This window comes from Papio anubis, chromosome 1 (genome assembly GCF_008728515.1).
Source record: "Papio anubis isolate 15944 chromosome 1, Panubis1.0, whole genome shotgun sequence".
NCBI lineage: Eukaryota > Metazoa > Chordata > Mammalia > Primates > Cercopithecidae > Papio > Papio anubis.
In genome coordinates, this window is record NC_044976.1 from 34,778,799 (window position 1) to 35,266,385 (window position 487,587).

A 487,587-nucleotide genomic window follows, 5' to 3' on the forward strand; every position below is an offset into this window, starting at 1 on the left:
CAACAGACCACACTGCCTTTCAGCAAGCCTTGGTCTGTGTGGCCAGACTGGTGTGTGGGGATAGGGGGGAGGCCTCCATGCCTGGAGTCTTCCGGGAATGTGAGGGATGGGTGCACTTGTTTTAATTCTCACCCGTGCGGCTTGGTCACTGAGACCATGGCACTGCACTCTAAACTCAATTAGACATTTAACAAACCTTATAAATCCTCCACGGCCTGAGCCTTGTAAATCTCCAGAGCGGGCTGGCTTAGCACTTATCCATCTCCGGCTTAATGACCTCCCCAGCCTGGCCTGGGAATGATTCAGGGCTGGCGACAGGTCTAATTAGTGAGCACGAACTGTAGCTCCAAGTATAGTGAGGAGGAAGTGTGTGCTCAGTCTCTGCCCCCGTAGCGTTAGAGAGGTGAGTGAGTCTTAGCCCTTAGTCCTCATCCAGCCCAGATCTTGGGACACTGGCACATGGGAGGAAGGGGCAAGAAGGGTGTGGCAAGTGTCTCTTTGTGTGTGTGTGTGTGTTTGTTTGAGACAAGGTCTGGCTCTGTTGCCCAGGCTGGAGTGCAGGGGCGCGATTACACCTTGAAGCCTCAGCCTCCCAGACTCAAGTGATCCTCCTGCCTCAGCCACCCAAGCAGCTGGGACTGCAGGCGTGCACCACCACACCTGGCTAATTTTTACATTTTTTATAAAGACGGAGTCCCACTATGTTGCCAAGGCTGGTCTTGAACTCCTGGGCTCAAGCAGTTCTCCCGCCTTGGCCTCCCAAAGTGCTCGGATTATAGGTGTGAACCGCCATGCCCGGCCCTCTTTGATTGTTAATGTAACCCTGGTGTTGACGGTGTGTCCTGTGTGTAATTGTTCGGGGATGGCTGTTGTGTGGCCTCTAACATTATTGCATCAAGGGCCATGTGGGAGCCAAGTAGTTTCCTAGGGAGGCAGTGAGTTTGTGGGCATATCTGAAGCCCTGTTGATGGCATGGGTGGTGAGTGCTTTGAGGGTGGGTTCTGATCTTCTCAGGCCTGAAAGAACTGTGTTCCAGAGACACACATATGAAATCAGAGAGGGTCCAGTTAGCCCCATTTTTAAGAGCTCAGTCTTCAGATTTAGTGAGAGGATGGATTTTCCAACCAAGCTGACTAGCTTTGTGAGGTAGTGAGCTCCCTGTCAGTGGACAGACCACTGGGATTCTCTACCATTAATGGAAGACCAGCTGGGTGCCCCATCAGGCACCAAACCTGCTGGTGCCTTGATCCTGGGCTTCTAAGCCTCCAGAACTGTGAGAAATAAGTGTGTGTTGTTTATAAGCCACTCAGTTTTTGATATTTTTGTGATAGAAGTTCAAATGGCCTAAGACACTGGGCGTGGGTTGGGTCTGAGGCCCTTCCTTTTCACCCATGACTTTTCCTCCTTAAATGCAGGAAGCAGACGGGCATCGGGGTTGTGTGGGTGGGGACACTGGGGTGACAGATGCCACCTCTCACCCCACCAGGCCCTCTGAGCCTCCCACCCCCGCCCACAACCCCAGAACAGTAACCAGGAGGAGGTCTGGGCAATTGGTTCCAACCAAGCCTCCTCAGTGGCGGGAAAGGGGAAGTTATATTTTTATCTATAACTCACGATGAATAAAAATTTAATTACGCTGAAAAATTTAAATTTCATAAGAAATAAATATTAATCCTGGAGAGTGACTTTTGTAGGAAGATAACTTTCAAATGTCGTCAATCTGGAGGTACCGGGCTCTGAGAGGGAGGGGGAGCCTCCGATCAGGCTCTTGGTCTGGCCTGGGGGGTCTCCACTCCTGAGACTGAGGGTTCAAGGACTCAGATCTCCACCTAGCAAAGAGCCCACCTCTCCCCAGCTATGGGGGCAGCAAGGTGGCCACTCTGAAGGCGTGATATCTTCTCCTCTCCATTCCTGCCTCGGTACCCATCAGCTCCCTCCCTCTTTCAGTGGTAATGCATCAGCTGCCATGCGCAGACATTTTTCTAGGTGCTGGGGACAGTGTGGGAAGGAACCAGATGTCGTCTTTGCCAACGTGGCGCAGAAGGTCATGTGAAGGAGGCAAACACAAAATCAGTAGCCACCAATACCACTGCCCAGTGCACACCCCTCTGCCGAGCACTGTACCCCGACCTCCACTTGGTTTACTTGACGATTACTGTTATTTGCTTAAAAAATTCAAGTAAAATGCACAAACATAAAGCGCATAAAATATACGCCCACAGCTCAATGACTGATGACCGTTGTATGAATACGCACTCTCCGGGTTAAGGAATGTAACACTGGCTCCCATGCTGGGGATTTGACGGAGGGGAAGGCCCTGCCTTGGGGCCCTTCACAGACTGTTTGATGGATGATTCTTGCTGCCTGGCCAGAGAGAGAAGGATCTGGGGGTAGGGTGGCCTAATATTAGTAACGACATCTCAATACGTACTGAGCATTTATCATATGCCAGGCTTGATTCTAAGTGCTCTGTATTAGCTCCTTTAACCCTGACAAAGAAAGCCCCATGAAGGAGGTGCTGTTATCACCTGTTTCATTTTCTCAGTGAAAAAACTGACACCCAGAGGGTAAGTGACAAGTCCGGAGTCACCCAGCTGCTGGGAGACAGAACCTGGTGATGCCTGAGTCCCTGACTTAGAGTCCCCAGTCTCTTCTGTGATGGGAAAGCCCAGGTTTTGAGTCCAGGACACTTGGGATCTGGTGCTCTGGGGAACCTCTGCAAATCTTTTGATGTTACACCTCATTCAAAATGAGATCTGCTGTGCAGCCTCGGGCAAATGTCTCAGTCTCTCTAAGCTTCAGGTTCCTTCAAAAAGGCTTGGAGAAACGGAGAGAAAAATCCTCATTCTGTGCCTCCCAGGGTTTGTATGGGGTGGGAAGAGGTAACAGAGGTGGATATTATAACCTGGTCATAATTGCCGTCAAACTAGTTCTAACAGTGAGCCACTCTGGGCCATGCCCTCTGCTGATGCAGATGCACCAAGCACACTGAGTGAGGCAGGCCCTGTTATTATTCCTACGGGTGAGGCATGGCACCAGGGTCTCAGGAGGAGTCTGAGGAGGGTGAGGTGGTCACATAAGCTTCCTTGGGGAGTGCTGGGTTAGTGAGGTGCTGCTCTGAGCGTGAGAGTGAAGGCAGGATTTGGGACGTGCTTTCTAGGGGCTCCCACGGGAGCAAAGGCATGGATGTGTGGATGCTGTGTTGGGGGCTGGAAAGGTGTTCTCTGATGGGCTAGGGTGAGGCTGGGCTAGATTCTGAGCTGGCCACCCCAATGGAATCACTTCTCCATTCCACAGTTGCTAGAGCCGAGGCCATCCTGAGCTGGAGTTGCAGAGCCTGGGTCTGCAGATGTGCGGCACCTAGGTGGAGGAATGGGAAAATAGGCCTAGGAACGTGGACTTGGCCTGGCAAGTAAAGGCCTTGACTTTTGAAGCTGAGACCAAGGGTAAAGCAGGTAGCTAGCTCAAGTGCCAGCTTGGGGCAGTGGGATGATGACAAGAGGGCCTTGTCCTGCAGTTGTTAGCGATGTGCCTGGCCGACACAACCATAGCCCATGCGTAGCAAGAGGAGTGTAGAGCAGGCCGGGGCCCAGGGGTCTGATTTGCACGTGATGACCCTCCATGGAGACTGGTGCCAGAGACCTGCACTGCTCTAGGGACCAAATGGACCAGGACTCCTTAGTATAGGAAAATACCTTAGATTTTTATCTGGCTGGCCCAGGGCCCAGAATGACGGTTCTTTAGGCAGCAGATGGGAAATTCATCTTTTGCAGCAAAAACACTGGAAAGTTTCACTACTCCCCAAAGACCAGACCCAGACACTAATATTCACATACACACATTTCCAGAGAAGGATATGCAGGCAGCCGTCCGTGTACAGTGTGCATGCAGACACGAGGGCTCACAGAGACACGTGTGCACACACAAATGCCTGTACAAGGTGCCTGGACAACCGTAGGGACACCCGCGTGCTCCTGCATCCCTGGAACCCGCTCTCCTGGCTGTGTTCTGCTGATGGAATGCTGTAATATTTTTCTATTAAATGTTGCATTTGTTGTGCCTTTTAGTAGCTTCCCTCATTAAAAATGATATTATCCCCATAAATAAGCCAGCGTCTGAGAAGAGTGCCCGACTCCATTTCTCTTCCTAATTGAGACACTTAGCTTTGATTTGCACGCTTGCACGTACCGAGTGGATTAATTTTCAATTAATGCTCTTAGGCGGGTGGCTATAGGCAGTGTGGGCTCAAGCAGCCCAGTAGCCTGGGAACAGGCACAGTGGGAACTGGGGATAAGGACAAGTGGGGACTGGGAGGACCCAGTGAGGGTTTTTCTCCAGCATTTCCTGGCCACATGAAAGAGGCTGTCTGGAGCTTTATGGTTTTGTTCTTTGTGGGAAAGAGGTCTCTGGGGGCCTCATGTATGGGAAGCACCCTAGTCCTATACAGGGAGAGGGCCCCCAAACTCTAGCCCTTATCTAACAGAGGCCGTAGGGTCTCTTCAATGCTTGGCTGTCACAGGCCCTACTTGGTGGGCCTGGTAGCTTTGAGTAAAACTGGTTATGGTGGCCTCAGTTTTGTCATATGAACATTTATGCGACATAGGCCCTCAGCCTCTCCCCAGTATAGCCACCTGCACATCAGGCGCCAAGTCTGTGGCCCGATGTGCAGGTGGCTATACTTGGAGGGGAGGGGCTGAGGGCCTATGTCGCATGAATGGTTAAGAGCCTGGGTTCTGTGTCCAGACAGGCCTGGAATCACAGTCCTATTCTGTCACTTCCAGCGGGTACCTTTAAACCACTTTATCTTCTCAAGACTTAGTTTCCTCATCTGCAAAGTGGGGATAATAAGATCAAGAGCTAAAAATGTTAGGCGAGTCAATGAAACAAAGCAAGTAGTGCTTCGTGCTCAACAATGTTTAGCTCTCCTTCCTCCTTCTCCTCTTCCTCTTCTTGCTCCTTCTCCTTTTTCTCCTCCTCTTCCTCCTCCTGCATGTCTATCCATAAGGTGAATTTCCCACCTATACCTGCCACTCTGTCTGCTCAGATCCTTTGACTTAGACCTGTACCTGCAAAGAGGAGCCTGCTTGCCCCACCTGGGGGAAGCTGCCACTGGGAATCTGTACTAATGGCCTTTCCCCTTGGTGTCTGTAGGTCTTTGGTGGCTCAGGGTCCTGACATGCTTCTTGGTACCCTGGGAATGCCTCCACTCCAAGCTTGTGGCTCCTCTGGGCTCCAGCCTCCTGTGGTTTGGCCTTCCTGTGGAACCCATATAAGAGTGAGCAGCTGCATTTCAGTCTCTGCTCATTGTCACAGTCAAAGACACACCAGTCTGGGAGCCAAAAAATGGAGAAATCCCTTGAATGTTTATCAAAGTCTTCTGAAGAACACTAAGGAAGATTCTGTTTCTATTCATAACAAGCAGCATTGCATCTTTTTATTTTTATTTTTTTTTTTAGACGTAGTCTTTGGAGTCTTGCTCTGTTGCCCAGGCTGGAGTGCAGTGGCACAATCTTGGCTCACTGCAGCCTCTGCTTCCTGGGTTCAAGCGATTCTCTTGCCTAGGCCCCCTGAGTAGCTGGGATCACAGGTGTGTGCCACTACGCCTGGCTAGTTTTTGTATTTTTAGTAGAGATGGGGTTTTGCCATGTTGGCCAGGCTGGTCTTGAGCTCTTGATCTCAAGTGATCCTCCTGCCTTGGCCTCCCAAAGTGCTGGGATTATAGGTGTGAGCCACCGTGCCCAGCCAGTAAAACTCTAATTTTTGCTATTATCTATCTATCTATCTATCTATCTATCTATCTATCTATCTATCTATCTATCTGTCTATCAATCTATCATGCATGGTCGCTGTGCCTCAAACCTGTCCCCTCCCTCTCTCAGGACTCCCACAAACTCCACCTTCCCACCAAATCCAGCCTGTGCTTGCTGTGGTTCAGAGGTTGCAAAATGGTGACCCAAGGGCTTATCTTGCTCATAGACATATCTTATTAGGTCTGAACAATCTTACATATATATTTTTTGAAATACTGGGTAACATAAAATAGTGGATTTTTTTGGAAATGGTAAGCAGCATTGAAAAAATGGGGATTTCCCATTGAGTGTGAACTTCCCATTTCACTTGAAGAATCAGCTCTGGCGACACGGGCCACCTCACTTACTTTGGACACCTACCTGGCACCTGTTGGCATCTGAGTGCATGACCCTTGCTCTTGTCTTCCTCTCCTTGCACCCCTTCTAGGCCTGCTCACTTTCTCACATTTACATTTTTTTCTTCTGTGGCCCTTGTGAGGTCATCCCCTGAGCCTGAAACTGGTGCAAATCCTCCCAGCTCCTGGTCCGTGAGACTGGAGCTCCTCCTTCCCATCCTGACTCTAGGGCCTCTTGCCAGTCCAGTTAAAAATTCTTCTCTTCAAAGCTCACCATCCCCAGCTCAGAGCTCTCCCATCTAAGCGAGAGAATTTTCCAGAACCAGCATCTCTCTCTTCTAGATATAGCAACACCTGCTTTCCAAACTATAGTTTCCTCCCTTGCTGAGGCCAAGGTTTCTCTTGAAGAAACCTGTATTTCCTAATGCCCTCTGCTCTTGTATCATCTGAACCCTCCCGCCCAACCTCAGGACTTCACTCCTCGTGTGGCTCCCATAATTCCAGGTCATTGACTTCTTAGGCAAACGCTGGAGAGATAGATGGTCTAGCACTGGGGCCCAGTGGGCAGACTTAGGCCAGGTGACCTGGGGCCCAACCCTGGTTCTTCTGCTTAGCTTTGTGATCGTGAGGAACTTATTCCATCTCTCTAAGCCTCAGTGTCCTCTGTGAAGCAAGGATGATATTAATAATACCTGTCTCACTGGCTATTGTGCCAACCGAATGAGATACAGCATTAGCACCTTGATACTCAAGGTGGGGTCTTTGGACCAGCAGCATCAATATCACTTTGCTACTTGTTAGAAACACAGAATCTCAGTTCCCATCCCAGACCTGCTGAATCTGCATCCGCATTTCAACAGGATGCTCAGGAGTTCCCTATGTGCCGTCAGGTTTGAGAAGCTCTGGGTTAGTGGAGAAGCTCTGGGTTAGTGGAGAAGCTCTGGGTTAGTGTAACTCTTGCTATAAGGTAATGGTAGCTGTCACGATTGATAGTCTAATAAGAATCCCTCATACTAAGGCAGGTTCTGGCAGTGGAGAGAAGACTGTGGGCTCCAATCCCGTTTCTGCAAATTAGTATTGTGTGCCCACTTCAGCCTTCCTCCCTGCCTCCTGATCCCTGTCTATTAAAATGGAGATAATTATGCCATTTCTTGGAGTCGATTTGAGAGTTAAATAAGATTAAGCAGAAGGTGCTTCAGAGGATTGTGGAAAGTGATTCCGAGATATGTAAGCTCTGAGAGCATCTTTGCACATGTTTTATGTGCACTTCCTGCTATTGTTCCCACCTCACTTTATTTTTATTTTGTTTATTTTGTAGAGACAGGGTCTTGGTCTGTTGCCCAGGCTGGAGTTCAGTGGTGCCATTGCAGCTCCTGCAGCCTTAAACTCCCGGGTTCAAGAGATCCTTTCACCTCAGCCTCCTGAGTAGCTGGGAGTACAGACCTGTGCCACCACATCTGGCTAATTTTTTGTAGAGATGGAGTCTTGCCATGTTGCCCAGGCTGGTCTCGAACTCCTGCCCTCAAGGTATCCTCCCACCTTGGTATCCCAAAGTGTGGGGATTTCAGGCATGAGCCATCGCACTTGGCCTTGTTCCCATTTTACAGAGTGAGAAGTTGAGGCATTTCAAAACCAAGGGTTTGTCCAAGCTCACGTAACCAATCAGCTACTGAACTGGGTCTGGTTCTCAGACCCTGAGTTCATGACCAGTGCAAGACCCTTTAGAGATCTAGATCTGCCAGATCAGGCTGCCACCAGGGTCCCGGAGCCTCTCCTCTGCTTGTGCCCCATCTACAATCCTCCAGTGGCCCCTCTCACTGTATTGCACTGTTGGCTGGTCGCTTCTTGCTTCTGTGTTGGGGACGATAGTGGCCGCAGGCCAGGGAGGGGTGGGGAAAGGAAGGGCGGGGCAGCTCTGGGAACTGGCGGTTTTCGGTTAATTAAAACGTCCTCAGAGGAGATCAGTCCACAGTCAGTGGCTTGAATCCGCAATGACCCAGCACCTCTCTGGCAGAGCACACGGCCTTCCTGGGGGTGGCAGGCAGGAGGTCTGGCTGTCCTCCTCCTGGTCCTTGGAGCCCTGGCAATGGGCAGTGCTGTTGATGCTGCCACCAAAATATTCCCATCTTGTTTCCATAATAGCTTCTGTCACTGCTCTTGACAGGCCAGCCATTAAGTCTTTGGCAAAACTGTAAGAATTATTAACATATGAGGTTTTATATTATTTGACAGCTGTCGGCTCCTTTAGAATTTCCATCACCCTGTCCCCTCCCTTCCCTCCCATCCTTTCCCTCACCCTCCCCCTCCCCACCCCATAAGGATGGGAGGGGCCTCTCAGTCACTGGGGAACAGGGAAGAGAAGCCACTCAAGCTTCACTCACAGTCACTTCTGCACATCTGTGGAATGTTCCTTGCGACCCCTCTGCTCTTAACCTGGAAACTTCCTCAGCATCAGCCACACCTCGTGTACACCCCCAGCATCAATGGCTTTGGTGACGACTCTCTGCTCTCCACCTAACTCCTAACTCTGCCTCCTGAGCCCAGACAGACACACAGCTGTCTCCTGGACATCTGTCAGATACATGCTCAGTATCCCTCACCCAGCATGACCCAAACCAAACTCCTCCCCTCACCCCACCCCGTCTCTTTCTCTGGAGTGCAATTCTCCCTCATCTGGTGCCCCCCTGCATCATCCATCCCATTCCCCAGGCCAGAAATCCGAGGGTAACCCTGGTCTCCTCTTCTTCCATGCCCTCAGGGGCTCAGGTCCCCAAGCCCTGTCTATTCTGCTTCCTAAAAGCCTCTTGACTTTACTCTATCCTCCCCACCCCCATTGACCCCATGTAGGGCTCACCCTCTCGTGCTGGGCCACCACATTTGTTTCCTCACTGGCAGATGTCCTGCTCAGATCCCCTTGGGCCCTCCCATCAGAGTGCCTACCTCTCCCGTGCCAAGTGCTTGTAGGCTTTCTCTAGGGCTGCAGCTGCTCCCTCCACCCAGGCAGGCAGGAAGTGCTGCAGAGCTAATGCCCCTCCCTGCTTCTCAGGGCTGCTCTCAACCAATGGCTGCTGGGAGTACTAGGGTAGGATAGTATTGGGTGTACTTGGGGAGGATAGCTCTGAGGCCCGTGGTCTACCCTGTGGATCACTGAGGTCTCTGTGGAGTGAAGCTCCATTCCCATGGTCGCAACTGGCTTGATCAACGCCCCCTTGGCCTGCTGCCTTCTTTCCCTGCCCCACTTCCCCACATCCCTCTTGGTGTTTGCTGGGATCTCCTCTCAAGCAAACTGCTGGCACTCAAATCCTTGTCTCAGAGTCTGCTTCTAGGGGGACTCAAGCGAAGACAGGACTCGCTCTCTGTCTGTCCTGCGTGCACATCCGACTCTGTGAGGCCCTTCTCAGGACTCTGTGGGTTGGGGGTGGGGTGGGGGGTGTCCCTAATGCTTCAACTCTTGCTGCTACTGAAAGGGAGGCCTTCCTAATGCCCACGGGCCTCCATCCAGAAAACCTAACTCCATCCAGAAACCAATAGGCAGTGTTTGGGAACTGTTATTTACATTTGAAAAGGAGTTGCCACAGGCCTCAAACGGTATGCTTTTCTGGTACTTTCATTAAATAAAGTTCAGCATTAACACAGCTATAAAATAATAAAAATATAGGGCATCCGTGTTAAAGAGAAAATATATTCTCATATGAAAATATATCACAAAGCTATGCTCAACAAAACTTGTACTGGTTAGCACAAAAATTAGCAAATTAACAGATATGCCAGAAATAGGACCCTAATGAATGATAAAAGTGGCATTTCAAATGAGTGTAGAAAAGACAAATTAGTATGAAATGATGGTGGACAATTGGTTAACTTTTAAACTCACCTACTTCACGCAAATTCCAAGTGGATCAAAATATTCACATAAAAATGACATCACAAAAGAACTAGAAGAAACAAAGGTGATTATTGCAGGATGAGTTGGGCTTTTCCAAGCATAAACACGAGGGGAAAAATCACAGATAAGACTGTAAGAACTGACAAAATAAAAATAAAGAATCCCAAAGTGGAAAGGCAGATGAAGTGGGAGATATCTCGGCAGTATATACTGCAGATTAACAGCAACAAAAATCAATTGAATGGGGTTTAGGTGAATCAACCTTAGTGTTCTTTTGCTCGGGACACCTAGTATCAAATACTTAAAAAATCAGTAAGAGCTAGAACATATCCTGAAAAGGCAAATAAACATCTGGTCACCTGCTTGTCAAAGTGCTTACCCTTATGAGGAGGAAGTTCTTCCTGATGTCCAGCCTGCATTCCTCTTGCTGGCAACAAGAGCCTCTTCTCTCTTTCAGTTCTTAGGGCAGTGGGAGGGCCTTTCCTCAAAATAACTTCAACCCTATGTGTGGCCTCCAGGGTGTCCAGGCCAGGAGGCCTTGGCACCTGCATGTATTGCCAGAGGTTCAGCCACACTTGAGGTCCAAGAGGGCACAGACTTCTTAGAAGGACACACCAGTTTGTCAGCTTGGACGCCCAGGCTCACAGCTGGCCTGATCTCATGTTGTCCTCCTGCCTGTCCCATCTCCATCCTGAGCACGCCCTGATCTACTCCATCCTGAGCCCCATTATAAGCCCCATCTGGATCCCACTCTTGAGCCCTCTCTGTCCCTTACCCTTCCGATCCCAGGCCTTGGTGGGGGCCCCATGGCCAGGTCTGGCCGGGCTGCATGGCCACTCTGAGCTAGGCCGGCTGTGCAGGGAACAGATGGGCTCCCTGTAGACGCGGCAGTGGCGCAGAAGCTAATCCACTTTTATCTCGTTATGGTGACAGCCACCCTGTTAAATGGAATGGACTATTGATTCGGGGCTCACTTCCAGCCCGAGGATTTTCCATCACAGGCCTGAGTAGAATAGGAGAAAAGCAACACTTATTAACTTGGGTGCCAGTCAGGGAGAGGCTGGGGTGGGGGCCGGGCTGGGCAGGCGCAGGCGCCAGGGCTGGCAAGCCAGGCCTCCAGGGTGCTGGGGAGCCAGGCTCAGACCCAGCGTCTGAGGGAGCCTCTCCTTCCCTCCTCCCTCAAGGCGGATAGGGGGACAAAGGTGCAAAGGTGCATGACACAGATGGCACGCATGCTCACACAACACTGATGCACACATATACCCAATGCTGACACACATGTACACACAATACTACACCCACAATGCTGACACAGATATACACAAGCATGCTGATACACAGCAACACTTCTGCCCATCACTGACACACATACGAACCCACTGTCGACACACAGCTACACACTCAATGCTGACACACATGCAGACACACAACATTGACACACACACACACTCAACACTGATAGACACACTCATGCAATGCCAGCACACGCATACACACAACACTGACACACATATGCATACAATGCTGGCACATCCAAACACACAATGCTGACACAGAGCACACCACGCTGACACGTGTATACGTATTGGCATGGGCACACTCACATACACACTCAACACCGACACACACATGCACACAGTGCTGACTCCTATCTATACAAATCGCTGACACAGATATACACACACACACCACTATCCTGTATACTCATACACTGATGCACACATATACACACACAATACACACCCACAGAATGCGGATGCTGATTACACGAGTACACAGACACACAGCAACACATACACCCATCACTGACACACACATGAACCTACTTTGACAAAAATCTACACAAACACTCAGTACTGATGCACGCACACCCAATACTGACAAAATACACACAGGATGCTACATACATATGCACAGCGCGACGCACATGCTTAACCAGCGCAGACCTACGCTTGCGACCAAGGGCTGCCACGTATATACAAATCAATGTGGACACAAACACACACACACACACAATGCCAACATGAATAGCATATCTGGATGCTGATGCACCGTAATATGCTGGCACTGGCCACATATGCGATGCCGGATGCTTTGACCGCACATATATCCCATGCCGGCACCTCTAATGCCAGCATAGACCGCGCATATCGGGATGCTGATACCACCATGTATGCCGCGGCGCGACGCATAGAAATGCCAGATGCTGACACACATATATCCACAGTACTGACACCTCCTAACACTGTTCCATACATAAACACACGCTCACTGGGCCTCACACTGCAAACACACTCAGTACCCACCAGTATCCACATCCAAGAGACACATGTGCCATGCTCTAGCCTAATGCCATAGAAACAAACACAATAGTGATACTGGCATAGAAATTTGTCACCTATTACTGACACATAAGTTAATGATGCACACACACAAAACACATACCTATACATAATATTGAGCCACACCTGTGCACACACACACACGCGCGCACACATTGGCAGCCTCCTGTGTTCAATGCCTGGTCATTATGGATTGCTCTTCCTGCTTTGTCCTGGAGGTGCCGGGCCCGGACAGGAGAGTAAACCTCGGTCTCAGCTTTTGAGCAGCTTTGCCTCTAGTTGGGGAGGGAGGGCGCTCACATAGAACATACAACCACATCATAATTACAGCAGACTCATCCACAGCACTTATCATATGACCCTCACTAAAATGCAAATCTTCACATAGAAAACACAAATCTTCACAACAACCTTTGGCTGAAGGTTCTATGATTCGCCTCAGTTTGTAGATGAGGGACATGGGCACAGAGAAGTTAAGTGACTTGCCTAAAGTTGCACAGCTCTGAAATGGTAGAGCTAGGATTTGAACTCAGGCCTCAGGCTCCAGAGTCTTCAGTGTAACTTCTATAAAGACCGTTTCATCACACCTGCTTCTGGCTGAAAAAACCCCACGTGCCACCGTTTTAGGCCTAGACCCACCTGCACACACAGACACACACCCACAGTACCTGCATGGCCCGTTTGGAATGAACTACCCAGGGAAATCCACCCCTGTTGGCACTTGGTCACTCTCCTGTGACGGCTGCGTGCCTGGAGGACTTTACTGTGACCCACCCTAGAAGGGAGGGGCAGCTCATGCTGGAAAAAGCCCTGGAGAGGAGTTCTGAGCAGCAGGGTTGGGAACTCTGCCAGGGCAGGGGATGGCTGGGCCAGGAGGTGTCCCATGGAGGCCAGCTCTCCTGGGCCTCGTCTTCAGTCCCCCTTCCTCTGCTTGTGCTCTAGAACTGTTTTCCACATCCCAAGCCATGGCTGCTTTATTGCAGCTGGGTTCTCCTAGGGACAAGGGCCTCAAGGAGAAACACTGCCAAGGAACAGATTTTCTCAAACAGAGAAGAGGGGAAAGTGAGTCAGGAATCGAGACAGCAGTGAGTTGGGCCTCGAGGTCTTGCTTCTTCAGATACATTCTGGAAAGGTGCAGTCGCAGTGACGAAGAGCCGGGAACTGGGCTGGCCTGACCACGTTCAATCCCTGTTCAGCCTGGACCACTTCTGCCTGACTGTAGGTAGGCCGTTCTCTAGTCCTCAGTCTCCCCATCTGAAAAATGGAGCTAAGAAGGTCATTTGACACACTTGTAAAATGGGGGCCTGGGTTGATGCCCTCCAAGGGCCTGCTGCATTTGGACACCATGGATGTTGGACACCGAGAGTTCAGGGCCATTCACAGCCCCTGAGGGAGTCTCTGAGGGCAGTGGTGGAAGGCGAGGCCCACAACCCCCGTTGCCTGCCCACCCGCTCCGCTGCCTGTGGATTTGTGGGGGTGGGAGGTTGGGGATGGGGGTGGGGGTTTAGGTGGGAAAGTACTCCCCAGACCTCCCTGACTGCCTGGAGGCAGGGTCGCAGAGAGATCTGGCCACAGGCCTTCTGCAGGGGCACGATGGTCCCAAACAGAAAATACATGGGGACTTGTCCACTGCCAGTGTCTCTACTGCTGTGCCACTAGCCAAGTGTCCTGTCTGCCTCAGTCAGCTGTCCCTACCGCAGCCCAGCTGTCCCCACCTCAGCCCAGCTGTCCCCTCACCTCAGCCCAGCTGTCCTCTCACCCCAGCCCAGCTGTCCCCCACCCCAGCCCAGCTGTCCTCACCCCAGCCCAGCTGTCCCCTCACACTCCCCAGCCCAGCTGCCTCACTCCTCTCAGCCCAGCTGTCCTCTTTCTCACTTCAGTCCAGCTGTCCCTCACCTCAGCCCAGCTATCCCTCACCTCAGCCCAGCTGTCCCCCCACCTCAGCCCAGCTGTCCCCACCCTCAGCCCAGTTGTCTCCCCCCCCAGCCCAGCCTGTCCCCCACCTCAGCCTCCAACTGCACTCACCAGCCCAGCTGCCAGCCTCCACACGTCCTCAGCTGTCCCTCACCTCAGCCCAGCTATTCCCTCACCTCACAGCCCAGCTGTCCCCTCACCTCAGCCCAGCTGTCCCTCACCTCAGCCCAGCTGTCCCTCACCCCAGCCCAGCTGTCCCCACCACCTCAGCCCAGCTGTCCCTCACCTCAGCCCAGCGCTGTATCCCTCACCTCAGCCCAGCTGTCCTCACTCCTAACCCAGCTGTTCCCACTCTTAGCTCCTGAACCACCACCTCAGCCCGGCTGTCCTCACCTCAGCCCGGCTGTCTCCATTTCAGCCCAGCTGTCCCCACCTCAGGCCTCAGCTTGACCACCTCAGCCCAGCTGTCCCCACCTCAGCCCAGCTGTCCCCTCACTTTGCAGCCCAGCTGTCCCTCACCCCAGCCCAGCTGTCCCCCACCTCAGCCCAGCTGTCCCTCACCCCAGCCCAGCTGTCCCCACCTCAGCCCAGCTGTCCCCACCTGAGCCCAGCTATCCCTCACCTCAGCCCAGCTGTCCCCTCACCCCAACCCAGCTGTCCCCACCTTAGCCCAACTGTACTCACCTCAGCCCGGCTGTCCTCACCTCAGCCCGGCTGTCTCCATTTCAGCCCAGCTGTCCCCCACCTCAGTCCATCTGTCCCCACCTCAGCCCCTATTTGTCCCTACCTCCTAGCCCCCTGTCCCCACACCTCAGCCCAGCCCCACCTCAGCCCAGCTGTCCCCACCTCACCTCCTGCTGTCCCTCATGCCCCTCAGCCCAGCTATGCCCCTATTCCCAGCCCAGCTGTCCTCACCTCAGCCCAGCTGTCCCCCACCTCAGCCCAGCTGACCCACCTCAGCCTCATCCCTACTCAGCCCCTGCTTGTCCCCACCTCAGCCCAGCTGTCCCCACCTCAGCCCAGCTGTCCCTCACCTCAGCCCAGTTGTCCCCACCCCAGCCCAGCTATCCTCACCCCAGCCCATTGTCCCACCTCAGCCCAGCTGTCCCCACCTCAGCCCAGCTGTCCCCACCTCTTGCCTAGCTGTCCCCCCTCAGCCCAGCCTGTCCCCACTCCCTCAGCCCAGTCCCCACCTCAGCCCCACTGTCCCTCACACTCCTAACCCAGTTGTCCTCACCCCAGCCTCCAGCTGTCCCCCACCTCACAGCCTGTCCCCACCTCCTGTAGCCCAGTTGTCCCCACCTCAGCCTCAAGGTCCCTTTCAATTCCTCAACCCAGCTGTCCCCACTCCTGCCCAGCCATCCCCACCTAACCCCAGCTGTCCTTTCACCTCAGCCCAGCTGTCCCCATCTCAGCCCAGCTGTCTCCCGCCTTTATCTAACTACTCTTAGTATAAGCCTAGATGTTCCTGAACATGAGTCACAGTGTCCTCCCATAGCAGCCCGGAGCCCAGCGGCTTCCCCACATGAGCTTCGCCATTCTCTCACATCCACCCACCTGTTCCCCCATCAGTTCAGGGGTTTCCTGTGCCTGCCAGCTCTTCCCTTTATTATGCCAGTGGCCCTGCTCTTGCCCCAGGCCGGGCGCTCCCGCCCCTTTGCTCAACTGCTCTCCCCCAGTAGCAGCCCAGCTCATCCTCCTCAGGTCCGCCTCGGTGCTGCCTTTCACATCTCCGCAGCTCTTCTCCCGTCACATCAGTGACGCTGTCCCTGTCGCCAGATCTTCTCCCCTTACATGGGTGCACTCGTTCTCTTTCTAGGCACCCTCTCAGTGAAAAGACTTTATTGGGTTCCCCCCGGCAGCTTCTCTGGCATTGCTAGAGGGTGAACCCTGCTCCGCCCACACTTTCCTCAACATGGGGCCAGGGTCCTGGCTTGTGGAGTCATACCTGGCTCTTCCCTGAGAGGGACATGGGGAGGAAGCAGCCAAGACTGGAAGAAGAAAGGAGGGTTCAGGCATCCCTGTCCCCTGGAGACAGGAGGGACCCCAGCATCGTCCCCAATCCTTCTTGAAGCTGGGAGCAGGGTGTACCTGGTAGGACCCCATTCCCCGAGCAGCAGCAGACTCATCTACAGCGCTTATCATATGCCCCTCGCTGGTCTAAGCACTTTACACATAGAAACACAAATCTTCACAACAACCTTTGGCTGTAGGTTCTGTTATTAGCCCCGGTTTGTAGATGAGGGAGCCCAGGCATGCCACAGTCATACAACTCCAGATAGGAGAGGCGCCCCCCAACATCTCCTGCCCGATCGCTACAGGAGCAACTCCTGGAATCATCTTCTCCACCCTCATCGGAACCCCCAGAGGAGAAAAGACAGATCTTGATTAAATATGCAAATTCAAGCAGATGGCGGAGCTGGGTGATGGACGGGCTGTCAGGAGAGCATGTCACCATGAGATATGTGTTTGTGTGATTAGTGTGGGGACACTGTGTGGGGGAGGGGCCTAGGGCTGTGTTGCTGTCTCTGGGAAGTCTGATGGGGGTGTGGGAGAGGGGTGGAGGAGGGAATGCGGTGACTTTCCACCACAAGTCAGCCAGGATCTCCCTGTGGCCAGCTCACCAGGCCTGTCCTGGCCCCTCTCAGCCAGGATGTTAATTCCACCAGGTCAGGGCTGGAACAGGAGGGTATTAGTTAGTATAATCTGTACCTGTATCTCTGCTCTTGCCATCGGCCAAACAATAAAAGACACAATATTTACACAACTTACCGGGGGAAGCAATATTGGGCCATTGATTTTGTGTCCCTTGGATTTTCACGGTCTAAACCTTAATGGTTTTTAATCATAAAATATTAGCGCTGCAGGGCACTTAGCACTGGCACCTCGCTGGTGAGGGATGACCTCCTCCCCTTCGTGGCTCCAAGGGGAGCGCCCCATGAAGGAGGGGCCAATATCCCCCTGCACACACACCCAGGGCAGCAGAGCCTCCCACGTGCCTGCTGTGGAATTGGCCCAGGCCTGGGTACAGCGTGGGAGCCCCTGGAGGACAGGGCATCCTACTGATGAGTCCCCCCCATTCTAGAGGCACCAGCTCCTCAAAACTGATCTGCCTTCATCAGGACTTCTGAAAATAAGAGCTTCTGCCTTTGTTTCTCTCCCTCAGATACATTTTTCACCCCATGTCTGCTTGAGGACCCCATCCCCCTGTCCTGTCTCCTAGGTGGGGTGCTGCACAAGGATCAGACCAGCTCCTATTCATTTCTGTATCTTTGGCGCCTGGCAAAGTGCCTGGAACAGTATTGGTGCTCAGTATTGGTTGAATGAATGAGTAGATGTATCAGACTCTAAAGGCAGGTTTCAAAAAGGAATTTTCCATTGACTCATTCATTCATTCAACAAATATTTATTGATCATCTACTATGTGCCTGATCTGAGAGATGAATCAGACCCAGGTCCTGCCCTCACTATACTAGATGCTGTACAGGGGACATCCCATATGCTAGGTCCTGGTGGGAGCTAGGGGATGGGCTCAGGGAGGGGATACTGGAGGACGAGATAGAAAGGGCTTTTCAGCAGGGAGTCTGAGCCTCCTGAATGAAGCTCAGCCTCCTCAGGGGACCACTTTGAAGGCCCAAACTTGTGAGGTATGGAGATATGAACAGAACACATGTCTCAGCCCCCTCTCATCCCAACCAGGGAGGGCTTCCTGGAAGGGGCTTCCTTGAAGAATAAGGTTTGGACGTTGTGAGTGTGTTTGTGTGAGCAGGAAGTCCTGCTGGCTCTCTGGGAGCGGCTGGTTCCTGTGGTGCCAAGGAAGACATGGGTGGGAGGTGATTGTTGCTGTTTTTTATTTGTACCGAAAATGAACACGTTGCCTACCCCACCCAGCTTCCCCCATCCCCAGCGCCTGCGGGGAAGTCAATAGCAATGGATTACACAGCGAGGGGAAGGCTGAGAGCACAATTGGAAGAAAGATAAAGATAATTAAAACTAATTCCAACTGTTCCCAGAGAAATCAATTTCATAACTTCAGTGTGTCCCTAGACTTGTTCCTGAGGCTCTGCAGCACTGAGCACAGGGCATGTGTTTGAGTGTGCGATGTGCAGACACAAGTGTGTGTGTACACAGGTGCTTGTAATGCGTGAGTGCATGTATGTGGCTTCATGCACATGTGTGCATGTTTGTATGTCCATTTGCATACTTTGTGTATGTTGGGGGGGACACACAGGTGTGCTGGGCAGCAAGTCCTCTAGGTCTCCATGTGGTACCAGCTTATGGCGTAACCTTTGGTTCTGCGCGAGGAGGGATGGAAAGGGTACGAGAGTTAGGGTAGGGTTAGGTTACCCTTGCCTATACCAAGGCCTTAGATGCCACCTGTCTAGTCCAACTCCTCCTTATACACATGGGAAGACTGAGGCCCAGAGAGGGGAGGCTTGCCATGGGGCACGCAGCACATGAGATGTGGCATTGGAACGAGAATGCTAGTCTCCTGGGTTTCCTCTACTCTAAGGACTTACTGGCCATTGGGACAAGGGCAGCCCGGGTGCAAGGAGTGGTAGATCTGACTTTATATGTCTGGGAGCTCCCGCGTGAACAACCCCTTAATTTTCTAATTTCTTCATTCTTCTAACATAGGCTGAGAACCTGCTATATGTCAGGCCCTGTGGATTCTCTAGCTTGTCTAGGGGACTGGGGGTTGTCATAGCTGGCTCTGAGACAGGCTGGTTCCTCTGGCGGAGAGGGCTGCTTGGCTGTGGGGACTGGTGGATGGTGACCTCGCCTAGTCCCTTATGGGGAAGTCTCTGAAGCAGTGTTCAGGACAGAGCCCTAAGAACCATGGGTTGCCAAATGGTCTGCCCTGGCTGAGGTTGGTTCTGTCGGCATTGCTGTCACAGCTGGTGACTTCTCACAGAGATCTCGTGGTTCACCTCTCAGGGACTTCCTGGTGTAGCCAGGAGTCCTGCTCATGCCCCACAACCCCTTGGTGAGTGTTCCTTGGGCAGCGTCTGATATGTCTCTGAGTTTCCCAGGACCTGGCACAGACCCCAACACACAGTAGGTCCTTCTCCAGCACAGGACGGGCACACAAATTAGTGAACCTTTGAGAACTGAAGCGATCCCCTCCAGAAAACCAAGCCAGGAAGTTCATCACTCTAAATGAACGGTTCCCTCTCCCTACCTGTGCCTGTGTCCTCGACTTTTAAATGGGGCACTATTATCCACATAACAGCTTCAGTGAGTGTGAGACGAGGAGGCATAGCACTTCGTTTCCCCTTCTTATAGGCCCTGAGCTTTTCCCTTCGTTTTCCCTTCTTCTAGCGACTTCGTTTTCCTTTCTAACAGGCCCTGAGCTTCCTTGAGGAGGGTCACTCCATGAGCAAGGAGCCACGGACCAGCTCATGGCCATGCAGCTGCCTGGAAGTAGGGGGTGGATGAGGTGACCCTCCCAGCGCCTCCAGGCAAGGTGTTTGGGCACTCCATCCTTGGTCCAGCCTTCCATGGTGGGCCTGGGAATGGGGATTCCAGAAGGCTCCTGGGCGGCGCATCAGTTCTTGCGGTGCCCCGGATGACCTCTGGATGGCAGCATTGGCGAGCAGGAGCCAGATGGGAGCTGATGGAGGGGGCTGGGCTGGGCCCGTGGGCTAAGACTGCAGCCCCTGTCCTTAAACCCCAACCCTGTCCCATGGTCTGAGAGCAGAACATGGGTGGGGGTGGGGTGAAGGAAGAAGGCACCTTGGGAATTCCTGGACGGGGGAGTCAGGCTGGTCCCTTCTCTTCCTGAGACGGTCCCTCTGAGAGCTGGATTTCCAGCTGTTGAATTTGGAAGTCAACAGCTGGGCAGGACACTGTGGCTGGAATCTCTTCTCTCAAATATCCTCACACCCTGAGGAGCGGGACCTCCAGGGCTGTGGGCCTGAGGGTGTCTCTGGCAGCAGGGTAGTGGACACCCATACGGCCAGGATGCCCAGCAACCCCAGTGTGAGGAACCCACCTTCTGCTTTGCTCTACCCTTCTCAGCATCCCCTCTTCTCTCTCCCTTTCCCCAGGAAGTGGGAGAGGAGCAGATGGGATCTGTCAGCAGCTCGTTAGGGTTACAGATGGGGTGCTGGGGCTGGAGAGGGAAGAGGGGAGTTGGAGGGGGCAGAGTTCTTGGCCAGGTCCCCGTGGAGTCCCAGGCAGGGCCCACTGTGGGAGGGCACTCTAGTCTTTCCTTCTCAGTTCTTTTCCAATCTGGGGAGAGGCTTGGGAGAAATCCCAGGCTCTCCTGGTGGCTGCATCTGTTAGTAATCTGGAGGTGAGATGGGGTTCAGGGGGCTGAGAAGCTTGCAGGCATCCTTTGTTTTTTCCAGGGCCTGGCCTGCTGGTGCGGGCTGGATGGCAGCACCCCTCCTCACCCCTGTCATTCCAGGGCAGCTCTCAACTTCCCTGGGAGGCTGGGGATAGATATGATATAGGGTGGGAACTTACAGCACCCCCAAATCACAAGGGAGAGGGGACTCAAGACCATATTTGATCTGTAGGTGCTCTGGGGAGGAAACAGTGGGTGGGTCTAGACTGTGGGGCCCTGAGCCACCTGCCTTGGCCCCAGGTGCTGGGGGAGGCAGCTGTTTATACAAGGAGAATGTTTGGGACAGGTCACTGAGCCCTGACTGCCCAGCTAGCCTCTGGTGTCTTGGCCACAAAGCACTGAAGCAGCTGCACGGTGCAGTACCTCAGTGCTGCAGTGCTGCAGTGACACAGGAGGCCTGAGTGTGGGTGTCTGGTCTGCTACCAACTCCCAGTGACCTTCACCAACTCACTGTCTCTCTCTCAGCCTTAATTTCACCATCTGGTCAATAATAATAATAATAATAACAATAACAATAGTAATAATGGCTCCCTTCCATTGAACACTTACACAAGATACAACATTTTATGTGGATAATCTTATTTAACGCTCACAACCCCTCTGTGGAGAAATGAAGACTCAAAGGGGGTCAGTGACTTGGCCAAGGTCACACACCAACGGGCAAGAACTGAGACCCAGGGCTGTCTGAAGTCAAGGCCTCACTCCTCCCCTGTCCTTTCCATCGGGCTGTCTGCTCTTTCTCTGGTGAGTGGGGGCAGAGGGCTGACACATCGTTCCTTTTTTTTTTTTTTGAGATGGAATTTTGTTCTTGTTGCCCAGGCTGGAGTGCAATGGCATGATCTCAGCTCACTGCAACCTCTGCCTCCTGGGTTCCAGCGATTCTCCTGCCTCAGCTTCCCAAGTAGCTGGGATGACAGACACATGCCACCACGCCTGGCTAATTATGTATTTTAAGTAGAGACAGAGTTTCTCCATGTTGTTCAGGCTGGTCTTGAACTCCTGACCTCAGATGATCCGCCTGCCTTGGCCTCCCAAAGTGCTGGGATTACAGGCGTGAGTCACGGCACCGGCCCCGAAACTCCTTTCCTAATGTCTCTCCAGGAGGCTTAGGAGTGGATGAGTGGAAGAGGGATTATCGTATACTTCTAGATTTAGCCAATAAAAATCCAGGATGCCTAGTTAAATTTGAATGACAAATGACAAGTTTATAAGTATATTCCATGCAATAGTTAAGATATACCTACACTAAAGAATTGCATGTTGTTTATTGGCAACCCTGGTCAGTAGGATGCATTGCATTGTACGTTTACTAATTTCCAGGAATTGTGCTGGAGATCGGGAGATGAAGGCTGGGTGGAAGAGAGCAGAGATGTGTGTGGGACACACCCCAGCTTTGCCACTCACTTTGCTAGGGCTGCCTCTTCAGGCTCGGTTTCTTCATCTGTCAAATGGGAAGAAAGACCTCCTCTTCTGCCCTCCTAAGGGATAATATAAACATCCAACACCCAGTTAGTTGTGAGTGTCTGAATAAACCAGACAGCCTTGCCAAGATGAGCCCTGGTCTGGTTACTGGTGGGTGCCAGCCTGAACCTAGCCCTGTCTCCACCTCCTGGGCAACCACTGGTGAGCCTTCTTGCCCACCATCACCCCCAGCTCCACAGAGGCCCACAGGGGCAGGCTGGTGTCCATGAAGGGTTCTCACTTACGATTCACAGGAAATCAGTAATCACTTAAACATCCTGAGTGCAGGGGAGCCCTGGTCAGTGACAGGCCCAAGCAGCCTGTGTTTACAGCTCAGTGCCACCATTGTCCAGCTGGAGAAGCCCCTCACTTCTTAGGGCCTCAGTTTCCTCAACTGTGGTGTGGGCGAAAAGGATGGACATCTCCGAGGTCATTGTGAGAGTGCAGAGAGATGGCAGACAGTAGACACTCAGAACACGCTGGCTCTGCCCTGTCCCCAGCATTATCTCATGGCCAGGGACTCAGATCATGTAACCAACAACCGGGGCCCAACTCACTTGTCACCTTCATCTGCTGCAGACGGATGACAGGGTGGATAATCCGTATTTTGTGGTGGTCTCGGCTGAGGCTTGTCTGCTGGGGTAAGTGACAGGGACACTCATATGTGCTCTCAATAGCTGGGCACAGATCCACACGCATTCAGCCCACACACGAGATACACACACCCACACAGATAGGAGGATCCTCTAACACATCTCCCCTCGACCCTCCCCTGACTGAGCTTCGCCTTTTCTCTGTGAAACACACAGCCTGACGTCCACCCCACGCAGACCTTGCCATCCACAAAGCTGCTCTCCAATGCACTAGCCTGCGGGCCTCTGCTCCCTCAGGCTGAGTTACCGGCTTACAAACAGTCGGTTGTATTTGTTTCCAAATTGGTTTATACCACTAGCCCTTGATATTGAAATTCACACAATTTAATTAAATAATAAGTACACCACAATACTGTGAGCACACAAAAAGTTGTTTCTATAAAATGAAATTGAAGTCTTTAGAAAGACTCTATAAAGGTGAATTGCTTAAAAAAATTGCTGTCAAATTAGGTGTGGATAAGCAACTCTAAGATAAGGTTGGGAACAAAATTGTGAAGATCTAGATGTGGCACTCATACCACTTTACAAGAGTCTTTTTACCTTCTTGCTCCACTTTAGAGAAATTGAAATTGGAAATTGAGGATGAAGTGTTGTGGGTTTGGTTTACCCAAGAAAAAGGACACAGCTTCAATCATTAGAACCACAGGCAAATGAAAGACTTTGTCCTGCTTTAGAGAAAACTCAAAAGGCAAAAAAAGTATATGCTTTTTTTTTTTTTTTGAGGCCGAGGAGTCTCGCTCTGTCGCCAGGCTGGAGTGCAGTGGCGGATCTCAGCTCACTGCAGCTCAGCACTCCCGGGTTCACGCCATTCTCGGCCTCCAGCCTCCCGAGTAGCTGGGACTACAGGCGCTTCCCTCGCTGGCTAGATTTTGTATTTCTGCATCGAGACAGGGTTTCACCATGTTAGCCAGGATTGATTCTCAATCTCTGACCTGCGGTCGCCCCATCTCGGCCTCCCAAGGTGCTGGGATTACAGGCTTGAGCCACGCCCGGCCCGTGCCATAGCGGAATAGGAAATGTTGGTCTGGTGGTGTTTTGTTATGAGTTCCCCAGAATAATATTGGGGATTAATCACTGCTTCCTTTAGGCTGATAATTATTAGTTCCAACCAGAGCTTTTTACGTCAGTGCCTGCGCATACCGGGAGTCACACGCCCTCATAAGCGTAATCCGTAGCCACGCATTCACCACATACGTACCCTGCTGTATGCAACCTGCACACGTATATTACGCGGACATGCACTTACCCAAGCCACATACACACAGACACATGGGTACAGACATTCTCACACTCCCAGGCTCACACATGTCTACGCAGAGGCACACCTGCCCATCAGTAACTCACACACACCTGAGTGCACACGTGCATACGTACACAAGCTGAACGCTTTTCCCCCCGCAAGAACAGCCAAGGCAATAAGCAGAGGCTGGTTTTTAATCAGAAATTCACCCTTTGGTGTTTTTCCTCCCCTTGGCACGCTGGGGGACTGGGGAGGACGATGAGGGGGGAGGAGGGAGGCCAGGGGAGGGAGCCGGTGGGAGGAGTCAGGCCTGGGGCTAGATTCATCTGGCTGGCACCCGGCTGGGCAGACATGTGGCTGCTGCAGGTGAGCTGGGTTTGAGCTGCATTATTGAGTGTCCTGTTCCACTTTTATCTAAAATTTAGTGAGCACTGGCTGAGAAGGTGGCCCTTTGGGAGGACCAGGAGGGTGGTGCGGGGAGGGACTCCCGAATAAAAGGAAGGGGATGCAATCCCAGCTACTCGGGAGGCTGGGGCAGGAGAACTGCGTGAACCCGGTAGGCAGAGGTTGCAGTGAGCCGAGATCGCGCCGTTGCACTCCAGCCTGGGCGACAGTGCGAGACTCTGTCTCAAAAAAAAAAAAAAAAAAAAGAAGGGGAGCAGGCTTTATGGGGATTCAGGGTTGGGCTGGGCCTGTTCAGCCCAGCTTTCCCTTGCTAGGTCTGAGGAGATCCATCTGAGATTTTCTGGTGTGGGGCTTCTAGACCTGCATCAGATCTCTGGGCGCTAGCTAGCTCAGACCTGCTGCATCTGAATCTCTGTGAATCAGGCTAAGGAATCTGCATTTCTAAACTTCCCTTAGTACTCTGATAAGCAGCCAGGTTTGGGAACCTTAGTGGAGAATATTGCACTTCCATGGAAAGACTTCTGTCTTTGGGGATCCCCAGAGATGTGCTGTCTCTCTGGTATCCTTCAGACCCTGCGTGATCTTGGCCAGGAGTGGGGAGCTTCCTAAGAAAAGGGTAGAGAGTCCTGGAGTTCTGGGAGCTGGAGGTAATCTCATCCTTGGGTCCTTTATTTTCTAAAAGGGAAGACAGAGACCTGCAGGAAACAGGACTTGCTCAAGGTCATCGGAGAGTCGATGGAGTTGCTGGGATTTGAGTCCGAGCTATCTGATTCCAAAGCTCATATTTTGTATATCAGTCAGGACAGGCCAGATTGTATGTTGCCTTAACAAACATACCCAAATCTCGGTGGCTTAAAACAAAAAAGATTTATTTCTTGTTTCTGCAATGTGTCCAGCAAGGGTCAGCAGAAGCTCTGCTCATCTCAGTCACTCATGACCTGGCTTGCCTTTTGTCAGTTTTGGGGCAGAGGGAACAAGCACTCAGAAGGGTGCATTGGCACTGAAATGCTCTGGCCCAGAAGCGACCACACCACTCTGTTCCCAGTCATTGGTCAGAACTAGCTGCATGCCTTGCTTCCACCTACAGGAAGTGAATCTCACCACCTGCCAGGAAGGGGCAGAATTGGAAATATTAGGTGCATTGCACCAGTCACGTCCAGTCTCTGACAACTGCACGTGACCCTGGAGTCCAGGAGCCCCACTATGTCCCTGATGGGAGCCGTCTAGAGGAGCCAGCCTGGGGCAGCCTTCCCCTCCCCTCTTCAAGTCAGTGCCAGCCTCTCCAGCTCTGTCTCTGTCTTCTCCCTTCCCCGCTCATCTCCTCTTAGGCCCACCTTCTCCATTTTATGCTCCAATCCAGGGGTTTTAGGTTCCAGTCCTGGCTTTGCCTCTAACCCATTGTGCAGGGTGACGCAGGATGGGTCTCTTCTCATCTGGTGGACCTCAGTTTGCCCATCTGTATGCTGGGACTCTGCCTCTGAATCTTGGCCCCCACTGCTTCTGTGGAAAGCGTTTCTGGAGGCCGCTGCTTGTTGAGACAACAGACCTAGGGGAACAGACTTTATTTTTCCTCCTTTCCTGTCCCTGTTTTAGAAGATCCCACATATGTTGGGCCTGAAGGCATCCTACGCGTCCTGGGAGCTGAAGGGGCTGCTGCTTCTGCCAGGAAAATTTCTTCTTGAAGGTGGGGAGCTCTCCCCAGAATGAGGCCAGGCCAAACCTGTTCCCTCTCCTCCTCCTCATTTCCATGGGGGTGGGGGCAGGTCCCAAGGCAGCCAGCAGGGGAGCCTTGGCCAGTGCATCAGACTAGCAGCTGGGCAGAGACTCCTGGCAGCTCCCCTCTCCCATTCACCTGGAGACAGCCCAAGAAGTGAGCTTCATATCTTGAAGGGTTTAGATTTGATGTCTGAAAGGGCTTCCTGGCAGAGGCAGTGGCTGCACGGGGGAGTGGAGGACAAGGGAATCTTTTCTGATATGGATTTAATTTTTAATTAGCCTACAAAGCTTAAACATTTCTTACATTTTTAAAATTTGTTTTTAATGTTACAAAAATAATACATTCTCACTATAAAAACAACACACAGAAGTGTGTAGAGAACAGAGTGAGTGTTCCTCCCTCCCCCAAGCCCATCCTCCAGGGGCAACCGGAGTCGGCAGCTCGGTGTGTGTTCTTCCAGGCCTTTCTCCACATACATACAAATGAGGCCAGGAGGTTTTAGGATCCATCTTTATAAAAATGGGATCATGTTTTTGTTTATACATCGAGTTCTGCAAATCACTCACCCACTTACCCATCCACCCACCCACCCACCCACTACCCACCACTCACCCACTCCCCCACCCACCCACTCACTCTCTTTCCCCCTCCCCGCAGCTAACCCCGTCGCCCACTCACCCATTCACATTTGAGACGTGCACTGAGCCCCCGCTGCACATCTGACCCTGCGTTGGTCCCTAGGGCTCTTCCGTGGGCCTCCCTCCCTGGATTCCCTAGCTTAGCTGAGGGCGGGGGGCACTGCTATTTCTTCCTTAGTACTGGCTGTATACCAGATGATTTCCTACATGTTTCTAATCATTCTAGTGCTACCTGGATTAAATGCCACCTCCTCCAGGGAGCCTTCCCTGGGTGAGGGTGAGTGGTGGTCTTTTGCTGCTGTGAACTCCTGTGCTCTTTTCACTCCCCTATGTACCCCCTTCAGAGCGATGGCCTGTTTGTACCTCCCACCTCCCAGCAGACTGTAAACAGCTCCCTGAAGACAAAGATTGGGGTCAGGTTCAAATCCGTACCTCCCATTTCTGGCACACGGAAGACGCTGGCTCCAAAAATGAGTGCAGCTTCCCGCTAGCCCCGTACAGACTCAGGACCCAGGTGGTCTCAGAAGCTTGTCAGAGAGAGTGGTGAGTTTCTGCATCTCCTTGTCATAGTGTGAACATCTTTTTGGCTGGGAAACTCACCACCACGCACATAACCCTTTCCTGTCTGCTAGGAAAGCCTTCCTTCCAAGGAGCCAAAGTCTGTGCCTGATACTGGAAATCACATCCAGTCAGCTCAGGATGGGCCCTGGATGCCGGCCAACCAGCTCACCCCACCTTTCACAGATGAAGGCATTGCATCCAGAGAGGTTAAGTGACTTGCTCAAAGTCACACAGCAAGTGAATAGAGGATTGGAATTCCGGCTCCTCTCCCGACCAAAGGTCCTGGTTCTGACCTCTGGGCCTCACTGACCCGTGGGCTTCCTTTGTCTCAGGGCTTGGATGACTGAGGTCCTGACGTGGGAACTGTTCCCATCCTGACCACCCCTCTCCAGACTGTTTGTGTGTCTGTCCCGGGGGCAGAGCTGACTGGCCTTGAAAGGCTGCAGTTCGGCCCCGCCCGCCTTGCCTCCTCTTTCTCCAGCTCCTCTCATTTTTCCTGTGAAAGGAAAGAATTAATAGAAAATGTAAGTGAGCAATCTCGCGGACGAGGCGGGTTTTCATTATTTGCGGCTGGGGAAGGCAGGCTGGGGCGAGGATCCCAGTGAAGCATGGATTCTGCCAGGAGCCTCGGGAGATAATTGAGCGGCGGCGGCAGAGGCGGCGGGCACGGGGTGGGTGCAGGCTCGGGAGCTGTATTATCATTAGAATTTACATGACACATTAGCCAGAAGTGGCAGCGTTCATCTTTCTAACCAAATCTCATTTACCAAATGAGCAGCCGACACTTGTTTTATCAGCTGGCTCCTTCTCCACGCGGCTTTCTGCGCAGAGCACTCCGAGTGGGCTGCTGTCCCTCTGGGCGTAAGAAGGAGAGGCGACCGGCAGTTACTGAGTTCCCCCTGTGTGCCAGACACTTGCTTACGTGTTATTGAATCCTCCTAATTCTGCCTACCCTCATAATTCCGGGTAGGCAGTGTTAATCTGCCCATTTATGGGGAGGAAAACTGAGGCGTAGAGAGGTAAGGCTATGCTTTAGTTTTCCACTGTTCTAGCAATAATAATAGTAAACTTAAAAGGGTGGACTCTGAAGCCAGACTTCCTGGTTTTGAATCTTGGCTCTTCCACTTGCCAGCTGTGTGGTCTTGGGCAAGTTACTTAACCTCTCTGGATCGCCCTGTCCTCAACTGCAAAATGGTATTAATAATCATGCCTGTATCAGGGCTATGGTGAGTTCTAAATACAGCATTGAGAGCAAAGCAATGAACATTGAGGGGGCATAAACCCAATGAGCACCTTGACATGTATTAGTCGTTACTATGATTCTTTTTACTGCTTGCATTAATTGCGCCCTGTCTAGGTGTGTTGTGTTACACACTCCGTTCAAGATAGCATTTGATCTTGTCAACAACACAGCGCTTTTTCTGTTGAGAGACCTGAGGCTCAGAGAGGTGAATTGGCTGGCCCAAGGTCACACAGCTCCTGAGTGGTAAAACTTTTTCCTGAGCTGGAATCAGGTCTTTTTGAGACCAAGACCGGTGTCCTTCTGTCTGTACCAACTGCTTTCCTGCCCAAGAAGGGAGTCTTTCTTCAGAGAAGGATGGCGAAGTCCTTGATGCTCCTCCCTGAGCTGCTCCCCTCAGCTCTCCCTCTGGCCCCTCCTCTCTGCCCCAAGGGACCTGTGGAGGTGGGGGTGGGGGATGGTGGCTGCTTCTGCCCCAGGAATGTCTTCTGCTGAGCACATCACTCTTGCCAGGGAGGTGGGGAGGGTTAACAATGGGAACCCCTGATTGAACACCTACTACGCTCTGGGCCCTGGGGTGAGACAGAGATGAATGAGATGCAGCCTCCAATGACAACACAAAGGGTATCACTGGATAGAACATGATTAATTGCGGAAGGAGCTGCACAGACAACAGCCAGGGCTGGAGTTTGCAGGCAGAGAGCCCTGCCCTGAACAGGGAGCCAGAGGAGCCTCAGGGCGGTGACGAAGCACTCATTCATTCATTCAGCAGATATTCATTGAGTGCCCACTATGTGCTGCGTTTTTTTCTAGGAGCTTGGAGCTATCACTAAGAACAAGCCTTTGCTTGTCTTAAAAAAGTCTTTGTTCACCTGGAGTTTAAAATCCCATGGGGATGACAATGAAGCTAATTTCAGTTGGTAAATGCTCTGAAGACAATGGAAAAGGCTGGTGGGGCAGAGGGACTGGGGAGGCGTGGTTAGATGTCGAAGTCAGAGGTGGCTTCCCAGAGGAGGTAGCATTTGATCAGTGACTTGCAGCCGGAGGAGCCAGCTATCTAGGCAGGGGAGACAGCGTGGGGGCATGGCTGGAGGGTGCTGTGTGAGGGGAGGGGAGAAGGAGATGAGGTGGGAGTAGGGACCCTACCTCTTTTCTGAGCAGCATTGCTCCTCTCCAGGTTGGCCTCTTTGTGTCTCTTTGTCTCCGTTGCCAATGTCCTTTTCTGCTTGAAGGTCTTGTGGATGCACCCTGAGGGGCGCAGCCAGCTCCTGGAGCCAGGGTTTCCTCGTCCCCATCACCGCCCTCTGGCCTCACCTGCTGCTGCTTTCTTGGCTCTGCACTCCAGACTTCAAGCTCTTCACACCACTGTGCCTTTGCCCAAGCTATGCCTTCCATTTGGAATTCCTCTCTGTTTCAACTTGGCAAACTCCTGTTCCTCCTTCTAGACACAGCTAAAACGACACCTTCTCAGACAGGGTTGACACCCGCTCCTCTGAGTCCTTCCATCCCGAGGCTTCCTCTCTTAGAGCACAGGACACATTGCAGTAAAACCACTGTTTCCCGGAGGTGGGCCCTACTCATCAGAGTCTGTTGATGAGTCCAAGAAGGAGGTCCCTTTTTGGTCTATGGCTCTTTAACTTCTGAGGGGACTCCTGGCTGGGGTTGCAGCTGTCACCTTTGGGATCTCTCTCTGTCTCTGAGGCTGAAGGGGGAAGAAGGAGAATTTGTTCTCTTGGTTTCCTCCTCTCCCCCATGGGGAGGTACCCGACATACTGACCTAGGCTGGGGGTGGAGCAGCCCCCTGGCTTGGGAGTTTGCACTTCTGTGCGCCAGGAAATGACTTGGAGATGCTCTGTCAAGCACAAGATATAAATTGCAGGCAGTTTTTAAACGTTTGGAGAGATTGCTTTTTGAGTGGCAACCTGCATCTGTGCATATCGGAGGGGGCGGGGCAGGGCTTCATTTACTTTTCTCTATTCTCTCTCCTCCCTGGGGCTCAGTCCCTTCTTGGCCAGGCAGGACCCTGGCTCAGGTCTGGGGTAAGAGGTAGAGGGCTCTGGGTACCATGGGGCCTGGTTGGAGAGGTTCCCCAGGCCCAGCCTCTGACCTCCTTCCGAGGGGAGCTGAGCGAGGGGTTGGCAGGCCCTGGCCAAGGAGTCAGTGGACAGGCTGGCAGACAGAAAACAGGCTTACCTGCTGGTGGGCAGTGTCCCCATCCCCACTCCTCGCTCTCAAACAAGATAGGCTCAGGGCCCTTGCTTTCAATACCTTTCTGCTAGACCGACTTTCAGGGCATTTGATTCGACTGCATTTTCTTCTGTTTTAGCCACACTCATCAAATCCCAGAGCGGCCCCAGCTCAGCCTAGATGTTCTCATTTTCTAGACCTTCTGGGGCCTCTGTGTCTGGTTGTGCAGGTTACTGAGGCTTGGGGTTAACGGGAGATAATCTGTCAACCAGGATGATTGCAATGAGGCCAACTGCTGACTCCAGAGGCAATTATTCATTTGTTTCTTTGTTCATTCATTCATTCATACAAGAAATGTGTTTGAGTGTTTACTCAATACTAGGTATGGCTCAGCAGCCTGGGAATAGAGGGGTGAATTAACTGGAGCAAGATCTGCCGTCATGGAGTTTACACAGGAATTTGTTCCTTAGCTTCAGTTCAGCTTTCTCGTTGTTTCACTGTGACAGGAACCGTGCTCCCCCCATGGGGAGGTTTGAGGAATCAGACCGAAAGGCTGCAAAAGCCCTGTGAGGCTCAGGGAGGACTTCATAGGTGAGAACCACACCCTGCTTCTGGTGTTGCCCTTGTTAGCCCTGCACCCTTAGGAAGCTTCCCGAACTTTCTGTGCCTCAGTTGTAAACCAAGAGTGATAGTAATGAGGTATGGACGTGGAGGGTTGTGGGAGGATTGAAGGGGAGCCACGCCTGGCACAGGGTGAGGGCCACGGGGTGTTTGCCACCCTTTCCCCCTGTGGTGTACAGAGGTGGGCAGAAGCCAGGTGGGGCATTCCACGAAGGCAGGGCCATATCTGCCCCGCTCACCATCAACTCCCAGGCCCCAGCTCAGGGCCTGGCACACAGTAGGCATTTGGTAAGTGATAAAGGGCACACCCGTTCTAGTAAGTGAGTAAAGGGCATGAGATGCTCGGCTTGAGGAACGACCCAGCTCTGTTCTCAGGGAGCCCCAGCCCGAGGGAAGGAGTCCTGTGTGAGGGGAGCTGTGTCCCAACCCCGGAAAAGCCCCAGTCTGAGGAGAGACATGGCAGAAACTTCTGGTCCCAATTCTCTCATTCTGACTTCCCGGGTGGCTCACCCCTGACCGCTCTTGGAGCCCAGTCCCAATCCTAGCACAAAGCTGAGTGAGGACTTCCAAGTCAGCCCTGGTGGGCTGGTGCTCCAGGCCCCTCCCTGCCCATCCCTGCCCCTCCTTGCCCATCCTCCCTGCCCATCCCTGCCCCTCCTTCCTGCCCATCCTCCCTGCCCATCCCTGCCCCTCCTGCCCATCCCCTGCCCCTCCTTGCCCATCCTCCCTGCCCATCCCTGCCCTTCTTGCCCATCCCTCCTTGCCCATCCCTGCCCCCTCCGAGCTGACGCCGGAGTTGACGGGAGCTGATCTGAGTTGACGTGAGCGCAAGTGGATCTTCTGGAAGGACGGAGCAAAGTTTGATCGGATGACGGATGATTCGAGCCGATCTTGAGCTGACGTGCTTTTTCCGGACGGATTGACGCCTGATCTTGAGCGAGCTGATCTTTGATTTGATCTTTCGGATTTTTTCTGGAGCTGACGCTGACGCGGATGCTGAGATTGATTCGGAGGCTGATGTCTTTGTTTGCCGGAGCGATTCGCCGGAGCTGATCTCGTGATGGATGGCTGATCCTCCCTGTTCATCCTTGTGCCTTGTGTTCCTGTTGGCTCCCTCAAGCTATTCTCCCAGGCCCCAGCAGCTTCTCCCAGACAAGAACCCTGTCCCTGCTCCTGGGGACATGAGGGCCCCATCCCAGGAGGAGGACAGGGGAAGCAGAGCTTCCTGGGCAGGGATCAAGGATTTGCAGTCAAACTCATAGGGAATCAGTTTGCTGGGAGGTTGAGGGTTGCTTCCAACCCCAGTAAGGCTTTGGGCCGTGCCATGGTCTCTGCTCAGGTGGCCCTGCAGTCATGTCCCCTCACAGAAAACCACCCCTGGGAGGTGGACTCAGCTGGACACAGGGCAGGGGGCCCTTGAAGGGTAGGGGCCTCCTGGGCAGGCATGGAGCTGGGTTGAGGGCATAGGCTATGCAATTTTCCCTCCCCACCTGGAAGAGGGAGCTGCCAGCTCCTCCGCAGCAGTCAGAAGGGCTCCCAGAGGACCTGGCCTCCCCAGCACGCTTGGAGAGCTGGTTACGGTTTGAGTTAATGCTCCTTAGAAGGAGCCGATGGGTCCCTCCGGGGCCTTTCGGGAGATTACAGATCGCATTCAAACCAATCCACCCTGGAGAGGAAGAGGGAGAGGGGAGGCGAGTGCACTAAATCAGCCATCTGAGCCCAGGGAACCAGGAAACCTGGAGAGGGCTGGAGGCAGCACTAGAATAGTGGTAAGGCAAACACTTCCAGAGAGCAAACTGTGTGCTAGCCCTGGTCCTAGTAATCTAAGGGATCAGCCCCACCTCGGCCTATCAGGTAGGTGCTATTATCACGCCTATTTGACAGTGAGGAAATAGACTCCAAGAGAGGTTAAGCCACTTACATAAGGTCACAGGGCCACTAAGTGGGGCATCAGGGATTCGAAGCCTGGCAGCCTGGCACCGCAGCAGCACTGCTTACCACGGTGCCAGTGCCGCAAGGTAGAGCAGCACCTGGCGCTACATCAGGAAGTGGATACAACCAGGAGCTAGCGCTGATGTTGAGACCTGGCTGAAGCTGTGTGGACAGGCGCTGGCCGCAGCTCATGCCTGCAGAGAATGCTCCCTATCCTTCTTTGTGTCCAGTAGGCTTGTTGGGGAGACATGGAGCTCACATTCCTGGGATGCCTTGTTCTTGGAGTCTCAAGGTATAGGGGGTCTGAGAGATGGTCCACCTTTACCACTCCTGGCTCTCCCTGCCTGGATGGTTGGCCACTCGCTTGCGCTGAGGCCCAGGACTGAGTCTGCTTCTCCGATATTTTGGGAGGAGATATTCAGGTCTGGGCTATGCTCTGCTCTGAGGGGGCTGGTGGGAGAGGGTTGGGCTTGCGGGGAAAGTTTTAAGGGGCTGGTATTTGCAAGGGCATTTGCATCAGGAATAGCACATGCTCAGTCATGGGTAGCCCTATCTCCTACCCCCGGGCCAAGGGAGATCTCCATCTGACCTCAAGCTGGCTGTGGGATATGACAAAAGTTCCTAACCCGGAGCTGGAGGGAGGGTGGGTGGGTGTGGCTCCAAAACAGTGAGAAGTCACTATCCTGAGAGACCAAGGAGCCTTCTCTAGCCCTCTTGTCCCCTGGAGTCTCAGGTACCTGAAGTCCCAGGCCACTTTCTTGCTTAAACATTTTCAGTGATTTGTAATTGCCTACAGAATAAAGCTCAGTTTGGGCTCCATCTGAATTCCAAAGTTCCTTCATCTTAGCCTTTTGTGGCTAGTCAAGGTACAAGGAGTCTCAAGGGAAGAGCTGGGACGGGGCTGGGAATGTGCAGCCTCCCAGGGCCCCGTGACAGTGTCGCTGTGGAGGTATTCAAGGTTACATTGTTACCTCTCCGGGACACACACCTGCTCAGGGCCCCGGCCAGAGGGGCTGGCTCATTTGCATGGTTCATTAGGGGATGAGTCCCGTCCTTTCTTCCCCTACAGACTGGGCTTCAGAGTCCCTTTCTCTGTACTTTTGGCTGCCTTATCCCACAGAATCCTGGATTTGGCAGGGTAACTGATAGAATGAAAAATGGCAAATTGCAACTTCGGGATGTAAACAAAATGCAACATTATTTGTGTCTCCCACTGTGCTTTTGCATTTTATCCTCATGGCTTATTGGTTCACTTTCACGTAAGAAGTCCATTAAAAAGTCACTTTTAGGCATAAAATAGGTTTCAATTACAAAATAAGGATGTACAGTCCCAGACAATAATCCACATTTCAGATCTGATTTAATGTCAAATCTTTTCCCTCTTGTGGAGGGAATCTGGCTTGTGGCCAGAACAGCTGACAGATTGTAGGGGACAGGGCATGCTGTAACTGAGCCCTCCAGGGCTGGGGAAGGGGATGGAGGAAGGGAGGAGGGCAGTGAACTTCCTTTCTCGTTCATTCTTGGGTGCTGACTGACGATACACATCTCCATCCGTTTCCCCTCAGCTTCCACGTCTCTAATGGATCCTCTCCACACAGACTCTTGCTGTTGAGTCCCAGTTCTTCCTGGAAGTCCCCTTGGCCAGGACTCAAAGTGGTCCCGAGCTGTTCTCTTTCTGGGCTCTGCAGTGAGCACACAGCCTTTGTCCCCTCATGCACTGGGCATGCAGACACCCCTAGGGCAGCTGCTTCTCCTCTGCCATAGTCTCTTGCCTATGGCAGGAGTTAGACCCCAGGATGGAGTCTTGGTCAGGCCCCACACTTCGGTAGGCAGTGTCTGTTGCATCTTGGTGCCTCCGTGGAAACTTCTTTTTAAACTCCCCACGCGTTACGTGTGCCAGAGGACAGTTCTGCCTCCTGCCTACGACTGAGAGGGTTGGCAACAGGGTGTCCAGAACCAGCCGTGTACAGCTGCCTGTGGGGCCCCCCTCAGCCGTTCCCTGCACACTGGCCATCAGGCAATAAGACTGATAGGAAATTGTCAATCTGAGTAAACTATAGAATATTGAATCCCAGCTCTATCCCTAACCTGGTGTGTGACCTTGGTGGATGATGTGGCTTCTTCATGCTTCAGTTTTGTCATCTGTGAAATGGGCACACTAGTACTTACCTCATAGATTGTTGAGAAGAATAGATGAGACAACCAAAAATACTTCGAGCAAGGTGCTTGGCACACAGTAAATATCAATAAGTAACAATTTATTATTGTTCTTATTATCTATTACTCTGGAATTTGGGGGGAAGTGGGGGAATGGTAAGGGCATGGGGTGTGGAATTTGGAGCAAGACAGGTCTGGTTAGACTCTGGCTCAAGTTTTGTGACTGACCAAATTACTAACCTTCTCTGAGCCTCAGTTTCCACAGTTATAGAATAGGGCTGTCATTCTGTCATTTTGCCTCAGGGCTGTTGTGGGGATTTATTGAGAAAAAGTCGATAACGCTCCGAACTCAGAATTTAGTTTATACTAGGCAATTGATAAAGCACAGTCATTGTATCCTATTGCTGACGGGAGACAGGGTTTTCCCAGAGCTCTAGGAAGTGCCAGTCCTCACCGATGCCCCTTTAAATCAGCCACTCTGCCCTGACTTATCTGTGCCACTTTAATCACCAAGGAAACAGTGGAGGGACCCAGATATGACTGAGAAGCCCTTGATTGAGAATTACTGCACCTCACAGGCAGGAATCTCTCTTCCGCTGCCCTTGTCCTGGTGTTGCATGGTGGAATGCAGCTCTCCATTGTTGAGAGCTGGGAACTCAGCCTCAAATTAAATGCAAACAGATGAATATCTCTCATCTGTGTTTTATTCCGACTCTCCAAGCCATCCTGGAGAACAGGGCAGTGGCATCTCAGGCCTGTCTTGCTAATGAGCAGGTTCATTCTCCGTACCCTCTTCTTGCCATAAAAAGAGAAGAATTGCTTTTTCTGTTTGGCAAGCCAATATCAATATTTCCAGAGTGATATGACAAAACAACCCCAGGCTTTATGAATCTTCTGGTGGCTTGGGTGAGACTGTGGGAGGATTGCTGGGAATGTGGTTCCCCTCCTCCCTGGTCTCACCCCCTACCCATGCAGAGCAACCCAGAGAGTCAAGCTGGGTTAGAGACCCACAGGTGGAAATGCCCCTTGGAAACAGATAGAGGTCCAGACAGAAGATGGATGTGCCCAAGTTCACAGGACAGAGCTGGCACTAGAAACAGGCTTCCCATCTCCCTGTTCCATACTTTCCCACTGAATTGAGATTTTCAAACTTTTAAAAAGTTACAGAATCAGGCCAGGTGCGGTGACTCACGCCTGCAATCCCAGCACTTTGGGAGGCCGAGATGGGTGGATTATGAGGTCAAGAGATCGAGACTACCCTGGCCAACATGGTGAAACCACCGCTTTACTAAAAATACAAAAAATTAGCTGGGCATGGTGGTATGCACCTGTAGTCCCAGCTACTCAGGAGGCTGAGGCAGGGGAATCACTTGAACCTGGGAGGTGGAGGTTGCAGTGAGCCGAGATGGCGCCACTGCACTCCAGCGTGGTGACAGAGCTAGACTCTGTCTCAAAAAAAAAAAAAAAAAAAAAAAACCCAAAAAAACAAAAAAACAAAAACAAAACAAAACAAAAACAAACAAACAAAAAACTTACAGAATTGAATACAGAACTCAACATAGAAAACAGATAAAGTGGAGATGCTCTGGTTGAAGTGTGTTTGGCAGAAGGGCAGGAGCTCAGTCTAATGGCCTCCCACACCCTGGTTGGACCTTGAAATTGATTCAAAGAACCTAGGGTTCTATGGCACCCAGTTAAAAAAATTCTGCAGATACTCAACATCTGCGTTTGGGGAAGAATATTTGGAGGTTTGGACTCTAGTCTTTTTGAAATGAACCAGAATTTTGGGATGCTGCTTTGTTGCCTCTCCGTTGGCTAAGAAAGGACAGGGCCAGGTGCAGTGGCTCATGCCTGTAATCCAGCACTTTGGGAGGCCGAGGTTGGCAGATCTCCTGAGGTCAGGAGTTAGAGACTAGCCTGGTCAGCATGATGAAATTCTGCTTCTACTAAAAAAAAAAAAACAAAAACATTGGCTGGGGTGGTGCACGCCTGTAGTACCAGCTGCTAGGGAGGCTGAGGCAAGGATAATTGCTCGAACTCAGGAGGCGGAGGTTGCAGTGAGCCGAGATCGCACCACTGTACTCGTCTGGGTGACAGAGCAGGACTCCATCTCAGAAAAAAAAAAAAAGAAAGAAAGAAAGAAAGAAAGGATAGGGAAGCTGCCCTTCAGTTTCAGAAGAAAGGGTCAAGAAGAGACCAAGCCTCTGAGTGGGATGGAATCTTCTTCTGGGACCTGACATCTCTCTAGCTGGGTAGGGTCACCATTTCCTTTTGGTGAGCAGTAGGAGCCAGTCTGTGAGGGACTGCCTCCCTTTCTCTGGATCCTGGAAGGGGAAGGACTCCTGGGTTCTCAGCCCTGGGCTGTTGGGGGCAGCTGTGTGTCCCTTGGCAAGGCAACTCCCTGGGCTAAGCTAAGCCTGCTCGCCTCTGAAACAGGCACAACATGACCTGGGTTGTTGTAAGATTCAGTGAGCGAAAGGGCATGCAGGTGACTAACCAAGTTCCTGGTTCATAAGAAGTGCTCTATAATTGTTAGTCCTTAACTTCACGTTTTCATTTTTTATTCAACAGATGTTGATTTGAAGCCCTGGGCCCTGGGCTGGTTGCTAAGGCTACGGAGCTGGCTGGAAGGATTGCTGGTTGGAAGAGGTGGGGCTGCACAGGGTTCCTGGCCCTGCTGCTCCTACCTGTGCTGATGCCCTCCCGCCTTTGTCCTCAGCCCCTTCTCGCCAGAGCAAAAAGGGATTACAGAGTGCATTGGTTTTTCAAATCTTTTTTTCTTTCTTTTTTTTTTTTTAAAGCAAGAAGCTGTTTGTGAAAATAAGTAATAATGATGGAATTCTTACTATGGCCTGGGAACAATTTTAGCTCCCAACAATCCTGTGATTCTACCATTATGTCCATTTTGCAGCCGAAGCAATTGAGAAAAGGAGGTTAAAGAATGTTCCTAATGTCGGCTGTACTACATGGTGACTCATGCCTATAATCCCAGCACTTTGGGAGACCAAGGTGGGTGGATCACCTGAGGTCAGGAGTTCGGGACCAGTCTGACGAACATGGTGAAACCCCATCTCTACTAAATTCAAAAAATTAGGTGGGTGTGGTGGCATACGCCTGTAATCCTAGCTACTCGGAAGGCTGAGGCAGGAGAGTCGCTTGAACCTGGGAGGCAGAGATTGCAGTGAGGTGAGATTGCGCCATTGTACTCTAGCCTGGGCAACAAGAGCGAAACTCCACCTCAAAAAACGCCCCAAAAAACCAAGAAACCAAACAAAAAAAGTCACAGAGCTTATGCAAAATTCTGATACATGAGGAGGATCTAAATGGGCCTTAAAAAAGAAATTGGAGCTCTGGCTTTCCCTTTACCCCCTCCCTGCCATGTAGTCCCAGCATGTAGTTTAAGCATTGTGGATGCAGGTCAACCTTCTCATCTGCTGAAAGGGAGAAGTGAGGAGCCTTGGTCAAGTTCATTCAGTGAACCCAGTAGCAGAACTGGCACCTAAGCCCAGGGCTCTGGACTCCCAGCTCAGGGCCATATCCTTGGCTGCATCAGGGGACATGGAGCAGCATTTTGGCTATGTGAGATGATCTCCGTGGCCTCTTTTAGTGAGATCACTTCTGCGTCCTCTTCCTGTAGTGGGTCTGGGCTAGGCTGGGCTGATCTGGACTAGGCTCTCCTGTAAGGGAGGCAGAATAGAACCCACCTTGAGGGGAGAAATGACTCACTTCTTGGACTCCCAGGCAGCCCCCAGTTCAGACTTCTTTTCTTTTCTCTTTGAACTTCCCCAAGTTACAAACCACACAATTAAGGGCTCTCTAATAAGCCATCCATCTTGTCCCATAAAGAGAGAGCTGCAAGCTCCCCGCCGGCTTCCTCCTCCTCTGGGAGGGGATCAATGCCTTATCTCAGTCGGGCCTGTGTGGAGAGGAAGGAGGGAAATGAAAGCACTTAATTAAGGCGCAGAGGAGCGGAAAGGGAACACTGCGTCCTCCCTGCTCCCATATCTCCCCTCTGAAGGCAGCGGGCAGCTGCAGAGTCCACGAGACTCGAGTCTCCTCTGCTCAGGCTGCAGCCCCCTCTGCAGGAGGCTGAGGAAGAGATGTTGAAGTTGAGAACTACAGGGGACCCTAATGTCTGGGCCCAAGCTACAGTTTGCCCCAAATGCAAATGCCCCCCCTCCGCCTTTTTTTTTTGAGATGGAGTCTTGCTCTGTCACCCAGGCTAGAGTGCAGTGGCACAGCCTTGGCTCACTGCAACCTCCAGCTCCCGGGTTCCAGCGATTCTCCTGCCTCAGCTTCCCGAGTAGCTGGGACTACTAGTGCACACCACCATACCTGGCTAATTTTTGTATTTTTAGTAGAGATGGGGTTTCATCATGTTGGCCAGGCTGGTCTCGAACTCTAACCTCAAGTGATCCACCAGGCTTAGCCTCCCAAAGTGCTGGGTTTACAGGCATGAGCCACAGTGCCCGGCCCGCATTCTTTATTGTCCAGGCTGCTGCCATCCCAAGCAGCCTGGCCCTGGCTGTGGACAGTGAGGATGGGTGGTAAGCAGCAAGCATCCTGCCTGAAAGTGCCCTCCTGTGTCTACATTTCCTCCATGACAGTGTATTCTGTCAGGTAAGGAAAGCTTTATTGGCTTTATGTCCGTTGATGACTATAAAGGCTTACAGGAGGGAGCTCCTCTTCTGTGCTGCATAGAGAAAGCAGCTTGGTTCAGGATCCATATTTCCCTTCCCTTTACGCCATGGGAAGTACTTAAAAACACCCCTCAGTGCACTGGGAAGGTGAGTGTCCACATGTAAAAGCACCGTGCACTTGGAAGACCTATTGCCAGACTTTTCTGGGCTGTTCAAAAGTCCCTCTGCCACCCGAGGTTCTTCCTTGCTATCCTGTGTGACTTTCTCCTCTGGGAACCTGGCTGTTGACACTTGGGCATCTCTTGCCTCCTTGGCTCCTGGTGCCTTCTGTCCTGACTGATGCCAAACTGTCAGCCTTCACGAGCCCTGTGGCTGCCTGGCCTGGATGTGATCCTTGCCTCTGGCTTTTCCAAAGGTGACTCTCATCACACCTCTAGCTTTTCACATCCATTTCCAGGACAGTGGGTGGCACCTTCTTGGCCCCGTGACCCTGACGGTCCTGCCCCCAGGTGGAGGACTGATGGGGTGCGAGTCATTTTCAGAGGATCCGGAGCTTGGATGGAGGGTCCCCAGCCAAGCAGTCCTGTTCTGCCCTGCCCTGGGAGGCCTGAGGTCTGCCTGTAGCCACCACCTCTCCCTGCCTACTCCAGGGATTCAGTGGTGGAGAACTGAGGGTGCTTTGAGTCACAGCTGGGGGAAAGTTGACCGTTCCCATAGGGTGGGCCCTGTTTCCTCGTCACCCATGAGGGCCGGGCTTAGTGGATCTACTCAATGGGACCAAGGGGGATGTTCCCAAGGGGAGAGTCCTCAGTGCCGATGTGCCCCTGAGAGCAAAGGTTTTTGAGATAATTTATTAATTTGATTTTTTTTGAGGCAGTAAAAGGGGGAATGGAAAACTGATCCCACGCCAGGGGATGAGCCCTGTCAAGTTTTTAAATTAACGTGAGTGTGTAGAATTGTTGTCCACTGCTGGTCACCCACAGGTGTAACTACAGTGTAGCTCTCACCTTGGCCTCTTATCCCTCCTCAGCCGGGTATGGGCTGAGCCTTAGTCAGAGGTGTCCAGGCTAGTTTCCTTCCCAGTGCCCATCTCAGCCTCCCCTCCACTTGTCTCTTGGGGTCTGGGTTTCTCTCTTACATTGTTCACTCCTGCGTCCCATCTGATGTGGCTGGGCTGCTTCCTGCTAAACTCATCAGGGGCCTTGCTCTCTGTCTGCCTGTTTTTGTTCTGGGTATCATCTTGTATGGGCATCTCCCATGTCCACCTTTCACTCCAGCCATTGCTACCACAACCGACTTCAAGCTATTGTACCTAACAGCACCTGGGGCAGCTACACCACATTTCTCTCACTTCCTGCCCCAGGGCTTCCCTGTGCAGAGTTTGAGATTCCTATAGGGACACACTCAGCACCCACATATATACAAACCTGGATGTGGGAGTCGGTGAGCCAGCTCATACCAGCTTGTAAGAGCTGATTGTTAGATATTCAGAACATTTACTAGACAGGTGCAAAACCAGCGACAGCTTGAAATGAACTATGGTGGGGGTATTTACACCATGGAAATTGGCAAATAATACAAATCAGTCTCCCCTTCATCCCAAGAGCTGATTTACCAGCACACTACTGGACGGTATGACCATCCAGTATGACCCCACTCATCCTCTGGGGCCACCCTTCACCAATGGGTGGTAGATAAATACTCTCCCCTTTCATTCTTCGGATGGATATTTCTGAGGTGTGTTCTACACAGCGCAGAAGGGTCTCAGAAGGCCCCAGCAAAATCGAGCTCCAGTTTCCCACAGCAATGGCTGGTCAGATAGTGACCTTTGTCTTGAATTTTCATATTTTTCTGTTCTATTCTTTTCAGCCTCCCATTCCTGTATCCTGAGATACTTTCCAAAATAAATGAATGGGATGTGAACCTTTGTTTCAGACTTTAGTTTTGTGGGTAGGGGCACAGCTAAGACTATTTCTCTAAGTACAGACTATATTTGCTTACCTTGCCCAGGGCGTGCCATCTCTCTACTTTTATTCCCTTGGTTTTTATTTCTGTGTCTAGCTGTGATTGTACTGAGTCCTCCCAAAGCAATGACTCCTGCGTTGCCTTGGAACACCTTCTGAGAAGTGGAAAGGAATTTAAAATATTCAGTCAATTTAGGCAGAAAAAAGAACATCTTCTGGCCCGGGTACTCTCTGCAAGTCTCTTGCCTGTTATTCTAGCAACTTTCCTCTATGATTGATTTCAGTTTCCATTTGCAAGTATAACCACCACCTGTGTCTTCTCCTTGTGATTGGTTTTCTCTATCGTATCCCCCCACCACAGCTACCCAGGAACCTTAAAGCTGAAGGTACCATCCTAAGTAATTTGGCCATCCCTCCCCTAAACAGATTTTACATGTTGTCGTCTTGTTTCTAGTTTCTATCCCAAATCATCGGTCCTGATTGACCTCAGACTCTGCCCAGTGATATGTTGCTGATTGTTCAATGTTCTGACTTGTGACTCAGTTTCTCATTGTTAGCAGAATTCCATGGGTTGCACTTAATGGAGCAGATTGGGTGATGGTTGGAGAGCTTTCTAACGAACTAGGTCATGAACAGTAGCTGTGGTCATCCTTGTGCTTTTCTCCTTGAGATAGTTGTGCCCCAGGAAAATTAGATTGGGCCAGAGTGGAAGGGGGCTGGGCATTCTTCCGCTTCTTGTCCCTCTACTAAGGTCAGGTCCATTTGACCCACATAGCTCCATGAGTGTCCTTGATGGGGGATGGAAGGAAGGATGAAGAAAGGAGAGGTCATGGTGACCAAGACCCTGAGGGAAGACAGAGGGAGGAGAGAGAAATGGTTATGGTCAGTAGAAAAACTTTCCATCCAGGACCAGGCTCAGTCTGAGAAGATCCCACTAGGCCACCCGGGGGATTGGTACCATCAGGAACCTCCCAGATGCTCCACATCAGGTGCTCCTAGGAGTTCTCTCAATTCTGTCTTATGCCTCGGATGTGGCCTTGAGTTTGCACATCTTTCATATTCCATCTGCTGAACTAAGGAGAGGATGGCAATTTATGGAGCTAGCCTCTCTTCTCTCCCTCTCAGGAACCTTCAGCCCATGGAGACTGGCAAATTTGCAGACTGGTATATTTTTGAAGAACCCACTGGGAGGCCCTAAACAGGAGAAACACAGACCAATGTTCTGAGACTAGTTTCTTCTGTAGCTTCTCTTTGTAAAGAGAAGGCAGACTATTCTCTACCTCCTGATTCCCTGACTTTTGAGTCCCTAGAACTCAGGCCCTATGATAGAGACCAGTTGGATGCTCTAAATACCCACATGCTACTGCTTATTCTCAGCCTTCCTTGCAGTTAGGCTTGGGCTATGTGACTGGTTCTAGCCAATGAGATGAGTGCAGAACTGATGTAAGTTTCCTCCAGGATGGCTTTTGAAAACATCTCATGAAATTATCCAGTCCTCTTTTCCCTTTCTGTGGCAACAATGAAGGCCACACCTTGAGGATGGCAGTGCTACATAACACAGGAGCTTGGATCTCTGAGTCGCCACTGGAGGAGAGCCACTCAACCCACTGGGTTAGGCAGAATTTTGGCCCCAGTGATCTTTGCTCTTGATTTTGTACAATATGTTACATTCCATGGCAAAGAGGACTTTGCATGTGTAATCAAGGTTATTAATCAGATGACTTTAGATAGGGAGATTATCCTAGATTACCTGGGTAACTTCAGTGTAATCAGATGAGTCCTTAAAAGAGAAAGAGGCAGGCCCAAGAGGAAGTCAGAGAGATTTGAAGTGTGAGAAGGATATGACACCCCATTGCTGAATTTGGAGATGGAAGAGGCCGTAAACCAAGTAATGTAGACAGCCTCTAGAAGCTGAAACCGACTCCTAAATGACAACCAGCAAGGAAATGGGAACTTTAACCCTATCATCTGCCAACGAGCTGAATGAGCTTGAAACTGACTCTTCCTAGAGCCTTCTGATACAAATCCTGTTGGCTGACACCTGATTTTGGCCTTGTGATACTCTTAAGTAGAGGAATCAGTCAAACCCCAGCCTGGACTTTTCACCTATTATGAGATAATACATGAGTATTGTTTTAAAAGCCACTAATTTTTGTGGTAATTTGTTATGGCAGCAAGAGAATACTAATACACCCACCTAGGACTTTGTGTGATAAGAAAAAAATCTTTTGGCTGGGCATGGTGGCTCATACCTGTAATCCCAGCACTTTAACAGGCCAAGACAGAAGGATCACCTGAAGCTGGGAGTTTAAGACCAGCCTGGTCTCTCTTTAATGAGACCGAGACCCTAAAAAAATTAGCTGGGTGTGGTAGTGCATGTCTGTAGTCTTAGCTACTATGGAGGTTGAGATGGGAGAATCACTTGAACCCAGGAGTTTGAGTCTGCAGTGAACTATGATCATGTCACTGCACTTCAGCCTGGGTGATGGAATAAGACTCTGTCTCTTAAAAAAAAAAAACAAGAAAAAAGAAATCTTTTAAGTCAGAGAGACATCATAGCTTGCCTCTTGAAGCAGCTAATGATGCTCCTTCTGACTAACACAGGCTCTGTGGCTACCAGGGTGCAGGGACCTCCATCCTGGAGGCAGAATGGCTAAGAGACTGGGTTCTAAGGCATCTGAATGCCTGTTCAGGCCTCCTGGGAGTTTCAACAGAGAAAGTGCTCAATCAGCAGTGAAACTGAGGTCTCATGAGCCCTGGGGAGTAGGAATATGGCCCATGAAGAGAAGTCTAGAGCAGAGAAAGGTGATTGTCCAAGATTAAAAGCAAGATATTGGCAGAGCTGGGGCTAGAACCCAGGCTTCCTGACCCTAAACCTGGGCTCTTTGCTCAGGCTGGGTGTGAATGAGCTTTTGCATGTGCAGCTTTGCTGGCTCCATGAGTGCCTGCCCTGCTGGATTCCTCTTCTGCAGCTCCTGGCTCTCCAGGGTTAATGCTCCGCTCAGAGGCTGAGAAGTGCAGCCTCTCTACTTTGGTAATTGAAATCAATTTCTCAGCCTTATCTTTAGGAAACCTATATAGTCTAGACTGTAATCTGAAAGCTTGGGCTCAGGCAACTTTTAAATGAAAACCCCTCTGCGAGGGGGGAGAGGGAGAAAAGAACAAGTGGCTCACCTCGCTCTGCAATTTCTCGAGAAGCATGAGTGTGTAAGTGATGTCTCTCTTTTTCTTGGGGTATTTGGCTTTGGAGTATGTGAGAATGTGTTTAAAGATGTGTGAACTTAGATGTATATGAGGACGTGAGTGTGATGGCGTGAAGTGTGTTGGTGTGCATGTGTGGGGATGGGGGATGTGGATGTAGATGTAGGGGTGTGTGTGTGTGTGTGTGTGTGCGCGCGCGCATGCATGACTGGATACAAGTGTGATGACCTTCTTTTTGTTTTGTTTTGTCTCTGAGATTGAGAATGTATGGATGAGGGAGGTGGATGAGAGTGTGTTCATGAGCATAAATGTGTGTGTGCAGGTGCCCAGAGTAAATTCCTAAGCTTGTAAATATGTGTGAGATCAGAGGATTTATGGGTATTTATGTGTCTCATTTCAGAGGGCATTTCCCAGTGGGGTCTTACCTCTGAATTCTCCTGGGAAAGGAATAGTCTCTTTTAATGCCTTGAGTGGCCTTCTGGAGCAGCCCCTTACCCCTTAAACCTTCATGCTACCCCTCTAGCTTTCCCCTGTGCCCATGGAGGAGAGATCCTGCATTTGTCTGCACTGGATAGGTTTCTCCAGCATCTCCCCGCCCACCTCCCTAAAGCCTGCTCTGCTTCCCTCGGGATGGCTTCTCTCTAAGGGTTGATGTGCCAGTGGACACAGAGCCTTCTTTGGCTGATCCACTGGCCTGGCCATCCTCAGCACTCTGCATGGGTCCCTGGGAAGGCTGGAAGCAAGGTTAGGAGGATTTTACAGCCTCCCCTTGCAGCTTCCAGGTGAGGTCTCCCAGGTATCAACCCAGTGGGTGGATGCTCCTTTGTCGGAGCTGTGGTTCTAGACACAGAGGCCCATGCAGGTGAGGGCAGCTCCCCCTGCCCCCACCCCCACCACAGCAAAGGGTCCCCCGCCCTCTCCGAAGCCCCATGGATTTCTCATTTGAAGTCAATCAGCCTTGAAATCCCTCCCAGTGCCTGCAGAGTAATTATGGGGCTGGTAATCAATGCCAGACACTTGGCTGCCCAGAGTGGGAGTGGCATAGGTATGGTTTTTCCTGGGCTCCAGGAAAAACTGGAAGTGGTTGTGACAGCCGGGATCAGGAAGGCCTGGCTCAGGAATGACTTTGTCCTGTTTGGGGTTCCTGCCTCCCACTTAGATAGGGGAGATATTGGGAGGTTGGCATTTGAGCAACTGCCTCTCTGAAAGGTGTAAAGGCAGAGGGTGGCTGTGGCATCAGAAAGGATGGGTATTTTATTAGCTTGGGGATAAGGAAGAAGACTGAGGGGTCTGTGTGGAAGTGTGGGGGATGCAGGTGAACGCAGCACAGTAGTGGGCAAACTCATCTTGGGTTGGTGACAAATGAGCCTAGGAAGTGTCTGAGATGGGCCCCTCTCACTTTTCTCATTAGTTCAGGTCCCATTTTAAGATATCTGGACACTAAATGCTTTGATAAGTGACAAGGATGGTGGTGGTGCTAGGGATAGTGAAGGGAGTGATGGATTGAGTGACAGTGGTGATGAGGAGCTGAATGGTGGTGTTGGGGGATTATGCTGCCATCAGAGGTGGCTCAAGGAAAAGGTGGTAGTGATGATTATAGGGAGTTACAGGTGATGGTGTTGATGTTTTGGGAGTAGTGAAGGTGATGGGGATTGTGACTAAAGGGACAGTTTTGTTGGTAGTGATGGTGGCAGTGGTGGGGATGTGAGAGGTGATGTTGGTGTTAGTAACTATAGTGTGATGGTTATCACCCATAGGGGATGGCCAAGGCGGAGCCAGTTTGAACCCTATGAGTTGTCCATGGTGTGAGGAGACATTTTAAGGTACGACTGGCTAAAGCTAGGCAGAGGGTCACCAGTTCAGCAGTCCGGGGGTGTTGAAGGCCCCTTTGGGGCATGAAAGTCTGTGAAGGCAAAGCTTGGATCTCAGGGAAACAGCTCAGATAGAATCAGGATCCCAAGTAGGGAGCTGAGCAGGCAACAGGGATTCCAAGGACCAATTGTATAAGAGACTGGAAACCAGACTCCTTCACCATATCCAAGGGTCAGAAAGATGCTCTGGTTGGGCTTTGGGAGTTAGAGAAATACAGATTAGCACCATGGACAGAGAACAATGATGCTGGACAGGGACCCATCAAACCCATGGGTTGTAACCGAACCCATGGCTTTGTTACAATCTATCTGTGTGGTTTGGCTTAAAGCAGAATGTAGAATGGAGAAATCCTGCGCCATGGAGACAAACTCAAGATTCCCCAAAATAATGGATGAATGCATGGGAGGGTGGGTGTAGGGGGAGGGATTCTACAGATCCTAACAGCATTGAACCTGGCCCTAAATATGCTAGAAAGAAGGGGAGCCTTGAACCCAGATGGAGAGCCCAAGTGGTAGATAAGAGGACACTCAAAGCGAGATGACTGGGAAAGTAGAACAAACATTGGCTTGGTAACCAGACAGACCTGGGTATGAATACAGATTCTTATTCACTGTATAATCTTGGGCAAGTTACTTAGCCTGAGATTCTGTTTTCTCCTTTATAGACTAGAAATAATAATACCTATCTTGAAAGGATGTTGAGAGGATTAAATACGCTGATGTGTGTCAAGGCAAAAAAACAGGTGCTTAGTAGAGGTGACATCCTCAATTTCTTCAAGGTCACCTTCCTTCACAAATGTCCTCAAGCCTGTCCAGGAGTGGAAAAGTGGATCTGCTATGAGATCCGGAATGCAGAGAGGTAGGCAGGAGCCAAGGGACAGACTCATATTGTTCCCAGGAAGAGCTGGCAAGAAGAGCTCCAAGTCAGCAAAGTTGAGGGACCCATCCTTGCAGCCATGGTCAAAATGCCAACCTGAGGATGGGGAGGAAAATGTCCCCTGTTTCTCTGGGGCTTGGCAGCCTCAGCCCTGGTGTTCTGGGCTTTAGCAGTCTTTTGCACTCTTAGGTGTCATAGTCAGATCAGTGACTGCGGACCTGGGTGCCTGAGTCTTTCTTGTTTAAAAAGACTCAGAACCTTGTGTCCTGGGGCAGGCTGAGGGTGCTGCATAATCCTTAAATGACAGGACCTGCTCCTGCCAAGTAGGTAGCTGTGGGCTTACATCTGAGTTTCCCTTTTGTGGCATTGCCCCGTGACAAAGACCTCAGGTTGCGGAAGCAACACACCAGGGTTCAAGTCCTAGACCTTGCTGTCTCTTTCCACTTGTGTGACCTTGGGTAATGTCTTTAATGTTGATAAGACTCAGTCTCCTTTCTTGTAAAATGGGGGTGGTGTTACCAGTTCTCAAAGTTGCTATGAGAATTGAGTGTGGCAGACACTCATCCAAGTGGTTCCCATAATCCCTGCCTTTTGGTGTTCATGCCCTAATGTAATCCCCACTCTCGAGCATGAGCTGGATCTATGACGTGCTTCTAACCTACAGAATATGTGAAATGGATAGGCCATCACTTCTGTGATTGTATTTAACATCACAAGGTGGTAATGCCATCTTGCCCTGAGACTCTTTCCCTTGCTGGCTTTGACAAAGCAAGTGTCCGTGTTGGGAGGCCCATGTGGCAAAGAGCTGAGGGCAGCGTCTAGTCACCAGCCAGCAAGAAATTAAAGCCCTCAGTCCTGCAACCTCAGGGAACTGGATTCAACCAACAAATATGTGAGGGTGGGAGTAGATCCTTCCCCAGTCAGCCTCCAGGTGAGAGCCCAGTCCTGGCTGGCATCTTTACTGCAGCCTTGTGACACTCCCGGCCCACAGACCCCCTGGGAGAATAAATGTGTGTTATTTTAAGCTGCTGAGTTTGTAGTGATATGGTTACACAGTAATAGATGAGTACAGTGAGGAAGAGTCTATAAAGCACTGAGTCCAGTGCTGGCTTGTGGAGGTGCTCTGTAAGGAGTTGTGTTATTACTGTTGTATTGCTAGTCTGCTGGTTACTTGCCTAATGCTATGTGGGGCTTGGACTTGCGCTGCCCCGGTCCCTAGTGGGGCCAGGTTCCATGGCTCTGACTAGCCCTGCTGGTTCTCATACCCTGGTACAGAAAGGAAAGAAAGATTCCATGACTCAAACACACACACACACACACACACACACACACACACACACACACCCCAGAGCCTTGGGCCTTGGTCTCCCACGGACTGATCTCCCAGCCCAGTCCACATGATTCTGAATTGCACCAGCTGCATGGACCCAGAGATTGCTGGAGTTTTGAAAGCAGCATCGGTGCACTTTGGAGCCACACTCTCCCTAACCATAACTGGGGAAATCACTCACTGTATGTCTCTTCTCTTAGAGGAGTCAGAAGGAGTAAGGATGAGTGGTTGAAGATGGGCAAGTACAGGTGGGAGTGTGTGTGGGAGAAGGAGTTTCTGCAGCAACTCGGGTGGCCCAAGGACCCAGTACGCAGAAGAGGGAGGCAGAGATGGGGCAGGCACAGGGGTTTCTTACCATGAACCAAAGCTAAGAGATGCAGAAGCACAGAGACGTATAGACAAAGGACAGAGAGAAATGGAGAAACACAGAGACAGAGAAGCAGATGGAAGGAGGGGGAGAGAGGAACAACCAGAAATAGGTCAGAACAGAGTGACACACACTGTGTATATGCACATACAGTGACATGCACAGGAAGACACAGGGACACGCGACTGACAGGGAACAAAGACTCACTCAGAGAGAGAACCTGCAGAGACACAGACATGGGTACACACTGACATAGAACCCAATTCACACAAAGATACACAGACATGTGAACCCAGACTCAGAGGCAGCACAGAGAGAAATGCAACCAGACACACAGAGAGGCACATCCACACAGAGAAACAAATGTGTGTGTGCATGTGAAACACATATACAGACACACACACACCCACTAGGGAGGGGAGCATGTGCAGAGACAAGGTCAAGCGGCAGTGCACCATTCCTGGGCACACGGCTGGCTGAGCTAGGCTGGCCCACCCCAGTAAGTGGCCGCTCTTTCACATCCCCTCCAGATGGGGCTGCACAGTGGGGGATGGAGCATTTCTGGGTGATGAATGGGGGCTCAGAGACCTACTTCTATTCCTGGGCCAGCTGACCCACGCCCTGCTGTGGAAGGTTCCTGGTGCTGTTGGTGGAGGTTTGTTGGGGAGGGGCTGGAAGGAGGGGAGGGTGAGGTGCAGGGTCAGCGTGAGCCTATCCATGGCTGCCAGAGGCTGCCCCCACAGTCCCGTTGCTCCTCTGCCCCATGCAAGGGCCAGACACTAATGTCGGTATCTGTCCCCACCCCTCTACATTCCCTGGATAGACTCCAAGAGGTTTTCTCTCAGGCACTGCCTCCTGAGGCTCTTCAGAGGCCACTGTACCCAGAAATGAGGCCCCCGGGTGACCCCAGGACAAGCTTCAGTGCCCATGCTTAGCAACAGCACCTTGAGGGGCTGGTGTCAGGCTTAGGGTGACTCTGTAAATCAGAGCATTTTGATGCATAAAATCTGGAAACACGAGTCTATGAATTGTAATCGAGCATGACGAAATCTCATCAACAGAAGTAAATATGAAATGCGGGGCGACAGGGAGACGCACAGATGTGGTTTCTGCATCCTGACCCCACACCCCAGCTCTGGCTCACAGCTCCACCCCCAGATTTATTCTCTGCACACACGAAATTAGCTCGAAGTATTTCTGTTGGTTCAGCTCAGCTGCTGCACCCTTCCTGTCTGTTCCTGGAGGAGCTGGAACATTCTTCTGCCCTCCACCTTCATGGCAGAAGCCATCTTACCTTTGTTGTCCATTGAGGCATAGACTCTTGGTTGGAAAACAGTCTGGAGAGGCCAGTTTCTCCACAACAACTGCAGACCTGGAGCTAGTAATAGTGGGCATCTGTTTACTATCTGTGTCTGTGCTGAATGTTATTCCTGCCCCACCTTCTTACAGGCCTTCTCAGAGCCTTTGCTCTGCTAATCTGTAAGGCGAAATTCCAAGGAGGACTGAAGCAGGCAGGGTTTCACAGACGTATTTGGCCACAGGCAACTTTCTAGCCACAGTTCATCTTGGCCTCAGCATCTCCTGGGCTAGGGTAATGTTGGTATGAGGCCTGTAAGCTCATTACCTGATTGCAAGGCAATTTGGGTCCCAAACAGGACCTCAGCCCGGCTTGGGGGGCAGAGGTGTCTCAGCCTTCTGACCTCCTTTTGGAGAGAGCAGTGACTTTGTAATCTCATGGCAGGTTGCAGGGGGGAGATGCCAGGGAGTGGCTTCTTCCAAAGAGCAGGAGTGAGATCTGTCCCTAGTCAGGCTGATCTTGCCTTGGAGTGAGTCATACCAGTGTGTGTGTGTACGTGCATGTGTACACGCACATACGTGTGCATGTGCGCATGTGAGCCAGGTACAATGGTAACTCAGCACCTCTGAGACGCAGACCAGACGCTGCATGTGGCGTGTGGTGGAGAGTACAGGACCCCATCTTGGGAGACTCCCCATCAGCAGGAGAGCTGAAATCGTTACATTAAAAAGTCCTTGGTCTGATGGAGTTCTGGACTTCAGGGGCCCCAATCTTTATTTAAGGCATCTGCAATCCCATTGGGAAGAAAACAGCCCACAGAAAACCACACTCATGGACATATACACACGCATATATGCACCCCAATATACAACCACACGTACATATAGACCCAGAATAAGTGTGTGTGTATAACGTCTCTCTCTCTCTCTCTCTCTCTCTCTTTCTCTCTCTCTCTCTCTGTAATATACACTGTGGAGGGCAGAATTCTAAGATGGTCCCCAAGAACCCTACCCCCTTGTGTCCATGCCCTGTATAATCTCCTCCCCTTAAGTGTGGGTGGGTAGGACCTGTGAAAATGATGGGATATTGCTCTTGTGACTAGGTTATGCTTTATGGCAAAGGTGAAATAATTTTTCAGGTATAACTGAAGTTTCTAATCATCTGATTTTGGGTTAATCAAGAAGGATATTCTCCTGGGTGGGCCTGGCCTAATCAGATGAGCCCTTGAAAGAGGCTCTGGAGGTCAGAGAGAGAGTGTCTTCTGCTGCCCTTGAAAAAGCTGCCACGAGGGCTACAGCTATAAGGAAACACGATCTGCCAACAACCACGTGAGCTTGGAAGAGGACCCCAGGCCTCAAATTTGATTGTAATCCTGGCCAACACCTTAACTGAAGCCTGTGAGACCCTAAGCAGAGGACCAGCTAGGCTGTGTCTAGACTCCCAACCCACAAAAATTGTAAGATAATAATTGGGTGTTGTTTTCAGCTAAGTCTGTGGTGATTTGCTATGCAACAGTAGAAAACTAATGCACAGGCATTCCATTCAGTAAAAGTCACAAAGATACCCAAAGATATCCACATGTACATAGATGTAGATACATGCGGACATTCACATACTTCCATTTACAGGTACACCGCACTCACCGTACGCATATTTACGTACATAAATGTGTATACAGACATAAACGCATATGCATTCTTAGGTGCACACACATGCACATACACACATATATACACACGCATGCATCCATAAACACAGAGGCATGTAAACAATCTATACATCCACATCTACATGAATACTCAGGCACAGGTATATGCACATATTACACACATAATCATAATGAGGACAAACATTTATTAAATGCTTTCTATGTGCCAGGCACTGGCCTAAGTTCTTCATGCATATTAACTCACTTAATTGGTAATCCTATAGACGTGCACATGCGTAATATATGCAGCCGACCTGCCTACCACCGAACTTATGCAAAATACTACACCACCATATACTGCAGGGGCGCAAAGTGAAGAGCTCTCAGCTGGGTCAGTCTCTCAGGGAGGTTTCTGGTGGAGTGTTTTTCTTTTTTCCCTCCTCTAATGCCTGACTGGTGGGTAAGTCCAAGCAACTTCACTCTTCTTCCCTCTGCCAGGAGGGGCCCAGAAGCCACCCACAGGCGGACTGCAGTCTTTCCACTAGGTGGTGCTAGACTAGCATCTGTGGGCTTGATGGGTGGAGTCCCGGCTGACTAGGGAGCAGAGCTTACACCGTGGACGAAGAATAGACACATGAAAGAAAAAACTTCTGGCCATAACACCCCCATTCCCCATCTGTTCCTTTCTGTCTAACACGGTTCAATATATCCTTGGAGCCCTAGGACCACTGGTGTCCACCTCAACCAGGAGCCAAGCCTCAGGTGACAGTGCTGACCAGGTGCTGGCCTTGCTTGACACCCTGCTGAGGACATCCAGACTTTATTAATTTATTTAACAAACCCTTATGCACCATACCGTGTGGCCTAGCCACTGTTCTAAGTTCTTTACAAATATTAATTCATGTAATCCTCGTTAACAATCCTATAACATAGTTACTATTATTATTACCATTTTATAGATGAGAAAACTGAGGTACAGAAAGGTTAGGTAATTTGCCCAAACTCACACAGCTAGTAACTGATGAGAGGGAAGGAGACAGGGCAAGGATTCTCCATCCCATTTTAGTGATGGGGAAACTGTATAGCCCAGTACCAATCCCAGAGAGTCAGTGGAGGAGCCTGACCTTGAACTCAGAACTCAAGTTTAGCTCAGGGCATTTCTCCCTGGGCCCTGAATTGTATGGAGATAAAAGCTGAGGCTGCTGTTGAGTTGGGAGTTGTGACAGGAGCAGGAGACACCCTCCTTGGCATGCTCCAGTGACCCCTAGGGTTTGGAGCTCAGGAAGCAACTTCCTGGTCAGTGGAGCTCTCTTTGGGATTTTCACCTGGATTCTACATAAAGGCATAAAAGGTAGGGCCAGCTCCCAGCTGATGGCCAGCCACGGGTGAGTCTATAGACTCAGATGCTGGAACGGGCCTTTTACAAGATACACAACCCATTCTACACTCAATTGCGTCCTATAAATCAGGTTAACCTTTTCAACGCAGCTCGGAGAAAATTAATTACTCATATCGGAGCACATGACCTTTTTCCCAGGCAGGATGAAACGAGCTGCTCTGAAGCACTGGGCTCCTTATTCTCCACACTGCGGCATCCTAGCCTTTAGGCACCCACCCAATGACCTACACAATCAACCAAGGATGGCAGTTACCTGTGTGCTTCCCGGGGTGACCATAATGGGCTATTCGATGCTCCTCCCAGGGACTGGGTCCTCCTCATTGGGGCTGATGATGGGAAAAGAGCACCTCCTTGGTCCACGCAAGCTCTGGCTTGACTGGGCAGAGGGAGGGAAAAGGGGGAGGGAGAAGCATTTGAAGGTTTCTTTATTCCCTGGGAGAGCTATTTTTAGAAACCAAAGAGAACCCCCACTGGGTTTTACATGGTAGGTTTGCCACTCAGGGAAACCCCCTACATCACCCCACACTCTAACAGCATCCAACTAGCTAACCAACATTTGACCAATTGGCCCATCCAACCATCCAAGCAACCAACCCATAACCCACCTAACCGACCAGTAGAAAACCATGCAGAATGTCTGTATTAAATTCTTTGTGCGGCCTTGGGGAATGTGGGTGCAAAAGACAACACAGGTCTTGCCCTCTAGGGGCTTATAGTTCAGTTGGAAACAAAAAGTGTAAAGCAGGGAAGAAGATTGTGTAGAATCGTTGAATAGGTAAGGGCAGGCTCTGGATTAATCTTGGAACTTATCTGTTCTTGTAGGGATTGAGTAACTTCTGTCTTTTCAGTACCTATAGTTGTCAGCTGCTGGCAACAGAGGGCGGGTTATCCAGTAATGTGTAGTTGTCCCTAACTATTGTTTCAGCCACATATGCATGTCCCGGTCCAGGGTTTTGCCTTTCAATTTGGACAGATTTTCTACTTGAATCCTGGCAGTCCTTAGGCAAGTTATCTAACCTTTGATTGTGTTTTCTTACCAAAAAATGGGTATAATAAAACCTACCCACAGGGCAGCTGTGAGCATTCAGTAAGATAATGCTTGCAGAGTGCTTAGCACAGTGCCTGGTACAAAGTAAGTGCTCACTAAATGTCAGGTATAATAATTATCAGTTGCCAGAATGATTCATGGCAAACCAGTGAACCCAGTTCTTAACCCAATGTTGGAGAAAGCATGTGCTTTAAAGTAAGTGCTCTCAGGGATACATTGCAAGTTTTCTGTCAGTCAGCTTCCTTTTAGGGATTCTGAGACTGAGAGGTCTTTGTCTGTCTTGAAGCATATATGGTGGAGGGGCCTGAACCAATGTGCTTGTGCTCCTAGCTGTACGCAGGACCCTGAGTCTCTCACTGTTTTGTTTCATCTAAGGGAAGAACATTCAGTGACCAGACCTCTGAATACGAGAAGCCCTTCTTTTCTTTCTCGCCATGGTTTGGGGCTCTAGATCCCACTAACAGGATCACCTGCCTGGGAGGTCACGAGTGACTGTTTCAACCCAGTTATCTGTGGTCCCCAATCTGGGAGATTTCTTAGATGGTGATATGCAGGAGGGTGGGGCTGGGGTAGGTGGAGGTGAGGGGTTGAATGAAACCAGAAGACTCTGTGGACCACAGTCTTCAATGGGGAAGAGATGCTGTTACGGGCAGGGTATGGGAGGGTGGGCGCCAAATGCTAGGACAGAGGCAGCCAGGTGAGAATGAGGCTGTGGTGGGGGGCAGCATCCAAGGCTTCTCTAAGCTGTGGAGGGTATGAGTCTAATCAGAAACTAAGGGTGCTCTTGGGGACGGGGCTCATAAGGTGCTCTCCCCCAGGTCCCATTCTCGGCCCTGGTGATCCCACGGTTCCTGTAGCTTTGGCATCACCCACCTTACGATGACTCTGACACAGACTGACCCACCGTCAGCTGTATTCTCGAGTTCCAGGCCTGCACATCTGAGTCCAACAGGACACCACACCTGGCTGGCTCGGGATGCCTCACTCACCAGCCCGATGCTGACCTTTGTCCTTTACACTCGTTTGTCAGAGAAGTGCCAGGCATACCCGAAGGGTGGGTTTCTGTGTGGCTCCACCCCCACAGCCATTCATTGCTGGTTGGACCAACTCGGACAACTGACTCAACTGTGGTCTCTCAGATTTCTCTCCCAGTCTTGGAACTGATTGATACTGGTCAGTTCGGAGCGCTCTTTGAACTGAGGCACTCTAAGCTCAGGAGTGGAGGTGGCCATCTTTGGTTAGACCTGTGCGTGGAGAAGCTGAAAGAGAAGGAAGGGGAGATAAAAAGAAGACAGAGGGAGAAGGTCAGGGCTCCCATCAGTTTTGCAGTCGTTTTGAGACTGGGTTCTGGTCCTGTCCTGGGTTTCATAAAACACCCCTATATCTGATAACACTCTGCTTTAAAAAAATCCTGTGTGTGTCCTTCAGGTTCTGTTTCTACCCATCCAAAACCCTTTCATGCTGCTGTTAGGAGAGGCTCCTGCCCTTGCCAGCGCTGGGAGGGGAAGGAGGATGAAGGGGCCAGAGACAGAAAGAGACAGTAACGGAGGCCCAATCAAATATGTGTGACAGGGCGTTTTACAAGGAGTGTGAGGAGGACAAAGAGATCAATAGTCTGTGGGTCGTGTTTGTGTATGAGACACGAACACACACACACTGACAGAGAAATAGCGAGTGAGAGAGAGACTTAAAGTTTGATCAATGACATACACCTACGTGCAGAGGGAGAGAGAACAAGGGAAAGTCAAGAGATGCGCCCCCAGCAGAGGGAGCAGCGAGGAGACCCATGGAGGACACCGCCGGGGCACACAGAGAACGAAAGTACGAGATTTTCGCCATTGCCCACCGGCCCCAGAGGCTGCCTGCCTGCTACCTGTGGGGGTCGAAGGGTCTGTAGATGGCCAGGCTATAGCAGGGGACTAAGACAGACCCTGCCCCTGTGCCTTTCTGCCTCTGTGGACACAGGGCCCAGCTAGGCAGAGGTCCACTTCCAGTCTGGGGAGATTTTCTTCTCTCTGGCTGCTCCTTCCCACCCACCTGGCTGGATGGCCTTAACTAGATGGAGCTGGAGCAGGAGAGAAGCCAGTGCTCGAGCCCAGACACTGATCTGTCTCTTGCCATCATCCTGACCCCAGACATCCGCACAAACGGTCACACTGACATACACACACACACAGTCATGCAGACACAGACACACACCAACATAGACACACATGGACACACTGATACAGTGACATCTGCACAGGCGAACACACTGACATATGCACAGACTCACCACACAGACACAGGCACACACCAACACACACACCTGGACATACCGATACACACAGTGACATACACACAGGTACACTGACCCATACACACAGATACACTGACACACACCCAGTCATACACATATGCATCAACACTCAGGCAGACACACTGACACACACAGACACACTCACACAGACACAGATGCACCCTGACACACACACCTGGACATACTGATACACACAGTGACATACACACAGGTACACTGACACAGACACACTCACATGCACATAACCATATACATACACACTGACACACACACAGATACACCGACATACACAGGCACTAATGTAGTCATCACACAGACACAGACATACACCGACATACACAGACACACACTGACATACACACAGCTGTGCACACACACACACACACATACACACTGACATACACAGCCATGCTCACACACACACACACAGTGACATATGCAGGTATGCTCACACAGACACACATAGACATAGATACACAGGTGCAGACACACAGATGTACAAAAGCATAGAGACATACACATGCAGACATGCTCCAATATACACAGCTTTGTAGATTTACACAAATGTATAAGAACACCCACAGACATGATGCTCCAGAAATACACAAACAGAGACACAGAATTGCACAGACACACAATGCAGGTAACAGATATGCATAGAGAGTCACAGATACCCAGACATTCACATATGCATGCAGGTGTGTGTTCAGACCTTCATTGAATGCCAAGGCAGACATGGGCAGCACAGATACATGAACATAAACACACAGGTGCAGGTGCACCCAGGCACACATACACGCGCAGACACACAGCTCCATGCAGACACGGCCACGGGCCCCGACGTGAGCTGAGCTTGATGGCACAGCGGGTCCTGGTAGAGGGGGTCCTGCTGGTGGGCTCCTAGGTGTTGTCTGGTGATCCTCTCATTTTACAATTGGGGAAAGAATTATGGGGGAGGAGGGAGGTGACTGCTCTCCAGCATGGTGTGTGGTGAGTGGGCTCCAGGACAGGGAGGGGCCATGGCAAGTCTCCTGGCAGGCTGGGAGCAGTAGAACCTGAGGAAGCTGGGCTCCTGCTGCAGGCTGTCAGTCAAGCCTGGCTGTCACTGGCCTCAATCTGGCGTAGAGAATCTGGGCTTGCAGGAGCCTCCTTGGAGCTGTGGCCTTCCCAAACTCCTACCCAGAACCAGGAGTCATTTGCCTGGTCCTGGTGATGTGGCTGTGTTAGTGTATGTGTGTGCAAGTGTGTGTATCTATGCGTGTGTGTTTGTGGGTCCGTGTGTGTGTATATGTATGTAGGTATGCCCACAGGTGTACAGGTTTACACCTGTGAAGGCATGTGCACAAACACACATGTTTATATGCATGCAGACACACATGTTTATAGGTTTGATGTGTTTGTACATTGTAGGACATCTATGTATGCATATGTGTGTGCATGTGCATGCTGACATGCATGTGTGTACAAATTCTGTGTATGTTTGTGGATGTGGATGTGCGCACCATGAGAGGGCTGTATTCTGAGCTGTCATCACTGCCACTGTGCTCTGCATACCTCAGCCTGGGGCAGCTCCAGATGTTGTCCCAACATTCCTCATTTGCTGCAGAAAATCAAACAAACAAATGAAAAATTAACACCATTGTTAGCCAGGGATGCTCCTGAACTGAGGAAGCTGCCTCTAGCCAGCCCAGCTGCAGCAGATGGTGGAGGCTCCTGGGCTCACCTTGGGCCTTGGCTCTGGTGTAGACAGGATCACCAGGAAGCTGGCAGGGGCAGGTTGCTGTGGGTTGGGTCCTGATGTGACTGCAGAAGGCTGTCAGCGCCTCAAGGGAATGTCTGTCTTTGCTACTCATCCCCATCCTAAGGGTCTCCTGCAAGGTGTGGCCCCAGGGCAGGAGGGGAGGAGGGCAGGGGAAAGTAGGAGGAGATGCACTTGCATTGGCACCTAGCATATAGTAGGTGCTCACTAAATGCTGTTGATGACTGAACTTTATGTATACAAGCAATATACATAAAGTTTAGTGTAGACTTTATGTATACTGAACTTTATGTACACAATGCTCACAACAACAGCACTTTACAGATCAGGAAACTGAGGTTCAGAGAGGTTATTTAGGTTGCCCAAAGCCACACAGCTTGTGAATGGAGGTACTGGGATTCAAACCCATCTCTAACACTCTCTCAAATCCAGGGTTTTTTCACTATACTGTCAGTGTGATACACATAGTGGTAGATTAAACATGGCTGCGAAATTTCCACCACTTTTCCTGTTGAAAGGTGGAGTCTAATTCCCCTCCCCATGAATCTGGGCTGGGTTTAGAGACTCCCCAGACTAGGCCATAAGAAGCCTTGTAGCTTACACTCCATTAGGAAATGGTCTCTCTGAGCCACCATGCAAAAAGTCATCAGACTGTCCTGCTGGAGAGGGCATGCTTAGGTGTTCTAGCTGAAAGTTCTGGCTGAGTCCAGCTTTCCTCATCTCTGCCGAGGCACTGGAAGTGTGAGTGAAGTCAGCTTGGACTCTCCAGACTATACAATTCTCCAACTGAATATTGTCACTTCTGTTGACACTCCATGGAACACAGGAGGATTTTCCAGCCAAACCCATCTTGGATCTCTGATTTACAAAATCACGAGCTATGATTAAATGATTGATGCTTTAGCCACGTAATTTTGGAGTAGTTACGCAGCAACAGACAACTGGAGTAGACACATACTCACATCAGTACACACACACCACAAACACACAGGCTTAGATACACACCACCAACACACATGCTTAGATACACACACCACAAACACACATGCTTAGATACACACTCACCACCAACACACATGCTAAGATACACACTCACCACCAACACATGCTTAGATACACACACACCACAAACACACATGCTAAGATACACACACCACAAACACACATGCTTACACACCCACCACAAACACACATGCTAAGACACACACACACCACAAACACACATAGATACACACACCACAAACACACATGCTTAGATACACACTCACCACAAACACACATGCTTAGATACACACTCACCACAAACGCACATGCTTACACACATACCAGAAACACACATGCTTAGATACACAATAACCACAAACACACATAGATACACACACACCACAAACACACATGCTTAGATACACACTACCACAAACACACATGCTTAGATACACACTCACCACAAACGCGCATGCCTACACACATACCAGAAACACACATGCTTAGATACACACTTACCACAAACACACATGCTTAGATACACACCACAAACACACATGCTTAGATACACACACATACAACAAACACACATGCTTAGATATACACTCACCACAAACACACATGCTTAGATACACACACACCACAAACACACATGCTTAGATACACACTCACCACAAACACACAAGCTTATATACACACTCACCACAAACACACATGCTTAGATACACACACACCACAAACACACATGCTTAGATACACACTCACCACAAACACACATGCTGAGATCCACACCCAGAGCAAGAACATCTCTCTGTCTCTCACAGACACTTGGGTCCCTTTCTGATTTCAGTCCTTTCATCACCCCTACCCCCCACATCAGGCTCCTGGGTGTAATTACATCCATGTTTTCTGGGGTGAGAAGTGCTCACGTCCAGAGAAATGACAGTGGCTCCTCATTATCCCCATCTAGTTTAATTGTTTGTGGGGTTTTCTGATTTGAATTCTTCCCAAGGAATCAGAATGAGTAATTTTATATGGAAATGTATGAAAAAACAATGATTACCAGTGGGTGTGGAGTAGTAAACAGTTCTGCTGTGGGTCCCATCCGTGCTTGGCTATGCCTTTCACGTCCATCTGCTCCAGCCTCGCACCTACAACCGAGAGCTGGATGAACTGAATGGCTGGGCAGACAGGCAAGGGAAGGTGTAGAATGTGCTGGAAGGAGACAGAAGCCTTCTGAAAGTGCCGAGAAAGAAAACAACCAAACACAAAAAGAGCTGAGAAGGGTTGTCTTAGTCCTCAGGGTCCTAGAAACTACCTCCCAGACATCACCCGAAACCAGCTGGCCTGACTGTGCGTGTACAAGTGCACATGGGGATCTAGGAGAGTGAGTGGGTGAGGCGTGCCCTCCTGTATGCACAGGCTGTGTCTGTGGGTGTGAGATGGTATGAGTGGCACTGTGTGTTACAGGTGGGGGCACATGTGTACCAGTGTCTGCATATGAGTGTGTGACTATGGCTGTGGGTGCATGACCACCCATGTAACAATGCATGACTGTCCTGCAGGGCTCTCTGTGGGTGATTACGTATGTTCATGCACATGCATGCCTATGAGTGTGAGTGTGTGGGACTGGGGAGAACCACATGGCTCTATGTGCTGTGTATGGCCAAGTAGCTCCATATGCCTGTGTATGGCTGTGTGTGACAGCGTATCTCTTGTGCCTGTGCAAGTGTGTGGGCGTGTGTATGTGTGCATGCCACCAAAGTGTGTGTGCGTACGTGTGCGTGTCACCAGGCACCTGTGTGGGCCTGATGCTATGTATTTTGGTGAGAAGCCACACTCCTGTTAAGGCAGAGTGGTGGTAGTGGAAATCACTCATAGTTGAAGGTCATTTCTGATGTCAGGCACTTGGGTGTTCAGTAACAGTCATTCAAAACTTTTTTTTTTTTGAGCATTGATGTTTGGAGATACAGTGAAGAACAAAACAGGCAAAGAGATCTGCATTCCTGGAGCCAATAGTTATGTGAAAAGATGGGGAAGAAATAATAATTATAGGATAGTCTAATAATTACATTATCATAATTTGATAGTTTCTATGAAGGCAAAGAAGTCAGGGCTGAATGAGACCTTAAGGGTCCTCATTAGCTTGTGGGGGCAAAGGTTAAGAAGGGCTTCTTTGAGGAAGTGACATTTAGCCTGAGGCCTAAAGAATGAGTAGGAATCAGCTAGGCAAAGGGGTATAGCAGATGAGTGTGGGGAGGAAGAGTGTTAAGACAGTATATGAAAAGACTCTGATGTGTAACAGAGCAAGTTTCTTGGAGAAACTGCAAGAAGCCCAGGGAGGAAGCTGCAAAAGTGGCAGACACCAGATCTTTGGGGCCTTCTGGGTCATGACAAAGGCTTGGGACTCCTACAGGCAACAGAAGTCAGGGAGAGTTCCCATGTGATGATGGCTGCTGTGCTGAGAGCTGGTCGTCAGGCTGCAAAGAGTGGATGCAAAAAAAAATCAGAGGAGAGGCCGATGCAGTGGTCCAGGCAAGGGTGGTGTTGGCTTGGCCCAGTGGTGGAAAGTGGTGAAGACGGAGAGAACGAAAGAGAATTCAAAGGCTGTTTTGAGGTTAGAATTGACAAGCATTGGTGGTGGGTGGTACATAGGAGGGCAGGAGAGGGAGGTGTCCAGGATGACTCCAGGCTTTTTGTTCTGGCTTCAGGCTTGTTGCAAGTGCCAGTGGCCAAGACAAGTGAAGTAAGAGGAGGAGAACATGTTCAGACGGAGGGAGGAGTGAAAAATTCTAATTTGGGCACATCAAGTTTGAGATGCATTTGAGACACAAGGGTGAAAATGTTTAGGAGGCAGTTGTAGACAAAAGTCTGGAATCAGAAAGGAAGGTTTAAGCTGAAGACAGGGGTTTATGTAGAGTGGAAACTAGAACCGGGAGGGAAACCAGCTCTGGTGAGTAGATTGAGGAAAGAGGGGTGCCTTTCTTTGCCTTAATTGCGAAGTCCACTGTTTAGGGACAGTTGAACATGGTCATTAAGACTTGAACTCTGCTTCTGGGTATATGTCTTTTGATTTGAAAGCAGGAATTGGAGTAGATATTTTTATACCCATGTGTTCACAGTAGCATTATTTGCAACAACCAAAAGATTGAAGCAAATGTCCATCAATAGATGAATGCAAAAAACAAAATGTGGTGTAGACATGCAATAAAGTGTTATTTAACTTCAAAAAGGGAGGAAATTCTGACACATGTGGCAACATAGATGAACCTTGAGGATATTACGCTGAGTGAAATAAGCCAGACACCAAAGGACAAGTATGTATGATTCCACTTCAATGAAGTGCCTAGAGTAGTCAAATTCATAGAGACAGAAAGTGGAATAGAGGTTACCAGGGGCTGGGGGAGGGAGGAGTGGCGTGCCACTGTTTAGTGAGTACATGAATATGTGTTTCACTTTGGGATGATGGGAAAGTTCTGGAGATAAATGCTGGTGACAGCTGTACAACAATGTGAATCTATTTAATGCCACTGTATTGAGCACCTAAAATGATACATTTTATGTTATGTATATTTTACCACAATTGAAAAATAAGATTCTAGACTCTGGAGCAACCAGATTACTATATTTGAATCCCAGCTGTCTCACAAACAAGCTGTGTGATGTCGGGCAAGTTGCTGGACCTCTCTGTGATTTGGTTATCTCGTCTGTCAAATGAATACCTTAATAATACCTATCTTAAGGGCTGCTGAGGGGATAAAATGAGTTTATATACGTGCAGTGTTAAGAATGTATCACAAGCTTTGTGAGTTGGCTGTTATCCTTATTAGCAGCAGGCCAGAACCTGGGGGCCTGTGAAGCAGGGCCAGTGCTTTGGAGCCATCGGAGGGGGCCATCTGCATCCCTGGGAAAGAACGGGTCCCACTTGCCTCTGCTGCTTGTGCGTTGCCCCTGTTGCTTACAGTCACTGAACAGTGAATATTGGGGAACTGCAGGAGGACCAGGCTATGCAGGTAGAGGTCCTTGGGGCTTGTGTGGTGAAGCAGAGGGAACCTAAGAGCGAGGTTAGGAGGAGAAGGGGAACCTCATGGAAGGACTGGACAGCTTTGTCCAGCCACCCTGTGCTGCTGCCTGGAGAACCTCCTTCCAGATTAGAGTTTGGGTGAGCCTCTGTTACTGTAGTCTGTAATCCCAGTGCTTTGGGATCGCTTGAGTCCAGGAGGTTGAGACCAGCCCGGGCAACATGACAACATTCTGTCCCTACAAAAAATTAGCTGGCTAATAATTAGCTGGCTGGTAATATAGTAGTCTGGTGGGCTCCAGAGTCTAGGATCTTATTTTTTAATTGTGGTAAAAGATACATAACATAAAATGTATCATTTTTAAGTGTTTGATAGAGTGGCATTAAATATATTCACGTTGTTGTGCGACTCCTGACCCCTGATTCTCTCCTGGCCTTGACTAGGACATGCAGAAGTGTTCAGGTCTCCCTGCATCCCCCAGCTGCTTTCTGATCTATTTCCTACAAAGAGCCACTGCAATCTCCGCAACATGAATCTGATCGTGCCACTCCCAGCTACAGGGAGAGAGAGCATGTGCTTTTCATTGCCTAAAGGCCCTGCTTGCTTCTGACCTAGCCTCTCCAGCCATATTGATCCCCAGTCCGTTCTCCGTTCCTTTTCCTCACATGGGCTTTAAAGATGCTGGTTCTGACTTCTTAGAAGGATCCTCCACCACTTACCCAGATCTCTTGATCCCCATCCCCCGAAATCTGCCCTCACTGTCTCTTCTCCATTGGGCCAAGCTCTGGGCTGGACATTGAGGACATGCAGGTGGGTAAGACATGGGCCTGGATGAGGAGAAGGGATACAATGACAGCGGATTGAATAAGGTGCAGCAGAGTGGAGAACCGTCGGGAGAGAACAGTGGAGGGAGAACATGTCCTATCCCCAACATGACTTCCCCGAAAGGAGTGCTGACTCAGCTAGACAAACACGCCGTGTCCTGCTTACTAGTGGGCCGGGTTCCTGTAAATGCGAGGCCAGGTGCATGGTACAGACTCTCTCTTCTGGTCCTCATGGTGGGATTAAAAGCTGACCTGAGCAGTGTCAGCATTATGGGGTGGCTTTGGGGGAACTTCAGCACCCCCATCTCCATCAGCATTTCCCCTCTGAAGTGGCATGGAATAAAATTTGAAATCAAAACAGTGTGCTTGTTATTCAAACATGCCTTCAAAATAAGTCCTCCAGCTGCCTGTTCTGGTTGAGATATCAACCGTAACCCATGTAGAAATCCTGGAACCAAGGCTGGCGCCAGGCATCAAGCCTCACTTTTTTTTTTTTTGAGATGGAGTCTTGCTCTGTCACCAGGCTCGAGTACAGTGGCATGAGCTCGGCTCACTGCAACCTCTGCCTCCCTGGTTCAAGTGATTCTCCTGCCTCAGCCTCCCAAGTAGCTGGGTCTACAGGCGTGCACCACCACGCCCAGTTACTTTTTGTATTTTTAGTAGAGATGGGGTTTCACCATGTTGGCCAGGATGGTCTTGATCTCTTGACCTCGTGATCCGCCTTCCTTGGCCTCCCAAAGTGCTGGGATTATGGGTGTGAGCCACCACGCCCGGCCAAGCCTCACTTTCTTTTCAAACAATTCTCCTACAGAGTCTCCATTGTTTTGGGCTTGGCCACTGTTTTCATTGTCTATTCTGCATCACAAATGACCCTAAAATTGGTGGCCTGGAAACAGTAAACTTTTTTTTTTATCTTACAGTTTCTGGGGTTCATCAATTTGGGAATGGTTTAGCTCAGTGGTCCCCAACATTTTTGGCACCGGGGACTGATTTCGTGGAAGACAATTTTTCCACAGACGGGTCAGGGAGATGGTTTTGGGATGATTCAACTGCATTAGATTTATTGTGCACTTTATTTCTGTTATTACATTGTAATATACAATGAAATAATTCTACAACTCACCATTATGTAGAATCAGTGGGAGCCCTGAGCTTGTTTTCTTGCAACTAGATGGTCCCATCTGGGGGCGATGGGAGACAGTGACAGATCATCAGGCATTAGATTTTCGTAAGGAGTGTGCAACCCAGATCCTTTGCAAGCTCAGTTCACAATAGGGTTTGTGCTCCTATGAGAATCTAATGCCTGACAGGAGGTGGAGCTCAGGCAGTCATGTGTATGATGGAGAGTGACCATGAATACAGATGAGGCTTGGCTCACTTGCCTGCCGCTGACCTCCTGCTGTGCAGCCTGGTTCCTAACAGGCCAGGGGGTTGGGAAGCCCTGGCTTAGCTGGTGTGACCCCGGGCCTAGGCCTGTCATATGGCTGCAGTCAGGACATCAGCTGGGGCTGGAGGATCTGCTTCCAAGACAGCTCACTTACATGGCTGTGGGCAGGAGGCCACAGTCCTCACTGGCTATTGGGAGAAGCCCTTAGTTCCTTGTTACACAAGGCTCTTGATACTTAAATGTCCTTCTGACATGTCAGTTAACTTCTCCCAGAGCAAGTGACCCAGAAGGAATGAGTGAGGAGGAAGCCACAGTGCCTTCTGTGACCTAGTCTCTGAAGTTGCTCACTGTCAATGCCACTTGATGGTATTTATTAGAAGCAAGTCACTAAGTCCAGCCCACTCAAGGGGAAGGAAATCTGGCTCGATCTCTCTCTTTTTTTTTTTTTTTTTGAGACAAGTTCTTGCTTTGTTACCTAGGCTGGAGTCAGTGGCCTGATCATGGCTGACTGCAGCCTTGACCTCTCGAGCTCAAGCGATACTCCCACCTCAGCATCCGAAGTAGCTGAGACTATAGGTTTGTGCCACCACGCCCAGGTTTTTCTGTAGAGACAGGGTATTGCCATGTTGCCCAGGATGGTGTTGAACTCCTGGGCTCAAGTGATCCACCTACCTCAGCCTTCCAACGTGCTGGGATTGCAGGTGTGAGCCACTGTGCCTGGCTGGCTCCACCTCTTGAAGGAAGGACTAGCAAGGATTTCTTGGACTGTTTTTTTTTTTTTTGAGATGGAGTCTCTGTCACCCAGGCTGGAGTGCAGTGGCGTGATCTCGGCTCACTGCAACCTCTGCCTGCCGGGTTCAATTGATTCTCCTGCCTCAGCCTCCCAAGTAGCTGGGATTACAGTCGTGTGCCACCATGCCCAGCTAATTTTTGTATTTTTAGTACAGACGGGGTTTCACCATGTTGTCCAGGATGGTCTCAATCTCCTGACCTTATGATCCGCCTGCCTCTGCCTCCCGAAGTGCTGGGATTAGAGGCGTAAGCCACTGTGCCTGGCCAGACATTTTAAAAAACCACTACAGCCACTAATGTGGTAAGGTTTAGATTCAGGGTTAGGACATTGGACACTGACCCAGCTAAGAATAAGGGGCCATTTTGCTGTTTTTCCTTGGATGTGTAGTTTAAGGAGGAATAATTAACAGAAAAAATGCACGCATTCCTGGGCGCTCCAGGCCAAGGCCACCTACTAAATCAAAACTTCATTTAGAATACGAGTAAGAATGACTAACTCTGCCTGGGTGAGGGGGAGAGAGAGGAAACCAGGGAGGGCTTTGCGTAGGAAATAACACAGTAACATTAGGTCTTGAAACAGGAATAGAAGTTCTTGAGGAAGACAATTCATGAGGCAAGTGCAGCAAAACTGGAAAATACAAGCTTTGAAGTAAAAAATGACATAGGTTCGAATTCTGGCTCAGTTACTCGCTGTGTGAGCTTTTGCAAGTCACTTCCCTTCTTTGGGGCTGTTTCCTTACCTGTAAATTAGAGATTATAGAACCACTGATGCTGCGGGCTTATTGTAAAGACTGGTGATTGTGCACGTGAGGTGCTTGGCAGGCTGTGTGTATTCAATACACGGTAAGCCAAAATCCTTGTTAGTGGGCACCCATGTTCAGAAGTCTGGCCCTGAAAAGGTCTGATGTGTGGGGAGCATGGATGGCAATTCTGTAGGCTCAGTCATGTTCACGGAGCTCAAGTTCTTTCCTGTCTTCTGCCTCAGCCCAGCCAAATTCACTGCAGTCATTGACTCGACCAGCCAATAACGATTAACTTACACATGGAGAAACCTGGGTTCCTGCCAGGCTCAGGCTGGAGGCACGGCTGAGGGAGCAGGTGAGGAGGGGGCGGTTTTGTCTCCCTTGTCTGCTATTCCCAAGTCAGTTCTAGGGGCAACTGACGTCCGTCTGAGAGAGTCTCAGAACCGCAGAGATGAGTCTTGTCTGAGTGCCCTCCTATCAGCCTCATCGCTGCCCTGTTGGCCTGCTCCGCTGGCCTGGTGACAGCCGCATGCTGCAGGCAGGTGTTAGGGTGGGAGAGATCAGTGTATCACACATGTGGTGGGCAGGGTGGGTCATTGGAGGGCGAGTTACATGGTTGGAGGGGAAATTGCCTGGGTTTGCTGGGCAGGTTCTGTGCTGACTCCGTATCAGTTTCCCTCCCTGGCGTATGTGCGCAATGGTGACTCCACGGCCTGGCTGCAGGCGGTGGGGAGCTGGGCTTTTCTCTGCAGTTCATCCTGGGTCTTAGAGGGACAAAGTGGGAAGAACTGGGAGCTGTGTTCCTTGGGCTTCATGCTACTCATGCCACGTTTTTTCGGGGGTTGGGGACATATTTCATCATATACTCTCTGAACCCTCCAGAGAAATTCGTCGTACGTGTAGTCTTCCTGTAAGACAGAGCAGGGAGCTCATTGGAAAGGAGAGCTAGAGACCCCAGTGAAGATCCCAGCTCCCCTTGGGTGACCTTAGACACATTATTTTACCTCTCTGAGCCTTAGTTTCCTCATCAGTTGAAGGGGGATCCCAGGCTGCCAGGGCTGTGTAAGTTCAGATGAGCTAATGGCTGTGGATGAGCTTTGGCTGCTGTGGGGATGGGCCACGAAGGCAAGAGTCGGGGGTCTCTATGCTCACTGGACTCCTGGAAGGGTCTGAATTCTCTTTGATGGGATGGGCCCTTTCTGTCAAGGGTAGGGTCTGCAGAGTCTTTGGTGCCAACCCCTTGTTTACACAAACCCTGTGCACACAAAACCCAGGTAAGCATGTTCTTAGAAAGAGGTTGCAATTAGAAGCCTTGAAGGCAGATGTTCTCAGAGAGTAGGACCTGGACCAGCAGCATCCACTGGGAGCTTTTCAGAAATGCTGATTCTCAGGCCCCATCCCAGACCTCGTGAATCAAACTCAGGCATTGGGGCCAACCCTCCCCTCCAGGTGATACTGATGCTGAAATTTGAGAACGGCTACGCCTTCCACATAGTTGTCCCTCCTCACCAGCTGGGGGCTCCTCTGAGGGAGGGGGCTTCAAGGCCTATACTGAATCTCCCTGCTACAGAGAACCCTGGGCAGGATGGGGGCCTCTTCCCTCTGACTGACTGAAGATGTCCCCGCACCTCACCTGTGGGGTTGATGCCAGGATATCTGCATAGCTCATTAGCTCACTCTGGGCTTCCTCTTAATTAGTTTTGCAAAAAATCTTCATTTAAAAAAACCTAAACTCATCAGAGACGAAACACAGGTCCTTGCTAAGTTTGTCTTTGTGCTCGTGTGTGCACGTGTGAACACACGAGTGTGTGCTGAGGGAGGGTGTGTTGTGGGAGTGCAGGTGAATTCGAGGGGGTGTGCTTGGGCATGTGGGTTTCGGCGACTGTGAAGGTGCCTATGTGTGAATGCTGTGTTGTGTCTGTGCTCACACAGCCTCTTCATCTCCAGAGGTCCCCACGAGGCCGGTCACTCCTCCCGTTCTCACAAGTCACTATTTCTAATGGAGCCAAATTGCAGGGAAACATCAGGCTTTCAAACTTCCTCTGCCCTGGTGTTTTGCTTGTCTGGTGCCCATTGCTCAGCACCAGCTTGCCTAGTGCCTCCAGCTCTGGGTCTTGTGGCAAGGACAATGCCCTGGCCAGCCGAGCAGCCAGGGGATAGCATTGCCTCCATTACTGGGCCATCCTTTGGGTCCAGTCTGAGGATATGAAGAGCCTGTCAGGTGTTGCCTTACCTGTGTGCCATCACCTCATGCCTGGAGCCTCCAACCCTCCTTGTTCCACCTGGGGCCCCTCTGCTCCTCCGATTGGACTGCAGATCCTCAGGCTGCCACCTCTACCCTCATCCTTACCCCTACCCCCACCCTTCGGAGAATCAGCCAGCAACAAGGCTGCCTATGGGATTGAGGAGAAGTACAGTTTTGTGGCGAAAGGGTTGGGGGTGTCTAAAGATGCTTAGGCATAGAGTCTGGGGGGACTCCCCTATCACCCCGTCCCCACTCCCCTACTGCAGTCTCTGCTGGGAACAACCCTATTTGGAGCCCAGTAAATTTATGGCATAATCCTGCATGGAAATGCATGGAAATGCTGCCAATTACCATCAAGCCAAGAGAGGAGGCTGCATCCCCTGGCATGCCCTCCCCAGTCGGCTGTCTGCAGGCTCTCAGTCTTCCAGAAACCACAGGGACTAAGGAGCTAGCTGGGACGGCCTAGATTGGTGGAGCGGGACAATTTGTATAAAACTCTTTATTCATCTCACCTGGCCTTGAAGGTTTGCAGCAGGAACGGCGCCTTTGCATTAAACCTGAGCAAACCAGGGAAACGTCATTCCCTGAGTCTCAGCAAAGCCGACAGCTGATGCGATTTATCTAGCTGAGATCAGTTCATCAAATTTGGGAAGAGCTGAGCCACTGGAAAGACGGGGGAAATCAGATACAACTGCGTCTGCTTAAAATGCAAAGGCTTGTGGAGATTTTGGAACACTGTAAGGAAAGTCTCAGTGAAGCCAGGAGGAACGTTTAGCAGGCAGCGAGACGGAGGTGGGGGGAGTGCTGAGGGAGGGGGAAGTTCCTGCTCTGTTGGGGAGGACGGAGGCTAGGCGGAGGGCTTGTGCACCTGCACTCTCTGCCCTGTGCTGACCCCTGCTGGCCTAGGGTAGATCCACTCCAACAAAGAAGGAATGACACCTATGATGTGAAGGTTCAAACTGGCCTCTGGGGCTTTGGGGTGTGGGTGATGTGAAACATGGCCCCATCCTTGAAAAACTCACAGTCTAATGGGGGAGGCAGAGACATGACAACTTGTACACATAATGAAGTCTATGTCCGGGGTCCAGGGTTTATAACAGAGGCTAAATGTGCTGATAAGAGACCAAGGGCAGGAGAAGGTCATGGTGATGCACTCAGATAAGCCTGGCTCAAAGCCTGGTCTTTCCACCTATGTACCAGCTGTGTGTCCTTGCGTGAGTCACTTAACCTCTCTGAGCTTCACTTTCTCATCTGTGGAATGAGTGTAACAATTCCTGCTTCTTAGGGAGCTGGGAGGGTTGATGAGATATTGTTATATAAAATGGTTAGCATCAGGCCTGGCGCACAGCAAGTGCTCAGTAGTGGAGCTAGCACCTTGCTGGAGGATGCAGGAAGGGCTCTGGGAGGAGGTGGGGATGCCAGCTAGGCCATGAAGGATGCAAAGGACTTTAGTGCATGGAGAGGGTAAGGGAACACCCATAATTATGAAGAGAGGCATACGAGCTGGCTGGCTGCTTGTCACTGTCCCCACCACAGTCCTGGTAGAGGAAGAGGGGGAGGCTCTGAGGACTGGGGTGATGGGGGTGCCTATCTTAGTGGAGCAGGGCCTCTCCCCTCCCCATAAGTCCCTGACCCCGGGAAGAGGGTGTTGTGCCCCTCCCCCCGTTAAGCCCTCCCCTTGCTCCATCTTGCTTCCCTCCCTGCATCTTGCTCCCCTCTCCATGAGGATTTATCAATCCTCCTGCGATAGGCTTAGCGGGGACCAATTTCCTGCTATCAGTCAGAAGGGGTGGCATTTGTAGGGCAGCACCCAGGCCTGGGAGGGGAAGGAGGGACCCACCGTGCCTTTCCTCCGTGGCTGCTTATTCTGGGCTGCCCTCTGTCCTTCAAGTCTGTCTGCTTTTCCCTCTGGCCAGGGCTCTGCAGCCAGGAGGATGAGGAGCGATGAGGGGATGAGGCGAGGGGGGGCTGGGCTAAATGGAGGGGTAAAGCTGGGAGAAGGGGTGGCAGGGCAGTAGGGGCCATCGTTCAAAAGGACACTGAGTTTTGTACGAGCAGGTGCTCCTGAAACAGGTCCTTAATATTCTGGATTCCTTCAACTCTGTGGCTCTGTGTCATTCAGAGCAGGAACATGGGGGCTAGTGACAGACTCCAGGCCCAATGGGAAACTGAGGCAGCAGCTCAGGTCTAGGAGCAGGTAAGCAGAGGCTGTGACTCAGGTCTCCTGGGCTCATGGATCTCAGGGGTCCAGGCTGTGGCAGTCCTCTCTGCCTTCACAAGAACATTATTAATTTAGAGTTCTGGGTTGGCCTCAGGACTGCAGCTGGCCATTGCCAACAGCCTCCTCCAGGAAGCTTGCCTGGATGCAACCAGGCCACCGAGGCCTCCCTTTGGGCTAGGAGTGATACCTGGGTCTGCAGGGCCTCCGCAAGTCCCTCTCTTCTTAACTAGACACAGAGCTACAATCTATTGAGCACTTATTACATGTCAGGCCCTGGGCCAGCACTGGATAAATATTAACTCATTGAATTCTTTATTGACCTGGAAAGACAGACATGATTAAAATTATCCCAACTTTTAGGGTAGGTAGGTAACCGCTGAAGGTCTTCTTTCAAATGTCATCTTCTCAGAGCCTCCTTCCCCGACTGCCTATTTCTCTATCCCCTCTTCCAGTCCACCCCTGGCCTTCCCCATCTCACCATTTTCTTTTATTTTCTCCTTGTTTATCATCTCCCTCCCCTACTAAAGTGTAAGCTTCCTGAGGACAGAGACCTTGTCTGTCTTGTTCCCCTTGTGTGTCTCAAACAACGAATATTTGTTGAATGAATGAACACTACATAGCTAATATGGACAGAGCAAGTATTCCAACAGGGTTGTTTGGTCCAGAAAACATGACCTAGGCTGAGGCAGGTGGATCACCTGAGGTCAGGAGTTGGAGACCAACCTGGGCAACATGGTGAAACCCGGTCTCTACTAAAAATACAAAAATTAGCCGGGTGTGGTGGCACGTATGTGTAGTCCCAGCTACTCGGGAGACCAAGGGAGAAGAAACACTAGAACCTGGGAGGCGGAGGTTGCAGTGAGCCGAGATCTCACCACTGCACTCCAGCCTGGGTGACATAGCGAGACCCTGTCTCAAAAAACAAAAGCAAACAAAAAAACCCCACAACCTGCTTGTGGTCCCTGCAGCAATGCTGACTGTCTCTGTCAAGGCTAAAGCAGTGTCCAGGGGAGGGGTCATCCCATGCAGAGGAAGCCTTGGGCCTGGGGTCCCAGTGAATCTGTCTCAGTCCGATGGCAGCCATGGAATGAACAGTGTTACATGTGAGATGCTAACGTTCCCACCCCAGCCCCTCTTGTGGTCAGTGGATAGAGACAGAGACTAGTTTTGAGTAGCTGGGGTGGAGGTAGGGGGCTGGGAGAGGAGTGATGACTTTCTTTGCATTCAGCTGGGCTCCTTACCATCCGGGCCTGCTCTGGATTTGCTATCTAGACTGAGCACAGCTGGGGTGACTGGGGGGCTCTGCACAGCTGGTGCTGCTCCTTGAGCTCAGCTGTTTATTAGGATTGGCGGTTGGGGGAGGGATTCTATTTGTCTGAGAATGACGGGGACAGGGAGAAGGGCTTTCTGGAGATGAGTGGCAGGAGAGATAAGCCTGATGTGTGACTTTCTGACGCTTCGTTGGTTTGAAAATGAGTCCTGGGCCCAGATATAGGATTGGCAGGGGGATCAGAGAGGGCTGGGAGTCAGGAGACTGGGTCATAGTGCCAGGGGAGGAGGCAGCTGGGTCCTGGGTCACCTTGACTGGTCTGCTGGGGAAGGATGGGTTGCCAGGCTGGTATGTTTTGGAATCAGCCTCAGTGTCTCCAAGTGCCTGGGCTTGCCTTTGCTCCTGTTCTCTAAAGAAGCCCGAGTGGTTGGAGCTCACAGACCAAGGGCCAGAAATTACACTGGTGTCAGGTGTGGGCAGGCCTGGACATCCTCCATATGCCTCTCCATATCCACCCTCTCCCCATCTTGTGCTGCAGAAGGCTGGTCCATGCCCACACCTCAGGGGGCTCCTTTGTCCCTCTGCTGGTTGGCTTGGCCAATGGGAGACATGGGCAGGGAAGAGAAGAGTGGCCATAGCTTTCATCCCCTCCCTCCTTTCCTGCCATGTGGTTGGGGGTTGATTGCAAGCCTCTACCAAGGTCACAGCTGCTGTCATGCAGCCCTCCCCCTGTAGCTACAGTCTTTAGGTTCCCTTCCCTTTTAGGCCTGGGATGTGACAACGCTCCACTCTCGCAGGTCCCGAGGTCCTACACCACCCCTTGTTGACTTTCCTGCTTCCTGCCTATGCCTCTGTAAATAGTCTTTTTTTTTTTTTTTTTTTTTGAGATAGAGTCTCACTCTGTCACCCAAGCTGCAGTGTAATGGCCCCATTTTGGTTCACTGCAACCTCCGCCTCCCAGGTTCAAGCGATTCTCCTGCTCAGCTTTCCAAGCAGCTGGGATTACAGGTGTCTGCCACCATGTGTGGCTGATTTTTGCATTTTTAGTAGAGATAGAGTTTTGCCATGTTGGCCAGGCTGGTCTTGAACTCTTGACCTCAGGTGATCCACCTGCCTCGGCCTCCCAAAGTGCTGGGATTACAGGTGTGAGCCACTGTGCGTGGCCTGTAAATAGTCTCTTTACTAATTTCTGTTAAATTTGAATGTGACATCCCTTCCCTGCTGGGATCCTGACTAATGTATCACCCTTGTTCCAAATGATTGCACCTAAGCGTGACTGGCAGGCCCACAGATCTGTCTCTTGCTTCAGACAACAGTATTTTCGTGGAGCAGACCCGGGACTCCACCTCTTTTAGCTTCGATTGCTCCCAATCTCCTCTTCAGCCACAACCTCCAGGACCATCTTCTTGGCCTCCCTCTGCTTCCTGGACCAGCCAACACTGTTTCTATGATGAGCTCCTTATTGCTGACGAGCCGTGAGCTCCCAGATTCATTAGAATTATTTCACCCATGTGGAGGCTGCCAGCAATTGTCTGCTCCACCCGCGTCTGCAGGCCTCCTGGACCCACCTCTCTCTGGGCTTTCATTTCAGTCTTGATGATGTGGCTTGGAGGGCATGGGACAACTTTGAGTTGGTGGAGGAGAAGCCTGAGGGCTCTGAAAACTTGAAAATTTGAAAATGTACTGGAAACACAAAACCAGCCCTGTGGTGCCAAACCAGGACCCTGGCTGCACCCTCTTCTAGGACATGCAGAAGCCATCCCATGATGAGAGAGGTGAAACCCTGGACCGCACGATAAATGCCCTGGTTCAGAAGAACCTGAACCAGGCCCTTTTGCACCTGAGTTCCCTGGGTTCTGTCCACAGAGGCCCCACCTCTCTGAGTTCCTGGAGAGCCACTTTCTTATCAAGAAGATGAGCAAGCTCCTAACCCACCTCCGCAGGCAGAAGGCTCACCCTCAAGCAGGACAGGGACCTTCTGGACCCCAGAGGGCTTTGAGGGGCCTCTCTGCACCTCTCTGGTAGCAGGGCTTCTGCCTGAGCTGCTTCCTGCAGCCATTGGGCAGCTTTTTAGCCATCCTGGAGCCCTCGTCCAAGCCATGGACCAAATGGAAACAATAAAGCTTTTTGCATTAAGGAAAAAAGTGCTCCCATGGGTATTCCCAAAATGGTCATCAGTATAGAGATCATGGAAACACATGTGTTGCCTAGATTTCCAAAGGCTGCTTTCCTGCCTATGCAGGTTGGCCCAACCTCGGAGCAAAGGGAGAGCCTCACTACTAGCGGTTAGGAGACATAGGTGGCAGATCCTCGGCCTTTCCCTTCTCTCTTCTCAAGATCAGTTTTCTCATCTATAAAATGGTGGTAATGATAAGTGTGGTGACCACTAGGTGCCTGTATATACATGACCCCATTTGTCTTCCTGGAAGTCCTGTGAGATGGCCTCTCTTCACATCCCTAGCTTATGGGCAGGAAACAGGCTCAGAGAGGCGAATTGCCTGGCTCCAGTTCACATGGTCTGAAAGTGGTAGACTGGAACTCAGACCAGGTCTCTCTGTGCCCTACACCCCTTTGCCTTCTCTGCTCATCTTTTTGGGCCATTTGAGACAGAGGGAGGGGTCGCTCCTCGTTCTTTTTAACGGCTACCTATATCTCATTGGATGCACACCCCACTGTGTAAGCAATTGCCTATGGATGGACATTGAGGTTTTTCTCATTCAAAAAATTCTTTCCGATAATGATACTAGGAATAATTTTGTATACTCATCAATTCATACATGTTCATGCATATCTTTTTGTGTAATTCCTAGAAGTATAATTGCTATGGAAAAGGGTATATTGATAGATGTTACCAAATTGCCTATCTTTCCATAGAGATTGCACAGGCAGCAATGTGAGATGCCAGCTTCCTCTCGTCTTCACCAACACAGTATGTTAGCAAGCTTTTTGATCTCTGCCAATCTGATTGGTAAAATGTGTATCGGGTGATTTTATTTCACATTTTTCTTAGAGGTGAGGTTGAGCACCTTTTCAAATGTTCAAGACCTATCTATTTTCTTTGCTGGGGACTATTTTCATATCCTTTGTTCGTTTTTCTATTGTGTTGCTGGTCTTTTTCTCAATAGAATTGTAAGACTTTTTTTACACAAGTGGGAAATGAACCCTTTATCTGTGACAAGCACCAGATATTTCTCCTGGTTTGTTGTCTTTTGACTTTGCTAATAGTGATTTCTGCCATGAGGAAATTTTCTATTTTTATATATACACATTTAGCAGCGCTTTTAATTTTTTGGCTTCTGGGTGTCTTGTCAAAGGCCTTCTCACATGAAGATTATTTTTAAAAACTTCCCCATGGTTCCTTCTAGGCTGCTTATTACTTCATTTAAAAATATTTAAATCCTTGAATTTAAACAAATTCATCTGGCATTTATTTTGGTATAAGGGATGAGAAATGGACCTAATTTTAATTTTTTTCTCAATGGCTGCCCTGTTGTCCTAATAACATGATTGAATAGTTCATCTTCTCTTCAATGACCCCCCCCCACAAGTAAACATTGTTTGATGTATGATGTATAACATGTTTTGATATATGTTTCAAAATGACTGAATCAAACTAATAAACATCCATCACCTCACTTTTTGTTGTGGTGAGAGCTCTTAAGCGCTAATCTCTTAGCAATTTTCAAGTATACAATAGTATACAATATATTATTAAATATATAGCTACCATGCTACACAATCTGTCTCCAGAACTTATTCATCCTATTTCATTGAAACTTGGTACTCTTTAATCAACATTTCCCAATTCCTTCCTCTCCCTGCCCAAACCCTGGCAACTGCCACTCCACAATCTGCTTCTATAAATTAAACTTTTTTAGATTTCACATATAAATGAGATCATGCAGTATTTGTCTTTTTGTGCTTGACTTATTTCACTTAGCATAACGTCCTCCAGGTACAGCCACATTGCCAAAAATGTCAGGATTTCCTTCTTTTTTATGGCTGACTAGTATTCTATTGCATACAGATACTACATTTTCTTATTTATTTATTTTTTTAGATGAAGTCTCGGTCTGTCGTCAGGCTGGAGTGCAATGGCACAATCTTGGCTCACAACCCCTGCCTCCTGGGTTCAAGTGATACTCCTCTCTCAGCCTTCTAAGTAGCTGGGATTACAAGTGTGTGCCACAACACCCGGCTAATTTTTTGTATTTTTAGTAGAGATGAGGTTTCACCATGTTGGCCAAGCTGGTCTTGAACTCCTGACCTCAAGTGATCTGCCCAACTCGGCCTCTCAAAGTGCTGGGATTACTCTCAAAGTGCATGAGATACTGTGCCCAGCCCAGATACCACATTTTCTTTATTCATTCATCTGTCAATGAACATTTACGTGGATTCTATATCTTGGCTATTGTAATAATGCTGCAATGAACATGGGAGTGCAGATGTCACTTCAAGATCCTGATTTCAATTCCTTTGGATAGATCCAAATTTCTTTGAAATTGCTGAATCCTATTTAATTCTATTTTTAACTTTTTGAGGAACCTCTATACTGTTTTCTATAATGAATGGCTATGCCAATTTGCATTCTCACCAATAGTGTACAAGGGTTACCTTTCCTCCACATCCTTGCCCACACTTGTTACTTTTGTCTTTTTGATAACAGTCATCCTAACAGATGTAAAGTGATATCTCGTTATGATTTTAATTTGCATTTCCCTGATGATTAGTGATGTTGAGAATTTTTTCATATACCCACTGACCATTTGTATATCTTCTTTTGATCCTTAATGGTTTTGAATGCTCACGTTTTAAAATTTTTCTGTGTCACGCCTGTAAATCCCATCACTTCGGGAGGCCGAGGCAGGTGGATCACGAGGTCAGGAGATCGAGACCATCATGGCTAACATGGTGAAACCCTGTCTCCACTAAAAATGCAAAAAATTAGCCGGGTGTGGTGGCGGACACCTGTAGTCCCAGCTACTTGGGAGGATGAGGCAGGAGAATGGCGTGAACCCGGGAGGTGGAGCTTGCAGTGAGCCGAGATCGCGCCACTGCACTCTAGCCTGGGCGACTGAGCGAGACTCTGTCTCAAAAAAAAAATTTTTTTTTCTCTGCTTTTGGTTTTGTTCCATTGACATATTTTTCTACTCACAACTTACTACTATACTATTCAAATTATTGCAGATCTATAATAAGTTCAAATATCTGATAGGGCTAGTTTCCCCTCTCATTACTTTTCAGAATTTTCCTGGCTCTTTTTCATGTTCTTGTTTTTAAATATGAACTTCAAACTTACCTGATGACACATAACATTCTTATTGGGGATGAGTGCAGTGGTTCACATTTATAATCCCAGCACTTTGTGAGGCTGAGGTGGGAGGATCGCTTGAGCCTAGGAGTTTGAGACCAGCCTGGGCAACATGGTGAGATCCCATCTCTACAAAAAGAAATTAGCCAGGCATAGTGGTGCAACACTGTGGTCCCAGATACCCAGGAGGCTGAAATGGGAGGATTGCTCGAACTCAGAATTTCGAGGCTGAAATGAGCCATAATCATCACTGCACTCCAGCCGGGGTGACAGAGCAAGACCTTGTCTCAAAAAAAAAAAAAAAAAAAAAAAAAAAAAAAAAAAATTCCTGTTGGTATTTTTATTGGAAAATGTACGTGTTACAGAGTAAGAGAATACTGATACAACTTCATGATGTTGATTAGTCCTATCTAAGAACACGATGTGTTTTTCCATTTGTTCAAGTCATCTTTTGGGTCCTTCAGCGGCATTTTAGTTTTTACAAAAATACATATTTTGCACAATCCTAGGCATTTTATCTTATCATCTGTTCTTCCAGTATATGCCCCAACTGGTTGTCATTGTAAAATATGAAGGCCAATTATTTTTGCATATTAATTTTATAGGTCACATCATTGAATAGTTTTTTAGTTGATTCTCTTTGGTGTACAAGGTATACAGTCATATCTTCTGCAAATGATAATTTTACCTTCCCTTCTCAATTTTTATATAGTTAAATTATTTTTCTTACTTTATTGCAGCAGCTGGTACCTACAGAACAAGGCAAGGTAATAATGAAGATATTGAATGTCCCAGTCTTGTTCCTGACTTTAATGGGAATGCTTATAGTATTTCTTCATTAGGAGTTAAGGTGAATATATTTTATCATGTTAAGAAGTAGCTGTTTGTACTTATTTCATAAGAGTTTAAAGAAATTAAGAATGATTGCTGATTTATGCAGATAATCTATGCTTAAATCCTCTAATATGGTAAATTAATAGATTTTCTGACACTAACCTCCTAGCATTTCTTAAGCTCCACTTGACAGATATACTATTTTTTTTCTGTGCTGCCAGATTCTGTATGCTACTGTTTTACTTAGAGTTTTTGCAGTGAAATTTATAAGTGAGATTGTTCTTTGTGTGTGTGTGTGTGTGTGCTTTCAGTTGGTATTGGTATTAGTATTCATGTTACACTCGCTTCATAAAAAAATCTAGAAACTTTCCTTCTTTTTCTACGCCCTGTAACAGTTTAAATAGCACCAGAGAGATCCATCCCTTAAAGATTTGGTTGAATTCCAGGGTGCCGACCTCAACCTGCTGCTGGTACCTGGGAAGAGGGTCTCAATGGCTCAGATGATTCTGTGACCTCTGCAGTTGGTCCAGCAGGACAATTTCAGGGGTGCTGACCAATTTCAGAGGTGCAGACTCCCAGGTCCTCTCTTCCACCGTCCTGGATCTCCATGCTGGGCGGGGCTACAAACATTCCAAATGAAAAGGTCACAGTGAAGCTGGGTGGGCAGACACAACCCACGGCAAATAGGGCTGGATTTGGAAGAGAGCATTTCCTCGGGCTGGGTTTAGGTGTATGGTAGGCTGCTGAGGTTGGGCTGGGCTCTGAGCACCCTTTGCCTACCTTCCCTCTCTGGGTAGTTGGGTCTGTCCAACCCAAAATCTACAGTGGTAGCCTGCTATTCTCTCTGTCTTTGGGTCTCCAGGTGGTCGTGAGGCCTTTGCCTTTTCATGGTCATTTTACCGTCTGCTGTGGCACTTTGTGACCAGTGATCAGCCACACGTGGGCAGCCTCCAATCATTTCTGTGTCTTGGCCAAGGACGCTTCTTGCCGACTCTCCTTAAACACTACGTTATAAGCTGCAGGTACTTCTCCCCACCTCCTCCCCTCCCTCCCTCCTGCTCCCAACCCTTCAGGCCTGCTGGCACAGTTTAATTTCCAGCCCTGGTATTTCTTCCTAGCCCGTGACAACCTCAGGTGGAAGCAATTTCACCGTCTTGTAACTCACCAGGTCATTATAATTAGTATCCGGGCACCCGGGGCGAGGGCGGAAGGAAGCAAAGGAAGAGTTGATCCAGCCAGGCGGAGAGCAGCCTCTGTAGGGCTGGGGGCTGGGCACCCCTTCCTCCAGCTCCAGATTGTAACTCAGATTTTCTCAGGGCTCTGATTCCGCCAGCACCTGCCTCCCCTCCGTGTGTGTTGGGTGGGAATGGATGAGAAATCAGGACTCTCTGGCCTGAATGAGGGACCCAAGACCCTATCCCTGAGGCTGGGGTGAGATGAGGGGCCCTGTAAGGAGAGGACACACCTTCTCACCTCCCCTGCCCTAAAGGACCCAGTATTCCATCATGCCACCCCTCCCTGCCTCTGGGTCCCTCAGAACCAGAGCCTACAAGAACTGGTGATGGTGGCAGTGGGGTGGACCTGAGTACAGCCCAAGGCACTGCCAAGAGTCTGTGTGACTCCCAGAGAAGTTCACAGGGTGAGAAAATGTGACTTATCCGGCAGCAAAATTTCTCATGTTGGTGAGGGTTTTTTGGTTGCAACAGAAATGGACATAAGCAAGAAAGAGGGTTTATGGTCAGGATGTTGGGCTGTTTGTCTCAAAATTAAGAGGAGATCAACCAGCTTGGGAAGAGTCAGGACTGAGGTAGCCCCAAGGAACCCAGAAATAGAAAAGCGTGGGTCATCAGCTTATGCAGCTAGTGGGAATCAGTTCCCATAACACCCAGTCTCTGTGTTTCCAAGTGAAAAGTTCCAAATTCCTCATAGAGACCTATTTATTCATTCATTTGTTCATTAAATATTCATTGAACCCTCTGGGGCTGAGGGTCCATTTGACCAACTGCAGAGGTCACGGAATCAGTAGTGAGAATCAGTTCCCACAACCCCCAGTCTCTGTGTTTTCAAGTGAAAAGTTCCAAATTTCTCATAGAGACCCATTTATTCATTCATTTGTTCATTAAATGTTCCTACGCAGAATTCTGGGCACTAAGGATATAGCAGCGATGCAACGAGACAAAAATACTTCTTTTGCATCCTGCATTGTAGTGGGGGCAGAATCTGATTGGCTCAGTTTGGGTTAAGTGTCCACCTCTAAGCCAGTTGGCTGTGGCCAGGTGGGGTTCATGAGCTGGGAGTGGGTTCTACTACAATGATCAAATAACTTTTTAAGACACAGGTCGGCTCTTGATTGACATTGCAGAAAGCAGGCAGTGGGCTTCTGAGAAACAAGGCATGGTTGAGTCCATTCAGTCACCGAGACAGCAAGCATTTGCTCTGGGCAGCCTGGGTGTTCCCCGGGAGCAGCTTGTTCATCCCGCGTACCCCGGGATCTCTGGATCCTCCGCTTCTAAGCAGGCAGAGCGGGGCTGGCGGAGGTCCTCCCACACCATCAGTTTTCTCCCTGCACCAGACCTGACTCTCCAGGGTCTGGGGGAGAGGGTTGGACTTCTCCCCCTTCTGGTGTCGTCTGTACCTGCGCTAACTGGAAGGTTCCACAGACAGGGACCGGGCTTGCTCTTTCTGCTGTCCACCATAGCAAGAGCCAGTCCAGGGGCAGTCGTGGTGAGGGTTGTGATGTATCTGTTCCCCACACTCCATCTCTGACAATCGCATACCCCTAGGGACCCAGTCTGTTTAGTTCACTGGCCCTCCCCTGATTCTACAGCTCAGAAAAGAGGCTCACAAGCCTCCCTCACTCCTCCTCCTCTTCCAAACCCTGGGTTTTCCTGACTGAGCCTTGGGAGCCCTGGCTTAGCTGTGCCTGGTTTCAGCAGAAAGTGCCTGGGATGGCTGTGTGGACTCTCCAGGAAATTCCTGAATCAATCACTGGGGGCTTCCCACTTCAGACCCAGTCTGTAAGGTCCAGCGCCACCACCCCTCCTGGGCTGGAGCCTTGTAAGGGGACTGTTGATAACAATACCATTATTGTCCTTAGCCGGGGGCAGGCTGAACCCTCACTGAAGCGGGCTTGCCATTAGAACCCTGCAGAAACAAAGTAATAGGCTGCACAGAAAGCCATTTGTAATGTTGCTATAATTCCCATGATTCATTAAACAGGAATGGAAAATGATAACATTTCCCCTGGAAAAAAACTCCTCCTGGAGTCGCATGCTGGGTTCACTTGGCTCAACTACTTTATTGACTAAGCATCTTGTTGTGCTGATATGAAGAGCACACAGGCCCAGCGCCATTTCGTTTTACATTCCCTGAAATGGAAGCAGGGGAGGGGGTCCTGCCGGGGCCAGGAATTGACCTTGGAAATGGAACCTCTACATTGTTTGGGTGGCCCAGTCCGGTATCCCCTGCAGGCCTGGACTTTCTGGGGCTAAGGATCCATTTGACCAAGGCCCCTTCAGCATCCTCTCCTCCAGGGGGGGGTGCAGCATGGGAGGGTTGGGTCTGCCTGTGTCAGAGCCCCAAGCTGGCAATGCTCAGCGCCGTGGGATGCCTGCCTTGAGAAATACCACACAGTCTCCCAGCCATCCTACACACGTGACCTGTGATCTCCCAATGGCTTGCTCATCTCCTCCTTTTCCTTTAAATGGTCTCAGACCACCAGGCCCTCCAGAGTCCCCGACAGAGAGGCCTCTGACACCCAGCTTGCTTCTGGCTCCTCTTCTCCCTCCGCTACTGCTGCCCTAGTTGAGGCCTTACCGTCTCCTGCCCACCCAGTCATGCCATGCCCTGCTACTCAGCTGCTGTCCCCAGCCTCCCCGGAGAGGCCTCCATACAGTGGCCAGAGCGATTGTTCTAAAAAGCAAATATGACCATGTTAACCATCTTGCTTAGAACCTTGGCAGGCTCCCTACTCTCCAATGGGCTTTATCCAGAATGCATTGTGTGGCGTTCAGGTTTGTTTCCAAATTAACCTCAGTTGACCTTTCCAGCGTTATCTCCAGCCGCCTCCCACCCTCGCCCCACCACACTCTCTAGGCTTTAGCAAACCCTCATGGTCACATGGGGCCCCCAGGTCACATTATATGTGTTCAGGCCTTTTCTTTGCTATTCCCTCAGCCTAAAATGCTCTTGTCTGTCTTCGTTTCTTGGGAAATCCTGGCTTCCTCCTGGAACAAGCTGCTCCTGCAGCCTTCCCATCAGAGTTAATGGTGCTGCTCCCTTCTGGTTGTTCAGCTCCAAATCTTGGTGTCATCCTTTTCTCCTCTTTCTTTCAGCCCCTGGGTCCCTGTATCTGACCTGTCACCAAATCCTGCTGGCTCTCACTTCTAAAGATAGCAAGACTATGACTGTTTCCCAGCGCCCACTTCCTGGAGCGTGCCTGGATTCTTGCAGCCAATACAGAGTGCGATGCAGGTACATTGCCACTGTGGGCACTTGGAGCTTAATTCTGCTGGCCACAACGTAGAACATGTCTGGAAATTGTCCCAGTCAAGGGGCAAAGAAACTGGGGTGTTTTTTCACCAGCTTGCCTCAGTCATTGGCTGTCACTCACTCTGAGCACTTCCACCCGGCCCTGTGTATGGTTGGAGCATGATCCCTCCACCAGCCAGCTGGTCACTGGGGTTGGCAGTGAGCTGGGGGAACATGGACGGGGCCCTGGCCACAGCTGCTCTATTGCAGGATGGGTCCCTTCTGCCTCTGGCGTGTCTTCTCTGGGCACCCGTGCCCTGATGCTTGCATCCTCCAGCCTGTCTATCACCCCCATCGCATCGGCTCCACTCCCACAGCTCTGTTCCCCTCTCTCTGGCCTGCTCCCCGCACAGCCCAGTGTTGCCGTCCCTGATGTCTCCCATCCAGTTCCCCAGCAAGTTTTTCAGCTCCTGTCTCCGCTCACTCCAGGCCATCTCTTTCCCCTCACGGCTGCCAGCACGAGCTTTCAAAACTCCCCTGTTGCAGTACTTCTCACACTGCACAAGTGTTGTCATGTTGACACGACCTGCTCACCAGTTGATGTCCTCTGTAGACTGAGCTCAGGAGGGTGAGATCTGAGGATCCTGTCCCAGTCACTTAGTAGGTGCTCAGTAAATGTTGATTGCATTGAACTGGCAATGTGCATTCAATCACGTCTCTCCCCTGCTTAACAGCCTTCACTGGCTCCCCAGTGTCTTGAGTACAGAGCCCAAGCTCCTCAGTCTGATGTACAAGGTCCAGCATGGCCTGTCCCTGCTGATCTCTCCAGATTCGTGTTCCAGAATGTTCTCTCCCAGGCCTCCATCTGCCCATGCAGGAGCCTCGTGCATTCCTTCCTTTCCTTGATTCTAGCAGGGTAACAGACCCAGGGTCTGCAGGGGTGAAGCGGTCTGGGTGTATGGCAGCAGGGAATGATGGTGACTACAGCAAACTACTGAGAGCTCATGTCACACCTACCAATGTTTATGTTCCAATGCTTAGAAAACTTGGTCCTTGTCAACCCAGCCAGGCTCTGCCCATGCAGCCTGCTTTGTTGGCAGTACCCTCCTCCTGCCTTCCTCTTGTGAAATCTAGCTCCTCCTTCAGAGTCCAGTTCCAGTGTCACCACCTCCATGAAGTCTGCAAGGATTTTCCAGCTGGAAGGACTCTGTCTACTCTGTGCTGTCACAACCTTTGGAATGTGTGTTCCTTTTTAAAAAATTGAGCACTTATCCTGTATAAAGCCTCATCCAGGGGACTTCTACATACTTTATCTCATTTAATATATATTTTCATTTAATATTTTTGTGACACACATTTAACACATACACAAAAAGTACCTAATATGTAAATGTACAATATAACAAGTAATGATAATGCAACTCTCCATGTAAACACCACCTAGGTCAAGAAATAGAACTTGGCCTGGTGTGGTGGTTCACACCTGTAATCCCAGCACTTTGGGAGGCCTCAATGGGAGGATCACTTGAGGTCAGGAGTTTGAGAACAGCCTGGCCAACATGGCGAAACCCCGTCTCTACAGAAAATAAAAAACTAGCCTGGCGTGGTGGCACATGCCTGTAGTCCCAGCTACTTGGGAGGCTGAGGCAGGAGAATTGCTTGGACCTGGGAGATGGAGGTTGCAGTGAGCTGAGATCACACCACTGCACTCCAGCCTGGGTGATAGAGCAAGACTCTCAAAGAAAAAAAAAAAAAAAAAAAAGAACTTATTTGATTGATGAGGAAACATGGGCCCCAGACAGGTTAAGTGATTGCCCCTGGTTACACAGCCAGTTAGAGGGAGAACTGGGATTTGAACTTGAGAATGTCTGACCCAGGTGCATGATTTTTATCACATCACAGCTATCTCACTCATGACTAGAGTGCCAGATTTATAAATAAAAATACAGGATGCTCAGTTTAATGTGAAGTATAGATTCATAATGAATAATTTTTAGCATAATTATATCCCAAATACTGCATGGGGCATACTTATCCCAGAAAGTTATTTGTTGTTTTTCTGAAATTCAAATTTAACTGAATGTCCTGTATTTTAGCTATCAACCTTATGGCCCACATTGTGGGCTTGGTCTTTCTTGTGTGGTGGTCATTTGAGTCTGTACTTCTCCTTTCTCTTCTGAGGCTCTTACAGGGCAGACCTGTCTTGTTTATGTCTGAGTTTCCCATGTACACCACAGGACAGGCTCAGGGCATGCTCAGTAAATGCTGCTTGTATGGATTTGACACAAATTCTTTATCTCTAAGCAAGATTCTGGGGCAGTTTCTGTTGAACTCGGCCCTGCCTTCTAGCTTCACAGATCTTGGATGTTTTAGAGAAAGGAGATGAGGCTGGGTACAGTGGCTCACGCCTGTAATCTCAGCACTTTGGGAGCCTGAGGTGGGCAGATCCCTTGAGCCCAGAAGTTCGAGACCAGCCTGGGCAACATAGCGAGACCTGGTCTCTATAAAAAATATGAAAAATTAGCCGGTACTGGTGGTGCATGTCTATAGTCCCTCAGGAGATTGAGGTGGGAGGATTGCTTGAGCCGGGGCAGGCAAGGCTGCAGTGAACCGTGATTGTGCCGCTGCACTCCAGCCTGAGCAACAGAGCAAGATTCTGTCTCAAAATTAAATTAAATCAAATTAAAATTCAATTAAAAAAGAGAAACGAGATGAAAAGCAGTTGAGTCTCTCCATCTCTTCCACTTTGACCCCTGTCCTAGCCCTGGCTGTCTGCTCCTGAGACTCAAGCTCACCCTCTGAGGACCAGCTGGGGTGGTGGGATCTGGGGTTCCTGATCTGAATGAGACCCTCTACCCCAGGAGCACTGAGGGTCTTAGGTGAGGAGTATTGTTCCCATTACGTAGATGAGAAAACTGAGGGTCAGCAGGGCTAAGTGATTTGCCAGAGGTCACATGGCTGGTTCGTTTGTATTTATTTATATTCGAATGGGATTTTGACAGCTTGGTGGAAGTGGGGTTTAGTTCTAGGTCTTTCTGACTATTGTTCTGTCTAGTTCCCTCTCCTGCCCCAGGACTGTGGATTCCCAGTCTCCAGGGCTCTTCCTGGAGAGAGAAATGAGCCTTGGGCTGGTGGTGCTTGGGATAGGGAAAGTTGGAGGCTGTTCCCACAGACCTCAGCAGGGAAGGTCTAGGGACACTGGGCTGCTCTCAGTCACAGACGCTCCTGGGTAGGCACTCCAGGGGCCTAACTGCCCCCACCCATGCGCTTCAGGGTAGGCAAGGAGGTGGGCTGGCTAGGGGTTGGCTTCTTTGCTGTTGATGTTTCAGGGCAGACCCCAGGCTCAGGTTGTTGTCATTGCTTCAGTCTTATTTCACCTCATTAGCCAAAAAAACCAAGTCATTGATCAGCTTCCACTTACTGTGTAGCTGGGCTGATTGCAACCAAGTCATTGCTGTTTGGCTTTGAAGCTCTGCTGGAGCTGGCAGCCTCAGGGCCCTCTGTCTGCTTCCTGGGACATGCTCAGGGCCTTGGCCACGCACCAGTTCCAGCCCTGGTGTCAATCTCAGGCCCAGCTCCAAAGTCACCTCAACCCAGTTCCATCCCCAGCCCCAGGCCCAGTCCATCTCTAGCCTCTGGGGGTCTGATGGCTCCAGGATCTCTGGTCACAGTAGCCTAAGAACCCTGGGCTCACTTTCTCTGGGTTCATCTGAGGACTCACTCTGCCTCCTCAGTTCCACCACACAGCAGCCAAGTCTGCAAACAGGAGACTGCCGACTCCTGTGTCATCCCTGCAAGGGTCCGCCTGTGCACGCTGAGACTTCCAGCCAGCTCTACCAGGGTGCTTTCAGATTCCCAGCCTTCTCTGTGGGCTGAGGGGCTGGAGCTGGCCCAGGCATCCTCCTGGTATGAAGGTCACCTCTCATCGGCAGCAGCCTGCCTTGTGATGTTGCCCCGAGGACCAGGGCAGCACCGGTGCCTGGGTGGTGTATGGGTGAGGATGCGAAGACCTGAATGTGTGCACATCTATGTCGTGTCTGCATGTGCTTCTGCACCTGTGCTACTCAGTGCACACCTGGGCTCCTGTCCACTCCTGAGTCCTAGCCATAGGAGGGACACACACAGTCTCTAGGGAGACTGGAGTATACCCAGAGAAGAGGTGACTTGGGGTGGGAGGGATTCATCATGGAGGGAGCAGAGAGGGAAGATGCTGGGCACGGTGGAGGGCAGGCTTGGTGGTCACCGAGCTGTACCAGCTCTGAGTACAGAGGGCAGTTCTCTTTACCCAGCTCAGGGTTGTGGGCGGGGATAAGGTGTGTCCTGGGCTGAGACCACTGTGGCCTCCCATCTTGAGCTGTCCCTTGGTAACCAGAAGCCGTGAAATGAGGTGTTTCAGTTCCCTGAGCCAGAAATGGGCAAACCACAGGGAGGTGATTTGCTTTTGAGATACAGCTGTTCCGGCCACAGGCTATGCACCTGAGCAGCCACTTCTCCCCGCCCTACCCAAAATGCTGCCTGGCCTGACCCAGGGAGGCCTGGGCAGGCTTGGGCACACAGCCGCCTGCTCATCCCTAAGCCCTGGGAAAGAGAGGACAGGTACACCATCCCATCCCCCAGCTCCCACAGACCTGAGCACCCTGTGGCCTCCCACGGCCTGGGCAGCCCCCACCTCAGGGCATCAGCACGTCACTTCTATCCACTCAGACAATGGGTATTTATTAAGCACTTTCTTTGATTTAGGTCTTTTTCTGGGTGCTGGGGAACATAGCATATAAAAACCCTTGTACTCCTAGAGCCATCATTCTGGGAGGCGGGGGAGATGGACTACAAAAATTAATAAGTAAAATAGAGAATATGTGAGATGTGACAAGTTTCATGAAGAAAAATGAAGCTGGGATGCAGAGTAGGGAGTGTTAAGGGTTGCAACTTTAATTAGCAAGGCCCAGGGAAGAGATGTGAGCCAGGACTCAAAGGAGGAGTTGGGGGGAGTTGTGCAGGTTCCTAGGGGAGGAGAGGACTAGGCGGGTGCTGGTGGACTCCCCTGACTTGAGGGCACATGGTGAGGTGAGACTCCTCTGTCAGGGGTTTAGAGCTGGGGAGTGAGTGATAAAATCAAAGACCGACAGATTCAGCGTCTCACCACCATGTACTGAGCGATGTTATCTGCCATAATCTTTTCCAAACATCTCCGTAATGCTGTCTCAAGAATTTCATGATAACCCTGGGAGGTCCGGAGTAGGATTATTCCAGTTGAGTAGATGAGGGAACTGAGGCTTGAGGAGGTCACGTGTCTGTTCAGGGTGACACAGACAGAGCCTTGATTGGAATCCAGATGGTCAGACCCCTAATCCTATGCTCTTAATACCCCATGGTCTCTTGAAAATGGGAATAAAAGAGCTACCATTTCTTACATCTTGGGCTGCTTAGAGTCTCTGTAGGTCCACACCAAAGTCTGTCTACCATCTTGCCACCCCCAAAAAGTCTTTCCTGGTTGAGCCTTTGATACCTGGTGGCTGCCTGTCTGTCTGCCCAGTCCTGACATCAAATGGCTCCTTGGCCCTATTTTCCTACTTGCCTCCTGTAATGGGCTGAATTGTGGCCTCTCCCCAACCAAATTCACACGTTGAAGTCCTAACTGCAGAATGTGACTGTATTTGGGGACAGGGTCTTTAAAGTGATTGTTATGGTAAAATGAGCTCATTAGGGTGGGCCCTAATCCGGTGTGTCTGGAGACCCTGTAAGAAGGGGAGATTAGAATGCAGATACCTACAAAAGGAAGGCCTTGTGAAGACACAGGGAGAAGATGGCTCTTCAGAAGCCCGGGAGACAGGCCTCAGAAGAAGCCAGCCCTACCCACACCTTGATCTTGGGCTTTCATCCTCCGGAACTGTGAGAAAATAAATGTCTGTTGTTTAAGTCTGTGATACTGTGTTATGGCAGCCCTAGCAAACTAAGACACTGCCTTCTGCCTTTCTCAAACCCCTGCTCTGGATGGAAGGGCAATGCCTGCTGGGCTCCCTCCCCGAAGCCAGAAGCACAGCAAGCCCCCCGCTCTGTGTTACCGGTCCTGGCCCCAGGGAATAGAGGTCAAGCCTTCTGACATCCCATCCACCGACAGCCCGTCGAAGTAGCATTCCCCCAACTGACACTCCAATATGCAGCTCTTCCACCACGCTGCCCTTCTGACACACAGGCGTTCTGCCACCCTGTCATTCTGATGTGTCAGCCGTCCGCCTCGCTCACATTTTGCAACAGCAAAATTCCATGGAACTGACATGGAGAAACATAGACTTTGGCCGCAGCCGCATCCTGCCACGCTGCGTCTTGCCCCCCGGATGCTCTTGGGGCTTGAATATACCGACCCCTCGACATGCTGACCTTCCTGTTGGAACGTCAGGGTTGGTCAACCCTTCCATTTCACTGGCTAATGAGCATAGTGTTCATTTCTCTCTTTCTCCGTGTGTCACTAACATGTTCCAGCCGCCTGCCCACCACCCCATAATCCGTTCTGCTTGTCCTCACTGTAGCCCTCTGCACTGACCTTGCCCTGTCCTGCTCCCACCCCCTCAGGCCATGTCTCCACTCCTTCCCCCTACATGCTCCCGTGAGGCCCCAGTGCACTAGATAGGCTTCAGGCTGCTCACACCACCTTCTGGAGAAGCACTCACCCCCATCGCCTGCAGAGGGCCACAGGAGCTGCCCCGGCTCACAACCAGCCATAAATGGGCACTTTATGTAAGAGACGCCTTTCTATAGTTTGGTCATGACCCATTGAATTGCTTTTAGTCACAATGCATCTGACACCAAATGCATGGTGTTTTCTAACACCAGCAACCGATTCTCCCATTCTCTGGACACCAACTGCGTGTCTAACAATTTAATTCAATTCTGACATTATCTACCAGGAGTTAATGTCAGATCCCACAGGTTAAAGGACTCCTTCCTACAAGACTGCCCCACTTCAGATGCCAATTGCAAGTTCTGGTCCTCCTGTACTTCTAGCTGGCTATAAATTGGGGGTTTCCTTGACTTCTACCTCAGGTTTGATCCCTTGCCAGCGTGGCTCACAAAACTCAGAAAGGCATTTCACTTATGTTTACCAGCTGATGATAGAGGATACAGCTCAGGATACAGCATCCACATGGAAAAGATGCATGGGGCAAGGTATGGAGGAAAGGAGCATGAAGCTTCCATGCCCTCTCCGGTGTGCCACTGCTGGGATTGGAGAATCCCAGCAACCTGGATTCTCCAAACCCTGTCATCTAGGGGTTTCTATGGAGGTATAATTAGGCAGGCATGATTGATTAAATCAGTGGCAGTTAGTGATTAAACTCCCCTCCCCAGAGTTCGGGCGTGGGGTTGGAATTTCCAACTTTCTAAGTGTGCTTTGGTCTTCCTGGGAACCAGCCCCATCCTGAAGTTAGCTAGGGGTCTCCAGCCACCAGTCATCTAATTAGCATACAAAAGACACTCCCTTCACGCTGGAGATTCCTAGGCTTTTGGGAGCTGTGTGCCAAGAACTGTGACAAAGACCTAAGTGTTTGTTTTGGTATCATATCCATGCGCTTGTGTAATTTCAACAAATCCCCTTTTCCCTGAAGTAAGGAATGAGTCTGTCTGCAGCCACTGAAAGAGCCCCAGAAGCTTCCTTTCTTATACTGACTTTTAATGTCTCTTTTAGCCTTTTCTCACTGCCCCAATCTACCCCCTGCAACCCTGGAATCCTGGATTTTAAACTCAGCTACTCTGTGTATTAGCTGTGTGACCTTCGGCCAGTTCCATTGCCAGTCTGAGTTTCAGTTTCCTCATCCACAAAACAGAGACAGGAATAGCAGTATCCACTCCACAGGGTTGCTGTGAGACCCCAGTAGGCTCAGAAAGATGGAGTCACATGGTCCAGGCCACACAGAGTGGGCAAGAGATCCACAGTGCAAACCCACACCTGTGTGACTGCAGAGTTCATGCCCAGTGAAGTCTACCTTCACCCTGAGCTGCTCCATTTTCAAGGTTTGGGGTTCTGTAACCCCCCCTTTCTGAGCAGAGCTTGTCTCTTACCCTCTCACTCCCTAGAGATGCCTCTTGGGGACCTACAATCACTGAATGTGCCCCCTGCCCCTAATCAGGGTCCATCAGACTAGGTGTTAGTCTCAAGATTGGCCACACCAATGGTGTTCTCTCCCGTACCCTAGGATCCCTTGTCTGTTAACCTTTCTGTCCCTGGGTCAACTTGAGGAAGACCTGGAACTGGTGAATAAGCACTGAACTTAGAGTCAGGTTCAGGGATTCAGGACTGCATGGCCTTGGGCAGCTTGCCTAATGTTTCTGGGCATTTGTAGGTGTGGCTGATCATACCTCCCATGCATTAGATGAGATAATGGGTAGAAGATACTTTACAGACTTCAAAGTGCGTGCAGGGGCTGCTGTGGATCCCACACAGTCACACGCTCCACTTCGAGCTGGGTTAGGGCCTGGACCCCTGAACTGCTCAGGGATCTATCACTCATCTATGAGGGATTCCTTCTCAGAGGGCAAGTGGTTTCATGTCACTGGATCAGGGGCTCCCAGGGGACAGGCTATGTCTGAGTTATCCTGTATCCGGCCTCATTCTGCACAGGGTCTGACATGGGTCAGGGTAGTGTTTGTGGGTTTGAGTTTCAGCTCTGTCACCAACTTTCCAACCTTGGACAAATCACATCACCTTTCTGAACCTCTGTTGTTTTGTTTAAATGTATTCTTAGTTTGTTGTGAAGGTCTGTCAAGAGAGTATACGAGCATAAGTGGGAGCTAAGCTGTGAGGATGCAAAGTCATAAGAATGATACAAGGGACATTGGAGACTCAGGGGGAAAGGGTGGGAAGGGGGTGAGGGATACAAGTCTACAAACTGGGTTCAGTGTGTACTGCTCAGAGACAGGTGCGCCAAAATCTCACAAATCACCACTAGAGAACTTACTCATGTAAGCAAATACCACCTATTTGCCAAAAACCTATGGAAATAAAAAGAAAGAGAGTGTATGAGAGCCATTTATAAATGCTGACTAGTAAAACCCCTTGCCCCTGACCTTGCATTTGCCCCCAGGCCCTCTGACTACCTTACTGGCCTCTGGTCATCAACTACCTTTTCCTTCTTCTCTTCTGGGCATGGCCCAGCCCCCATGCATGTCCTAGGTCCTGTTCCCTCCACCAGTTGAGCCTCCACCCATCAGTACATCTCCAGTCTGTTATTTTTAAAAATTTATTTTATTTATTTCTGTTTTGAGACGGAGTCTTGCTGTGTCACCCAGGCTGAAGTGCAATGGTGTGATCTCGGCTCACTGCAACCTCCGCCTCCCGGGTTCAAGTGATTCTCTTGACTCAGTCTCCTGAGTAGCTGGGAGTACAGGCATGTACCACTGTGCCTGGCTAATTTTTATATTTTTAGTAGAAATGGGGTTTCACTACATTGGCCAGGCTGGCCTCGAACTCCCAATCTCAGGTGATCCGCCTGCCTCGGCCTCCCAAAGTGCTGGGATTACAGGCGTGAGCCACCGCGCCTGGCCATGTTTGTATTCTTTGCCTAGAAAACAATTTCCCTCAAACACAAAGTTTCTTGAACATAGCACCTCCCCCCATACATAGCTTAGCTTTCCTTCAGGGTCAAATTTCTAGAAGAAATAGTCTAGAGGTAGTTAATCACATTCTGGCTTAAGTTGCAGCTGTCTGTCTTGGGCAAGCTCCTTCATTTCTCTGTGTCTCAGATCCCTCGTCGGAAAGTGGGCTATTCTTTACCTTACCAGCATGTTAGGAAGATTAAACTAGATCATCCATGCTAAGCACATAGTGCAGTCTGGTACATAGTAAGGGCTAATTAAATAATTAGAGCTGGCCGGGCGCGGTGGCTCACACCTGTAATCCCAGCACTTTGGGAGGCCGAGGCGGGTGGTTCATGAGGTCAGGAGTTCAAGACCAGCCTGGCCAAGATGGTGAAATCCTGTCTCTACTAAAAATACAAAAATTAGCTGGGTGTGGTGGCGCATGCCTATAATCCCAGCTACTTGGGAGGCTGAGGCAGGAGAATCGCTTGAACCCAGGAGGTGGAAGTTGCGGTAAGCTGAGATTGTGCCCTTGCACTCCAGCCTGGGCAAAAAGAGTGAAACTCCATAAATAATAATAATAATAATAATTAGAGCTAATTGAATTGTAAGTTGCTATTATTATTGCTGTTGTTATATCCTTACCTTCCATGTTATCCTCAATCAGCTACAGCTTGACTTTCTCCTGCCGCACCCATCACCTGACCAAAAACCTCTCTGGTTTGAATCACCAATGACTTTCCAGTGGCTATTCCTCATCTCCCTTTCTCTGCAATATTTGACATCAGTTTGAATCACCAATGACTTCCCAATGGCCACTCCCTTCCCAGGCACCCTCCCAGCTTCTCTGCAGTATTTGATATGGTAGGAAAAGATCAGGACAAGGTTGAAGACCCACAGAAGTCCTCCGGGGAATGTCAACCTGTGGCCAGTGGGAAGCTCATGGGCCAGCCTCACGTGAATGAAGAACTCGATATGGGGCTTGGGATGTTGTTGGTGCTCAGTGTTTGCTCTTGAGTAGATGAGCCCTCCCAGGAAGAGCCCTGAAAGTCGAGGAACCAGGCTCCCATGAGCTCCAACGTGTTTGGAAGTTGATTGTGGGTTGAAACTCGGCCATTCGGAAGATGTTCATAAGGAATTTGGACTGGCACCCTCCTCAACGGCCAGGACCATGTTTCCTTTGATGAGTGCAGAGTAGTATCCACAATTCTCTCTTGAGGATTAACAGAGGGACAGGGTTGAATGTTCACATGGAACCAGCTCCGACCCGTCTGTGTAGTTATGAGGAGGAGCAGGGGTTAATGTGCCCATGGAGTGAGCACACAGCTCTGTCTCTGCACTTCCAGGGAGAAACCTTTTTCCTTTTTAGCTCGGGCAGGCCGGCGCCTGCATTGCACAGAGTTTCCTGGTTTGATCTCTTATTTATTACAGAGAATATTCTCTGTTATGGTGAGTGTAGGGGATGGAGTTCCAGAGGCCTCAGTTTTTCCTGCTGACTTTGCAGCCAGCCTGCTGGGGACCTCTGGCACCTCTAGTGGCCACCCTGGTACTGCATTAATTCTCCCATTCATCAAATGTGTTGAGCACCCATCACATGCCAGATCCCTAGCCAGGTGTACGAGGGGCCAGAAGAACAAACATGAAAACTGCCAAATAGACTGAATAATGGCCCCCAAAGATATCTATCCATGTTCTAATCTCTGGAACCGGTGAACCTCACCCTACATGGCAAAATGGAATTTGCAGGTGTGATTGAGGATCTTGAGATGGGGAAGTCACTCTGTATTATCCTCATGGGCCCAATGGTATCACAAGGCTCCTTAAAAGGCAGAGGCAGAAGGAGATTGGGCACAGAAGAGGAGATGGTGATGGGAGCAGAGATTGAAGCGATGTCCTTGGTCTGTGAAGATGGAGGGAAAAGCCACAAGCCAAGGAAAACAGGAAGCCACTAGAAGCTGAGACAGGTGAGGAAACAGATTTTCCCCTAGAGCCTCCAGAAGGACTCAACTCTGCCAACACCTTGACTTTAGCCCAGTGAAACTGATTTCAGACTTCTGACCCCTAGAATTGTAAGAGAATACATTGGTGGTGTTTTAAACCATTAAGTTTGTGGCAACTTGTTACAGTAGCCATAGCAAACTAATATAACTGTCCTAAGGTACTCAACAACTAGGGGAGAAAATGGACACCTTTGCGCAGGGATTGGTGTTGCAATAGGTACGGCGGGAGGGGGAGGGGCATAACAGAGGATGTGATCCATCCTGCAGGGTTGGGGAGGTGCTGTGAAGGCTTCCTTGAGGAGGAGCTGCTTGCTGAGCTATACTGCAAAGAATGTGTAAGGATTCCCCGGATGGGCACTGGTGGAAAGGAAGGAGGAGAGGGCTTTAGGAACAAAGAACAGCAGGTGCAAAGGCAAACCTGGAGTGTGGAATAACAAGGCATATTTGGGGAGCTGTGGGAAGTTAGGGAGTGGACAGAAGTTCAGAGCAATAAGAGATGAGGCTGGAAAAGTGGCCAGGGTAGCTCATGGAGCGTCTTCGTGTCAGGAAGTTGAGACTTGACCCTGAGGGCAGTGGGAAGCTATTGTGGTGAATCGCATGAATGGCTCCAATTTTTCAGCCCTCCCTGTATCCAGGCTGTTGCTAGGTGTCTTTGCGCATTCATCCATAAAGGTGAGATGTATATTTTTCTGCCTTGTGACCCTAGTTCAGCACGTGTCTTGCTTTGGACAATACAGTGATGTGGATTGATCAAGTGACAATTCTGAGTCTAGGTCTCAAGGGACCTTGCGTGTTTCTGGTGGTTCCAGGAGCAGATTGTGCCCCAGTGAAGCCCAGACTAGAGACAAGCCCCCAGCTCACCCGCAGACCACTAATGACTCCAGCCAAGGTCAACTGATGCAGCTGAGCCACAAATGCATGAGCTATTATATAAAAACAAATGACAGCTCTTTGAAGCCACTGAGTTTTGGGGTGGTGGGTTATGCAGCAACAGCAGCTGATTGACACACCAATGAGGGTTCATAGAAGAGTGAAGAGTGTGACATGGCCAGATCTGCACTTTAGGAAAACCTCCTTGGCATTGAGATGCTGGAGGATGGATTGTAGGAGGTGAGTCTGCAGGCAGAGATTCAGGTGAGAGGTGGTGAGGGCCTTCCCTAAAGCAGGAACAGGGGAAGGAGGAGACAGATACAAGCAGTGTTAAGGAGGCAGACCATACAACAAAGCTAAGTTACACATTAGAGTGGTCAAAGGAGAGAGGAGATTTGGATGACGCCAAAATTTCTGGCATTGGAAATTGCATCAGAATAAGGTGTGCATGCGGATAAGCTGATAAGGTAATGACAAGCTTTGTTGTGTTGGTTTGCAGTGCTATGGCCAGGACAAAGTTATAATTACAAGTCTGGGGTTTGAAGACACAGACTAGGGAACCATCAGAGAATTAGTGAACTAGTGATGAGTTACTAAAAGTAGATGAGGTGTTTACAATAAGCAGAAAAGAGGGCAAGTTTTGGGCTCTGGGAACCCCCACCATTTATGGAGCTGCTGGAGAAAGAAGAGTCCAAGAAGGTAATAGAGAAACACTCAGAGAGGAGACAGGAGAACAAGGGAGGAGCTAGACTGCAGAAACCCCAGGGAGGAAGCGAATGGTCAGCAGGGTCATGGGCACAGTGTCAGGGAGGATGAAGACCCAGGAGGCTGAGGGGTGAGCCCAGGATGTGATCATGGGTCACCTTGCTGAGAGAGGTTTTGGAGGCTGGAGGCTAGCTGGTGGGAGATTGCAAGGGGCAGAGAGTGGAGAGCGACAGTTAAGGAACACCCTGATAATGAAGCATGGTCTTGGGACAGTGCTTTTTCTCATGATGGAGAGACCTGAGTATGGCTTGTTGTCAAGGGTTCTGAGCAAGGAAGATAAATGGTCTGATTTAGACTTTTTTTTTTTTTTTTTTTTTTTTTGAGATGGAGGCTCGCTCTGTCTCCAGGCTGGAGTGCAGTGGCACCATCTTGGCTCACTGCAACCTCCGCCTCCTGGATTCAAGTGATTCTCCTGCCTCAGCCTCCCAAGTAGCTGGGACCACAGGTGCGTGCCACCATGCCTGGCTAATTTTTGTATTTTTAGTAGAGACGGAGTTTCACCATGTTGGCCAGGATGGTCTCGATCTCTTGACCTCATGATCCACCTGCCTCGGCCTTCCAAAATGTTGGGATTACAGGCATGAGCCACCGCGCCCGGCCTGATTTAGATTTTTAAAAAGATCATTTGGGATGTTGGGTGGCTACTATATCCTAGAGTGGTAAGTTGTGGGAAATAGGGAGACCAGTGAAGAGACTAACTTAATGGTGCAGAAGAGAGATGACGGTGGCTCTGACCAGGGTGCTAATTGTGGAAGTACACAGCTACACAGCTGAAAGAAGTGGCTAATTTTTTTTTTTTTTTGTCTTTTCTACATTAGGACCAGAAGAACTTGGCTATGAATTGGATTGTGTGCACATGCATGTGTGTGTGTGCATGTGTGTGTAAGTTGTGTGCACATGCATGCACATGCACAACGAGAGGAATGTAGGATGACTTCCAGGTTTTCACCTGAGTAACTGGGAAGAAAGGCTGAGAGAAGAGCAGAAATAGGTTTTGTTGAGGGGGAAGTTTGTGGACTCATTTTTGTCTTAGAGACTATGAGTTTAAAATGCTTTTAGAAATGCAAATGTAGATATTAAGGAAGCTGTTGAAAGTGCACATCTGGTGTTCAGAGGAGACATTTGGGCTGGAGATACAAATTCGGAGTCATCAATGTACTCGAGCATTTAAATCTGCATGGCTGGGTGAGAATTTCCTGAGCAAATGGAGTTTCTTTTGCTCAGTGTCATCTTCTCTGCTAGCCTCTAAGTGCTGTGAAAGCAAGGCCCTTGTCTGCCCCCTCGTGCATGGCTGCTTGCCAGTGCCTAGAACAATGCCTGGCATAGTAATTGCTCCATACATGCTCATTTGAGGAATGAGAGAAATAAGTGTCACAGGAGTTGGGAAGTTCAAGCTGCTGAGAGATCTGAGTATGTCAGCCTGTGAGCGGGAAGCTGCCTTGTTACAACTCAGGAGGGAATGATCAGGAATCATTTCTGTTTCCCACTTGCCACGGCTTTGCTCCTGCCATTTCCTCTGTCTGGAATTCCCTGTGACCCCCTGCATCCCAGACCCACAAGGATAAATCCTGCTGACCCTGCCCGCTGAGTCATTACAAACGCCCTGAGCTCTGCCATCCAACTCCCTCTTACTTGTCTGGTCCACAGGAGTTTGGGAGACTTCTCTAAACCCCTGGAGTTTCACTAGGTTGGCGGTCACTCGATAGAAAAGGAAATGAGGTGGGTCTAGCAGGCCTCCTTCCAAGACTTGCCTTCCCTGTGCACACAAACTGACGTCCTAGGCTCTTGCCAGGATGAAGACCAAGTTAGGAAAATGCTCCTTCTCTATATTTCCCAAAATGAAGACATTTTGCCTGTTTGGAGTTTTCTTGCCCTCCTGTCCTGTAGGATTTCTGGCTTTCTCATTCTCTCAGACAGGAATTTTTCTGGGGTTTGGAGATGTGTCTTAAGAACCTGCCTGTTTCAGTCCCCTTGGAGCTTCTGGCAACTTTGGGGGCACCTATGGTCTGTGTAGCTCTCTGCTTGGCCAGTGCTCCTCTGCCGTCTGTGCAGACACCCTTTACATCTGGGCTTACCAGGGAGCTGTTTCCTGAGACTTCAGACCTGCCTGTCCTTCCGTATCAGGACTACTTCAGGTCCTGGTTGACTGTGACATTTCTGTTCCCCGCTCTGGAGCTGTCTTCCCCTTTGAAGATCCAGACAGGGCCTTATATCTCTCCATGGGGAAGATGCTTTAAAATCTGCCTTTTTCTAGAGGAGGTGCATCTGTCAGACTAAGTTCTGCTTTTCTCCTCTCTGGCCCCACAGGGGCAGGCACTGCTAAGTCCCTTTGTTCCACTCACTTTTGTTTCCCCAGGGGTGAGTTACTGGCCAAAGTCTCTCCAGAAAAACGGTTTTTCTTGTCGATTCTTTAACTGATCTGAGCCTGGGCTTCTTCATTTCATTATACAATGGAAATGATAGTACCTGCCTGCTAGGGTTGTTGTGAAGATTAAATGAGATGATATATTTGAAGCTTCTTCGCTTCCATATACAATGGAAATGACAGCACCTTCCTGCTAGTGTTGTTGCGAGGATTGAATGAGATGATATATTTGAATGCTCCTAGCACCGTTCCTGACCCTGAGCTAGCATTGAATAAAGTCCATCACTCTTCGCCCTCCCCTTACCTCCCTTTCATTCCTGGCATTTCCGTTCCTCTCTTCCTCTTCCTGTGAATTATGAAACTGACAGGAGTCACCTATGTCTTTCCCAAGCTGCTGGGTGGAGGATGGAGGGTGGATGCCCTTCTCTCCCATGGCAGCTCCGGTTGGCTCTTCTACAGGGGAACCAGCCATCTGGGTTTGCCTAGAACTGAGGGGCTTCCTGAATCATGGGATTTTCCTCAGAAAAGTCCCAGGCAAACCAGGAGGCATTGTCACCCTACTTAGTCGTCATTTTAGAGGCCGTCGTCATTTTAGAGGCCAGGAGCAGGCTCCATGTGTCCTATTTCTGACTTTACCTTGCATGGGGCATGTAGGTGGTGCTTTCTAAATCTGATGGTTCTAGCCTTGGCAAAGGACAGCAGTTCTCGGCTCTGCCAGCAAGCTTAGTGATCCTGTCCTACCACCTACTCAGTCAGAGGCCTCCCGTCTTCACTTCTTTGGGAGTGGTTCAGAGTTGCAGGCAAGCGGCTCTGAAACTATCAAAGGCGCCAGTGTTGACTACTTCACACCATTGGTTGCTGACACTCCGAATCATTTTCCAGCAGTCGCCGACACCACGGTGCCATGTGCAAGTCAGTTCCCATGCATATCCCCAGGAACTCATCTTCAATCTGGGTCTGTTGTGATAGTATCAAGACCCTTCCAGTGTTCTCCCTGCCACATCCTGGCTGGCCCTGGAAATCAGGTCTCTGAGAGGCAGCTGTCATTTCTGCTGCACCAGCCTGAGGTTGGGCCTCTTGGGCCAGGCAGGGGGCTCAGGCTGCTCCCCTGGACCGTTCATATCAGGAAGCCAGGCCCCTATCCCAGTGGTCTGGCCTGTACCTGCTGGTGGTACAGCTCCTGGGGAAAGAGTCTATATGAACAGGTACCTGGGCTCCCCTGGGCATGAATGACCTGTGGGTTTTGAGTCCTTTGATGTAGAAAGACTTGGTTTTCATTCCCCAGTCCGCCATTTACTCACTGTGCAACCTCAGGGACATTGGCCACCGCCTCTGATCTTGCTCCCTTATTTATCTATAAGTGGTCATGCCTTTAACACAAGATCACCAAAGGAGGAGCACCCAGCACAGTGCGAATGTGGTGCCAGGCAAGAATCTGGTGAGTGCTGGTCCTTTCTTTCCCTGTTTCCTTTTCTGTGGGACTTTGTCGTTTGTCTGTTTCTTTTCTCACTGGTATTACCATATCTGCCAGCATCAGGTGTAGATGGGATAATAATAAACAAAGACAGTCATAATTTGAGTTCTTTTTCCAAGGCCTGGAACAAGTTAACCTAATTTGACATGGCCTTTTATCTATCTATGTATCTATCTATCTATCTATCTATCTATCTATCTATCTTTCTTAGAGATGGAGTCTTGCTATGCTGCCCAGGCTAGATTTGAACCCCTGGGTTCAATGGATTCTCCCCAGCTCCAACACAGCCTTTTAAATGTGGATCATTCACATCCTAGCTTCATTAGAGCATTGGAAGTGGGGCCTGACGGCTTTGGCTGACTTGGTCATGGAAGGGAAGAGAGGCCTCTTTTCACACCCTCACCTCTTCCTTTTGCCCAAATGTGAGTGGCAGACTGGCCTCCAGGCAGGGCATGGCCTCAGGGTGCTGCCTCCAGTCCCCATTTTCTACTGATGAGCTGGTATCCTGGGCGAAGCTTCCAAACTTTTCTGAGCTTCCCTTTGGTCGTTTGTAATTTTGGGGGATATTGATGTCTACCTGCTAGGAGTTTTGGTAGGCTTCAGGAAGACAGTGAGCACTAATGCTCATTGCAAAAAACAAGGTGCTGAGTGCCCAGGAGTGTGAATGAGGTGATTATGTGATTGTTAGGGGAAGTGTCGGGTCTGTGGCCTTCTTTTCCTTAGAGCCATAGTGGTGATGGTGAGGGGACATAGGATGGGTGAGGGTTTTTTTTTTGTGAGATGGAGTTTCGCTATTGTCGCCCAGGCTGCAGTGCAATGGCGCAGTCTCTGCTCACTGCCACTTCTGCCTCCCAGGTTCAAGCAATTCTCCTGCTTCAGCCTCCTGAGTAGCTGGGATTACAGGCACCTGCCACCATGCCTGGCTAATTTTTGTATTTTTAGTAGAGACAGGGTTTCACCATGTTGGCCAGGCTGGTCTGGAACTCCTCAGGTGATCCACCTGCCTCGTCCTCCCAAAGTGCTGGGATTACAGGCATGAGCCACTACACCTGGCCTGGATGGATGAATTTTGATGGTAGAAGGTGGGGGCTAGGAAAAGGGCCTAGGGGTAGGGGGACTGCTGTAGACAAAAGGCCCACTGTCCAGTCATCTGGGCAGCTTTCTCTCGCTGCCTTGCCATCCTCGCCCTGCCTGGCGGCATTGATTTACTGGAAAGTTTTTAATGGGTTATAATTGGAAAAGGCCTGGGTGAAATTTGCATATTGATTTGACATTTAAGTATATGATTAAATAAAAGCTGACTGAGGTCATCACTTGACTAAATTGGCTTAATGAGTGTTGATTACCCTGTGCATGTTAATTTCATTTACCCTGATTACTCCATCTATCTTTCTCAGGGATCTATTAGCACCTTTGACTCAATTGTACTCAATGGGACAAGAAGCAAGGCAGGGGTCAGTGGGGGGTGGCCCTAGTCCATCTGCCTGTCCATCTGGCTGTCCGCTGAGCCCCAGAGGTTCTGACTCCCTGTAGCGTTTTATTTTTCTTTCTCTCTGGCTCCCACCATAACCTCCTAATCACAGAATCTGATCACCACCTCTTTCTAAACAGGAGTGCCTCCACTTTAGAAATCAGGCGCTGAGGAGGGTGGGGAGAGGGGACAGGTTGTGATACTGAAGAGAAGATGAGAAGCCTCTCCTCTCCCTGTCACTCCACCCTCCCCTCCTGACACACACAAAAACATACCTTCCTCCTTTGAGCCCTCTGGGGCCCTAAGGACTGGTCTGTTCCCTCTTGCACAGGAAGGACAGTGGCTTTGAAGGCAGGGGTCCCTACAGCTGGGTTTGATTGGTGCTTTCTGTTTGCCCTTCTGGACCCATTCTCTGCCCCTGTCAACTCTGCTCTAGTCCCTCCACCCTGCTGACCTCTCTGTCCCTGACAATGAGCTCCTTTGTCCTCTGGTTTTCTGTGGGGTTCAGCTGATAGGGAGCCTAGCAGGAAATTGGAGGGAGGGAGGAGAGGGGGTTTGGGATAGCGACTCCTCCCTGCTGGCTGACCAAAAGTCTCGGTCTCCTTGGCCAGCCTTCTCCACGAGGCTGTCTCTGGGTTCCATGGCCATCCCTCCCCTTGCTCCTTCAGCCCCAGGGTGGCAGCAGAGTCATGATCCCCTCTCCCCATACAAACCTGAGGGAGCTGCAGTAACCCAAGGCTCCCCTACACCCTGCCTACACCTTTGTAAATAGACCCTTCATAAACTCTCCTTAAATTGCCCAATTTGAGTGTGCCATCTGTTTCCTGCTGAGACCCTAACTGATACAGCAGGCAACAGATTTTCCCATTCAAAAATCAGGACACACATCCCAGCAAGTCCAAGCGTGGTTGTAGGACACAGGACCAAGCCCAGATCAATCCAGCAATACCTCCTCTACCCTGTACCCTGGGTCCCTGGGCACTGGTGGAGAATTCGCTTACTCAGGACCTCCACCCTCAGAGCCCTTCTGTCTCCTCCCGGCAGCCCATTCTTCTCACTGGCTGCACCAACCACCTTGACCTTCCTGAGCCCCTGGTCCTTGCTTGTCCCTTGACTCTCAGAAGACACCCCCCACCCAGCTTCCTTAGAAAAAGAGGCTGTTAGTTGGGAATGTGCCTTAATGCTGTGCTCTTTCTCACCCAGACAGTTTATCTCTTTGTTCTCATATTTTTTTGTTTCCTTCTATCCAAGACAAATATCCCTGCTTTTGTCTTGTATCCCTTCCCATCCATTTCTCCAGAGACTTCCCTGAGGTGCCATGAGTCCTTTCTTCTCTATTGTTTCTTTCCCTTCGTCCAAAAATGCATCTAAGTTTTTCCCTCATCCTCTCTATCCTCTTCTCCTTTACAGGCAAACTGCACTCATTTTTATGATATCTTCTGCACTTCTGTCCCCACCCTTCATGGTGAGCTGCTCCTGGCGCCTCACCAGTGACCTCCATGGTAACATCTCAGACCCAGTCCCCTGGGCTGAGGGTTGCCAAAAGCAAAATCCCTCTCTCCTTTCCCAAGTCAGCATGAAGATTATGTCCCCACATTGCCCAGCTTGGAAGCTGGGAAGGTGATGAGATGTGATGTTCTGACACACCTGCGTGAGTCAAATCAAGGGCCCATCAGGATACATCTGAGCCTGGGACCCACCTTCATCCCACCAGGCTCCTGGACATGATGCCATCAGCTCCACCCTGTTATCCAGACTTCTTCCCCTTTCCTTTCACTCTCTCCAGTGTCTAACGGGCCACACGTTCAACTGAATCTGTCCCTTCCTTTCCATTCCGGACAACACACCCCAGTTCTGGCATCATCATCTCTTACTTGGGTTGTTACTGCAGACCCTTGGCAGTTCCCTCCAAACCATCCTGCACTCACAGCAACCACAAAGACGGCTCTGAAGTGCAAATCTAATCCTGCTATGACACCTCTGCTTGAAACCCTTGGTGGCTCCCCATCTCCTTCTGGTGCAAGGTCAACCTTTTTTTTTTTTTTCATGGCATACACTGTGGGAAACCACACAGGGTCCAGGGAGCTTCTGTTTATCCTTTAAGGTCCATTCACTGGTCTTCTCCTTGGTGAAGCTGTCCTGACCCCGTCCCAGCAGAGCCTGCTCCCTCATCTGAGCCCTGCACCAACTCATTCTTTTCTCTGCTAGAGCATGCATGATGGGGTGCCATAATGATCGGTGTCTTTGTCAGTTTCACCCACTATCTGGGAGCTCAAGACCATGTCTAATGTGTCCCTGTAGCCCTGACAAGGCCTGGCAGAGAGAGTAATTCATTCATTTAACAAATATTTATTTGGGCTTCCTATATGCAAACTGTTGTTTGAGGATAAGGTACTGGGGTACCACAGTAAACAAAAGCAGGCAAAAATCCCTGTCCGCATGAGCTTACATTCTGGTGGTGGGTGGAGGGAGAGACACAACAAACAAGATGATTTTAAAGAGATGAAAGTGCTGTGAAGAAAACATCACAGGGCAATGCATTGGAAACTGGATAGGAGCAGAGTGGTGGCTAATTTAAGCTGAGTGGTCAGAGAGTGCATTACTGGGGAGGCAATGGTTGAATCAGACAAGGAGCCAACCATAGAGGTCCAAAGGCCCTGAGGCAGAGGTTAACTAGGAACAGAGAAAAGATCATCGTACCTGCAGCAGTGGCTCGGTGAAGGAGGGCAGCAGGGGAGTGGTCTACTCCGGAGGGAGATATATTTTATCACTGACATTTTTAGATTGGTCTCTGTGCATGATAATAATAACATGCAGATTAATTCTTTGTTGGTTTTGTTACCATGGCAAGAAAATTGGCACCTTGGTGAGTGAGTCTCCAACCACTTAGTGTGCAGGTGAGTGTATGGAAGATTCTCTGCAAGATCTGAGAGTGTTCAGCTGGAGGTCTGGCAGGAGGACCTAGCCACATTCCCACTTCGCGTCCTTGGACAAGTTGCTCGATTCCTCTGGGCTTTATCACCCAACCTCCTGCTTCTTGCATGGATAAGTGGGCTTTGGGGGCCTTCTGTTACCCAGGCTGGAGTACAGGAGCAAGATCATGGCTCACTGCAGCCTCAATCTCCCAGGCTCAAGCACTGCTCCCACCTCAACCTGGAACCACAGATGCAAACCGCCACGCCCGGCTAATTTTTGTTTTTTTTTTTGTAGAGATGGGGGGTTTCACCATGTTGCTCAGGCTGCTCATGAACTCCTGACCTCAAGTGATCTGCCCGCCTCAGCCTCCCGAAGTGCTGGGATTGCAGGCGTGAGCCACTACCCTCAGCTGGCTTTTCAGGCCAGTGCACAGAACCCCCTGCAGGCCTCTCTTTCTCTAGACTGGTTCCTGGGGAAGGTCTGATGGGTTGCCACAGACCTCTTCTCCACCCACAGTCCACCTGGATCTTTCTCTGTATATGTCAGGTGGAAGGGCAGAACCCCTAGGCCAAGGGCAGTGAATCCTGGGGCTTCCATTCTTTGTTCAGTAGAATCCTAGGCTAGGTAAGAGGGAGGTCATTTAGTCTAAATTTCAAGGCTCCAAAAGGGGATGTGTCTTTCTCTCGATCATAGAAAATCAGCAGAAAGAGCAGAACTTAAACTCTGTTCTTCTGATTCAAGTCTATTGCTCCTCTCATCTCCCCCAGTGTGATTAGTGGACCTGGGTTGCAGTCTTCTCTGGAGGATGTGCCCAGCCTCCTAGCCTCTGTTTGTCCACCAGTAATGGAGGGGAAGTCATGCTTGCCTGCCTCCCTTGGGGATTGGCTGGTGTGTTAGTTTCCTAGGTCTGCTGTAACAAATGACCACAAACAAGGTGGCTTAAACACACACACACACACACACACACACACACACACACACACACACTTATTCTCTCACAGTCCTGGAAGCTGGAAGTCTGCAATGAGTGTCATCAAAGTCATGCTCCCTTGCAAGGATCTAGGGAAGGATCTGTCCTTGCCTCTTCCTGGCTTCTGGTCACTCCCAGCAGCCCTTGTCATTCCTTGGCTTGTAGCTGCACATCACTCGAGTCTCTGCCTCCGTCTTCTCCTAGCCTTCTTCCCCGTGTGTGAGTGCCTCTCTCTCAATCTTCCTTTCCTTATAAGGATACAGTCTTTGGATTTAAGGTCCACCCTAATCCAGTATGACTTCATCTTAACTTGATTACATCTATAAAAACCCTATTTCCAAATAAAGCCACATTCACAGGTGCTGGGGTTAGGACTTCAGCATCTCTTTTTGGGGAACATCCATTCACCCAACTACAGTTGATGTGAGAAGGGACAATGACAGGAAAAGGCTTAGAACCGAAGACTGGGAGGGAAGACCAGGGCCTGCCTGGGGCAGGAGCCAGGCAAAATTTGGCTTATGTTTTGAGGTCCTGTCCTGGGGGTGAGGAGACTAGGGCTTCTAGCTCAACCCTGCACAGTTCAGCAATTGGTAGGATGACTCAGAGATGAGGTTGCCAAGGTTGAGGGTGTCCTAGAAATGCAATCCTGTGCTCCTGGCATATTTTCCTCACCTTATGGGGCTGAGAAATACAACATTTTTAGGAACTTGAAAAGCTTGGGTTAAAAAAAAATAACCCAAACCTTTTATTTTTCTTTATGGGGAAAAATAGAAATTTTGGGAAAATTTGAAACATATGCAATACTTATTTTTGTAGCACCCTTTTCATATCTAAAGTCACTCTCTTAATTTAGGAGTGCAAATGCAACCTTATGTAATTTGGTTTGCTCAATAAAATGATCATGTTTGGCAAATTCAATCAAAAATTATAGCTTGCTCAGACAATAATGATAAATTTGCTAATTGAATGAAGTTTTCAATGTTTTAGGCTTTGTGATAAATGGAACTCTGTGCAGCTGCACTTTAAGCATGAGCTCCACTGAGATGAGCAGAAAACAATATCAGTGGCTGGGCGCGGTGGCTCATGCCTGTAATCCCAGCACTTTGGGAGGCCGAGGCGGGCAGATGATGAGGTCAATGGATCGAGTCCATCCTGGCCAACATGGTGAAACCCTGTCTCTACTAAAAATACAAAAATTACCTGGACATGGTGGCGTGCGCCTGTAGTCTCAGCTACTCAGGAGGCTGAGGCAGGAGAATCGCTTGAACCCAGGAGGTGGAGGTTGCAGTGAGCCGAGATGGCGCCACTGCATTCCAGCCTGGTGACAGAGCAAGACTCATCTCAAAAAAGAAAAACAAGAAGAAAAAAAAAAAAAAAGGAAAACACTCTCAGTGAACTAGGAAGAATGATGAACACATAAGCACATATATGCATGTATGTTGTAGACAATAAAGTGACATGTTTAATATTAACAATACTACTAAACAACACATCTATGACATCTATGACTTATTAGGTGCCTGCTATATTCCCTTTTCATTTAATCCTTAAAATATCCGCATTTCACAGTGAGGAAACTGAGGATCAGAGTGGTTAAGCCACTTGCACAAGGTTCTACAACCAGTAACTGGCTGTTCTCAGATGCATGAAGAGTTGAACTTCAGTTCACTTATTAATAAAGATTGACTCCTGTCATTAGCACTGTCCAGGCCACAGAAGTTTCTGTTCCTTGGATTTAGTGTTTACTGTGTGAGGCAACTGTTGTTTCCTTTAGCATTAAGAAGTAAGCTGAGAACATGAGGGTACTTTGGGACCCTACAGGAACTAGGGTGGGGACAAGGCAGGGGTCTTGGGCCCTGGGAGGCAGTGTGAGGATGCAAGACAAGGGAAGCCAGGCCTCAGGTGGTAGGTAGGGCCCTGGGGGCAGATACCCATGGGAAGGGCAGCTGGAAGGGAGGGACACAGAGGAGGTACTGAATCCCTGGGCCAGGGGCTGCCTGTGTTGGTCTATAAAAGGCCAAGGATGACGCAGGATGTGTGCCAGGGGTGAGCCAGGCAGGATCTATTCTTGAAAACCTACTCTAAGCTTAACAGATGACTCGGTTCTCCATGGGGCTAGAGCCAAGCTCTAGGTGAAGGGGAGAGCCAGCTCCAGAGGGATGCCAGACACAAGGGGTGGAAGGCAGCCGAGGCCAAACAGACCAACGTCCCTGAGCACACCTTTGTCCCCGGACGTGTCCAAACCGGCCTCATTTCTGAGCCCTCACTATCCTCAGTCCCTGCGTCTGTACCTTTATTATTTCACTTTGTAGCATCTCTGGTGGCTTAGAGGAGGGAGGGTCCCCAGCATCTCTGCCTCTTCCTTACCTAGGCTTTCCTGCCTGGCAGCGTCAACAGAACTGACTTTCTTACCATGAGGACCTGCCTGGCAGGTTGGGGGACATGACTCCGGTTCCATTTCTCCCTCCATTGCCCAGTTCTCTGACCCTGGGTGGCCTTTCCTTCGTGAGGAGGTAGCTGGTTTCCTGGGCGACGACAGGCGCGGGGAGTGCGTGAGAGGGAGGAGGCTGGCATTCCTGCTGCTGAGGGCTTAGAGGAAGCATATGCCATCCCGGCTGCCCTGTGAATTATTCAGCGGCCGTGAGAACTGACTCGCTCCCCAGTCTGCTGTCTCCTCCCGAAAACTTCCTGCTGCCTCCTCCTTGGCAAACCCACCTCTGCCTCAGCCTTGGGGGCTTAAATTGCTGTCTGAGGCTCTGTCCTCAGGATGCTCGTTTCTGGGTATCTGTGAATCTCTCCCCACTTCCTGTTTCTCCTCCTCACCTTTGAGTCACTATGATAGGTGATTTCTTCTCTACCAACTATTGTGCTAAGTGCACAGATATGGAAACTGAGAGTGGCCAGGTGCAGTAACCTGCTCAAGATAATACAGCTATGAAGTGGCAGAGACAGAACTTAAACTCAGGTCTGACTTCAGCCTGTGTTCTTGGGTCCTGAAATGGCCCTCGGAACGATGGAGAAGATACTCTTCAGAATCTGCCCCCAGGCTGCCTTGGGGAACTGGCGAGGGGGTGTTGGACAGGTAGGTTAGGCCAGCGCAGGGTTTGTCCATGTTGGCTGTGGACGGTCCTTTCTACCCACACATCTGCCTGGGTACCTGGCCCCTGGGCTCCCAGAGCATAGTGCAGCCAATGAAGCAGCCTGCTGCAGGTCTGGCCAGAGCACAGGCTGGTTGGAGGTCTCCTGGTGTAGCCCCTCATCCTTTGGAGGAACACAGGCAGGTCGGGGCTGGCCTAGGTGCCTCACTAGGAGCCTTCAGGTCCCTCCCCTGCACCCTGGTTATTCTGGAGAGAGGAACCCTGCTGTGGGCGAGGCTCCAGCACTTGGGTAAAGGCTGCCAAGAAGGGAACCAAAACACTTAGTGGAGCCACAGGCAAGACATGTACCTTGCACTGAGTGTGGGGAAAGGGTCGAAGGTGCAGTGACTGGAGATGGCAGCAGTGGTGGTGGCCGAGGGACAGGCCTCTGGGAGGGATCTGGGAACCTGGCGGAAGTGCTTCAGCTATCCAGTTGTGGACCCTCATGGTTTGGCTCTCTGTGACAGGTGCAAGGGCTGTCATTCTCCCAGGCCGGTACTCTGAGGCGCATGTAGACCAGCTATGCTTAGAGGCTGGGAAGAGACTGTCTTTCCCTTGGCTCGCTCCATTTGACCCAAACACACATGGATAATTTTGGTCTAGTTCGTGGGGCCTCCTGTAACCAGGGACACCTCCCTGGGAGGTTACGTGCTGGGATGTCAGGTGGGACAAGGCCCCTGCTCCAAGATACTCCTACGGTTGGTACCTAGACTCTCTTCCCTCCTCCCCTGTGTTCCTCTGCTGCCTGTGAACCACTCAAAGCTGCCAACCTTGGTGCTTCCCACCCAGTTCAGGGATTAAGTCAAGAGAGTCATCTTCACTGAAATTCAAAAATGAGCCACTATGTGAGTGACTAAGGTTCAGGTTGATTAGTGGTGTCCACCCAGGAAGCCAGGCGCCCCCAAAACTTTGCACTTTGGTGGCTTTGGCTGTGGATGGGGTTAGATCTACTGTTGGATGTGGGCAGTGTGGGAGGTTGGGTGCCTTGAGTGAGGGCCTCACTGGGTGAGGTGTGTTATCCTGATGTTCACCTGATGGCTAACGGGCCTCCCTGTCTATCCACACCAAGCCTGGGAACACATTTTGACTGATCGAAGTCAGCAGGCACTTGGTTTCCTCCAACTCCTGCCTTCACCTGGCCTGGCTTAGGCCATTTTCCTGCCCCTCCCAGGAGTCCTCCCTGTACCTCTCCTCCCTCTGGCTCCTCAGAGTCCTCCTGGAGGTGCAGTTCCCCTGTGCTGGGCTGGGTTCTGGGATCTCACCATTTCCCTCTTCCCTGCTGCTCAGCCAGGGCCCCCACTCTGGCCTCTGGGCCCAGGAGAAGGAAGACCGTTTTGGTTCTGGGTGACTTCTTTGCCTCTGATCCCTCGTAGTCACTGGAAACTCTTTGGTCGACAAGAACTCTCCACAACTAACCATGAAGCATCATCCCTGATAACTACCTCATGCTCCCCTCCAGCCTGGGATCAGTGCCTTTCCCTCTTCCTGTGTCTTTTCACGCCCACCTCCCCCATTAGAGGCTGTTCTAGTCTTTCAGGTCATCATGCACACAATCTGGATAGCTGCCATTAGGTGGACTGTAGTGTCTGGGCTACAGTCACCTTGAACAAAGAGCCTCTCCATGGTTGTGGATAATTGCGGACCTTTAATGTTTTCTCAAATACATGCATTGCAAAAACAGAAAATAGAAACCGAAATATATGTAGCAATACACATTACGTATATAATCTATATACATATAGAGTGTGTGTAGTAGAATTTATTAAATAACAAAGCATAACAACGAGCTATTCTAATTAATGACTACATATAAAAAGTGATAGCTAATTTAGAGCAAGATGTAGAAATAGCCCAACATTTAGGTAAATCGGGCATCCTCATTAGCCCTTAACTGCTAATAATTAAGCTTAATTTTACATTGACTCTTAACTTCTCTCATTCTCAGAACAATTTAATTTTGGCTTCTCGGAGGCTTCTCTGAGCCCCCTGAGACCTCTGGTCAGCTAGATGAGGTGTTAAACCCTGATGCCTTTCCTTTCTGTGGCTTTAACTGCCCCGATGAAAGAACCTTATCTGTGATTGCTTTCTGCAAATCCCCTGGTCCCCTTTGTCTGTGCTTGCAGCCCCTACATCGTCTCTTTTTCACAGAGAAACTCAATAGAGAGAGAGAGATCATGCTACATGTGTGCGTATTTTCTTAGGGCTGTCTTTTTTTCCAATTAAGAAAAGCATTTTCTCATCCTGACCCCTTCTTCTGGCCAAACTCTTCCACCTTTGGAACTATATCTTGTCTAAAATCTGTTTGCTTCTAATTATTGAGGTCATCCATTGACCTCATGTCTCTGTAATGCTTTGGCTCATTACAGACCTCTTCTCTGTGGAACATTGCTCTCTGTTACCAGGGTTTAGAGTTAGGGCAATGCCAACTTATGTCAGACTTAGCTTTTTAAAATATCATGAGAACTGTGTAATGACATTTAAAAAGGAAAACGTATGGTTTCCTCATAGGGAGGTGTGATGTGGGAAATCTCTGATCTGGTAAGCAATGGAGTCTCATTGAGGGGGCCTTGGGACTATCAAGTACACAGGCCACAGGTTCCCACTCCTTTCTGCCCCAGGGGAGAAACAGAGGAGCTGCTCTTGTTGCTGTTTGCAACCTTTAAGACCCAGGTCAGGCGGGAAGCAGGGAAGGAGCTAGGAGCAAGAGAGGAGAGAGGGAGGGACGGAGGCTCAAAGCTCAGTTCAATTCAACTGAGTCCAAGTGCCAGGCTTGGTACAAAGTGCTAGAAATTCAGAGGATGACCAGCTACGTCATTTGTGGGGCACAATGCAAAATGAAAATATGGGGCCCCTTGTTCAAAATTTATTAAACATTTCAAGATGATGACAACAGAGCATTAAATCAAATGCAGGTGCGAGAGGGGTAGACACATCATAAGGTGCCCTGGGTTCTGAGGAATACAGCGTGAAAAACACTGAAAGTAGAGCCTGAGGCAAGGACCCGGGTCTGGGTGATCTACCTGACCCCAGGAAGCAGGAGTGAGGAAGCAGGGTGGTGAGACAGGGAAGGAGGAGAAGCCAACATAAGAGCAAGCTGTGGGGTTTGTTTCTGGGGATGATGGGATCATGATCCCACCAAACCTCTTGGGAATGCCCCAGAATCTCTGCCCGAAACATTGAGAGCTGAGGCATTTCTCCACCAACTCCCAACCCCATTGGTTGAAGGATGCCCCTGGGGGTGCTAGCTTTCTTGCATTTCTTTCTTCTTCTTTTGTTTTTTCTTTTTGAGACAGGGCCTGGCTCTGTCACCCAGTTTTGAGACAGGGTCTGGCTCTGTCGCTGGAGTTTACTGGCATGATCACGCATTGTGATCTTCCTGGCTCAGCCTCCTGAGTAGCTGGGACCACAGGGGGATGCCACCACGCTGGCTAATTTTTAAAATATTTTTTGTAGAGACAGAGTCTCACTTTGTTGCCTACGCTGGTCTCAAACTCCTGGGCTCAAGCAAACCTTCCATCTTGGTCTCCCAAAGTGCTGGAATTACAGGTGTGAGCCATTGCACCTGGCTCTTTCTTGCATTTCTAAATTGAACTTGCCCTACAACTATGCAGTTTCCTAGGCTCCTGGAAGGTGCTGGGGCAGAAGTCGAAAGATACCCAGAATGGCTCTTCGAGGTGGAACTCTTCAGTGCAAGATGAGTCGGAGCTTGCAGACAGCTGCCCTTCACAGCCATCAGATGTGGGCCGATAGGAGGTGACACTGGGCTGAGAGGTGTCTGCTATCAAGACTTGAGTGGAAAGGGACGCAGACTCTACATGTTGGAGGCTTTTTTTCTGGCAGCTGGTGAGGACTGGGTCGGAGAGTGAGCAGTGGTGCTGAGGTTGTTGCCCCAGCCCCAGGAAAAGAGAGCAGGAAGTGCCTTGTCCGAACCCCCAAGCCCCTTGAAGATCACATCCCTCCCTTCCCCTGCTCTAATAATTAGTTCCAGGTTCGTGTCCTCCTGGGGCCTAGTTATTTCCCTGCTGCAGTAATGAGGTGGTGGTGGGGCAGTGGGGGCCAGACTTGAGCTGATTAGACATCCCAGGCCAGCAGCAGTAGGGCTGTCTGAAGTCGCTGCCTAAGCAGTAAATGTACCTTCCCATTTGTCACTAGCATTAGAGCTCACAGGATGACCTGTCCGCTGCATTCTCATGCCCGGAGTTCGGGAGAACGGGTCCCGGACGGCCAATGCGGATTTCCAATTTAGAATTTCTGTCCATTTACCAGGGAATTACCCCTAAAGAACACCATTTATGGAGCTGACAAAGGCCAAATTAGATTTTGGATTCTGTAGCTGTGTGTCGGTGACAGGCTGAGGGGAATGAAACAGCAAGGAGGAAGTTGCAGACGCCGTGTTTGTGCGAGGAAGCGCCCGCTCGTCCTCTCTCCGACAGCCTCTTGAGTCCTATTTCTCTGTCAGTGGCTTCTGCAGCTTGCTCTGTGACCCTTTCTTGACCGCTGTCTCTTTCTGGGCCTCTCTTGGCCTGTGTCTGTCACTCTACATTCTGAGCATCCTCTCGTCGTCCCCGCACCTCCCTCTCCCCGCCTTTGTTTCTCACGGCTGTGTTTCTTGGTCTCTAACTTCCAGACTTCTTTCTTGGGGGCTCTGCCTCATTGTCTGTCCATTTTTGGTGGTTGTTTTTTATTCAGCAGATGGAGGCCCCTGTTCTATATGATCAGAGGGCTGTGGCAGAGACAATGGGATATGTTCACAAAATCCTATTTCATTCTCTCCCTGGGTAAATTGGAAGACTACATTTCCCAGCCTGTTAAAAGGGATAATGTTTAAGTTGAGGCTCAGAAGATGAAAAGAAGCCAGCCAAGTGATGAGTGGGAGGAGGTGGGAGAGGGCATTCCAGGCAGAAGGAACAGCTTGGATCAAAGCTGTAAAGGGGCAACAGCTGTATGTGGGGATGGACAGAGACCAAGATGACTGGATTTGTTTGGTGGAATTGTTGATGCCAACTCATCACTCCCCTGTCGTTACACTCTACATCTACATACTTGCCATGGCCTCACATTGGCAGGAGCACACTTCTCCGTGGTTTTAATTAGGGCTTGACCATGTGACTTGCTTTGATTAATGAGATGTTGGGAGAGATCTTGAATTGTAGAAACTTGGATTTTTCCTGTGTGGTTGGGTCTGTGGTCCTGTGCTCTGCTATTGCTCAGAGAAGGACATGTCCCAGGATGCCCCAGTGGCACATTGGTCCCTGAAGAATGAGAGACGTGCATAGGAGACCTGAACTCAACCGGTGGCCAGGAGTCAAGATCAGCCAAGCCCAGACTAGATGAGGAAAACCCTGGTGAACCCACAGACATACTTGTAAGCCACTGAGTTTGGGGCATTATTGTGGCACTGACTAAACTGATACATGGAAGTTGAGGGAACCATGGGGACTGGGGACTGGGATGAGGCTGGATAGGTGGGCAGGGCCAGTTTATGCAGCATCTGTCAAGGCATGGTCGGGAGTTTGGATGGGAAGCCTTTGAAGGGTTCTACTTTCTAGGTATAGGATATGGTAGGAGTTATTGATACCATTGTGTAGATAGGAGAAGACATTTTAAATTCCCAGATAATTTAAGCAAGTTGACCACTGTTATAGAGACAGGAAGGTGACAGAGTAGTATCAGACCCCAGATCTGTCTGAGTCACAAAATGGTTGTCTGCATTCCTCCCCTTGGGTCAAGTCTGTTTGCCTCAGTTTTATAGGGTGACATGCTCTGATCCTGTCTCCAAGGGTTTTGGTGCTGATTGCTTCTTTCCCCTTCCCTCCCATCCTTTGCATGACTGTCCATGTGGCCAAAGGCCCTTCTGTTCACCCCTGCTCTCATAGTACCTCGCGATCCAGCAGCACATTCCCTGCTTCCCCACTGGCCCAGACCCCTGGGCAGCCGTCCTCTCCTGATCTCATGGCTCTTCCGGTTTCTTAGTCCCATGACATCACTGGCCAGCACAGTCCCCAGCACTAAGCAGACTCTACACCTGCTGCCTCTCCTTGCACTCTAGGACTGCCAAGTGGTGCTGAGGATAATTATAGAGTTTGGTTCCCAGGTCAGTGAAAAGAGCATGGGGGTCTGCACCTACAGACTCTTGTTCAAATACCAACTTCTTAGCAGCTGTGTAACCTTGGAAAAGTTACTCCATTTCTTTGAATCTCAGTATCTTTGTCTGTACATAAGGGATAATGGGGCCCTGTCACTGGACTCCTAAAAGAATGAAGTAACTTAGAGGCAGGCACTCAACAGATGGGAGCTATTGTAGTTGTTGTGGGTAATGAGGATGATTTCCAACGCCACCTGGGCCGTCACTGCTCCTTGACCGTCATTATACCCTGCTCTGTCAGCCTGTCACATCTCCCAGTTGCCCCCACCAAACCTTTCCACCCTCCCCCACCTCCATCCTCCTTATACCAGTCGTGCTCTGCAGACAACCTCAACTTGCCCTCTATTGGGTAGATCAAGATCATCAGATGTGGGTTCCCTAGATTTCCATCCATCTCTCTCAGTGTCCTCCCCAGTCCTACTTCAGAGGGAGGGGCTCCATCCTCTTGTCCCATCCCCCCACCTCTCCAGAGTGCCCTAAATCATATTGCCTCCAACTGGCTCCAAGACCCTTCTCCGTCAATTAGCTTCCTATGTCTTAATTTCTTTGTTCATTTACTCGTTCGTTTAACATCCCTCCTCTTTCTCCAACTCTGCATTAAGCCCTCAGTCTGCACATTTGCTCATACTTTTCCCAACTGGAAAGTCCTTTAAATACTTCCTCAGCAATTGCCCCATTGTCTTTCCTTCCCTTCCCAGCAATGCTCCTTTCCTGCCTCCTCACCGTGCTTGCTGTCCTCACCAGCTCCATTCCTACTTCTGTCTCCACTAAACCACTCTTGTCAAGAATACCAGCGACCCACTTACCAAATCCAATGACATGTCTCGGTCCTTATCTTACTAGATCTCTTGGCAGCAGCTGACATTGTCAACTGCCTTGTTCTGCTGCTTCTCTCTTCCCCTGCTTTGAAATGTCTACTTTGTCCAGATTTCCCCCACCTCTCTTGTTAGTCCCTTTCTCTGCTTCCAGCAGCTCTCCTCAGGGATTTGTCTTGGCCCTCTTCTTTGGAAATGACACCTAACCGCACAACGTTAACTCCTGTGTGACTTCTACCTTGCCTTCCAGATCTGTGTCTTCAGCCCAAACCTAGCTCCTGTGCCCCAGGCCCATCTAGACAACTTTCTCCTGGGCACTTTGTGGGGTGCCCAGACCCATTGTCCTGCCTTCTCCAAACCTGCTCTGCCATTTGTGCTCTGTACACAGGCTAGTGGGACAGTTCATCGTATTTCTGGGGTCAGAAATCTCGTCTTCGCCTCTGGCATATCATCAGTTGTCCAGTTCTGTCAGGTCTGCCTCCCTAAGATACCTGGCTGAGACCTCACCTCTCTCTCCTACATCTCCCAGGAACCTTCTCTGACCTCTAGAGAGGCAGGACCTCTGGCCCTTAAGCATTTGAAGTTCACTGTACTTCTCCTGGGCAGCACTTCGTCACACTTGCAATTGAATAACTGATCATATATGTATTTATTTAATGTCTGTCTTCCTGCCAGATGGTGGGGTCTGTGAAGGCAGGGATTGTCTCTCTCCTGGTTGTCTCTGTGTCCCTAGTACCTGGCATGGTTGCTGGTATATGTTAGGGACTCAACAAATACTTGTGGAGTGCCCAGGCAGCAGTAGGGAGGAATTCTAGATTGGGGAGAGGTGGGACGAATGTCCCGGCATTAGGTGCCCACGTGGGAAAGCACAAAGTAAAGCAAGGTGCACCCCTGAACCCTATTGCCTCTGCTCCCCTCCCCACAAAGCCTCTGAAGACAGCAGCTATGGAGGTTTTTGTTCTATTGACAGGAGGTGAAGCAGCTACAAGCTCCTTAATCACCTCTTCACAAACATAGGGAAGCCTCATTAATCCCAGCGAGCAGATGATCTATGGTTCCCAGCTCAGGTCTCTGGAAAACTGGCCTTTCTCTGCAGATGCAGAACCCACCCCCACCCCACTGGGCAGGAGCATTCTGTCCCCTTCTCTCGTGTAGATAAACCACTGAGCCTTGGGAATCGTACCCTTGGTGGGGGTTCTTTGCCCGGGTGAGCCCACAGTGTACACCGAGACCAGGACCAATCTTCCACAGATGGCCACTGCTCACCTACCACATAGACAAAACCTGGAAAAGGTTTGGTCATAGCAGTGCTGCAGGGGAAAGGAGCTCTTATGTGGTAGTTGGGGTGTGTGTGTGTGTGTGTGTGTATGTGTGTGTGTGCGTGCATGTGTGTGTGTGCAATTTGGTAGTATGAGTGGTTACATTCATGAACTTTGGAGACAGACTGGGTTAAAATCCCAACATTGGCACTTGCTGGCTGTGTGGGCTTGGGCAAGTCATTTGTTTTCTCCATATCTCAGTTTTCTCATTTGTAAAGTAGAGAAAATAATAGTATCTACTCACAGGGTTATTATGGGGACAGGTATGTTAATATATGTAAAGGCTTGGTTTCAGTCATCCTCTATCTGAACTGAAACACTTTAGAAGCTATACTCCCTCTCCTCACCCTGAACTAGGAGACCAGAGGCTTGCTATGGAAAGCATGGGTAGAGGAGCAGGCTCTCGTTGGCTGCTCTTTGACCAGTGGTTTGGGGGCTCCTTAGAAGTGAGACTCAAGGAATTCAAGACCAGCCTGGCCAACATGGTGAAACCCCATCTCTACTAAAAATACAAAATTTAGCTGGGCATGTAATGCCAGCTACCTGGGAGGCTGAGGCAGGAGAATCACTTGAACCCAGCAGTGAGCCGAGATCATGCCACTGCACTCTAGCCTGGGGGACAAGAGTGAGACTTCATCTTAAAAAAAAAAGGAAGTGAGACTCAAATATCCCCAGCTACGCCCTGCTGTGTAGCTGCATGTCCTGTGTAAATGGCTGTGATTAGAGGCTGGGAACACTGGACTCTTATCCTGATTTTGCATCTGACTTGTGTAAACCTGGGCAATTTGCTTTCCTTCTGGGCCTCAGTCTCTCTATCTGCACAATGAAGGAGTTGGCCTAGAAAGGAGATGGATTTTATTTCATATGCCACTTCAGATCAACTGGTGGTAGCTGGAGATGTGGATGGAGAAGGATTCTGAAGCTGTGCCCAGGCTCTGTAGGAAAGGGTGTCTGTGATTGATGAGCGATATCTGCAACAGACCTGGGATAGAGGTGTGATGGACAGCGTTTCTTGTATTTGCCATCCCTAAGCTAGATGCTTGATTTTTAAAGGATCCACCTTGATCTAAAGATGTTCAGAATGTGCATGTTCAGAATGAGATTCATTAACAATCCAGACATGATCTTGGCATTAGTCCCAGGAATCCCTGCTCATTGAGCTTCAGTGCTACTGGAGTTTGAGGAGGAGAGGGGTCTTCTATAGTCCGGTCCCAAATACCTGTAAATATAGCTGATGGTCACCATGAAGGGGGTGAGAGACGTGTCTAGAGAGTAGAACCTAGAAGGGGACTGGGAAGCATATGAGGGATGACACCTAGCCAGGGAGGCGGTAAGGGTGGCAAGCATGATGAGATGCCATGAAGCAGCCAGGCATGGGTGGATCATCTGTGAGTTTTAAGGCCAGAGGGGGAATAGTCAATGAGATTAAGGGAGACAATCTTACAAGTGTGCCTGGGGCAGGCTCTGCCCAGAGTAGGACCAGTGCTCAGGCTGGGACACAGGAAGCCTCTTCCCTAGGAACTACTACTTCCTGTAGACTCCAGCTGAAGGCCCTGGCCGTATTGGCCTTGCTCCTAACAGAACTCTCATAGAACTGGACATAGAAAACAGGCAAGAGGCAAAGGCCAAGAGGAATTGGCTGGGGTCAGAAGTATTGAAATCTCCGAAAGTGGAAGGTGATTTTCTGAGTCTCCTTGGAAACCTGAGTCCCTATAGTGTTCCAGGTTGGGAGGAGGTGAGTAGCTGGGTGTGAGTAAGGGGCTCCATTCCTGGTGGTGGTGGTTTTGTTTGAGGGCACTCATAGGTCTGAGGGTTTCCCAGCCTGCAGGCAGTTTTAGAATCGATCAAGTTCATAAGCACAGAGCTCATCAACAATTAAGCTCATGTAACCATTTCTCTCTTTGTCAATTCATTGAAATTTAGGAGAATGAATTTTATTCTTCTTTAAATTTATTGTCTGCTAACTCAGTCAAGGTTCTTTTAGCAACTTAATTGTTTCTGTATTACTCCTAACTCAACAAAAATGTCAGAAAATGAAGTTGATAGTTTAAAAAACCTTATTCTACATCCAGCAAGTACCTTCCCTATCGTTAACAATGAGTCATTTTCTGTACTTGGCCTCTAAACACAGAACAGTCTATAGAGTTACACAGCTGCTGTCACAAATGGTTAGTCAGACAGGCCTGGGTTCAAAGTTCTTCCCCTGCCCTCCACTGCTGCATGCTGGTGGCATGACCTTGGGTAAGTAACTTAGCCTACGTGCACCTGAGTTTCCTCACCTGTAAAATGGGTATAATAATACAGACCTGCACAATGTCATATTGTATGATTAGTAAGGTAATTGTATGTAAAGCATGCAGCAGAAGAGGGTCTAACACCTAGAATGTGCTTAAGGAATGGTAGCTATTGCAGTTTTATTATTGGAGTAAATGCATATTCACAGTAACATTTAGTTGCAGTTAAGCATGACTTCAGTAATAAGTGCTGTAACACCTGATACAATAAGATAAATACGGTAACACAGATTTATGGTAATACCATTAGAGTCCTACACACAGTAACAGAATCGTTGCATGGAAATAGTAACATACAAATGCAGTAGTGTAATTGCAATAATGTATAGCCACAGTTACATATGCATATAATAACTTTTAGCTATACTAAGGATGATAAATAACACAGTAACAGCTACAGTATCCATATACAGTATCACACAACTCTAGTAATATATATATGTTATAGTAATATATAGCTGCAACAACTTAGAGTAAAAATAGACAGGGTAAGTCACAGGTAGAGTGACATTCCCTATAAGAGATAGATAACTACAGAAATACATAGATCCTATAATATGGTTAAATTTTCTTATAGGAATTATAATGTGTAGTCCAATAACATGTGGATAGAGTAATGCACAGAGTCAGACCTGTAGGAACATTGATAAAAAGCAGGCAATGTTGCTTCCAGCATTCTGTCTACAGTTGGAGTTCTTATTTTTTTCAGGTTATAGTTTTTCTGAGAATCTTATGAAAGCTATGGATGCTCTTCTTAGAAAAAACAAACCTTCCAAAATGCATTTATAAGTGGCAAAATTCTGATCTGTGTAGTCCTAGCTCTGGTCTGATATTTAGTGTTCAGATGTCCCAGATTCAAACACTTGAGAATCAGAGCAAGGAGAAATATAAGAGATCAGACTTCTGTCCACATCCAGGCATAGTCTATTCCTGCTTACTGGACTCTGATCTGATTTGATTTGATTTTTTAGGTGACCCAGTCTTCTGTACTGTTGGAGCAAAAGGGCATCTCTTTTTGATCATGGTTTTGAGATCCAGCTGCTCCTGTTGGCTAATCTGACTTCTGCTGAGGAGATCATCTTTGTTTGAGCAAAAGTCCTTTTTGACCAATATCTTGTAAAGCCCAAAAAAGTCAGTTCCAAAAAGCCTACGCATAGGCTGGTCAGTCCTTTTGTATGGAGATGTTGGTGGCAGTTGCAACCTGGCTTGTGCCTGGGGCTGTGGTGGAAGATGAGTAACTATTTAGGGGCAGCTGGTGTCCACTAAAGTCAAACTGACAGACCACCTTCTTCATAGTTACATTTCCCTGGACTTGCTATATCAGTTAGCTATTGCTGTGTAACAAAATAGACCAAAGCTTAAAAAATACACATTTGTTATTGCTCATGCATTTATGGGTCAAGTGGATGGTTCTTCTGATGTGGGATAGGCTTGGCTGGTTTTGGCTGGACATACTCATACCTCTACAGTCAACTGGCTGGTCTAGGATGGCCCTGACTGGGAGAACTGGCTCAAATAGGTGTACTGTCCATGTATCTCTCACATCCCACTAGCAGGCTTGTTTACAAGGCAGCATCAGGATTCTGAGAGAAAGAGAGAGAAAGAGGGAGGGAGGGAGCTGTGTGTGCAAGCCTGTTGAGGCCACAGCTTCAACTGGGGCACTGGCACTCCTGCTGCATTCTATTGATCAAAACAAGTGATGAAGTCAGCCCAGACTCAAGGGGTGAGAAAACAGACCCCAATTCCTGATGGAGGGAGCTGGAAAGTCAAATTGCAAATGTTTTGGTACAGAGAAGAGTGGAGGACTGGGGAACAACCACACCTACTTTTCAGGGAGAGTTGCTGGGGCCTCTGCCAAGTCCTCCTTTGGATCCCTCAGCAGAGCCAAAACTGTATCTTGGGCTGATTTCGGACCCTGCACACCTGAGACCAGGCTCCACATGGGCAGTGGGGCCCATTTGCTGGTCTCAAACCCTCATAAATGCCTACTTCCCTTGGATGATTGGCCCAGAGGTGAACACTTGACCCAAAAGGGCTCATCCACTGGCTTCTAGTGATCTGTGCCTTGCAGGATTTCTCCTAACAATGAGCTGGGCCACCACAATTCTCTACTGGGAATTTGAAATCTGGGCCAAGAGGTGATGCAAGAGTCACCGGTGGGTGGAAACTGAGAGATCATGATGAGGGAGCAGAGCAGACTCTCAGAGAGAAATGCAGAAGAGAGAGACCATGTAAGTATAGAAAGGAGGCAAAGAGAGAAGTGGACTGGCCCCAGGTGCTTTCCTGTTTCCAGAAAACTTGCCTGAACTTTGTTTTCTGTCCTTGAATTCAGTGAAAGCTCTGTTTCCATATAATATGCCCCTTGCTTTTGCTTGAGAAAATCTGATGGGGGTTCTATTCTTTGCAACCAAACACTGTTGATTAAGGATCCCCTTTAGTGGGGAGAAGGCCAGACAAAGCTTCCATGGGGGACCCCAGCTTGTTGGCATCCATCCCATACATCCCAGAGCATTTTCTCTCTTGGGTCTTGCTGACAGCTCAGGCTCAAAATAATTAGCTTTCGATGTTTAGTCTCTGCCCCAAATCAGATAGACACTTGATATTTGCAAAAGAAAGTCATTGACATTCATTCCTGAATGTCCCCAAAGCTCCACCTTAGGGAGAGAGCCACATAGTTCACCAACCACAAAGATGATTTCCCCAAACTAGGGGTGAATGTTCTGCCTTTCACTTTTATATAGGGCTGGTAGAGACACAGATGCTTGAAAAGAGTTTCTACACTTTCTTTTACACTCTTGTTGAAAATATTGTCCTTTACATGAGATCCTATGTGATAAATTTATTTAAGAATTCATATCACATAGGATATGAATGGGTAAAAGTTATGAAGAACATTTTATGAGAGAGAGAGACCTCTGAAACTCAATCCTTTCTTTTTTGTTTTTCAAGGTTACAGGGAAGCTCACACCAAAATTTACCACTCAATCACTCGCTGACAGTTCCCAAACATGCCGATACTGATTTCATATCTATATATATCTATATATAGATATATATGCTAGCATTATTGCAATGAATGATCACAAACTTAATGGTTTAAAACAACACGCATTTATTATTTTACAATTCTGGAGGTCAGAAGTCTAAAATTCATCCTAAGGGCTGAAATTCAGGGGTTAGCAGAGCTGCATTCCTTCTGGAGTCTCCTTGGGAAAAATCTGCTATCTTGCCTTTTCTAGAAGCTACCTGCTTTCCTTGGCTTGTGGTTCCTTCTCGCACCTTCAAAACCAACAGTATAGTGTCCCCCAATCTCTCTCTCTATCTGACTCTGATCCTCTTGCCTCCCTCTCATAAGAGCAGTTATGATTATATTGAACCTACTGAGATATTCTGAGATTATTCTTTCTAAATAAAATCAACTTAATTCCATCTGCAAAGTCCCTTTTGCCATCTAAGGTAACCTAGTAACAGGTTCTGGGGATTAAGATGTGGACACCATTGGGAGGGGCTATTATACAGCCTGCCACAATATATATCTCAGCTCCCCTGTCCCATTTATGGGACAATTCTGAGGTGTGTTCTACAGCCTCACAGCAGATCCCCGGCAGGATTGAATCTCCGTTGCTCAGAGCATAACCCACTCATGAACACATCTTTATTGGTTCTCTTCCCTCCTTGTGTTCCTACTTCCTGACACACTCCTTAGGATCACCTCTGATAAATTATTTGTACCCAAAGTGTTGTTTCAGAATCTGTTTTGGAGGAAACATGAACTGAAACAAGAACCATATTAGCCTAGATTTATCGGCATATTTTCCTTTCCTTCTTTCTCTGGAGTCCTCTGAATTTTCTATTTTTAACACTTATGTAAAAAAAAAAACCAGCATAATATAGAAAAGAACATGAGATTTGGAGCCAGAGAGACATAGATTCAAATGTGAACTCAATTTCTTATGAATTGTGTGTTTTAAAGCACTACAAGTTTCTGAAATATCTTCTGCATCGTCCAAAACATTTTTTTCCCTGACTAGTGTGGTATTAAAGTGCATTTCATGTTGCTCTTTAAAACTAATAGATAATCCATGCATATACATTCTGGTGTGCAGAATATGTGCTTCACCAGAACATATATTTCATGATCTGCTGAGATACCAGAGGTTTCCCAGTGCATGGTGTTTAATGAGGACCTCTAGTTTCGCATTATTGAAGCCCATGTTTCCCATATACTTAAAATTATCAGAGTATCTGTTCACAGGTTTCTGATGCTTGTTGGGTTGCATGGGACCCCTGTTACATGCCGATTGTGGAAGGGTCTACATTGCCTGCTTCTCATCACCTGAGGCTGCAGGCCCTGTCCATGGTCCTGATGTGGACTCAAGCCCTTCAAGAGCGACTCTCTTCAATGTGGGATTCTCAAGATGACCCTTTGAAAGTGCAAAGAAAATATTAAAATGGTGATTTATCTATTTAAAAAGATCCAAGTTCAGTTTTACTAGTATTTAATATGTGGATTGATATTGGTGTCCTGTTATAAGTTGGGTAGTCATGGTACATGGAAGGGCCAAGGTGTGCTGAGGGAGGAATAGCTTTCCACAGAGCAAGAAGATTAATGGTGGTATCTACCTTCATATGCCACTCCTGGCCATATCATTCCAGTTTACATGTGACTGTTTAAGGGATTCATGGGTTATGAAATTTAGTTTGACTTTAAGCAAAGTTTTAATTACAGGATAATTTATATACAAAAACGTATACACATTTTAAGGGTACAAGTCAATAGACTTTCACAAAGTGAACACATCTCTTATAACCATATACTCCAGATTAGAAACAAAGTTTCCAGCACCCCCGAAGCCACTTCTATGACGTCTCCCCATCACTACCTACCCCTCGGTAAACCTTATCCTGATTTCTAGCACCACCTATGAGTTTTATATGTTTTTGAACTTTGTATAAATGAAATCATGCGTTTGAATGACTTTTAAAATTCAACATTACACTTGTGAGGCTCATTCAATCACATTGTTTTGTAGTTTGTTCATTCTCATTGTTGCACAACATTACACTGCATGCACACATCCATTCTCCTGTTAACGAGCACTTTTGGTCCATCCAGGTCCTGGATATTATAAATAGTGCCACTAAGAACATTCTTATGCATGTCCTTCTATGAGATAATTTAATTTTAACTAAAATAATCCTCACAAAATGGGCAGACGGCTTAAAAATTTCCTGCAAATATACCATGAGTTGAAGATAATACTAATAAATACAAGTCCATCAGATAGCTATAAAATGGAAAGGATGATACTTCTAGTCCAAATAGAAAGTTTTGGACCAATGATGAGTATTTAATCATACCCAACGAAAAATTAGCAAAAGAGGAGGAAAAATTTAAGAAGATTTTGCTATGTACATGTGACTATTCATGATAGACGTCGAGAAATTAGCTAACGAGAATGTAAGTGTCTGCAGTTAGCATATGTGGATGTCATTGGCTCCATGCACCAGATATTTCTGATTCTTTTTTAAAAGATTGTCTCTTTTTTAAAAATTTTAATAGGTTTTTGGAGAACAGGTCGTGTTTGGTTACATGAATAAATCCTTTAGTGGTGATTTCTGAGATTTTGGTGCACCCATCACCTGAGCAGTGTACACTGTACCCAATGTGTAGTCTTTTATCTCTTACCCCACTTCCACTCTTCCCCTGAGTCCCAAAAGTCCAGTGAATAATTCTTATGCCTTTGCATCCTCATAGCTTAGCTCCCACTTATAAATGAGAACATGCGATGTCTGGTTTTCCATTCCTGAGTTACTTCGCTTAGAATAATGGTCTCGACATCCTGGATAACACAGTGAAACCCCGTTTCTACTGAAAATACAAAAAATTAGCTGGGCATGGTGGCACACACCTGTAGTCCCAGCTACTCGGGAGGCTGAGGCAGGAGAATCGCTTGAACCCAGGAGGCGGAGGTTGCAGTGAGCCGAGGTTGAGCCATTGCACTCCAGCCTGGGTGACAGAGCGAGACTTTGTCTCAAAAAAAAAAAGGAAAAAAAAAATGATCTCGAACTCTATCCGGTTTGCTTGCTATGAATGTTATTATTTCCTTTCTTTTCATGGCTGAGTAGTATTCATATATATATATATATATATGGAATATCTCCATGGAATATATATACCACATTTTCTGATTCTTTTTGACTGATTGACTTCCTGGCCTGCTTGGAGTTAAGTGTGGCCATGTGACTTGTGTTGGTCATTGAAATATGAGAAGAAGTGATGGGTGTCACTTCCAGGCAGAAGCATTAACAGCCAATGTGCTATTTATCATCCTCTCTTTTCCCTTTTCCACAAGTACTGGCAATGTTCTGTTCTGGAAAGAAGCTCAGTCAGTCTGGGTCCCAGAGTGAGGCTGTGCCACAGCTGACCTGTGATGTGCACTTAGCATGCAACAAGCTTCTACTGTTTTAAGCCACAGTTAGTGGGAATATTTGTTATCATAGCAAAACCAAGTCCCTCCTAACTAATATAACACTATCCTTTAAAATGAAGCATCCAGAACACAAAGACAAACCCCTAAGATTGTTTTCTGATGATATCTAAGGTTATGTGATGCTCCCGCTGGTCCTTTACAGAAGTTCTGATACTTTGTGGCAAATGTTTAGATGCCTCTTTTGAAATTGTTTTAAACAGTGAAAGATAAAAAGCCACATATCATCAAGAAAATGCTTGTTCTTCCTGCCCTCAGAAAAAAATGGATGAAATAATCCACAGAACACAATCCACGGACAAACTAAAATGCATTCCCTTGTCAGCAAATGTAGTTGGAAGATGCAAAGTGAGTACTGCTAAACATGTGAAGAAACAAGTACTAGAACAAATTATGCAGTGTAGGAGATCTGCTCTACAATCAAATAAAGGCACAGATATTTCTAGCCTGTCTCAGCTTATGGTATGCACTGGATTTGGGTTACAATAATGAAATACACAAAGAATTACTTTTTTATGAGATGTACTGAAGAAGAGACAGGTTTAATAACCAATGACTTACTTAACGAAAACAGTTTTTTTAAAAAATGAAAAACAATATAAACACAGCCATTGAGAGAGTGGGTGCTTAACTGAAATACATGAAGTAGTCTGGATTAAAGTTATTGAGAGTACTCCAAATGTAAAATTCATCAGAAAACTAACTGTTGAAGCAAAGAAATTGAGGGCAGAAGTGTACAAAATAATGCAGGATGTTATTGATGAGATTATATTATCAAAATAAGACCTTTAATATATAGTAGAATCCTTACAATATTTTATATTGAGGATATAGAGGTTTGATTATTTTTAATGAGATAACAGAAGTTTGATGGTTATCTTGTGGCAAAATACTGAAATGTGGAATTTTATTTTAAGATGTTATACATTTTTCTTTTTCTTTCTTTCTTTTCTTTTCTTTTTTTTTTTTTTTTGTTTTTTGAGACAGAGTCTCACTCTGTCGCCCAGGCTGGAGTGCAGCGGCGTGATCTTGGCTCACTGCAAGCTCCGCCTCCCGGGTTCACGTCATTCTTCTGCCTCAGCCTCCCGAGTAGCTGAGACTACAGGCGCCCACCACCATGCCCAGCTAATTTTTTGTATTTTTAGTAGAGATGGGGTTTCACCATGTTAGCCAGGATGATCTCGATCTCTTGACCTCGTGATCCGCCCACCTCAGCCTCCCGAAGTGCTGGGATTACAGGAGTGAGCCACCGTGCCCGGCCATACATTTTTCTTTTACAAAAAAAGAAGTGTTTTAAACTTGCTGACCATTTAAATAAATGGCTGTCAAAAGTATGCTGTATAACCAAACATTAGATATATATATAACATATATTATATTCAATATATTTATGTTAAATATATATATTTAATATAATATTATATATATTATAGATATATATCTTTTTCTTGAGATGTGGTCTCCCTCTGTCACCCAGGCTGGAGTGCAGTGGCATGATCTCAGCTCACTGCAACCTCCACCTCCTGGATTCAAGTGATTCTCCTGCCTCAGCCTCCTGAATAACTGGGATTACAGGCATGCGCCATGACTCCTGGCCAATTTTTGTATTTTAATGGAGACGGGGCTTCAGCAGTTGGCCAGGTTGGTCTCGAACTCCTGAACTCAAGTGATCCACCTGCCTTGGCCTCCCAAAGTGCTGGGATTACAGGTGTGAGCCACTATGCCCTATATATATATATATATATATATATATATATATGTCGTCTCAGTGCCACGGAGACAGGACTGTCACGAAAGCAGAGGTCCAAATATATATACGTATTTAAAGACAGGGTTTTGCTTTGTTGCCCAGGTTGGCCTTGAACTCCTGGGCTTAAGCGCCCCTCTGGCCTCGGCCTCCCAAAGTGCTGGTTTTACAGGTGGGAGCCACTACACCCGGCCCAAACATTTTTTAAGTGAATTTTTAAATTTTGAAATAATTTTATATTACAGAAGAGTTGAAGAGATAGTACAGAGAGTAACTGTATGCTCTGTGCCCAGTTTCCCATAATGTAAGTTCTTACGTAACCATGATATATTTGTGAAAACAAAGAATTAACACTGTACATTGCAATTAACAAAGCTCCAGACTCTGGATTTCACCAGATTTGCCACGAATGCCCTTTTTCTGTTCCAGCATAAAATTCAGGATACCACATTGCATTTAGGCAACAGAGATCTTGAAAGAAAAAAAAAAGCGCACACATTTTCTTTGTCTCTGCATGGTACATTTGACATGTGAATAATGACTGAAAGAGAAATTACTTTCTGAAAGCAACTAGTGCCATGGAGAGAGCATTTTTTTTTTCTTTTAAAACAAACATTTGGAAATGTTGTCATTGGTGATTTTTGTGATAGAAAATGTTGTACATATATCACCCATAACAACTCCTATATATGAAAACTTTAAAAACTTGGAAACAATATTTTAACCTGTTTAAAAAAATCTTCCAAAGTGTTTCAGAACTGATTTGCTAAAAATATAAAAATGTAACACCTTTTGATTAGTTTGCAAGAACCACTGATCGACATCAGGGAAGATGGAAATTTGCTTGCTGAATTTCAACAAAAAACTTTTCATAGTTGGTGGATGAGAATGAAAAATAACTATGAGTATTTAGTAAGCACAGCCAGCATTGTTGTTTTCCCATTTAGAACAATGCATCTTTGCAAGTTATTTTCCTCCCCGACACCTCCAGTAATTAAAACCAAGTATCAAAAGAATCTGAATTAAGAACCACGCCTTTGACCTACTGTATCATACAGCTTTGCTGTTTAAAAATGAAACATTTTCAATCATATGGTTCCCATTTAATCTTTTAAAAAATTTTTATTTATTTATTTATTTATTTATTTATTTAGAGATGAAGTTTTTCTCTTGTCACCCAGGCTGGAGTGCAATGGTGCAATCTCAGCTAACTGCAACCTCAGCCTCCCGGGTTCAAGCAACTCTCCTGCCTCAGCCTCCCACGTAGCTGGAGTTACAAGCACCCGCCACCATGCCCAACCAATTTTTGTATTTTTAGTAGAGACAGGGTTTCACCATGGTGGCCAGGCTGATCTCGAACTCCTGACCTCAGGTGATCCACCCACCTCGGCCTCCCAAAGTGCTGAGATTATAGGCATAAGTCACTGTGCCTGGCCTTCATTTAACCTTTTAGTGAGAACAAAAATGCTTTTAACCATTAATATTAACTATGTACAATAAAATGATTTAAAATATTTTATCTTTATCCTATCAATTTAAATCTAAATAATTTTAATTATGTTTTACAATACATGTAAAATATTAGTGCAGTGATACAGAAATATACTTTATAAATAAACATGCCAAATGCAAGCATGTACCCATTTTAAAAGAACTGGCGGGGTGGCTGGAAAAAACTGTTTGGGATGTGGATACCTGTGGAGCTGGTGCCTGGTAGATGCTGAGGGGAGAGCTCTGCGGATGCTTGGAGGGCTGCCTGGGGCAGGGCGAGTCAAAGCCACCAGCCTTCCATGGTATTAGTTAGACGTCAAGACTCCGTGCCAGGGAGACAGTCAGAACTGTCACGAAAGCAGAGGTGCAATCCCATTCCAGGTGTTGGGGAAGGAGAGGAGTCTAGAATTAAACTGGCAACCTCAGTATCCAAAGATATCCCCTAAGCACTCATGTGCCCACCAAGTTGCAGCCCTCCCCAATGCCTACCTCTCATAACTGGTCTGGTCCAGGGTTCCCTGTGGACTTCGGTGCCAACACCCAGTGTCTTCTCTGAATCCTGGCACTTCAGGTTGCTTGTCTCTATGTTGTCTCTGCCCAGGCCAGGCAAGCTCCTCTCTGCCCAGCATCCCCTCTCACACGGCTCTTCTCATTGTCTGCTGGGGGTTCTATCATGGGGGCCCACATCCTGCTTCTCTTTGCCTGGCAGACCCCCACTGTCATGGGTTAAATAGTGGTCTCTAAAAAGAAATGTCCACATCCTGCCCCCCAAAACTTGTGAACGTGACCTTATTTGGAAAAAGGGTCTTTTTACACATCATTAAGTTACAGATCTTAAGATGAGATTGATCATATTGGATTGCCCTGGGCAGACTCAAAATCTGATCAATGTCTTTATAAGAGACAGAGACACAGACACACAGAGGAGGGGAGAAGGCCACGTGAAGACGAAGGTGGAGATTGGGGTGATGCAATCATAAGGAAGGTCAACAGCCACCAGGGGCCGGGAGAAGCCTCTCATCTCCTAGAGCTTTTGGAGGGAGCACAGTCCTGGTGACACCTTGACTTCAGATTTCTGGTCTCCAGAGTAGTGACAGACTAAATCTCTCTTGTAAGTCACCCAGTTTGGAGCAGTTTATTAAGACAACCCCAGGAAATTAAAGTACACACTACCTTTTTAGCCCCAGTTTGGACCACTGGGAAGCCACCTCTGGCCTCTCTATTCTGGGGTATAGCCACTCCTTTGGGCTTCTGACATCTCCCTGGTAGGTGAAGAAGGAATAAGTTCTCCTGTTAGAACATATTCGTATGTGTTAGAAATACATCTGTCTATCGATTCTCTCTCCCCTGAGCTAACCCAAAGAACTCTGCAGCCTCTCTGATTCCCCAAAGCTCCCGGGAGCACAATGCTGTCCCAGATGAGTGGGTTTCACTGGAGGTTTGAGGATAATGAGAGTGGTTACACAGGCCAGCACATGACTTAAAATCAAACCCACACTCTTGAGCCTCAGCCATTCCTGGTAATGTTCATTGGCCATGTCTCATCTTCAAGCCTATCAGTTTCCACCATGTTGCTCAGACTCCTGGACTCTCAAAGCCCTTCTTACATCTCTTCTCCTATATCTTGGGGAGACACTCATCATCTTGGATGTCTTCAGCTGAGTTCACTAAGAAGGAGACCTGAAGTAAGGATATGAGTGCAAGTCATTGTTTTGGAGGTGCTCCCAGGAAGCATGGGTAAAGGAACATGGAAGACAGAAGGGAAGGGGAAGGAAGGAAGGGACAGGAAGAGAAAAAGGGGAGGAGAGGGGAAGGGAGGGAAGAGAAAGGGAAAAGGAAGAAGAAAAAGGGGAGGGAAAGGAAGAGGAGGGGAGGAGAGGGGAGCCCCGACGAGCCCCGATGAGCCCCGAAGAGACTTACGTTTCTTCATAAAGGAAGGAATATGGGAAGGGGGAGGGGTGTAGGAGGGGGAAGGAGAAGGGATATGGGAAGGGGAAGGAGTATGGGAAGGGGAAGGGGCATGGGAAGGGGAAGGGGTATGGGAAGGGGAGGGGGAAGTGAGTCAATACAGAATGCTGATGAGCCATCACTGTGGGTCACAGGGGCTCCATTTCACTGGGACCTCTGTGAGATGGTGTGGAACACACCTCAGAGTCAGCCCACCTGAGGGTCAGAGAAGCTGTATTTAGCCTCCAACTTCTGTCTGCTATTGGCTGAAGGCTGCTCCCAGTGGCAGTGACTCCCTGGCAGGTCCAACCTGCATCTCGGGCAGGCCCTGAGAAAGCCCTCATTTGGAGGGTTTCAGAGCCTCACAGAGGCTGAGCATGGAGGGCAGGGGCACAAGGGCACCAGCAGCATCTGCTCCAGTGGAGCAGGCAGGGTTGCTCTGTCTTGCCACAGCTCATTGAGTCCATGCTCTTGGAGGAGGGGAGGCAATTTTCCCTCTAAAAACAGCCATCAAGGCATGTTGCCAAACAAAGGACAATCCACCCTGGGGAAAAATTATGCCTCTTTCTCAAAAGACAAAGGGTCTGTACACAGTGGTGGTTTGAAAAAAACGCAGTTGCTTCTGTATACCATGAGGTAGATACTATTATTACCTCAGTTTATATATTAGGTAACTGAGGCCGAGGGAGGCAGTGAGGGAGTAACAAAAGCCAAGATTCAAACTCTGGTCTTCCTAATAGAATAACCACATGCACTCCCAGCTGCTTTGTGGGGCCTGGGAGTAGGGCTTGGGTTAAGTGTATGAATGCACAAAGCTTTGCCATTTGTAATCACATCCTTCTCCCCCATCCTGTGTGCAGGGGGAATGGGGCTTCTCTTGTTGTGGCCATTTCACTAAAGAGTAACTAGCGGCACAGATAGATTTAAGTCACGTGTCCAAGTTCCCATAGACTTGAACCAGGTCTGTTTGACAACAAGTTGTTGAAACTGCCCCCTTTAACATCCTTGAAACACAAGGTTCCAAGTGCTGATGGCTCCAGGCAAATCCATCCCCACCATCAAAGGCTGCAGCTGCACCATAAGGGGAATCAGAGAGAGGCGTGATCTTCAGAGACAACAGGCAGGATGCCATCCTAAGTGTCCCCATCATCACCACCCTCATTCCCATCATCCACAAGTGGCAGGAACTGCCTAGCCTTATGTTGTTGAGTACTCACTAGATTCACAGAAAGAAATAGGATCTAAAGAAGAGATGGCTATGAGCCAAGAGGAAAGGCTTAGAGCAACGAAGAGCACAAGCTGCCTAGCTTTGAATCCCAGCTCTGACATCGGCCAGCTGTGTGAGCTTGGGCAAAGTACTTAAATGCTCAATGCCTCAGTTTCCCCATCTATAAAACAGAGATAATGCTGTCTATCTCAAGGGATGCTGGGAGACTAATGTATAGAGAGAGGCTAGAATGTAGGTTGTGCCATGGAAATATAAGCAATTATTGAGTAGGTATTCAGGGTAAACTCCAGTCCCTTTGGGAATCGTGGGGGGATAAGCAGGGAATCTGAGGCAGAAGACAGGTCATATGGAGTTAACTTGAGAGTAAGGTTGAGGGGAGAATGGTTGGGCCTCCCCAGGCACATGGTTAAGGGCAGTATTACTAACACAGAGCTCATGCCTAGTGGGACAGGCCTCCTTAAGCCCTCCCTCCCCAGTGGCACCCCTGGATTGAGGAATGAACATGGATGTCCTGTGGGTGACCAGCCTCTGCAGGCAGAAGTGTAAATGTAGCCAAGAATCTGGCCTTTGGAATCTGATAGAGCCAGATTTGACTCCCAGTTCTACTGCAAGTTATTTTGCCATTACACCTGTGAAACAAGAATGGCAAAGGCTTCCTTTGAGGATTGACGAGTAGGTGGCCCTGGTGACCTCTCTCCCCTTGAAGTCCTTTCCTCTGACCGCTCCCTTCCAGACTCCAGCATGACCTCCTCTTCATGCCCTACCTCTCAAAACCAGCACCCCTGATGTTGCTGTCCTGGGCCCTCCCCACTGCTCGGTCTCACACCATCCCTCTGAAACCATGTCCACACCACATCCGCACCACAGCTTCAACTACCAACTGCAGCGCAGGCCCTTCCAAGTCTACCTCCCCTGCACAGACTTCCATCTCGAGCTCCAGATCCTCTTTCCAACTGTCCACAGGACATCTCCATCTCCCAAGCAAACTCAACATATTCAAAACCAACTCATCGTCTTTTTTCCAACCCGCTCCTTCCATCTCAGTAAACACCATCACCTTCCACTGAGCCACCAGGGCTAAAACTGCACCCCATCTTCCACCACTTCCTCTCCCTTGGCCAAAAAACTCTCTCCAATCCATCTACCACCCTAGACCAGGCCACGGTCATCTCTTGCCTCCATCTGCATCCATCCTTCATCCTGCAGCCAGAGGGATCTTCCCAAAACACAAATATGAACACCTCCCTGCCCACACTCTTTCATGACTCACCAGTGTCCTCAGGATCAAGGCCAAGCTTCTGAGGCTGGACTATGTGATTTTCACCACCTAGGTCCTGCTTCTCTTGTTGGCCTTATCTCTTACCTCCACCTACAGATATACCCTGGAGCTAGGATTTCGGCTTGGCTGCTCCTAGGATATGCCTACCCTCGCACCCTGCCAGGTAGGGCCGGATCTGAGTCATCCCTGCAACTTCCATGGCCAGCAGGGAGAATGAATAACCTGCACGGTGTCTTTCCAGGTGAGAGGGTTTATGAAGACTGGGAGGCTTGGAGGTGGTGACTGGTGGGGCAGGTGCGGGTTCTGAGGGATGTAGTCCTGGCACTTTGTCTTGAAGAAGGGAGTACTGGCACACGAAGGACAGGTGCCATCAGCAAGAATGCCACCTGCCTCTTGTGACCTTTACCAAAGACATTTTCTCTGAATGTCAGGTTCATTAGACACAGGATGGGGAGTGGAGGAATTGCTCTAAGACTGAATGAGAGACAGGACAGACAGATAGACCTTACCTACAGGACAGACAGATAGATGTTACCTAGACTGTGATAAACCAGCCTGTAGGGTGAGCAGACACCCCCTCTACAGGCATGTGCTCCAATTCGAGGGACAGAGCCATGCTTATCCTCCTCAGACTGAAGGTCTCTGGGTCAGGGCCATGTCTCTCCTTCAGAGTGGAGAAGGACAATGTTTGCATGTGTGCATCTCACCGCCTCTCACCTCCATATTGTTCTCTGCCCCAGGGTCCCAGGGAAAGCAGTACCAAGAATGGGGCCTCAGTCCATAGTACTCACCAAATGACCCATTAAGATGTGGTGTCCTGATTCTCAGGAGGGGCAGCTACACTTACTCCATCACCCTGCCCCTCCCTGGGTCATTCAAAATAGGTCCCTGGACTTGAAGCATCTTTTCCTGCCCAACCCTATTTCTCTAGCCCAGTTCGTCATCTGAGGATCTGTGTGTCTGACTCAGAGACCCACTCTAGGTCCACCTCATGTTAGACATTAGAGAAATAGATCAGATATTTGCCCCACCCTCAAGGAGCTCCAAGTCTCATGAGGAAGACACGCAGATATACAAATATTACCAAGTGGTGGGCTCGGTGTCATAATAAAAACAGGTCCGAGGTAGAGACATGCTGTGGAAGAGTCCTTGTAGGTGGAGGGTCATGAAGGGCTTCCTGTGACAAGGTAACATCTGAACTGGGCTTTGAAGGATGAATAGGAGTTTGTCACTTTGTGTGTTCTTTCTAGGAGACTTGGTTTCTGAAAACAGAGTAACCTGCTTCTGTGAGCGGTGAGCTCTCTGAAGAGCACAAGGTGACTCTGAGTCCTTGTCCTTCAGGCCACTTTCATTGCTGTGCACCATGGTCAGGGCACTGGAGAGCAAGGAGCCCTCAGATCTCGCTCCTGCTGTCTGCCTCCCGGTTCTCCTCCGCGGCCCTCAGCATAATTGATGGTGCAGTGATGCATGCTGGGCACCTTCTTCTCCCAGACTAGCAGCTCTCTCCCGGTCTGCTGCCCCAGAGCTCCCAGGAAATGGGCTCCCATGCCATTGGCTAGGGTTTCACGTGTTAGTGCCAGGTACATGTTGGGTTAGGGGGAGTCAGGGACAAGACCCAGAATAGCAGGCTTCTCCTGTCTGGGAGCTTCCAGACTTCAGGCACACATACACGTGCCACCCTCAGAACCTCATCCCCCATCCACCCCGTCTCCACCTCCCTTAAGACCTTGGTCCCCTCCTGGGGATAACTGACCCTGACCCCACAGTTCTTCCTGGCAGCTCTGCCTCCTCTTCCTCTTCCTACCCTCTGAGAGGCTCCTCTGTCTTCCCGGAAGCCGCCATTGCCCATCCTGAATGCAGAGCAGCTCCACTCAGCGCCTGGCTCGGCACCCTCGTAGCTTCTTGGTTGCCAACTCCATCTTCATGCCTCCGAGAGGATCAGCTGTCAGCTGGTGCTGGAGATGGGGGAGACAGAGACAGGGAGAGATGCAGTGCAAGGAAGGGAGAGATGGAGAGAGGAGAGACAAAAGGAGGAAGGCAGAGACAGGGGCTGGGAAAGAAGGGCAAGAGAGAGAGTCAGAGGCCCCATGAAGGGGAAGTGGAGAGGATAAAACAGGTAAGGGGGAGACAGAGAGAAAGGGAAAGGCTGGAACAGAAGAAGGTGGCAACCCTGAAGGCGACTCATCTGCCAAAGTCCATTCCTGCCATTAGAAGTGACAGACACAAAAACGCAGGTTTTTACACTCTGTGCAGAGAAGACAGGGAAGACATGACCTATAGTGCACCAGAGGAGGGGCTGGTTTCCAGGGAGGTCGGGGAGCGGGAAGAACACTTACAGTTTAGCACACAAGCAGCACAAATACACTCACATGCACACACACACACACACAGAGATATACATATACACACGCATGTGCACACACACAGAGATATATATATACACACGCATGCGCACACACACAGAGAGATATACATGTACACACAGAGGCACACATACACACATGCATGCAAACATAGACACACACACAGAGAAAACCAGACATACACATGCACACATGCAAACATGGACAGACACCCATATACAGACACATGCATACAGCATAGACATACTCATATACATACACACATGCAAACACAGAGACATACATCGACACAGACACATGGGCTCTTCAGGGGCTGAGTGGGTCAATGGCCTCACTGTGGGGAGGCTCAAACCTGTCTGTGGTCTGGAATGAGGGTTCTCTTCTCCTCCACACAAGTCACAGAGGCCAGGTCAACCCAGCTTCCCACTCCTGCTTTAGAGGGTGTGTCCACGCAGGATGCAGGGTACCCCCAAACAGTTTCATACTGATCCGAGTCCCAGCACCCATTATGGTGGAGCTGTCCCTAAGCCCTTTTGTGCAGAGGGTAAGGAGGCACAGACAGGGAAGGGACCTGCCCAGGATCCCTCAGCCCAGCTGCATGGGGCTGGCCTTGAAGCCTGAGGCACCTGATCCTTGCCCCCATCTGGCTCTGCAGCTTCAGGGATTGCAGTGCGACCTGGACACTCTGGGCACAGGAGGTCTCCTGCTACTCACACCCCCCTCCCAGGAGAAACTTCTTCTCCAACCCCCAGCACAGGTCCCAGCCAAGTAGAGCCTGGACCCACTGCACCCTGAGAAGAGTGCAGCCTGGCCCTCTCTCTTGGCCTGTCTCAGGCCAGGCGCTCTCTAGGCTGGGTAAGGCTGTCACTGCCAGCAGGGCAAGTGAGTGGGAAGCACATCCACTCACTCAGTCTTGTCCCTTGCCAGCCTGAATGAATTCTGCTCTCAGACCAGCTTTATGGGGGTTATGAGACACTGGAAAGTAGGTCCCCTCTTCTGCTAGAGATGGAACAAAAGGGAAGAGGGGGCTTCAAGGTGGGAGAGAACCCAGCTGGAGGCAGGAAGACGAATAGGGTGGACTATGGAGAAACTGCACCAGAAGCCAACCCAGAAGACTTAGAAATGCAACCTAACAAGGTCTTTTTGATGTTACCTGTGGTAGGCCCCATGCTGGGAGCTGGCGGGGAGAGATACTGATGATAACGGGCACCCATTACTGACCACCCACTGACCTAGGCATGCATGTCATAACTCTTTTGACCCTCACAATGTCTTGTGTACTGTTATTAACCCATTTTATAGGAGAGAAAACTGAGCCTCAGAGAGGTGAAGAGCCAAGCCTGAAATTCCAACCTGAGTAGCATCGAAGTCCACCTTTTTTCTTCTACACTTGTCTGTCTCCCTGTGTGCACAGAGAGACAAACAAAGAATGTACAGATTAGAGCAGGAATTGCCCTTAAGCAGAGATTACATGTTTGGTGGGAAAAGATTTTTCATAAACTCATGTAGATGTAAGTTTAGCCTCCGCGCCTGGAGCTAAGGTTACAGGAGAAGCCAAAGAGTGCAGTAGACTGTAGAATGCCAGGCTCGGAGACCACACTGCCTGGACTGAACCCTGTATCTGCTGCTTCCTGGCTGTGTGGCCTCGTCCCTTGTCCCCAAAATGGGGATAGCAAAAGCTCGTACTTGCAGATGTCTCATGAGGTTTAAACGTGGTGATTCTATAAAGTACCTAGAACAGCTCCTGGCCCATAACAAGTGCTTGATAAATGGCAGCTACTGGTGTAGCTCAGGGAGACGCTCCTCTGTTTAGCAGAGGGTGGAGGGAGACAGATGGGGAAGGGTTGGAAAGCAGGAGGGAAGACAATGGGGGAAGGAGCAGTGAGAGAGCACTGTGCACTGAGCCCCCCCAAGACACCTCCCCCACCACCACTCAAGTGTGAGCACATCCTGAATGCTTGTTGAGACTGGATTTCTTATAAAAACCAACGAAGTAGCAGCTGAATTCTTCAACCCAAGTGGGCTCAGAGGAAAGGGATGCGAACCAGAGACCTCAAGTCTCCCAGATCTCATAGCAATCCCAGGGAGGGAGTGGGATTCCTCCAAGTCACAGAGATTGGAAAGTTCCCCCAAGTCATAACTCAAATGCAAGAACATGGAGGCACCCAGCTGGCATTTGGGTTATCCAAGCTAGTGAGGTTTGTACAGTGTCAAGGGGTTAGTGTAATAATCATCTCAGCTGATACTCACTACATGCCTGTATTGTTCAAAGCATTTTACACACGTGATCTTTCTTGTTTAAGCTTCAAAACAATCCTATGAGGTTGGCACCATTATTAGTTTAGTTACAGATTGAAACCAGAGAGGTTAAGCAACCTGCCTAAGGTTACACAGCTAACCATTGGTGAGGCCAGGAGGCGGACCCAGAAAGTCCAGCTCCAGAGTCCATATTTTTAGCCATTACTCCTATTACTTCGTGAGGAGAACCAATGGTAGAGAGCCACACTGGGCTTCCAGGAGAGTGCCCCCTGAGCCTGCCTCATCTCAGGTCTGCAGGCATGGTCACAGCACAAATGTGATAACCCAGCCAAGAGCCCTCATATTCCTGATTCTGGGCTCAGCATCTCTCAGAGGCTCCAGTGAGCTCAGGGTCTGCACCACTCCCTACTAGGCACCGATCCATGTGAAGTGACAAGTGCCAGGATTGGGGCAACAGTGCCAACCTCAGCCAAACCTGTCACAGGCCAGCAGCTCTGAACCTACCAGGCACCATCCCTCCAGCCTGAGCCATGCTCTCTACTGAACACTTGGCTGACCAAGCCTGGCCCACCTCTTTCAGCACCCCTCTCCTGGCTCCATCCCACTGCTCAGATAATGCCACCATCTGGGGCCCATCTGCAGGGAGCCTGCCTGGTTGTTAGAGAGGGGGCATCTTCCATCTGCATCCTGTGGGAGCATCCTAGGACTCCGTAAATCTCAGGTTGGGCAGAACAGCACCTGCCAGCAAAGGGCCAGGGTATAAAACACAGTCCTGTTAGCATCCTTCTAGGGAGGACACAGGCCATGCCACTCAGGGTAACTCCAGGAAGATTTGTGCAATCAAAAAGGCAACTCATGGTGGAAGGAGCAAGGGCTTTGGAAAGGGATCCTTCGTTGGAAGGGGCTTCAGGCAAGCCGGTTCAGTGATCTGAGCCAGTTTCTTTATCCGTAAGATGGAGATAATATAGCACAGATGTCACTGGAACTCCATCTTAATCATTTGCATATCCTTTACACTTAGAATAGGGCATGAGAGGGCTGGGCGCGGTGACTCATGCCTGTAATCCCAGCACTTTGGGAGGCTGAGGCAGGAGGATCACGAGGTCAGGAGATCGAGACCATCCTGGCTAACACAGTGAAACCCCATCTCTACTAAAAACACAAAAAATTAGCCAGGCATGATGGTGGGAGCCTGTAGTTCCAGCTACTCGGGAGGCTGAGGCAGGAGAATGGCATGAACCCAGGAGGCGGAGTTTGCAGTGAGCCAAAATCGCACCACTGCATTCCAGCCTGGGCAACAGAGCGAGACTCCATCTAAAAAAAAAAAAAAAAAAAAAAAGACATGGGAAAGATGTTTGTGGAATGAATGAATGCAACCAATCCGATGGCCATTCTGCCTTCATTCTTGCTAGCAGCACCCCAATTCAGACCAGATGACAATTGTGCCTGATGACTCTGAAAAAGTCATGGCAACCCTGTGCCCCTTTGTGGTGATTGGTATGGGTGGGGCGGCGGGGGGGGATGTGTGTGTGTGACCCATTTCTAGCCAATGGAATATAAGGAAAAGTCTAGTGGGAGTTCTGGGATAGATTTCCATCTCTGATCAAATAAAGGAGGTGTGTGAGGAGAGTACGCTTGCTCTTGAAGCTTCCTTCCTGCTGTCAAGATTGTTAAGGAGAGTGGGGGGTTTGGTGACGAAGTAACCAACTGGCAACCACAAGTGGAAACAACACCGTCATCTGAGGATGGCAGATGAGAGAAAGAGACGAGCATGGATCCTCAATGATACTGTATTACACTGGGCTGCCAAATCAGTCCTGGGAACTCCTACCATGAAATCTTTAGTTGATTAACAATAAATGTCCACTAAGTTTAAGCCACTTCTAGTTCCTATGCAGATGCTTGCAGCTGTAAGCATTTCTATCTGACACAGTGACCAGTGAAGGAATGAATGAATGTCTTGTAGCCTGAGCAATGCTATGCAAATGTTTGTTATTGTTGACAACATTAATACGGTAACACCCCATTTATTTAGCATTATCAGCAATGGGCTTTGCTCAGAAGGAAAGATTCAAGATAATTGAAGTTTATCCCCTTTAGGCACCAAAGTATTATTTTGATTTTAACTGATTTTGATTTTTAAAAATCTGAAATGTATCGCACCTCCATCTATCTCTCCCCTCTCTCTTTACCTCCCCCCTCCTCATGTACATACACCCATACACAGGATGCTGATGAGAATTCATTTAACTTGGCTTGGACATGGTCCTCACCAGCAAATGCCCATCACCAAAGTGAGATGAACCTAGCAATTGCCCTGGAGCCCGCAGAGGTGGGGGTGAGGGTGGGGTGGAGTTGCATAGTCTTGCTCTGATTTCCAGAGTCATCGCCCCTTCCAGCCATGTCCTATCAAGCTGCCAATAGTCACAGAATGACTGCCTCTTAGAACTCTCCCCAACTTGGACAGATTTCTCAGTCCTGAGCTGTAAAGCCAGACCACCATGCTTGCTAGACTTGTGTGCAAAATGGGTTCTTGTGGCAACCTCTGACCAAGGCACTGCCCAAAGGTGCCCAGGTGGGGAAGCCCAGGCTTCCACCCCAAAGAAGGGATCATTCATTTACTCAACAAATAGTTACTGAGCACTTATTCATTGAGGCAATAGAGGCTACGAATGCAAACTTTGGAGCCAAAGACCTGAGTTTAAATCCTGCTCCTACTATTTACAAGCAGTGTGAACCCAGGCAGGTGACATCCCCTCCCCAAGCCACAGTTACTCTTATCCATATAATAGAACTAAAAAAAAAAAACCCTCCCACATATGAATGAGGCTAGGAATAAATAAGTTACTGTGCCTAATGCCCTCAGAACAGTGACTTTTACTTGTAAAAGTAAAACAAATGTGAGCTATTATCACCATTTTTACCATGCACTGGGCTTTTTTCTGTGGACCAGAGCAACAATGGTTAACAAGAATGGCATGGCCTCCGCCCCAGGAAAGTAACAGTTAATCAAGGTTCTACTGACAGGAGGCAATACACCAGTGAGATAGAGACTCAGCCAAAGGAGAAACTGGATGTGAATGATATTAAGGAGAAACATGTCTCTTCAGGGCTTGTTGGGGCTGCCGGATTTCCTACCATATGTGGGATGCGTGGGGGCACCGTTTTACTCACATATTACATGCAGGGTGAACCTTAAGACCGGATCATGTAGGGACATCCGGTGCCTGGCAACTTGAGTTTATGTGTGGGAGGCACCTAGCACAGTGCTTGGCTAGGCCCCTTCTGAGAAAGGAGGTTTTCTGGGCAAAGCCAGGCACTCACAAGGGAACAGACGCTTGGCCTCAGAGAGCTGAATTTGAAGCTGCTGAGCTAAACTGCCAGGTCTCTGGGAGCCCTCTCCACTCCTCATTCTCTTCTTTGTTAAGCAGAAAATGCCAGTGCAGAATGCTGTTCCTCTGGTTAGCTTTCTGAATGTTCTTTCTAGAGCATTCAAATCTCAGATATTGGTGGCACTTGATTTCTAATGTGTGGCCAAGCATATAGAGTCACAGATAAGACTGTGAACCAAAGTTGCTAAGTGATCAGGAGGCAACCATTTTTGGCTCCCCCTTTTGTGTTATAGCTGTAGTATTTTTCTTTCTGCCTCAGGGCCTTTGTACAAGTGCTCAGAATGTCATTCCCCCAACACCTCTCCTCTTTGCCTACTCCTGCCCGTCCTTTAGATCTCAGCCCAGGCATAGCTTACCAAGGAAAACCATCTTAGATGCCAGGTTCCTTTCTTACAGAACTGTGTATTTTCCTCCAAATCTCAATCTATGCGATTATGTGAATAGTAATAGTGTCTGTAGCACCATGAGGCAGGGATTGTGCCTGAGTTTTTTCCACACTGTACTGCCAGCATCTGCACAGCTGGCCAGAGAAGGTGCTCACTAGATATTTGCTGAAGAAAGAAATGAAGGTATTCTTAGTCCCTGGGTAAAGGGATGAACTTGGTCCCCATCTATGGGTTCCAGGGCTAATGAGGCCCCTTAATGGCCATCTTAGCACTGTCCTGCCTCCAGGGGAGCCATTCTCCTGCTTAAACTGTGAATGATCCTCAGCCCTGGCACAACTTTTCCCACTGTGTGACTGGGCAACATTACTTGTGAGGGGATGCTAGCGTCACATGACCAAGGGTCGCATGGGATGTATGTTTGGAAAATCAGAAGGTAAATTCCCTGCCTCCCTCCCTCGCTCCTTCCTTCTTTCCTTCCTTCCCTCCTTCCTTTTTTCCTTCCTTTCCTTCCTTCCTTCCTTCCCTCCTTCCTTTTTTCCTTCCTTTCCTTCCTTCCTTCCCTCCTTCCTTTTTTCCTTCCTTTCCTTCCTTCCTTTCCCTCCTTCCTTTCCTTCCTTCCTTTTCCTCCTTCCTTTCCTTCCTTCCTTCCTTCCCTTCCTTTCCTTTTCCTTCCCTCCCTTCCTTCCTTCCTTCCTTCCTTCCTTCCTTCCTTTCCTTTCCCTTCCCTCCCTTCCTTCCTTCCTTCCTTCCTTCCCTTCCTTCCTTCCCTTCCTTCCTTCCTTCCTTCCCTTCTTGGAAAGTGAAATTGGGGATGAGGTGAGGCTCAGTGGTGCTGCACATAGTATCTGCCCTAGCGAAGGTCATAGGCCAGACTCCACCGGCCACTTCTAGGTCCTCCCCTCACACAGCCTTTAATGGACATTGAACAGAGCTGTCCACTCTTTTCCTTCCTGACACATTGACTCCTCTGGGCCTCTAGGATACCATATTTCAGCTCACTGATACTCCCCACCTTGGATTTCCAAATGTTGGAGGGCCCAGGGGCTCAGTCCCTGACCTCTTCTCTGTATTCATTCTCTCTCAAGTGATCTCATGGAATCCACTGGCTTTAAGGGTCATCTCTCTGCTGATATCACCTGTCTTGCCTTCACCACTGAGATCCAGATGCATTTACCCAGCTATTGATCCAAAAGCTCTACTTGGGTGACTAATAGGCACCTGAACTTAACAAGACCAAAGCAGGATTTTTGATTGTCCCCTCCCTGAAATGTGTTTCTTCTCTGGTCTTTCTACTTCAGAAAACGGCATCATTACTAACTTAGTCGTTCAAGCCAAAAACCCTTCAGCAGGTTAATCCATCAGTCAGGCCTGCAAGCTGTATTCCTAAACATAGCCTCAATCTACCCCTTTCTCACCATCTCCTCTGCTATCATGCCACCGTCATCTCTCACTTGGACCATTGCAACAGCATCCAAACTTGTCCCTGTTTCCTTACTTTCCTCCACAATTCTTCCCATTGCCATAGACCACAGTTTGGAAAGAGTGGGGGTTTAAAAGTCAGACAAACCTGGGTTCATATCCTGGTTCTACCATGTATTATCTGTGTGACCTTGAAGGAATGACTTACCTTCTCTGAGGTTCAGTTTCCCATTCGTAGAATAAGGATTAAAGCAACCAACTTGCTTTGGAGATGAGGTGTCCATGGGGTCTTCTCTCCTATAGTTGAAATAATGAAATGGGGCTGAATTTGAATTTACTAGGAAAACACAAAATCAGACTAAACATCATGGGAGAATTGCATTGGGAAAAATGCACGTGGTAAGTCTTGTGACCATCATAATTGTACCTACTAAGTGTCATGCCCTGGCTCAGGTGATGCACATATACTAATGTTTGCTTTTTAAGACAACCCCATGAGACACACCCATGTGGGAGACTCAGAGTAGTTAAGTAACTTGTCCAAAGGCACACAGCTTGTAAATAGGAGGGCAAAATTTTGCACCCTGGTTCCCTGACGCTGGAGAAGCCCGTGCTTTCACTTTATATGGTTAGATCAGATGAGATTGGGTGCATTCAGGGTGGTGTGACTGTAGCCTGCATGGCCAGATCAATGTACAGTACAGCCCTACCCACGTGGAGGCAGAGAGCCCTGGACTTGGAGTTGGACTTGGGCTTGAGTTTAGGCTCCGCTGTTTGTAAAAAGTATGCCTCAGTCAAGCCACTAAATCTCTTAGAATATCTATTTCCATGTGAGAGGAAAAAAAGTGTCAACACAACAGTATTACCATATTGGGGGGTGCGTTTGTCTGTTTTGCATCACTATAAAAGAATACCCGAGACGGGATAATTTATAGAGCAAAAGGTTTATTTGGCTTATGTGTACAGTTGTACAAGTGTACAAGCATGGCGCCCGCATCGTCTTCTGGTGAAGCCTCAGGAAGCTTTTACTCATGGCGGAAGGTGAAGGGGGAGCAAGTGCATCGTATGACCAGAGAGGGATCAAGAGAAAGAGGAGGAAGTGCCAGGCTCTGCTTTACATTCAGATCTCGCAATAACTAACAGAGTGAGAACTCACTCGTTAGTGTGGGAGGGCGCCAGGCCACTCATGAGGAATCCATCCCCGTGAATCAAACATCTCCCACTAGGCCCCGCCTCCAGCATTGGGGATCACATTTCCACATGAGATTTGGAGGGAATACACATCCCGACTATCTCAGGTGGCGTGAAATCAAATGTAATATTATGTGCTAAAGTATCCTGGAAACTATAAACACATAAATGGTTCTTTCTTCACATAGTATTTGTGGAAAATACGAGCCCAGAGAGGCTGCGCCTCTCTTTGGGGCTCAATCCTTCTTCTTCGTGGGCTCTTTTACATCCAGAATTACTATGCTGTCCCCATAGTTGCTCTTGTTTTATTGACTTAGTTTCTCTATTAAACTCTCCAGGCTCCCTCCTCCGGGCTCCGTCTTTCTCTCCCATTGCTCCAGTCTCCTGGGAACCCTGCCTCGAGTCCATACTTGGAAGAAAATATCTGCAGCAGCAACTCCCATTGTACATTATGAGTATTGGCACCCCTAGGGAAGACAAGAGTGTTTTTAGCCCACATGTAATAGTAAAGATTTTCTCCAGTTTCCATTTCCGGAGATACATTTTGTACTTGGGACTGGAGTTGGGAGAGGCTGCTTCTCTTCTGGACCTGCGGCTTCCTCTGCTTCCCTGTGATAAAGGCCCCAACCCATGCTGGGCAGGAGGAGTTGGGTGCAGTGATGCCTGTGGCCAGTGGGGGGCAGCAGAGGGCAGCAGAGCAGGAATCACGAGGGGCTGGCAGAGACAGCGGGTGGTGCTGCGGCTGCGGTGAGGGGCCCTGGGCGGAAGCGCGAGGCCACTGGATCTGCTCTGCCCCAGATCTCCAGGCCACACTTTCCGGACTGGCCTGGATTAGACAGCAAAGACGTGGGAATTGTTTCCAGAAGGCCAGTAGAGAGAACATGTCAGTAACAGTGTGACAACATGGTGGTTCCAAGCGACAGAGGCTCAATTTGAACCAGACAAGGCAAAAAGAAGACTATGGCTCACGGAGCCCGGGTTTCAGGGAGAGTTGCAACCAGGAACTCCAACGCTATCAGGACCATCTCCCTCCTCTCTCTGTGTTGGATTTATCCTTTCCGCTTGCAGATTGGTTTCTTCCAGGGACCGGAACCACTGCCACCAGCAACTCTTGGCTCAGATGTTCCGTGATTTGTTGTTTTCCCTGAGTTCTGATGGGACAAACCTCAGGGGAGGACCTTCCATAGTCTCAGTGTGGTGCAGTCATGCTCTCCTCTGCGGCTGGGGGTGGCGTCCTCTTACTGGCGGCCGGGGCTGCACCCGGTGCACTCTCCAGGTGAAGGGCTCTCTCTGTGGAGGAATAGATGGGCGCCATTCCCATCAACACACCTTCCCTTCGGCACAACAGCACCAGCCTATGTCTCTGATTTGTGAACTGACTTTCAGAAATCAGGGTGGCAACTTCACTCACCCCTACTGTTTCTGAAACGAAGGGACAGGGTCCTAGGAGGACCGCAGCTTGTCTCTCCATCTTTTTTGTTTTGTTTTGTTTTTTGTTTTTTTGAGACAGAGTTTCTCTCTGTCACCCAGGCTGGAGTGCAATGGTGCCATCTTGGCTCTCTGCAACTTCCGCCTCCCGGGTTCAAGCGATTCTTCTGCCTCAGCCTCCCAAGTAGCTGGGATTACAGGTGTGCGCCTCCACGCCCGGCTAATTTTTGTATTTTTAGTGGAGACGGGGTTTCACCATGTTGGCCAGGTGTTTCTCCTCACCTCAGGTGATCTGCCAGTCTCGACCTCCCAAAATGCTGGGATTACAGGCGTGAGCCACCGCGCCTGGCTGTGCCTCTCCATCCTAAATTCACCTCTCTGCTGGTTGCCTTGGTGAAAGCGGACCCAAGGAAGGGGTCATCATGAGAGAGCACCTGAGCTGAAGGGCAGGAGAGGAGAGGAAGGGTCTGAGCGCTTCAGCGAGGCCTCAATTAGGATCAGCAAATAAAGAGATTGTTGCAAATGTTCTGCAAGATGCATTGTATAGAGTGATTCACTGTGTGCCTGACATTTCCTGATAGCCCTGAAAGCTAAGCAGGGGCTGCTTAGCGTTGCAATAAATGTCACCATCTGAACATTATTAGTGGTGTCTTCTGACCTGCCAGATTATCTGCTGAGTCAAAGATGACGGGGGGGTCTGTGGAGATTTTAGGAGACCCGAGCAGTGTCCTGGAGCCCCCAGAGGAGGAGGCAACAAAGGATGGGGAGAGTGGTGCCACACACATCTGGGTGCAGGATCTGTCACGAGTCTGGTGGTTGGGGAATGGTGGTGAGTCAGGACTGAGGGAACTGGCCAGACCTTTGGACAATTTTTACCCAGATTCCTTACATGTGTAAAGTGTTCAAATACACCACCTTGTTTGACCCTGCCAGCCTTTGGTTCCATTTTACAGTTGAGGAGACAGAGAGAGAGAGAGAGAGACAGTGACTTGTTTAGAAATCCCAAAGTCAGTCAGCAGAGTTGGGACTGGGACTCAGGTTTCCTGGTGCACAGACCAGGTCACTCTCTGTTCTCTGGAGGGTGGAGCAGAGGCAACTGGAACAGGAAAAAAAGAAGGCAGCTGCTGGGACACAAGCATAGACATCTGGGGATAGAGGCCATTCAGCAGGCAGCACCTGGGTCCAGACTTTGCAGCACACTGCAGGGTGCACAGGGAAGCTCTGTAAAGTGAGTCCCTGGGGGCTGCCACACTGAGAATTCCCCATTGCTGAATGCCCTTGGAGCAAATGGATGTGTATTGACTTTTCCTGCAAACGATTGCATCCCACCTTTTGGCACCTTCTGCACACCCAGGTCTATCTCCTGAGCTCCAATCTGTATCTGCATCTGGAACATCCCTATTAGAAAGCCCGCAGGCAGCTCACACTCCCTACTTCTCAACCTGTCAACTCCCTCCATTCCCCAAACTGCTCCTTCTTTGGGCTCTGCCCTCTCTGTGAGAGTCATCTCCCCCAAATCATTCAAGTCAGAAATCTGAGCATTGCCCTCAAGTTCCACTTCACCTCCACCTCAAATCCAGTTAATCATCAAATCTCCTGGATTCCTCTTCCTTAATATCACACAAATATACCCTGGCACAAGTCCCATCCTGTGCCAGGTAAACCAGACCATGGAAGCTGGAAGGGCTTCTCCAAGCAAACTTCTTCCCAGGAGATGGCAGGTGCTGAGGTTGAGGCATGAGGAGAGATGCACCCATTGGGGAGGGGGCAGCAGACTTGGCATCCTTTGGGGAGGGAAAGTGAGCACGGAACAGAACTGTTGACAGACTCCAGGCTGCTATATTGGGAAGATTTGACAACACACACAAGGAGAGAGTGAGGGCGCGTTGATGGCTGGTGAGAGGCGCGGGGGCCGGCTGGGGACGTGCTGCCACCGCCCACGCAGGAGGAAGTTGGGAACAGATTGCTTGGGACCTGTGCCAGCCTCCTGAAGAGCCATCCACTTCCTTCCCTCTCTCCTGGCTCTGGCACCTGCCGAGCAATCGGGGACGGGGCTGCCTGGTTGTAGCCAGTCTGGCCAGCGACATGGGCTGTGAGGATGTGTGCTGAGATGAGAATCTAGCTTTGCACGGAAGAGCCTCTGCTGTTTGGCCTGATTCCCTCACCCCATCACTTCCCATCCAACATCAGCCTGCACCTTTCTATTCCCATCCTGTCTCTCTCCCGCTCCTATCTCCCACCCATATTTATCAGTACAGGACATTTCAAGTTTTGTTTGTTACTGTCTTACCTTGAGTGGATGAGGAAACAAGAGAGTGAATTTTATTTATTTTAGTGTTCCAGGTGATAATTAATCATACTCTGACTCGCCCCCCACACCCAGCTGGTCAGGGACCAACTAAACAATTACACAGGAATGGGGCAGATGGAGATCAAAGAAGTATCACCTTTACCATGAATACTATCAATACCAGTTAATAGTATCTAGAATCATCTGTGCAGTGAGAGGGGATTCCTGACTACAGTCATGGAGAATGTGGCTTGGAAGTGTGGTCATAACTGGGCCTCCAAGACCTCCTTCTCTACACTTACCATCCAGAAACAAGCAGAACTGGACAGCAGCAGGTATCTCCCAGCGGGTATTCTTGGGCCAATCCACCTCTCATGTTCCTTCTCCCCAATCTCCCATCAGATGAATCATTCCCTATGGTGTCAATAGAGATCTTTCTACTTCAATACCCCGGGCATATGGTAGGATTACATTTCCTGACCCCACAAGGTTGAGCAAGACTTGGCTGTAAAGTAAAAATGTAAATGATTTCTAAGTATTAGTACCCTCCCCCTTGCCCAGGTGATAGAGAGAAGTTGAGAGAACAGTGATTAGACTCCCACATCACTGACTAGGAAATAAGAAAATGAGAAATAGCCTCCTTTGAAAGGGCTTGAAGTGAGTTCAACTCATTGAACACATGTTGGTGGCTTGGGGAGAATTGAAACTGGCCATCTTTAATTCCTCTGATTTTAATTTCTTTATTTTAGGGGCTGTTCTGCAACACCGCTTCATTTATTCCCATCCCATCTCCTGGAGTCCTCTGAAATGGGATCTGTATTCTCGCTGGGTCAGCTGTCTCTCCTAGGACAGGGAGTGTGGGGAAGATAATAGATTCTAAGAGACTGGCAAGTTTCTGCCCCGCCCCCGTCTTCTCTTCCCCTCTGTGAAGAGCATTAGGGGTACACTGTGAGAGATCCAGCATGTGGGATGGGCTGAACCTGTCTTGTTGGCTCCCCATCTTCCTGCCTGGGCCCTCTTTGGCTCTCCCTGCCTCAACTCTCTCGTTCTCATCTGGCCTCCTCCTCAGCTCTCCACATCACATGCCCACACGACTTCCTGACCTGGCTGGAATCTGGGTATGTTCACAATGACCTATTCTCTGGAAAACTGCTGGTGCTGATGAAGTTGGTGATCACCTGCTTCATAAGTCAGGCAGGCCCCTTTTTTTTTTTTTTTTTTTTTTTTTTTTGAGACAGAGTCTCACTCTGTCTCCCAGGCTGGAGTACGATGGTGCAATCTCGGCTCACTGCAACCTCAGCCTCTCGAGTTCAAGTGATTCTCCTGCCTCAGCCTCCTGAGTAGCTGGGATTACAGGCGCCCACCACCATGCCTAGCTAATTTTTGTATTTTTAGTAGAGACAGGGTTTCACCATGTTGGCCAGGCTGGTCTTAAACTCCTGACTTCAAGCGATCCACCTGCCTTGGCCTCCCAAAGTGCTAGAATTACAGGTGTGAGCCACTGCACCCGGCCAGCCAGTCACTTTTGTCCCTCATGCCTCTCAGTGACAAGGGGTCTTAACTGCCATTCAGAGACCTGGGACAAAGTCCAGCAATGAACGAGTTCCTGGGAGGAAGGACTTGAGCAGAACTTGTTGATGGCATGTGTGTTGGGGGTGGGGCCACAATCTGTGAAGTCCCCTAAGCTGACCAGTTAATACTATCTAGAACCACCTGGGCAGTCAGAGGGGTTTCCTGGATTTAGGGTATTAGAGTCAGAGAGATGTCTGACCATGTTTTGACTCTGACAGTAACTGCATGACCTTGGGCAAGCCCGTTCATCTTGTGGGGCGTCATTGTCCCATTGTGCAATGGGTGCCTGTGGCCCAAGTGACCCCCTGCTGGGTCCACCGATGAGAGCATGGCTGAGAGAATCCCTGGGGCGCCAGATGCTCTGCAGTTGCCACTGACACTGACGACTGGCAATTCTCACCAGTCATCACCTGTGACATTCTGGAAGACAGCCGAGTCAGGTACCCAGGGCAAGGACAGGGCTTCTAGCTGGGGCACCCTGGAGGACTCTGGAGGAAACCTGCCCACGGGTTGGGCCTGGAGGAGGGTCAGGATTTCAACAAGCAGCGACGGAGGCATTTCATACCAGGGGTAAGGCTCATGTGGATGTTGGTGGGCTGAGGGGGCGCCACCTAGAGGTTGGCGTTCAGGCGTGTAGGTTGATGTATGAGGTTCCTTGGGAGAGCAGATTTGCAGAAATTCTGGCATCTCAAGCCGGGGAGGCTGGCGAGCTCAATGTGGCCAACTCATTGTTTTCACAGATGAGCAAACCAAGACTCAGAGAGGGGCAGGGGCATTTGTGTTCTACAGCGAACTGGATAGCTCAGAGCTGGGAACCGTGGCTCCCAATTCCTCCAATTCCAGAGGCCTCGAATGCCCAGCTAAAGCACTGGATTTGATCCTGCTGCCCCTGGGAAGGATTTGATGCCTTTTGAGTGGGGAGGTGTTGCTGAGAGACAATAGTGGACAGATTGGGTTGTCTTTGCCTCATGTGTTGTTGCCCTTTCGGCTCATGACACAGACATCCCAGGGTCTGCTCGGTGTTGTGCCCCCTCAAGTCTGGATACTGAGCTGAACTATGGGCCTGCCTCTAGATTGGAGGCCCCCAGTCCTGGCTGCATGTCAGAGTCACCGGAGAGCAGAATGGAAGAAAGATGCCCAGCCCAGCTCAGGGCTGTGAAACCCACTCTCTACAGGTGACTCTCTCCGGGCCAGCCTGGTCCTCAGGGCTCCATGGGGAGATCACAAAGTCCCCCTGGAGGAGGAGTCTGAGAAGAACATGCTGGAAGTGTGACTTGTTATAACTGTATTTGCAGAAGCACATGACGAGGGCAGGGATGGGCCACGTGTGTCAAACACCCCAGCCCAGACCCGCTGAGCTGCACATTTCCAATCCCATCCCATGCCCTGTCGGAGGCTCCTCACCCTTCGGCGGATTCTAATGATACAGCGGGCCCTGCCATCTCCATCTGCCATGAATTGCTAACTATTGCTGCCTCTGCTATAGTCATTAGCAACTCAACATTAATATCCCCCATGTCCATCACTGCGGTGATTAGGATCCTGGACTTGCAGGGCGCCTCACTGGAGACAGGGTGTGAGGTGGATCCCCAGGGCCTGGCTGCCCTGCCCTGAGTGGGTGGGGAAGGAAGGGGACAGGCCAGCTTGTTAAATCTAATTACCTGGCTCCAGACAGCGGGCCCGAGCTCTTCTGAGAGCTGGCTCTGCCCACCGTGTAATCCTCTGCCTGCCTCTCCGCCATAACGAGCCGGCCCGCCACCAGCTGCCACGCGGCTAGAAGGGGCTGAGTTTAATTGCTACCCCAAATGTCAGCCCTTTCAAACCCACAGTATTTCATCACTTACCTTTAAAGAAGAGGGGAAAAAAAATCAATTTGGACCGTGAGTTTCGGCAGCAAAGCCTGCAGAAAGGGCTGCCCAGTTCTTCAGGGGAATGGTTCTTTTCATTAAAATAGCTATTTTTAAAACTCTCTCTCTCTCTCTCTTTAACAGGAGATGAAAAATCCCAGCTACAAGAAGAAACCCTTTCATGAGGGAATAATAATATAAAAAAAGAGTTTAAAAAAGCCCACTTCTAAAATGGGTCCCCTTTTTTTTTTAACCTCTCAAAGGTTAAAAAAAGAAAAGAAAATGGTTTTATTCTCAAAGGGCTTTCACACGTGTGATCTCGTCTCAACCACACAGAAGCTTGGGGTGCTGGGGGAGGGCAGGTGTCATTGTCCCCATTTTACAGATGAAGGAACGAGGCCCCAAGATGAAGGAATAAAGGCTCTGCTGTGGGGAGGGGGTCATGCATCTATTTAGGGGGCAGGAAAAAGAATCTCCATTTTCTGCTTTCCAGACTGGACTCTTCTTATGGGACCACGTGTCCTGTCCCCAGATACACCCACATGCCAAATTCAAGCTATTTACCTACTAGTCAGAAAGTAGAAAAAGGGGACATTAAAAAAAAAACCCACAGAGACTCGTTGGAGTTTAACACTCATTTAACTCTCCGTGAGATCACAGCCATCCTTTCCTCCCTAGGGAGAATTTTTTCCCCATTCCTTTAGAAGAAAGGAACGTAATTCTTTTGGAGATTACATTCCCTGGAAACTGGTTTCTTAAGCTCCCGCCTGAAGAAGTGTTCCAAAGTCTGCAGACTAATTAACCCCATTGTGCAGAATTAATCACCTCAGGAATATTTGGAGTCAACAAGAAATGTATCAATTGGGCTCTTAATAAACCTAATGAAACGACTCAACATAAAGGCATATGAAATAGACTTTAAAACATTAGCATAAACCACCAGCCTCCCAGAGCTCTCGGCAGCACAATCAATCTTTTTTTTTTTTTTTTTTTTTTTTTTAACGAAGAAGTATTTTATTATTTTGCTGCAAAGCTGTTGCTTCACCGTATAAAAATAGCACCAGCAAATGCAGTGTATTGCAAAATCAAGATAGTGGTGTGTCATCTAACACTGTACAAGCAACAAAAACCTCTTCACTCCCAGTTATTTCCAATGGAAAGGTCATTAAGTATTTCATCCCAAATCCAGGCAAGTTACAATATTATATAAGGCTTAAGAATAACAACGTTATCTTTGAATTATGTAATTTTTAAAACTAGTTTTTACCATGGATAATATAATGAATTCTGAACACTAGAGCCTAGTCTAAAATCTATAATCATTACAAAGTTAAAGGACATTTTCCTTCATTAGCAGCGTTAACAGTAGTTTTTTTTCTTCCCCATTGGTAATGCTATAAGTTGCTATTCTAAGTCTTCTATCCACCACTAATTTAAGACAATCTGCTGGGTTGCGGTATTTCATACTAGTTTATTTAGGGGTTCCATTTTCACTCCTCAATAGATTTGATGTATTTCTCATATGCTTCTTCACTCATAAGTTCATCTAGTTCTGAAGGGTTACTCAGTGTCATCTTGATCAGCCAACCATCTTCATAACAAGATTTGTTTACAAGTCCTGGATTTTCTGCAAGAGCTTCATTAATTTCAGTTACTTCTCCTGATAAAGGAGAATAGAGTTCACTAGCAGCTTTCACACTTTCCAAAGCACCAAACTCATCTTGTTTGTTCAATTTTGTCCCAACTTCAGGTAGACTACAGTAAACGACATCTCCCAATGCTTCCTGTGCAAAATTGCTGATTCCCACTGTTCCAATACCATTTTCTGTTGTTATCCATTCATGTTTCTCTGTGAATTTACGCACCGAGAGCAGAGCGGGTCGCGTGCGCAGTGTCCGAACGGCGCCCGCCCCCAACTGCCAGGGCCTCAGCGGCCAGGGCGCGGCGGGTGACCGGACCGCGCGCAGGGTGCAGAGCAGGTCCCGCACGCTCCGCACCACTCGCAGCGCCATGTTCGCAGGGCAGCACAATCAATCTTAATTGACACTTTATTAGCACCAAGAATTGCTATCAACTTGGCAGGTCCCCCCACATTGCCTGTTGAAATGATAGACAAAGTGTTTTTTCTTTCTTTTTTCTTTTTTTTTTTTTAAAGAAAGGAAAAAAGAGAAAAGTGGCTTGCAGATTTTGGTGAATGAAGACAGAGGAGAAAGTGAATCGAGTCGTGGGGCAGAATGGAAGTGACTGGGTCCACAGCTTCTCCTCCGCTCACCGAGAGTCCAGTGGAGGCAGGGGTTTCAGCCACTATATCCTGCAGGGTTGAGGAACTGTCATTGACACACAGCGGGAAACTGCCCCAATTGTCTGCTTGACTGTGTTTACCAGGAGAGGCATAGCTGGAGTATTTGGGGGCAGGGTGGGGCGCGGGGAGTCCGGGCCCAGATGGAAACGAGAGAAAGCTATGAGAAGGCGCTTGGAATTATTTTTGCATTTTTGCTTCTCTTGGGATGAAACACTTGCTCCCAAAGGTTGGGAACTGTTTCTAATCCTGTATTATTCAGTTCCTCTTAATTTCTAATATTTCTGTCCTAAACTTGGAATAAATGTCAGAAGAGGCTAAATTCTCCTAGCGATCTCAAGTCAACCATGAGCCAGGAGATAAAGCACCCTGGGGTTTTATTTCAAGAGACTTCACGTCATTTGGTTGTTTGTCCTGGGTGTCTATGAATACTCTGACACGGCCATCTTCTCTCTTCCCTTCCTCCTCTTTCTTCTTCTCCTTCTCCCCTTCCTCCTTCTGTGATTCTTAGGGACAGTTTTAGGGCTTGGCTCAGCTGGGTGAGGTGGCCCCACACTTTATGGAGTGGGTCCTGTTTGCCTGGAGCAGCTTGGGAGGAAGAAGGCTTAGGAAGAACACGGTGCTGTCCCAGAGCGGTCACTGGCCGCCGCAAAGCATCAAGCCCAGGACAGAGGTCTGGGAAGTGTAGAGGAGGCAGCTCGAGCTTGATTTGAGACCGATAGGACAGGCTGGCAAGTCCTATCTCACGGCCCCGACTTGGATTAGAGTTCTGCCTTGTGACGATATTACTAATATAACACAGGCTCTAGGGCCAGCCTGCATAGATTTGAATCCTGGCTCTGCTGCTTCTTAGCTGTGTAACTTGGTATGCCTCAGTAACTTCATCTGTAAAATGGGATGACAATAGTATTAGCTCCTGAAAGCATTGTTATAAAGATTAAGGGAATACTGTAAAGTTCTAAGAACCATGCCTGGCATAGAATGAGCACTATATCAGTACTTTCTTCTTGATATTTATAAAAGAAGCTAGAGGAAAGTAATAGTTATCATTTATTGATCACTGATTCACTATGTGATGTGATGAAAAGCTTAGGGTGGAAGGAATTGTGAGAGGGGAGAGTGAACAGGGTCAAACACTCCAGATCAATAAGATGCTGACCACTGAGACATTGGTGAGCCATGGATCCAGACTTGTTGGAATCTGAGGTCAGGTGAGGTCAGGCACAGTTGCAAGCACTTCACATGTACTCTCTCATTCTCACAGAATCTTACGAGGTAGGTACAATACTTACCATCATTTTACACACAAGGAAACTGAAATACATAGTAATAAGTATTTTGCTCAAGATCACATAGATAGTAAGTAACAGAACTAGGATTCAAACCCTGGCAGTCTGGATCCAACATCTGTAATCTTGTTCAGTTAGCCATGCACTGGTTGGGCAGTGGTGCTTCAATTTTGAAAGATAAATTCAAATCCAACATCAAAGAACATAACCAAACATAACCACAACCGTTTCTCTAAAAGTCCTGTCAGAGCTCAAGTCAGAGAAGAGAACTCTGGGGTCTTTCTCTGAAGGTGATTTAGTTTGTTCTTCTAGCATAATGGACAAACTGATCCTAAATCTCCTATGGAAATGCAAGGGACTCCAGGTAGCCAAAAACAATCTTGAGAAAGAACAAAGCTGGAGAACTCACAGTTCCTGATTTTAAAATTTACTACAAAGACACAATAATCAAAACAATGTTGTGCTAGCATAAGGACAGACACATAGATCAATAGAGTAGGATTGAGAGTCCAGAAGCAATCCCATACATCTGTGATTTTTGACAAGGGTGACAAAATCAATCAATGGGGGAAAGAATAGTCTTTTTTTTTTTTTGAGATGGAGTTTTCCTCTTGTTGCCCAGGTTGGAGTACAATGGTGCGATCTTGGCTCACTGCAACCTCAGCCTCCTGGGTTCAAGCGATTCTCCTGCCTCAGCCTCCCAAGTAGCTAGAATTACAGGCACATGCCACCACACCTGGCTAATTTTGTATTTTTAGTAGAGACGGAGTTTCTCCACATTGGTCAGGCTGGTCTCGAATTCCAGACCTCAGGTGATCTTCCGGCCTCAACCTTCCAAAGTGTTGGGATTACAGGTGTGAGCCACCATGGCTTGCCAAGAATAGTCTTTTTAATAAATAGTGCTGGGACACTTGATTATCCACGTGCAAAAGAACAAATTTGGACCCTTACCTCCCATCATATAAAAAAGTGAACTCAAAATGCAAAGACCTAACTGTAAGAGCTAAAACTATAAAAACTCTTAGAAGGAAACAAAAGTGTAAATCTTAGTGATCTTGGATTAGGCAACAGTTCCTTAATTATAACACCAAAACCACAAGCAGCAAAAGAAAAACAAGATATACTGACTTCAACAAATTAAAAATGTTTGTGTTTCAAAGGATACTATTAAGAGAGTAAATAAACAACCTACTGAATGGGAGAATCTATTTGCAAATTATATATCTGAGAAGAGTCTAGCATCCAGAATATATAAAGAACTCTTACAACTCAACAACAAAAAGACAACCCAATTTAAAAATGGGTGAAGGATTTGAATAGACATCTTTCCAAAAAAGATTTACAAATGGCCAATACACACATGAGAAAATGCTCAACATCATTAGTCATTAGAGAAACAAAAATCAAAACCACATGAGATACCACTTTACACCCACTAGGATGGCTTCATAAAAAATCAAAAAGGAAAATAACAAGTTCTGGCAAGGATATGGAGAAATTGGAACCCTCATACAGTGCTGGTGGGAATGCAAAATGGTGTAGTCATTGTGGAAAACAGTTTGGCAGTTCTTCAAAAAGTTAAACATATAGAGGTACCATATGATCCAACAATTTCACTCCAAGGTATATATCCAAGAAAATTGAAAACATATGTTTCCACAAAAACTTGTACACGAATGTTCATAGCAGCAATACTCATGATAGCCAAAAAGTAGAAACAATCCAAATGTCCATCAAATGATGAATGGATAAACAAAATGTGGTCTATCCACAGAATGGGATACTCATCAGTCGTAAAAAGGAACGAAGTACTGATACGTGCTGCAACATGGATGAACCTTGGAAACGTGCTAAGTGAGAGAAGCCAGACATGAAAGACCACCTACTATATGCTTCCATTTATATTAAATGCCCAGAATTGGCAAGTTCATAGAGACAGAAAGTAGATTAATGGTTGCCAGGCCTGAAGGGATTCAGGAGTTGGGAGACACTGCTAACAGGTATGGGGTTTCTTTTGGGAGTGATGGAAATGTTCTGGAATGAGAAAGTGAGGATGGTTACACAACATTGTGAATATACACCCCTCCCCCAACACACAGAATTATACATTTAAAAATGGTTAAAATGGCAACTCAGCACTTTCGGGGGCTGAGGTGGGAGGATCCCTTGAGGCCAGGAGTTTGAGACCAGCCTGGGCAACATAGTGATACCCCTATCTCTACACAAAATTTAAAAAAAAATTATCTGGGTGTGGTGGTGTGTGCCTGTAGTCCCAGCTATATGGGAGGCTGAAGTGGGAGGATCACTTGAGCCCAGGAGTTTGAGGCTGCAGTGAGCTGTGACTCTGCACTCCAGCCTGAGTGACAGAGCAAGTCTCTGTTGCCAACCTCCCCCCCCCCCGCCAAAACCAGTTAAAATGATGAACTTCATGCTGTGTGGATTTTATTTCAGTTTTAAAAATTGCAAAAGAAAAGTATAAGAAAAATGACCTGATCATGTCAGTCTGCCTGAAACTCTATCACTGGCTTTCTGTCCCTTCTGAGGTCTGCCTGTGCTGTTCCCTGCCACCTCCCAGTCTCATTGCAGCCTACTGGCCCCTTCCCTTTGGATTCCAGCCTTTTTTCCTTCAATACGAAGGGAATGTGCCAGGCTTCCCACCCTGCTCTGCGCCTTTGTACTGGCTGTTCCCTCTGCCAGAAACACTCTTGTTCCACCCTCTGCATCTCTGAAGGAACATTCCATGCCCTTCCAAACCATCTCAACACATCACTCCTTGTTCTTTCCTTCTGAACATCTGCACCTATTAGCATGTTTGTGTGAACATGCACACAAAGAGAGACAGGTTGTTTGACTAATGTCTTCATTTCCTACCAGACCCTAAGCTTTACTCACCATTTTATCCCTGGCCATTCACATGGTGGCCAGCCAGCCACACAGTTGTGAACTTAATCCTCTGTTGAGACCAACAGAGGATTAAGGGACCAACTTCACCAGGTCCTTGTTCTTCTTGGCAGCTCCATTTCCTTCCTCTAGCCCAGGGGTTCTCAATCCTGGCTGTTCGCTTGGATTACCCAGGGGAGTTTTAAAAAATGCCCATGAGCAGGCTCCAATCAGACAACTGAATTTCTGGGGTTGGGACCTGTGCAAGGGTAATGTAAAGGCTGCTCAGGTGTCTGATGTACCGCCGGGGTTGAGAACTTCCCCTCCAGTCTCATTTACATCCTCTCCAAACCACTGCAGAGTGGGAGGGATTGATTATCCCAGCTTTTCCTCTCATCCTGCTCAACTCAATCCATCCTCATTTATTCTGAGCACCTACAATGTGTCATGTCCTGTGCAAGTCCCCTAGAGCACAAAGACCTAAGACACCATTCCCAGAGACAGTGTGTCCCTCTTTGGTGTTTTCTTAAGAGCACGTAAATACCAGCTACTATCAAGAAACAAAGTCAAGCAAAGAAAGCAGCAATACATTTCTGAGCTAGCAGAAGGAGTGGAAGTTTCCAGCTCACAGTCATTGCTGAGGACACCTCTGAATGTTGCTATGACATCTCTTGGCCTGAGGCTTCCCCAGCACCTTGTCCCTGCCTTACTTTTGCCCACAGTAAGGGGCTTCTCCAATGTTCTTTTTGGGTAAGTCCCATTTGGGTAAGACAGAAAACCCTAGGGGGTGGCTTCAGATGTTCGGAAGGTTAGGGTAATACACATTTGCGACTCTAGCCTGGTTCTGCCTCAGGAGGCTTCCATCTCATGCAGAAAACCCATAGGGTGGCTCCAGGTTTCTTCATGGCAAGGACTGGGGTAACAACTTGTTTGGAAGCAGTTTGAGGTAGGGCCAGGGGATTTGTGTTGCAGCTACATTTTTATGAAAAGCATACAATTTTAACTTAGGTTGTATTAAAGATGACTATTTATAATTCACATGAGGCAGAAAACATCACTTGTCCCTATTGGAGAATATTTCTATTATTATTTTACAGTAGTTCTGGGGGTGAAGATTTTGGTGGGTCAAAGCTATCTCTTGGCGCTGTCTCTAAAGTGAGTTCTCCAATCTTCCTGGGAAATGCTGTGTTTATTCTGTGAGCTTAAACTGAGAGCAAAGCTCACATCCTTTAAATCATGGGCATAGCATTGGCAGGTGGAGCACGGTGACAAGAGATTTGACCTCAGTTTCCACTGCGACTTACTATGGGACATAAGAAAAGTAAGCACCTCAGTTTCTTCTTCTATCAAATGGGGTTAGTAACTAAAACCTACCTCTTTGGGTTTTGGGAGACCCAATGAGATGATACGTGTACAGACATACCTCGGAGATATTTTTTTTTTTTTTTTTTGAGACGGAGTCTCGCTCTGCCGCCCAGGCTGGAGTGCTGTGGCCGGATCTCAGCTCACTGCAAGCTCCGCCTCCCGGGTTCCCACCATTCTCCTGCCTCAGCCTCCCGAGTAGCTGGGACTACAGGCGCCCGCCACCTCGCCCGGCTAGTTTTTTGTATTTTTTTAGTAGAGACGGGGTTTCACTGTGTTAGCCAGGATGGTCTCGATCTCCTGACCTTGTGATCCGCCCGTCTCGGCCTCCCAAAGTGCTGGGATTACAGGCTTGAGCCACCGCGCCCGGCCAACCTCGGAGATATTGTGAGTTCAGTTCCAGACTACTGCAATAAAGCAAATATTGCAATAAAGCAATTCACATGAATTTTTTGGTTTTCCAGTGCACACAAAACTTATGTTTACACTATACTGTAGTCTATCAAGTGCGCAATAGCGTTATGTCTAAAAACAATGGATATACCTTAATTTAAAACAACTTTATTGCTAAAAAAATGCTAGCAATCACCTGAGCCTTCAGCAAGTTGTAATCTTTTTGCTGGCGGAGTAGAGGGTCTTGCCTTGATGTTTGTGGCTGCTGACTCATCAGGGAAGTGGTTACTGAAGGCTGTGGTGACTGTGGCAATTTCTTAAAGTAAGACAACAGGAAAGTTTGCTGCATCCAGTGACCCTTCCTTTCATGAAAGATTTCTCTGTGGCATACGATGCTATTTGATGGCATTTTACCCACAGTAGAACTTCTTTCAAAATTAGACTCAGTCCTCTCAAACCCTACTGCTGCTTGATCAACTTAGTTTATGTGATATTCTAAATCCGCTGTCGTCATTTCAACAATGTTCACAGCATCTTCACCAGGAGTAGATTCTATCTTAAGAAACCACTTTCTTTGCTCATCCATAAGAAGCAACTCCTCATCTGTTAAAGTTTTATCATGAGATTGCAGTAATTCAGTCACATCTTCAGGCTCCACTTCTAATTCTAGTTCTCTTGCTATTTCCACCACATCTGCAGTTACTTCCTGTACACAAGTCTTGAGCCCCTAAAAATCATCGCTGAGGACTGGAACCAACTTCTTCCAAATTCTTGTACATGTTGATATTTTGACCTTCTCCCATGAATCATGAATGTTCTTAATGGCATCTAGAATAATGAATCCTTTCCAGAAGGTTTTCAATTTTCTTTGCCCAGATCCACCAGAGGAGTCACTATCTATGGTAGCTCTAGCCTTACAAAATGTACTTTTTAAATTATAAGACTTGAAAGTCAAAATTATTCCTCGATCCATAGGCTGCAGATTGGATGTTGTGTTAGCAGGCATAAAAACATTAATCTTCTTGTACATCTCCATCAGAGCTTTTGAGTGACCAGGTGCACTGTCAATAAGCAGTAATATGTTGAAAGGAATCTTTATTTTCCCAGAGCAGTGGTTCTTAACAGTGGCCTTAAAATAGCTAGTAAACCGTGCTGTAAGCAGATATGCTGTCATTCAAGCTTTGTTGTTCCATTTATAGAGCACAGGCAGAGAAGATTTAGCACAAGTCTTAAGAATCCTAGGATTTTCAGAATGGTAAATGAGCATTGGCTTCAACTTAAAGTCACCAGCTGCACTGGCCCCTAACCAGTTTGTCCTTTGAAGCTTGGAAGCCAGGCATGGACTTCTCCTCTCTAGCTATGAAAGCTAGATGGCGTCTTCTTCCAATAGAAGGCTATTTCAACTGCATTGAAAATCTGGTAGCCACCTTTATCAATGATCTTAGCCAGAGCTCCTGGAGAACTTGCTGCAGCTTCTACATCAGCACTTGCTGCTTCACCTTGGCTTTTATGTATGGCCATGGCTTCTTTCATTAAGCTTCACGAACCAACCTCTCCTAGCTTCAAATTTTTCTTCTGCAGTTGCCTCACCTCTCTCAGCCTTCATAGTATTGAAGAGAGTTAGGGCCCAAGGGGAGGGAGGGAGATGGGAGAACGTCTGGTCAGTGGAGTAGTCAAAACACACACGTTTATCAATTAGGTTTGCCATTTTTTATGGGTATGGTTTCTGGCACCCCAAGACAATTACTATAGTGACATCCAAGATCACTAATCCCGGATCACCATAACACGTATAATAATAATGAAAACATTTGAAATATTTAGGGGGCACAAACCCCATCATGAAGGCAGAATTGCAGAGGGACTTCAGAGCCAGACTATCACTTGCTTAGTTCTTAAACTCTCTGGGCCTCAGTTTCCTCATCTGTAACATGGGGATAATTGTAGTACCTTAACCTGTAAGGTTGTTGCAAGGCTTAAAATGGTGCCTGGCACATACTAAGTGCTGAATATATGTTAGTTATAGTTAATACCGAGCCTGAGTCCTCATGGGAGCAGTGTAGAACTTCCCATCTCCTCCCCCACATTCCCCCACAAAAGACTGGACACTGTAGAAGAAAGGGCTATGGCTTGTTCATGTTTGCATTCCAATGCCCATCGCAGGACCTGCCACACAGGTGCCCAGAAAATACCACTAAGCCCCAAGACAGTCTTACGGGATTGGGATTGTGAGTTCTACTTTACAGAGAAGGAAACTGAGGCTCACGGAGGAGCAGAGACTTGTCCTAAGCCATATGGGGTTGCCAGTGAAGGATCTGGGTTTGACTCCAAGTCTCTGGCTCTTTCTCCTCTACCAGGGGGGTGATCCAGGCCTTTCCAGTTTGGTGGCCAGTCCCACCCAGCTCTGAAGCCCCTACCCGGCATGACAGCTCCCTGCTCTCCACGTGGGGAAATGGGCTTGGCAGAGCCACCCCTACTTGGGGGCCCAGCATGGCAGCTCCATAGCAACCTGAGAATGCAGCAGTGGGGTGGGGAGCTTACCCCGGGGGAGAGGGATAAGATGCGGGAGGTCCGCAAACAGGATCTAGAACAATTCCCATACCCCGAAGAGTTCCCTCATGCTGGGACTTTGTAATCAACCTCTCCCCATCCCCAACCCTTGATCTGTTCTCTGGCTCTATAGTTTTTCCTTTCTCAGAATGTTGTACAAATAAAATCAACAGCTTAGAATCTTTTGAGCCTGGCTTCTTTCACTTGACATAATGCATTTGAAAGTCATCCATGGTGTTGTGTGTATCAATAGTTTGCTCTTGTTTGTGGCTGAGTAATATTCCATTGTATGGCTGTACCACATTTTCATTATCCATTCACCTGTTTAAAGGATATTTGGTTATGGAAAAAGAATATTTTAAAAAAGGACATTTGGGGTGTTTCCAGTTTTTTGTAATTTTGAAAATTTATGTAATTTATGTAATTATGTGCTTCTATCAACATCTGTGCACAGGTTTTTGTGTGAATGTAAGTTTTCATTTCTCTGGGAAATAAATACCTGCGAGTGAGATTGCTGGGTCATGTCACAAGCATTTTGAGAAACTAACAGACTGTTTTTTAGGATAACTGTACCATTTTGCACTTCTACCAGCAATGTATGAAAATTCTAGTTGTTCCACATCCTGTCTAGCACTCAGTAATTGGCAGTATTTTTTTTTTTTACCTTTGCCATTCTAAATAAGATGTGCAACCCAAGCATGGAATTGTGACAAAAAATCTTAATAAATGGTGTCAGTGGCTACAGAAATCAGAATAAGGCTTGCTAGAGTGAACTGGAGCAAACAATTACATCTCAGACACTAGAAAGGTGGTGGAGGTGTGGGAGGAGGATGCCCTGGAGTGATGGAAGGAACTGGGTTGTTTAAGACAAATTCAAGGGGGACCTGGGATTGTGGAGTGACTCTCCGGGGTCAGGGCTGCAAAGCCTTCAGACTATCAAACTGCATCATCCCTCCATTGCACCAAGGTGGAGACCAAGGTCTGATTGTCAGGGAAAGGTCTGCCTAGTCACAGGAAGTACATTGGCTTCTTAATAAATTTGTGAATGACAAAGTGGGGATTGTCTTCAGGCTTCCCCTGGGGCTGGGGTATGGCGCGGTGCTCGCCTGGAGGTGGCAGGTGTACTGATTGACCTCTCCTGGGTCATTTGGACAGCGGGCTTCTTCGTGAGGGACACAGCACAGAAACAGCTCCTTGTGGCATTGCCTGGCCCAGAGGGACCCCTGTGCCCACTCTAAGAAGGAGGACAGGCTGTGGGACTGGGAGGGTGGGAACTGGGGAGTGTCACAGGGTTGTCTGCTCCGGAGGTATTAATTGTCCCTATTGCATGAAAATCTGGTCATTTCCCTTCTTCTGTGTGACCGTCGAGTCTCTGAAGGCATGACATCCTCATTAAGGCCACCAGGCCTGCCCCACAGGGGACAGACAGCACTGACTAGGAAAGAATCCAGCGTGTACTCCCCAAGGCCTGGAGCTGCCCAGCCCTCACTCCACTCACCCCTCTTGCCTCTGATGTTCAACAGGGAAAGGCCCCAGGGAGGCAGGGTTAAGTGGATGGACTATGGCTGGATTCTGGGGGTGAAGGAGGGAGGGACCCATGATTACCTAATGTATCTGAGCCAGGCTGTGATTTGGCCCCAACCTCAGCTCCTGCAGTGGGTTGGGGAGCCCTTTGACTTTTGTATCTCACACGAGGAAGGAGGGGAAGCAGAGAAAACCCCTATTCAAGAAGCTCATGGCCATATACATTGCTCAAGGGGGTGGCCTGTGCCAGTGATTGTAGAGGCAATGGCCATCTGCCTGTCTCTAAATCTCACTCCACTGCCCTGCCACCGTACCTGGAATTCTACCATTGGGGTCAGGCCTTTGATTAAAGCTGTAACTCTGGAAGAGCCCTGTGAAAATGTATCCACATTACTTAGAGAGGGCAGGCATTGTTTTGTGTTGCCTGATTAAATTAACTGCTGCCACTTAGAGAGTGCCTACTGCAGGGCTCTGAGGGGCTGAAACATGAAGGGGGTAACTTGTGATGAGTGAGTGGGGGAATGGAAGAAGAGAGATTGGTGTGAGCAAAAGGCGTGGCCTGATCACGGTGGGCAGCATGTGCTGGGGGCAGAGGTGGCCCAAGTTGGGGGGAATAAGTGGGGAGGGTGGTAGGAGAGGCAGACTGACCACAGGGCATTGAAGGACAGGGGTGTGGGGCAGAGGAAGGTGGTGTGGGATGGGTCTGAAGCCTCCTCTTTGTCTGGTGTTTTCTGAATGACTGATACTTTGAGAACACTTTGTGCTCCTGAGACCTTTAGATGCTGCCATGGAGCTGCTCTTTGGGGCATACGGGAGCATCCTTTAGGATTGTGGCTCTTCCTCCATTACCTTCTTTCAAAGCGGACTTTGGCTTCTGGAGCTTGTGACCAAGGAAGAGGGCTCCTACCTTTTCCTACACTGGCAACATCAAAGGTGACAGTGCCACCTCCTCCAAGTTAGCGCATTTGGGGCTGAGGAGATACATTATAGTACAGACAACAACCATAGTGATGACAATGACAACATCTTGACAATGTCTTCATCAAATGCCATTGTTGAGTGTTTACTTCCCACCAGGTGCTGTGTAAGCAGTTCACGCACATTTCATGTAATGCTCACAAGGACCCTATTGTCACCCCAATTTATGGAGCAGGAGATGGAGGTACAACTTGCCCAGGAGCATGTGGTGAGTACAGAGAACAGCTGGAATCCAGATGCAGACCTGACTGCAAAGTGAATGCTTTTGACCGCCACTCAAGGTCAAATGGAACCGAAATGGTCACGCCTTTAATTCAGGTGGACAGGGGAGTATGACATGAGGAGTTCCTAGAATTCTAGGTCTGTGCTGGATGGGGAATAGGGGACCTGGGACCAGACCCTGCCCCAAAGAATCCCAGTCCATATGGGGGAGATGGGATGGCACTCAAGGGAGATGGAGACAGCCCTCTCTGCTGAGCAGCACCTACCCTCAGTTGGGCATTCACAATGGGATTTCCCTGTCTTGTCCCCATCGAAGTTTATCCAAGGAGTACATGACTGTAAATTTTTCCAACTCCGCAGCCACCCGGCCCTGGCCCCAGCCTCGGCCAGTGGATGCTGCTGAGCAGACAACAGATTTGTCACTGGGCAAGTCCCTGAGCCAGCACAGCTGTCAATGGGGAGGAGTGGCTCTGCACGGTGGCCATGGCAAGTTTACCCTTGAGCGTGACAGGTGCAGACAGAGACCTCAGAATTTGTGGCTCTTCCCTCTGAGTGATGGATAGATCTAGCTCCTGAGCCTGGGCTCCAGCACTTGCTGTCAGAGATGAGTCCTGCTCAGCGGGGTGAGGAGTGAAGCAGAGGGCAGAATGTGCCTCTGAACAACTTTGGGACCACTTTCTTGGTGGGCAGGGCTGGGCGTGAGTGCAGTGACCTTGGCCAGGATGGAAGAAGGGAGCTTGAAGGTTGTGAGCTTGATGTGTGCTGCTTCCGGCTGCCCCCTGACAGTTGGCACCCTGTCCCTGCACAGCAAACAACAGCAGGGCACGACTCTTGCTTTCTTTCTCTCTTGCTCTCTTGCTTTCTTCCAATGATCCATCCAGCTGACAAATATTTATGGAACATGCACTCTTTGCAGGCACTGTGCCAGGTTCTGGGAAAAGAGTAGGAACAAGATACCCAATCTCCCCGTCTTAGAGTCACATGGGGGCAGAAACCAACACACACCTTAACAGATGAGAGACACCTCAGGGAATTGCGAGGTCTATGCAGAGAATTTGGAGTGGTGAGAGAGAGTGACCAAGCAGCCACTTTATGTGACCAGGAAGGTATCTTTTAGGAAGTGACACTGAGGGATAACAGAGTGCCAGCCATGTGTGGCTTCAGGGAAAAGTCCAGTAGGCAGAGGGAACAGCTGATGCGAAGGGCTGAAGGCAGGAATAAGCTCAGAGGTTTCCAATTTGAGAACAAAGGCATTTTGGCTAGAGTGGATCACGTGCTGGGGACATGGCACAGGATAGAAGGCCAAGGCTACTTCTTCACAGGGCCTAAGTCAGCACGAGGAGCTTGAGTTTTATCCTGACTACTGGGAGATGGGCAGCTATTGGCTATGGGAGATTTAAAGTAGGGGAGAGGCATGATTTGATTTATGTTTTGAAATGATCACTCTGGTTTCATTAAAGCAGATGCCACTAGCAAAATTCAAACTTGCTGGAGTTCTCCAGCTGCCAACACACACGGCCTGCCCAGAATATCCAATGCTATTTGTCCTGGTGCCATTCTGACCATATAGAATGCACTGTGTCTAAAATGATTTTAAATACATAAAGTTTTGTATTAATGTCATTATACACAGACACATATCTCATGAGTATTTCTTTATGAGACAGGTGGACAAGGACCAATCTTATCCAAGCAAGATACAGAGCCTTGAGTGAAACTGGCACCATTACGAACCATCCTGAGTCCATCAGTTACAAAAACTGCTCCTAATAAATTGAGTAAAGTAGGGAAGTTAAATGCAAGAGCCTTAGAAGCGTGGGCTCATTGGCTCAAAGGGATATTAACAGATTGGCATTTGAGTGTTGATGTTTGTTGAGCTTTGGGCAGCATCGTAATTCAACACATGGTTTGGTATGACAATGCTTAGTGTGATATGTTGAATCTGAGATGAGCATGTCATATATAAAAGAGAGAAGAGCTAGCCCAGAGCTTAGAAAGGAAAAGGAGAATAAAAATTGAGAAATGTGTATTAGAGCATAATAGGAAGGAATTTCAGTGTCCTGGAATTGAATTGGAAAGAATAGCATGAATTTAGGATGTTAGCATTCTGCTTAATCCCCCAAATAAACCAGGCTCCCTCTGGACTGATGCATGGGGTCCTGGTGGTGTCATGATGTAACTGTGTAGTCCCACTGACCATGGATTAGTTCTTTAAGTCACTTTGTATTCCAAGGAATCAAGGGCTTCCTGAAGGATAGATAAGGTGTGCTGGATCTTGGAGAGGAGATGTCCTGGTTTCGGAAGGCGGTGATGCTTTTTTTTTTTTTTTTTTTGGTGACGTAGTCTTGCTCCGTTGCCCAGGCTGGAGTGCAGTGGTGTGATCTCGGCTTACTGCAAGCTCTGTCTCCCGGGTTCACGCTATTCTCCTGCTTCAGCCTCCCAAGTAGCTGGGACAAGGAAGGCAGTGATGCTTTTAAAGATGCCTATAGGAAAATTGGAATGAGCACAGTGGCCAGCCCAAAGAGACTCCTTCTTACCCCCTGTTAGTATGCCCAAGCAGGAACAATCTGAGCATAAAAGTCAGTAATTATGGGCAAATGGCACAAACCAAGTCTATAAACGAGCCTGAGTCCATAAGCCTATTGAAAAATGAAAGCTAACGTGAAGTGTGCCAGAAGAAGTTGGAAGGCACCCCATCAGTTTTTCCGTATGGTTTACTGAGAGATATTGATTAAGTCACGTGGCTAGAGGCTCACACCTAAATTGTGGCTAGCACCTAGGTCTCCGATCCAAATTTTTGTCAACTTGTTCCAATAATTGCTTAAGAGATTAAAAGGCAGAATTGTGCTGTTCCTTACGATGTTTATTTGGTTGCGCCCAGTGTTGGATGTTTGTAAAAAGCCAGGGCGGAATGCAGTGATCTGCAAGGCTTATTTCAAACACTTAGCAAGCACCGGTATACAGACCCACAAGACCCAGATTTTGTCGTTATAAACCTTTGCATGGCACATCCACATTGTCCTTCGCCCAAGTGACTTTGTCACCAGGGAACAGGTACATAGCACATCCAAAAGAAATCAAGATGCCTTGAGTAAAGGTGAACAGGATGGTCTTATTGTCCTGAAGCCAGGACATCTGACACTCCAGGGTCATATTTAGGGTCATGTACCAACAGGTACATGAGTACACATGTGGTTTTTTGAACTTTATAGGTTAAAAAAATGAATTATTGTAAAATTTAAAATGAGAAAGATTTTACACATAATCCTGATTTTTCCATTTCTCTCTTTTTTTTTTTTTTTTGAGACGGAGTCTCGCTCTGTTGCCCAGGCTGGAGTGCAGTGGTGCGATCTCCATTCACTGCAAGCTCTGCCTCCCAGTTCACGCCATTCTCCTGCCCCAGCCTCCTGAGTAGCTGGGACTACAGGCGCCCACCAACACGCCCGGCTAATTTTTTGTATTTTTAGTAGAGACGGGGTTTCACTGTGTTAGCCAGGATGGTTTCGATCTCCTGACTTCATGATCCGCCCGCCTCGGCCTCCCAAAGTGCTGGGATTATAGGCGTGAGCCACCACCCCCGGCCAATTTTTCCGTTTCTTTTGAAAAATTGAAAGATCTTCACAGGAGGCTGGAGTTGAGTAGGGACCTCCCTCTGGACCGAGGTTGCTACTCCAGTTAACCCCAGTCACCACCACTCCCAATCGTCTTCTATGTAGATTATCTTCTTGAACTCTGTAGATATTTGAGTGTTTGACTTCTGCTAGTGATAGCAATGGAGGACAGAAACAGTGAAGGGCCCATTATTGCTGCTTTATGGCTAAGGAAACTGAGGCTTTAGAGGGCTCAAGTAAATTGCCTGATGTCACAGGCTCTGGGAGGAAATACTAGCTGGCTGACCTGTCATGCATCCTCGTCTTCCTCATTACCGACAGAAATCTATTAACTTTTTCTTTTTGAGACACAGCCTCTCTTCTTATGTTCCCCAGGCTGGCCTTGAGCTCCCAGGTTCAAGCGATCCTCCTGCCTCAACCTCCTAAGTAGCTGAGACTACAGGTTCACACCACAGTGCCCAGCTCACAGCCCAATGTGGCCTGGTGATTAAGTTCTGGCCAATGACATGTAAGCAGCATTATAAGAACCATTTGAAAAAGCATCCTGGCCAGGTGTGGTGGTTGATGCCTGTAATCCCAACACTTTGGGAGGCCAAGGCAGGCGGATCACTTGAGGTCAGGAGTTGAAGACCAGCCTGGCCAATATGGTGAAACCCCATCTCTACTAAAAACACAAAAAATTAGTCGGTCATGGTGGTGGATGCCTGTAATCCCAGCTACTTGGAAGGCTGAGGGATGAGAAACACTTGAACTCGGGAGGCGGAGGTTGCAGTGAGCTGAGATCGCACCACTGTACTCCAGCCTAGGCGACAGAACTAGACTCCATCTCAAAAACAAACAAACAAACAAACAAACAAACAAACAAAAAAATCTTAAGTTGGAAGGAGATGTATTCTTTCCCCTTTTGTCTTCATTCCTCATGCCTGGAATGCTGATATAATTAATGACTGGGGCCCTGTCAGCTACATTGGGCCATGAAGAGACTCTGAGAATGAAAGCTGTGAATTTCAGAGAAGAAAGACAGGAACTGGATTTTCTGATGAATGCGTAGATCCACCACACCAGTACTGACCTATGTGTTTCATGATAGCTAATAAACCATGTGTATTTTAAGTCTCGCTTACTGTAACTAATACAGTGTTAAGGCCAGGATTCACGCTCAGTCTGCCGGACACCAGTGCCTGGGCTCTTAGGTGCTGCAGTAGTAGCCAATCACAGACATTCCCTATTGCCTGAAGCTGGCCTAACCACCCTCCTTCTTGCCTACTGGCATTGGAGGAGCAATTGAACCACATGCTTTGTCTGGCTAATGGCAAGTGGCAGTCTTCCAGTTCTACAGAAACCACAAAACTGACCCAAACAAGGGTAGTTTGGGAGTTCCTTGGTTGGGAACTGCAGTTCCATATGTCACCTCACTATAAGAACAATAGCCTCTGAGCTTCCGTTCTGGGCTGCCCTCCAAGGCCAAATGACAGATAAACAATGACCAAAAGGGAGTGGGTTCTTCAGGGAGACCCCAACAGTCTGCTGAGGCTGTCACCAGCTGCTACCTTATTTTTACTAATGTGTAGTATGTTCCTGTAGTGATGAGTGTCCTTTTAGTTCAAAGTAATGGATCTCTCTTGCGTAAGTGGTTGGGGTTATTAATTTTGCTTTTGGCACAAGAAAAACCCACAGGAGGCCGGGCATGGTGGCTCACGCCTGCAACCCAAGCACTTTGGGAGGCCAAGGCAGGCAAATCATGAGGTTAGGAGTTCAAGACCAGCATGGTCAACATGGTGAAGCCCCGTCTCTACTAAAAATACAAAAATTACCAGATGTGGTGGCGGGCGCCTGTAATCCCAGCTACTTGGGAGGCTGTGGCAGGAGAATTGCTTGAACCCGGGTGGCAGAGGTTGCAGTAAGCCAAGATTGTGCCACTGCACTCAAACCTGGGTGCAGAGCAAGACTCTGTCTCAAAAAGAAAAAAAAGAAAAAAAGAAAAAACCCACATGATCAGACATCGAGATGTCTCTGGGGGCTATGAATGAAGACAGCCTTCTGGTTGGAAAATTTGCAAGGTTTATGCTCAAGTCTTTCCAGTCTTAAAACCAATGATGATGATACTAACATCACTTCCAGCCATGACACCATCTTCCTTCTTGCCTTCTCTTCTCCCAAGAATGATCTCAGCCCCTTCTCCCCATCACTTCCCCTCCCTTGGGCTCCTCACCTAAGTGGCATCTGCTTCCACCCCCACCACTCCCTGGAGGGCGCTCTGGCCAACATCACCACCCACCTCTGGGTGCTAACCCAATAACAATCTAATCAGCTGCCAGCACAGCCAGAATAAAAGCAGGCAGAAGAACGTGGAAAGACTAGACTGGCCGAGTCTTCTGGCCTCCATGTTTCTGCTGTGCTGGATGCTTCCTGCCCTCGAACATCGGACTCCAAGTTCTTCAGCTTTGGGACTCTTGGACCTTCCACCACAGACCAAAGGCTGCCCTCTTGGCTTCCCTACTTTTGGGGTTTTGGGACTTGGACTGGCTTCCTTACTCCTCAGCTTGCAGACGGTCTATTGTGGGATGTCACCTTGTGATCATGTGAGTCAATACTCTTTAATAAACTCCTCTTTATATATACATCTGTCCCTCTAGAGAGCCCTGACTAATACAGATTTTTTTTTTTTTTTTTTTTTTTTTTAGTTTTTTAAATGTGATTGGACCTCTCTGTGGAGTTTGGTGCTATTGCCACTCCCTCCTTGAATATTCTGCTCTTCCGACTTCCTGATAGTAGGATCTTTTGGTTTTCCCTCCTTATCTCAGGGCAGTTCTTTGGTCTGAAGCTCATCCACCCTTGTTCCTCATCTTGGTCCCCTCCCTGCCTCCCTCTCCTCCTTTCTCCTTCCCTTCCTTTCTCATCTCACTGTGCGCAAGGTCCCCAGGCTCTCTCTCCAGTTCCCTACATTTATCTTACACGCACGCAGCGGTGATGGCTGACTTAGGTCAGCTTCCTCAGAAACAGACTCTGAGATGGAGATTTGCTGGCAGAAAGCTAAGTGGGGAGCATTCATGAGAACGACACCTGACGGGGAGGAAGGGCCGGGACAGCAACGGCAGGATTACACTGAGACGTAGTTCAACCAAAGGCCTTGGCGATTGGCCGGGGGGACCCTGGACCTCGGGAGCTCCTTCAGGGATCTCCTGAATTGAGGCCAGAACTTAGCTATTGTGTCCCTGCAGCAGCCGGTCACTGGAGGTGAGCTGCCCCTAGGGAGGGGGCATCACCTTGGGTGTGGCTGCTTCCTTTTACCAAAGGGAATTCCTAAGACTGGCCCAGCTACAACTGACAGCAGCCGATGTCGCCTGCAGCTGGGGAAATGAGTTTTTCCATCCTGATTGGGGGATCTAGGCAGCACCACAGGATCCACAACACAACCCCAAGTCTAAATTTATAGTCCTGACCTTTTTCTGCGCAAGCACCAGGCTTACCTATCCACCGCTGCTGAATGTAATCCCCGCCCTGCAATGGCTCCCCAGTCGCAGCCCGCTGCTCACTCCGTGGCTTCCTCATAGTCTCTCCCCTCTGCCTGGGACGTGCACTCACATGCTATACTTATCCATTCTACATGTGTTCAGGGAGAGTGCCCCCTGCTAGGGGCTATACTAGGACCTGGGGCACTTGTCAGGGGCTGGCTGACTAGAATTCAGCTCTTGGGCTGGAGTCGACCTGTCTCCTTCAGGGAGACTGAGTAGGCAGCTCTTGATTGATGGAAGGCAGGGTGGGTGGCACAGAGTGTACCAGGACCTGGGCAGGGCCAGGCTCACTCGCTCTGAAAGCTCCTTGTATCCAAGCAGCAGGATGAGGGGGAAAGCAAGACCCAGGGCGGTGGTAGCAGGAGCGAGTCTGAGGGCCTGGGATTATTAGGGTCTTGGATGACAGGTCAGATGTGTGCAGGGCTTGGGGAAAGTGGAGCAGGGCACCTCCTACCCCACACAACCCCTGCCTGGCTCCCTGGAGAACCACAGGCACTTCTCTGTTTCGGACAGTTCCCCAGCTGCAGAAATTGACCTGTAGTCCCCAATGCCTCAGTAGGGCCAGCCTGTGCCTATCTAGGTGCCCACAAACACACCTGAGCCCACTGTGCACAAATACATGATGATACTTCTGACTCCCCCAGAGGCATGCACATAAGCACATCCATGTTCCCCACTTACATATACATGGTTGGACATACATGCAACTCCCGTACATACCTGTGGCCCTGTGTCCGCACTTGAAACCCCACCTGCCCTGGCCCACACAGGTGAGGCCCATTTTCTCACTGGCACACACACATGTGCAAGGACACTCACGGACATTCTCATGTGCTGGTGCGGGCACACGCCTTCGCGTGCTAGTTTGGAAAGCCTGAGTGACAGCTGTCACAAAGCGGCTTTGTGGGCACCTTCCGGAGTCGCTGCTGCAGGGCAGGAAGAATTATGGCTCTGGTTGCGTCAGCCTCCGGAGGGGAGAGGTGAGTCTTTTCTCTTTTCTCTTTTTGGGGCCAGCCTTCTGAAGTGCCATGAATAAGAATTCAGTTGCCTTTCCTCCCCAGAGACCAGGTTGCTCTCTAAATACCAAGGCAGGAAAGTGGAGACTGAAAAAGGTCATTACCAAACATTGAGAGGGTGGTATTTAGCTGGTGAAGCAGCTCCTGGAGAAGAGACCTCAGACCCCAGCGGGAAGCCTTTATTTTCACCTTCATTTGCTTCCCTGGGTCTGAGAGGTGGGGAGGAGCAGGAGGCTCCATCCTCCAGGGTCGAGCTACCCCTTGAGTTGGGGGGACACACCCCCAAGGGCGGGAGTGGGGCTATTTGGGATCACAGAAGGCTCTAGAATGGGAAGCAATGGTAGCTCTATAAGTGCTGATCCTGGGGGTGGGGGGCCTAAGGGAACTCCCCACTTTTTCTGGGGAGGAGGTGAGAGGAGGCAAGGCAGGGATTCAGTTTCCACCAAGGACTACAGAGGCCTGGCAGGGGCCACAAAGGCCCATCCCTTTGCTTCCAGACCGAGGCAGAGAGGTTTCTGGGAGAGGACAGTCATTCCTCCCTTTGGGAACACCTCCCTGTCTCCATTCTTTTGTAGCTAAAGTGGAAAAAACAAAGATTACTTAACAGCTTGACAGCACAATTCCTCTTAGGGTCTTTGTTTAGGGAAATACCTTGCTAAGCTGCCTCGGCTAGAAGGTGAGATCCTGAGGGCAGCATGATGACAGGAGCCAAGGCAATAAGAACAACTAATTGGCTCAACTGTTCTGCATGAGAAGGTGAGAGGAACTGGTTTTTCTGCAGAGAAAATGGGAGAGAGAAGAAAGGTTGGGGGTGGGGGCGGGGACGTCAAGGGAGAGCCGAGGAAGGAGTAGGACACTGGGGTGCTGGGTCTTCTCCATTCGTCCCTCCAGGTCCTGTGCCCACCCTTGGCCACCCTGCTGTGGGTCTCTGGCCTGACCTCTGTGAACACCTCTGAGCTCAGGGCACTCCTCTGTATCTGGCCTTCAGTTGGGTTTGGCCAATAGGCAGCACAGACAGGGGATCAGAGGGTGAGATGAGAGAGAGGTGGGACATTTGCTCCTTACCTCCCTTCCTGCCTGGCTGCAGGTCACAGCCCCACAACGGAGGCCTCCTTGACTATGGTTATGCACACAGTCCTGCCTCCTTCCTCCAGGCTCAGCCAGGCCTGTTTACTGAAATGCTGAGGTGACGTTACTAAAGACGAGGTAAGCCTTAGGGACAGGATGCTACTATCTGCTTCTAGCTTGGGATGGCCACGAAGAGAGGAAGAGCTGGCACAGGTGGATGGCCATGGGGCCATGTTTGGGGCGTGTAGTTGGGGAGGCGGCATAAAAAGGAGGTGCATGACCCTGATGTGGGGCCTTCTGTGTGACAAAAACCTTGAGTTGCCAGGCTCTACTGCCTGTGACTGGGGAGCTGCCCCCTGCTGCTCAGGATCAGGTGGCGCCTGCTCCTGGTCTACTTGTGACCACCAGGAGAGGGGAGCTGGGGTGCAGGTGGGAGAGAAGAACTCCAGAAACCATGACTTGTGGATTATCTTTCTGGTCCCTGCAAGACACTGGGGATCGGGGGCAGGCAGGCAGAGGGGAGGCTTTCAGGACCCATTTTTTTTTCCTGACTCATGATGCATAATGTAATCAGATGACATTTAAATATTCATGTCATAAAAGAGGATGCAGATGCAAGTGTGAGACTGGTGGGCTGGGGCGGAGGGGAGGGAGAGAGGGATGAGATCCACATGCGGCATTTTGTGGAACCACAGGATCTCAGCGTGAAAAAGGGCATTTGGGATCATTTAGTTTGACTCTTAACTGTGGCAAGAATCTCTTTATGGGATGCCTGATGGGTGGGCACCCTCCTCACCAGACTCACTCCATCCTAAAATGAGACTTTCCATCATGCGGCAGCAATCCTTGCTCTGGGAAATTCTTCCTTAGACTGAGCTAAAAATCTCTCCACTGCTACCGTCATTGGTCTCCCCCACTGGTCTTAGCTATGGCCCCAGGGACCACCTACAATGTGGCCACTCCAGTGTCCCCTGACAGCCCTCAGAGATCTCCAGCAAGTGATCTGTCTTCCCAGCTCTAAACCAAGCAACCTAAGCCTTTCTGCTCTTGCCCAGAGCTTTCTTAAGGTGCCACTCAAGAGACTCCAAGAGGAAAGCAACGAGAGAGCGTGCATCTGCAAATGAATGCTCATCCTGAGTGGGGGCTGAGCCCCTTGGACACTCCTCGTGTCTGGACATTTGCCACCTAACTAGAGGGTGGATAATGCCTCGCTTTCTGGGGAGCCAGCGAGGGAGTGGGGTGGAAGGAAACCAACACAAGTTTGGGGATTAGGAGACTTGCAGTCTTGATCTAACCTGGATACTTCTGGCTGTGCAAAGTCACTTCACCTCTCTGAGCCTCAGTTTCTCATGTGTAAGGTAGGGACACCTCCCTTATGAGGTTTCATGAGGATTATTGGGAGCTGGGAAGAGCAGTGTCCCTTGGCTGAAAGGGCCAGGACACTCCACTGGGTTTGGGGTTCTCTGGCTCAATGCTTGAGGCAGAGGGAGAAGAAAGCAGATACTTGAGGTTCTTGGCCATCCAGGGTCCATCCCAACAGGCTCCAGATGGCAGCTACTCAGTGATGCGGCTGGAGGATTGATGCACCTGCTCAGGGCTGGGCAGGAGCTCTTCATAGTAGGGGCAGTAGCCTTAGCTGTAGAGTGGAATAGATGGGACAAAACCCAGAGCCATAGGGTATAGTTTTGCTCCCCCACTGGCTTTGCGATTTTGGGGAAAAGTCCTAATTTCTCTGACCCTTAGTTTCTCTATTTGAAGATAATAGGAAAACAAAAAATGACCAGATCCTTCTGGTGGATGATCTAAAGATAAAGGAGGCATTAACTGATTGAATTTAACAGGAAATGAACCTGAGTGGGTAGGGCTTCTCAGAATATCAGGATGGGTAGGGTCATAGGTACTCCCAAGAGCCATGGGGAGCCATGGGGGATGGAGGAAGGTGTCAACAGGACACTGGCCTGGCCATATCTAGCATTATCCTTCCCCACCTGGGGGCAACAGTCCCACCCCATCCCATGCCTTTAGAACCCACGACAGGACAGGACATTGAGGGTAGTAGTTCAATGACCCACCAAAGGTGGGAATCCCCACTACAGATCCCAGCTGAGAATGTTTTTTTTTTTTTTTTTTTTTTTTTTTTTTTACAGGATCTTGTGTTGTTGCCCTGGCTGGAGTGCAGTGGTGCAATCATAGCTCGCTGTAGCCTTAATCTCCCAGGCTCAAGCAATCCTCCTGCCTCAGCCTCCCAAGTAGCTGGAACTACAAGTGTGTACCACTATACCCAGTTAATTTTTTTTTTCTTAATTTTTAGTAGAGACAAGGTCTTGCTATGTTGCCCAGGCCAGTCTCGAACTCCTGAGTTCACTTGGCCTCAAAGTGCTGGGATTACAGGCATGAGCCATAGTGTCTGGCCCCAGCTGAGATTCTTGGCTTCAACTTCCTGACTGAGGTGGAACTCACCACTTCCCACAGTATGCCACGGCATTGCTAGAGAGGCTGATAGGAATTCTCCCTCATGCTAGAGTGAGTTTTCCTTTCCCCACTGACCCCTCAGCTTCCTTGACCCCAGACAGGCTTGAGAAGGTTTAATAAGCTTCTGGCCTTGAGGCTGCAGGAAACAGACATCACAAAACAGAGCAGTGAACAGCTGCAATGAAGGAAGGGCCCGAGCTCCCTCCTGTCCCTGCTCAGACACCTTTCCTGTTCTCAGGAATTGCTGAAAGCCCTCACTACTGTCCCAAGATTCCTCCTGTCCCAGTCTCTCCAGGCAGAGGCCCAGCCTCTTACTTTCCTTTTATTGAGGTCTTCCTGGGACTGAGGCTCCCTCAGCCCCCTGTCCCACTACACTGCTCTATGTCTGTCTCTGTCCTCACACCATTCCTCAGACAAGCTGCTCTTCCTCTCACTATTTGGTCAACCTTCCCTGCACCCTTGACTCCTCCCCCAGCCCCTGTGCCCTTGACTGCATCCCTCCACCTTCTCTCACGGGTCTTTCTCCATGAGAAACTCCTCTCTCCTATATCACAATCTCTCTCTGCTTACTGCCTTGCCCCCTTTAGCCTAGAAACCTCCTAAAGGCTCTTCCATTGTAGAAAGAAGCCAGCAAACAGACAAATAACAACCTCCCTCCCTAGACCTGGTGGCTTCTTTGGCTGTGACCCTGTCTCTCCCTTGCCTTGAATCCAGGCTTCTTGAGCAGTCCACACTTCTCTTCTGCCATGCCTGTGTAATTGGTCTTCTGCTCCCACAAAGACCTTTCCAAGGTCACCAGGTGACATCCTTGATGACCTGATTGGACACACTTTGGTCCTTATCTTGCCTGACTTCCTTGCAGCCTTTGGGACTGGCGATCACACTTACTTTCTTTGAACATGCCTTTGGCTTTGAAGACACCACTGTCGCCCAGATTTCTGCCCAACATCTGGCCCTAGCTTCTCAGCTCATCTTTCTCATAGCTGAGTATCTTAAATATTGATGCCCTTGGTTGTCTCTGCTCCTCACACTCTCCGTGGATGAGACCATCCAGTGGGTGACCATGATTGCATCTGTATGCCAAGGACTCTTGAATCTCCATCTCCAGTCAGGACCTTTCTCCTGAGTGCCAGACCTCATATCCAACTGCCCACTGGACATCTCTATTTGGATGCTCTTCAAGCTCACCATGTCCAATACGAAGTTCATTGTCTTCCTCCCCAGGGCTCTCTGTGTCAGGGAATGTCACCCCTATCAGCCATCACCCAAGCCTGTGGTCCCCCATCGACTCCTTCTTTTCTCTTGCTCTTCTACTTCCCTCCAATGAGTAGGTGCTTCCAGGTCTTTTTGTTTGTTTGTTTCTTTTTTTGAGACAGAGTCTCGCTCTGTCGCCCAGGCTGGAGTGCAGTGGCCCAATCTTGGCTCACTGCAAGCTCCGCCTCCCGGGTTGACCCCATTCTCCTGCCTCACCCTCCCGAATAGCTGGGACTACAGGTATCTGCCAACATGCCCAGCTAATTTTTTTTGTAGTTTTAGTAGAGACGGGGTTTCATGGTGTTAGCCAGGATGGTCTTCATCTCCTGACCTCGTGATCCACCCACCTCGGCCGCCCAAAGTGCTAGGATTACAAGCATGAGCCACTGCGCCCGGCCCCAGGTCTACTTTCAAATATCTCTTGACTCTGCCCTTTCCTTTCTGTTTGTGAATACTATTGCTCTGGTCCAGGCCAGCAGTATCCCTTGCCTAGATACTGACACAGCCCCCTACTGGTGCCTCGGCTTTCATCTGCCTCCTGATCCCAGCAACACTAGCAGTGCTCGGCCCTACGGAGGAGGTGAGGTGTCTGGAGAGGTCATTGGGACAGACCTCTAACCTTCCCATCCCTTGGACCTTGGCAGAACCTGGGCAAATCTGGAATTCTGGTTCCTTGTGAACCAGGACCTGCCATGGGAGTAAGGATTACGATTGTGTATGCGTGTGTGTGCTTGCACTGTGTGGGTAGTGTGTGTGTGCATATGCATGTGCGTTTGTATGCACAGGAGAAAGGGGATGATCAAGGAGGATCTCCTGGCCAGGCACAGTGGCTCACATCTGTAATCCCAGCACTTTGAGAGGCTGAGGCAGGTGGATCACTTGAGGTCAGGAGTTTGAGACTAGCCTGGCCAACATGGTGAAACCCCATCTCTACTAAAAATATGAAAATTAGCTGGGCGTGGTGGCGGGCACCTGTAATCCCAGCTACTCGGAAGGCTGAGACAGGAGAATTGCTTGAACCCGGGAGGTGGAGTTTGCAGTGAGCCGAGATCGCACCATTGCATTCCAGCCTGGGTGACAAGAGTGAAACTCTGTCTCAAAAAAAAAAAAAAAAAAAAAGAAGGAGGAACTCCTATTCCCACAGTCCCCAAAGATGTTTCCCCAGAGCCTGTCTCCTGCCTGCCGCCCGCCCACGTGGAAGGACAAAGCTCTTTCTGGCTGACTGCCGCCCGTGTTAGCTGAGACAAGAGTTGTATATCTCAATTTTTATCACATGAAAATGAAATAAAGAACGCTAGAATAGATCCTGAAGAGGCCAGACTGAAGAGACGACTACTTCTTTGCTGTAGAGACCCCTCGTCCCCTCCACACCCCCCAGTAGAGCTGTTCCTGTTGAGATACCATCACTCCCTCTCCTTGGGGCTTTCAAAGCGGGTGTCATGGCTCTTACATTTTAAAACACAGGAAGAGTTAAACGCACAGCAGCAGCAAGAAAAGCAGCTCTGAAATGCGGCGAGTGTGTGGTGCCAGCCCGCACGGCACCGCCTTCACAGCCCTGCCTTGATGTTGCTGCCTTGACTAGACAGAAGATGTTTTCCTTCTCAATTAGGAAAAATCCACAGCTTCACACCTGCATGGGAGGTGGCAGCGCTGGAATTAGCACTGGGGGAGGGGAGGTGACAAGGTGACAAACATCTCCCTTGCCTTGGTTTCAGCCTTGGCCTGGTCCAGATGAACATTTTGGCTTCCTTTAGGTCTTTCTTTCCGCCCACCCCACCCCTCCACCCTTCACTTACTTACCCAAGCAAAATGAACTGGAGCTACTTCCTACTCTGCCAGGCCTTGTGGAAGATCTGAGTTCACAGAGGAATAAAATGTGGTCCCTGCCCTGGGGGAGCTCAGAGCTAGTCCCAGAGACTGATAGTAGAATAGATAAACCCAGGTGCCAGTTAGACTCTTCCTGCCCTTAAGATCCAGGTCAGCTCGATTCAAACCCTCATTCAACAGACTGTACACCAAAAATCTCCTGAGGTCTCTGCGCATTCCTGGCGGGCTTCTCACAGAGGGTGGTTAAGAGCACACACTCTAGTCAGACTGCCTGTGTTCAGATCTTAGCTCTATCTCTTGCTAGAGCAACTGACGCTACTGAATTGCTCTGTTTCCACATCTGTAGAAGGCTGATAATAATAGTACTGATTTCATCGGGTTGTTGTGAGAATTAAATGAGTTAGTTCCTGTGCAAATGCTCAGAGCGGAGCCTGGTGCATGGTAAGCACTATGAAAGATTAGCTCTTATTCTCACTGTCATTTCTAGCTCTCAGCTCCTGTTTGCATTGAATTAATGCAGTTTATGCATCTTCTTACTGCCTGCTGGTGTTGTCAGTTCCACCCTGAGTCAGCCCAGACATGGACCTCAATCTTTTCCTTTGTGTTTCATTAAAAAAATCAGCCTCACCCCTAAAACAAAGCATAGCTGGGCACACAAAGTCTCTGTGGGTAGCAGACATTTCCAAAGGATAGGAGAAGGGATTTATAGATTGCAAAACCGCCAGCAGTGTAAAAGTCCATCTTTGATATTTCCATTCCTAGAAGCCCCTCAGCTTCCACCATCTGAGCATCCACCTCCTGTTACATTGTTTTATTATTTTCTCCTTTGCTCTTTCCCTCTCTCCCCTACCTCCCAGTTCTCGCTTGTTTCCCATGCAGAGCATTTTAGCTATCTCTTTCAGTTCCTTGTCTCTTGTCAAATCATACCCTTAGGATGTTACCTCCCCCCAAGTGCCTTATCAAGGTATTTTCTTATACAAAGACATTTGCTTCCCTAAGAGGAAATCTGATGTTGGATGTTATATCAGCCAGGATCTAGCCAGGAAAACAGAAACCTCTAAACGTTTAGGGCAGAAGGGATTGAATGCAGGGCGTTGGTTGCCGACGGCAGAAGGGTAGAGGAGCTGAACGGTGTGGCTGCTCGGTAGGTGATCTATTGAAATGTTCCTGCTGGTGAAGAGCCGCTGTCCCTCCTGGGCTTCCCCCACCCGCCCTCCCCATGATCCAGTCACTAGAGGGTTCACCCTGTCACAGCAGGGAACCCCCGGGATCTGCTCCAGGGTGTCTTCCTCTGTTAAATATTTGGAATGTCACTGCCAGTCTGGATGAATGGGGCCATGGTGAGTGGCAGCAAAGGAGTAGCAAAACCTGATGTGGAGACTGCAGAGGATGGAGCAGGTGGGATGAGACTGGAGGCAGGGGGACAGTTAGGAGGCTTCGTGGTCAACAACCCAGGGGGGAAAATCTGAACATCTCACTGCAGTTTGTTTCTCGGCAGTACTCCCTCCTCACCAGGGATGAGATCTTGTAGGGACATCAGCCCCATCTTTTTATTGATAGGGAAACTGAGGCCAAGGAGACTGAGGTTTGCCATGTCACAGAGCAAACAAGGACCAGAGCTGGGGCCCCCGGACTCCAGCTGAGGGCTTTCCTCACCATGTGCATCCCCAGAACTGGGTTGTTGCATGGCATATCCGGGTCGCAAGGAAGAGAGGAGAAGCGAGGAGGACCTGAAGGTGAGCAGAACTTGCTGGAGGGAGACCGTGGGGACCAGTTAGTTCTCTGCAGGACACAGCAAAGCCGAAGAGGCCTTTGACTGACTGCGAAGGGAAGCTACAATGCAGCAGTCAAGGACATACGCGGCCCCACTTTTTCTGGGAAAGGAGGAGATGAGCTGTAATCGGGGGTGGTGAGAAGTGTTTCCAGGGTGGCAACAAGGCAAGGAGATCAACGCTCTCAAAACAAACCTAGCACCAGGGCCCTGCTCTCTGCGTGTTGACTTCCACTCGTCTCATCAATGCACAGACTGTTGGAATGAAAGAATGTCAAATGGAGATGGAACATCTGGTCCTTGGGTGAGTCCGGGTCAACCTGGTTCTTGCTTGAAAGTAACAAAAATGAACTGTGATCAATTTAAGCAAAATGGCATTGACTGGAAGTCTTTGAAGTTATCCCAGACCCAGGAGGAGACATTAGGACTGCCCTTAGGCACAGGCAAGAACTAAGATGATGGTGGTGGGTCCGGGGAACAGAAGGTGGTCTTGAGGCTGGCACAGGCTGGGGGTGTGCAGCTGTGGCCAAGGCTGACCTTCAGCCACTTGCTCTGCCAGCATCCCTCGAGAGTCACCTGGGAGGGGAGCTGAGGCCCCCTGTTCACTCCCTGGCTGTGCTAGGGTCAGGAGAAAGAAAAACTCAGCTTTCAGACCAGAAAGCAGTCACCTGGAATCTTCTTCCTGCTGAGACAACACTCAAGGTGGGAGAGGTCACTCCCTGCCCCTACCCCTCAAATCCGGGTGGTGTTAGAATATGGGCTTTGGGGAAATCAACACCCAATCAGTACTTGCTGGCTGGGGTTCTTTGGGGGTCCCCCTCCACCCTGTACTCCCCATCCCAGTCCCTGAGCACTCTCCTCCCTCCCTCAAGCTCTCTCAGGGACAGTTTTTCATTTCAGCTGCTGCAATATCTGCTCAGGCAATCATCTCTCCATCTCCACTTTCCTTTGGCAGCTCCTTGCTGTTCACTCTCCAGTCAGGACATATTTAAAAAAGAGAAACTTTAAATTAAGTTTGAGAGAGTCTAAATGAAAGAAAACAAACCCTCACCATTATCACAGGTAAGAAAAGGGCTTCTGGCTCCTGGTGGAGAATTGCAGACTTTCCTTCATTTTGAAGCCAGGAAGAAAATCAGGAGGTTTTTTCCTCTACCTCACCCCGGACACCCTGCCAGCCTCCTGCCAGCCGTGCCCAGGGTTAATGGAATATGGAGCATTCGCCTTGCTCTCTGAATGCAGGATTGCTCGCCCCCTGGACTCAGATGGGGTTTGCTTATGGGCTCTGCAGGCTGAGAGGAAGGCAGCTCCTGACTCAATCATTTCATTCTCCCTCCAGCATCCTGAATCTCTCTTTTGGGGGAAGGGCAGTGTACTTGGAAGGAAGGAAGGAAGAAAGGAAGGAAGGAAGGAAAGAAGGAAGGAAGGAAGGAAGAAAATAGGTAAACTCCGGGTTCTGGGCAGCCTGCTTAACCTGGGAAGTCTCAGGAGGAGTGGCTGTTCTGTCCTGGCCCTGAGGATCTCCTGGGGTGAATTCCGTCAGGAGGGCCTTTCCTGCGCTGTCCTTGGTGCTGCTGGCATAAAAGAAGACCCATGTGATATGGCTCACTGCATTGCTTCCTCTGTCACTGCTCCCAGGGTGGACTGGGATCGAGGGCAATGACACTTACTGGCCTCTGTGCTTCACCCTGCCAGAGACAGAGGTTCAAGTCTTCCACTCAAGTCCTCTCTCTCTCCCCCTGCTCACCTCTGGCTTTAGGCTCTTGGGAGGCTAGAGCTGTTGGGTTCACCTCAAGTGAGCATTTCCAGGGCATCCAATGTGTTGAGGTCTGGGGCTACATCTTGCTCATGGGCTGTCCCTCTTCTGGAGAGCAAGAGGTGGATGGTTAGGCTGGTTCTGCACCAGGCGTTGGGATAAGCATTCTTTTCCGCTTCTTTCTTTGTCTCCTGTTCTTGCCTAAGCTTTAGGGACAGGCATTTGGGGTGCAAAGCTGGGGGAAGGTGCCAAGGAAACTGCCGGATCTGTCTGCTGCTGTTAGCTCAGAGCCACCCAAGATGCAGACTGAGGTTCCAGAGCTCCTCGTGATCCAGCTCAGGCCCTCAGACAGCAGCTGGGGTCTGGGGCTGAAGCCTAAGCCTCAGGAAACCTCTCATCATCCCCTCCTGTCCAGCCCATGGCAAAAGCTGGCTGCTTGGAGTTCAGAAGTTCTGTCTCCACCATCTGCCTGAAACATTAGCTCCTATTGCACTTACTACAGGCCAGGTTCAGCACTGTGAGTTCCACTGACATTGTCTCTTATTTTTTATTATGGTAAAATACATATAATATACAATTTACCATTGTAACCATTTTAAGTGTGCAACTTAGTGTCATTAAATACACTCACATAATTGTGTAACTATCACTACTATCACGTTCTACCACGTTTTCATCAACCCATACCCATTCAGCCGTCCCTCCCCATGCCCTCTTCCCTCTAGCCCCTGGCAACCATTAGGATGTTTTCTGTCTCTACAGATTTGCCTATTCTGGCTATTTCATGTGAAAGGAATCATGTAATATGTAGCCTTTTGAGTTCAGTTTCTTCCACTGAGCATACTGTCTTTGAGGATCATCCATGTTGTGGCATGTAGCAGCCCTTTCCTTTTTTATGGCTGAATTGTATTTCATTGTATGGATGTACCACATTCTGTGTATCCATTCATCAGTTGATGGACATGTATATTTTTAATGCCTTTTGGCTATTAAGAATAGTGCTGCTATGAACATTCACGTATAAAGTTTTGTCTGAGCACTTGTTTTCGATTGTCTAGGAGTGGAATTGCTGGGTCTTATGATTATTCTACATTTAACTTTTTGAGGAACCACCAAACTGTTTTCCATAACAGCTGTACCACTTTACAATCCCACTAGCAATGTATGAGGGCTCAAGTTTCCCCACATTCTTGCCAACACCTGTGATTTTCTGCTTAGAAAATTATTACAGCCTTTTTTTTTTTTTTGTGAGATGGGGTCTCACTGTAACGCCCAGGCTGGAGTTCAATGGCAAGATCTCGGCTCACTGTAACATCTGCTCCCCAGGTTCAAGTGATTCTCCTGCCTCAACTCCAGAGTAGCTGGGATTACAGGCATGTGCCACCACGCCTGGCTTATTTTTGTATTTTTAGTAGCCATTTTGATATGAAGGAGAGTGTAGTTTTTCTATCTTACAATAACTTCATGAAGCAAGCACTTTAAATTACTCCCATTTTACAGATGAGGAAATAGGGATCTAGAGAAGGGAAGTTACTGTGTCCAGGGAACACAGCTTGTGATGACCAAGTCAGGATCTTAACTCAGGTCTGCTGACTCCAAAACCAAGGCCCTTCCTCACAAGGCTGCCCTGCATCCCACTTCTACTAACGGCAGAGTGCCTTTGATGTGGGGAGGAGTAGAGAGGCCCCATTAACAAGGTGAACTTGTGGAAAGCAGTTAACGTCCCTGAGCCCCAGTTTTCTTATCTGTCAAAGGGAAATGTTGATGCCTGCTCCAGAGGGTCCGTGAAAATAGTCTGTGGGTGTGAAGTGCTGCATGGTTGAGAGAATGGCTCTTATTTGCAGAGGGTCCAGACAATTATCCCAACACACAGAAAGCAGAGACAGACAGAGAGACAGGGCTTTTTGAAGGACAGCACTGAGATCTGGAGGAGATGGAGAAGCACTAGCATTTATTAGTATTAGGGTGCAGAAAGTTTAATGTTTAAATACATATCTAACATGAAAGGGTACACATGTATACCCTTTCACATTATTTGGATGATAAAGGCAATCCATGTTTTTTTTTTTTGGAAGCCTGGAAAATATAGAAGAGCATAACGAAGGAAATAATAATGATCCACAGTCTCACCAGCTAGCAACATGTACGGTTAGCATTGCCTCGTGTTTTCCCGTCTTCTTTCCCTAGACATGATGCAGCGTGCAGGGGGCTTCTCAGCCTGTGCAGAGTGTGTCCTGCTCTGGAATTCAGCCATGCTCTGGCATAGCTGATGAGCTGGTGACACAGGGCCACCACCATTTCTTCTGGGACTGAAGTGCCTTCTGGAAGAAAACTTATACTGCGATAAGAGGCAGCTGAGCAGGGCCAGCCCCGGGTCTGAATACCGGCTCCACCATGGGTGGGTGGGTGGACTTGGGCCCATTTTCCTGCTTCCTAATCTATAAGATGTGGGATAATAGTGGAGCCCAATTCACTGTTGAAGACGGTTGCATGAAATAACAATACCTGTAACAAGGCACAAGTGACAGTATTTTCATATCTAGAAGCTATCAGTGATTTCTCTGTATAGACCAGAGACAGAAATGGAGCAGAATTCCTCTTTATGGGGAATCTATGTGAGGCTTCCTCAGAGTAATGCAAATGTAAGGCCAGCAGGCAAACTTACTGAGGCAGGAAGACATTTGTGTGTGTGTGTTGCATAATAAAAGAGCTGGTACCTGGATGCTCAGGTGGTGCTGGCAGGATTTACACCTGTGCATGGACTGGTTGCGCCAGGCAGACAGGACTAGTCTTTAACGGGAACATTCTGTCTCTCACTCTACTGGTGTTTGGAAGCAAGTTTGACTCCTTTAGGGCTTTTGAATAACACAGAGGTGATGAGGATTGAGGCCTTGAGATGGAGTCACTGAACTGTGCGATTAATATAGGTGGGCACTTAAATAATTGGAAACTTACTAACAGATGTGTCTGCATTTTTACCCCCACCTGCTGAGCGGGGCCCTTGCTGGTAATAGGTAGGTTAAGTACTTTGAGGGCTTGGCACACAAAATGTATACAATGAATAGAAGTGATTATAAGGCTGTAGAGCCAGATGGGAGAGGTGAGGCTGAGCATACAGTGGGAATTATAACTCAGGTTTTCCCATGAGCCTGACCTATGAATGCATATGTATGTCACTGGGAATATGGAGGGGAATTAAGCAAAAATGAAAAGAACACTTTGACTAAAAGCTCTACAAGTCCTTGGGGACATTGACAGAACTCTTGGCATATCCCCTTCCCCAAGAGAAGAACAGAAGAATAGGCTGCCTGCCTGCACCTGTTCCCTTCTTCTGGGAGCTGCTTCATCTCCTATCCCATGCCACCCTGCGGTTTGAGTGGGAGCTACCAATCATGGTATTCACCCGTATAGTTACACAAGTGATCACATGACCCAGGTCCAGCCAATCAGGAACTTTCCCTGAGAATTTTTATTTGGAACGAACAGAGAAAAGCCAGTCCTTTGAAGGCAACACCATGAGCTGTCATCCTCCAAGTTATCGTGGGGTTGGTGAACCTTTCCCACCCTGTGGGAGAGAGCAGTCTGAGTAGCAGGAGGCAGAGCTAATCCATCAAGAGAAGCAGAGGTGAGAAATGGAGTGGTGGGGGTTGTTAGAAGGCATTGAAATCCTGGCTGTGGTCATTCCTGTACTCCAAGTACACCCCTCTACTTCCCATGGTTTGGACATGTCACCCAAGATGCTCTTCTTTTCGTCTGGCTACCTCAAGTTGGGATTCCAGAACTCGAAGGTCCTATAGTACTAGGTGATTCCACGTGCATTGATAGTGATTTGACTGAACATATTGGGAGCCTGGTTGGGGGTGATGGCACCTGCTGAGAAGGGCCATGCCCAGCAAAGGTGGTGTTATCCCATAGGAGTGGCAGAGACACCCAGAGAGAAGGCAGTGCTGGGGAAGATGCACTGCCCAGCAGAAGCAGCAGAAAGTTAGGGGTGGGTGGAAGTGGGCACAGAATTGAGCAGACTTATTGGTGAAATCTATCATACATACATACAATCGATGCAGTCTAGTATTCTTTTTATTTCCACTTGCCTTTACACCTAGGGCATTTTCCCTTAAAATTAAATATGATTTGAGAACATGATTTTTAATGACCACATAGCATTCCATCATATGAATCTAACATAATCTATTTAACAAATCCCGTAGTATTGGAGATTGTAAATCAATTGTCTTCATATTTTTTGTTTTAATTTTTTTTTGTTATTGTATACTATGCTGCCAGGAACCTCCTTGGAAATAAATCTTTGTGTACATTTCTAATGATTTCCCTAGGAGAAATTGTTATAAATGGAATTGCCTTATCAAAGAGTATGGGCATTTTAAAGCCTTTGATCCACATAAATAAATTGCCTCACAGAATGATTGTGACAATTCATACTCCCTCCATAAGGTAGAACAGTTTCCTTTCCTCTGAACCAGTGCCAGCCCTAAGTACCATGATTTTTTAAAAGCTTGGTTAAGATGACAGGCAAAATATATGTCTCACTGTTTTAATTTTGATTTCTTTTATTACTAGTGATACTGAAATTTTTCATGTATTTATTGGCTATTTGTAGTTTTATATTGTAAATTTCTTATTTATGTCCTTTGCTCCTTTTTCTAATGGGGTTTCCGGATTTTCTTATTGATTTGTAAGTTATTCACCTTGTCTGTGATATATGTTACAAATATTATTTCCTAGTTTCCTAGTGTGTTGTTTGATTTTTAATTTTGTTTATGATATTTTGATATATGTTATGGTTTGATTTTTTTTTTCTTTCCTTTGTTTTTTTTTTTTTTAGATGGAGTCTCACTCTGTTGCCAGGCTGGAGTGCAGTGGCTTGATCTGTGCTCACTGCAACCTCCGCCTCCCAGGTTCAAGTGATTCTCTTGCCTCAGCCTCCTGGGCAGCTGGGACTACAAGTGTGCACCACCACGCCCAGCTAATTTTTGTATTTTTTTGGTAAAGATGGGATTTCACCATGTTGACCAGGATGATCTTGATCTCTTGACCTTGTGATCCGCCCACCTCGGCCTCCCAAAGTGCTGAGATTACACGTGTGAGCCACCATGCCCGGCCTGATTTTTATGTTTTTAGATTAGTTATTCTTTTTCTTCGTGCTTTCTTCTTTCTGAAGAAAAGAGTGCTTACTTCTTTCTGAAGAAAAGAGTGCTTAGAAATACTTTCCTTACTCCAATGTCAGGTAAATATCCATCCATGTTTTCTTCCTGTTCATCTAAAATCTAATAGATTAAACTTCCTTATCCATCTAGAATTTATTTTGATGGAGGTGAGATAAGGATCAGGTTATTCCCTCCTCCAAATGGTAAATAATTTGTCCCAACACCATGTGTTAAAAAAAATCTATTCTTGGCCATAATTAAAAAGTCAAAAATAATATTGGCATGGATGTGGTGAAAGGGAATATGTTTACACTGCTGGTGGGAATGTAAATTAATATGATCAGGATGGATATTCCTTACAGAACTAAAAGTAAATCTACCATTTGATCCAGCAATCCCACCCCTGGGTATCTACCCAAAGGATAGGAAGTCATTATCTGAAAAAGACACATGCACATGCATTTTTATAGCAGCACAATTTGCAATTTCAAAGATACGGAACCAACCTAAGTGCCCATTGGCCAATGAGTGGATAGAAAATGTGGTATAAATCTATGATAGAATGCTACTCAGCCATTAAAAAGTATGAAATGACACCTTTTTCAGCAACTTGGATGGAGCTGGACACCATTATTCTAAGTGAAGTAATTCAGGAATGGAAAACCAAATGTCACATGTCCTCTTATAAGTGGGAGCTAAGCTATGAAGATGCAAAGTCACAAGAGTGGTATAATGGACTGTGGGGGCCAGGCGCAGTGGCTCATGTCTGTAATCCCAGCACTTTGGGAGGCCGAGGTGGGCAGATCACCTGAGGTCAGGAGTTCGAGACCAGTCTGGCCAATATAGTGAAACCCCATCTCTACTAAAAATCCAAAAAAAATTAGCCAGGCATGGTGGTGTGTTCTTGTAATCCAAAGTACTCGAGAGGCTGAGGCAAGAGAATCGCCTGAAGCCAGGAGGCAGAGGTTGTAGTGAGCCAAGATCACACCACTGCACTACAGCCTGTGCGACAGAGTGAGACTCCATCTCAGGAAAAAAAAAAAAAAAAAAAGGACTGTGGGGAGAGGGGTGAGGGATAAAAGGCTTCATATTGGGTATGTGTACAGTGCTTGGGTGACAGGTGCACTAAATCTCAGAAATCACCGCCAGAGAAGTTATCCATGTAGCCGAAAACCACCCATACCCCAAAATCCATTGAAATAAAAAAATCAATTCTTTTTTTTTTTTTTTTTTTGTTGAGACAGAGTCTCGCTCTGTCACCCAGGCTGGAGTGCAGTGGCATGATCTGGGCTCACTGCAAGCTCCGCCTCCTGGGTTCACGCCATTCTCCTACCTCAGCCCCGCAAAGCGCTGGGTATACGCGCAACCCACCCCATGCCGGTAATTTTTTTGTATTTTTTTTTTTTTTTTTTTTTTAGTAGAGATGGGGTTTCACCAGGTTAGCCAGATGGTCTTGATTTCCTGACCTCGTGATCCGCCCACCTTGGCCTCACAAAGTGCTGGGACTACAGGCATGAGCTACCACACCTGGCCAAAATCAATTCTTTTTCCACTCATTTGGAAGAGTACCTTATCACCTACTGAAGTTTTTTAAGTGCTAGGATCTGTTTCTAAGCTTTCTGTTAGGTTCCTCCAGTCTATTTGACCATTCTTGGACAATAATATAATTAAATTAAAAAACCCAAACCATGATCCTTCTTTTTCCATAGGGAAATTTAATTCAGTTGTATTTCTTGTCAAAATTGATTAATTTTGCATTCTCATTGAGTTTAACGCTTTTTTCCTTTTTAATGCTTTCGCGTGTGTGTGTCTTGTTCACTGCTGTATCTTCATTGCCTAGAATAATGCCTGGCAAAGAGCAGGAACTCAATAAATGCTTATTAAATTAAGGTATATGTGAATTTAGTATAGGATTAAAGTGGCTATTTAAGTGAAGAAGGATAAGTAATGTTTCTGGCTAGTCATCCAGAAAATAAATAAATGTAGATTCTTACTTTATATCATGCACAAATTTCAGATAAATTAAACATTCAGTCTTCAAAATAAACTAAACAAATATTAGAAAATGTTGGAGGATGTGTTTGTAACAGTTGAGGAGGTAAGAGTCTCTTAAGATAAAAATGCAGAAGCCACAAAAAAGGTGGATTATTCTGTCTACCTCCAAGGTTAAAACTTCCCTAAGACAAAGATGTCATAAACTAATCCAGGTAAAGCAATCGACTAGGAGAAAATACTTGCAATATGTATAGTAGACAATAATCAGAATAAATGAGATTCCACGAGTCAAAAGAAAAATAAAACAAAATTAGTACAAAACAGGGCAAAAGATATGAATTGGCAATTCACAGAGGGGGAAAATGGCCAAAAAATAAATTTAAAATATTTTGATAGTCAGGGTTATAAAAACTAAAATGACAGTGAGATAATCCTCACTCATTTGGTTAGAAAATACCAAGCAGTGGCTTGGCTAGGATATAGGGAAGGGGTACAGTCATACATGGCAGAGGTGAGTGTAACTGGCATCATAGAAGGCAGTTGGGCAGAATCCATTACAATAAAAAATACACAGGTTCTTTGATGCAGCGATTCTACTCCTTGGAATTTACCCTCCCTAAGAATTGCTCTCACATGTGCAAGAAAAAGGCAGATATAGGATGTTTCTCCATCTTAAACAATTGTTAAAATTGTAAAAACCATCATTATCTTTTTATGGAGGAATGATGAAATAAACTGAGGAATATTCATAGTAAGAGTGTTTAAACATTTTGTGCCATGAACGCTGCTGGTATTCTGGCAAAGCCCATGGATTCCCTCTCAGAATAATGTTTTTTGTGCATAAAATAAGATACATAAGATTACAAAGGAAGCTAATTATACGGAATGCAATTATCAAACTATTATAAAACTCAGATATGGTGATATACGTATTCTTTTAAGATCAATATTTAGCAGCAGGTCTATTAACTACTAAAATTTCAAGTTAAGATGATTGTAAATAATATTTTGAGATACTTGGAGTAACTGTAGCCTGAAATAAAAATATCTGTGATTTCTGTTGGTGACAAGGTGTTAATTCCACTGTTGTTTGTTTCCAACTGCATTCATTTCCCATTGCTGCTTAGTTTATTACCACAAACTTACTTTATTATGTCACATTTCTGCTGGTTAGAAGTCTGAGGTCAGTATCAATGGACTAAAAGCAAGGTGTTTGTGGGGCTGTGTTTCATTTGGAGGTCCGAGGGGAGACTCCATTTCCTTTTCTTTTCCAGCTTCTGGAAGCTTCTTGCATTCCTTGGCTCATGGACTCGCATCATTCCGACCTCTGCTTCTGCCGTCAGGTCTCCTTCTCGGACTTTTACTCTCCAGCCTCCCTCTCATAAGGACCCTTGTGATTACACTGGGCCCACTAGGATAATCCAAGATCATCTCCCGATCTCAGGATCCTTGATTTCATCCCATCTGCAAAGTCCTTTTTGCCTTGTTAGGTCCCACAGTCACAGATTCCAGGAATTGGGACGTGGATGTCTTTGGGGACCATGTTCTGCCAACCACTCCTACACTCATAACTAAAAGAAATGCTAAATTTCAGTTAGGGTTTAGTAGAAATAAATATGCAAAAATTTTCTGCTCAGGTTCATAGACTGCTCCTGAATTCCACCCATGAACCCTAGATCTGGTATTGATACCTATTAACAAACTGCCATCTAGAAAGATAGTACTGATTTATACTCTCTCAACAGGCTATGAAAGTGTTCATTTTCCTCAGGTTGTTTCCTAGGTCAGGTTTTATCATTTAAAAAGAGTGAAAGGAAAGGAAAGTTGGAAAGAAAAAAGAAAGGAAGGAAAGAAATCTCCGCCAGTCTGAAAGGGGGGAAAACACATATAACTGAGAATTTAGCTTTTTCTAGATATTACGCTACCTTTTATTTTATTTTATTTTTAATTTATTTTTTTGAGACGGAGTCTTGCTCTGTCACCCAGGCTGGAGTGCAGTGGTGCGATCTCAGCTCACTACAACCTCTGCCTCCCGGGGTCAAGCAATTCTCCTATCTCATCCTCCTGAGTAGCTGGTATTACAGGTGCACGCCCCCATATCCAGCTGATTTTTGTATATTTAGTAGAGATGGAGTTTCAGCATGCTGGTCAGGCTGGTCTTGAACTCCTGACCTCGTGATCTGCCCGTCTCAGCTTCTCAAAGTGCTGGGATTACAGGCGTGAGCCACTGCACTCCACTATGTTACCTTTAATCTGAAAACTTGCTTGAAATTTCAACACCATCTTCTGACTCTAGAGTAAAGGTTGGCAAACTTGCTGAAAATGATCAGATAACAAATATTTAAAGCTTTTTCTGCTCTATCATTTGTGCTGTGCTGGACACTCGATTCTGCCATTGTGGTATGGAAGAGCCGTAGACAATATGTAAACAAATGAGCATGGCTGTGTCCCAATAGAGCTTTATTTACAAAAGCAGGTGGTGGGCCCGAAATGGCCTGTAGGCCATAGTTTGCCAACCCCTATTTTAGAGCAGTACTTTACATTAAAAATATAATGCGAGCCACATATGTAACGTAAAAATTTCTAGTACCCACATTAAAAAAGTAAAACAAACAGATGAAATGAATATGTTTTATTGGATTCAACATATCCAAAACATTATCATTTCAACATACAATCAACATAAAAATTATTGAGATATTTTACAATTTTAATTTTTCAGTATGTATTCACAATCTGGTGTGTGTTCTACACGTTCAGTGTTTCAGTTCAGACTAGCCACATTGCAAGGAACTGAATAATACTCTGTGGATGGTGGCCACTGTATTGGACAGTGTAGTTCTAGAGCATAAGTCTAAGCCCAACTTTGTTTTTTCTTTGCAGGAACCAAGTCATTTTTTTCTGTTAAAAAATTAAATTTAACTAGTATATATTTAAGTAGAATATGTTCAATTTTTTTTCAATATTTTTGTCTGCTATTTAGAGATTGCTTTCAAACTGTGGACTTGGTTTTTTTTTTTGTTTTTGTTTTTTTTTTTAAACACAGAACACATTTCTTCTGTTTATGTCCTTGATTATTGCTATGGTTCTCTTCTTATATGTATTTTAGCAGCACTAATTATTTGTATATTGGGTCTCAATTATTTCTCTTACCTGTTTTTTCATCTCTTTTTCTTTTGCATTTTGGAGAAACTTTTAAAGCTTATTCTTCACATTACTAATTCCATTTTAATGCTGTTTTTTAAATCTTTATAGGCTTCTAATGAAGATATTGTATTATTTACAATATTTCCTTATATAGTCCTCTTTTTATTCCCACTCAGCCAACGAGTTTTCATACAAACCTTTTGACTTATCAATTACTTTCCTCCCATTTTAAATTCAATTGATTAAACATAAAAATAAGTTTATTCACTTAATTCTCTGTTAAAAACCTTAAAATATTATCTTTAAACTGTCTAGTGTGTTTGACAGCTACTGCCACAATAATGCTGTATAGCAAGTCTCCCAAAACACTGTGATAAACAACAATAAATACTTAGATTCTGAGTGTTGGTTGTGGTGTTCTGCCTGAGGCTGTGGCCTGCCTGTTGACTGGGCTGGCTCTGCTCCACGACTCACTCTGGGCCAGTCCACCTGAGACATGTATTTTCAGGATGGAATTCAAAGCTCCCTGAGAGCCAAAGAAGAAACACTGTATAATACCTAAGTATGAGGCTCAAAACTCACACAGGATCACTTCCGCTCACATACCATTGGCCAGAGCTAATCATCTGACCAAACTCAAAATCAATTGGGTGGAGCTTTGTCACTTCACCCTTTATCACTTGTTTTATAGAGTCAATTTGGCCAGGCATGGTGGCTCTCTGCCTGTAATCCCAGCACTTTGGGAGGCCGAGGCGGGCTGATCACGAGGTCAGGAGATTGAGACCATCCTGGCTAACATGGTGAAACCCCGTCTCTACTAAAACATTAGCTGGGTATGGTGGCAGGTACCTGTAGTCCCAGCAACTTGGGAGGCTGAGGCAGGAGAATAGCTTGAACCCAGGAGGAGGAGGTTGCAGTGAGCGGAGATCACACCACTGCACCCCAACCTGGGTGACAGAGTGAGACTCCGTCTCAAAAAAAAAAAAAAAAAAAAGAGTCAGTTTATGAAACCATGATGATATACTATTACATACTTACTAAGATGGCTAAGGTAACAAACTGATCATGCTGCTCGTGAGGATGCAGAGAAACTGGAACTCTCCTGTAATGCTGGTAGAAGTGCAAAATGGTATGGGCCCTTTGGCAAACAGTACATCAGAGTTTATAGCTAAATATACATCCACTATGTGACCCAGCAATTCCACCTCCAGGTATTTACTCTAAAGAGATGAAAACTTATACTAAGTGAAAAAAGCCGGATTCAAAAGGCTGCGTACTGTGTCATTCCATTTAGCTGACATTCTAGCAAAGGAAAGACTATATAGTGACAGAGAACAGATGAGTCAGTTCAAACAATGAATGCAAACAAAAGCTGAGGCCTTTCTAAAAATGCCTTTTGTTTCCTTCAGTAAATTGTTTTCATAAGAAGGCTCTTCTCCTTGGCATAGAGTGCTTAACCTCTGTTTTATATTGCAGCATATTTCACAGCCTGTGTTGTTGGATTTTCCCCCTTTCTAGTCATTTTGTTTGTTTGTTTGTTCATTTTGAGACAGGGTCTCACTCTGTTGCCTAGGCTGGAGAGCAGTGGCGCGAGCCTTGACCTCTCAGTCTTAGGTGATCCTCCTTCGTCAGCCTCCCAGGTAGCTGGGACTACAGGTGTGTATTACCACACTTGGCTAATTTTTTTTTTTGTATATATATATATATGTGTGTGTGTGTGTGTGTGTGTGTGTGTGTGTGTGTGTGTGTATTTTTTTTTTCTTTTTTTTTTTTGTAGAGATGGAGTTTCACCATGTTGCCCAGGCTGGTCTCAAATTCCTGGCTCAAGTGATCTGCCCGCCTCGGCTTCCCAAAGTGCTGGGATTACAGGCTACTGTGCCCAGCCCCTTTCCTAGTTTTGAATGAAAAAAATTTCTATCTATATCTAGTGTTTAACCCTAATTGGAGAAGGTGACTTCTCCTTGGTTCTTCTCATTCTCCCTCGTTGTAATTTTTCTATCTGATTCAAACAAGAAGGTCGGTTTCTACACTGGATTTTCTGTCACTCATGGCTGGGCCTGGCCCAGGTAGCATCGCTGCAGGCTATGCTGGCACCAGAAACAGTGTCCAACGGGCATCATCTGGAGTGCCAGGGGGCATGTCCTAGACTTAGGGAATCCAGGTTTAGGAGATGACGTGTGATGCCTTTAGTGAGTTTTGAAAGAGAAGGCTGCCCAGGAAAGGGGCCCCAGAACAAAGGAGATGCAGGCCACTAGCTTGCTAGGCTAGGTGACAGCTGAGCCTGAAGAAGTTACGAGGACTTATTCCATCCACTGGTCTTGCCTCAAAGAGAGGCCAGGAGTGTGGTGAAGGCAGAGGAAACAGGTGTTATCCAGGCTTGCCAGCCCTTGGGCTCCTCAGTCTGCCTAGTTTCTTCTCTAACTGAAACCTTCCTTACCCTCCTCCATCAGCCCCAGCTCAGCCCCCCAGCAGGCAGAGTGCACATTAATAACTAGTAGATTCACGGCTAAGAAGCCTGCCTAATTCTGCAGAGAGGAGCTCCCAAAGGAAGCTAGTGGTTTGGCTGGTGGTCCTGGCCACCTCCTCTTGCTTCTGAAATCATCTCTGGGCAATCAGTGACTTCCTTCCACTGCATGGTCTGCTCTGAGCATGCAGGGAGCTCGCTGGTCTCCTTGGGCTGACCCTTGGCCTGGGGGATGCCATGGGGCAGGGGCAGCCTGAGGGCCCAGCCAGGGTGAGAGCAGGGCCTGCTGCCACCCCACCCCCAGCCTGCAGGGCTTCCCTCCAGGGCAACTTTCACTCCCTCACCCCTGAACTCCACTCATGTTCCTGGACCAAGCTTCCAGCCTGGCCTGGCTGGTGTGTGATCTCGGGAGAGGCCTTTCTCAATTATTCAGGGAAGTGACTCATCCCGGGAGGAGAAGGAAGCACTGGGGTGATGGGTGGTGGGCCTTGGACTGAGGGAGGAAAAGTCACCTTTTGCTGCTGGGCTTGTGTCACTTGGGCCTGGACTGAGCTGAGCTGGCCTCTGCGACAATGTTCACCAAGGGACCTCACACGCATACTGGGCCTGTAGATTCAGAGGGAAGCCACAGACAATTGTGCCTGTAGGTTACTCCATGCTGAGCTTTTCTTCTGTTATTCTTGAACCTTCAGCAACCTTGTTAAACGTCACAGTCTAGACTCAGATGCACTGGGGGACGTAGGAAAGACTGCCCTCCCCTTGTGGGACAGAGTGATAAAGGGGCGGTGGGCCCTGCTTTTCCTGCGGCCCCCTTGGAATATCAGCAAGGGCCTGAAAGGAGGCTGGTGCCTCAGGGCGGTGGGGGGAGATGAGGTGGTGTGGCCATGTGCGGAAGGGGCTCAAGGGGAAGGTTTGCAGCTTTGACTCCCTCACCCGTGAACTCCACTCACTTTCCTGGATCAAGTTCCCTGCGTATCCTGGCTTGTGTGTGATCTTGGGAAAGGCCCTTCTCCTAGGTCTCAAAATGTCCCCAGCGTGTTGTCTGACATTTGCTCAGGTGGCCTCCTTGTGAGGGTAGATGCTGCTGGACAGTCTAGTGTACTCTAGTTAAAAACTTCTCCTTTTGCAGTATCCACCCTAGAAGGTGGGGACATTCTGGTGACGGGTTATTCCTGTTCTCCGTGAGCTCTGGGGAAGAGACAGGAACGAGGTGCCACGGAAGTGCCTTGGAAGGAAGCAGTGTGTCCTTCCGTTTGGGTGGGGAGAAAGCTTCCCAGAGGGGCTGTTGGAGTGGCTCTCGGAGGGCACAACAGTGATCATCTTAGTCCATGTACCTTCCTCTGCTTCTCAGGCTATTTTGTTTGGAAAAATTCCTAGAAGTGAAATTTCTGTGCCCAGGATAGGGCATCCATCAGGATTCTTTTGCTGTAGTGGCCAAAAGCCACCCTCCAAAGCCGACTTCTCTAAACGATGCAAGTGTGGGTGGGGGTTGTATTGGCTCACTTGGAGTGGGCAAGTCTGCGGAGAGACAAGGATTCCATCAGGCGGGACCCAGGACTCAATCCATCACCCTGGGATTCATCTTTTCTCCCTTCATCTCTCCGCTCGGCTTTCCTCTGAAAGGAATTAATTTCCTTATTCTGAGGCAGGCTCTTCTGCCTGCTGGAACCCCTGGAAGCTCCAGACTTATCTCCTGCCAGCTTAGCCATCTGCACAAAAAGAGAATCTTTCTCTTTGATTTGGTCTACACAAGGCCTGGGCTGAGTCTCACTGGACCAGTTTGGGTCCCTGCATCGGACACAAGGCTGGGAGAGGCAGTGCCTCTGTTGGTGAGTCCTGAGTCCTGCACCTACTCCTGGAACCTGGAGGGAGTGCCCATCCAAACCAGCAGATGCGCTTCCCGAGGGAAACCAGGATGCTGCTACCAAGAGAAGCTGCACAGCAAACTGCACAGACGTCCACTACCAGCTGGGGCATTCCTTAACCTCTCGATACTTCATCAGATTTTATCTTCAGCAGTCACTCAATGGCAGGAGAAACCTGTTGGAGTAGAGGATCAAGGAAGGCTAGAAATCCTTGAGAGAGTCATTTATTTGTTGGATTTATTTATTTTACGGGTTGAAAGCTGCTGCATGTCAGCAGCTGCTTGGAGCTCTGGAGGAAGAGTGACTACATAGTCAGGCGCTGTTCTGGGCCCAGGGGGTTAAACAGTGAACCCCCTGGTTACTGTCTCAGAGGGCTTTCATTCCGGGTGGGAGAATGTGTGTGCAGAGATAATGGATAAGCAGAATTGGCAGGTCACAGGGTGCTCTGAAAGCACTGTGGCTGGGCACCTAGGCCGGCCGGTGGGGGTGGAGCCAACCCTGGGCATGGGGGTGCCTGGAGATGAGGCTGGGCTCTGAGACTGGAAGGATGACTGGGGGTGGGATGTTCCAGAGAGAGGAGACAGCCCAGTGAGGGTCAGAGATCCAAGAGAGGAGAGGGCATTCAGTAACTTCTGACGGACTTTTGAGGCTGGAGAGTCCATGTGGGGATGGGCCTTGGGGAGGGATGGCATCTGCTGAGGCCCAAGGGTTTGTTAAAGAAAACTAACGGGGAAGGAGGTCCTTGCCAAGGGCTTGGGCTTGATCCTGGGCAATGGGAAGCCAGTAAAGGGTTGTGAGTGTAAGAGTGGCTCATGCAGGTGTGTGTGGTCTGGGGCAGTGGGGGTGGTTCACGTGGGGGCCTGCACCTAGGCAGCCAGGGGGCCAGGTGGCCTGGGAAAGATGAAGAGTAACACAGGACCATACCTGTCTCTTTTTCTCCCCCTCCTGCCTCTCCTTTCTCCGGCCTGTCTTCCTTCTCTCCCTCCCCTTTATTCCCTCATCCCTTTTGTCTCCTTGGAGGGTGGAGAGCTGTCTTTCCAGAAATAGGAGTTTATGGAGAAGTTTATCCTTGGCATGAGAGACATCCGCCTCACTCCAGAAAACCCAGGATAAAATAAATCTAATTAAATCTGTTACTGTTCACAGAGACTAGTTTTGTGGGCAATTGACCTGTTTTATTTATTATGTAAACCATCATGAAACCCAAGCTCCATATTATTTATGCTAATGGAAGGGAATAGGTAATAAATCCCGCATGAGGATGTGGGCAGACCAGATGGTGCTGGTGGCACTTTGATGGCTCGTGCTGGAGGAGCTGGTGCCAGACGTCGCTCCCAACCCCAGGAGAAGGGCTGGGAGGGGCTGGGAGGGGGTGGGAGGGGGTGGGATTGAGTCCTGGGGCAGCTTCACTCTCAGCAAATTGAAAATTGCTAATGAGAAGATGGGGGCTTTCTGGGTCATCTCCTTCTCCCTTTCGGGGGAAATGCCAATCTGTGATACATCCCCTGGAGAAATCGGAATAAAATTAGATGGCGCACCTCCCATTTGTCCCATGCTAGGGCAAGCCTGCCACCTGCATGCTCACATCAGATTCCACAGCAACCCTGAGAGGTAGGCCTCATTTGCCCCCATTTTATAGGTGAGAAAACTGAAGCAGAATCAGAGCTGGGGGTTGAACCCAAGGTGTTTGAACTTGGACATGTAAGCCTCAAGTCTTCCCAGGGCGCTGTGGCCTTTCGTAATACAGATCTGGGAAGGAAGGGTGGAGACCAGGGAAGGAGAGAGGAGGAGAGGAGGAAAGAGGAAAGGGCAAAGAAGGGTGGCAGCAGTGAGGGGTCTGGGAGGATTGGAAGCGGGGCAGGAAGGAGGGGAGAAGGAGAGGGAGAGGAGAGAAGGGAAGAAGGTAGTGTGAGGCAAGGGCAAGGGGGAGTGGGTGGGGAAGGGGGAAGAGGAGAGGGAGAGGTACTTCTCTCTCCCCCTGAGAGCAGCTGGCTTAGATCTTCAGAGGAAATGAGAGTTAGATAAAGGTGGTAACTGTTTCTCTCTCTCTCTCTTTCTTTTTTTTTTATTTGAGACGGAGTCGCTCTGTTGCCCAGGCTGGAGTGCAGTGGCCAGATCTCAGCTCACTTCAAGCTCCGCCTCCCGGGTTTACACTACTCTCCTGCCTCAGCCTCTGGAGTAGCTGGGACTACAGGCGCCTGCCACCTCGTCCGGCTAGTTTTTTTTGTATTTTTTAGTAGAGATGGGGTTTCACTGTGTTAGCCAGGATGGTCTCGATCTCCTTACCTCATGATTCGCCCATCTCGGCCTCCCAAAGTGCCGGGATTACAGGCTTGAGCCACCGTGCCCAGCTGGTGGTAACTGTTTCTAGCTATGAGGGCAGCTGCCCCTTAGAGAAATGGAAAAGCAGGGAGTGTATTTCCTGCCAAAGGCCGAGAGCATCATCTTCCCTTCAAAGAAAAGAAGAAAGAAACATAAGTCAGGAGGCCATGGAGAAGAATCTAAGTTTGCAGTAGCCTTGCAAGTAAGCAGAGTTGGCTACCAGCCTGCACTGCCTTCCCCAGCCAGTCCCACCCCCTGCAAGTAACAGCAGGCACATGCCATTGCTCTTTTCTGTATGCCAGGTGCAAATTCTTGCTTTGCTCGCCCGTCTTGGGTCAAAGGGCCTAAAGAGAGAATTTAGTCCCAAGGCAGCGTGATTTATTTTCAAAGATTGCAAAGGCGTTGGGTCTTCTGTGGCTATGGGAAGGATTTGAACTTGCCATCTGGACTTGAACAAGTTACTTAGCATCTATGAGTCTCAGTTTTCTCAAGGGAACAGCCATGCCCACCTCCAGCGTTGTGGATGAGGACTGAACAGGGCAAGGCATGGGCCAGCATGGTGCCTGGCACAGAAGAGGTATTTGCTTAAGTCAGATTCCCAGGGTGGCACACTCTTGAGATGGAGGTCCCAGGAAGTTTGCTGCAGGGTATAGAGGAGGGAGGGAAGTAGGATTGGGCAGAGGAAAGAGTTCAGTGGTGGTTCAGTTGCAACAAAGGCCTTAGCCCTACAGGAACTCTGGAGCTGGGATGCATCTGCAATAGTGATCAGCTGGCCCAGTTTTCCCAGGACTGAGGGGATTCCTGGGATGCAGGACTTTTGGTGCTAAAACTGGAAAAGTCCTAGGCAAACTGGGATGAATTGGTTACCCTACCCTGCAGAGGTGTCCTGCTTGTGGCAAAGGGGCTGGACTTTTATGTCTCAGTGGATGCGAGCTGCCTTGAAGGAGGGAATTTAACCTTGGGCAGGGTGACTTTATTTGGCTGAGAGCAATTCCTGGAGAGGGACTCAGCTGTGAGCCATCAGTTGCCAACACTTCAGGCAGTTGGGGGAATGAATATCTTGTTTCTGAAGATGGGATCTGGCGAGCGTACCACAACATCCCCTATGTTGCTGGGTAAATATAAATTCTCTCCCCATCTCCTGTGAGGCAGGCTGGGGTAGTTATAAAGAGAAGTTCCCAAAGGTGTCACAACTAGTGACATTTTAAGAGCTCAAGGAAGTCTCCTCCAAACTCTCATCTTGGCTTGTTCAAAGGGTAAGATCTTGCACCTCTGTTGCAACATAGAGGCATAGGATCTGCACCCCACAGCACCAGGAGCTCCCCATTACAGGTATAGTCTCTTGAAACACCCATGTGGGGCAGTGGAACTCATTAGATTTTTTCAGCAGGAGAGCTTTTTGCTTTCCTTCCTGGTGATTATTTTTCCCTTCCTCTAGTCTGGGAGACCCAGGCTATCCTCATCCTAGATAATTAAAATATCTATAACACAAATAATAACAGCTGACATTTATAGAGCCTTTACTCGTGTCAGGCACAGTTCTGAAAGCTTTACATGTAATACGTCATTTTATCCTCCCAGCTGTCCTATGAGGTAGATACAGTTATCCTTATTTTACCAACGAAGAAACTGAAGACCAGAGAAGGTTATAAATGGATGAAGTTTACATAGCTAAGAGGTGGTAGAGCCAGGATACAAACCCAGGCAGTTTACTTCCTGTGCTTTTCTCATGTGCAAATGACACCATTAGATTGAGACTGTCAACTCAGTCCAAACTTGCAATTGTTTCCTGCTGGTGGTTCTGTCCCTGCATCCTTTCACAGTGATAACAACAATAAAAACAGTGAGAGTTATAACTTACCAGGTTTTAACTCTGTGTCAGACACTGTGCTGACTGCTTTACCTTCATCACTTTCTTTGATGATTATCATAAGCCTACAAGGTAGCCTCCTCATTTTATAAATGATTGTCACTTACCCAAGTTCACAGAACTGGTAGGGTTGTTCTGGATACTTACTGCTGGGTAACAAACTCCTGCAAACTTACTGACTTAAAACAAGGGCCACTTTGTTAATCTCACCATGCTGTGGGTGAGAAATTCAGGCAGGGCTCAGCTGAGTGGCTCTTCTGCTCCATGCTGCATTGACTGGGGTCCCTGGTGGTACTCAGCTGATTGCTGGACTGGTCTGGAGGGTCCAAGACAACTTTTCTTATGTGGCTGGTATCTTGGTGAGCCCAGCTATGTCTCTCTCCTTCTCCTTATAGTCTCAGGGCATCCCCATGTGGTCTCTCCAAACAGAGTCATGGGATGTCTTATGTGGTCACTCAAGATCTAAGAGTGACTGTTCTCGGAGGCAGGAAGTGAAAGCTGCTAGTCCCTTAAGGCCTGAGCCTGGAAACTGGCACAGCATCACTTCCAACATGTTCTGTGGCTCAAAGTCATGACAGCGTTCACGCTAATGCAAGGAGGAGGAACAGACCTCACCTCCCAGTGAGAGGCTTGTCAAAGAATTTATTGCAGTCTTAAATCTACCACAGAGACCAAGTCTGTCTGCTTCCCAAGCTCTGGTGTTTAACCCACTCCCTACATGCATCTCTACCTTCCCTTAGGAGCTTTCTCTTTTCCCTGTGATTCCTCTTCACTTCAGAAAACCCAGCGGCTAGTCATTCCTCTGCTCATCAGTCTTTAGAGCCCTGAGCTTGGCCAGCAGGGTCGAACTGTCTGGCCCTCTGCGCCCCTCTCCCTAGCAGCCTCCTTCTCTCCCCTTTTTTCTTACCTTCCATGCCTATGCGACAAGCCTCCAGCCTGCCTGGCAGCTCTGCCCTGGATTGGCATGAGGGCCCTGGCAGGGGATGAGGCCGACCCACAGGGCAGCACAGTGGCTCAGAGGAGAAATCCACAAGTGAATGCTGGCAATGGAGGTGGGAAGCAGTTAGGGTCCACCAGGGTCAGCACTGATGGGGGCACTAAGGCAGCACAGTCTTGCCAGCCTGGGGAGACTCCAGTGTGGTCGGGCCACCATGCCCCTGCTGAAAACTCCCCATGGCTCCCCATTGCCCTCAGGCTGAAGTCCTGCAGGAGCTGATCTTGCCTACTCTGAAGCCTCACCCCTCAACATTTCCTGCTTTTCTTCCTAACCTTCTTCTCTGGCCACACTTCTGTTTATCTGGGAAGACATGGAGGTTGAAGTGCCGTAGCTATCTTGAAACCATAAGAGGCCTGGGAGGGGAGTGAGAAAGTGGAACTGAGAAGGAGAAATAGAGGGAGAGAAAGGGAAGAGGGAGAGGGAATAGGAGAAAGAGAAATAGAGAAAGGGAGAGGGAGAGGGAGAGAGAGAGGGAGAGGGAGAGAGAGAGAGAGAGAGAGAGAGAGAGAGAGAGAAAATCTGGACAGTTGTTTGAGACTGGGATCAAGCCATATGTGATTAGGTATACCCAACTTTCCAGTCACATGAAGCAATGTATAATCTATTTGTTTGAGCTAGTTTGGGTTGGAGTTTCTGTCATTTGTAACAGAAGAGCCCCAGTGTTGGTGAGGGTCCTGAAACTCGGGCTGGGTATTCAGGCCTTGGTAATGATAATACCTTTCTACTCTGGGGAAAATGCTTAGAACTTGGCTGTCTTGGCAGGAAGGTCCCAACTCATCACTGTATACATGGGGAAACTGAGGCCCAGAGAGGCAAAGTCATACGTGGAGGAAGTGACTGCCACTGGAGATGCTTCAGCAGAGAGGACCTGGGCTTTCTACTGAGGCCGCTGACCTCACCCTGCATGGTGGGACAGTGTGTGAGGCTGTTTACACACAGAGGAGGGATAGGAAGGCCCAGATCTGACTCATGGGAAACCATGGTAGTTGGACCTGACCCAGGTTAGGGAGTTGCTGAGACCCACCTGGCAAACCCTGGGCCCCTGGTCTTAGTAGTAAACAGAGGCTGCAGGCCCAAGGGTCAGGAGGGCCTCATGAGTGAGGGCAGATGGGGCAGCCTCAGGACCACCTCTGGCCAGCACAGGAGGCTGAAGGGCCTCAAGACTGAGGCCTAGTTAAGTGGGGTGACACCATGTTGTCCTGCTCAGCTCACTGGATTCCAGCCACCCTGGCCTGCTCTTTTCTGAACTGTACCTGGCAGTTTTGGCACCAGGGCCTTTGCACATGCTGTTTCACCTGCGTGGAAACTCCTTCCGCCCTCCCACTCTGCCTTGCCATCCTCTCGTCATCTTCCAGGCCACAGCTTAAACGTCACTTCTCAGTTTTTTTTTGTTTTGAGACAGAGTCTCGCACTGCCACCCAGGCTGCAGTGCAGTGGTGTGATCTGAGCTCACTGCAACCTCCGCCTCCTGGGTTCAAGCGATTCTCCTGCCTCAGCCTCTCGAGTAGCTAGGATTACAGGTGCCTGCCACCACCCCTGGCTAATTTTTTGCATTTTTAGTAGAGATGGGATTTCACTATATTGGCCAGGCTGGTCTCGAACTCCTGACCTCATGATTTGCCCTCCTCCGCCTCCCAAAGTGCTGGGATTACAGGCGTGAGCCACTGCGCCCGGCCTAGAGACATCCTTTCTTATCTGCCTTCAATCATTCAACAAATATTTTTTGAGCTCCTAATATGTGCCACATAATTTTCTAGACACCAGTGGTGAACAAGACCAATTTGAGGTTATATTATCTCTGGGTGGTAGAGGCAGGTGGGTAGAACACACACATACGCAGACCACACATAGACACTCCCAGACACACACTTATATAGACACACAGAGATACACATACATAGACATGAACGCAAGCTATGGAAACCGCAGAGACCACCTGGTCTGGACACACACACACACACACATAAGACGCTGGACACACAAACCTGAACCTTGCATATGCACAACACACAAAGGCCGCGACACAGACACTTATGTCACGCCAAACACGGTACACACAGGATGCTACCAGACACACAGACCTGAAACGCGGGGCACTCCTTACCACCACCTGAGACAAGAACCGCAAACCGCAGACACACACACACCTGGAACACTCCCAGACCTACAGATACCAGGGCCGAGCATAGACACTCCCGCGCACAAATTACACAGATGGGCAACGCCCAAACCGCAGAGACACGCAGACTGAATGCTACCAGACGCACCGGGCACAGACAAACACAGACACTCATACACACACAGACAGATAGAGACACCCAGACACAGACACACGCACACATAGACACTCCCAGACACACAGATACAGACATAGACACTCATACACACACACACACACAGATATATAGACACCCAAAGATAGACACTGAACACTCCCAGACGGGCTGGGCAAAAACAGACCTCATACCACGCACAGAGAGATAGAACCGCAAACACGGACTACACTCCCGCACAGACGCCGGGCACGGATACAGACAAACATAGACACTCATACACACACACACACGGATATGAACGCCCAAAGAGACCGGACACGGATACACACGCTCTCCGGACGCACGGACACAGTTAAAGAACAGACACTCACACACATATACACAGAGACGTCCAAACACAGACGCATACACACAGACAATCCCAGACAGACAAAAACGTAGACACTTATACACACACAGAGAGAGACACCCAAACACACACACACCCCCACACTCCTACACAGACACAAACACAAGACACACACACACTCACAGATATAGACACCCAAACACAAATACACGCAGACGCAGACCAGACACACGCAGACACAGAAACACACACACACAGGAAACCGAAACAGAGAGGTGGGGGAATTGATGCTGGGGAAAGTGATAAAGAGTTTTCAATCGCATGGTTGGAAAATAGCTCTCCGAGGAGTCTACATCTGAGAAAGAACTTGAATGAGCGGAAGGAACACTCTGGGAGAGGGGTGTGGCATTCTAGGCAGAGGGAGCAGGGGAGGGGATGGGGTGAGCCACCAGGCTGGGTGGGAGCCATGAGTGAGGGAAGGAGCGGAGGGCCCGGGTACAGGCAGAGCTACAGGTCAGGAGCCCTGGCCTTTCAAGTCCCAGTGAGGACAGGGAACTATACAGGATCTTGAGAAGCCACTGAAGGCTTTTTTTTTTTCTTCAACTTTTATTTTAAGTTCAGGGGTACATGTGCAGGATGTGAAGGTTTGTTACATAGCTGAACATGTGGTGGTTTGCTGCACAGATCATCCTGTCACCTAGGTATTCAAGCCCACCATCCATTAGCTATTCTTCCTGATGCTCTCTCTCCCCACCATGCAACAGGCCCCAGTGTGTGTCCCCTGCCATGTGTCCATGTGGCCTCGTCACTCAGCTCCCACTTATAAGTGAGAACATGCGCTGTTTGGTTTTCTGTTCCTGTGTTAGTTTGCTGAGGATAATGCCTCTCAGTTCCAAGGACATGATCTTGATCCTTTTAATAACTGCATAGTATTCCTTGGTGTATATGTGCCACGTTTTCTTTATCCAGTCTATCATCGATGGGCATTTGGGTTGATTCCATGTCGTTGCTATTGTGAGTCTACAGGGACCTTGAACAAATTTACAAGAAAACAAGCAACTCCATTAAAAAGTGGGCAAAGGACATGAATAGACACTTCTCAAAAGAAGACATACATGTGACCAACAAACATATGAAAAAAACTCAATATCACTGATCATCAGAGAAATGCAAATCACACCCACAATGAGATAGCATCTCACGCCAGTCAGAATGGAGATTATTAAAAAGTCAAGAAACAACAGGTGCTGGCAGAGAAAAGCTGCAGAGAAATAGGAACGCTATTACACTATGGGTAAGAGTGTAAATTCGTTCAACCATTGCAGTAGACAGTGTGGCGATTCCTCAAAGACCCAGAGGCAGAAATATCATTTGACCCGGCAATTCCATTACTGGCTGTATACCCAAAGGAATAGAAATCATTCTGTTATAAGGATACGTGCATGCGTATGTTCATTGCAGTACTGAAGGCTTTTTAAGAAGGGGGTGGCGCAGTCTGAGTCACGCTTTAGCAGGCTCCCGCTGGCTGCCGTGGGTGGTGGACAGCGGGTGGAGTGTGGAAGCCGGAAGCCACGCCAGCCGTCCAGGCAGATGATGGTTGCTGGGGCTGGGACAGGAGCAATCATAGTGGGGAAGGGGTTGGTTTTTGGATATAGTTTCAAGGTCGAACCAGTGGGATTTGCCAAGGACCTGGATATGAGGCATGAGGGAAAGCAGGCAATGGCTTTGGCCTGAGCTGCTGGGTGCTGCTTAGTGAGATGCGGAGGTGGGAGAGGAGATGGGTCTCAAGGGAAGCCTGAGTTTCATTTAGGTTGTATACAATTTGGGGTGCCTCTCAGGCCAATGGAATGCCTAGCAGGGAGTTGTATATGTGAATTTCGCGTTGGGAGACAGGGGTATGGCTGGAGACCCACATTCGTGCATCCTCAGTTTACAGAAGGCATCTAGCACTGCTTTGTCCTCGATGAGCTTATCTAGGGAGAGAGAGTGGAGAGAGAAGCCCAAGGCCTGAGCCCCAGACATCTCTGCTTGCTTCTGAGACATCACTCTTCCCTGGTTGTCACCTAGCTGGTTCTGAGGTCAGGACTAGTAGAGGGCTTGAGTTTATTTCCTAGAGCTGGCATCACAAATTACTCTAAACTGCTGGCTTAAGAAAGAAATCTATTCTGTCATAGTTCCAGAAGGCACAGCTCCAGCATTTAGGTGACTGCAGGGCTCTATCCTTTCCAGAAGGTCCAGGGAAGAACCTTTTCTTGATTTTTCCAGCTTCTGGTGGCTCCAGGACAGGAGTGTACCCCGGAGGTAAGGAAAGCTGGGGGAGAGGCCCCTGCTGAGCAAGTTACTGGTCAGTCCTGGGGTTGCCTTCAGGGCTGGTGGGCTGGGAGCAGAAGCTCTGAGCTCTTCTTTCTAGAAAGAAATTCGCCCTCAAATCCTTTCCTAACACCTGGGGAGTGCCACCCACCCTCTTCAGCCAAGGTGTCAAATGCTAATCCTGGTCTGGGCCCAGATAAGCTGCTGTTTAAATAGTCAGAGATTAGTTTTCAAATTGACAAACAGAGCCCATCTGGAGTGCTTGGAGCTGCCCCCTCCAGGGCCTGGCTGAGCAAATCCAGTTTAATTAGTCTTGGTGCTCAGCCCAGCAGGGGTGGGGACGGGTTGGGGGAGGGGGTGGTGGCCTTCCTCCAGCTCAGCTACTGGCCTCTCCAAGGCAGTTGGGCTAGCCCTTGTCTGTCTGTCTGTCCCCATCCTCCTCCTCATTGTGCTGGGCCCTCAAGAGTTAAAGAACAGGAGCAGGTGTGAGGATTCACTCTGCCTGTCCCCTAGGAAGGATGGACCTGAGCCCCTCCTTCCACAGCCTCCCCTCTACTTCTCCTCACTGTGCCGCGGGCTCCAGCTGCAGGGAGCCACCTGAAGTTCCTTCACACATCTCATGCTTTTACCTGTGCCTGTGTGTGCCACTGCATTCATTCATTCATCTGTCTAATAATTATGGAGCACCTACTGTGGCTGGGCACTGTTCTAGGCACAAAGGAGACAAAGGCTCTGCCCTCTGGAACTTTTGGTTTAGGAATGGGTGACAGATATTGGCCAAATAATCACACAAATGGATGTTCAGTCCCAGATTCTGCAGTGTGTTCACAGAGAACTGTACAGTGTTGGGAGCATGTAGGGGCTCAGTGTGGCTGGCAGGGCTGGGGGACACAGAAGGGTCAGAGGAGGCTCCAGAGGAAATGGCATTTGAGTTGAGATTTGAAGGGCAATGGGGAGTCAGCCAGGTGAGGGGGAATGAGTTGAGAGAGAGAGTGTGTGTGTGTGCTCGCAAGTGTGTATTGTGTGCATGTGCGTGTGTGCACACATGACATTCCAAGCAAAGGGAACACTGGGCACTTGCCCTAAGGCGAGGAAGCCTGGTACCCTTGCACACCCAGGAGAAGGCCTGTGTGTTTGGGAATGGGAAATGGGGTGAGGCCAAGAGGAAGCGGTGCGGGGGTGGGCAGGAGGCTGGGCTTCCTCAGCATCCAGTCCATCTCAGTCTTTGAACCCAAGAACAATGGGAAGCTCTTCCAGGCTCCAGGCAGGGGCATGATCAGATTTACATGGAAAGAGACCGCATTGTCTGCAGTGTGGAGATCAAAGGCCTCTCTGCCTGGAATGCTGCCCCAGACACCTTGCCCTCCTGGGCACCTCCCGGGGGAGCACCTCCCGTGGGAGCACCTCCTTGTCCTCATCCACCACAGCCCACGGAGCAGGCTGCATGGCTACTGCCTGTTCCCAGGTCTGTGGCTCCCCTTGCACCTGTCTCTGTCTTCTCGGTGCCCACCTTGGTGCTAAATAAACATGTTGAATGAGCGAGTGAGTGAATGAGTGCATAACTGAATGAGATTTTGGCTCAAGCGTTACCTCCGTGATGAATAAAGACAGTCCTGACTGAGCTTGGGGCCAACACATTTACCCACTCCCTCCTTTGTGTGTTCACTGACCTGCACAGAATCTGTCATCTCCCCAGCCCCAGGAACTGGTGCTGTGCTGGCAAACAGGTAACAGCCGGCTCTCCAGAGGGGGAAAAGCCCTGCTTTGTGGTGTTTGCTCATCTAAGCAAACATGCCTGCTCACCATGGCTGATTTGAAGCTGCTTACCTGACATCACTGAACACAGAATTGGGTGGGGAAGTGTGCAGTCAGCTCTTGGAAGCCGAACAAGGCAGCTCCAGCCACCACTCCCTGAAAAACTCTACTGTTAAGAGGAAGCCGGGCCCACAGTCTGGTCAGGGCTGTGAATGTCCCAGCAGGGCCTCAAGTGGCCACGGCTGCTTGGGAGAAGCAGCATAGTGTCGTGGTTAGGACACAGGTTCTGGACCCAGACTGCCTGGCTTTGAGTCCTGGCTCCTCTGCTGATTAGCTGTATGACTGAGGGCAGTTAGCTAACATCACTGTACCTCAGTTTCCTCATCTGTGAAAAAGGGGTGATATTGATCATTAGAACTGCCTTCCTAGAATGGTGTCAGGATTAAATTAGGCACGGTTTGTAGAGGACTTGAAAAGGTGTTTGGCACATAATCCATATTTAATAAGCTCCCGTGGTGCCCTCAACAAAGAGGCCTCCTTTCTATCCATCCTTCAAGGCCAGTGCAGCTGCACCTGCCTGTGAGCACACATCCCCTGGGCCCAGGCTCCTCACATCCCCTGAGCATAGGCAGCACTTCCTGGGCCCTCCTTTGGTCTTTAGAAGGGAGCTTCTTGTCTACAGCCAATGACTGCAGCACTTCCGCGCCCCCATGCCCAGATCTGAGATTCTAGACCTGGTTCTTTGTGGGGAGGGTCTTGGGAACCCACAGAAACTGCTAAAATTCCAATGATACAAATTCTGCAAAGGAAACTGGGGTTATAATTCGGGAATTTTTAGTTGAAGTGACTTAGAAATGTTCAATTTAATGAGATGTACACCCTCTAAAAAACTGGGAAATCCCAGTCGTGCCAAGGACACAAGTTCAAGGAAACCCCAGGCAGAACTGAACAAGAAGAGCCCAATGTAAGTTTCTCACTAATCATCATTTGGTGCTCATTGATTTGTTTTATTCTCTCTGAGCAGTGAGAGACAAGGAGGACCTGGATGTTTAAAACAAAATTAAAAAGGGGACCATTCTGAAATGGGAGGAAATTGTATCCATTCATTTTATTTTATTTTTTTCTGCAGATTTGGAAGAGACAGTGTCTATTGGGGAAGTCCTGGTGAGGGACAGATGGCATACTCAAGTGTTTATGAAGGTGAGGATGGGGGCAGGGGACCCCCCAAGGAGACGGAAGGTGGTGGCAGGGGGTCATCACCACCCTGGATCCAGTGAGTGCTTTCTAGGATGCAGAGAACACAGCCGGGGCACACACACTGTGGCCAAAGTCTCCCTCTGATATCCTGGCCTGGAGCCTGGGGCTGTGCATAGGAGGACTGGACTAGAGGATGTACTGGTTGCTTTGTCCTTGAAACCCTCACTTTGTCTTCTCCCAAGTTTGCTGCAAGTCTCAGTGGGAAGGAAGGTGGCTGGGGCTTGCTGAAAGAGAAAAAAGAATCTCTTGTGAGAGTCTTTGCAAACAGTCCTTGGGCACCCCAGCCAGGCTTGGCCTGGACACATACATGCGCAGTGGACCAGCATCTCTGCCATCCTTCAGGACACAGACAGGAGTTGGCCCTCGAGTTGGAAAGTGGCAGTTGGCACAACAAAGGTAGAGCCAGGCTGGGCGGAGGCCAGGGCTCACTGATGGGTTTGCTTTCTTCCTGGTGATTACCCATTACCTCCCGTCGGTGGGTGATAAACTGTTATCACGGAATTATCCGCCGCAGGCTCCAGCATCAGTATGAAATCCATTACTGTCCGTCAAGCCCTGTGGCTAATGGGAAAAACCCGGCAGCTGCCCGGTGCGCCAGGCGGGGCTCGGACTGATCCGTTATCTGTCTATTACTTCAGCAATCACACCTCATAATGGAATCTTGGACAGGAAATGACAAGAAGTCCCAGGATGTGTCGTTCTGACGGGCATCTGGTGGGTAAGGCTGCCTGGTGGGCTCTGGAGTGTGGAATGTGGCAGGGAGGTGAGCCAAAGGGTCAGCCTCATTGCCAGCCCCATGAGCTACAGGGAAAACTTTTGCTTGTGGCCCATGCACAGGTTCCCAGTACACAGCCAGACAAACATGTTCGTGGATAGGAGGCTGACTGACTGGATGAATGGACGGTTGTACAAAAATGTAGATGAATGGATGGATAGATGGATGGACAAAAATGTAGATGAATGGATGGATAGGTTGATGGACTAAAGTATAGATGGATGAATGGATTGGTGAATAGATAAATGGATGAACAGAAATATGGATGGATGGATGGATGGATGGATGGATGGATGGATGGATGGAATCCCAGGCCACATCCCAGGAGGCTGGGATCTGTGCCTTGCTCTGTTCCTACTAGCCCCCTCTTCCTGGGCTGAGTGCCTGTCTCGTCAAAATGCAGGGATCAACCAGTGCGGCAATCTGGTGTGAGTGTGAGCACTGAAGTCAGACAGATCTGTGTTTGAAGCCCAACTCTCTGGCAGCATAGCCTCAGACAATTGACTTCACCATTTTCTGCCTCTATGAAGTAGGATGATACTAGAACAATATCAACTGGCTGATACTTGGAGCCACTGGGTGGTGAGGGAGGCATCCCTGCTCTTGTCCCTCCCTGTTGATGACACCCAGTGATGTCACAGAGACATGTGCTCATAGAGACAAGTGCTTAAACCCAGACTCTGAGCATACTGCAACCTGAGCATGGGCTAAGCACTTCTTTCCCTCAATCCTCCCATGCCTCATCTGTGAAAGGGGGCTGATGGTATGTACCTTGAGGTATGGTAGAAGGGCTTTTGTGAGATATTATCACCTCTCTGGCTTCATTTCCAATCCTCTCCCCTGACTCACTCTGCTGTAGCCACACTGGCCTCTTTGCTGTTCCCCAAACATGCCATGCTCACTCTTATGTCAGGGTCTTTGCACTGGCTGTCCCCTCTATCTGGAAGACCTTTCCCCAGATGTCCACCCACTATCTTCTTTGGTGGATGCCGCTCTTCACCACATGTCCCCAACTCCACAAAGCCTTTCCCAGCCACCTGATCTACAATTACAACCCTCCTCTCCATTTCCCATCCTGCTGCCCTGGTTGTTTTCACCCTAGGCACTTACCACCCCGTTTACACACTGTTGGCCTAGCTCCTCCCTCTAGCACGGAAGTTCCCCCACGGCAGGGAGTTTTGTCTCTTTGATTTGCTGCTGTATCCCCAGCAGCCTGGGCAACATCTAGTTCATAGTAGATGCTCACTAAATATAAATGTGAGTGAATGAATGATAGATAGATACGCATAACACAGTCTCCTCCCTCTGTATACCCTGAAATATTGGGTTGAATTAATTCATGGAAGCAGAGGAGATATCTTGGGTGGGGAAGGATTGGAAAGGAGCTAAGCAACCCACTGGCTCAGCCAGGCTCTGAGGAGACTTCCAAACCCAATTAGCAGTTTTATTAAAGGCAATAGGATTAGAAGCATTTGCAGCAAACGTTTACTTGGCTTGAGCTCTCTCTCTCCACCCCCAGGGCAGTGCCTTGCTTCTCTGTCTCCCTGCTCAGGAGACAGGGCTCCCAGCCGGTCTGTGACCGGACCCAGAAGATGGGGGCTGGAGATCTGTAAGACTGGACTCTCCCTCTCTCTTCTGTCATCCCCCACTTCTACCCACTGCCCTAGCAGGTGTCCCTCCCCTCAGAGCGAAAGTGGGAACTTCACACCCCTGGGCTTCTGCTCCCTGCAGGCGAAAATGCTGTGTACATTTCCGTAGTCAGATTTCCTTTATTTTTACCCTCCTCTGGGCTTTTGCACTAGCTGTTCCCTCTCCCCAGCTCTTGGTGTGGCTGGTGCCTTCCCACCCTTCAGCTCTATGCCCAAATGTCACCTCTTTAGGGACACCCCCTCTGACCACCCTACCTCAAGGAGTCTACCAAAGTCACCTTGCTTATTTCTTTCATAGCTCTTACTCAAGTGAAATGATCTTGTTTTGCATTTGCTGTGCAAGTAAATGATCCTGACATCAACCTTGTCATGTTAATATGATATCATTCCCATTTTACTGATGGGAAACAGAGGCACAGAGAGGTTATGAACTAACTTTCCAAAGCCACACTGCAGGCTGGGGGTGGAGCTGGGAGTAATGTTATGTTAATATGATATTATTCCCATTTTACTGATGGGAATAAATGATATTATTCCCATTTTACTGATGGGAAACAGAGGCACAGAGAGGTTATGAAGTAACTTTCCAAAGCCACACTGCAGGTTGGGGGTGGAGCTGGGAGTAATGTTATGTTAATATGATATTATTCCCATTTTACTGATGGGAAACAGAGGCACAGAGAGGTTATGAAGTAACTTTCCAAAGCCACACTGCAGGCTGGAGGTGGAGCTGGGAGTAAACTGAAGTTCGGTAAATGCCAAGTCCCCGCTCTTTCCTTGCCATCGCAGAGAGTCTCTCCTTAATGAATGGAGGGCCCTGAGGTGATTTGCATTCACAACTCCTGTATGCACAGCCCCATTCAAACACAGAGAACACAAGAATCCCAGCTGGGGGCTGGGGGTTGGATGCACAGCCCAGCAGGCCAGCCTCCACGCCCCCAGCCTGCTGACTGCTAAAAGCAGAGGTCAGCCTGTGGACCCAGGCACAGGATGGACAGTCACAGGCTGTGTGTCCTCCAGTCCTCAGCCCAGTGGGGCCAGGAGGCTTCACCGCATTGGGCAGCAGTATATTCCCACCTGCTGCAGATATTAATTTAGGGTTTATAGAAAAATCCATACGTTGTGAGTTACCCAGGGCGGCGGTCGCAGGGAGAGGCACAAAATCAATAGTGAGAGATTGTCCTCTTTCACAGCTTCTGTAAACGGGGCTGCCTGGGCCACTCAGGGTAGGTACAAGCAGCCGGAGGTCAGTGGGCTTCCGGCCCTGTGTGGTGGCGCCTCTGACTGCCAGCCTCAGGAGACTCGTTTCGGCGCCTGCTGGGACTGATTTGTAGTCTCTCTTGGCACTGTCAAAGGGCTCGGTAAATATTTATTAACACTTCTCCGCAGGCAATTGCGCCTTCTTGGCTGCAGTTCCTTGGGCATCAGACTGTGGCAGAGATGCTCCTTGCCATACCCCATGGCTTGCCTGTGTCATGCAGTAAGGGGGCCCCCAGGGAGAGCAGAAAGTGAGGTCCCAGCCCAGGGTGGAGGCAGTGGCTCCATCTTCAGGGAGGGCTCACGAGGTTTTTGTCAAGGAGTCAAAGTTGTGGCTGGGCAGATGCTGAGTCTGAGAGGACCCCACTCCCACCCCCAGTGACTGCTGGACTCACGGCTGGATCCACTTGATTTCATTTGCAAGCTCTGTCTCACTCTTGGCCGGGATCAGAGGTGTTGGAACAGCGCTGTCTAATAGAAATCTAATGTGAGCCCCAAATGCAATTTTAAAATTTTCTAGTAGCCACATCAAAAAAGGGAATAGACCAGGCTTGATGGCTCACGCCTGTAATCCCAGCACTTTGGGAGGCCGAGGTGGGTGGACCACCTGAGGTCAAGAGTTTGAGACCAGTCTGGCCAACATGGTGAAACCCAGTCTTTACTAAAAATACAAAGATTAGCCGGGCGTGGTAGCCAGCAACTGTAATCCCAGCTACGCAGGTGGCTGAGGCAGAAGAATTGCTTGAACCTAGGTAGCAGAGGTTGCAGTGAGCCGAGATTGCGCCATTGCACTCCAGGCTGGGTGATAAGAGCGAAACTCTGTCTCAAAAAAAAAAAAAAAAAAGGAACAGGTACGATTAAATTTAATAACATACTTTACTTAACCTCATAGATCCCAAATGTCATCTCAATATGTAATCAAAATGAAAAGGCATAAACGAGCTATTTTACATTCTTTTTGTTATGCCAAGTCTTTGAAATTGGGTGTGTGATTTTATGTTTAGAGCACATTTGAATTTGCACTAGCCACATTTCAAGCGCTCAGTAGGCACAGCTGGCTACCGCATCGGACAGCACAGTTCTAGAAAGCAGTCTGGGCTTCATGTCTCTGCTCAATACCAATACAGAGCCAGGTGCAGGGTGGGTGGGGGGGCTGGATGTGTGGCCTGGCAGTGTTACCCACCAGATCTTTCCAGTTCTCTTGGGCACAGAGTAGTCTTGAACTTGCTCAGTCCCGGAAGGTGGGGGTGATCACATGACTTGTTTTGGCCAGGGAAGTAGGACTGGACGTGGTAGGTTAATCTTTAAGAACCAGGGAGCGATTCACCAAGCTCTCCTTCCCTCTGCACAGGGACCAGCAATGATCCAGATGGTGGCTGTGCTCTGTCTGCGTGGGTCCCAGAGTGAGACGCTGAGGTGCCGGCCTTGTTGAATGGGGAGGGCTGCTCTCTGCTCTGGAGATGGCACTGTGCTCTCACATCCACATTGTGGAAGGCAGAAGGCCAAGAGACGCTGAGTGACGCGTCTTCTGTAAGGGGCTTAATCCCATTCATGAGGGCTCTGGCCTCAGGACCTAATCATCTTCCTAAAGGCCCCACCTCTTAACACTGTCACACTGGTGATTACGTTTCAACACATGAATTTTGGGGGGACATCTTCATTCAAACCATAGCACCGGGTGTCATTTGCCCTGTCCACCTTCTGGGGCTGTGGGATGCCAACTCCGGGGTCCCTGGATCTCACAGCAGGCTGCAGGTATGTGGAGCGATGCCTAATGAGTGAGAAGATTGCTTGAGTGACTCTGGAACTACTGTGGGGCAGACAGAAGCTACTTAAAGTGCTGGCCATTTTATGCCCAGTGGAGCCCTGGCCCCTTCCCACAAATGCCTACTATTTGCTAAGGTCCTCAGAGTGCACACCTGAAAAAGTCACCTCTGTCTCTATAACTTTAAGGGGATGGGGTTTCCTTGGGTCCTTTGTATATTTCCCAACCGCAGTCATCCTAGGACTTTGTGGGAGTCTGGGTAGACAGCACACCTGGGGAAGAATGGCTGAGGCCAGGCTAAAGGGTATATGTACACCATGGTGGCTGTAGAATTATTCGTGATGACTCATCTGGAAGCAGCCCTCAGCTCATCAGTAAGGAGTGGAGCGTTCTTCATTGATGGGATCCTGCCCCATGGAACCTCTCCCACCCAGTGGATATGGCCACAATGGTTACTGAGCAGCTCTGGGAGATCCCCAACACAGCTGGCACTGAATGGCATCAGTGCCCAATGACTGATGCAATAATATCAAATGTGCAAGGCAGCCAAAGGAACTCGCAAAAGGGAAGAGTGAAGAGCCAAAGGATTAGAAATGATTTTCTCTCTTTATCTAAAGAGTCTTTATTGTTTGTGGGGCAGGAGGAGTGATCATTTACCACTGCTCTGGTTTGTAGGGAGAAGCATTTCCACTGAAACATCTCCCAGACCTAGCTCTTCACTTGCTCACCCCCGCCTCCCCTTGGGAAGAGGAGGAACTCCTTTGATTGGTGGGTTCGGGTGAAGGCACTGAGCATGCTCAGCTCCCGACCCTCCTCTCTCTGGGTTCTGCCTGCCTGCAGAAAGGTTCCGTGCATCTTTTTTCACTAGCTGAGTGGGCTCTGCCTGGGCGAGGCAGATCTGTAGTTTCGGGGAAGAGGTTCTGTGTTCTCCTGTGCACCGAAGCTGGAGTTTTGATCTCCATTTGTCTGATTCTGGTGGGAAGAGAGGGATGTTATATTGGGCTTTCTTAAGCCTCGTTGGTGTCAAAAATGTATCTTGGTAAAAAAGGAAATGGGTGGTATATATATATTTTTTCAAGTCAGGGTTTTTGCAAAATGCTTTGCTTCAGGACGCGGTGTCCAGTGGGCGTTGCCCTCAATGCTTCACCTGGGGCGCTCCACTGAATGCTGGGGGTGACTGGATCATGTCACAGTAAAAAGTAACTGAAAGGCACAGTAAGAAGCACCTGGATCTGGAAGAGGCTGGGAGGTGAGGCCCCACATGTTACCCAGCCAGGAGAGCACCAGTCTGCCATTCACTACCATGTGTCCTTGGACAAGAGGCCTCAACAAATGTGGGGTGTGGGCTTTGGAGTCACACAGACCTTGGGGTGGTGTCTGACTTCCCCACTTACTGTGCGATCTTAGGAAAATCGCTTAACCTCTCTGAGACTCAATTTCCCCATCTATCAAACAAGAGTAAGAGGCATTCTTCCTCCAGGGGTCCCAGGGTGCACATGATGGTGCTGAGTTTAGGGCACCATGACCTTTCACCGCTGTTGTCCGGTGGGATGGATGGAGGTAGCCAAGAGATACCTATGGGCCTCGGAAAACTCTGGAAATACTGGAATTGGGCTATTTTCCCTTCCCCCTTGTCTCTTCTGTTCCTCATCTGTCTAATAACCTTTCAAAAACTCAGCCCACCGCCCACCACAGAGGAAGGGAACATGTTCCATGGTCAATGTTCAACCCCCACCTCAGTGTTTTGGGCCGATTTCACGCCAACACGTCTTCGCATTTTGACTCCATCAGATCTAGCCTCTCTATTTCACTGCAGAATTGTGGGTTTTTCTCATAAAGTGTTTACTGGGTATGTAAAATATAATCACAGCTTTATGAATATGAACTAGATTATTTTAATGATTGCAGGTAATTTAAAACTTAAGGGCAATCACATTTTCCAGTCGTCTTTCAGTGCCTTAGAAACACGAGCGAGCGGTTCTGAACAGCCGCGGTCTCGCTTGCCTGCCCCTCAGCAACGGCCCTGCTCCAACCCGGTGTTACAGTGATCTGATTATTGTAATTGATGACATTAGGAATAAGGAATCCACACAGAATAATACAGGCGCCTGTCATGCCAGAGTGGTTTTATTCATTGTTAGAGAAGTTCATAAAGTTGAAAGAAAGCATCTACGTGGGCTAGAACAGCACAAAGCATGTTTTGGTCCTTTCTTAATTTGTGAATAAAATGATGAATTCCAGAAGCCTACTTTCACTGACAATTGAAATCAGCCCTGTACACCCCCGTGCCTGCTCTCTACCCCTGGGAGCTCTGCTCTGTCTTCCAGTCTCTGCAGGAAGCTCCTGCACTGGCCAGCCCTAGGCTCCCTGCTGTCCCAAGGCCCCAGTTTCTGTTTCTTCTTCTTCCTTGCTGGCCTCATACAATCTCTCCCTTGGACTCTCTCCTCATGCAGAGCCAGCCCCTTTTGGGTATGACCACTGATAATAGACATAGGGATCTGAAAACTCTCATTCATCTTTCTAGAAACCAGATCCTCTTTTTAGGGGGCAGCTGTAAACTCCGTGGATTTCTGCTGTCCATTTTACAAATAAATATAATACCTATCATTTCTTGAGTGTTACAATGTGCAAGTGTGGTGTTTAACGGCACATAGATTAGCTAATGGAATGGCTTACTGCCACCTCATATTACTGATTTTCTTATTTCCATTTTATAGATAAGGACGCTGAGGCTCAGAGAGGCTACATTATTTGCCTAAGAAAGTACATTTTAATTAGTGGCAATGACAAGATTCAAACCCAGGTTTTGTGTGCCTTTCAATGATTACAAAGTTGCTTTTCCTCAGAGAAGCGAGGGAGGAAGAAAGTGGGATGTGGATGCAGGAAAATGTGGGTGCAAAGGTGTAGAGGAGTGGGATTTGGAGATGTTCCTGATAATACTTGGAGGCTGTTTTTCTGCAGGGGAGTGGGAGGGGAATTGGAAGGCAGGTCCTTGGCTGAACAAGAGATAAGGAGTTAGTTGAGTGGTGGAATGCAGATTGGTGAAGAGGAAAGAAATTTTAAAATATGGAAGAGGAGAGGTGGAAGAGTTTATGGATCAGATGCACTCAGGAGGAACTGAGAGTTCAGATGAGGTAGATGTCTAAGAATGAGGAGACTCTCCAGACCACATGGTTGCACGAGGTTGTGTGATGTCCTTTAGCCATGCGGGGGGCAGTAGAGATGGAGAAGAGGTGAGAGGTGAGAAGAGATGTGAGGCTGCCTCCTGATCCTCACCGCAGTGTGTGCGGGCGGGGTGGGGGGGGTTCAGGGAGCATAAGTCATGCAGCTCCAGCCCATGGACAACAGGGGACCACACCCAGGCTGCTCCCACACCCCCGTCTTCACCTCTTGGGCCACCCAGAACTGCACTCTGCAAGGTGACACTGCAGATTCCCAGCTCAGGGACATGGTTAAGGGAGGATGATTTTCTTCTCATTCCTGCTAATTTGCTGCTTCTGCTTAAGCTCATAAAAAGTTTCCTAGCAAAACCATTTCGGCCTGAGTTCCTGCTGGAACCCGCTGAGCTGCTGTAATTAAGCTTTGATTAGCCGGCTATAAATTCCCTTTCGGAAGCCAGCACTGCCCTTGGAGGGCCCCAGCAGTGTGTTCGGTGCATGCCTGCCCCAGAACTTGGGTGATGATTCCCAGTGTCAGTGGTTAGTGAGCATTGTCAGGGATGGAGGCAGAGATCATCCTACTCAGTCTGACTGAGGTGGGCATGTGCAGGAAAAAGACCCAGGCCAGCTCACTACCTCCCAGAAGTGGGACAATGATGGGCTGGGGTTCGGAGGCAAAGGATGCTGGTATGAACAGCCCCTTTGGAAAGCCCTTCCTGGCTTCTGTTTTATAACTCCAAACAATAGGCCCCGGCCAAATATATTTTTGTAACATCACAAGCTTGTTGCAAAGTCAGTTTTATGGATGCACTAAACCTGCCTTTTAAATTATCATCAAGTGTAATAAAACGGCAGAAAATCATCAATTTTCCTGAGAATGTGAGTAAAGTGAAAGTTAGTTACATGTTGGCATGTGAACTGTGGTCCAGCTGTGTCTATAATCGGAATTAAGCCCTGCAAGCTTTGTGGGAACAGCTGTTTTCTGATGCAGCAGCCAGGCTTATATTTTATTTGGAGGAGGTAAGGCTGGAACCTCAGAGAAGTGGCCCCTGCCTGGGAGACGGAGAACTGAGGGCCTGCATGCCTGTACACTCACCCACAGGCCTCTGAGGAGGAACAAGAGGTTCTGAATGTTCCCCGACAAGGACCTACCTTCCACTCCAACTCCATTGAAACAACTTCCAGCTGAAAGCTAAGACAATCAAGATTCAGGATGACCTGGACTATGCAGTGGGGAACAGGCAGTAGTGTGCTACACATGTTTAGTAACTGGCTCTCAAAAAAAAAAAAAAAGAAAGAAAAAGAGAAAGAAAAAAAAAGCATGATGTGGCTGGGCGCAGTGGCTCATGCCTGTAATACCAGCACTTTGGGAGGCTGAGGCGGGTGGATCACCTGAGGCCAGGAGTTTGAGACCAGCCTGGACAACATGGTGAAAACCTGTCTCTACTAAAAATACAAAAATTAGCCAGGCGTGGTGGCAGGCGCCTGTAATCCCAGCTACTTGGGAGGCTGAGGCAGGAGAGACGCTTGAACCTGGGAGGCAGAGGTTGCAGTGAGCTGAGATTGCACCATTGCACTCCAACCTGGGCGACAGAGCAAGACTCCATCTGAAAAATAAATAAATAAATAAATAAATAAATAAAATATATATCTCTCTAAAACAAAGCATGATGTGTAGCATTTGCTAGGCTCCATGGTGTAAATACTAACAATTTCAAAGTACCAAGGTTGGTGCCACCGAGTGGAGCTGGGAAGAGATACACAACAGTGCACCATTGTGGTATTTCCACCATACAGATTCAGTAGACATAAATAACGTACGGGAGCATCAACGAGTGCGAAATATAGCACAATAATTAAGACATGATGAGTTTTGAGTGTTCATTACCTTTGTTTCAATACAATTTATTTAACTGTAAGTTAATATAATTTAATTTTTAATAATAGCTGTGTCTAGCTGTGTTTAACAGCTGGTTTGCACATTCTTGAAAAATTAACCATGGACTCTTACGAGCCAGTTTGAGCCCGCACCTGCAAACACTGGCACAGGTCTGGGAGCGTCCTGCCAGATCGCAAAGTCTCCCAAGGCAGGACCACCTCTGTCTAGCTCACTGCTGGATCCTTTTCACCGAGCTCAGTGTTCAGCGCTCAATAAATGTATCTTGAGTTTATGAATAACAGGTGGCAGGAAATGTGCTTTTACAATGGTGTTCTCCAGGGGCTGGACTGATTCAAAGCCAAACAGTTCAGCCCCATCACTGCCTGGATCCACCAGGGACACCACAGGATCATCCTGGAGAAGGGAAGGGGAGGGAGGGAAAGGAAGAGGAAGGAAAGAGAAGGGGAGGGAAGGGAAGGGGGAAGGGAAGAAAAGCGAAGAGGAGGGACAGAAATAGATACAGAATGCCAGCACTTTGACTTTAGCCCCATGAAGCTGACTTTGGACTTTTGGTCTCCAGAATTATAAGATCAATTTGTGTTTCTTTTTTTTTTTTTTTTTTAGAGGAAGGAATACATCCCACGTCGTTAAACTGTGTGTTATTTTAAAGCCACTAAATTTGTGATAATCCGTTACAACAGCAATAGGAAACTAACACACCTCCTGAGAAACACACCCAGCTTCTCACCACCGTCTTCCCTCTGACTCTGACCTGCCAAGCCTCTCCTCCAACAGCTGACCTCCAGGAGTCCCATCTAGGCTCTAACTTCCAACTCTCACCTGCAGTCCTGACCTCTCAGGGTTCACGCTCATCTTTGACACCTTGAGTCTCCTCTCTGATGCCATATTCCTGATGCTCACCTCCCATCTCTCAGCTCCTGAGGCTGACTACCAAACTCCGACCTGCACCACTCACCTCCAGTTTCTCGCTCCTCCAAGTCCCCCTCCAACATCTGGTCTTCTAGCCTCCCGCTTCCTCAGTCCTTGGGACCTCTCCCACTTAGACCTCCCTATAGCCCAGCACAGGCAGAGCCTCGTGTGTGATAGCTCTCAATCCCTCTTCCAAGGATGAAGCAAGAGGGCAGGTGCCTTTGGGGTGGCTCAGCTTGCCTGCGTTTATTTATATGTATTTATTTGTTTTTAACTTATATTCAGGGTACATGTGCAGATTTGTTATACAGGTAAACTCATGTCGTGGGGGATTTGTTGTACAGATCATTTCATCACCCAGGTACTAAGCTTAGTACCCAATAGTTATCGTTTCTGTTCCTCTCCCTCCTCCCACCCTTTACCCTCAAGTAGGCCCCAGTGCCTGTTGTTCCCTTCTTTGTGCTCATGAGTTCTCATCATTTAGCTCCCACTTGTAAGTGAGAACATGCGATGTTTGGTTTTCTGTTCCTGTATTAGTCTGCTGAGGATAATGACCTCCAGCTCCATCCATGTCCCTGCAGAGGACATGATCTTGCTCCGCTTTTTATGGCTGCATAGTATTCCATGGTGTATATGTACCACATTTTCTTTATCCAGTCTGTCACTGATGGGCATTTCCGAGAAGTGCAGAGGTGATAAGAGTGCACAGAATTGTCAGCGTGTGGGGATTAGCAGGCTGGCACATTTCCTCCTGCAGGCAGCCCTGCTCCGTGGTGCTCAGGACATAAGGCATTTCAGGAGAAGCATCGTCTCCTATGACTTTGGCAAGGTGAGGCCTTTCGGTATCCATGGATGCCACCTGTCAGCAGGAACCCCTAGCTGGTTTAGAACACAACCCCATGGGTTACCTAGGTTGATTCCATGTTTTTGCTATTATGAATAGTGCTGTGATGAAGATTCACATGGGTGTGTCTTTATGTCTTTATGGTGGAATGATTTATATTCTCCTGGGTATATACCCCATAATGGCATTGCTGGGTCATTCCCCGTGTTTCATATGTTCCAATAGCTGCAACCACCCAATGGCAGAACAACCGGCTGAAGAGGGCAGAGTTCGACATTGTCATCAACTGGGAGAGAAGAACCGGCTTGTTTTGACAATATACTTTAATAAATTCAACCAAGTAGTCAATAAATATTGAACTGAATTGACCTGAATAATCTAATAATAATCAAAGCTACTGTTTATTGAGGATTTATTACGAGTCTGACACTTTAGCTTCATTTTTCTTCTAATTCCCATAGTTACATCTGGGAGAAGAAGTACTATTATTTCTCTCACATTATGGGTGAGAAAATTGAAGGTCGGAGAGGACAAGGGAATTACCCAAGGACACACAGCCAGAAGGTGGTAGAACTGGGATTTGAACCAGTGTGGTCCAGCGCTCATGTTCTAACCACACTCTTAATGATTTCTTTTCATTTAAGCCTCAGTTTCCCTAGCTGTAGAAGGGAGATCATGGCAGTATCAGCCTCACAAGCTGGTGTGGTGGTAACTGCAGAATTTCTCTGGGGCTCTCGAAATGCCACTAGAGCAGTTGGCTGCTGATGGCAAGCCCTAGCCCGAGCTGGGCACTGGTCACTCTGGGTCCTCAGGGACCCTGCTCCTTTTGTGTGGAGCCTATAATTCCTAGAAAGCAGCCACTCTTTTCCCATGGCCTTCCCTGGGTTTCCTTTTAATGGCTGCTCCGTGCCTGGATGATCCTTCTCCTGAAATGCCTTATGTCTCTGAGCGCTGCGGAGCAGGGCTGCCTGCAGGAGGAAACGTGCCGGCCTGCTAATCCCCACACGCCGACAATTCTGCACACTCTTGCCGCCTCTGCACTTCTCAGAAATGCTTTTTAAGTGGCAGATGCAGCTTATGTTTCCCCTGTGCCAACAGGAGCGCTTGCTGCCAACGCTGACGGCCGCCCTCAGACCTGGAGACAGCCTCATGAGTCCTGGGAGATGCAAATACTCAGGGCATCTTGAGATGGGGTAGGGCTGGGTTCTAGAGCAGCTAGGGGTCCCTGCTGACAACAGGTGGCATCCATGGATACTGAAAGGGCATACCTTGCCAAAGCCTCCCCTATCCCAGTCCTGATGCGGTGCTTACATTTCCCCATTAGTGCCCTTAGGATAAAGGGCCTAGCTCCAGAAGGCTCTTATTAGAATACAAATGTGGTATCTAAGATTAATGAGACATTAATAAAGCAGGGCTTGACTTTCTTAAGGACCTCTAAGGACTGGGAACACCATGAGTCTCCCTGAGGGAGATGCTGAAACAGGGTGCCAAGCTGTGCTGGCTTGACATCAGAGGTAACCCAGAGTGTAGCCTGATCTGTCTCCTACCAGCTGGGTGACCTTGGGCCGGGATCTTAACCCTTGCTTCACTTTAAAATGAAGCAAATGATGAAATCTATGTTAAAGGGTGTTGGGGGGATTAGATGGGAGAATGCACCTCAGATGTTTAGCGCAGTACCTGCCTCTTAGTAAGGGACCAGTAACAGACAGTCACCTGAGATCCTGAGGACACCAAGCTCCAGAGCCCAAAACTTCCTGGCCCCAGGCCCCCTCAGCCCAAGACAGCGTGGTTCCTCTGCTCCTGCTCCTTTCTCTTACCTCTAACACCAGCTCAGGGTGAACGTTCCCGGTGGGATATGGGCTCATTGGTTATTCTGGTCCTCTTCTGAGCTTGCAGGCTACCCCTCTGTCCTCTGGCCTGGATCCCTCTCCCCTGTGCTTCCCTCATCCCTGGGCCAGACGGAGCCTGCACCCACACTCCTTGCCCTTGTGCATCACCTCCCGACTCTCCTAGTGCCTGCATCTCCCAGCTGGGGCCTAGGGATGTGGATTCCCATTCCACCTGCCTGAGGCCCTGGGAGCTGCTGAGTGTCAATTTTCTTAGGCAGTCCTTGAACATATGAGGTGGAAAGTGCTCCAGGGATCTTCAGGCTCAGCCCCTTCACTGAGCAGAGGGAGTGCTCTGAGTGCTCAGAAAGAGAAGGGACTTCCCAAGGCCCTGCAAAGTGCCAGGGGGTAGTACCCGTATTCTCTGGCAGGGGACATAGTTCTGGGAGTAGACAGGGAGGGTATCCTAGAGGGACCTTTAACTGCAGGAGAAGCTCCCAGTGAATCGTGGGGATCTGTTGACTCTTCAGGGACCCTGTTTCAGACAATGCTATTTCCTGGTGGTCTATGTAAGAAGCTCTGCCTTTATTATCCCAGCTAGCCTCCGAGGAAATAAAAATATTTCACTCGTTTGACATGGTTTTTGCACTGTTTTGCTTTTACAATCATTCCCTTTTAAATGCATTTAGTTTTAAGCTCCTCAAATCCTGTTTAAGTACATGGGGATAAGACTTCAATGAATAAAGCAATAAACAGAAATAAAAAGAGTTGTGAATTTCCTCCTCTCTGCTCAGCACCTCTCTCCCTGAAGCTGGTACCAAATGCCCCTCCTGACTCACAGTAGCTCAGGGCCATTCCCCGCAAGGCAGGGGTTCAAAGTTCACCCAAGGGCTAGAAGCTCAGTGTTTAGGTGTGAGGCCTCTCTGCCTACTCAGCCTGGGCCAGCCCCAGGTCATGGCCTGGTTCCAGGGCTACCCCTAAACCTTAGACTCCGTTTCTTGGAACCCTGCTTGGTGTCTGTCTTAGGTTCTCTAGAGCAGAGACTGAGAAGGGGACTTAGGTGCCCAAAATGTATTGAAGGGATGTGTTGCTTTCAGAAGGAGAGTGAGGGATCAGGATAAGGCTGGGGCGAGAGTTGAGTGAGCAAGGATGAGGTCTCATCTGGGCAGGCGGTAGCTTCAGGCAAAGCATCATCACAGAGTTGGTCCCATCTTAAGGAAAGGGGGCGGTCTTTTTCTGGCCACATCATAGGTCACAGGCTGTGTGCTGCTCTGGGTGGTGGAAAACTTAACCTCATGGGTAAGAAGGTGCCTGAGAAGGGGACAACTCGGAGCCATGAACAGCCAACATGCCCAGCAGTGGAAAGACAAGTGCACCATGCAATCAAAGGGGTCTGGGTGGGGAATCTCCTTTGTCCACTACAGTGGCCCAGCATCTCCAGAATGGGCCTCTGCCTTCCTCCACCAGGCTTTCCCACTGGGGGCCAAACTTCAAGGGGAAGAACATTTCAGATCCACCTCACTGCATTTTTATAAGTTCACAGGGCAGGGCTTCTGAGCACTTCTTTACTGATGAAGCTCAGAGAGGTTGAGCAATGAATCCAAGGTCACACAGCTGTTGAGTAGTAGAGCCAGGGTTCAAATCTAATTTCCAAAGCTCCTGCTGGCCCCATGTTCTTGTTCCTGTGCCTGTTAGTCCTCCCAGACTCCACTTTCAGGGACCCTCATTATCTCCTGCCCAACTGCCCAGCGTCCTCTACAGTTTCCCCTCTGGGCTGATGGTTCCACTTTCTGGCTTCTGGTTCTCTGCCCTTCACCCCACGCAGCTGCACCTATCTGTCCCCCACACACCCAGTCTTCCCTACCCCACCTTCAGGGGCCCGAGTTCTGGCAGGAGCTGGACATACATGACTTGCCCACAAATTACATCTCACAGGGAGCCTGGTTCCACCACCACTGCCTGTGCTGACACCTCCATCAACGCAGATCCTCCTTAAGACAACAGACATTTATCCCTGACAGTCAGAGGCACAATTGCAATCAGATGCTGGAGGCCTGAATTCTGGGTTGTCACCGAGTTGATGACGGTCCTTCAGTCAGAGGAAAGGGGCTGGAGGAGGGTAGGGGAGGGCTTCGGAAACAGCCCGTCTTCTGTAAGGAGCTATTTCCCCTGGGCCACAGCTGGGCTTCAGCTGAAGGGCAGCGGGGGCCTGCGTTTCCTCTGCCGCTCTTTGGGAGGAGACATGACAGAAATGAAGGAGGAAATAGGAAAATTGCCAGCAGGGTGTGAGTTGGCTCTGGGTCCAGGAAAACGAAGTGGACATGGGTACAGAAAAGGGCCAGTAACCACAAGTATGGAGGAAGACATCACTGGTGCTCCTTATCACAGGATCTGGCTGTCTTCTCCCTCCTGGGCACGGGGAGGATGTACTCCTACTTCCACTTTCAACTAAGTGGAGTCACATGTCTAGCCCTGGCCTCTGAAATGTGGCTGGAAGGAATGTATGTCGCTTCTAGGCTGAGGCAGCGAAAAGCACTGATATCATTCTCCAGCCCGTTTGTTCCTCAGCTGAGGCAATTATGAGAAGGCCTCGTGTTAAGATGATGGAATCACAAGATCAAAGTAGCCTAAATCACTGATTTTCACAATGGAGGACAGCTGACCCATGGAGGAATCAAGGTGCATGAGAAATAAAGATCGCAGTGTTAAGCCACCAAGACACTGGGGCTCATTGTCACAGCATAGCCTGCCCTATGCTAACTAATGCAATTGCTGTTCATTGATCATTTGCTATGTGCCAAGTATTGTGCTGTGTGCTTTCCATGTATCATCTCACTAGATCCTTGCAGCAGCCTTCCAGGCAGGACCTCCTATTAACTGCATTTTACAGATGAGGAAACTGAGGCTTAGAGGGATTAAGTAACTTCCACAAGTCAGACAACTAGCAGGTGGCAGAGCTGGAAGTCAGGCCTGGGTCCTGAGCTGTAATTCTTAACACAGAAACTCCAAAGAGGCCACCTTGGGTTTTCTGCCCTTATTGGGCTCCTGGTGCCAGAGCTTGGTAGGATACACAGGAGCATGTGAAAATGGTCCTCAGTGTGTTCCAAATGTCAGTGGAGTCAATCCCTGAGTTGTGCTTAGTCCAGTAGGTGGGAGTCAGTCATGAGCCACAAGCACACCACTTTCTGCTCCTGTGGGGCTCACAGTCTGGAGGAGGGACTGGCTAAGCAAATGCATAGAGGTTGAAATGAGTATTGGGTGGGGTGTGTGTGTCCCCATGTGGGTGCATGGCGTGAGCAAGAATGGGATAGAATGGGTTCAGCAAGGAGACTGGCCAGGGGAGTTCAGAAAGGAACCTGGCCAGGTGGGTTCAGGAAGGAGCCTGGCCAGGTGGGTTTAGCAAGGAGCCTGACATGCTGATGAGGAGGGAGGAAGGTATGTACCAGGACAGAGAGAGAATGGAGCCCCATCCCCATCCTCTCCAGGGAGAAGTAGAGATGTTAGGTTGAATGGGCGCGTGGGTCTGCCCTCCACTCATCCAAAGCCCTCCTGCTCTCCAGCTCCATCCTTCCCACGAGGACCCCCTACGCCCTGCTTTCTGTTGAGGAGGCAGGAGACTGCATCAGGGGACCTCTTCCTGTTTCAGGGTTATAGAGTGGAGCTACAGGAACAGGAGAATGGTCCCAGGAAGCAGTGGTGAAACCCTTTGTGGACTATGGTCTTGTCCCCACTCCAGGGGTCAGACTGCCTGCCCAGAAGGCAGAGAGCAACCTTGTTTGGCTTAGTTTTAGCTTTTGCAAAGTCAAGGGCTGAGTCCTAAGCCGGGCATAAGACGGCATGTAGACTAGAAAGAGACAGACAAGCATGAGTCCAAATCCAGCTTTTACCGCTTCCCCATGAGTGACCTTGAACAAATCTCATTCTGTTTATCAGTATTCTCCTCTGATCAATGGAAACAACCACATGTCCCTCAAAGGCCACTTATGAGGACTAAACGGTGCACAGGAAGATCCTCTCCCTCCCCCCAACAGCCCCTGGAGGATGGAGGGCAGACCATGGGTCCTCTCTGACTTGGGAGCCCTCCTCAGACCCTTCTCTGGGCCATGGAGGGAGGCCTGAGAGGGATACCAAAGGCCCTGCTGTGGGTGCCCCTGCCTTCATCTGGAAAGGAAAGATCAACTTGAACATAAAGCTGCCCTAACTTCTCCCAGCATCATGTCCCCAGAGGGAGTTTTCAGGCCGAGTAATGTATGGCTCCATTTTTAGATGTTGCCGAATTCCATTTGCTGGAGATCTGTGTTTTATTGCCGTATCAGTGTTTCTAAATCGCACTATATTTTCTTAGCTTGATGGGAATTTACAGCAACTGGATTGGAGCAGAATTGGGCTCTCCCCGAGGCTGGGAAATCACTGGGGTCGACTGCTATGGCTGCTGCCTCCCTCTCTGATTCTTTCTTCTAATTATTCATATTATGAAGAGATCTGAATCTGAGAATAGAGGCCTGGGAGGCCTGCATGGTGAGACATCCATCAGGGCTGGGATGTCTGGGGCTGCTCCCCACAGGGAGTTGGGCCACCCAGGAGGAGGTGGGAGGGCTGTGGCAGAGGTGCTTGGGCAGAGATGAGTTCCAGGATAGGGAGTTGAGGGAGGCCTAGCCAGCAGCCAGCCTTGGGATTGGTGTGTCCAGGGAACACTAGACGTGAGGTTGACTGCCACAGTAACGGGAGCCATAACGCTGCATGTCAGAACATCCCTTAGTGGCCCCACAGCCTTCTATGTCTTCTTGATTCTCCCGTGAGGTAAAGAGGACAGTGAATATCAACCCCATTTTCCAGATGAGGAAACCGAAGGCCTAGGGAGTTAAGTCACATGGTAGAGCTAAGGTTAAAACCTGGGGCTGTTTGAATCCGAACTGGTGTTTACTCTCACCCCCACACTGGTGGATTTTTGTTCCCCCTCCATTTCCACACTGGAGACTTGGGCAGGGTGCTCTCGTTTACGGAGCCCTCACTATGCATCAGGCACTGCACTATAAATTCCAGGCATCTTCTCATTTCATCCTCCTACAGGTGGGGGGTACTCAGCCCATTTTATGGAGTCGCCCAGGATGTTAAGGCACTTTTGCAAGGTCAGACAGCGACTCCTAAGCGATAAAGATGAAATTCCATCTTAGCCACCATGCTCTACTGCTTCTAAAGACACCAGCTCTCCCAACTCCTGCTGATGTAGGAATGAGTTGCCAGGCTATGGGATGGGAGTCCCGATGCATTCTGGGAGTCAGATGGTGCCCGTCTGGTGCTGGGCATCCCCCAGGCTGCAGGTTTGCCCTATGAAGGCTGGGTGCTTAGGCTGCACCTGCGTTTGAAAGACACCATTTCCCTGGCTCCAGCCTCCCAGGGTGATACAGTACCACCCAGGGCATTGGACAGAGAGAGGAGGGGACACAGCTGGGGACTGAAGGAAGTTCTGGCCCGTCCCTCTGGCAGGTCCAGGCAGTTTATCTCACTTGGCAGCGATCCTCTGTCTAAAAGCACGTCTGACGTTTTGTGCAATAAAGTTAATGGACTTCTCCATCTTAGAGCAGCTGAATTCTCTTGGAGCAGATGCTGAGGGTTATGGATGTTCTAATTAGGAAGCTGCCTTTGGCATTGAGGAAGGGAGGGGAGGCTTGTGATGTTCCACACACCCTGCAAAGACCCCCTGCTAAACTGCTTTCCCTGAGCCTGCCAGTGCAGACACGCTGCAGCAGAGGAAGGAGGAGAAAACATTTCCTTCCTCTCCCATCTTCCACTTCCCTTCCGGTACCAGTGGTCCTCCGCACTGAGCCGGAAGTGACCAGGGGGACCAGGCAGCGTGGCCATAGCCTCCCGGGTCTGAGCAACCACAAGCAGAGTTTAGGGCTGTGATCAAATGAAACTCACAACCAAGTTAATCCGACACATTTATTGATGTGCATAATTGTTATTGGACTGCGCTGCAATTAGGCATAAATGGTAGGTCGTTCCTGTGAGTGACTATAATTAGTAATTCTCAGTTTTGGCCCAATCAAGTTTGGATGTTTGTTTTCCATAAGCATAGAAGTTCCCCAGTGTCTGTAAACAGCATTGATATTGACTGTTTTCTGATTCACTCATTCATTTGTTCATTTCCTACATCTACGAAACAGAGGTCCCGGACTCGAGCCCTCATTTTGTTGCTTACTGGGTGATTGTGGGCGAGTAATTCCACTTCTTTCAGCCTTGGTTTTTCACATCTGTAATATGGGGATGGCATCTCTAGCGTATAGGCTTATGCTGAGAATCCTGTGAGTTGGGCATGCTCAGAGCCAAGCACAGTGCCAGGCCTAGAATTGTCACTCAGCTGCATCCTGTTGTTATTAGCATTATTCATATTATTATTTTATTATTATAGAGATAGGGTTTCACCATGTTGCTCAGTCTGGTCTCGAACTCCTGGACTCAAGCAATCCATTCACCTTGGCCTCCTAAAGTATTAGGAATACAGGCATGAGCCACTGCACCCAGTCCATTATTATTATTGATATTATTATTATTATTATTGATAACAACTTCTCCTGGAAAAGAGCTGAGCACTAAGAGCTCTGAAACCTTCGGCCTCAGATGGGAGGATGATTCTGAGTGCAGAAGAGGCCTGTCCCTTGGACTTCACTGGGGCTGGAGGAGTCTGGATTGTGCAAGAGGACACAGAACCAGTGATATTTGGGTTGTGGTGACTGTTGTGGCCTCATCATTACCTGTAGGCAAGTGGAGCTGGGAAGCTTCAGGTTTTCCACATCTTTAATTTTACCACCATCCAGCTCCTGGGAAATATGGCGCTGGATTAAATCTCCCTACAGAGGGGAGAGCGCCTGCACAGGGCACAGTGCTTGGAAGGCTCTCATGAAATGCTTGGCTCTGTCCCAGAGGATGTGTTATTGGAGTTTAGAGAATTCTTAGTGATCTGAGGTTGAATTAGGGGGAAAGAGGGGAAACTGGTCCTCACAGCAAACTACAAGTAAGTCTTTGGGCTAGACAGACAGAACAGAGGCCTACGCCCTCCTGAAGAAAAACCTCTCCACATCTGCGAGCTGCTGAACTCACCGGGAAGAGGGTGTGCTTTGCCAACACACTTCACACTGGGAGGAGATGATCTGGGAGGCAGTCTGGAGCAGGAAGAGATTGTAGGGGCTGTCAGCGAGGCCAGAGCTGCAGGAAGGAGTGTAGGGGATGTGGGGTCAGGTGGGGATCTGGGCAGGGACCCTGGGAGCCTGAGCTTGCCCAAGGTCCAGTGAGGCACTGTTGGTTTTTAGAACCCGGGAGGCAGAGAGCCCTGGGTTAGACTCTATCCTGCCACATACTCCCTGGACCTTGGGCAAGTTATTTGGCCTCTCTGAGCCTTAATTTCTTCATCTGTGACATGCGGCAGTAGCAGATGCTGTCAATGTCTTGCCCTTACCCCTTTTGTGCAAGCTGCCCAACTTCCCACTGCCAACACGGCCAATGCTCTGCCTGAGGCTTTGTCCTGGCCTAGAGTCCACCTTGCCCCCTTGTGGCATGCGAGAAGTACCTGGGATTGGCAGTCTCTGGGGGACCAGCCCTAAACCAAAGATTGATAGGACTTGGTATATACTTGATATATACATACCCCAGCTCCCTCGCTCCTTCAGTGGGAGATTCTTGAGTTGCGTGTTCTATGCTGGCTCCCAGAGTTCTTCATGGAGTTAAGTGCCAGCTGCCCACAGGGTTGGCTAGCTTGATGTTGTACCCTTCATAAGCTGGCTTCCCTTTGGCATCTCACATCCCTATTCCCCTATCTTCACCTTGTATTCAAGCCCTTGTCTCAGGGGCCTCTTCCAGGGGATCTCAAACTAAGGGGATAATATCATACTTTTCTCCTAGCACTTATGGGCATGATGCAAATTAAGTTACTAACATATTTTGCTTCCCATCTTTTCCCTTGTATCCTGTTGGGTACTGGCAACTTAGTCTTCAAGGGGCTCCGGCTATTGGGGAATCAGGGACAGAGGCCTGAGCCAAGCTGGGCTGACATTCAGGCCTTTGCAGATAATGGGCCAGGGCACTCCTGGGATGGAGGCAGGAGCTAGAGGCTTGTCTGGAGGGAAGCTGGGTGTTGCAGGTACGGTGGCTGCTCCGGAAGTCCTCTCCGTGGGGCCTCCTCATCTCAGATCCTTTCTGGAGGCCGAGGCAGGCAATAAATCCCCTTGGTAGAGCTGGTCCCAGCATGGGCCACCCTGCAGAAAGGCTTCATCAGCGGCCTGATTTGCATAAGATAATGAAACCGCAGTAAAAATAGTAAAAGAAAAAATGGCCTGGCAACTTTGTTTCCATAATGACAGATGCTTCTTAAACACTCAGCTTCTGTTTCCCAAGGAAGTGCCATCAAGGCTCCAAGGGAGCCGTGTACCCTGGCCCACCCTGGTTCTTGGAATAGGGGCCTGCAGCCCCTGGGGCACTCCAGCCCTGACCTCCTGCTGCTCCTTGGCTTGCTCCAGATGGACCTGGGTGGCAGGGTGGTAGGAAGGGAGAGAGGGGAGAACTGACTGAAGAGTGAAGGACCCTCACAATCAGCCCAATGCCTCACACTTAACACATGCTTTCACATGTCATTTTTAAAATTCTCACGTGAGCTCCCTGTTACAGTCAAAATGGGCACTTCCAATGCACAGGGGAGTAAACTGAGGCTTGTGAATGGTCCAAGGCCATCTGCTTAAATTAAGATGGTAGAGGGGCCTTAGAATTTGCCCCTTATTCTTAGTCCCTGTCTCCTGTCTGGGCACCTCCATGAGTGACAGGAGGCTCTTGTCACTGGGGATGGCTGGGGAGAGGGCAGGTCCCAGACCTAGGAGGGGATGGGGGATCTGTGGGAGGTGGGAGCCATCTCCACAGGTCTCAGACCCCTGTTCCTTGAGCAGGGTGATATGACCAAGGTCAAAAGAAAGGGCGCCATTATGGGATGGGACTCTCCCAGACCTACAGAACAAAAAAATAACCATATCAGAGTGTGCTTCAGAAATATTTTGTCCTCTCACCTCCAAGCCACCAGCGTTCTGCAATGACTGCCCCGGAAGCAGAACTAATGACAGTAATAATAGTAATGAATAAAATAATGGCATGGGCGCTGTTTCCCCAGCTCAGAGGAAAATCTCTAGTCTAGTTGCACTTGACTAGGGTCAGGGGTTCCCTGCCATAGCACCTCCTTTCCTCTGAGTGTTTGGGGCAGAGTCCTGATTTCCTGATTCACTGAAAGAGGGCTTAGCTGCATGGGGTGGGGAGAATGGGAACTGAGCAAGTTCTCAGGACACAGATGGTCCTGACTCATGCAAGATGGCCAGTGGGAGTCACCTGGATGCTAAGGCAAGTGCCATTTTGAAGCCACTAAGCTAGACATCTAGAAAGGCACCTCTCTAGGCTCTGTACTGGACTCATGTAGGCAGAGACGGTGGGTCCATTCCCCACGGCTGCCTGGGACTGGCAACTGAACCTGCATGTTCTGGCAGAACCGGGGAGGCCTCCGCAGTGGACTCCATCTCTGTCTGGTAGTCCCTCCCCAGTTCCCTCCCAGCCTGCGGAATCTTTGGCCTAATTTGAGAGGTAGTGGAGGGGAAACTTCCAGATGTTTTGGGTCTTAGACTGGGACCAACACCTTTGCACTTAAAGCTGGGTGTTTGACCACCTTTGTTTCCTGATTCCTCTGTGCCTGGGGCTAGTTTCACCCTTGGCATATTGGGGAGGGATCAAGTCATTATTTACTTTCCCTCCACAGTAATAGCTAACGTTGGCTGAGCTAGACTGCGTGCCTGGCATGGACAATCTCATCAAGTCCCTATAACCCTCCTCTGAGGTGGGTCTTAGTCTCTCCATTCTGAAGCTTAAAGAAGACAGCGAGGTATGGTGGTGAGCATCTGTGGTCCCAGCTACTTGGGAGTCTGAGGTGGGAGGATCACTGAGCCCAGGAGGTTGAGGCTGCAGGGAGCTCTGATTGTGCCACTGCACTCCAGCCTGGGCCACAGAGTGAGACCATCTCAAAAAAAGGTGTGGGAGAAAAGAAGACACAGAGCAAGAAGCAGAACCCAGGAAGCTGGACTCCAGAGTCCCTGATCCTACTGCTTGGGGAGGCTTGCCCATCAGTCCTAGCAGAGGGGTCCTGAGTGAATTTGAATCCTGAGGGACTTGGGGCATTCCTGCCAGCATAGAGATTCTGGGGCTAGATGAGACAGAAAAATATGGGAGTGAAGTGGGAGGCTCAGTTAATCAACATTTCAGATGGAGAATTAAGGGCTCAAGGGAGGGTTCATTTCTATGACGCTCTTGAATGGGGTGAGTGGGGCTTGTGCCTTCAGAGCATGGAGCAGGAGGGTTCCGAGGCCCGTGCTGCATTCAGTGACCCCTGCTCCCGGCACCATCCCACCACAGCCGGGCCACTTGCTGTGCTGGCAGCGTGCCAAAAGCCCGGTAGGCCCTGCGAGCTGTGGGCAGTGCAGACATCCAAGTCTGTCCCAGACAACTGGACTCCAGCCTTCATTTGAACAAGATCCTCAGGGCATTTTCAGAAGTGTAGGTCTAGAGCGATTCGTCAGATATACCTGTTCTCTGAGAACTTCACCATCCAGCTCTCTCTGCTGAAGGAGTGGGCAGATGGTTTGGAATTGGGACATTTTCACTGACATGGGCCCTGAAGCTGGGGAGACCTGAACCAAGATGGGGGTGGCCATGTCCTGCCTTGAGCAAGGAAGTGGAGGGGGGAGGAAGGGAATGGAGATAGAAAGAGAGAGAGGGAGAAAGATAGAGGGAGAGAGACTTGACTATCTTCCATCAGACCTCTTATCATGAAGCCCCCTTTTTGCCCTGGTGAGTTTGAGTAGGTGTCTGTTTCTTGCCACAGCGATTCCTAACTGAGGAGCCTCCTTGAATGTCTTGCTCCTGGGGACTGGTGCACTAGAACTACGAGCCCATGTATGTCCTGGAGACGGGAGGAGCACAAGGCATTGGCCAAGGAGAGGCTGGGACAGAAATGTCTGAGGTTATAGAAACAGGGGCCTGAGCCAGGACAGCGACATCACTGCTCCTGCACCCATTTTTGCAGGAGTCAGTAATCTGAGAGGCCTGGCTGGCCCCCGTCCAGAGCCAAGGGTATCACAGATAGGCTTCTGAGTTAGGGTTAGCCCTGGAGGGAGGAGTCCCCCTGTCTCTCCAGAGAGGACTCAGTCCATAGTAGCTCCTAATTTTTCTTCTCCCCATCTCTCTCCTTTTTCTTAATGAAAATAGCTGTCATTTATTGTTGGCTTATGATGTGCCTGCCCTGTGCTAAACATGCAGTGTAATGTGCTTTTTCTCATTTAATCCCCACAAGCACTTCATGAGGGGGCAGCTTTCACACTCATGCATTTTACAGATGAGGAAACAGGCTCAAGGATGTGAAGTCACTTCTTCAAAGTTACACAGCTAGTAGCTGGTAGAGCTGGGACTCATACATAAAATATTTAGTTAAGTCTGTGAATGGATGGATGGATGGATGATTTGGACAAGATGGATTGATGGGTGGATGGATGACCATTGATTCGATGGGTGGTGATGGATAATGGATGAAAGGTGGAAGGACGATGGGTGGGTGGATGGATGGGCAGATGGGTGGATGGATGGGTGGATGGGTGGATCAGTGGGTGAGTGGATGGTTGGGTGGGGGGATGGATGGATGGATGGATTGATGGGTGGATGATGGCTGGGGTGGATGATGGATGGATGGGCTGGTGGATGGGGTGGATGGATGATGGGTGATGACGGATGGATGTGGGTGGACAAGTGATGGATGGACAAGTGGATCGCGGGTGGATGGATGGATGGGTGGATGGGGGGATGGATGGATGGGTGGGTGGATGGATGGATGGTTGGGTGGATGGATGGGTGGATGGGTGGATGGATGGATGGGTGGATGGATGGATTGATGGATGGGTGCTCTACCTATTCTTTCACCCCCACTGTGGGCCTCATTTCTACCAGGTCTCTTGTCCATATTCCCCCACTCCTTGCTGGACCTGGAGCCCACCCTGACCTGCAGGGTGCTTCTCTCCAGGGATGGTCCCGACCACGCCTATCAATGGCTCACACCTGCAACCCAGGGCCTTTCCTTACCTCCTACCTGGCTCAGACCAAAGTCTCCTTCTGGGCTGTGGCTCCAGGTTAGACCAGAGCTCCCAGACACTGTGGCCTACTGGGTCCCGACTTCCTCTCCATTCTGCAGAGATTGCTGCTGGGGCCATGGCTTGGCTTCCCTGGCACTTGTCAGCTGATGGAAGGGGAGGTGCATATTTTAGAAGACCTGCAAACTCATGTTGCCTTTTTTTTTTTTGACTTCTCCTGTTTTCTCAACTCTCCTAAAGCAGTGATCCTGGGTCCCATAATTGTATTACGTGACCTCTTTCTCCCTCGGGCCACAGCTAACTGGACCACAAGTGGCCACTTGACCCAAGCTGGTGCAATCATAGCCACTTTCCTCATAATTAGGCCTGGGATACTTAATCCCGTGTCAAGGGTGGTGGGCATTTGGACTGAAAGGTTGTGCAGAGTCAGGGTCTGAGATGTGTCAGGGTCTGAGGGACATCTTTCATTCAAAGTAGATCATATGTGTTAGGAGCTTAGCCAGCACCTGCCACATGGAAAGTGCTCAATAACCATGAGCTATTTTTAAGATGATGTCATAGGATAACATGGAGGATTCTGGTTGGAAAGGGTCTCTACCAATTCAGTCTGTTTGCACGAGAGTTGGAGGCAGAGGTGAGGCAGAGGCCACCTTCCCACTCCCCTTTGGGCTGTTTCTGTCATGGGAACATGAGATTTTTCAGCAGCTTCAGTCCACTACTCATCTCCAACTTCTTGGGTGCTGAGGAGCACCATGATGTGGGGTGGTGGCGGCCCCAGTATCTTGATGGACTTCCTGGACCCTGGATTGCAGCTCTGGGGTGTCTTTCCTCCCACCTCAGAGGTGGTCATGCCCTAGTGGGTCAGTTCTGTATTATTCTGGGAGCCATTCCTGGAGGCCCGAGTTGGCCAGGCTCCCTCATCTCTTCCACTGGTTTTATAAACCTCCATACTGAATCCCTTCCTGCTGGAAACGCCCTGCCCTGAATTCTGATTGTATGAGCAGTTTCCGGCTCCAAAGGGCAGCTGACATAGAGCTTTCTCATTTCCAGTCTGAAAAAGCTCAGGTGAGACTCTGGCCAAGCTGGGATCAGGTGTCCACCTGACCTCACCAGCTATGACCAAAGGGACGGGGCCACACGAATAAGTATGTGGCAACTCCCAAGGGAGTGTGTGGATGGAGATGAGTTGGGGAGGGGTGTTGCCAAGGGAAGGGAAGATAGAGGTCAGACAGTCCCAGGGGCAGACCCTACATCCTCAATGTCTGAACCAGGAGGCTGGCCGGAGCCACCCGCCTGCTGGGCACCAGTGTCTCTTGCCTGGGACACAGTCATCCCTGGGGGAAGATGACAAAAGTTCATCGTCCAGCACCTTCTGGTTCTAAGGAGAGAAGAGAAACAGAAAACACACCTCAAGGGAGCCCTGTTTTCTAGAAACATTTTATTTAAAATTTAAAACCATATTACTTCATACAGCAAACTGTGCACTTTGATATATCACAGTGTCTTAAAAAGGAAAATAATCGGATTTGTTTGGAAATTTATTTACATCAGCCTAGAATGATTGGCAAGTAACACAGTTACTATGAAACCCAAATTGTTACAAAATGTTTACAAAAAACTATATTCATAGAAATTCTGCATGTCCACAAAGGGCATCCCCTGAATGGCCCAGAGACCAGTGTGTGGGAACCATGTTGAGTGGGAGTGGGGGGCTTCCAGGCACTCTGGTCTGGGTGGTGGGACAGGTCTAGGGTCTCAGAGGCCCATGGTGCTGCCTGGGGGCTCAGCCCAGAGCCTGGGAACTGAGGCCCCTACCATGGGAGGCCCAACCAGGAAGTCGGCCCAGGCAGAGATGGGATGGGGGCTTGACGCACAGTGGTAAGAAGGCCCATGATTCCTATGGAACCAAGACGGGATGCTCCTCATGGGGCTGGGGTCAGGCGTGCTTGGTCAGGGCCCCAGAGGCAGACCGAGAGTTCAGTGCAGACCAGCCTGACACCCGAGGCCGAAGCTGGGGCAGGCTGCTGACTGCACGGAAGCCCACTTCAGATATCTCCTCCCCTGCATGCTCCAGAGATGCTCAGACCTGCAAAAGAGGCTAAAGGAATGGAACTGCAGAGAACAGACCGATCTGGGTGAGCCAGGGACAGAGGTCTGCAGCCTCCTGGGGAGGGGGCACTCTGCCAGCTGCCCTGCCAGGATGCCGCAGGGGACAGAAGGGCAGATAGATGGAGCCTGGGCCGTGCTAGGCTAGGAGCTACCTTCTTGCCTCTCATCTTTCACCTCTCTGGCTCTGAGGTCACTCCCTGGCAGCTGGTCTCTGGGTCAAATGGGGCTGGGGAGGTTGTCTGAAGTGAGGCAAACCCTTGGCTGGCATTTGACTGAATCTATGGCTGCTTCTTCACGTCTGGAGGCCTCAGAGTTTTGATTCATAAAATGGAGACAATCTGGGAGGTGATGTGAGGTCCACTGTTCTAGAAGGCAGGAGGACAGGATCAATAACAGGGGCATGGGAACACTGTATCAGCATGCTGGCCATGCCCTGGGGGCATTCTCTTTAACAGGTGCTTTCCCTAGCTGTGAGCTGTGTTGTGTGCAAGTTGTGACTGCTTCTGCAAGTGGGTGAGAATCAGAGGCAGAGGCTTTTGCTACCGAGACTAGCCCCACCTTCTAGGGTATCCTAGGTGGAGCCTGAAACCTACCTGCGATTCTGCAGGCAGGTGTGAGAACACGCCTGGGGAGTGGTCTGCTCTTTCCCAGCCCTTCTGCTCCTGATGAACTGCCCCGGAACTAGAATGTAATATTGGCACAGGGGCTGAGTACTAGCATGACATTGCTTCTCAGACACACCCGGCTGTCCTGCCTCAGACAGGCTCGGATGGAGATGAGGTCCGTTGGCCAATCCTGCCCCTCCCACAGGAGGCCCTGGCGGTGCAGGACTCACCTGGCAGCACCATGGAGCTCTGCCCTCTTCTTCAGGGTCTGGAGCTCTGATGTGTGGAGGGCCTTCCTCACCCCAAGGGGCTCTCTGAGACCTCCGTCCCAGACTTTGCTGCTGCAGCCCCCATCTCTCACCTGGTCCCCACCCATGCTGGCTGGGTTATGTACACTCTGTGTGCAGACGTGCAAGAAAGGGTTGTATACACATGGGCTACAGGTCATATATACACTGTGCATATATATATATATACAGTATATATATACATTTTACATTCATATATATATTGTACAGAACATTAACCTTCTACCTAAAAGTTTTGTGACTTCATGTATGACCTCAGCTCTGAAATTTTAACTCCAGGGCAAATTCAGGACTGAAGGGAGGGCTTGCTTTAAACTGCCATGGGGACAGAGGGCACGGCCCTTCCATGGCGGCCAGCAGCCGGGCCCCTTCCAGATGTGTCCACCTGACCTGCAACTTCCAGATGTGTCTAATCCAGAGACCTGCCCACAGAGTTGGGCTTATTTCTTGTATCTGTCCATGGGGCTGGGCCCATCCCAGATGATAAGTCCATGCAGCTGTTTGTTCAAACCTCTAGCCCCTTTGCAGATGGGTATCCACACAGGAACATTCCAGATGTGAGCCACAGAGGCCAGCCTACTTTCAGATGTTTGTGCATGTAGCTGGGAGTGGGTCAGGGAGGGACCGACTTCAAGCTGAGTGACGAAGCGGAAGCTGTGACCCACCCCCCAGACCCACTATCACTGGAAAAGTAGGCAGAAAGGGAGCTTTTGATTGTTCTTGGTGAGCGCACACCTGGTGGAGAGGGAGCAACTTCTAACCTGGTTGGCCCTTTCCCCTGGCCTGGGCCAGGATTCCCATTTTCCAGGGCCTGGGGCATGGCAGGGATTGGGGGTGGAGCCAGATTGTGCTTCCAGCTTAGACAGAGTCTTGGCTGTGAGGAGGGGGTGGCCCTCTTACCCCTCAGACACTCAAAGTCAGCACATTGGCCAAGGTGGCATCTCCCCTCTCGAGAGACTCTTGCAGCATGGGGCCACCTGAACACTGACAACGCTCTCAGGATTTTCTTCTGTCCAGAGCAGAGAAACCAGCAGCAGGACAAGTGGAGAGTGATCGGGAGGGCTCACTGTCCTTAAGCCTCAGGGCCTCAGCAGGGGTGGTGGGGTCAGTGTCTTCTTACCACTGCCCCTCAACTTGGCCAGCTTGAGCAGGTGGAGAGGAGGCACTGGCATTTGGGGATGAGGTGGGGACATTCTTCTGTTCAGGGCTGGCATGTGGCACCACGCAGGGGCAGTCCAGTATCTGCTCAGGCAGATTCCATCTTCTGCTCCGTCCAAACAAGCTTTCATGTTTCCCATCACCTCTCAGTGCCTGTGTGTGCACACACACTACACGTGCATACACACACATACACACACACGTATGCACCTGCCCCAGCTCAGCTCCATGCCCACTGGCAGGACAGACCTAAACTTAAAAAAACACCAGATCTGCCTCACTGGAAACACTTTCCTACTCCGTTCCCCCTCACAGATATAGCATCACTTTCAGTCCCCCCGGACAGAGCTCATGCTTGGGCAGCAGTGGTCCCCACTGCACTTTTACTACTAGGCTGGTCTGTAGGACAAACGCAGGACATTGACCAGAAGTCGAATAACAGCCACACTGACAACACCTGAACCTCAGGATGCCAGGCTTGCACGGGAGAGGAGATGAGGCAGCGTGCCCTCCTGCTTCCACATAGGAGTCTAAAGACCAGTCCGTACCTTTTGGGGGATTTCTCTAATTGAATTGTGCCTCTATTTATCCACTATTCTTTGTTCCTTTTATAAAAATTCTCACCACTTCTTCCTCCTGTCACAATCCACATATATGCATAGCCTCAGAAGAACATGCTCATGTAGCATCAGGCACACAACACATGTGTGAGACAAGAGCAAGAATGAGGCATGTGCTATGAAACTGTACTGGACAAAATAAGACGGTGGTTAATGATTGTGTTTGCTGACAGCAAATTGGCAAATACCTTCATTAGAATCCTGTTACCTGGGAATTACAAAAAAAAGTTTTCCCTTCAAACAGGACATGATGTCTACAGCAAAGGCATCAGCACCATGAGCCCCCGAAGGGTTGCGCCCCCATCTCCTGGCAAGTGTGCCCATGCAACCTTGGTGACTCTCTGTGACAAATGATCTCTCCCATGACAGAAGTGCAAACAGACCCTGGTGCCTGGCCTTCCTGATTGTCTGTCTCTGCTTCCACCGTGACCTGGAACATTTGTGTGTGTCCCGCATACACTCGGAAACTTCAACTCCACATGACTTCTTGTCTACAGCACGCATTGACCCATGTCACACAACTCTCTGGTCCTGGCCTTCCCCCTGCTCCCCACTGTGCACACATGCCTGTACACATGTGTGCACATGTACTCGCACACGGACCCCTTAGTGACATGGCTTCTCCTTTTATGCATATTTGGCTAGCTGCAGTTATGATCCTGTCCTTCATCCTATGCCATTCAGTGTACATATGCACACACACACACCAGCATGCACACACGTGTGCATGCATGCTTACATATGCATACTCACCAGGGCCCCAACATGACATGGCTTCTCCGGTTTTTACATATATGGGGCCTTGCTGCTCACCCAGATTGTCTCCCTCGTCCCCAACTCACTCAGATACACATACACACGCATATGCACACATCAGATCCCCAAGGATTCACCTATTATTTCGTGGCCTGGACTATGTTATATGTCCAGATCTGTCCTGTGCCCCAGCCCCTGAAGTTCACACATACAAACACAAAGACACAGACACACATGCACACGCCCTCGGTACCCTGAAGCTTATGACAGCATGGCTTTTCCTAACATTACATGCATGGGGCTTTGGTGTGTGTCTAGCCCTCCTCTCCCTCGTCCAATGTACATAGCCAGCCAGCACTGCTGGGATTTTGGGCACCCGCTGGTTTGGCCCTGCAGTTCACAGTCTGGAAGAGGGACAGTGTTTATCACATGAGCCCACTGTGGTCTCCTGCTTTGCTAGAGATTACCCTTCACCCAGATGAGAAAGCCCTTGAGATCCAAATGTAGCTCTTCCCTAACCGGGCTTCCCAAGCAGCACGGGACAGAGGTGGGAGTGGAGTGGCTGGTGTGCCCCAGTTCTCATCCAGAATCCCCAGAACCTCCCTGCACTGTTCAAAGCCTGCCTCATCCTTGGCCATGGCAAACCTGCTGGCCCATCGTGTTCTCTTTAAGGACACTTTGTTCCTAATCCTTCATGTCTCATTCTTTTCCAAGACTCTTAAAGTTACAGACCTCTAGAGCATTCGTCACAGCAAGCTGGAACTCATAGATCATCTGGTCCACCCCCTGGCTGGTCCCCAACCTGCTGCTACTTCTCTGCTGTCTTCCCCAAGCCCCACAAGGTCACAGTTGCTCTGGACAACAGACAAGGGGCCAGGATGGCCTCGTGTCTCTGTGTGGGGTCTTTGGTTAATTCTCCAGGAGGCAGCTTCTTCCTCCCCACCCTTGGGGCCTCTGCCAGCTATGATATTATGTCCCTAGAAACTTTCTTTTTCTGGGGAGCATCTCTACATTTGGTAAGTCTAGGAGACCAGAAGCTCTTTTGGTCCCTTCTGGTTTCCCCCACCTAGCCCCAAGTTAGCCTGTGTAGTAGGACACTGACTCCTTTTTGAGGAGGGGAAACTTGACTTTCACTTCAATCAACTCTTTTCTTTCAAAAAGACAGAGGAAGGCCAAGGTTAACCAGCTAGGAATGGGGAGTTGTTGATGAGAAGATGGCAAAGAGCCCAGGTTTCCAAATGCGAACAGGGTTTAGATAACAACTTGCTAACCAGGAAGGTGAGATCCATTGGCACAAGAGCCGGTGGGACTTCCGTGGAATCTGCTTTTCCTCTGCTGGGCTTCAAATATCGGCTGAGTCTTTGAGCATCCTTTGTTAGAGATTCAGGGGGTCTTCTCTCCTCTGGCCAGAAAGCCGAGAAGAATTTTCTGTGGCCACTCCCCACTTATATTCTTAGAGACCTCCTAGAGCATTAGGAACCACTGGGTCATTGTCCATAAGAATCCAAAATGGCGACTTCTGTTTGTGCATTCTCTTCTCTCCCATACCCCAAGCTCCTCTTTTCCCCGTGTGACTCTGTCTTCAACTCTGCCAAAACAGGGGCTGCCAGGGGTGGTGCCAAGTCCAGAAGATCAGGACCATGTGAACAGCCCCAGAGGGATGAAGTCTTCCTTCTGTCCAGGCATATGGGATGGGCATCCCTCACCATGAACTCCCATTGGCAGCCATGCTAGAACTTCCTTAAGGCGCCAAAGGCTTGTGTCTCTGGCCTCATGGTCAACTGACGGAGGCCTGGGCTCTTGGGGAAGAAATGGTAACATAAGAGATGTCTTCCATTTTCTGTGGCCTCTGCAGGGCCATGGCAGAAACTTCTGACTCTGGAGGAGAGTAGAGGGGCGGGTGAGTTTGGCCTGAGAGAGGCATGTGCTTCCTTTGGCCTTGGCTATCTCAGCTGGCAGCTTTAGAAACCCACAGAAGATCTGAGGAGGATGAAGCCCAAGCAGCTGGCCTGAGAGCCTGTTGGCTTCCTGGCAGGTAAGGGCAGGAGGCTTCTGGCCCAACAGGCAGGTGGCAGCTCTGGTCCCCAAGCCCAGTGTGAGGACAGGGGACGTTCCTTCCAATCTCCTTTGCTTTCCTCTGCCCAGCCCCCAGGCCTGTGGTCCCCACCCCAGCTGTGCCTAGGGGAACACAGGGGCTAAGGATGTGCTGCAGGCCATGCTGTCCTTGCCGGGAAGCCGGCGGTCATTGAATGTGTGCATGTTGATGACGGCGTCAGTCTTGACCATCAAGGGAGGCTGCGGCTTGTGCTTGACTCGACGTTGGCAGGTGAGGGAGAAACGGATCTCATCGGCCACGGTGCTGCAGAAGGAACGCTGCAGAAGGGTGGAGGAGAGGGGTCGGAATAGGGGCACAGAGTGATGCCCGGCCCTGTAACTCCAGCCAGTTCTGCCCCTTCCTCCCAGAGTCTGTGCTAAGGCTACCCATCTTTCTCATACCTTCACCCCACCCATCCCTCTGCCACCTGTAAGGTGATTAGTTTGTGCAGCAGTCTACGAAACCTGACATTCTTATTTGGAGACTAAGGTAGGTGAAGCATCATCTTAACCTCATTTACACATGAGCAAACTGAGGTTCTAAATGGCATGCACATTAACGTCTGAGGAGCTCTGGTTTACCTGTGCCGTTTTTCTTCACTGGACTCAGAGGGCAGGAACCAGCCAGTTTTATCCCCATGAGCCCAACTCCCGAGCCCTGACCAAAGCACTAGCTTTGGCCCAGGGTCAGGACTGAAGAAACATTTGACGAATGAATGGATAAACTTTCTCCTGGAAGGGCTTCCAACTAAGGGGAAGAATCAGTATCTTCTCACTCAGGGAAGTTCAGCACATGTTTCTTGAGGTGGGAAACTGGGAGGCAGGTCCCTGTAGGGCTGTTGGGTGTCAGGGACCTCCTTCTGGCCTGGGTCCCTGCACAGAGCCAAGAGGGACAGCAGGAGCGCAGCATTTCCCACAGGTATCTGATGATGGTGGCTTCCAGAGGTTGTCCTGCAGCTTGCATGGAAGGCAGTGGGGGCTGTTGATAGCTCAACTTACCCAGTGAGGCCAGGGCACTAGCACCAGGTCACTTGTGTGCAGGGGACTAGGCTTTGAATTCTTGCTCTGCCTTCTACCAGCTGTGACCCCTTCAGGCTTCCCTTTCCTCACCTACTACATGCAGAACGTCATCCCTCCTTGCCTCCTTTTCTTCATTCCACAAATATTTAATGCGACCCTACTATGTGCCAGGCACTGCTCCAGGCGTTAGGCATGCAGCAGTGAAGAAGACGGATGAGGTCGCAGCCCACTCAGGGAGCTTGCAGTCTAACGATGGGAGGGAACAGATAATGAACACGTGAACAAATAAATACTTTCAGACAGTGATAGCTATTAGGAAGAGAATCAAGCAGTGAAATGGGATAGAGAAGGACTGGGAATGGGGGCAGGTAATGAAGGCTACTTGAGGAGGTAACATTGGAACTGAAACAAGAATGGCCAGAAGATGTCAAGAACATACCCTGTGAGGGAGGAGCATTCCAGGAGCAGCATGTGCAAAGGGCCTAAGGCAGAAATGTGCTTGGTGTGTTCAGGACTGAACAAGAGGCCAGTGTGTGTGGAGCAGAGTAGGGGAAGAGAGTGAGGGAAGGAGGTGGTCAGAGAAGTGGAGTAGATAGATCCTTTAGGCTTTTTGGTGGAATGAGTAGCTCCTGTTTTTTTGAGATGAAATCTCTGTCTCCAGGTTGGAGTGCAGTGGCCCGATCTTGGCTCACTGCAACCTCCGCCTCCTGGGTTCAAGCGATTCTCCTGCCTCAGCCTCCTGAGTAGCTGGGATTACAGGTGCAAGCCACCATGCCCAGCTAATTTTTGTGCTTTTAGTAGTGACGGGGTTTCACAGTGTTGGCCAGGATGGTCTTGATCTCTTGACTTTGTGATCCGCCCGGCTCGGCCTCCCAAAGTGTTGGGATTACAAGCGTGAGCCACCGCGCCCGGCCGGGAGCTCCTTTTAACTGTAATGGGAATTCTCAGAGAATTTGGTTGTTGTTCTTTTTTGATGTATCATAATTTTGTATCAACAGAGAACCATTCTCTGTTGTTAGACATTTAGGTGTTTACCCCTCCCTGCCATCTTTTCGTGTTATAATTTACACTTCAGCAAATTTCCTTGTAAATAAAACCGTGTCTATCTTTGACCACTTACACATGGTACATTTCTAAAAGTGGAAATTGATAGGCCAAAATGTATGGATACTGTGGAAGACTCTGAACATACCATGAAGTTGCCTTCCAGAAAAGTACCTGCATAGACTTCCCTCAGCAATGCTGGACAGTGTCCCTTCCCTTCCACCCTTGCAAATTCCAACATCGAGTATTATCTTTTATCTTTTCCCCTCTTCTTTGTTGACTGAGGCTTGCTGGTTATAGAGGATTCCATTTCGTTTTTTACGGATATGTAAGTTGCTTGTTTATAATGGGCCCCTCTATATATAATTTAACTGCAATCTCCTTGAATTTCTCTCAGACAGCTTCACCACCCCCGCCCAGCGGCCCTTAACTCAGGCACACATTTAAATCACCCTGCAGGCTTTTGTAAAAGCACAATGCTGGCTCCACCACAGACCAATTAAAACAGAGAGTCTCTGGGAGTGAGTCCAGAGCATTAGCACTTGAAAACTTTCTCCCTGTGATTCTAATTTGCTACTGGGACCCAGAACTACTGCCCGACCATGCTTGAATTAATCAGAAGGCTTGAGCCTAGTTCTACTGTCTATATGCTTGGGCCAACCCTGTTAACTTTTCCTTTTTAAACTTTTGATTATGGAAATTTCCAAATATATGCAAAGGTAGAGAGAATGGTATAATGAACCACTATGCAACCATCACCCACCTTCAACAATTACCCTGGAGGGTTTTATGCAGGAAAATGATATGGTTTGAGTTAAGTTTTAAACAAGGCACCGGTTGCTGTGTGAATTGTGGATGGTGCTGGGGAACCGTGGAGGCTGGAAGGCCAGTTTGAAGGCTGCGGCATAATCCAGGCAGGAGGTGATGGGGCTTGGCCTGGGGTGGGGCAACAGCGATGGAAAAAAGTGCTAGGTCAGGACAGAGGTAGAGTGGCAGGGCTTGCTGGCCCACTGGATACAGGGTGAGCTGTTGTGAGGCTGCGATGAGACACTATTGTGTGCCTGGCACATAGAGGGCTGAAGTCAGCGTGGATCTCCTTCCACGTCCTGTGCAGGCTCCAAGCTCTAAGGCTTACCTGCTCTCTCTCTGCTGTTTTGCGGAGCTTGTACACAAACTCGCCCACGGCCACCAGCACAGAAAGGACCAGCCCGGCGGCCAGGACAATGAAGATGCCCCCGATCTTCTGGATCCCCAGGGCGCTGGCCTCTTTGTTTTCCTCCTCAGGGCACCCGCTGCCCCGCCACCATTTCTCCTTCATGATGTGCAGCTTGTCCTCCTCCTGAAGCTGCAGGATGGCGATGGTGATCTTGTCCCGGTATGGGGAGCCTGAGCAGGGAAAAGGGACCCCTAGCCATCAGTGGCGTGTGGCCCTTGCTGTGTTTGGCCCTGCCAACACCCTGGTCAGGCCACCACCACTAGCCTCTGGATCAGCTCATAAAAGGGGGGCCCTATCCCTGTGAGTCCTCTTTAAATCAACACGTGGTATCTGGGTGGGTGGAAATGTCCTGTTTGAGCAGGGAGGTCGTACTCATTGTGTATCAGTCCCTGTGGGCTCCCTGAAGGCCCAGTGCCCCTGAGCTGCATCAGCAGGGGCAGGAGAGGGAAGGCAGGAACGGCCTCTGGGAACTGTCCCTGAACCTTGTGTCTGTCCCAGCTCTCATTGCTTAGGTCAGGGCCACCCTCAAAAGGCATGCAGCTCCATCCCTCTGCTTCTGGGCTGAGAAAATGTCACCTATGTCCGGGCGTGGTGGCTCACACTTGTAATTCCAGCACTTCGGAAGGCCAAGGCGGGCAGATCACCTGAGGTCGGGAGTTCAAGACCAGCCCGACCAACATGGAGAAACCCCATATCTACTAAAAATACAAAATTAGCCAGGCATGGTGGCACATGCCTGTAATCCCAGATACTCGGGAGGTTGAGGCAGGAGAATCACTTGAACCCAGGAGGCGGAGGTTGCGGTGAACCAAGGTCATGCCACTGCACTCCAGCCTGGGCAACAAGAGTGAAACTCCGCCTTAAAAAAAAAAAAAAAAAAAAGAAAAAAAGAAAGAAAAGAAAAGGGAGAAAAAGAAAATGTCACCTTTATCAGCCCCATGGAATGAGCTGTGAGAGGGAGCGTGAGTGGACACGGGGGTGGAGCTCCCCCTCTGCCCACACCCCTGCCCCTCCCACACGTAGCCCCTTGCTCACCCATGGGCGTGCCGATGCCGTAGCCCTTGGAGTCAATGAGTCCCCCAATCTGGGTGAGGTTGCAGTTCCTCTGCGTGACGTACTCGATGGTGGTGGACTCCATGAGCAGTGCGTAGTCGGCCGTCAGGGCCCTCTGGATGCCCTCCTCATTGTTCTTCACCAGCGCCGAGGGCTTGCTGCTCATGAAGGCCCACATCTTCTCGAAGGTGGAGATCTTGGATTTCTGGGCCGCAAGGGAAGGGGTGATGCACACACTGTTACTAGCCACACCAGGGACCAAGCACTGCATATCCTGCTCAGCGGGGGTTGGGGCCTTGAACTCGGTCTACAGTCTTCAGAGAAAGGGAGTGCTACATGGTGCTCCGATATAGAAATTGAGGCCCTGGGAGCAAAGGTCCCCAAACACACTGCTGGCGAGGGATAAAGCAGAACTGCAGACTCAGGCCTGCTTCCTGGAAACCCTGACCATGGCACGAGTGGTCTTCAAACTGACTTTAAACATGGATTTTCTTTCTCTAAAATTTATTAAAAGTTAGCATGTTCAGGCTTTGTTCTAAGTGCGCCACCTGCATTAACTCGTTGATTCTTCACAGCGATCACAGGAGACAGGTACCATCATAAGCCCCATTTTACAGATAAAAAGATTGAGGCACAGCTAAGTCACTTGCCTAAGTTTATCCAGGCACTAAGTAGCAAAGTCAGGCTTCAAACTCAGGCCATCTGGCTCCGGAGTCCATACCCCTAACCCCTCAGCTGCCCTGCCTCACAGAAACCACTGTGAGGGTGGAGGGAGAGAGACGGCTGCTCCTCGGGGCAAAGCTGAGTGGGTTCTGGGCCTCCCCTTTTGCTTCAACCAATGGAAGCCTCTTTTATGTCCTGTTTCAGAGGAAGATTTTGCCTCAAACATGTTCTACTTCATTACTGTGAGGAAGGAACAGGGTGCAAATTGCAGAGGGGGAAAAAAGTAAGGGCAGTCAGAGGAGGTGGTCTGCAAGCCCCCTTTAGCTGCACCAGCGCTCAGGGCTGTAGGGTCCTGGGCTGGACACTGTTGCATGAGCAAACCAGAATCCCTAAGACCAGGTCCAAGGGGTAGGATGCTATGCCTGCCCTGGGGAGACACAGAGAGGTTACTGGGGCCAGGAGAGAGGAGGGCAAGGGCTGAGTGTCCCTTGCTGCCTGGGGAGACTGCAGACCAGGGTGCATGGCATTCATGAGATTTCTTGGGAATTTAGTGCTTTGCCAACTGCCTGCTCCCAGCAGGGATCAGCCCTGCCCTGGCTGATCTCAGGGGAACAGGTGGCTCTGCAGGCCCCACTGAGCCCGGCTGGTTCCAAGTCTAGCTGTGCCTGTCTGTGATGTCAGCCTGTCTGACTGGCACCCAGCCCAGCTCCAGTGTGCCTGATGGCATGGGTGCACTTGAAAAGGCTGGCGCAGGACTAGGGCATGGGCAGGGGGATGGGGAAGAAGCCATGCCTGCTGGGACGGGGCTGTGGAGCCTGGGAGGAAAGTGTACTTTCTATTCTCCGGGTGCTTCCTAGCTCTGGCAAGAGCTGTGCCCTCCTAAACTGGCTTCTAGAGACCCAAACATGCCCTGAGGAACAGCAGTGGGAACAGGAAGGGGCACCAAAGCCACAGGCAGGACCCCTTGGAATTACATCTGAGCACCGTTGTCAGCTGAGTGCCAGTGATGCCTCCTTTGGGCACAGGGCTGGGGGCACCTTCACAGATAAGCAGTCACTCTCCAACCTACAAATTTACCTGCCCCAAAGCCAAAGGCATGAAAGGGCCCAGATGCCTGCAGCTCTCACTGGCCTCTCCCAGCCCCTCCTGATCCTCAGCCTGCCCTTCTTTCAGCCATTGCTGCTCTCCAGCTACTCCAGCTCCGCAGGACTCTCTTACCTCTGCCTCCAAGCCTTTTGTGCTCTCTGCTCTCCCACCTCCCCAGCTATTCTTCCACCTCAGCGCTTCCTGTGGCCCAGGTTGTGCCCCACTCAATATTCTTGCTCTTAAAAATCTTCCTGATGTTCAGCTCTTCCACCTCCCCAGTTGTTTCTTATTTTCTGGAAAATTTCCGATAAGCAGATTCTTCCACCTCCAATTTCTTTTACTCCCTCTGTTCCTTTCTCACTCCGCTACACCGTCTCCCCAGATTTTCCTGTTGTAGAAAGCTCCTAGTGATCCCCATCTCTGGTATTCATACCTTTGTGTAATCCCCTCTTCTTGAATGTGGGCTGAAACTAGTGGCTTGCTTTTAACTCCCCACAAAAGTGATGGGATGTCATGTCCAAAATTAGGTTACAAGAGACTGTGACTGGTACTCTCTCTGGCTCGTCTCACTCTGACGGAAGCTGGCTGCCATGTTGTGAGTTGCCCTATGGAGAGGTTCCCAGGGCAAGAAACAGAGGGCAGCCTCTGGCCAGCTATCAGTGAAAAACTGAAGCCTTTAGTTCAATCACCTGGGAGGAGCTGAGTCCTGCCAACAAGCATGCAGTGAGCTTAGAAAACATGCCTTAAAATAACTGTAGCATTAGCCAACACCTTGACTACAGCCCCATGAGGGACCCTGAGCCAGAGGACTCAGCGAAACTGCCTGGATTCCTGACCCACTAGCTGTGAGACGGCAAATGTTCTTTTAAAACATGAAGTTTCAGGTAATTTGGTATGCAGCAATAGATAACTTATGCACCCTCTCAACCACATACTCACATAAGCAACTTCTGCTCCCAATATAGTTGCTTAGTCAAATAATCACCAATTCGAACTATTCCTGTAATCAAAGTATCCTAGCCCACTCATCCCTGCTTTGCCAGATACACATGTTCCCGATACTCTACCATCCTGGTTATTGGAACCTAAATACTTTTCTCCCTCCAGTGACTGCAGTTCTTCAGCTCCTTTCCATCCTTGTCTCTTCTGCTTTCCCAATTCTCCCTCTTCTACTAGAGGTGAGAACCAAAGGTAGATGAAGCAATCAGACCTCCTAATGTATCTGCCCATCTAATCTATCCTTCCATCCACCTGTTAACCCATCCATTCACCCATCGATCCATCCGTCCATCCATCCACCCACCTACCCATCCACGCACCCATCATCCATCCATCCAACCACTCACCCATCCATCCACTAACATATCTGATCATGCTACCATCCACACACCATCTACACACTAGTTAATTCAACTACTCTGACTATCCACCTATTACTTATCTATCCATCCATTTAACCATCTATCCAACCATCTATCTATCCATCCATCCATCTGTTCTCTTACCTACCTATCCATCCCCCAATCATCCATCCCTTTCTCCTCCTCACCCATCTTACCCACCCACTCTCCCAAGTCACCCACCCTCTCAGTCATCCATCCAATAAATCTCAAGTCTTTAGAAAAGTAACTTGACAATGAATCACTCAGGAAGCCCCACCTACTCCTTCTGTCTCAGAATGGGTTAAGAACTTCTCTTTCTCTAAACTCCTCCTTGTATCCTCCCCATACCCCAACACTTTATTCCTCTTATATACAGGCCTGCCTGACACCAAACCATATGCTCTTTCCAGTAACACAACACCATAGATGGAGACAGAAAATTCGGTTGGGGGCTGAAGGGAGTGTTGAGGCAGATGGGCTCTGAGGAAAGACACAAGAAAGGCACCAGCGGGTAAAGGAACTGAATAAGGAAGACGGGAAAGGACAACAGAGAGCTTGGGCCAGTGGAGATGGAAGGTGAAAACAAGGCATGAAGCTGGCTGTGACGTAAATTTTAAGAGACTCCTGGCTCCAGTACCAACTACATTATTATCTCCATCACCTTCAGGTAGATGTGTCTGAAATCTGCTTTCCTAGAATGGTCCCCACTGCCCTCGTCTTCTACCTTGGGGCCCCCATTCTCAACCTCATCTGCACATGGTCTCTGCTTCCCCTTAAGTGCTGTCCTTCTGTCCTTGAGTAGTTCAGTGATTCTGGGGCACAACCCTGAAAGGGTTCCTTCTGGCATGTCTAAGCAGGGATAGATAAATCCAGGGCCCTTCATGGACCCCCAGGTTCCTCTCTCCCATCTCTGGAAGAGTTGCCATCACAGGCCTGAGTTGCCATCACTGGCCAGAGCTATCATCACCACCCCAGGGAATAAAGTCCCACATACCTACAGCTCCTGTGTCGTCCTGCCTGTCCTGGCCCTGGAGAGAACCTTACTAAGGATTGTTTCAGGGCTAGTCACCCAAATCAACTAATGGAATCATCTGGAACAACCAATACACGGCAGTGTGCCAGGACAGAGATGCTTTTTTTATCAGTAAAATTGGCAAGAAAGTAGATTCCAGGCTCACGACTTTCAATTCCAGCCTCCTCAAGGAAGCAAATTGATTTTCCCTGACTGAAGATACTTAATCTTGAGAATTTAACATTTCTGTACAAGAGAATGTATATAAGTCTACATATATATATAGCAATTCAAAAGGGAGCTGAGTTTCAGGGAATGTGTGCAGAGATGCAGTAGCGATGGGATTGCATACAAGACCTTGGGTGTTTTCCATCCTGGAAAGGAGACCTTTTCCATATTAAATGGCTTTCTTATCTCTGAGTGTGGAATCTTTGGCCTTACTGGATCCATGGACTTGAGCAGTTAATCATTTCTCTTGGGTCATTTCTATGGAGACAGGAGGCCTCTTTAGAGTCCACTGCCTCTGCTCACTGCTACAGGCCCCCTGGTAAGGACAGTCTAGCTCCTTGCTCACCCCCCATCCTGGCAGCGGCCCCTGTTGGCTGCACATGCCTGAGGCTTGCTTGTGGGGGGCTGCAGGCTGGGGGTGGAGGTAGTGAGAGGGGTCAGCTCTACTACACTCTGGGGTCACACCAGCTTGGACTCAAATGCCTGCTCCTTCTGTGACCACAGACAAGCGACGTCACCTCTCTGAGCTTCACTTTCCATATCTGTAAAACGGGTGTTGTAAGAGTACCTGCTACTTAGGGTGATCGTGAACATTGAACAAGACAAAGGGTGTGAAGTGTTGAATACAGAGCCCGCCTCTAAGGCTCCAGAGGTGGCCGGAGTCACTCTTTCCCTTTAAGGCTCCTTAATTCTCCTTAAGGCCCAGCTTTCTCATCTAGAAACTGGGGAGAAAATTCTCTATAGCGCTGAGTGGCTACGGCACTTAACAAAATGCCGACAGGGGCCAGGCCAGGTATTGAAGTAACTAAAGAAGGCTGGGTGGGAGTCTGTAAACTGGAGATAAACATTGCCTCTCAGCTGCTGAGAACTCCTGCAATTGATGTTTTTAAAAAATATGCATATATTAATAAGCAATGTGTGGCCCCTCCAAATCATGTCTATGGGCTGCACAGGCCTGTGTATCACCAGTCTGCAACAATAAACAATAAAAAGTTAGCATTCACTGCATGCCTACTTTGTGCCAGGTAATGCTGTGAGGTAAATACACGAATTATCCCATTTAATAATCTCAAGAGCTCCACAAAGTGGGTGCCCATTAGCTGGTCATCTCCAGTGTGCTCCAGTTAAGTAATCTGCCCCAGGAGGGAACTTCGGGGCAAGAGGAAAGTGTCCAGCCTGCTTCGCTGGCTTGTGTTCAGCCAACTGGAGGGCTCTGCAGAAGAGAAAGCCTTTGACCTAAGTCCTCCTGTATGCCTGGCTCTGAGCTAACCATTGTACATACAGGAGCTCACTGAACCCTCTTGCCAATTGCTGCATGGTGAAAATAAGTATCTATGTCATACAGGGGAGCATATGGAAGCCCAGAGAAGTGAAGTGACTTGCCTAAGGTCACCAGCAGAGACATCACCCCAGACTCAAATCCTGGTCTGTCTGACTTTAAAACTGATGTAACTTGATGACGACAGGCGGCACCACACTGAATTTTGCCTGGGCATTATGTTTTGGTCCCCCTACCTGCTTCTGCTTGAAGGCAGGGCTAAGGCTGTATGTGAGAGAGGCCAGCAGATGGGTCAGGAGAAGCTGGAAGCTGAGTTTGGGGAGCATATTCCTAGGCCCTCCAGCTCAGGGAAGGGTCTGTCATGTAGCTGGGAGGCAGGGGGTGGGCCGGGTGACCTCTCTGAGAGCATGCCCAGGTCAGATGCTAGGACTGAAGCTGTGCAAGGAGGGGGGCCTGACAATGGCTTTGGGCCCAGGTAACCTGACATTCTTGGGCCCCTAGTTCCCACTCCTTCCCTAAGCCACTATCCCTCTCACCTGTTATGTGCTCCCTCACCCCCAGCACTGAAAAAGGTCTAAGTGGTTGGAGAAGCTGTCTTCCAACTTCCTCTCTCATCAAAGCTGTGTGGCCTTCCCTGCAAAGAACACGCTTTCCCAATGTTCTCCTTTACATTTTGCCTACATATTTTTACAGCCAAACAGTGCTTTCAAAGGCCTCCTTTTTCATCTCCTAATTAATTTTTATCTTCCAAGACGGAGGAAGGACAACACAGGAGATGCTGTTTGTGATGTCTGCTGCTCCCTGACAACTCTTCAAATGAAATTTCCTTTGGAATGACAGGGCTGCAGGGTGGGGGCGAGGGATCGAGAGACCCCCGAGAGCCCAGCGTCCCGCTTCCTGCTGCTGTTGTCTTTGGACAGAAACAGGTTTTCTCTCCCTTGTGAGTTCTACTCTCAGTCAGGGAGTTTTTTAAGACTGTGTGCTGCTTAACCAGGAACATGCTAACCACAGAAATCAAGTTCATCTGTCCTGCACTTTGGACCTTCAATACAGGCTGCCCACTGGGTTCTTAGTCCTCGATATTGTCTCCTGCATTTGTGCCACTTGGCTACTGCCATCTTTAAATCCCATCCTTTCACTCAACAACAGCATCCACTCAACATGTATTATTAGAGCAACTACGACGTGCCAGGACTGTGCAGGGCTGGGTATGTGGTCAACTGACTGTGGCTTCACTTTTCCCCAACTGCCTCCTGAGGACTGTGGCTGGGTCCTTAGAGAAGCCATATGAACACAGTGACCAAGAGCATAGGTACTAGAGCCAGGCTGCTTGGGTTCAAATTCCAGCCCTGCATTTCACTAGCTGTGGGAAATTTAGGCAAGTCAGTTAGCCTCTCTGGGCCTTCCTTTCATCATGTGTCAAATGGAGATGATTATAATAATCTACCTTCCAGGGCTGTTATTGAGGACGTAATAAACAAATACAGGTAAAGTGTTTGGAATGGTGCCTGGCACAAAGTAAGTGTTCATTAAGTGTTACTGTTATTGTTGACTTTGCCAATGTCTCCCAGACATCTGATGGCTCCTCCTGGAGCTGCCTTCTGTTCAACAGTAGTGCAGCCTTGCCATATACTCTCATGGGCAGGGAGGACCACCTCTCAAGGAGAAGACTCTAGAGTGGATGGAGGGGAGGGCACTGTGCGTGAAGACAGAATGTCTGACCTTGTAACCAGCTCCACCACTGATCTGCTGTGTGACAATGGGCTGGGCCTGTTTCTCTAGGTTAATCTCAGGTCTCCTTGCAGCTCTAACCTGCAAACATTCTGTGCTAACCAGGAGGCTATCACCTGGTCTGGAGGAAGGTCTAATTAGGAAGTCCAACTACAGAGGGCAGGGGGGTGGCAAGGCAGGGAATTGGTTCATCCAGGGACCTTCAGCGGAGGCAGGGGGTAGTGGTGCTTCTAGCTCGTCATCTGAGGTGGGGGCAAGTTAATGTATCTACATTCAGGCTCTTCTCCCATAAGTAACAGTCCCATTGCTGCTGCCGATGACAGGGAACCTGGGCAAAGAGAACTTCACTTGAATTAGGGCAGGAGACAATGTGGACAGGCATAAAGAGGAATTAATTGACCATAGGGAGAGCAATAAAGTGGAGCTGGTTATGCAGGGGGTGTGGAGTTGTTGTTTCTGACCCACAGACTCCTGTGAGCATGGGCCCATGAAGCCCCAGCATCCCAGCTAGGTGACAGCATTTGTATCTCTCCTCTGCCCTCCTCACTGTGCCATTCGCAGGGAAGGTGGGTGAGGGCAGAGGAGGCTGTGGGAGGTGCCGCTTGATGCTGAGGGCAGCAGCTCAGTGGGGAGCTGGGACTAGGTTCTGGGAAGCCAATCTGAGCATCTTAGCATGGAGGGAGACAAGGACATCCAATCAGCAGCAATGAGCCTGCACCAGGCTTATTTATGCCATTTCCCTTTGATCGGGAGCCCTGCTTAGAGATGGGCTCATGCGTTATGCATGAGAGATGCTCTGGCACAGTCAAAGGGCTGGGCCACAGCCTGGGGATAGGCATGAGCAGGCAAGAATGTGCGCACACACACACACACACACACATGCAGACACATATGCATGCACAGTCCATTATGCACACACACACACCCAGAGACACATTTGTACGCATGCATGGACCATTATACACATACGCAGACCCCCCCCCACCATACAGAGACACACTTGCATACACGGGCCATTATACACACATACATGCAGACATATATACTTGCATGGATCATTATACATGCACACGCAGATACATATGTATACACAGGCCATTATACACACACACAGAGATTCATGCATGCATAGGCCATTACACAGGCATACACGCACAAAGGCTAGTATACACACACATGTATCATGCATAAGCGGGCCATTACACACACACAGGCCCATCTGCCCTCCACTTATCTAGACATACCCATGAGGATATCCAAGCAGACAGTCACATGTATTTTCTCTGTACACATATACATGTAGACCTTCTGGTACACACTTGTACACATTCACTGGCACGTGTCCACATGCTCAGATCACAGACATGCATCACCCATATGTTCAAGCACACATACACATAGATGCAGACACATGTCCAAGCACAAATACACACATGTCCCCACACAGGCAGAGTTGTGCACAGGCACATGTGTGCACACACACACACATGCACATTCCCACATATTATATACTGCTACATGCCCATGTGAAGCCATGCATGTATACACATCCTCACCTACTCACTCATAGGCAGGAACACATACAGAGTCCCATAGTGCTCCCAACATGCCTTTGATAATGCCGTTGTCTTCCCCTCACTCTAAATACACAGTAGTGACCTCTTAAGCAAGTCAACCAACATCCCTCTTGGCAACATCCAAGAGGGAAGCTCCTTTCCTCCCTCACTGTCTCTTCACTACAAGGCTGTTTCCAACCTCAAAGAGGGACATGGTGGGGGCTGGGCAGTGGGGAGGGGAGAGAGTGCTGGAGGGCTGCAGTGCCCAGGAGGTAGAAGGCTTTCCCACCCAACCCCTCTGTCACTCAGGCTGGAATGCGGTGGCGCGATCTCGGCTCACTGCAACCTCCGCCTCTGGGTTCAAGCGATTCTTCTGCCTCAGCCTCCCCAGTAACTGGGATTACAGGTGCGGCGCCACCTGTAATTTGTATTTTTAGTAGAGATGGGGTGTCACCATATTGACCAGGCTAGTCTCGAACTCCTGACCTCGTGATCTGCTTACCATGGCCTCCCAAAGTGCTGGGATTACAGGCGTGAGCCACTGTGCCTGGCCTGCCTGCAAGCTGTGTTTCAACAAGTCTTCCAGGTGATCTGAACGCACACCCAGGTCTAAGAACCACTGTCGTAAAACAGGGGCTTCGAGGAAGGCAGGCCTGGGTATCACCTGGCTCCTCCAGCTGGGTGTCCTGGACAAGCCACTTAGCTGCTCTGGGACTCAGTTTCCACACATGGAAAGTAGAAATAATTCGAGTATCAGCCTCCCAGGATTTGTCACGAAGATTAAATGAGGCCCAGCATTTACTACAGGCTTGGCCTACTGTGAGATCTCAGTGGCAGTAGCTACTGTTATTACTACTTTAATTTCTGGGAGAACCTTTGCAGCTTCTGGTTCTCGGGGCCAGCCAGAGCCTCCTAAGCCCTCAGCTACTACAGTAGAAAGTGGAAAACATGAGGGCACTGAGCCAACACTTCACAGAGCAGGAGGAGCAATGAAATCATGGCCAGATACCCATTAGAACAGTCACTTGAGCAGGTGACAGGGACTTTATCTGCTGACACCAGAATTCTTAGAGTGTAACATGCTCAGTAATGTCTGTAAACACTTGTTCAAGTTCCAAACCTCCTCCCTTCCTCTCAAGATTTGGCCCTGCTGCCGTCTCCCCGACCTCAGACTAGCTTCCTCGAGATGGATGGCATTGAGATCTGAAGCCAAGGCAGGGAGCCCCCAGGGCCTGTGTGTCTGGGCCGCTCTTCCCCTGCTTCCCCCTTCTCCAGGCCCCTCTCTCCACCTGTCTCCTTCTTATGACTTAAAGAATCGTAACATGTTCACATTGCTCATCTCAGGCACAGAAACTTCTAGGATTTGTGTTGAGGCCAACCCATTTGGCCCACATCACCACAGCTCCCCAAAGTCAACTAGTCCAAACAAGGTGGGGCTGAGGCCTGGGGGATTCTGACCTATTGGCCATGCGTGGTTAGGGAAGGGCAGAGATGCCCTTTCCTCTTCTGCTCAGTAAAGGGTCTGGAGAGGATCAGCTCATGGTGCTGCAATAGGAGGGAGAGAGCCTCACCTTGAAGAAGGTCATGGTGGCCCCGTCCTTGACAGCCCCATACTCGATTTTGGTTTGCTTGGCCAGGTCGTCAGCAGAGTCAATGGGTGATTCCATGCGCTCCACGGTCAGAAAGGCAGCCAGGTTGGCCGTGTAGGAAGAGATGATGATGAGCGTGAAGAACCACCAGATGCCCCCAATGATGCGTGTGGACAGGGCTTTGGGCATCAGCTCAGACCCTGGGCGAAGAGAGGATATAGGCAGTCCCTTACAACATCCAGACTAGCACTGCTCAAGTCCCCTAGGTCATGGATTCCTCTGATACTCTAATGAAAGCCAAGGCCCTTTCCCAAGACCAGTGGTTCTCAAGAGTGTAGTCTCTGGACCAGCAGCAACATCACCACCTGGAACTTGTTAGAAATGCACATTCTTGGGCCTCTCCCCAGCACTCACTGAATCAGTGATTTCTGAGGGTGGGAACCAGCAATATGTTTTGAGTAAGCTCTCCAGATGATTCTGACGCAGCTGAAATTTAAGAATCGCTCTTCTAGAACAACATACATTCACATTTCACAGGCTCATCAAAACCTCAGATGCCTAACCATAGACCACTTATGTGGTCCCAGCTTAAGAACACCTGGGAGTCAGGACCCCTGGGTTCTTGAGTGAATCCTGCTCCCAACTCTCAGTGTGATCTTATGCCTGATACTTCTCCTCTCCGCAAAATTCTGCAAAACATGAAGAATTGTCCTTCCTCTGTCCCAGCCTCACATAAATACTGTGGTGCTGCAATGATATAATTTGAGAAGAAATTGCATTGGAAATACAAATGGTATACAAATACAAGATTGCTATGCGGTGCTTTGCAGGAGGGGAAAAAAAACCAACACTTTTTGAAGCTCTTTGCCGAAATATATCACTTTTCTTCCCCAACCTTAGGTGTGGAGCACAACAGAGATGACACCTTCTAACTGAAGTAATTAACTAGTTGGCTTTCAAGAGATTTAAATTGCGAGTGACTCCTGAACTTTCCAGAATATTTGGACCTGCAATCTGAAAAGCGTCTGCTTTGATATGGATGATTTTTTTTTTCCTCAAAGAAGTCACTCAAGGGAGAGTTTTTCAAATACATAACTATTTTTCTCCCTCCTAATCAAAACCACACGGAGAATACATCAGGGGCCAGTGCTTTGAATAGCAGCAGGAGGTGGAAGAGGAGAAGCTATTACTGCATTGAGGGGCTTCCAGGTCTTTCCCAACTGTCACCGAACAAAGATGATGGACAAAAAAGCAAGGTGAGGCTCCAGGACACGCATTAATAGCAAGGACAGATTGAGGCACTTCCCTTGAAAGTTGCCTGTCACTTCCTAGCTGCTAGAGACCACTGAGGCTCCGTGTCCCCTCCCAAACCGGACACTCCCAGCCTCCCCTGGTTGCTCCAAACCAGGCTTTGGGCTGCTCTCAGAGAGAGAGCAGCTTATTTGAGTCACCTGATTGGTGAGTTCTGCCAGGCTTGCCAGACCTCTGCCCAAGTCCCTGCCCTGGCCTCTGCCATGGCCGAGAGATTTCTCACATGCGGGACAGATTTACTTTTTTCCTCTCCTCCTTCATTCAAGTACCCAGCACAGAGCCTGGCATGTAATGGATGCCCAGGACACATTGGGATAATGCCATTCGCTCATTTGTTTGGCATTTGCTGATGGATGTCTACTGAGGACCAGGGTTTGTGAAGGTTATACACAGATGACTGAGGGACAAGGATATTTTCTCTGTCCCTTGAAGCCCCTTCCCTGCCTGCCCCTTAGGTAGGTCGCTCAGTGAAACTCTAATAGGCAGAGACTTGTCTGCACTCCCTAAGATAAGAGACTCTGGACATGGGACTCCACCTGCAGAGGCAGTGAGCACCTGGTTTGTGGCCGGCAGGACCACGGGGTGGTGTCCTTCCTGGGGGTCTTTCCTGGCTGGTGATCCCCTCTCCCTGTGCTTGCCCTCTTGCTCCCTACTGCCTCTGCATCTGACTCCTGGCAGTTAGAGCAGGTGCTCTGCTTTCTGAGATATTTGAGTAGCTGCAGATATTTCCAAAGCACACTGGCCCTCCTTCCAGAGGATGTAAGAGAATTGCATCCTTTTGTGTATCTCATCTTTGAAGCACTTGGGCTGAAGTCCCCAACTCAGCCATGATCCTTCCTACTCTCAGGAGCCTCACAGCCAAGCGGCCACGGAGTTCCATCCACCGTGTATCCTGAAGCTCTCTTAGTGCATTTCTGCCCTCCACTCCCAGGGCCACCACCAGGCTCAGGTCTTATCACCTCATTCTTGCAGTGGCTTCCCACCCAGCCTCCCTGCCTCTGGTCTCCTTCCATCCACAGCTCAACCTGCTCAGCTGGATTGTGTGGTGATGAGGCCATGGGCAGGGTCAGCCGCAGCCAGCAGGGTGCTCTATGTCCATCTCAGCTGGAGCAGGTGGTGAGGGATGCATCCTGCATGCCCTGGGTTGGGTGGTTTTCTTAGCTTCAGACCCTGAGCCAGCTCCAGCCAGAGTGGAGGTGGAAGTTGGGGGTCTGGGGCAAGGGCACACACCTGGATATCTCTGTGTCTCCAACCTTCTGCTGGCTCATCAGGGTCTAAGGCTGCCCCTAGAGGTATGGGCTGGCTCTGCTGATGCCAAAGAGGCTGAAGACCCCTTGGGGAAAGGAGACCCTGGAAAAGGAGGCCGTGGGAGAGGTGCATACCTTGTTGCATCAGGGATCCCATTCCAAACCAGAAGCTGTTAAGCAGAGTGAAGTTATTTTCCACCACCTCAGAGCCAGGGTTGCAGGGGTGAGCATCGTACCACTCATAAGGGCTGAACCTGGCACAGGAGGAGAGGGACAGTCAGCCTGGGAAGCAAGGAGCATCCATGCCCCAGCAGGCAGTGGTTTAGCAAACACAGCTGTGCCAGCCGCCTCAGTATCAATATCCTCATGGTTCTTCTGGGAGGCAGGGCAGGGGAATTTCTTCTTGTTCTTTATTGTTAGTGCCCTTTTCTGGTTATAAAGGTAATTCACCAGCATCTCGTAAAATTAAAAGTGCACATGCCCTTCAGCCTCCCAATTCTGCAACTCATTATCCATCCCAGAAAAAGCACTCTTACAGGAGCATCAAGAGAAGCACACAAGGGTGTTTATCAAAGCATTGTTTGTCATCGCAAAAACACTGGAAACCACCAAAATGTCCTTCAATAAAGGAATGATTAAATAAACTATGCCACACTGTACTGTGAAATATTATGCGGCTGCTAAAAGAGAATGAGATACTTGAGATGTGCTGGTGGGGAAAGATCTTCAACACATATTGTTGAAGATCTAAGCAATAAAAATATTAAAAGCAATGTATTAAAAGCAATAGAAAATAAGAACAATATGACCACACTTATATAAACAGATTCCTAAAGACATAACTATTCAGTGCTTTATGTATACTCATATGCAAATGTATACTAAAGGGTCTGAAAGGGTCTCTAGATAAAAAAATATCAGTGTTTACCTCTGGGGAGGGGCATCAAAACAGCAGAAGGAATTTCAGGAAGGCCAATTGCTCTATCTGCATTATATAAATTTTTAAAAGTGAGAACATGCTTTTGAGTTTTGGGCATAATAAAAAACCTTAAAACGGGAAAAAAAGCAGAAGACACATTTTATAAAATATTCAGACAGTATAGACGAATACAATCTGAAAGTGAATGTACTCCAGCATCCTATCCCCTGGAGAGAACAATGCGTTATATAATTTTTTAGATTTTTGTCTTTGAATATACAAATACATATATGACAGGGAAAAAATGATTACTTAAAGCCCCCTACTGCCTTCTAAGGAAGAGGAGTCCTGATTACTGAACTGAAGGGAGTTTTTGTTCACTGTGTGAGTTCCAGTTGAGGATATCTATGTTTAAAGAAGCTTGAGGCCGGGAGCGGTGGCTCAAGCCTGTAATCCCAGCACTTTGGGAGGCCGAGACAGGCGGATCACGAGGTCAGGAGATCGAGACCATCCTGGCTAACATGGTGAAACCCTGTCTCTACTAAAAAAACTAGCCGGGCGAGGTGGCAGGCACCTGTAGTCCCAGCTACTCGGGAGGCTGAGGCAGGAGAATGGCGTGAACCCAGGAGGCGGAGCTTGCAGTGAGCTGAGATCTGGCCACTGCACTCCGTCTCAAAAAAAAAAAAAAAAAAAAAAAAAAAAAAGAAGCTTGAGAGCTTGAGAGGACCCTGGAAAAAGTCCCACACTGGTGGACATTGTCTCTACGTTTGTGGGGGAGGTTTTAGGATGCTGAGAGGACACATTTGGAAGGGGAGACAAGTCCAGTGGAATTTTGTTTCATTTTTTAAAGTGCAATGCCCTTTAAGTGTGATGTTGTGACCTCTCTTTTCTGTCTCCCTTCTAAAAGCTGGAATATATAATACATTGATTACCAGTGGTCATGTGGAAAGAATTTTATTTTCATGAAGTGGGAAGATCCCTCAAATAGGAAATCCTGAAGAAAGGTTTCAAACCAAGACAGGGATCTTCAAAGGAAATGGCCACAAACTGGTTAGAGGCTCTAAAACCCACAGGGAAGAGATCTAGGATGGAGAAAGCAGAGATGAGAGGCTATTGTGAGAAGGGTTTTTGGAGAGAGCCTTTGGAGAGTTGGGTGTCCAGAGCTCCCGCTTCCTCTACCACATCGAGGGAGAGGGGCTTCCCAGGGGGTGAGGCAGCTCAGTGCCTGGTCCTGTAACTGAGCAGATGGACCTGGGAAGTGTGAAGGGCAGGGGTCGGGCTGATGGGTGCTCTGTCAGTGGAATCAGGCAAGTCCCTGCTGCACGACATTGGCCTGCAGGCCCAGACACCACCAGGCCTCAGGACGCTGGGTCCACAGTGCTTCCCCTGGACCAGATGGACCCATGCAGAAGACAGATCCAGCCCAGGCTGACTTTGACTCCCATCCTGGAAGGCAATGGGATTCCAACAGGGAGAGGCCATGGGGCACAGGCCGCTGGAGGACCAGGGGCTGAGTGGGTAGTGGCCCACGAAGGGAGGCCCTGCTGGAGGGGGCCGTGGGAAGAGCACCCACCTCTGAACACCCTGGAAGGTGGGAGGCAGACAAAATAAAGCCGATTTCTGATGAGATCTCCCGAGTCCTGCTCTTTACATGTACCAGGCACACATACACAAATATATGACATATATGATACTTTTAACAAAAAAATCCCCTATCATACCACTATACTGTCCGAGAACTTTGTGTTTCATTTAATGTTACCAGCCTCTTTTCAGGTCAGTTCTTCCAGATCTACCTCATGCTCTGTAACCACTCTGCAGGTGTTTCTAACCATGCCTTGACTGATGGGCACCTAAGCTGTCCTCTCTTTCCAACTGTGGTGCACTCTGCTGGAAAAGCATCCTTGGACACACCTCTGTGGGCCCTGATGCCCAAGGGTGGCCTTGTCTTCTGGGGCTTGGCTGCAAAGGCTTTCTAGATTTGGGAGAATGCTAACGTGTGGCTCAATGGTGATGTTTCAACAGGATGAAGTTCCAGGGGTGGAACTGCTTATCATAATAAAAATAACTGGTTCTAGAAAGGGCTTCTTGGCTATCAAATGCTGTTACAGGCTGGGGTTCTCACCACCTCCTGAGAGGTGAAAGCCTGCAGGGTGCCCATTTTACAGATGCAGAGGCCACAAGGATCCTGCAGTCAGTGGGACACAGCGTCCAGGCTCTAACCCTCCTCGGCCACAGGAGAGAAGAGGAGTGGGATGGTCGCTGGACAAGGAGGGAAGGTGTCACCTGGAGTTACTGGTAGACCTTGGATTTGTAGCTTGTGGCTGCAAGGGCTTCTCCAGTCTTGAGAGTAAACAGGAGTTAGAAGTTGACCTGGAGAACTCTGTCTCCACAGAGAAGGTTACATTCCATCCCCAGCTGGAGTGTGGAGGTGTAGACAGGGCATCCACTGTGGCCAAAGCTCTTGCTTCCCTTGGATACTCAACCCAGATTTGGCTGCAATGTGGCTCCCAGGAGCTAGATGGGCTGCTCACCCTCAGCCCTGCCTTCTGGGTCAGGCACTTAGGATCATCCCCTGTCACGAGTGCCAACTGTCCTGCTCTCTGCGGTGAGAAGGCACACCCTGGGCTCCCTTCCTGTTTCCTCCTACCTCACCAGGCATGAAGTCGAATATCTTGGTGGCAGCGAAAGGCCTTGCGCAATGCCTGGTCCCCAGAGGCGGGCCAAACAGACCAGGCCAGGCCAGTGTGCAAGATGGACAGTCCCGTGCCAACCTGGAGTTGTCCCAGAGTGGACCTGGACACCTGCCCACCCTTCCCAGGCCCTATCTCTTAGAACTGTGGGCAGCTGTGTCCAGATCTCCTTCAGCCAGCATGGTCACCGGGAGTGAAGGGGAGATGGCCGCATTCACCCCACAGATATGTTGTGCTTGATCCTGCCAGTGTTATAAAAAATTCAACTAGTGGCCACACAGAAAAACCGAGAGACATCACATAAAAATCCAAATCTCTCTCTCAAAATCATGAGCTCTGCAACACTGGCCCTGCATCTCTGCCTGGTACAGCCTGTTGGAGCTGAGCAGCGGCTGCCCCCTTCAGCCGGGTGAGCTCTCCAGGGTGCCTTAGTCCCTACCACTCTCCACTGCCTATCACTATGCCTGCTTCACTCCCTTTGGCCCTGGCAGGTACTTGCGTTTGCCACCCTTGATATAAAGTTGGACCGGTCTGGGTTTGAAGCCCAACTCTGCCAAAGAAATGCCTTCTGATTCTGGGCAATTACTTAACCTCTCCAAGCCTCAGTTTCTGCTTCTATAAACTGGTGATAATTATACCCATCTCAAGAGGTGTGAGTGGTGTTGTGTGGGTGCTGGGCAAGGTGACAAGTGCACTCTGAAGCTCTTCCTAGCTCTGTGGCCAAAACTCTTGTCCCTCTCCTCTCTTCTCAGGGGTCTCCTATCATTCCAGCAGCTCTAGGAAACCCATCTCTTCTAGAAAGTCTCCCAGCCTAACCTTGGGAAGGAGGCTCCCACCTTCCTAGCCAGGAGGCAGGGTGAAAGCAGGCGTGCTGGTGAAGGGCCAGGAATGAGAGGGGGATGGGACACACATCAAAAGGGCAGAGCGGATGCTGGAAAAGCCCGAAGGGGTGGGAGGACCACTGGAGCTGCTAAAATCATGGTGTGAGCTCTGGAGAGTGGCTCCTGGCTTTCAAAGGCTTGTTAGACCATTAGAGACAAGAGGCACAAATGAAGGCCTCTCTGTGGCAGGCTTGGCTGCTGCTGTGCCCACCAGGCAGGGCGAGGCCAGCACGGCAGCTCCAGGCCTCCGGCAGCACAGGGTCTGGGGAGCGGGACATTGCATCACTCACAGCCTTCCCTTTAGTCTCTCGCAGTGTGGGAGGAGGGAGCGGAAGGGAGTGAAGTGGGGGGAGGGCGGCTTTTAAAGAAGGCTCTGGAGAAAAAAAAGGCTGAAAACGCCAAGTCGTTGGATCTCAAATTGCCTCTCCAGAGAAGTCTCTCTTTGCACTTTGTTAGGATTTAGAGAAAAAAAAGGACCAGATCAGGGGCTGGGGCTGGAGACCGGAGAGAGAAGGCAGAGGGCTCCACTGGAAAGCCGTGGGGAGCAGGCCCCAGCAGCCACCAACCCGGGGCAGGGGCGGACCACTGGACGGAGATGTGGGTCATAGACAAAAGGCTTGGTGACCCCCACAGTCAAATGCTGCAAGTGTCACCTATTGCTTGTATGACCTTGGCAAGTGGTGAGACTTTCTGAGTCTCAGGTGTCTCCTCTTCAAGGGAGGCTGTAAAGTGCAGAGCACAGTGCTTGGCAAGCACTGGGTGTTCACCAAACACTGGGCAAAACCTGTCCCCTAGTGACCTCCTCCTACCACCCACCAGCAAGGGTGCGCCGTGTCTACTTATGTGAACAACAAAATGTGCAAGCATGTTGCTAGCATGGAGCCCAGACAGGAATGTGTGTATGTGTGCCTCATTTCTGCATCTGGGGATGGTGTGAGTTTATTGGGCACTGTTCCCCCTACTGTTGTGGCGTGGATAGACGCATCCTGTTTTCCAAGTTCTAAGCTACCCACGGGGCCACTCAATGTCCTGAGTCTGCTGCACCAGGTGCCTCTTGACCTCTTCAAGCCTGCTAATGGGACCTGAGGTGCAACTGCAGCATCTCAGGGTTATAGACACAGACCAGGGTGAGGATCAGGTGATTCAAGCCTGGGGATGGGGAGGGACAAGGCATGGAAAGTTCCCTGAGGGATATAAAGGAATCTGAGCCATAGGGAGTAGAAGAGGAGTGGGCATAGCAGTGGCCTGAGCCTTGGGCCTTCTGTGCCAGGGGCTGAGGAGGTGAGGACCTGCCTGGCCCCTAAACCTTCAACCTTGGGCCCGACATCTGGCCAAGGAATTGCCTTACCTGGCGATGACGAAGAGGACACAGCTGACCCCCAGGTAGGCGAGGAGCACATACATCCAGATGTCTGGGGACAGGGGATTGAGGAAGGAGAAAACGCTGGGGTTGGTGCCATTGGGCTTTCGATACAGGATGCTCACACCGAGTGTCATGAAGGGCTTGGAGAAGTCGATGGCCTTCTCTCGAACATGGGTGATGGTCAGGGGGGCCACGGCCAGATCTGCCTTCTGAAACCAGACACACAGAGAGAGAGACAGACTGAGCAAAGTCTCAGAACAGCGAGAGACAGAACACCCTTGCTGGAGGAGAGATGAGGGTGAAGTCAGTTGTCTCAGCCCCGGGTCACTAACCGCTCTTCTGTTTCCACATTTACTAACCCTCCTTGAGGGCCAGGTCAGGGTGCTGGGGAGACAGTGATGAATTTAACTTAACCTCTGCTCTCTAAGAGCTCATGGTCTTGAAGAAGAGAGTGGTGGAATAAACATGCAGAGAATGGAACTCTATTAAAGCTGTAACCCACGTGCTCCCTTCTCAAAATGGTGCTTTGTCAAATAAATACAGTTCAGTAACCCACAAACATTCAAAAATAGCTCGTGCTTTTTATTTGTGTCTTTCAAAACCACAAAGAGGACATAGAATGCACCAGAATGCCTATTTAATTCTGCTTTCCTCTCCCATCTACTTCTCAACTGCTTCACCACATTCTGGATATTCTATATATCCTAAAAGCCCTCCAAACACAAGTTCAGCAAAGATAATACCCTCCTTGGGAGAAACTAGACAGGCAGGCTGGGTGCTGTGGCTCATACCTGTAATCCCAGCACTATGGGAGGCTGAGGCGGGAGGATCGTTTGAGCCCCGGGGTTTGAGAATAGCCTACATAACATAGTGAGACTCCATCTCTACAAAAAATTGAAAAGTTAGCTGGGTACAGTGGCACGTGCCTGTAGTCCCAGCTACTTGGGAGGCTGGGGTGGGAGGACTGCTTGAGGCTGGGAGGTAGAGGCTGCAGTGAGCCGTGATCGTGCCACAGTACTCCAGCCTGGGCAACAGAGTGAGAGCTTGTTTCGAAAAATAGAAAAAAAAAAAAAAAAGGAAACAAAAGAAGCAAATGGAGGGCCCTTATTAATAGGAGGTGGTGTGGAGCGGGAAAGAAGGGGGTGGGGTAATACTAGGAATGCTACGTTAATAAATTTTAGCCCATCACAATTTTAATAAGGGGAAGAATTCAAGTTCGATTCTTTGGTCTGAGCTTTTCCTGATTAGAAATCTAGATTCCTTCATTCCCATCCCCTCTTTCCAGGACCCCATTGGCATCCTCCCCCACGAGGCCCCAATTAAACCACTTCCTGCTTACCACAGCCCCTCCTTCAGCCCCATGCTCTGCACATCCCACACTGTTTAGGATGTCCTCTTCCTGTAGTCTCATTCCCACCACTGTCTGCCTTCCTCTGCACATCCTGCCTCTTCCAGAAACCCTCCCTCGCAGCCTCCATCTCAACTTCCATGAAGCTAGCTCTGCTCTGCTTGAATGGTGGTCTGTGCCCCGTGTGATCTTGTGTCTGACCTGCTTACGTGCCTGTGAGTTCCCGAGTTCGGCTGGAGCTGGGGCGGAGTCTCTGCTTCTTTTCTCCATCCCCAAGCCCTATCTCAGCCTCTGGAATATTTGTTAATTAATAACCTTCCCCTCTGAGAGGCTGCCCCTGGGGCTTCTGTGGATATTTACATTTCAGAATGTGAACTAAGTTATCACTTCCCTTCCTCACATAGGACAGGACAGAAAGGGAGGCTGGGGTCTAACAACCAGCATTAAAGACCTTCTCGGCAAGGGGGGAACCTCCCTCTGAAACCCCTTTCCAAGGCAATACCTCTAGGTGGCCATCCACTGACTTGGTCCAACTCCATTCAACCACTCATTGTGTCATGAAATCCAACAGACACCAGGGATACAGAGCTGACCCAAAGACATGACTTCTGCCCTCATGGAGCTTACAGTCTAGTAGGGGAGATGGTCGTTAATCAAACTGTTTAATAAAGGGTATCTGCTAACAGTAGCTCTGACTTCACTCATCTTAGAACAGGAACTAGCAATCCATTCAAAATCAGATGTCAAGGAGGGCAGGGCTAGTATGGGTGGAATCGCAGCTTCTGGACAGCTCTGCAGGTGCTCCCTGCTGGGAGCCCAGCTGGGAAATACAACTTTGACACTGCCCACCCAATGTTTCCCCTTCTAAAGGCAGCCCCTACACCCCATCATTGACACTTGGAGTCCAAGGATTTGATGACCTTCAGAACCTGGGAAAGATGGGGGAGGAGCAGCCTATTATAAAGGCTCTTTCTTTTGTAAATGTCTGAATGTGTGAGTTGGGATTTGCCTGGCTGAAGGCAGAAGAAGAATGAACGGGGTAAGCTGCTGCCACCCCAGCTCCCGGAGTCCTCTCAGTTCAGGGTGTGTACAAAAGAAAGCAGAAAAAAAAAAGAACTATTAGGGAGGGCATAGAGTGGTGAGCAAGAGACTGAGTCCCTGGTGTCATGGAGCTTCCAGTTGAGTGAGCTCTTGCTGGGGCTATAGACAGGATCCCTTGGTGAGGTGGGAGCCTGAGTGAGATACCCTGAAAGGTTCTTTTCAGTCCTAAAGATCTAGGATTCTCTGTAATGTTGACGTGACAGAGATATAGAGGGCCCTTTGATTCCAGAACTTGGCGTCCCCAAATCCTGTCCCTTCAAAGTCCAGTCATGTGCTGCCTAACTGTCTTGGTCAACAGTGGACTGCATATACAATAGTGGTCCCATAAGATGATAATACTATTTTTGCTGCACCTTTTCTATGTTTAGATAAGTTTCCATACACAAATCCCTACAGTATTCAGTAGAGTAGCATGCGGTACAGGTGTGTACCTAGGAGCAATAGGCCATACCATATAGCTGAGGTGTATAGTAGGCGCTACCATCTAGGTGTGTGGAAGTATAGCCTATGATGTTCCAACTACAATGAAAATGCCTAATGACATTTCTTAGAATGTATTCCCGTTGTTAAGTGATGCTTGACTGTATATTGCTTTGGGAGGTTTTGTTCTCACTCCAAAGTCACTATCATTGCTCAAAATGCCTTTGGAACTCGTCTCTGGAAATGGAGTGGATTCTTGGGAAGAACCTCAAAGTCAATGGTGGTGATGAATCTTCCTTTGACTTTTGATGGCAAGTTGGATAAGAGAGTTATGGCTGGGGGACTGAGGTGTGTGTAGCCAATGATTATTCCAAAGGCTGGTGAGAAAGCTAATCACATGGCCACAGGTGATTGGCCTTCTGGCCAGCCCTTCCCCCAGATTCTCAGAGCCTTTGAAACCTCCCTGCCATTCTTCCTGCTCTTTGGTTTTAATGGGGTCAGGAGACCAAGGCATCCACAGCATTCTGTACCTACGGTGGCAAGACAACTGGCCAATATAACCTTCACTGGGAGTTTGGATCTGTGTTTTCTCTTGGGCTTCAGGAAGGCTGGAGTTCTCCACTTCGTTTCTGGTTAAGGCAGAAAATACTACATTTCACCGTTGGTTACGATTTCCCTGAAAAAGGCATTATTTTGTCCAACTTCCCTTGAAAGATGGGAACAGATGTCAAGCCTTTGCTGTTTCAGTTCATTACTCAGAATGAAAGGCCCAATCTTGGCAGGCTCTTCCCACTTGTGCAAGTTTTCTTTGAGGATGATTCACAAAATCATAGGCTGTCAGAGGTGGATGAGAGAACTTCAAGTCTATTCGAGGAATACATCTATTCCAACCCCACATTTTTTTTTAACAGAAGGAAACTGAGGCTTGAAGAGAAGCTCCTTGGTCTTTGCTATAATATTTACAGCAATCATGTCCTTGAACGACATCAAACCCCTGACTTGTACAACACTTTCATTGGTCTAATGGGTGTTTTGTTAGCTCTCCTGCCTCACCAAGGACCTTTCTGTATTATTTCTAAACCTCTGGAGCAGGCAGGATGGTCTTCCCAGGACACTACTTCATCCCCATAAGCAGCTTTCCAGTTACCAAGAATCTGTTGGGGCCCTCCTGGCTCCTCCTCCTCCCAGTCTCCTCTATCCTTGCATGAGGTCACCTGGCCCCACCCATTCTATCACACCCTTGAAGGTAAGAACAATTCAACCTGCTATAGCTCCATCTTTTGGTCCTCAGTCTCCAGATACCCTGGCTGCTGGTTGAAACCTGCCTTGTACTCCAGACTAAAACCTGGACATCTTCCTACCAGGAATGGGGTTGGGACTGTGGTCCCAGCTCTAACAACTTGTCACTGATCAGCCTTCTCTTAGGACAGGGGTCCTCCCAAGGGTCTGAGATCTGGCCTCTGACTCCCACACAGCTTGCTGCCTGTGTCTGGTGTCCCTGCTGCAAGCTGCCTGATTGGATTCCCAAGTATAGTGCTTACCAGATTCCTCATCTCCGTGTTCCGCCTCTTACTTGGGATCCCCATTGAACATGCCAAGCATGACTCAGTGTACTGCATATGCTGCCTATGCCTATGCCATCTTCCCAGTATCCCTGCCAGGTGGTCAACATCCTCGCCATATTCCAGATGGGGACAGGGTGGCTTAATCAGGCTAGGAGGCTCGTTTAAACTGGTAAGTGGCTGAGCCAGTACTTGGACCCAGTTAATTGTGATCTAAAAGCCCAACATTTTACCACTCTACCATGCAAGCCACACGTAGTGGATTGAATTACGTCCCCCCACATTATGTTCAAATACTAACCCCTGATACCGGTGAGTGTGATCTTATTTGGAAATAAGGTTTTTGCAGATGAAATCAAGTTAAAATTAAGTTATACTGAATGAAGGTGGGCCCCAAATCCAATGACTGGTGCCCGTATAAGAAGAGAAAAAGAGGAGGCCGGGTGCAGTGCCTCACGCCTGTAATCCTAGCACTTTGGGAGGCCGAGGTGGGTGGATCACTTGAGGTCAGGAGTTCGAGACCAGCCTGGCCCACACGGCAAAACCCCGTCTCTACTAAAAATATAAAAATTAGCTGGGCGTGGTGGCATGCACGTGTAATCCCAGCTACTTGGGAGGCTGAGGCAGGGAAAAAATTGCTTGAACTGGGAGGCGAGGGTTGCAGTGAGAAGAGGTCACACCACTGCACTCCAGCCTGGGCGACAGAGCAAGATTCCGTCTCAAAAAAAAAAGAAAAAGAAGAGGAAAAGAGGATGCACAGATACACATGGAGAAGGCCATGTGATGCTGGAGGCAGAGACTGGAATAGCAGATACAAGCCAAAAGCACCAGGGACTGCCAGCCACACCAGAAGACCGGAGAGAAGCATGGAACAGGTTCTCCTTCAGAGCCTCCGAAAGGAAATAGCCCTGCTATCACCTTCATTTCTCATTTCTGACCTCCAGCACTGGTGGTTCATGGCCATTTGATGTGGCAGCTCTAGGGAACTAACATACCTGCCACTTAGACCCTGTGCAGGATGCATGGGGCTCCTTCCACAGCCTGCTGCTGTCCCCACCCTAGCACCTGTCCCACTCTGAAGGGCAAGCTTCATGGCTGGACTCACCCTGCCTTGTCCTGAGCCCAGTGTTGCATTCCCAGAGACCTGAACTTGACTCTGGCTCCTGACCATGGGGCTTCCCAGCATGCACTTCACATTGCCTGGCTTGGGAGCCTTGCAGCTGCAGAAAGCTGCTGGTATACCCTTGCCACCTCCAGGTCCCTCTGCTGCTTCCACAGCTGCCTAAGTAAACCAGCCTCACTCCTGCCATGCATACGGGACTCTTCCCCAGGGACTCTGCTGGCATCCCGCCCACCTCTCTGGTATGTGGCATCATGGAATTCACCTTCTGCTCTTTTCCCAAAGTGGTGTTTCTCCAACTAGAATCTGTCCCTATCCATGGTGCTAATTAAAGTAGGTCAGGACTTCCTAATGCCCTTAGGATAAAAAAATTCTTACTAGGGTTGCTTACAGCCATGCATGATCTAGTCCAGTGCTGTCCAACAGAGCTTCCTGCAACGATGAAAAGGTTCTCTATCTGCACTACCCAATATGGCAACTGTGGGCCACACGTGGCTGTCAAGCATTTGAAATGTGGCTGGTAAGACTAAGGAACTGAATTTATACTTTAATTGAATTTTAATTAATTAAAGCTTAAAATTAAATAACCCCCCGTGGCTGGTGGCTGCTGCATTGAAAGGCTCTCCCACATTTCTCACACTGTCCTCCCCTCCTGTCTTCCTCCCAGCCTTCCTGCAGCCCCTCTGATCCATGTTCTCTCTCTTACCTCCGGATGCTGCACGTGCACTGTTCTCCACCCGGAACCTCTTCCTCCCCAAACTCTTTGTCTAGTGAATGCTGACTTCTGCTTCAGATCTCAGCCCAATCATCGCTTCCACAGACACAAGCCTCAGAGGAAATCAGGACTCCCTGGTGACTGCTCTCATCACACCAGGCACTTGTCGCTCCCAGCACTGATCACGGTTGTGATTTTAGAGGCATTGGCTGATTCTCTGGGTGTTTCCAACCCCCCCGACCATGAGCTCAGGAGAGTGAGGCCAAAGCCTGTCACCTTTTCACCGTTGTGTGCCCCATGGCTGGCACAGTGTCTGGCACATAATAGGCCTTTTGTAGAGACTCTGTGAATGAATGAGTAGGATGTTGCTGGTTTAGACGAAGCACCCAGCGAGCATGTCCTCTGAGTCAGCTCGCAGAGCACATGGCCATTTACAAGAGGATAAAGCAAGTCACAGATGGTGTCTGTGGCTGAGCCACAGCCTTCAAGCTTAAGAACACACTGTGTCCCTGAAGGGCCCTGGACATGAACCTGACAAACCAACACCCTGAACAGTCCACACATTTGAACACAGGGGAAACAGGTGCTAGCTCATTCATAAGTGTCAACCGATGGGTCAACTACTAGTACCTGTGATTCATTCACTGGTTTCCTGAGCTGGCAGCAGCCTCACTGCCTAACAGTGAGGAAAGATGTGTGTACCCTTCCTGGGCCTGAGAGGATATAGCCCAGTTCCTGAGACCCAGCAAGCTCCATCCCTGTGCCTCTGTCCTTCGGGAAGGATGGGTAGGTCTTCCCTGCTTCATAGACCCCATAGGGGTCCCCAGGTTGGATGCACCATAGGCTCCGTGTCCCATCACTGCAAGTTCTCTCCCCACACCTCATTCCCTGACAGTCGTATTAGCCCAGACAGGGCAGGGCCTGCCCTAGCACAGCCCAAGGGAGCTGAAGGCACTGAGCCCCCCTGACCCCAGGCTAGGTCCTGGTTACACACTCCTGTAGTCCCCGCACTGTTCCTCTGTGCCTTTATCACTATGGACTTTTTATTTGTAAGCCACTGTGGGATGCCCAGCTCCTCTGCCAGGATATACAGTCCACGAGCGTGGGGAATGAGCTTATTTCACTCACTGATGTGTCTCTAAGGATTAACACAAAGCCTGGCACAAAGTAGGGGCTCAATCAAATTTTGCTGAAAGAATGAGCATCAAAATACCCCCAAGGGCTCTGCTTACCCCAGCCTAATGGGCTAAGTTCTGGCCTCAGGTCCCCTGCACTAACTCCCGCCGGTTCACCTGATCCTGTCCCCTGCCCGCCTCTCTCCAGAGTTTAGAGCCTGCTGCTTGTGCCCTGGCCCCTGATGAATCCACCTGAACGTTGCTACCCCTCTTCCTTCTGACCTGTCAGTGGCCCCTAGCACTGACAGCCCTCACCTGCCCTCATTCCCACCTCAGAGAGGTCTTGGTGAATCCTCAGCTCCACAGAGCTCCCCAGTCACTGCCCTGGGCAACCTGGCTGGCCTGGGAGGGTCCAGCTTTGGAGCCCATCTCTTTCCCCTGCCCCCAGGTGAGCTCCCAGCATGTCCAGCTCTAAAGAGCCCTGCTCTAGCCAGGGGCAGTGGGATTGGGTGGAGCCTTCCCTGGCACTGCAGACAGGAGTTGGGGCCAACACATGAAGGCCAGAACCAAGGTCTAGTTCCTAGTTGAGAGGAAGACGGGACACAGTGGGGGCCATGGTAGTGTGTCTTTGATAACAGATCTTCCCATCACACCTGCCAACCCACCTGGAGGCTGGGAAACCAGAGTTCACAGTGCCATGGCCATAACTGGGGTTGGGGGACAACTTCCCAAATCCATGTCCTTCTTTACCCAAACCTCATCACCAGCTTCTGCTGCATAACCAGATGCCCTTCCTGGATTCCTCTGACTGCTGCTCGTGAAGGGGACAGGGCATGGCTAGCTCCTACCTCTCAAGTCTCCAAGATCTTCCCCCAAAGTTTCCTGGGCTGGGTCACAGTGACTCCTCACTGCTCTCTGATCTACAGGACCTGTCAGCCCACACCCCAGTCTGGGAGCCAGGGAAGCTCTTCCACCCAGCCACATTCCTTGCCCAGAACACTCGCCCTTATTGAATATTTATATCTGTTCATATGTTCACAGATAATTGCCCATTTCTTCCACTACAGTGTAGGATCTTGAGGATCAGGGAAGGGATCCTGCCTATTTTGTTCACCCCTGTATCCACGGCTGCTATCATGGGGCCTGACTCGATAGATTTATTGAAGAAATGAATAAATCAGTCACTGGGAGCACTGGAGGTTTAAAAGAGAGCCCCCCATCAGGCGCTGTCTCAGGAGTGCCACCCTCCTGAGTTGGCAGGGCAGGGAAAGGGGAGTAGGGGAAGAGGGATAACAAGTCAGAGAGAATATCTGTGGATGACCTGCCAGCTAGCTGTCAAACTCAACAATTAGCACTGTGGCCATTGATAATGTTGGAAAACAGCACCCTGAAAAGCCCACATATATCTAAATAGATGGGGAACAGGTGCTAGAAAATTCATGTCAACCAGTGAGTCATGTCCCTGTGGTTGGCACACAGGCCTCCTGAGCTGACGGATGTCTGACAGTGAGAAAGGGCGGGTGTGCCTCTCCCAAGCCTGGGAGAACTGCCTGGTTCCTGAGTCCCCATGGGGACCAGCCTGCGCCTGTCTCTTAGGAAGGCTCCATGGGATTTCCCTGCTTCAGGGCACACTCCAAAGGATGCACCACAATCTCTATCACCATCTCTAAAAGAATCCCCTCCCCACTCCCTACATGTCCACAAGGGTGCTGTCTGTCCAGGGCCAACCCCAGCACAGTCCTGCCAGTGCTCCAGGACTCCATGCACTCAGCTACAGCCCCAGCCAGGCCCTGACCAGGTGGAGACTTCAGCAGCCTCCACCATCCACCCAGGCATGTGTCTTAGACCTGCCTGGGACATCTCTTCCTCATTCTTCGGGTCGCAGCCTAAGAGTCACTTCCTCAGGGAAGCCTGAGGCCTTTTCTTCAGGGTTATACTCCCAAAGCCCTCTATCTTCCCTCTATCTTTGCAGCACTGGTCAAAATCTTAATGAAATCTCACTTGTCTGATTCACTGTTTGTCCCTGGAGGGTAAGGACCATGTCTGCCTGGGTCACCCCTACTCCCTAGTCCCCAGGTCTGGCACATTATCAGTCGGGGCTGGGCTCAGACCCCTCTCACGCAGACTTTCAGATCCTCTGGCTCCGGCCAACCTCACGCAGGTCCAATCTGACAGCATCTCAATGCCTGCCCAACTGGCCACCTCTGGCCTCCAGCCCTGTGGCTTCTCATAGATGCTGCTGCAAGATCCCGATTGGCTCCCATGCCCACCATGCCAAACCCAGAATGCATGGGAGTCAGGAGCCAGTGGATAAACCTGTTTTCCCTTTCTCTGCTTACCCCAAGAGATGGTCCTGAGACACACTTTGCAACGCATTTCCAGGGGGCAGACTCATAGACTGAGAAATTAGTCCCCCTCTATGGCAACCAGCTCAGTAACACATCCTTATGTTGCCTTCTTCCTTCCTGCTCCACATCCCTTGCCCTGCCCCTCCTTCTCCCCCTGGCATCACTACCCCTAATTGAGTAATGGCATAATTCCCTGCCTCAGGCTCTGCTCTGCAGGCTCCCAGGCTGAGACATTGCTCAATAAAGTTTCGTGGAATTGATGAAAGAACGAATGATCCTCAGCAGAGGAGTTTGCATGTTTCAGCTGCTCCTTCTGACCTCAGTTTCCCCCAATACTCCCTTCATCCCTGAAGCCCTCTTGCTCTCCTACACCTGTTTGTCTGGACCTGGACCCCCTGCCAGGCTCTTTCCAGGCCTTTCCCCAGGCTGATCTCTGCTCACTGAATTCTGGAGCTGACAGTTCTGCGGTGACTCTCCATGGGGCCCCAAGTCCCTCCTGCACCCCTCACCTGTTTCCCTGGTTTCCCCAGACAGACCCTGGAGACATCCCGAGCTCCCCCAGGGCTCCACAGTCATTGCTCTGGGCAACCTGGCTGCTCCAACAAGAGTCCAGCTTTGCAGTTTCCCCTGCCCTCAACTGCCCTGTCCCCTCCAGGATTCTGACTTGCCCTAGGGGAGCTCCCAGCAAGCTTTGCTTGCAAGTGTGCTGGCCCAGCCCAAAGAAGGTAGCTTGGGCAGAGCATTTCCTGGCCACACAAACAAGGGTGTGAGGCTCCTCCTGACACCCATACATGCGGGCCAGAACCCAGATCTGCTTCCAGTTGGAAGATGGTGGGCACAGTGGGCAATGGGGTCATGGCCTTGACATGAGACCCTCCTCTCACACACCACGGCTGGGAAGCTAGCTAGTCATGACCCCACAACCACCATGCCTCTGGGCAAAGCATGCAAGCCCATGTGTTCACCCACATATCCCTCATTCAGTGAGGATGCTCTGTGTATGTCCAGCCCATGCCAGGTGTTGGGGCAGCAGCCAAGTTTGGCCCATCAGGTGCTCCCCATCGGTAAGAAGAGTCACACAGGGAAATGGGCACTTCTAGCTGTGCCAATCTCCCTGGTCTGCACTCAGTGTTACTGGGAAGCAGAGGGAATGTGTGGGTGGTGCAACTTCTCCATAGGAAAGTGTACAATATGTTAAGGCTACCCGTGATGACTCCTTGTCTCCATTGTGTTCCATGCTTCATCTTGGTCCAGCCCCATCTATGAGGCAGGGAAAACTTCTTATCTGGCCATCCATACTGCAGTGAGATGTAACAACTTAGAGAGAAAAGAATGAATTTTCCGAGGCCTGCAGAGCTTTTAGGCATCCCTATTAGCCTTCCTCCTGCTCTGATGCAGGGGGCTGGGAGAGCAGCCAGGACAGAATCCTGGGTCTCCGAGGGTGAAATTTGAGAACAGGAGCACTCAAGGACCCTGCTGGGGCTGACCTTGTACCCCCAGGAGGTAACGCTTGTGCCAACTCGTGGATGCTCATTCCTCATCTCCCTTGACCTTGCGGCCAGTGACCCTACCCCCTTTCTAGTAGCCTCTCCTCCTTGGGCCTCCTTCACCTCACGCTCTCCTGATTCTCCTCCTTCCCCTCCAGCCTTGCCAGCCTAGGCATCTTGTGGCTTCCACCCTTTCATCTGTGCCATTCAGGGTCCCACCCCAGGTCCTTATCTCTGCTCTCCCTGAGCAGCTCTCGTCTCCACCTCCCAGGCTCCCTGCAGAATGTGCTGATGACTCCTAGAGCTCAGCCTCCAGCCCTGCTCCTTCCTCCAAGTGCCCAGCCACAGGGCCAGCCATCTACGAGGACCCCAATCCCAACACATCCCAAATGGGTCTCACTATGTTTCCAAATCCTCAAATTTCTCCAGGGGGCTTTTGATGTGAGCAGGACACCATCACCTCCTTAACTGTCTGAGTAGAATTCCATGCCCTGTCCGTGACGCCTCCCTTATCCCTGCCTCCTCCATCCAACCAATCGCCAGCCTCATCGGTTCCACCTGCTTGTCTGCTGGCTGTGCATCAACTTCCCTCCTTTCCTAGAGCAGCACTCTGAGTGAGGCCACCATGCTCGCCCTGCTCAGGTCCCAGCAATGGCCTTCATACTGGCTCAGGTTTGGCCCAGCAGCAGAGTGACCTTCCTCAAGTGCCAAGTTGATGTCACCCCCTGGCTCCACTTCAGTGGGCTCAAATTCTCCACAGCCCTCGGGATTAAAGTCCAGTTCCTCGGTTCAGCACCTGAGACTCTTTGAGGCCTGCCTCTTTCCCCCTTTTCCAGCAGCAGCCCTCCTCTTGGCTCCAGGCTCTCCACTCTAGGGGTTCTGCCTCTGCACTCTCCCTAAGTGGGCTCCTGGGCACCTGGTGCCGGGACACAGAAGCTCTGGATGGCAGATGGGGACTCCCAGTGTCAGAAAAGGCCAATGCCCCAAGTAAAGTAAGAAGATGGCACCTTGGTGGGTGCCTCAGTTCCCTATGCGTCTGATCAATGTGAGTCAGCTCCTCGAGGCTCCCTGTTTGGATCCAGTGGGGGTAAGGTCTAGGTCCTGGACTACTGTGGCCTGGCAGGAAGACCATGGGTGAGGGGCCACCCTCCCACCGCCATCACATTCAATCTTGGACATACTTTAGATAGGGAGGCTGTCCCTGGAAGGAACAGTGATGAGAGGGACAGCTTCTGTGTACTGAGCATTTACTGAGCACCGGGAACTCGGCGAAGCATTTTGGTGCCATATCTCATTAAATCTTCCCACCAATGCTGGGCAGGAGGCTCTTTTATTGTCCCCATTTCGTAGATATGGAAATGGAGGCCAGAGAAATGGAATAACTTTCCCTCTGTCAGCTGAAATGTGCTGGACCCAGAATTTGAACCCATTTCGGTTAGATTCCAGAGTCATCAAAACACGTGGGAATAATTTAAGGCACGGATGTGAGTAGAAGATTTTTGAAAGAGGAAACAGACAAGCAGGCAGTAAATATAGAGAGAGCAAAATTTGGAAGAAAGATGGGGGATGGAGGGAATAATCGCTGCTATGTCTGGTTGTGTTTGTTGCCCCTATAGTTCAAGGTGACTTGCGGCAGGCGAGTGTGTCAGCAGGAGGCGATGCATCCTCTAGCTACCCCATCCTTCTCTGCAACCCTTGGAAGACCATGGGGCATGGGACGGAGGCGAGCAGGGAGTAGCCAGGAAGGGCTTTTTAAGTCCTGCTGGTCAGAGACTCCACCCAGGGCCTCCAAATGGGCCCCGGGGGGCAGATACTTACAAAGGTGGGCATTCATCATCTTTATGCCTACATTCAGATCCCTAATAAGGAAGTAATAATATTGCCAAGCCTTTACCATGCTTTCTATGGGCTAGGGAGAAGACTAATTATCTGATGACACTAATAAATGGTTATGATGTTATTAAAAATGGCACCAAGCTAGGATGAATAGGCTCATCAATTGTAGGGAATCTGGCTTAACAAGGTCTCCTGCATGTCCCGTCTGGCCTGTAACCCTGATGAATACTGGGCTGCCCAAAGCACTGCCTGGCTGCTTGGAGGTCGTGGACGACACTCCCTCCTTTTCCCAGCTGAGGGTCAACTTAGGGAGGTCAGGCTGATGCTGGGCTTCTCTGATCATATTCCCTTGCAAACAGTTCTTCAAAGCTCTCAGGCCCCTGGAGATGTTGTGAGTGGTGAGGGTGGTCCAGCTCCGCTCACCTCCGCACACAGCCTCCACCTTCCGCGTGATCCTCCTTCCCACTGCCCAGCTTGCCTCTGCAAATGACAGCCTCAGAGCCTACCCGGAGCCCCAGACTCCAAGTCCCACTCATAAACGCAGGGGAGTGGATAAGATGGAGATGCCTCTGGGACCTGCTGACTAATTTCCATAATAATTATAGTTATTACTAATAACGGTGACAACACCACTCCCTTCCGTTTATATTGAATTCTACAATCTAGAAGCTGCTTCCCCACCAGTTGTCTCCTCTGAGGCTCACAACAAGCTGTGAAGAACACGGGGCAGGTATTATTATTCTCACTGTCAGGTTAGGAAAGTGCAGCTCAGGGAGATAAGGGGACTTCCTGAAGCCCCCTCCCCAGCCTCCAAGGAATAGGTATAAGGATAAAAATAAAAATAATAATAGTAAATACTGACATGGTGCTGACTATGTAATACACTATGTTAACTTAGTCCTCCCAACAATCTTACGAAGTAGGTCCTATTGATATCATTTCCCTTTTACAGATGCAGAAACTGAGACACAGAGAGGTTAAGAAACATCCAGGAAGGCACAGCTAGTAAGTGGAGGAGTTTGAATCAAACCTGGCTCAAGTTCACGCTCCTGACCATTTAGGTCTCCTATTAGACTTCCACAGGAGCCCAATTTGCTGGGGACTAGGAAATGACTCCACTGGGCCAGGCTCCAGCCTTCATGCCTTGAGCTCCAGCCCCTCCCCACTTGTGACCTCCAAGGTCTCTGCAGGGCAGCTCCCCTCAGACAGAGGCAAGGGAGCTTAACTGAAGGCCCCGATGCTGCCGGCTCCCATCCTGGAGAGGTGAAGTCATAATAAACCTTTGGCTGGTGCTCTGTGCGTTGTGAAGATCTCTGCATGAACCTTCCTCTGTCCTGCCCCTGGGGTCAGGATGGTTCTTTGTAGAAGCTGGAACACAGGGCTACAAGGCAGGGAGCCTCCAAATTCTGGCTCCACCACTTCATCTCTCTCTGCCTCAGTCTCTCCATCTGTAAAATGGGTGTTAATAACAGTACCTGCCTCATTGGGCTGTTAGAAGGATAAATGGGAGAAGGAATCTAGGGGTCCAGTATGGATCAGGTCCTTGAATTCAGCAGCAACTCCTGGATAGAAAATGCTGCAGTCAAGTTGAGGGCCCTGAGCTGAAAGGCAGGTCATGTTTATTGTGTGCCAGGTAAGCCTGTGGAAATGGTGCCGTATTTAATTCCCCCAACAACCACAGGAGCTATGGTAGTTGCTAATTACTCCTATTTCAGGCAGGGCATGTTGGCTCATGCCTGTAATCTCAGCCCTTTGGGAGGTCAAGGCAGGAGGATTACTTGAAGCCAGGAGTTTGAGAACAGTCTGGACAACAAAGTGAGACCCTATTCTCCACCAAAAAAAAAAAAAAAAAAAAAAGCGAGGTGCTGTGCCTTGTGCCTGTAGTCCCAGCTACTCAGGAGGCTGAGGCAGTAGGATCACTTGAGCCCAGCAGTTTGAGGCTGCAGTGAGCTGTGATGGCACCACTGCACTCCAGCTTGGATGATTCTGTCTCTAACAACAACAACAACAACAATTACTCCTATTTTAGAAATAAAGAAATTGAGGCTTAGTGAGATTGATGAACTTACCTGGTCACACAACAAAACAGAGGCTTGAACCCAGACCTGCTGGGCACAGCCTGGGCGTCTGACAACTATGGTGTGTTTGCTCACAGCATCTTACCAGGGTCCCTTTTACTGAACTTACCCTGGGCCCAGTCTTGTGCCACTATGACAACGGTCGCATGAGGAACGGGTATTAACAGGCCCAATTTACAGATGGGGAAATTGCTCAGACAGGTCGAGCAACTTGCCCTGTTCACAAAGCTAACGAGGAAGAACTGGGACTCGAGCCTAGGACCTCCTGATTCCTTCCTTGCAGGGGTGTCCCCAGCCTGTGGCTTCTCCCTCTTCCTCCCAATATCCCAAGAAGCCCAGGACCCCCACCCCCCACCCCCACACCTGCCTGCTTGGTCTCCCAGCTGTCTTCAGTCCACTCCTGATCCCAGGCAGAGGAAGAGGCTAACTCCTTGGTGCTTCCAGCCCGGCCCTGCTCATCCCTTCTTCCCAGCTCTCAGCTTCCTGGACTCCCACTAGACCCGGAGTTACCTACCCAGGTTTCTCTCTGCGTCCCAGAATTTGGTGAAGTGTCTTGTGTGGGTGCCTTGCCCCATAGCTGCGGCATCCTCTGGTGGCTTTTAAAGGAGCAGAGGATACCAAGAAGCTGCAGGCCCCCAGAGCAAGTTCATCAAAGATGCCAGTGGGGCTGGCTCTGAATCAGATGGGTGCCAGTGCATCTTTGTGTGTATGGAGGGGAATGGCGTTGGGAGCATGAGCAAGGCAGCCCACAAGAGCTGGGGTGCACTTCTTCAGCTGAGGTCCCCCAGTCCTCAAGGTCATAGCATTCATCTCCATCACTCCTGTCCCCAGGGCCTTCCTCTGCCAGGCTGCCCAGCCCTGTGGTGCAGACAGCGCTTGGCCGAGCCTCCCCGGGGTCCTGCGCCCTCCCGTGCTCCCATCCACGCTTACGTGGTCGATGAGCTCCTTGACCATGCCGTTCCACTGGCCCTTGTCGTCCTGCGCCCCGTACTTGCCATCCTCCACCAGCCGGATCTCGTAGGAGAAACCAAGGATGTGGGCTAGCTCCTTTAGCAGGTCGATGCAGTAGCCCTCGAACCGGTCATTCCCGTACAGCGTCCTGTCTGACTTCCGAAACATGACGAAGGGCTCCTCCTGCAGACACAGATGGGCAGGGAGTGACGAAGACTGAGAGGGTAGGGCGGAGGCAGGCTTGCACTGGAGAGTCAGGGCTAGGACCTCTGCTCATGTTTTTATAAACCACTTAGAGTGGCTTAGATAAAGGACCCGTGAAGTCAGGAGCGGGAAAGCACATGTCTTGAGAGCCAGCTGGGGGCCTCCCAAACGGCTACCTGGTACGGGGTGGGAGCTCAGTAGGCACTTCCTGATTTAACTGCCCAGTGGTTACAGAGCTAGTGAGCGGTGGAGCAGGGCTTTGAACTGGAGACTGATCCCAAAGCCCATGGTCTCTTTGCTGCACTAGTAATAGAGGCCAGGGTTCTCAGCGTGTGGTCCCTGTACCCGCAGCATCAGCATCACTTGGGAACTCGTTAGAAACGCACATTGTCAGGCCCCACCCCAGACCTAACTGAACCAGAAACTCTGGGGAGAGCCCAGCGATCTGTGTTTCCATCCTTTCAGGGAATTCTGATGTCCACTCAAGTCTGAGGACACTGCTGTAGAAAGCCCTTCAGAAAGCCGTCTGCTCTAACTTCTCTTCCAACTCCAACTTAAAAGATTAGATTTACACGCTGCCGGATGCTGTTCTCTCTTTCCAAGAACCTCCTCACTCCCCTGTGTTAGGATCCCAGGGGAATGATTACTGGTAACAGGGACAGCTCATTGGTATGTGGCTGTGCTGGGCATTGGTCAATTAGCAAATGAGTTTATGCCCATGGGGGGCCTAGCACAGAGTCCAGCAGAGCCCCAGAGCTCAGCAGACAGGAGCTGGTATCGCTTCATTTCACCTTAATGTCAGTCCTCTGGGGTGGGTATGAATAATCCCATTTTATGGATACAGAAAGTGAAGTTCATGAGGATATGTGACGTGTGCAAGCCCCCCTAGCTGTCAGAGAGAGAAGATCTGAATTCCGGTTAGTGTGATCCCAGAGTACAAGTTCTGTGCCTGAGGCCCTGAGACCTACAGTGCCCCTCCCTCGGAGGTAGGTGATCCCCAGGAAGACACTTGTACATCAGAGATGCCTGTCCCATGCCAGACCTCCCATCATCCACCCCCACCACCCACCACAGGCTTCTTCCTTTCTGGGTGACGGGGAGCCTGGGACGGGATTTGACCAGAGCATGACTTCGTCTGATTTCTCATTTAGAAACAAACCCCTGGCAACCCTGCAAAGAATAACTGGGAGAAGAGGCAGAAGGGCCAGTGGAGAGAGGCGATCCACTTCATCCAGTTGAGACATGCAGCAACTGTGGGCTCTGATGCAGCAAGGTCCCCAAATCCAGGTCAACACGCAAGTCCACGCTTCTGCCAGCGCCGTCTACCCGGCTTCACTCACAAAGCCCCATCCCGCGTCCGTGATGGATGCACTGAACTCCCAGAAAATTCAACACAATTGAGTTCCTACTCTGCACCAGGCACTGATTTAAACTCTTTGTCACAGACTGTTTGATTTAAGCCTCACTAGCTTGCAAGATAGTAACACTGTTCCCATGTGATAGATGAAGAAATTCACGCTCTGAGAAGGTCAGTAAGTTGCCCAAAATCACACAGGAGCTGAACTACAGAGATGGGATCCAGTTCCAATCCTTCCCAGTCAGCTGCACCTCTGTCTGGCTTGGCTCTCCTGTCTGTTCCCTGGGGTCAGACATTCCGGAGTTAATCTGCTTTTCCAGATCCCCAAATCAGGTAAAGGGCTGCCATCCTAGAGGCTGTTCCTGGACAACTCTAGTCTTCTTCTGACTCACCTGAACCTCCTTCCTTCGCCCCCGTCCTGTTCCTGCCTATAGCTCCTAGGCCTCTTTCTGTCAGCCAAACGTCCCCAGACCTGCCTCAGCACCCCCATGTAACGGAATGCCTCAAGCCTTTAGTGACTGTGTGACCACGGTTAGCTGACAGAATGCATGGAAACCAGGAAGCTCATTTCCGCATGCCCAGATTAAGGCACATGCTTAACTATGGAGGCACCTCATCCTTCTTTTTTTTTTTTTTTTGAGACGGAGTCTTGCTGTGTCGCCCAGGCTGGAGTGCAGTGGCCGGATCTCAGCTCACTGCAAGCTCCGCCTCCCGGGTTTACGCCATTCTCCTGCCTCAGCCTCCCGAGTAGCTGGGACTACAGGCGCCCGCCACCTCACCCGGCTAGTTTTTTGTATTTTTTAGTAGAGACGGGGTTTCACCGGGTTAGCCAGGATGGTCTCGATCTCCTGACCTTGTGATCCGCCTGTCTCGGCCTCCCAAAGTGCTGGGATTACAGGCATCCTTCTATCAACTGGCAGGGTCATTCCCTTGACCTCATAAACCCCTGGGTGGGATGGGCAGTGGAAGGCCAGGTGAAGACCCTCGTCAGAGGTTCTAGGAGCAGATGATCACCAGCAGCCTCCTGCTAGGCTCCCGCTGTGGCGGCAGGCTTGAGTCTTTGGTCCTCTCTCCCAGCAGTGCTACTTCTCTAGATCCCATCCTGATCCATGCTTGATCCACTGGAACTTTTCAACAGTCCTTTGGGATGCTTCAGGGAAAGAGTTGGTGGGAGTGGAGCAGTCTCTGAATCCCCAAGGGATTCCTGACTATCCAGGGATTCTGAGAAAACCACTTCCCAGTCTAACTGGGTAGGAAGCTGGACCCTCGGCTAGGTGCCATGCTTAATCACAGTGCCTCTCTCACTCGCCTTCCAACCAAGTAGGCAGCTCAACAAGGTTGGAGAAGAGTCCAGGTGGGGCCTGGGAAAAGTGCTGAGGCTGGAGGATGGAGGACATTGGCTGGTTCACGCACTGCCTTCATGCAAATTCATCTCTGGGCAAAACTCCTGCATCCTGGCATGGGGCCTGGCGAGCAGGGTCTTTTGGTTGATGCTCTTGTGCAATGGACAAGTTGCACCACTGCACCTGGTGGCCCTGACTTTAGCTGATGGAAAGAATTAGAGAGAAGGTACCATCTTTCCCAGAGGATCCACCAACCACACATAGAATCCTAGGCAAAATTCACCTCCTTCTGTAAAATGGAGAAAACAATAGAACCTGCCTTACAAGGTGGTTGTGAGGATAAAATGAGTCAGTCTATGAAAAGCACTCAGAATAGTGCCTGGCAACTGTTAGCTGCCATTATTATTATTATTATTATTATTATTATTAATCATCATCATCCTTATCTTTTTCTTGTATGCTATTTGGCCGGTTACTGCAATGACCTTTGCAGCCCAGAGGCCACGCCCAGTGTCTTCAAAGGTTAAACTCATGGCTGATAGTGGAAAACCATTTCAGGAAAGGTCCCTGAGACAGCTCACTTCCTGACCCTGTCTTCACGCCCCTCCCTGGCCTGATCCTCTAAAATTAGCACTTCATTTGTGAAGTCACCACAGCCCCAGAATCTATACATCTCCATATAAATATGCTGCCTTCAGAGCAGCTGTAAAATGCCATTAATTTCGGGAAGTGCTTTGCGGATGGCATACATATTTAACAGCCAAAGCCCAGAGCATTAAAATGGTGCTCGCCTTAGTAATGTGTCTCTAGACCTGCAACATTTCCTAGGGGGTAATTCTGAACTCCGCCAACTACTTATTCATGGACTATTTCACAATTTATTACTGGAAATGTCCAGACAGCCAATTCACAAGCTCTCTCGGCTGCTAATCGATTGCTCAGTGAAGGTGCCCTCAATTTCATAACTTCACGCTCTCCTATTGCTCTGGGAGAACAGCCGTAGGAACAGGGGTAATATTTCTCTTCAACAAGTCACAGAAAACAGAGGTCCAGAAAAATAACCGTTTCTGACTTACCATTGCTAGGGCTCTTGGTCTGGTTTCTCTCTGATCACTTACCCCAGCGTGCAAGCCAGGCCTAGTGCTAAGCCTCTCCCAGTGACAGGGCCCATGGAGTTGGAAGAGGGAGACTTGGGGGTTATCCTCAATTCGGGAAGGATCCAGGGGTTAGCTACCTGATACCTGGGTTCTGAAGCTCCCTTCTGACAGGTAATGTCAGCCCACAGTCACACATGCACGCATAAGTATACACAATGTCCTTGGCACAAATGCACCACATTTTCAGATGTCCTGTCTGCCTAACCCTTCTCAGACACAGAGGCCAAGGACATTGGACCTGAGGTCTTGGCTTCAGCCAGTTAGAACCAGCACACAGTATCAGGAGTCCTGTTCTCCCAGCAGGAGGGGCCTAGAATGGTTCCCAGCCTGGGATAGTTCTCCCAGCCCACATTCCAGCCCCAGCTTTTTCCCCTCTCCTGCTGCTGGGTGCTGAGTGTTGGGCTTGCCTGGCAGGCAGTTGAGCCTATGTGGGTCACGATGTGCACACGGCACAAATTCACTCATCAGTTAGTATCCAGATACCCGTGTGTAGCTGGTCCCACACCCACCCACACACCCGCAAGCATGCCCACACTGTGGCTCACATCGGCAGCCAAACGAATCTTGAACCTTCAAAAGCTGGGCCCCGAAGAGTGGGCCGGGTGTGTTTTCTCAGTGTGTGAGCTGAGGTTTGGGCAGATGAATTTTTCATGAGCTCGTGGAAGAGTGGAACCAGAACAGAGGCTGGGGCCGGGCGGCGAGAGGGTGGGGGAGGGCAGGCATCCAGGCTCCTGCTGCTGCTGTTTCGATCTCAGGAATGGGGAAGGCTGCCAGTGGCTCTGAGGGGCCAGAAAGGGCAGTGCCAGGGCTCTGTCCATCTGTCTGTCCAGGGTAAGGCATCTTTAGCACCTAACGCTGGGAGTTCAAGAGAGGGGAGAATAGTAGGTAGGTTTGGGGGCAGCTCACACAGAGCTGCTGCTTTCTGCTACACCAGATTCCTGGGAAAGAAAGGGGAGGAGAAACTCCCCCTCATCAGGGGTCTTGGATCCAGGCCCTGTTCCCTAGAGGCAGAGCAGTTTGATGTTGTGTACTGGTACCTTGGGACCTGCCTGTCACTCAAAGTGCTGTTGCCCTGACAACATCCTCCCAGACAGGCTGGGGCTGTGCTCTCAGCAGGAGGTGCTGGCCCTACATTCAGGCTGCCAAGCATGGGGCTGGATTTTCAGCCACAGGGACTGGGGCTGGGCCAGGCTGGGCCACTCCCTGTCACCTTTTAGCTGTCCCAGAGAGCCTAAGCCTGAGAGCATTCCCTAGGGCTCCAAGGCATGCAGACCATGCTGAGCCTTTTGGGAATATTCTCTGGAGCATCTGGAGCAACTCTAGTTTCAGGGGGCCCTAGACCAGTCCTTGCGTGGGAGCGAGCATCTCTTCTCTCCCAGGAGACTCCGAGGACACTTCCGGCTAGACAGACTTTCTTGGAGGCCCATGTAAAGACTGTGTCACATCCTCTGTCCCCATTAGGGATACTCCAGAGGTCATTCCCTTCATTCCCCTGCCTCCAGGAAGAGTAGGCTTCTCTCACTGCCCCATAGGGAGAAGCACACCTCACCCTCCAATGATCTCTGGACACTGGGGATGGAGAGAGCTGAATCATCAGTCACCCCCAGGCCATGTGAGTATTTGATACTACATCATGGGGTTAAGATGGTCAGTGGCCCCATCCATGGGCGGCAGGATATCTGCTTCAGGAGCTGAGACCATGGCCAAGGTAGAAGGTGAGGTGGTGGTTGATCTGGAGTTCTATATCTCAGTAGGAGACTAGAGCTATGAGGGACCCAGGAGGCTGCAAACCCTAATGCCTCCAAGGGCCAGCTGAGAAACACAACTATAAGAAGCAGCCCAGTGTAAACAAATAGGGAGGGCTGGGGACAGAGTGAGGGACTGTGGTGAGCCAGGGAATGGCCATGAACCTGGAAAGCATTCAAAGGCAAATTAAGTTTGTAACACAACAGCCTGTGTTAGAGATCACCCCTGTGGCCATGGGCAGGGGTCTTTGGTGAAGTTCAGGGCTCTGCCTATGGACAGAAGTGGAGGTTTTCTCAAGATCTCTCACTCTGCATGCTGTATTCAAGCTGAGTTCACTGGGGACTGGATTTGTAATCATAATAATGAATAACAATAGCAGCTGTCACTTAGTCACTTAGCACTCTGTGCCACTTTATTAATCATTCATCCTCTGAACTCTACGAAGTAGGTACGACTATTATCACCTCCCTTTTTCAGGCGGAGAAACTGAGGCACAGGGCGGGTAAGCAATTTCTCAGGTTCATAAGGCAAATCAACATCAAAGCCAGGACTCCACCCCAAAGGTCTGTGTTTTTGATCATCAAACTGTTCTTTCCTCATGTCCTGGTGCCACTGCCTGTCCCAAAGAGCTGCTGGGGTTGTGTCTGCCCAGATGCCTTGCAGCTGAAAGGCTCTGGGACAGATGGAGCTGTGACCAGGCTACGGGCCAAGACAGGTTCTCTCCTTTCATAGCCCTGGGGTTCCTAGGAACCAGCAGGATACTGGGAATGCAACCTCTGGGGACTCAGTGAGCACAGCAGGTCAGGGATCTTTGCAAGAAGCTGCAAGTATTGACAGAGAAGCTGTAAGTACTCACAGGTCAAGAGCATGGGGTGTCTCCTGGATTCTGCCTCTGCTTATGTAGCAAAAATCCCCCGTGCCTCTGCAGAAGGGTTTTATGCCCTTGAAATCAGGCTGCTGCCATTTTAATAAAATTTAACCCCATGGTCTTTCAAGGTGCTTATATTTTGTATCCTTTTGGTATATTATCTTTAGCTTGCCTCTTACTGTTCAGAGTATTGTTTTGTGACTGAATCACCTTAGCTCATTTAATCATCTCTCTTCCTAATCTCCGAAATCATCCTAGTTTTACCTTTTTTTTAATCTTGCCTTGTGAAAAGTGTTTTATTTATATCTCACATTTTATGCAGCTCTGCTTTTAATCTTTTACCACCTTTTTATTATTTTATTTTTACCCTTTTATATTTTAGCTTTGTCACACTTTTATCCTTTCGCTTTTTGACATTTGGGTGTTACATTTTTTACCTTGTCTAGTCAGAGCTGTAAATTATTTAATTTTTCATCTTTCTTACTATCTTTCCTTTTTATCTCATTCCTTATCTTCATTTTCTCTTTATTATTTTCCTTTTAACCTTTTTATTTTGTTCTCTTTTTAACCCTCCTTTATCTTTTCTATTTTTATCCACATCAACATCTCTTTAATTGCACATTAGTCTTCACCCTAATCCCTTTGCTCTTGTTATTTGTTTATTTTCATCCTTTACATTTTTACATCACAGTTTTTTTTTTTTTTAACCCTGTTCCTCTTGAGACATTTTGGCTTATTGGTTTTAGTAGACTGATTTTTATATTTGTTTAGTAAACAAAGTTGATCAATAAAGACCAGCAGGATGTGTGGTTTTAGGGAAGATGCTAGTAGGGGTCTTGCTCCAAAGAGGGGGGCAGGTGTCCCCCAAGACCACCTCCTCAGGCTCTGTCAGCAGCTTTTCTGGAGCTACCGTGAGATCTCTCTCATCTTTAGCTCAGATCCTCTCAATCATCCTAACCCCGAGGGCTGATGGTGAGACTCACAGGCTAACATTTATCTCTGGATGCCGACAGGATGCCTGGTATCTGCCGCTCCCTGGGCTACCTGGAAGAACGACTTTTCCCCTGTTACTTCCCTTCCTGTTCCATGACATCTGCCACCCAGCCACCAAGCACATATACAGTGAATCATCCCAGGGAGGAGGACCTAAGACCACCCAGTAGGGCATGGTTCAGCTGCCTCTGGGGACACGTGGGTGAGAACAAGCCCCATCTGAGCACCGTGGAAGGGGCCAGGTATAGGGTGACCAGTCTGGCCCTGGTTCTGCTCCAGGGCAGCCTCACTATATCCAAACCAGGTTGAGCTCCCTTTTGTGTAGAGGATTGACCCCAGCATGTGGTCCTTATAAACATATTTGCTTTATTATAAGTAGGAGCTGACTAGAGCCAGCATTGTCCTCAAAGGGTCTTCAGTCATAATTCACCAGGCTGTGACTGGGCTGCCTCTCCCCAGGATGGCCCGACTTGAGCCCCCAAAAGCAGGGCTGTGAGGATCTGTCCTGAGTCTCTGGATACCCCTGAGGCCTTCCAGGAGGGACAGGCACACATGGAGTGGGCACAGCACTGGCAGCACAAGGAGGCCAGCAGCCTGGGTCTGTTCTCCTGCCCACGTGTGAGCTCAAAGGCGCAGAGAGCCCATGGGAGGCCCCCAGAGTTGCTTCTTGGGTTGAAACGGGTCAGGAGAAGGCGGTGCTATTCAGTTGGGGAATGGAGAGAAGATGGGGTGTGATTCCAGTCAGGGGGTGTGGTGGTGGTTGACAGCTCTCAGAAGGGTCACCGTAGAATGCGGCATGTGTACAAGCTCCCAGCACCTGCTGGGCTCTCGAGGTGTGGCCACAGCACCCACCCCAGCTGGGGCGACTTGTAGGAAAAGTTTTTGCATGGGAACTGGGGTGGGAGAGGCGGATCCTCACTGAGGTTGCAATGGGCAGTCAAACCCCCTTAATTCCACTTAATATCCAGCGTGGTTCCTACTCAGACGTCAAGGAACTGGGGAGTGAGTGGGAGTGAGATGCAAAAACACAGCAGCTTCCGCCCGTGGCAGTGAGCAGCACTGCTGCACTCCAGCTGCTCTCTGAAAGCTTTCTACTAACTCTAAATGTCTCCACCTACCTGCAGCCTCCATCTTCTGGGTGGAGGGGATAGAGGGGACTCTTCAGCCCAAATGGCCACCCCACCCCCAGGTTGGACAGTCCTTCCTGCAGGGGCTGCAGGCTCTTACCAGCACTGTGGTGACAATGAGTGATCTGTTTGTCAGAGAGTCGGTGACATTAGGACCTCGGCCTTTGGCAACCTCTGTGATGTTGAGCCCGTCGGCAGGACTCCACACTCCAACCTGGATGGACAGACAGACAGAAAACAGGGTGTCGAGTTCTTGGTCTACCCATCCTTCCTCCATATCGACAATGAGACCTTCATCTCATTCCCATTCATCATGAGCCTCATCGTCATGATCATCATCATCATCACCACTGCCACTGTGTTTCCAGTTAACCGCTCTGGACAACATCCCTGCTGCTCTCCCTCCTCTCCTGACGAGGGTCCCAAGGTGTTGAATCCCCGAATTCTGCCACCTCCCTTGACGGCAAGCCCATCACAGCTGAAGGGAAAAATGCAGAGAGAGACAGCAAATGCGAAGGCAGCCACAAGGGTCTCAGGGCTGAGCAGATGCCAATCAGGGGCTGGAGGGAATCAGGGGTCTATGGTCAGTTTCAGGTCCTGCCTTGGGACACAGTCTTGGTGGCTCTTTGGGGGTGGCAGCACAAGGAGGGAATGGACCTCACTGGGAAATGCTGCTGGGTTTGGAGGCGGTTTGCTTTGTGGTTTTACGTTTAAAACTGGCAGACATCCAAACCGAGGTGGAATAATCTCTCTCCCTACCGCATCCTTGTGGATATTAGGCCTGAGGCTGGAGGTAGAGAAGGAAAGGTCAAGTTTAGAAATCATCCTAAAGCCCTGGGCCTCTTGAAGATCATTTTTGACCCAACTCTGGCCCGCTCTGCCTGATCTCAGCTCCTCTCACTCAAGGAAGGTTTCTGCATGCCCACTCTGTCCTTGGCCCAGTTGGGGGGTACTCAGGACACTTAATCAATTAAACAGAGAGGCTGAATGCAAACATCCCATTAAGAGAGCTGTGCAGAGCAGATAGCAGAGAGACATGTAATTATGCTTGGGTAATTCTGCCTTAATCCTCCCAAAGCCACCGGTTGGAGCTGGCTGGATCAGCTATGACCCGGCTTAGCAAACAGAAGTGATAATATGAGAGGCAGAGTGGCTGTGTGTGGGAGCTCAGCATCCTCTCAGGGCAGGATCCCTGCCTACGTAGACCACCCAGGGCCATGAGGAGAGGAAACAGGCAGACGGCATCAAAGAGGCTCTTCTTTTAAGTGGGCTGAGCTCAGAGCCAAACTCAGCTTGAGCGTGCCTAGCAGAGCACCTGGGTGCAGGAGGTGCTTGGCAAACATCTGTTCAGAGGCCACATGAAGAGCACAAACCTTCACTCCAGCAAGCATCTACTGAGCTCCGACTGCATGCCCTGTTAGATTCCAGGTGCTATGGGGATGTGAGGCCAGTTAGGACTGAGGAGGACCAGCCTGTGGAGGCTCTGTGCTCACAATCTGGGTGGCTGTGACCCGGGGCTTCTGGTGAGTGCCTCTGGCAGGCTAACCTCTGCCCAGGGATAATAGAGCTTTTCTTGAGTATTAGCTATGGCCAATTTGAACCAGCTGCCTGGAGGGCTGTTTGGAGAAGATTGTTGCAGGTGGGCTCAGATGGAAAGAGTACTCGAATGACGGATTATTGATGCCTTTTATGGCACGGGGCGGGAAGTAGTGGCATACGTGCCACCTAATTGCCCTCCCTAGAATTTTAGGTTATCCCTAGAGATGGGTAGCTGAGAGAGCAAAAGTGGGACAGCTACTTGACTGAATACTGCATTCACTCTAGCACTGCCAGAGGAGGAAGTGTGCTCTCCATCACTGCAGGAGCTTAAATAGAAGCTGGACGATCTCTTGATGAGAACTCACAGAGTTTGTGTAGGGTTAAGCAAACTGGCCCCGATGATCTTAGGAGAGGAGGCCATAACCCCTGTTATTAAGGGACTGATACTATATATGGCGTAAAATAATTACAGAGTAATAGGGAGGCTTCCCCAGCCACCTCCTCCCCTACACAGTGGCTCCCATGAGTCGCTGGGAAAGTCGGGAGAGACTGGAATAACTGTGGCCACAGGTACAAGGAGGACAGCATTGAGCTAGGCAGAGCCAGGCCTTTGCCTGAGGGACAGAGGTCACATCTTGCAACCAGGGCAATTGTGTGGGCAATAGCCTGGAGGTACAGGAGGGAGGAAGTGTGATGGAGCCATGGGGTATGTTTCAGGGAGATGTGGAAACGAGGCCCAGAGAGGCCACTTGGTGCATTTCTTGGAGAGCTAAAGTTTAATGACTTGGCACTAGGGAGCCATGGGCAGTTTTAGAGCAGGGCAGAGCTGTGCTTGGGGAAGCCTCATCTGTGTGTATACTCCGGATGGCTGGAGGGCTCAAGAACCAGAGCGGCATGTTAAAATAATCCACATAAAAGGCTTGAACCTGGGCACTGCCAGGGTGGAGAGGACAGAAATCAGTCTTGAGGCCCAGAGGCATCTGAAGTGGCCCCTCCACTCCGCTGGCTTCTGCTCCCTACATTTCATAGACAACAACTTGCAGGGTTGTGGAGGTTCCCTTGTGGCTCCCAGGAACCCACTTGCTGGGGACAGAGTGTGGCTGAGCCCCCAGACGCCAGGTCCCAAGGGATGCTGTGAATTGAGGGCTCATATTAAATCTCCCTTCTTGGCCCAGTAGCCTGACATTGACAGAATATGCTGAAGGTTCCCAGGGACTGGGATTGGCCTTATTAAAACATCTCTATGTTAGCCAGATGGGAGGCCCCAGCCCCAGGCAGGCCTGCTTTCCTGGTCCAAACTCTCTGGAATCGCAGAGGCCTTAGAAGCCCAGAGCGAAGGAACTCAGAATCCATGTGCTTCAACTTCTTTCCAAGGGTAAGAATCACCTTCAGTCTCCCAGACAAGCAACGGCTCTATCTTTGCTTAAATGTCTCCAGTGACAGTGAGCTCACTACTCAAAGGGGAGACACTCTCTGGTTAGAAAGGTTTTATGTTTTTTGTATTCTTAAATTTTTACCCAAGAACATGTCTGTCCTTCTGCTCCATGACAGCCCTGCAGGGGCTCAGAGACAGTCCATCCACCCCATGGGCCTTGGTCATGCTTCCCAGGTTAGGCATCCCCGGCGACCCTTATGCACAGAGTGACACTGTGGGTGTCTGCCACAGCCAAGCCACTGGCTTCTGTACCCTCCAGTCCAACCAGGCCTTCCTGTTCTCTGACGGGTCCCCAAGAGCTACAGGCTACACTGGACTGAGTCAATCCCTGAGGGGCAGCTGGACTCTGTCTTGCCCCTTGCCTCTGGGCCTCTGCCTGAGGTCTGCCCTAGGAGATTTAAGAAGCCCCTGCTCCTCCGCCTGCCCTCCCTCTCCTGAGACCACGCACCTTCTCCAGGCCATCCTCTTTCAGGCTGATGATGTCCAGATCAAAATCCGTCCGCAAGCCACTAGTTTTGTTGAAAACAATTCGTCCAGTTAATCCTTCCCATTGAGCCTGCGGAGGGGAGAGGGCAGAGCGGCAAGTCCTCGGGCTCATAAATCATCATTCGGTACAACTGTACAATGCTTCATTTTAATTACTCCTTGCACTGATACTGTTCCCCCAAGACCATGATTAATTAATAATCACCTCCATCATTGCTCGGGCTGCGGTGCGAGCCAGCGATTTCCATAAATTCTATTATGCTCTTTAGCCAGCTTTACATTTGCACCTTCTCGTGTACAACATCGATCTTGGATGCGCTCAAATGAGTCCCTGCCCTGAAGTCATGGGAAGGGGGAGCCCATGTCAGATCCTGGGAGACAGGCAGGCAGGCAGGCGGGCAGAGGTGGGGCAGGCAAGGCCTGCCAAGAAGCAGAAAAGCCAAAGGGCCAAGCTGGCCTTGGCTGTAGAACCAGATGTTTGGCGTAGCCCCCTGAAAGGCAGGGGAGACTGAAATAACCCCCCACCCCCGCCTCCCAACTCCAGTCCCATGTGTGTTGTGGTTAAGAACTCCGGGGTCTGAATGCTGGGTCCAACCACAATTAGCCATGTGACCTTGGGTATTTCATTTTACCCCTCTGCCCCAGTTTCCTCATCTGTAAAATGGAACTAATCATTGCATCCATCTTACCAAATGCTGTAAGAGTGAAATGAGATAAGCCATATAAAATACTGAGAATGGTCCCTGGCACAAGATGAACCCTGAATACGTGGTAGCTTTTTTGTTATTTTTGTATCGTCATTAGCATCATTAACACACAGAGAGGCAGGCAGAGGTTGGGGCAGACCTAAAGTGGGAAAAGCTCCATCTTCTACATCAGGGGTTGGCATACTATGGCTGGAGGGTCAGCCTGGCCCCTGGCTGATTCTGTAAATGGTTTATTAGCTCACAGCCATGCCCCCGTGTTTACATACTGCTTTTGTGCTGCAACTGTGGAATTGGCTAGTTGCAGCAGAGACTGTGTGGCCTGCAAAACCTAAACTATTTTCTATGTGCCCCTTTACAGAGAAAGCTTGCTGACTTGATTCTAGATAGCATCTTTCCTGCGGGCCGAGAACATTGAGTCTACAAGGTCCTTTCACATTGTTCACGCCTTGTAACCTCCACAGCAGCCGTGGGAGGTTGGTTCCCACTTTACAGACGACGAAGCAGACCTCAAGGGGGTCATGGGTCGTCCAAGCTCAGAGTAGAACAAGAGGCAAAGCCAAACTAGAACCTGGGATCCCAGGGCCCCACACCTCAGTCTGGACCTGTTTCCCTCCTCCAAGAACTTAGGATGGCAGCTGGTGCACAGTTAAATACCCGAGCCTTCTGTGTCAGTGGCAAGAACAAGGCCCACACATCCTGGAGTCCTTGGGAACAAATGTGGGCTTGGGAGCAAGAGGAGGGGAGAAAATCTGGGAGCTCACACAGCCAGACTGGGCCAGAGAGAGGGTGGACGAGGGAGGGAGGATATCCGGAGAAGAGGCACGGGGCAATGGAAGGAGGTCTGAGTAGTGGGAGCCTGGTTCCCAGTCCTTGCTTTGCCGCATTGGGTTCCTAACCACTCCGAGCCTTGCTCCCTTGCAGATTCTGAATCGGGCTCCACAGCCTCTCCCTGCGGAATGCCCCCAGCACCCATGCATACACTCACAGTTCAACCCACAAGGTCATGGGTCCACAGTTCCCTGGAGTTTTATTGACAAATCCCAAATGAAAATCCTTAGACATCTCCAAGCACATGGGCAGCTCTAAGACACTTTTCCAGGCAAATGGGTAGGTGGGTAAATGTGCATAAAAAATCAGGCAGTGGGGCCATGCTTTGGAGGAGAGGAAGCTATAAAACCAAAGTGGTTAGAAAGTGGGCTCTGCACAAACAAAGCAACCACTCTGAGCTTCAGGAAGAGAGAAATTACCTACTTCACAGGTATGAAAAGGCATATAGAGCGCTGGGCACAGTGCCTGCATACACGATCACAAGGATGTGACAGAGGTTATTATTTCTCCTTCGTGCCTTCCCTCTGTTCAGCTCCCTTAGATTAGGGCTGGCCTCTGGCTGGGAAGGGAGGACCAGTCACTTGGGCCCTGGCCCAAGGCTCCAGTAGAAAGCTGGTCACAGAGGGCTATTATCCTTCCCCACATGAGCTCATTCAGTTCTCACTGTGACCCTGCCAGGTGGGCATCAGCATTGCCCCCATGTTCCAGATGTGGACACTGAGGCTCAAAGAGGGACTGAATGATGCAGGTCTCAAGTACTGGGTGGGACAAGACAGATTAGCTGCAGTAGCAGCGCTGAAAGGCCTGGGGTCGAGGCACCCAAGGTGGAGTTGGGGAAGCTTACATGGCGCCTAGGGAGCTGGGGACCAAGGGGTCGGGAACAGAGATTAAAAGATGCATCAGAGAAGGTAAAAGCCACTGTTTATGACTTCACAGGCAAGCTCAGCTTCCCTCAGGCTGGCTCCCCAGTCCCTCTGTCTTCTCTCCTCTGTGGGCCCCATGCCCTCGGGCTATCTCTTGGCACCCAGGGGAAATCACAGCAGGTGCCTTCAAACCTGCACTGTGAGGAAAGCCTTCCTGCCTGTCAGCTACAGAGGCATTAAATGCCAGCAGGTGCACGGCCTGTCTGTGGGCGGGTGGGCAGGGCAGGCCAGGGAGTGCAGACAGCTCCTCCCCGTGACATTTCCTGCGCTGCCCGCCCCCTCTAGCCACCGCTCAGGACTTGCTAAATGAAAGATGCTTCACACGCTCTGAACTCCGGCCTGGTATTTTCCAGCTCCGCTCAGAAATGCCAAGTCTTTAAAATGATTTACTGTCATGCAATCAGATGGGGAGACGGGCAAGTTGGAAATGGTATGAGGGAGGACTGTGCTGGGCTCAGGCAGGCATCTGAGCTTTGGTTGTGGCCAGCTGTGGGACCACAGGCACCACGGGGCTACTCTGGGCCTTGGCCACGTCCATGGACCTAAAATGGAGATAGGATAAATGTTTCTGAAAGAGTTCTGTAAGGGAATGTGAGCAGTGAGGGTCACTCATTGGGCCTGGGAAGGAGAACAGAGCTCCTCTTTCTATGGCGGGCAGTGGTGAATCTGCTCCCCTCAGGGACTCACAGCTGAGCCTCAAAATTTCCAAGGGTTGAGAGGTAAAGTGTGAACAGGGTGGGTGTTACTGAAACAATGTGGCCTGGAGATCTGGTAGTGGAACCCCATTAGCAAACAGGAAGGCACAGTGATAACAGTAGCGATAGCGGACGTAACGGTGACGGCAGCCAACCTGTTCAGCACCTGCTATGAGCCAGGTGCTGTCCCTAGTGTGACACACGTGCTGAAACTCACTAATCCTCAGAACAACCCGATGATAAGGTGCTATTGTTATGTCCACTGGATGGAGGAGGACACGGAGGCACAGAAAGCTTCAGTAGCTTGTCCGAGGTCATGCAGTTAAAAAGTGGTGAAGCTTCCAAGTCACTTTTGTCTGGCTCCTAAGGCTCCCAAATTTCCCAATTGAGCCAGAGGAGCAATAGGACCAAGTTGCAGCCTGGGACACTGAGACCCTCACAGTGGCCTCACACATGGCTGCTCAGCAGGAGGCCTGCTGAGGAAGGGGGTGCAGGGGGCCGAAAGTCAGGTCTCAGAGTTCCCTGAGAGCAAGCCAATGATCGCCCAGCCAGGGCCCTGCTCAGGGCATTGGACAGTGGGATGTCCTGTGCAGTTTTGAGGGATGAGAAGCTGGATGAGAAGGGATCATCAGGCCCTCCTATACCAAAACATCTGGGACTGGAGTCCCTTCTAGGGGTGAAGGAACTACAGCCAGACACTGAATTGATCTCTTACAATAACTGTGAGGTGGAGTTTGCCAGGTGTGGAAACTGACTCAGAGATGTCCCGTAACTTGTCTGAAGCCACACAGCTGCGAGGAGGTAGAGATGAGATCCAAAGACACATGTGTGGTGCCCTAAAGCCTGTATCTTATCCACACTGATTGTTCTACTGTGTGAGAGGAGCTGTACTTGGTCTCATCTGGAAGCAGCAATGGTGAACTTGGGACGTCAGGGGAAGCTGCCCTCCCTCAACCCCCTTCCAAGGTGGGGAGTTTCTCTGCTGTTTGCTCTCGTAGAGCTACCTTCCTTTACATATGGGATTCTCTCCATTAGTGCCGTGACCTGATGAATGCCTCCCTCTCTAGGCTCTGCGTGTGCACAGGCGAGTGAGTCTGTTTTAGCCCTGTTGGACCCCCAGGGCATAGCTGGGAGCCTGGAACCCAGTTGCCAGTGACAAAGTGCGATTGAATAAATGAGTGTGCTCCTAAGAAGGCAGCCAGCTTCACTTCTGGCCCACTGTGATTGTTACAGAGAGCTCATCTATCCTTTCCATCCGGAGTCCTTTCAGAAGGCTTCCCCCACGGCCCTTGGTGTTACCTTGGACATGGTCACTCCCTCTGGCCCAGGATAACTCTGCCTAGATATTGTCCTCCCGAACTTTCTTTGTCTATCATCTGCTGGGATTTGACTCTGGCCAGGTCCTGGGTTAGGTGCTTTGCACATAGTTTTTCACTGTCTTCCCAACACCGCCTGGAGGCAGGCACTCACTATACCATACTGAAGATCAAAGAGTTAATCATCTCACCCAAAGTCACGCAGCTAGTTGTCATGGAGCCAGGATGCAAGTTCCGGCCTTAATGTTCCCCATCCATAAAATGGGGACAATAAGCCCTGCCACCCAAAGCTTACGAGGACAGGGGCAGATGGAGAAGCCTTTGAAATAAAAGTAGGCACTGTGTGTTCCAAGGTCTTGGCAGCAGGACAGGTTCCATGTTCTCTGGTTTCTCTAGAATCAGCTCCATTGATGGGGTTTTTCACAAGAGAGCTGGTGCCAGCAGAGGTGCGTCCCAGTGAGGGTGCTGGCTGGGAAGTTGGTCAGTGGGCCCATGATGTGAAGATGAGTTTGTGGGGCTGATTATTATGTATTGACCCTCCTCCTGCACTAAGCACTTTCCAAGCAATGTCTAACTTCATCTGACATGCCCATGAGGTAGGTTATGCTTTCATATACCCATTTCACAGATGAGGTGACTGAGGCTCAGCAAGGCTCTCCAGCTTGCCCAAGGTCATACAGCCAGGAAGCAAACACCCACATCTGTTGTACTTTCGAGCCCATGCTGTATCCTGCTGGCACTGCTGACCACCTGCTGAGCACTTACCACGTGCCCAAGATGTATGCCCCTCAATCATACCATAAGCTTGGTCCTATGGAGCCCATTTTCACATGGGAAACTGAGGCTCAGAGACATGAGGCAACTTGCCTGAGGTCACAGGAAGGAGAATCAGTCCTACCTGACTCCCAGACCACTCTGCTGCTCTGCAGGGCCCACAGCCCCGGGGAGACAACCCTGGTGGGGGCTGCGGGGCACTTACCTCCTTGATGAAGTTCATGAAGCGGCCGCCAAAGCGCCAGGCCTTGTGCCGATGGCACTGTAGGGAGTTCACGGTCATCTGTGGCGCCCGCTGGTAGCACACGGACACGATGTGGACAGCGTCGTACAGTAAGGCTGCATCAGTCTGCAGGGAAGGGCCTGCCTGAGAGTGGCTCCCAAGGTCCTCTAGTCCTCAGCCCACCCTGTCCTGTCTCCCTTCTCCTCCCCTGCCATAGGGACATGATGTCCTGGTGAGCAAACAGGCCTGGAGGCCCTGGAGGTGACTCTGTCCACGCCTCTGAGGAGTGGTCAGGCTTGACTGACTCTGCTGCTCTGCAGACACCCTGAGCACCACCCTCTGCAGCTCAGACCTTCTCCTGCCCACCCATTCCACCCCACCTCTGACACCTAGGCCCTGACCACACCTTCTTCTTTCTGCCCCCTCGGCCTTCACACCTGTGTGTCACAGCCTGAGGTCCTCTGTGATCAGCATCTCTGGGCTTTATTCCTGTTCTCTGTGACCTTTTGCTTACATGTCTGGATCCCCATCAGATGGGGTCCCTTGGGGAGGGACTGTCTGTTTCACGTTTGTGTCCCCAGTCCCTAGCCTGGGGTCTGGCTGACACATGGAAGGTCTCAAGAAGAGAAGTGGTGGAGGGAAGAAAGAAAGAAGAGGAAGTAGAGAAGAAGAGAAGGCAGGCAGGTGGGGAGCCCCTGGAATTCGCCCTGCCCAGCCGCCATACCATCATCACTCCGTCCAGCAGGCCAGACTCGGCCCGGGGAGCTGCCTGCAGTCGCTCCATGGACCACTTCTCCACAATGGCCGAGACGTGTGGGTTGTCCACGTTGAGAATCCGGAATCCCGTCAGGTTCACGCCTGAGTAGCGGTAGGGCTCCAGGTCTAAAGCATAGAGATCCTGGATAGAGACAGGTTTGTGTAAATCAAGGCATGCACACTACTGAGAACTCAGCCCCACCTCCTACCCACCCCCTAATCAGGGTCGCCCCAGGGCCTGAGGTCACAGCTCCCTGCAGAGCCCTGCAGGAGGGGTGCAGGATCTCGGGGTAGTCACAGGAGCGCCCATAGGACCACTGCACCTGGAGTCGGACTCAGAACTTGGGCAACTGACCCCCCCATGATAACCAGGGGATCTCAGCCTGTTTCTTCATCCACAAATGGGGTTCACTACCCTTTCTAGGACCCAGTGAAATAGTTCACATAAAATACCCAGCCTCACATGCAGAGGAAGCTTAATGATGCTGCTTCCTTTCAAAAGGTGAGACCTACTAGTTCTGGGCATCTTGTCACACAGAGGGAGGCTGAAGGGAGCATTTTACCCCCTAGAAGAGGATATTTAAAAACAGTCTTTTCTGCCTAGGACTCAAAAAGTATGGCCCTCTTCTCTCCTGCTTTTCCCCCGATCCCAGACAGGACCTCCCCATCCCCTGCCTCCTAGGAGCAGCCGAGCAGCGGTCAGCCTGTCTGTTGTGGGCCAGGCAGGCCCTGCCAAGGGTCCAGGAGAATAGGGTCTCAATACAGATGAGGCTGGCTCTAGCCCCGCCCTGTAGCTCTGGCTCTGGGGGCAGGGTAGGCTGGTGAAGGAAGGAGGCAGAGAGGGGAAACGGGCGGAGGGAGAAGCCAGGTGTCCCTAAGCTGGGAGAGACGGTGGCAGAAGAGGTTGCGGGTGGGAGTGAGGAACAAAGCTGAGCTCTGTCCTGTTGAAAACCACCCCAAACCTCGAAATCAGGCAGAAGGAGAGCAGCGTGCTTTTCCAACATGACAACGAAACATGGTTTACCAGGCCTACCAGGACTACTTCATTCTTCTGGAGAAGGCACCTGGGTTTGACCCCGTTGCCAGCTACTCATTAAAAGCTTAGACTCTGGGTTAATTTGCATAATTTTGTCACATAGAGGAGATACTCCCCAAGGTTGTGGTTTTAGTGCCTTACAGGACATTAATCCTTTTTCTATCCAACCTAGAAGTCTTAGTCTGTGCTCCCCCTAACCCCACCTATAAATACCCAATTCCTCAAACGCTCCCTGAGTCAGCTTTTCCATCCTACTGGTTCTCTTGTTAGTGAGTTGAATCCATCTCTGACACATGTTCCTTCTATATTTTCATGAGACTCATGGTTTGGATTTTTGGAAATACATACTTGCACAGTCTAGATTGGCCCTATCCCACTAGTGGAGAAACTGAGTCTTGAGGTCACTGTCTGAGCTCCTCCTCATCTATTGTCTGTACTCTCCCACACTCTCCCCTCGCTAAGCTGCCCTCCTTCTGGCCCCCAGCCTGTTTTCTCCCCTGGGCCCCCCACTTAGTCACTCCATCTGGTGCTGGGAGGGAGAGGCTGGGGACACACTTGGGCTGTGCTTGACTCTCTGTGACTGCCACCGTCATGGGGAGCATCCAGCCCCATCGCAACCACAGCTTTGGTGAAATCAACAATGATTCATGAAAAGATGATGACTGATAAAGCCTAGAGCCCTTTCACGCTGGACTGGCGTCCTCTGGTCTCTGAGCAATATTTCTAATGGGTGTTAAACTTCTCCTGTTCCTCCTGCACCCCCAAAGTGGCCTCCTTCTGGAATGCACTGTGTTGGTTTCCTGTTCAATGATTTGGGGAGTAGGGAAGGGGTTTGGAGCAGACTTAAGCCCAGGCAAGAAAGTCTGGTCCCAAGCTTGCCCAAACAAATACAGCCTTGACTCCAGGTCTGGGACTGGGAAGGGGCTAGGTGACAGCAGGAGGGGGGGGGCTTCAGCAGATGGGGGCTTCCCTCTGAGATGGCCAGAGGGTGTCTCTGTGACCCCAGTGTCAATAAGGAGTGGGGGGTGGCAGTGCTCAGCCCTGCACATGGACTCCATGGCTTCATCTTCACAGTCCTCCTGTGAGGAAGGCATTGAATAGCACTCTATTCTATTTTTATAGATGAGAAAAGAGAGTCAGAGAGGTGAGGTGACTTACCTAAGGTCACACAGCTCATACAAGTCAGAGTTGAATTTGTACCCAGGTCTGTTTCAATGGTGTGCTGCCACTGGCTCACACTGGCTAGTGAGAGCTGAATGTTAGCATTTCTTCCTAACTCTGCCTTCAGTGACATTACATGGCTAGCTTGGTATTGGCCATGGTAGGAGTATTTGTACCATGGAAATTTGCAAGCATTACGAATCAGGATTTCTGTGTTATGTCTTTTTCTCCCTTTCAGAGAGCTAGCTGTCAAACATTGACTGATGCATCATTGATCGTCTTACTCCAAACTCTCTGTGTTCTACGTCGCCGGCGGGTGTCCAGGACGAGATGTGCATCAGAATTGTCTTTGGGGATTTTATTTTTGTGGAGTATGAACCACACCTAGATACTCTGTTGCACAGTCTGTGGTGGAGCCTGGGGAGTCTGTGTTTTGAGAAGCCACAAATCTAAGTGATACTCGTGACTGAGAAACACACACAGATGGGTCTGGGTTTAGATCAGGATGCCTCCCGAATCAGAGAAAGGCGGCAAGGAGGGGAGAGAATAAACATTCCAGGAGAGGTCTCCCTCCCTCGGCTCCTCCAGGGTGGCTCCCTGAGGCAGCCAGACACGGGCCAGACCACCTGGGCTCCAGTTTCACCCTCTCTCCTCACCTCAGTTGCCTCATCTGCAAAATGGGGTTGATAACGTCACTTACCACATAGAGTTGTCATGGAAAAGAATTGAGTTTGTAGATGTCTTTAGAACGTGTCTGGGACATATTAAACATCACGTATGTGTTTGACACATGTTTATGTTCTGCCTCGTCTGGCAGCAGGTTGTGACAGCTACTGGGTATAGCCCCTAGGGCAGACATAGGTTGGGGTCTTCCTACCTTACTCCTCTTGGCAATATCAGAACAGTCACAGTCAGTTCACATCTACTGAGCACCTACAAATATCAGAACGGTAGGCATTGTTCAAAGTACCTTATTTGTATTAACTCATTTGATTTACATAGGCACTCTACTAGGAGGGTATTATTTTATATTTATAATATTTATTATAATTATTGTTATTACTCCACTCTACTAGGAGGGAAAGAATTGAACCACACAGATATTAGGCCTTTTGCTCAAGTTTCTGTATCTGGGGAGTGAGAGTAAACAGCAGGCTACCCAGCTCCAGAGCCCTCCCTCTCCCCTGTGATGACGCATCTCCTCCTACCCAGAGGCTCTGACCGCCCAGCCCCCAACTCATGCCCACTGCCAGGGCAGTCACCTCCAGGCAGGGACTAGAGGGATCTTTCTAAAGTATAAATCCAAGCCTGTCATTTCCACACTTCAAATACTTCCACGACTCCTTGTAGTCTTTTCAGAATACAGTACAAATTCCTTAGTACAGTTTTCCAAAGCTCTCCACCCCTCCAGCCTCACTTTCCTTCCTACCCTCTCTCATTTTTTGTCCCAGGAACACCCAACTGCATTAGCCTCCCTTTCCCAGTCTCGCCGAACCCTGTCCCCTTCGTCCTGCTTCTCATTCCTCTGTCCAGCACCTTCGTATGCCTTCTATTTCCTGGCAAGAATGTCTGTCTCCTTGACCTCCCTTGGGTAAGCTATTCTCCAAGAATCAGTTCAAGCGTCACCTCTTCCAGGAAGCCTCTCCTGATTGCTCCTGTACACATGCACAACAGAATGGGTCAGAGGCGATTCTGCTCTTATCCTGAGACTTCTGGGCTTTCACGCCACTGGTAACAACTGCTTGTGTCTGGGTCTGTCTCCCCTATGAGCTGTGGGCTGAATATTCCTTTTACTCAAAGTGGAAAGAAGGGTCAGCCAACTGACTGGCTCCTGGGGCACTTAAACATCACCGGGAAGAGCCTGGAATGTAGCCACAAGTGTTTCACATCCTCCTCTCCGGGGGAGCTTCAAGGAATGGCAGATGAAAATACTAGGTTAGTGCAAAAGTCATTGTGGCTTTTATTATTATTTTTAATGGCACCAACCCAATATCTTCCCCATGATGTAACTGTTATTGCCGGGAAGTGGCATTAATTGTGATTGTTTATCTATTAATTTATTATAATTCTTTTTTCATCTCTAGGCTTTTACCTACACATGACATGTAGCAGGGGCTCAGCTGGGGCTGATTAATTTGGGGTTATCTACAGACTGGAAGTTTAGGAGAGGGTGGGTAAACTGCCTCGGGTGGAGGATGAGATCTTCTCCAAACTGCCTTTCAACCAGGAGGGTCTGGGGAGCTGGAAGGATTTCGTTTTGGACAGTGGTGTTATGCAAGTTTGGGACCAGGGCTGACCTACTGTGGCCATGGAAGAGAAGCTGAGCTCTGCCTACAGGGGGCGCCCTCCTCACCTTTCCTCGCATGGCGTTCAGCCTCTTCTCCAATTCAGTGTTGACCTGATATCTGAGGCTTGAAAGATGCCAAAGCTTTAGACTGCCCAGGGCCTCCATGACTCGGTTCACCCTCATCTAGGTAACCAAAGGCCAACCTGACTCAGTGTGAAGGGCGGCATCTCTGGCCTTGGTGGGGGCTTGGGTGCTGGTGGCAACAGCCCTTCTGGTCTCCAGAGGCAGCATTTGGTCTGTTGAGACTGACACAGAGGCTGTAGCTGATCACAGCCCAGGAGGGGGCAGGTTGGGGTGGCAGTGCCTGGGATCACCTTCCTCCCTGTCATCCCTGAGCCTGGGCTTAGCCGCAAAGTGTTGTAGGGCCCGAGGCACAGAGTGCCCCCATCCCCGTGACACGAGGACAATGACAATGGGGAGCTGGTGAAGAGGCTGTTTTGTCCAGCTCTATTTTTTTTGTTGTTGTTCAGACTGCCCAGGGCCAAGACCCCAAGTGCTGTACACTGTGAACTGTGTGCAACCTTGTTGCTTGGCAAAAAGTTGCGTTCTCGATGCCAAATGTTGACACACTGAATTCAGTATCGACGAGGGACCTTTTAGAAACATTCAGCATAACATAATAGACTAATTCATTAGCACCCCATGGGTCTGAATGGGTAGGAGCTGAAGCTTGGAAAACATCGCCTTAAGGAATGACAGATGAAAATATCTTCCCCATGATATAACTGTTATTGCTGGGAAGTGGCATTAATTGTGATTGCTTATCTATTAATTTATTATAATTCTTTTTTCACCTCCAGGCTTTTACCTACACATGACATGTACCAGGGGCTCAGCTGGGGCTGATTAATGCGAGGTTATCTGGGAATGGCTCAAAGCTGGTTGGAACAGATAATGGCAGCTGGGGTAATTAAAATGTCTTCTGCATGGAAGAAGCAAATTTGGAGAATTTTTTAGAGGCGAAGAGTTGGTGATGCGGGTTTCCTAAAGGGAAGGAGATAAATGCCAGATGCCACTGTGCTCCTAAATAAGCCACAACTGACCAATGGGCACAAAGAGGGAGGATCACGAGGTAGAGGTATCAGCAACAGGGCTGGAAGAGGATCCTGAAGACCAGAAGCAGGATATGACTGAGGGAGAAGACCAGGGGGACACAGCTGGTGCTCTGACCGATGGGGTTCTGCTGGGAGATACTCTGGTAGACCCCGCCCCATACTCCACTGCAGAATTGTGTGTATTGCAGGGGCTGTGCCTCCCCGGAAGGGTCCATTCTTTCTGACCCTCAGATTGTGTGGGAGGAAGGACAGTAAGCTGGAACAGCCACGACAGAACCGGGAGTCAGGAGCCAAGGCCTCTTGTCACTGATCTGCTATGAAACTTCGGGGAGTGCCTGATGCCAGGTTTCCCCACCAGTCAATGGGGAGTGCAAACTGCCCTGCTGCTGGCCTCAAATGCGTAAAGAGGAAAATCAGAGGGATTTCTTCTTGCTTTCTTTTTTAACGTGACAGAGTCTGGCTCTGTTCCCCAGGCTGGAGTGCAGCAGTGCCATCATAGCTCACGCAGCCTCTAACTCCTGGGCTCAGGCAACCCTCCTGCTTCAGCCTGCCTTCCAAGTAGCTGGGACTACAGGTCTGTCCAACTATGCCTGGCTAATATTTTAATTTTTGTAGAGATAGGGTCTCACTATGTTGCCTAGGCTGATCTTATACTGGCCTCAAGCGATCCCCTTGCCTTGGCCTCCCAGAGTTGGGATTACTGGTGTGAGCCACAATGTCCAGTCCTAAAATCAGAGGGGTTTGGAACTGGTGAAGCATAGGCACTGCTGGGATTTCAGGAGGCTCCGTTTCCCCGTTGACCTCAATTACCATGCCTGAACCAACATGGCCAGGCATTGTGTGGAATCTGAGCCGGCCAGAGGAGGCCAGGGAACACTTGTTGTGGACTTTCAGCATGGTAGGTTTCAGCAGAGCGCTTTGGAGCTGGACAGCTTCCTGCTGCGAAAAAATCCTTGCTCTGCCCCTTTCTTGCAGAGTGACTTCGAGTCTCAGTTTCCACGTTTCTATAAAACTGGGAGAGTCTATCTCCCTTGGAAAGTTGTTCTGAATTTTGGATGGGATGGGGTATGTTGAGCACACAGAAAGCAAGAGCAGGAGTTATTTATTTAACACTTACACAGTAATAAGTGCCAAGCATTGTTCTAAGCATTTTATGATGTCAATGCACTCTGCATAACAATCCTCTGAGGTAGTAATATTACTGTCACCATTGTATAGATGAGAAAATGAGGCACAGAGAGGTTAAGTAACTTGCCCAAGGGAGTGGAAGAGTCTCAATTCTAACTCAGGTCAACTGGCATCAGAGTGGTTTTAACTGACTGCTGCTATGATGATGTGTTGACAATTTCACTGATTACTTTCCACATTGCATTGCAGTCATCCATCCATCTATCCGTCCGTCCGTCCATCCATCCAGACATTAATGAGCACCTACCATGTGCCAGGTTCTATTAGGGCGCTGGGGACAGAGAGGTTAACTGGGCACAGTTCTTGATTCTTATACACATGAAGGAAGCCACCAGATTGTGAGCTTTGTGTTGAATCCATCTATGTACACCCCTCCCACCCAAGTGCCTAGTGCAGTGCCCAGGACCTTGGAGAGCATCTGTATATGACTGCTGGATAAATGAATCAATGAATGATTAAGAAAATGAAGAAAAACAGACACTGGCCGGGGCTAGTCTCTGTTCCCTAGAGACTTTAGCACACCACAGCTGCCCTGGGTACATCATATCCCAATTGTCCATCCATTCCTCCTTTGCCTCTTCTCACCATCTCTTTCTCTGATTATCATCCACTTTCCCGGGTCCAGTTGTGGATTGGCTGAGTATCAGTCAGTGTGTCTCAATGGGGCACTATAGGCATCTGGGGCTGGATGACTCATCTCCAGAATCCTGCCCATCATGGAATGTCCAGCATCCCTGATCCCCACTCACTAATTTCCAGTCTTGGTGGCAAATAGATGACTGGCCTCCACATAGCTAAATGCTCCCAGCATGGGGGTTGTGTCACCAGCAAGATTGCAGAAACCACCCTTGGAACAGATGACTACTTCTTGGCCAGTCAACTGAGGTCTGCCTGTGGGAAGACAGAAAGAATGCTCTCTAAGGTCCTGGGCACTGAGCTAGGCACTTGGGTGGGAGGGGTGTACAGAGACGAATCCAACACGGAATACAAGATAGGGCCACCAAGCAGAAAGCCTTGGGGCATTGGGAGGTTCCGGTAGAATTGGGTGTGGTCAGAGCAGGAAAAAAATCTACCTATCTCCTTCACCCACCCTGAGTACTGCCCTTGCCACCCACTCTGCACGCACAGGGCCTGTGATTAAACCCCGTCTGGGCCTTGCTCCCAGTCCCAGCTGTAAATATCCTATTAAAAGCATCTCTGCCTGGCTCAAGCCTCATTCCGAGGCGAGAGCGGGTGGGTCCTTGAGCTGGCCAAATGGCAGGGCCTGAAGCTTTGGCCCCTCAGCCCTGCAGCCTGGCTGACCTTCCAGGACAAGACTCTGGGGAAGGCACCATCCCAGTGACCCCAGTACCCTGGCCATTAATGCCATTGGCCACTGGGTTCAAGATCGAAGGCCTTAGAGAGAGGATCCTAGTGTCCCCAGGTCCAGTAGTTATTCTTAGCACCCAAGGATCTCAGGATGGGATAGGGAGGGCTGCCATGAGTGGAGACAAGGTTGTGGACCCCTGGAATGTGCCCCACCCACCTTCCCAGTCTTGCTCCTCTGCGCTGCTCCCAGCTCTGGACAGAGGTAGAGTTTCAGGGGTCTGGTAGCCTCATGCTAAGCCTCCATTGACTTTCCAGGAGACAGCATGGCAAGAAGCAGCCAGTTTAGGTGGTCGGAAATCCAGAAGGGATTCAGGGGAGCTGACTTCACCCTGCCTGATCTCAGTCGCCAGCTTCCAGGATCCCTTTCTCCCAGTATGGCTCCTGGCAGGTCCCCAGGTCTGAGCCCTGGATCAGGAGAATCTCAGGGTGGCCCCTGAGCTCTGCTGTGGACACAGGGTGCAGAGGGAGGGGCTGTAGGGAGCATAAGTGCTTAATAACCAGCTCTCTGGGGGAGGGGCCCTTATTTGTAGCATTTGCTCACTTCCATTGTGTGAGCGCTGTAAGCTCTCCCATCACAGTGATTTCAAGCTACCAACATGACACAGGCTTAGGAGGAGATAATGCAATTGGCTCTCACCTGCTGGATCAAGCCAGCTCCTGCATACCACAAAGAGCTAACTTGCCTCTTGGCCTTCGCTTATGCTGTTCCTTCTGCATACAATGCCCTTCCTCTTTCTCCCTTGGTGAACTCCTATGGACCATTTGAAGCCTAGTTCAAGATCTGCTTTTCTGTAAGACTGCCTCAAACTTCCCACCTTCCACCAGACCCTCGGAACCTAGGGGCTCCTAGGTTAGGGGAAGCTAGCTGGGTGCTAGATAAATGAATGAATATGGTTAGAGGTCTGCAGGGCTGCAGTGGCTGGGCTGACACATACTGCAGGAGGTTTTTTGAAAAGCGACAGGGCGGTCAGTGAGGCTGTCACTCGCCCCAGATCTGGGATGGGTGGACTAGTCTGCCCGGGGCCCCAGCAGGGTCTGAGGGTGTCTATCTGCAAGGCAGGATGGCTCAGGGTGGGTGCCCTTTTGGCACAGGAATCTCTTTATTCTGCTGATCTCAGGCCACAGCTAATTATCCTAATGGGTTTAAATGGCCCTAAATGTTCTCAGAGTTTGGACAGGACCCATCTGGAGCCTGTAGGTGGGCTGGGCTAGCTGACAGTGAGTGGGCAGACTTCAGTATGAATGTGGACGGAATCCAAAGTGACAATTCCCGTGAAGCCCGAGACATGCGTGGGGAAGTGTGGGTTAGGAACCGAGCGTCATGATAATCATAGTAATGAATACTTCCAGAACTCCGCATGTACCAGGCAATGCGTGTTACCTTATTAACTCATTTGGTGCTCACAGTAATCCCAGGAGGCAGAAGCCCATTTTGCAGAGGAAGAAACTGAGGCAGGGAGGTTAAGTGACTTAGCCAAGGAACCACCAGTGGTGAGCAGAGGAGTTGGTGTTCACATTCACTCCAGAATCCATGTCCTTAATTATAACATGATGCTGCCTCTCAAAAGTGGGCAGGTCACAAAGACATACTTGTGCCCTTACCTGGGGCCACCCCTACAGCCTGAGGAAGCAAGTCCAGCTTGGGTCTCCTCTAGCTGCAGCAATTATCTTCAGTGGGCTGGCCCAGGCTAAGCCACAATGACCTTGATCCAAGAGAGTCCCACCCCTTTCCTGTGCCAGGACCCAGAGGTACATTACCAGAGTGGTGAAGATGAAGTGGTAGTACTCAGTCATCATGCCCATGGCCATGGCCTACGGAAAAGCAGAGTGTTAGTGATCAGCAGGGAACCCCTGAGCAGCCCTCCCCCAATCCCCACCCAGGGCTGAGAATGGGACTGGCAGTGGGTTGGGGAAGGCTGGCTGCTTGGAGTGGGGTGTCCTCTGAGACCACCTCTGAACAGTGACAATGGCTGCCTGGCAGATAGCAGTTGATTTCACACTGGAGTGTGCTGTAAAGTCACCTGGGACAGATTAAAATGCAGATTTTTGGGTCACATTCTTCAAAGATTCCAAATTCTGCAGGGCCCGTGGGGTCTAGCTGCCTCTTTTGAGTAAGCGTCTCTCGGCCTGCCACACTTAAGAGAAATGCTGATGGCATCAGTCCGAGGCTGCCTTCTTAAGTGCCCTGGACTCCACTCAGCTGAGCTCCCTGTCCTGTATCCAGAGGCAGTACGTTTCCCGCCAACCTCGCTAACCCCCTGGCCCAGTCAGGCCTGAGCTGGGAGGTCTGTCTTCAGCCTCCCCAAGAAGGGCTGAGACATCCCTGCTCCCCTAATCCTGGCTGACCACAAAGCAGGCCACGTGGCCACTGTGGAATTCTTACTGTCCGCCGTCATGAAGTCTACATTATCTATAGTTTATATATTTTATTAGAAGCCTATAATCTATTATACTAATGACTATAATGCATTTTCTACAGAGTTCCTCAGAATGCTGGGCCCACAGAGGGCTCTGGGGGAAAATGTCACCGGGTCAAGTACACTTTGCAAATGCTGCCCATTCCCTCCCACCTTTGAAGAGTCACAGCCCACCTCAGCACGTTAAAGGCTCAGGGAAGTCCTGCAAGAAGCAGATTGGCTTAACTTTGTTTAAATCTGACTTTGGCTGAGCACAGAATCTTCACTTCTAATTCCAGAAGTTTTAAAATCAGACAGACCTGGGAGTCCATTCTGGCTTCCTGCCTGGATGACCTTGGGTCCATTACTTTCCCCTTGAGCCTCAGTTTCCTTACCTATAAATTGGGCAAGAGAATTGTCCCTGTTTCCCAGTGTGGTGGTAAATGACGAGCTACATGGACCCGGCAGAGAGCAGCTGCTCAGTAAACCAAAGCCGTGATTGTCACCATTCCTCTGTTACACATGCCGTGGAGGGGGAGGAGAGGCACCGGGCACAGCTGACCGGGAGGCTGAGGGTTATGGGCTTTCTGGGGAGTGTATGTTTCCTCGACAGCAGCTTGAAAGATGCCCAACGCCAGGTGTCAACTGCCTGCTGGGTGTCAGAAGAAACTCCTGATGTTTTCCTCCTTGCACTGAAGCCTCCATAATAGTATGAGACGGGGATTATGAACCCCATCTACAGAGGAGGGGAATGACTCCTGGGCCGCTTGCTCCAGGGCACACAACGTGAAAGGGCAGAAGCAGAACTCAAACCCTCAAATGAGCCTTTTAAGTGTGGCATAAAGGAGCTTCCTTTGCGGGGAGCTGGGGATAGAGGCTGCCATTCAGGCCCAGCACCCTGATGGGGCCCAACTGGAGGATGGGACTTGAGCCCCTCAAGGCCTTGAGAATGCCCCGGTTCAGCATGTCTCCTCCTGCACCCCTTAAATCACCTGGACCCTGAGGGTCATGTGTCAAAGCCCCACAGAATGCCACCTCCAATCACCAGAAATGCTTTTGGGGATGACATAATTGCCTTTTATAAAAAGCACCAGCTCAAATCAGTGTTTTTGGTTTCAGCTGTGGCACCCTTGGAGGGGGTGGTAGGTGATTTCACTGTTTATTTTCTTAGGTGACTGGCGGAGCTTGGCTCTCATCCCCAGCAGGCCATGCTGAGCTGTGTTTGGGAACGAAGGCCCATCCGCGACTGAGAGCCATTCTCCTCCCCCTCTTTCGCTGCAGAGCTGAGCAGATGGTACGAGAGCCTCGATAAACCTTCCAGTAATAGGAGAGTAACACCAAGTGCCGTGGGCTACGGGGAATTAGTCACTGGAAGAGGCAGTGAGGCATTCTGGGGGCTGTTCCTGAGAATCTGAGGCCTCTCTGCTTCCTGGAGTGCTCTGCTCCTGTGTGGCTATGGACACCTCCCGGCAGCCTCTGCCTCCAACCAGCGCTGAGGTGGGATGGAAACTCGCGTCTACTCAGCACTCTCCCTGTGTCAGGCCTGGCTGGGCGGATCATCCATCCTCACGCCAACTCACACAGTAAAGACTGCAGTGTCCGTTTTGCTGCTTGTGAAAATGAGGCTCAGAGAGGCAAAGTGACCACCCAAAGTCACATAGCAGGAAAGTGGCAGAGCTAGGAGTCAAACTTAGATCTGGCAGCATCACACCCGCATTTGGGAAGGGGAGGTGGGAGAAGTGGCCAGCAGCTCCCAATCATCCCTCCCACTGGCCAGCACTCACACACCTGCTTGAGGATCTGGGCTGCCATAGTGTGGCTGCAGTCGAAGATAATGCGGAATTCCCGGCCTCGTTTCATCTCCTTGAGCAAGGGGCGCGAGTCGTCAGAGTCGACGGGGAGCTGACGGATCTTCAGGCGGATGTTGTATCTCGATGGGGCCATGATGAGCTCCTGCAGTCGGATGAGCCCTGAGGCGCCGTGGAGCACAAAAGACACATGTGTACCGCATGTATCCACAGCTCCAGGCATCCACTCAGACTCGTGTGCACACACATGCCCATGGCCACAGGTCTACAGACACACACAGACAGATACGTGGCCCACAGAGACTTGTGCACGTGCATGGACAACACTGGGTATGTGTGTGCACATACAAACACATGGCTACATGCATGTGCATGTTGATATGGGCAGGAATACACTTGGGCTTATCAACACATGTGTATATGTAGATTAAGGCCTGTGCACACACTGGTGCATGTACACACATATGTAGATTCAAAGGTCGGCACAGATAGCAAATTCCCACTGACCACACCCCTCTGCTCCTCTCTAACTTAGAATGGCTGTAAAGCCTTCAGGGTCTAAATCAGAGTTCACCCTTCTTCTTCTGTACCCATCCCCAACATCGTGAGACATGGGACATGATTTCCCTCAACGTCTCCAGCGAGCTGCTTCCAGGATATGGGCACAAAAGGCAGCTCCAGCCTCAGTGGTACTAACCTGCGCCAACCACTAGACTGGGTAAGGCCAGGAGGTATTTGCGTCTCCCTCCTCGTCCCCACTAAGGGCAGGCTGCCTTGCTAAACCTTACCCACTTTTTCAGGTTCAGTGCAACCACCTCCTCCATGAAGCCTTCCTCTTTTGCTCTGTCCAGAAAAGATCACCCTCTCCTCCAACTCAGTGGCCTCCTCTGTCAGCACTGGCCTCCTCTGGCACCACCTCATCCTGCCACCAGTGCCTTGATATCTGGGGCTGGGTTCCCACCACCTCCAGCACAGGGCCTGGCACTCAGGTGGTACTCAACAAAAGTTTCCATAATTGGATTGACTTACTGTTTTATTTTTTTTTCCTCCCACACTGAAAAATCTATCCTCTACGTTGGTTGGCATTTTTGTAAAACCACTTAATCTGGGGACTTCTAGGGAAGACTAAATGTCACTTCCTGGAGACAAATGGCTTGCTTAGCTCTAATTAAGTTCGTTTCTGTCCCTATTTCAAGGTCCATTTTTGCTGACTTCTTTCTGCATAGCCTGGGAGCAAGCCTGCTTGCTACTCTCTATATGCTTCCTGCACCCTCCTCCCCTCCAAAGAAGAAGCTGAGCCAGCACAGGGTCAGGTCCCAAGCGGGCCATCCCCTCTTGCCTGCTTGGCCCCTAGTCATCCCCAGGACTCAGTGTCCGGTCCTGGCCGCATAGTTCACACAGTATGTTCCACCCCTGCCCCCTACCGCCCCCCCTCCGGCCACTAATGGCACTTCGATTTTCCTTTGGGGTAAATCTCCTCCCTGATGCTTACTTTCTGTGACTCAGGAGGGGTCCATCGCCAGCTCTAGGGGCAAAGCATGTGGCCCCAGCCTGGGAGTAGGTGTTGACTCAGAGATAGGTGCAATACCGTCGACTCCCAGAAACTGTGTTAGAGCAACTGGCACAAAAAGAGGGTAAGAAACACTCTCTTTTTCACTCAACTTCAAATGGGGAGGTTGTAAGTCTGGGGTCCCTACATAGACCTTGAGAAGGATTCCAATAGGACAGATGTCAGAGAGAATAAGCAGCAAAGAAATCCTAACTATCTTCACTTCAGCCTCTGGATCAAATGGTGCCTGAAGCTAAAATTAGCTCCAAACTTTCCAGTAAAGGAAACCAAATTGCTCCCCCACCCCAACTGTTTTTTGCTTAAGCCAGTTTGCACTGGATTAAAGTTTGCAATCCACTGTTACTCTATCTGGAGAGTCCCCCCTACCCCACTCAGATAGCCTTCTCCAAAAGCCTTCCAGCAGAGAGTCCCAGTTTCCAAAACAATCTCTGGTACACACCCCCGAGTCTGTTCTGCAATGATTCCCATTCCTGAGGGCTGGACATCAGGAAAGCAATCTGATTGGTGTCCATCATCTCGCTTTGCTTCGGGGACAGAAATACATGCCTGTAACCTAAGCCTCCTAAAGTACTTCCACACAAGCTTTGCCATGACTGGGCATCAGGAGTCCCCAGCCCACTGAAGACTCAAACCCATGCGCTGGAGTTGGGAGATGGCTCTGGAGTCCCGGAGTGGTCTGGATCAAACAGGTGCCCTGTGCTTCCTAATACCAGACTTGTTGGGGAGGAAGAAGAGGCTATCAGTTGACCTTCATATAGAAGGGGTAGGCCACAAGCTAGCTGTCCTCAGACACACACACAGGCTATCCCCCTCCCAATGTATCCCGGAAATTCTTGATTAGGCTGAATGATGCTTCCCTTTCACACCTGTTACCCCGTGAGGTCCAGGGTGCACAGTTTGCTCCTCCCTGTTTGGTTTTGAGGCTTATGTGCAGCATCAGCAGGCACGTGGGCTTTGGGGACCCAGGCTATGAGGGCTGGGACAGGCTGGATGCCGGAGCAGAGGCCACCAGGGCCTTCTTGTCAGCCAAGCACATCGCTCCGTGTAATGCATGGTGACCCACATTCTCCAGCAGCAAATGTCAGCCCTCCTTCCCATCAGTGTATTCCCAAAGGAGACCAGAGGCTCCTCTCAGCCCACCCCAACAGAGGACTAGGCTCTCTTTGTTTGCCTGAGATGAGCTTTCCTTCCTGGCTGCTCCCCTAATCAATCTCTCTTAAAATATCTGCAGTGAATCATGGTTGTTGGAATCATGCTTTTCACTCACAAAGCGCTTCTGCATTCATTACCCTATTTAACCATCTCTCAATCCTAGAAGGCATATAGAACAAGGATTTTCACTCCAATGTTACAGATAAAAATCCTGAGGGCCACAGAGGTTAAGTGACCCCACAGAGGTTAAGTGATTAGGGAATCATAATTAGAGACCCAAAAACATTTTGGCTCCTTGGCTGAGGCCCTTTTCTTCATCCCAGGGTTTTGTTTGTTTGTTTGTTTAATCCCATCCTTTCACTCTCAAGATGAGTTTGCCTTTATGCATAGAGTAGATTAGGCACAAAGCTCGTGGGACAAACACTGGTTGCCTCCTCAATAGCCATTCCCCTTGAGGGAGATTGCAGCCGTGACCCCAATTCTTCACCTCTCCTTATAACCACACCCTTTGCCATGTAACTTTGCAGAGCCCTCCAATTGGGCTCACCCATGTGAATTGTTTTGGCCAGTGGGATGTTGGCAGGTACCACGCAGGCAAATGGTTGAAATGGAATTGTACATTGGGTTTGCTCTCTTGCCCCTCTGCAATTGTCGTGACAATGAGCCTGGGCTATCCTGCTGGAGGATGAGAGACATGTGGAGAGCCGACTACACCTGCCATCTCAATCAAGCCAGCCTAGATCAACCAATAGCCAGCTGACCCCCAAGCAGGTGAGTGATCCAGGTGAGCCCAGAAAAATGACCTGGAAGTTCAAGAAATCACTGACCCTGCGGACTTGTGAGTTAAACAAATGCTTATTATTTTAAGCCACTGAGTTTTTGAGGTGGTTTGTTACACAGCATTATTATATAAAGAAATAACAAATGCACTCCCTTCTAGCATAATAAAATAACTGTGATTGTGTTTGGGTGACAATGCACCAGTCCCATGAAATGACTTGTGATCGGCAGGAGCCAATCCATGGCAATTCCATTCCCATCTGACAATGTCTAGAATACTAGCCATGGACCCAGTGAGCTATACAGGATTGTCTTCTAGAAGGTTCTGAGACAGATCTTCCTCTCTGATAAGAGGCATGAGTCACATTAAGAAAAACCTCATTGGTCTGGTTATGGTGGCTCATACCTATAATCTCAGTGCTTTGAGAGGCTAAGGCAGGAGTTTGAGACCAGCCTTGGCAATACAGCAAGACTCTGTCTCTATAATAAAATTTAAAAATTAGCAGGGCATGTGCCTGTGGTTCCAGCTACTTGGGAGGCTGAGGTGGGAGGACTGTTTGACCCCTGAAGTTCAAAGTTGCCAGGAGCCATGATCGTGCCACTGCACTACAGCCTGGGTGACAGAATGAGACCCTGTCTCTAAAATAAATAAATAATGAAGAAGAAAAATCCCTTTGGCCCCTACCTCCTGTATGCCACCTACTGCATGCTCCGAGCTTCAGCAGCCCTATTGTGACTATGAGCTGAAGGCCAAAAGAACTGTGGCAATACTGACCCAGCACCCTGACTTTGCCAAGCTGCTAAATCAGCCGAGGAAAGGCCCATCTCCTGAATTCTTGTCAGGGAGATAACTGTCTATTGCTTGAGTCAATGTGAGTTGGGCTGTCTGTTACTTGCAGCCAAAACATCCTAATGGACACAATCTCCAAAGCAAACACAGCCAAAGCCCACTGTGGAGTACTTCCCATTCCATGGGTTTGATGACCCATACATTGTCCTGCCCTTTGACATACCCGGATTCTGGGAGCACACTTCTTTCTACCCACTATACATCATCAAAGTTATATTATTTGACAGACGCCAACCCTGAATCCCTAGTACACATTGTCTTCTTGACCAAACCCACTGCCCCATGGACTCCCCTATGTTTTAAATATTTGTTGAACTGAATTGAGTTGAATTTAACTGAATCAAATGGAAAATGAAGTTGAATTAAACTCTAATTAAATATTGAAGGAAAGAGTATAAGGATGAAAAAATGCAGATGTTGTTATCCTACCTCCTTTCGAGAAGTTAATTGTATTCCAGAGGAGTGGGTGCCTGCCCAGTGGTCACAGGTAATTCCAGGCCATCAGAGCAGAGAATAAAGTGACATGTACTTAATAGTCAGCGCTAAAGGCACTTGTGGGTAAGAGCTGCAGACCTGAGCATCAGCTCTGACCAGTTTTGCTAGCATAGCATCCATCATCACGACAAAGCACCTTTTCTTCTGCAAAGCCACTTCCTCCACCCTCCATCTAGACTATGTCAGTGTCTGCTCTGACCACTCTGTACCCACGATATTCCAGTTACATGTCTTCAACATTACCCTGTTCATATCCCTTTCTTCCCTTCCATTCTGGCCCCATGTCCTCTTCCAAGCACCCCTTGAATTCTGGCCTCCTTTGCTCCTGCCTGGACCAGTGCAGCCCCCTGTGATCTAGTGCTGTAGTCTCCTTGCTCTAGGCTCTCCTTCCAACCCTTCTGTGCATTGCTCTTAGAACCACCTTCTAAAACTCTGCTTTGATTATTCTACTCCTTTGCTCAGCAATACTCAATGATACCTGGCTGCTTTAAAGATAAAACCTGAACTCTGAGGCTGGACATCAGAGACATTGCATAGCCAGCTACACTCTGTTAATCTGACTTTTTCCTCCCACCTTCCATACCTGAATCCTCTCCCCTAGTCAGGCTGTCCTCTTGGTAAAGCTTCTAGGTACAGTCCAACCTAATTTTTGCTCGTGCTATTCCCTACGCCTGTAATTCCCTCGTGATTCCTCTCATTCACCTATCCTCAAGGCCCTGCTCCAATCGCTCCTCCTCTGGTAAGTCAGCTCAGACCAGCCAAGGCCATAGAGCTTCCTCTCCCCAAGAGGTCTGGCTCTGACTAAATGTATGTGCTGTCTCATTCTTAGCTCTGATTGCCTAGAATTACGTGCGACCTCTGGGCAGACACCCACTCTTCTATACTCAGATTAACTTTTCAAAAGAAGACAGGATAACAACATCTTCGTTTCTTCACCTGTATACTCTTTCCTTCAATATTTAATTAGGGTTTAATTCAACTTGATTTCCAATTCAATCCAATCTAATCCGATTCAATCCAATCCAACTCAGTGCAACAAACAATGAAAAACATCTACATTGTACCAGACCCTGTGTTAAATCCTGGAGGCACTGAAAGCTCCTGGCCTGGAAGCAGAAACAGACTCATCGACAGATAACCATTCACAGTGGTACATTAAGAAACAACTCCACAATGCAGCTGAAACACTGGAGTGGCTGGGAGGTGGGCAGGGGTGCCCCTCAATGGCACGGTCTTTGTGCTGGGGCGAATAAGCCGGGCTGGGGATCCCTGTCGGGTGCTTTGGAAATAGCAGGAACTCAATAGATGCTTGTAGAAGCCTGAGTTAAATAAACAGCTTTCCAATTGTCTTTTCTGAGGGAGTCTCTCCCTACTATTTCCAGTCCCCATTAGGAGGTAATAAAAAGCTGACATTAAATCACAGGCAGCTGAGAGCTGGAGGGTTCTTTCAAGGCTGGATGCAGCAGCTCTTGACACGTGGGCAGAGCAAGGCCAGATGGGTTAAGTGACTTGCCAAGGTCACTCTCTCTTAAGAGGCCAGGCTAAGAAATGTCTTGGGACTCAAGTCTTTGGAAATAAAGAGGAGGAGAAGAAACAGCTCCATGCTGGCTAGCAGCATGGACTTTAGGCTCAAACAGGCCTATTAGGTGCGTGCTGGCTCTGGCACTCACTGGCTGGGTGACAGTGCACAAGGCGTGTGACCTCTTTGGGTCTCAGTTTTCTCATTTCTAATTCATCGCTCCGGGGAGTTATGATGAAATTTACATGAAATGAAATGAGATCACACGTGCACCACTTGGTTTGCAGCAGGTAAAGAGTAGCCTTCTTTAGGAGATGAATCCAGAAGCATGGATGAATTCCATCTCTAGAGGACTCTCCAGGTCTGTCCCTGCCCCACACACCCTCACAAGGATGACTTAAGGATGAAGGCAGGGACTGGGCAGCGGTCAGCGCCCTCAGTGGCTCTTCTCTCCCCTCTCCCTTCCCTGCTTGCTCTTTTTGTGACTTATGGCAGACCATTAGCTCTCTGTACATACAGCTACATGGAGACGACTCCATTCATGGAGATGGCTATGTTGTCCCCTGTTTGTGTTTCCCTACAACATAGTGCTTGCCAAGACCAAGAACTGAGTTTTGGTGCCGTGTGGTGACTCACACCTGTAATCCCAGCACTTTGGGAGGCCGAGGCGGGAGGACTGCTTGAACCCAGGAGTTAGAGACCAGCCTGGGCAACGTAGCCAGACCTTGGCTCTACAAAAAATACAAAATTAGCCAGGTGTGGTGCTGCATGCCTATAGTTCCAGCTATTTGGGAGACTGAGGTGGGAGGATCTCTTGAGCCCAGACTGTCAAGGTGACAGTGAGCACCACTGCACTCTAGCCTGGGTGACAGAGTGAGTAGGTTTTGTTTATTCCAGTATCTCCAGCTCCCAGCAATGAATGAGATCCAAAGGAAGGGCCAGAGTGCGTTTGCTGGATTTGCTGGTGGTTATCTGCTAAGTGTGTGCTCTGGGCCCTCTCTAAGGGTCTGGGACTTGAGAGGCAGGGGGTATCACGTTGGAGCAAGGGTTTTCTGGAAGGCAGGGTCCAGGCTGGACTTGGAAGGCAGGGCAGGAGTGGGTCTGGTGGGTCCTACCCAGAAAAATGTGGGCAGTATTAGCTCCCACTGGCAGAGCATGTGGGACAGGTACAGCCACATCAGGGAGCCCAGCTTTAGGCCCACGGCTCACAGTTACAGGCCCCAGAGCCCATCTCCTCCCTCTGTCCTGGCAGGATGAGACAAGAGCCTGGTGCTGACATCTGCAGGCTTGGCCCTGGCTGGGGTCAGCGGTCAAGTGGGTATGGCAGGGGCTGGTGTGTGTGTGAGCAGAGCTGGGCATGTGCAGGTGTCTGTGTGTGTCGGTGAGGGCAGAGAAGAGTGTGTGTGTGACGGGTGCAGGTGTGAGGAGGATGAGAAGAACCAACCTTCAGTGCTCACTGCATGTCAGTGTTTGTCACTGTCATCTTGTAATCCCACATTTTATAGATTTACATTTTATAGGAAACTGAGGCACAAAGAGGCTACACAGCCAGCAGGTGATACAGCAGGGATTTACACCCAGGTGGTCTGGCTCCAGTGTGTATGCACATAACACTAGACCACGCCGTAAGCTATGTGTGTGATTGTGCAAGTGTGAGGGTGGATGTGTTTGCAGCAGATGGAAATGTGTGAATGTAAGAGCGTGGGCAGGTGTGGGCGTGGTTTGCAGACGTGTGTGCTGCTGCTAAGGTGGGTGCTCAGTGCAGATTTGAACACTTGTGCTGCTAGAGGAGGAGGTGAGTGTGAGGCAGGGGTGAGGTGGACTGGGGCTGAGTGAGATGTGAGTGTGGCTGGGGTACATGGGGTGTGAGTGGGTGCAAAGGTGAACATCAGCATAGCCGAGTGGAACTGGGGTATGGAACACAGCCTCTTCCCCAGGGGCAGCTGTGCTGGACAAACAGACAAGAGCCTGATCCTGGGCCTCTGCCCCCCTCACCCGTTGCCCCCAGCCTAGCCAGGCCTGGCCACCCACCTGTACTGTCATCATAGACCACGGTGGCCGACCGCCACTTGAGGTACTGGACCAGGTCGAGGATGGCATGGCTGAGCGAGGCATAGTCGGGGTAGAGGTTCACGTAGAAGGTGTCCTTGTTGTCCAGCGGGTGGTGCTTCCAACGCAGCTGGATGTGGGGCACTTCCAGGGCATTGCAGATGGACTGGACGGCGTTGGTGCAAGAGCCCTGTGACGGCCCGAAGATCGCCACCACGCCCAGCGCCAGCTGGTCACAGGCTGTAATAGAGGGTAGGGCAGCACAGGGGTCAGCATGGGGGCTGTGGGTATGGGGACAGTGATGCTGATGATCCTGTAAACATGTGGGAAAAACAGCAACTGGAACCGTCGGTGGGTGCACGATGGATGAGCTCTCCGAAGCTCAGTTTCCTCATCCGAAAACAGGGGTTCTAACAGTCCCTGCCTTGCAAGACCACATGAAGGTGGAAAGACATGGTAGTGGGAGACTGGAGCACAGTGCCAGGGTACGTCCCTTTTCCTTGGAAGTGCCCATGACAAAGAAGTGATCACCACCTTTGATGTTATTATCCTGGGATTAGCATCACCAGCTCTGTGTCAGGTCCTGTTCTGGGGGGAACTTGAGAAACAAATAGAATCAAACATCTGCTGGCTGATGATGCTTCAACTTCAACCTCCAGTCCGGCCTGTTTCCTTCCCTGGACCTGTGCATCTCACCTCTTACCCAACATCACCAGTTGGATAACTGACATGCACATCAGATCTGACATGTCCAGCACAGGATCCCTTCTTCTCCCAGCCTCCTCCACCTCAATAAACAGCAGCTCCATCGTCCCTGGACCCATATGCCAAAAGCCACGGGTCTGCCTTGATTTTTCTCATTCACTCATATCCCATACCCCAATTCATCAACAACTCCTGTGGCTTCACCTGCAGAATACATCACAACCTGACCACTTTCTGCCACTCCCAGCCCCTACACCCATCCTGATCCAGACCGCCATCCATCATCTTTCGCTTGGATTATTGCAGAAGCTTCCTCAGTCATCCTCCCTCCTGTCTATTCTGCACTCAGCAGCCGGGGTGAGAATTCCACAGTGTCAGGTAGATTATGTCACTCCTTTGCTCCAAGGGCTCCTCAGTGCAAAAGCCAAAGTCACAACAGTGGCCAGAGATCCTGCTTGTTGCAGCTCCTCCCTTCTCTGTCCCCACCACCACTTTTCTGACTTAATCTCCCATCCTTCTTTCCCTCCCTCACAGCATTCAAGCCCCACTGGCTTCCATGATGCTCCTTGAACATGCTAAGTGCACTCCTGCCTATTTGCACATGCTGTTCTCTCTGGCTGGAATGCTCTTCCCTCATAGAGCCTCAAGACTTCCTCCTCCTCCTCCTTGAGGCCTCTGTGTCTGTGTCTTACTAGGGAGGCCATCGCTGCGCAACTTATGATCGCAATCCCTGTCCCCCCATGCCCTGTTTATTTCCTTCCTTATTAAACAATCACTGGAAGTTGTCCATTGGTTGACTTTTTCCTCCTAGTAGAATGTAAGTTCCAAAGAGGCAGGGCCTTGATCTATGTAGTTTACTGCTGTATCGACAGTGCCGAATCATCATCCGAATGTTGAATGAATGCTGAATCACTGCCTTCAAACAGTTCAGGTTCTTGGGGAAGTCCAAAAACTTAGGCAGATGAGGCAGCAGATGCTTTCCCACTGGTCTGGGATGGTCGAACATCAGTGGGCACAGCAGAGCATCAAATGAGCAAACCCAGGGCAGCTGGGACTCAAAGTGGGGGATTCCGCCTAAAAGATCCATTAAAAGGGGACCTCTCAGAGTCATTCTGGGGTAGTTGGGAGAGCTCCCCAGGAGGCATTCTCCCTTTTTTCCTCAACCGTCTCCAATTTTCCTTGGGGCTTCACCCCTCTTTTCCACTGTCAACCCATTGGTGCAAAGAATGCGGCTTGCACCCAGAAAACCACTCACTGACCTTCTAGTTCACAGCCATGGGTTTAGAGGACAGTTGTGGGCCAGTCAGAGCCAGTGGGATGCCATGAGATCCACTGGACTGAGAAAGGGGCATCTCCCTCTTTAAGTGAACCTTCAAGGAACTAAGAGCTGGAGCTGCAGTAGCCGTCTTGTGCTCATACAGAAAGAGGGGTGACTGTGAACACAGTCAGTGTGTGTTGAGCGGAGCCAACAGAGAGAAAACACAGGAGTCATCGATCAGGCAAGACCCTGGACTTATAATTTGCATGAATCAAGACTTACGCCATTTAGGTTTTGGTTTTCTGTCACTTGTAACCATCAGAGATTCACCAACAGCGCATGAGCAAGCTCAGCTACCTGTGGACAGGGGAATGACACTACGTGCACACGTATGACATCTGATGCACACAGGAGGAGGCAGGACAGAACACTGAAGCAGGAATGAATACACTGGATTCAGACATGTCCTGGCTGCCTCAAGGGCCTCTGGGAATGATCCACTGGGCACAGGCCTACCCCTAAGATTTGCAGGGCCCAGGGCCAGAGTATAAGTGGAAGCCCACGTACCATATGGCTAAATAGTTACATGTTGTTAGTTAAGCTAAAAAACTATAAAATGAAACATGTCCTTTTCTCTTACCTTGACAAATGGACTTTCATCACAATCTGGAAAGTCAGGTGAGAACGGAGACTTCTCCTACACAGTGACATGGAGGGAGGTGGCACCAAGACCCCATCCTCCCCCTTTCTCTTTTACTACTGGTTCCATCCTGAACCATAAGAGGTCTTGCACTCTCTGTGGACACCCCAGTCCTTATGTCCAAACACTGTCTACACCCACTGCAAACAGCTGCCCCTTAGTCACCCCTAGGGCCTAAAAGTGCACCTTCTGGAAGTATGGCTTTCCCTCTGGAAGAGAGACCCAAGGAAGAGGCCCATGTACATCCTAGAAGTGGGCTCAGGGCCAAGTGGGCAGGAAATTTAAGGTTCTAGATACTTAGAGGAAAGTCTGGAAGGGCAGGGCACAGGCTCCTGGTGGGTATGTCCCCTGGTCCCACTGACTCCTTGTCCAGAGAGGAGAGGCCAACCAGAGGAGGCAGAAGGCAAGACATCAAAGCACAGGCCCTGGGAAAGGGTCCCTCTTGCCTGGGCTTAAGGATGATCCAGATTGATCCAGAGATACGGGGTAGTTTTGAATCCATCAGAATATGTGATCTTGGTGTGTTTTTCCTGTTGACTCACATCCACCACTCCCACTGCCTCCTGGAAATGGGAGATATTATATAAATAAGTTATTTTTCCTGAAATCTGTACTTCTACCGGGAACACCAGACACTGCCACTTATGGGCAAGGTGAAAGATATAGCAATGTGAGGAGCTGGCTAGTTTTTGTTAGGAGTCTGCGGGAGCCCCCTGGAACACGGAGCAGAACAGCAGCAGTGCCAGCACAGAGGGCATCTCCTGGGCGACCCAGGATTCGTTGTGGCCAAGGCCAGGTGCAGGAGAGCACATACAACAGGAGGCACGTCATCCTTTTGGTGCTTCTGTAGTTCTGGGACTGGGAGCCAAGTCAGGGAAGCACCATCTTGTTCCTGCTCTTATCACCTTCAAGTCAATAAGCTTTGGGTAGCCCTTGGTGTGAGCGAGTGTGCGAGACAAACCACAGTGATAATAAATGCTTTAAAAACAGAAACTCCATGTTTGCTCGTGAATTGTCAAATTTAGGACTAGTTCTTTTTTCAGTTCCCTCTCCCCAAGGAGGCCATGCTCAGACCTGCACCCTCACTGCCCATCCGTGCTATTCTTCTGCCATCTGGGGGTGTTGCTTATCTTCCCCAACCACCTTGTCCCCTTCAGATTAGGCACTTCCTGAGGAAGGAGTCCATGTGTGAGTCACTCTGCAACCATGGGAGCTGGGTACCAACATGGAAGAGATGATAACAGTGAATGACACCAGTCCAGGGCTTGCCCAAGCCTGAGGCTGTAGACATCCCGTAAACCCTGTAGATTTCCCTCATACTCTCTCCTGCCTCTGTTTTGAACCTTCTAGCTGTCCTCTGATGTCTCTGGTTTCTGTCCCACTATATTCTCTTTCTATTCTTTTTCCCGGAACACCTCTAGTTTGAAGACTTGGTTGAATGATTTGAATATCTCATTCCCTCCCACCAGCACCTCTAAGAATCTGCCTCTTAGATTTCTTTCATTGATTGATGCCTTGAAGCAGGCAGGTCCAGGCTTCCCTGCCACCGCTACCCTAACACGGCCTGGACTTTTAGGTCATGTCCAAGGTCTGGGCATGTTGTTTGACCAAGGCAAGTGACAGTGGACCAACAGAAAGTTTGATGGTGCAGAGGATTGCAAGAGTGTTCTTCAAAGAAGTGACTTTTATTTTGACATAGACTGTGAGGATTATGACAAAGGCAACTGAAATCATTGTGATAGTAAAGACCATATTGTAAGGCTGCCGATGATGATAATGGTGACGGCATTGCTGAGGGTGAAATTAATCATGTTGATGTTGTGATAGTAGTGGTGGGATGGTGATGTTGATGTTGGTGTTGATGAGACTGACAATGATAAAGGTGTAGGTGCCTTCACTGTAATGGTGATAATGACAGGATGATGGGATGTCAGCATTGATGAGAGAGGAGGTGATAACAACGTTGGTGGTACTGACAGTATCAGTGGGATAGTGGCAGAGATGTTGCTGCTGACGAGACTGGGGATCATGAAGATGTTGCTGTCATGGCAGTGATGGAGGTGATGACAGTAGAGGTGGTGTTGGTGGTGCTGATATTAACAGTGGAAGTGATACCATTGTTGCTGGTGAAAACAGTAATTGTGTTGCTGGTGTACTGGTGTTGATAGTAGAGTCAATGGTGGTGGCATGGTGATGACGACCACACTGGGTTTCATTCTGCAAGAGATGCAGTGATTAGACTTCACTCTTGCATAGCAGGAAGCGTCAGTCCTGGCCTTCACTTCTTGCTTTTCCTTGGCCTCTTTTCACTTCCCCTTTCCTGTCTCCTTCATGTTCCTTCCACCCTCTGAGGACTTCCCAGCTGGGAAGAACACTGCTGCCCCACAGGGACCAGGGCAGAGCTTACAGCAACAGCAGCAGCAGCAGCAGCAGCAGCAGCAGCAGCTTTTCCTCCAGATGTTTCCAGGGCAGCAGCCAACTCTTGTTCTGGCAGCCCTGATCACACTGCAGTAATTACATTATTTGTGGCTTCAATTTTGAATCCATTTTCTGGTCATTTTACAGTAACTCAGTGGTTCACAGTCATTGCAGGAGTCCACAGCCTGAATGCCGTCCCCCCACTCCCTTTCCATGGCAATTGTAGTTATAGTAAAAATTATCCCAATCAATTTGTGTCTTAAAAGGAATTGAGCAGCCCAGAGAATAAGTGAAGGTGGAGGAGCCTGGAGAGCCCTGGGTCGATTCCAGGTCCACTCCGGTCAGCCTTGGAGGAAAACACAGACACTCTCTGCGCTGCTGCTGCTGCTTCTGGCGCTGCCTGGAAGTCACTCATCTTTTAATTTTCCACAAAACATGGAAAGATAAAGACAATAAGTGAAAGTCCCTTTTAACAGGGAAAGGCCCCCTGGGCCTCACGTGGAGGGAAGGACTAATTCAAGCGGAGCTGGCAGGGAAGGCGGTGCCAGGCTTTGTGCCTCTGCGTCCCCTCCCTCCATAGGGCCCGAGGTGGCTGGATCCAGCTGGAGAGGAAGAAAGCAATGAGGAGGACTTCTGTCTAGGGAAAATGAATTATTGCTGGATTAATTAGAATTTGCCCCAAGCCCCAAGTTTCTTGGAAGAGCCCTAAAGATGCCTCCAGAGAATGCAGTTTAAAAAACCAAAGATCAAAAGAAAAAATAAAGATCATGGGAACATGGGGCTCCCTGAGGGACGGAGGGTGCCCAAAGGGGAGTGTGATCCAACAGCAGGAATGTGCCAAGGTGTGACAGTGGTGTTGCCAGTCACAGCAGAGGGATGGCATCTGTCTTAGGCATGTCATCTCAGGGACATTGAGGGTTGTAGAAAGATGGCACTTCATTTTTTTAATTGAGATATAAAATATAGTAAAGTGCATTAATGGTAAGCACAGGACTGTTACGAATTTTCACACAGAATTTCATTCATACGTCACGCACTCATGTGTGCTACACTATCTCAGTCAAGCTAGACAGCATTTCCAACACCTAAGAAAGGTCTCCCTTGCTCCTTCCCAGTCGATATCCACTCACTGCACACTACTCCCTCCCCCGGAAGAAATCTCTTTTCTTTCATTCAATGCTGTATCTGTGAGGTTCATCTATGATGTTGAGTGGATAAAGTTTATTCTTTTTTTTAATTGCTGATTAAAATTCCACTGTATAATTATATCCCAATCTCTCCATTCTCCTATTGATGGACTTTTAATTTACTTCTAACTTTTGGTTATTATCATTAAAGTGGCTAGAAACATCCTTGTAGGCACAAGCTTTAGTAGATTCTGCCAAATAGTTCTCCTAAGAAATGGAAGGTTTTACTCCCATCAGAATTGTATAGAAAAAACTAAGCCCAAACCCCTACCTCCCACCGTACACTGAAAATCAATGTGAGATAGATCACAGAACTCACTATGAAAGATAAAACAACATCGCTTCTAGGAAAAAAAAAAAATGAGAGAATATCTTCATAACCTTAGGATAGACAAAGACTTCTCAAACAACACAAAAGACATTAACTATAATGGAAAATATTGATAAATTGGACTTCTTTAAATTAAGAACTTTGCTCCTCAAAAGAAACTGTTAAGAGAATGTAAAAGGAAGCCCACATGTAATGGATATATGCAATAGAGATATCTCTCCAACAAAAGATATAAGAATATACAAATGAAGAATACAGGGGCCAGGCACAGTGGCTCATGCTTGTAATACCAGCACTTTGGGAGGCCAAGGCGGGCGGATCACGAGGTCAGGAGATTGAGACCATCCTGGCTAACATGGTGAAACCCCGCCTCTACTAAAAATACAAAAAATTAGCCGGGCATGGTGGTGGGCGCCTGTAGTCCCAGCTACTTGGGAGGCTGAGGCAGGAGAATGGCGTGAACCCGGGAGATGGAGCTTGCAGTGAGCCGAGACTGCGCCACTGCATTCTAGCCTGGGTGATAGAGCAAGACTCTGTCTAAGAAAGAAAAAAAAAAAAGAAGGATATAGGCCGGGTGTGGTGGCTCATACTTGCAATCCCAGCACTTTGGCAGGCTGAGGCGGGTGGATCACAGGTCAGGAGTTCGAGACCAGCCTGGCCAACATGATGAAACCCCATCTCTACTAAAAATACAAAAAATTAGTTGGGTGTGGTAGTGGATGCCTGTAATCCCAGCTACTTGGGAGGCTGAGGCAGGAGAATCGCTTGAACCCAAGAGGCAGAGGTTGCAATGAGTTGAGGTGGCACCATTGCACTCCAGCCTGGGCAACAAGAGTGAAATTCCGCCTCAAAAAAATTTTGAGAGAGAGAGAGAGAGAAAGAGAGAGAGAGAGAGAGAGAAAGAAAGAGAGAGAGAGAGAGAGACTCACTACATATGCATAATGAGACTCACTACATAAACCACCAGAATGGCCAAAATTTAAAAATACAACTGACTTTACCAAGTGTTAGCAAAGATGTAGGGCAAGTGCCACTCTCAAACATAGCTGCGGGGAGTGCAGACTGTGCAGCAGCTTTGGAAAACTGTTTGACTAAACATATGCACATTCCGTGACCCCCACACTTCCACTCCTAAGTACATACCAACAAAAATGAATATACATGTGCATCACAAGTAGATGCAGAACCAACTCATAAGTGCGACAAAAGTGAAATGGATTTTTAAAAAATGGGTATATTCATGTAACAGAACATTGTACATCAATGAAGACCAATATATTCAACCACGTAGACAATCTCACGGATATGAGACAGAGCAAAGAGCAAGGCTTAAAAGAGTAGACACTGAATGATTTCATTTATGTAAAGTTCAAAAACAGCAAAAACCAGTGTGGGACACCAGCAGTCAGAACGGTGGTGACCTTGGGAGAGGAATGACTGGGAGGGGTACGGGGGCTTCTGAAGGGCTCGCATGGTCTATATCTTGATTTGGGTGGCAGTTCCTTTTTTCTCAATCTAGCTTGAGTAGGTGTCTGTTTCTTATAAACCCATGCTCCTTGACCAAGCTAAAGCTCCACCCTCCCTTTCCTGGACTCTCTCCTGCAACTCCCAGTACAGCACCTGTTGCTTCAGCCACTAGATTATAAGCTCCATGGTCACAGGAACCAGCCACCTCTGTCTTAGCCACTTTGGGATCCCCAGCACCTGGCACACAGTGGGTGCTCAACAGACTTCTCAAGTGCATCAACTGGCTCCTTCAAACAACTTGTATTTTCCACTCTACCTTCTGCCTTATCCCACTCCTCACTTTTTCCCATCATCCTTCAAAGCTCAACTCAAACCTCTCCTCCTCCAGGGAGCCTTCCTGCTTGTACCACAACACTTCTGTAGTTCTCTCTCATTTTCTGGTTGTTACAGTTATTGGTCCTATGACTTAGCTTCCTTGGGCATGACCTATAAAGGGCAGGGCCTTTTTTCCTGCAGGGATCATAAGGAACAATATTCGTTAAGTGGGTTTGACACACGTTCATTTGTGTATCCGATCAAACCACCAGGACTGATTTTGTGCCTCCTGTGGGCCAGGCTCATGCCAGGTTCTATAGTGGAGCAGTAAAAAGGCACCGGGGCTTGCAGACAAGTGGAAGAAATGTACAATAATCACATGACCTCTCTCTCACACACACGTCAGGCTTATGAAAGAAAAGTTCAGAGGGTTAAAAGCAAGGAGAACTGACCTTGTCTAGGGGTTCGGGGAGGGTCTCCCTGAGGACTGGAAGTTTGAGAAGAGAAGGATGAGTTGGCCAGGCAAAGGGCAGGAGAGGGTGGGCTGGAGAAAGGGAATTACAAGCAGAGGGGGCAGGATGTGTGGAAGCCCAGAGGTGGGAAGAAGCATAGCACCCTGAGGAGGGCAGGTGTGGTTAGAACCCAGGGCCTAAGGGAGCAAATGGCATGGATGTGGCTGGAAGGTCAGGTTGGGGCTAGACTGGAAAGGCCCTCATGGGTTCTGATGATGATTTAGAGAAAGACCATGAGATTCCATCCAAGATTTTAAGAAAGCAAGTCATGTTGTCTCGGGGGGAGGCGGGGAGTGGAGGGGTTGTGGCTTTGGTCACTTGGAAGCCCAGGGCTAGATTTTCAGGAGCAGGGGGTTTCTGTCTTGGGCCTGCTCACCAACAACTTGGCAGTTTCACATAGGGCAGGACTATAATTTCCTGGAGGAAGTAACTCCGGGAAGGCTCAGAAACTCTGCCCCGGGTTCCCTGCCTGGATGGGGAAGGTCCCTATGCTGAATCACAGGTGTACCGCTAGAGAGTCATTGTATTATTTGAGTAACTTTTAGAAAACATAGACAAAAAACCCAGTCTAGTTTTTGTGGGTGGCTGTACCCACGAGGGCCTCTGCACTCTGATTCCAGGCATTTGTTCTTTGTCCTGACCTTTTTATTGAGCAGTTTTGGTTGAGTTCAGTCGTTTTCTAACTGGACAAGGCCAGGCACAGGGTGTCAGCATAGACTCAGCAGGGAGATGGACACTTCACTGCACAGGGTAGGCTGCAGGGCATGCTGGGAAAAGAGTGGCAGGACACAGGCAGGGAGGGGGCAAAACAGCAGAGAGAGGGGTCACGGGTGAAGCATCACTCTTCTGATGATCCAGGCTAAACCAGAGTGGGGCGCCACTTGTCTGTCTGCAGATCAGCTCTGAGATGCAGCAGCGTGGCCTCAAAAATGTCAGAATGGCCGGGAGCAGTGGCTCACGCCTGTAATCCCAGCACTTTGGGAGGCCGAGGTGGGTAGGTCACCTAAGGTCAGGAGTTCAAGAACAGCCTGGCCAACATGGTGAAACCCCATCTCTACTAAAAATACAAAAATTAGATGGGTGTGGTGGCACGCACCTGTAGTCTCAACTACTCAGGAGGCAGAGAGAGGAGAATTGCTTGAACCTGGGAGGCAGAGGTTGCAGTGAGCGGAGATCACGCCACTGTACTCCAGCCTGGGCAACAGAGTGAGACTCTGTCAAAAAAAAAAATATATATATATATATATTATGTATATCAGCAGTAACTGCTCAATATCAGGGACTCTGACCGCCAGAATGCAAGGCAAAGAGAAGCAGGTGGGTGGGACACAGAAATTGGGTCCCTGACCTGGTAGCTCAGTATGTGGAGGGCAAAGGAGCCAAGTGCAGTAAGAGTAAAGTCCTATATGGTACTTCCTACATGCCAATGCTTACTATTCTCAGTACTTTACAGAAATGCATCCATTTCGCAGATGAGAAAACTGAGGCACAGTGTATTTTGTCCAAGGTCACACAACTAATATCAGAGTTGCTAGGATGCAAGTCCAGGCACTCTGACTTCAAGCCCAAACCAGGTAGAAAAACCTACCTGGAGCTCTGGCCCGTTCCCAGGATCTTGGCCAGCAAATGCAGCGCTTCCTATCCCCAGGCTGGGAAGAGAACAGAGGCAGGAGCTGCACACTCACCCTTTTTGGTTGCCTCGAAGCTGTCATGGAAGTGAATCCTCTGTATGTCATAGGTCAAGGTTGTATTGGGCAGCAGAGTCCTGTTCCTGTTGATGATGTTGGCAGAAAATCGAAAGGCGTGTTCCTCGGCATTCATGACCTGGGCGTTGGGGCCGTCTGCATACTCGAAGATTCCTCCTGTGAAAGATGGGTAAAATTGTGTGTGGTTGGGAGGAGGGATGGGGCTCTAGCAAGCATGCCTGGCTCAGAAGGTTTTATAGACAAGCTGCCTGCTCCCTGAAATGTTCAATAATATCCTAGGTAACTGCCATACCTAGAAAGTGTGCAGGAGCACAAGAAATAAGAAAATCCTCCTCGTTCATTTCACTCAACCAGCAAATTCCTGATAACAGAGCCTGACAGGGCCAAAATAAGATTACCAACTTATTAATATTGCTGTGAAAATTCTCAATAGAATTCTGGCAAGCAGAATCTACCAGGATATTACCAGGATAACATACCATGATCACGCAGAGCTTTATTCTAGGAATCTAAGACTGGTTCAATATAAAGAAATCTATGAATATCATTGTATCACATCAATAGTTCAAATAAGAAAAAAAATAACCAACTCACAAAATGCAAGACGACATTTAATAAAATCCAATATCTATTGCTGTTAAGAATGCTTAATAAAATAGCACCAGAAGAGATACTTCCTTGAAGCTTTTTAAGCTTAAATCAGCCTTTAATATCATACTAATGGTGAAAAACTAGAGGCATTCTCATTAAAGAAAAATAAGAGGCATGGGGGAGGATTCGCACCACACCATTAACCAATGAAATAAGAAAGAAAAATAATTTAGAGGCACAACATTTGGAGAGAAACAAATTCTTATTTGCAAATGATATAAAAACCTTAAAATAATCCCTAAACATGAAAACAAGAAAGAGCTGGCAGGAGAGTTAAGTTAAATGACCAATTAGCACAAATTAGTAGTGTTTCTTCATATCAGTGACAATCAGTAAAAAAACGTAATAGCAAATGAAATCCTTTTACAATATCAGCAAAAACATTGAATAACTAATAATAAACCAAATAAGAAGCGTGCAATTCCTGTTCTATTTATTTGAGATGGAGTTTCACTCTTGTTGCTCAGGCTGGAGTGCAATGGCGCAATCTCTGCTCACTGCAGCCTCCACTTCCTGGGTTCAAGCGATTCTCCAACCTCAGTTGCTCAAGTTGCTGGGACTACAGGCACATGCCACTATGCCCGGCTAATTTTTGTATTTTTAGTAGAGATGGGGTTTCACCTTGTTGGCCAGGCTGGTCTGCAACTCTTGACCTCAGGCGAACCACCTGCCTTGGCCTCCCTCCCAAAGTGCTGGGATTATAGGCGTGAACCACCATGCTGGGTTGCAATTTCAGTTTTAAAACATAACAAAAACAGACTGGGAGCAGTGGCTTATGCCTGTGATCCCAACACTTCTGGAGGCCAAGGTAGGAAGACGATGATTGAAGCCAGGAGTTCAAGACCAGCTTGGGCAACATAGTGACACCTTGTCTTTACAAAAATAAAAAGAAAAGAAAAAAAACTAAAAAATGACCAAAACAAATTAAAAAAAAAAAAGCAAAACACTTTCATGAGAGATATAAACATAGCCTTAAATGAAGAGGCATGGTGTGTTTCTGAATAGTAAAGTTCACGTATAGAGGTGTCAGTTTTTCCAAATTAATTTTTCAGTTTAATTCCAATCAGAGTCATGAAAGGATTTTTCTTTTCCTGATAAAATGACTCTAAAATGTATCTGAAAGACTAAACATGAACTAATGACCAAAACATGTTTTAAAAAGAACGAGAGGTGACTCGTACTGCCAGATTTTAAAATATATCATTAAGCCAAATAATTAAATTCATGTTGTAATAGCATATGAAAACACAGATAGATCAAAGGAACAGGATAAAAGCTCCCATAAAGAGACTCAAGTAGAGATAAGTATTTAAAACATGAGAAAGATGGCTATTTCCAATCAGTAAGTAAATGAATTATTCATTAACTGTGCTGTGACAATTATTCAATTATTTGGAAGAAATTTAAGTTATAATTCAATCTTAATCTATACATAAAATAAATTCCAGATAAATTAAAGATTAATGGCAAATGGGTAAGGGGAGGAGGAGATAAAATACTATAAAAGTACCGAAAAAGAAAATATAGGTGAATATTTTACAATATTGGGTAGAGGAGGCCTTTCTAAACTTTTCAAAAACATCAGAAACCATAAAAGAAAGATTGAGAGATCCACAAAAATAACATAAAACTTCTACCCATTAAAAACCAAAAACAAAATTAAATTACAAACACGAACTTGAATATTTGTAACATATGTGGGAGCATAAAGATGAATGCTCTTATTTTATAAAAAGCACTTAAATTCTACAAAAAGGACAAATACTCCCATAGAAAAATGTGCAAAGAAAAAGTATGAATATTTAACAAAAGAAAAAAGAATACAAAGGAGCTATCAATGTATGAAGAAGTGTGCAACTTCCCTAATAATTTAAATGAACGCAATTTAAACCAACAATGAGATTCCATGTTTTGCTCATCCCGTTGGTAAAGATACAAAATAAACCGCGGCTCCAGCTTTGGTGCGGGAATAGCTGTTTAGAAATAGACACCTGCTTAACTGTGGGTGGAGGGGGCAATGTATACCCAGCCTGTCGAGATGGACATTAGAAATTTACCAAAAGCCCTAAAAATGTCTACTCCTTTGACTCGGGACTTTGATGTCTAGAAATGGACCCCAACAACAACAGTGGGCATATGGATCATGTATGGGGAAGGAGATCTAGGGACATCCAACCAGGGGAAGGAGATCTAGGGACGTCCAACCAGAGAAATAGTGAACTATTGTCTATGTACTTACATATAATCACAAAAATTTAATGACACAGGAAATATCCAACGTATATTTTTAAGTGAACAATGAAGGCAGAGGTGCAGTACAATTTCCTTTAGAAGAGGAAGAACTTATGTCTTTAACATAAGAATAGAATACATTTCTTGTTTTGTTCTTAATGCCTTTCTATATTTTTTCCAGTAAAACTTTTATTATTTTTAACAATTGATTTGGTTGAGGTATTATTACATTCTACAAGATTCACCTGTTTTAAAGTGTACAATGATTTTTAGTCAATTTACTGAGTTCTATGACCATAAGCACAATCCTGTTTTAAAACCTTCCCATCACCCAATAAGAATCCTCGTGCCCATTTACAGTCAATTATAGTTTTCATTCCCACTCCCAGCCAACCACTAATTTACTTTTTGTCTTTTCTGAACATTTCACATAAATGGAATCATGCAATAGGTGGTCTTTTGCATCTGGCTTCTTGCATTTAGTGTGCTTTTGCAGTTCATCCACATTAGTATAATGTATCAGTACTTTAATCCTCTTTATTGCTAAATAATATTACTTTGTATAGATGTACCACATTTTATTTATTCATTCACCAGTTGATGGGTATTTGGATTATTTCAATTGTTCTGAAAATTCTAAAAAGTAGTGGTTTCCAGGCTCTGGTCTGGCATGTAAGAAGCTTGAAAGTTGCCACTCTGTCCTAACAACCAGCGAAAGCTGAACAAACTGAAAAATCAACAACTCTTCTTAGATCTGTAAAAGAAGTGAGGTCACAGGGCGAACCACTGCCCCCAGAATTGGAAAAATAGGTAAATAGAGGGAATTACAACTTATTGGAGCAGAAACTTCCATGGGAATCGGTGTGCAGGTAGGAAAACCGAAAGTGTAATTGACTAGTTGCTGGAGTCTCAGTGTGCATAATTCTGAGAGACAAAAACCTCAAGGGAAGCCTTCACTGAGCCCCCACGCTTTTATGAGTTTTACTCCTGAAGTTCTACCAGGTTCTTAAGTGAATATTGGAGAAAAATCCTCATGTACTTCTGGCAGTGAAAGGGGAAAAGGAATCATTTCAAAATATGCCACAGCATTCCGTTCTTTTTAACAAGGTTTGTCATCAGGGGAAACTAGTTAGCCAGAGCCTAACCTGCTGGGGTTTCATGAGAGACTAATTGACCAGGTGGAAGGGAAATACTCAACTCCAGCCCACCCTAGCCATCCTATCCCATCTACGTGTGTGTTGTGGGGTAGGTGGGGGAGAAGCACCTGTGAAGTTCACAGCCCAGGGGCACAGGCTCACCAAAAGACTGAGATGTAATCATAGCACTATAGAATGCTCCCCCCCTCTCCCCACCCCTTACCACTACATCACTAAAGGCCTTATTTTCAGCAGTTCCTTTCACCCAGTACATCATGTCCAGCTATCAAGAAAAAATTACAGGGCATACTTAAAGGCATAAAAACCATAGTTTGAAGAGACAGAGCAAGCATCAGAACCAGATTCAGATATGGCAGGGATTTTGGAATTATCAGACCAGAAATTCAAGACAACTATGATTAATATGCTAAGGGTTCTAATGGATAAAGTGGACAGCATGCGAGAACAGATATGCAAAGAGATGGGAATTCTAAGAAAAAAAATAAATGTTAGAGATAAAATACAAAACAAAACAAAACACTGTAACAGAAATGAAGAGTGCCTTTGATGGGCTTATAAGTAGACTGAACACAGCTGAGAAGTGGGTCTCTGAGCTTGAGGATATCTCAATAGAAACCTCCAAAACTGAAAAGCAAAGAGCAGAAAGACTGGAAGAAGAAAACAGAATATCCAAAAACTGTGGCTGTAAAAATGCCTAATGGAAATGCAAGAAGGAGAAGGGAGAGAGAAATGATCAGGAGAGATATTTGAAAACAGTAATGACTTTACCCAAATTAATGTCAGACACCAAACCACAGATCTAGCATCCTTAGAGAACACCAAGCACCAAGCAGGAAATATGTCCCCAAAATGACACTGAGGCATATCATTTTCAAACAATAGAAAATCAAAGATCAAGAATAAATCCTGACAGAAGCCAGAAGAAAAATACGTCTTATCTATGGAGGAAAAAAGATAAGAATTACATCTGACTTCTCTTCAGAAACCATGCAAGCAAGAAGAGAGTGAAGTGAAATATATAAAGTATTGAGAGAAAATAAAAACCAACCTATAATTCTGCATCCTGAGAAATTATCTTTCAAAAGTGGAGATAAAGACTCTCTCTGACAAACAAAAATCAGTGAAATTTGTTGCCAGTAGATCTGCTTTGCAAGAATTATTAAAATATGTTCTTTAGAGAGAAGGATAATAATATAGGTCAGAAACTTCAATCTACATACAAGAAGAACATTGAAGAAAGAATAAGTGAAGGTAAAATTTAAAAAAATGTATTTTTCTTATTCTTAATTGATTTAACAGACAATAGTTTGTTCACAATAATAATAGCAACAATGTATTCATATATATTCACTTATGTATGCTTATTTATGAGCAAAATGAATGATAGCAATGATATAAGGATGGGAGGGAGGAATTAGAATTATTTTGTTATTATAAAAGACACTATCTGTGAAGCAGTATAACATTATTTGAGAGTGGACTTGGATTAGTTGCATATGTATACTGCAAATTCTAGGGAAAATACTAAAAACAGTACAACTGACATGCTAAGTGAGGAGAGGAAATGAAATGTTAAAATATACTTTTAAAATCGTGAAAGGCAGAAAAGGGCAGGAAGACAAAAATAGAAACAAAGAACAAGGGCTACAAATAGGAAACACTGACGAATAAGGTGGATATTAATCCAATTATATCAATTCTCATTTTAAACATCAAAGGTCTAAATGCATCAAGTAAAAGAGATTGTCAAAATGGATCAAAAAACAAGATCCAACTATATGTTGTCTACAATAAACCTACTTTAACTATACAGGTGCACATAAAATAAAAGTAAATGAACAGATGAAAAATTTATTCCTGGAATGCAAGGATGGTTCAAAACATAACAACTGATCAATATAATACATCATATTAACAGAATAAAGGAAAAGAAAGACATGTGATCATCTGAATCAATACAGAAGCAGTATTTGACAAAATTCAACAACTTTTCATGATAAAAGACACTCAACAACTAGGAACAAAAGAGAACTATCTCAACATAATAAAAGCCATTTATGAATAGCCCACAGCAAATGTCATACTCAATGGTAAGAGACTGAAAGCTTTTCCTCTAAGATCAGTGACAAGGCTAGGATGCCCACTTTCACCACTTCTATTAAATATTGTACTGGAAGTTCTATCCAGAGCAGTTAGGCAAGAAAAAGAAAAAGAAGGCATCCAAGTTAGAAAGGAAAAAGTAAAATTATCTGTCTGCAGATGATATGGTCTTATATCCATATAATAAAATTTGGCAAAGTAACAGAATACAATACAGAGCTAATAAAATTTGGCAAAGTAACAGAATACAAAGTCAATACACAAAATCAGTTGCATTTCTATACCTAACAATTAACAATCTGAAAAGGAAATCACAAAAATAATTCCATTTATAATAATCTCACAAAGGACAAACTACTTAGGAATTAACTAAGATGATGAAAGTCTTGTACCTGTACAATGAAGACTACAAAATAAAATGGGGAAATGATTTAAATAGACATTTCTCAAAAGAAGACACAGAAATGGCAAGCAGGCATATGAAAAGATGCTCACATCATTAATCATCAGAAAAATGCAAATCCAAACTACAATGAGATATCATCTCACCCCAGTTAAAATGGCTTATATCCAAAAGACATGCAATAGTAAATGCTGCTGAGGATGTGGAGAAAAGGGAAGCCTCATACCATGTTGGTGGGAATGTAAATTAGTACAACCACTATGGAGAACAGTTTGGAGGTTCCTCAAAAAACTAAATATAGAGCTACCATATGATCTAGCAATCTCACTGCTGGATATATGCTCAAAAGAAAGGAAATCAGTATATTGAATAGATATCTGCACACCTATGTTTGTTGCAGCACTGTTCACAATAACCAAAATTTGGGAGCAACCTAAGTGTCCATCAACAGATGAATGGATAAAGAAAATGTGGTGCTTATACACAATGGAGTACTATTCAGCCATAAAAAGAATGAGATCCTGTCATTTTCAACAACATGGATGGAACTGGAGGTCATTACACTAAGTGAAATAAGCCAGGCACAGAAATACAAACATCACACACTCTCAAAACAAACCAAAACAATTGAAATAATGGAGATAGAGAGTGGAAGGATGGTAACCAGAGGCTGGGAAGGGTGGTGGTAGGGTGGGTGGGGGGAGGTGGGGGTAATTAATAGGTACAAAGAAGATAATTAGAAAGAATTAATAAGACCTAGTATTTGACAGCACAATAGGGTGACTATAATCAATAATAATTTAATTGTACATTTAAAAATAACTAAAAGAGCATAATTGGATTGTTTGTAAAACAAAGGATAAATACTTGAGGGGATGGCTACCTCATTTCCCATGATGTGATCATTACATATCACATGCCTGTGTGTCTTACAAGAAATACTAAAAGATGTTCTTTAGAGAGAAGGAAAATAATACAGGTAAACATCTCATGAACCTCATAAATATATATACTTATTATGTACCCACAAAAAATAAAATTTTAAATGTAAAAAATCCTTCAAAACACTGTTGAAGGAAATTAAATAAGACATTAATAAATGTAAATACATCCCATGTTCATGGACTGGAAGACTTAATATTGTTAAGGTGTCTGTAGATTCAATGAAATTCTTATTACATTTCAATGTCAATGAAAATCCCAATGACTTTTTTTTCAGAAATAGAAAAACCAATCCTAAAATTCATGTGGAATTGCAAAAGAATCCGAATAGCCAAAAACAATCTTGAAAAAGAAGAAAACGTTGAAAGACATTTCCTGATTTCAAAACTTACTACAAAGCTACAGTAATCAAAACGGCGTGATACTGGCATAAAGGTAAACTATATATAGAGTCCAGAAATAAAACCTCATATGTATGGTTAAATGATTTTTGACAAAGGTGCCAAGACCACTGAATGGGGAAAGGATAGTCTTTTCAAAAAATAATGCTGGAATAACTGAATATCCACATGTAAAAGAATGAATTTGGATCCTTAACACCATGTACAAAAACTAACTCAAAATGGATCAAATACTTAAATGTAAGACCTAAAACTATATAAAACACTTAGAAGAAAACATAGAACAAAAACTTTATGACATTGGATTTGGCAACAATCTTTTGGATACGACACCAAAGGCACAGACAAGAAAAGAAAAACAAATTGAGCTTAATAAAAAATGTCCAAAAAACTGTGTATCAAAAGACATTATTAACAGAGTAAAATGCAACCAATAGAATGGGAGAAGATACCTGCAAATCATATACTTGATAAGGAATTAATATCCAGAACATATAGAGAACTTTTAAAACTCAAAAACAACAAAAAACAAACAACCTGGTTTAAAAATATATAAAAGACTTGACATTTCTCTAAAGAAGATTTACAAATGGCCAATAAACACATAAAAAGATGTTCAATATCACTAATAATTAGAAAAATTCAAGTCAAAACTACAGTGAGATACTACCTCACACCCATTAGGATAACTACTATATAAAAAAAGAAGTGTTGGGGAGGACGTGGAGAAATTGGAACCTTTGTGCATTGTTAGTGGAGGTGTGAAATGGTAAGCCACTGGGGGAAACAGTATAGTGGTCCCTCAAAAGATTAAAAATAGAATTACTATATATCTATATATATCTAGCATTTCTTCTGGGTATATACCCAAAGGAATTCAAAGCAAAGACGCAAACATATATTTTTACACCCATGTTCATAGCAGCTTTACTCACAATAGCTAAAACATGGAATCAACACAAGTGTCCATTGATAGATGGATGAATAAGCAAAATGTGGCATAGACACGCAATGAAATATTATTCAGTCTCAAAAAAGAAGGACATTCGGGCAAATGTTACAACATGAGTAAACATTGAGGACAGTATGCTAAGTGAAATAAGCCAGCCACAAAAAGACAAATACTGTATGATTCCACTTATATGAGGTATGTAGAGTAGCCAAAAATCAGAGAATCAAAAAATAGAAAGGTGGTTTTCAGACCCTAGAGGAAGGGGGAAAAGTGGAGTTATTCTTTATGGGTATAGAGTTATAGAGTTTCAGTTTTACAAGATGAAAAGAGCTATGGTGACGAGTGGTGCTGATGGTTGCACATTATGAATGTATTTAGTACTACTGAACTGTACACTTAAAAATGGTTAAGATGGCAAATTTTATGTTATTTGTATTTTACCACAATAAAAAAGTAAATGAATGAAGACATACCATCCTAATATCAATCAAAAGAAATTGAAAGTGGCTGTATTCAGACAGAGAAGATTTCAGGTCAAGGAACTTTATCAGAGATAAAGAGAAGCATTACATAATGATAAAGGGGTCAATTATCCAAGAAGACATAACAATCCTTAATGTATATGTGCTCAAAAGAGAGCATCAGAATACAGGAGGCAAGGAGAGATGGATGAATTTACTATTCTACTAGGAGACTTCAACACCCTTTTATCAGAAATGGACGGATTCAGTTGACAGAAAATCAGTAAAGTTATAGTTAAACTCAACAACAGCCTTAGTGAATCAGATATAATGTACATCTATAGACTACTTCAGTCAACAACAGCAGAATACACATTTTTCTCAAGCTCACATGGAACATTCAGCAATATAGATCACATTCTGTCCATAAAGCACATCTTAACAAATTTAAAAGAATAGAAATCATTTAATGTCACTCTTAGACCACCATGGAATTAAACTAGAAATCAATAACAGAATGAGATCAGGGAAATCCCCAAATACTTGAAGATTAGACAATGCTCCCCTTCCCCTTCCCCTTCTTCCTTCTTTCTCCTCCCTTGTTCTCCCCCTCCTCCTCCTCCTCCCCCCACTCCTCCTCCTTGTCTTGATATATGGACTCAAACTCCTATGCTCAAGTGATCCTCCCACCTCAGCTTCCAGAGTAGCTGGGACTACAGTCACGTACCATTATGCCCAGCTTAAACAATGTACTTCCAAATAACACATGGGTCACAAAAGAAATTTAAAAATATTTTGAACTAAATAAAAATGAAAACATAACATCAAAATTTGTGGGATGTAGTGAAAGCAGTGCATAGAGAGAAATTTATACCACTGAATGCATAAAATAGAAAAGAAGAAAGATCTAAAATTAATAATGCAAGCTTCCACCTTATGAAACTAGAAAAAGAAGAGCAAATTAAATCCAAAGTAAGCAGAGGAAAAGAAATAATAAAAATTAGAGCTGAAATCAATGAAATTGAAAACAAGAAATCAATAGAAAAATGTCAATGAAACCAAAAGCTGGTCATGTGAAAAGACAGATAAAATTGATAGGCCTCTAATCTGGTCAATTAAGAATAAAAGAGAGAGGATACAAATTGTTAGTATCAGAAGTGAAAGAGGGGACATCACTATAGGTCTCATGGACTTAAAAATATAATCAAGGAATATTAATAACTCTATATCCACTAATTTGCTAACCTAGATGAAATGAATGAATTTCTTAAAAAACACAATTTGTCAAAATTCACGCAAGAAGAAAGAGACAAGTTGAATAGGACTATCTCTATTAAAGAAATTGAATTAATAATAAACCTGACAAAGCAGAAAGCACCAGGCCCAGATGGGGTTCACTGGTAAATTCTACTAAACATTTAAGAAAGAAATAATACAAATTCTCTACACTCTACTTCAGAAGATAGAAGCAGAGGACTATTTTTTTTCTTTTCTTTTTTGACTGTTTCTTAACTCATTTTACAAGGCCAGCATTACCCTAATACCAAAACCAGACAAAGACATCACAAGAAATAAAACTACGGATCAATATCTCTCATTAATACAGATACAAAAATCCTCAACAAAATGTTAGCAAATCGAATCCAACAATTTATAAAAAGAACTACATAACACAATGAAGTGGGATTTACCCCAGGTATGCAAGTCTGTTTCAAGATTCAAAAATCAATTAATGTAATCCATTATATCAATATCAACAGGCCAAAGAAGAAAAATCATATGATCATATCAACAGATGCAGAAAATGCATTTGACAAAATCCAACACCCTATTAATGATGAAAACTCTCAGTAAAGTAAGAATAAAGGGGAATGTCCAAAACTTCATAAAGAATATTAATAGCAGAATACACATTCTTCTCAAGCACATCTACAAAAACCCTACAGTTGACATTATACATAATAGTGAAAAACTTGAAGCTTTCCCACTAAAATCAGGTACAAGGGAAGGCTGTCCCCTCTCCCACTGCTTTTTGACATCACACTGGAAGTCCTAGCAAATGCAATAAGACAAGAAAAGGAAATGAAAGAAATTCAGATTGGGGAGGAAGAAATAAAACTGTCTTTGTTTACAGGTGACATGATCCCCTATGTAGAAAATCCACATGAATCAGGAACAAAAGAGAAAGCTACCTCTTGGAACTAATAAGCAGTTATAGAAAAGTGGCAGAATATAAGGTTAATATGCAAAAGTCAATTACTTTTCTATATACCAGCAATGAACAAATGGAATTTGAAATAGAAACAAGACCACTTACATCAGCATGCAAAGAAAAGAAACACTTAGGTTATAAATCTAACAAAATATATACAAGATGTATTGTAGGTAAAACTCACAACTCTAATGAAAGAGATCAAAGAATAACTAAATAAATGGAGAGACCTTCAATGTTCATGGATAAGAAAAGTCAATTATTTTCAAGATGTGAGTTTTTCCCAAATTGATGTATAGATTCAGTGCAATCCCAATCAAAATCTCAGCAAGTTATTTTGTGGCTATTGACAAACTGATTCTAAAGTGTACATAGAGAGGCAAAAGACCAGAATAACCAACACAATATTGAAGGAGAAGAACAACGTTGGGAGATTGACTGGCTCAACTTCAAGAATTGCTATAAAGCTATAAGCAATCAAGACAGCGTGATACTGGCATATAAATAGACAAATAGATCATTGGAACAGAATGGAGAGTTCAGATACAGACCCACATAAATAAAATCAACTGATCTTTGACAGGGGAGCAAAGGCAATACAATGGAGAAAAGATAGGCTTTTCAACAAATGGGCTGGAACAACTGGACATTCACATGCAAAAAAAGAATCTAGACACAGAACTTACATCTTTCACAAAAACGAACTCAAAATGTATCAGAGACCTAAATGTACAATGCAAAACTACAAAACTTCTAGAAGATAGCATGGAAGAAAATCTAGATAATCTTGGGTTTGGCAATGGCTTTTTAGATATAATACCAAAGGCATGATCCATGAAAGGAAGAATTGATAAGCCGGACTACATTAAAATTAAAATTTTCTGCTCTGCAAAAGACACAGTAAAGAGAACGAAAAACCAAGCCACCGACTGGGACGTATTTGATGATGGACTTTTGTTTTGTTTTGTTTTGAAACAGGGTCTTGCTCTGTTGCCCAGGCTGGTGTGCAGTGGTACAAACTTGGCTCACTGCAACCCCTGCCTCCTGGGTTCAAGTGATTCTCCTGCCTCAGCCTTCTGAGTAGCTGAGATGACAGGCACCCACCACCACATCCGGCTAATTTTTGTGTTTTTAGTAGAGGCAGGGTTTCACCATCTTGGCCAGGCTGGTCTTGAACTCCTGACCTCAAGTGATCTGTCTGCCTCGGCCTCCCAAAGTGCTGGGATTACCATGAGCCACCGCGCCCAGCCTGATGATGGACTATTATCCAACATATGCAGACCACTTTTAAAATTCAACAACAAGAAAACAAACAACCTTATTAAAAAGTGGGCCAAAGACCTTAACAGAAGATATACAGATGGAAAATAAGTACATGAAGATACTCCATATCATATGTCATTGGGGAAATGTAAATTAAAACAACAACAAGATACCACTACACATCTATTAGAATGGCCAAATTCAGAACACTAGCAACACCAAAGCCTGGCAAGGATGTGGGACAACAGGAGCCCTCATTCATTGCTGGTGAGAATGCAAAATAGTACAGCCACTTTGAAAGACATATTTTTCAGTTGCTTATGAAATTAAACGAACTCTTACCACACAAGCCAGCAATGGCACTCCTTCGTATTTGCACAAAGGAGTTGAAAATATGTCCACACAAAAGCCTGCACATGGATATGTACAGCAGCTTTATTCATGATTGCCCAAACATGGGAGAAACCAAGATATCCTTCAGTAGGGGAGTGGATACACAAACTGGCTACATCCAGACAATGGAATATTATTCAGCACGTAAAAGAAATGAGCTATCAAGTCATGAAAAGATAAGGATAAAACTTAAGTGCCTATCACTAAGTGATGCCAATGTGAAAAGGCTACAGACTATATGATTTCAACTACTGACATTCTGGAAAAGGCATAACTATGGAGATAGTAAAAAGAGCAGTGGCTTCCAGTGGGTAGAGGTGGGAGGGATGCACTGGTAAAAACACAGAGGATTTTCAGGGCAGTCAAACGATTCTGTATGATACTATTATGGTGAATACATGTCATTATACATTCGTCGAAACCCACAGAATGTGCACCACCAAGAGTGAACCTTAATGTAAACTATGGACTTTGGATGATGATGATGTGTCAGTATAAGTGCATTCATTGTAACAAATGCCACCTCTCTGGTGGCAGATGTTGATCATGGAGGGAGGCTATGCATGTGTGTGGCCAGGGGGTATGTGGGAAATCTCTGTGCCTTCCACTCAGTTTTTGCTGTAAAACTTAAAACTGCTGCAAAAAATACAATCTATTAAAAAGAAAAAAGGGTAATGTTTGAACACGTGAACACATAATTGTGTCCCTTCCAGGGTACTCCAGCATGCTTACAGTTTGTAACACTTAAGTGTGTATGCGTGTGCATCCACACAGGTGTGCATCGACGTGCCACACACGTGCATAAAACAAGACAAGAAGAATTCGTACCAAAAGTTAAGGGTGGTTTTCTCTGAGTGGTAGGCTCATGGGTAAATTGAATTTCCTTCTTTGTGTTTTTCTGTATTTTTAAAAAGTTCTGCAGTGAACATGTGTTACATTTCTCATCAGAAAAGCCGTCGTGATTGTGTGTATGTGTTTAAAGGGAAATAAATGATCAAAATACCATATGACCCAGTAATTCCATTTCTAGGAATATAAATTTAGAGAAAGTTGGAGATATATAAACACATCTATGGATAAGGGTTTTTTTTACATAATATTGAGAAAAATAGAAACAGCTTAATGTCCAAAAGCAAGAGATAACTCAATATATTAAAACCCACCCATATGGCAGAACAACTTGTAGGCATTATCAATCAAAGCATAGGATGATATGGTACAGTGACTGAAATTGGATCCAAAATGTGGGAGGAATTTTACTCACATGATGCAAAGTGGGTACAGATGGGGCAGAAGAGGCCATGGATTTTGCTGGGGCCAGATGAAGGGCACATGAGGATTCGTTATACCACTCTCTCTCTGTGTGTATGACAGATATTCTTCGTAATAAAATATTCCTTAAAATCATGATATGAATAAGATGAAAATAACAAACCACGATGTTGCAATCAGAAAAGAGACACAATTAATGTTACTTGCAGATGCTTATTATGGTTCTCTTAAAAACACAAGAGAATCAGGTGAAAACCCAGCAGAAAGTAAACAGAGAGCTCATCAAGAGGCCAGCATACAAATATAGAAAAACATATAGCCTCCCCACATAGCAGCAATAAACAGCAAGGAATTATAGGGGAAAAAAAGAGACCCTACTCACAAAAGCAACAACAAAAAAATAAAATACCTTACCATAAATGTGCAATTCCTATATCAAGAAAACTACAAAACTTTACTAGAGGACATAAAAGAAGACTTGAATAAATGGAGAGACATAACTTACTCCTTGGAAGGGATGGCTCAATATTGTAAAGATGTCATTTCTCCTCAAATTAATTTATAAATTTAATGCAATTCCAATTAAAATCAAAAAGGACACCCCAGAAGGACACACACTGAAATGTTAACAGAGGTTCTTTCTAGAAAGTAAAAAGATAATGGATTGCTTTTGCTTGGTGCTTTTTATTTTTGTTTTGTTTTCCAAGCCCTCTGCATTGAGATAGAGCTTTGGTAATAAGAAAATAAAAAACAAAGCTTTAGCGAAATGTTCTTAAAGAATACTTAATGGCATAGAAAACTTTCATCCTCTCCTTGCTCCCCAATGCTACAAAATAATATTACAGTATGATAATTATGGATAATTTTTATCGTGTTCTTTGTATTTTCTTGATTTTTCCAAAATTATTTACAAGTATGTATTATTACTTCAAAATGTGAAAACAAACACACAAAAAAACAAAACAAAAAAAGCCTGGAAAGAGGTCTGGTTATTACAGATCCGAAGAAAGATACCTCTACCCATCCCAAATGGGGATAAAATGTCAGGGGACAAAGCCATCTCCATAGGGCTTCACACCCTCTTCCTGGCCTCTCAGACCTTGGCAGGTGGGGAGGAGAGGAAAGAGAAGGGCCATCGTCTCAACAAGGGTGGTGACATGTCTCAGCCATTAAGACCTAAGCCCAAGGGATGGGGCCTCAGTCTTATCCTATATAAAACAGCTCCATTAATACCCACCAATCTCTGCCCTGTGCCACCCTGTCACTGGGCCCTGGGATACCAAAAGAAAGTCAGCACTAGGCTACTGCTTTCAAGGACTGCTCAACCCCGCAGGGCAGTAGAGAAGAACAGACAACTAGCACATGTGTGGCACTCCACTCAGGTGCAATACCGGGGAGGTTCCCAATTCAGGTTTCAATGACAGCCATTCTTCAGTCCCAAACCTGGCTCTATCCACTGGAGGAAGTTACTTAGTCTCTCTGAGACCCAGTTTCTCCACCTGCAAAATGGGGTACACATCTCAGAGGGCTGATTATTGTGAGGAAGACCTAAAACAATGAAGCTATTGCATGGCACATGGCAAGGACTTAATACACAGTAGCTATCAAAGAAAGAGGGAAACAATGAATGCTACTATACTATTTAGAAAACAGCAAATAAATGCTACCATGCCATTTAGAAAAACAAAGTGAATTGTCAGCTTCCGCATTTTCTAGGGCAGGGCTGACAAACTTTGTCTGCAAAGGATCAGAGGGTAAATGTTTTAGATGATAAATAATTTTGGCTTTGTGGACCAGATGGTGGTTGTTGCAAGGACTCACTTCTGCCACTGTAGCATGCTGGCAGCCGCAGACAATGTGTCACTGTGGGCACAGTTGTGTTTCAATAAAACTTTATTTGCAAAAATACAGAATGAAGAGAGGTTTCATGGGCACAAATATATAGCTTGGTAGAAGAATTAAGACCTAGTGTTTGATAGATCAGTGGGATGACTATTAATGTAAGTTTACAATAACCTATTGTTTATTTCAAAATAGCTAAAGGAGAATAATTTGAAGGTTTTCAGCATAAAGAAAAGACAATTATTTAAGATGATGAATATCCTAAGTATGCTGACTTGATCTTTACAAATTATATGAATGTATTACATTATCATATGTACCCCAAAACCCTGGACATCTATTATGTATCAATAAAAACATAAAATTAATTCAAAAAACAGGTGGTGGGTGGCTGGATTTGGCCATTAGGCTGTAGTCTGTACTTTGTTCTGGGGTTGGGCAGCCTTTATTTCAGAGGTGAGTGTTTCTTAGGAAAAGCACCTCAGGGCCTGGGTAAAGAATTAAGACTATGACGGAACCAAATCATGATGCAAAAGAAACAAAGACAGAATGCTGGAGTTTTTGAGTGGAGAAGATGTGAGAGAAGGAGGAAGGACTAAGAGAAAGGGAACAGAGATGAAGTGGACCCCAAAGGACAGAACCCAGGCCCAAAGATGGGCAAGTCCAAGTCCAGTAAGAAATTCACCACGGCAGGAAGGGGCCATGCATTTTTCATACAGTGATGTCTGATGCTGGGTTTTCAGTTGAGCCTCCCTTCCTTCCAGGAGCCCCATTGTTAGAAAAGTTGGCCACAGAAAACTGACACCAGCTCCTGCTATTTGGAGGAAAGCGACAGAAAGTGGGCATGGTCCAAAACAGAGTGAGTCGGGACAGAGAAAGGACAAGAGGCACAAGAAGCGGGATGAGAGGAGACAGAAGACTCAGCAGAAGACACTGGAGCATGAGGTCATTAGGAGAAACAGGAAGCCCTAGAGCATCCTCAGAGACATGGTGGGTGACAGGCTGTCCCTCCACCCCCAAACTCTTGGGACATCCAGGCAGCAAATATTGGGGGGGCACCACAGAGGTTCAGAGAGTAGGTTCTAGGTACAGGCAGACCTCGATTTGAATTTTGGTTCCACTCACAGGCTACCCCTTTCTCTAGGGAATTGTTCTCAGTGAGAGAGGCCCCCTTGCCCAGGAGGAAGGGTCACTCACCTGGGCCCCTGGAAGCAGCCTGCTGTCAATAACCGACTAATAATAGGGCTCAAAACGCCAGGCAGTCCCTTGCCTCAGGGCAGGGACAATCTGCAGTATGACATATTCTTTGGAGCCCCTCCCCACCCTCCCCACCTTGCATCAGGCAAAGGTTAGATCTTGGCAGAGGTGCATCTCTGCCCAACCCCATCCCCTTCCCAACCCTGCCTTATTCATTCCCCTACAGGGTTTTGCTGAAGAGCACTCTTCCCCTCTATAAACTCCATGCATCCGAATCCCTGCCTCAGGCTCTGCTTCCAGGGGACCTGACCTAAGACAGGGGTGACATTACTGGGGGGCGGTGTCAACTGCACTTACTTTAGTGTTGTTGGAGACGGGGAAGGGGACACTGAACCTCTTTAACTGCTAAATGGCCAAGGTTCTCCACTACCCTCTCCCTCCTGGGTCCTCCTGCTCCCTCCCCATTCTGTGCAGCGGCTTCTAAAGAGCCCGCAGCTTTGGGAGTTCAGGCATCTGACTGTCCTGGGTTCTGATCCAAACTCCGCCCATGCAAGAAGGGCTGCTTTGGGTCTCAGCTTCTGGAGAGAGTTCCCTGCCCACCGGAGGCTGCCCCCCTTTCCACTGGCTCCTCTCCATTCTCTGCCTTCCCATACATTCCTCATGATCGTTATTTAAAGAGGCTAATAAGTAGGTTGGCACCGTTGATTAATGCATAATCTTAATCATGATTGCATAGTGTAATTGGCATTAATTTGAAGAGCCAGTTCATTATGAAAATAATTGTCACTGCTTTCTGCTTTAATAAAATGGAGCAGAGACACTAAGGCCACTAAGAAATGGGATAGGGTGTGTGTGTGTGTGTGTGTGTGTGTGTAGGGAGGGGTGTGTAAGATGAGTCCCAGAAGACGTGAGCAGGAGTGGAACAGAGTGCAGCTGGAATATTTTCTTCAAACAAAACCTTGTGTGGAAGCCCAATGGGTAAAACAAACAACAACAACAACAACAACAATAACAACTGACTGTGTTCCAGGGATGATGCTGCATGCTTTCAGTCGCTACATTTAACACTCATGAGAGCCTCTGCAACCCCATTAGAGGGGAAGTCACATTGCCTCAATTTATACAGGAGAAAACAGGAAGTCCAGGGAAGTTAAGGATGTTGTTAAAACTACAAAGTGGCAAATTCTCTTTTGCAACCAAAGCTGGTGGTGTGCTGAAGCCAGCTAGTACCAGCTTTCAGGAACCAATTGTTAAATTTTCAGGAATTCTGAAAACCAGTTATTAAACCATTGGCAGCCTGAAATCGGCCATAGCGGAGAGTATTTACACCACAGAAATAAGCAGATGCTACAAATCAGGGCAGTTTTTTTGTTTGTTTGTTTTTTTCTGAGATGGAGTCTTGCTGTGTCACCCAGGCTGGCGTGCAGTGGTGCAATCTCAGCTCACTGCAACCTCCACCTCCTGGGTTCAAGCAATTCTCCTGCCTCAGCCTGTCAAATAGCTGGGACTACAGGTGCATGCCACCCGGCCTGGCTAATTTTTTTTGTATTTTTAGTAGAGACGGGGTTTCAACACATTGACCAGGCTGGTCTCGAACTCTTGACCTCAAGTGATCACCTGCCTCGGCCTCCCAAAGTGCTGGGATTACAGGCATGAGCCTCCACCCTTTTTTCTTTTTTATTGGCATGCCTCTGCCCAAACCCATTTGCATCACTCAGCTCTGAAAGACTTGATGCCGCAGCTTCTGAGAAGGCTCTGTAGCTTCCTGGGCTCTGAGTGTGGCAAGAAAACCACTGCTCAAATCTAACCCCTAACTGAGAGCCAGGGATGGGGAGGAGGGACAGAACTGGCTGTGTCAACTGCAACCAACTTCTTTTCTTGCTCCTTCTACTATGATATGTTGTTATATGTTTCAGGGAACATACTGAATACCCTGAGCATTAGTGCATATATTTTTTAAATTGCTTTTTATACCTCTGGAAATGTGCCCAACAGTGGAATTCCTCTGCCTCCCAGGTGAGGATGCTATGGTGGCCTGTGTCAAGCTGAATGTGACCTCCAAAACCAGGGGGAAGCATTGTCACCATGGCCCTGCCACACTTCACCGTCAAGGACAAGGGTCCTGGAAACGGCCCACTGCCCCAGCCCCCAGACTCCCTCTGGGCAAGATGATCCTAGAGACTCCCCAGGCACAAGTGCTGGGCCGAGAGGAGCAGAGAGGCCAAGCTCCTTGCTTAAGCTTGGTCCTTATGACTGTTTAGGTGTCCTCTGGAACCCATTGAGGTTTTCCTTTCTCTTCATTAACTCGGTGCTCTTAAATTTAGCCAAGGAGCCCAGCTGGCCTGGCCCAGAGTGCAGTGAGCCTGAGGAGGCACTCAGGCAGGACTCGAGGCCTGCCACCACTATGAAGAGTCCCAGAAGACAATCACGCTCTCAGTACCAGGCCTAGGCTCCATTTGTCCTCAGGGGCCTGAGCCCACTCTTCCTTTTCTAGACTGCTTTGTACTTTTTCTGAAGTTTCCAAGGTGTTGTGGAGATTAATTGAGACGTGGATCAGCGAGATGGTTGCTAACAGCCTCTTCCCAGGGCCCGCCTCGCTGTCTGTTCTGATCAGGGTTCTCTTTGCTTCCTGCCAGGGCCCCCGCAGCTCAGTGCAGCTGTGGGCTGGAAGATCCAGGCTCTGCTCTCTGCTGCGCCCTAGCCAGACCTTTGGGGGCCCTGGTGGTTTCTCTGAACTTGCTTCTTAGGCACCTCTGTGCCATCTCTCAGCAGGAGTGGTGGGGGGCGGGGCGCGGGCAGGGACAAGTCAGTTGCTTCCCCTGCTGGACACAGCACGTGGTTTACAGAGGTTGAGCAGCACCCAGCGAAATGGTCCAGGGATGGGCATTCTCACGTCCTGGGAGAGGAAAGGGAGACGAGGGATGTGTGTCCCCCTTCTTGTTCATTCAGTTCTTCATTCATTCATACACTCATTAACTCATTCATTCCATAAGCAGGTAATTGGCTACAATCCGGAACAAGGCACTATGCTGGGCACTGGGTGAGTCAGTGAGAGATTAGACTCAGCCCTGTCCTTCAGGAGCTCCTAGCTCAGAACAGGAGGTGAGTGGAGGGGCACAACTGAAAATGCTGTCAAGGTGAGAACGCTCCATGTGATAACCACGGACTAAACGCTGGGGAGACTCAGAGGAGAGGGCATCTTGCGGACGTCTTCATGGGGGAGGCAGCACCTGACCTGCTTAGAGCTGAGCTGTGGATGGAACACAGCAACCAGCAGGGGCACTGGCCTTGGATGGGTTATCACAGTGACGAGGACCTATACAGACCCCCTGTGGAGAGAGGGAGGGAGGGGTGGCAGCAGGGGAGCTGCGTGGTTGGCTTTTCTAGGATTGTTCAATAATAAGCTGAGGGAGGGAGATGGGGCTCTGGGAGAGGGTGCATCCAACATGACCCCAGTGTTTGAATGAGGATGAGGTTCAGCTAAGCATATGGGCTCTGCAGCCAGATGGCACCACTTCCCAGTTGTGTGACCTTGGGCAAGTCCCTTGACTGCTCTGTGTCTCTGTTTCATCATCTGAAACAAGGATATTAATAGTGCTTACAACATAGGGATATTTTGAGGCTTAAATGGCATAAATCACCGAAAGCACATTGTACGCCTTTGATAAGAATAAGAAATTGTTATTAGGTGACAGGAAGGCTGGAGGGCCTTCAACGGAGCTGTGGGCAAGCATCCAGAGAAGGGGCAGATCTGAGCAGAGGATGTGCACTTCCCTGGGGTCCCGGGGGGGCTCCTGATTGAGTTCCGGGGCCTGGTGGCAGTTGTTTTAATTGATCTAGTGCTATGAGGAGATTTGTCTGTACAACTCAGGGACATGCAAGTCAAATATTGCAGAATCGACCGTGTTGGGAGGATAGCTGGAGGCTCTTGTACTGCCCAGAGACTCTGATGAGGGATGGGCTGTCATCAGGCAGGAGGAGCAGGAGCCGGGGCTGTGGGCAGAGAGCTGAGCGGGGGGCTCTGAAGGGGCCCTGTGAGCAGTGCCTGTCCTTGCTGGAGGGGACAAAGGAATGGAGATCTAGAGCCACCATGTGGGCCTCCCCCAGACACTGGCGGGGCTGTCCTACCTCTGCAGTCGGTCAGCAGAGCAATTCCACAGCCCCACCTTTAAGCACACCCACCGGCAGCAGAAAGGCCAAGCCCCTTAGCCTGGTGTTTGGGGCCCTTCTCCGTCCAGCCCAGCCTCTCTTCAGCGTCCACTCTTCCAGGCAGGGTGTCCTCGCCCCATGCTGTTTCTCACCACTCCCTTCATGCATGCCTTCCTCTGCATCTCGCTTTTCCTTCTTTCTCTGGGTTTCGTCCTTCCAACTCTGGGTCATGCTTTTCTCTTCTGAGCCTTGTACAACAGACATGATCCTCACTCGTCCCCTGATCCCAACCCCAGAGGCCACTGCAGACACTTTCTTCTGCATGCCCTCAGCTTCCATGATCTCTGATATTCTCTGGCAAAGGCGCGAGTTTGGCCAGCACATGGGACAGGCTAGGGAGGCCTGGGAGCTGGTGGATAAACGCCCAGCTTCCTTGCCCCTCATAGGCACTGTTGGGAGGCACATTCTATGCAGTTTCTCAATAGGCCCCAGCAGAACAGAATCTCCCTCCTCCCCATCCCGCTGCCCACAGTGTAACCCATGTGCCTGCACACCCTTGCTTGGTTCCCCTGCTTCCTGGTCTTGCTTCCCTGCTCCCTCATGGTCCTGATTCCTAGAGCTGCCTCCCAGATAAACTACTCACACCCTAGCCCTCCTCGCAAGGCCCGCATTTGGGGGTCCTTGACTAAGAACTTTCCTGAGCTCCCTATGCGTCCTCCTCCATATCCTCACACATGGTGGGGGGCTGCATTGTGCTGTGCTGAGTCCTGGGCTCCACTCTCCCCACTTTCTATTAGGCTGAGGTCATCTAGAGGGTGAGGACATGCCTTTGTCATCCTAGCATCTCCCCCAGTGCCTAACACACTATCTAGCACAGATAGGATGTCAACATGTTTGTGAAATAAATGTATATGTATGTGTGCTTAAAACACATATGCTGCTTGTTTTAAGAAGCTAATTTGAGTTCAGGACTTTGATATTTACGTGACAAATCAAAGAACACACAAATATCTCTGAGACCATCTGTAATGATTATGCACAGCCAGGAGGACACCAGCTCCTGCTGTTCTCAAGCCCTTCCCTACCCCAGCTCCGGCAGGGATCTGCTATTAGTAGATAGGGAGACTGAGGCTTAGGGACCTTCAGTAGACACCCTGTCCCTTGCAAGAATGGATAGTGGCCATGTGCCTGGCATGAATAGGCAGCTGCAGAGAGAGGGCCTGGCTCTCCCTGGATGGGGGCGTGTCCTACCACCATCCCTAACTGGGGCTCATCTCCAAACCCGGGCAGCTGCTCCATAGCAATGCCAGGATCAGGGAGAGAGCCCTGTCCCCAGCAGCCCCTCTGTGTCAGCCTGCCCACCCACAGACCTGCCCTGAGAACACCAGAAGGCCCAATCTAAGGCCACTCCAGAAATGAGAGTGGGCAGAGGCGAGGGTCAGGGGAGCAAGACCAGGAAAATTAGTGGAGGAGAACACAGCCCCCTGTTCTGAGTTATTGCTTCCATCCTTGTCTGTTTTAAATATCTATTGCTATGCAGGTTAAATACTTATTCAGATGCCTTTTAGCTTAAAAGCAAGCTAATTGATCTCTGGAGATCCTGAATGAACAGCGAAGAAATTGCACTAATTATAGAATCAACTTCCACTCTCAATTTTGTTTTGTTTCTTCTCTAACAATACTGCTGGAGTGACAGAAAGGGGCCTAGTGGAGCAAACGCACAAAGCACACGTCATTCTTATCAGGCGGCAACACCACACCCCACTCCCAATCCCACCCCCAATCCCAGCAGGGCCTTTGACCTTCTGGGAGGAGCTCTCCCAGGCAAACCTCTCCCAGATGCGCACTCTCAGAGGCAGGACTCTGAGATGCTGAAAGTATCAGTGCTGTCCACCATCAGCCAGAATCCACTGAAGTCGCCTGCCTCCAGCCCACCCACCCTGCAGGTTCTACCTTCCTCCCCCAAATCCCCACAACTCTCCCAAAACCAACACAAATGCTGCCAAAGCTACTCCTGCTCACATACTCTGACCTCCTCTGGGGTCTCAGCTCCTGACTTGTCACCGGCAACCTGGAATTAAAGGCACAGCATAGCTCTGTTCTTGGCACAGCCCTGGTCCCTGTCCCTAGCTCCCTGCTTACCAGGGAGGTCCTACATTGCAGCCCCACAGTGCCAGGGCAGGTGTGGGAGCCTCACCTTTCTCATCTAGCAATAGTAGAATAAGACTGTATTCTTTCTCCCTCCTGCTTGGGAAGATGTGCCCTCTTGCTTCCTCTTCTCCCCTCAGCTCAGCTTTTGACTCCACTTACTATGCTGCCTGGGGTAGAATGGAGAATGGACACCTCTGGCCCGGCTGGAGGGAAAATTGTGTCATTGCTATTTCAGTGACCCAGGGAAACTGCAATCAATGTGCAGAGAAGCTAAAGTCTTCTTTACGTTGAGAAAACTAGAAGTTGAACAAGGTTGAGCAGGTTTCTTTTCTGCAGGACTTCTCTGGGCATTTGCTCTGCTCACGTGCACAAACAGCCTCTGAGAGGTGGGTAGCAACATTTCCCAAACTTACTTGACAACCGGGGAAACCTTTTCTGGCAGAGCATCTTACTGGAAACACGCTTCTGGGAATTGCTGTGTTACAGTGATTTGGGCAAAAGTTATTTATCCTGCTTCTGAGATGTGAGCTATTTGAGGTTCAGGGCTAGATCCTTCACATCTCAGTCTGCCCCACACATCGGGCTCCCCAGCCCCATGCACTAGAGACACACAAGAAGAATAAGAAAGTACAACAGTGAAAGTATTTGATCTACGGAGCCCTAGGGGCCCTGAGTGATGGATTTTGCTTTTTAAAGGTTGATTCTGGGACATCAGTGACCTGTTGTTTTAACACAGCCTTGGAGGTGTGATTACTCCACTAGACTCTCATTCGTGCATGTGTATACACTTGGGCAGGTGTGAGCACACACGTCACCTAGGCATGGCACAACAGGAGGGACGCCTGGAGAACCAATTCATCAGCCTGTCTTTGTGCCTCTCCCTGATATATTTGGTTCAAATAAGGGATTCTGACTTAATTATGATCATTAGCACATGAGGCTGCTTGGACCTTCACAAGTTCGTGCAAAGGAATTCTGAGCGACCTTGTCCTTTATCAACACCACAGAAAAAGATGTTCCTCCATTCAGCCCTTCCTTCACGCAACAAACACTCAGGGAACACCCAGTATGTGTCCAGTTATGGGCATACAGCAGATAAACAGTAGGGGAGACCTCTGCCACTGTGACACCTTGCTTGCTTTCTCAAAGTTCTTCATGCAGCTGAAATGACTTAAATATCTATTTGTTGTCTAGTGTAGAGTCCACCTCTGCTCCCCACCCTCAGCACTTAGAAGTTCCTTGGGCCTGCAGATCTTATCATCTTGTTCATCTCTTTCTCTCCAGTGCCTTGAACAGGGCCTTGGCATTCAATAAACATTTCTCAAATATAAATAAACATACACAAACATACCAGTATAAATAAGCATGAAATGGCTAAGCAGCAAAACTCCAGGGAGAGAACAAGTGGATAGTGGTTTTTAACCAGAGCTGCTGCCTGGGGGAGTGATATGGTTTGGATGTGTCCCCACCCAAATCTCATCTTGAATCCCCATGTGTTGTGGGAGGGACCTGGTGGGAGGTAATTGAATCATGGGGGCAGGTCTTTCCTGTGCTGTTCTCATGATAGTGAATAAGCCTCACGAGATCTGATGGTTTTAATAAAGGGGAGTTTCCCTGAACAAGCTCTCTTCTCTTGTTTGCCACCATGTAAGACATGCCTTTCACCTTCCATCATGATTGTGAGGCCTCCCAGCCACACGGAACTGTAAGTGCATTAAATGTCTTTCTTCTTTAAATTGCCCAGTCTTGGGTATGTCTTTATTGGCAACATGAAAATGGGCTAATATGGTAAATTGGTACTGGGAGTGGTGCATTGCTGAAAAGAAACCTGCAAATGTGGAAATGACTTTGGAACTGGGTAACAGGCAGAGAGGCTGGAAAGATTTGGAGGGCTCAGAAGAAGACAGGAAAATGTGGGAAACTTTGGAACTCCCTAGAGACTTGTTGAATGGCTTTGACCAAAATGCTGATAATGATATGGTCAATGAAATTCAGGCTGATGTGGTCTCAGATGGAGATGAGGAACTTGTTGGAAACTGGAGCAAAGGTGACTCTTGCTATGTTTTAGCAAAGAGACTGGTGGCATTTTGCCCCTGCCCTACAGATTTGTGGAACTTTGAACTTGAGAGAGATGATTTAGGGTATCTGGTGGAAAAAATTTCTAAGCAGCAAAGCATTCAAAAGGTGACTTGGGTGCTGTTAAAGGCACTGAGTTTTAAGAAGGAAACAGAGCATAAAAGTTTGGAAAATTTGCAGCCTGACAATGTGATGGAAAAGAAAAACCCATTTTCTGAGGAGAAATTCAAGCCAGCTGCAGAAATTTACATAAGTAATGAGAAGCCTAATGTTAATCCCCAAGACAATGGGGAAAATGTCTCCAGGGCATATCAGAGGTCTTCATGGCAGCCCCTCCCATCACAGGCATGGAGACCTCTGAGAAAAATGGTTTTATGGACGGGACTCAGGGTCCCAGTGCTGCATGCAGTCTAGGGACTTGTTGCCCTGCGTCCCAGTCACTCCAGCAGCGACTGAAAGGTAACAAGTTACAGCTTGGGCTGTTGCTTCAGAGGGTGGAAGCCCCAAGCCTCAGCAGCTTCCATGTGATGTTGAGCCTGCGGGTACACAAAAGTCAAGAACTGAGGTTTGGGAACTTCTGCCTAGATTTCAGAGGATGCATGGAAACACTTGAATGCCCAGACAAAAGTTTGCTGCAGGGGCGGGGCTCTCATGGAGAACCTCTGCTAGGGCAGTGCAGACGGAAAATGTGGGGTTGGAGCCCCCATGCAGAGTCTCTACTGGGGCACCACCTAGTGGAGTTGTGAGAAGAGGGCCACCATCCTCCAGATCCCAGAATGGTAGATCCACTGACGGCCTGCACTGTGCATCTGGAAAAGCCACAGACACTCAATGCTGGCCCATGAAAGCAGCCAAGACGGGGACTATTCCCTGCAAAGCCACAGGGGCAGGGCTGCCTACGACCATGGGAACTCACCTCTTGCATCAGTGCGACCTGTCCAGTGAGACATGGAGTCAAAGAAGACCATTTTGGAGCTTTAAGATTTAAGTGCACTGCTGGATTTCAGACTTGCATGGGGCCTGTAACCCCTTTTTTTGGCCAACTTCTCCCATTTGAAATGGCTATATTTATCCAATGCCTGTAACGTCATTTTATCTAGGAAGTAACTAATTTGCTTTTGATTTTACTGGCTCATAGGTGGAAGGGACTTGCCTTGTCTTGAATGGGACTTTGGACTGTGGACTTTTGAGTTAATGCTGAAATGAGTTAAGACTTTGCGGGACTGTTGGGAGGGTATTGGTTTTGAAATGTGAGGACATGAAATTTGGGAGGGGGCAGGGGTGGCATGATACGGTTTGTCTGTGTCCCCATGCAAATCTCATCTTGAATTCCCATGTGTTGTGGGAGGAACCCGGTGGGAGGTAATTGAATCATGGGGGCAGTCTTCTTGTGCTGTTCTCATGACAGTGAATAAGTCTCATGAGACCTGATGGTTTTAATAAGGAGGGGTTTCCCTGCACGAGCTCTCTTCTCTTGTCTGCCACCACGTGAGATGTGCCTTTCAACTTCACCATGATTGTGAAGCCTTCCAGTCACATGGAAATGTAAGTCCATTAAAACTATTTCTTTTGCAAATTGCCCAGTCTCAGGTATGTCTTTATCAGCAGCTTGAAAAGGAACTAATACAGGGAGGTTGAAGAGGACACCACAGGAAAATGTCATTCAGGGCTTTTAAGCAGTGGGGGGAGATTCCTTATAGGAGCATCCAGATCAGAAAGCTGAGCTGCTCTTGCCAAAAGCCAGAAGGACTCATACACCCACCCTAGTCACAGCCACTCAGAAACTCCAAGGGAGGTTTATAACGGGAGACCAGCAGCTGCATTTGCAGATCTGGAGCAAAGCTGCAATCTCAAAATCTGCATGGGTTGTCAGCAGCTATGGAGAAAAGAAGTAGCTTGAATTTTAAAAATATAGGTTTAAAGACACTGTACTCCTCTAAGCCCTGCACTTTGAACAAACGCAAAGACAGGACTTCCTGTATAACTTTCTGATGTTATTTAGCAGGGGAACCCAAAGCAGCTCTGAAGTCATAAAAACAAGAAGTATCACTAACCCCTATAGAACCTGTGTTCCAAGCCTTTCCCCTCATTATCTCATTTAATCCTCACAGCAACCCTAGTAGGTAGATTCTGATATTATTCTCCTCTTTCATATATCAGGACCCCATCTACCTTTCTGCCCTATGTCCCTTTAACCTTCCTATGCAGTGTGCAGTTTTGCTGTATCAGACAGCCCCTCAGCAAGCCCACAAACGGCCACATCTTTGCCCATGTCTTTGCTCATGACATTACGTTTATTATTAATGTTGACAAAGCATCTGATCCCTTCTCGTGCATCAGGTAGTGTGCCAAATGCTTTATGTGAATCATTTTGTTTAATCTCTAACACACCCCTAAATATTAATATTAGATTCCCACTGTATTGAAAGGACACAAAGATAGATGTGTAACCGCCCCCCGCTACACCTTTGTTCTGCTCTCTAATCTTTGCACATACCAGAGATTTCGTAAGTTCTGTGAGCACCTGTTTTTCTGCACGTACCAGAGATTTTGTTTTGCACATACCAGAGATTTTATAAGTTCTGAGGCAAGGTCACAAGACGTGTTTAAGTAAGATAAACTCTTGCTGCCATAAACCTGCTCTCCCGCCTCAAAGGTTGAACCGAAATATCAGAAATGGCGGGAACCAATCATGGTTAGCCAAATCGCCTTGTTCAAACACTAGCCAATCATATATCTGATTTGTATAATAACTCTATGCCCACTTTTCTTAGACTATATAACACTGCTCGGAGCTCAGTGGGGGAGCTCTCCTGCCCGTCTCCTTTCGCGAGCGAGGGAGAGTTCCAGGTTCGAACCTGTAATAAAGATCCTTGCTGCTTAGCTTTGACTCTGGACTCTGGTGGTCTTCTTCGGGGAATAAACGGTCTGGGCATAACAGTATCACAGATGAAACTGAGGTTCAGACAGTTATAACCTCCTTGCGGTTCACACCTTGCAGCCAGGTGTGTCCGGCTGTGTCCTCCCCCAGACAATGTTGGTTGGTTCCACCTTTGGTTCAGCATTTGCCCTGTCACCGTTTCCAAGTCTGTCTCCCACCTAGACTGTGTGACCTTCAAGGGATGTGCTGTCCAGTCTTGTACAGTGCCTGGAAACTGAGCCAGTGGGAATAAACGCCACATTCTTGGCCCTGTGTGAGCAGCCCTCTGACCTCTCTGAGCAGCCCTTCCCTCATTCATTCATTCATTAACTCATTCATTCATTCATTCGTTCATTCAGTTACTGTTCATTGAACACCTATGACAGGCCAAGGACTGTCCCAGGCACTGGAGATATAGTGCTGAACTAAGCAAACATGCTCCCTGCCTTTAGGGCACCAACCTTGCTTTGATAAAAGCTATGAAGAGACCTATGAAGGGTGAGATGATGAGGAACCCATAGAGGGAACTGTTTTTATGGCTCTCCCAAGGGAGGTTCAATGCAGCCAACGTCCACTGGCACCTTCTCAGTGCTGGGGTAGAAAAATGGGTAAGGGCCAGTCCTTGCCTTTGTTTGTTCACAGACTGAAAAGAGAAAGTGTCAAATGGAGAAATAACCAACAATCAGGGTGACGAGTGCTCTACTGTGATAAATGCAGTGTTCAAGGGGAAGAAAATGGCCTGGAAGAATCCCAGAAGGCCTCTCAGAGGAAGTGATATTTGGGCTGGGCCTTAAAGAGTGAGCAGAGGAGGAGTAAAAGCACCTGACATGCAGAGGGAGCAGCTGGAGCAGCAGGAGAGCCTGCTGGTTTTGGCAAATAGGCAGGAGTCGGGCATGGTCATGCCTGGCTAAGTCACACCCTGTCCAGCCATCTCCTCCCAGGTATCAGTTTTTCTCACTCTCTGTCTCAGAACAGAAGTGCTGCCTCGAGGAACTGCTGCTCCCATCTCCAGCACTGTTGTGCCCGGCTGTCAGCGGAAATACGGTGATGGCATCTCCACTGTATCTCCCACAGTGCTAGCTCTGCCAGCGAGCCCTGCAGTGGAGGACTGGAGAGTCTTGCAAGAGAGTTCAGTGACCATGGCCTCTGGGTCCTACCCGCTGCAGGTGCATATCCTCATCTTCGGGAGAGACGTGCATGGTGTGGGGGAAGAGGAAGACACTCCTCCTGCGTGGAGAGTCAGCTCCATCCCTGCCATCAGCAGATGCATGCAAGCTGCAGCTGCGGATGCTGACTGGATGCAGTATGGCTTCTGGTTGTCAAAAGCAAAGTGTGTGTCCCACCCCAGGCTCAGCTCTGCCAAGGGCCAAGGACCATGGCTGAGAAGAAATGGCATGGAGTTAACGAGCTGTAGCAGACTGACCCCTGAAACTGGTCTGTCCTGAAGCTGGTCTGCCTTGGTTCTGTGAGCTCATCTTGCCCTGTCTGGGTCTCTTGCCTAATGCCTCAGTTTCTCTAGAGGAACCAGAGTCTAGTAGCCTGGAGCCAGACTATTGTGGTACAGTTCATGTGCCAGCTCAGAAACCAGCTGTTATTCACCCCCTCTGCCTGTCATTTTTTCCATCTGTGAAACAGGAATTTTGCCTCCCAGGGCTGCCGGACAGGTTAGAGGCTGATGCACACGAATCCTTTGGCCCAGGGCCTGGATGTGTCTTACCTGCTCCAGATCCTCCCTCCCTGCCGCTCTCTCCCTGAGGCCCAGGGTAAAGCCTGATCCAGAATTTACCATCCCGGGACCCCCTAGAAGCCACCATCTGCTGTTGGGGTGGATTTTGCACCTCCCACCAAGCCCTGGGTCTGTCTGTTCAACACCTGCTCCCCACGCCCCATATCCCATGGGCTCTGGCCTCTCGTGTCCACCTGAAGTCCCCTGCGGTTACTGTTGGCCACCTCCCCCATGTACCAGCTCCTGTGCTCCTGCCCCGTTCTCTGAGGAGGATGAGCCCAGGCTGGCCTCCAAGGCCTCTGTGCCCCTCCAGAAGGGAGCCATGGAGGCCCCAATGCCATTCCCTATACCCACACCTGAGTTTCACTCCAGCCAAGGCCCTCACGCTGCTTTCCTGGTAATGGTTGGGGGAGTGAGCTGATGGGCAAAAAGAGGCTCCATTTCTCTCTGGGACCAATTTGTGAGTTTTCGGCAGCAGCTCTCACTCTCAGTTTCTGCCTCATCCCTGCATGCCTGCTGCCCCCCGCCCCCGCCATGCATACTGGCTGTTAGGATTCTGGAGGAGGCCGGAGAGGTGGGAATCACCCTCTGCCGGGAAGGCAGCATGGAAAGCAAGTGCCCATCTGGAGGTGGAGAGTGGGCATGGCGGGGCGGCTTCCAGAGGGCTGGGAGGGCCAGAGAGAAGGCAAATCCCGTGGGTGCACACGGATGCAGAAATTACCTCCTCTGCCATCCTTTGCTTTTGAAAAGAGACAATAAAGCCTAGTGGTTAGGAGCACGGCTTGGAGTTAGATGAAACGGGGTTTGAAGCACAGCTCTGGCCCTGCTAGTTGATGACAGGATGGTGGAGAGGCCAACCAAGTAGGCTCTGCAGGGGTTCACATCCCGGCTCCTCTGCCACCTACCAGCTGCATTTGACCTCAGACACACAAGCTCCATGTTAGCACAGGATCATACTCAAATACTACTGAAAGATGATTACGATGGTCTTTGTGGCCTTTAACACTGCTTAACCTCTCTGAACGATATCTCGATTCACAGGGTTCTGTGAGGATTGGGTGAGATGCTGCATATACAGCCCTCAGCAGATAGCTGGGTGCATAAAGAGCTCTTGATAAATGGCAGCTAGTGTTATTTTTATTACTATATTTCATTGATTTCAAATCACACTTTTTTTTTTTCACATTTTAACATCCCTGAAATTGAGATAGGTCTTGCAGTAGATGATAAGAAAGCACTCTGTCATAGTTTAATTGGAGGCATTTTTTTCTTTCTTAGGGAAGTACATAAAATTATGTATATTACAGTCGATGTGTCTTAGATTTTATGAAATCAAAGCAGACCAAGGCAGGAGAAGGAGTTTCCATTGAGGAACTTTCCCTGCTTTGTCCTAAGGGTGTCTCACTTGCCCTGCTCCTATTGTAGGACAAATCCCTCAGGTCATCTGGGGTCCAGTGGCTCCTTCCCTCCCACCTCTCTCCTTTCCCCAGGAGTGAGCTCTTAATGTTCTCCCAGACAGGAATGCTGGCAGCCCTTAGAGAGGCATTTGTTTTGCTTTTATGCTGCTCACCAGGGTCACAGGGGGTAGGCCCCTGTGACCACAGCACCAGGCTGAGAAGTGGGTGTCGGGCAGAGTGCACACTGGGATCCAGTTCCTGTCATGCCACTAGGAGGGTGCACAGTGGCTTTGCATCAGTAACCTCCAAAGCTATGGGAAAACGAGACACAGAGCTGAGTGGGTGGACGTCAGTCCCAGAGGTTCAGCTCAGCAGTGCGAGAGGCCACCCTGAGCTCTGGCGGCCTCATGGTTTCTGAGGAAGGAGGAGAAAAATGAGAACCCCAGGAAAGTCACAATGTAGGGGAGGTCAGACTGTCAGTTCTGCCCAGTGGCAGGCACCACCCGCTCCCTTAGTTAAGCAGCATCCCCAAGCTCCTGGAAGTTCTGCTGCTGTCTCAGCTGCTTCAGCTCCCTCCCTGGGGAACCCCCTCCCTGAACTCCCCATGAGCCAGCATCTAAATGATTAATGCCTGGCCATACTGGGGGCTTTACTGGCTGCCACCCTCCCCCTCAGGACTGGTGGTTACATATGCAGAATATCACCATTCACTCCCCCAAGGTGATCCAGACGTTCACCAGGGATCACTGGGATTGGTCCCCAAGACAGGGGGCCATGAGCTTATTTATCAAGGAAAAAAACCTTCCTATGTTGAGTATCCACTCTATGCTTGTGCTTGGACTTCACGTAGACTTTCTCCCTGAATCCTCAAAATATCCAAGAGGAGGATGAGGAAACAGGTTCCGGGAGGTGCGGCTGCTTGCTCAGGGCCCAGATCTGTCTGCTGCGGCTCCCTTCTCTCACAGCTCCCTTCACTCCCTAAACCCCTAAGCAGGGATCCAGTCTCTCCTGAAACCCATAATCTAACAATAAAAGCAATGATCAAAGGCAAAGGCAGGAGATGGCCCTTGTCTGGAGCCCGGGGTAAAGGGAGGCTGTACTGCAGGGTTGCAGCCTGGGAGCCCACACCAGGCTGGCCAGCGGCACCCTCAGTGCTCACCCTTGGTCTGCAAAGCCATTAAATATGCAGAATCTCATCTTGTTCCTGGGAAGCCGAGGGCTCTGAGTCACAGGAGGTGACATTGCTCTCCAACAGGTAAGTTGTTCAACAGATGGGCAGTCGAGTGGCAAAGAAATACATTATTAATGTTTCTGGTTAAATTAACTGATTAAAACCACCCCAGGTAAAAATGTACATATCAGCGCTTTGCCCACAGCAAATGAGGAATTAATGGAATATGGCTGTGTCTTTGTAATGAAACACAGAGAGAGGCTGTCTGGAAAGGTTCGCTCTCTTCAGAGGCAGCAGCAGGGGGTGGGGGTGGGAGGCCTAATCCATCTGTTAAAGGGACCTCTGCTGATTGGCACAGGGAAAGGGCAGGGAAGAGAGACCCAAGGGGACATCCCCAGGTCTGACCGGAGACCTTAGAAATCTGGCATTTTGACCCCTAATTTGCTGGAGCCAAATTTTGCAGGAGGGGGCTTAAGGCAGAAGCAGCAGGCCATAGATGGGGTGGGCGGGTGAGGGGGACACCACTGCATGGGAATGAGGATCATGGAATGCTGGCCCTAGCCCTGTCTTTGCAGACTTTATGCAAGCTAACTTCCTAGCAGGATCTCAGTTTCCTCATTAGTAAATTGGAGAAGTGAATGAAAAACTCTTCAGTGCTCTCTCCTAACTCCTTGTCTCAAATTATAGGCTTCTAGGATAAATCCTAGTGTTTACCCTGTCCTTATGGGATGAAGATCCCATAACCTAGTGAGAAGCTGAGCCCCACTGGGGATGTATCCAGAGATTTCCTCCATTGCATGGATTTTGGGAAATCCCTGTTCTAATTCAAGTCCCAAAGGCACTCTCATATGTGTCTATCTAGTTGGCTGTAAACACAAACATGTACACACACACGCACTGGCTGACCTCCCACACACACATCTGCATTCAAGGGCCCACACACACAAGCAAACCTGCACCAAGACACATACATCCCAGAGCTCTACACATGAATGCACACATGTGTACACACAGCTGCGTAGAGAGTGAAGTCCTGTTGTGCAAGGGCAGGAGGATGTCACACACATTTCAGAGACAGCGGTGGGGCTGAGGGGCAGAGAGGGCACTTCCAGGGCAGAGGATCAAGGGCCGGTTTTTTCATCCACAAAATCGGTTTTGTGCCAGCGTTTCAGGAACTCCCAGAGGCTATGACCCAATTCAAGCAAGAGTGAGGTTTTGCATAAATTAACCAGGTAATCGCATTTCCACTAGGGTTTCCCTTGATCCAGAGCCCTGGAGTGGCTGGAGTCCCACAACCCCAATCCTGGCTTCATTGGGTGCAACTGGACAAAAGCAAGGGTTGGTGCTGTGCGATTTTGGCATCCTCCACCCCGCCTCCCCAGTGATACGTTGGGAGCTCTCCAAGGTGCTGATGGCTGAGGGTAGGGAGGGATTAGCTAAGAGAAGTTGTTTTTCTCCACTGCTTGCAGGCTGGCTGTGGGGTGGGGAGGGGAAGGAGAGTGGGCTGGGTGCTGAGTCCCTATCACACACACAGTCGCTGTTGTTGCTGGGTGCCCTGTTTGGGAAGTAGGAGAGAGGCACAGCCAGAGCCTCCTAATGCCTCCCAGCCTGTGAAGAGGGCCGCGAAGGGGTCAGCGCTGGCTTCGCAGTATCATTAGCTGTTTACCCTGGGAAAGTTCACACTTCCAGAGGCCGTGCTCAAGCTGTCAGAAACACTGCACAGCAGTGCTGGCAGCTCTGCCAACTGTGATCCCCAGGGCCCAGCAAAGCAAATATTTAGCAAACGCCTGGCTCTTGAGCACACGTGCACACACCGACTCTCAGGGGGCACAGCATGCCAACACACGGATACCAAACATCTGCACAGACTTACTCTCAACACCCACAGAGACCCAGAGCAGACACACACAGACGTGCACACGAAAACCCACACTCTCAGGATAATGGAATCATGTGATAAGTATCGGGCGTCTACTATGTGTCAGGCAGTATTTCCAAATGGTGACTATGCCTTATTTAATCTAATGCTCCTGACAACCCTAAATGGTAGGCAGTATCATGTGTCCATTATTCAGATGATAACAAATGAAGCTCCAGCAGGAAGATTCCACAGCTCGTGCTCTTCCCATTCACTACTCTGACATACATTCACTCACCCAAAGGCAGTATGCTTAGATACACATGCACAAACATGGACATGCTAGCACACAGAGCCAAACTTGAACTCACACATGCGAACATTCACAGAAACATGCCGGAATACACACATGCACAGACACACACACGGCACACACACATTACACAACCAAATCCACAGCAGCATACTCCATGCACATCCCTCCTGGCAGAAGTACTCTGCCCCAGTCCCCAGGGGCCTAGACACACTGCCCCAGTGAGCCAGTTCGTGCCCTCTGAGCCTTTCCCCTGAAAGCTGCCCAGCTTCTGGTCAGGCTGCCTGGTTGATGTCGATAACAGCATTGGCAGCCACCAGGAGACAGTGAGCTTTGATCAGGAGCAAGTCCAGATGGTGGCAGTAAGCCCCAGATGTTGTGTAGAAACAAACCAGCCTGCTGAAACCAAGAACTTGGCTCTGGCCTGGCCTTGCAGTATGGCCCTCCCAGAGCCTGGGGCTCTGCTGGTAGTGCGGCCAGTGTGGCAACTGCCACAGACCGAACATGGCACGAGAGCTTGGCAATAGAAAAAGAGAGCTCAGCTCTGAGGTCCAGACTTCTCCAGAGCTCTGGGCAGCAAAAGGCCATTTGGAATGTCTGGGTCCCTGCATCCTTGGGGAGGCATGGGTGCTCAGTGCTGGTGTAGTAGGAGTGTGGCTAAGAAACCTTGAACATTACCAATTATCTTGGTCCCCAGTGGCCTGGTCCACTTGGGGACCAGGGCCTGACCTGTAACCCCCAAGCCTGAGTGCTCTTCCCTGAAAGTCATCACTCACTAATTCACCAGATTTCTACTCACTGATTTCTAAGGTTGATGCTTTAGATCAACACCTCACTAATTTTCAAGGTCATTGTCCACTAACTCCCAAGGTCACTGCATGATGATTTTGGTAGTCATTGGCCAGTGGTCATCAGGACCATTTTCTTATGATTGCTGAGATCACAGTGATTCCTCGGGCCAGTCCCGAGAATTCCTAGGGCCCTGCTTCTACATTAGGAAGGCTCAGCCCTGCCCTTTGCCCTCTGCCCTCCCTGTTTGTGGTCCTGACAAAAAGTTAGGAGCTCCCTGAGCAGTGGTTAGCACCGCAAAGCATATGGGAGGGCAGACAGGGGAAAGGCAATTGGGGAGGTGAAGTCCAAGGCTTCAGGTGAGCTTCACAGTTCACGAACAATGCATGTACTTGAGGTTCCTCCCTCCTTTCCTCTCCCTTCATCCCCCGTGCCTCTACTCCACACTTTTTTTTTTTTTTGAGACAGAGTCTCACTCTGTCACCCAGGCTGGAGGGCAATGGCATGATCTTGGCTCACTACCACTTCCGCCTCCCGGGTTCAAGCGATTCTTCTGCCTCAGCCTCCCACGTAGCTGGGACTACAGGCACACGCCACCATGCCCAGCTAATTTTTGTATTTTTAGTACAGATGGGCTTTCACCATATTGGCCAGGCTGGTCTTGAACTCCTGACCTCGTGATCTGTCCGCCTTGGCCTCCCAAAGTTCTGGGATTACAGGCATAAGCCACCGTGCCCGGCCCTACTCCCCACTTTTTAAGCAGGATCTCCCAGGACTGTTGAAAAGGAATCTGCTGTACATGTGCCACATTTTCTTAATCCAGTCTATCATTGATGGACATTTGGGTTGGTTATGAGTTCATGTCCTTTGTAGGGACATGGATGAAGCTGGAAACCATCATTCTCAGCAAACTATCGCAAGGAGAAAAAACCAAACACTACACGTTCTCACTCATAGGTGGGAATTGAACAATAAGAACACTTGGACACGGGAAGGGGAACATCACACACCAGGGCCTGTCATGGGGTGGGGGGACGGAGGAGGGATAGCATTAGGAGATATACCTAATGTAAATGACGAGTTAGTGGGTGCAGCACACCAACATGGCACATGTGTACATATGTAACAAACCTGCACACTGTGCACATGTATCCTAGAACTTAAAGTATAATTTAAAAAAAGAAAAAAAAAGAAAAGGAATCTGCTATTGTCTCCAGCACCAGGGCAACCCACGTTCTTATAATCACTCCCACTTTTTGATCTCAAGAAAAGATATTATTAGCTCACCCTCTGATCAGGTAAGTAATTGAGTCTGTCGGGTTCTCCCGGGGAATTGGCATGAAAAGAAGTAACATGCCAAAGAACTGACCCTCTAATACTAGAATTTCAGACATCATAGAGTTACAAGGAGAAGCTCCTTTCTAAAGCTGAACAGACACCTCTCCCTTCCCCAGGTACTGCCTGAATTGCTAAGCAAGGAAAACATACACAAATAAAGTGTCATGTCCTGACATTTGATAATTTAAATTGAGCGTCGAAGAGCATCTGCTTAATTACACATGGAGCTAAGTGTGAACACTAAGAGGGAGGCTCCAGGGGAGACACAGACCCTCGTTCAAGAGCTCTAACAGCCTTGCAGCCCAGGGCATGCAGACAGTGAGATTTGTCTTCTGAGGTTAAATTAAAGCCTGCGTTTCATTTTTGACGCAACCTAATTCTTCTCGTTTTCTCCATCTACCTCCAGAAACTGGAGCCTTAAGCGGAAAAGATGCATTGAATAGCAAATGCAATTCAACAAATATTATGACATGCTGTTCATCACGAGCCCTAAATATTTAACTCTTCGACTTTATGGGCTTTTCATTTTGTTTTATTTTCTTTTTTGCCGGATGTGATGAATTTAGCACTAACAGGCCCCATGCCGAGGAACTGCCAGTGTCCTAGTTTGCAAAACGAACAAAGTGAATTTCGTTCAGGTGTTCTGTGACCTCCGTCATTCAGGCCACACTCTATGTCGCCTTATCTTGGCTCTGCCCAGCTGGCTTTCTAGAAAAAAAATATAAAAGTAAGATAGAGGGAAAAAAGAGGGAAAAGGGAGGCAAGAACGAAGAGGGTCGGAAAGCCTCTGTCGGCCAATTCATTTCTGTTTAATCCATCTCCGCGCTGCAGAAAGCTCCTTTGTGGTGGAGGAGACCAAAGGTCGGTAATAGATTTCAACAGGTTCCGAGAGGCTGTTGACTGCTTGGAGCTGAGTGGGAGAGTGTGAGGCTCCCCGAGAGGCAGGGGGAGAGAGATAATTGGAGACCCGGAGCCCCGGCTTGCCCTGTGGTTCCTGATTTCACAGATTTAAGAAGAAAAAGAGATTGTCTAGAATTCCGCCTCTGGAATTGTGTATGAGAGGGAAGGAGAGCAGAGGTGGGGGGCACCAGGCCGTGACTGGCCCTCCCTGGAGCTGCTGTCACGTGACCACTTGTCCTGCTCAAAGAGAGTGGGCTGGGAGGGAGGTTAGGAAGCCTCTGAGCCAGGCCTGCTGGCTGGGAACTGCCTCTGGAGAGCTGGGAAGGCCCTTGGGTCATCTTTGAGGCTCCTTTGAGGTAGCTACTAACTTGGAAATGGGGTGAGGAGGGGAAGAGGTGAGTGGAGGCAGGGACTGGAGAGGTAGACACTGAATTAAATTTACCAGCTCTATTCTGCAAAATCCCTCTGAGTGTGCAAGGTAGCTGTAGCAAGAAAAGGAACTCCTACAGCCATGCTTTAGCCCACAGCTACCTCCACCCCAGATTTCTAGGCCCGAGGACACCATATTACCACTTTCACCTTTCATCGTGGCTGCCCAGGTGAACAAAGGATGGTGTGACCTGGTATACCAGATTGTCTGAATCAAAATGGCAATGGCAAGGGTTTGGGGTGGGGGCGGAAATTATGATGTCCTTAGCTTTGGAGTCATTCCCTGCCATGCAAAACCACTGTCTGCCAACGCAGGGTTTAGAACAGCATTCTGCTTGCACGCGTGTAGGTTCAGTTTAATGGTACGTCATTCCAACAGTAGACTGAGCCAGGCCTGGCAATAAAGGGCCAACTGGCCACACCTTTCCTTGCAACCCTCCCTGGTTTCCCATAATCCAAGAACCCAGCCTAGACTTCAGCATGACAAAAAATTCTCCCCAAACTTCTTCAGCCTCATTCTTTTATATTCTCTGCTTTGGTCATATCAGGCCCCTCTTTGTCCCCGATTATGCAGCAGGAAAATGCTCAGATAGAGGTAAGATCAGGATGTTCTCAAGGAAGGAGAACTAGGGGCATCTTAGTCAGCCTTGGGGTACAGCCATCAAGGAACATGTCCTGGAGGAGATAGCACCTGTGCTGAACCCTAAAGAATGGGTAATACACATAATGAGAATGACTCATGTTTATTGAACATTTATTATATTCCAGGCGTATAATTAGCACTTTACCTATGTTATTTCATTTGATCTTAAAATCTTTCCTATGGGATAGGTACAATTATTCTCAGTTTCAATTTACAGATGAGGAAACTGAGTCATAGAGCAGTGAAGAAACCTTCTCAGGGTCACCTAGCTTGCAAGGGATGAAGCTGGGCTTCAGAGTCAGGCATTACAACATCCAAGGCCACACTCTAACCACTCTGCTAAACCCCATTGAGCTCTGAGCCTTTGAAGACGGAGACTCTATCTCCATCTTTGAAGGTGCTCATGATGAGCACCAGGAGCACAGATTCACTCCTATATTCCTGGTACTCACCATGGATTCCAGCAGAGAGGCATCTGTGAACATTGTAGAATAAATGGGTGAAGGTACTGACGGAAGCATGAATAAATTTAGATATATTTTCAACCCCAATAGATCCTGGGGTTAACAAGCACATAAGATTATAGTACACTGGTAAAAATCAAATGTGCTATTTATCCTAGAATGGTAATTCCCAAACCACATTGCACAGGACATGAATTCCTGGAAATGTTAGGCACAAAGGGTATCCAGTATCATGTGGGTTTGAGAATCCCTGGGTTAAACAAAACTCAATAGCTTTCTTTATTTCAGGGATTTTCAAGTTTTTTCCTCAGTGGGATTTTCAAGTTTTTTCCTCAGTGGTGCCATTGGAGTGACCTCTCCTGGGGTCAGAGACCCAGCAAATAAAGTTTGGGAAACACCATATTCGAGTCCCTGCCTTTGGAATTTTGGGGATGGTGTATTAGTTATTTATTGCCGCATAACAAATTGTTCCAAAACTTGGTGACTAAAAACAACAATAAACATTATCTCACAAAGTTTCTTTATAAAATTAGAAATTCAGAAGCAACTTCGTTGGATGGCTCTGGTTTAAGGTCTTGCAGGAGCTGCAGTCAAGATGTCAGCCTAGGCTGCAGGCTTTTGAAAGCTTGGTTGCAGCTGGAGCATCCATTTCCAGTGGCAATTTGGTCTTTGTACTCTGTTCTCATCAGCTGCCTCTCTTGACCTCTTCAATCCCTTGACCTCGTGGAATCGTAAATCCTAAGTGTCAGAGCTGGAAACCACCCAGCCCAAACTCTAATTTTTATAGATGAGAAAATGGAGGCCAATACAGGCAAAGGAAATGTCCAGCATCACCATGCCTTAGTTCTTATGCTCTTGTCCATCACACATGCTTGATGAGATGTGAATGTAAATCTAAGAGCCTGAAATTCCACATGGGGCATCACATCACTACCCAAAGCCTTGAACTGTCCACGGGCCTGACCACAATGGGCCAAGGTAGGTGGACTCCAGGCCAGGGATGGTGTGAGTGGTGCCACTGGAGTAAGGTATGGGGGAAATATTATGAAATGGGCTCCTTATAGCCCCATTTGGAATAGCACCATTTCCCTGAGTGACTTTGTCACCACTATCCAAGGGAACAATAAGGACTAGGAGTTGTCTCCTTCAAAACCTGTATCTTGAGACCTACCCTTCTCTGCCAGCATGAGCTCAGCCAACAAAACAGGCAGTGGAACTAGCTACCCTTTTGGGTAAGAAAGCTGAGTGTATGCTCCTGAGATACCTACTGACCCTATATCTCTGGCATAGCTTGGAGGTTCACAGCATAGTCTCAGGCACTATGTCCTTCTAGGTGCGGGGCCTGCCTTTCTGGTCACCATTGCAGCGGCTGATGGAGCCAAGCTCAGCAGAGTCTCCCCTTCACTCAGTCAGTTGGAAATAGAAAGTATTTATCACAAATCTTCATACTAGCAAGTTCTTTCTCTGTAAAGTATATTTGTCAAACTATTATAGGAGATCTGAGATGACTCTTAATAAACGCAGGATAAACAGGGAAATTTAATAAGGAACAAGACTGACTAGAAGTAGAAACATCTGTCTGCCCTTCCTGCTGACATCAGCTCCCTCTCAGCCCAGCTCCCCCGCAGAGAGGCACAAGTGGGTCCTCATCACTCCACAGGTCTCAGCCTAAACCCTGCCTCCTCAAAGAGCCTTCTCTGATCACCTTCTCTGAGGTTTCATCACTCTGTTATTTATTCATCATTGTGAATCCTGTTTGTTTCCCTCCTCATCCTTAACACATTTTGTATTTATACATGTATTTATTTACTTGTTTATTGTCTATATCCCCTAAAAGACTGCAAGTTTCATGAGGATATGGACAAGGACTGTTTTATTCCCCAGTCTGTATCGAGCGCCCAGCACAATGCTGGCATTCAATAAATGATTGTTCTCGCCTCAGTACAAGAGTGTTTTTCTTTGCCATATGCCTGGGAGTGGAGACATCTGGAGGAGAGTCCATTTTCCTAATTTGGCATCAGGACCAGATGAGAGCTTCTCCAACCCACTCCCACAGAGCAGCGTGTGCAGCCCCTTCTGTCTGGGTCTCAATGCTGTGTCTCTGGCATCTGGTGAGGAGTCCTGTCTGCTCCCCAGCTGCCTGGCTGGGGCTGACTTTGTGACCCCTCTCTTGTCAGCCCCTGTTTCTCCAGAGGAAATTGTCCATGACACTTTTCTCCTTTCTGGTCCTGGCTGGATCTTCCAGAGGACCCAGCTCTGCATCAACTCTTTAGCCAGGCCCTTCTGCCCTCCTCATCCTGTCCTGCCCCCTGTCTGACCTGAAGCTTGCTGTGATGGCCTGGATTCATTACCCTCTCCCCTTCCTGTGTGAACTTGTTCTGTGGTTGTGGCTTCCTTGCGGGGCAACATCCCACAGATCTGCTGGCCTCTCGGCTTGTTCCTCCTTCCTTCTCTAGGGCAAGGCTGTGAATTCCGACGTTCACAATTTCCTGCTGATTGACCTTAACTCGAATTTGACTGATCTCAGTTGCCACATGACTTCATCCGATGCTTGTTTTAATTCTTATCATGCTGTAGAGCTTCCAGGTGTAGAAAGCTTGCCCTTGGTTTTGGTTAGTGCGAATCTCTAGAAACCCAGTGAATGCCACTCCCAAGCATGCAACAGCCACAGTCTGCTCTGGCCCCTTGGGACTTGGATGTGCCACAGTCTCCTCTTAGACCGGAGTAGGAGGTGTAGGAAACACCGAGCACTTCCAAGGTCATCCTTCATTTCCTTGTTCATTGCTACCAGGGACACTGGGAGTTCTGCATCCTCTTCCTTCTGGGCTGAGAAGTCAGAGACCACAGAGGCAACACTCCCAGGGCCTTCCATTTCCAATGAAGGTTCCGCAGCCAAGATGACCACTTTTACAGCCAGTGGCACGTCTTCTATTAAGAAGCTTCTTGGCTAAAATAAGATTGCTGTTATTTTCCAAACAGCCACTTGAAATCTGTCCACTCTATCTCCTAAATGAACTTGATTTTCTTTTTCTTTCATTCTGTACATTTTTGAAGAGGATAGATAGGTAGTTACACCTGGTCGCTGTCACAAGTGTATCTGCAGTCAGTTCACCCCTGGAAACACCCTGAGGCCAGGTACTGCGTCTGTTTGCTTGCTATAGTATCTCCAGCCCAGGGCCTGGCACATAAATCTATTTCAAATGCACGTACTGGAATAATGGAGGGGGGAAGAGGTCATGGAGAACCCCAAGTCACTGCTAACGCTAATAACCAAAACATGCCGAAGAACAGATTTAGCGTGAACTGATTCTGTTACAATTGCATCCAATATGTAGAACCACATTTACCATTCATTCTGCAGTCTGTCGCATTGTCTGTTTCTATCTGAGCTATCTTTTTTTGTGAATAGAGAACAAAGCCTACACTAACACGGCTTGTCACTGAGCAAGCTGAACTCTCTGCTTTCTAAACAGTCTGGCAGCCCGCACGGGCCAGGTGACTGAGCCCAGCAGCTTCAGAGCCTTGATTCTGTGCCCCCCACCCCTGCCATTCCCCACCTCTCTGCCAAGTGACTTCACTTTGCTGAAGGTGTCAAACCTCAGTTCACACGCATTACAGCAGAGTCACTCGCGAAGGTGTTTTCATCAAGGTGCTCACCACTCCATGTGCTGCCTGAACTGACTGCTGATGGGGAGGGATGTTTTCATGCTGCCGGAGACACCAAGCAGACCTAATGATAACTATGTAGTTTCAAACAGTTGGCATCTTTTTAAATAGAGATGTTATCACTGATTAGTAATCAATTTGATTCCCTGCCCCCACCACCACATCTGCTTTTCCTATTATTTTCCTTAGAATTATTTGTTTTCCTATGGTTTGCCTGCCAGCCAGTTAATCCACTCACCAACAACAGAGTGACTAGATCATAATCAAAGGTACACTATCTCTAGTTGCTTTGGTTGGCTTGAGGCAGCATAAGCCATTCATGTGTCTTACATACTTTTTTCCCAACATCACTTCCAAGTTCAAGGACAGCAGCAAGGTATGATAGAAAGCACACAGGGCTGAAAGTCAGATGCTGCTGTGTGACGGAGGTCATGTCCCTTCTCTGTCGCTTCAGCTGGGTAGACCAGGTAAGCCCTGGGTGTGTGGCAGGAACATCACTGCCCTCTCTTCGAGTTTCTGCTTTTCCCTAGAGGAAGGAAAACTTCCACTTGAGCATCTCGTCCTCCACCACCCCATCTTTATGCCCCACTGTCGGATGAGGAATTGTCAATTTGCATGGTCAGAGACCACTGGGCCACATTTACAGTGGGCAGGGATACTATGTCTTAGAGGCCAGGGCCTGAGCAGTAAGGTCACCAGGGGCTGCCCTCCGCTCTCTCTTCCAGTGTCTCTTCTGTCTGAGGGTGAGTGAGTAGGTGGGACAGGTCTTCCCTGAGGTCCTGGTAGTATTGGATGGCATAGGGTGGTAAGGACGCAAGGCTCTTTCACTCTGGATTTTCTGGATGAGAGTCTGTATCCAATCTGTACAGCTGCCCCGACCTCCTGGGCCTCCCTCCCTCTGGCTGGCAGGCAGCTCAGATAGATGCCCAGTCCTTTCTGCCTGCCTACTCTCCTGCGTGCAGACTCCCATGACATTGCTCTCTCTTCCTGGTCACCAAGCACTTTTCTCAATCTCATCTTCTTCCTGATGCTAAACCCGCAGTTCTTTCTGCCTTAGTCATGGCGATCCTGTTTCACCTCCTTAAACGAAGAACTCTTCACCAGCTCAGGGGTCCACAAGGCTGTCCCCTCTGGTGGGATGCTCTCATCTACTCTTCTTAGCTGACTCTTATCCCTCAGGTCTCAGCTCAGAATGTCACATCTTCAGATAAGCCTTCCACGACCTCCCAGTCCTCAGTATTTTCCTTCATGGCTCTTGTTACACATTGTAATTAGACGTGAAAACTGCAAAGCAGGCAGATTTCTCCCAGTGCCACATTGCTGCAGCCTCACTTATCCCTGTACTAAGGTGCAAGCACCTGCCAGACATGCTCACCCCCAAATGGACACACATTTAATGTGGGAAGATGGAGCAGAGGAGTTCAGCATACATCACCCAGCAAGATCATGCTAAATATCTCTTCGACATCTCTTTCCCCAAAGTTCCAACCCCAAGGCAACTGCCAGTTCTCTTCTCTTTCATCTCTTTAGCCTCCCTCCTCACTGGTGCCTACGCCCCCTTTTCTTCTCCTCCATATCTGGCACCTTTCCTTCCAGGCCTTGATTTCCATTTCCCTATCATATTTGGAGTAATTTAGCTCCTTCTTAATTCTTCCAATCTCTTCCTCCATATTTCCCACCAGCCAATCAAAGGATGTAAAAGGAGTGGGAGAGTAGCTAGTAACTCTATTCTATTACTGGCACTTAGGTATACTTGTTCAGCAACTGTTGCCACTACCATTTGTAAGTTTCATGACACTCACATGGCCTCATGAATGTTTTATTCACCACTGTACACCCAGCACCCAGTACAGTGCCTGACACATAGTAGGGGTTCAATAAATATTGGTAGAATAAATGCATATCATGGTTCTGTAAGGCAACTCATTTTTTTAATTTCAATTTAAATGTCTGGGTCCCTGGATATGCAATCCTGGGTGCACATTTACCCAGGTAGAACGTCACCATAGACTGTGAACACATTCCCTGGCCTTCTTAATATCCAAATACAAGCATTAGCATCCAGAATTCTCCACCACAACTTAGATTACACTTGTCCCATTCAGGCAGGGAGTCCTCTGAATCTGGGATAACTGGGGTCCTATGGTGGCTCTGTATCTGGGAAAAACAACCTTCCCTTCTCCTCCCCTCCCCTATCTCTTCTCTCCGCCCTGCCCCCACACCCAGCAAAGATGAGAATGACTGACACAAGCATTAAAGATATGGAAACTTCCCTCCTGAATGATCTCACTAATGGTAAATTGATGGGATTGAATACATTCAAGTCGGAAATGATCCAAATATATGCTAATGAAGCTGAATATGCATTATTTAGACTAAAACAAACTAACTGCGAGTCAGGAAATAAAGTAGGTGAATTATTAGTTTGGCAACTCAGAGAATCGGAAAACTCAAGCACCGTTCCAGAGACAGGCAGAGGCAGGCAGGAAAATGTGGTTAATGGATTCTAAACCTATTAACCGCAAATTGATGGTGCGCTTGAAGACTTGCCACCCCAACTCCCTCAGATTGCTTTCTGAAAATCTGAAAAGAAAACGCTGTTGCCATGCACTTTTCTTGTCTTCTGTTCCTAAACGTGCTGTCCTGGATACTCGAGTCTCAGGGAAAACAGAAAACTACAAACAAATCCCAGAAACAGGGAATGGGGCTATTCTGGCCACAGGGGGAGATAAATAATGCAAAGAGGAACTTCCCACCCCTTCCTTGTCAAAGAGCATCATTCTCAGACTGAAGAGTAAAGTGAGCCTTGATGGGAGGAAACTGAAGCCTGAGATGGGTGAAGAAAATACAAAAACATGCTTTGCTGGTCCAAGCTGGAATTATCCCCGCGTCCTGGAGGAATCCCAACCCAGGGTAAATCAGGGGACGGCAAGGGGGCTCACCAACGGGTTTCATGAGACGAAAGAGTCACTAGGAAGGGATGGAAAACAGAAGATGGCACGGTTTTCCAAAGGTGGAGTCTAGAAATCCCAAAGCATTTGATGATAATCAAAGAAAATTCTCAGGTTCAATTCTTAAAAGGTCATAGTTTGCCAGATCTTAGGAAAGAAAGGAGTGATGAGTTAGAGCCAGCAGGAGTTCGCCAGAAGCTAGATATTAGCTGAAAGGGCACCTCGGCTGATGAATGCTGTCCTGATCTTGCTACAGAAAATAGCCCTGTCCGCCCTGCCCCTAACCCACCCCATTCTCATTCTCCAGCTTTATTTACTCTCTGGCTTTATTAGAGCAGTTAACACCATCCAGCACGCACACATGTACTTGTTTCGTACTTGTTTATTTTCCTGTCCTCCCACGGGGATGTAAGCTTCATGAGGACAGGGACTGTGTCTATTCTGTCCTCTGCCAAGTGAGTCTGGCATGGTAGGGGCTGTTAAGTGAATGTGTGAACAAATGGAATGTCAGACTTTAACCTCATTTTTTTTTTTTTCTGACAGAACATTGGTATGAGAAGGTGAGGTAAATTCAGTAGATCTGGGATTTTAGTAGAGCATTTGACTATCTCATGATGTTATTGTAGAAAAGATGAAGAATTGGGAGCTGGATACAAGATCAGGTCCGGGTGTAGGATCCTCTCCACCTACAGAGTGGATGATCACACCTGGGTGGTGAATGGACACGCAGTGGAGGATATCGGGCTGTCCTCTCCACCAGTTTTCATGTTGGCTTAGCTGAAGATTCAGAAGTCAGGGCCCTTCAAATTGGAGTGTGTGACACAGCCAGAAGCACTGTGGAGGAGGATGGAAGACCCTCGGCAAGCAGGAACCATGCGCTAACTCTGAAAAGATGACCTGTCCCTGGAGTAAACGGAATTCCCATCCTTGGAGCACGGAGTGGGATGGGGAGACGTAGTGTGGTGCCACCCCCTCAAGTGAACAACAAGCCCGGTGTGAATCGGCTTCCTAGATGGCTAGTGGGGAGGTTGAGAAGGGAGAAGGCAAACTCTTGCTGTACTCTGCATGCAAGGATGGAACTGGACTCAGTTCTGAGGTCTAAAATTTGATGATGGAAGCTACAATCAGCCTGTGAGCTATTTCTCATTATACAATGACTATCTAAGACATCACATATTTTCAGCCTGAGTCTACTGTGATTCAGTGAAACAGAAATTTCGGTGGAGAGAAACAACCCCAGAGATAAAGTCCTGTGCCTCACATCCCTAAATGATTAAGGGGAGGGAGGTACAGCGGTGGAGCAGAGGTGACTAAGGTTTAGTTCCTGTCCTTGTGGAATTGACAATCCAGCTGAGGAAATAAGTAAGACTCAAAAGAAAAATAAAAAGAAAATAAACGAACTCTTCAGAAACAGCCATTCCAATTGAGATCGCTTCAGGTTTATAATGAACAATCAAGTGTCCCATCAATTCATAATAGTACAGGGACCTCTACATCCACGAATTAAGCCAGTAGGAGGAGAATACCCTTATGTAGTAAACCTGGAGGGCTCTCACATAAATGATGGTCAAACTGCATGGAGTGGTCTCTGCTGGACAGCTCAGCCTTCTGCTAACCTAATCTGCCAGTGTACATGCCAAGCCTTTATACATTCTTTTGTTTAATCAATAAGCATTCCCTTAAAGATATACTATGTGTCCAGCCCTGTGTCATGTGTTAGGAATGGACCCGTGCATAAGACCTAGTCCATGCCCTTCAGGCACTCATGGACTGGTAAGAGAGAAACACACACACAATTTCAGTGCAGTCTGCACCTGCAGAAAAGGCAGCATGGAGATCAAGGGCGGGTGCTGAGTCTGAAGGGCAGGGGCAGGAAGTGGTGGGTGGCCTCCCTAAAGTAGAAAATGATGGCACCACACCCTGGGTCCACTGCAGGTGACTCCAACCCAGACCAGGCAGAGAGAGAAGATGGAGGAGGCAGGACCCGTTCCAGGCCAGGCAATGGACGTACTTTCCCATAAAAAGCACGAGGGTGCTTTCAGCGAAATCCAGCACCTCTGAAACCCAGAGTTGAATGACCACATAGCAGGGGTTTGCAATGATTAAACAGTAAAACCTTGACCTGTTACTGCCAGGGAGGGAACCAGTAGTGTCAGTCAGAAATTCCGTGATGCTGCATCTCTGTTGTTCATTGGAGAAATGTGTTTTCAGCCTGGACTGACTCTAAAAGATCTCCCTGCTGAAAGGCCAGGAGATGAAAAGCCCCACTTATGTCAGTCACAACCCATAGTGACTTTTCCCAGCTCACACCATCCCCAGCAGCAGTGTTTGTGTCACCCCCCAGACCCACCTCTTTTAGGACAGTGACTCTCGTCCTCCCACTCTCAGCCTGTGTTCTGAATGGGAGCTGCTCTTCTCGTACCTGAGCCCAACTCCCTGACCACAGTGACTGTTGGGGGGTTGGCAGCTGACCCAAGCTTAGCCAATGGAGTCCTTTCAAACAACAGAGGGGATGGAGAAGACATTTTCTCTCTCGATATAAAACTACAACAAATGAAAGCCTGGAGCTCCCAGAGGCTATGATTCCCTCGTGGGGAAGCCAACTTGAGAGACTGAAGACGATTCACAGTGAAAAGCAGGGGACACATGAGCCAGCACATGACAGAAAGAGAGAGAGAGAGTTTTGAGTCTTGTCTCTTTGAGTCCTTGGCTCTGGCTGTCCCTAAGGCTAAGCCAACACTGCCCTTCCCGCATTTGGCTGTATGAGTCAGTAAATATCACTACTGACACATCAACTACTTGATACAAGGCTTCTATTACTGGCAATCAAGCCTAATGTCCTTCCACCACACAACGCATGGAAGTGAAATACGAAAAGCTGATCATGTACCCCCAGAGGGAGCGGGGTGGAGAGGTGCAGCCCCCAAGGGGTGTAGCAACATCCCAGAGTCAGAACAGTAGCCTTTCTCCTGCAGGGTGCTGCAAGGGTGCTGGAGGAAGAAACTCTCTCAAACAAAGCAACAGAGAAAGACCCTGGACTTGGCTTTGCATACTTGCAAACAAAGAACAAACCCCTTCTGCAAATAGTAGGGAGAGCTACGTTGACACAAGCTGGCACCAGCCATCCGCGCTTAGAAGAGGTGGGACTAGAACTGCATGCAGAAGGCAGATGGGGGCCTCCTAGGAGGGATTATTCGGGAAGAAGAGCAAATGAGATGGCACAGCACAGCATGTGAGGCCAGGGCTGTCATCAGGCCCTAAGAAAGAAAAAGCAGAAATGCATATTACAAGGATAATGCTTTTTGATTTAACTGGTGGAAAATTACAAACAATATTTAATCGTTGTCAATAATCCTGTTGCCACCTTCATAAAGTTTTAAGTTGTGGAAACCGCTCCAAACCCCACTCCAAACCTCCCTTAATGATTGTAACCTAGATAGTGTGCTCAAGTCTAAATGTTGCTATTTCTCAGACAATGCTGGTAGAAGGATTCCATGTGAATCAGAGGCGGACCCTTGTTCAGGAAGAGCTGCCAGAGGCGGCCTGGTCCAGTACCACTACCACTGTCCCTGGACCCTCCTGACACAGTCATCTGTATCATACCTGAAAAGTATCTGCAAATGGGGTCCCTCAGTGACCCCTCAAATCCACATCCCATTTATCAAGGGTCTACTGGTCCTAGGCACTATTCCTGGAGCTGGGTACATAGCTGTGAATAAGACAAGACAGTCCCTCTGTCCTCAGGGACTTCCATGACAGGTGGGAACACAACCAATAGGCAAGTAAACAAATAAAGGAGCGAGGCAATTACAGAACGTAATAATTATACAAGCTACTGTGACGCTCGGCATCTCATGGAGAGGAAATGGAGGCCCAGAGATGGGATAGGACTTGCCCGAGCAGCAGCAGCCCACCCCCAACTGGTACAACCCCAGCTGTGTCTCCACCTCCATCCTCTGGCCCTGGTAGCCCCAGAGAGGCCCTATGGCTCTGTCCAGAGAGGTCCGTTGCTTTTGGGCAACTTCTGGAAGGATATTATATCTGCCTTTGTCTCTATTGCATCTGATACATGATCAGAGTAATCATATGTCTTGCTGTCTTAGGGACAGTCTTAGCTGATACCTGTTCTTAGAAGTAATTATTAATACAACCCACTTTCATTTACCCACTTCACCCCAGGTTTGGATGGTGAATATTCATGGGGTACCCAAGTCTCTGGGTCTCTGGAGCATCTTGATGCCAGAATGAAGTGTTTGGCATATTCTTGAGATATTGCACAACACTAAGAGTCTTGCTGCATTGTGCCTCAGAAAACCTTGGGGCCTGCCTCCCCGGGCACTGCCCAGCATCTGAGGGGCCTGGTAGAGGAGAGGGTATCCCCTTACCTGCCTCTCCCTGGCTGATCCCACTTCTGACATCCCAAGCTGTGGCTCTGCCTTGCTAGTTAATCTTTGCCCCTTGCAAAGGATTTCTCCTGAAAACAGAGCTCACACTCATGGCACTAGAAGCTCCTGAAGAGAACCAGCCACATCCCCAGCAAAAGGGAGCACCACTGTTTGCTGACTTGGACAGGACACACAACACTCTTCAGGGAAATATATCTCAGAGAGGAGCCTGTGGTTCCCAGTCTGACCCACACACACATGCATTTTAAATGCCCATCTCCCATCCTAAGAAAATGTGATGATGTTTGCCATGTGTATTGGGTTCCTGGCCTATTAGACCCCCCTGACCTCCTGAGTTTCCAACCCCATAAGTGGCTTCTTGGGTCTCAGTCTCCTGGGCTAGAAGCCCTTCTCTATCCCAAAAATGACAAGGATGGTACAGGTGCAGGTCTCCCATGATAGAATGATTTCAGATCAGGATGGACTCTCATGACTCAGTCTCTGGGACCAAAAATCCAGGCAGCCTGGCAAGATGATCCCCGAGCCAGGACACAGCCTGCATCTACCTATGCACACCCACTCCAAGCGCCAGACACACAGCTGGGCAGCAGCAGGCAGCCTCTTCATGCAAATTAAATAAAACAACCTTTTTATCTGTTGGCTGATTCCCTCTTTTGAAGAAATCAACTACAAATTCATTTTTCGGGAGAAGCAATTACAATGATTGATGGAATGTCAGGGAAAAAGAATCAAACAGAAGCCCAGAGGCCTGGGCTGGGGGTGGCTTCACGGGACAGGAGAGTGGGGACAGCTGCCGTTGGCTCCCATGCTGGCTGGCTCTCTCTTTCTCTTCATCTCCAGTGGGGTGGGTGGGGGTGCTGTACAAAGGGGCCCCTCCGACCATGGCTATGGTCTGCTTTGACTCTGTGAGAGGCGGTCAGAAAAGACACCGTAAGAGGCATGGCTTGTATTCAATAGACCACAAGCACCTACTGTGCTGGGCACTTTCTAGGCATTACCTCGTTTTATCTCCACAACTGCCCTGCAAAATCAAGCTTATTTTACTCATTTCATAGATGGAGAAACTGAGATGCATCCATCGATTTGCTCAAGACCATGCAGCTTTTAAAGGGGAGCAGAATTAGGACCTAATCTTCATTCCACTGCAATATGAGCCCTTCTAAGGAAAGCGAGTTCAAGCTCAGAATCCTGGAGACTAGGTAGGCTATTCATCCCTCACCCTGCCTGTGTCCAACATGCAGATGCAGGAATAGAGGCTAACTCCAGGCCGCAGCACCATCGTTAGAGGAATTCATCTGTTTATTCAATCAACAATAATCTACAGGGCCAAGCACTCTTCGAGGATGCAAGAGCTCCAAGTTCAGTCCAGGGATTCCACTTGCCAGCCCGGGGTTGGGAGACCTGGAGGACAGGAAAGTCCCATGGGCTTGACGCAGGACCCCACCGGAAGCCCAACTCCGTGGCACTACCTGCAGCTGCAGCAGCACACATTCGATTCTCCGTCGAGCAGCTCTCTGTGCTGGCGAGGATGCTGGTGCTGCCACCGTGGGGGGACTCACATGAGTCCTGTGGTGCCAGTCCAGAACCAGAAGCCCCTGGCACTCAGGAAAGGGCTGAGCTGATGGCAGCGTCTGCCAGCCTGTCAGTTCTGGGGAAACCCTTCACAGAGATGGGTCTGGGCTTGGACTTCAAAGGCTCCTCTGGTAAAGACCTGCTAATTGCTTGAAACACATTTTCAGTGAAGTGTGAATTCTCTCTCTCCAAACCTCCTGTGAATTCCAGGAGAGCTCAAGCTGGAAGGAGCTAGGGAGGCTGTTCCCTTGCTTGCAGCTGGAGGGGAACTGGGAAGTCAAAGGCCAAACCCCACCCCCAACCCTTGCCTGCAGCTGGAGGGGAACTGGGAAGTCAGGGGCCAAAACCCACCCCCATGCCTTGCCTGCAGCTGCCGGGGTACTAGGAAGTCAGGGGTCAAACACCGCCCCCATGGTTCCGCCTCCCAGTGGCTCCTGGGTGCTAACCATCCCAGGAGAATTGAGGTGAAGCTGGCAGCTCAGGGAACTGCTAACCCTGGGGAAGTGGGGCACCACTCTCCTGACAGGGCAGCTCAGTGGACTGAGGGTTTGGGGCTCATTGCAGACTCCCCCCACCTTCAGATTACAAGGCTATGAAAAACAATAACAACTACATGAAGCTATGTGGCAGGTGCTATTCTAAGTGCTATACCCACTACACATTCCCACTCACCAGCATCCCTCCTGCAACCCATGACATAGGGATGACTATGGTGTCCCTTTTTGGAGCTAAGGACACCGAGGCATGAGGAGTTTAAGTAACTTGCCCATGGTCACACTCCTCTAAATAGAGGAGACTGGACTAGACCTAGACACCTGGTAGCCTCTGCACAGGGTGCAGGGGATGAGGGTGGTTGTGGGGCGGCGCATAAAACATGAAAAGAAGCGTGTGGCTGCAACTCATCCTCCCTCCCCCATCCCAGGGCACTGGCTGAGATGTCAAACAAGGCAGAGAAACTGAGACCAAGGAGAGAGGGGAGGCATTGAAGTCACATAAATCTGGGAACAAATATTACCAGCCAGGTGACCAGAGGATGTAAAGTAGCCTTTCTCTGACTCCATTTCCACCTCTACGCAATGGAAATTACAATACCTACCAGCAAGGTTATTTTCAGGAGCTGAGCTAATCAGGCACTAGCATGACCCTGACTGCAATGTCTTCTTAAATTTTGTGCCTGAGGCATCTCATTAGTCTCTCCCTAGTCCTGGACCTGGAGATAATTATATGTTAAGATCTGAACCAGAAAACTCCTGACAAGAGTAGACAATAAATGAGCAAATAAATAAAAGAAAATGAATTAATAGTAGCTGAATTAATGATAATCAGTTACCATTCATTCATTAATTCATGGTCTACTCTTATCCTGTGGGCACAGTAGTCACTGGGCTCTAGGATGAGCAAGGCACAAGGGAGCTTGCTCTCCCAGCTTACGCTCTAGGGAGAAGCCCTGGGAAGCCAGGGAGACCCGTCTCTGCCCCATGCTGCTCAACCACGAGTTGGTCTGTTGCAAGCCTTGGCCTCACCCTGTTTTTCCTGGTCCTGCAGGTACCTGCCAGATATCTCCATGTGGGTGAAAGCTTCATTCCAGACAGGGACCTTAGATTGGCAGAAAGGTGCCCCTGGCCCTTAGTAGCTTCTTACCAAGCTCTTAAGCAGCTCAGGACATGGCATCTCACATAGTGCATTTGAGAAAACCTGAAACTGTCACTCCGCCTTCCACCTGGGATACATGCAGCTCAAACTGAGTGCTCCTCAAAAGACTGCAACCTGTCTTATAAATCCCATTCCCCAAGAGGAGGAGGGGAAATGAAAAAGGGATGGAGGGAGAAGAGGAGAGAGGAGAACAACTTTCCCAGGGCTTCCTCTGCTAGTAAATAACTTAGCTAGAAGGTGTTTTGTCACTAGCAGAGCAAGCCTTGGGAAAGTGGGCTGAACTTGGTTGAAGAACGTTGTGCCCTGGAGATAACTATCAGAGATGGCATAGGGGCAGTCCCTCAGGCCGAAGGGGCTGCAGGCTTCCCACTGATCTCTGCAGTCCCTCAAGTGTTGGAATTTGGGAGGAAGCAGGAAACTGAGAGTTGCAAGACACCAGAGAAGCAGGGAGGGAAGAAGAAAAGAGGAAGGAGGAGGAGAGGGAAGAGAGTGTTCTCAGTTCTCTGCAGGACTAAAGCCACAAGAGAGGCCAGAGTCAGATCAGAAGGGAAGAGAAATGGGGCCCTGGAGACTTGGGGTAAGGGTTGCTGGAGTTTTCCATTTCTGGCAGAAAGTCTCCCCTCATATTGCACCTCAGTCCTCCACCGCACTCCCTTCCCTACGATCTCCCAAGGCCATTGAGGGTGGTGGTTAGAGGCTTGTGCTTTGGGGTCAGAGAGATGTAGCTCTACGTCAATTTCCTCATCTGTAAAATGGGAGAACAACCACCTAGACGTCTCAAGGCTGCTGGTATTTTCAGCGAGGTAACGTCTGCAGAGCTCTCAGTCCATGCCTGGCAGAGGACACAAGAAGAGTCTAGCGAACACTGGCTGGTGCCATCTTTATATTATGGCCTCTAGCAGTGGCTGAGCTGACCCTGGTGCCCTCTCAGAAGGGCCAGCTGCCGAGCCTGGTGGTAGCAAGGCGAGACCTAGAGAGGCTGCCCCAGCCATGCTGGCCTGTGGGCAGCAGGTGTGCCCAGCTGGCTCCACCCCCTGGCCGCCGGCCACACTGTTCATTAAGCAAATGGCCCACAGTGGCCAATGATCACTGGAGCACGAGGGCGCCCGTCTCTCTCAAGCAGGCCTCATCAAAGGCCGGTGTCGAGCTAATTTAATGATCTAAGTGGAACATATTTCTCCTGATGCAGCAGTTTCAATCGACTTGTATTGTCTCCAGATAAACAGTGGAGTTACAGCAATTAGTTTCTGGACAAAGCACCATTTTAGGGTAGAAGAAGCAGTGGAGTGGAGGTTGTGGGGAGTGAAGTGGGACTGGGCAGCTGGAGGGGGCCTGAGCCAGTCTCAAAGACCAGGCCTGGGCCTCTGCCTGGGCAGGGATGGGCTCTCAGGCCTCTGGGTTTCTGCCAGGGAATGGAAAAACCCAAGTGTCAATCATAGGCTTTCAGACCTGGCAGAGACTTGCAACATCATTTAGACTGATCCTGCAACATCATTTAGACTGATCCTGCAACAGATGGGAAGACACCGGAGATGTGCAAGAGAATACAGATAGCTCAGAGTGTCTCTCAACTTAGAGGCACAGTCTGAGCCTCCTGACTCAGGTAGGAAAAGGTAACCAATATTCTCTAGCACCTGGAGCCTTCAAAGCTGCTTTTGGTGTGTGTAATTTCATACGATCAGCACATTGTCCCTGAGAGGATGCAATTGCTAGTCTTACTTCAGAGTTGAGGAAACAGAAGCTCAGAGAGATTAGGCGACTTGCCCAAGGTCACACAGCTGATGAATGGGGACTCTGGATGTTCTGCTCTTCTCACCACCCATGCTGGACAGGGAAGTGTCTTTCATTCCCATGGGTCCCTGCAGATGAAGCCCTGTTGTGCTCCAGGGGACTTACCTTCTGGAGCATCGTGATTTCCCTAGGATGACAAACTCTTGGCCCCCCCCCAGGAAATCTCTGTCCAAGGTGAAGAACCAGGGGACACCCATGAGAATGACTGACAGAGAGTGAGAGGGAAGGCAGAACTGCAAGAGGCAGCCCGAGGAAATGCAGCCAGGATAGGGGCTGGGCCTGTGATCAGGGCAAAGCCAGGTGCCTGAAGTTCCTCCATTAAAGCTGAGGCCCTGGCCAGGGACAGGAGAGGGATGGGTATTCAGAGCCTCCTGGGCAAGCCCTGACACCTGGAGCCTGGGGCTGGAGGCAGGACTGCACCAGGACAGAGCAGGTGGGACACCTGGGACACCAGCCCTTGGCCTATGTGAACACAGGTCGTGCAGTGCAGACTGGGGTCCTGATCTTGGGGCAACCCAGGGTTCCTGGCTCCAGCAGCAGTCTTCAAGTGACCACTGGACCTTCCACAGGGACTCTGAGCATCCAGTGGCTGCTTCAGGCTGCAGGAAGGATGCCCCGAGGGGCTGCTGGACAGCCCTTCTGGAGTGGGGCTGTGGATACTCGGGCACGCCCATTATCAGGAAGGACTTGGGCAGTCCAGCCTGATCCTGGAACACACACTCCCCTCTGAAGGTGGTTCTGGCATGGGAAGGATCCATCTGGATGGACAGCCTCACATTTGGCGAATAAGTAACAATACCACAAACAGTAATCATAGCGGCAGCCGCCACCCACGCAACCCTTATGTTGTGCCAGGCCCCGTGCTAGCCCATGCACCTTCTCATTTCACAGATGAGGGATCGGAGGAGCAGGCACATCCAATAACTCACCCATCACGGTGCTGCTCATACACGGCAGGGCTGAGATGCAAACCTTATTCCGTGCGACACAAAAACCAGGGCATCCCACTACCCCGACACTATGCCCGCCCCAACAGGCTGTCACATACCCCAGGAAGACCTGGACAATTTGATTTGTATTATACCCTCTACAGATCACTGGCTCAGAAGGGGTAAGAAAGAACAGAGAAGGAGAAAGAAACACATGTGAGATGAAAGCAGAGGAGAAGCCCAGATACTTGGGATTTGGACCGTGGAGTTTCTAAGATTGTAGCGGGAGGCGCTAGAGGAGGAGAAGGGAAAAGAGGACGTGGGGGAAGGGAGAAGGAGGCTCAAGGGGAGGAGACGGACAAGGAGGAGGAAAACAACAGCTTCAGAAGGGATGGACCATCTGCTCCTGGCCCACTCCTGGGCCTGGTGTTTGCATTTCCAACCGCGGTACCCAACTCACCCTCACACGCCTTTCTGTTTGGTCCTCCTCCTTCAACCTCAAATCAGAAAATGCCACCTTCACACAGACTTGGCATCTGCCCCTCCCCTTCCCCTGTCCCCGTCACTACTTGCACCCAGGCCTGGCATCTCCCACCTGGACCACTGCCACCCCTCCACGCTGCTCTCAGCTGCACACAATTCTGCCATCTTCTCCTTCCTGCAGCTCTCATCCCATCCCTCTTCTGCTCAAAAGCCTTCAGAGTCTGGCCACTGCCTACAAAATCCAATCCAAATTCTTTGCCCTGGAATTCAAGGCTCTTGGCAATCGGCCACCACCTTCCTGCCCTCCCTTCCCTCTGCCTGTCAGGTTCTTCTCGCCCCGTGACCATGCCCTCTCCCTTCCTGGAGTCAGATTTCAGCTTACATGTCATCTTATCAGAGAAGATGTGGAAAGAGCTCACCCCCTCCAGTGAGCTCCTCACCCTTCCCCTCCTCTATTTTTCTTCAAAGCACTATCAGCAGCTGACATCTAATATGCTGTTATTTTCTATCCTCCTGGCCCCACAATGAAGCAGGATAGTTTTATCCAGAGCTGTAGCGTCACAGCTTAGAGCCATGCCAGCCCCTCACAGCTCCTGATACTTGTTGAATGAGAGAATGATACTCCACTCCCTCCACAGTACGATACTTTGCTGCAGTGATCAGTGATGGTTCACCGCCATCCCCGTGGGTCACCCTCACTCTCTACACTTGCCTTTGCACTTTTGCTGACTTGAGAAACTTGACTCATCTCTAGGACCACCTCCTCCAGGCAGCCTCACTCCTTACCCCTGCCTCAGTCATGGGTTATTTGTAAAGGGCTGGTATTTCATCACTTGGCTGTCGGTTCTTTGAATAAGAATAAAAGGCTTGTGTCTTCCTTACTCTGCTCCCCTATGCAACACCTGGTACCAAACTGAGGCGGTACTAGGTACACAGTACATACTTCTTGAGCACAGTGAAGAGAGAAGGAGAACTTGACCCAGGAGACATTTTTCTGAAACTTGCCTGCTCCGAAGAACACTCTAGGAAGGCTGAGGCCCTACTATGTGCCAATGCTGGAGGAATATCTACTGCATGCCAGGTCCTGTACTGGGGAAGGCCTACTATGTGCCAGGCTCCGTGCTGACAAAGCACCTCCTGTGTGCTGATCTGAGTTGGCCGAAGACCTACTGTGTATAGCTCTTGTTTGGATGAACTTCTAAGATGGAAGGGGAACCTATGTGCCTGGCTTCCTGCTGACAGTGCACCTACTGTGTGCTGGATCCTGAACAAGGCACTGAGCCTCAAAGAAAGAGGTAACCCCTGCCTCTGTGCACCTCACAGTCAACCTGGGAAAATCACAAAAAGGGAGAGAAAGGGGAAGAAGTAGAGTGCAGGGGAGATTAATAATAACTACTTATTCTGGCAAATTACGAACGCATGTAGGGCCATCTGTGCACACAGCTCCATGCCGGCTCCTCACCAGCAAGGCCCAGTGCAGGAACCCAGCTCAGCTCTGGGGAGCAGCTGGGCCTTCCATCAGCTTGTCAATGCCTGGGGGAAGGAGCGCCCGGCCTCCTTGTCTCCAGTCCTCCAGCCCACTGCCCACCAGGTGGACGGGCAGGAGCTCTTCTGAAAATACAGCTAAGGTTTGGCACAGGTGCTCTGGAGGATGCCTCCTCTTGCCAGGCCCGAGCTGGCTGCTCCTCAAGCTAGAAGATGCTCGGGGACCAGGGCACCGAGCACAGCTCCTGGGAACTCCCTGAGCAGGGTTGTCAAGGGCACTGCTGGGTGGCTCAGACTGCCGGGGAAGGAGGGCAGCATGGGGCCTATGAGGAGGCTGAAACAGGCCCCAGGGTGAAGGCGGGACCCAGGGAAAGGCCATCCAGGTGCAGAGCCCAGCCCCGCACTGTGGAACAAGCCCCAGGACCTGCCTGGCTCCACGAGAAAGCCAGAAACAAACTTGGGCCCTGGCCCCAGACACAGACATGGTTCCTTCCTCAACTTCATCTTGATCTTGATCCAGATTGAACCTTGACCTTAAACTCCATTCTGATCTCTGATCCTAGCTCTACACTGAACCGCAGTTTTCATGGTGGTCTCCAGTTCCCTGGCTGAAGCTACTAGAGGGCCCTCACTCTGTCTCTTTCAACTCTGGAACAGCCAAGGGGACAGGGCTCTCCCCAGCAGGGCAGACCCACAGCTCACAGAGGACTTTCAATCCCAACGGCTTGGAAAGAAAGCAAAAGAACATGTACTCAATAATAAAGTAATAGAGCAATAATAACATCTTTATTGTGCTCTTACTGTGTACGTTGCCTGTATTAATTCCTTTCTTTCTTTCTTTTCTTTTTTTTTTTTTTGAGATGGAGTCTCGCTCTGTTGCCCAGGCTGGAGTACAGAGGTGCGGCCTCAGCTCACTGCAACCTCCACCTCCCAAGTTCAAGCAATTTTCCTGCCTCAGCCTTCCAAGTAACTGGGATTACAGGTGTGCACCACCATGTCCGGCTAATTTTTTTTTTTTTGTATATTTAGTAGAGACAGGGTTTCACCATGTTGGCCAGGCTGGTTTCGAACTCCTGACCTCAGGTTATCTGCCCGCCTCTGCCTCCCAAAGTGCTAGGATTACAGGCATGAGCCACCATGCCTGGCCTTAATTCCTTTAATTCATATCACAACCCCACTTTACAGAGAAGAAACAGAGGCACAGAGTGGTCGAGCAACCTTCCCAGAATCACACAGCTGGTAAGGATCAAAGCCAGGATTTGAATCCAGGCCACTCGGCTCTAGAGTGTCTGTGTGTGGCCATCATACTGGAGTTGCTCTAAAAGTGTGCCAGATCTAGCTTCAGGGCACACATACACACAACACACACACAATACACACACACACGATCTCATTTTCTTTCTCGGAACAATGCTATGAAAATGACTTTTATTACCCTAGTCTTAGAAGTGTAGAAATTGGAACTCTGGAAAAGAAGTGGCTTGCCAAAGATAGCACAGCTGAGACACGATCAAATTGGCATTCAAACTCAGATTTTTAAATATAATCATTCCTGCTCACAAAATGCATGTCCATTGAATAACATAAAGAAGTTAACAACATTTATAAATTCTCCATCCAGAAAAAGCACCATTAGTATTTTGGTAGAGATCCTTCCAGGCTTTTCTCCATTTATAAAATAATATTTTTCCAATAAAATGTGGATGCTCCATAATTTATTTGACAAATCCGAACAGATTGGCAGTTAGGTTGTGGCCAATGTTTAAGCCCATCTTTCCACACTTCCAGACAAATCAGATTTCAGGAAGATGAAGCTGGAATGGCCTTTGGACAACCTGCTCTGGGCTTGGCTAAGCCAGTCTTTGGCTGTGCAGATGGTGGGGTGACACAGCAGAGGCACAGAGGGACAGAGACTATGGCCCAATTGGTACCCACATCCTGCTGCACAGCTTGCTTTGGTAAAGGCAAGAGGCTACATGCGATTTATCTGTTTGTTTATTCTTAGAAACTGTCTGGATGAGAACTTGATGTTTTCTGTGCAGCTGAGCAGAACTGTGGCTTTGGAGGTTCACAATTTGTGTGGGAGTTGATCTCGTGAGCGATCGCATGCTCTCACCTACCAATTCTACACTCACTCCCCTGGGATGACAGGAGCCTCTGAAGTTACAGCAACAGGGAGCGGAGGGGTCTGGAGTGGGGCAGAAGGGTCTGGGGTGGGGCACGGTGCAGACTCTGCTGCAGACTGGGACCTGGGGTTTTTCTAAATATTAGTGGAGGCAGGGCGGAACAAATGTGCTAGGACCCAAAGGGAAATTTTCCCAGAGCAGGGCCCAGGAAAGGAGAAGGTCTGGAGCATGCCAATGACCTTTGTCTTTCTGGTTTTGTAGAGGAGCTGGCTGGGCCAGGAGGCCAAGCTGCTCAGTGTCACCTGCTGCAGAAGCTCACAGCAGGGGACTGGACACCGGAGTCCTCTGAGGGTCAGGACATGTGAGCAGAGACTGAGACTAGTGACTCCAAGTCTGGCAGCACCCTCTGAAGGGAAGGACCAACAGAACCCTGGACTCAGGGTGAAGAAGAGTGATCACGATCAAGGACAATACCAGCAAGGGACAGCAAATACTCAGGGGTCCTTGGGCTGAGAGCAAGGACATGTGGAAGAAGGGACAGCAGATGCCCTGGGGTCTTTTGTTTCTCCTTCCTTCTCCTTTGTCTTCTTCCCACTGCACACTTGGGGGTGGCCACGTGACTGCTGGGGGACTAAGTGGCCAGAGCCCAAGGCCCCCTCTCTTCGGCAGCATGGCTTCTGTCCTACTTATGTCGAACTGGCAATGCTGGTCGCATGCAGATTAATGAGGCCACGGCTGAGGCCCTGCGTTGGGGGACTGGCCTTGTTTCTAGGTGACCAGGTACTTGAGCCTAAATTAACTTTGACTACCCTTTGTGCTTTCCCCCTTGGGCAGGGCAGCAGGAAAATAATGGGGGAGAAAGAAAAGAAGGTGAGGAAGAGGAGGAATAAAAGGGGGAGGGAGAAGGAGGAGAAGAGGATGAAAGGGGCTGAGGAAGAGGAGGAGGAGGGAGAGGAGGGGGAAGAAATAGGGGGGAACAGGGAAGGAGCAGAGAGTAGGAGGGTGGAGGGCGGAGGGGTGGGAGGACCACAGGGGGCAGGGTTGGAAGAGGGCAGCTGCCCCATGCTCTGCCCACTCTGCCAAACAGCCAGGGCCTCTGCCAGGTGGGTTCTGTCTTGTGGGGAGGAGCAGCGAAGGGAAATGAGTGTTCCTGCCAGTCAGCCACCTCAGCTCACACTCTCAGAGCAGGGCCTGCCTGGCTTTGCAGATGTAGAAACAGGGTCAGCAAGGGAATGTGATTTTCCCAAAGTGACAGGGATTGGGGATGACTGGGACGCAGGCCTCCTGAGTCCCTGTCCAGTGCTCTTTCTGCTGTACAATACATACCACTCAGCCACAAGAGCTTACTCATCCCTCAAAATCCTACTCAAAAAGCCCTTCCTCCACGGTGTCTCCTCAGGGCCCAGGATGTCCCTTAGGACCTCCTCCTGACCACTGTCTGTGGTCCCCTCCCCTCTGGATTGAGCTGTCGTCCAGGCAGCAGCTGTGATGACCCATCTCTGTGACTCTGTTCCCAGCACAGGGCCTCTGCACAGAGCGGGTGCTGAATGAATGAATAAGAGTAAATGAGATAGTCAAATCTGGATGTGAACCTCCATACCACCTCTCTCATTAGCTTTGTGACCATTGGTGAGTTTCTTCACCTCTCTGGTCCTCAGTTTTCTTATCTCTAAAGTGGTTCCCTGACAGGGTTGGAAAATAAGTTACATAATGCAATCCTTCATTTACACATGTAATGAGCACCTACTGTGTGCCAGCAGGCTCTGATGGGTGGCAGGTCAACAGTGGGGAGGAACTTGCCCCCAGGGAGTTTACAGTTTGGTGGGGCAAACAGATAATGAGAAAGCATATGTATGAATGAATGAATGAATGAATGAATGAACGAATGAATGAATGAATGACTGTTCCATTGTGATAAGCACCAGAAAGGCAAAGACAAAAAGAGATGATAGGAAACACTGGGTGTTGGGGGCGGGGGGGGGGGGCTAATTTATACACGGTGGTCAGGGAAGGGCTCTTCAAGGTGAGAACACTTGAAGCCAAGTCTGGAGGAGAGGGAACCAGCCATGTGCCTGAGAGAAATGCTCCAGGTAGAGGAAACAGCATGTGCAACACTGTACAAGGCGGCTGACGGAGAATCAGCATCACCATCAGGATGTCCACATTGTGTCCTCCAAAGGGCTCTGCAGGCTGACTCAGGACTACTTGGGTGAGGAGGAGCAGCAGGAGGCGGAAGAGACAGTGCTGAGGTGCCCTTCACTCATGCATTCATTCAGCACACGTCTGCTGGGCTCCATGTCTGTGCAGACACAAGTCTTCACTACTAGCGCTGAGGACAACGTGTGGACAGCCCTGTCCCTGCCCCTCCCCCTGCCCCTGCCTCATAGCACTTAGTCAGGAGGAGCTGCCCCTGCCCTTGGGCTCTGGCAAGTACGAGGGGTTCCCAGCTTGGGTAGAGCAGATGGCAAGAGGACCTGGCCGGCACAGGTAGAGGGGAAGGGGAGTGAGGTCCAAGGGGGCCTCCCTGTGGATATGCTGTTGAGCTGAGGCCTGCAGGATGAAGGAGTTAGTGGGTCAAGTGAAGGGCAGGAGTCTTATCCCAAGAGCGATGGTGAGTTATTGATGGCTTTCAGTCGGGGAGTGCCATGATCAAACTTGTAGATCCCAGGTGTGAAAGAGATTGAAGGGTGAGGGCTAGGGCAGATGCAAGGAGAAGAGCTTAGGTGGTGATTACAATGGCCTAGGGCAGGCTGCTGGCAGAGAGAAGAGGGCTTGGGTATGCTTAGGTGGTGAATCTGCACAATGGGGCCATGGACCCAGCAGGGGAAAGGAAAGGTGGCTAGGAAGGAGGCGGTAGGGACCCCACAGGTTTCCAGCTCGTGGAAGTGGCACCCGAAAGTGCCAGCTGGGGCTGAGTGCCTTTGAGATGTCCAAGCAGAGATGCAGGGCAGGTTGTGAGAGATGTGGGCCAGCGGCTCAGAGGGGCTACTCACACAGGCTTCACTGGCTCCGCAGCAATCAAAGTGTGGCCCTGAAGAAGCTCCCCTGGAGAGGAAGCACAGAGGGGGCCCTCAAATCAATGGCTTGATTGAGGGAAGCTGCTGGGAAAGAAAAACCAGAGGGCAGAGGACCCCCAGCCCCTGTCTCCCCAGGGTGCTGCCCCTGCAGTCAGACTGCCCTTGGCCTCCTTCCTCTGTGCTGGCTGAGCCAAGCTCTGATGGCAGAAAACCCTTAGTCCTAAGAGGAAAGGGATCTACTAGGAGCAAGGGGTCAAGGGGGACAAAGGGTATCCTTTCCGCTGGGGAACCAGACGAGGGGCTGTGCCAGGGACTCTCAAAAACAAGAGTGCTTCTCAGGGTAAGATGGAGAGGGGCATTCCTGTTGGGAAGCTGTCGCCCCTCACTAAGTTCACCTCTCTCTAGCACAGCTTACATTTGAGCTCCAGGATCTTGCCACTGCACAAGCCTAAGACGTCTTGGAATGCCGGTGCGTGATTACCCCTGCTGCCTCTCCCGGAGCCCAGTACACAGCCTCAGCACCAGAAGACTTGCTCAGTAAAGAGTCACAGAATGCCTTTCAGTAGGGGAAGCCACATGCAGATCAGAGCGGCCAGAAAGGTCACCTGCAGGAGCAGTGAGAGCAGCCTGGACCAGGCTCCCAACCCTGAAGGCCAACAGAAAGCATGTGGTGAGCCACTCCAGAGTTCTGGGCAGGGCAGCATTGAGTGGCATGTGTGGGTCTCCAGGAGTTTGGGGGTAGGGAGGGGGTCTGAGGCCAGCAGCAGGAGCACAGGTAGGACACGTGTGTGTTCCAAAGGACGGGTCCCTGAGGTTCCCCTGATTACTGTAAGGAGGTTGGGGAAAGAGTGTGCACGCACATATATATGCATACGCAGGTCCACACACATGCAGAGAAGCACATGTGTACACACCTGCATATGCACAAGAACACACACATGCATAGACAAATCACAGAAAAAAGCCAGCTACAGATATATGAGTTCAGGTACTGAACGTATATGAGTTACTTATACTGACAGGAGTATAAGTACGTAGTGGGAAAGTGCCTGCAGCTGTGGACCCAAGGACACATGCCTATGTGTACCCACCTTGCACATGCACATTCACACACACGGACACACACACACAGGTCCATAGGAGTCCTGGGTAAGGGCCTATTCCTTCGAGAACAGCGGGGGAGCCCAAGCCAGCTCTACATTGGATGGTGGTGCTATAAGTGGTGTCAGGCTGGGTGGTAGACAGAGGCCTCAGCCACATGGGTCTCCAACCCCAAGCAGCCTTCAGCAGTGAGAGGCCACCCCAGAGCGGGTCCTGAGCTCACTGATTTGCTGAGGCTCAGATGAGCAGCCCGTCAGCCAGCTGCTTCCCCTCCTGAAATAGCAGCCCTAAATAAGTGACAGCCCACCTGGCTAAGGGGAGGGCCTGGCACAGCTGTCATCAACGCTGCCAGCAGGACAGGAAGGGGCAGGTGTGGGGTGGTGGGGTACAGGGGCTGGGCCTGACCCAACACCACCCCAACTGTGCTTCCCTGTCCACACCCTGAGCAGCGCACACGTGCACACAAACACGTGGATGGATACACAGAGGCTGACAGGCACGAGCACACTCACAGTACCTAACACACAGCGGAACACAGGCACCGAGTCACAGCCCTCTCTGGGAGGCCCGCACATCACTCAAACCCAGAACCACAGACACAGCACACACAGACATCCCCGCCCCCGGAGAGCACGCATGCACACACAGGCTGCCCTGCTCCATACAAACACAGGGCACATGCACATACATCCACACACAAGCATATCTGGACAGCTGCAGCCAAGCCTACTGAACAGGCTACCTGAAGCACGCACACATGTGAACACAAACAGCAGAAGGCTCAGAAACACCCTGGCACATGCTGTGTAGACGAAGACACAGCCGGTGCACCAAGGCGCTCAGGACCAGACACACTTGCACACATTCGCACAAGTCCTCACGCACACATCCAGAGTGTCTGCGGCCTTTCTGGCTCACAACCTCGTCCCTGTCAGTAAGGATCCCCTCCTGGCCACCAGGGCCAAGGTCTGGTGTTTTAGCTGGCCAGCCATTGTGGGACAGACAGGGCCTGTGGCCAAGGCCTTCTTAACAAAGGCTTGGCATCAGACCAGATTCTCAGAACTGGTAGGTGATGGTGAGGAAGATAAGGGTCTTAGTGACACCTCCTCCTGCAGGCCTCCAGGCTCCACTAACAGCCAGAGGGGGGCCTGTGGGGTCTTCAGTGGCTCAGTGGGGGAGGAGTCCTGAACCGTGGGGTGCCCAGCCTGGGGGACGGCAGGCCCTAGAGCTCTGCTCCCCACCCTTTTCAACATCATACTCTCCCCTTCTCAGACTAAGCCAGCAAATGGTTGAGCCAGGGAAGCAGAGAGGGGAAGAAGCCCTCAGAAGACAGGGCTGGGGATGGGAAGCAGGCAGTGTGATTGGTAGGAAGGGGCAGCCGCCTTGGTTGGGGACTGGGCCAAGGTGCTGCATAAGCAGAAGCCCAGAAGAGGAAGTTACTTAGGAAGATGAAATGAGTCAGTGCAGCATCTCACCAGTAGCCATTTAAATGACTCAAAGCCTCATCGTGAAACTGCCACAGTTTACCCAGATGGCAGCATTCCACATGCACACTGAAAAGGGAGAAACTCGCTAACTCCTTCCACGCTGGTGTGTGGGCAGACGGGCACAGCTCCCAGGAAAACAGCTGCCCAGGGCCACGTCCACCCCACACCACTCTCTTGACCATCACACACCATGGTCAAGCTGAATCCTTGTAAGGCTTCCAAAGAACTGAGAGAGGCAGACCCTGAGCCCAGCATCCTTGGGAAGGTGAGGCGAGCACAGAACAAAGGCCCCCGAGGTGCACAGGAAACATTTCAGGTGAAATTAGACAAAGTCGGTGGGGAAGGATGAAGCCAGACCGGCCCCGAGCCAACAACTGACTCTGGGGGATGAACACACGGTACTTGCTGTTCTATTCTCTCTGCTTTGGCATATTTTGAAAATTTGAATTTTTTTCTGAAATAAAACGTTTTTTAAAAAGCTTTGTGTCCTCTCTTTGAGAGAGAGCAGTCATTCATTGTTTGTTCACTTACCCACGCTGTCCTGTGAGTGAAGCACGATATCTCCATCCGCATCACCCTGGGCAACGCTCAGCACCAAAGGGAGACCAGAAGCAAGACCCCCTCTGCTGGAGCAGACCACAGAGCAGGCTTCAGCAGATGCTGCACAGCTATGGAAACTGAGGCTCTGAAAAACAGGCTCCAGAATAAGGCTGGGCTGAGTCCTGAACTCTCATCAGATTGGCTAATTGGGGGCCTGCGCTCTTATCAATAGAGAGGGACATGTGTTTACTGCAGGGAACTTTCCATGGCCGGCGGGACTGTGATCCTGAGAAGCTTCCAGGAGCCTCTGTGCTCTGTGAGCCTACCTGTTCTGTGAATCTGTGTGCCCGTGAGCCTGTGTGCCCCACGAGCCCATGTGCCTCATGACTCTGTGCCCCGTGAGCCTGTGTACTCAGGGAGCCTATGCCCTGTGAGTCTGTGCCCTGTGAGCCTGTGTGCTCTGTGAGTCTGTGCCCCTCAGTCTGTGTTCCCCATGACTGCGCCCCGTGAGCCTGTGTGCTCCATGACTCTGCCCTGTGAGCCTGTGTGCTCCATGACTCTGTCCCGTGAGCCTGTGTGCTCCGTGACTCTGCCCTGTGAGCCTGTGTGCCCCACAAGGCTGTGTGCTCTGCGTCTGTGCCCTGTGAGTCTGTGTGCCCGTGACTGTGCCGTGAGCCTGTGTGCCCCGTGACTCTGTGCCCTGTGAGTCTGTGCCCGGTCAGCCTGTGTGCCCCATGAGCCTGTGTGTCCCGTGAGCTGTGTGCCCCATGACTCTGTGCCCCGTGAGCCTGTGTTCCCTGTGAGTCTGTGCCTGGTGAACCTGTGTGCCCCGTGACTGCTTCCTGTGACTCTGTGCCTGGTGAGCCTGTGTGCCCCGTGACTGCGCCCCGTGAGCCTGTGTGCCCCGTGACTGCTTCCCGTGACTCTGTGCCTGGTGAGCCTGTGTGCCCCGTGACTGCGCCCCGTGACTCTGTGCCTGGTGAGCCTGTGTGCCCCACGAGCCTGTGTGCCCCATGACTCTGTGCCCCGTGAGCCTGTGTGTCCCGTGAGCCTGTGTGTCCTGAGCCTCTGTGTCCCGTGACTCTGTGTCCCATGAGCCTGTGTGCCCCACGAGCCTGTGTGTCCCGTGACTCTGTGCCCCGTGAGCCTGTGTGACCCATGAGCCTGTGTGCTCTGTGAGTCTGTGTGCCCTGTGAGCCTGTGTGCCTGTGAGCCTGTGTGACTCATGAACCTGTTTGCCCCATGAGCCTGTGTGCTCCGTAAGCTTGCGTGGTCTGCGCTCTGGTGTTTAACGCAGTGCTTGGCACCTGTACATGCTCAATAAACATCACTGGGTGAATGGAAGTTACAGGCCAGTGGGGTACTGGAAGCCCCTGGAGAAGGCAGGGGACACTGGGACAGAGTGAGGTCTGTGAAGGGACCTGGGATGGCTGAGCAACTGCCTCTAGGCATGAGGTCCACTCCTGGGCTGGGCCCATGCTCCTCTAGCCCACTTCAGAGTCACCGAGAAGTAGGGGAGCAGAGCAGAACCCTGTATAAAGCCTCAAGGCCCATCCTATCAGCACCTCCTGGACTTCCGCTGCTAAGCCTGGCACCTTAGAGGTGCTCCATTCATCCCCTCGACACAGAACTGCCCCTCTGGGCCTATTTGGTCAGCTCTACTGCCTGGTATACCAGCATCCCTCCTTCCCCCACCCTGCGATGACCAACCAGGCCAAGGGAGTAAGCGCCTCAAGGTCCCTTCTAGCCTAGGACAAGCTGGGGAGATGGGGTGGGGGACAAAGTGCAATCCCTCAGAGAGGAAAGGGTGCTGACTTGGGATTTATCAGGGAAGTACAACACATAGGTCACCACCAAAACAGCTTCGGGGTGGGTCAGTGGTCATTCCACTGCTAAAGCCACATACTTGGAGACGACCTGTCCTCAACTCTCATATCCCAGGGACAGCAGCTTCCTCGTTATCCTGTCCCTGTTTCGCTGGTTTCTGCAGACATCCGGTGATGCCTCTTCTCCCCTGCACATGGAGGTAGACTCCGTGCAACACATGTGTGCACACACGTGCCCACCTGTGCACACACCCACATCCTCACTCGGCCGCCTGCCCTCATGCACCCACCATCCCTCCCTCCACAATCCTGCCTGGCTCAGGCCCAGGCTGGGGGTGAAGGGGCATACGGAGGCAAGCAGGAAAGGGGCCTTGGCCTGAATTCCAAAGTCTGAAATAGCCCACCACAAATTATCTTTGTTCTGACAGGCTGATTAGCATAATTATCCCATCAGAGGAAAAAAAACAGAAGAGAGAGGACGAGGACAGTGGTAGAAAGAGAGACAGCCAGGGGCAGAGACAAAGAAAGCAGCAGGCACTGAGAGGGGTGGCTCTCAGGAGGCCGCAGCCCACGAGCGAGCACGGATGCCCACCAGGCCCCGGGCATAGCCCTGGGGGAGCCCCTTCCCTCTGACAAGCCAGGCTTGCTGTGGGCTTCAGGGCCTACCTGTGAGACGGGAGGGCTCAACAAAGTGATCTCCAAGGTCCTGCTGGCTCCGACATGAATGTCTCGAGATGGCACAGCCGGGATGTGCTCGACAAAATCATTTTGCCGAAGGATGCAAAGACCCTTGAATGTTGTCCTGCTTTCATTCAAGTCACATCTCTTTATTCTCCAGCCCCCCTTATCAAGAGCCCAGAATGTGAGTGCCCCTGCTCTGCGATGGCACTGTCCTAGGTGCTGGGGACTCAGCAGTAATCAGGACAACCGACCACCCTTGCTTTCGAGCTCACAGCCTGGTGGAGGGGGACAGAGAAATCCAGCCAGGTGATTCCATATGTGGTGAGAAATGGTCTGAGAGCCAGAGTCAGGGTGCTCTGGGGATGCAGATGAAGGACACCTGATCCAGGCATGCTGGTGGGAAGATAAGGAAAAATTCAAAAGGAAGTGAGGCTCACAGAAGGACTGAGGGGCAGGTGCCGGCCAGGTGGGGCAGGAGCACCGGCCCTGCACAGACAATTCCAGATATCACTAGGCATGGCTTCTGCCCCCTGGCCGCCCAGTACCTGCTTCTGAACAGGTCCGCATGTATCAGCTTCTCTTCTACTAGATGGAAAGATCCTCGCAAAGAGACACTCTCCATTCCTCTTATCTCTGCCACAGTCCTGGGCACACAATAGGCTTAATACATCCTCACTGAATGCAGGCTCGGTGCATTCCCAGAAACAAGCCACAGATGGAAGATCCTAGCCTCAGGTCCCTGGGGCTCCCTCTGGTCTCCCCTAGGTACATGCATGCCCCAGGGGTTAATCTCAGCCCCACGCTGCTTTTCAAGAAAGAACTAAAGGGATGCGTCTAGATTCAGGAGAAAGGGACGGGAAAGGGTCAGGGAAGGGACTGAAGGCCAAGAAACTCAGAAGACCTGGAGACTCCTAAGCCAGGGCCCTGGGTTTGTGTGCAGTAGGGCCTGAGGTGAGCAAGCAGATGGTGGCTGGGGAAGTGGTTAATGGTAGAGGAAAGTGAGAGAGAGGGAGATGAAGAGAGAGAGAAAGAGAGAGAGAACAGAAGTGAACAAAAAGTCAGAGGGAGAAGGAGATATGGAGAGGCAAAGAGAGGGACCAAGCCAGGTGGATAAAAACCAATACAAAGGGATACAAAATGAAGGAAGGAGGGAGGCTGAGGCAAGAAGATCGCTTGAACCCGGGAGGTGGAGGTTGCAGTGAGTCGAGATCTTGTCACTGCACTCCAACTTGGGCAACACAGCGAGACTCCCTCTCAACAAAATTTCATTACTTCAATTTGTAAAAGAAAGAAGGAAAGAGAAAAATCTAGAGGGACATCTAAATAAAAATGATGAGGAGAGAGATGAACTGGGGTGGGTGGAGGTGGCCAGGGGCAATGCAAAGGACAGAAATGGTGAAGGGAGGCAGAGTCAGAGAGCTTCCATTCCAGGAGGAGAGAGGAACTTGGAAGGGGGAGGAGAAGGAAGGAGAGACATTAGCCAACCCTGAGGTCAGGGACCGAGGCAGGGAGGCCGGGTGAGGGATCGGCTGCATGCCCAGTGTCCTCTCCCCATCTGCCTGCCCACGGGAGCTAATCCTTGGTCTTCCACTCCATCAGGCTGGCAGGACTCTCTCCCTTGCCTCCTGCCCACTTGGCTCCTTAAGTGTGTCTGGGGGAGGTAAGCGGTGGTGGCAGGCAATAGAGAAAACAGCTCTGGGAATAAACAAACCCCCCGCTCAGCCTCCTGAGACCAGGACACTTGAGACACCAGGCAGAACGTGAGAGTCACACCAATGCTTCCCAATGGTTTCCTGCATGCCTGGGAGGAGGCTTGGGAGTTGCATTAATAACTACGATGGAGAGGAATGCCTTCTGTGTGGCACGCACTTGCTGAGCTCCTTCTATGCATTATCTCATTCAGTCCTCACAACCACTCTGAGCCGCACGCCATTACTCACTCCCTTTGAACATCTGAGGCTCAGAGAGGTTCAAGAACTCGCCCAAAGTTGCACAGCTGGGAAGTGGTGGAACCAGGATTTGAACCCCTGCTTTTAACTTCTATTCCTTGTGATCTATAAAGAGAAGTGAGGTCGTGCTGGCCTCTCTGTGAGAGTTCCCCACCTCCGAAGGCCCAGCTTCCTTTAGGAAACAATCCCCAGTGAGATGTCCCCCTCAACCCCCAGCAGCCTCTTGCATGCTTTCCAGGTTGGTGCGACCTCGGAGGCACCTCTGCATTGAATGGCTGTATGGACAAAGGCCTTCCAAAGCAGGCAATGCGTGGAACTGTCCCTGGTGACCTGAGCCTCAGATTATATCCATTTGTCCATCATCCCCAGAGACAAAGAATTAGCTGGTGAGGATGAAGAGACAGAGTTTAAAGCCAGAGCCTTCTCCTAAGGAGAGGCAAAGCCCTGGGAGGCCAGCTGGGGATCCTCTGTACCACTGTGGCCATGAAGACCCCATGGAAAAATGCATGCAAAGGCAGGAGGTGCTAAGAAGCCATGGTCCTGGTCTGGGCAAGAAGAGAGTCACTCATTAGTACGGGGACACTAGGCTGCTTACACAGCTGGGTGAGGTCTGGCACAGATGGGCCAACTGTGTTGGGCTGCTGTACTCCTCTGGACAGCACCGGAGTCCTCCTCCATGTCTTGCCTGGAGACAGGCACCAGCTGAGGGTTCAGGATTTCTCAGAGCTCAGGTGATCTCCCTGTGGAGGGGGGCCCTGAGCCCCAGCCTGGGAGCTTCATCTATAGCAGCTGGCAAACACCCCAGGGGAGGAAATCAGACCAGGAGGCTCCATGACTCAGGGGTGGCCTCCATACAGTGACACCTCTTCCCTCCTCACACGTGCAGCATCCATAGACAAGTTGGACCACTGGAAACCAAACCCCCACATCTCTGCCCTTCTGATATAATCAACATGGACCAGGGCTCCCCGTATGTGGGGCTCCAACTTGGATACTTTCTCATGTTCATCTTTTATAGTTTTCAGTTACTCTGAAAGGGTCAGCTCCTGATACCCACTGGATAGATGAGAAAATGGAGGCTCAGTGAAATGACTTGCCCAAGACCATGCCCACAGTGAGTAGCAGTGCCTGATTTCAAGACCATTCATGTCCCTTCCACTACCCCCGCCTTCGCCAAGCTACCCCACATGATATGACCAGTGCAGCCATCACTAATATCATCAAACTCAAACCTCAAGTGCCACGTTGAAAAGAGGAATCTCCAGGCATATGACAAACATCCTGCGGGGGACAGAGCCCATAGGAAGGTCCCCATAGCTGCCATCTGCCACCATCACAGCCCAAGCCCATTAGCTAAGTCAGTTTCCTAGGGAAGGTTTTGAAACGCTGTTAATTCCCCCAATTATAAGACAAATGTTTGTTGATCCCGTCAAGGTTCATCACACAGTAGTGCCACCTGAGTGACAGCTAAATCCGAGGGGCCCAGTGCCATGGAGTGGAAAGCGTGCGGTACCTGAAAAAGCAGGCTCAAATCTCATCCCAGAGCTGTCCTCATTCAGAGTATGACCTTGGGCGAGTCACTTAACCATCCTGGACTTCTATTTCCTCGCCTGTCAAATGAAGGAGTTGAATTATATGGTCCCCAAGGTCCTCGCGGGCTGAACTTTCCAGAAGACGGTGATTCGTGATTCAATTAAAGTTTACCAGGCTGCCTATCAGAAAATTTAATGACTCTTCCGAGTTGACCAAGGCAGGCAAAAAAGATTATAAATGTAATTTCATTGAAATGGGAAAAGATGAGAATAAGCAAGCAAATAACATCTGAACACAGGCCACACTTACCAGCGAACAGTGAGTCACTGCCTTTGCGTGGGGGAAAAAAGAATGACATTGGATTCTCTGGAGCTCACATGGACTTGTTTTCCCAGAGCCTTGCAGAGGGCTTGCCATAGCCAGGGGATAGATGAGACTCTTGGGGTTAACTAGAAATGGGGGGAGAGAGGTCCCAGGGGAATGTGATTTAAGCCAACCTAAAAGAGGAATTTATGATGACTGCAGTCATTTCTTCTCCATTTGACCCACAGGCCTCCAGACTTGCTGGGATGTGGCTCTGAAAGATTCTGAGATAGTTTAGACTGAGTCTCAACGGGAATTTTGTTCCCTGGGAGGTTAAAGGTTCTCTGTGGAACCTCAATTCCCTAAGAAACATTTGCAAAGAGGGTAATTTAAGCAAAAATACTATTTGTTTCCCAATTTACAAGCAATTACACATGATTTACAGCCCAGCTTGCCTCTTGCACAAGCAGCTCTGTAATTTACAAGACCATAAAGTCGGGGGCTCCCATGCTCCCGCCACAATAAATCTGGCCTGGATGGTGACTTGGGGCGGAAATGATTAATCTGCCCTCTGAGGGATAAGCCAGCAGAGTGCTATATTAGCCAGGGAAGCATCGTGCTGAGATGGCACTTCTCAGCCCCACCCGTGACACCTGTTTTGCTCTGGAAGAGAAATTTGCCCCATGGTCCCAAGAGACAGGGACACAGGACATGCTAGCCAGGAAAGGGTGTCAGCCAAAGGTGCAGGTCCAGCCACCTGTGCACTGATGTGCACATTATCTGTTGTCCTGAGGGTTCGCCCCAATTACCTCTCCACAGGCCCAGATCTGCATCAGGTGGGGCAGCTTGTGGCAGATTTGTGATGTCTCAAGCTGGACATGGTACCAGACAGGCTATCAGGCAAGTGACAGACCGAAAGGCCACGGTTTGGCCTGGACTGTAGCTAAAGAGTTTGCCAAGCCAACAAGGCCCTCGGACATTCATCAGAGCAGTCCGCCTTGGACTGGGTGGGTCTGGATCAGAGCCTCTTTGCCAGGACAGAGACGGCTAGGAGGTCAGCACCAGGGACAGCTCCAGCAAGGCTCTGCCTGGCTAAGGCTGAGGATGACCATGGTCTTTTGACTTCCCACAGTTGAACTTAGTGGGGGAGTGAAGGTGAGAAAAATTTCTAGCTTGAAAAACCTGACTGAAAAGGCAGGCCCTAATCTTTGTGGATCCATGTAAGAGCCCTCTTTTCTTCCTCACGAAGCCGGGTGTCTCTGGACATTCAGAAATCACTCTGAATACCACTGAATCCTTGATGGATTTAATCATAGCTTATTTCCAAGACCCTCCTCATCAGAACCCTCTTCCAGGGCACAGACCACGCCCTGCCCCTTGGCATTCTCACCTTCATAAGGATTCTGATCTTCAGGCTTAGGTCCTGAGAAGAAAAGAATAATAGATCCAGGCACGGTGAGCCCCTCATTCATTTATTCACCATATAATATATAATAAGACCCACTATTTGCCAGATAATGTGCTTGTTTTGGGGGGATGCAATGGTTTAAAAAAGATGTATGGAATCCTTGCCCTCTTAATAGGTGAGAAGGACAATTAAGTTAACGTTAACAATCATGAATATTTGTTGAATTCTTATTAAGTATCAGGTCTTGTGTTGGGCCCCTTTATAGACAATATGTCATTTAATCTTCAAGCCGCTCCATGCAGTAGATGATAGTATCAGATAATCACACAGTTAGCAAGACAAGGGGCTAAAATTTGAAGTTAGACATCCTGACTCTAGGGCCTTCCCTTTTAACCACTAGACAATGACAATATAGTTTGATCAGTGCTGTGATGGAGTGCAAGAGCCTTTCTGGTCCTCTGGTCCTCACTTCTCTTCTCCAGCTCCTCCTGGTCCTCCCTTCTTCACTGAGAGCTGAGACCAGGGGGTAAGTGCACCTGTGCCCTTTCTACTGGGACCCACAAATCTCTGAAATGCTTCTCACTCTGACGCTTTCCTCTGCCTTATCCTGGATTTCTGCTCCAATCTCCATGCCCAGCAGGGCCTGACTACCCTCTGCTCAGGGATCACTCTACAGCACATAGCTCACAGCCCTGAGAAAGCATGGGAAATGAGGGAGCAGAGACTCATGGGTCATCTGTGTCTCTATGGAAACACTGACACCAGGATGCAGAGCCACAGCCTATGGTCTGGAAAGGAGGAGGCAGGTGACAGGTAGGAGGTAAAGAGGAAGCAGGATGGAAAACCAGGTAGGAAATCCAGCTTGACAGAAAGAGTGGTGTGGACAAAGGGTTGGACCCATTGGCAATGCTCCTAGAAGGTAAACGACAAGAGGTGAAGGGTAGAGGGTTAAGATAATGCACTTGGGTGCCAGACACACCGAGTCAGAAGCCCAACTTTACCACCTATAGACAGGTTACTTAAACTCTCTAAGGCTCTGTTTTCTCATCTATAAAATGGGGCCAATAATAGCAAAAGCACATCCTGCTATGATACTTGAGATAACAGATCTATGATAAATAGTAAGCACTCAATAAACGATAGCAATAATGTGATAATAATGACTTATACTTTGCCCAGTGAGCCTGTCCTGAAGAACCTGGTCCCAGGCAACAGAGGCCCAGATTCAGCGCCAGGCCCTTAGGTGTGTTTTCCACTAGGCCCTCTGTCTTACTGAGAAACTGAGCTGGCAGAGCACTGGGGTTCTGTGATGGTGGCAGACTCTCTGCCCCAACCCTTCCCCAGCTACCCACATCTCTTGCAGGCAGACACATCCCTGGAAGCTTTTACAGTGAGCAATGGGAGCACTGTTATTCACTTCCTCAGTTTCACCTGCTCTTCTCTCTCTCTTTCGCTCTCTCCCTCTCCCTCTGTGTGTGTGTGTGTGTATGTGTGTGTGTGTCTGCTTTGTTTCCCTCTGTTCATGCTCCCTCCATATATTTATTTTTGTCCCTGCCCTTCCTGTCTGTGCCCCTCCCCCACCATCACTCCCACTACCCCACAGGGCAGGAAAACTGGTGGCCATTGGGAGTGACACACATTCCCATAAGGCAGGTCAGAAGCACATTGTCAAGGGGTTGACTGAGTATCCTACCTGCAGGTGTTGATACTCCCCCAAGAGCGGGGAACGTTTTAACCTCTTTCCAAACAAGCTTTGGGCAGCTCTGATGAAACTTCCACCTGCCCTTTCAAAGGTCCCTCACTAGTAGCTCCTCTGCCTCTCTCACATGCACCTAGTCAGCCCACTGGTCACACGCACAGGGGCATGGTCCCAGTAGCTGCCCCTCCTTACAGTCTGGAGCCTCCACAGCTGCTGGCCCCATCTGCCACAGCTCCACGTGAGGCAAGGCCAGGACCTCCTGGGGCCTTTGCAGTGACATTCAGGCTGGCAACTGGGTAGCAACGTGGTCCCCATTTCCTCAGCAGTGGGTGTCTCAGGAGCAGATGTGCCTGTCGGGACAGCACTGACACCCCCACCTGGGAAGCACTCTCTACTGTTGTTTGACAATCGACAATCTGAGCAAACAGAATGACTCATCCAGAGACAAAGCCAAGGCAGGCAGCTTTTCCAACCCTCTCCCAAGGGAGGTGAACTAATTTGGGGGCTTTGTCAAAGTGCCCACTCCCTTCTCTCTCTACTCCCCATGAAGAGGCCAGATGAATGAAATTGATGCCATATGCCACCCTCTCTTCCCCCAAATTACACTGGCTCCCAAGGCAAAGCAATCCTTCCAGAAAACCAAACCGGCATCCTCCAGCTCATCCCCCAAGTCAAAACCTGAAGGTTACCATGCCAAGAGTGTCATCAGGGGCTGAGCAGGGCCCCACCAATGGCAGGAGCCAGTCAAGACAGCCAGGGGGAGAAATGGACCTAAACAGCTCAGGGACGTCACACCTGCCCCTCAGAAACCAGCAAGGGGCTGTGTCTGGTCATTCTCCCTCCATCCTGTGAGAACAGCAAACGGTTAATAAGGAGACAGGGCCCACGTTCAAGTCTGCCACCTGGGAGCAGAGTTAGATTTGGGTTTTGGTTTTCTTTTGTTTTTGGAAGCAAGTTTGATCTTGACAAATTAACCGCCTCCCAACACACACATAATCACTGACAGATAGATTTATTTATCCATTCATTCAACATTTGTTGGCACTAACCATGTGCCAAGCCTGTTGCTAGGCCCTGAAGGTGCATAATGAAAATCCTAATGGTGGAATAAGTACTGGAGTAGAGACCTGTGTAAGGTACCCTGGATGTGCATCATGAGGAAAGAGTCACTACTTTCTGAGGGTATTCGAAAGGGCTTCATTGTAGAGAGGACACTGGCATAAGCAACAGGATAAGTGAAATTCACTAAAGGAAACCACGGAACTCACAGAGTTCAATGCAGTCTTGGGTCCTGGCTTCAGGCTGTAACACACATTTTCTCAAACCCAACTGGGCATGACACACCCAGAAATCACAGAGCTTTCCATGGAATCCCATGAGGATGTGAATGGACAGAACTCTATCATGTGAGCTAAGAACAATTCCGCTAATCGAAACTATGACCATATGAAAAATGGCAATATGAAATACTGTTAAAAATTTTGGCAGGGGAAAAATTATATAATACCAGTGTTATCTCCAATGGCAGTGTGAAGGGCAAGGTTGACAGGTAGGGTAAGGATGCTTGATGTCAGGTGTGATATCCAAAAACTGAACAGTCATTCGCCACATCAGCTGCTTCTGCTTTCTGGAGACCCACGTTAGCAGGCACCAAAGGTTTAATAAACACATACAGAGGCAGGATTGACTGGGAAAATTTTATCAACCAACCACACAGTTTCTGCAATTTGGGAAAAGACCACTCTCTGATAGGAGGTGGAATGGGTCTCTCTGCTCCTGAAACTACCTTAATGTGAACTAGGAGGGCATCCGCATGTCTTCCACAGGTGGTGAGTGGGGCCACCGTACCATATTAGGCCTCATTGCCCTCAGGAAATTCCTTAAACACCAGAGTCTGAAATCAGAGGTCCGCATACATTGACTCAAACGACATTTCTAGCTTTTCTCTCATTCCAGTCCTCTAATCTAGCTGGGTCATTCTACACACCATTCACCTCACATTCTCTACTCTTTTGCCCACCCTTGGAAGCTCAATTCCTGGCATGAAAATGGTACTCAGTAAATATTTTTTGAACAAATAAAAGGATGGATGGGTGGATGAATGGTTGGACAGGTCGGTGAATTCCTATCACAATGCCATTTGCTCTGATTAAAGTAAGTCTCCCCAGATCTAGCTTGTCTTGGAGAACTGGCTCTGAACACTTCACCTCTAGGGTTCCTCTTCCCCAGCCCACTCCATTGCACATAGATTACTTGTTCCTCTTCATTGCTGGTCATGGGTCTGCCATGCTCACTGGGAAATCAATCATGATTTGATTCCACAGATTGCCCTGCAGTGTCTCTTATATTCCTCTTGGTTTTGTAATTGGTTTTTCATGACTTTGTTCCCCCAATAGTCTTTGACTACCACAAGAATGATCCTATATTTTATTCCAAGACAGTCCTGGACCATTGGACAGGTCCCAGTAGGAACTGACTAGGTGATGATGGGCTCATAAAGCCCTTGTTGGGGAGCCATGCAAAGCTGTGAGATACCACCAGCCAGGCAAAGCAAAACTGGCCTCTCTCCGGCTCTGCTGCTGTGGGACTTTGGCTGACCACTTGCCGCTGGACCTCCTGGACATAGTCTGGCTCTTCTGTGGCCCTTCCCTTGGAGGACCTCCTTCACCACCCGGTTCTGGTAGGGCTGTCAGTTATAGAGCATCTTCTCCAAGCCACAGAGATGGGCAAGCGTCTAAAATGGCAAATCAGCCTTATCATCCTTCTGACTCCAGGATAGTCAGACCAAGTCCAGGTCAACCGGAAGGGCTTTATTCAAGAGCTTGGAGGGGAAACATCCTTCCCACACAAATGGAAGCCTGCCTTTGCCATAGGATTGAATGAGGCTGCAGCTAGGCCTCACAGAAGCAAAGTCAAGGGAGAGCATGGTTTGATCACCCAGGTCTAGCCACATCTGAACCAGTCTACCTCTAGACTGCCCAATTCTGAGGACCTGCTAATTCCCTTTTTACTTAACACACTTACAGTTGGGCCTCTAAAATCAAGAGAATCCAGGGTCTAAGTCCTCCCTCTGTGCCTTAAGAAGGATGGGAGATGTGCAAATTGCTTCACTTCCAGAGAGGGACAGTGGGGAAAGGTTATACTTGGATATCAGAAGCCTCTTAGAAGTTCTTGGCGGCTCCTAGAACCTTGCCCCAATCCCAGGGAGGCTCCTGGGTGGCCTTCGGCAGCTCTGATCCTCAATGCTCAAAGACTTCTAGGTGGATGGCAGGGCGAAGGAGACTGCTGCCTGCCATCTCCTCTCCAGCAGAGTCATCAGCATCCACATTCCTCTACCTGACACCCTCCTTTTCTTCTGCTCTTCTTGCAGCCACATGATACAAACAGGCCCGCCCACAGTCACAGAGCCCTGGAGACACCCTTTTGGAAGGAACGGGGAAACTTCTCCAGCTTACCTCTCCGCAAAGTGCTTCTGCGGCAGAACCACTCCCCAGGGCCTGGCACCATCTGTTGTTAGAAATCCCCTTTGCTAATTATTAAACTTCTCTGAACGGAAATGAATCACAGAGCCAGGCAGGAGGGGGCTTGAGGAGGCACTGGCAATTTACTTAGCGGCAGTAATCATCCCAGCCAGGCCACACACGGAGGCTCCTGATCCATCTTTGGCACGGGCTCTGCCACGTGCTCTGCATCCCAACGAGGCTGTTATTTCTGAAAGAGAATCCACGGGGCCTGGGAGGCCTGGGAATTTCCTGCAGAACTTCAGTGGTCTGGAACCTGCTTGGAGCCCCTAAGGACCCCACTCTGCCTAGGCCCAAAGAGTCAGCCAGGGCTGAAAGTGGACAGATCCTGATGGAATGGACCAGGCCTTCCGTACTGACTCTAGCATCTTGGAAGCAAAGTAACAGGCTCACGGCACCCCAGTCAGCTCCTAGATGAGGAAACACAACGATGTAATAGGATCTTATCCCTGAATTACACCACAGAGAGAGTGGAAGGGGTAGGAGCAGGGTCTTGAGAAATGGGAGGTGGATGCTATCCTAATGAGGGCTCCCACCACCTCCAGGGCTTCCCGTTGCCACTCTTATTCCCCTTTCCCTCAGGTAGGCTGAGCCAGGTTACGTTCAGGGAGTCAAAATGAGTGTAGGGTGCTAGGAAAGAAAATCCCCATGTCTTGAGCACTTTCTAGGGTCCAATCGCTTTGCCGTTTTCTCATGGAATCTGCCCAACCACCCGTGCAAGACAGGCATTATTCTCATTTAACAGACTAGAAAACTGAGGCTCAGAGAGGAAAAGTGACTCACCCAACGTCCCTCAGCAACCTGGGAGCAGAAGTCAGCCCAGTTCCATGTGACCTTTTTCTCTCTACTACACTAGGAGCTAAAGGATGGGGAGGAACATCTGTGTCCAGAGCAGGATTCATTGACACTCAGGGAAAGCACATGGGGGCCTGGCCTGCCCAGGCCGTAGCAGGCCCAGGGTCACCATCATCATCACCATCAGTTCTGAGCAGGTACCAGGTGCCCACTGGCCTTGAGAGTACAAAGACCTGAGAGGCTCCCACTGTAGACCCTTGGGAAGAAAGTCAGGTATCGGTGACCCATGCCAGTCTGGTATCTGCCCCAGGACAACAGAAGAAAAGCGAATCTCCAGGCAGTCCCTTCATGTACCTATCCCTCCCTTGTTCAGATACTTCCAAGGCTACCCCCAGCCCTTAGGATAGCAAACAGAGGCCACCAGGACCCTGCAAATCCTGTCCCCTACCCGCCTCCTTAGAACCATCACTCCACCTCTCCTCCCTGCATTAGCAGCTCTGGACTTCTCTGGGATGGGAAAGTGCTTGCTATGTCTGCACACCAGGCCTTTCCTTGAGCTGTTTCTTCCACCAAAAACACCCTTCCCACACTCTTTGCCTGGCTACCTACTCTTTCTTTGGGTGTCAACCTAGACATCACCCCTTCCTCTTCCTCCCTTCCTTCCTTCCTTCCTTCCTTCCTTCCTTCCTTCCTTTTCCTTCCTTCCTTCCCTTCCTTCCTTCCTTCCTTCCTTCCTTCCTTCTTCCTTCCTTTCCTTTTTTTGAGACAGAATCTCGTGTCATCCGGCTGGGAGGTGCGGCATGATCTGTCTCACTGCAACCTGCACCTCCCGGGTTCAACCCACCTCGCCTCAGCTCCTGGGGTAACTGGGACTACAGGAATGTGTCACCATGCCCGGCTAATTTTTGTATTTTTAACAGAGACGGAGTTTCACCATATTGGTCAGACTGGTCTTAAACTCCTGATCTCAGGTGATCCACCTGCCTTGGCCTCCTAAAGTACTGTGATTACAGGCACGAGCCACTGCTCTGGGCCTAGACATCACTTCTTTAGGGGAAAACTCTCTCAAAGCATGAAATGAGGCATGAAAAATGATTGTAGATGACGTAGCAGACGTTTATGATGCTGCGTGCCACGTCCTCCCAGCTCACCTGATTTCAGAACAGCTGTCGAGGACAATACCCTGTCCTTGTCTCACCTGAATTTTGGAAAGGTCACTCAGCCCTCATGAGAAACCAGGAAGTGTGAGGGGAAAGTAACATATTGGGTGTTGGAAATTGCAGACGTGTGCCCAGCTTCTCTATCCTCCAGTGAGATGACTGTGGTGTGTTCAGCTTAGTTCTTCAGGCCATCATGGGATTGAGTCCCCTGCAAACCCATGAAATACTGAGCAGCAGCCAGCTCGGCATTCCATTGGCTTTTATCCCTTCCCTGCCTCAGTTTCTCCACATCTGCACTCCTGCTTCTTCCCAAGTAAACTGCCTGCCCTCGTGTCCTTATTTTAGGCTCTGCTTTCAGAACAGGTGATCACAGAAAACTGTCTTTTTATTAGGTTGGTGCAAAAGTAATTGCATTTTTGGCCGCTACTTTCAATGACAGAAACCGCAATTACTCTTGTATCAACTTAATCCTTTATTAGTTATGTACCTATGTGTTAAAATATGTTAACTGGGAGGCCGAGGCGGGCGGATCCAGACCATCCTGGCTAACACGGTGAAACCCTGTCTCTACTAAAAATGCCTGTAGTCCCAGCTACTCGGGAGGCTGAGGTAGGAGAATGGCGTAAACCCGGGAGGCGGAGCTTGCAGTGAGCTGAGATCTGGCCACTGCACTCCAGCCTGGGCGACAGAGCAAGACTCCGTCTCAAAAAATAAAATAAAATAAAATAAAAATAAAAAATAAAAAAATAAAAATACAAAAAATTAGCCGGGTGTGGTGGCGGGCACCTGTAGTTCCGGCTACTCAGGAGGCTGAGGCAGGAGAATGGTGTGAACCTGGGGGGCGGAGTTTGCAGTGAGCCGAGATCGCACCACTGCACTCCAGCCTGGGTGACAGAGGGATACTCTGTCTCAAAAAAAAAATATATATATATATATATATAATATATATGTTTAACATATGCATATATTAAAATATAAACAGCACAGATAATAGCCCAAAGGTGGAAACAACCCAAATGTCCATCCCTGATGAATGGGTCAACAATGTCGTATAAACACAAATGAAATATTATTCAGCCTTAAAAAGGAATGCCATTCCAATACATGCTACAACATGGATTAACCTCTAAGGCATGCTAAGTGAAACAGGCAAGACACGAAAAGACAAATATTGTATTTATTCCACCTATATGAGGTACCTAGAATAGGCAAATTTATAGAGACAGCAAGTAGGACAGAGGTTACCAGGGGCTGGGAGGACGGGTAATGGGAAATTATTGTTTAATGGGTACAGAGTTTCTGTTTGAGATAATAAACAGTTCTGGAAATGGACAGTGGTGATAGCTGTACAAGATTGTGAATCTACTTAATGTTACTGAATCAGATACTTAAAAACTGTTAATTTGCATTTCTCTGATGGCCAGTGATGATGAGCATTTTTTCATATGTCTGTTGGCTGTATGAATGTCTTCTTTTGAGAAATGTCTGTTCATATCCTTTGCCCACTTTTTGATGGGGTTGTTTGTTTTTTACCTGCACGTTATGCACATGTACCCTACAACTTAAAGTATAATAATAATAAATAAATTTAAAAAAAAAAAGAAAAAAAAAGAAAAATAAAAACTGTTAAAATGGTAATTTTTTATGTTCTGTATATGCATCGCGATAAAATACTTCAAAAAACTTTAAATATACGTAAATAGCACATTGAGATTCAGGTTTTCACAAATAACATTGCTCAGGACAAGGCTAAAAAAATCAATGAGCTTATCTAAAGTTTTTCTTTTTTTTTTTTTTGAGAGGGAGTCTTGCTCTCTCGCCCCAGGATGGAGTGCAGTGGCACGATCTCGGCTCACTGCAACCTCCACTCCCTGGGCTCAAGTGATTCTCCTGACTCAGCTTCTTGAGTAACTGAGACTACGGGTACGTGCCACCATGTCTGGCTAATTTTTTGTATTTTCAGTAGAGACAAGGTTTCACTTTATTAGCCAGGATGGTCTCGATCTCCTGACCTCATGATCTCCTGCCTTGGCCTCCCAAAGTGCCGGGATTACAGGTGTGAGCCACCACACCTGACCTAAAGCTTTTAAAGAGAAAAACAATGAGAAGTAAATGATTATGGAAAATGGTATGCTGATAGAGCAAAAATTGTGAAGGTGGAATTTAAATGATCAGTTTTGGGAAGCCCTGCCCTAAAGGAGATGTTATCCCCACTGCTGTGTGCTCCTGGGGCACCCTCCACTTTCTCCTTTTCCTGTCGCTCATTACAGCCGCAAATTCTTATTTTCTTGTCTGTTTTCCCCACTGGCCTGTAGGTCACATGAGAGGCCGCATGATAGCAGTAACCCGTCTGCCCCATTCCTTTCCGTATCCCAGCATGTAGCAGGTGGGAAGTACTAATGAACAAGTGCTAAATTGGATGATATGAAATTAGATCTGAGCAGGATGGCCTCCTGAAAGAGGAGAGTCTCCAAAAGTGAGCATGATTTGCTTTAACAGTGAAGAAGCAGAAGAGCATCCCAAACAGCAACCCAAAGTAGTAAGACCTGTGGTGTGTTCTGGAAGCACTGGGTTCTCCTGCTTGGCTACAGCAGGGGACGGACACATGGGAGGGTGTGTGTAGTGGGGTAGTCAGAGAGAAAGCTGGAAGGGAGATGGGCCCTTGAATGCCAACCTCAGGCATTTGGGTGAGTCCCTGCAAGCCAACAGGGCAGTGATGGGGGAGGCTCTCGACTCCTTCCCTTTTACCAGAGTTTTAAATCTCAGCTACTTTCCCCTCAAGACAGGAGGTCCTACTAGGGATGGTCTTCAGGACATCTATGACCTCTTACATTCTATGCAACTTATTATATGAATGTGCATGTTTTTCAAGGGAAAAGGGTTTATCATTTTCAGTTGGGCGGTGTCCCACTCAAATTGTCCCCACCCCCATGGGCCATGGACCTTGGCAGACAAGAATGCCAAGGTGGACAAGGTCTACCCAGTGATCTCAGCCACTATCCAGCTTCACAACTGCCCAGATTGAGGATTGGGACTCAGGAGGTATGAAATTGATTGCATCTCAAGGTATGCTATTGGTTGAAAGGATGATGGGTATTGATCTTGACCCCCTCCCCATGGTTCTTGGATCTCTCTGTCCTTCCTGGAGCTCTGAGTCATCACCTGAGTCAGAGCCCCTTCCATTCTATACCAGCGCAGTCCCAAAGTACCAGGACTCTCAGGTGACCCCCCTTAGGAGCCCCACTTCAGGGTTTAGGGTGGGCTGATCGATCCCCTCCCCAGTCACCCACACTTCTGAAACACATCCCTCTGCCAAAAAGGCCTCTGGACACAGAACAGATGAGAGTCACTTATTTTTCTGTCCTGACCCAGCATCTGGCATAGAACAGCCAATCATAATCTAAGAGTCCAAGCGGATGTGACCAGCAGCAATTATGGGCAGTCTCGCTTGGTGTCTCCCTCCAGAGGCTGGCTGTCAGCCCCCTCCCCTCCCCACAAGTAGCCAGTCCACATCATCCCTCTGGTGTTGGAGCCAGGTAGATGTGGATTCAAATCCCACATGGACCATTTGCCAGCTTGGTGCAAATTACTTCCTCGAGAATTCTCCATTTCTTTAGCTCTGAAATGGGGTTAGTAATCCTTACTTCATTGAATCCTTATAGGGTAACAAATGAAATCATGCCAGCCTCTCCCAAACCAGGTCCCATTGTCTTAAAGATTTGAGACTCATATCTCCCTCTTGGAGATGTATAAGATGCACTATTATACTAAAGGTTCTGAGAAGTTCTGGATAAAAGAAACCCAGAGCTGGACCATGAAATTCTAATATGAGAACACCCTTACCACTGTGTGCACAGTCGGCGGAGAAGCAGAGCTGGTGTATGTAAAAGCAGCAGCTTGAGCCTGGCAGGCAGTAGATGCTCAATTAACAGGCTCTGTCTTCCCCTTTGCAGAGCCAGATATGCCAAAAAAAAAAAAAAAAAGTAGAAAATTAAGATAATAAAGCCATTCCCCTGCGATGCTTCCTGTGACAGCTCTGAAGGCAGTCTTAGGGGAGGGGGCTGGAGAGACTGAGGACCCAAGGCAACAGTTTCCTGGGACCAGCTGGTTGATTCTGGGGAGGCTGCCCTGCCTTGCTGAAGAGGGTGGGTGAATCCTGACAGATTTGAATGCTTCTTAATTCTCATGAGGGTTTCTCTTCTGACAGCCAAGACCCACCCACCCAGTAGAAGGACTCGGTGGCCAGAGCATTGAGAAGAGAAAATCAGTGAAAAGGAAACAAGCCAATAAACAGAGTCCACCCACTGCCAGAAGCCCCAGAACTCCATGTGGAGCCAACTCTTAGGGCAGGCCCTGCAGGGCAAGACCTCCCCTGCACAGCCACAGGGACCCAATGGGGCTGCTCTCTGCACATCACTCCCCCTACACTGTGTCCGCTGATTATGGCAGTGTTCCCTACTACAGCATAAACGAATGCATTATGTCTTTGTTATGCTAATGTCATAGCACGACGCAATTTAAATAGCACTTCCAGAAAAATTAAGTATGTTCATTGACACAGTGAAATGTTTTCACCCTCAATGTAACCTTCACAGATTCTGTACAAAATCCATCAGTCAGTGAGCTATTCATTTGCGAATGCTTAGCAATTATTATGCTAATGCATCACAATGCATTACAGCAAATTCTCTGTAAGTGGCAGGAAGTGCAGCTGCCTGGCACGCACCGCACCCAGATTACGGGGCATTTATCAATATACTGAGCCATCACTGCAACTCGAGTCCAACCATATTTTGAGTCTTGCCTTCGAGGAGCAGACCTCCACAGGTTTATGGATTCAGCTAGAAAGCAAACATCAACACATCCTTAAAGGTCTCCCAGCAGGGAGGCGTATCAGTTAGCTACTGCTGCATAACAAATCATCCCAAAATTCAGTGGCTTAAAGCTATAAGCATTTGCTATTGCTCAGGAGTCTATGGATCAACTAGATGAATCTACTGACCTGGGTCAGCTAGGCAGACCTAGGGTGGGCTCACTAGTGTGTCTGTGGTCTGTGGGGGTTAACTGGTCTAGGATGGCCTTGTTTCATGACGGACAGTTGGCTGGCTATCAACTGGGGCAAGGAGGGTGACTTGGCCACTCATCTCTCATCATTTAACAGGAACACCAGGCTAGTCCATATGACAGTGGCAGAATTCTGAGAGAGAGTAAAAGCATGCAAGGAGCCTTTGCAGAGGTCTAGGCTTAGAACTGGCACAATGTCCCTCCTGTCACATTCTGTTGGCCAAAGTAAGTCACAGGGCCAGCAAGATTTGAGGGGTAGGGAAACAAACTCCACCTCTTGATAGGAGATGCTAGTCATGTTGTATAGACCAGTAATACATGGAGGAATGAAATACTGCAGCTGTTTACTATCAGTCTACTGTTGGAGAGCTGTCTGAATTGTACATATTGGAAGACCAGGGTAGGCTGGCCTTGACCATGCTCAGTTGCTACCTTAGCAAGCAGTACAGCTTGCTAAGTAAATCAGGGTTGCTACTGATTATGGTGACTTCTATAAACTGAATTGTCCCTCTAGGTATGGTACCCACCTCCAATTTAATAGACCGGTCATTGCAATAGAAGAGGGCTTCAGATCCACCAGCCCCCGCTACAACACATGTTCTACCTGTAGGGTTGGCCTGCAAGGAACCATTCACACTCCTTGTTTCGACCAATGGCATGTGCCAATGAACCCACAGGTCAGGTCTTACCTGTGGCTGAGGATTGGTGTCCAGTTCTGGTCCATTCCATAACTCAAAGGCTAGTTTTGGCTTCTTGTTTGTTTAGTTTTTTGTTTTTTTTTTTGAGACGGAGTTTCACTCTTGTTGCCCAGGCTGGAGTGCAATGGCACGATCTCGGCTCACCGCAACCTCCGCCTCCCAGGTTCAAGCGATTCTCCTGCCTCAGCCTCCCTAGTAGCTGGGATTATAGGCATGTGCCACCACGCCCAGCCAATTTTGTACTTTTTTAGTAAAGACAGGGTTTCTCCATGTTGGTCAGGCTGGTCTTGAACTCCCGACCTCAGGTGATCCACCCGCCTCGGCCTCCCAAAGTGCTGGGATTACAGGCGTGAGCCACCACGCCCGGCCGGTAGTTTTGGCTTCTTGACACAACCAATTGAGCAGTCAGATCTAGAAGGCTTGGAGCTTGAAGCTCTGGTGCAGGAATGCTCTCGATTTGGAAAGGGCTCATACTGTGCCTGCCCTGTCTGCACCCTTTCCAAGGGACTTGCCTTATTCATAGCCTTCGCTTCCTTGGAGGTCAGGTTTTGTATCACATACTCCTTAGACACAGATGATTGGATGAAGGGAGAGGCACTTGACTCAAAGACAAACAACCTATGACCTGGCTCATAAAGAAGAGTTGATCCAGAGTTTTTCTCTTGGGAATCTCAACTAAGAAACACAAAAAAGCCTTGCTGGTCAGTGGTGGCCGGAGCTGCAGTTGAAAGACCAATGAGGTGGAGTCAGACCAGAGAGGGCATGATGGGCTGTGGGGCACAGAAGCCACAGACTGCAGAGGATGTAGATGGAGGGAGAACAAGGCTGGCTCAAGTTTCACAGGGTTGAAACCACACTGCCTCTGAGATGAGGGTAAGGAGAGGTCGGCAAGAGAAGAGAGAGAGAATGCTCCCCAGAGTCCCCTGGATTTCAGAAGGCTCTCCAGGTATAGCTCCAATCCACATGCATCTTGAGAGGACGCCCTCTTGAGCGGTAACTCAACAAACCCGACCACAGCACCACAAGCTCACATATTCCCAAGTGTCTGGGTCTCCGTGTTCCCCTGTGTCTTTTCCTAGTAAAGCTCCCTCTGAGAATCTGACTTTATTGTAGTGGAACAAGCAGAACCAAACCATGAACCCCCCAACTTATTATCCACACAGTAATCAGAGGGATATTTTAAAAATACAAATCCGATCAGGCCATAACCCTGCTTAATGCCTTCGGATACTTCTCATTGCTCTTAAGATCAAACCTAAATCCTCCCAAAGTCTACAGAGTGCCGTGTGATCCAGCCTCTGCCCAGCCCTCTGGCCCCACCTCCTGTGCTCTGCCCCTGCCCTGCACGCTGTGTCCCATGTGGGCACCCAGCCCCCTGCAGCGTGAAGGTGCCATGCTGCTTCTCACACGGGTCTTCTCTTTGCTCCTTCCTTTGCTTGGGACACTCTCCCTCCTCCTTCTGTGGCGCCACTTGCATCCTTGGCTACTGGGATCCAGTTTGTGTGGTTTGGACTCTGGATGCCTGGATTTCCTCACCCCTGAACCCTTCTCCCACCTAGACTCAGGGACCCCCCCCCCACCCAGATTGACACGTGTGAAAAACAGGCACCTGGGATGCTGCAGGCCTGGACAATCAGCCCTGCCCATCCCCAGGGTCCTGCAAGGTCTGGCTTCCCTCAGTAGGTATCTTCTTTCCTACCCAGTCCCACACATGGGAAACAGAGCATAACTGCAGCAACGAATAAGAAGGATCAGTTTAGGCTCCGCAGTGAAGAGAATCCCTTCCTGACGACCCCGATGGTATATGTCCACTCAGCAGATGAACCACCACAAAATCCCAGCCTGGAAACCTGAGAGAACTGCCTTGCCCTTTTATTTATAGATGAGGAAACTAAAGCTCCCAGCACCTGTCCATCCCTTTGCCCCCCTTCCTGTCCCATTGGCTTGGCTAAGAAACAATGAGTGGATGATTATATCCTCAAAAAACGATGACCATAGCTGAAACATACTGAGTGCTGGATGTATACCAGCACTAAGTGTTTTATGTGGGTTATTTTATTTTATCCTTACAACACATTAAACAGATGAATAAACTGAGGCTCAGGGAAATGTTAAGCATCTCATACTCATTACATGGAGACACTGGGATTTAAACCCAGGCAGTCTTGTTCCAGGGCTAATGCCTTCTCTGCTACCCTGAGCTGCCTTGGTCAACTTGAGTTATCTGGGGTTTCTCCGTGGAAGCAAGTGGCTGGAGGGCAGGTGAACAGAGAGGGGTGTGCAGTGCCCACCTGCCATTGCCATAGGGTTGGGCTGGGCCTCTGCGAGGGTGAATGGGTCACCCATCGCCATGTCCCTTTAGTTGCCTGCCTGGTGACCAGGGAGAGGGGGCAGTGAGCCAGCCTGCCAAGGGCAGGGATGATGGAGGGACAGGTAAAGGGAAACTGCCATGAGAGCTCTATTCAGCAGATGCTTTGAGACTCCTCACAGCCACACAGTAGGATGAGGATCCTTGTTCCCATTTCACAGTTGAGAAAACTGAGTCCTGGAGAGAAGAATTTGTCTACAGCACATAGCCTGTAAGTGACCAAACTAGGGAATACAGCCAGGCCTGTCTCATTGGAGTCTGCTCCACTTCACCTAGAATCCAGCCTGGACCTCCACGGGGTCCAGGGTTGCGGGAGAGGGGTGAGTCACGTGTCTCTTTACTATTCTTGTGTATCCATCGCAGGAGGCTATACAGGCTGCCTACAGCATTCCTGCTGTGAATGTTTTTGAGCACCTACTATGTACCAGGGACTGTTCTGGGCATTGCATATATGGCAGCCTGGAGCCTGATCAAAGGAGTCACTATAACCCAATAAAGGCAGAAGGCAATGCCAAAGAGCAGCACCCCAGCTGAGCTGCAGAGGAGCCGTGTGCGTGTCTCAGAGCATGTGTGCAAAGGAACATGAGCTAATAAGCAAACAGGGAGTGGGGGTGTGGAGGAGGTGCTGCAGGTGCAACAGAGTCCTCCCCAGGCGCCCAGCGCTGCTCCTACGTCCTCCCTACTCCCTCCAGCTCCTCCTCCAGCAATCCCACTCTTGCTGCCACAGCTCAGCCCACTCAGCCAGGACAGGTTAGGACACCCCACACGGCATGTCTCCTATAAACTCTCGGCAATGTGCCAGTTTGTTTCAGCTAAACTGGGTGGGAGGGAGCAGTGAGTGCGTGGTGCTGGTGAAAAGCGAGTACCTGGGACAGGACTCTGATGGTCAGGGCCCCGGCCGGGCAACAAGAGGCGCTGTGGCTGTGGTCCTCAGGGGCAGGGTCTCACATGAGGTTACTGCTCCCACAGCTTCCAGAGGAGGCAGCCCGGCTTGGTGCACCATCCAGAGGAGTTGGGAGGACACAATTCCTTGGAGAAGGCCACTCTGCCCGCAGCTGAAAGCCTCGAGTCCTTGCTACTTAATGTGTGACATGTGGACCACAGCATCTGTGCCATTAGGAGGCTGGTTAGGAATGCAGAGTCCAGGGCCGAAAGAATAGATGTGCATATGAACAATTCATGGATTCAAACCGGAGAAGAAACACCTCAGGTGACTTACTTAAGGGAAAAATCCCATGATTCCTCATGGGTCTGAAGGGAAGGGGAAAGTCCCCTCCCCCAGCCAGGCCAAGCCTTCTAAGGGACGGTCAAGTCACTGGCCTTTCCAGTCAACTCACTGGTCAGGAAGGAAGGGTGGAAGGGGCAGCCCAGGGACCGGGGTCTTTAAGCAGGGAGGAAAGTGGAGGGGTCAGGAACAGAGCTGAGGCCAGGAGAGGGTGGGAAGTGAGCAGGAAGTGGGAGTGGTGGGGGAAGGAGCAGGAGCGGCTGCCAGGCTGGCTGAAGGTTGTTGGCCAACAAGTAGGGCAAGGAGCCGACTGGAACTCGCAGATAGAGCCGCTGACAACTCCCCAGAGCCCGATCATCTCCGCGGACAATTAAAACCCGGCTGTCTCGGCTGTCTGGAGCGAGCCCTGGCCGAGCCCAGCCCACCTGCTGCAGCAGCGGCTCTGGCTCCAGCCCTCTTCTTGTCGCACACACATGGGCTCTCGCACAGCCACACGATCGCACATTCCCTACAATCCTCACACCACACATCAGTGTGCACCCATGCATGTGCACACCCGAGCAGCGTGCAGATTCTCCCCCACACGGACGCTGAAGGTTGCCTGTGCTGTTGAAATCTCTGCTTCTCTGGGGCATGGTGCACACACAAACACACCCTTCCCACAAATGGGATACTCACATTGTAACACGGATGAAAGCATTCACACGCACACTCTGGGATGTAGAGCCCCATATACCCACATCTACTCTGCCCCATGCACACACTCCTACACGCATGTTCTGCTCACACACCCACAGGTACACACAGCACAACGGCACACTCCCACATGCATGCACACCCCATCTGGCACCAGGTGTAGGAGGGGTGATAACTCCAGGGAACACTCATGAGAACCTCCTGTATGCCAGGGACTGTCCTAGGTGCTCTCCATGTCTTTATTCCTCACTGCAACCCTAGGAGGTAGGGGCCATCATCATTCTCATTTCACAGATACGGAGGCAAAGAGAAGTCAAGGCATTTGCTCAAGGTCACACAAGCAATAAACAGCAGCAGAGCTAGGCCTCGAATCCACGCTCTTGACCACTACTCTATAATGCTCTATCCCATGATGCTTATGGCAGGAAACCTTCCAAACAGGCCCTTCTTGACCCCCCAGTTTACATCAAATTCCCCTGTTATTTGGTCTTGGAATGCCTCTAGGATTTTCCTTGATGTTAATTATCACAGTTAATAATATATTTATGAAATTTTAGATTTTCACTCATTCATTCTACAAATGCTTATTGGGCATCCACGAGGTGCCTGGCACTATTCTGGGCACTGAGGCCTCTTCTAGTCTCTGTCTCTCCCACCGCTGCCCACCCATGGGGGTGGCGATTCTACCCATAGTACCCAGCAGGGTGTCTTTGACACAGAGCAGCACTCAATAAGAATCCAAAGAGTGAATCAGTGAGGGCATTCCTAAACAGACTAGACTGCAACAGCGTGTTCTTCCACTTGCACACACAGGCGAAGAGCCTTGGGATCCAAACCTTGCATGCCTGCAATGTCCCACTCAGCCTCAGCACCCACATGCCACCACTCATGAGCCACACACATGCTCATGCTCTAACACACTCACACGTTTGCACACACATTTACTTTCTCCCACGACATCACAGCCAGGCACACTCACACCCACACATGTGCACACTTGCTCTAACGCTCACACCACAGTCAAAGCTACCCATCCTCACACATGCACACTATCTCCCACCACATTCACATCCCTCATCCCACACTGGTAAAGACAGGAGCCTGAGTCAGAAGCTCTAGCGGGAGACAGGGCTAGTATAAAGAGGAAAGCTGTCACTCAGGGCACCTGGCCCCAGAAAGCAACCGTCTTAGGCAGCCAGAGATCCTCCCCCAACCCCCCAAATGGCTCCTTCCTGCTTACCCAAAACTCCAGAACTCTTATGAGCTCTGGGCACCATGAAGACTGGGTCAGTGTGGACAGTGAGGTGCCTTTAGGGTGTAAAATCCCTCTGGGTCTAGTAGGGAAGAGTGGGGCGTGGATGGAAGACTGCACGGTGCCTACAAACCCTTGGGAGAGAAGGTGGTAAATTCCTGTCGGAAACTGTCCCAATCCCCCTCTTTCATGGCCCTTTGTCTGCATGGCTGAAGGGGTGCCCTCACACTGGGATCATCTGACCAGGTAGGCTGTGAGGTGCAGAGCCCAGGCCAGAAGGGCTGCAGTGAATGACAGCAAGGTTGAAAGTTAGTCAGGATATTCCAGGCCTCAGGAGCATCTCAGGCAGAGCCTGACACATGCACAGTGGGCAGCTGAGGGGGTGGTGGGGCCAGGCTGGACAGGAGGAAGAAAAGTCCCAGCTCAGGCTGGGATGTGGCTTGAAGCCTGGGCAGGGACCAGCACAGTGGTAAGGGTTCTATGAAGCCAGGGCAGGAACAGAAAGGTGGCTCTGGGCACTGGCACCCAGAGCGCCTTAAAACAGGATCATCCCTACGGTGGGGGTCCAGGCATGTTGGGGAGGGCTCCCAGTTCTGGGGCAGGCCAGAGGGGCAAAAAAGAGGGGGCGGGAGAGGAACAAACACAGGTTCTTAGGTGGTGGTGGCAAGCCCTTTCTCTTTAGAGCTCTCCAGGAGGAGACTGAGATGGGGCTGGGGGTGCTACTTTGGCCCTGCCTTTCCCCCTCCTCTGGCTCCAAAGCAGAGCAGGATGGTCCTGGCTGTCCCTAACAAAGCTGTCCAATGTGCTAAAAACCTGGTCTTTCCCTGTACCTGGAGCACCCTCCCCACCAGTCCCAAGCCCTCTTGTGTCAAACTACCTCCCAGAGCTTCCATCATTCAGGGACACGGGCCTCACAGCATGATCTTCATGGAGCTTTCCTTGATCTCTGGAATGTGGGCTGCAAGAGCAGGCATTGTAAAGTTCATGCCCCACCTGCACACCTGCCTCAGGTCCTTGTCCTGCTGGGCAAAAGGTGTGGGTACTGGTCCATCCCCAAGGTGCCATGGATGGGTCTCAGGTGTGGCAGTGGGATGATCTTTCCTGCTGGGGCATTGAGGGGCAGAGGAAAGGCCCAGGGATCCCGACCTTCTTCCTACACCACAGTGACTGCTGAATGGCAGAGGGCAGCTCTTCAGAGGCCGTGCCCTAAGCTGCTGTCATTTGACCTCAAAAGTACTCATGCTTCCTATCACTCCCCAGAACTCCTGCCACAAAGTTGTGTGTGGGCTCCCCATCTCCCTGCTGTGTACATCACACTTGGGGTCTTCTCTGTCTGATCTCCCACAGAGTAGGACCCGGCAATGAAGGGTGAGGGTGGCCCCTTCTGGCTGAGTTCCCTCCCTCTCCTCCTCACTGTGGTGTCCTTGTAAGGAATGTAGGGGCAGGGATGGTGGAGACACATGCCCGCTCCAGGAGAAGGTAAAGACGAAGTCTCCCTGGAGCACAGCTCCCCCCAGCTATTCCTCACCCAGCCCAAGAAGAAGGGACCCCACCCTTCAGCCTAGAGGAGCTCTCGCCCTACCCCAGGGACCCAGAGGGAATCCTAAGGAGCTGGATGCCCAAGAAGACAGCCACTGTAGAAAGCTGATGAGTCTCAGTTCTAAGGCCTGGCTTCAGCACAGAATGGCATGATTCCTCAACATCCATCCAACGCATCCATCCACCCACTCATCCCACTAGTCCACCCATACATCAGTCTGTCCATCCATCTAACCATCCATCCATCCATCCATCCATCCATCCATTTGTCCATCCATCAATCCATCCATCCACCCTGTCCTCATCTCTCTGTCCATCCTTCCATCCATCCATCCATCCATTTGTCCATCCATCAATCCATCCATCCACCCTGTCCTCATCTCTCTGTCCATCCTTCCATCCATCCATCCATCCATTTGTCCATCCATCAATCCATCCATCCACCCTGTCCTCATCTCTCTGTCCATCCTTCCATCCATCCATCCATCCATCCACCCATCCATCAATCCATCCATCCATCCATCCATTAATTAAGGTCATGTTCCCTGAGCTCTGTCTGTGCCAAGCCCCGGGTTCTAGGGACAAAGAGATGAATAGAAACAATCCCTACCCGCAAGGAGCTCCCAGCCTGATCAGAGAGAAGATGTGAAGGAAGAGAAGTGACAAGGCAGTGCGATAAGTGTAGTTACCAAGCCCTGAACAGGGAGCTGCTGAAGCACATCTGCCAAAGCCTGGAGGAGCTGAGGAAGGCCTGGCAGAGGAGGTGACATTTAAGCTGAGTCTTAAAGAATGAGTGGCAGTCTTCCAGCCAGAGATGTGGGGGAGAGCTCATTCTGACTTACCTTAGAGATGCCTTGTGACAGTTTTAGCTCCACAATTAATAACTTTGGGGTCAAACTAAATTCTCCCCAGCCATTGAGCTCAAAACTAATGCAGTCATTTTAGACCTCGATCTAGGAATTGCAGCTTCACAGAAAATAGTCACTCACCCCTCCCAAGGATACAACCTTCCCTTAGAAATCCTAGCACATCCATTTAGGGGACTATGCTGCAGCCCTGTCTGGCTGGGCACTCCTCTGCCCTCTCACAGAAATTCTGATCAAGGTTGAATTATCAGAAGCAGAGCCCAAAGCAGTGGACACACTATGTCCAAAGTCAAGTCAGTGGGTGAGGGAGGCAGAGTTCAGGTCACAGCTCCAAGCCTATCAGGTGGGCAGCACTGAGGTTCAATTCCATGTCTGCTCAGCAGAGCTCCCCCCAGTAGCAGACCCTGAGGCAAGGATCTGAGTTCAAGTGCTTTATTTGGGACTTACTCCCAGGAAACACTGGTGAAGAGAGGGAAGGTGAGGCAGGGAAGGGAATAGAGCCAAGAAGGGGAGTGTTGGTGAGCAGATAATCACCAAGGGCAACTCGGGCTCAATCCCATGGGGAGGTGCCAGGAGACATACAGACTACTCCCAGGATGATCCTGCCAGAGGAGTAGAGAAGCTGGGGTATTCATCCTCTAATCCCCATCCATTATTCACCAAGGCTGTTCCTGAGGCTTCAGCACCCCAGCTTCCCTGGCCTGGAGAACGTCTCCATGGACTCTTGGGTGCTTGCAGCAAAATCCTGCTGGCAAGACTGAAATGGTGGGTACATGGAGCTACAGGTGCAGCCCGGGCCAGGACCCCTGCTGACAATAGCAGGAAGGGCATGGAAGTGACAGATGGGCTATCTTCTGAGATGAGGCAAGTCTTAAGTTCCAGATGCTCAAAAGAAATCTAAGTTATGTACCTAGGAAGACCCAACTTTGCACAATGATCACGGACTACCCAAGCAGATAAATGTCATCCAGATGGCAAGCACCTGCTTTAATAGAACTCAAGCAGGGCACGAAAGGCACCAGGTCTGAGGGGCCAAGAGCTTTCATGCAAACGAAAACCTAAGCCTGAGGCCGGGCACGGTGGCTCACACCTGTAATCCCAGCACTTTGGGAAGCCGAGGTGGATGGATCACTTGAGGTCAGGAGTTTAAGACCAGCCTGGCCAACATGGTGAAACCCTGTCTCTACTAAAAACACAAAAATCAGCTGGGTGTGGTGGCACGTGCCTGGGATCCCAGCTATACCAGGAGCTGAGACATGAGAAGCAGAGGTTGCAGTGAGCTGAGGTCGCACCACTGCACTCCAGCCTGGGCCACAGAGCCAGACTCTATCTCAAAGAAGAAAAGAAAAGAAAACCTGAGCCCGGGTCCGTCCTTCCAGAGTCCAGGGCATTGCTGACCCAGTGGGGCAGGAGCAATGCTGCACTTGCCCTCCCACCTCTGGGGCAGCAGGAAGAAGCATCTGCAGGCATTGGGAGCACCCAAGCCTGCCCAGAGGCCCTGCTGGCAGGGCAAGAAGCAACCGTGGCCGCCGGCCAGATGGGCAGCGACCTGAGAGCCCTTTCCGTGGGAGGACTTGGGATGTGCCCAGAGTTCCTGTAAGTGAAGAATAACTTTACTCCTGAGTGTTGCAAAGTGAAACTCCACAAAGTGCCGAGTCACAGAAAACGCCAAGATTCTTCACACATAGAATAATGAGGCAATAAAACTCAACTATAAAGTTAAATAATTTACCATAAATATCTAAAGCTCTCAAATTATTCTCTACATTAACTGCCTATGTTTAAAATGATCTTTGCATTCACTATGTCACAGATGGCAAAAGCAGACAAGAGAGTCCTTGACAACTCTAACTGCAATTAGCCCTTCCCAGCTGCGGTGATTTAAAGGCCTTTTCAGTTAAGCTGAATGAAACACCCGCGCTTTATAAATAAAGGCTTTACCAGGGCTGACAATGAAGTATTTGAAACGTACAGGCCCGAGCTGCTGGAGAGGGGGCGGCGGGGAAAGGACTGTCACTACATCCTAAAACTGAAGCCCTACACACCCCTCAACCCACCACCTCCCCAGTCTCACACTCACATGATGTTCAGACACACCCCTCTCCCTGCACAAACGCAGGCTCACGCCCTCCTCCCCTCCCCACAGACACACCCTTACTCCCCCTTCACATTCCCGTACACATGCTCCACGGTCCTGTAACCAAGCACACGCATCTTCTCTCCGCACACACACGCACGCACACAACTGAAGAGGTTGTGTGTCTCCAAGAAAGGTGGCTGGGATCATGAGAAACATTCCAGCATGTAAAGGCCAAATGAGGTCAGTTGTCTTGAGTGGGAGACCCGAGTGCCAGCGCTTGTGGCCAGGCCCAGGAGCCCTTGCCTGCACAGCTCCAGCTGGCAGAGGAGGAGAAGAAGGAGTTCTCTCTGCGCTGGGGAGGAGTTGCCCTTCAACAACACAGAGCACCTTGGAGACAAGAGTTAGGAGGCGGCTGCGGCAGTGTGCGAAGGAGGTCAAGGTTACCCTGATTGCCGCCAAGCGCTCCTCCCGGGGGCCTGGCTGGTTAATTGCTTGGAGTCTGGCATGGCAGAGGGAGCTGTCAGCAAAATGGCCCCTCTGAACCACATGCTTGGATCTCTGGGATCCTCCTGGGGGACCAAGGCTAGCCCCCCACTGCTTCCCTGCCCAGTCTCTCCCATGGCACAGTGGACACAGACCAGGTCCCAGCCTGGCTCAGAAAAGCTGGGTCCATGGGGTCTTCTTCCTGCATCTCCTGTGGGGACCAGAGCTTGTCCCAACCACAGTCTCAGCCTGAAGTAGCCCTAACCCATAGCCTCTCCCATCCTGTACCCACAACACAGTGATAACCATACCCCGCTTTTACTGAGCAATCACTGCATCCCAGACACCATGCTAAGCCCCTCCCAGGCATTATTCCTTTTGAGGCTCATTAAAATCCTATGAAGCAAATACTATCATTTTTAACATTTAATTCGGATGGGAGAATGGAAGCACAGGGAGGCTAAGGTACCTTGCATAAGGTAGGGCAGCAGGGATCAAGGTGGGCAGTGTAGCGTCCGAGTGGACCCCTCAGCATTGCGCTGGACAAGGACCCCCTGCTTCATACCCCCGAAGCAGGCTGTCCTAACTATAGCCCTCCAGAAACCTGGACCTGCCTGGTTGAGCTCTAAGCCCCTGCCCAGCCCTCCCAGTGCCTCCCTTAAGCTTAGGATCCTGTTTCTGAAATATGAGCCAGCCTTGACAGTCACGATGCCCCATGCACCCGACTGGGCACCACCTGTCCTGACACCATCCTGCTGTATCCGCTGGGCTAGGCTCTCCCTGCATAGACATGTCTGCCACTCCTGGGCCGCCATCTGGGTCTCCCATCACAAGATCCTGCTTCTCTTCCCAACTTGGAAGGGCCAGTACCCTTGCACCAGGGCCAGCAATGTTCTCTGGGGCTGGGAGAACTCCCAGGAGGAGCTGGCTTCAGGCAGTCTCTGAGGCTGCTGGAGGACTGGCAAGAAGTTCTGGAGAAGCATTTGGGCTCCTGAAGGGCTCCACTCCAGACAAGCTCTCATTAATTTGCTGTTTATAATATTTGAGTTCCAGAGAGCTGCCTGGGCTGGGACCCAACTTGCAAAGGAGAAAAATAAAACTCATTCTATCTCTGATGACAAATGAAGGCATTTATAGGAGCTTAAGATAAAGGGATGGGAGGGTGAATATGGATGCACAAGGGGCTGGTCTGAGGTCTACAGCCACTGGGCAGCTGCAAATTGCTGAGCCCAGGGCCCTAGGGATTCTGGCCAGAGTTCCAGGGAGTGGAGAGGGTGGCCCCTGGAGATAGGATAGCTGGGGTCAGATGAGAAGGCAAGTGGGCAAGTGGCTCTGCTGCAGACTCAAGTCTCGACCTTGCTGGGGCCATGAGCCTCCTGGAAAGAGGCAATACTTTTACCTCCACAGTCAGTGTGGGTGTTGAGACTGGCTTCAGGGCCCAACTCCACCTGTCCATGCACCCTTGCCCACAACTGCTCCTTCCTTGGCAGAGGGCAGAGGGTATCAATTGATTACCCTGAGGTGCCTAAGGAAAGCACCTGAGCCCTAGAGCCTGTATCACCACTTCCTTGCTGTGTAAGCAAGAGGTGAAATCACTTCACCTCTCTGAGCCCGTCTTCTCATCTGTAAACCAGGAACACTAACCCGCAGCTCACCCAGGATTCAACAGGCTCGTGTGCATGAGGCACCTAGAACGGTGTAGGTATATCATAGGTGCATCATAAATGCAGTTCCCTTTGCTCTTTCTACTTCCCTTTTCTGGACTCCCCGTCACAGGACTCCTAGATGATCACAGGTCTGAACCCGAAGGCGCCACAGACACCATCTTCCTTAACTTCTGCATTTCATAGGCCCAGAGTGAGGCAGGGAGAAGCCTCAACCAGACAGTAGGCCAACAGCAGAGGCTTGGCTCAAGCCTCAGTTCAGACTCCCCAGCACCCCAGCTGTCCCAGAGGGTCACCTCCACGGGGAGCTGCTGGATGAGCTTCCTGTCTACAACCTTCATTTTACAGATGAAATCAGGATCGGGTGTGAAAGGCAACGTGCCCATCACTGGGCATACCACCAGCCAGGGAGAGGCTGGAACGCCAAACCATGTCTCGCTGACTTCAAAGGGAGCTCTTCCCAGGAACCTGACATTCCCAGTTGAACTCTAAGATCCCTGAGGGCTGTAGCCCTGTTTCAGGTCATTTGCTTTCCCTGGCATCTGCTGAGAGTTCAGCCAAGGTCCAGGGAACAAAGAGTGATTGTAACAGCAAAGGTTCTCAGCCAAGTGGTGAAGAGGGCCCAGGACCACTGGCTGCCTCTGTGCACAAGTGCCCTGTATCCTGGAGTGTCCCAAGAGGCTATGACTGATGGACAAGACTTGATTTCGGTCAGTGTGCTGGGGAGAGCTGGTGTGGCCAGCCCTCAGCTGCTCCCAGCAGTAGACGGGGCTGGGAAGTAGCCTGGAAATCCAGGCAGGCCAAGCCTGGCAGTAAAAGAAGACATGGGGGGTGGTCCCCAGGAGAAAGCCCAACTCCTGGTCTCCAGTGGAGCTGACACCCTTCCATCGTCTGCTTCTCCTTGTGCTTAAGTTTACTCATATCTCTAAGGATTTGGACCCTGGGTGTAGAGATGAACACCATGCCATCTTCTGCCCTTCCCAAGTTTGGGAAAGGAATGGAGGTTGACTTCAAATACAAGAGTGCCCAGATGAGAGAGGTCCTGAGGCAGGATGTGCAAGGGAAAACCCAGGAGTGTAGTGAGGCAAGACCCTAGGGGCCTGCAGGCAGGGAGAGGCTGGAGAGGGAGGTGTGGGCAGGATGGTGGAGTCACAGATGCCCACCTTGGGAAATCAGACAGCCTGAGGGCAATAGGGAGGCATGGGAGGACTGGGAGCAGAAGAGGGCCATAACGAAATGTTCACGTTACAAAGTCAAATTCTGGGGGTTGAATGACAGAGGCTCGATGGGGTGGGCTTCCTAAAAAATACTGAGTCCAGTGAAAGATGGGGCCAGCCACAGCTGAGGTGCTGTTAACTGGGAAGGCAAGGAGGGATGCGCGGCTAAGTTGTGGGGAGGTGAAGAGGAGGAGACATGATGGCTGATGGGTGGGAAGGGTGAGGGGGTATCTGCTGAGTGCTCCTACCTGGGCTCAGTGGAGGTCTGTACTTATAAACATCATCATGAGCAAGAATCAGAATAGCTCACATTTATGGAGTGTTGACTCAGCGTCCTAAGCGACTTCCATGCATCAGCTCAGCAGATCCTCACACCTCTGTGAGGTGAGTACACCATCATTACCCACGTTTTACAGATGGGAAAGCCGAAGCACAAAGAGGCTACTGAACCAGGATTGGAACTGGACAGTCTGATCCCAGGGCCTGAAATCTCGTCATTTTACTGCCCTGCAGTCCTGAGATGTGATGGTAAGTCAGTGATGGACATGGGGACTCTAAGGTGTCCCTTGGACATCTGGGTCGGATAACCAGGAGAAAATGGAAGTTTTAGAAACATCAGTGCGACCATGGCAGATGAAGTCTTAGGGTGGGGGTAAAGGGGACAAGGGGAGGGCCATGTTCAATGGATCAGCCATGGAGGAAGAGCCAGAGAGGTGACCACACATGGCAAATCTAGGGTGCCATGTGCATAGGTAGCATGGGAAAGCGCCGGGACCTGGTGCAAGCAGCACTGCAGCTGGAGTGAGGAGGCTGGGCCTGAGAGTCCCTACTTTGCCTCTTGTTGGATGTACATACTTTTTCATTTTTATTTAGATATGGAGTCTTTCTCTATCACCCAGGCTGGAGTGCAGTGGTGCCATGACAGCTCACTGCAGCTTAGAACTGGGCTTAAGTGATTTTCCGCCCCAGCCACCTGAGTTGCTGGGACTACAGGCACACACCACCCCACCCCACCTGGATGTGCATCCCTGAACCAATCTCTCAGCTCTCTGAGCACTTGTGCCCATTTTCGATCAAACAGGACATTAATAATACTCAGTGCATAGGGCATTTGGGAGGATAAAATACAACATCCAAAAGCCTTTTGTTAACAGGAGCTCGGATGGACATTAATATGCATCCTTAAGGTGACATGATGTGAGGCTGGCAAGGTATATGCAGATGACAAGTGTGAGGCAGAGAGGGGGTGTGGTGGGCACTGTGATGTGCTCCTGGGTGAGTCCCCTAGAGCCAGAAGTGCCCTCAGCCAGCACCTGCTTTTAGGATTGCCTCGGCTAAAGAAAACTCGCCCAAGGTCATGCCTCCTTCCAGAAGTGGCCCATATAGAATAACTGACCAAGACAGGGGCTACAGGCCTGGCCCTCTTGCCCCAGTACAACTCAGCTCTGCAGGGCCATCCAGCTGCAGAGCCTCACCTGGGGCTGACAGAGGCCTTTTTTTATGACTGCACTGCAGCTCAATTTATCTCAGCCTAATCCTGCTTCCCCTCCCTTCTTCCCCAGGGAAGGATCGCAAGCACAGTCCTAATACATACCCTGCCAGGAGCCCACCACAACCACGCTTCACCATCCAGACCAAGAGACTCCATCTGTCCAGGTGGCCCCGCCCATGCATGGATAGTGCTGGCCCAACAGGCTGCTACGATGACCTCTCTGAGGATTCCACACATGGTCCAGCTGTGGGGTCCACATAGATCAGGGTTACCCCCTTTTCAGTTCTCAATTCGGTGACCTAAAATACGTTACCTCACCTCTCCAAGCCTTGGTCTCCCCATCTGTCAAATGGAGATAATAACCCCTACCTCACACAATTGTGTTAAACCAGGAAACACTTCTAAAGAACTTCACATGCTATCTGTTAAGTGATATGGGCTCTGCCTTCAACCATTTAACCATTAAATTTTACCAATCCCATTTATCAAACAGTTTACAAATGTCCAAGTTTCAAGTTATTTAAGCTGTGTAACCTTAAGCAAGTTACTTAACTTCTCTGTTCTTCAGTTTTATTACCTATGAAATAGCATCAATCTCATAGGGTTTTTGTGAGGATAAGCAAGTTCATCTGTGGAACACTTACAGAGCAGTGTCTTACACACAGTGATTCTCCATAAATGTCAGCTGTTACCTTCAGAACTCTCCTTTTGTGAGTTAGTACCAAGAACTTAATGCAATACTCTTGGCTGTGGCCTCTCCCATGCAGAGCAATGTGGTACTATCACCTCCTCTACTGTAGAGCCTTTACGTTTAATAATGCTGCCCAGAATTTTTGGAGAGTGATTCTTTTCAGCTGCCATACCACACTGGGCATCATTCTAAACTTCCGGGCAAAAAAATAACAATAATAAAAACGAAAGAACTTTAAATTTTTAACACATACTTCCAGGGTACATGTTCCCTTTTTGACTCAGGTTAGATTCTAAACCTGCATTGGGAATCACACCTTTCTCTCCGTGACAGTTCTCCTTGTTCAATTTCATTCAGCCCGGTGAGAGACCTTCACAAACAGCAGACCAAAGAGAGCTCACACATGAGACGGACAGACGCTGCTGGTGACCTTTGTAGAGCGGCGGGCTTGAGAGCAAGCTGCGAAAGCCTGGAGCTTCACAGATGCCCACCAGAGGGAGGGAGTGGTTTCATGAAACCTACAGAGCCATCTAGATCCTTGCAAATGTTGCTGCTGTCATCCGATGTAATTGCAATTTCCCACAATTTGACACTACACATGAATTTATCAAGCAGACATATACCTGCCACCCCATCAATAATAATCATCATCATTATTGTTCATGGTGATCATATTCAGTCACCACGGGCTGATCACGGTCAGTCCACCACATCTGTTGAAGGAGCAGCCCTTGTGCACCTTTGTTTTGCATTTTGAGACCCCTCCTCCCAGTTTCCAATGATTGACTAAGCCTGGGGGCTCATCCACGGGATGGCCAGGGTCCACAAACATGGCCACTGTGTGAAAAGTACGTGCTGACTAGGTAACAGACATTATGATTACTTCTGGCTACTTCTCTAAGCCTGTTCTGTATATCGGCTCAATGTCTCAGCATTTGAAAGTCCTGGGGAATGAGGTCTCCCAGGAATCACACCACTTCTCACGCACCTTCATGATCAACCCTCACTTCTTTTCCGTCCTTGGAATGTGTCTACCATAAATCCATTCTCACCCAAGAGCTTCCTAAGAAACCACACAGTTTCCTCAGGAACCATCCCATTGCCTTATCTTCTCCTGGGTTGCTATGCAGCTACACTGCCAGAAACAGGACCCTGCAGTTTTCCCAGTTCACTGAGATCCCCGTCTCAGCCCATGGAACCCTGCTCCCATGTCCTCTGAGCTTCAAAAGTTCAGGCTGCATCCTCCCCAGACCTCACAAACAGAGCTGGCAAGGCGCTTCCTCCCAGGTTCTCATCATGCCCCTTCACCAGCCGCCTTCTGGCCAGAATTAGATCCTAGGTAGCTCTTTTGGTTTAATTGTCTTTGTGTTGGGGGCTGGGCTATGATCAGGCAAATCAAGAATTGATCAGAGGCTCTGTGCTGGGCTGAGGATACTTGTAGCTAATGTCTGGTGGCCCAAGATCCTCCATCACCTGCCTCCGTGTTAGCCTGTGGTCAGCACCATCCACTTCTTCCATGGTCAGGCCAAGGTCAGAGAGCGCACCTTCATGGACCAGATCCAAAGTGTCCAAGGCCCTGCTTCCAGGATCTTATGGAAGAAGGCTTCTGACAACAAGTGGGAAGAGATGGCCTGTGTTGCCACAGGCAAGTCTCTCTAAGCCTTGATTTCCTCACTCATAAAATCACACCGAGCTAATCACGCCTAATCCACCGGGCTGAGGCTGAAATGAGATGACACACATTGAACACATGGCTTATGGGCAGCAGCTCATTCAGTGACTCTTACTCCCTCTGGGACCAGTCAGTGAGCTGAGCAATGAACAGGCCTTCCCTGTTGGCGCACTCTGTTCCAAACAAAGGGCATTCCCAAGACCTGGACTCGCAGTGCCAAAACCAGGACAAGCCAAGACACGCAGGGCAGCTGACCTGCAGGAGCTACACAGAGGACAGAGCTACTCAAAGAGACTTGACTCCATTTCGTCCTAAGCTGAGAAGGAGGTGGGAGAAGAAGTGAAGACCAAAAAGATGTGAGAAAAAAGTGGGATCTTCACACAGACATGTGTATCTGTGGCCTCCACCTGTCAGCTTCCCCGCCGGGCACTTTCCTCGTTCCTGGTGTGGAACAGCAGTGTCTGTCTGTAGCTCCCATTCTGCTAGAACTCGGTCATGTGTGGAAGTATAAGAATGAGTTTCCAGGGGCTGTCCAGCTCTCCCCGGCTCCGCATATCCACGGGTGTTGGGCTGGAGCCTCCCTGCAGGACAGTGGCTCTCAATCGGGGGTGATTTCATCCCCCAGAGGATATTTGGCCATGAAGGAAGACATTTTTGGTTGTCATAGTTGTGGGGGAGGGTGCTACTGGCCTCTTGCAGACAGAGGCCAGGGATGCCACTAAGCGTTCTACAATGCACAGGATAGCTCCCACAACAAAGAATTATACCCGGCCCCAAATGCCAAGAGTGCTGAGGCTGAGAAGGCTGGTTCTAGGGACAGTCAGAAGAGGCCAATTCCATGTAGGGAATTGGGACCCCAAGGGTTCAGGGAACCCATCCCTGTATCTCTAGGTCACTGAGCTCCGCCTTCAAGGATTTAGAGATTGGGCCTCCACTCAACCAAGTCACAACTAAAAGTAGACAAATGTCAGCAGCAGGCCCTGCAAGGAGGCAGAGGGTAGGGGCAGGCACTTTGGGCGTGAGGCTGGCAAGGAGCAAGGTTTATGGCGCGTTCTGTTCAGAGTTTTAATTACGCGTCTCAAATCAGGATTTAATTGGGCTGTAACAAGCCAGGCTATTGTATGCGAGAGAAACACCTGGGGATTATTAGAAAACATTTTTAAGGCAGTAAAGCTGCAGCAAACACTCGCAGTTGTTAAATCAAGAAATGTAATTCCAGAGCTCAATGCCACACACAGAGATGGGGAGCCAGCCCCCCTACACTCCATGGCCCTGGGCAGGGGGGCACGTGAGGTCTAGAGAGATGGGCCCAGGAGGGTCAGGTTGCAACCACATTTGGAGCGGTGGAGGTGCCCCCAGGCAGAGGGACTCAGTCCAAACTGTTGCCAGCTTCTGGGGAAAGTGAGCGTGGCCAGGCCCACCTTGGGAGGGACCAGGGGTGACCACACTCAGTCTGAGGAGTGCTGTGGTGGTCAGGCCCAGTCTGGGTCCTAAGAGGGACCAGGAATGACCAGGCTTAAAGCTGAGTGGTGCCCAGGGTGGTCAAGCCTAGCCCACATCCTGAAAAGGACCAAGGGTGACCAGATCGAGCCTGGGAGGGCTTAGAGCTGACCAATCCAGTCTAGGAGGAGCCAGGCGTGGCCATACCAGGCCTAGGGAGAGCTAGAGGTGACCAGGCCCATTTTCCTGGCCATCTCTATCTCTCCCTCAACTAGAATTTAAGTCCTATTAATCTAGGGTCCAGGGTCTGTTTTGTTTCCTGCTGTGACTTCAGAGCACAGAATAATGCCTGGCACATAGGAGTAGGCATAGCTGACTGACCGAATGAATGAATGGGAGGAGGCAGTGTTGTCCAGGCTCATCTTATAGGGGCCGAAGTTGAGCGTAGAAGTTTCTGTCTGGAAGACACTGGGACACTAGCAAAAACAGGTAGCCATTAACCTGATCCATATTTGGGGACAGAAGGCCCTGGCTAAAATGCAGCTGCTTTCTACTAGTGAAGAGGCCTAGCACCCCAACATCAGTGGCTCTTCCCATCAGGTTAAAATGGGAATCTTCCCTGACCGTGTTCTACTCCTGGACTCCCCAACACCCTGTCTCGTGTCTGCTAGGACCTGACCACAGGGCTTGTAACTTAGCTTTGTCTCTGCAGTAAGACTGTGGACTCCACAAGAGCCAGCCCCATGTCTAGTTGGCTCTGTATCTCTAGCATCAGCCAAGGGTATAGACACAGAAGATGCTTAATGAATGTCTGTTGGAGAAGTTCATGCATGAACGGGTGATTGACACACGTGACAGCAGCATCTTCTTCACTGTGGCCATCACTGATCGGACTCCCCACCATGTGCCAATCACTGTGTTCAGCGCATCGTATCACCTGAGCCTCCCGATAGGTTTGTGCCATGGGGTTATCATCTCCATTTTATAGAAGGGGGAACTTCTACAAAAGCTCAGAGAAGCCCCCTTTACTTCACTCTGTTACTCTTCCCAGGGTCCCACAGTGTCAAAGGGAGACCCTCTCCCACCGACAGTTTGAATTTCAGTTTGAGGCAGTAAAGAGGAGCATAGCAAGCCTCCAGGTCCCCAGAACCACTGTAGGGCCCCCTCCAAGTGGCTAAAGCCCAAGGGGCTTCTGAGGCTTCTGCCATGGCGATTGAATGTCCATCTGGCAGGGTTTGCAGCTCCCATAAGAGCCTCTCTAACCTCTGCCCTGCCCTACTCTGCAGAACTTCGGAAGTGTGTGTGTGTGTGTGTGTGTGTGTGTGTGTGTGTTGAGGACGGGGAGGGATGCAGCAGGGATGGTCCCCCCCAACCATGAACAGACCTGGGAGGGTGGCTCAGGGGAACAGATGGGGCATGGAGTAGAGTGGAAAGTTCAAGCGCCCAAGGTTGGAGACCAAGTACACAAAGTAGAGGGCGGGGTGAGTCGGTTGCACATGGAGGGAAACCCAGGAATCAGGGAGGGATGTTCAGGAGCACAGAGTTGGGGTCCTGAGGGGTATGGTCTGGGAAGGGGGCCCAGGTGCACCGAGGTGGGAGAGGAAGCTGCAGGGGCAGGTAGAGGAGCAGAGAATCCCTGTCCGAAAGCAGATGCTGCTTTCTCAAAAGGAAGGAAACCTCAAGTCAGGAGCCAGGTTGGGGAGCCAGGTGAGTACCAGGGCAGGTAGACAGCACAGGATGCAGCATCCGACCTTCCCGCTTGCCTTCTGAAAAAATCCTTTCTGGAAAGGACACTGAGGTCCTAATTCTATCTCCCCTGCTCACCACCCACAGAGGCCTGAGACAGCTGGAAAGGGGCCTTAAGGTAATGACCATTTAATCTGCCCCACCTCAGCTCGGATCCTTCAGCCCCCTCCCCTAGAAGCACTGATCTATCATGGGTCCAGCACAGGGCCTCTCAGGGAACACTGAGCCCACCCCTACAGAAAGCACCTGCAGAGCAGGCACCAATCACAGTGCCCCTTGTGGGGGTGACACGTCCCAGCTTTTTCAGGTCTTTGCTTAAACAGTCTTCTCAATGAGGCCCTGGCAATCCTGACCCCACCTTCTATTTCTTATCCCCGCTTACTTTGTCCCCTTAGAACTTACTATTACTAAATTAGCTGGGCATGGTGATGGGCACCTGGAATCCCAGCTACTTGGGAGGCTGAGGCAGGAGCATCGCTTGAACCCTGGAGGCAGAAGTTGCAGTGTGCCAAGATCACAGCATTGCACTCCAGCCTGGGCAACAGAGTGAGACTGCATCTCAAAAAAAGAGAGAACTTAATATTACTGAGCACACTCTACATTTCACTTTAATTATCATGCTTCTGGCCAATGTCCCCATAGGATGCAGGCTCTCTGAGGCCCAGGAGTTTTGCTCTTTTGCTTTCTGTTACCTCCCTAGTGCCTAGAAAGTACTGGTTCACAGGAAGCATTCAAGAAATAGGTGTTGAATGGATAAGCTTCAGAAATCCACTCTCTCATTTGAGCCCTCCTACGGTTAAGGTTGACAAGACAGGTGTTATTTTTATTACCTTCATCACATACACGAGTGAATAATAATTACAGTAATAATGGCTACTTTTATTGAGCATTTACTATGTGCCAGTGAAAAATGTTTCATGCATATCCTCTAACTAATTCAGCCTTTATAACAATTCTATGAGGTAAGTGCTATTAACCCAATTTGACAGATGGGGCAAATGAAGTTCAGAGAGGTAAAATAACTTGCCCAAGGTCACACAGCCACGTGCCAGGCACCAGGCTGAGTACTTTATGTGGATAATTACATCATTCAATGCCTATAACTATTTTACAAGGCAATAAACTCTATTTTACAGAAAAGGAAACTGAGGTCCAGGGAGTTGCAGTGACTTGTTAAAAGCCACACAGCTGGCAGGGTGCAGAGCCAAGATTCAGCTCCACGGCTGTCTGAATCCAAATTCAGTCTCCTTTCCCTTAGGCAGTATACATCCCATCAGAAAGGGCATTCAGAGGGACTGGAAATCACAGTGGGAGAAAAGGTGAGCTTTGAAAACGGCAGCGCAGATCCAAATTCCTTTCTCGGGTCAGAAAGCCCAAGGGAGTCTTTCATCTCCGAGATCCACATTCAACAAATACCCACTGGCAAATACCGAAGCATTGCGCTGGGCACCTGATTCCACTTAATTCTCCGTCAGGAAGGTGGCCAGTGGTACCCGGCTACAGAGGTTAGGGTGTAAAAGGTATAAGATTTAAGCAGTCCCTGCTTCAATTCCTGTCAGTAACTGCCCAGAGAGATTTCTGGGATTATCAACCAGCAATTTTCATTCAAAACTTAAAGAATCAAATGCCTTTAGATGCTGCAAATGCGTGCTCCATGTCCCCATTCTCACTGTCCATAGCACTCAGAAAGGCAAGCTCTCATGAGCCAATGGCTTCTTCTCATTGTCCCAAAGCAGGAATGGCTGTGATAGACAAGTGGTCCTCCATCTGGCTATTGTCAGAAAGAATAGTCTGGGATCAATTGTTCTAAAGCAAAAATCAATTGTATTTGGCAGTTGTCCTCTCAAATTTAACATGTTTGTATTCAATAACCCCATACATCAGGGAACTTAACTTAGTTACTTGCAGGATGTTCTGCACCCAATTCCCCTGGCAGGAAACCACACGGTACCAGTCCTGGCCTTCCCCAGGTGCACGATGGAAGTCCTCCCTGCTCACGGTGGAGGCCTGGAATGTCTGGTAAGGAAATCTTCCAGGCCAGAATCATCACATCAAGCAGAGGCCTGGCCATTTGCTCATTTGTGGGAATAGACTGAGTAATCGTCTTAAAGAAAAAAAAAAAAAAAAAATCATGGATCCTCCCCCTTGTCAAAGTGAGAAAACCAGATCCTTGAGAGGTTCCTCAATTTCCTCAGAAGAAAACTCTTAGTTTGGATTTTCCTAGAGGCAAAACCTGAGATAAAGATTTGAGTGCAAGTAGTTTATTTGGGAGGTGATCTCAGGATACACAGGTAGGGGAGAAGGAAGTGAGACAGGTGAGGGACCGCTGTGCATAACAGGTGTATTGTCAAGCAAATTACCACTGCGGGCAACCAGAGCTCAGTCTCGCCACTGGGGACCTCTAGGAGACAATGTGGACCTGCCTCAGAGGCCTCACAACGAGGGGGAGAGGAAGCTGGGGTTGTGACACACTAAGTCCATCTGTCATTGGTCATTGGATGAAGCACCAACTCTGCCCCTTCCAGCAGGATGTTGCTGAAGCCAGAAAAATGCTCTCAGAGAGCAACAAGTATCCAAAGGGGAGTGTACCCAGCCTCAGGACTGCGAAAGACAATCCGCTGCAGAAGAGAAAGAAAATATTAGCTTCTACCAATGTTGATTTGAGTCTCATCCCTTCCAATTACTTATTTTTGGGTACGATTTACAAAATACACAGTAGATTAAGCTAGTTGTATATAACATAAAGAACAAATAACATTTACTGGGGACATGCTAAGCCTTGTTACTGGTTGGGCACATAGTCAAAGAAGCCTGGTGATGGCTGCTCTAAATTAAATGCGAGTTTCCTCCAACCCAACAACCAGCTGATGTCAGACCTTGCCAGAGATGGTCACCTTAACCACCTACTGCCCAACATGAAGCAAAAGTGCGATGGAGGGGAAGACGGCATTACGGAGAGTGGGGAGAGAAGCCGGCCAGCCACCATTTTCTCCAGATAGTCTAGGATTTATCCTTGGATCAAGCTGTGCACTAGAACCGCATTCCTCGGCTCCTCGCGGAGTTTCACTCCCTAAACTGTGTTTTGCCATCACATCTCCAGGTGACATGGAGAAACAGACAGTACCAGACACGGTCTATGAAATCTGCTAGCCACTTGTTAGAAAGACGTTGCATTTCTTTTCTTTTTCCTTTCTTTCTTTCTTTCTTTCTCTCTCTCTCTCTCTCTCTCTCTCTCTCTCTCTCTTTCTTTCTCTCTCTCTCTCTTTCTTTCTTTCTCTCTCTCTCTCTTTCTTTCTTTCTTTCTTTTTTTGAGATTTTGAGACAGAGTCTTACTCTGTCACCCAGGCTGGAGTGCAGGGACACGATCTTGGCTCACGGCAACCTCTGTCTCCCAGGTTCCAGTGATTCTCATGCCTCCCAAATAGCTGGGATTACAAGTGTGCACCACCATGCCTGGCTAATGTTGGTATTTTTAGTAGAGATGAGATTTTGCCATGTTGCCCAGGCTGGCCTCAAGTGATCCACTGCCTTGGCCTCCCAAAGTGCTAGGATTACAGGCGTGAGCCACTGCACCTGGCCTAAAATATGTTTTCTTAGCTGGAGCTTTATGTGAAAGGCTGTAAGAAATGCAACATCGGCTGGGTGCAGTGGCTCACACCTGTAATCCTAGCACTTTGGGAGGCTGAGGCGGGCAGATTACAAGGTCAGGAGATCGAGACCATCCTGGCTAACATGGTGAAACCCCGTCTCTACTAAAAGTACAAAAAATTAGCCAGGCATGGTGGCAGGCGCCTGTAGTCCCAGCTACTCGGGAGTCTGAGGCAGGAGAATGGCCTGAACCCAGGAGGCAGAGCTTGCAGTGAGTGGAGATCGTGCCACTGCACTCCAGCCTGGGCAACAGTGCAAGATATATCTCAACAAAAAACAAATAAATAACGAAAAATAAAAATAAAAAAAGAAAACACATTTTAAAATAAAGGGTTAATAAAAGCTTTTTTTTTTTTTTTTTTTTTCTTTTTTTTTTTTTTTTTTTTTTGGCCCAGAGGTACTAGGGTGACTTTTTCACCACAAGAAAGATATAGTTTCCCTTTTCCCTTTGGCCACCAGGGAGCATAGAGTCAAATGTTTGGCCCGATTATAGCAACTATTGGACATCATGACTTAGCTATAGGATTTTAGTTTTGCTCCTGAGAAATATAAACTTTTTAGTTTATATTTTTCCTAGTATTGAATTGAATGAAAAGTGAGCTATCATATTAAATGTAATTCTTGTAAACAACTTTAAATTGCTTTTGTGAAATGACATGGAATAGTTACTATTTCATTCATTAAAAATTAAGCCCAGCCAGTGGCCCAAATTGTACTATCAGACACAACCGTGAAACATTATTGATGCCCTCCCAGGTCAATTCCATATTTCAGCGCCGTTGGCATTGGACACGCATGCCTTTGTCCAACCTGCATGGTATGGCATTAGCCTCAAAAGGTGAAGATGTCTGAGCTTCTGGATCTGGAGGGGTGGGGGTCTGTCTGGCCAAGTAGCTCCCAGCCTCTCCTTCCTGCCCCTGGCCCAAATGGCATTGCCACTCAGTTTGTTTTCACCTGTACCCTTAAATCAGCTCCTGGCTTTTCTGAGCACTGGCCACAAACCCATGTCTCTCCCCAAACTCATCTTGACCTCTCCTCAACTTGTCCTGCAACTTTTCCTTTGGCCCCTTGGGTGGGTACTAGAGAGCCAGGCTGTCCTTCCTCTCTGCTGTCTCCATATTTACAAAGTCTGAGTCCAGCCCCATAACCTGCCACCCTGCTGGGCTGATGGGCCATCTGCCACCTCCTGTGCCTGCCTCGTCACCCCATAGGCTCCCCAGCTCCCACACTCTTCTGCCGGATGCTGCCCCACTGCAGAAAGAGGGGAGAGGAGGGAGGGGCCTGGGAATGGTGTCTGCCACCTGTCAGGAGCCCCAAAACGAACTTGAGGGAGTGGGGAGGAAGATGAAATACTCGAGGAAGCACTCGGCCCAATCTCTGCCTTGGCACCCCTCTTAGACACACGGACCCCAGAAAACATCAGGGCCTTGTAGACAAAGGAAGCCACCTTCTAAAAAAACCCCACACATCAGAGGGTAGAGGAAAATGCAACAGGGCAGGAAGTCACATGCTTCTGGTTCGATCTAATCCCTGCTCCAGAGCCCACCCTGCGAGGGGGCTCGGACAAGCCACAGCACCTTCTCTGAGCCTCAATGTCCTTATCTATAAAGCAGAGATAATAATACCAGCCTATCTCACAGGAGGGTGTATCAAATGGAAAACTGTGCACAAAAGGGCTTTGAAAAGGATAAAGAATCACACAAAGAGGCAGGGAATTGTTACTGCAATTGTTCCCTCTGAGAGCTAAGTGACCCCAGAAGAACTAGGGAGAAATTGAGCTTCAGGTTGTGGAGGGCAGTGGGGGTCTGGGGTCTGATCAGAAGACTCCCAGCCCCCACTTTCCTGCCCCTTGCCCAAACAGAATCACCACTCACTTGGTTTTCATCTGTGCTCTTGAATCAACAGGCTTTAAGTCTTCACAGCAGGGGTCTTACGGGGACCATGGCAGGGAGGGACATCAGGTCCCTCTGCAAGCTTCATGCCTGGCACACTATGGTCATAGCTGAACTCTGTGTGTATGCATATGAGTGTCCTCAAAAGGTTTCCAATGGAAGAGATGGCACACGTGTGACTTAGGCAGGGTGACAACAATGGGGACAGTGATTAACTGCAGTGCCTGCAGCCCACACTAAAAATACACCTGTTATGCATAACTTGAGCTTCCTCATCCCTCCTCCCACTCTTGAGACCACTGTGTTCACACCTGCAGGTCCAGCCAAGAAAGAAGGGACTTGACCAGCCCAGCCCAGCACTGCAGGAAGGCAGCGCCATCAACGGCCCCAGCTGACCAGCTGGAGCCCTCACTAGGCCCCTGGGTGTGATGCAGGGTTCCTGCTTTGTTTCCTGGGCTTAAGTGCCTGTCTCAGACACCTGTCTAACAGCCTCTTCCCTCTAAAGACAGTTTATCTAATGACAGTATCCTCAATTCTGTTTTCACCTGCTGCCTTGCCTCTGAACTTAACCTACTCCTATGACTCCCACTCTGGGCTCTGTTACTTTCTGGCCATTGTATGCCCTATGCTTTGCCTCCCTGGTGGCCCTGCTTGCCTGGGTCCCCAACTGATGCCAGATGCCAGCCTCTTTGGACATCATAATCTGTCCTGAAAGGACCAGGCCCCAAGCCTTACCTGTGGCTGCATCTCTGTCCCCACCTTGCAGCCCACTAGGGCTGACCCTGGCCTCCTGGGCAGCTCCTGTCCCATGTTTCCCACCCACATCCACTGAAAGTCACAGAGGAATGCTAGGCGGTGTTGGGAGGCCAAGGGGGTTAAGGCATGCTCATGTCCTAGACCTCAAGGGGTGTGTAGCCAAGTCCAAAAGCAGACACAATCCCCAGAAAATCAGAGAACGACGAAGGCACTGGGTCCCTAACAACAGTGCTGGAGTTAGGAGGAGGAATCGCCAGGGGCTGGGCCAGCCGGGAGGAAGCAGGCCGAGCCTTGAAGGGCAGAATGATGGTGCACACTGAAGAACAGGAGGGCTGGCCTGGCTGCAAGTGGCTGTCAGAGCAAAGACGTGACAGTGGGGAAACTGTAGATCATGGCATCGTTTGTTCACTTGTTCAGCCATTCATTTGTTCAGCAAATATTAATTGAGCACCTACAATGTTCTAGTTACTCTTCAAGGCACTGGGCAACCTGGAATAAATAAAGCAGACAAAATCCCCTGTCCCCGTGTAGTTAACTCTCAAGGGGATTTAGGGCTGCTTCTGGGGACACAGAGGTAGATGGGGGCCAGATCGTGGAAGGCCTTGAATGCTGAGAAGGCTGGACTTCATCTTATAAGCAGTGGGGAGCCCTTGAGGGTTTCTCAGGGAGGGTGAGGCGACCTGCAGAGACATACTGGAGACTGTCAGAATCACCAGCATGAAAGGGGACAAGAACTGGAGTTAGGGAGGATGCTGTAGCCACCGGGAGAAGGGGGTGCATTTGAGTCTGTGGGAGTGAGATGATACTGAGTCAAGAAGGCCTGGTGCTGGGAAGCCTCCTCCCTTTGAAGGCTGTCTGCATCCCTGGGGACTGTGGCTCCCTGGGGTCTCCTTCTGCTAAATGCACAATTTTCAGAGCCATGTATGAATCCCAGACCTTGGAGGGCAGACTCCAGCGGTGTTGACTGGGGCAGGGCTTTTCCTCCTGCCCTCCAGGCCTTAGCCCTCTGGCACCCACAGTGACCTTAAAAACCCAACGAGGGAGGAATTCAAAGGCCTGGCAAGGCCTAAATATAGCCAGGCAGGCCACGTGCAGAAATGCTCCCCTGAATTTACTAAAGAACAGAGGTTGCCATGTTCCACTGGGGACCGCACTTTGTTTCAAAATCACGCCAGCCAGGCTGAGCCTGATGGGCCCTTGGAGCTTTCTTTAAACACAGAGAAAACATTAAATGATTTTCTGCAAAAGCCTCAGCATGAGAGGAGGAGGCAGCTAACGGGAGGTTTGAATCAATGCCCCACAGGACTCAGGTGAACTTACTCTTTAAAAATGTAAATCCCTCTGGACAAAGGGCAGTCTCCATGCAAACCAGGCACGTGGGCTAGACATCAGAGCAGGAGCTCTGTTCTGAGTCACTTGCGAGAGCTGTGGGGTGAGGGAGGTGGGGCAATCAAGACCAGCCTGCAATGAACCGTTGGCAGCTATGGGATGGATCCTGGAGGGGCTGGAGCTTGGCAGTGCTCCACGCCTTAGGAGGGGGTACAATTATTGTCTTCACTTCACAGGTGAGAAAACTGAGGCCTGGGAGGGGTTAAGGAACTTTCCAAAGGCCAGGGAGCAAACCAGTGGTGCAGCCAGGATTGGAACTCAGGTCTACCTATCACCAGAGTCGCTTCCTATGACCGAGATGCTGCTCCACGGCCCAAGTCCAGCAGCCCTGCAGCTAATCTCTTCCCTCTGCTGTGCAAGGCTCTGAGATGGGAATGGAGGCAGGTAGTCAAAGAGGACAGTCCCACATCCCTGCCTTCCTGAGGCCACTCATAGGGAGCACAGCTAGCAGAGGCTATAGTCTACACAAAAGAAAGGGAGCACGGCATAGGGCACCACTACATGCAGGCACTGAGCAGATGCGCCCCATATCCTCACTCATTTAGGTCTCTCAATGAGGTGGGTGCTATTATCATGCCCATTTTGCAGGCAAGGAAACTGAGGCACAGAGAAGAAAAGTAACTTACCAAGGTCAGGTAGCCAGTAAGTAACAGAGCTGGGAGTCAAACCAGATGGCGGGCACCTGACTCTGCTTCTAACACTGAGTTCAGGTGCTGGGGAGTGGGAGAAGAGGGAAGAGTCCATTCCTTCTGGGAGCATCTTAGAAAACCTGCTAGAGGAGGTGGGATCCAATCTTGATGGGTGTTGGGAAGGGCACTCCAGAGAGAGAGGACAAAATGAACAAAGCCCAGGAGAACTGATCCACAATGGCATCCGGGAGCCACCGGGCCTGGCTGGGGATAGGGGTACCAAGCTCCTTGGGAAGTTCCAGATGAGGACACACAGACGCTCCCGCACTGTGTGCCTACTATGCGCCAGGCCTTGGGCTAGGCACTTTTGAGGTGTTTTCCCAGCACTATCAGCCACGTACAACTGGCTGAACAATGACTTCTTCACTTCACGGCTGAAGAATGGTGATCCCGCAAAAGCAGTGAAGTGACTTGTCTGAGGCTGGCTGGGCACAGTGGGGTTACAAGAAGGGTTACGAGAAGGGCAGTGATGGGATACAGCCTTCACTGTGGAAAACCGAGCAGCAGCAGCAGCAGGAGGTGCACGTGGGGGCCCCAATGCAGGGAGCATTATGAGCCCAGAAACCACTGCCTGTGCTGAGGGCTCTAGTGCTCTTCAGTGCCCTGGATCCTGCATTCCCAGAAGCCCAGCAGTAGAGTCATTGCTGCAAAGGTTAATGTGCCCAGCACAAGCCCCCAAGAGAAACACCTTGTGTCTTACTTCCACCTCTTCTCTGACCACCACATATGTCGCCTCCCAACACCTGGAGGGGCCTGGGTGAGAGGCTTCACCTGCCACTGTCAAGTGGACTTACGGTGTCTCGCAGGAAAAGCAGAGGCTGGGGTAGAAAGGAAGAGCCAGACTTGGGACTCAGAGAGCTCTGGGTGCAAAGGCTGGCCCTACCCTTACCGAGCTGGGTTCCCCTGGGCAAGTTTCCTCATCTGCTGAGCCTCAGCATCCTCATCTATAAAATGGGAGCAAGAAGCCGCCTTCCATCAGGTTTGTGTGAGGACTGAAATGACTGCATAAAGAAATCGCCCAGGACAGTGCCTTCACAAGGAGCAGATGGTGACTGAACAAACACCATGTGGGCACAGGGGCATTCACTGTAAAAGTCTTTCAACTTTACTGTGTGTTCAAAATTTTTCATAATTAAAAGATGGAGAAAAAATAAATACCATATTTTCCCTCCCTGACATTGGCCCAGACAAAGCAATCTACTTTGCCACATCTTCCTGGCTGGTCCACATGAAGAGATGGGGACACAGGAGGGTGGGCGGGTCACAAGGAGAGCCTGGGTGGTGCCAGACCAGTGTCCTGTCTCCCTGGAGAGCTCTGTGCGCTCACCACCCCTGCTCCCTGACAGTGATGGCCCCTCTTGCCTGGTTTGGTCTGAGCTCCACCACCTCCAGGACAGTGAGTTCAGAAAATTCTGACATACTGATTTCTGAGAAATGTCAGGGAGATGAATGGTAGCCAATACCTTGCCCTGAGTCAGGAGAGAATTAAGTCATTATCATAGAATTAGAACAATGGAATAATTCCAGCCCATCGCCCTAACTCCTTTCTTGCTAAAAAGGAAGAGGCAGCTGTGATATCGTTAAGACCACGGACTCTGAAGCCAGACTGTCCGGGTCCAAATCCAATCTCCACCATTTACTTGCTGTGTGACCTTGAGAAAGCTACTTACCCCTCTGAGCCTCAATTTCCTCATCTGTAAAATGGAGATGTAATAATAATAATAATATCAACTTCAAACTGTTGTCATGAGAATTAACTAGTTAGTGCATGTGAAATGCCTGACAGACGGTGAACACTCAGGAAATGTTAAGCTACTTTATGTGACTTGATTAAGGAAGAAAATTTCCAAGGACTTAATTTCAGAATGAGTGGGAACAAGGCAAGGATTATGGTATGATGTAGGACTTGTGATTTTTCTCTTCTGATGGTCTCAAGAGGAAGAGAAAACTGAGGCCTAGGCAAGCTCAGGACTCAAAGAGGAGAGGCACGTGGAGGCAAGGCCAGAGCCTGGGCCCCCTCACACTCCCAGTCCCAGATTCTCTGTGGAGCTAGGCTCTGGCAGCCTCTCCAGGCTCAACCCCCGGGGGGCTCGCTGAAGCGAAGTCTGCATATAAATCGCCTTGGAGGAAAAATACTTCTTCATTTTCTCCCTTTTCATTTAAAAAAATAATTCACGGCACTGGGGCTAAAACGGCAGTGTGTATCTATGGCTGGAGGGGTGTGTGTGTATGTGTGTGTGTGGTCCATTCGTGGGGAGCCCATGTTACCAGAGTTCGGGGAAATGTCAGACTCTTGGAGGAGATTTTAATTAGGTTAGAGTTGCCTCCAAAAAGTACTAAAATTAAATATGAATCCATAATGCATGGCATCATAGCTAATGGTATGCAAATGGGGCTGGGCTGGGCTGGACTGAAGTAAGGACTTGGGCAATCGTGGTAATGAGGAAAAATGGCCCCTGGCCGACAGCCAGTCCTGAGGATGCTGTGGGAGGGAGCAGGGGTGGGGACTGTTGCAGGGAGCTTGGAGAGGGTGGCCTATGCCCTGTTAATGGGAGAAGAGGAGGCAAGTACTGGGCCAGCTGAGCAGGGGAGACCTCAGCACCAACACACACACCTAGAAAGAGGGAGGAGCGGAGTCTTCAGAGAGGCCAGTTGTGCTGTATTTACCGACATCTTTGGGGGTGGCTGGGTTTCCCTTGGAGCATGGGGCTTCGAACAGGAGGGCAACTGTAGTGTAGGAGAAAAAGATCCGCAGATGTGAATTTGAGTTGTGCCTCTCTTCTAGACAGCTGTGTGACCTTGGACACGTCACCCAAGCCAGGCTGCTCCTTGCTCAGCTGCAAGTTAAGAAAGACAAACTCAAGGCTTCAATCTCCCAGAGTTGCCTGAGGGTCAGAATGAGTTGTAAATATGTTAACAGCCATAGAAATGGACACTTATTCTTTTTACTTTTTACGTTTATTCTTGAGAAAAATAAATAAGAGGTAATGTCTCCTGAGTGCTTTCTGTTCACCAGGCCTCTTATCCCACAAGATCCTTTCTACAATCCTGGAGAAACCGAGGCACAGTCAGGAAGTGGTGGAGCCAGGATTCAAACCCAGTGAGTTTGATTCATGAACCTACTCTGGTAACAGCTGTGCTACAATGAGGTTAAAGGTGCTCCTGGAGTGAAGGGGGTGCTATTCATAATTACACAAGGCAACAGAGCCAGGATAACCCCAGCAGTCTCCAGTGTGCAGTGTCCGGCTGTAATGTTTGTAGAAAGAACCCAGGGGTCACCCAACCTTCCTTTCTGTGTTCGCTCCAGGGAGTCACTGCGCCACCGCAGGCGTCAGTTTTCTCACCTGTACCACTTTTGTCCTGCCGGTCCAGGTGTCTTCCATGTGCTTTCCACCTTCAAAGCACTATGATTGCACCAGGAAGTCCAGCACTATGGAAAAATGCTCTGAGCTAGAGTCAGGGTGGCCACGTTTAAATCTCTGCTCTGAAATCCTGGTTAAGACACTAGACCTCAAGAAGTCTCAGTTTTCTCATCTGTAAAATGGGGAGACTAACAGTTCTTGTCTTGTAGCATTGTTGTGACAATGAAATCAGATGATGGTGATACTAGCTTACACGCCCTGAGCTCTGTGTAGCAGACACTGCTCTGAGCACTTCACACTATTAGTTCATTTCATCCTCAGCAGCGAAAGGCAGCTAACATGTGACTTATTATGAGCCAGCACACAGTGCTTCCCATAGTCACTCAGTTTATCTCTTCCACAACCCTACGGTGTAAACGCTTTTCTAGTCATTTTACAGGTGGAGAAACTCAAGCACAGAGAGGTTAAGAACTCACCTGAAGTTCGGAGACAGGATTCAAAGGTGGGCAATGGCTTCATCTGCAGCAAGTATGCTCAGCCCAACACCTGCCTTTTATTAGCATGCAGTGGAGGCTGGTGTTAAGTCTAAGGGGGTGAAAGTTAACTTCAAACATTTGCCCTTTGGTAAGGATCCATTAAGATTATATTCACATGGTAAACTCCCAGCACAGGAGAAGGGCTCAAAAAATGTAACATGAGTGAACGAAAGAGTGAATTTCAGGGAAGACCACGGGCCTGTTATGACTCCTGGCTCTTCCATGCGGACAGGCGTTTCTCCCAGCAGGGCTACGAATGATGGGTCTTGCAGGCCCAAGGAGGATGCCAAGCAACAGTGATGCCAGGGCATCCAGAGTGTCCTAAAAAGCAAACCTTTTTGGGGGGGACGTGGGCAGATGGATTAATTCCACCTCCCATGGACCCCCCCCACGCCTTGGGCCAGAATAATCCCTGCCTATGGCCCCAGAAATCTCCAAGTCCTGTCTGGGCAGGTGCTGGCCGAGGCAGCAATCCCTGGGAGTGATACACAGAGGAGAAAAATGGGACGGGAAATGGCACCAAGGTTTTTAAGATGGAAAAAGTGTAAAAGCCCTTCCTTTGTGTGGGAATGAGTGCCAGGGGGCCATTGCCTATTGAGTTTTCATCAAAGTAATTTATTGATCAATACAGCTAACATGGCTAGTTCAGCGATTTTGTAAAAAATAACCATGTGTTGGATGCGAGAAGCACTTTGCTGGATTGCGGCGAGCAGGGCCCGGCAGGATCGCTGTGTTTTATGGCCTTCTGGGAACCGGGCCCTGGCAGTTACGTCTCTGTGGCTTTATCTTCATGACACCAAAACATTTGGCTGAAGAGGAAAAAAGATGGGCCAATCTTCCAGATGTTTTGTCTACCTGGCAGCAAATATCAAGACGTTTCCTGTGCAAGGTCACAACTGCAAACCTGAAACGCCACGAGGCCAGGAAGAGGGTGACGTGTTAAGAAACGTGCTGGCCCAGAGTCAGAAGGCCAGAGTGGGAAGGGAGTTTTATACTTACTAAGAACCTACTGTTTACCAGGCCCTGAGCTAAGCATTTCGACACCACATTTCTCTGTGTTTTCAGATGAGAAAAATGAGGCTGGTACTCTGTTCCCAAGGTCACAGAGCAACTAAACGGTAAAGGAATGATTCACCTCCAGATGTGACTACAAGACTTTCCTAATGCAGCTTTTACTAGTTTGACCTGGAATACGTGAGGTGACCTCGCTGAGCCTCAGTTTCTTCATGTGCAAACTGGGGCTCCTCAGTCCAGCTCTGCCTACCCTGCTCACTGTTGGGAGCATCAAACAAGACACTCATGTGAACACACTTGGCAAGTCAAAGAGAATTCCACTACTGCAGACGGTGGTTTCTCTTCCTGGGGTACCCCGAAGCACCTAGCTTGGCCCCTGTATTAGTCTGTTTTCACACTGCTGATAAACACATACCTGAGACTGGGTAATTTATAAAGAAAAAAAGGTTTAATGGACACACAGTTCCATATGGCTGGGGAGGCCTCACAATCATGGCAGAAGGCAAAAGGCATGTCTTACATGGCGGCAGGCAAGAGAGAATGAGAGCCAAGCAAAAGGGGAAACCCCTTATAAAACCATCGGATCTCGTGAGACTTATTTACTACCACGAGAACAGTATGGGGGAAACTGCCCTCATGATTCAATTATCTCCCATTGGTTCCCTCCCACAACATGTAGGAATTATGGGAGCTACAAGATGAGATCTGGGTGGGGACACAGCCAAACCATGTCAGCCCCAGACACAAATTTGTGTTAAGTGATTCATCAGTGGATTGAGCCGGATGGCCTGGCATCTTGTCCTCCAAACATCTGGGTGCTTGGATGAGTGTGTGTGTGTGCCCTTCCTTCAGATGCCTGGGCTACTCCTCTGGCACTCACTTCATGGAAGGAGCCAACCAGAACCTTTGCCACTAAACTTCCCACTTGTCTTCAGAATAAGTAGGCTCCCTTAGGGCTCTACAGTTCCCTCACCTGGATTGAGAACTGGCCAAAAGATATAAATCTCCCTGGGAGAGAAGGCCCCTCCCCTGCAGAGAGCTCTGCTCCTCAGCCCTGCAATGCTGGATACTCCGTTGCTGTATCAAGCGCATGTTTGGATCAGGCTTTGGTGAGGTGCCTAGCTGGAAGGGGTGTCACTCACCAAGAGCAGCTCCAGGGAAGGATGCAGGGGAGGAAGAATGAGGCTGAGCCCTGAAGCCTGAAAGGGCCAAAGATATCAAGGGTCTACAGCGTGAGGCTGGCCTGTGCCTCAGACCAGAACCTGGGCCAGCGGGGGAGAGCCCCAGGACAAAGTTGGAGCAGGGCTTTGGAAATTCACCTCATCACATGTCCAACCTCATCGAATGCCTTGTCCCAGCCCCTTGCACCCCAAGCCCCAAACACATGGGCCTTCTTTCTGCTCTTTGACCATGCCAAGCTCTTCCCACCTTAAGGCCTCATACACTCTGTTCCCTCTGCCTGGAGTGCTCCTGCATTCTTCACAAGGCAGGCTTCTCTCATTATTCAGGCCTCAGCCTAAACGCCACCTCTCCAGAGAGGCCCTTCCTACTCCCAAACCATAGCATGGCCTTCCCATTGTTTCCATGCATAACATTTGCTGTAATTCAGAACGATGCATTATCTGTTAATTGTTTGTTGCCCTAAGTAGAGTAGACAAGGTCCCTCTTTGATCACTTCTTTGATCATCACTCTATATCCAGCACCTAGGAATGTGCCTGGCACACAGTAGGTGCTCAAGCAACATCTACTTATTAAAGGAAAGAAGGAAGGGAGGAGGAAAGAAAGGAGGAAGGGAGGGATAGGGAGGGGGAAAGAAGCCCAGCAAGGTGAACCGCAAACCAGCTTCTGAGAGCCAGCAAAGACAGATGTATTCCATCTATAGAGTTCCTTTTCTGGCAGATTCTTGGACATCTTTTCATACCTGAATGGAGTAATGAGGTCTTATCACGTGTGCCCCATCTGGTTTCTCCAGGAAAACTCCACCAGGTAACCTGTTAAGCCCCACTCTGTGCCAGGCAGGCACAATTTTAAGCATATTACGGTACTTATCCAATAGAAGATAAACCACACCCAGTGGCCTCTGCTGGGAAGCTACAAACAGGCAGAGGCCAGAAACACAGGTTGGGATTACAGAATAGTTATCCCAGTTGGGCTTTTAGGACATTCACACCTGCCATTTTGACTGTGAGGATGCTTTGACTCCACTGGGCATTTGAGAACTTGGTCATCCCAGTGACAGAACCCATTTAGCCATTTAGCCTCTTTTCTTTTATTTTTTCTTCTCTTCTCTCTCTATCTCTGTTTTTTTTTTTCTCTCTCTCTCTATATATATATGTGTGTATGTGTATATATATGTATATATATCTGTCTCAATCACTGGCTTTCACTTTCTGACTCATTCTTCATCTCTCAATAAGAATTCATCCACATTGGTTCATTCGGGGGTTAAAACAACAGGGTCAAAACAGCAGGGTCAGAATATCCTGGTCCCATCTCTGCATCAAGAGATTCTGAAGCCTAAGAAACTTCTGCCCAGATTCTATCTGGGTTGGTGCAATGGGGAAAGATATTTCTGTCCGCCTTGGGTAGGAGAGAAAGGAAAAGCCACATTTCCCTGGAGATTATGTGCTACAGCAGAGACCCCAAGGGGCAGACAGCAAAGGGAGCCTGTGGGGATAACTCATACACCCAAAGTAAATCCCAGCAGGCAGAAAAGCAAAGCCAGCCCCAAATGTCAAGAAAGTAAGAGCCCTTATTTGGTCCAGAACTTAATCCATTTGCCTAGAAAGCCAGAGGTTCCGCAAAGAAAACATCTCCCAAATTAATCTGAAGCTTCCCACTGCCACCTGGCTCCAACGGGCTGGCAGAATAATAAAATTTCAGGATTTGTGCAAGGTGGGATTTACAGACACTATTCTGAGCTAGGGAGCCAGTGCTTTGTTCATTACTAAATCTCCCTTCTGCAGCCACCTCCTGACAACGTCCACAGGGGACTCTTGACACCAAAGAGCCCACACTCTTGCCACAGGGGCCCCCAGGTCCATAGCCTAGCCAGGGAGAGGGTGCCAAGCATCCTGTTCCTGTCTAGGGCGGACAGGTCAGCCTCTCCCCACTGTCTCCCAACTCCCGCCCCAGCAGAAGGTGGCAGCTTTGCAAAGCCTCCCACGTTGCAGTCTAGCAGGGGAATGGGAAGGGGCTTGTGTCTGTGTGGTTTGTTATCCAGGCCCAATTAGTTGCTGGGTCTGTGTCGGAGAGATGGGCCTGCGGCCACTGTGAAGACTGCAGGGAGCGAACAAGGACAGAGGTTGTTAAAATGCTCCCGCCGAGCTCCAGCGCCTGCACCATGTCCATGCACCTCAAAGACATGGTAATGCAAAAGGGACTCAGAGCAGATTTCTTGCCCAGCACATGTTAACTGAACTCTGGGTAATGCCGCCCAACAGATGCACAGCAGCCGCTTGTGCCCAGCCAGGCACCAAAGGAAGGAAAGAAGAATCAGGAGCATCCTAAATGTGCCACTGTCCACCTTAAGGTCGGAAGTTTCCCACCTGGCCCCATCCCATCCGTGACTCTGGAATTCAAGTTGACGTGTCCAGCACTTACTAATTGCCAGTTGTAGGCATTGCTAGGGGAAGCTGCTAGGAATACACAGGGGATTACAATGGAGTCAGGCAGACAGGAGTTCAAGTCTTAGTGACACCCATCACTTACTCCACTGGGTACCTTCACCTCATTAAGGCTCAGATTCCTTATCTGGAAAGTTGGAATAATTAGACTCACCTTTGGGTTAAACGAGCTCGGAAAAGGGCTCAGTAAACAATTGCTGTTATTGTCACAATAAACAGAAATGGGACAAGATCCCTGCCTCTGAGATGCTCTTTGCCCATGTGGTAGGTCAGTGGCTCAATGCCTGCAGGACCAACAGAAACCCAGAGTGAAACAGGGCTGGTGAGAGAAACAAATTTGAAAAAATTGGCACTCCTAGTCTGTCTTTTGTTTGCTCCTGAAAATAAAAACATTTTACTTTTCCTTCGTAACTTTACTGAAAGAAAAACAGCAGCAGCAGGACAGTGACTGATCCTAGCACAGGAAATTACTATAAGGAGGGGTGGGGACTGAGGCATATGTGAATGTGGGAAAAGAAGCTGGAAACCCAAAATTTCATATAAAACGTCCAAATTTTTGAATGTTGGCTGATTCAACTTAAAAAACCAATTAAACTTAAAATTAAATGATGAGGGTGTGGAAGGGGTCATAACGTAGAAATAGAGTTTAGAAAGAGAATTTCTTGAATTCCAAGCAAAGATGTTAGTCTTCAGAAGAGTGAGACATCAAAAAGTGTTGAGGGCTGGGCGCCGTGGCTCAAGCTTTAATCACGGCACTTTGGGAGACCGAGGTGGGTGGATCACCTGAGGTCAGGAGTTCAAGACCAACCTAGCCAACACAAATTAAATGTTTAATTGTGTTAAATGATTCATCAGTGGATTAGAGACAGGGTGAAACCCTGTCTCTAATAAAAATACAAAAATTAGCTGGGTGTGATGGCACACACCTGTAGTCCCAGCTACTTGGGACAGCTGAGCAGGGAGGATCACTTGAACCTACAGGTGGGGGTTGCAGCAAGCCGAGATTGCACCACTGCATTCCAGCCTGGGAGACAGAGTGAGACTTCATCCCAAAAAAAAAAAAAAAAAAAAAAAGGTGTTGAGCTAGGCTGGGTGTAGAGGCCCACACCTGTAATCCCAGCACTTTGGGAGGCCAAGGCAGGAGGATAACTTGAGCCCAGGAGTTTGAGACCAGCCTGGGCAACATAGGGAGACCCTGTCTCTTTTTTTAAAAAAAAAAAAAGGTGTTGAGCTGTTTTCTTTAAAAAGATTTCTAAAAACCATAAAAAAGAAGCCTGAGAGTATTCTTCACAACCACTACTACCGGCCTTGACCTTCCTGGAGTTTGCATAGCCAGGAGCAGGCACTGGCCTTTTCAGGGAGCTCGGAAAATCTGGATTTTTTTATAGCATCTCTTGCCGCACAGTTGGGCATGCCTAGAATTTCACAGTGAAAGGAATCCAGAGCCCCTTGATAACACCCCTGGCCAATCTGTGCTTGAGAAGCCGAGGGCAAACCTGAATAGGCTTGTCAAACCTTAGCCAGCTTTGCTTGCTTTTAGCTGTTTTTTTTTGTTTTTGTTTTTGTTTTTTTAAGACTCTCCAAATTCACTAGAGATAACACCTCTGACATATGGATCACAATGCTAACAGTTGCCTAAGTTGTTTTTCAGAAATTTAGAGTCTGCTCCTGTCCAGTTCAAACTGAGTGAGACCACTGAACCTTCAACTGGACCTACACAAATGATGGATGGGTAATGAGTCCTCTTTTGACGTCACAGGGCCAAGAGCTCCACCCTCAGGTCATGCTAATGCTGCCATTTTTTTCAGACATCGTCCTATGAAGTGCCATGAAGCTTGACTACGCTTGTGCAGAAACTGATTGCCTCACTTCTCCTCACCCCCAATCACCTTTCCCCATGCCTCAGACCACTCTGCTTCTCTATCCCATAAACAACCCTAAAACTCATCTTTGGGAAGGTGGATTTGAGACCTATTTTCCTGTCTCCTCGCTTGGCTGCCACATGAATAAACCCTTTCTCTGCTGCAAAACTCATCGTCTCAGTGACTGGGATACTACACGGTGGGCAAAACAGGCCTGATTCGGTAACACCAGAATCTGGCTCATAATAGGAAGCCCACTAGACTCCAAGGCACTACACTTACTGAATCTTTAAAGAGCACTGAATGTGGATAGCTGGTATTGAATCAAAATCTGCCTTCTTGGACCATCACTCACTGGCCCCAATTCTACTGGGACCTGTAACACCAGATCTGCTCCTTCTCATACACTGCAACCCTTAGAGATTTAGAGATGGCCACTCCCACGTGCATGCCTCCAAATTCTGGTCTCTGAGCACCCTTTCTGGTCCTTTGTCTCTACAAACTGTACAATGGGGACAGAGCTTACTGCACCTTATTTCTCTGGCAGAGCAGAGACTAATAAGGAGAAAGCATTAATATTTTGCTGAAGAGCCCCTGACCCTCCTTACCGCAGGTCTCAGATCCAGGATGGGGGAGCAAAGTCACTCATAGAAAAAGCCACCTTTTGCCAGACGAGTCAGGCTCAAAGGCTGTCTGCCCTCCCCAGCCCCAGGGGGAGATTGATGTCTGCATTGACGGATTGCTCCAATGTATTAGGTAGATAAAGAAATTGATTATTCCATAAATCATTGTCTCCATGAAAAAAAAATCCAATTTTTTAAAAAAGAAAATATTATAAATCTACTCAGGCCCCCATGAGCAAAAGTACAGCCATTTCAATTTAATTGTCTGAGAGCCTCTTTGGTGGAACCCTAGAAAGAAAAGCCCCTAAGCGACTGACTTCCAAGCTAGATGTTCCCTCCTACCCTCCAAGAACAGCCATGTCCAGGAAAGTCCATGGATGAGATGGATTTACACTGCATCAGGAATGATCTGGGTTAGTCAGAAAGAAGAATTTCCTCACCAGAGGAGACAGACTGTGTCCCTTGGAGACTTACAAATTGGATACTAACCCCTTCCTTTATCTTTCACCCCCCTACTTACACATGCATCCATCCATCTAGAAAAGTTAAGGTTCAGTTCTGCTAAGACAGGGAACTGGACAAAATGAATCCTGAAGGGGGATAAATCTGACAGTTCAGGGGTGAAAGAACACTCTCGGAACAACATAAGTGAACTGATTTAGAAGGGGCAAGGGCAGAAAGGAGAGCAGGAGTGAAGGTGAAATGGAGATGCAGCCTCCCTGCCAACTCGACTGTGCGACTTTCAGTTTGTCTCTTCATCTCTCTGAGCCTCATTACTCCTCCCCAGGACTCCGTGGAATGAGGAAGATCCAAGTGCAAGGCTGTGGTCTAAACTGTACATACCGAAATGTTCAAGGAACCACAGCTATTACTAAAGGTCACCTAATTGGACCTACCACGAGGACATTCAAATACCACCAAACCCAGGAGTGCTGTTTCATTGCCCCCGCATCCCGGAGCCCCCACAAATCCCCTGACCCTATGTACTCTGCAGTATACAGAGTGGGTGCTCCATAAATGTTTGGTGAATCAATGAGTCAGCCCAGAACCCATGTGAAAAAGACAGGAAATAAACACAAAATTACAAACAGCATAAAAATAACCACAATTTTCAAAGCAGATTTTTCTGATTCTGCGAATCCAAGTAGGAGCATCAAAAAGCCCCAAATCCCCTCATACTGAGATATCTTCAGCCAGAGCCCCTAAAGTAGCCCTCACTTTGTAGCTACCATAGCTCACTTCCTCCCAGAATATCCTGGATTTTTCTATCTGCTGTGTGACGTCCAAGATGCCATCTTACCTCTTAAATCCTTGGGGTCCATTTGCCTAAACCTCACTTCTTGTTCAGAGGCAAATTCCTCAGAGGCGAGTGAAACAATTCCTCTGACTCTATCATTCTAACACTCTTCACCTTCTCCGGTCCTGTGAACTCTAGTCCAGGTGCTCCCAGCCAACTCTCCATACCCCAGTGATGGATAAAAGCGTACCATTTCTCTGAGAAACACTGAGGTCACTCCTGGCATGACTTTTCTGTCTGAGAGAGGCTTTGTCAATTCCCAGCCCCACCATAAGCCTTCCCAGACACATCCAGGTGGTAGAGCACCTGGAACCGCTGGGGTTGTTTGGGGAATGCCACCAAGCTGTGACACATTTAATTCCCATCACCTGAATGAGGAATGATTTTATTTACTAGCAGGAAATATGGCTCTATTATAGGTATGCAGGTCTCCACAACTCAGGAAATAATAACGCACAAAATACTTTTAAGAAATCACATTTAGCAATCCTACTTACAAAATGCGATGTGAAAGATGAGGCTGACAAGCCGAGCCAAGATGCTTGGTATCAGGTGTGATATTTGACAATGGAATGCTCACTCGTTTTGTCATCTGCTGCTGCTCCCTAGCAGACAAGCCGTACAAGGCACCAAAGGTTTAAGAACAATTTATGTGGAAGGAAAAAAAAAAAAAGGAGAAAATTCCATCTATTACCTTGATTTTCTTTTACCTTGCGTTATTCTATTTGAACAACCACAAATAACAATTCTTACTAGCCTACCAGAGTTCTAAAGGAATAGCATTTGAAAGAAAGAATGCCTGTTTAACAAGACCTTACAATAACCACACCGCCCATACTAGAAGAGCCAGCACCCGCTACCCCCAGGCCTGGCTGCTCTCCGTGGTGCTGAACACAGAGGTTGGGGAGACCCTCAACCTCCCTGGCTCTTGCTGAACCACAAGGTGCATCTGTTATTTTTGACTTTTTCTAAACACATGTGAATCCAATTTGTATTTCTCTTGCAGTGCGGAAAAGTGTTTCACAGGTTTGCTTTTCCACATCGGAAAAGTCTAGGCTCTTTTGCTCTCTTAAGACTGCAAATGTAAAACTTCAAATTCGCAAGTATGTGTGTGGTGTGTGTGTGTGTGTGTGTGTGTGTGTAATAGGAGGGTAGATCAGGTTTTCTTAACAGGATGAGAGTCAGAGGACCCATATGTTTGTCTGTTTTTTCCCATGGCTCATCAAGGGACATGGCACAAATCATTTTCTCTTTTCTGTCTTCAGCATCCCAATCCGTGATAGAAAAAATAATGGGGACAGGTAGTGCTCCTATAGCCCTAGCATTTGGGGTTCCTCCATTTGTGTTCTGGTTCTTCCACTGACTCAGAGACCACCAAACAAGATTACCTTGCTGGCCTGGCTTCCTTAAGCACTGAACGATTTCCTGGATCCAGAAGGAAGATGCAAGGCTCTGCTTCTCTTGCAAGAAGACAAGGATTCAGTTTCTCTGCTCAACTCTCCTCCAGCCCACAGTCCCCATGGACCAGCCATAATTCAGCTAAACCTGAGAGTTCACCCATATTTTATTTACTGATTCAATGTTACGAGACAAGTAAAATAGACGGCTGTCACCTCTATTAAACTGGGCAGGAAAAATGGTCATGTAGGCAACAGGCTCTTTCTGCTCATGATGTGTCATGTTTCCCCAGGGAGGGAAGCAAGAAAAGGGGGCGGGCTGGCCTCAGGGGAGAGCTCAGTTCCGTTGTGTTCAGGAGGGGAAGCTCAGGGCTCCACTGCAAAACCTCTCCCATCCTTACTCTCAGCCACATTGGTAGAGTAGACAGATCAGCCCAGTCAGTCAGGAACTGGGACCATCCTTTAAGTCCTCAGTTTCCCCACTGATACAAAGGAAAGTCACTACTCACTCATCAGGCTTGGAATAAAGAAAGATGGTTGAGCCCCAATTTCAGAAGTCTGTGCTAGAGAAGCAAACTTCCATATGGTCATCTCTTACAAGGACACAAACACACATGCACACACTCACTCTCCCCAGAACCTGATGTGGATGATGTATATATTCCCAGGGCTAAAGGGCCTCAGTTGACTGTCTATAAAGCCTGAATCTCCAGGTTAACTATCAACACCTCTACTTTACACCAAGCTGTCATGTAGACCAGTTGTCTACATATCCTTGCAGGAGCCAGTGATGTGGTGAAGACAGAAAAAGGAGAGACCTGATCTATGATGGGCAGCAGAGCAATGGCCCAGCCACAGTTCTGCCTGACAGCTGTCCTGAGTGCTCAGCCTATTAACAACAGCACAGCAGAGGTTCTCTTCCTTGGTTCAGCTCCCAGAAAGAGCAGCCGAGATGCTGAGTGGCAAGTGGGAAGGAGAGAAGGGTAAGGTCAGAAAAGACAGGAGGACTGTGGTCTCTCCTCTAGTCTCTTCTTTAAGAAGACAGCTTGTCTCTCTCAAGAAAATCATCATGATAGGAACAAGACAATGAATGTAAAGTCCAATCCTAGACTTGAAAAAGAAGGGCTCACTCCCCCAAATATTCCAGCTCTGCCCAGTAGACTAAATCTAAAAGGTCCTGGCACAGAAAAAGTTGCAGAACTGGTGTGTCAGAAGACCACCACACACAGCATGAGAACCTTGACTTCGTGGAAGAAACTAACAACATCCTTCATAAAATCCTCATTGACAAAATGGAAAAAGTGTTGAGCTGCATGCCAGGGCAGTTAGGGGGACTTACATTCAAATGACCATATTCACCATTGCATTCATTTATTCCACAAATATTTATTAATTATCTACTAGGAGTCCCGCACTGTGCTAGAAGCACTGGATACTTAAGTGGTGAACAACCTGGCTATGGCCCATGCCAGTACAGCACTTATCTCTAAAATAACCAAGAATTACAATACAGCAAGTGCTACAACAGGAAAAGTAGAGGGTGCTGTGGGACTCAGAAGGGGATGGAGGTTGAGAAGTGCTTCCTGGAGGAAAAGACATGTTCACTGAAACCTTAGTATGAGTAGAAGTTGGCCAGAAAGAAATGGAGTGCAGGCCGGGTGCGGTGGCTCAAGCCTGTAATCCCAGCACTTTGGGAGGCTGAGACGGGTGGATCACGAGGTCAGGAGATCGAGACCATCCTGGCTAACATGGTGAAACCCCGTCTCTACTAAAAAAATACAAAAAACTAGCTGGGCGAGGTGGTGGGCACCTGTAGTCCCAGCTACTCGGGAGGCTGAGGCAGGAGAATGGCGTAAACCCTGGAGGCGGAGCTTGCAGTGAGCTGAGATCCGGCCACTGCACTCCAGTCTGGGCGACAGAGCGAGACTCCATCTCAAAACAAAAGAAAAAAAGAAAGAAAGAAAGAAATGGAGTGCAGGCCGGGTGTAGTGGCTCAAGCCTGTAATCCCAGCACTTTGGGAGGCCAAGGCGGGCGGATCATGATGTCAGGAGTTTGAGACCAGCCTGGCCAACATAGTGAAACTCCATCTCTACTAAAAATACAAAAATTATCCGGGTGTGGTGGCGTGCACCTGTAGTCCCAGCTACTTGGGAGGCTGAGGCAGGAGAATCGCTTGAACTGGGAGGCAGAGGTTGTGGTGAGCCGAGATCACACCACTGCACTCCAACCTAAGCAACAGAGTGAGACTCTGTCTCAAAAAAACAAAAAAGAAAAAGAAAAGAAAAAAGAAAGGCAGTGCAGAGGCCCAGAGTGTGGGGGAAAGCACAGTGCCTTCTGGGGACTTAGATGTTCAATGCAGTGGATCAGAGAGGGTGAAGCAAGGAGGGACAGTCCATGAGTCCAGAGATGCCAACCATGGCAAATCATAAAGGGCCTGAAGGCATAAGGAAGCCAGTGGAATTCTGAAGCTCATTAAAGTGTAGGATAGTGGATCCAAGACCATTTGAATAAAGCCATCAGACTCTGACATTGCTCATTTCCTGCTTAATGTGTTTATGGCAGACCTGGCTGAAGGGAAGGAGGATATGTTTATCCCAGGCTCAGATGGCATGAAGCATGCGAGACATCAGAATGAGAATCCCCAAAAGCTTCACTATTCAGAACAGTGATTCCCAACCCCAACCATACTATAGGCTAATAACCACTTAACCCCTCTACCACAGACCCCAGGAGGGAGGCAGGGGTTAGAAGAAGAGGGTGTAATCCATACCTGCTTTCCAAGCATGGAGACATGGTAATAGGCCCTGGTGGTCCAGAAACAATGAGTAAGAATAACTGTCTGAAGGTTCAATGATGGAACTTACTTGGGGATAAATGATAGGTTTTGCCTTTAGGCTCAAAAGATCAACTGCCAAAGGGAGGATGAGAAAAGTTACAGATCAGTGGCAATACTTGTGGAAAAGACCTCATGATCTCATGAGACCACCAGCTTAGGATAAATCAACAGACTGCAATGGCTGCTAAAAAGCCTGAAACAGTCTGGTGTTGTACAACCAGACACCAAAGCTGAGACCTGAGGAGGTGATGGTCTTACTGGTTTCAATAAATAAGTAGCACTGTGGTCAGCTCTTGACACCATGCTGGAGGAATTAAGCCACTTTAGTCTGAAGAAATAAATGCCTTTGTGTTTCTGCAGAGCTCTAGTGTAGGACAGGGAACAAACTCAAGCCAGAGTCAGTGGGCAGGGAGATCATAATAGTAGGAGTAATAGACAACATTTACTGAGTGCTTACCATGCCTGTGTTCTAAGCACTTCACATGCATTAACTCATTCAGTCTTTACAAAAACGCTGTGAGGCAGGTACAACTATTATTATCATTATTATTTTGAGATATTAAATACTTTGCTCTTGGGAGGCTGAAGAGGGGAGATCACAAGGTCAGGAGTTAGAGACCAGGCTGGCCAATATGGTGAAACCCTATCTCTACTAAAAATAGAAAAATTAGCCAGGCGTGGTAGCGGGTGCCTGTAGTGCCAGCTACTCAGGAGGCTGAAGCAGGAGAATTGCTTGAACCTGGAACCTGGGCAGTGGAGGTTGCAGTGAGCCGAGATCACGCCACTGCACTCCAGCCTGGGCAAAAGAGCAAGACTCCATCTCAAAAAAAAAAAAAAAAAAGTTTGCTCAAGATTAGACAGGTGGGAAGTGAGGGAGGCAGCCTTCAAAGTCAGGCTGTTAGATCCTAGAATCTATGAGCTTATCCTCAAGATTAGACTGAGAGCTAAATGTACTGAGAGATTCGTTTGTGCCAGGCATGTTAATTCTCACAATAATCCCATGAGGTGAAATCTGCTATTATCCTGATTTTACAGATAAAGAAATCTAGACTTAGAGAAAGTAAGTGACTTACCCAAAGTCACACAGCCAGGAGGGAAGGGATCAAGAGTTGAAACTCAGACAGAGGAATTTCAAACCTACACTCAGACCCCAGTTATATTGCCCTCCTGGAACTGCAGGGAGACACATGTTAGCTTTTTAGAGGAAAATTTGCAACAAAGATTAGCATGGGCAAAACATCTGCAGTAAAGAATGGGTGGGGCCTAAAATTGGTGAGCTCCCATTGCAGGTGGCATTCAACCGGAGACTGGCCGTCCACCTGTATGTAGTGGGGTCCTCCACTGATCTGGAACAGCAGTTCTCAAAGTGTGGCTCCCAGATGAGCAGCAGCATCATGATCTGGGAACCTGTTTAAAAGGTAAGCACTCAGGCCTTACCCCAGACCCACGGAATCAGAAGGTCTGTGGATGGGGCCCAGCAATCTGCATCTTAACGAGTGCTTTGGGTGATTCTGGCACATGCTAATATTTGAGAACTAGAGGCCTAGAATGACCCCTGGGGTTCTTTTCAGCCTAGATTATTTGATTCTTCACCATAGACAGGAAATGTGATGCCTGGAGCCCTGGAAAGTCCTTGGCTCCCTGCTCCTGCTTTTCCGCCCAATTGGGCAGCTTTTTGGAATAGCGTATTTCAGTTCTGCAAAGCAGATGCAGAAAGGCTTTGCAGAAGTCTCCCTCATTCCCATATTTAAAGAGCTCATCCCTGCAGTTGTTCTGAGAACTCTATAAACCCCCTTTCATCGGCAGCCTGTCTGCATCAGTCCCTTTAATAGCGCGAGACTTAATCGTCTCCTATGGATTGGAACCCTCTTAATACAAACCAGAATCTTAGCTCCTTCTTGCTGCTTTTCCCCTCTCTGCTATCCTTAACTACCATTCAGCATGGCACCAAAGGATTTGGAGTTGTAGCCACCACTCCCCCTGGATCTCACTCCATCTCATTATCTCCGATCTGTACAATCACCATGGGGACTCTCTCCTCCCTGCCTTTTGCCTCTGTCCTCATTACCTGGTGTCTCCTAGGAGAGCCAAAGTGTCTATCCCCTAGGGCCTCCAGCCTCAGACCCTGTCTAGTCTCCAGTGGCCTGCCCAGGAGGCGAGATGGTACTCCCCATCTGAGAAGGGCTGATCAAGACTCTCTGGACCAGCCCCTTAAGGACATCCCATAATCAGGGTCTTCCCAGCTCTGAACATAGGCAAAATGCATTTTAATCAAAATGCTGCAAAATAATGGGCCAGGCAGTGTCTGGGAGCTGACATTAGGAGCATCCAAGGAAGGGTACATCTCCTGCTTCCTAGCACAGTGGGTAACTGGTAAAGACTGCTAGGCCCACCAACTCCAGTGCAGGGCCCATGGGTATGTGAGCAATGGGCAGATGCCATATACGAGGCTGCATGGAGTATGGGGCACTAGGGGTTAGCACAAAGCCAAGGGCACACGAGATGCAGACAGCCTCAGAGCTCAGAGTCAGTGGAGATGTGGCCCCACCCTTGGGGAACTCTCTTTTTTTCTACTAAAATTTATTAAGCATCAGGCACTATGCAAAGAGCTTTACATACCTTATCTCCTTTAATCCTCACAACAACCCTGTGCAGACAGTACTGTAAGGGTCAACCACAAGATTTTTGTAGGTCAACAACAGCTGCACATGGTTCAACCTAACGTTAATACTTCTATTTTATAGATGAGGAAATGGAAGCTCAGAGGTGCGGTGACTTCCCCAAGGTCACACAGCAAGTACACATTGGACTCACGTTCAAAAATAGATCCACCACATTTCATCAGACCCAAGACATGCCATTCTTTCTTAAGAGTGCCAAGAAAGAAAAAATTCTGCAAGTAAACTTAGACATGACATGTGAGACACGAGTTGATGTCAGAGATATGAAAATGTGAAAAAAAAAATCCCATCTTAGAATCAATGAAATATATTATTGACTCCAAAAAAATCATTCTGCTTCTTGGAAGTGATAGGGGAGAGATGGCCTGAGACACCCTTGAGAAGCTCCTTGTCTAGTCAGGGAGGCACGACACACATGCATTAGAGAAAGCCTAGACACCCACTCGCCCCCAGATAACCACGGCCAAGGTCAATACTATTAGTAAACAAGGTGTAAAGGTCAAAGGAAGCAAGGTGAAGGACCTGGGCAGCTAAGCTGTGAAGAAGGAGAGGCAGTGTGGACCCTGGAGGTGATTTCCAAAGGAAATAAAACAAAGAAAGGAAGGGCAGAGGGCTCTGGGGGCATGGCTGCCATGAAACATGGCTATGAGAGACAAAAGAAAATCTGAACAACCTGTCGTCCTCAAACCCAGTCTCCTGGCCCTCAATTTGGTGTCATCTCTCCAAATCATGCTCAATTAGGATTTGTCTCTGGAGCACAAAGAGAAGTAGGAGGAAAAGCATACTCCAGAAGCAAATTCAGATGCTGGGCCAGGGCCAGGATTTAAGGAGGTGCCCACTCTCATGGTCAGTCATGCAAGCAAAGGGTCCTCATTTGAGGGCCTCCTTGGAGTTGGCTCCCTGGAGGCCTCCCTAGCATCACCCTACTCCCAGACCTGTGCACAGACTCCTCCAAGGGCAAAAAGAAATGCTCAACTGTGGACAGCACGTAAGCCTTTTTGAAAAGACATCACACCTATTTAACCCAATGGGCAGTATCATCCCCATTTTACAGATGGGGAAATGGAGGCCCTAGAAAGTAACATAACCCTTCTGACCGTGCCTGTCCCAAACCTGTCACCTTCGTAGTGACTTTGCACAGTGCATCTTCCCCCTACTTCCAGAACAGCTCAGTGCCTGGCAGCCACCATTATCCCAGGCTCCCCTGTCCCCCTGGGAGAAGGAACACCGCAGACAGAGAAGGGTAAGTCTGGGTTTGCCTTTGCCTTTGCTCTTGTAGATGGAATGGTGGATTAGGAAGGCTCTCGCATCCAGGTCCCCACACCCAAACCACGGTGTCTGTGACACAGCAACACATATTCCAGGACCCAGCGGCAGCAGGCCCTATTTAGAAAGTCAGGATGTGACTCTTGCTTAAAAATAAAACGACCATAAAACCTATTAGCCTTGCAGGGATGTTGGCAAGAAGGAACAGGACTGAGGAAGGAAAAGGGAAGTGAGGGAAGGAATGAATAACAAAGACAGCTAATTCTCTAATCACCTTCTCTTTCCAGGTCACTGGGTGAGGAGGATGGGGGGTGAAGGAGACACAGACACGAGGCCTTTGGGCTTCCTCAAGGCTTTGACAATGTCTTTGAGGACAGCCTGGTGGTTCCAATGGGGACATGTAGACTAGAGATCCCAGAACAGTGGGATCCCTGTAGGTGAACTGACCTCACCCAAGGGTGAATCTGTCCTTTATTTAGGGCTTAGATTAAAGCCTCGAGCAGAATCCAGAAGCCAGGACAATGTGGGATGTAGTAAGTGGAAGGATGTGTGTTGGTGGGAAGGCTGGGAAAGGCCATCCACACCTGTGCCCTGGAGGCGGCGAATCTGCCACACAGCTCATCAGCAAGGCCAGTCTGACACTGAAAACTAGGACTGGTGGAATTCAGCATGGTAGAGCCCAGATGGCCATCCTCCCAGAGCAGGACCAACACAGCCCAGCCAGTGAGACCTCACTCAGCAAACAGAACGGAGAGTGGGGGCAAGGGCACTGCATTCAGCCCCTTTAAAAACCGTTTCTTGCCACCTCCAGACGGCAAAGCCAGCTAAAAGCACAGGATCCAGAGGCAGGCAGACCATACTTCTTATCCTACTTCTACCACTCACTGGCTGCGTGATCTTGGGCAAGTGACTTCACCAAGCTTAGTTCCCTCACCTGTAAAATGGGATAATACCTGTAGGTGGTGAAGGCTACCCAGTATGAAGAGAAAAACCCTATGGCTCCATTTATTGAGCACTTACTATTTACCCACACATTGTTTGAAAAGCATTTGGCACAGTGCTTAGTGGCTAATAATTGCACAATAAATTGGGGCCATCGTATTGTTGTTGTCATTGCTGTTTCATTATTCTGATTTTGCTCCAGACCCAGGTGGGGCCCCAGGCAGAAGACACTGCGGTGGCCGTCTCAGCACAGGCACACTGCCCTCTGGTGCTGCTGCTGGAGAATCAGCACCTGGGAGAAGAGCGACTCCAGGAATCAAGCCCAGGGCCAAGACGCCAGCCCCATCTGCATCAGCTCTATTTCCATACCAGGCAGGCCCTTGGTGCATCTGTCTTCCCAGAGCTGCAGCCCTACCACACCGGCCTCTGGAGGACAAGCGAGTGCCTGCTGGGTGCTAGCCTCAACAAGGGCCCTGCTCTTACAACATCGGTCCTCTCTGTTGCCAGGCGGGGAGTGCGGAGCCCCCCAGTTCCTCTGCGCGCTGCCCAGTGGAGTGAAGCATCCGCTCTCTCAGTTCCCTCTGGAAGGTTCTGAGCAAGCAAGGGAAGCCAGGCTGCAGCTGCGGGAGGAAGAGACAGGGGAAGCTGCTGTGGCAGGTAGAGGAGGCGCCACCTCAGCAGACCAGAAACACAGTCCCAGTCACTGAGATCAAACAGGTCTAAAAGAAACCCTTTCACCAAGCAGGCCTATAGTCTGTGCTGCGTATGGCCTTATACTTCTCTCAAGAGGAGGGGTAGTTCCACAGCCCACGGGGGCATCTGTGCTTCCTCCCTCATGGAGGGGACTGTTTCCTGGAGCAGGGACAGAGTACCTGTGGGACCGTGGGGATTCGGGAAGGCTCACAGGCCCTACAAAGGATCCTAAAAGCAGCTAGGCAGCTTGCATTCCTGGAGGTGTTGGGGATAAAGAGCCACCCCACAAAGCCCTTTCAAAACAACACATGAGCTGGACTTCTGAGGTCAGCCATCCTGCTGGCTACAGGAGCATGCAGGTGACCTTGAAAGAGCCTAGTGAGGCCAGGGTGCCTGGGCTCACCTTGCATAAACCACCTCTAAAGACCCTAGGTCATCCTGACATCAAAAGACTGTTTAGCGCAATGCGAGGCAGGCATCAGGAAAAAAATTAAACTCCAGTTGAGAAGCAGGAAAGCTGGGGCTGACAGCAGCCGCTGGGCTGAAAAGTGGAGGTAGAAATTCCTCAAGTTAGTGATCTCAAAGGCCCCGCGGGCCACTCCCAGGTCTTGTCTGAAGCTATTTACTTCCAGGGGGGAAAACCCTATTGATCTTCATTCAGCGGCTGTCTGCTCCTACAAGGCGGCGATGTTTCAGCGCATCACCAGTCACTGCAAGAAATTTCTCATTGTTTTACACACAGTGGCTCCCAAACTCAAGAGATGAATGTTTAGGATAATTTGGGTGAACTGATCAGAAGAGTTACAGATGGGGCCGGTTTGGGAACTCTGAGGGAGGGGGCGTCTCTCCCTAGGGATCGGCCGCTGTTGCTTGCTGGGCCCCTGTACATTCACGAAACTCAGGACCTTGCAGCTCAGTTCTGCTCTATCTGTAGATGCTCAGAGTCCAGAGCTGGGCCAACCCTTCCCTCTCCCCACCCCCCACACACCTGCTTTATGTCTCTGCAGTCATTTGGCTTCAAACCTCCCCACTGGCTGGCTGGAGATCGCCACCAACCACTTCAGCTCCTCAACACACAGAAGAGCTGGCCAGGCTTCCCCAGCTGCTGCTATCACTGTCTAGTTCCCTTTTCAAATTCCAGGCTGGCCCTCAATCCTACATATGCCCGTAACATGAGGGGAGACCTAACTATGAAACCTACAGTAGCATAACAGTGCCCACCAGGCTGCACTAAAGGGAACTTTGAAACCACAGAACATACCAACCATTAAGGCCAACCAAATAGTTTACAGATGGAGAAACTGAGGCCTGGGGTTCCAGGGAGAGGTGTGACTTGATGAAAATGGCCCAACAAACTGGTGGCAGATGCAGCAGAAAACCAGACCTCCTGACTCCAAGTCCAGCAGCCCCTCCACTACAGCTTTGGGGCCAGGCCACCTGGAAATTCAGGTCCCCGCAGGAGGTCACTCAAGCCTGTTTGGCTGAGAGAATCTATGCATTAAACTGCCTTCCATGAGTTAAGACTAGGATTCATCCAAACAATAATAACGATGATAATAATAATAAAATGCCAAACAATATGCCTTGAAAACCTTCAATGAACAACATTTGATAATCATACACAGAATACATCTTCCACATATTCACATAAAATAATCAATGATCATTTTTTCCCGCAGACTACAATCCAATTATTCTCTCTCCCTTGCTCTCTCCCTCACTGTCTTTTGTTACTTGCAAACCATCCAAGCAATCAATGCCTTGACCTCTCCTTCTGATAGACACAATTACAAAAAGACAGAGCAATGCAATTCATCTATTCAAGACAGATTGTTTGAACACTGTGTCACACTGCTGAGCTATCCATCTCCTTGTCTAAGAGGAAATTTCAGCCCCCAAAAGAGGCACAAAGAGAGGGGGCGGGTACGATGCTCCCCAGCCCAGAGAGCCCCTCTCACACCTGCAGGAAAGCCCTCTCCGGGCTGATACTCGGCAACGCCTGGCTGCTGGAGAAGGATTCAGCTCCAAGCTCAGCCGGCTGAGGCGCCAGTCTTGAGAACCAGAAGCACCTAGCACACTCCAGAGGGCCTCAATTCTTATAGCCCCAGCCAGAGCCCTGAGATCCCAGGGATGGCAGAGATGGGAAAAGGGAGATGGCACCTGGCCCAGCCAAGGCGGTGTGTTTGGGTTTTAGCATGATATTCTCATTCTCTCTCTCTTGCTCTCGCTCTTTCTGTCCATGACCACTGTAGCTCCCTGGCTCCAGCTGGGGTTCGAGCAGGGGCTCAGAAGAACAGAAGCTCAGCTCCCCAGGAGGCTCCAGAGAAGCCCAGAAGCCTCAGAGTCCTCCCATCCTCCGCCCAAACTGGCACAGCTCTGGCGGTCACGTTTGGCGCAGGCACAACACCCTAGTCCATGGGCTGAGAATCAAATGGGGCAGGGCTCTTGGATATAAATGGCCTGGGCTGACACGCTAATTAATCCTGGGGCTTAATACGAAGAAGATTAGAAGAGAGGAGGGCTCTGCCATCCGTTAATTGCATTATTACACGCTGAACCCAAGAAAGGGCGGGTAGGCTTGGGGATGCTCTTCCTAAGGGCTGGGAGGAACTCCCTAACCCATTCAATTTCACAGTAAGGATACATCATCCTGCGCCTTCCCAGCTTATCCCTCTGAGGTTGCCCTCACCGTAGCCTGTCTTTCTGGGCCTCCAAAGACTTCCCTTCCTGAGGCTGGGCTGGGAGCACACCCACCCCACCCCTATGGAGGAAGGACCAAGGAAGAGGGAGCTGCAATCCGTGCGATGGGCAGATAGCGTCTTCTCAGTCTCCCCACCTTTTTCCCCAAGGACACTCTACGACGCAGGCCCCCAAAAAAGCAGAGGGGAGGAGACAGGGAATAAAGGAAGCGCTGGTCCGTTACTGGCGGGGGTGGGGGGGCTTCCTGCCCCTGGAATGGTGCCAAGTTGGGCTCGGGGCAGGCAAAGGCACAGAGATAGAAGACATTTCGGTTGTCAGGAGCAGCCTGGGCTGCAAATGGTTAAGTCTGACCATAAGGGCTGTCCCCAGAGTCCCCTCCCGTGCCTGGCCTCATCTGCCTCCGGTGCCTGCCGGTGTTTGCCTGCCAGGGTCCTGGGCATGGACCGAAAGATCTCAGCGTGGGCAGAGCCGAGGACTGTGCTCTGCCCCATCCAGACAGGAGTTCAAGAGGGTCCGGTCCCCGGGCGTCCGCCCGGGAGGAGACCCATCCTCTGGGTTTCTGACCGCCTCCTAGGAAAATCTGAAGTACGGAAACCAAGCCCGACACCGGTTCCGGCACCTCTTTCAAGCAGCTGACGGCCCAAGGTCCGCCCTGGAGAAGAGCTGCAGAGGAGGAGGGTGGCCTTGGCTCGGCGGAGTCTGGCTTGCCTCGTGCCAGGCGCTGGTGCTGGCGCCGAGTGAACCCAGGCGGCCCAGGTCTCCGGCCTGGCGGCGGGCGCAGGGCCCTCGGTGATGCAGGCTCCGTCGTAGCCCAGCCAGGCCCAGCCCTGCCGGTCACCGGCCCGGGACACGCGCAGCGCTCAGGCCCGCAGGGTGCCTTGGGCGGCCACAACAAAGTTAAAGCCCGGAGTAAGAGTCTCGGGCGAGAAGAGACGCGGAGAAGCCGGAGCCTCGGAAAGCCGCGCGCAGCCCCGCCAGCCGCCGCCAGCTGCGGAGGAATTTGGGCTAACTTTAAAAACCGCTGGCGTCCCTGGGCCGCCCGCCTGGGCCGCGCTGGCCGGCCTCCGTGGTCCCTTCCCTCTACCTGCGCTGCCCCGGGCGGAGAGAGGCCTTGGCCCCAGGGACCAGCTGCAGCGGGCAGCAGGGGCCTGCTCCCCCTACCCCCGCCCCATTTGCACGGGGCTGAACCGGTGCCACCGAGGCCAAGGGCGACCACCGGGAGAGAAGATCGGCTGTCCTCGTCATGCGAATCTGTGCCCTGCGACCTCGCCGCAGCCGCTCGAGCTATGCCCGAGGTGGGGACGAGGGGCCGCGGGGAGTGAGGTGAGCAGAGGAGATAAGTTGGCGCCTTCCCCAGGGTCCCCACTCTGCGGAGAAGCCAGATCGCAGAACTCGGTAGGCTGCGGTTCATGCTGGCAGTCGCCGCGAAATGCGCCCGCGACTCGGGATCGCACTGGAAACCTTCGCCACACTCTGTCAGGTCTGACCTCCCAGGAGCGCGCCAAGGGCCCCTCGCCGCTGCGGCCCGGCGGCCTCCTCCCCAATAAGTAAGGCCCGTGACCCCGACTCTGGAACTTTGTCCTCACAGGGACGAGCTCCTGGCGGTCTCCGGCTCAGCAGCCCGGAGAGAGGTTAGGAAAATCTCTCAGGAACGTGTTCGGAGGCCCCCATTCCCGCCCCCGCCCGGGCGCACGTTGATCCCCGGCTCCAGAGAGCCCTTACCGATCCGGATGACGTGGGGCATCCCGCGCGAGTCCGGGATCCAGAAGGCGCACACGAGGAGCCCGGCCCAGTATTCCCAAACCAGACTCCGGAGGCGCCGCCAGGGAGCGGTCATCGTTGGGCGCCGCCGAGCGTGCCCGGGGCGCGGCCGTGGCGGGCTCCCTGGGGCGGCAGCTCTAGGCGCGGGCGCGCAGCAGCCCCGAAGGCGCCGCCTGGCCCAGCCGCCCGGCTCCCGAGCGCCGCTGCGAGTGGGGGGCGCCAGGCGGCGCGGCGCACATCTTACTGGGGGGCCGCCCCGCCGGCGCCCGCCCCGCCTGGCTGCCGCCCACGAGCTGCCCGCGAGCGAGGCTCCTGGGCTCCGCCCGGGCTCTGCTCGGACTCGGCTCCGGCTCCGACTCGCGTCGGCTTGGCTCCCGCGCGGGCTCCCACCTGCCCCGGCTGCCGGGCGCTGGCGGGCTGGCTGCACGCGTCTCCGGCCGCTCCTCCTCCAGCCGCCGCCGATGCTATCGCCCGGGCTCGCACAAAGCCCCGGAGTGGAGTTGCACGCGCGCACACTCTCCCTCCCAACCCCCTCCCCCGCGCCCTGCCTCCCGCCTCCCGCGCCGCCCGCGCTCCCTCCGCGCACTCCCCCGCGCACACACACTTCACATTCACACCCGCCGAGGCACACACTCACGCGCTCACACCTGCGCGGGGAGCGGGGAAGGGGACCCTGGCCCCAGCGTGCGGGGACGTCCGGAGAACGAGGACTCTCCTCGATTCCCAGACGTCCCCATCCGCCCCGCCGGCCCCAGTCCCTTCGACTGCGAGGGCACCGAGCCCGGGAGCCAGGCGTGGAGCGCGAGAGCTGGCACCGCGAGCTGGGAAACGGCGGCAGCCCAGCGGCCGGACCAGCTGGAGGAGACGCGCCCGCTGGAGCAGCCAGACCGGGAGCCCGCCGTCTGCGGAGTCTGGCCTCGCGGCTCCCACGCAGCGGGCGCTGGCTGGACGGCGGCGGCGGCGGGAGATTGACCCGGGAACTGGCTTCCCTCCCCAACCCCATCCCTCCTGGAAGCAGAGTTGGGGCTGGGGGTTCGGAGAGGCAGAATTCAGAGAATTGTCTACGCTGGGCCAGGGGAGCTTCGGGAGTTGGTAGAGGTGGGAGAGCCCAAGCCAGACCCCCTACTGTGGGAAGCTGGACTTGACCGTGCGCCGGTCCCGGGGCTGCGGAGGAGGAAGACCGCTCACCCCGCAGATATAGCGGGGGGGCATGTGCGCGGGACCCGCTCCCTCTCAGCCCTCTCCCGGAACTGTGCAGGAGGGGGTGGTGCTCCCTCTCTCATTCTCCTAAGAAAGAATAAAGAGAAACTAATTTGTCGTGGGATGGAGTAGGATCCATGGGGGAACAAGCTAAAGGGGTTAAAAAGAAAAACAACGTTGTTTATTAGCAATAATAAATTTTTTTCAAGTGGCGCTGGGTGTCGAGGGAAGGGAAGGGCTGTGGAGCGAGGCTGGAGCAGGAGGCTGCGAATTACGCAGTTAGGCGAGTTTAATGACCTTTTTGACAGAGACAAAGCGGTGCCGATACAGTAGATAAATAAACGGATCTGTCACCGGGCAGCGGCTAGGCTGTGTGTGAATTTATTTTTCTCATTTAAATAATTTGATCCATTCTATCATTTCCAATCTCTCCCATTTGCCAGCTGTCTGGTAAGAGCATGGCCCCCAACATCTGAAGAGCAAATCTTTAATTTTCTTACAAATATACTATGAGGCGAGCTCTCACCCGCCTGTTAATTTATCTCTTTTTCCCCTCCCTGTCTGGGTGCAGGGGCCCGTGGCATTGTGTGGGGATGTGAATATCGCAGTGTGGCCAATCCTGCCAATTAGGAGGGGACGCCCTCCCACCTGAGGTGGAGGCCACTGTGGCTGTGGGAGGAGAGACTCCCTGGGCTCCTCATAAAATAACACAGAGGGGTGTGCCCGTCCTGAGGACATCCTCGAAAATCCAGCAAACAAACGGAGGTTACCAGTGTCTGTCTCTGCCAAAGTTGGGCCTCCCTCGCCCTGGAGCAGGAGCGGCTGGTTTCCCAAGCAGCCACTGGAAAATGTTGCCCGAGGGATCAGAGGGAAGGACACCCAGACCAAAGCTAGGGAAGCAGCAGCTGCCACCTCTTGAATAAAAAGTAAGGGCTCCAGTGGGCACCATTAGGGAGGAAGTGCAGGAGAGGGGAGCAGAGGGCCAGGCCTCCGGGTTATAGCTGGGGGAGCCCCTTCCTTGAGGACGCACACCTGTCCCCATCGCCTGCCTATCAGCTTCTGCAATTGGTTTGGTTGCCCCAAGGAACCAAAAGGCCTAATTGTTCTCTAAGGAAGAAAATTCTGAAAGGGATCTGAACTTGAGGCAAAGGACACAGGGCTAAAACAGCATTGCCCAAGGCTGGTTTGGGGACAGGCAAGGGGAGTGCCTGGATGCTAATTCTGCCTGGGTTGTCCTGCAGGCAGCCTGCAAGTGGCTTGGCAAAGAAACAGAAGAAGTGGAAAGGTAGAGGTGTGGCTCCCAGGAGGGAGTAGATCCAAGGCCAGAGGAAGGGAGGGATAAGGGGAGGGGAGCAGGAGGAGAAGCAGCAGCCTCCAAAAAAGCTAGCATGAAAGTGGTGCTAGAAACGCGAAGGGAGGAAGGCAGAGGGGGATGCTGAGGCCCCCAGAAGGTGAGAGTGTGGCTCTGTCACCTGCGAGCCCCCTCGGCGCCCCAGGGAAGCAGCACAGGCTGGGCCTGCTCCTCCTGCATCCCAGGGTGGGCGGGAGTTACCCAGCATACTGCGGATCGAGGCTTTTTTCTGCTGCCACGTAGGGCTGCGGTGGGAAAGAGCCTCCCAGCTGCAGAGGCTGTGGGGCCCAGTCACTGGACTTGGAAGACAGCTGGAACCCTGGGGCCAGAGGGAAGCTGCCATCCCCAGCCTGGGACTGGGCCTTTTTCTTGGCCTGGCTGTGAGCCATTTTGTAACACAGAGGTTTCCCCAAAACTAACAGCAGCATGTTCCCTCCCGGTCTAGGGGAGGGTGGGATGCATTGCAAGAAGAGAAACGACAGCAACAATCCCCATAATGACCCCTAGTATTCATTACATGTTTTTATGTTCCAGACAATATACTCACTAACTTACACGCATCACTTCACCTCTTCCTCTCCACACCCACTGCGATAGGATCTTTGTTTAAAATAACAAATCCATTTTACAGATGAAGACTGAGCCTCAGAGGGGTTAAGTAAGAGATACAAAGTCACACCGCTGGTATGTGACCTTTCTTTCTTCCCTCCATTCCCTTTCCCTCCCTCTCCTCCCCTCTCCCTCCCTTCCTACTTCCCTCCCTCCCTCCCTTCTTCCTTCCCTCCCTCCCTCTCTTCCTTCTTTCTTCTAAAACATATTGGGCATCATCATTTGTCAGGCACTGTGGGTGAGATGTCAAGGTTCACATATAGGCTCAGCCAACTACTGAGCTCATAGGATTAACCCTGTCCTCTACCACCTGGGCTGAGTAGGGGACAAGCTGTAGGGGCCAATTCTCATCACTCCTGCGGAGCCCCACTGGGGCAGCTGCCTCCTGTGGAAGGCTAAGAGCAGAATACGCAGACACTCTACCAGGGCAGATCGGGGATCCCGGTCATCCCTAACTCATGAAGAGAGACCTGCAGCCCTCTCTGCCAACGGCATGACATGCCTCTCCAGGTTGCCTCGCCACCAGCAGGCACCAGGGCTGGCACTATCTCCAGCCGCATCTCCTCCGGGCATTAGGAGCCACCAATCCTGGCTTTTCGCATTGTTGGTAAACAAGTCTACCCACCAGCCAGGCCTCGGCTCCCTGCTCCCCCACGAGGCAGCCAGCGCCGGATTTATGAGGCCTCCAAACCTCATTCAGACTAATGCAGCTTTTCATTCCCAAATAAAAGGGGCCGCTGTCTGAAAGGACAAGTGCTCCCGCATTTCATTAACATCCCTGAAAACGGCTGAGCTGGCCCGAGTTGCTGCCAGCGAGATTCATGTCTCCCACTGGCTCACAGGTGGGGGGTGAGGGTAGGATTCCCAGGAAGAAACCTGAGACTGCCAGCCCCTCCCTGGCCTCCTCCCCCCACCCCTCCCCAGCTACTTCGGGTGACGGACTGGAGGGGCCCCCAGTGGTGGCCGATTGTGCTCTTTGGGGGAGTCCCCTGTGTGCGTGTTTTGTTTAGACTGATCCACTCTGGCTCTCAATCCCCCCACAATCGCAGTGAGTGATGAGGCCCTGGGCTCGAGTTACCGAGATTCATGATCTCTGCTTCCCTGGGAAACCACGGAGTAGACGCGTGCAGTGGCTGAGTGCAGATTCCTAGGACTTGAGTGCCCTCTGCCGAGGCCTGCCTACCTTCAGCTCCCTTCCTGCTACCCAGTAGGCAGGCTGCTGGCGGTGGCTGGACGCTGAAGCCATGGGGCTTCAGCCACTCCCCTAAATGTCCTACCATGGGGCCAGGCTACTCCACAAGCCTGCACCTGGGGTGCCTTGGTGGGAATGGGGGAGTGATTCCCTTGCTTCATCTCACCCCAGAGTGGGGCCATGATGAGAGGAAGGCAGCTGCCAGCCCTTACCTGATCTTTGTCAACTGCCGGAGCAGGGAGGGAAAAGAAGAGGCGTTCCCCGTTGCCTACTCTGTTGCACAGTGTTCTCTCAATGGCAAAGTGTGTGCTCACCATAAAAGTCATGCCCCAGCCCTTTGCAGGACACCGTGACCTGCCTTCTGGCTCAGGTACCCTTTCATCACCCTGGAGCTTTTGTCCCTCATCCCAGTCCCAAGGGAACAGCATAGCCAGGCTGCCACCTGAGCAAGCAATAAGCCCAGCAAAGGTTGCATCACCTTAGATTTTTGTCAACAGTCAGCCAAGCTCATTCTCACTGAAGTCAATTCCTGCGTTTATTGTCAGCTTAACCTGCTGCTGTGAGTTATTTCTCAGCAGTGAGGGATACAGGTAGACAAGCCACCGGAGATATGTTATTTTACTGACACCTGCGGTTCAATAGTCCAGGTGCGGTTCTGGTGGAGGAGTAAAGGATACACAGCAACCCCATTTGTATCTATACATAATAGAACAGAAGCTGATGGGCTGGAAGCAGAGGGGGTTGTGCTGCTCTGTGAGGAGCAGGGTGGGGGGAATTATGCACAGAGAACCAGCACCTCCTTGCCTCCCAGGTTCTGGCAACAGGCTCCCTTTCTTCAGCACCATGGGTGGGGACCAAAGTTGCTTCTCACTCACTCACTCATTCATCCATTCCCTAATTAATTTATTCATGTACTCATTCATTCCATCACATCCATTCACTCATTCATCTGTTTATAGGATCATCCATTTATTTTCATACACTCAATCACTCACTTGTTCATTTACTCAGTCCCTTACCCATTCATCTACTCACCATTCAGTCAGTCATTCTCTGATTAATTCTTCCAATCCCCCAATGACCCACTCATTCACTTATTCATCCATTAATTTTGCTTAATTATTGGCTCACTTGCTCCCTCACGCATTTTCTTACTTACATTCATCTGCTTACTTATTATTCACTCATCCATTCATTCATTGACTTAGCCATCTATTCTTTCTTCAGTCATCCAGTAGTTCATTCATTCATTTACTTTCAGTCCTCTGCTCGGTCACCCACTCACATATTTACTCACACACTCATCCATTCACTTGCTCAGTCACTCTGTCCCTCATGCACTGCCTCTTCACCACACCCAGCAAAGACACCTGTCTGCTTCTCCTGTCCTCAGTCACTTTGGGGGCTGAGCCTCAGACACTGCTGCTCCCGCCAGCCACCAGGTGACCTGGCTTCTTCAGAGCCCCACCCTCATATCCTCCACTTTATGATGAAATTCAGCAAACTTCAAGATTCTGCCAACACCCCTGACCCTGGAAAGCATCTGGGCATTTGTCCTACTAGCAGGCACCAAGGCCCAGAAAGACCCAGAGTCCACATCTGGTGATGGGTGTAACATCCGAGGTGTCCCACGGTGCCACCTCACTGAGCCAAGAGCCATCCTGGCTTCCACTTACATCATCTCTTGTCTTTGGAGCAACCCGGGGATGCAGGAGGGAAGAAATGGGCTCAGAGGAGTGAAATATTGCTGGGGAGGGCAGAAGTAGGCCCGTATTGTTGTTCAGATGATGGGGAAAGAACAAATACATGAATGAATGTGAGAATGAATAAATGAAGTAACGTGAAAGAATGAGCAAATGAATTAAAAAGTGGATGAATGAATGACTAGATGAATGACTCCTGCCCAAAAAGTAAGTGGCAAACCGCTTCTGACCCAAGTGACTGAACTCCCTGTCCAGCACTCTCTCCACTGCTTAATAATTGCTGCCCTGGATCCCTGACCTTGCAGGAAACGGTGGGGGGAGGGGAGACAAAACTAGAGCATGAGTTAGCCAACAACAGATTTTTGTAGAGAAGTGCCTCCCTCAGAGGCTGCAGTGAGCCAGTTCTCGGCTGCACCTGTCCCCTCATGGGCAGGAGGCTGCCATCATCCGTCCTTAGAGAGTCAGAGAGAGAGAGAGACAGAGTGATCCTTGAAAATCCAATCACTCAGTGATAAGAAAATAAACAAGTGAACTTCTCCAAGTTTGCCAGACTTCCCTGCCCGAGGCCAGCTTAATTAAAGTTGATGTAGAATTTTAAAGTGGGAAAATAATTAGGGCAAGTGGCAGAAAAGAGAGAGGAAGGAAAACATTGTTTTGTTTTGTGTTTTGTTCACTCTTAATTATGCCACAGACTGTCTCTCCCGTGGATCCCATCCCAAGTCTGCCCTCCGCCAAGATTCCAGTAGGTGGTACACTGTGTGAGTGGCACAGGCACACCTGTGCCTCTCTGGCACAGAGGTATGGCGCTTCTCTGCCCGCAAGACAGGCAAGGCGGCAGACAGCCAGGCTTGGAGTGGAGATGAGCACATGTCCGGACACTTGGAAGGAGGACCCAGGGGGAGACGGAGACAGAGGCAATGGGAAGAGATGCTGCCTCCCTGCCCCAGGTCCAGAGGGGAGTGGGCACTGGGTTCTTCCCTCCCTGTGATGCCAGACATGGGCCTTGATCAGGACATTTCTAGCCCCAACCTTGAGGGACAGCAGATCCCTAATGATACAGCCTCTGTCCTGCCTTACTCCGAGGAGATAAGATTTTCCAGCAACCACCAAATGTTGGAGGAAGTACTTGGTGTTTGGTCCAGAATGGGGCTGGGGGTGGTTAGAATGCCAGCTGCAGCAGGTGCTAGGACTCAGGCCCACCCCACACCCAACCACCTCTGTGTCCAGAGGTGCCTTGCTTTGTTGCTGTTCCTCCTCCTGGCAACAGGGCAGAGGCTGAGCACCAGCTTCATGAACTGATTAGAGGTAAACGCAGCCTGGGCAGGGGGAGAGCTACAGGCTCCTTGGGGGAAAGAAAAGGAGGAAATTCCTTTAGGTTTCATTGAAGGGAACTGGGCATGTGAATACCTGTCCCTGATGCTGTGCCTGTACACACACAAGCACACCAGTACAGGTACATGCCCATACTACTGCACATACACACACACACACACACACACACACAGAACTACCAACATCCACTCACAACTCGGGAAAGCATGAACTCTGCAGCCAGAGAGCCTGGCTTCAAATCAGCTCTGCCTCTTACCAGCTGAGCATCCCTGGGCAGTTTACCTAATTTTCTGTGCCTCTGTTTCCTGTCTTTAAAATGGGGATAATAATAGCATCTGCCCTGCAAGGCTGTTGTGAGGATTAAATGAGGTAATACATGTGATGTGCTTAGAACTGTGCCTGGCACATTGTAAGGGCATGTCACACTTAGCGATCAACTGTCTCTGCTGCTTGGAAGTGTCAGACTTCTGAGTAGAGCCTCAGGGGAACTCTCTCCTCCAAGCCTCCAGCACGTGCACACACACACACACACACACACACACACACACACACACACAAAGAAGGATCCCTGGCTTCCAGGTTCACCAGGCTGCATGTGAGTGGGGTGGGGAAGGCTCAGAAAGACTGACACATGTTAGGCTGCTCCTCTACTCTCTCCCATCCCCGACCACATGGACCAGGTCTGCAGAAGCTGTGGGGTTGCTGAGTCGAGGGTCTTTGTGTTCATCCAGAGGGCTGGCTGACTGCCTTGAGGGGAGGAAATCTTATGGCTTGCACCCCAAACCTGCTATCAGATTTTGACATTTCTCCAGGATCCCTCCTCCTTAGAAAGCCCTCACCCCTACCCACCTTGGCTTCCTCTTGGTCCTGACCTTGGTGATATTCCCAACTTCTCCCTGCATCTCTGTCCAGGATCTACCCATCCCCAGAGAACTGGCCCAGTATCTGACCTGAGGGAACAACTCAGGAGGATCCATTTAGAAAGAAGGACACTCCCGTCCTGGAGCTACCCAGAACTGGGGCCCTTTGGAAGCCTTGGGGCAGGGGGTGGGGTGCTGGGACCCCGAGGACTCAGAAGCAGCTCCGAGGCCTGGCTGCTGAGTGCTGCTGTGTCTCCCAGGGGACAGAAGGAATGCAGCTGTGGAGGCAGGCAGTGGGGAGAGGCTTGGGCCAGAGCCTGGGCAGGGGATGGAAGAGGCTTGTCTGTGGGAGCCAGGCCCATTTCTGTGTTATCTCTGAGGCAGCAGGGGGACTGTGCGGCAGGGATCCCAAGCCTGCCAATCAGTTAATCCCAGGCTCCAGCCCTCCACCTGGGTTTGGTTGGGTTGAGTAAATGAACCGGGGACAGGTGCCAGTAGCCACAGCCTCCTTTCTCTGAGTTGGCTTCATTTCGTTCTATTCACTCAGCCAACAGAGTCCCTTTGCTCTCAAGCTTACACACACAACCCTTCCAAGCACCAGGACACTCAGAGAAGCTCAAAGACTGAGGACAGACGGGAACCAGGCGATGGGAATGGAGAATAAGCATCTGATAGTCATTCTTCAGGGATAGGAGGGAATCCAACATGACCCAGGGACCCTCCCTGCCAAAAGGACAGGAGGCTCTTTACACTTCGGGTCAGGGCACTTGGGCCATTGATGGTGGCCTCACTGCCCTAGGGAAGAGAGGAGCATGAAGGAGCAGCTTGGATGGGGCCACCGATGGCTTTTTACAGGACTCTTCTCCTGGGCATACCCCCACCCCCACTCCAGAGAGCCCACTGGGCAGGCCATGCTCCAGGGAGTCCCCAGTTAGATGGTCATTA

The 487,587-nt window shown here is 49.3% G+C and overlaps 1 protein-coding gene, 1 long non-coding RNA gene and 1 pseudogene across 3 annotated transcripts; 1 reads left to right on the top strand and 2 right to left on the bottom strand.

Annotated features, from left to right (window-relative positions):
* Positions 1-154,146: 154,146 nt before the first annotated feature.
* On the bottom strand, positions 154,147-154,722 carry LOC101012532 (annotated as a pseudogene). Its single transcript, XR_645929.3, has one exon. The product of XR_645929.3 is annotated as a glycine cleavage system H protein, mitochondrial pseudogene (transcript).
* A 58,543-nt stretch (positions 154,723-213,265) lies between these two features.
* On the top strand, positions 213,266-219,582 carry LOC108586402. Its single transcript, XR_001903690.3, has 2 exons — positions 213,266-213,789; positions 217,284-219,582. It is a non-coding gene; the product is annotated as an uncharacterized LOC108586402 (long non-coding RNA).
* Positions 219,583-239,910: 20,328 nt separating this feature from the next.
* On the bottom strand, positions 239,911-478,872 carry GRIK3 (glutamate ionotropic receptor kainate type subunit 3). The gene is made up of 16 exons (XM_003891606.5): positions 478,357-478,872; positions 335,326-335,502; positions 324,730-324,987; positions 316,313-316,494; positions 313,887-313,940; positions 303,942-304,115; positions 303,200-303,343; positions 297,714-297,821; positions 294,392-294,505; positions 285,476-285,679; positions 269,401-269,624; positions 263,695-263,813; positions 260,984-261,201; positions 250,458-250,680; positions 249,342-249,592; positions 239,911-246,421 (listed from the first exon to the last, which is right to left on the bottom strand). The coding sequence occupies exons 1-16, from the start codon at positions 478,469-478,471 to the stop codon at positions 246,227-246,229; spliced, it is 2,760 nt and encodes a 919-aa protein (XP_003891655.1). The 5' UTR covers positions 478,472-478,872; the 3' UTR covers positions 239,911-246,226.
* Positions 478,873-487,587: the final 8,715 nt, after the last annotated feature.

What these genes read in the sequence shown, in the direction of transcription:
- GRIK3 (XM_003891606.5), bottom strand. Translation starts at nt 478,471, where the DNA reads ATGACCGCTCCCTGGCGGCGCCTCCGGAGTCTGGTTTGGGAATACTGG. An exon ending in TCAAGGAGCTCATCGACCAC is followed by an intron (nt 269,625 to 285,475) that starts GTAAGCGTGGAT and finishes GTCTGGTTTCAG; the next exon opens with AAGGCAGATCTGGCCGTGGC. An exon ending in GTCCTCTTCGTCATCGCCAG is followed by an intron (nt 263,814 to 269,400) that starts GTAAGGCAATTC and finishes CTCCTGTGCCAG; the next exon opens with GTTCAGCCCTTATGAGTGGT.